This window comes from Stegodyphus dumicola, chromosome 8 (assembly GCF_044657685.1).
Source record: "Stegodyphus dumicola isolate Sdum_Otavi_A_Nest chromosome 8, ASM4465768v1".
Lineage (NCBI taxonomy): Eukaryota > Metazoa > Arthropoda > Arachnida > Araneae > Eresidae > Stegodyphus > Stegodyphus dumicola.
Genome location: NC_140775.1, coordinates 79,053,013 through 79,629,728, shown reverse-complemented (window position 1 = coordinate 79,629,728; position 576,716 = coordinate 79,053,013). Strand labels below are relative to the sequence as shown.

Below are 576,716 nucleotides of genomic sequence, written 5' to 3'. Positions count from 1 at the left end.
TTGCGAAATTACTTACATTAGAAAAGATAGTCGGTTTATTTCTTACTCAATTACAGATAAGTTTTCCTGTTGACTTGTCAATAATTCTAATCATTGCTGAAATCTACAGGATAAATGTAACTTCTACGTAAGACTTTAATATAAAGGACCTTGCTAAACTTTGCTATATCTATATATATCAAGCGATAGTCACCAGTTGTTAAGTGTTTTTCTTCTTCCTTTTAGAATTTCTAAATAGGCACGATAAGAATTTATTTTACAAATTTATTTATTTATTTTAAATCCTAAAGTAGTACTGAAAGCGCTTTAAAATTCTGCTCCTAACTGCGAAAAAATTTCATTAAAGAATTCAAATAAGCGTTTAATTCAAACCAACACATTATACGTAATATTGAAGTGACAATTGTTCATGTACGTTTCTAAATTAACCAGTAATCTGAATTTAAACATAAAGTTCAGGATTTGTTGCTTACTTGCGAAGACTGAAGGACCTATTAGAAAAACCTTTTGAGTCCTCTGATTATATCCAGAATTTTTTTACTTAATTTCTTATAGTTGAAGCGCTCGTATATCGTAAGGTTTTCTTATTCGGTCGCATTTCATACCTTCCTGTGACTTGAAAATTCTTTGCCTTAATATAAATGCAGTATCACGGAATCGTAAGATGGAAGTCTCCTAATTTGGGACCGATGGTTTTTGGTCAATAAAACTCGGTCAAGGAATGTGAATTCTGGTCAAGAATCGGTTTCCTCTCTGCGCTTGGAAGTATAATTGTAAATTTCAGAATAAGCCTCAGAATTTACAACTGTACTTCTCAGGTGTTGCTTCTCAGGTGTTCTCTCTGTTCTTCTCAAGCATCTCATTAACTACTTCCAATGAATTACCTAAGACTACAAGACATCGTATCTAACTAACTTTTCTCAATATTTCACGTTTTGTTGTGCATTTCAGATAATGTAAAATTGCACTTTTTTATACTCACAAACTACACATATTAACATATTATATTCAAAAACAAACAAACAAACAAAAAAAAAAAAAAAAAACTCTTCAAAAGAATCATCATTTATTTATTTATTTTGTAACTGTACAGGATCAGCACCAAAGCAGTTTTCTATTTTATTCTTCAAGGTTCTAACTATAGTTGTTCTACGGGAAGATGACGTAATTTTTCCTTGGAATAATTATTAATAGCTATAATAGCTATAAATAGCTTTACTAGCTTGTTTTAGTATTCCACTTTCCTTTCAACTTTTTTTCTTTTTCTTTTTTCTCTTCTTTTTCTTTTAGCGTTGAAAGATAGATAAGGCAGATTTATTACCCAATGTAACATTACTTTCAGGGTTACAGTAATTTTAAGGAATTGCAGGCCGCACTCATTTCTTGAAGTTCTTTTTTTTTATATGCGTACTAAGTTAATAAAATCTATTTAATTACTATTACTGCTGACTTCAGATTTCCTGATGCACATATCTATCTACATCTATATCTATAGCTATAGTTATATCTATATCTATATCTATCTATCTATATCTATATCTATAGTTATATCTATGTCTATCTATCTATATCTATAGCTATCTACCTATCTATCTGTATATATAAAGTGCACCAGAAACAACTGATATATTTTTAAAAGAAATGAAACGTTAATGAAAATATATAGACATTGGAAGCAAATCTGGATTTAGCTATGTCATGTTCATGTTTCGAATACCGTAGAGAGCAAGTGAATAATATATTATTGCATTGGATATATTACTGAACTTGAGACTGAATGTAGTCAATGCACTTCGAAGTATCGCCTGAGAAATGTGCTGCATATATTCAAGAATTTGATCTTTTATTTAAATAATGGATGAGAACATATACTCTTTTGCTTCGTGGTGGTTCAGAGGAAATTGTAGACACAGCTAAATCAAATGAGCATACTTACCAGTTGATGAAACATAATGCCATATCAGTGATCCTGAAAACAGCGTCTAACGATAAAGCTCGTAGCTGTGTGCGTGCTTTTGCTTCATTCTTACGAAACCACAACTTATAATGGCCGACGACTTACAACATTCTTTAGAAACATTTCGAGCATGATCGCGTACAGTTTCCGCCAGCTTAATTTTCAAAGAAATGCAGTAGGATCGTAAAACATTTCATCTAAATTTCGTAGCATAATTTCTCTTTGGCACTGTGAAAAGAGTTTAGATACGGTGATTCTTTGGAACTCAACATTAGAAATTCTGCTTATTAACATTAGTAACTCTACGACGGAAATTTATATTCCTACGAAAACTTAAGAGAATTCGCACATTATTTTGAATTTCTGAAAAGCTGATCCATACATTTTAATAAAATTTTATATGAATATACAAAGAAAAAATGTACCATTAAAAAATCCTTTTATGGACACATGACTATCAGTAAAGCTCATAATGCAGGGATGTCCCAAATCTACGTTGTGATAAAGAACTGAAAATGAGTCTAATATGGGGTACGGCCCCCTCTCACAGCCAGACTGGTCGCGCAGCATGGCGGCATACTGGACAACAGACAGCAGAGAAGTCACTGTGGCAGCCGATCCCATTCCTGCAGCAAAGCAATTTTCATTTCTGGGATGGTTCTCGGAGGCGGATGGCGAAATGAGATAGTCCTTCTAATAGCATCTCAGGCATGCTGCATAGAGTTAAGGTCAGTAAATCTGGCTATCATATTCGTGTGGTGAATATCCTCACTTTCCATTTAATCTTCGGTAAGCTAAGCCCTATGTGGTCGAGCGTTGTCATCCATTAACAGGAACCCAGGACCACTTGTGCTCTCGAAAATCTAACATAGGTCTGTAAAACCGCCCCTCCATACATGGGAGTCAGGGAACCTTTGTCAAACCCATGCAGGTGTCTGCGGATATCCAACATAGTGCCTGCCCAAACTATTACGCTTCCACCACTGAAATAATATTCGTTTACCTAATGAGGGAGGAACGGTATGGTGTTCCAGACTTTCTTCTGATACAAATATGTCAAGAATCAGTGTCCAGGCTCAATTTCGACTCGTCTGTAAAACGTACGGCGTTCTAATTAAGTCTGGTTCAAGGCGCACGTTGTTTGGGCCATATGTCTGGGCGCGCTCTCTTGGCTGCTGCAGAAAGCGGGACGCAAACAATGTGTCTTCTAGTGACAACCCTATTTTATGAAGACTTCGGGCGACTGCAGACCGGGAAACTTGGATTCCAGCGGCAACATACAGCTCACATGACAGATGTGTATTTATAATATATCAAATGCTTACATGACAGATGTGAAGCTGTAACAGCCCTATGTCGCCAATGCCAAATAACGATCCTTATCCGTTGTTATTGATCTTGGTCTTCTCGATATGGATCCAATGTTTCTGAAACTGTTTTCATAGCCTGCAAGTGACATTGGGTGTTACACGGAGCTCTGTAGCCACCTACGTTTGCGATTGGCCTGCCTCCAATGTATTGACCAGTTCGCCATCTCATTCCATAATCCATATATTCGTAGCTACTCATTTTACCTGATGTTTAAAAAAATACTCAATGCTTGCAAAGAAGCACGGCGAATGTCGTAAAGGAGTATAAGTGCACAAACCGCCGAAATCCTGTAGTCCGCTGATATTTCCTTCTCAATCACAGCTCCGCTGACACTCGTGGGTACGGCTAGCATTCGACTCTGAATATTGGCATAATTAGTACCTTTGGTTCAATACTTTTCATGAAAATACACATAATTTCCAAGTTGTCTTAATTTTGCGCACGATAATGTTTGAATCTTAGTGTTCGATTTTAACTGAATTCTCAACTGTATACTAATCATGATCAGGTTTAGATTAACCATTAAGGAATATAAGCAAGTCGTTAGAAAATCAAGGAAGTGACAAGTGACGGAGGACGCGGGCACTGTCCCTTTACCATTAGGTTAATCGGTATAGCACCGCGTCCACTCCTGTCTAGAGACAACACCAAAAAGAGGAGATCTACACATGAGAGCCCCCCAGCGTCGAAGCCCAACGTCGGATCCAGGCCCCCGTGCCGTTCGCTACCCAAAGAGCCACTGGGAATTTATTAAAAATCAAATAAAAATTACATGTCTAAACAAGGGTTAATAATGACAAAAGAAATAATAAACATAAATATTATATGAGATAATATTAAATATGCTTAAGTTAGCCAGATATAATAAGAAATGAATGAAATAGTAAGTAACTATATGATAATAATTAAATACAATAAATATGGAATTATAAATAAATATGGAATACAAGAAGAATTATAATAACATAAAGGTTTTAACATGGGGGAACGGCACCAAGAAGGCATGAACGTTACAAATAGCATTACAAGTATTGAAGTACCAAGGACATTAAAGGTTGGAAATTAACATTCCAAGTGGGTAGGCTTTTTTGTTAAAATGCAATATATAAAAGATACACATCACTATAAGTACAATATAGATGGTATATATCGACAATATACTTTCAACTCCAACAGTGCAATAGAAATAATAAATTAAAAATACAATGCAGGTAATATGTGTACTAAAACAAAAGTTTCAATGTATAAACATAGTGAGGATATATTTAAAATTGTAAGTACAAGACCATGTTGATGTAATATATTCTGTCGTTTACAATAAGCAATATATATATACTATTATTTACACAGAGATTTAAAGCATATATATTTAGTGCAGATACAGATAGCATTGCAGGTGGTACCAATACAATAAATACTTGCAATGAATATACGGTGAACAAATACAACACTTAAGTAGGTAAGTACCAGAACAATGAATATACAGATATGTAGGAAATCAAGGAAAGGAGACACCACAAAAGTTTTCTTAGATTTTCAAGAAAGGAAGGCATTAAAAAAATCCATTTGTCGTTTTTACCACATTATGGATGGCGCAGCTAAACTAAAATCGAGAGAAAGAAGGGATGAAGAAATAATTTGGCCTAAGCATATGCGGGGGGCACCAAAATCTTTTAAGTGCTTAGGGCCTCTAAAAGTCTTAATACTGCCCTGATCATGATAATAATCCCTACAGCGATGCCATGCAGAATGCAATCAACCATATATGTGTTCATATTTGAAATTAGTAAGTTGTTTCTGGCGAAGTTGTGCTTAGACCTTGACCATATTTTACTTATTTGGTTGAAACATCAGTAACATTGCCGTGGATTGATTTTATACACTGACACGTATTAGCGCCCCACAGAGTTCTTAACTTGCATTTCATTTTAAACTTTAAGAGCTTAATATTTTAAAGAAAGAGGCTATTTTAAGCTTCTCATGGGGTAGGCTTATATTTGGTCTCATTGTTGGCTACCTGCAATACTGTTAAGAGAGTTAATTTGAAATGTACATGGTTCTTAGATTGATTTAACCTGTGTCCTTTTGATTACAAAGATGAACAAAGCAATTTATAATAATTTTCTTTAATTATTTGTGAACTGGAAGCAGGAAGCATAATAAGTCGTTTATAGAAAATAGCATACTGATAATCTTTTATCTGGTATAAATATAAAAGATATAGTTTTCATTTAAAAAGCAAATTAATAGCTAAAATTTGTACATGAATAAAGACAAATACCTATGGTGTAGGTATCCCAAAGGAGTGAACAGGAACTGTTCATTTCAGTGGAAAAGTGTTTATAAAATCACTATGGCTTTTATTCAACACTTTCATCTAGAATGAAGAGGTTACAAATATTAATATTATTATTATCATCCTCATGGTTTTAATATTATTTATTAAATTGTAAAAACCTGCTACTCTTAAAAATCTCAGTTAAGCAAAAGCTGCATCACATGCGATTAATTTACACCAGGAGAATTAACTGACTTCTTTAATTCCGTTACTTGTAATATTAATTCTGTAATATAACTGCTCTGTTAATTTTTTCTTTCTAAAATAATGTTAAATTAATTTTACTAGATGCATCAAAAAGTTGTTTATTGCGATAGAAAGGTTATGCATTTTAACTAGTAAATGAAAAAATAGAAGTAAAAGAAAAATATGAAAGATTCGTTCAGTCAAATGTCGCTAAATTTCAGAAACTGTCAGTCTAAGACGATTACAATTATAAGCATGCCGAAGTGGAAAAAGGGAGAAGGTCTTGAGTGAAAACGTATGCGCGCAGTATTAAAATATTATAAATTAAATTATAAAAAAAAGCATTTAAGAGACATAGTTTTGAGATTTGTTTTCGTTGTTAAACACGTCACAGTTTGCAGTCATATTTATAAATCAAAAATTGAAAAACAAATGAAACATTAGGAAATGAAAAATATTCCACATATTTTAATTGCATTTGCAATCTTGTAATTAGGATTCCGAAATTATACCTTAAAGAAACTGTATACGACTTAAGTACTTCTTCAAGCTATCACTTAGATAAGAAGTAATAGGATGGCAAAGACTTTTTTTTTTTTTTTTTTTTTTTTTTCTGTGCTAGATTGCTTTGAATTTTAAGAGGATAATTGGCAAACGAATACGCTTCATTGTACAATATTAAGTATACAAATATTGAAAAATAGTAAGTAACTCATCTATCTTAAGTATTATAAATTAAGTATTTGGAAACTGAAAGGCCATTTAATGTAAAACATTTAAATTATTTTATTTTCTTACAGCCTTGTCTAAGACGCTTCTTACCTCCAGTAGATGGCAGCACAAAGCTATTATAATGTATTAGAAATTCGCTTGGATTTCTTAAAATTTGACATACACATAAATGAGATTTATTAAATTGAAATAAGTAAGCGAGACTGCAAGGAATAGGGAAAATGTGCATTTGCAATAGAACTTATCTTTTCATTCTGATTATCATTTATTTATTTTCTATTTTGACTGCTTTCTTTAATGTAATTTTAAGCCAACTTGACTTCCACTATCCTTGAACAAAAACATAAAAATCTTTTCATAATAACTGAAAGTAACAAGAGTAGAAATTATATAAGTAAGTGAAAAGTAATTCGTGTAAAGATGGTGATATGCTTGCAAATAGTAGAAATTTTCAGCCCTAGATTTTTCTAGATTTGCAGAAATTTTCTACTGCCACATGCAGGCACGAATCCAATAAGTGCGGGGCCCGACTGGATTTTTTTTTGCGGGGTTCTCTATATATTAATTTTTTAAATAAAATGCAAAATCAATATATATATATTTATAAATCAAATGTCATGAATCATAAGATAGGTAAACTTCTACATACTTTAAAAAATAAAAATGCACAAAATACAAAAACAATTACGTCTTATTAAATATAAATTTACATCATTGAATAAGAATATATGGATTTACATATTTCTAAGTTTTTGTTCTCTAAATTCTTCTAAAATAGGTTGAAAATCCAATTTCCTTACTTCTTCACTTTCAATCGACATAATTGCTAAACCATTTAATCTATTCTGAGTCATTTTCGATCTCAAATAGTTTTTTATTAGTTTTAGCCTGGAAAATGATCTCTCTCCAGAAGCGACGCTCATTGGAATTGTTAAATATATTCCGAGCAATAAATACGTTTGGAAATGCCGTTGCTCTGTCATTTTCAGATAAGAATTTGCACATTTTAAATGGAATTTAAAAATTTTTTTATTGTAAGGTATAGATTTAAAGCTTCCGTTTCTTCGACTAACGTTTTTGGATCTATATCAGCTTCCTTCACTATTGATGCATCATTTTCTGTGAACCTAGGATCTGTTAGAGAAATTTCTGATTTAGCTGCAGGATTTTGAAGTGCTTCTTTTTCCATATTTTGAAATTTTCAAAGAAACCCAAATAAGTCATTAGGATTTTTCAATTGTTCAAAACGATCTTTTAGTGATTCTTTAGCTTTATCTAAAACAAAATTAATATATATATATATATATATATATATATCTTGTATGCGTTTATCGGATTTACAATAAGTTCATCATCGCCTTCATAATTTAAATGTTTCTTTCTTTTCCGAAGCCTTTTCGTTTTCTATATTATAATGTATATGTATTATAATAAACACAATAATAAATTTTATCCATCAATGCGAACTTAAAGCAAATATATTTTTAATTATTTAAATAATTTATAATTTATCTTTTTTCGTCAAAAGCAATTAGCTTTAAATTTCGAAAAATAACTTTTTGTTCATTTTGGTGGTGATGTGGGGCCCCTTCAAGTGTGGGGCCCGATTGTGCCCAATCGCCTTAAATCTGGGCCTGGCCACATGGAAGAAAAACACGATAATTTAAAATTTAAAATTACCCAGAAAAAGCATCGTTACTTTGGCGTAGATAATTTTGAATCAAATTCTATCGTTTTGGGAGCACCAGACAGAAGTTCCTTTTCTTCGGCAGCAATTTTTTCCCTCGTCTTGAAAAAGAAATTTTTTCCATTGTCTTGAAAAAGAAGGATCTGTATTTGTCTCTGCTCACTTTTACTGTGTCAAGAAGAAACACAGGATTTAAAAAGATTTCTTATTTAACTATTTTTTATTATTTAATAAATAAATAAAAAGAAAAAGTTCTGAAATTACATATCACACATATTACGCGCCTTTTCTTTTTCGGTAATTGGAATAACAGTATTTAAAGTGGTACTTTTAGTTAGTTTCAGTTACAGTTAGTTTCTTTACTGGAAACTAAAATTACAGCGATACATCTTGGAAGTGACTAATTTAAATATTGTACAATCAATAAAAAGATGGTATGTTTAGATTTCTAATACATTTTTAACTAAGACACAATAGCACGCCGAATAAATACTAATTCAGAAGTCAAACAACAAAAATCAGCGTTATATTTACAAAATTTTCACAGGACTAGTTTCGATGGTTTCCCCGAACCACCATCTTTAGCTGAAAAACCGCAAATGTCCAAAACCATTTGCGGTTTTGCAGCTGAAGATGGTGGTTCGGCAAAACCATCGAAACTAGTCCTGTGAAAATTTTGTAAATATAACGCTGATTTTTGTTGTTTGACTTCTGAATTAACATTTTTAACTGTCTAATGGCATGAAAAATTGCTAAAATAGTATTACACATTGCTTGCAAAAACTCCAAAATGAGAAGTAAACATAGTTCATTCATTTCGCATTAATAAAAATAGCTGCCGAAATTTGGAAACTAAACATTTTGTCAATACTGCTTTCCAAATTTCCAGTTTGTCTATGCGTTTCTGGTTGGGAGTAGAGGAATGATTTCGAATTTTATTTACATTAGCAAAACGTGAAGTGTGAATTTCAAAGGTACTAGAGGTACTGATTTCAAAGGTTGAGAATTATAGGACAAAAGCTGAAGTTAAAAATAAAATTTTAAAATTCTGAAAAATTTCAAATTTTAACAGTCGCCAAAAATAGTTTGTTAAGGTTTTTTACGCTCCTGCTAAGTTCGCAGTCTACCAGTCTGCTGCTACATTAACTCCTAACCCTTTCTTATTTGTCATCTTTTAGCTTTATTATTAAGCTTGCTTTTCTCAGCACGCCGTATACAATTCCACAATAAAATATCGTAGCATCCAAATAGCAGCTTAGCAGCATTTGTTAAAAATTCCTGTGTGTTGCTATGCAATTTTTTTTCCATTTTTTTTCAGTCTTTTCTCAGTTTACCATATCAATACTCAGTTTTCTTAGTAAGATGGCTTATAAAACTTTTTAGCTCAAACGGCGTTAGGCAGAAGGGCTATTCACACTCGAAACAGCATTTTGGGTCGGTTCACTGTAAATGTTCATTTCACTTTTCAAATTATTGCCACCAAATATTATCACCCTGCATTACATTTAAAGAAATTAAATAATGAAGAATCTGCATGAATGTATGTACGTTTCTCGCACTGTAAAAAACAAAGATACATACAGCCATCAAATTTTAAATAATGGAGTCCTCCACCCGAACATAGGTACCTGAAAGTTCGAATCTGGAATTTGGAATTTTTTATTATCTATTTCATATTTTTTAAATATTAAAGAATTTTTCATCAAGAAGTCGACGATTTAAAAGCAAACAGTGGCAGTATACTGTGAGGAATAAAATATTTTTATTCCGTGAGCGAAACTGTCTATCAGAAATTCTAAAGACAGGCTGCTTTTAAATATTTTTAGCTCAAAGGGGAGTTAGCCCAAATGCTCTCGAAACGTGTATATATATATATATGTAAATGGGAAAAAAAACTCCCTTTTGAGAGTAATATAAAATCTGAAAGTTTTCAGTTATTTTTTTTTAAATGTGCTTGACTCGTTAAATTGATATCTTTGTCTGGTTTTTATCAGAAAACCGTTTCTCTGCTTTAGATCTTTCTTGAGTTTTAGCGAAGAATGCTGATGTTGCGGATGTCTTAGTTTTGTTATACTTACCTCTTAAATCGGATATGTAGTGAGAAGAACTTTGCAACAAAATTATGCAAATCGTTAAATTATTGGTAGAATTTTGTTGGATTATTCGGATGGATCATCGTTGTCAGTACTTGTCACAAATAATAATTATTATAGCAAACTTCAATTTTCTTATTTTTATCCCAATGTGTTATACTTGAGCTTGAATAGAAAGGTTTTGTGATTCACCTTGAGAATAGTTAAGAAAGGCATTTCGTATTATATCTATTTTAGATTGTTTTATTGCATCTGTCCATCATGACTATCCAGCATCACATACTCTGTTACATTTTCAACAAACTTAGATTCAAAAGTATTCCAAAAGTTAGCGAAGCAGGAAAAAGAATTCATTTCCATAAAATTAAAAAATTTGATGTGGATACCACATGACTTCCATAAGCGGCCTATTAAATTATACACATTTCTAGTTGCACTTCCTTTAAACTTATTATTATTATTAGCACAAAAGGTATGTTAGTCCCTAACAGGATATTAGTCTCGAAACGGCATTTTGCTTCGAAACACTTGAATGCATTGTATCACATTTCAGATTGTTTCCACCAAATATTATCGCCCTATATTATACTATTTGAATAAATTAAATAATGAAAAATCTGCATGAATGTATCTAAGTTTCTCGCGTTATTTCAAAACAATGGTGCCTACAGCCATAAAATATTGAATAACGCAGTCTTCCAACAGAACATCCGAACACGGGCACATTGAAACGAATTTTGAATTTTGAATTTTATATTTCACATTTTGTAAAATTTAATGAATTCTTCATTAGCAAACTCAACGATTTGAAAACTAGCAATGGCAATATTGTAAGAAATAAAACATTTATATCTTCAGCGCGCAGGAAACTGAGCACTGGTATGATGAACTGAGAAATAAATGACTGGGGAAAAAAAAAAAAAGAAAAAATGTATGCCAACACTTAAAGCTGCATCGAGAATAAACGTATGCGGCTGTTTAATTTGTGTAATTTTGCTGTTGAATTGTATATGGCGTAAGCGCGAAGGAAATTATGTTTAATAATAAAGCTAAAAAGATTAAAAAAAAAAAAAAAAGGGCGTTAGTCGTAGTGAGTGCAACCGCAGACTGGTAGACTGCGAGCTCAGCGAAGCGTAAAAATTCTTAACACCACCTTTTCAACGACCGTTAAAATATGAAACCTTTGAGATTTTTTTTATTTTTTTGTGTGTTAAGTTTATTTATTAAATATTATGTTCTTCCTATTTAGGCCACACAGATTCAGTTCAACAGCACAATCACAAAATATTTCAAAACAAGCATATCTTTAGAATTTTCGGCAGACAGTCATGCGCGCTGGAAATAAAAATATTTTATTCCGTACATTGTTGCTACTACTTGTTTTTCACAGTTGAGTTTGTGAATCAAAAATTTATTAAAGTTTTACAAAATATTAAATACAAAATTCGAAATTCAAAATCGGGCTTTCTGGTGCACATTGTTCGAATGCAGGGTTACGTTATTCAAAATCTGATGGTTCTAGGTACCGACATTTTTTTCCACTGAGAGAAACATACATATATATATTAAGATTATTTAATTTCTTTCAAAATAATGCATAGCTATAATATTTTGTGGCAACAATTTGAAAAGTCATTTCCCGTTTCTAGTGCACCTACTCAAAACCCCATATCTTATTCCGGAACTAACAGCTGTTTTTGAGCTAATAATAAAAAAATAAAATTTTTAAAAAGTAAAAAAGAAAAAGAAAAGAAAATCTAAGAGCTTTTAGATTTACGGGAGATTTTTTTTTTCATTTACAGACACATACATGTTTCGAGAACATTTGGGTTAACGCCCCATTGGGCTAAAAATATTATAAAGAAACATATCTTTAGAATTTCCGATATACAATCTCGTGCACTGGAGACAAAAATATTTTATTCCCTATTTTTCTCCACTGCTCTAGTGTTGCCACTGTTTTTTAATTAAATACTTGTTAATATTTTACAAAATATGAACCCGAAAATAAAACAAATTCCAAATTCGTGCTTCCAGGTGCCCAGATTGGGATGGGGGAAAATGATATTCAAATTTTGATGACTCTAGGTACCGTTGTTTTTTCACAACGCGAGAAACATATATACATTCATGTAGATTCTCCATTATTTAATTTCATTAAATATAATATTTGGTGGCTACAATTTTAAAAAGGATACAGCCGTTTATAGTGATTTGATGGAAAATGCCGTTTCGAGACTAGCCCTTTGGGCCCAACGCCCATTTGGGCTAATAAAAATTTGAAAATTTTCTGTCCAGAAGTGTTTGTTAAGGTTTTTTACTCTCTCACTGAGCTCGCAGTCTACCAGTCTGCTGTTAGAATCTATTAATTAAAAACCATTTTTTCCTTTTCTTTTTAGCTTTATTATTAAGCATTTCTTTCTTCGCACTTACGCCCACTTACCTAATGTACTTACTATATATATTATCTGCACTTTTTATTTTATTTTTTAATATTTAGGTTTAAAAGTTTTTCTACAAAAACTTTACTGTATTGAAGGTTAGCAGCCTCCTTACTTTTAAATCTTGCTCGTTTATCTCAAATTGAAATCATTTAAAAACATCTTTCGAAATAGAACTTACTAAGTATGGATTCACTCTTTTCAGGTCATTCTACTATAATTAATCTTAGGAGATAATATAATTAATTTTATTTAGTAAATATATATATATATATATATGTCATAATAAGAGCAAAGGAAAAAAGACGGAACACTGTAGATGCGTGCTTAGATCCATATTGAAGAAGAATTTTGATTGCGTAGTATTTAAAGAACTTGGCAGTCGAGGCAGTTTCAATTCCATTTTTATTTCCAATTGATATTTGTGGCCACAATCACTTGGCACTCTAGTCGTGCCTTTCCACAGATGATTTACATTTTTGATGTTGTTGGGATAGAAAGCAAGCCAGCGAAATTACATCTTAGCACAGTAGAGAGCAAGAGGTGAAGTGCGTCGTTATGAAAGATGGAAGCACGCGAAGAGAAAAGTTTTGGTTTACAATTCGGTGATTGGTTGTCAAGAGGCATCTGGTATTAACGGTTACGTAAGATCGCATAATTAATTTGAATGACGCAATGCAGACAAGTTATTACGATTTTAGAATAGAGAGGAAGAATTAATATTTATAATTATATTATAATTCTGATTCATACATTTTTATCTTACATATTTCAAACAACTGAAGATATGGCAATGAATTTCAAGACAGTCTTCAATATTCCTTATTCTGATTCAGTTTGCCTAATCATATTCAACTTAAATACAAAAATGAAGTTACATAACCCCATTTTCATATAATTAAGTAATTTCCTTGAATTTACTTTTAATTAATAATTTGGAACACTTAGCAGTAAAACAAACACCTAAATCTACTAAAAAAATATATTATAACAATGATGGATTCAGAACAGATGTTAAACTGTAACTTAACTGTAATTACTTCAGGATTACTCTTAAACTGTAACTATTTCAGGAAATATTTATAAAAACTATATCTTGGGCAACAAAAAAATATTTTCAGTGCAAAATGACATGTTTTCCTTCCTTTTGATTCAACTGCCTCATACATAATAGTACAAAAACTGAACTTCTTTTATGTTGAAATGTTGTTAAGTAATTAACAGGCACATATAAATTCTAATTTACATCATGTGAGAAATTAGCAATAATTATCTCACAAAGCAGAACAGTAAATTGTATTATCCTGCCTTTCACAGGCTTAGAAATTAAACGATAATTCATAAAAATGGAAAACAATATCTATTACAAAAAGGAATGATTTCATTTGTATCAGAAATTTATCAGACATTTCATTCCCTTTTTATATATGTGCAAAAACCTATCATATCTATACTGCTCACATTTATTTGATTCCTTCCAGGCATTTAATAATTTTTAAGACAGCCATATATAACACAAATTTTAATTAGAATGTGCAGTAGCAGCAGAATATCATTTACAATTTGCTACTCTGGGTATCTTTCTTGGCCTATATTTTTAATTTTGTCTTAATGAATACATAAAAATTTTTTAAATAAAATTAAACCTTGAAGTATAACTACAACTACGGATACCATACCATGGCCACCATACCATGGATTTTTTTTAAATGCAATGAACAAAGCTATGCAATCCATTTTGTGCAATGAAAGTGCAGTTTTTAATAATTAAATATATTAATTCACTGTAGCAAACACTTTTTTGTACTTTGCCATTATGCTGCATTATCAGAATTATTGTATTATAAGAATGTACATCTGAAGCAATGAATTAAATACTGATTCAGTGCTTCAGTATTAAAAAACAGTGTCTTCAGTATTAAAAAACTGTATTAAAAAACAGTGTCTCTTTGGAATAAAATTCGATTCAACAGCAAAATCACAAAATATTTAAAAGCAGTGTGTATTTAGAATTTTCGACAGATAGTGTCGCACTCTGGAAATAAAAATATTTTATTCCGTACTTTGTTGCCACTGCTCCTTTTTCATATCTTTGAGTTTGTAAATCAAAAATTCATTAAAAGTTTTCAAAATACGAAGTATAACATTCGAAATTCAAAATCGGGCTTCCATGGGCCCATTTTCGACTGGAAAACTACCTTATTGAATATTTTTTTGGCTCTAGGTACCATTGCTTTTTCACAATGCAAGAAACATGCATTCATTCATGCAGATTCTTTATTATTTAATTTTTTTTAATATAAGACAGGATAACAATATTTGATGGCAACAGTTTGAAAAGTGGTCTCTGTTGATAGTGATTCACTGCAAAATACCGTTTCGAGATTAATACACCATTCGGGACTAAAGTTCGTTTTGGAATAAAAAAAAAAAAAAAAAAGAGAGAAAGACAAATTTTTGGTGTTTGTCTGGCTTATGTATTCTGCTACTTTTTAGTATATCGAGTACCATAGCATTCTGAAAAGTGAACAACATAATTTAATCACATTGATTACGAAGGTAAGAAGTCATCTGAAAAGGATATTAGTGTATTAAAAAGAACCGGAGTAAAAAATATGAAAATTCATTTATTCAAATTATATTGAATTTGATATTCTCTTTGATTCTCCTATATGTGCAAAACTACTTACAGATGAAAATAAATGCTGTTTCCAACAGTTGCAAAAAGGAAGGCCGTATAAGGAATTTTGTAAGGCGAGTATATAGGGGAACATAAAGTTTTCAGAAATGAGTAGCAGTTACCAATTCTCTAGTAACCTTTAAAATTCTGAATGAACTCATTCTCTGAAAATAGTTTTCTGCACTGATCATTTTTATAGTTGAAAAAATGTCATAGCAAAAAGACTATTCTCTAGAAAAGTAGTCACGTTCTTCCCGTTTACTACTGTATTTGTATATTTACGCACAGTGGTGCGTGGAATTAAACATAAAGGAAATTGCAGTGGACAAAAAGAGAAAAAAAAGCAGCTCTGCGACAAATAAGTATAATAATTGAAACTTCGCAAATTTGATGTTAACTGATATGGGAAAAGAGGAAAAACTTCAATACTATAAAGATATTTCAAAAAACAATTGAAAATATTATGAACAGTAACAACATACTAGGCTGATTGCTTCCTGGATAATTATTTGCTTGTTATACTACCCGAATATATTCGAAATATCGGAAAGATCTTTTCACAAAGTAATTTCAAATTGCAATTATTATTACACCTATGACTTTTGGATTGAAGACACATACTCCAATTTGGATTGCCAGCAAAGAATATGTTCACCGATTTCACTTTTGCCTTCAGAAACTGTGAAGGGGTTTTATAAATAATTACTATTATTTTTATATCAAAAGCTGACACATGATTCTTGGTTCTTGAAATATTTCGGATAAGTGTTATACATTTAAGGAAACGACGTGATCCGTATGCGTGAGAATTTGAAATGTTTATGTTTTAAAGAGGTAGGGTTTCGTACCAGGCGTTTGAAATGTTTATGATGTTTTACAGAGGTAGAGGAGGTAGTCTGGCATCGCACTAATTCTTTTGACATGACTAATAGGCAGAAATCTTTTTATGTTTGTATAGTCTGACTGCGGTAAGTTAGCGTATAGCCTTGAAGCCGTTCACTTTTACTAAGTTAGGGATGCTAAAAGCAGATAATGCTTGGCTGCCGTACTTACTAATAACTTTATCATCAATTTCAAATTAGAATTTCTGACCGAAAAATGAGCCAACAGTACCAAATCAGAAAACTATATGGTTATGTTACTATGGGAACATTACCTTTTACCGTGTTTGAAGAACGGCATCATCTGAAATCACATGACTCAAACGCCTTCTCAAAGCCGATATAAAGCTTGTTTATTTTTCTAATAGCAGTAGAGGCATCACTTCAAGAGCTATTAAGGAATATTTAGCTACCGAAGGTGTTAAATGGAATTTAATATTCTTCCCCAGTCCCCAACTCTTGGAGGACTAAGGGAAGAGGAAGTGAAGACTTTCAATTGCCATTTGTGTTATGCGAGTAATGCAAAATAAACTATGGGAGAGTTTCTTACAGTGACAAATCAGACTGAAGAAATATTGGATAGACGTCCTATTTCCGTTCTCAACAGATCCGGGATCGACATGTTGTGACATGTTTGGGGAGCTCGTTCGATGACGGATATCTCCGAGACAGATTTTAGTAATTTGCCAGATAATAGACTTTCCCCTTAACAACGGGTAACAAAATTGATCCAACTCATTTGGAAAATATACTCGCATACTTAGTTTAAATAATTTACAACATAGGAGTGGGTGGATATTTGTGAAGAATAACGTGAAAATAGGGCTTTTAGTTATCATTAATGAAGATAAATACCAGTTTGTAGCTGATTATGGAAACAATGGTAGAAGTTTTTCCAGAACGGAACAATAAAATACCATTGGTAAACATGAAGACAAATCGTGGCATCTTTAAAGGACTATCTTTAAAGGATTAAAAACACGAAAACGTCCACGTAATCATCCCGTTCGCCTGAAATCGAACCCAGGTCTGGACTACCAGAGTTCAGAGATTTTGCCGTTTGATCGCTGCTGGTCGCGGAAGCCGCCAAGAATCACGCCAGTTTGGAATGTTGCATTGAACTGCACATCTCTTGTTCAGAGATGGCTGTAACGACGAACGTAAAGCTGAGGGAGAGATCCCGTGTAACCTGGAGTATGCTAGCAAGAGTAAAAAGATTATAGTTCATCTTCATGTGATACATAAATTATAGTTTTGAACCAGCAGATACAACCAAACAACACGGGACTTTTCTGTTACGCACCTGCCATGCATTTTGGCCCTTATGAAAAAGAAGCCAAACACATGACCATCCGGGACATGATGATAGAACCATCCGGGGACTATGTGTGCATGTGTATGTGTAAACAAGAATAATTACAGCACGCATTTATTATTATAGTAGTACCACCAGTTTGCGTGGCAGGTGCATAACGGAATAGTACCAAATTTTTCTTGCTATGTTGACTAATTTTGGCTATTTCTTGCCAAAATGGAGACTGTCTGGAAGATTCTAGAAAACACATTTTCGAAGCATTTGGAGCAATCTCCCCTGAAGCTTCTAGAAGGCCGGTAATCTATAAGTAGACCTCCGACAGATAGTCAGTCAGTCAGTTAGTTACCTCACAGTTCAGTGGTCAGTGAATTCAGAGACTAAAAACTTTAAAGTGTTAACTGAGTCAATCATGATATGTGATTTAGATTTTACTGAGTGATATCGGTAATCTGCAATATTTTCCCCATATTTCTTGCGTGTTAAGAATTTGCCTTATCGTTCCATGCTCCCTGAGCTACTTACAGCTAGTTACAGGTTGAGCTGCGTCTGTTGTTTATCGCAGTAAAGTTTAAATTTCTTCTTGGCCATCTCGCGTAATTACTAAAAATATCTCAATGCATCCGCGCCTAGCAACAATACCATATGTTGCTCTGACATAATGCCGGTTGGGTACCTGATTTTTTTTTATTCTTATATCAAGCTATTACATTTGCTTTGTTTAGGATCTCTTGTTACATCTGTCTGAATATGTTTCTTTCCACTTTAAAATTATCTTTGTGACTGTTTTTGATTAAATTTTGTTTTCTTGTGTACTTTTATGATTTTGAACATGAATTTATGATTTTATATTGCATCTGCTAAGCCAAAAAAAAGTTTATTTCTATGTTATGATCTATCTTCTATCTTCTTTTTTTTGTGCGTGAATTAAAAAATCATCATCCTTATTATTGCACATTCATGGACATATGTATATTAAAAGAAGAGAGGAATCTATCAGGATCATCATGACCATAATTATTGAAAATATATAAAATTCTTAATTAGAAACAGACATTAGGCTATAGCTAAGTAAAAAAAATAATCGCATGATTGGCCTTAAATAAAGAAAAAAGGATAAGGCTTTCATTAAAGGCAAAAGATTAATTAAAGAAAAAAGTATAATGTACGCAAATGGGCAGTTCAAAAGCATCCATATTTTACTTATAGAGTTTGACTTGCTTTGGGCATCAACCATTCCCAAACTCTTAAAAGGCGTAGAGCAAATTATCGCTACGTCTAAAGTACAGTAGAATTCCAGTTATTCGAAATAACTGGGACCGGATTCCATTTGGATAATCAAAAATTCGAATAATTGGATTTTTTCCGAAAAATAAATCTAACGTACACTTTAATTAATTACTGTATGTTGAAAATGGGCGGGGAACTATTTTTAAAGAAAAAGGGGGTTTTAAAACGAAAAGGCAACACTTTTACGTACATCTTATACAGCGTATTTTACAGCACTTACAAGGGCTGAAAGTCGTTGCTTGCTGAACGTCTCGGTCAAAGTAAACTGTATTACTGTCTTCATCCGTTTTTAGTCAGCCTAGTCTCGCATCCCCTTGACAGTGAGAAGTTGCATGTAGTCACACTCGGGCTAACGCTCTATCCACTTCATCGCAGTTTCAAAGCCGGCAAACCCGTCACTAGCTGATGGTCCCGTGTCTGCTTCAACTTCGAAATGAAGACCATCTTCTTCCTCAACACTTTCTTCTCTCACACTTTCAATAAATTCATTATCATTTAGAATTTAAAACCCACGAATCACACACCATCTATTCTGCTCTATTCTCAGCACTAATTTCTGAACAAACAGGAATTTTCAAAAGAATGTTTCTTAATTCCTCGAGTGGTACGTCGTCCTCATATTCTCCTATCTCTTCCCTTTCCTTTTCTTGATCTTCTTTTCCTTTTTCTGCTTTTCTTTCTTTTCTTCGGTTGATTCTAAAAAATTCTGAAAGCGATTCGGATAATCAGCAATTCGATAGTCGAAGTTCGTATAATTGGAGTTGTACTGTAATAAGAGACTTGAAAAGGTTTAAATAAACTTTTTTATAGAATAGAATTTTAACATAAACACACATCTTGTGCTAAGAAAGTCAACCACTACTTGTGACGATAAAACAAAAATAACTGTCAAATTCAAATTTAAAACGTAGACTAGTAGTCAAGCACTACATAGTTAAATTTAAATCGAAACTGGCTCAAACCTCTAACCGGAGTAACAATTAAAGGGCCAGCAGTAAACAATGCAAAGCCGAATCATTACAATCTTATCAGAGATGGCAGAGCTAAAGTAATATAGCCTCGAGAGGTAGAAACACGCCCTTACAATTTTAAAACCTCAGCTCTAATACTCTCATCTCAATTTACATTCTGGTCTGGAAGGAAAAGGTTAGCGTAAAGATCTAAATAATAATAATTGGTTATTTTGAAATAATGACCCTTGTTAGCATAAATTTAGGTATTTTGCATAATGAAACTCGAAAGGCATACGAAACGAACGTGCGCCAAGGTATACATTGGCGAGAGAAAGTAAAACTCGGGTGCAATGCAGTATATTTGATTTTCACCCTAGCTACTTGTACCTGGCCAAAGGTCTAATCCAGTAGTACTTTCTTCTCTTTCAGGTACTATGGCAAAGTATGTTCCTGTTTATTTTTCTTATTGCCTTATATAGGTAAGCCTGATGATATTTAGTACTGATGATGATTCTATGTAAGTTATTCTTTTGAATACTTCAATTTTAATGTCTGTGAAGATTATTACTTTATAGTTATGCTTAAGTTAAGCAGAATTATCCTATTTTATTAAATAAAAATTTGTAGTTAAAATTTTTGACTTATGATTCTTTAATTCTGTGCTTGAGGAAACGTACTCATTACGCCTTCACTGCTAATGCACAACCAACAAAAGATTAAGAGACTGAAAAATTGAAATTTTGTAATGTTCTAAGATTCCAGGGGCATTAAGTGTTAAAACTCTTTGTTGGAAAAAAAAAAAAAAACTAGTTACAAAGTTTATAAGAATAATTGTAACAAGTAATAATGTCTATTCTAAAAGAATCAATTTGTATAGAAAAATTAACAGATGAAAATTATTCAGTGTGGAAATTTAAAATAAAACAACTTCTAATAAAAGAAGGTTTAGATGATGTTGTATTCGAAGAAAAACCGGAAACTGATACTGATATTTGGTTAAAGAATGATCGTAAAGCTAAAGCTTTAATATGTGTAAACATTTCGGATTCGCAAATTATCCATGTTTTACATAGTAAATCTGCAAAAGAAGTTTGGCAGAAGTTAAAATGTGTCCATGAACGTGTAAATTTAACAAATAAGTTATTTCTTCTTAGAAAACTATATTCCATTAGATATAATGAAAGTTCTAAAATGCAGGAACATATCAAAGGAGTACTAGAGTTGGCTGAAAAGCTGCGTAGTATAGGTGAAGAAATTAAAGAAAATAACTTAATAGCAATACTACTATGTTCTTTACCAAATTCATACAACTCCTTAATAACTGCAATAGAAAGTAAATCGGAAGCTGAATTGTCGCTAGAATATATTAAAAACAAACTAATAGATGAGTATTGTAGACATGTGGAAACTAAGAAAGTTCAAAAGTACGATTCAGTTGCTTTAAAAAGTAAAAGCGAAAATAAACCAAAGTATGTTACATAATTTTGTACTTATAGTAAGAGAAATAACCATACGATAAATGACTGTTTTCATTTAAAACGCAACGCTAGAACTTCCCCGAAAACAGATGTAAATAATGGTAAAGTAAGAAATTATTCTCAAAATTATAAAAGTAATGCATGCCAAATAGCAAATACACAAAGTGTAGAAAACATAACAAAACTTAAAGAAAATAAGTATTTTAAAAGTATTGAAACTGAAAATTCGCAGATTCAGTTTAATCAAGTTCTAAAAGTGGAAAATAAACATGAAAACACGCAAACGCAAGAATGGGTTATCGACTCGGGAGCCTCAACTCATATGACGAGTGATAAGCATTTTTTCTCTCAGTTAAATGACTCTAATAAACAAATAGTAACTGTAGCCAATGGTGCTAAATTAAATTCTTATGGTATTGGTGAAGGCTATTTTAAAGTTCAAAACTTAAAGGGTCAGGTTACACAAATAAAATTGGAAAATGTATGTACCAGGTTTAGATAGTAATTTACTTTCTGTTCAATCTGTTACCAATAAAGGTTGCATTGTTACATTTGATAGTAATAAGTGTTACATAAAGCGTAACAATATACTCGTAGCCGACGGCAACGCTCAGCAAGGTTTATATAAATTGACCGTAAACCCAATTGATGAGAAAGCATACTTAGCTAATAATGTTTCATGTTCAAATACGAACTGTATACTAAAATGGCATCAAAGATTAGGCCACAGAAATATAGATGCCATAAAAACACTTGAGAAAAATGATTTGGCAGACGGCATTAAACTTGGCAAATGCACTCATAGTGTGGAATGTTCTACTTGTGTAAAAGCGAAACTAACTGAAACACCTTATCCCAAAACTAGTTTTAGATCTAAAAATCCACTGGATTTGGTGCACACAGATGTGTGTGGGCCAATTGAAGTCAACAGCTTAGGAGGGAAAAGATATTTCGTAAATCATTGATGACTATTCGCGTTATACTCAAATTTATTTTATTACTTCAAAAGATGAAGTATTCGACAAACTTAAACAGTATGTTGCATCGACAACAAATATAGAAAGAAAATAAAGGTTCTCAGATCCGACAACGGTACAGAATACTGTAACGAAAGTACTGAAAATTATTTAAAGAAACTCGGCATTTTTCACCAAACTTCGGTTCCTTATTGTCCGGCACAGAACGGCGTCGCAGAAAGGAAAAATCGCTCTTTAATAGAAATGACAAAAGCTATGCTAATAAACTCTAAATTACCGAAAGGATTCTGAGCTGAAGCAGCAGCTACTGCTGCATATCTTCAAAATAGGTTACCAACTAAAGCCACAGACAGAACACCATATGAATTGTGGAATGGTAGAAAACCAAACTTAAGTCACTTACGAGTATTTGGCTGTAAAGCATTTTACTATGTGAACAAACAAAAACGGCGTAAATTCGACAACAGAACTGAAGAAGGAATATTCGTAGGATACGATTTACGAAGTAAGGGATACAGGATTTATGTAGGTGGAAGAAAAATAATAGTAAGTAGAACTGTTAAATTTTCAGAAAGCGCGTCTTTACCTGACAAACTTGCAGAAAATAATGCTGAAGATTTAGAATTAATTCACTTCAATAACTCGCAAGAAGATGAAGAAAATAATGAAGAAACATCTCTTGGCGATGATTTTACAGAAGATTCAAAAAGTTCCGAAGAGTTAATTAAATGTGAAGAAAATGTAGAAAGAAGGGTTTCTAGCAGATCAACCAAAGGGGTCCCACCGGAAAGATTCTCTTATAAAGCAGAAGACGAAGAATCAATCTTACTTAAAATTAAAGATCCAGAAAGCTTTGAAGAAATTCTAAACTTACCAAAACGTGAACAAGAAGCTTGGATCAAGGCTATGCAAGAAGAAATACATTCTCTAAAAGAAAATGAAACCTATAAACTTACAGAATTACCACCAGGAAAACATGCAGTAGGCAGCAAATGGGTGTTTAAGACAAAATATGATGAAACTGGTAAAAATATAAAATACAAAGCACGCTTAGTAGCCAAAGGATTTACTCAAAAATACGGCAGTGATTATGATGAAACATTTTCACCAGTAGTGAAACACACTACGATAAGAGTTTTCTTAGCATGGGCAGTGTATAATAATGCCAAGGTACATCAACTAGATGTTAAAACAGCTTTTTTGTACGGCAACTTAAATGAAGAAATATATATGGAATAACCAGAAGGATTCGTGGTTCCGGAAGAAAGACTTAAAAGTTTGTAAATTACAGAAGTCGATTTATGGTCTCAAACAAGCAGCCAGGTGCTGGAATGCAGAAATTGAAAATACACTGAAGAATCTGGGGTTCAGTCAAAGCAAAGGAGATCCATGTCTTTTCACAAAAGTGGTTCGTGGTAAAAGAATTAATTTAATAGTGTATGTTGATGACATCCTAATAAGTTCTACAGAAGGACTAATTCTTCAAACAATTAATGCTTTAAAGAAACGTTACCAAATAACGCATCTTGGTGAAGCTAAATATTTCTTAGGCATGGAAATAAATCGCAAGGAAGATGGAAGTTATCTCTTATCACAGAAAAATAAAATAAATTAACTTGTCAAGCAATTTCAACTTGAAGAAGCGAAACACGCTAGCACACCAATGGAAACGAACTATTATAACCTTAACAAGGAAGAAAATCTCCTAACTTCAAATGATAAATTTCGCCAAGCTATTGGAAGTCTTTTGTATATATCGTCTATCACAAGACCAGATATCACAGCTTCAACTCACATACTCAGCAGAAGGTGTAATAATCCAAGTCAAAAGGACTGGAATGCTGTTAAAAGAATCATTAGATACTTAAACACGACAAAGAATCTATCCTTACAAATTTCGTCGAGTGAAGAACCTAATATTACAGTTTATTCAGATGCTGATTGGGGACAAGATATTGAAGATAGAAAATCTACATCAGGAAGTGTTATTTTATTAGGAAGGAACTGTATTTCATGGTTTTCAAGAAAACAAACTTGTGTTTCTTTATCCTCAGCAGAAGCTGAATATGTTGCACTATCGCAAGCTACGCAAGAACTATTATGGCTATTAAAATTAACAGAAGATTTCAATCTACCCCAAACTCTACCGATAAAGGTATTTGAAGATAATCAGTCTACTATAAGACTTGTAGACAAAAACGTAGACTTGTAGAAAAATTCAGTTCACGCACAAAACATATTGATACAAAAGTTCATCATATACGCGACTTGAATAACAAAGGAATAGTAAAACTTGCTTATCTTTCAACAGAGCAAATGGTTGCTGATATTATGACTAAACCAATTCCTAAAACTAAATTTCAGTTTTGCAGGAATGAATTACAATTGGTATGAGTTTCATTAGCAAAACAGGGGCAATGTTAGCATAAATTTAGGTTAAGACACAATAACACGCCGAATAAATACTAATTCAGAAGTCAAAAAACAAAAATCAGCGTTATATTTACCAAATTTTCACAGGACTAGTTTCGATGGTTTTACCGAACCACCATCTTCAGCTGCAAAACCGCAAATGAACCAGATAGGAAATAATGATTAGATAAGATAAGAAAGCCTGAACAAGAACAAGCAAGTGGCGCCATCTGTTGGTAAAACCAGAACTAAAACATAATTTCTTTAAAGGCCGAAGGCAAATTTGGATTGGAATTAGGATCGTTAACTAGGACAGAAAGATTTTTATGAATGTGAAATGCCTCTAGAAAATCCAGTTCTCCAATGGAAGATGTTTTTTGAATAATTTTGGCAGCAGAAAAACTGAAAGTGTGGTTTTCGGACCAACAATGTTGAGCAACAGAAGACTTCTGTGTTTCCTTTTTTCTAACATATGCCTCATGTTCCTTGACGCGAAATTTTAAGGCTCTCTTAGTTTGGCCAATGTAAATTAAACCACACTGGCAAGGAATCCTATAAATACCCCAGGAATTCATATCCGGAATAGAGTCCTTGAGTCTGGAACTCGGAATTTTATTGATGGGAGAATAAACAACCCGAAAGTTAAATTTCTGCAAAATATGTGCAACTTTATAGCTAATTGATGGAAAGAAGGGAATGACAACAGAATTTTTATAATCTCCTAAAACAAGAGTGTGCCTTTTAGTGTGTTGAGATGAGAATTTTTTAACTGCTTGATTAATAATGTTGGGTGGAAAGCCCCTGTCAATAGCTATTGCTTTTAAATAACTTAGTTCTTCATCAAGGGCTAGTTTGGAGGAGCAAACTTGAAGAGCACGGAAAACATAGGAATAAAATGAAGCTAACTTTTGTTTAGTCGGATGACATGATTTAAAGTGTGGTGGAAGGCAAACCGATGAAGTTTTACGGTAAACCGTAGTACTGAAGTTGGATGTGTTACGTGTGACCAGAATGTCGAGAAACGGAAGAGAATTGCAAGTCTCAAGTTCAAAAGTGAACTGAATAGCAGGATCAATAGAATTCATTGTTGAAAGAACTTTATTTAAATCATCTTTATTACCTTCAAACAGAGTAAAAGTATCGTCTACGTAGCGGAACCATGCCGGGAAGTTTAAAGTTTCAAACAATTTTGATTCATAATAATGCATGTAGATAGAGATCTGTTTGAAGGTAATAAAGATGATTTAAATAAAGTTCTTTCAACAATGAATTCTATTGATCCTGCTATTCAGTTCACTTTTGAACTTGAGACTTGCAATTCTCTTCCGTTTCTCGACATTCTGGTCACACGTAACACATCCAACTTCAGTACTACGGTTTACCGTAAAACTTCATCGGTTTGCCTTCCACCACACTTTAAATCATGTCATCCGACTAAACAAAAGTTAGCTTCATTTTATTCCTATGTTTTCCGTGCTCTTCAAGTTTGCTCCTCCAAACTAGCCCTTGATGAAGAACTAAATTATTTAAAAGCAATAGCTATTGACAGGGGCTTTCCACCTAACATTATTAATCAAGCAGTTAAAAAATTCTCATCTCAACACACTAAAAGGCACACTCTTGTTTTAGGAGATTATAAAAATTCTGTTGTCATTCCCTTCTTTCCATCAATTAGCTATAAAGTTGCACATATTTTGCAGAAATTTAACTTTCGGGTTGTTTATTCTCCCATCAATAAAATTCCGAGTTCCAGACTCAAGGACTCCATTCCGGATATGAATTCCTGGGGTATTTATAGGATTCCTTGCCAGTGTGGTTTAATTTACATTGGCCAAACTAAGAGAGCCTTAAAATTTCGCGTCAAGGAACATGAGGCATATGTTAGAAAAAAGGAAACACAGAAGTCTTCTGTTGCTCAACATTGTTGGTCCGAAAACCACACTTTCAGTTTTTCTGCTGCCAAAATTATTCAAAAAACATCTTCCATTGGAGAACTGGATTTTCTAGAGGCATTTCACATTCATAAAAATCTTTCTGTCCTAGTTAACGATCCTAATTCCAATCCAAATTTGCCTTCGGCCTTTAAAGAAATTATGTTTTAGTTCTGGTTTTACCAACAGATGGCGCCACTTGCTTATTCTTGTTCAGGCTTTCTTATCTTATCTAATCATTATTTCCTATCTGGTTCATTTGCGGTTTTGCAGCTGAAGATGGTGGTTCGGTAAAACCATCGAAACTAGTCCTGTGAAAATTTGGTAAATATAACGCTGATTTTTGTTGTTTGACTTCTGAATTAATAAATTTAGGTATTTTGCATAATGAAACTCGAAAGGCATACGAAACGAACGTGCGCCAAGGTATATATTGGCGAGGGAAAGTAAATCTCGGGTGCAATGCAGTATATTTGATTTTCACCCTAGCTACTTGTACCTGGCCAAAGGTCTAATCCAGTAGTACTTTCTTCTCTTTCAGGTACGATAGTACTTTCTTCTCTTTCAAGTACGATAGCAAAGTATGTTCCTGTTTATTTTTCTTATTGCCTTATATAGGTAAGCCTGATGATATTTAGTACTGATGATGGTTCTATGTAAGTTATTCTTTTGAATACTTCAATTTTAATGTCTGTGAAGATTATTACTTTATAGTTATGCTTAAGTTAAGCAGAATTATCCTATTTTATTAAATAAAAATTCGTATTTAAAATTTTTGACTTATGATTCTTTAATTCTGTGCTTGAGGAAACGTACTCATTACGCCTTCACGCCTTCAATGCTAATGCACAACCAACAACCCTACATACTATTTGCGCAATATTTTATTTGGCGATCCTTTACAGACTTAAGTTACAAATTTAAGCCAGGGGTATTCCATAAATAGTGGCATGTTTATTCTTTCATCGCGTGCGCGGAAAGAGAAAGCTGGTTCATATTTAGGTAAGGAACTGCAAAAATCGGCATCAGTTAATAAAAAGTACAGTACAAAGTCTTTAATCCGGGCGTCCATAATCCGAAATGATCTATAATCCGGACATCAAAGCTACAAACATTTTGCGCATGCGTAGCGTTTACGCATGCGCATATGCGTTTATGCATGAGCATAATACCTTTACGCATGCGCGTTATACGTTTATGCATGCACGTTTAATGTATAATATACGGTACAAGCTAGATTTAAATTATCTAATCATCTATTTCAGCTACTGTTGCAGATTGCGTTGTTCCTTAATCTTGTAATTTGATGCGGCTTATTATTTTTTGAAGAGTATTAGAGCAATTTTATAAAAAGTTAGCTAGAACTTTCGATTATGACAAAAAGAGTTTCCGATTCTGGAGCGGCCAAAGGATCTACAAAGTAAAAGCATGTTTCGATGGCCATCAAACAAAAAGTGGAATTGCTGCAAAAAATGGATAAAGGCATGAAGAAAGTTAGTGAAAACGAAAAAATTTCGTTTTCGGCAAGTTAGTTGGTATTCTCGGCACAGCAATTACAGGACTTGAACAGCGGAACTTTGTAACTGAACAAGAAATTATGTCTGTTTATAGAATTAAAGAGAAAGTATTAGCATATAAAACGAAGCAACTTAAATAACTTACATTGAAAGAAATGTTTAATAAAGTAAATAAATAAATATTAAGCTTTTTTTTTTTGTAAATTTTGATACCCTTTAGATCATAATTGCTCTTTATTTCATGAATTACAGTTTCATGTTTTTAATTTTATAATTTCTGCATGCCATCGTACCAGATTTAAGTTGATGATCTATAATCCGGAAAAACCCTAATCGGGAATCGCCGAAGTCCCGACGAGTCCGGATTAAAGACTTTGTATTGTATAGCATTGTAATCTCCCTGCCCTAAAGAACAGTTGTCGCATTTAATGTTTTTAAAGCGATTTATTTTCATTATACCTGTAGTCACAGTTACAGTACATGAACTGACATTACATGAGTTACATTACTTGAATTCATCACATGAACTGGCATTACATGAGTTACATTACTTGAATTCATTACATAACATTCACATTTACATGAAATGATATATTCTTAAATTCATTAATCATTAATAAATTAATCATTGCGTGACTCATCTTATCAGTATCTGAAAGAAATCAATAACCGCAACCAAAATATGACAGATTACTCTTTAAGAAAAGGAGAGAAGGAAAATCATCCACGAAGGAAAAACTCCGTCTCGAAGTAAATAAACGCACAGAAGATAAATTGACCGCCCACATTAGATGACAGCTCTATGGTTATTTCCTTCCTACTGAGAGAATTTATGGATAGACTTAATCGCAAAGAGAATTAAGACATTTTTTGTTTATGAAGAATATTGGAGATACAACTCATTGTCTGTCTAATCTTCATTGGGGTTTTGTTCCGGTTTTTGAGGACGGATTTAGTATTCCCTCGCGTCCATTGAATGGTTCATGACATTTAAGTTCTTGTAACTTCCGTACTTGTTTGCAACATATTACTTATTTTTTCGACATAAAAATGATATAACAAGCTTTTTAAGAAATAAGGCTCACGCAAAGCTTATCATAGAACACTCCAAATAACAACTTTGTAAACACGACTCCTAATAGCCACACAGCGAATCTCAATAACTATGCAAAATCATTATATCATGTTGCCAATTAGAAAATCTTAATAATTATATAAAAACATTAAATTATGTTCCGCTACTTTATCATGGATTGGATGCAATAACCACTCAAAAAATGCACATTTTATGAATTTACGAGTATCTGGAAATCGGAATAAAAGGCAAAAGATAAAAAGCTTGTAGGTATTTTAATTAGTCAGTTATTATGATTTAGACCTTTACTATCACTTCTTTCTTTCCTTTCCAAGCCAGACTGCAAATTATTTCGTGTATATTTAAACTGGGTTTTCAGATTGCAACACAGAGAGCGTTCTGCCTCCCGAGGCCACGTTACTGAGTTGCTGCTAGCTCAAATAAGATTTGTAGTCTTATTTGAACTTTGTATTATACTTTCTGGTATTTGAATATCTACTCCGGTTTTTGTGAGCCAACTTCACGTTAAATTAATTTGTGTAGCCTTCGGCTACTAGTTTAATCGACTTTAAATTTTTACATTTAGCTGTTACTTTAAGTTCTGGCTGAGCTTGTAAGCACCAGATCTGCCTTCTGTTTTTGCTTAGTTTTAAATAAAAGATATTTAAAACCCTTCTCAAGGCTCACTCGTTATTTTAGACTTAGCGATAATTCGCTGCCAGTCTATCTAAAGTTTGGCTGCAGTTTATGATAGCAAAACGAACTAAAATTTATATGCTTCCTCAAGACTCATCCGACTGAAGATTTTTCATTTCCCCACTTTTACTTAGGTGCGTTCTTTAAGTAACGGGTTGGTATTATTCGTGGGTTTTAAATTAAAGAAATAAATAAAAGTACAACTAAAAATAAATCAGCTACGTAGATTATATCACTAATACAGATGCTCTTGCTCTTTACTTTCATTTAGCTTCTGCTCTGTTTGTCACTTTTACCTGCAAAGTAGCACATTCAGACTCAGACTTCCACATGACATTTGTCCACATGACTTCAATAGGGATGTCTGAGAAAGGAATGACCCCATACCAGATCCTTGTTCTTATTTTTCACATAAATTTCGCTATCTAAAAAGTGTTTGGCTTGGGATTTTCTCTTCAGGGATCCTCATTTTTTGTACTTCAGAAACCTATGCCTTTGGAGTTTCTTCTTTGAAGGATGGCTGTGCAACCTTATAAGCATATGAGTTTGGAATTTCTTCTTAGAATGATATAAAAGAGAATAAAGAGAACTTACATTCACCATTTTCAATAAGACATAAAATAATGGAAAAAACTGTCAGTGAATTCGTAGCAGAAAATTAGCAGAGTCTTCGCACCTGCTGGGCAGTGATATATAATCTCTGGTTTAATGCAGTCAAACAAGTATACAGATAACACATCTAATATAGATACATGTTCGAATACTCATTAGTTTCTCGATATTGTGCCTTGTTTTCGATTTGTTAAATAAGCAATTTATGTGATTTCCGTCGAAGCAATTCTCGATGAATAGTACTTATTGGAATCAAAAAGAACGAGGTCCAGCACTAAACTTTACATAGCCCGGGGCAAAGTCTGTGACTTCTAAATTCTACCTTTCGATTTCTTTCTAAATTCTAAATGTTTGCCCCACTGGTACGACTGGATTGGTTGCTCTGACTCTAGTGCCGGCTCTGGAAAGAACTTGTATGTTCTATGTACCCTGTATAAACCACACTATTCGCGAAAGCATTTTTCATCATAGAATCACTTAGTTTCATATTTATACCGGTTATAAAATGATGCCATATGCAAGTCTTTGCTGTAAACATAAAGTCATTATGTGTTTTCTTTTAATAAGCTAAAATACGTGTATAAGGAAAGTGTTTTGAGTGAACACGGAAAGTACTTCAGATAATATGAATGTACTTATCTCTCTTGTTGTTGAAAGGCTAAAAATACACAGTTATTCACTACTATAACATGTCAACTACTAGAACTGTAAAGACAGAAAGATGATTTATCCTTCAGTTAAAGATTACTTACCTGCTAGGTACAGTAATCCTTAACTGAAACTAAAGGTTTAAATTAAAACCTACGTGTTAAAACTTTATCCTAATCATTTCACAAAGTTACGGCAAAAATGACAGAACCAAATCTCCGCAGTTCGCGAGAAATGAAGAACAAGATGGTCAAGTTAAATTAAGTATGGAATAAAAGTAACGTAGTAACTTGTGTCACACTAAGCCTTGGCTCAGGCCCTAAGTATTATCGAAGCAAATGTGGATTGCCAAAGCTAAAGCCGACAAATTAATTTTTCTAACAGAAAGGCATAAACAAAGAAACGGTTAGCAAAGCTACCAAAAGCTCTGTCTAAATTTCTAAGCTTATATACTTTAAGAAATTTGCCTCGTGGTGTGACCTAATGAAAGTGGAAGAGATAATAAAACATGTTAATAAGATAGCTGATTAATTACCATAAAATCCTATAAATTCTGTCAGCAAAGGATTTTAGAATTCCTTTATTTTACGGTGTAAGAAATAAAGCAAATGTTTTGAAGATATCTGGAATATTAGTGTATTTGAAAAAGACTTTTTTAACAAAAGACTGATGGTTTGACCAATTCGGTGACTGAGATTTTAATTTTAATATTGAAAGAAATAAAAGAAAGACCATTAACTAATAAAGAAAGACCATTAACTAATAAAGAAAGACCATTAACTAATGTAATAAACTTGAGGCTGTTGCGATAACGGAATGCTTATCTGAAATGCGGTGGAGAAGTTGAATTTTTTACACACGAAATCTTTTATTACTGGCAGTGACACAAAATTTCGCTCTACGTGTTTAAAGCGAAATTTTGTGCTACAAGAAAAAGAAACAAAGTTAACAAAAAAGCGAACAAGCTACATTTACAAACCCCCATATCCTTGATAAGCAAGTGTGATACAGTTTCATAATTTTTTTCTAATATATGCTTTATAATAATAGAAAGCGTAATATTATTTTTATGTATTTCCTTAATTAAAAGTTGAGGCAAGACAGCATCATCTGAGATACATCATCTGTATTTAAAAGTGATGATAATACATTAATTAGAGAGTCATGTATTATACATTCTTGTAGCTGCGTGAAATAATTCCGCCCATAATTTATTGCAGTATGCGTACGAGTAAAGTAATATTTTGAGTACTCTGTCGAAATCAAGAATAGTAAATAGACATGTTTTTAAAAAAAAAAAAAAAAAAAAAAACACCTCTTTCGCAATAATACTTGACCACATGCCTTACGAACTGCATTGAAACTTCCATTTTTAAAGTATGGGTATTTATCCTTCTTTTTATCCTCTGATAAAACAGTTATTACTTTCACTTAAATAAAAAGAATCACTATGCAGTTATCAATGAACAATAGCTTCAATTTTCAAATGATTGTTTTCGGAATAAAGGAAATAATGCTTTACAAAAGAAGTTACAACGTTACTGATCGCTGGCAAAATGCCATTGATGTAAATCGACGTACTTTGGACAAATAATGTCAACGTAAACTATACATATATATGCGAGACTGCCTAATAATCTGTCATTTCATATCTAAGAACTCTACATTTAGGACAGTCTAGTTTGTGTTTAGTCCCATTTTTGTATCAGGTTCAGTAACTTTAAGTTTGTAAAGCTCTTAAGTCATTTGAAATCACGGAGGAAAATTGCTGAGAAGAAAACAATTATTATTTGCAGCGATGAAACTGATATTTTAAACGAAAAATAAGAAAAAAGAGAAGGGGAAAATTCTTCAACATTCCATACTACTAAAACATTGTTTTCGAAACCGTTTTCAGTTTATCTTATCTCATATTATCCTTGAATCAAATAATAGGTAGAGCTCCCATTTACATTTTATCCTTGGATTCTATTCTTAACCGAAGTTCCTTTTCTGATATTATAGCAAAATAAATTATGAAGACGCTTCTGTTAACTTAGTCATAAGACAAAATAGGTAACTAGAGTAGCACCACTACGAATTGGTTTCAGGGAATTTATCACTTCAATATGACAGTCAAATATATAATCCTATAAATTAAGTGCATCTGAACCGAAAGAAATCAATACTTCTAAAGAAACGAATAAATTTCCTGTCTGATGACCAAAAGTTATGTCGTGTTTCACTTCATTAAAATTGATATATTCTTCAAAGCGACATACATAAAGCTTCTCTGACGCACATACATTCATGCATTGTTTATATCTCAAATAATGAAACCGCCTTTTTATTTGATTTGAAGAAAGTAAGTTGTGCTTCTTTTATGTCAAAAGTCGTAAAATGTTAAAAACCAGGAAATATAAATCCTTTGACGAGGTGAAGTTTTTATTCTACTTTCCCATTTTTAGATCATAAAACAATAATTATTTTATTATTTTTGATTTTGAAAAGCCTTTTCCAAATGGTAAACATTCTTAGCCCTAATCTCTCTTCCTACTTTACTAAATTTCATGTCACTTTTATTTATCACTTTAAAGACGTCATAGTTTTAGCGTTGTTATATCCATATTTATAACAAAATCTTATCTTATGTAGAAATTTTAATAGTAAATTGTCTTACATTCTTTGTATTTAACCCCGTTTAGACAAAATGATGTCACTGGGTGGAGAGGAATCTGAAATATTCCAGATTTTAATGGTCACCTAAAAGAGTTTATTCCCGCTGAGCATTTTTTAAAATTTTTGTCAGATTTTTCTCAAGTCATCATATCAATATTCAGTGTTCTTAGTAAGATGACTAATTAATTTTTTTGCCTTTCTATTATTAACTTTTTAGGTGTGATCTTTATTTATAAAATATCACGTTCTTGCACTTACATAAAATTCGATTCAACAGTACAATCACAAAATACTTAAAAATAGCGTATCTTTAGAATTTCCGATAGACAGTCTTCCGCGCTGGAGATAAAAAAAAAAAAGTTTTATTCCGTACACTGTTACCATTGCTCGTTTTCAGATCTTTGAGTGTATTAATAAAAATTTCATTAAAATTTTACAAAATATGAAACATAAAATTCTAAATTAAAAATCGGGCTTCAAGGTGCACATGTTCGAGTGGAAGACTACGTTATTCAAAATTGATTGGCTGAAGGTACCGTCGTTTTTTTAAAGGAACATACATATATACATTCAGATTCTTCATTATTTAATTTCTTTAAATATAATACAGGGCGATAATATTTGGTGGCAACAATTCGAAAACTGAAACACCGTCAATAGTGAAACGACGTAAAATCCCATTTTGAGACTAAAGCTCTTTTGGGCTAAAAAGACAAAATATATGTTGATTTTAATGAATTCGCTAGTGTAATTTCGTACAAAATGTAGTATTTTTAGTTATGTGTCAGGAATTAAATGCCATTTCTATATAAATCAAGCAGCTTAAAATGTTATATAGGACTACTTTTATTGCTTTTAGACAGCTTACTTATTAATCAATAACAGACAAATTAAATTTCAAAGAATTGTAACTGCTGACTACTTTCTAAGGCTCACCCGCTCAATGTTACTTACAAGTATGCAATGTTACCTACACGATGCGAGCAGCTGAATGGTGGAAGAATACTACAAAATTACCAATAATAGAGATGAAGATATTATTTAATAATAGAGATGAAGAATATGTTTTGGCCGGTCTCGGTATTTTGCGTGGATATCTTTATAAAGTGTGTCATTTATAGCTTTTGATTTGAAATGAAAAATGAACGAATCTTTCTTTCATTCGTATTATTATTATTAGCTAAAGTGCGTCAGCTCAGAAGGGCTATTAATTTCGTTTCAGCATTTTACGCTGAAAATTTTAAATGTCGGTTCACTTTTCAAATTGTTGCCACCAAATATTATCACCCTGTGTTATATTTAAAGAAATTAAATAATGAAGAATCTGCATAAATGTATCTACGCTTCTCGTATTGTGATAAAACAACAGTACCTAGAGCCATTCAATTTTGAATAACGTAATCCTCCACCGACTATGGGCATCTGGAAGCCCTAATTTGGTATTTGGAATTTGTTTTACTGTCGATTTCATATTTTGTAAAATTTTAACGAATTTTTGATTAACAAACTCAAATATTTCACAGCGAGCAATGGCAACACTGTACAAAAAAAAAAAAAAAAAAAAAAAAAAAAAAAAAAAAAAAAAAAAATTCATTTCCAGCGTGTGAGACTCTGTATTTGAAATTCTAAAGATATGCTCCTTTTATAATTAATTTGCGATAATGCCGTTGAACTGAATTTTATGGTTTAAATGCAAAGAACATGATATTAAATAAATAAAGGTAACACACGAAACGTTAAGAATGCGCCCCTTTGGGCGTAATGTAATATATGAAAGCTTTCAGATTTATTTTTAATATTATTTCTTAATTTCAATATAATATTAGTAAAAACCTTAGGAACGTTACGATATTAATTATTGAAATGTTCCAAACGTTTTGGTATTTTTTGCGTATATATTAAACGTTATTTCACAGATAGTTCTCATTACTTTGCCTAACTTACCGGATTAACTTAGTCAGTTTAAATATAAAGCAAACGATTTTTAGAGAGGCTAAAACCACTGTAAAAATTTGTTAAAACCCCTTGCTAATTTTGCTGCGTTATTACTGATCTGATTACTGTGAAAATGAATAAACAGGCTTGATACTGTAAAGCAGCGGTTCTCAATTTTTTTTCCTCCACCCCTTTCGACATTGCCAGAAAAATCATTCATCCTCCTTTTCCAAACTCGAGAAATACATGTACATTTATTTCGATTTAGATTATTTTTTACATATTTTTATAGGAACAAAAAGGTATCCAACATTTTGACAAATGCCCAAACTTGAATAAAAGTAGATTTGATATTCATAAAATAAAAATATTCAACAGCTGACTTAAAAAGCTGACCACATCTCCCCCTGAAAGTATTAAATTCTGGAAATACTTTCTGGTTGCGAATTCCTCGATTTACAGCAACGTAATTCATGTAACGTAGTTTCCTGTGTGCGTGTGGGGATGTATATTTTAGGATAGTAATGCATCAGTATATGAACAAAACTACATAAAACAAGCGCCTTCAGAAGCTTCAAGGTCAAATCTCAATCAACTGCTGAAATCAAATTTTAAACAGAAGAAAAAAATATCATTGTGAAGATGAACAATATGAAAATAAAAACCAGGAAGGAAAAACTGATAATGTGAAAGAGATCGAAAGATGTCTAAGCTATGACGAAATTAAAACAGGCGATGGATTAGATGTCGATGCAAATCAAATTTTCAATAGCCATGAGATCCTATTATCTGTGGCTATAAGAAATCGAGGAAAAGGAAAACGCTTGTTAAGATCAGGGTCGACGTTGGGATTTTCGTTCCTGGCTTACGAATTCAGAGCTTAAAACAGCTTCAAAAGCAGAGAAATTTTAAATTTTCATTTCTGCAAAAGATTCGTGCAAAAGATATATGGGATGAAAAGGATGATGAAGCAATAAAATTATATTCGAAAAACATACCTGTTAATTTACAGAAATTTTTTTAAGTATCTGTTTCGGCTTGTGTATAATTCACATTTGCTAATTATGAAAGATTTACAAACCTATTCCAATGACACGGTCATAACGTGCAAATTAATCATTTTAGAATTAATGAATTAATTCTTGCTTTAGAAATGATAATTATGCAACATGAATAAATAAAAAAAATCCAAACAATTTCAGATTTTATATTACGAAGGGGCAATTTTTAATGTTTTGTGTGTTACCTTTATTTATTATATTGTGTTCTTCACATTTATACCTTAAAATTGAATTCAACGTCAATATAACATAATATTTAAAAACAACATATCTTTAGAATTTCCTATACACAGTCTGGAGAATTTTTTTTTTTCATATAGTGTTGCCATTGCTCGCTTTGAAATCGCTAAGCCTTTTTCATCAAAAAATCGTTAACGTTTTACAAAATGTGAAATAAATAATAAAACAAACTCGAACTTCGGGCTTCCAGATGCCCATATTCGAGTGGAGGGTTACGTTATTAACTATTGATGTATTATTTGCAATATTTGATGTCTCTAGGTACCGCTGTTTTTTCACAGTACAAGAAACGTACATACATTTATGCAAATTCTTCATTATTTAATTTCTTTAAATATAATGTAGGGCGCTAATAATAGGTGGCAAACAATTAGAAAACTGAAACGACGTTTTATAGTAGACGACGTTTTGTAGACTGTCTATTATGTATATATACAAATTGCCTCTTTTGGCTAAAAATACTTAAAAAAAAATGGGAAATTACAAAATATTCAATTATTAGATAGAGTTAGTAAATGGAAATGTTACTAAGATTTTTTTAAGCTTTGAATTCGGTATTGTTTTTAAGTACTTCTTTTTTTTTCATCCTAGGCTTAAATATTATGTATATCGTTTTTGTTACCATCCTTCAAAATACCTCCGAAATCGTGTTAAGTTTTTCTTAAATAATTTTTGACAAGACATAAAAATGTTCATTGTCCATTTATTGTTGTTCAGTCTAAACTTTTCTTTCAGTTTAGCGTCTAAACGCATCTAAAATATACGGATTTATATTTGACTAGACGGAGAATGTACAATAGCGTTATTAGTTTATATGTTCAGAAATACTGATCCTTATGAGAATAAGCAAAAAAACTTCTGAAACATTACATATTTTATGAATCTCAAATAAATAAGTCAAGAAACTACAATTTTGATAGAAAATATTTCCGGAATCTGGCTTTTCGAGAGCATTTGTTTCTTTAATTAAAGCAAGCATTCTTAAAGTAAGTATATTTTTTTCTTTAATTTAAAGCAAGTTTTATTAAAGTAAGCGTTATTAAAATTCTTCGATTTTCGTGCCTCGTTGAATTTTTTAAATAATTTTAAACTCATTTTTTTTAAAAAAAGAGAGTTTCATCTTCCGCCACCATGCTATAAACTGCTACAATATGTAGCACCAAATTCGATTTTACTGTTCTATCAGTTATTATGATGAAATTTATTTGAATTATTTAAAAATAGTATCATAACCTTTCCATCCTTGCATCCACGTGTATCTGCACCTTCAGCCGATCTTAATGATTTTCTTTCATTTATTGAATGAATTAGAGTAGGTATTATTTACGCAAAATCAGGATTGACGTCTATACCATAACCTTGAAATAATACTAAGTATATCGAAATATGTCACCTCCTCTTCATCTGTTGCCTATTTTCTTAACGCATTACTCTGACGTTATTCAATAATAGAAAAATTCATAAAAGTCTAGCTCCCTCTGCTAAAGTGTCAAGGCATTAATAAAAGCATCTTTTCTCGCCGTCGTGAATTATTGTATAATCATCATAAAAGCACTCAAAAGAGACATTAGCTTGTTTCTAGATGATGAATGATTGACATGCATACAAAAACAACGGGAGGAAAAGAAGCAAAAGGGAAAAGAAAGGAAGTCAACTCAGACGGCGTTCTTTCAATTTCGCTTCTTTGATTTCTTTGACTTATGTGTTCTGTTCTAGCAATAAAAGAAGAACTATTTTCGTGTAGTTCAAGGTTAGACGGCAGGTTTCTTTATAACTGGAACATTCTGAAATGTTTCAAACTCCCGTAGGCACGTCACATTAAGCTATTTCTTGTCTACGTAGGGTGGACGTAAAACATCACACCATTCGGCTCCCAAGGACGTTTTTTAAAACGACTTTTATAATAAATATTAAAGGGGAAAAAAACCCAGTTTGTTACACATTTCTCACATCGTCTAGAAATTACTTTCTACAAAACGGGTCTAATGAAAGTATTTCAAAATGAGAAACCTTCTCGAAAGCTTTGTGGTTGAGGTTTCATACAACTAAGAAATAAATATACTCGATTCGGTTCTGAATAGAAAATATGACAATAAAAAATATCTTTAAACTGAATAGTAACACTGACGGGTGACAGAGTTTAACTCACTATTTTCTTAATTCTATATAAGTGTAGCACGGACTCAATTCAAAATTTGTGTGAATGCAGATTTTGATTTGAATAATTATTCTGCTAATGGTAATAGTAACCGAATAGTTACTATTTTGAATGAAGTAGAACTTCTTTCAAGGAAACTGATTTTAATATTTAATATATAAGTATATTTTGTCTAATTTTTAAACTGATAAGCATAAAAATGTGATTTTGAGAATTTATGTACAAATTCCCGAGTATTTTGAAAATCAGTGTAACTTCTCGGGAAATTCCCGAGAACAATTACACTTAAAAACTGCGTAATAGAGAAATTCTAACATGAGTTAATTTTGAAGTTATTTTGGAAAATGGATTTGATGTGATTGAACTTTGTATTCGATTGGCATTTGGCTGTTTTAAATGTAGTAGAATATAGCAATGATTATGAAAGAAAAATCGTGCTATATACTAAAACTGAAAATGGGAAACTGATAAAAAGCAAACCGTTATTAGTTTTCGTTCATTCCTGTGAACTTGAAATAAATGATTCTAATAGCGGTATTAAAATGAAACAGGCAATTTTTCGTCGTTCTCTGAATGTAAAAAAAAAAAAAAAAAAAAAAAATCCAGGAAATTGAAGAATACTCTTCCTTTGTTCTACAAGAGATTTCATCTGCAGAATTTCTTTTCAGAATAATTCTTTCTGTAAAACGTCAAGTATAAAATTTCTTTTTTTTTCAAACACACACGTATTTAGTTACAGAAGATGCTTGTCTTCCTACAATAATCTACTTAAAGTTTATATTTAAAAATAAAATAATTCAACTTTATGTAAATAATATATAGTTTTCTTTCATTTGTAATGTTGCGCGCTTCCAACCTGCACGCAACAATAGTGGTGACTGCTGAGAACTGGAATGTAGACAAAGTCTTGAGAAGGGCTTAAATCCCTTTTGATTCAACTTTACAAATTACAAATGCGTGCTCTTGACGCTCACAAACTACGCCGACCCGGCGGTAAAATAAAAATAAGAAACTAAAAAAAGAATAGTAACAAATGACTAACTACGAGGCTCTCTAAACGTAACTAACCTCACCGCGTTCTAAGATACCGCTGATAATTCAGCAAATTTCTGAATATTACGTTGAAAGATTAACAATCTGCCGAGGCAAGCACACAAGCCAAAACGCGTGGTTCTTCAATTTCTAACTAGCCACCTCCACGCTCGTGAAGCAAGAAAGCACATTTTCGAACTCGTTTCCCTTCTATTTAACTCAGATTACTTCCGCTGACAATTTGAATCCTTGCGCGTTCTACTAAAATTTACATACTCTGGCAATGGCAATTCCAGGGGAAAGTAAGGCTTGACAGGAAGGATAGTTTAAACTTAAAATAAATGTTAGTTAAAATAAATATAAACCCTACACATTGACAAATTTTAATATTTTCACCCATGCTCAAAAATTCTAAATTTCTCTTTCGATATGGAAACTATTTCAGCCTCAGCTTACTGATTTTATTTAGGATATTTTATAAAAAATAATAATAATAATAAAGAAATCATTTATTTAATTAAATTTCTCTTTATCGAATTTTATGTTCATAAAAACATGAATTTCTTTTATTTTTCTGATTTATTACTGACAATAATAAACATGCTGTCACAATGGCATATAATGCAGAAGAAAGAGAATAACTGGAATACAACTTCTCAGATTTAATTTCGAATTATTATTATTGAAGTCATTTTAATCCAACAAGCTCTTTTAATAATTATGTTTTCATTAATTCTAGTTTAGTGAGTTTTGAGTACTTTCTTTATTCATGAAAAGAAAGGTTACGTTTCACTTGCTTACTAAAATTATTTAACTAACATTCGCGAGCTACTGTTTTATGGCGCGGATAATAACAACAACACATGGATTTAAATATATGCGAAGTCTTATAAAATGCGTCTCTTATACGCATAGTTGCTAAAACTGCAAATTAGAATTTCCAGGCATTCTTACGTTTACAATAAAACAAGTAAATAAATTATGAGCAAAATTAAATTTATTGTGAGATTATGATTTCATCGGTTGTCGGTTTTATTAAAGCCATTAGTATCGTAGTCCGCTTCGGATTCTGTTCCTGGTGCTTGATAAGACTGCCGACATTTTTTTGATATTGAAGATATTTTCCTGAAATGTAGCGTAAATATGGGTCATTTCTGTCAGAAAGCTTTCGACAAAAGCTTGCTTCTGAACAGCTAGAACTAGCTGTATTGTAATTTCTCTTACTCGAATAATCCTGTCTATTCTACGATTTCATGTACTTAGCCAAACTTTTATTCAAAACTCCGCCTAACATAAACACCAAAACTTCAATTTTATGTACCTTTTTCCATTAACTCACAAACCATGTTCAACCGTTGGCAGCTTCAGATCTTATTGTGGCCGCAACGTGAGTCTTCAACTTAAGTTTGAAAGTTATACACAGCTACTTGTATATCAATAGAAGCTGGTTGAAACAGTTTAAATGGACTCAAATCGTATAGCTACATTTTTTCGCTTCCTTTTTTATATGCATTGAATTGCAAACTTTTAAGTGCATGGCTATTTTGAATAAGAGCAATCGACAGGAAAGAAGGTAATTAAAAACTTAATTCACAGAAAAATATATGAAACTTTTATTTGGTAAGAATATATAAATTTGAAATAAAGAAATCAATTATTTAAATTTTAGATTATTTACATCCCATTTTATTTCCGCTTCGTGTAAGAACTGCAACCATTTTGTATATTCAAATACTTAAATGCATTCTCAAATTTTTATGAGCGCCCTTTTTGGTCAAAAGTTAGTGAAGATACAAAATTCGGTTTTAAAAGGCACTATCTAACAATTAAATTCAAAAGACACCACACGTCATATCATACGCTCATACTGATTTAATCACACGTGTAGAATCAGCTATTTGCCGTTATCAATGAATGACCCAAGAAACTACGTTAAGAAAGAGCTCGAACGATGGGAAAAAAAATTGGGCACGGCTATCAAGGCTTTAAGAGTGAGTGCATGACCCTCGCATTCGGGAGTAACTTTTGCCGCTCTCATTATTTATTTTATTTATTTTTTTTTCTTCTGTCGTGAAGAACGTTTTCGCAAGACGGAATCAGATTACAAAATCGAAATTATCTACTTTAAGCTTGGCACACTACAGAGAACCTCTAAAAAAAAAAAAACATCTCTTAGTTGCCGAAAAGAACTGTAGATTATCGAAATACGAGACAATTGTATTTATTATTAATGTTACGCTGCATAACGTAATTAAGTAACAAAATATTCAATTCATTAAGAGACAGATTTAATCATCTATTTAAAAAAATTCCAAGTACAAGAGTAAGTCATCTGAAACTGTACATAACTTTAATAGTCACCCACTTTACGTCATATTAATGCCATGCGTCACCGATAAGAGGGATTCCAGTAATCAATATATAGATTACCAGAAATGCAGTTTGACTTACTTAAGTTTTTGTCCTAACTTTTGAAATGAAATTATCGATAAGATCTTCTTTATCGAAATTATCGATAAACTTTTAAGAACTGAAATTTTTTGGTACCACAGAATTATTTCTCAATGCAGAATTTTTCGCAAGTCCTCACAAGTAAAATTTAAAAAATAGTATTACAATTTTTAAATTGTCCTTCTCTTACAATGGAAAACGCAACTGCTAAAATTCTTAATGATATAAATTCTGCCATTTTAATAAAGTAATTGGAAATATGCAGTCAAACCTTGATTGTATGTCATTTTAAGACCGAAGTGGAGTCAGGGATAAAAAAAAAATAATTAAGATTTAATCTAGTATAAGTAAGAATTATTTTATTGGTTCACATATCATTAATAGATGATTCAAATTTAGTTACTGAAAGAGTTAGAAAACCAAAATTTTTGTCTCAGTTATGAGCAATGTATAACAACTAAGGTGATAATTTTATTGAGAATGTTGGGATTTATTGAGAGGAAAATTTCATGAATTTTAGGGAGTTTTTCAGAAATTTTACAAGTAAATCTAATCCAAAGATGTCATACTTCCCTTTTCTTTTAAATCTTCTTAATTCTATTATATTGCTGCCTTATTTTCCAAATTTCATTAAATTCTGCTTGCTGAAATGCCTTACTTATGTCTACGTGAAAAGGGGCGTTTTTCTAACGTTTTGTGTGTTACTTTTATTTATTAAATATCATGTTTTACGCACTTAAACCATAAAATTCAATTCAGTAGCAATATCACAAGGTAATTTAAAAACAGCATATCTTTAGAATTTCAGATACACAGTCTCGCGCGCTCAAGAATTTTTTTTTTTTTTTTTTTTTTTTTTTTTTTTTGTAACAGTGTTGCTCGCGTTGAAATCTTTTAGTTTGTTAATCAAAAATTCGTTAAAAGTTTTACAAAATAGGAAATAGATAATAAAACAAATTCCAAATTTAAAAAAAAATTGGACTTCCAGATGTCCACATTCGAGTGGAGGACTAAGTTATTCAGAATTTGATGTCGCTAAGCACCGTCTTTTTTTCACAGTGCAAGAATTATGCATACATTCATATTTCTTTAAATATAATTCAGGGCTGTAATATTTGGTGGCAACAATTTAAAAAGTAAAACGCCGTTTATAGTGAACCAATGCGAAATGTTAAAACAAAATTAATAGCCCTTCTGGGCAAATTGCTTCTTTGGGCTAATAAGACATAAGAGTATGTATGCTTTTACCATTTTATTAATTAATTAAACTTAAAAATAACGTGTAAAATTTCAGTTTAAAAACTTAATATTCTTTTTAGATAAAAATCAAGTTTTAATCGACAGACTAATCTGTTCCCGTACGGCTATAGAACTATAATATATATATATATATATATGCTACAATGCGAACAGCCGTGTGCACTCACTTGACTACAAGGCGAAAATTTAAAAAAAAAGGAGTACACATCCTAAGATGATCAGCATGATTCTCACCGTAGTCTTCAATATAAGTAGTCACGTAAGATTATCAGTGATATTCAATATTACTTATTTGTAAAGCTAAGGCTAAGGTGAGACAAGGGAGGTACTTGCCTCAGGTGAACAGCCAGTAAGGGCATTAAGTAAATTAGTAGAAAAAGTAGAGCTTCATTTTCGAATGAAAATATAACTGTTAATGTGGATTTCCTCGAAAACAGCGCGGGCGAAAACGCCGCGGAGAAAACAATGCAAGGCGAAAACGTCGAGGTACAAAACATAGTGGGAGAAAAGAAAGCGAAGAGAAAACATCGCAGTTCTTAAAACATCGTGGTACAAAATATCATGGTTGAAAATAAAAAGGTTCAAAAACTTCGCAGTTTAAAAACATCGACGTCGAAAATATCGTGATAAAAAATAAAGTGCCTACAAATCATTTCGTGACGATAACATAGCACACATGCGTTTTCAGATTTTAAAAGTTGTAAATGCTTGTTCGCATAATAATTTGGGAGCGCAAGAAGGAAAGAGGGATTCTTTTAATTCTATATTTCATATTTTTGAATGAATTAATAAATTTTTGCCGAAAAAATAAGAAGAAAACTTAAGCATTTAAAAATTGAAAAGGAGTAGAAAATTAATACAACTTATAGAACTTAATAGAATTTTAAATTTACATAGTTAATTAACAAAGGTCATTAATAAATTAACCCTTTTTTATAAAGTCTTACTGATAATTTTTTTATGAAGAATACGGTCTAAAAATACTTAGAAAAAGGAAAATAAATAACTGCATGAGATTACCACTATAAAAATTGCTTAGTTAATTATAAAATTATTTTCATTCACATTTGTTAAGCTGATATTGTTTTAGTGAAAATTATATATATATATATATATATATATATATATATATATTTGGTTTCCGTTTATTCTTAAGTGTCGTTAACATTTTCATGTATAGCGTGCAATCAGTTTTTTGGATGTCGATTTGTTAGTTATAACGAAAGTCGGTTACATAATATGTCAGTATGGGATTTGAAAAACGCATATGTGCGATGTTATCGTCACGCGACGATTTGCAGGTACTTTTTTTTTACCATGATATTTTTAGCTACGATGTTTTTAAACTGTGAAGTTTTTCAACAGCTTTTTTTTCGACCACGATGTTTTGTACCACGGTGTTTTCTCTTTGTTTTCTTTTCTCCCACGCTGTTTTGTACCGCGAAGTTTTCGCCTTGCGTTGTTTCCTCAGCAACGTTTTCGTCCGCGATGTTTTTGCCACTATGTTTTCGGCTGTAACTATTAATTTTCATTTCTGACACTCATTGGGAAGAACCATTTAAAAGCATTTAAAGTAAAAATAGAGCTATTTATATATTACTATTTATTAAGAAGTTTAGGACAACTAAAAAGGCGTTACATTCTTGACAGCATGTTTTCTTACCTAAAGTTGCGAGTCGTTTTCAAAAATGTTGCGATAAACAAAACTTTGGAGCATTAAGATTAATTATTTCAGCTACCGATAATCAATTCATATTTATGATAACGAGATGCATAAACGAAACGTGCCTAGAAAACGCCTTTAGTATGAATATATGTTTATCTCGTCTTAGCCTAATTGCAGTTCTTCACCTCAATTTGCACTGTAAAAAGGCGAGCTGAATTTTAGAATTACCCCAAATACAGCATTATGTTGCAAACAGGATTTCCAAAGATTATTTATGAATGTGGATAGTTGCTGTTCACTGTTCATTTTAGCAGAAAAATCGCATAGACGCCATTTGGAGTAGCATTAGTGTTTTATGCAGTGATATCCGGAAATGATATGCATCACACCGGCAGTTTCTTGCTTCATGTTTTATATAAATTTTGCCATTGAATGAGATGTATGATACAAGCCTTTATATAGATATCTTCACATGTTTTGCCTCTGACCTGTATAACTATGGAACTGCATTTTGAAGAAAAGCTTTAGAATTGCTTTATGGTACTAAACAAAGCTCTTTTAGTTCTCTCTGCAATTTGCTACAGTTGTTAATTCATATAAAAACTTTCCATGCATCTTCCACGTTAGAAAGACCTCAGCATCCGAAGAGCAGTAGTAAATTGACCGAGCTCTGACATAATCAAAGACATGTACCCCCTGCGTCATCGTATATGGCAACCTATGTCACTAGTTAGGAGCCATGGTCTTTGTAAGAACAGAATCCATATTAGGGCATATTAGATAATACTTCTCTGAGTAATTTATCTCGCCTAGAACAGGAGGGCACGATATTTAAGTATCTCTTGCAGAGATAATTCTACATGAATAAATTAAGTTATTTTATAATAAATTATATCAATTAGTATTGTTATTGTCCTTTTTTTCATCATGTTGAACTATACTTGGAATTTATGGCTGAGAACAACGAGAAAATTTTAGAGACAAGAAATTGAGTTTTATTAATACAGTAGAGTCCCGCAAACTCGACATTCCGTATAACTCGACAACTTTTTAGGAACTTTTTTAAAATATCTCTAGGACAAACAGAGCAAATATTACATACAGTACTATAATTATTATTCATGTGTACGTCTTTCCTGCTCTGTTCAAGGATCTGAGTGTTCTTTTTCTGGGATTGTTGCCGTTTTCACATTGGGCCATTAATTACTGCTATAGAAAAATTACATAAATACTTATTTTTTTCTGACGATTTGTAAAATAATGTAAAAAAAATTATGTATAATGCGATTCTTAAATACACTTTTTTAATTCGCAAATTTCATCATTTATTGGAAATACCCCGCATGGGGAAAAGATAAGCTTTTTCCCCTACTATCTCAGTAAGTTTTTAAATCTTAGAGTCACGCTGGTTCCACAGTGCGACCACCACCCACAGATCAATGAGCCAAGAGTAGATTTTTTTTTTACTTCGTATGTTATTTGCCTCTAGGCTCATAATATTCGATATCTAGAGTTTTTTTTTTTTTTTGTTTTGTTTTGTTTTGTTAAATAAATGTATTAGAAAAATTTATTGTCATAATAATATTGCCAGCATCAAAGGGTCAAATATTAAGAGTTCTAAATACTCCGTAAATAATTTACTCCGTAAATCTCGACTTTTTCGGAAACTTGACAATCTCTCAGTCTACATTATGTCGAGTTTTCGGGACTCTACTGTAATATGACGTATACTGCAAAATTATAGTGCCTTATAGCATACTTAATGCTTATTATAGCATATAATTATTATAGTATACTTATTGTTTCAATGCTACATCATTAATCAAATGCAGAATAAAGTGAATGATTTCATAAGAATAAACCATATTTTCACAAATTTCAAAATAGAACCCATTTTTATCATTCGAATGCTATATTGCTGCAAAATGCTGAATAACAGCTTTGGTACTGATTTTCTGCTTTGGTGCTGTAATGCATTTAAATTTTGTAGACCGTAAAATTTCTTTTCAGGTATTTGCAAGAAATTTGTTGTAAGCTTCTTTCAATATTTTCCTTGGAAGGACAACAAATTTTTCCCGTATCTAGTGACTTTCTCGCTATTCGTTTTAAACTCTATTTCTTTAAATCTCATACAAGTATGTTTTTCTGTTTTCAGTAGAGAAACCTCTTTGAAATATACAGTATCCGTTGTTAAAATTTACCATAAGTTTTGTCATGTTTGATCAATGAGATTTTTTGCATCGTTTTTTGCTACGTTACCTTTTGCATCGTTCGTCTGGAGCAATCTAAGAAGTCTAATCACAATGCGAGAAACATACATACATTTATGCAGATTCTTCATTATTTAATTTCTTTAAATATAATACAGTGCGATAATATTTGGTGGCAACGATTTGAAAAGTGAAACAACACTTGTAGTGAATCGACGCAAAGTACCAAAACGAAATTAATAGTTCTTCTGAGCAAATTGCCCCTTTGAACTAATTATACAATAAAATAAAATTAAGCAATTATAATAAAAATTATTATACAGTAACAAATTTTATTACAATTTATCATTAAACTATGTTTATATAGAGAATTTAAATTTTGAAAACACTCTTTTTTTGCGAATAAATAAATAGATACATGCACAAAATGAAATACAATGTAATCAAGCCATTAATTACAAACGATGGTCATATTTTAGCTCAGATTAATTAAATGCAATTTTTGCCTTTCTGTGCCGTTTGAACTCTGCGAAAGTAAACAGGAAAAAAATAAGGATGGGAAAAAAAAGGTCTCTGCTATATTTTATGAATAAATCAATAATGTGTGTTTGAGCTTATCGTCGCAACTGCGGAGGTCAAAGTATACAATCTTAACTATACAATAGCATAATCAGAATGAAAATAAGTTGCATTGCTTTTGCCATACCGAATCAGTGCAAGATTCATTTTAATTCTAGGAAATGATTTTTAAATCTGAATTAACAGCCTATGATTCAAAATTTAAAATAATAATATTTTTCGTAATTGTAATAATGTTTAATACTGAAAAAATCTGCATTTCGCTTAAAAGACATAAAGCATAATTTTAGTTACTTTTATTACAAATATTAAATTTATAGCGTAATCAGAATTTTAGAATTCTGTTTCTTAAGTGCTGAGCTTTGATAACTGCAAGTTTCTCATAATTTTTAATCTCTCCTTTTTAATTCATTTTCTACCTATTAAAGTCAACAAATAGAACAGCCTAAATATGTACCTTTATACTTAGATCGCTATTCAGAAGACGTGTTCATGTTCTACATTTAAAAAATACAAATGGCATTTCGAACACGACTTCGCATTTTTATCGATATCTCTTGAAAAGAATTTAGAAGGTTCCCGCTACAATTAGCAATACCAAAAGAAACCTTTCCCCACTTTCACTGACGTAATCTAGTTTCTTCTTTTTTTCACGTGATGGCATCGTGTAAAACGCGTTCTACAGTAGAGGGTCTCTTTTCCTCCATTTTCCACGTTATAGGCACGTGAAGTATGAAACGAGCAATTAGAAGATTTTATGAAAACAGTTTATTTCAAATGCAATTAGGCAAACCTGTATGTATCACAAAACGAGGTTCACAAATTAAGAACACGATTCATGAAGGGACTCGCGAAATTGCTGGAAGTCTCTGAAGCATTTTAAAACTTTGTTTTCTCAATTCTTGTGTTCTTGTTAGAATTCTTGCGTTAAAAACTTTTAACTTTATAGCTCCTTTATCTTATGAAATGTTTCTATGTTATTTATTTTTTACTTCCTTGTACGAAGCAAAGGAGGTATTGTAATCGCGAAAAATTTCGGATGTTATATTTTCTAGGAAGTATCCATTTTGACTGCTGCAAAATGCCTTTAGACGATTTTTTTCGCATGACATCTATACGTACGCACAAAAAAAAAAAAAAAAAAAAAAAAAAAAGACTCCTTTTTCCAAAATGGATTTAAAATGAATTCAAAAGGGATTTTTTTCATGAAATCTAGTATGTATCTCGCATAACTCAAAAATGATTAGAAATAAAAAAATTGAAATTTTGAGTATCAGTATTGTGAATATGGGAGTATAACATCTAGTTGTGCACATCCCTGTTTTATTTCAATCGACAGAACGAAGCGTATATATATATATATATATAACTATATACTCACTCTCATACTCGGCTTAAAAGTCCTTATCCGGCCTTTCTTTCTGCAGCCGTTGCTCATAATCATATACTTCCAATTACAGAAGTAATTTAAATGGCGAAAATACTCATGCTTTGAGAATACCAAATTTCAAAATAAAATTAACTTTCGAAAAATAAAGAAATATAACTTTTAATAAAGTCTCCCGGTTTTTGTACTAAGTTTTATACTTGTTATGAAAAAAAAAAAAAAAAAAGGTAAGAAGTTTGATTCCCGCCCGACAAAAACTGATTGGGACATTTCATTTCAAAATCCGCGGTTTTTTATGTCATTTTCAGCTCGTCTTGACTTATCGGTGAATTAAATTAGAATAATTCGATGAAAAAGTTTAAATGAAATGTATAATTTAATAGGCCGTACAAGGGAATCACGTGGTCCATATTATATTTCTTCCTTTTGTGTTTTTTGTAGGCAGTTTTGTTTTATATTCGTTTGCGAGAGTAATTTTTCAACCGTTACATAATAAACAAACCTTCTTTTACACTGGTGTGCAAAAATTAAGGACAAGACGGTTTTTTCAATATAACTTTGTACAAAAGCTTTCCAAATCAACACATTTAATACCGTAAGATCCCCAATACGTAAGGACATGAGTAATGTAAGCAACACTTACTAAAAGAGAAATCAGAGGGATAAAAAGAAGCTTTATTGAAAAAGTAGCATGGAGCGCAATGCAACTGAAGGCCGAAACATCCCTGTGATGGGTGTCCAGCAAGAAACATCCGGTCTTTAATAGGGGATATGATCTCCCCTGACTGCTAGGCAGGTTTCACAGCGTCTGCCCATGCTGAGAATGAGGGTGTCAATGAGTTGTTGAGGCATTGCTGCCCATTCGTCTTGCAGCGCCAATCGAAGCTCCAGAAACGTTACTGGTGGTAAGGTACGAGCTGCCAAGCGTCTGCCTAGAAAATCCCATACCTGCTCGATGGGATTGAGATCCGGAGATCGTGCCGGCCAATCCATACGTTCAATATCCTCACTCTCTAAGAGCTGTTCGGCAGCTACTGTGCGATGACATGGTGCATTGTCGTCCATGAAAAGGAACTGCGGACCCACAGCGCCTCTAAAAAGACGCACATATGGAAGAAGAATCTCGTTACAATAACGGGTCCCGTTGACTGAACCTGCGTCGAAGATGTGAAGGTCTGTACGACTACCAAGCATGATGCCTCCCCAAACGAGAACACCGCCACCTCCATACCTGTCCCTTTCAATGATGTTCGAGGGATGATTGCGGCTTCCCCGCTCTCTCCAGATGAGTATGCGATGAGAATCGCTACTCAGACTGAATCTGCTCTCATCTGTAAAGAGTACTCGTCGCCATTCATTGTCTCTCCAATTCCGGTGTTCCCGGGACCACAGAGAACGCCTTCTCTGATGGGCAGGCGTTAGAGGTACACACCGCACAGGGCATCGTGCAAACAGACCACCACCGTGCAGTCTTCTGGCCACGGTAAAACGCGATATCCGTCGTCCAGTCGCCTGTGTCGTGTGTCTAGCGATTTCTCCCGCTGTCTGCCGCCTGTTTCTTCTGGCCTGTAAGGCAATATACCGGTCATCTGCGGGTGTGGTTCCTCGTGGACGACCACTACTAAACCCCCGGATAGCTGTTCCTGTAGTTTGAAATTGTCTCCAAAGTCGTGAAACGATGCTGTGAGCAATTCCGAACTCTGCAGCCACACCTGTCACACTGCGGCCTTCCTCCAACTTCCCAATGATTCGACCTCGGGTAAAAGCATCCAGATGTCGTCTAACAGATTGATTATTCGCCATTTCTCGCTGAGGCAGCAACTCGGTGTGATTTTAACTGCTATACGGCGTGCAATCTCTTTGCCAGAAATACTGATCTTACACCGACAACATGCTTTATACTACTCAGACACTCCCCCATTACGTCTACCTGTATATCTGCGCATGTGCTACCGTACATCACCTTACTTAATCTCCTGATTGGTCTTTCTGTCCTCTCTGCCTCTTCGTTCAGCTGATATGCTAATTTTTCGACTTCGTCCTTAATTTTTGCACACCAGTGTATTTCTTTTATGTATTTTTAAGGCCTGTTAATTCACAGCTCTATTAATCCATTCGCGATTAATAGGGAGTTCACTGGATGTAGCATTAAATTATTAATTATGAATTAGATGTATTGTATACATAAATTAAATTTCCAATTATGCGAATTATATTAAAATAAAATTACCTAACGGTTATTTATAACCGGTGTGTGATGACATCTTAAACTTCGATAGAATATTAAAATAAATTTAAACGGAAAGTTGTTGGCGGTACTTAATGCTTTAGTGACTCGTGAGCTATGAGCTGATAGTCACAGGTGTGCTCTGGTGCAGTAAGTTATCAAGATGTGCATTTAATGCTTTTAAATGATTCGGTTTATACAGCAATTCATAAATCTCAAAAATTAAAATCTTGTATTTTGCCAAACTGCAGCATTCTGAGAAATGGCTATTTACAACGTTAGGAGGAAAGAAAATTAAAGTAGCAGTACTTGTCAGGTTGCAATAATAAATAGTATTGTATCATAATATAACAGTTTGAACATTTTATAAAGTTTCCACTGAACTCAAGTTTTATATATATTCACGGAAAAGTTCATCAGTATTTAGTATTCACTAATAACCACTGATGTTGAAAGGAAGGAAGGAATGGCAGAATTTGGAGAAATATTTCTAAGCCTTTTTTTCAAGTTTTATTCCCGAGATATCATAAGCTTTAAGAATTAAAACAAAACTGTCTTATTAAAAAAAAACTTGTGAATTTTGAACTATAGTATTACCGATTGCTTTTCTCAGCTTGTATCACTTTAATGTTGGTTTAATAATAGTTTAAAATACTAATTTTAATAAAAATAAAAATATTAGTTTTTTTTCTCCTTTTCTTTTTCATAAAAACGATCCTGAAGATGAGGCACATGAAAAGAAGTGTTATCCGAAATGATTTCTGTTAAACTCGAATAATATCAGTTACATTATGGTTCATATAGTATAATTATACAGAAACTGGGATTAGTAGAACAAGAAAGTAACTGAAGATTATTGTAAAATATATATATATATATATATATATATTACTGCAAAATACATTATTGTAAAAAAAAATCTTCATATTTCTTACCGAATATTCGTATGAATTTTAAATATAATGTATAACTCTAATTTTAGCTAACCTTTTTTTATTTCCTTACAAGAAATAAAGGAAGTATTGTAAGTGCAAAAACTTGGGTATCCATTTTGGCCGTTTCGGAATCTATTTGGAGGATTTTTTTTTTACGTGACCTGTGTACGTACGGACAGAATAAGGAACTCTTTTTTTACAAACGGTTTTGTAAAATGGATTTAAAAAGGATTCAAAAGGGATTTTTTCCCCTAGATATATGTGCGTACGGGCGTAGGTATGTATCTCGCCTACCTCAGAAACGATTAGACGTAGAACGTTGAAATTTTTTGCGTGGGACCCTTATGACATCTAGTTGTGCATCTCCTTTTTTTATTGCAATCGGCAATGCAAAGGGCGGCCAAAAAATTTTATAATTTAATAGGTAAAGGAAGACATCAGATTTTTTTTAAGTATTTAAAATGTAAGCATCGTGCCTTGGGTCTCTCGAAGATAAAAGAACACGAAACATCGAACACTAAACGATAACAAATATTCAAGGAAAATTAAACAAATATAGAAGCTCTATCTTCTGAATTTCAAGAGGCATCATCCTATGTATAGAAAACTGAGATAAATATAGACATGCTCACGTGTTCCCATGAGTACTATTTTGGAACGGATGAAATCAAAAATAATCGGGCGAGTTTCACGCCACTGCTGATGAAGAACTGCAATCAATGCAAAATATAGCACGTGACGAACACGTTTCTGACATGAAGAGAAATCGAACTGTGTTATCACCTGACTGTTTGGAAGTTTATATTTTTTTTTCCTAACACCAAAGTGATGAACAAGGCTAAAAATTAGAAAACTCATCTTATGGATATATTTTCAAGAAATGAATTTTATTAATAAGAATTGCACATTTTTGAAGACACAAATCGTGTTCATGCCTAGCATAAATCTCGAGATTTGCACAAATTTGCATGAGGTTTACCCGTCAGGAAACTAGTTTTTCGCAGCGAAGGACAAGATATTCTCTTTCTCGAATATTTGCAGATTTTGATCAACTTAGCATTTTAGAGAAAATTAAAAAAGTACTCATACAGGTATTCTATAAATTTAGTTTTATACGATAAGTAAATAGTCTAATATACGTAACATACTAAAGGAAAATGGACTTTTCGTTAACACCTTGAAGAAGTGTCATTATTTAAAATTAACAATAAATTTTGTCCATCACAAATACAAGATCATTTATTGCCAATGAAAAGTGCGTAAAATCTTTTATTTATCTCCTTTGTTATAAACGCGCGTTGTTCATCTTATAAGTAGAAAAGCGAAAGATATAAAATGTATTTCACAGTTGCTGACATTTGTTATCGGACACTTGAATATTTGAAGATTACTTGCATAGATCGTGTACATATTTCTAATATATTACTTTTTCTTAATTTTAAGCCTTGTTTTTTTTGCAAAATAAATATCATGAAAAAATTAATTAATTTATTAAATAAGTGTTAATCAGTAACTCCCGAATTAATTCGGATCCTTGAAAGATTTGTTAAGATGTTTGGCAGACCCTATTTTTTATAATTTCTTTTAAAGAAAATATATCACAAGAGTTATCGACTGAATTTGGATATTATTACTTGTATAAGGTATTTCTTCGGCCTTCTTAGCATGCCTTTGTAGTGCAGTGGTCAGAACTCTCGGAGCGTATTCGAAAGGCCCATGGTTCGAGTTCCAGCGAAGGCGTTGTTCGTTTTTCACCACCAAAATTACCTAATGTCTCTACAGTGGAGTCCAAACTAAACTGGTGGTGGATGATGATTCTCCACCCCCAGGATTTGGCAATTGGGTAACCTAATCCGCAGTCGTCCTTTAAAAAGGGGAGTATACACTGACTACCAATAAGTATTTGGACACCTATGCAAATGATGATATTTGTGGTCCTAAGCTATGTCACGGACTCCGCCGGTATATATCGTGTAGAAAACAGCATCGGCTTTAGTCGCATGCAAGATGCCTCGCAGTTCGAGCTCTCTGATTTCGAGAAAGATATAATTATCGGGTATCACAAATGTGACCGATCCTTAAGGGACATATCTAGCGATCTGAAGTACCCAAAATCGACAGTGGACTATGTGCAAGGTGAGCGGTGATTGTCGGAATGTGCCCCGAGTCGGTAGACCAACGAAACTGAGAGATAGAGACCGACGAGTGCTGTCCAGAGAAATTCGGAGGAACCGCACCCAACCGATGGCCCTCATCGCGAGGAGTTTCAACAGGCATCCGGAAGTATTGTTTCAATGAATACAATCCGTAAGGAAGCACATCTGCTTGGTTTTCATGGTCGTGCTACTTCCCATAAGCCTTTGATCACAAAAACCAACCGCGCTGCTCGGTTAATTTGGTGCAAAGCACATCGAAATTGGACCGTAGATCAGTAGAAACGGGTTCTTTGGAGTGACGAATCAAAGTTCACCCTTTACCGTTCGGATGGTAGGTCTGGCGTCTACCTGGAGAATGTCTCCTGCCAGAATGCATTGTGCCAACAGTCAAGTTCGGCGGAGGTGGGATTATGGTCTGGAGGTGTTTCTCCTGGTATGGTTTGGGACCCTTGGTCCGCATTCATGGTAAGCTCAAGTCCGATGCCTACTGCACTATTTTGGATGACAATGTGCTTCCTACGTTGTGGCAGTTTTACGGGTTGGACCCCTGTTACTTTCAGGACGACAATGCCAGTTGTCATGTTTCGACGTTAACCAAGGCTTGGTATGGTGCCAATGGAGTTCATCGAATGGACTGGCCTGCCCAGAGTCCAGACCTGAACCCTATCGAGAACCTCTGGGACGAGTTGCATCGCCGAATTCAGGGCTGCAGTACCCGTGCAAAATCGGTCAAGGAACTTCTATGTCTTCTCCAAGCCGAGTGGAAGAAAATACCACTAGCTGTCATACAAAGACTTGTGGAAAGTATACCCCGGAGGGTCCACGCTGTAATTACTTCTCGTGGAGGGTCTTCCAAATATTGATTTTGAAAAAAGTTAGTTTTTCTTTTCTATCACAGGTGTCTAAATTATTGGTAGTCAGTGTATAAGGTATTTTTCCCGCCTTCTTAGCATGCCTTCGTAATGTGGTGCTCGGCGCTTATTCGAGAGGACCGTGGTTCGAGTCCCGTCGAAGGCGTTGCTCATTTTTCACTTCTCCTGCATCCAAATGGTGAAATTATTAGAAATATTTAAAAAAATATCCTTTCTAGAAAGCTTTCAGCTGTCATGAATGTTATATATTGATGTATATTGTGCGGAACTGTAGAAAATGCTTTGAAATCTACACCACATTCTGGGCTAACATCAAGAAATCTGATATTTTTCTCACGAAGAAATAAACAACACTCAAAAATTAGTGCTGTAAAACTTGAAGCAGATTTACAAGAACTGTGGAAAGTGGATTCTGTAACTGTTCAAAGAAATCATTAGGCCACATAGATACAACCGAAGATCAACAAAAAAAAAAAAAAAAAACAAGGAATATACCCCTGGTGTTTGCAAAATCCACAGTAAGCAAAGACTTATCTTACTGGAAGAATGCAATATTTTTAAACTGGGCAAAATTGAGTATATTTGAACCCGATAGACGAAACACTATGTTGCAAAAGCCGACTGAAGACTTGAATAAGAAAAACCTACTGCTAAGCATGGAAATGGAAGTATGTATGTGGTTTATGGATGTTTCACTGCCTCTATGTATTAAGTTCAGTAAGTGCTTCTGTTTATTAATTTAGTTTTGTAGAAAATAGTATGGATCAGTATAAATATGTAAATATTCTAAGTGAAAGCCTGAAAGTATCTGCAAAGAAACTTGAAATTTAAAATACATTCAAGAATTCTATCAGAATAATGGCCTAAATCTTTGGCTGGGGCTATTATACAGAGTGTCCGATAATGACGGGGCACGTCTATACGAACGTACAGAGTTGCAATAATAATTTTTAACACAAATTCTGGTGAATACATACGTGACGCAGAGGACTTTTGCACATTACATTCAGTTTTGAAAATAACGTGCTTCAGATGGCCACCATTATAATGAGAACATTTTTAGGCGTGTTGAAGTAAATCCACTTTTCATCACAAGTGACGATCCAGTGAAGAATTTTGTCCTTGCATTCCTATTGTAGCTGATTAGTGCAGGCTCGAACACGTCTGTCCTCATCTACTTGATGCGGCAGCTACTTGATAGCTCATGCGGCACCCAGCGATTGAACTTGTACGTCAAGTTTATGCGACGCATAGTGAGACTAATGGACATGGCACTAACGTCTAACTCTTTAGCAAGATCTCGAGTGGTTAACCATACTTGATCTTTTTCTACAAGTTCTCACAGGCGGGCTTCTTCAACATCAGTAAGCTGGATGAGCACTGTGTTTCTTGAATGTCAGTCCTTGTTTTTTAACTTTCGGTACCAAAACTTCATAATATCATATAATATAACATTAGTACCTAAAGCTGCAAGCAGGATTTGGTGACATTCTGTAGCTGACGTTTTACAACAGAACTGGAAGTAAATGATGGTTCTAATCTGGATAGTTCCATTTTAGACCACTTGTACTTGTAATAATAACGATATTTTTTTACAAATTTCATAACACGGTGTTCTTCTTTCTTTCAAATGCCAAAAATCGTTTGACAAAATATGATTAAACACGCCAACGCGAACTGTTTGCGCAAATGATATTTGTGGTAGCGGGAGACTTTCGATATAAACTCGATATGAACTGTTTATTCAAAGTGTGGGTATACTTATGTGATTTCATTTTCAGAAGTTCTTAAATGATTTTTTTAATCCACTGTGCTTTGGATAATCTTCTACAAAACAATAAAAAATACTGAATAAATATTTAATAATTGATACTTGCAAATAAAATTGGAAAACAATTGTCCGATAACAAATGTGATGCACTGGATGTCTATTTATTAAAAGCATTTTACAAGTGTTATTTAACATTTAAGTAAGCTAAATACAATCGGTTATTAATAAATTGAAATAGGTCTACTATAAAAGTTCCAACTCTACTTTTTGGAAGCTTTGCCCCAAATAAAATGGAACACTGATAATGTTTTATACTGACGTGTAATTTTGCAGTAACTGGATTCAAAAAATGATAATGATAAAACTACCAATAAAAAATTTTTTAAGATCTCTCTTACACAAAATATTTTTTCTCAGTAACTGAAATTCATATACCAAAATGTAAAGAATAGTATTCAATTTTCAGTTTGCATCCAGTTCCCTCGTACACCATTGAAACATAAATTCACAACCGTTGTAAAAATATACAGTTCTATTTCTTTGCACTCGGATCAAAAATAATGAAAAGGAAAAATTAGGCTCGATTAGGCGCTTTTTTTTTTTTTTTTGTTTTGACAATCCTGTTTTCGGAAACTATCAGCTTCAATTTTAAAATAAGAAGAATTTCTATTTAACAAAAATTTCTATTTGAGAAAGAATAATTTAAAAAATAATAATTCATGTATTCTGATTTCATACTACATTACGTTTACAGATGCTGCTCTACCATTCAGAGTACAAAAATATGAGATCATAAATATTGTAGTTTGTTATTATTATAAGAGAAAGAACAAATATTTTCACACCCAATTTAGGATAATGTTAGATTTTCGTCCCCCCCCAAAAAAAAAAGATTTAAAAATTTAATCTTCTATCCATTTCGTAAAATGTTATATTAACAAATCAATAAATCCCTCTCTAAATAAAAGTGCTTAAATATTTCCAGTTATGGCACCAAGTAATTAATCATTACGTGTATTTAAAACATAATTAGATATATTATACAGATATATAAAAAATACAGATATATTAGTTCTGAAAGGTTAATCATTTTGGGTGAAACTGCCGAAAACTTTTATAGTCGTTTTGAATGGTAGACTAGATTTTTGGAATTCACAGCTGTGCTAATCGATAACTTTCGTTCTTAAAAACTTTCGTCTAGGATTGAAATATTTTTTCTTAAAATAATTTATAGTTTTGAATTAATATAAATTATTATGCTTCTCTCTCCAAAATGAATAGTGTTCTGAAACTAATGAATATTTTAGTCAATTGTTGAGTCATAAAGATACAAATAGATTTAACGAATGATGCTAATAGATTAATGATGACGAATTAATTACTATATCAAACCATCAACAGATTCGTAATTTACAACATATTTCTGAAATATTTTGGGAAACAGTGCTTTTAAGGAAAAGAGTTTGAAATAACATATATCACATGTTTGTGAGTAGTAATTCCCAGAGGAAAAGAAATACGTTTTATTGTATCATTAGCCAGAAGCATTTCATTTCACGTGGCTAAGAGGAAAGATGATCTGTTTCTACAAGATTGATAAATGAAACAGAAACGCGTTAAAGAGATGTTAAAATCTTAATGCGCAATTGATTGCTCACGCTTAATTTTACTAACAAGGATCCAATCCCGCCTGACTGACCATCTTAACTAGAGTTTATTTTAGGGGTAAGGCTGATACAAGGAGTAACCTGAAAATTCATGCTAGGGCTTATTTTTCCAATCTTGAACTTTCAAATAAATACATAAATATGAATTTATCTATCTAGAAATACATAATAATAAAATCTTAACTGCCGATTATTTTATGAATAATACCCCCTTCAAAAAATTTGCTGTGTTTTCCCCAAAATAAAACTCGGTTTTATAATAATTTTTGCTGCAAAAGACATGCTTGGACTTATTTACAGGGAAATATCTTATTTTTCATGGACAATAATTCCTATTTGTTCATGTTCAAGAAATACATTTCATCAGGTTCAAGAAATATATTCATTCACGTTCAAGAAACATTCAAAAATGAATAAAATCTTTTAATGTAATACAGCGATATCGTCTTTTTCTGGAGCACCTTCATAAAACTCCAAATGAAGAATTCCAATCTGAATTGTTTAGACTTCATTTTCTCTAAGACCATTAGCAGCCTCGCAAAACAAGTGGTAGAAACAAATCGGCCCACTTTCTTATTGTTGCCTGTGTGCCCCAAGCCTTTTCATTCTCAAGAACATTAAATACCTGACACACGTTCGATCTCCTTAGAGATAATTAGATAGGGGGGTTCTTTCCATCGAAACAAATTGCCAAAATTTCATGTAATATGTTCCCTTTCGCAACCAGTGGAGGGAAAATACATCGCAGATGCACTCCATAATCAATAGCAGTTTGAGACTCTTAACATATAAACACTGCAATTTTATCCATAGCGATCATGTTCGAGAGTTGGTACTGAAAGAACTCGATGCCATTAACTAAACACTTGAATGCAAATGCACGTTTAATCACTTCAGTATCTTCCAAAATGAAAGTGTTGTTTATCGTTTTAGAGACAGTTCATACCGTTGAAGGATGCCACCCACCCATTTGACGTAAAGCTTTGAAACGTCTGGCAATATGTCTAGCTGGGGTGCCATTGAAAGGGCCACGAAAAAAAATGGTTGCCGACCTGACGCATTTTGGCTCGTCGACCTGCTGAATGAGGTTATTGTTGATCACCATTTTCGGATCATTTAAAGATCCAACTTCTCTTTGCAGAAAGCTGTACAGTTTTAATCCCTGGAATCCTCTACAATTTCTTTGTTGCGCTCGAAGCTCTTTCTTTCTGTACTCATATCTTCTGTACTCTTTAAGATTATGTACTTTTATATAAGCAAAATCATTTGTAATTTTTTTTCTGTGTTGTTTTATTTCTAATAGTTTTAATGTTTTGCCGAAAGCAAAGTTTTTAGCACTTTGTGGCATACAAGTTAGAAAGCATGGCTTATGGTAAAAGCTGCCGAGAGCCGAGAAAAGGTTACTTGGCCAAGGCTTCTTGTTGCTTCATATTTCTATTTTCAGATCAAATCATCTGCTTAGGCCCAGCCTGGGGCAATACTGTTCGATTCTGTAGTTTCTCCTTCTTACAGGGGAATCTCCAGAGATGCCAGGCTGCAACAAATAACACAGCCCAAATTGTAATGGAAAATAACTTTCCAGTGGCCCTATTGCAAGAATATTACACCTCAAATGAAAAAATTGTAGGCATGAGTTCTTTCAAAGTATTTCAATCAACCAGTAATCTAGCAGCAATAGTGTACAACGGTCCGCTGACACCATTACTAATTTACAAAGGTGAATATTCAATCACCATTCAGCTTGAGTGCCCTAATGGGCACATTGCTTTCACAAGTGTCTATATTCCGCCCTCACATGATATCACATTAGCACTGACTGAACTAGAATATGTAGTTGCACTTCCGATTCGTAACGAAATTTGTTGCAGGAGACTTTAATGCCTCAAGCCCTCTTTGGGGCGCAACGGAAATAAACAGAAGAGCAATGCCAGTTCTGGACTTTATAACATCCCATGGCCTGACGATAGTTAATTCAGCTGACAGTCCTCCAACATTCTGGACCATACGGGCAGAAGACTGGCCAGATATTACACTAGCGACTACTCCCATTTACCCAAGAACAAACAATTGGAATGTCTGGAGTGATTGCCCATCATTAAGTGACCATAGTTTTATTAGATTCGACATTGACTTAGAACTCCAATACGCAGTTAAAAATAGATGGAAAACAAAATATATAAATTCCCTGAAATTTGGCAGCTCTTTAGCGCCCCATGTCTCATTTAGTAGCAGCCTTTGAAAATGCAAGTTATAAAGAAGGGCTCGATTCGGCATACAATATGATAATAGACACATTGCAGACTGTCTGTGATAAAGTACTATAAACGGCGAAGTCACTCTATTCCAAATAAAACTCCATGGTGGAATTCCCTGTTAGCGGCCGAACGGAGTCGAGTTCGGGCAATTAGGCGCCGTTTTCAAGGTTGCCGCGATTCAAATGAAAGAGAGGCACTGGGAATGATATTCAGGAAAACCCGCGCAGTCTACAAATGGAAGATTTCAAAGGCTAAACTGGAATGTTGGCAGAAATATTTTACGAACGCAACAGAAAAGTTTGGTGGACTATACAAAATTGCTCATGATAAAGTCTTCAAACCTACCAGTCTAACTACGTCAATCTGTCAGAATGCCAACACTAGTTCCCAAAATAGTGATACAAATACTGGAAACGATTTTCCAGCATGATGATCCTATAAAGATACTACAGCGCAGAAGAAAATACGAACTAGTATTGAACAATACTATACTTCATCCATTGCTGATTCTGAGCCTCTCCCAACAAGTAAGGAACTGAATGACGTAATCAAGAAGCTCAACCCAAGTAAAGCTCCAGGTCCGGATGGTCCTTGACAACAGCATTCTCAGAACTATGCATAACACGCATCCGGCAATACTTTTCTCCTATTTACAGGCATGCTGGAGAATTCGCCACTTTCCAGAAGGCACAAAAATAGCAGAATAAAATAGCAGAATAAAGATCAAACGAGGCTGTTTCTTATAGGCCCATCTGCCTGCTCCCAGCCATGGGAAAAATCCTCGAAAGAATAGTACTTCAAAGACTGAATTTTTACATTCATGCTAATAAACTCATAAATACTAGGCAATACGGCTTTATAGCAGGAAAGTCAGTGGATCACGCACTGAATCACCTACGGAACACACTACTAAGAAACAAGAAGAATAAACTGCATACTGTTGTCATCAGCATAGACATTCAAGGTGCCTTCGATTCGTTGTGGTGGCATGATGTTTTGAAATGTCTCAAAAATATCAATTGTTCCAAAACTTTATTTGATATGATCTACAGCTTCTTGAGTAGAAGACGAATTCAAGCTACAACGGACGGAGGCGTCCACATGCAAAAGGTGACGAAAGGCTTCCCGCAGGGCTCCTGCCTAGGTCCACGTCTGTGGAACCTGGTAGCAGACACCGCGCTCAACCTGGTTGATGATGATGAAACATCAGAAATAATAGCGTAGGCTGACGAAATCTTGCTAATTTCAAACAGTAACAGCCGTAAAGTTTACGAGGTAAACACTCAAAACGCGTTAGACAAAACAGTCCGCTGGGCCAGTGAACATAAGCTCACAATTTCAAAAGCAAAAACAAAAGGAATTCTAACTAGCCCAGGAAAAAGGCACGAGTGTACCCCTTGTGTAAACCTTCACAGCAGAAACATACAATTCATGAGACATTTCCGCTACTTGGGTGTGATTATAGACGACAGATTCTCCTGGCTCCCTCACATCAAGGATCCTAAAGAAAGACTGCATAAATTGTCTAATACAATGCGGAGAACAGCTGCTGCTAACTGGGATGTCCCCTTGCAGATGTTCAAAATATGGTATGCCACAGTCGCTCAGCTTATAGCTCTTCACTGCGTTTCCATATGGGGCGTCAATGTCACGATTAACATGCATTGAACTCCGCGCAAAGACCTTTTCTTCTGGGCATCTGCAGAGCATTCCGTACCTCTCCTACAACTGCATTAAATGTATTGACTGGGCTTCCGTCCCTGCACTTGATAGTACCAAGCGAGAGTGTTATGGTGAGAGTGATTAGACTAAAACAAGACGTGACTATTTGGAGTAAGACTTAAGTATCCTCGGACTACGAGAATCACATTGCCCACTCTCCTAGCCATTCTGCAGACTTCGATATAGAAGCAAACTGTAATCCTCCAAGTGTATTACAATTCTTAGCTGTATATACTGATGGCTCCAAAGAAGAACTCGGGACTGGCAGTGCTTGGTGTGCAATGGAGGGTGACCACATAATCCATTCCTGGGCTAAGAAGCTTCATCCCAGTAACTCGGTGTTTCAGGCAGAACTTACAGCCCTAAGGGCAGCTCTGGACTTTACTTCTAACAATGGCAGGTATAAAGTAATTTACACAGACTCATTGTCAAGCTTGCAGGCCATCCAGGGCGGCCGCAGTAGACTTCCCATTGTCAGAAACACACAAAAACTATTAATTTCGATTCCTGCAAGTCTGAGGCCCCAGCTACAATGGGTTCCAGCACATACGGGGATTAAAGGAAATGAGGCAGCGGATATGATTGCGAAAGGCGCAGCCAAATGAACCCCTCGTGAATAGCATCGGTGTGCCCCTTCCGCACTCATATCTGAAAACTACTTTCAAATGTGAACTAATGATGCAGTGGCAAAACTACTGGGAGACAAGCACCACAGGCAGAAGATTGTATGATTTCCAACTAAAAGTTAACAGCAATTTAAATAGCAGCTCTTTGCACCTCAGTATCTGATAGGGCATGGCCCATCTTCACAGATTTCGCCTAAGAGACAGTGACCAATGTATTTGTGGCAGTATTGGTGACCCAGATCACTAACTGTTTGACTGCTAGCACACAGGGAATTCATATTTAAAAAGACCAACTGCAATCAATATGCCGGCATGGTTCAAGAACACAATTAAGAATAATATGCGCTCAGCCGCATTAGAGACTGCACTAAAATTGCTAAAAGCATTGCTGACAACCTGGAGTGATTTCTTTCCTTGGACACCGTGCCGTCAGCAGCCCGCTCCGTACATATATTAATTTACTTAATGTCTTGTTTTTTTCTTTGTATTTGCTGTTTTTAATTATATTTAATATTATGATTAATCCAGAACTCATTTAATATATTCCACAATTTGTAATGTATTTGATCATCTTTACATCTGTACCTGTTTATTATAGCACATCCTTAATATAACTGTATGCCTAACATGTACGATAATAGTGAAAAGTGTTCCGCTTAGCTTCAGTAATCCCCACCATGTACCTTCTTTCCATATTCTGGTTCTTATTTCAATGTTACTCGTTTCTTGGCCAATCCTCGGAGGACACAGTACTAAGCTCTATTTATATTTATTCATGCGTTTATTTTTAATTCCATCGACGGGATCCAACAGGCTGAAAAGTACCTAACCCAGTGGAGCAGCTGTTCCGTCGATGGTGAAAAGAAAGAAAGTGAAAGTTTCTGATGCCCCCATTGCACTTTCACTTGTTTACCTGTTTACTACAGTCAAAATTCGTTAACTCGGACACCCTTAATCCGGAATGATCTATAATCCGGACCTCAAAGCTAAAAACTTTCTGCGCATGCGCCGCGTTGACACATGCGCATAGGCGTTTACGCGTGCGCGTAAGACCTTTACGACTGCGCATATGCGTGTGCGCAAGCGCAGAATACGTTTTCGCGTGCGCGTTTGATGTATAACGAATGGTATAAGCTAAAATTATCTAATTATCTATTTCAGTTAATGTTGATGATTGCGTTATTGGTTAATCTTCGAAATGGATCCGGCTTATTATTTTTTGCAGACTGTAAGAGCAATTTTATAAAAGTAAACTTGAACTTTCGATTATGTCAAATAGAATTTCCGATGCTCGAGCTCCCAAAGGATCTACAAAACGAAAATATGTTTCGATGTCCATCAAACAAAAAGTGGAATTGCTGCAAAAAATGGATAAAGACATGAAGAAGGTTACAGAGAGGTTAGTGAAAACGAAAAAATTTCGATTGATAAGTTAGTCGGTATTCTCGGCACAGCAATTACGGGATTTGAACAGCGGAAGTTTGTAACTGAACAAGAAACTATGTCTGTTTATAGAATTAAAGAGAAAGTATTATCACATAAAATGAAGCAACTTAAACAACTTACACTGAAAGAAATGTTTAATAAAGTAAACAGAAAATATTAAGCTTTTTTTTTTTTGTAAATTTTGATACCCTTTAGATCATAATTGTTCTTTATTTCATAAATTACGGTTTCATATTTTTAATTTTAGAATTTCTGCATGCCATCTTACGAGATTTCAACTGTTGATCTATAATCCGGAAAAATCTATAATCCGGAATCGCCGAAGTCCCGACGAGTCCGGATTAACGACTTTTGACTGTACTTCTTTTGCACGGCACTATCTCTAGCACAAGAGAGCTGAACACCTTTGGAATAGAATGATCTACATTTTGATGCTTGTCTAGTTACTGCTAATGTAAATAGAATGCTTTTAGTGAGACGTATCTCGCTATGAAATCTATTACTGATGAAAATTCCTGACCAGCTTCAGAAATCATGCAATTTCTCAGAATCTCGTATTTCTTCGTGTTCATTGACTGAAATAATTTAATATGATTAGTTTTGCTTCTTTTGAATAGCCTTTCAACCAACTCTCAAATGCTTAGATAAAATGTCTCATTTATAAAGATCAGTAGATCAATTTTACCTCCGTGATCTAGCGGTTTTCAGACATGTCTTTTAGCACGTATTTAATGAGAGGGATATGACCGGGTGTTCAGTGTGGGGTTCAAGGCTACAAACGAATGTTAGACGCTCTGCTATCATCTTCAGATAACCATGTGGAGGATGTTATCGAGAATGCTAACGATTCCAGTAAATTGTCTTGAGTAAATTCCCAGGGGCAGGGTTACCACTGGTGATTCTTTAGCATAGAAATTTCAGATTAGATGCAGAAGACTGAAGAGAGTACGTGGGATCATCCTTGAAGAATGTGATTTTGAACAGCACGATTTTATTTCTATGTGAATATATATTTTAATAACAATGTTAGTAAAAACGTTGACAGCGACTGCTGACGAATGCGTTGCCTAAAATTCACCAAAAATTTAAAAATAGTAAGAAAGCATTATTTTCTTGAAATATCTATAAGATAATAATCTATTTTTGCTATGTACTACTCTAAAATATACACAAATTTACTGTAAAAACAATGTGTAGTATTAGCGATATGTATTAGATCATAGTGTACACATTTCGATTTTTGAGTGCTACTTTCGAAATTATAAATTTGTAATAAGTAATTTCGAAATTATAAATTTGTAATAAGTAACCTCAGATACAATTTTAAATTAAATAAATAAAAGTAATATCTACTCTTGCCAGTTGACTAAATTAAAAATTTTTCTTTAATAAATAAAACTTTGACGATGTAAAATAATGTAACTAAGAAAATTTCGCAATACTGAAAATAGTAGGTTACTGTCTAAAAGGAAAGCAAAAGGTTACAAAGCGATTACGATTAAAGAAAAAAATATTTACAGAAAAGAAGATTGCAATCAACAGGGTAATTCATAATTCATCAGTTACTGTCGTTTTTTATTGATACAGACATACACATTAAATACACATTAAATTTTTGACACAGACATCACACATTAAGTAATCATAATTGTTCTTTATTTCATAAATTACGGTTTCATATTTTTAATTTTAGAATTTCTGCATGCCATCTTACGAGATTTCAACTGTTGATCTATAATCCGGAAAAATCTATAATCCGGAATCGCCGAAGTCCCGACGAGTCCGGATTAACGACTTTTGACTGTACTTCTTTTCCTTCGACACTTTTTTCTGTACTTTTGTACTGACTGTACTTTTTTCTTTCCTTCGACATGTTACGTGTCGTCAGACATTTACTTTTTAACAATGCTAACAAATGCAGTTATTGCAAAATAACATTAAAAATACAAATAAAATTACCTACAAAATGATTCACTTTGTTTCGCTGATGAGCTATACCATTATTATACGGAAACTATATGAAAGTTCTTAAGCTCTGTCGATCCGCAGCAGTTTCTAACATTCTTTTGTGTTTAGAAACAGCTATGTGAAAACAGTAACACTTCTTAAAAATCATCCTCAATTAATTATATCTAATTAAAGCTTTTCGTGTCGGTTTTCGGAAAATTGATTTTGTTTATAAAATACAAACTATATTTACCCCCGTTAAATTTAGCTTAGATTTTATTAGTTTCTATTAAATTAGTTTTATTCTGAGCTACATATAATAGTGGTAGTAATATTTATAGCTATTAATTGCAATTCTTTTCATTTTTTCTAAAATTTTTGGTATCTTGGTAATAAAGGTTCTTCTTTTTTATCCAAAAGGTAAGCTGAACTCTCTTTGGGCGTCATGTGTAAACTTTACGTTTAAGGTGCTCTTGAATATTTCAAAAAAGATAGCAACCTGACGGGGCAAATCTGGTATGATAGGTCATAATTTCCCTTTCATATTGACCTCATGCCAATGAAAGGTTTTTTTTTTTTTTTTAATTTTTTTTTTCAACTGATCAAAGTAGGTTTTGCTATCATTTTTGTTTGATTTAAAATTCTACTTTAGTTGTTAGAAATTTCATATTACGAAGTTATTATTTCGAAAGTAATACTAAAAAAACGCATTGCTAAAAAATTTATTTAATATATATCGCTGATACTACGGTACCAAGATTGCATATTTGTTTTTTCATTTTCGATAAGAAATCGACCTTTTTTGTGCAGTCATTTATTTAAGCACGTGCTTCGTCAAGGGGTCACAATTTATTTCCATTTATCTCCTTCTAAACAGTTTTCATACAGGATTCTACAAGTTCTTCTGCTTTGAACTACATACCTCAGAAAGCTGGTTAATATTATGTTTTTTTAGCTTTTTTAATCTGTAAATCTTAATTTATTATTTTATTTATTGTTGCTACAGATAAATTTAAAGACGTTGTAATTGATTCCTCTTCCGGCGTATTTTCTCTTGTTACCAACTATTTAAGTTTAGAAATATTAGAAACAGTAAGTACATTTTTTCAGTATTCCTTTGGAGTGTTCTTTCCATGTACAAGTAATGGTTGACAGCTTTTCCTTTTAAGATTAATAATATTGCTTTTTTTTTACTTCGAAATTTTAATAACATGCATTTCAGAACGTTTCTGAATGAGGGAATAGGACTATTTCTTCTCGGAAAGCTCAAACACGTATCGTTCAATCCATAGCTTTGTTTACATGCGACTTTTCTAAAAGAAGAAAAATTTAAAAATAGTAGATGATATTTCTAAATTCAAATAATAATTCCGTCGCCAGAAATTTTTATTTCAAAACATTTTTTTAAATTTTTTATTGAAATCTTTGTAAAAATGTGTAAATATCCTCTGTATATATTAGTTACCGCCCAACAGGTATAGTTGCTAGTGACACTGACTGCCGTACCGATGTCCCGGGTTCGAATCCCAGAGAAGACATGGATTTTTGAGCGTGCTTAATGTCCGTGTGGAATGGGACACTCAAAAGACACGGAGAGCTGAAAGCCCTTTTGAGAGGTTGATGGTAAGGGAAGATGAGTGGGAGCCCCTCGAACCACTCCCCCAAAATTACTCAACTAAAAAATTAACTAAATGTATATGTTACTAGTAAACTAAATACGTACATTAATAAAAATAAAAGATAACTATAAAACGTATCCCTAACGAACAAATAATTTAAAACGAAACAGGAGTACATATGTTAAGGAAAAGCCTGTAAATAAAAAATCAAGCGTAAAGGTTATTTGGTCATGAACTAAGGGTGAATAGCAAGTAATAACAGGTAAAGGTTGCGAAAAAAAAACGAACAATAGGTCTTTCACACACGCAAGAATTCAGATAAAAAAATAGTAACCTTTGCGATGAATAACCACGTGGTTGATGCTTTTTGTGTGTAAGTAAATGGTGAAGGTTTCATCAAATCCCAATTAAAAGTGCAAGTAGACTCTATCCGTTCTCAAAGGTAAGGTGAGAAAATTATTAAAAAATTAAGTTTAAAAAAAATTTAACTCAAATTATATTAAACATAGTAGTAAAATAACTATTTATTAAATTAAATTAGATGATATTTTTAGAATAAATAGAGATATTTGTTAACTTAGATGATATTTTTTCCCAGAGTTTAAGCCGAAGGTATCTTTTTTCCTACGTATAAACTAAAAGTATTCTTGTCGAAAGATTAAAACCAATTAATAACGAATAGTACAAAAATGCATAAAAATATCTGTTTATATTCACTCTTTTTCTCCCAAATCCTAGATTCTGGATTCGCATGGCACTACCAGCGGCCGATTGGTAAAATTGCTGAACACTGGTCATTCCGTCTAGCGCTCACGAACGGCCTGGCTGCATGGGCGCTTTTGTGGTTTTCCCATGTGTAACGTATATCACGAGCTAATTTTCCTTCAAGCCAAGTCCTCCACAAAGCATCCTTCTCCTTAGGCAAATAGCCCTCGAGTGTTTTGCCACAATCAAATAAACCAAGCCAAACTTAATGAGAGTGTAAAATTATGTTGCCCTTATACAACTTCTAGATTGTTTATATCTTACTTTACTGAAGTATTAGAAAATGATGATACTTTACTACATAAGAAAAATATTCGAATTCTGCTTTTTAAGATCCTCTGTCATATGATCATAATTTCTTTTCAATTTGAATGAGTGAATAAACTTAAAGGGGGTGTTCATTGTCAGATTTTGGTAACATGTACATTTCTCTTTATTTTTTAAGTATCTTCCTATTTTAAAACATTTTTTGGGCTTTTTAGGCCATTTGGGAGCATTTCAGAGCATTTTAAAGTATATTCTAGTACTAATTCAGAAGTCAAACAACAAAAATCAGCGTTATATTTACAATAAATTTTGTAAATATAACGCTGATTTTGTTGTTTGACTTCTGAATTAGTATTTATTCGGCTTGTTATTGTGTCTTAATTATATTCTAGAAATCAAACCGTAAAATAAAGTTGCGCTTAAATAAGACTGTTTCATCTCCTATGAAATCATTTTTACTAAGCAGGCAAGTTTTCCACAGAAAATTTATTATGTAGTCTACTAAGCCTACTTTTTACGATAAGCGTTTCCCACAAGGTATGAGTGTCACATATGAGCAAAAGAATGCTATCCCACAGACACATTCTGGAATTACACACTCACAGCTATGTGCAATACGTTTCTCTGCCTCGATAAAGTCCTTTTCATTTTCTTTTTTTCTTACTGAACTGGTACAGTCCGTCGGCGGTAAGTTGGCGAATGAACGAAGAAGTTTCCATCTTTAAAAAGGAACTATCGAATTAGGAATACCATGAACGCAAAAGTCGTTTAGAAACTGTACTTTTCAGACGAAAAAATCTAATTCTTGTGACAGGTGTGCGTAATTGTTTGGGTTTTAATCCATTTGTAAATGTCAATGTTGTCAATGTTTGCCAAAAGAGTTATTTTTTATATTATTATTTTGTATTTTGGAAGGATTTTTGTTTAATTTAAGGGCATTTTTTCCCCGTTTAAGTGCATTTTCCAGCCGTTTCTAAGGGCATTTCCAATGAATTTTTAGGTCATAAAAATACGGGCTCTGGTGTAGCGACCACCTATGAAAAGGACTAGTATTTATAACAGCATAAAAAAATTCGTATTAAACATCACCACCGTAAGACGACTATCTCTACAGAAAAAAAAAATCATCTGGATCATGGGTCTCAAAGAGGTTTCCCAATAAGCAGCTTTTATGGAAATCAAGTGTGCTGTACTGCTTGTTGCTCTTATTTGCAAGGTCTTACTCTCTTTCCTTGAAATTACTTCGAATTAAAATAAATTTTACCGTTAATTCATACTGTCTAACAAATTTCGCAAGCATATAGATTGAACAGGTACAAACGAAAGGAACATTTCTTATTTAAGAATTATTATTCTGAATTTTTTAAAAGCTCAGGAGCTATTTATTATAATTAAGACACAATAACACGACGAACAAATACTAATTCAGAAGTCAAACAACAAAAATCAGCGTTATATTTTCAAATTTTCACAGGGCTAGTTTCGATGGTTTTACCGAACCACCATCCTCAGCTGCAAAAGCGCAAATGATTTGCAGTTGCTTAAAAATAAAACAAATGTTAAGAAACCCATGTTAAACAGCAATGAAAAGGAAACTAGCAAGGAAGAAAATTCTGTAAATCTTTCTAGCGTTAGCAACACACCACAAGTACTTTTGCAAACCCTGAAAGTAAAAATAATTGGAAATAATTGTACACTTTGTGTTCGAGCTTTATATGATACAGGATCGCAAAAATCGTATTTAAGGAAGGATTTCTACTCTAGGCCTGATACCTTCTAGACAACAGATTTTGAGCCACGCTCTGTTTGGAGGAAAACGAGCATCTGAAAATTTACATAATGTCTACAAAATTAAGCTAAAGAGTTTAGACGATAACTTTACTTGTACTTTTGGTATTTATGAGCAAGATACAATTTGTGATGCTGTACCTTCTGCCTTAAATGGACCATGGATTAAAGAGCTCCAGTCCATGAATATACCATTTTATGACACTGAAGATTCATCAGGGCCTATTGATCTTTTCATTGGTGCAGATGTGGCTGGTCGACTTTTCACCGACAGAAAAAAGAGTACTTTCTAGTGGTATTGTAGCCATAGAAACTTACCTGGGCTAGACATTGATTGGTAAAACATCAGTGAATGCTGAAAGGGAAGATACAGCGATGCGATTGTAGAAATGTTTGTGAAAGATGCCAATATTTCTGACCTTCATTCCATAGACATCTTTGGAATATCTGATCCAGTCGAAGTAAAATCACGAAAGGAAAAGGAATTCCTTATTAAGAAATATTTTCAAGAGACAATACGAATTAAGGATGATGGGCGGTACGAAGTTGCCTTACCGTGGAAAAACGATCATTTGCCTCTCCCAACTAACAAAGGTATAGCGATAAGAAGACTTGAAGTCTCAACAAAAAGGCTGAATTCAGAAAAATTATTTGATACCTATGATGATGTCTTTAAACAATGGACTGAATTGCGAATAATGGATGATGTCACGGATGCGCATTCACACCTTCCTGGGATCCAGAATCCAACTGATTTGCCTTCTTGAGGATGTTCCGCCAGACAACTGTTATCAAGCAAATGGTGGGAGGGACCCACTTGGTTATTAGAATCATCATATAACTGGCCTGTCACAGAACAAAATATTGATGAGCATTCTATAGCTAAGGAAAAGAGAAAATCAAAATCTGATAAGCACTCTTCTCTCTGTTCTCTAAGCTAATTAAACACTTGTAGCCGCAAAACTGATGAAAAGAAAAATAATGGATACAGATACTACGGATTATGCTGGTACAATTATTATTTTTCAAGCTATGACAAAGTGATACGGTTGATTGCTTGGATAAAAAGATTTATCTTTAATTATCTAAATGCAAATTCTTCGCGAATTTTTGGAGAGATTTCTTTGGGTGATCTGACAAAATATAAAGTCAGGAAAAAGAAATTGTGGCCCCATCCAAATATAGTTGAAATGTATTTTGCTTTTCAAACACCTTTGCTTCCTGGTGTCTTCACTAACTATACACAAGCCTTTCCTATTCATCTTCTGAGGGATGGATGTGGTAGAAATATGACTCTGTTTCTTGTTATGAAGAGATACGATTGCAATTTAAAAGAATATTTGAAAGGAATGGATGTTTCTGGTCACAGAGCATTGCGACTTCTTACTAAGCTTTTGAAAGCTCTAATGCGCTTGTTTCAAAATGATATTACTCATCGAGATTTAAAGACTGACAGTACTTTATTAGATTTCCAGTACGGAGCCTTCTCTACTAGACTTGCAGTAACTGACTTCAAGGCTCTCTTCAAGGCCCCTATTTGGTTTACAATTCATATGATTCTGAGAAAGTTGGAAATATAGCATTAATGATACCAGACGTTGTAAATGCCGAAGCAGGTCTTTTCTCAGTGATTGATTATTCGAAATCAGATTTATGGACACCAAGAACATTAGCAAATGGAATATATGGAGGAGCCAATCCATTTCGTTCGGTAAATTCTTGTTTGAAAAATGATTCATATGATGAAAGTGATTTACCTCCTCTTCCATCAAAAGCACCACCAGTAATACAGAAATTGGTCAGAAGTATCCTGCATAAAAATCAGGAGTGGATGACAAGTCAGGATTATCCAAAGACTAGACTTATAGACTTTATAAATGTTCTGACTTTAATTCAGTTCTTTTATGTTTTTTTTTAATATTTAAGTTTTTCTTTAATATTTCTAATAGGTTAAGTTGTTTCCCAACAACTCAAGGTAGGAGGATGTTGGATTTCAAATTGAATTTACTTTCCTTTAAATTTTTACTTATAATTTTACAATACTTATTACTTTTACTTTTTGGCCACTAATAATTGTTGTTAGTTTAGTGTCTTAGAAATGGCAACAAAACAATTCATAGAATTAGGGAAATATGTTTCTGTATTTAGTTAGGCTTATTGAAGAAGAATGACGTGTTATATACCTGAGTGATGTTTTATTAAATAAATGAATACTTTAGAATATTTTTAGTAGTCTCTTAGAGTCCGTGATACGCTGGTAGCGTAATAGTTTATTTTGAAGTGTAAGCGAACATGCTTTGTACACAACATTTCTTGTATAGATCTTTCCATCATTTTTAAGCTCACCTTGCAGAGAACAATCAATTATTTTTAATTTTACGTCCGTTTTTTCCCGAACTCTTAAACAGGAACTCACGAACTCTTGCGTTCAGTTGTAAACCATTTCAAAAACAGATGATTGCTAATGCAAACAAATGTTCACGTTCCCCCTGACACGCTCAATTTGCGTTCAGCTGAAAATTCAGTTTAAAATACAATGCCGGAATAAAATCGGGCAAATGTTTAAACTCCTTACGCGAAAGGATATTTAGCTTAGGAGTTTGGGTAAACCTACCTGATGAGATGTACTACGCACAACTCGTTAGTTGGTTTCGTCTCCTTTAATTTCTTAACGTTTGCAAGTTTCTAGGTAATTCATATGTAAATATATTTAAATGCTTAATAAGCAACAATTGTATGAACTAAAAATATTTAAATGTTTTTAAATACCATGATAATTTAATTAAAACAATGATAACTGCATGCATGGTATCAGTGTATATGGACTATTTAAATGCCGTGGCAACCCCATTGGCTAGTATAGTTACGCAAGCAACCAATAATCTATCGGCGACAAACAGACACTAAGCCGCACATAAGATTAGTGTAAATTTTATATGAATTGCGTTTGTTGCATTTTAAAATTTATCCTTTTTTTTAGATAAGTAAAATCGGTGACTTCATATTCAAACATTGGTATGAGGTGCATATCTATACAGTGAACCAACCAACTATATGAAAATCAATCGTAATTCAAAATGATTCTAGTCTTCTGTGAAAATGGTTGCCTTAGAGAGACCGCATCCAATATCGATGTTTACTTGTATTTTCAGAAACACTGATCTCTTTCGAAGATGATCATTTCATTGAAATCGGCCTATGCTCATTTCATTAGAGTTTTTGAATACATTGTTGCTGTAAATGTCCGTACATTCGCCACTTAACGCATTCGTTTGGAATGGCCAGTTCCATCTGTCATTTAGCAGTCTCCTCAGAGTGATGTCCGGGGTGAACCGCGAGAAATGACCGAATTGCGCCCGGAATAATGAAATTTCCGCTGAAAAACGAAAACATGGTATAATTATAAAACTATGCAGATAGCTACAGTATATGCTAAAAGTCTACGCTCACTTCCAGACGCCTTATGCAAGAGAATCCACGATCGCACTGCTCGAACATACCTTATTGCTGATAATATAAAATATTTTTGTAAATATAATATGTTATTGTTAGTTCATCTGAGCTGGTAAAATCGAGCGAGGCGCAATTTTACGAGATCAGATGAAATTTGAGCCTTTTATGCTCATGATTTGAATGCTCCATTATAGTGAAATCGGTGGAAATAGGGAGCTTGAGCAAGTAAGGAAAGGGTGATTCATTGTCACTGCATTTAATTCCTTCTGAAGAAGAAGGAGATAAGAACATTTCTGGATAGGCTGGCGTTGCTCGTCTGATGCAAGGGAAGTGCTGTAGGTGACATGTAACTATGGCGTGTCAGTGTAAAAGTTTTCTAGTCGTTCCGCCCCTCGCATCTTGTGCCCTTTAATACAAGCACATTGGCGTCTCCGTTTGCAGTGGTACCAACCCAGAACAACGTAGAACGTCATATGTGGGTGCTTAGAGATAAGTGCTGTTTCAATTCGGGAATAGACGATTATCGCATCCTTGTATGGAGATCCCACTGTCATGAGCACAATTCAGCCCTCGCTTGTAAGTAACACAATTATAGAGACTTTAGAATTCTGAGAGTGGGAAAATATCAGAAGTCAGTTATGTTCTCCCCAGGATTCGAATCAGTAGTCTTTCAGTACTATTGTTATCTGGACGTGCTACTAGCCAAGAATCGCTCTCTAAACATGCAAGGATTTATACCCCAAACACACACGCATTCCTCATATTCTACCTTACCAAAAGGAAGTCTGGAGAGATCCAGTCCCCTAATCCACATGAATTTAATCCACTCTACGAATTATCATCCACCGCATTTTAGTTCGAGGTTACTGTTGATACTCCATTTTTTGAAGCAAGAAAACGAAAAAAACGCAATAAATTAATTATGTTCTCGTCAGGATTTCAATAAAGGGTCTTTCTGATGCTAGTTGTCGTGCCATCACTTATACCACGAGAACACGCATGGGGAAATGTGATGATTGTTTATGTAGTTAATCTCCACCTCACGCATTATGGCCAGGGAATTCAAAGTCTATGATAATGAATCCATTTTAGTATTAATGTGTGGAACATTGGCAACTCTATGGTACGTGTATTAGATCCCACAATCCCATACTTTTCAAGATGGCATTACAGGCTCGATATTTCAGCAAGATAATATCAAGCCACATGTTTTTCAAAGCTGTCGTCTATGTTCAGGCTATTCGAAGCCTGTAGCTCGTAGTATATGCTCCCTCTCGATCATATGTGGAACCAGTTAAAATTCTAGTTGCTGCAGTGTTCCAGTAATCGGATTTTGAAACATATCATCCAAACACGCATGTACTCTTTTACCACAGGACATATTCAGGCGTCTATTGACTTTTTTCTTTCTCTACTCTTTCTCTACCGGAAGAACTGCAGCCTATATTATAGCACGAGGCGGAGCGACGCGCTATTCAAAGCGACTAGACTATGTATACAGAACTTTTTGTAATTATCCTTCTGTTCTTTTTTGCGACTATATGTATCGTTCATCTCTATTATTAATCATTTCAGTTCGATACTTTTTTCTTTACCTGTTAATGTCATTGCCCGTACATATAGTATTTTAAAATTATAATACGCATTTTTCTGAATACTCGTTGTACGGAAACTGTCCATGTTACGGATCAAAATGCCGACAGTAGTAGCAACTTTTAAAATATATCTTACGACTTTAGGTTTTGCTTGGCAATGATATTTGGACCTTTTTGTGGATTACATCAAAATCTTTCTTAAAGAACGTGGCTAACGGGAAGGCAAGAGTATTTCTTTTAATCTTCCAGGTGACGAAAACTGCTCCTGATCAATATAATATAAATAAAAATTTGTAACTCTTTATAGCATTGCAATACCTTCCAAATGAAAATCCTTTTTTGGTAAAGAGGGGCTAAATTACTTTTTTTTTTATATCCTACCCCATTTTATTCAGCTTCTGTTTACTGTGTTAAGTTTTGCTACGTTCTGAGGAAAATCATATGTTAAAGCCTATGATTCCCAACAAGTTACAAATTATAAATCAAACTTTTCTTTTAAACAAAATATCTCTTTCTGATAAACTGGAAATGAAAAACAAGAATCAAATTGGAAGTATTTTTTGTTTTCAGTTTTAGTTTTGGACAAGCCATTGGTATTAAACTTTAACTACAGTAATATAGACATTTAATTTAAAAAAAAAAGAAACTTCACGTTTAACTATGTGAAATAATATTTAATAATTTAAATAATTAACTGAAAAGTTAATACGAATGTTTTCGCTTTTTTTTTTTTTTTTTTTTTTTTTCAATAATAAATTTACTGATATATGAACGAAAACGTAAATGTAATATTCTGCTGTATAAATTGGTTAATGTTTCAAGCTCTTGAATTTTTATTCGAAATGCTTGTAGACTTCTCCTTCGTCCGAATTTCTAGTTTTACGAGGAAACTCTGGGCCAAATTATTTAGGATAACCGTGGACAAAATTTATGTAACAATAGTTTCGGTTAAACAGATTTTTAATGGAAATCTGTAATGCTTTCTACACTTATTTGAAATCAGTCTACCAACTTAAGCATCGGACATTATTCCTCAGTGAATAATTTTTTACAGGTTCTACAAAATATTGTTATTTTGCATGTTTATGTCAGTGCAGTGAGGAAGAGTTACATTAATATAAAAAACTACCCAGTATTTTTACCTTTGATGCCTTTACGTTTAGTGTCCAATAATAATCTAATAGCATTCGGAGGTCCAATTTTCCTTTATCTCTTTGACGCGCGCTATATTATTTTTTAAAATTTTTTAACTAAAAACACTAGAAATCGAATATTATGATCCTAGAGACAAATAATATACGAATTTAAAAAAATCTACTCCCGCCCATTATACTGTGGGACTGTTTATACTGTGGGCCCATTATACTGTTTCGCTGTGAAACCAGCGCGCGTCTAAGACTTTGAAACTTACTGAGTTAGTAGAAAAAACCAACTTACCTTTTTCTGTACGCATTTCCAATGAATGACGAAATTTGCGAATTAAAAAAAAAAAAAAAAAAAAAAAAAAAAAAAATCTGAAATGTTTCAGATTTTAAATTACGTCCAAAGGGGCGTTTTTTAACATTTTGTGTGTTACCTTTCTTTATTAAATATCATGTTCCTCGCACTTAAACCAGTGCAACAGCAATATCGCAAAATAGTTTTAAAACGAGCATATCTTTAGAATTTCCGATACAGAGACTCACGCGCTGGAGATAAAAATGTTTTTTCTGCACAACGTTGCCATTGCTCGCTTTGAAATCCTTGAGTTTGTTAATCAAAAATTCGTCAAAGTTTTAAAAAATAGGAAATCGATCATAAAACAAATTTCAAATTTCAAATTTGGTCTTCCACATGCTCATATTCGTTGGAGGATTACGTTATTCAAAATTCGATGACTCTATGTACCGTTATTTTATGACAATGTGAGAAATATACATACATTTACGCAGATTTTCATTATTTAATTTCTTCAAATATAATGCAGTACTCTAACATTTTATGGCAACAGTTTGAAAAGTGAACCGACATTTATCCGTCCGACGCAAAATGCCAAAACGAAACTAATAGTCCTTCGGGATTCAAATCCCTTTGGACTAAAAAAAAAAAAAAAAAAAAAAAAAACTGCATTTAAAAATTGCATCAAATATCAATTTTTTACTTTATTTTACAAAGTATATCATCAGAAAAAAAAATTATAATTTATGTAATTTTTCTGCAGCAGTGGAAACATAAGAACGTATAGAAAAAGGAAATTGGGATAAATAGATGGATAAAAGCCATAAATATATCCATGGGTTTTGCATCTTCCATAGAGGTAATTTCTTCAATTGGGCCATAATCCTCAGAAAATTCGGGAATGGATTTCACTACATTCTTCATTTTATTCCATATTACATCTGCAATTCTGTAAGGACCTGGTAAATTTATATCATCATTTTCTGACTGATCATCACTTTCATCTTCTATATTTCGATAAGCAGGAGGGAAGAGGGTAAAGGAGTATTTCCTTCTCCTTCACTTTCATCCTCAGAGACCACTGATTCTGTATCTGAAGGTAATTCTTCAAGTAACGCTAATGCATCAGCTATTTCTAACCCTTTGCGAGGCATTTTGAATCTCAACAGTAGAAAATAAAATATTGGCGAAAAATTTTAAATTTAATTAAATTTTTGCGCGATTTCTATTTTTAATTATTCAAAAATATATTTGCAATTTTTTGGAACCACACAAAATAATTTAGAAAATCACAGTACTAGTATAGAGAATGGAGCATGTTGAAAGCAGAGAAAAATCTCTGGAACGAAAAATATTTTATGGGAGCAGGTGCATGTATTGTTTGGTAATACAATAACTCTGTGATTTCAAAACCCCTTATCTATATCCGGGTGAAAATAAACACTTCTATTTCAAAGCAGCAAATATTACTATAAAGATCAGTGGTTTCAGGGCGCGACCACCGAGCCTCTAGGGGAATGTGAGCATTGTAACGCAATGCTCTAGTGGGCCAGTGATCACGCCCTGAAACCACAAAGGAAAAACCATAAATATACACAGGTTGTTTATATATGCAGTTTAATTATTGCTGTATTTTTATTGTTTATGACAGAAATAATGATGTGCGATAAAAAAAAATTTTTAATTTTAAGTTATTAATATAAATAAAAGGAAGTTATTTTGTCTCACTGAAAATGAATTTTAAAAGGCATCCGATTTAAAATACTAAGACCTAAAAAATGTATAGTTCTGCATAATTTTGCGTTATTTAGAGGTAAAAGATAAGTAATCAATCAGTTTTCACTCAAACAATTTGGAAACAAGAGCGGAAAAAATTTCGAAAATTGGTGGTTTCAGGGCGCGACCACCGCCCTTCAAACGGTTATAACATGTTTTTATTGTACATATATTCTGATGGAAGTATTATACTACTAAGTATTAGTAGTTCTATAAACTACTAAATATTAGTAGTTCGAGTTGGGCTTACGTGCCAGCATGCAGACTGAGTGTATTGATGTTTCCAAGACTCCACTCATGTTTAAAGAAAATAAGGGCAAGATTTTGTATAAATTTCTGCACGAAGGTATCCCTCCCAATAAACAGATAGCCGTTTTCTAAACCAGCCAACTAACCATTTGCCAACCAAAAAACTAAGCGTTCACCATGCTCGTTCTTTATGACTCCTAAAGAAGAAAATGAGAGAAAATGTAGAAGTCAAAATGGAAGTTAAGGAAATGAATTCAAAGCGATCGATTATATTTCAAAATTCTACAGCATTTCCAAAATTATTAATTATATTTCTGTAATTATTTGTCTTTTCAATCTGTAGGACGTTTGTCACTAAACTTTTAATGGTCTTCCATGCATCAGCCTTATTTAAAGGGACCTTCAGATTAATGATTACATGTTAGTTCCCTTCTTTAAGAACCAACGAAAAATACTCTCTTAATTTAACGTTTACTGAGTCCGGAGAACTTTTAAGAAATTACAATCTTATTTCTTTTCTATTGCCTTCCTAAGCATTTTTGTCAAACATAATTTGAAATAAGCAGATGGAAAATTGAGAACAGAAAAACTATGTTTTTAATCCCTAGATTTAATCTTGTACTCACATTCAGGATAAAATCTTTTAAATATAATATTTGTGTTTATTTTTCACATAAAGAGGATTAATATTTGTGCACTAAGTAAGTTAAACTATCACTTTTCGATTTTCACCAGCCATGTACCATAAACACTTTTTGGTATATTGTTGAGCAAAAACATTACTTTTCATATGATTCTTTCACTGTATTCTATGTAAATAGGAGTTATTGCCATAAATTTCTTTTTCGTTACGAACAAAATTACTTTAAAATTTGTTTCTAAACGTTTATGAACAGTTAGCCTTCAGAACTGTTGTAGTACCCTGTTGCTTCAATAATGAATCAACGTCACTGTAGTATATAAAATCATCTATCTTGGAAAATCAGTATTTTAAAATGAACTTTTGCTTCCTCTGAAGAAAGCTGCTCGCTGTTTCTTTCTCATGGAAAGCATTCCTTTAATCTGAATACCAATATCTCATCCTGCAGTTTTGATAAATTAAGATAACAAATAAGGTAATTTAAGCCAGTTGGACTGGCGACAGTAGTTCTTACTGTTCAGAAATACAACCTAAATAGCACCTAATGTGAACATATAACGTCAATAAAAAGTTCGCTTTTGAAAAATTGACGTCTAATCGATAATTATTAATCAAAGGCAGCACAGAAAATACATACTGTACCACCACAATCAAAGGCAGTAATAACAAATGCGTAGATTCCCTAAAATGTTTTTCTAACGAAATCGGGGTGAATCAATGCATTCGGAATTTTACCGAATTAACGACAAAACTAAGAAAACAAGTTAAGAATGCATTTTACAAGCAGCCTACGGCTACAATAATATGTTAACAAAGTCATCTTAATAAGAGAATCAAAATAAAATGATTTCTGACCTTAATGACAGAAAGAAAAACTGACCTTCTAGTTGTCACAGCGTCAATATGACGTCACGGATATTTTAAACGCGTTACACAAGAAAGAAATATGCTTAATGCATACAAAGTTTTCAACTCTTCTTTTCTTTAACTTTCGCTTTTTCTTTTCGTCGGAAAGTGTACCTGGAGCATTTCAAACTTAGTTTATCAGATAAAGGAAGGCAAAGATAAAAGTAGTAATGCAAACTGTAACGAGTAACGAGAAAAAATAGAAAAAAAAAGGTGTTTTGTTCATTCCTTTCAATGAAAAGTTTCGGTATTCCCCATTTACTGTGGGTAAAATTCACAATAGCTTATTATTCCGTCTGCATCATATACTTAGGGAAATTGCTAGTAATCCTGTCTTCAGATCTGTGAAACTTTAGTTGGTTGTTGATTTTCCAAGACGTCGCTACGCTGCAAAGTAACTGACTTTCATTGCGATATGTCTAAGAATTTGCAGATTGCTGAGTAAATTGCTTGTTTACACGATCTGTAGAAACGGTATAGTGAACTTTAAGAAATGAAAAGCAATATGACGCTGAAAAGCACATTTAGCGCCGTTAATTATATATCCATCCTCTGCATCATTTGTATTTAAAAAATCAACCAACTTTTAAAACTTGTTTACTGTGAAGCTTCGAAGATCAGATGTCTTATGAACAAATGCTGAACACTATTTTTGATAGTCTACATATGAATGGCTAATAGTATGTTATAATAAAATGTTTATCTTATATTTATCTTTTTCATTTAATCAATCGGTAACTACGATTTTAAAATAATAATTGCACTTCTTACTGTTGTAAATTTTTATTTAACTTCCTCGGTAATATATCTAGTTAATACGATTCAAATTAGATTTAATTTCTGAGTTAATCGATAATTATGTAATTGATGGTAATGTATTATATATATATATTGCTAGTATTTATAGTTATATAAAACGATATTTTTAATGATTTTTAATGCTTATACACTGTTCAGAAAAACTACTGCAACAAGAAACCACAGGTATTTGTGGTACAGAATAAGCCTTGTGGTGTAGTGTTAATGCTTCAACGGTGTGGTGTTGAACTCCAATGAAAACTCTAATGATGGAACACAGCATGAAAATTTTACTGAACGCCCCCAAAAAAATGACTACATACAATCCACAAAAGAAAAATTTTTCCATTGAAACAAATTCAAATTCTCTATATTTTACGTGGCTCTCGAGCCTGCGTTTGAAACAATGCCAACATTAATATTATTTTTAAAACAATTAATTCAACTTAACAACTATTGAAAACGTATTCGGAAGTTAAATAATAATAATATTCATCTTATGCTCTCGAGACATCCTTGTCCATATTAATCTTCAGTTTCTTCTTCCTTTATACGACCTTATCACAACAGCCCCCCTCATAAAAGAATTTTTTTTGACTATGGAAGGAAAAATTCTAAATACTTTTCACTGCTTTCAAAACACAAGTGGTAAAATAGAAGCCAGTTACATTACCCTGCACTTATTTATAGATTACATAAACGCAAAAATACAACAAAAAGATTTAAACTACTTTTAATGTCTGCCTCATACAAAGTACATTCCTCAAATTTTACAAAATGCTAATACTTAAGATAAAACATTTAATTCTAACCATTTTGAAAATGAAACACACGATGCAAACAATTTTGAATCTACAAAAATATAATTCCAAAACGCTACAAAAATCATTTTTCAAACAACAATTTACAGAACAAAAAGGATTAGCTCCTCCATATATTTCATATGCTAAAATTCCTGCTGTTCATAGATCTGATCTTGAATAATCAATCACTGAGATAGGACACGCTTCAGCATTTACAACTTCTGATGCCATTAATGCTATATTTCCACCTTTCTCAAAATCATATGATTTGTAAACCAAATAGAGTTCATGCCTTCATGACAGCACCCAAAGTCAGTTAAGTCTAGGATAGGAGGGTCCATACTTGAAATCTAATAAAATATTGTCAGTCTGTAAATCCCGATGAGTAATATCATTTTGAAGCAAGTGTACTAAAACTTCCAAAAGCTGAGTAAACAGTAGCAATGCTGTGTGACCAGAAACATCTATTCTTTTCAAATATTCTTTTAAATTGCAATTGTATCTCTTCATAACAAGAGTCATATTTCTACCACGTCCATCACTCAGAAGACGAACAGGAAGGGCTTGTGGATAGTTAGTGAAGGCACCAGGAAGCAGAGGTGTTTGATCAGCAAAAGCAAAATACATTTCAACTATATTTGGATGAGGTCCTAATTTCTTTTTCCTGACTTTATGTTTTGTCAGTTCACCCAAAGAAAACTCGCCAATGGCTGGTAATGTCTCCTTATACATTGCACGCCGTATAGCATATGCATTTGATTCAGCATTATAAATGAACATCACTTTTACAACAAGGCTATTTGGAAGGATTTCTCAGAAGAAAACGTCTTGATAGAAGTGAGGTTTTCGTCACTTCTATCAAGTCAGTTTCATCGTCTGTCACATCCTGGCATCAAGGCTTCGAGGAAACTGATACAGCAACGTTTCATATGACCTAGCATGCAAAAGGACATAGCCAATGGACACGTTCGTTCTTGGAGTGCCAAAGATTTAAAATTGTTAGACACACCACCAGCCAACTTAAAAATTTTAATTTGCCCTCATCTTACTTGCATTGATCGATTTTCTCGCTGGCCCGAAGCCATTCCTTTGGTAGATATTTCAGCTGATACGGTGGCAAAAGCATTTTACACCGTTTGGATTTCTCGATTCGCAGTTCCGGAGCAGATTTCTACTGAACAGGGCCGTCAGTTCGAGTCCCAACTCTTCACGTCACTAACTAAGTATTTGGGCACTTACAAAGTGAGAACCAGCCCCTGCCATCCAAGTTCGAATGGAATTGTTGAGAGCTTTCATCGCTCCTTAAAACAATCAATTCGATGCCACACTGCATTACAGTGGACTGATGTGTTACCTACTGTACTTCTAGGTTTTCGATCAATGTTAAAAGAGGATCTGAATGCCTCTTCTGCCGAACTGGTATATGGTATTAATCTCCGTTTTCCTGAGGATTTCGTACATTCAGTCAATCTATCTGTCTTCAACGTAGATTTTGTTACATTTGTGTATCAGCTTAGAAACTGTATATCAAAATTGCGACCAGTTCCTTCCAGCGCTCAATGCAAACAAACTGTGTTCGTGCATAAAAGAACATAAATAATAAATTCATCTCATGTATCATTCATCTCTCATAAAACAAGATAAATAATAAATTCATCTCATGTTTTTCTCAGATGTGATTTAAAGCCTTCTCTCGCACCACAGTATTCAGGGCCCCATCAAGTGCTAGCTCGAAATGAAAAGCATTTAAAGTTTTGGTCAACGAAAAAGTCGTCGTCGTTAGTATCGACCGTCTTAAGCCGGCATTTATCTGGACACCAGAAGCCACTGGAGCGAATTTGTCTTCACCATCGCAAATTCCGTCTCAAGATCCACATCTATCTCCAACGGGCTTCAGTGCAAGCTGTTCCAAGCCTTAGACAGAAACCACGACTTCCGACTTATCAAATGCTACGATAAGAACACGCTCGGGTCGTCGAGTTCGCATCAACTCAAAGTATTTGTAAGGTATCGTTAGCACTGGAGGGGGAGTACTGCGGCGAATTGCCTACTACAACTCAACGCTGCCAGTCTGGTAACCCATAGCAACGCAACAGAAGACAAAATAATATTTATTATATTCTATTGTATGATCATTAACGATCTGTCTCAATTATTGTACTACCTTAATAAAAATTATATTACCACACGACCTTATCACAGCCTGATGTCAGATATAAACGATTACTATTTCAAATTTTTAAATCAAAAAGAACATGCTAAATTTAATACTTTATCCTCCTTCAACTCTTATTGACTGTATATTTCGACCTTACGTTCCCTCCGGGTTTCGTCTTGCCATTTTTAGTCAGTTTCATCGTCTGTCACATCCTGGCATCAAGGCTTCGAGGAAACTGATACAGCAACGTTTCATATGACCTAGCATGCAAAAGGACATAGCCAACTGGACACGTTCGTTCTTGGAGTGCCAAAGATCTAAAATTGTCAGACACACCACCAGCCAACTTAAAAATTTTAATTTGCCCTCATCTTACTTGCATTGATCGATTTTCTCGCTGGCCCGAAGCCATTCCTTTGGTAGATATTTCAGCTGATACGGTGGCAAAGGAATTTTACACCGTTTGGATTTTTCGATTCGCAGTTCCGGAGCAGATTTCTACTGACCAGGGCCGTCAGTTCGAGTCCCAACTCTTCACGTCACTAACTAAGTATTTGGGCACTTACAAAGTGAGAACCAGCCCCTACCATCCCCTACCATTGGTCAATACCGGCACGGTATTGACCAATGCAGATTTTGGATGACTGCCTGTGGCATGACATTTCATACAGACTGAATAAATATCTAAAGCAAAGCGGTTCTCAACCTTTTGACTAACGCGCACCATCTAAACAGAAATTGAAAATCTTTAGTACCACAACTACAAAGTACTACTACCACCATTACTCTTGAACAAAGCTCAAATCGCATAAATTTACAAGTGTTAGAGAAAATCTCAATCAGGATGTTGGGGGTATAATTTTTGAATTTAATAGTTAAAAATACTTTGCTTCTTTGCGTACCACCGGTTGAGAACCCTTGTGACAGTTATAATTATGTGTAATTGGCATGTGGACTAAACTTATAGCAATCGTATCCCTCATATGTACCACAGGAGATAAATCGAGCGATCGAGACTAGTGAAAAGTTGACATTTGGTGGTTAGCAGAAACACTGAAAATACATGCGATACGCGCACTAACATAGCGGCGTTGAAGTGTAGCTTCAAGATATTTTCTGTCCCAGTGAAAGGATTTCTGATTCCAAGGTCCCAGGAATGTCAACAATGCATGAATGTTAACCCAAGGTGCCTTTGATTCCCAGAAAACTAAATCGTGTGAATGAAATATAACAACATCCCACACTATGAAGCTGACGAAGACCACTGTCATGCTCTGTAATACATATTTCCAAACAATATTCCTCATAGTGACAACAAACGAAAATAAGACCGTTTTTAAATCCATAAATTGTCTCTAAACATCATCAGAAAAGATTATTTGCTACCATTCATGGTACAGTCATAATCCTTCTTTTTTTACATTGCTTGATAAATAGCCAACTTACATTAGGTTCTCATCTATTTTTAATGAATTTTCATGAAATCATTTATTACCTACTTTTCTTAATTCTTATCATTTATTAACTTTGGGAGGTGGAGGAGAACTACTGGAAGTGGAGAGGAAGTTACACCGCTTTGTGATCTGAGCTCCTCATACAATCAATCGAAAATACGAATTAAATTTAGAAACCTTAACATGAGTTAAATATTATAGTCATTACTTTTAAAGTAACACTCTTATGATGCTCCTTAAAAGTCTTGTAACTTGTGTATTGATTTCAGCTGAATTCTTTATGAAAGTCCTGTACGCAGTTTCTATTTCGTCACAATTAATTTGATACGATAAATATGCAGTATCTTAAGATGAAGTAACAGTCATCGAAATATACAGCTGTAGGTTCAGTAAGACTAGCGAAGCAAAGGAAACTCGGACTTCAACGAAACTAATCTCGATAAAGCTTTAGTATGAAAAAGATTGGGCATCGAAAATTTTAGACAGTCAATTAGTTTTAAAATGAGGTTTTTTTTTTTTTTTTTTTTTTGTTGTTGCTTTTCTTCTCAATTTAGAACTATTTTAATCTCATTAAGTCAGACCTAACTGTATGTACTAAGGAATTTCACAACTATTACTGATCAGTTTTACGGTGGAGCATTTAAAAAACAATAGACTTTTCATTTGCTTAATTTTATCTATACTCATAATTTTAGGTTTCTGCTATCAGTTTTATTTCCACATCAATTATTTACAATAATTTGTAAAGTTGATAAATCAATGATGCAATTTACATGCATAAAGAATTTCAAAATTATTCTTTGGTATTTAGGCAGAGATACGGAAGAATGATTTCCTAGTGCATGGTCGTTCTTTCATCTGTTTTTGCGCAATTAAATCGAGATCTGATGATTAAAGGATTTTAATTAATTAATAATCCTTATCTGACAAATATCACCGCAATTACTTTTGAATTATGTCTGAAAATTATCGATAGCAAATAAGCAGCAATCTGCTGTGATTATAACTGCAAGTGAAATCTCAGCTGTAAATGAACTGCTGAGATAAGAGACGAAAAGGCTAATTATTCATACATATTTCTGACAAAAGAAACTATTGGACATACCGGCAAAAATCGCTACGAGACATTCAGAGACTGACAAACATGCAAATAACAAATGTGGCATGTCGGAATCGTCTGTAACCTCCAAAACAAGGAGTATAAAATGAGTATTTATGGCTACAGACACAATAGCAGATACACTGCTTGACAGGTAATTGCAGTTACTGTTGCTTGAATAGCATGATTCAGACTCTAGTTTCAAGAATTGATAACTAGAGTTGGGAAGCAACAGATGTACTGGTCGATTTTCCAAATGGCTTGCAGCTCTTATGTTTTAGTACAAATGCAAATTTCTTATGTGACGCATAAGTATCTAACAGATTGTAGGGCTCCAATGTACAATGACAAGTACACTGTACAATATTTTTTATATTTTTTCAGATTATTGGAGCAACATCTCGAAGAAAGCGCTATTATGTGGGAACACACACTGACGCTTGACAGTGACAGCGAAAGAAAAAAAATAATGTGATATGCCAGATTCTTCAGCATGTGACATGGTAATCAAATCTAATTCAGTTATTATGAAGCATCACCTCACAGAATAATTTGCAAGCATAAACAAGCTTGGGATAATTGATATAAAATTGCGTATGACAGCTTAAATATTGCACAAAAATCCCTAACAGTAATTACTCGAAAATGGAAATCAACAAACAAAGTGTGGCAAATATTAATGGATTTTGAGAGAAAGGGTGCATTACAATGTAAAGGTGCATGAATTCTCATGCATATTAGACCAAATTTCACAGCAATGTTTTCATTCAATTTAAATTAAAGGGAGTAAAGAAGACTTATCGTTTAACATGCGATGAAATCATTGAAAATTATATTTACCTATTAATTTAGATTAATAATTTAATGGAGTTGAAACAAACATAATTATTCTAAAAACAGAAAAAAAACTGTCTTTCATTTCTTGTCCTAATAACTGTTTAATTTTTAACTACATTATTTTCTATTTCATCAGTATGGAAACTTGTAAAAGTTAACTCCCCCTATTCTCTTCCGTTCTGTGGTATTTTTCGATATTAGCCACTTAAAAAAATTCCTAATGGAATCGCGCTTCTTCCTCTTTTCAAATATAAGACGCAGATGAAATAGAATCCAAAAATTCTTTCGCGAGCTATTCTTATTGTAATCACGCTAATTCGTGAAACAAATGCATATTTCTAGAGTGCACTACTCCGAAAATACTTTCCCATTGTCTTATGGAATCATTAACAAAATTTTGTCGACTTATTTATAGAAAAAGGGAGTATTTTTCATGCTTGAAGTCCCAGGACTGAAGTGCAAGCTATACTAAAACCCTGAACTACCTCGTATATTCTTGAACATCTGATCATTCTAGTACTAACTAGCCATAATTGTAAGAGATTGCGTATTTAAGATATCCCATTGAATGTAAAGCTGAACAGCATCAGGGCCTGTTTTAATTGCGGGGTCTGCTGTAAGGTGGGACTTGTGGGCTTCCAACGGGGGTCCCCTTCAGAATTGTATTTTCTCTAGACTGTTGCAAAATGTATTGCCACTAATCATTTTATTTCGAAAAAATTTGTAAGCACCTATATAATACATTTCCAACATACTATGTATGATTAAAACTGAAGTTGCTTCTTCTCATTCATCTATTTTCTCGGTATTTACATTTTCACGGAATGAATATTTCCTCTAGTAACGTGGGTCATAGATATAATCGAAATATTCTATGTAATAGAATACTTTAGTTAAAAATTATTAGTCAATAACTCACAGATTAGTAATTTGGAGATTCGAAAGTTTTGTTGAGATCTTTCGGCAGACAACCATTTTGTTTTTTCATTATATTTGGTATATTAGTAGCTGGTATAAGCAAAAACAATTTAAAAATACAAGTTTCCGATAACAAATGTGAGCCACTGTATAGATAAGTACTAGCATATTATCCGATGGCTGAGCAACTTATTGATAGTTCTAGAAATTCCTAGTTACGTTCTGAGTTTGAGTTCAGAGAATAAAAAGGGTGAGAGAGAAAGGTACTTGAATAAACTGATGTTTATTTTTTACAGATGTAGCCAGTTTTTTAAAAATTTTTCTTTCGAAAGCTGACAATCTTGAAGGCAGACGGATTACTAATTCTCAATTCGTTAGAGAGATTTGTCACAAGATTTAAAAAATAAGACAATTTCTTTTAATTTTTTTATTAAGTGTCCTCGAAAAAGGGCAGTCCTGTTTTTCTTAAAAAAAAAGACTTCAATTCAAATGCTTATAATTTTATATATATATATAAAAAAAAAAAAAAAAAAAAAAAAAAAAAAAAAAAACTTTTGCATAGTAAGTGGGATGAGTTGTATAAGCAATAAAATTGTAATGATGATATGGTGGTTCAAGAAATTCCATATTGCAGCTGGGAAAGCTTATCCTTAGTCAAAATTCATTGAACACTTGAATTGATGAGATGATCATTAATGTATATTATAATTCAAGATAATTAATTTAACAGCACAAAGCATTATTTTATTAACGAAACATAACCTATTTATAAAATTTCCGTTTATTCCCGCCATGAAAAATCTTATCAAGCAGTTCACTCATTCTACTAAGTTCAGTCAACAAAATGAACTGAGCTGTTATTGCCGATAATGTCGCAGAGGGGTGCGACGTGTCCGCCTCAGTAAAATAATGCCTAACAAACAAATAAAGTAATACCAGTCTGGATCCTGGAACACCGAGAGGGAACGGAGGAAAGGGGAAAAGAAGCGGCCGATAATCAGAGGGCCAGAAAAACAATACATAAATCCGTAAAAGGCAAGGCTAGAGCAGAAAAGCAATGCAGTGGCATAAAATAATTAAATACATGACAATAATAAAATGAACTGCACAGTTCATAACAGTGTGACAGTTATATACAATGTAAAGTAAAGAATCTATATACAAATGTATTTACAGTCAGAGAACTTAAGTGAGGAAGTTACAGTCACGAGAGAGATGAGCAGCATAGGGATGGAGGTCACTGTCTTTGCCAAGTATTTTATAGTCGTATAAGGTATTTCTTCTGCCTTCTTAGCATGCCTTCGTGGTGTAGTGGTCAGCTCACTTGGCGCGTATTAGAGAGGTCCAAGGTTCGAGTCTCGGTGAGGGCATTTGCACATTTCTTCAGTTTCCCGATTCAAAAAAATTCTAATGTCTCTACAGTCAAAAGTCTTGAAAGAGCTCAAGTATGCACAATTCTTGGTCTTATTATAAAAGTTTCTGTTAGCCTTGTTTAGGAAATCTTCGATATTTTCAATCTTTAGATCTTTGTGCAATTTTTTTATTTGGGACATAAAAGTGCGCGTTAATGATTAAGTCTCAGATAGCAATTTTGAAACTTTTGAAGATTTATTATATTATTTTTAGACGCAGTTGCACATGCGGGCGAAGCATAAGCAATACTACGCCTGAGAAACATGATATATAACAGTCTCTTCTTTTTCAGATCAAGTTTTGGAGTAATTTCCAAATAGAGGCCTGAGAATGTTAACAACTCCAATTTCTTTACTGCTAATTTTGTTGGCATGATCATTCTAGTTCATTTTTTCATTTAAAATGTTCCCAGATATTTAACTTTACTGACTTGAGGGATTCCGAAGTTAAAGAGATAAAGCTTTCTTCTGACAGGCATGCTTATCCGTTTTCTGCAAACTAGTTATAATTGTGACTTGTGCACGTTAATGGAAATACGCCACACAGAGCACCATTCTTCAGTCAAAGGAATAATAGCTTGCAACTTCCTGACCGCCGCATGATTGGCATTTGAAGACTTCACAGCTAAGACTCTAAGGCTGTGTCTTCTGAGAAGCAGCTCAAGAATTGATTATTATCTAAGTGTGGTTTAGGGAAGTCTGCAACAAAGAATAAATAGAGAATGGGGCCAAGAATGGACCCTTGCAGACTCCGACTTGTTAATACTCCGAAGATCAGAGTGCTCATTACCACACTGCAATTAAAATGTTTTTCCTGTGATGAATGATATATTTAATTCGAGGTGTTCTCTATGAAAACCACTTTTAAAGATTTTGTAGATAAGCCCCTTATGCCAGAAGCGGTCGAAAACTTTCGCCACGGACATAAAATTTCCTTATTTTGAAGGAACTTCTTCATATTTGTAACCACTTCTGGTAAAATAAAACACACATATGAAATTAACTATATCTCAAGAATAGAGCGCTAATCTGTTGTCAGCTCAAATATTTTTACACTAGCAATAACCTCAAACTCTCTTCTAACCTGGCAAAAAAGGTTTGTAACCATTTTCATTTCGAGAATTTAAAGTAGAAAAGTACTGTTTCACTTAAAAACTATAGTTATTTTTATTAATTTTTACTTATGCTTGTTATACAGTGGTCCTAATCCATTCTCAGTCACTTTCCACAAAGACAGTCGCAATGTAATATGTGATAGGTATTGTGCAGATTTGCAGTAAAAGATGAAAATCTATCTAAAACGTCTTGTGGTGCTCCTCTCAAGTTGGAGACCCCCTGCAAATGCGTGTATTGCACATCCATTGAAAATAAATGTCCTAATAAATGTTGCAGATAACGATTGTAAATGAGAGGTTTTCGTGGACGCATGTTAATACTTGCTGATACGATATTCAAAGAAAACATTTATGTTCTCCTTTAGAATGCGGAAAATAATTCAAAGGAAGGTTTCATGTTTATTAATATTTATTATTGAATGAATAAGTAATACTCTATTACTAGAAATACAATTTCGTAATTTATAGAAAATTGATTGATTGATTGTTCAGGAATAAAAAATAAGAATAAAGATAAGTTTTGGAGTTATTTTAATATTTATTATTATCCATCTAATAACTATGCTTATTATTATACAGCTCCATTATTTCGTGTAAAATCGATTATTACTGAATAACATTTAAAGAATGAGTATTGACTGATATGTTTATTTTTAGCTTAACTCGAGAATAGTTGTACACAGCGCATAAATGCTGCATGTTAAACCAAGCGTTTTCTTTGCGCTGAACTAAATATTTTTCTTCTGTACTGAGTGCTGTCTTCAATATACGGGAGTTATTTTATAATTACATGCATTCAGATTATTTGAATAAAATTTCAAATTCAGATAATCTATATGATATCGGAACAACAGTTCTCTATAATGGATAATATGTAAGCATTTAAGAAGAGTGCAGCACATTATTGTACTCTCGTCGAAACTGAAATCTGAACATCACGAAGGAATGCGCGTAGAGATGGGAAAATAACAGGATCGGTAGATGTTAAAGACATGCAAATGATCAACTCGCTTGCGGATCTGATCACATGATAACCAGATTCTGGCATTAAAAGCCAATAGCTGGCTCGCTTTGTATATGCTGTCAATGACAGATTGTTTTAACTGAACTATCGAAGAACGGTAGAAAATACCTCAGAGACATCAGCGAGCTGAATGCCAGCAGTTATTGTCTGAGGAACAAGAACGTATCCTAGAATTGCATTAGCTAGGTTTGTCGATACGCGCAATTTCCAGTCTTCTTGTCGCAATTTCCAGTCGTAAGTCCAATTCAGAGATGTTACGCACGATGGACGCAGGACCATTTGAGAGAGTGGCAGAGGAAGTGGATCATCCAGGTGCACGTCAGATAGCAATGATAGACAAATTCGGGGAATGTTTCGTGGTGACCCGTTCGCCACGGTAAATCATATTCAAACCAACCTACCATTATCGAAAACGACATCTGTCTCTTGCCAAACTATCCGTATTAGGTTGCATGAGGCAGGTATGCGCGCACGGTGGCCGGCCACTGGATTTCTTTTAACCACTCGACACTAGTTTGCCCGTTTGACCTGGTATCGATGTTATTGGCAATGGGAAAATGCATGGCATTGAGTATTGTTTTCAGATGAAACCCTATTTTGTTTATGGAGGAATGACAGTCGTGACATGTGTGGCACTTTCCCGGAGAACGTTACCTACCAGCCCATATCGTTTTTCGTCACACCGGCCCCACACCTGGCTTCATGATTTGGAGTGACATCATGTTCAGATAGCGAACAGCCCTTGTGCAAATTACTGGCAGTTTAATATCGGACCAGTATGTAACATATGTTGTTATGCCTATGTTTCGGCCAATTATGCAAACCGTAATTGTTGTTGTTTCGCCAATTGTGCAGGCCGCAATTATTCCAGCAGGACAATGCCCGGGCCTCCTATCACAGGTCACACTCTGAACAGTCTCAATAGAACTGATATCCTTCCCTGGTCGGCAGCCTCACCCACTCTCTCTCTCATTGAACACATGTATGCTGCCAGCAGAGGTGTGGTGCACAGGGTTGCCCGTAGAGAAACTGAGGCGCATTCCGTAGAGGAACTGAGAGCTGCAGTGGACTCGGCTTGGCAAGAAATATCTCAGGAGACCATTAATAGCCTCATAGACAGTACGCCTCGCCATTTAGAGACCTGTACAGCTGCCTGTGGTTGCCATATTAGATACTGAAAAAAAAGTTTAGTTTTGCTTATCTTTGTTTCTTTAATCATCTGCATATGTCCTTTACCTCTGCCGATCCTGTTATATTCACATCGCTACGAGCATTCCTTCGTGGTGTTGAAATTTCATTTTTGACGAGTGTATAAAAGGGAGAGAGTTAACGTATTTTTGATTGGAATGAAAATCGTTTTTGATCTGTCCTCTCAAATCAAAATTTGCATTTATTCTCTAAAATTAAAATGTCAGCTTACTTATTTGAAATAGAAAACATCTGTTGTGGACACCAAATGACTTTTTATACGGGTTGTTAAATTATACACACTATTTTCTGCACTTCATTTAAACTTATTTTTTTGAATTTCATTAGAGATATACTTCTCATTCGATCAATTAATTTCTCACTTCGCGGCAAAGCAAAAATTCATAAAAACTCGGAATTTTAAAATAGAGAAAAACTTATAATACCGAATACAGTTAAACAAACAATTTTTGAAATTAAATTTAGAGCTTCTGAGCTCTACAAACAATTCAGCCAATGGCAAATTTTCGACATAGACAAAATTTTCGGTGCACAAAAATTTAAAGATATGTCTTGCACTCACTGGGCAAAAAGACACTGAAGTTGGTATTTCAACTGACTTAATTCCTATACTACTAAGAGTTTCAAGTGGTAAAAATTCGTGCTACGTTAAGCTTCATTTACACTTTTAAATTGTGGATAATTCTACAACTACTGCATACAGATTAAATAAAGGTATAAAAACCTTCATGGAAACATAAGAAGAGCATAATTCAATCATTTTGAAAGGAAACAAATGCACAATTTACACAGCATATAAGACAAATGAAGAAAACAGAGCTCTCAGCTGGGTAAGAGCGTATATATATTTATATATATATACGGGGGTGTGTTTGGTACAGCCGATTGCAGCAAAACAAGGAGGTGCCTAACTAGATGTTATACGGCTAATCGTTTTTCAGTTACTCGAGATGCATACATACGTACGTACGTACCTAAAGCCATTACGAAAATAATCCTTTCTGACTCCATTTTTGGAAAGTAGAGATGTTATTCTGTTTGTCCGTACAGATGTCACGCAAAAAAAAAAAAAAAAAAAAAAAAAAAATTGTTCAAAATGGATTCGAGAGCGATAAAAATGGATATTTTCGTTGAACTATTATACTCGAAATTTTTCGAGATTACAATACTTCCTTAACTTCATACAAAGAAGTAAAATGTACTTCTTTAAGGTATTCTTCTGTTATTGGGACCGAATTCAGAAATGTATGTATGTATGTGCGTATATGTGTGCTTGTATATACACACTTACGTACATGCATACATGAACACATACATGCGTACGAACATGCATACATATATACATTTCTGAATTCTGTCCTGATAAGAGAAGACTACCCTTCTTTAATTAATTTGCTCTGCAGTCAACATATCACTTCATGCCCGAAATCAGCTCGAATTAACTGCAGTTTGTGGGAAGTAAACTTTTTTTTAACAATTCTAGTTACTTGATTAAAATGATTGATTAATTGAGTATTCGAAAGTACGTAAGGACTGTTAAACTAGAAGTACAAATGAATTCATGAAAGACTTGCTAAGGGAAGTTGCTTCGTATTCACGTTACACAGGGGAAAACCCTCGAAAACGTATGCAGCCAAGCCCGTTCGGAGCGAATTGAATTTACAACGAACTAACAATATTCGGCTGTGTTATTTACTTGGCGTCTAAATAACCCTTTCCTTTTTTTTTTAATTTATAATAAATGTATGCAATGAATTTATTTATGTAAATTTGTTCTAAAGCTATGCTTATGCTGAGAAAAAAACTAGCATTTTGCAGCAAGCTGATCTTGCCAATGATAATCGAATCGCTTTCTAATAATTTCATTCAGAATGCAGATAAAACATTTCTCCTTTAAACTAGAACTCATTTTATCCCTTTATTATTTTACATCAAAGTGTCTTTAATTTTCCTTTTTGTGTGCAAAAGTACACTTTTCAGAATAACCGTATCAAATTTACGTTTGCATTTGCTAATCGTCAGTTGCGTTAGGGCAAAAACGAAATAGAAATTTTAAATACTAAGCACTTTGGTGAAGTGGTTTTCGGCATTTGGTAAAATGAACCTAATTTTTAAAAGTTCTTATCACACACATTCTGAAGACTATGGATTCAATTCCCCTCATTTCTGTTTTCTAAAATTTTCTCACTAGGGTCTCTGCTATGTAACACTTTCAGAATGAAAAAGAATTAATGTAAAAATTATGATTTCCGAAAAGATCTAAGTCTACCACTTTCTCTGAAGGACTCAGGAGATTAGTTCCGAAGTTCTTGTTAGATCGTTTAACTGTATAAGATATTAGGACTTTCAGAATAGATGGAGAAAACAGGTAAAGCAGTAAAAAAATATAAAGAAGCAACTTTTTGTTATTTTCTTCCTAGCAATAAAATACGATAAAAAATCATTCTTCTCATACTAAGAAAACTGTTTCGGTACATAATATTATGTTATACCTATTAACGCTGATTGTGTGTAAGGCATTCCTCGTAATTTAAAAAATATGGCGTGGACACCACAGGACTTCCTTGTGCGCCTATGCGCCTATTAAATTATACACAGATTTTGCTGCGCTTCATTTAAACTTATTTCCTAGAATTATTCTTACTTAACTGACCGATTTTTCAAGGCAAGTTGAAAATGATATCAAAAAATACAAATTTTGAAATTAAATATTCTGGTTAATTTTTGTCGAACGGGAATGGAACTTGCTGTATATTTACTTATTCACAACGAGTGTAAAACTTCCCCAAATATAAGCATAGGAATCATAAGATCACATTAAAAGTCAGATTTTGTTATTTCCCCCCAAATGAGCTTTTTTATTAAAATCTCAGATTGCCGAAACATAAATATTTTTTTCATTTAAAACCGTTTCGTTTTTGAGTTATGCCAGATACATACATATGTACGTCACGAAAAAATCTATCTTACAATCTGTTTTGGAATAAAGAGTTCTTTATTCTATTCTTATGTTCAAACGTCACACAAAAAAAATCGTCAAATTGGATTCGGGAACAGTCAAAATGGATATTTCCTTTGAAATCTGAAAGCCGAAGCTTTTCGCGATTTCATTGCAAGGTAAAAAATAGTTAACCTTACATTGTAATTACACACACAAGAAACACGACAGTCGCTAAAATTGCTTTAATTTTCATGTTTGCTGAAATAGTTTTGCATAAGCGAACTTCTGGTTGTTTTTGTTTACATTCGAATTGGCGTTGTCTACATGTTAGTTATTCATCACTGAACGCTTATAAATCTCCCATTCTAATGCTAATTACTAGAATTAGAATATTCTAGTAATTAGCATAAAAGATTTTCTACTTAGTACATAGGAAAATCACAAGGACTGCAAATAACTCTTTCAAATTTAATAAAATTCTTAGGTACATGAAAATGTGTTCCTTGGCTTCACTTTTGCGACATCAGGCTTGTTCCATCTATTCCAACCTCTTTATAAAATAAGAGTAATATTATGACACTATCATTTTATCGCTTCTGGAGAAATTGTATACGCAGTAGTATTAACCCTGCAGTGCTCGCGTGGCATATTGTTACGTTAAAGGTCGCGCGGCGTCTCACAGACGCCAAGTATATTTTTGCTCTACTAATACATATTTATTCAACTCAAATTTATGAATGTAAAGGGATTATTGAAATAACATACATATATATGTGGTATCCTATTACAAACACAAATAACAAAACTTCAGTTTACAGTGAGACTTAATTTTATTCAACTTAACTCAAATACAAATGAAAAATACATGTGAAATTGTCTCATTTAGTTAGTTGCTCAAACTAGCAATCAACGCATATTTGCTGAGTGTTTTCTAAACAAAAAATTGTTTACAACTGCGGTATTTGTACTTGGTGTACCTGTTCTTGGAGCGACTACATTCATGACATCTCTGCCTTTTAGTAGTTCAAGCCTCTACTGTAAGTTGAACTGTACCCTCATCTGGGAAAATGCTCTGAATATCCTCTTTGAGGTTTCTAGGTAATGATAAACTTTGAGAATGTCTACTCAAGGAATCATAAGCTACCCAAAAGTTTTAAAAACTCACTGCGCCTGGTGCTGATTGATAAGTAATTTGCATGATATATTATTTGAGCATTTATAGCTGCTACATTCATCTTGCTATAAAATATGACCATAGGACATCTGTTCGTTTTCCTGGAGATATTGTAAGTGCTACACAACTGGTCAACAGTATCAACTCCTGATTTAGTTGCGTTATAAAAGGTTATCATCTGTGGCTTGTTTTTTTCACATGATTCATCAATTACACCATCCTGATGCATAGTGGGGAGAATCAGAACCACCTTGTTTTCCTTAGTTACGTAATAGTCCCAACCAAAGTAAGATTATTTTGAAGCAAACAATCGCTATTGTCGAACCTTTAACAATACGAAAGGAACCTAAATCGTTTTTCAGACATTATTAGATAGCATAACTCAATACCCATTTTATCAGAGGACCATATGTCCTTGGTATTTGCATTGGTATTTGTCCTTTCTGGAAGCACAAATGAGTAATACGCCTAGAAGCGCTTTTATTTCAATTATGTCAGTCAAATGGGCAGCCCTTTCCCGAGAATAATTTTCCTGTACTGTGGACATCTTTTCATTTGTGAACTTAACTATATTAGCCACTGTCGAAAAGCATGCCACTGTCAAAAAATCATGCCCAACATTGCTCCGTCTTTCGAGCATTTTTTGCGACACCTTTCACCCCTGGCAAATGAGTGATAATATTATGTCGCCCATGTTATGTATATATTTTATTTTTAGGTGGGCAAACTTTTGATCATTTTGATGATTTATTCCGGCCTAGGAAATAATTATCGGCAATATAATCATCACTATTGCTATCATTGGAGTCTTTCTTGCTCGGTGTCTTTGTTTTCTTCTCTTGTTTCCACTCTATCTTCTTCTGCATCACTATAATTATCAAACTCATCACCTGATTCATATTCTTCCATCAGCATACGTAGTACTATTTCTCTGTCACGTTCATATACCATATTGAATTTTTTCTGAGAAGTCATCTTGACTCTAAAGGTAAGAAATAAATAATAAAAACAAATGTTATCCATAAAAATTATAAATACCAAAAGAAATACATTCTTTTTATATTTAAAATTAAATATACAATTTCTTTCATTTATCAATAAAATGGGAAAAAAACACTACTAGAGACAGCTGTTGATAATATAAATAAAAAATACTAGAATATATAAATTTTAAAATACTTACTTTTAGAATCAAAACGGTCGCGTGGCGTCTCCTAGACTCCAGCAGTGCTCATCGGCTTATAACCTCTTCCTCTTAGTACTAAAATGAAAATAGCGTTGTTTCCATGATTTCTACATATTTATGTATAGTTGACAGAAAGGTAGACAGCAGCATAAGTTTGCTCGCGCTTCCGTTTATAAAGCACATAAAAAAGAAATATCCCTGGCGTCTGTGGGAAGCCGCGCGAACAGTGCAGGGCTAAATGAGATTTTAGACTAAAGAGAACTGAGGGTACTAAGTATTTTAATATTTTAATTTTATTTTAATATTTTTAGTAGTCATGAATTTCCATAAAAATTTTATATTAGAAAAGGCGAATAGAAAAAAATTCTTGTGCCGTGGACGCAATCAGCTGCTCAGTGTTAACATTTATAGAATGTTAATTGTTGCAACAACATTTTTACATTAGCTTGATTATTTGTATCTGGAATGCAAATTGATGAAAATATCTGGCTGATAAAGATATCTGGATTAGCTCTGGATATCTTCACTTGTAAAAATTATTACTAGAGTTGAAAAAGAGGTTCCAAAAGTTTGGTCAGTTTTTTTTTTTTTTTTTTTTTTTTTTTTTACTCATTTGGCATGTTCACAAAGTTTGTACAAACTGTTAACACACAAAAATTCTAATTCAGTATTTGCAAACACTACAGAATATCAAGATGTTCAACTTAATTATTTTTTGCTTTGAAGCTGTGGGCAGCAACGATTTGTAAAGAGTTTCAAAGCTTTTATTTTGGAAAACAAGTAAGATGCTATTTTTATATAGAATAAATTGTGAAGTCTACAATAACACTCTGTATGGCCTTGTAAGAATTGGAATGGGACATTATAAATCTTATTATTACGATCTAATATCATGATTTTCATTCTGCAAATTGTTTTGATACTAGTTTTAAGTTATTATGAGATAAATGAGCTTTAAAGGGCATTAATTGACTACTTAAGTTATTTTTTACTTATTGTTACTCAAGTTATTTTTTACTTATTGTTTAGTTATTTCCAGCCTTAGCAATGATATCAGTATCTTGGCTTTTATGAATCAGAAAAGCGAAGAGAAAAAAATGGTGAAGAAAAAACGAAGGCAAAGGGGAAAAAATGTGTGTTGCGAGAACGGGGCACTCAGCTAATGAATATTTACTTTTTCAAGTAATATTTTCAAAAATGAGGGTAATCGAAAACGGTTTGAGCGAGATTATTAAGCAGTCAAAAAGTTTTATTTTTCTCTGAGAGTTCGAAGTTTCATATATATATTCAAACATTTTTTTCCAAAACCACTGAGTACTGAAAACGAGTTAAACGCTGGACAGGACACGTTGCTTGGTCATTATGATTTAAAGCATTATTCGATTCATTAGATTATCGGGGACTTACGAGGGATTCAATAATGAAGAATGGGCAACATTACTTCTCGATAATAAACTTTGAGGTCTGCAATTTATTTCAGGTATCTCCGAATAAATAACAAAAGTTAATTTAATGAAAAGTTACAAGAGCATTAAATAATAAATATTTTCGCTTTGGTTAGTATACTATTGCCTTTTCAAGAATTACTCCGTAAATAAAATGACAATTCTGATTAACTTCGCAGTCTTCAAACGAGAGGAATTCTTCGTTGCCATAGCAACGACAGTCAGGATATATGACGTCATACATGACAAAAGAAAGTAAGAATTCTTGTTAATGAAATAAGGCAATCAAAAGAATTCATCATAACTTCCGTTCTGGAATGCTCTTCTCTTGCGGAAGTTTAATTTAGTGTTTGAAACATACACGTGAACATACATTATTCGAAATCTCGTAATCGGTGATTTGAATCAAAAACTTTAATTTAGGTAAATGTAGCACTTTTGAATTTACTCGTAGAAAAACATTTAATATTAAACTGTTCCTCTATATTTAAATGGTTTGTGCCGTACTAAACAGGTTTTGAGTTAAGGACATAATACAGTTAAAGGTTCGCATAAAAAAAAATCAAAACTTTTGCTTTTATTTTTGAAAAGAACTATTTTTTAGTTCTAAAATCCTCTTAATGCCAAATATAAATTTTATTATTTGAAAACTTTTATCTTAACCATGGACGTTCCTTACAGTTAAATAATGATGAGGATAACAGTAATAATAATAATAAACTTTTTTGCTTAGTTTGCTATCAGAGCACAAGCTAATAAAAAACAATTGATGCCTATCTGCGTAGGAAGGAGAAATAAACAGTTATTCTTATACGCGTATTATATGTAAATTAAAAAAATCTGATCTTGATAGCCCATACTTTCTTGTACGAGGCTATTAAATTATTCACATATTTTGCTGCACTTTATTTAAACTTATTTACTCGAATTATTCTAATTTAACTAACTGATTCCTGAAAGCAAGTTGAAAATGACATCAAAAATTGGAAATCTTGAAACTAAATATCCCGGTCAGTTTTTGGCCATCGAGGTCCAAATTTAATTGTTTTTTTTAATATGGTATTTCAAAATCATGAATATATTTTTTATTTAAAACTTTTCTCTAACTGGATTGACTAAGACCAACGATTGCGAAAATAGGGGTCAGGTAAAATTGGTAGGTATATATACAATTTTAATGCTGCCAATTGCAATAAAAAATGGCGGTACAACTAAGATGTTATAGCTGTCCCTACACAAAGTTTCAACGTTCTACGGCTAATTGCTGTTTGAGTTGTGCGAGATACATAGATACGTACGTAGGGAGTTACGTGATACTTACAGACGTTGCAAAAAAAAGAAAAAACCCATTTTTAATCCATTTTGCTATCCGTTCTGAAAAAAAAAAAAAGAAAGAAAGAAAGAAAAAGAAAGGAAAGAAAGAGAAAAAAACAGTTCTTTGTTCTGTTTGTACTTAAGGTCGTCAAGCAAAAAAAAAAAAAAAAAAAAAGTCAAATTGGATTAAGAAGATGTCAAAATGGATATTTACATTGAAATATAATACCCGAAAATTTTCGAGATTACAATGCTTCCTTTACTTTGTACAAGGAAGTAAAAGGAAAAGAAAAGGAGGGGGAAAGGCTGAAAATCGATTTTATAGCAGATTTTAGTTTTTAGAAAGAGCATGAAAAGCCAAAGTATGGTTCGATGTTGTTTTACGCAATTTTGCAGGAAGAGTGTGACTAATTAAAATATAGCAAACAATTTGAAGGAATTTTTTTACTGTCTTTGTAGAAAGAAATGAACGATGAAAAAATCGTATTATTCTTAGAAACAGACAAAATTCTCTTTACTAAATTCTTTTACATCAGTCGGAATAAAAAATATTTCTAATTTTTATGTTGGACTAAGCATGCACATTGTAGGTAGCGGGATCTAACGGACACAAGTGAAAATAAAATATACTGTTTTTCTACACCCTAGGCAAAGCAGAATCTTCTACACCACAGTATACTGTTGCTATGGCCCATGAGCGTTTTTTGTTTAGTTCTGGTCAGTGCCAACTACGTTTTAGCTACCAGAGTCTTTTTTTTTTCCTTCTGTTTCCAGTTTCGAAAGAGGAAACTGTAACGTGTATACGAAATTTCAGTTTATGGGGTCTACACCATACCCAAAAATGTTCTTACCTGGCCTTTATTTTACTTACCGGCCTTTATTTTCGTTGGTCACAGACTTATATTTCCAATTATAAAAATGTTTTAAATGACGCAGAGCTTCCTGTTTTCGTATTTTTAAATTTTTAAAAATTAATTTTATATAAAATACGAAATATAACTTTTTACACTTTCTTCCTGTCCCTATACTACTTATAGTTAGGAAGCTTTTATACTCGTTATGTATATTAAAAAAAAAGAGTTTGATTTCTGTACAACTGTAAATGTAAAGCATTTTTTTTCCATCTGGCTATCAAATTATACAACATATTATATATTATGTAATACATATATGATACTGGATACACAAAAATAATATTTCGCAATATAAAACCGCATAAGAGATGTCAATTTATGCGGTTCCATTTTGCTAATTATTCTTTACATTTTCACCCCACCCATTTTTTTTTCCTCTTGCGTACATACCTGATTAATACAGCCTTTATTCTCTGTGCATAGGATGTTAACATCTGTAAATTACCAAACAAGGTTTTCCATTTCTAGCTGGCAGCATTTCAGTAAGTTCCATCACAAACAAACTATTGTCAGTTTACCTTTTAAAAAAGCACGTGTACTTCAAATATCTTTCAGATCACAGAATAAATAATTTCATGATTAGCGTTATCACACTTGTTTTTAGATTTCAGTCTCACCGGTTGAACAACTGACCACCTGTTGAGGTTGATAAATACGTCTTATACTGCTTGCATATCGGAGTGGTAAAAAGTGAATTTCTTGAAAGTTAAGTAATAACTAGGATACTTTACTACCGACAAGCTAATGCTTTATAAAGACAATTAATGCTAACGGTTTTAAAGATTGGTTTTTGAACCATCACCTTCAACATTTCCTAGAATTCAGAAGAAGCATGAAGGGAACCGTCGACAAGGATGGATATCCGCTTCCTAACCCACGTAACCAAAAAGGGGAAATCTAAACTATAGATATTTATAATACGCAAAGAATTATAAGAATAGAGTCAAACTTTCGTGGAAGCAACAGCAAATGTGCATAATATTAAATGAAATAATTATAATTTTGTTTAGAATTTAAAACGTTCCTTTCCTTCCCCATTTTTATATTAACTACAGCAACAATAATTGCGAAGTACTGTTTCTGTGTATCCAATGTGCGCCAGCAAGCTAAACTCAGTTTTGATGCATTCGATAGTGAATAGGTAGGAAGGTTAGAAAGGAATACTGAAGAGGAGATGCATAATACGGGGCACTATAAACTTCTTTTGTTAATTACAGTTATAATATAAAATTCAATAACAGTATAAAAGTTTGATGGAATCAAAACCTGTCAAATATTATTTAGGAGAATATATTGTTTACAAGTAGCTAATTTTTTACGCAAAATTACGTAAGTTATGGGAGGTAAATAAGAAATGTTATACCAACTGGATTAGCAACAGTTTTCCTTTTGTCAAAACGGATTAGTAACTCCATTTTTCCAGATCAACAGCGCAAAAGCTAAAAACACCTTCCCGCAAAATTATTTATGATGTGTTTTATCAAAAAAAGGGGGGGAATTATATCCCGTTTTTAATTTCAGGAGTAAATACTGACATGATATAATGATATAGAATGTTTGCCTTTCCTCCTCTAGAAAAGCCTTTTGCTTGTCTGGATAAAGGCCAACCGTCGGGTTTGGATAAAATCGATAAATAGCTGATGGTTTTCTCCAGGGATTTATGTTTACAGCCAGCTAGAGCTATTTTGGGATTTTAGAATCGTATTTTGCGCAACATAAAGCAGACAGGCAGATTTATAAGAGAAGACAGATCTCAGAAAGAAGCAAATGCTTTTTTAATGGATAACTTTGAAGTAAAACTGCTCTATTGACTTTTTCATTTATCTTTAAAAGCACTTTGTAATAAAGTATTCAGTGCAGTCTGGAATCAATAGTTTTTCCACGTCTTGCACAAATTAAGTTTTGTACTGCATTAATTCTTCCATGTCGAAGTATATCGATAATTAATGCTTCATCTAGCATCTGTTTTCTAAATTGCAGTAATGTAATTTTTGTATGGAAGGTAATAAGCTTTAAATCGTCATAGTAGATTTTTCAAATAAAGAAAATCAAAACTGGACAATTCTGTAGCAAGTACATAATACATAACATTAGACATATCTTTTAGAAAATAAGGTTGCATGATTTTATCAATCAAATATATCAGTGAAAAATAAAATAGAGATCTAAATTAATAAGAAAGGTGTATATTGCTTTTCAGTCACTCAATTTATCAAGCGATGACAAATTATTTGCATTCTAAAGCTAAATTAAACATTTCATGTTTTTCCGAGTGAGGTCACATTGGTAAAGATACCTTGTAGAAGAAAAATTGAAGATTTTTTCCCCTCATCTTTTATCTTCTTTAATGCATCTTTTTAACACAGAGATCCATAAGCGGCAAATTACTCAGCAAACATAAAATCTTGCGAGATTTTAGCCTTTCTTTCATATATTTTGTGTTTAATAAATAAGTACAGTTTATTGGAGAAGTTAAGCCACAAGAGTGATCCTGCTGCTTGTAAAGTTTGCAGGACTAATCCCTGCTTGTAATATTATGCAGCGTATATATTGTCATAACTAACAAATCAACATTCAAATAACTGTGCATTGCACATGAAAACATTAATGACACTTTAAAAAGACGAAGAAACTGAAACAAAACAAAAAATCATTTTTACTTAATAGAACATCTAAAACTAAAACTAAACTCAGTGGCGCAAACAGCCCTAATGGGCCAAGGCCTGCATTGCCCCGAAATTTTCTTTCTTGACCATGGGCCCCGGCGTGCGTACGCATATGCCCTGAACAAGTGGTCAGCTAGTCGCAAGATCCGCAGTGTTTAGTCCCCAAGTGAACTTGGATATAGATTAACAAAAAAGTGATTTTACAGTCTGATAATTAATTAAACAATTTTAATATAGATAACCTCATAGAGTTACTCATCTTCCTTCTTTAATCTTTTTAGGCTATATTTTTCATGAAAAATTACCAATAAAACTTTATAAAAGATTAATTAAATAATAACTTATATTAGTTAACTACATAAGTTTAAAATTCTATTCACTCTATAAGTAGCATTAATTTCCTATTTATTTTCCGTTTTTAAATGCTTATATTTCCTTCTTATTTTTTCAACGGAAATTTATCAGAGAATTGAAAAATATGAAATACAAAAGTGAATATAATCCTCATTTTTTTGTGCTCACAAATCATTATGCGAATATGCATTCACAACTTTTAAAGCCTGCAATTTCATCAGCATGGTATGATTCCTAGGTGCTTTATTTTTTATGACGATATTTTCTACTAGGGTGTTTTAATACTGCGAGGTTTTTTAACCGCTTTATTTTCGACTAGGATGTTTTAGAACTGCGATGTTTTCTCCTTGCTTTCTTTTCTCTTACGATGTTCTGTACTACACGTTTTCGCCTTGCGCTGTTTCCTCTCCAACGTTTTCTCCCGCAATGTTTTTTGGGTGGACAACTACTCGCCTGTTTGGATGATGGAGCTCACTGCCACATTTGCAACCATATCACAACGAATGCAGTATGCAACATAACAATCGCTGTCTGCACGAACAATTCGACGTCGCTTACGGTACAATGGACTGTCTGCTAGGCGTACATTCACTTACCATAGGCTTGGCTTACCTTTAAACCATAGGCGTTTGCATTTGCAATGGTGCACTAAACGGCGGAGATGGACATCTGAATGGCATGAGTTGTTGCCATTCGGATGTCATACTGGTTATATTCGGATGTCATGACTGTTGCGTTATGCATTATCATGCTGGTCCTGCATCCGATGTTATGGTTTGGGGTGGTATTGGATTCCACTTCTGCACAACCTTAGTACGCATTATAGGTACACTTACCAAACAAAGCTATATATCTGAGATTTTGCAACCTGTTTCTTTTCCTTAATTCTAGGGCTTGCCTGCGGTAACGTTTCAACAGGGCAATGCGCGACCACACGTTTTGCACGACGTTCAAGCTTTGCTTTTAGCCCACCACATTGCATCGTTACCTTAGCCTACCTGTTCTCCAGATCTATCGCCTATCGAGCATGTTTGGTCTAAGATTGGAGAATGCCTAGCCCGGCATACCGTACCCATAGATACACCAGATGAATTTTGGCTACATGTGGAGGAAGCATGGGCTGTCATTCTCCAACAACACATCCAAAGCCTCTTTCGCTCAATGTCACGGAGTGTAGCAGCGGTTATTGACAAATGGGGAAGCAACACTCATTGCTGATTTTCTCTTCTTCCTTACCTCGAAGAAGGCTGTAATTCAAAATAATTAACATTGATACTATGTGTAGTCTGATGAATAAATTTGACTTTGATACCTCGAGTCTTTCTTCGTGCTGTATTTTGGATGGCCGGCAGTGTATTATTGTTGCTTTCGTCTTACACATCAGCATCGTTCCGTAAATAACCGGGAGGTATTTGTTGTTATAGTTAAAAATTTATGTAATTCTGTAATAAAACTCTCTACTAATTCTATTTGTATAAAATTTTTAACATTCTTCATAGCTTTTCTAGAGACTACCATAGTATTTGGTCTAAGATAACTTAGAATATTTACGCCGAATTTGGTGCGAAAGTAGCAGATATAATTATTATATTATTAGTTATTTATTTTAATATTTACTTATAATATAAAAGAAAGTAACGACATGAAAATTATGGTAATAAAAAGGCTCCTGTAATCAGCAGCCAGAACGAAACACCCTTATTACTACAAATAAAAGAGATAATACAAAATATTTTCGAGATTTATTGCTTAAGTAAAAATTAATTTAAAATTTTAACTATGTTAAAACTAATTTGTTTAACTGAGAACCGGTTCAGTTTCTTTTAACTGAGAACCGATTTAGCTGAAACGGCGGAAAAAGGTAAGTTGTTTTTTGGAAAAACGGTTGTTCCGAATTTTTTTAATACCACCCTTTTTTTAAAACAGAATGAATAAATTCTTTAAAAAAATACATTTTCAGAAATGAAAAAAACATAAGCAAAATATATCACAAGTTAAAATAATGATTTCTGGAGTAAGTCACTTCTGGTTATGTCTTCCAAATATCTATATTGGTTGATAGATTTGTAGAATTAAACCCAGTGAATTTTCTTTTCCTTTTTCACCAATAATGAGGCAGCCATCCACTTAGTTAGCTTTTCTGCCAAAAACCCCATTATCGGAGGTTTAATAATCCTCTTATGATATATCCACCATATCTGTCCTTGGGATCCAAACCACATATATGCATCTAAAGAAAGAAACTTTTCGACCAGTCAGTGGTAAGAGGTCTATAAGCAGTATTTTCAGCCAATTCAGTTCTGTGTAAGTAGTAAAGTTAATTATTAAACTATACCCTGTACAATTTTTTGGTGTTCCAGGCGAATTTTCTTCTTCGCACATAAATAGAAATCTAATATTTCAGAAAGGCAAAAAAAATTAACTGAAACATTTATTAAAAACTACATCTTCTGGTACGATTAAAATTTAGCAAAACGTAACCACTCAAAACACACACTGTCTAACTAGTGGACGGCTTAGGAAATGAACGACATTCTGACAACTCTTAACTGTGGATGCGCTTGCATATAAACTCATCTTAATTAGCAAACTATTGATCACGGAAGAAAAAAAATAAAAGTTGCAGAAAAGAATCAGCATAAAAATACTGTATTATCTAAAATAAGCCTTTAGGTTAGGCGATTTAAAATTTGCATTATACGGAAAGACTTTTTTAGAAGTTGCTAATCTAGCAAAAATGAAATAAATTCAAATATTCTGAAGTGTATTCCAAAGAAACATTTAGCATTTTATAAAGAATATATCACTTACCAATCCCTCGTGTCGCAAGATTCCGGGAAAATAATTTTAAATCGAATATTTATCTGATATTATGAGTCCCCCACCCCGTAAGGTGCATTTTTAAATCCCCGGATTTAATCTATAGTACTATTTATTTTCACCTGGCAATTTTCTAGCCTTATTCATGAAACATACTCAGTATTATAAGAGGCAATAATTGTAATAAATATAAAAGGCTAAAAGCTTTTTGTTTGGTAATTACCTGTTTAGGTACAAATTTCAGCCTTTAGAAATAGAAACCTGCATGACTCTGTTAAGTTGATATCTTAGTATCCACAGATAAGTATTTTTCGTAAAGAAAAATGACTTTGTTATAGAAAGGTTAAGAGCCCCTCCTTTTGCACTAAAAAAAGAGTAGTTTTCAACCATTTTCAGATTGTCAAGTTGGAATTTGAAGCATCAGATTTTCGTATTATTTACACATAAATCATTCGAATTATTTATGCTAAAAGCAATTTAGCAAATGTTAATGTTTATGCGATTAGTATCATAATAAATGGTATTTCTAGCTTCATATAATAAGTACATCAATTAAAATATCCTGCTTTCTTTACATCATATATTTTTATTTATTTAAATGATGTAATTTAGTTTCTTTTACTCTTATCCGGAGAAAACACACTAGTATGCAAAACTTTAAAAACCTTTTTCTGATTTCGGCTGTAATTTCGAAAAACATCAACTGGGAGACATGAAATTCATACTACAAAGGCACATTAAAAGAAATTAATTACTTTATTTGACATTGGGACTTTTTTACATATGGATGTGTTTTTGTATATTTCATTGATGGATTTCCACAGCGTCGAGAAGGATTTCAAAACTTTACGTTGTAGGGTTTATATTTATTTTAACTAACATTTATTTTAAGTTTAAACTATCTTTCCTGTCAAGCCTTACTTTCCCCTGGAACTGCCAATGCCAGAATATGTAAATGTAGTAGAACGCGCAAGGATTCAAATTATCAGCGGAAGTAGTATGATTTAAATAGAAGGAAACGAGTTTGGGGTGATATATTCTTACTTAGCGAGCGCGGAGGTAGTTAGCGAGAATTGAAGAACCCCGCGTTGCGGCCTATGTGCTTGGCGGGAAATAGTGGTAATTGTTCCGTGAGCTCCAAGTCTGCTGAATTAGCAGCGGTACTGTAAAACGCGGTGAGTTAGTTATTTTAGAGAGCCTCGTAGTTAGAATCTTGTCTTTATTTTCTTTTCAGGTTATTATTTTTATTTGGCTGCCAAGTTGTCACCGTCTGTAAGCGTCAAGAGAACGCAATTGTAATTTATTACGTTGAATAAAAAGGGACTTAAACCCTTCACAAGCTTCTATCTTTTATACAAGTTTTCACAGTCACCTCTTGGTTGCGTGCAAGTTAGAGGCGCGCAACGTTATATTGGCGCCCGAACACTTATCGAACTGAAATGGCCGAAAACTGGATGGAAGCCGCTGGACAACACCAAGAAATGACAACGCAGTTAGAAGGATTTGGATACCTGGTCCAGACTTTGAGAGCATCAATCAAGCCAAACGTCTATTTCGACGGAAAAAATTCGGTGTCCGTATTTTTAGAAGGTATAGAAAACCACTTTCAGCTCTACCCTGTGCCTGAAAGACAAAAAGTTGCCATCGCCACATCAGCACTAAGAGGACAGGCCGCGCTATGGTGGAAAAATATAGGCAAATTTCTTCTAGGTGAATTTGGAAGCCCGACGTATACATTTGAAAATTTCAAAAAATCGTTAGTAAAGGCCTTCCCCATAGTGAAAGATAGCGCACGGCTGGAAGCCGAGCTATATAGTTTCTATCAACGGGATACAGCAGATTTGACGGACGAAAAATTTAATATTTTACGAAAAATCAAGCTAACGGATATGCTGTATGGGAAAAAACCCGATGCGGAGATTATTGAAATAATATTACCAAGATTGTTACCCGCTGTCCAAGACTACTTTGAAATTAGAAACCCAAACACATTGCTGGAACTTTTCGAATTGGCGGTGAAGTTTCAAAATCGCAGAATAGCGGAAAAAGCGAGAGGGGAAACATATTCTCAACATACCCGAAGGAAGGAGGAAACCAGAAATGGAAATCGCTCATATGGGGGAAAGAACTATCAAGCTAACGCATCGAAACTCGAAGGTCAAGGCCCAAAAAGAAAATTTGAAAATAAGCATCCGCGTACCCAGAAGACACAGATTGAAAGGAAAGCTTTAAACGACTAGAGGGGCCTGTGAAAGGGAGGGTCCAGACCCCGGAAGTTTTAAAAAAACCCTCAAATAGACATTTAAATACAGTCATCGTAAAAAACTCACAGCTACCAATTATACAAGTCCTGGTTGGCGATGTACCAGTAGAAGCCCTCATCGATACAGGAGCAGAAGGAAATTTCATGAGTGAAAAGTTCTTCAAAAAGAATTTTTATAGGATACTACTCTTTAAAACCAGAAATACGGAAATTATAGCGGCGCAAGGAAAAACATGTCACTGCATCGGGAAAGTATCATTAAACGTACAGGTAAAAGAGGAAAATCTCAAAGTATTAATTTTTGTGGTGAAACACCTGCAACACTCTCTTATTTTAGGTATGGACTTTTTCAGGGCCGCGAGGGCCAAATTGAATTTTCAAGATAGTTCCGTGGTGCTGGAGATGGACCAGAGGGTGGTGGAACCTGTGGAGACACCTGAATTGGACCTTAGCCATTTGAATGACCAGGAAAGTAAAGCAATACAGCAAGTGGTGAGTAATTTTTCTCATTTGTTTTCAGAAAAACCAGGAAACTGTCAAATCGTGACTAACAAGATTCAATTAAATGCCGAAAAACCTTGTAGGACTAAACCGTATCGCTATGATAAACAAAAAGACTTAATCATCGAAGAACATATTCAGGAGATGTTAAAGAATAAAATAATAACGCCCATAAATAGTGAGTACGCGAGTCCAGTCGTACTATGTAGGAAAAAGAACGAGTTTCCTCCTTCGGATAAAAGGGCTTGGAGGTTTGCTATCGATTACAGAAAACTAAATAGCATTACTAAATTTCCAGTTTACCCTTTGCCGGTTATAGACGAGATCATTAGACAGATCAAATCGACAAGATATATGTCTACTTTGGACTTAACGTCTGGCTACTATCAAATAGCTATGAGACCCGAAGATATACACAAAACCGCGTTTATAACAAAATCGGGCACTTATGCATTTTTACGCATGCCCTTTGGGTTGTGTGGGGCCCCATCAACATTCCAGAGAGCTATGGACATTGTTCTAAAGCCTGTCCTAGGAAAATCAACTTTAATTTATCTAGATGATATAATTATAACGAGTAGTACGTTGGAACAACACATTAATGACCTCGAACAAGTTTTTAAATTATTAAAAGAGGCCGGTCTTACAATTAACGCCTCAAAATGCAAGTTCGCAACTAAAGAACTTAAATATCTCGGTTATAAAATTTCGCAAAAGGGTATAGAAACGCAAGATTCAAAAATAAAAGCTATTAAGAATTTCCCACCGCCCAACACCGCCAAGAAACTTTCGTCTTTCCTTGGATTATGTTCTTACTATCAATCTTTCATAAAAGATTTCGCTAATATTGTTGAACCACTCTTAGTAATCAAAAGAAAAAAGAGTAAATTTACGTGGACAGCGGAAGCTAACACAGCTTTTGAAAGATTAAAAGAAGCGCTTATTAATACCCCTGTTTTAAAATTCCCTGAGGGGGACGAAAACCTGGAAATTGCGGCAGATGCGCCAGACTATGCGGTGGGTGCGGTTCTTATGCAAAATAACCATCCGCTGGCATTTTTTAGTAAAACATTGAGTCAGACACAAAGGAATTATACAGCTACAGAAAGAGAAACATTAGCCGTATTAATGGCTGTACACAAATTTCGAGTTTATTTCGGCAAATCGCCAGTAACAGTCTTTTCGGATCATGCGGCTGTTGGTAGACTTTACTCGGGAAAAAACCTAACGCCCAGGTTAATAAGATGGGCTTTAAAACTCCAAGAATATAATATCACAATAAAATATAAACCGGGTAAGGAAAACAATGTAGCTGACGCACTTTCTCGTATAAAACTGGACGACGAAGGAAATGAACTTAAATGCGCTGTGTTGACTTCAAAAATTTTAGATTCTAGAGATACGGTTATTACTGAACTGAAAGCTGATCCTGAATTTGGAAATATCTATGCTTATTTGAAAGACCCCGAAAGCTTTGAGCACACAGATATCGATGCGATAAGAAATAGAGCAAAAAACTATGAAATAATAGATAATTTATTATTCTATACGAAAACAACAAACGAAAATCTTGAGTATAAGCCAGTCATCCCAGCCTCGCTTCGATTAAGCATTTTGAGGAAGTTGCACGAAAAAAAAACAGCGGGCCACCTCGGGGTCAGAAAGACTATAAAAAGGGTACGCGAGGCGGTATATTTCCCGCAATTATACAAAATAGTAACGGCGTATGTCAGGTCCTGCAATCAATGTCAGTTAATAAATGATATTAATTACAGCCCGGCCGGGTACTTAAATAGCATTCGCGCTACATTTCCGAATGAAATTTTAGGAATAGATCTCCTTGGTCCCTTCCCCCAGAGCGAGTTAAATAAAAATCGTTTTCTTTTAATAATAGTAGATCATTTTTCAAAATGGATAGAAATTGTTCCACTTAAACGCGCGTCAGCCAAAACAGTCGCAGATGCATTCTTACACAGATACATTTTAAAATACGGTGCACCGATAAAAGTCATTAGCGATAACGGAAAACAATTCATTAGTCAAATATTTGAAAACATATGCAATGGACTTGGCATACGCCATATCAAAATGGTTCCGTATAGACCATAGGCTAACATAGCAGAAAGAGTTAATAAAAACATAGTAAAAATAATTCGCAGTTACGTGAGCACACATCACAAGCGCTGGGATGGCTGCATAAATGAATTAGCTTATGCTTTAAGAACGGCACATCATGATACTACGGGAAAAACTCCAGCAGAATTATTTTTAGGCAGAAAGTTAATTACGCCTTTAGATAAATTATTCTTTGTGCAACAAAGAGAGCAGGAGTTTAAACAACAAGATGTGCAAAAGTTGATTGATCAGGCGCTTAAAATCTCGGATACGGCAAGAAATAGACAAAAGTTATATTATGATAGAAAACGCCGTGAAGCAGATTTTAAAGTTGGGGATAAAGTATTGAAGCGGAAATTTTCTTTATCAAGTGCCCCAGACAATTTTATGGCAAAGTTAGCTCCAAAATTTGAAGGCCCCTATGTAATTCAAGAAATCAAGGGAGTCGTATTGTACCTTAAGAACGAGAGAGGGGAAATCTGTAAAGCAAGTCCCGACCAGGTGAAAAAATACTGTAATCCAAATGATTTTGAAATCCTTAAAAGTTTCTTGCAGGACTCAAGTCTAAACGAAATAGAAGGGCCAGAGACTGCAACAACTATTCCACCACCCAAGAAACGGAGAACTGAAGAGAGACCTAGCACTTCTACAACCCGGACGTCGGTATCAAAAAGAAAAAATGATTTTCAAACTCCGGCGTTTAAGAAAAACAAAAATACAGATGAACCGGGTAAAGAAACCGTGGTAAAGACGAAAACACCACCTACAAAGGATGGCAGGAGAAATTACACATCAAGGAGAACGCGCACACGGCCACAGAGTCAGGTGCCAGCAAGGCCGCCGTTCCGGAAACTGAAACGCCAGCAGGAGGCACAAAAATACGAGGAACAGAAGAAATTCAAGAAGGACTCCAGACCGGAGGACGTCAAGACCAGCCGTCCCAGGCAGAAACGCAAAGGCCAACAACCAGACGATTACTCCGTCAAGAGGCCAGCATGTAGAGGACGCAAAAGAAAGAGCAACGTGGACGACACTCGGAGATCAATAAGGAGAAGATTGACATCCATGAAACCTCTAACTTGGGATCAATTTTGCCAAAAACGGATGACGGAGTTTCAAGCATCGAAAACTCAAAGATAAGTTAAAACCTTCTATAAATTTTTTTCTCTTTTGTTCCGAAATGTTATGCATAAGTACGAAGTTCTATGTTTTGACGAAAGTCAATATGTCTCGGTTGAGACTTAGTTTTGTTTTACTTTATTTAGCTAAGGCAAAAGTATTATGTTCTTTAAGTGTAAAAGCTAAAAACAAGCATTTTCTGTTGGTCGAAAGACTAATTCTGTTATGTTAAAGCCAAAATTTGGCCGAAGATAAAAATAACTTCGTATTCTTGTATTAATAAGAATTTTTACTTTCAGTGCCGCCAGCTTGGCGAAGAATGAGTAAAGTAAAAATTTATTTTCTCTTATTCATTTTATGGTAAATTGTAAAAAGCATATGTATTAAAATTTTGTAAATGTATGTAAATACTTGAAGGTTATGTAAAAGTAGAATTTAGTCTAGAAGCATAAAATTGTAGATGCTAAAAGTGAATGCTTAAAAGCAATGAAGTCAAAATTTAAGTATTAAACTGTAAAGTCATGCTTTAGAGCGAAAGCCTGCATGTTTAAAGATGAATGAGGGGGAAGTTAGAATTAATGTGTTTTGTAGGGTTCTCCACCTACATTTGAATTTTTAAGAATATTAAAGTAGCTCATTGAGTTGTAGAATGTCGAGTAAGGTGTGTCTATTTGGTCGTTGAATTCTAACAAATCATGGTGGTTAGGGGAAGTGTTGTAAGACTAAAACACGAATATTCCCGTTTGACACCACACACGGTGGAGAGCCAGGGTAAAGTTAAATTAATGCTTGAAAAATTGAATGAATGTGAAGTAAGCAATAACTAAGAAAAACGAATCGTTTAAAAACAAAAATTTATTGTGTCAAGAAAGTGTAAATTATAATGTATGTAGAAAGATACTGATACTTATTCCTTCCTGATGCTGGAAGGAAAGACCAAGATTGATTGATGAAGTCCAGGAAAAGTTGCTGTAAGAAGAAAGCTTTGTAACGAGCAACAGAATTTTAGTATAATTGTTACATAAGATTTTTTTTTTTTTTTTTTTTTTGTGTGTGTGTGTGTAAACGAGGTTCTCGCCAGTTAGTTCAGAATTAGATAAACTTACAACAGGTCGTTTGTAGGACCTGCTTCCAAGTTTTCCAAATTCTGGCAGCGGCAAATGTAGGGTTTATATTTATTTTAACTAACATTTATTTTAAGTTTAAACTATCTTTCCTGTCAAGCCTTACTTTCCCCTGGAACTGCCAATGCCAGAATATGTAAATGTAGTAGAACGCGCAAGGATTCAAATTATCAGCGGAAGTAGTATGATTTAAATAGAAGGAAACGAGTTCGGGGTGATATATTCTTACTTAGCGAGCGCGGAGGTAGTTAGCGAGAATTGAAGAACCCCGCGTTGCGGCCTATGTGCTTGGCGGGAAATAGTGGTAATTGTTCCAGTGAGCTCCAAGTCTGCTAAATTAGCAGCGGTACTGTAAAACGCGGTGAGTTAGTTATTTTAGAGAGCCTCGTAGTTAGAATCTTGTCTTTATTTTCTTTTCAGGTTATTATTTTTATTTGGCTGCCAAGTTGGCACCGTCTGTAAGCGTCAAGAGAACGCAATTGTAATTTATTACGTTGAATAAAAAGGGACTTAAACCCTTCACAAGCTTCTATCTTTTATACAAGTTTTCACAGTCACCTCTTGGTTGCGTGCAAGTTGGAGGCGCGCAACGTTATAACGTTGAACTGTTATAATTAAATATATTAGACTTGTTCTTCAGCTAATTTTGGACTAATAGAAATACAGTGGTTTTCCCAGGGAGGGGGTTCAATTGAATCTGATCTATCATCTCTTGATAACGTTGAATAAGATTTTAATTGCAATTCTTTCCCTATAAATTTTGCATTTTGTAATATTTGTATTTTCCATATCTCCATTTCTTCTGGTTTAATACTGTTGGTTAATTTTTTTAAATATTTATTGAAATTTTTGATTTTGCTGGTTCTGAATCTTATTTCTTTCTTGTCTTTGTGGATTAGGTGCTGAAGTTTCAATTATTATCTAATATATACATATATATATGTGTGTGTGTGTGTGTGTGTGACAGGGTTTTAAAAAAGAGATTTTTCGGAATACTGTTAAGCTACTAAGCCCGATTTCAAGAACATAAGTTCGCAGAATGAGAGTGACCTCCACAGAGTCGGCTTGGTTCAGTCGAGGTCAAATATAAATTTCAATATAAGACACAAAGAGCAAATAAATAATTTTATATCAAAAATGGCGACGAGAGAATAAAATGTATGTGGCACGGATGCACTCAGCTGATCAGTATTTACGTTTACACAGTGCTAAATGTTTTTGCCATACTCTCTTTTATGTTCGCTATTCTATTTATATTTGGGATGTAAACTGATGAAGATAACTGGGTTTGCTCCGGATATATTCACCTGTAAAAACTGTTACTTCTTCGAGTTGCAAGAATGGTTCAAAATTTTTTGTTAATTTTTCCGATGTTCTGGCATGTTTATTCACAAAGTTTATACAAACTATTAATATTCAAAAATACTAACTCAATGCTTGAAAACGCTGGAAAGTATCAAAATGTTTAATTTAACTTTTTTTAGTTTAGAGGCTGCGGTTGCCAGCGACTTGTAAAGCAATTTAAAAATGGAATCTTATAATTTAAGACTTTCATTTTTGGAAAATAGGTAATACATTAATTTAAAAGTCAAATAACAAAAATCAGTGTCATATTAGTAAATTTTCACAGGACCATTTTCGATGGTTTTACCGAATCATCATCCTCAGCTGCCAAAATGCAAATGAACGAGATAAGATATAGTGATTAGACAAGATAAGATAAGAATGGCTGGCCAGAAGTTAAGCTGTTGGCGACATCTATTGTTGAAACGAGAACTAAAACATAATTTCCTTAAAGCCTGAAGGCAAAGATAGATTGGAATTAGAGTCGTTAACTACAACAGAAAGATTTTTTTGACTGAGAAATCTAACTCACCAATGGAAGATGTTTTCTGAATAATTTTGGCTGCAGAAAAATTGAAAGTGAAAATTGAAAGATTTTCGGACCGACAATGCTGGGCAACAGAGGACTTGTGTGTTTTCTTTTTTCTAACATATGCCTCGTGCTCCTTAATGCGAAATTTTAAGGCTCTCTTAGTTTGAGCAATGTAAATTAAACCACACTGACAAGGAATCCTGTAAATACCCCAGGAATTCTCATCCGAATGGGGTCCTTGAGTGTGGAACTCGGAATATAGATAGGGGAACAAACGACCAGAAAGTAAAATTTCTGTAAAATATGTGCAGTTTTACAGCTAATTGACGGAAATTGACGGAATGACAACAGAATTCTTGTAATTTCCTAAAACAAGTGTGTCCTTTTGATGAGCTAAGATGAGAATTTTTTAACTGCTTGATTAATAATGTTGGGTGAAAAGCCCTTGTCAATAGCTACCGCTTTTAAATAATTTAGTTCTTGATCAAGAGCCAGTTTGAAGGATCAAACTTGAAGTGAAAGGAAAACATAGGAATAAAATGAAGTTAACTTTTGTTTAGTCGGATGACATGATTTGAAATGTGGTCGAAGGCAAACCGATGAAGACTTACGGTAAACCGTAGTACTGAAGTTGGATGTGTTACGTGTGACCAAAATCTCGAGGAACGAAAGAGAATTTCGTGTTTTCAAGTTCAACAGTGAACTGAATAACAGGATCAATGGAATTCATTGTTAAAAGAACTTTATTTAAATCATCTTTATTACTGTTAAACAGGTAAAAGTATTGTCTTCGTAGCAGAACCATACCGGGAATTTTGAAATTTCAAATAATTTTGATTCATAATAATGCATGTAGATATCATCCAGGATGTGACTGGGGGGGGCTTCCCATTGCTAATCCCTCAGCTTGCTTGTAATACTTATTTTGGAAAACAAAATGTGTTTGTTTCAAACAGAGTGAGGGAAATTAGCTCATCAATTTCGATGCAAGAGAAATGAAATTCACAAAGTTTGGTTTTTAGAGATCTTAATACACCCTCCACTGGAACATTGGTGAATAATGATTTTACATCAAAAGAAACCATGAGCAAATTTCTAGGAGAAATGTTTTTAGCTTTTTTTACAAACTCTATTGAATTTTTAAAAAATGTTATTATCTAATAGAGTTAAATTGTTATTATCTAATAGAGGTAATACATTATTTTTATGTATATAAAACTGTGAATTTTAAGACTACAATAATACAATCAATATGATGTTATAAGCCCTGAGGTAGTGTTTATACATTTTTAGAACGATTTCCATTCTTGTTCCACTACTTTACAGACTCCATCAGTCGTGGTGGATTTGCGATTAGTTCTTTTCAAGAGATCATAGGCACCATACTCCATAGGTGAAGCGTCAGAGGGCTAGGTAGCAATTTTTTGGAAAGGTATATATGCAATACTTGCGTCAAACTTCATTTTTTCAAAGAATGCAATGGTACTTTTTGAAGTGTGACTTGTTGCTTTGTCTTGATGGAGTTTCAATCTTTGAAAGTCAATGGAATAAACAAATGGAATCTCTTTTGTAAATATCGGACGTAAAATGTTTCTCTTGATAGGACCTTGAGATGATTTAAATTTTTTTTTCCACTCTACTTTTGTTATTTTCCCACTGGAAGAGAAATCCTGCAACAATCATAAACCCGTTATTGAAACAATCTTACCATTAACGAAAGAAGTTTGCATACTTATTTTCCCCGTTTTCGATAATAAATAGACCTTTTTTGTTGTTATTTAGGCAAACCCATGCTTCGTAAAGAGTTGCAATGTATTTCCATTTATCTGTTAGTAAATAGCCTTAATACAGAGTTCTACAAATTGTTTTGCGTTGAGACACATGCCTCAGCAAACGCTAAGGAACATTATATTTTTTTTGCTCTTAAGTTTTTAATCTTGTGTTGTTATTTTTATTGCTATTACAGATATATTTAAAATCCTTGTAATTGATTTCTAGGATTTACTTTTGTTACCAATGGCTTAACTTGAGAAAAAGTACATACCTTTTTCGAGTATTCGTTGGGAATTTTCTTGTTGTGTAAAAAGTGGGCCATCTAAACTTTTGGAATTTGAATCGGATATAAAAAACACTAACGAATATTTTTTTAAAAATATGAGTTTATTAGAAAGATTGGACATTTTAATTTAACAATGAAACACAACATCATTCAAATGATTACATATTCAATTGTTTAGGCTCCAATCTCATGAATGGCAACTTCGATTTCGTATTTCAAGGCATCAGTCATCTCTGGGTGGTTAGATTAACACTCATCTTTAAAATTTCCCCACTAGAAAAAAAAAAAAAAAACAGCGTTTTGTCCGCCGGCATCATTGGGCCATTTATCTTCGAAAACGAGCAGGGAGCCGCCGTTACTGTAAGTAACGAACGTTACCGTGCCATCCTAAACGAATTTTTGTTTCCAAAAATTGAAGAAGATGACATAAGTGACATTTGGTTTCAACAGGACGGCGTCACTTGCCATACAGCTAACGTAACCATCGATCTTTTGCGCACTGTTTTTGGAAATTGAATAATCAGCCGAAATGCTGATGTCAATTCGTCACCTCAGAGCTTTGATTTGACCACGTTGGATTTTATTTATTTATTTATTTTTTTTTTTTTCTGTGGGGAATCCTTAAGGATAAGTTTTATGCTAATCACTCAGAGACGATCTATGCCTTGAAGCACGAAATCGAAGTTGCCATTCATGCGATTGAAGCCCAAACAATCGAAAATGTACTGAAAAATTGGGTTGATCGGATGGGGTACTGTTGTGGCTTGAACTTATACAGAAACTTTAAATACTGATTAATATCGTTTTATTTGTTTCTTGTTATTTTCAGAATGGCAACAAAATTATTATTCAATTTTTGTTGTTTTGAGAATGACAGCAAAAAGATTATTCAATTTTTGTTGTTCTCGGAATGGCAACAAAAGATTATGAAGGATATTGTTCTAAAGAGTTGTTTACATTTTGCTAAAAACGAAAAAAAGATTATTTTTGATTTAAAACGTGGATTGACGTTATTTGATGAAACAGAGTTGTAAAAATAAAGATTAATTTGGAGTCAGAGCGAATAATTGTTGACTTCGACTTTCGATTTAAAAGTAAATATGTCTGAAAACGATAAAACTGTTCCGGATCCTGCACACGAACTATGCAAGGTAAGTGTTTAAATTCCTCCATTTTGGTTGGATCGCCCAGAAATATGGTTTTTTTCAAGTTGAGGCTCAGTTTAAGATAAATGGAATTATTTCGTAAGAAACGAAATTTAACTATTTAGTATCACAGTTAGAACCAAAATATGTTGAACCAATATGAGATATCATAACAAGTAATTCCGCTACTAAATATACATAATCCAAAACAAGGCTTCTGGATTTATTTAAGGAAAGCGAAAGTACTAGAATTAAAAACTTCTTACAGGAATTGATTTAGGTAACTGGAAACCCAGTCAATTATTACAAAAATTAAAATCTGTTGCAACATCGGATGTGTCCGAAAATTTAATTAAAACGTCATGGTTAGAGAAATTGCCGGATTCTATGCGTAATATAATACTTGTTAGTGACGAAGAATTACCCAAGTTGGCGATCATGGTTGATAAAATTTCTGGTATGACGCCTTCTAAAGAGATTTGTGGTGTATCAACAGCTAGTAATTGCTCGAATACAGAACTGCAAATGAAAATTCAATCCCTTGAACAGCGAATTGCTGAAATAACTGTTCATCATATATCGAGACCAAGATTTAGAAACAACTCTCCGTCCAGCAGACGATCTCACAGTACTTCTAGGAAAAGATTTAATCCTAAAGGAAAATATTGTTTTTATCATTTCCGTTTTGGTAACAAATGTCATCAGGATAAATGTACTCAGCCGTGCAGTTGGTCAACTGATAGATCATCCAATCAGGGAAACGACAATGCGCAGTAGAACAGGCGGCAAGCTCTACTGCCGATAATGTTAAAGAATGTCGCCAATTTCGCCTATTTATCAGAGATAAAAAAATCGAAAGTGCGTTTCTTAGAAGATAGTGGTGCAGATGTTAGCATTTTACCTGCATCAGCACAAGACAAACAATCCACGGATTTCAAGTTGTATCCAGCGAATGGTACCGAAATCGAAACATATGGTATAAAAATGTTAACACTTGATTTAGGACTTAGGCGTGAATTCCAATTTCCATTTATAGTAGTTAAATTAATAAAGGAATTTTAGGAGCTGATTTCCTAAACAAATTTAAATTAATAATTGATTTACATGGCAAGAAACTGATTAATGGAGTAACTCAACTAAAAGTAACTGGTGAAGTTGTTTCCATCAGTGAAAATAGTGATATTGTTACAGTAACCCATTTAACAAAATTTAATACTCTTCTAAAACAATACACAGACTTATGCAAACCAAATTTATTCTTATCAGGTTTAAAACATAATGTTCAGCATCATATCATCATATCATGGTCAACCTGTGCATTCTAAAGCAAGACAGTTGGATCCTCGAAAGCTTGCAGTAGTTAAGCAAGAGTTCCAATTCATATTGGACAATAACATAATAAGACCCTCGAGTTCTCAATGGGCAAGTCCTCTGCATGTGGTACTAAAAAAAGATGGTACTCTTCGCCCATGTGGAGATTATAGACAGCTAAACGATAGAACAGTTCCTGATAGATATCCTATTCCTGGGATAGAGGACTTCTATCATATTTTAAAAGGTACGAATATTTATTCCAAAATAGATTTATTTAAAGCCTACTACCAAGTGCCCATTGCCGAAGAAGACAGATGTAAAACTGCCATTATTACTCCTTTTGAATTATATGAATTTAATGTTATTAGTTTTAGTTTGAAGAATGCACCAACGTTTCAAAGATTTATAAATACAGTTCTTTCTGGTCTAAATTTCGCTTTTCCATACTTAGATGACATTCTGATAGCATCTGCTAGTGAAAAACAACAGAAAAACCATTTTAAGCTTGTGTTTGAGAGATTAAATGCATATGGACTCCGCATTAATGTTTCCAAATCCATCTTTGGCAAACAAGAAATAGAATTCTTGGGTTATTTAATTATTCCTCAAGGATCACGACCTTTACCTGAGAAAGTCCAAACTATTGTTAATTACAAGCTTCCAACAACAATTCACGAACTCAGAACATTCTTAGGCCTTATTAATTTTTATCGACGATATTTAAAAAATGCATCAAAAAACCAATCTCTCCTACACGACTACCTTAAAGGAGCCCGAAAAAAAGATAAACGGAAAATTTGGTGGACAGATGAAGATAAGGAAAAATTTCAGCGATGCAAAGATGATTTAGTCAATACAACACTATTATCATCCCCGAATCATGAACGACCTCTGTCATTAGACAGACGCTTCAGACTCGGCCATTGAAGCGATACTTCAACAATTTGAAGATAACGGATGAAAACCTGTAGCATTTTATTCCAAAAAACTAAACGAAGCACAAAAGCATTACAGTACTTACGATAGAGAGTTACTTGGAATTTACCTCTCCATCAAATACTTTAAATTTTTACTGGAAGGAAGAACATTTACAATATTCACAAACCATAAACCCATAATCTTTGCATTTAAGCAAAAGCCAGAAAAAGCATCACCTCGTCAACTTAGACATTTACAATACATCTCTCAGTTTTCAACTGATATACAGCACGTAGAAGGCCGAGACAACATCGTTGCAGATACTTTATCGAGAATTGAAGAAATTTTTTGATCGATTATGACAAAATTGCAGATGAACAAATTATGGATAAAGAATTGCAAAATTTGAAGACATCAGCAATTTCCCTGAACTTTGTAACAGCTTTAAATAGTATTAAAATTTTGTAGTTTAAATAATTTAAATAGATGAACATTTAGGTATTTGTGTATGGCAATATTTGAAACCAGACTGGAGTGCCACGTGCGACTCTCGCACGAAGAATGTAATTTATTTTTAAATGATAGAATATGTTTTTCTCTTCTTGTTTGTATGTCGCCATTTTTTTAGTGTTAAATAAAAGTTATTGCTGTGTTCCATCATTGGAGTTGCTTCATTTCGCCAAAGAAGCATCACAGTCTTAATTATTTTGGAGGCACCGACCGAGATCGAAATATCGTGCGTATTTTTATTTCATTAGTTCATCACTGAACATAATATTAGTGATATCAGATTATTACTTCCTGTTAATATTGAATTGCTTTATTTTATTAGTTCATCACTGAACGCAATATTAGTGATACCAGATTATTACTTCCTGTTGATATTAAATTGCCTTATTTTATTAGTTCATCACTGAACGTAACTTCCTGTTGATATTGAATTGTCTTATTTTATTAGTTCATCACTGAATATAATATTAGTGATACCAGGTTATTACTTTCTGTTAATATTGAATTGCCTTATTTTATTAGTTCATCACTGAACGTAATATTAGTGATATCAGGTTATTACTTCCTGTTAACACTGAACTGCCTTATTTTATTAGTTTATCACTTGAACGTAAACTTAGTGATACCATTTTAATGCCGTTTCTACTAGAGCTCAAAGCAAAAGAAAAATAGATGAAGAGAAGATCTTGGAACCGATGAAGGAAGAAAATAAAGCATCCAGAGATGTATTTGAAGAAGTTAAATCACCGGAATTAAACGTGGAAGATGTTCACGAAAATTTGAAAAACGATAAAGAAATTAATATTGAGAATCATTTTGCAATGCAGCGTTATCATCATCTTTCGGCTTTTGATTTAATATCAAAGCCGCTACTAATAGACGAAGAAAACAAATGTCGAAAGCAAATGACAAATGAATAGTATCCGAAAGGCACAGATGAACTGAGGAAAGGCTTTGCTCTGAAATAGCCGAGGAACTGGTCCGCCATGGAAGAGATCTAGGCGCCGTCAAGAAAAAAAAAGGAAGAATAATTTGAACACTGTCTCTTTTCTTCCTATTTAAATGTGGTGTAAAAATATTTGTTTAAAACTTAAAATTTTCGGCCTGAAAATTTGGAAACTTATGAGAGAAGTTATCTTTTCTCTTTAAGCAATTGAGCAAGCCGAGCTTATAGACTTTCGAATTTTACAGAACTTTTCCCTTCGGCAAAAGTCTCTCGGTTGGGGGAGAGGTTGTAACAGCTTTAAATAGTATTAAAATTTTGTAGTTTAAATAATTTAAATAGATGAACATTTAGGTATTTGTGTATGGCAATATTTGAAACCAGACTGGAGTGCCACGTGCGACTCTCGCACGAAGAATGTAATTTATTTTTAAATGATAGAATATGTTTTTCTCTTCTTGTTTGTATGTCGCCATTTTTTTAGTGTTAAATAAAAGTTATTGCTGTGTTCCATCATTGGAGTTGCTTCATTTCGCCAAAGAAGCATCACAGTCTTAATTATTTTGGAGGCACCGGCCGAGATCGAAATATCGTGCGTATTTTTATTTCATTAGTTCATCACTGAACATAATATTAGTGATACCAGATTATTACTTCCTGTTAATATTGAATTGCTTTATTTTATTAGTTCATCACTGAACGCAATATTAGTGATACCAGATTATTACTTCCTGTTGATATTAAATTGCCTTATTTTATTAGTTCATCACTGAACGTAACTTCCTGTTGATATTGAATTGTCTTATTTTATTAGTTCATCACTGAATATAATATTAGTGATACCAGGTTATTACTTTCTGTTAATATTGAATTGCCTTATTTTATTAGTTCATCACTGAACGTAATATTAGTGATATCAGGTTATTACTTCCTGTTAACACTGAACTGCCTTATTTTATTAGTTTATCACTTGAACGTAAACTTAGTGATACCATTTTAATGCCGTTTCTACTAGAGCTCAAAGCAAAAGAAAAATAGATGAAGAGAAGATCTTGGAACCGATGAAGGAAGAAAATAAAGCATCCAGAGATGTATTTGAAGAAGTTAAATCACCGGAATTAAACGTGGAAGATGTTCACGAAAATTTGAAAAACGATAAAGAAATTAATATTGAGAATCATTTTGCAATGCAGCGTTATCATCATCTTTCGGCTTTTGATTTAATATCAAAGCCGCTACTAATAGACGAAGAAAACAAATGTCGAAAGCAAATGACAAATGAATAGTATCCGAAAGGCACAGATGAACTGAGGAAAGGCTTTGCTCTGAAATAGCCGAGGAACTGGTCCGCCATGGAAGAGATCTAGGCGCCGTCAAGAAAAAAAAAGGAAGAATAATTTGAACACTGTCTCTTTTCTTCCTATTTAAATGTGGTGTAAAAATATTTGTTTAAAACTTAAAATTTTCGGCCTGAAAATTTGGAAACTTATGAGAGAAGTTATCTTTTCTCTTTAAGCAATTGAGCAAGCCGAGCTTATAGACTTTCGAATTTTACAGAACTTTTCCCTTCGGCAAAAGTCTCTCCGTTGGGGGAGAGGTTGTAACAGCTTTAAATAGTATTAAAATTTTGTAGTTTAAATAATTTAAATAGATGAACATTTAGGTATTTGTGTATGGCAATATTTGAAACCAGACTGGAGTGTCACGTGCGACTCTCGCACGAAGAATGTAATTTATTTTTAAATGATAGAATATGTTTTTCTCTTCTTGTTTGTATGTCGCCATTTTTTTAGTGTTAAATAAAAGTTATTGCTGTGTTCCATCATTGGAGTTGCTTCATTTCGCCAAAGAAGCATCACAGTCTTAATTATTTTGGAGGCACCGACCGAGATCGAAATATCGTGCGTATTTTTATTTCATTAGTTCATCACTGTACATAATATTAGTGATACCAGATTATTACTTCCTGTTAATATTGAATTGCTTTATTTTATTAGTTCATCACTGAACGCAATATTAGTGATACCAGATTATTACTTCCTGTTGATATTAAATTGCCTTATTTTATTAGTTCATCACTGAACGTAACTTCCTGTTGATATTGAATTGTCTTATTTTATTAGTTCATCACTGAATATAATATTAGTGATACCAGGTTATTACTTTCTGTTAATATTGAATTGCCTTATTTTATTAGTTCATCACTGAACGTAATATTAGTGATATCAGGTTATTACTTCCTGTTAACACTGAACTGCCTTATTTTATTAGTTTATCACTTGAACGTAAACTTAGTGATACCATTTTAATGCCGTTTCTACTAGAGCTCAAAGCAAAAGAAAAATAGATGAAGAGAAGATCTTGGAACCGATGAAGGAAGAAAATAAAGCATCCAGAGATGTATTTGAAGAAGTTAAATCACCGGAATTAAACGTGGAAGATGTTCACGAAAATTTGAAAAACGATAAAGAAATTAATATTGAGAATCATTTTGCAATGCAGCGTTATCATCATCTTTCGGCTTTTGATTTAATATCAAAGCCGCTACTAATAGACGAAGAAAACAAATGTCGAAAGCAAATGACAAATGAATAGTATCCGAAAGGCACAGATGAACTGAGGAAAGGCTTTGCTCTGAAATAGCCGAGGAACTGGTCCGCCATGGAAGAGATCTAGGCGCCGTCAAGAAAAAAAAAGGAAGAATAATTTGAACACTGTCTCTTTTCTTCCTATTTAAATGTGGTGTAAAAATATTTGTTTAAAACTTAAAATTTTCGGCCTGAAAATTTGGAAACTTATGAGAGAAGTTATCTTTTCTCTTTAAGCAATTGAGCAAGCCGAGCTTATAGACTTTCGAATTTTACAGAACTTTTCCCTTCGGCAAAAGTCTCTCCGTTGGGGGAGAGGTTGTAACAGCTTTAAATAGTATTAAAATTTTGTAGTTTAAATAATTTAAATAGATGAACATTTAGGTATTTGTGTATGGCAATATTTGAAACCAGACTGGAGTGCCACGTGCGACTCTCGCACGAAGAATTTAATTTATTTTTAAATGATAGAATATGTTTTTCTCTTCTTGTTTGTATGTCGCCATTTTTTTGAGTGTTAAATAAAAGTTATTGCTGTGTTCCATCATTGGAGTTGCTTCATTTCGCCAAAGAAGCATCACAACTTAAAGCAGTATCCTCTACCTTCTGGGAAGTCTGTGTGGTGTGAAACTTCAACGAATAATATCAGACCATATATTCCAGACAGTTATCGCAAGAAAATATTTTATCAAATGCATATCCATTAACAAGTTTCCTGCAAAACGGTCGCGTGTAGGACGGACAATAAAACCCCCTGTGCGATTTCGAGATTAGCATTTAATATGCATCTTTTTTTTTTTTTTTTTTTTTTTTTTTTTTTGTAAATAGTGTGTTTTAAAGGTAATATTATGCTCTACCGTAACTTAGTTACTGGGAAGGGAGTACTATTGTCGCTTGAACTTATACAGAAACTTTAAATACTGATTAATATCGTTTTATTTGTTTTTTGTTGTTTTCAGAATGGCAACAAAATTATTATTCAATTTTTGTTGTTTTGAGAATGGTAGCAAAAAGATTATTCAATTTTTGTTGTTCTTGGAATGGCAACAAAAGATTATGAATGATATTGTTCTAAAGAGTTGTTTACATTTTGCTAAAAACGAAAAAAAGATTATTTTTGATTTAAAACGTGGATTGACGTTATTTGATGAAACAGAGTTGTAAAAATAAAGATTAATTTGGAGTCAGAGCCAATAGTACTGTCAAGTTAGCCGCAACAGTCATTTGAATGATGTGTTTTATTTTTAAATGAAAATATCCAGTCTTTCTAATAAATTCATAATTTTGATAAAATATTGATTAGTTTTTTTTATAGCGATTCAAATTCCATTCTTCTTAGTTAGATGGCCCACCTTATGGAACCAATGACTCACAGTTTTTTCCTTTCCGTTTAATACTATTGCGCATTTTGCTCTTAAAAACGGTGCGAAATTATATTTCGCAACTTTTTTGAATTATTAAATAGGAATATGTATGTCTCTTCGTAAAGCGAAAAAACATATCTTTCAATCCACAACTTTTTTATATGCGACATTTTTTAAGAAGAATATAGTAGCCGACTATATTTCTCATTTCAAATAATAAATTGTTACCAGAAATTGTTATTCAAAAACATTTGCTTTTTTTAAAAATGCTTTTACAATGTCATTCTAAAAATGTATAAACACCCTCTGTATTGTGGTCTAATTTTATGATTTACATTCTAAGAACTGTTTTGATGTTAGTTTCAAGACAATAGGAAGTGAATGACATATATGATAATGAGCTTTAAGATACGATTTGCCTACTTTAGTCACTATTTATTGTTATTATATCCAGCGTTAATATTAACAGAGTAGGAGCTATGTTATAAAATAAAGCAATAAAATAGTTGATCTAACTTCGTTTAATCTTTCATCTCGAACAGAGTCACAAAATGTATATACAACTTTAAATCCCTATTCTCATTTCCATGTAGTTCATACCGCAAAGAATTTCAACGAATACTCGATTCGTTAGAAAATCGGGAGCTTTCCAGTGAATAAATAAATAAATAAATAATGAAGTGATGTCTGGGTCGCATTCCAAGTTAACACCAAGGGGTTGAGGTTTTATTCTACAAAATGTCCAAAAGAGACCCAAAAGTAAGTGCTATAAAACCTGAAGCGGATTAGAAGAACGGTTTGCAGTAAAAGTTAACCCCAAAAGAAGTGAAGTTTCCTCTCAGCATCAAAACGTTAATGCATATTTTCTTAAAAGAAAAGAAGAAAATCCTGTTATTTGAAGTTTTGGAATATTCAAATGAGCTGTGGTCCCAGTTTATCGGGATGTGATAGCTGTAATGTATAAAGTTAATAAATACTATCATATACATTTAATTTATCTTTCAGACTTGTCACACTTTAAACAAATCCTCTTTTCATCACTAATATCGCTGAATGTAAGTTTTTCTAGGCAATTATAGCTACCGATGAATGATTTCACGTATCAGTGCCAGACATGCAACGTTATGCGCTCCGGTCGTTAGAAACGTTCACCCGTTAGCAAGTTTCATGGAATTTAAGTTCATGGGCATCACAAAAAAGCTATAACCAATTAAGTGAGGTTAAAGTACTTTGATACGTCGACAGACTTGGACGTATTTTCGATAATAGGAAATTATAAATAGTGGAAATATTTCTGCGGTTTTCACTTATTTTACAAATTTATAACCGGCAGCTGGATAATTGCCTCGAGTATCAGTCATTGATATCTCGGTAAGTTAGTTCTTTTTTAAATTATCATTTATTGTTGTAACTTTAACTAGGGCATATTCTTCTAATTTGCCAATTACATTTGTACATAATAGTTCAGAAATTATATGAAAGAAGAAAAATAATCTGCTTCTTATTCTTTATTCCAATCGAAAAAGAAATTGTTCGTTTATATTAGTAATGGATACATTTTACACTGAATGTATTTCCTTGCATTATTCCATAAGTTCTGTTGATAGGGGATAAATTTATTCCATCTAAACATAATTGCAAAAATCAGTTCTGTTGATAGGGGATAAATTTATTGTATCTAAACATCATTGCAAAAAATCTTTATTAATGATTATTTTCTAGGGAAAAGATGAATGCTCTTTAGCTTTTCGTAACTCTACGCCAGAAAAAGTTGTTTAGAGACTCAAAGAAACGGGGAACTGCAAAAATTACCTATTGCCGGTTTCATCACGGAATGCATGATACCACTAAAGCAAGACCGAGAGACAAAGAATACGGAAAAAAATAATACGCGTAAATGTTATTTGGAAACATAAAAGTCTTTTAAATGTTAATGGCCTCTAACAGTCTTCGTCTAGGCATCTATCGGTTACGTTGTTGAGTTATTCAAAAGACTGAAAGCATCGCTTCTGTGTAGCGAAGTGAAAAAAAAGTAGCGAAGATTTATTTTTTGTTCTCATCAGTCACTAGTCTAGAAATGCAATTTTACGTTTTGCCTATTTGAATGATGACTGCTATCTTCCAGTGACTGAGTTACTCTCACTGAGTCTGACTTTGTACCCAAGTCATATAAGTGCTCCTTGAATCATAATGGCATTAGGATTACCTTTTATTAAACCCATCATAACCTGGAAGTATTTGTATGCTTGTAGTGCAGCTAACGTATTGGTCATTGAGGTTAGCATTCTTGCCTTCCTAAACTAAGAATACTGGAGCACTAGTGTGAACGATTGACTCCATGCATTTCTTCGGGATAAGGGAGCATTGGTTTAGAAATCTATGTATCCCGTTATTGCTGTTTCATTGATTTGGCGAAATATTTTCAATCCGCTTTTTGCTTATCCTTTTAGGATCATTTGTAGCTTTTTCCATATGTATATTGCTAGAAGGTATACGAATGCAATCCTCATACTGTAAAACGTCATAGATTTCGTAATTAATTTCGACTTTAAAAGATTGGGAAAAAAATAAAACTGACGGACATTTATGACAAATAAAATTTCTTAATAAAAGTTCCAAATATAAAGGGATAAAACGTCAAATTTTATTTTCTTATAGGGTTAGCCCTCAAATGAATCAAGTAACGTAAAATACAAGTTTTATTATTGCACTCTCTTTTTGTGCTCAAGAACTAATAAAGAAGTCGTGCAAAGCTGAAAAACCTATTTAATGAATTGTTTTACACGTTACTCTCATCTGTTGATACTTTCTAAACAATTTTTAGGTGAAAAGTTTTAATAAAATGTATTTACGAAATATATTTTCACATTTCCAGTGCTTTTAAATTAACTTTCTCGCGAAAGAATTGAGCACCTTCTAATGCAAAACCTGTATCTTTTTTCTCCTTTTTATTTAATTATTTATTTATAATAATCTCCAGTAAAAATTGAAAGATCACTAACATAAAATAAAATACTCAGTTACGTTTATTCTGATGAGGCTCGAGGCAACAGCTAGGAAGGCAGTGAGGCATAGCAAATGTAATTGCCTCTACCTGGCCTGTCGGCGTCTGTGCTTGCATGAGCTGTATATGCTATAACTTTTGCATATTCCTAACTCCGATAACAATCAAGAAGAAAAATCGACGCATTTTTAGTCCAAAGGGGCCTTGCCCCTGAAGGACTACTGTTTTCGTTTTGCGATTTTGCGTTGGGTCACTAAAAATGTCGGTTTCACTTTTTTAAACTGTTGCCACCAAATGTTAGAGCCCTGCATTATATTTGAATAAATTAAATAATGAAAAATCTGCATAAATATATGTATATTTCTCGCACTGTGATAAAACAACGGTACATAGAGTCATCGAATTTTGAATGACGTAATCTGGAAGCCCAAATTTGAAGTTTGGAATTTGTTTTAGTATCGATTTCATATTTTATAAAACTTTAACAATTTTTGATTAACAAATTTAAGAATTTCAAATGAGCAATTGTACAGAAAACGTTGTACAGAAAAAGCATTTTTATCTCCAGCGCGCGAGTTCTCTGTATCGGAAATTCTAAAGATATGCTCAATTTAAAACTATTTTGCGATATTGCTCTTGAACTGCGAAGAACGAGATATTATTTCATAAATAAATGAAACACACAAAATGTTAAAATATTGCCTCTTTGGACGTAATGTAAAATCTTAAACCTTTCAGATTTTTTATTTATTTATTTTTTATTTTATTTATTTATTTATTTTTTTTTTTTTTTTATTGAATTTCTTAGAGCTGTTGCTTTGACGTAAAGCCAAAGATTTGTAAGTTCGGAATCACTTGCGCTGTTTTTAACTGAAGTCTCGAAATATGATTTTTGTTGATTCACTTTAAATATCATTCACTACAAATACATTGTTTCACTTTTCATTCGAATATGTTACCATTCGGCGAAACTTAAGATTCGGATTTAATATCTCTGTTATTGATTAAAAAAATTGAATTAAACTAAGCAAAAAAGCAATAGATGCTAGTTTTAAGAATATTGTTTGTTTACTTTTTAATTTGATTAGTTTAAATAAAATTAATTCAATTTGAGATGTATCTAATTAAAAATATTAAATATTTTTAATTAGATACATCTCAAATATATAAATGTAAATATTAAATATTTTTACAGAATTAAATTATATATTTTTTCCCTTTTGAAATGCACAGAAGATGTATAACGTTCCCATGTTTGTCTAAACATATCTAATGTCCTATAAAATGTTTCACTAATTCCACCTGTGCCATCTCCAATGATAATTTCAGCTAATAAACCGTCTGTATCGATAACTGAAACCGATAAATTTTAAAACAACTATTTTGGGAGACTTTTAAAATCTCAATCCTTCAGAATTTTTAAAAATATTTTTAGATATTTTATTGCACACGAAACAATCTGTACAGATTAATACTAAAAATCTGTAGTTTCATTAACATAAATTATTATCTGTAGTTTCATTAACATAAAAATCATAAATAATGTAGTTGACGGGTATGAAGTAGTTTTTTTTAATATATCTATATAAAGCATATATCATAACCGCTAAATATGTTCTACCTTTCCTGGACGTCCGATAACTATATGTTGTTGGGAAGATTTACTTACTGGAAAGGTGAGTTAAGGCTAGAACTGTATGAAAACACAATTCTAGCCTTAACTAACTGATGATTATCTCTTTTAACAAGATAGTTGTTCGACTCACTCCCACAGAGATTAATTTGCGAAAGTATATCTCGCTCAAAACTGCCATGCTGGAAAGCATCTACGAGAGCATCTCAAACAAATTTACCAGTAAAGTGGATAGGATGCACAAAACGAAGAAATGACGATTTTATGATTAATCTCAAGTAACCTTCCTTTGTGGAGTTTTCTCCAGTTATTGTCTTTATGTTTCCACGTTACACTTAACACCGAGATTTTCGCAATTGTATCATTGAATACCGTGATTTTGACCCATCGTTATATACTAGCACGCATATGTTCGTATATGGCAAAGCGGATTAAGATATAGATGGCCATCGTAACAGCAAAGGACGCACTTAAACATTTGTTACATACATTTAAAAAATATTTAAAAAGAGGGTTTTTTTTTTTTTTTTTTTTTTTTTTTTTTTTTAGCAGCTTAATAACGGAAAATAGTAAATTAGTATTTAGAGATGCTAACTGCCGTAACGAAGGGTGCAGGTTCAAATTCTGGAGAACGCGTAAATGCTTGTAAGCTTTTAGTGAGTAATTGTAAGCGCTTAGTATCTGTGCGGTATTGAAAATACACGACTAGCAGAAAGTTATTTCAAGAGAATGATGGTAGGACAAGAGGATGGAGACCCTCTGAGCGCCCCCTCCGAGTGTTCTTCCTTAAAATTTAGTCAGAAACTTGACAGTTATCTTGGCTCAGGAATATCTCAATCACTTACATGCTACAGAGATCCTGACTTGTACCTGTTTAAGTATAATAAAATTCGATAAGGGTTTATAGTTTGTATTTTACGGGTTTTAAAAATATTTATTGCGAATTATGAATAATTCTATATATGGCTTGGGCATTTTAATGACCTACATTAATGGTTGTTATAGTAATAAAATTTTTTACTTAGATACTTATCAATAATATAAGTGTTAAGCTGGATGCATTACAAATTATGTAAGGTAAATATGTTATTAAATAATAACTGTACCTGTATTTGTTTAAATATAATAAAATTTGACACTAGTTTTTAGTTTAGTTAAATTAATTTGCTTTTTTTAGGTTTTTAAAATATTTATTGTAAATTATGAGCAATCCTGTACATAGCTTGGGAACTTTTAATGATCTTCACTAATGGTTGCAGTGTTAATAATAATCGTGTACTAATACTACTTATTAATAACGTACGTGTTTAAGTTAGATGTATTACAAATTCTGCAAGGTAGATATATTATTAAAAAATATAACACAGATAAAAATTATTAAGGACTACGTATATTATTATAAATTGCTCAATTCTCTACTCCATGGGAAGTGCGCCTTCAAAACTTGAAAGATAAATTCAAAATCTTTTTTCCAGAAATTTGGCAATTTGAGAAAAGACAGTTCGGCAGAGAAGATAAATAAAACGTATTGTTCCATCAGAGTAGCAACAGCTATTGAGAATTGGCAGTTTTCTAGGCAATGTATAGCGTATTGTAACGTAACGCGATGTGAGAAATTTAAATACTCCAATGAAGACGTTTCTAACGTCAAATAATTTGAGAGATTATTCTAAATTACTTCTTGTAAATAACTCGCTCCATGTGTCTTGAATTATTTAATAGTGTTTTAAAATTCGTAGCACATTGTATGAAACAATGCGCTACGAATTTATAGTTTCGAATTCGCATTTTCGAATTTCGAATGCGCTACGAAGCAGCAAGTAACAATGATTTGATTCTTTTGTGAAATCAAACCAGTTATATAAATTGAATGACATTTCGCCATAACAGACGATTAAATTTATTAATTCTTGACAATGAGCGGAGAAATTAGACTCACTGCAGATTGTGTTTGGGTAGGTGGGGGGGGGAGAGGTATTAGCCGTAGCCATATACATCCTTCCAATTGTAAATCTGAATGCCAGTTTGAATTCAACGTCCTCAAAATATGAAAATCAGCAGAATTTGATCTATCAAAGAAAATCCAGCCTCGCATGCGAAACGTTAGACTCCAAAATTGGCATCATCGTAAACGTAAGAAAAGGCTCTCATATAGCAAACAAACGTTGCTAAAATTCCCACTGTTCCGAGCACGATGTGTTGTGACTTATCTCACATGTCGAAATTCATCGTGGTAAGGAGTGCAAGATAGCCCCTGTCGTTAGGAAGATCCTTGAGCACCTAACAGGTGACACTACGGATTTGCTACGTTCCACCCCCAATTTTGATGGAGAGCATCTCGAGGGCGAACGGATCCGAGGGTGTTCTCACCAATCTCTTGAGAAGACTTCCCGCTCGCCACATATTTAGAGTACCCCGGTGCCGCACAGACACTATATATTTACAAACATCCATGCATTCTCCGGGATTCGAACTCGGGCCCTTCGGTACGGCAGTTAGCGTATGGTACAACGTCGATAACCACTATCCCGGTTGGGCGGCTCTCGTGTCAAATAGCTCATTAGAGAAGAGATTTCGATGTCATCGAAAACCTAAGGAGTTCGATAAGAATAGTGTTCGGTATAGAAAGGAAATTCCGTTTATAGGGCGATTTTCATATGATTTCAACTCAAACTAGAAACCATAATAATCTCAAGCAGAATTCTTAGTTATATAACAGTTCAGTTCGTTTTTAACATGCACAAATTTATATCGAGTCTCAAAATCAATTCAGCTAAGAAACCTGAAGAATGACTCTGATGACGACGAGATACTGGATCGTAAGTTGTATGTGTGCGTGGTATATCTGAAATATGATTGCTGTGAATCCCAAGTGTTAATGCGTGTGAAGTGCATTTGAAACACATCTCTTTCTTGTATCGTCATAGTTTGCAAGCATGACGTTGCTCATGGAAATGAGCTTATATTTCTTGCATTGCTTTAATGAAGTATTTTCAAACGATAAGCTTTTATTTTTATTTTTCTGTTTAAATAGCATAAAAATATTAGAATATTTTTAAGAGTTGTAACATTAAAGCATTTTATTGCGATTTTATTACAGCAATCCATATTTTGATAAATAATTCCCTACGTGTTTTTGTAATGTGTATCACAATTTTGGTATTCTTTTCAGAACTGGTTATTTCTACCTTAATTACATTTTAAACTAGATTATTCCAACTCAAAATTCATTCGAGAAATAAAGGAACGCGTGCATATAAATGATGCGTGGATGTAGCGAATGTTGAAAAATATGGGGGGGGGGAGATTTCCTTGAAAAGAATGTTCTGAGCGCAGCCTTGAGGAACACCCCAGAACAAAAAGATGTTGATGACAGGAACCTGTATTGAGGTCGACAAGGTTGAAGGAAAGTCGTCTTGTAGTTTACTATATCAGAGATTTTTTACTTTCATTGACTCGAATGGATTTTCGCGCACATAGACAATGACAATTTATTCATTCCTTCAGAAAATTTGATTCCTCTTGTTTAATGTATTTTTTATTCGGAAAGTGAATTTATTATAATATGAAAAAGGAGTAAGTGTACAGGTATGTTCCCAATTTTGTGGTATATCTTGGAAAATATTATATGCGAAATGCATAAAAGTCAACAATTTCTTTTTTCGCATTTCTTTTTATTTTACCTTTTATGTTTTAGACAAAAATAATAGGAGTATTTTCTTGTTTATGATTAAGTTTGTCCAGTTAACTATGTATAACTGTGGAAAAAATCTGTTTTGTCTGACAACTAACTGGAGCTTAGGCTGTAAAATTTCTATGTGGTTTTTGCTTGAATATCTAAAAGCAGGATTACATGTATTTCAATGGATAAAGGGGGCATAAAGTATATTAATTATCTTGAATTTACTCGAATATTTTCACTAAAATAATACTAAAGAAACTGTTAATTTAAGTAAAATTTTCAATTAATATCTCAGATGTACATTCCCCCAAGCAAAAATTGTATGCAATGAACTATCTTCCTGTAACTATTATGCATAAAAACTAACAACATTTAACGGTTGCCCATAAGCGATTTCAAACTTACGGTGTTTCTAAATTTTAGTAAGCTGCGGGTTTTCAAATTTTCGAAAACTTGGAATTTTGATTCTCCATTCAAAAATATTTAGCATTGCTGCCTCAAGAACTGCATCCAGAACTATTTAAATTTCATAAATTTTTAACAACAGATATTTTAAAAATAATAGATTTAGCCCTCAAGCAATATAAATTTCAAGGAATCTGAATAAATGCTTTAAATTTAGATTGAAACAAAAATTTCGGCCTTCTTTTTAAAAGGAAAGCTAAATTCTTTCTTCTTTCTAGAAATAACGCTAAAAGTGTAAAAAAGAACACTTTTTATATTTTAATGCTTAATTAAGTAAAAATATGTTTAAAAAAATTCAAAATTTTGTCTGAAAACTCTATGGTTAGAAGTGTTATGTGTATAAACCTTGTAGAAAGAACTATGAAGTAAGATTTATATTATTGTTTTCAATAATTATTTGCCTTCAGTGGCAGCAAAATTTCCTTGAAAAATATAACACTACAGTTTGCTTGCAAATTATTTTCTTCATTTCTTTCCCAAGAAACGAAAACAATATTTAGTTTATTAGGTATTTCTCCCTCCTTCTGGGCGTGCCTTCGTGGTGTAGTGATTCTACACGCTAGGCCGCTATTCCAGAGGTCCGTGGTTCGATTCCCAGCGAAGGCGGTTGCTAATTTTTTATATATCTGGCTTCCAAAAAATCCTAATGTCTCTACATTGGCGCCCGAACTAAAAGGGTAGTGGACAATGATTTCTCCCCACCCAGGATTTGGTGATTGAGTCCTAAAAACCACAGTCGCCCTTTAAAAGGGGGGGAAGTATATAAGGTATTTCTCCCACTTTATTGGCGTACCTTCGTGATGTAGTGGTCTTGCATGCTGAGCCGGTATTCCAAAGGTCCAGGGGCGTAGCTGGAGGGGGCAAGGGGGGCAACTGTCCCCGGGCGCAGAATCCAAAAGGCGCCAAACTGATGTTACGACATTTTAGAAATGAATGTTTTCCATCCTTGGTAAGCAGTAGGGGGCGCGAAATTTTCAGTTGTCCCTGGGCGCTGAAAACCCTAGCTACGACTCTGCAAAGGTCCGTGGTTCGATTCCCGGCGAAAGCGGTTGCTCATTTTTCATCTGTCCTACTTCCAAAATACCTAATGTCTCTCCAAGTTCTATGTTAGTTTTTATTCTTGTTTACTATGGCAATTTGCACGGTTAACATCTCGCCTGAATAAAGTTTTTGAAAGTGTTTCGATGTGAACAAACTGATTTTATATTATCCAGTGAAACTTCCCGCAGTGCACCTCGCTCCCTAATCACACCTCCAAAAATAACCATTATAAGGGTTACCTAATAATTCTGAAACGTTTTAAAAGGTCTTAAAAAATAAACTAGACAATCAAAAACAAATTTTATTATACTTATATAGAGTAAAACTCATTTATTAATGTCTTTTACAAATTTTCAATGTATCTCTACTTTGTTCATACGGTCTACATCTATGCTATAATCCATTTCACCTCACTTGCGTGCCAGTATATCAGAGTCAACAAGGGTAACAACCTCGGTAAAACGATCGAGAATGTTACAGAAATTACGTGGGAGGAGAGAGAGGAACAGAGATATTAACCTTGACAAACTCAAGAAAAAGTGAATTTGGATTAAATCGGAAGACTGGATGGCCACTGCGTTAAGGTATCATTCCTTGTCTTGTACATCTGTAATTTATTTAATAACCAATTTTGATTAAGATTGGGTTAGAAAGGACTCGAAAAAGTTTGGCTGAAGCAGTCATGGAAATGGTTTGAGCAATTAAAATTCTGTGATAATGAGCCGGTCTTGTCGACAGAAATAACTGTCAGTGTTTTCATTTAGTTGTGGCAGCTAGCTTTTCAACATGTCCAAATAGTAAATCTTCTTAATTGCAGTACAAACAAATGTAAACACATTTCAGTGCATCTGGAATATGTTTAAAAAATTCATTTATACTTTTTTTTCCAGTGTAAAAATTTTTAATATTCGTTGCATAGTTTATTTTATATACGACCCAGTATTATTCGTTTGTCTTCTTTATCAAACCACAATGTGAAGCGAATTCTAGCCCAGTGGGAAGTGTTAGACTACTCCTGTTTGTTTAACTATCAAAGTTAACGGCTATGTGCTAGTGTCCCTGTCTTCTGTTACGTGTCACCTGCATAGTTTATTTATTTCGAATCTTTAAAATAATTTATGGAATTATGAATAACAGTTTATTTCTAACGGAACACAATTATGCAAATCTCATCGACAGTCACGTTCTTTTAAATCGATCACCTCCATAGAAAACTCAAATCGTCTGAAATTCCGAGTCTATTAGAAAGAAATCCTTGCATTTAAATTTTTTATGCGAATGTTACTTCGTCAGTTCTTTCACATCATAATTTCTTGTTTTTCATACTGAATGAATTATAATTCCTTTCAAGCATTATCATTTATGCTGCCAACAAAAAAGTAAGAGGTGGTACATAATGTCTTACTTTAGAAACAGATTTTATTAGTTATGCTAGTGGTATAAAAGTTAATATGAAATAATGAACCTAACTGGCTAAATAACTAAGAATCCTAACTGGCCATTTGTCGGGTCGCCCAGCTTATTAAAGAATGAACAGCTATCTAGCAATGCAAATAATGTGATGCAAAACATGAAAATTAGAGTCGCTATCATTAAAAAATTCCTGAATGTAAATCGAAATTTACATACCCAAAGTTATCACAAAAAGCTATTTTTACTTACTTTCTGACTCGTTTATCAATGAAAAAGTAATTTTGGTGTAGAAATATTTAGCAAGGTTTTCACTTTTAGAAAAGCTTTGCTATCTGATTCACCCCCGCAGACTATAGTCACAAGTCTTAGAACTTAACGATTGCAAATACTCAGTCCTCATTTTCAGTATTAATTACGCCACTAATTACCTGTTAGGTGTGTCGCGTATTTTTTTTTTTTTTTTTTTTTTTTTTTTGCTTGATGTTTTGCCAAATCATTTGGCAGGATGTTGGCAATGGATGAATCATTGCTCTAATACTGTAAGTGAGACTCTTGTCTAATCGTGTAAATAAACTTCTACAGCTCATGAAACACTGAGTTAATTGACTACAAACAATGGAAAAAGACATTAGTAGGTTGACGGTTTGGGAAACTGAACTGAACTCATGAACTGAGTATTAAAAAGGAAAGAACAAAATGAATGAATCTGGATCAGCTATTGGTGTGATTGTTGAATGATTTTTTCGATTTCCAATTCCGTAAATTTTGATAACCACCCCAATTTATTAGGGTTATATACAGAATTTGGTTTTTAGACCTTTTTCCTGGTTTGTTTGCCCATATTAATTTCAATTAAACGCTTTGATAGACCGCAGATGCTGTTTTAAACTGCTTATAAAATGATGCCACTAGCGTCGCGCTTAGCAGCAAAACAAATTAAATTATTGTCAAAGAAATTTTACTGCTTAACGAAACGACAGTGAAAACTAAGAGGAAGAAAGAAAAGACAGTATATCCAAACTAACAGGCATAGAAAGCTGTGAATGCATTGAGGCATTGGCTTAAAGTTAAAAATGTGAATAAAATTGAAATCATGAAATTACGAAACATTAAATCTTATGAAAAAAATATAAATATTCGGAAATTTTGTGTATGATTTTATAAAGATATGCATAAAAATTTTTTTAAATGTGGTCATACATGTTCACTTTTCTTCTGCTATTTATCAGACTTCGAGCTCGACTATTTTGTTTGTTGCATCTTCTTATGCAATTTGTTAATGCATAAGAATGATTCATTGTTTGACTTATTGATTAAGACAAAACACATAAGACCAATTTTTCTAAGCAGAATATATTGTTGGAAGAGATTTTAATGAAAGCCTTTTAATGGTATTGGGAAACTATGAGCTTTCTAATTGTAACGGAAATTAGTATTTATTACACATTTAGAAAGAAAAATAGTGAGCAGCCGATCATTCAAGGGAAAATGAATCGAACTGCCAGTGTTCTGTGGTATTATTCACTCGGCTATTTGTGGAAACGTATATGAACGGCTTGCGAAAATTGATGGCAAATACATGAGCATGTAATTTGTTCATTGTATGTAAATTTTCTGTTTTGCTTTTCTGTTTGTCACTGAGAAGTGTTTTAGGTTCATTAAGACTGGATCGCCTTAAAACTTGAAGTTTAATTGTTATACCACTGCATACATTATGGTAAGAGAACTCTAAGTTCACACTTAAAGTATATGTAATTTTCTTGCAGTCTTCCCTGAAAAATTATTTTCATTTATTTATTATTTATTGTAAGTTTCATACGAAAATATTATTATCTCAAAATGAAGCAAGTGCGATTTTGTATCTCCATTGTTACGAAAAACATTTCTCTATCCCCCCCCAAATACTGATTCCAGTATGCTTCTAACTTTCTAGTATCTAATCGAGATGCTTAGCTAGAGGAAAGGACATAAAATATTTATTTCATTAGGTTTGCATTTAGGATCAAATGCCTCAGTTTGGTGGTGGAGAATTATCAGCCACCAGTTTTTTTAGTTCGGGTCCCACTATAGAGACATTAGGTTATTTTTCATACAGGAGACATAAAAAATAAGCAATGCCCTCGCCGGCACTCGAACCACGGAACTCTTGAATACGCACCGAGTGAACTATTACACCATGAAGTCATGCTAAGAAAGCGGCAGAAATACCTTATAACCGTAGCCAAACGATCAGCAGGCTTAACCATTGATCACTACTACAGTGTGTTTTTTTTTTTTTTTTTTTTTTTTTTTTTTTTGTGGTTTATCCCACTCCATCGACAGTAACAACAGATCAGGTCTCTGATATCAGAGCAAGCCCACGAAATGCATCGTGGCAACGGATCAAGATTGCGTCTGTCGTTGGCAAGAGTCTTGAGCACCATATAAATGAAAGAGCGAATTTGCTCAGTTCTGCTCCGCAATTTTGAAGGATAGCACTTCGGGGAAGAGGAGTCCGAAGGTCTTCCACTCCTCCTTTCCTACCATCAAATTGTCGAGACGACTTTCGGCTCACCGCATATTCAGAGTGCCCCCATGCCGCGCAGACACTATACATTTACAAACATCCATTCTTCTCCGGGATTAGAACCCTTTCTCTTCGGTACGACAGTCTGCGTCGCTAATCATTATCCCGGTTGGGCGGCACCACCACTGTATATTTAATTAAATGTTTTCGTAAATGAAGTTTTTGTCGTCATCACTAACGAATTGAAAAATTTTAAATGCGCTGAATTAGTTTCTAGATCCGAGGAACCAATATTCCTTTCGTAATATGAATATGAGGCAATGCGCAGTTTCTAAGCACTTCTGGACCTTCTTCTAAATTTTCGTGAAGAACTAAAGTTCTTCACGAACGCAACCGTTCCCTTAAGCAGATAACCGTAGCGAGCTTTTCTATGATCCATAAATCGCAATCCTTCTTTCATTTCTGACGATTCATGTAATTAATGTTCGCATGAAAATAAAGTGCCCTGAAACGTTCTATCTGCGGCAGAGTACCTTCTTAACCCTTCTGTGACTGCTCCACTGATCGTTAGTGAATTCAGCATAATCTAACTATAAAACCTCTTCAGTTAGGATTTGAATTTAAGATTTCTCCATACACCAGCACCTCGAATGCTCTAGTGCAGTGGTGTTCATACTGTGGAGAACGGCCACATTTTGGGTCTCGAAAGTTTATAGTAAAGTCGCAAGGTGAATGAAAATCCTAAAAAATCTGAATTAATGGTACACAATTAAAGAGTTGATTGGGGTCGCGAAAACGCTCGCATTTTCAAGGTGTCGCATGTCGCACTGCTATAGATACTATGCGATACTAAACGATATTAAATATCACTACTACAAAACAATGGTTCTGAACCTGTACAAAATATCAAGCGTTCGATCAAGTATTAGCATTCCTGTAAGCATTTTGATAGAAAGCACTAACACTAGTCCAATAATAGGCAAGGCTGCAAGAAATGGGAACCTTGGCTTCAAAAGTTAATTTACAGAAACGTAACATTTTGACGTTTACTGTATTTAAATGTTTTTAATTTATGCGATAATAAGAGCATAATGTAGCTTATATATATAATAAATCAAAATCTCGAAAATCGGATCAGTATATATATATATATAATGATCCATCTCAGAAGCGTTCCTCCTTCTACCTTGAGGAGAAGCCCTGTTTATAGATATGTGTGCGTCATGGTGCTCATCCAATCAGCGATATTAATTAAAATCACGAGGTGACGCTATTTTCTCATCAGGAGTGTTCTTAAAGACTTTATGTAATATGACAGATTTATGAGTTTGGCGATTTGGCGGGCGCCAACAGGTTAATATAATTTGTAATAAAGAAAGGATTTCGCCAAAATTTAGGAACAGGGATGCAATTTAGGTAGAGAATCGCCAACACATTATTATTTATTTAATTTAATTATGGCAAAACACACTAGGGCTATCTACCTAAGGGGAGTGATGCCTTCGTGGAGGACTTTCTAAGGGAAACTGGCTCGTATACACGTAACACATGGGGAAAACCAGCCCGTTCGCGGGATTCGAACCTCGGACCGAACTACCAGTGTTCAGCGACTTTACCGCTCGGCCGCTGGTGGGCCCAACACATTATTAAGCAATATTATTAGAATTTAATTTAATCAATTAATTTAAAAATATCATTACATATATACTACTCAACCTCACTGCGGACATGTGAAGGGGGTAATGAATAAGAAAAAAGAGAGTTCAGACAAGATTATCGCCACTCCCCCCGAATTTATCTTGTTTTTGAGTCTTTACTTAAATATATTTATATATGAGGCAGCAGTCTATCTATTATGTATAAATACCTATATGACAGCAGTCTATCTATCCACACACACACACACATATATATATATAGATAGATAGATAGACATACATGCATATAAAATAAATTACACTTAAAATAGTATAGCAACGATTAAAAAAAAATAAAAATTAAATTACAGACATAAAAAAAGCACACTCAAATCCACACACACACACACACACACACCCACAAAAAAAAAAAAAAAAAAAAATTATGTAATACTTATTATAAATGCGAATAAGAAATTTGTTTTAAGTCCAAAGGGGCAATTTGCCCAGAAGGACTATTAATTTCGTTTTGGCATTTTGCGTAGATTCACTACATGCGTTGTTTCACTTTTCAAATTGTTGCCACCAAATATTATCGCCCTTTACTATATTTAAAGAAATTAAATAATGAAGAATCTGCATAAATGTATGTATGTTTCTCGCATTGTGATAAAAAAATGGTACCTACAGCCATCAAAGTTTAAATAACGTAATCATCCTGCGTATATCAGCATCTGGAAGCCCACATTTGAAATTTGGCATTTGTTTTATTATCGATTTCATATTTAGTAAAACTTTAACGAATTTTTGATTAACAAACTCAAGAATTTCAAAGCGAGCTATGGCAACAGACTGTTGTACAGAAAAAACGCTTTTATCTCCAGCGCGCGAGACTGTGTATCGGAAATTCTAAAGATATGCTTATTTTAAAATTATTTTGGGATATTGCTCTTGAACTGAATTTTACGGTTTAAGTGCGAAGAACATGATATTGATGTAATTTAAAATCTGAAACCTTTCAGACTTTTTAAAAAGATTTTATAAATTATAACAGAAATTTAATTTTTAATAATGTGCCATTTGAACCATGTTCAAATTTAATCGTACATAAAAGCGAATTTGAGAACACCTTTACTAAGCCATTAAGAATCAAAATCATGCGTAAATTAATAGAAAAGTACAACTGGTTGTATGTATATTTTGTAAATATTAAATTCTTATGTTGAAGTCGAATATAATTAAATATAAGCATGCTCTGCATAAGCAACAGAGTTCTCTACTTCTGTACTAGGCCTATTTCTTTCGAATTCGGAAATGAGGATTTCCCAGCAACCGTCAGTAATCAATTGCGTCACTGCTTTGCTCAGGTGTGCCATCCCCATGATATATTGCTAAAAATGAAATCTAGCTTCATGATCACCATATGTACTTATCGAATATTTCCATTTGTGAAGCTCTGGCTCAAAAATCTTTCTTTCTTCTGTTGATAAGCAAGCATTTGAACTTTGCGTAAGTCTTGTCCTTTTTTTTACTAAGATTACTTATTGTTTTCCTGAAAAATTTTTCACCGCGTAACCATGAAGGGATTGCGTGGCCATTAAATGACCGCACAGGAACGAAGAATGATGCAGCCAAGGTATTGGTCACGTGAAGTCACGTGATATGTGAGGCGATGAGAATCCAAGCATTGGATTGGCTGATAGGGGAATGGCCGTATGTCGGATCATTGCAGCGGTATAGATAGTTTTGCATCCGGAGCAGCATAGAAAAGATGCGGTTGTAAAGCCGGCTGTCATTAGATGAATTATAAGCGTTTTGTGCGAAACTTAGGCTTTAACTTATAATATAAAATCTCTCTTTGTATTGAATTAGTTAATTTTCCGTATTAGGTAAGATTTTTAACGTATTTTCTATTATAAATGTATTATTATTATTTTTTTAAAGTTTGTGTTCCATGAGCATAGAGAGAGGATGCAAATTAAAAAGTATTGCATAACATTGAATTCTACGCATGGCAGTGGGTCCAGCTAAACTAATTTTTTTTTGCCCTTTTTTTTTTACCATTTTAATTTAAAAATTTTGATCTTTAAAAATTTTTAGAAAATGAGCATTCATTTCGTGCTGGGTTTTCGTTTCTAAATCATACTTTACTTAAGCTTTAAATTTTAAGCAAATAAATTATGACTTTATTTCATGTTATTACATCGTAACTTTATTATACTGCATTCAGTGTAAATGATGCATAATTTTGTAACTGTTGCTTATGCTTAAAACCAGGTGTTATTTCTTAATTTTTATTTTTAAATATACAATTTTTATGTATTGTGGTAGGCATTAATATATAGTTTGTGGTTTTTTAAAGTTTATTAAATAATTATTTTAGTGTTGAATGCGAAAACAGTGGTAATTTGCAGAGAAGCAAATTGAGTACCATACTGATTTGCAGTAAAGTGTGATTAAAAATGTTCTCAACCATAAAATTTATGCATCCCTCTTTTGGATACAAATTAAAATTTTATATTATATGATTTTGCTTGGAATGTACCTGTTTAAAAAACTAAAACTATTCAACCAAATTTAAAACTTTTTTAGCTTTATATTTGCTTCTAATTTAGCAGATGCAGAGAATATTATGCAAATTTCTGTTTTAAAAGCATTGTGTTTCAATTTCATAATTTATATTATCCTTAAAAAGCTATATGAAACAAATTTGATTTAGATATTTTTATTAGAAGATAAAATTCAACACTTGAAAAATTTGAGAAGTTATGTAATTGTTCTTTATTTATTTTGAATATAATATGTGAGTGTGCATGTACCAAATATAATAAAATTACTGGGGAATAGTTTTTAATACTTAGACAAACCAATCAAAGGCATGAAATAAGATATCTAGACACACACACACACACACACACACACACACACATATATATATATATATATGAAACAGGTATTCTTGTGTAATCATCTACAGGTTTTAAAAATTAAATTCACCATTAATTATTTTAACAAAATGGTTTTCTGTTGCTATTGTTGGTTCCAAAAGTCTTCCAGTGATATTTTATAGTGATTAAAAGCATTTTTTGAAATATTGTGGTTTTCTTTTCATTTTTATATGCAGTTTTTAATTCTGAAAATTATTTTTATGTGGAGTATATTTCGAATAATGATACATAAAATTTAAATAACTATAATATTTTTCCTCATAACTGAAGTAAATCATTGGCTTTTTATTTAAACTTTTATTGTTTTTATTACAAAAATACATTATTTATGACTGCATGTTATAAGAACAAAATTATCTTATTATAAGAATATAAGTATCTAAAGTTATCAACTGATAACAGATAAACACACTGAGTATTATTTCATGTAACATATATTACAACAAATTACATAGCCAGAATTCAGTTTTCTGCAGATAACAAGCACCGATTAAAAATATAGTTGTTCACAAAATTTTAACATCTCAAAACTCTTGTTACTCATTATTTTTGGTTCATCAAACTTCACATTAATATTTTTAAATAACTGCATACCATATTGTGTGCCTTTTGATTTAACAAAATTATATTCCCTTTTTCTTTTCAGTTAAAATTATCTTTTCATCGTGTGTAAATTTCATTTGCTCATAAAGGACTACATTCATTGAATCATTAATATACATAATCATGGAAAGTGAAATTGTGATAACAGGAGTCTCTGGAAGATTTCCTGAATCGGACAGTGTTCGAGAATTCAGCGACAACCTCTATAATAAAGTTGACCTAGTCACAGAAGATAACAGACGATGGGAACCAGGTAAAAAAAATGATGTCGATGATTAAACTTATAACTACATATAAAACTATTAAGTGCAGAAAACTAATCACCATATATTCTTTAAACTGTGCTTAGTTTTAACAAATTGCATTAAATGCATTAAGAAACTTTAATCATCAGTAATTTAAGAATAATCAGAACTTTAGCTTAGTGAATTAAGGCAAATTATAAGTTTTGTATTTTTCTTTATATTGGGAAAAAAAGCATAAGATGTTAGCTGTATTGATACCAGCATGAGATTTTGAAAGATCATAGTATTGTTATTAGATTAAAAATTGTGAAGTTTGATTTCTCAGTAGAGGGACATATCACTTTACTAATGTTAGTTTAATTAGTTTAACTATAATTGGAAAAAAAATTACTTTTCTCATCATGGATGAATTTTAATCATTACCATCATATGACTGGAATTAATTTTGTTGTGATGTAAAGAAAGATTTATTATTCGCATGTTGCTATTTTCAAGACAAAAAAGGGACATGAATTTAAAAGGGCTGTTCCAAATTAAAGTTAGGTATGTGGAGATTTACATTTACTTTTGAAAATGGAGTACAAAATATTTAATAATATTTTAAGTTAATATTAATATTTTGTAATTTCTTTAAAATTATTCTTTTAAATGTATATATATTATAGTTTTAAAAAACATACTCATACCATAAAAACCTCACATCCAAGTTCTGTTTAAAATTATTAGTTATAAAGAAAAGAAAAATTTAATATATTATTCTGCATAATGATTGGTCATATAAAATATTTGACACACAAGCTTTAAAAAACTAACTTTAATTCATAAAAACTAAAGTTTGTTTTGCTACCTGAAAAAATTATAAACTCTTTTTCCTAAAAAAATTTTTAATTAGAGATTTAACTAGTAACATAAATTTTTCATTCATTGAAATTGCTTTACATTTAAATATGCATTTTTGTATCTAAATTGGCCTTATCTGGAAAATCAGCTGCTAAGCAAAATAAAAAATTTTTATTGACTATGTAATCTATCAATGAAAGATAGCTGAGTGCAAAATTAGTTCAAATTCTGATAAGTTACTACAAGTGTATGTAATTTTTTTTAATGCAGTTCAGTTGCTTATCTATCGAGCTATTTTTAACATGTGCTATTTTTTGTTTGCTTACTTCTGAAAATCTCTTTCTAGGTCTGTATGGTTTACCAAGAAGAATGGGTATGTTGAAGGATATAAGCAAATTTGATAATCAATTTTTTGGTGTTCATCATAAACAAGCTCATATGCTGGATCCTCAGGCTAGAATCCTTTTAGAATTGACTTATGAAACTATAGTTGATGCAGGTAAATTTTCTGTTTTCTATAAAGCTAAAAAACATGACATTTAATATTTTAGAATAAATTATATATAAGTAAATTAACTTTAATGTAATGAAAATATTACGGTCAATTGTACTAACTTACATAAAAAAAAATTTAAAATGAATAATACTGAGAATGAGGGAGACATTTCAGAAAAAAAAAAAAAAAAACTGGGAGGGAGAATGGGTCTAGATTGTGATAGGATCAATAATTTTAATTTAGATTAAAATGAAGTAAAAATAGATAGACATATTTCAGCAAATTAATGAAATTTCTCATGAACAATTGCTATCAACTCTTGTGTGATCAGCAATTAAAATGCTGAGCCCTTGAAAGTATTGACTCATTAACTGCCATCCATGCATAAAATATTATTCATCAACTTGGAATTATTTTCTCATTTGTTTTTGCTACTTTGTAAATTATATTAAATTTGAGTACATGTATAGCTTTCAAAATTTTCAGGTGTTCTATAATAATTTTATTTCAGTTTTTTCTCTAATATATGAAAAAATAAAAATAATTAAATTATTTTCCCTCAATTTTAGTTTCATTGTAAGTTTTTTCAGTCAATTTTTATGAATAAATTGTATACTGATATCAAAACTGGTTTTGCTACAATCAAGTATATAAAAATTCAGTACTTTTCTGTTGTCAAGGTATAATTCACAGATATATGCATATATGTTGGTATGTGCATATGCATGTATATGTGTGTATGCACATGCAAATATATACATTTTTCTGAATCTGGTTCCAATAACAGATAAGCACCAAGATTTCTTTGCATTTTCTATGCATTGCTAAGATCAGTAAAGGATTTAAGTGTTTATGCATAACCACAGTACAATACATTATTGTTACTGAATTATGAACAGAATTTTGACAAAAAAAAAAAAAAAAAAACAGTTAAAGGAATTTTTAAATTACTAGCTCTGTAAAGTCATAATTTTGTTTGGGATAGTTTTTGCCTCAGTTGTGATGAAGCAGAACATTCATTTTGTTGACAGTTGCAAAGGGATAAAAATTTGAATAGAAATGTAAATGAGGAACTATAAAATACTTAAAGGGTTTAAAGTAATAAAAGTATATTTTTAATGATTTTGTGTGAAATCAGTCAGATAATAAAGATAAAAATTACAAAATATTTAATGTACCTGGAAATAAAGTTTCTTTCACAGCCATACAATCAAATAAAAAAAATCTACTTTTCTTATTGTTAGTAATATTTTGTATATTTTTTCTGTCTGTTACAAGGATGAATTAAAATAATGCATGTATATGTAATTCATAACTCTTCACTATTTTAGGTTATGACCCAGACGAACTTCGTGGGAGGAATATTGGAGTTTTTATTGGAAACTGTTCATCTGAAAGTGATGAGTATTTTTGTTATGATGCAAAGAAAATTAATGGTTATGCTATGACTGGATGCTGCCGTGCAATGTTTGCTAATCGTGTCTCCTATACATTTGATTTCAAAGGTATGTTTAACTATTAAAATTCATTTGATATGATTTTGTTCTACAATTTTATTTCCTATAGTTTATAATGTATCTTTTAAATAAATGAAAACTATTTTGCATTATTTGAGAATTAATCTAATGTCATATAACATAATAAAATTATTTTTGGTACATATCCAGCATGATGTATCTCTAAAATTAGGTGGCTGTAGCAAATAAAGGTTAATTGAAAATATGTTTTACAAGCTTCTTAAAATGCAAGCAACATTTTGATTTCATAAGGGGGGAGGGAAAATGATATACAGTAATAAAGTCTGAAATCTAGATCTCCACATATGGACCATTATCCGGAATGATCTAAAATATGGACCTGAAAGCCACAAACATTATTATTATTATTTTGTATGCTTTATGCATGCGCATTTGATTTTTCCTTCCATAATAAAACATGTAAGAGATTTTCATTTAAAAATTCTGATTCTTAATTTCACTTATGCACTAAATAAAATACCTCATTATGGAAAAACAATCATGTAAGTATAAATTTATGAGATTAATAATTTGGCTCTGTAGCTGAGTGTCTGCTTGGCATAAATCTGAAACCCAAACATTCACCTATTTTACATCCCTGATGAGTCATTATTTATTTTATTTTGCTTTCATCATTGCATGTTTATCAATACATGACAGCTTCAGTAATAACTCATGCAGCAATGTCTAAACTTTTTTTTTTTTTTTTTTTTTTTTTTTTTATATGTTAGGAACTGAATAACAAGAGTATGGCAACCTTTTATGCTAACATTACACTTGGCGATGATAACAGATTTTTAAATGCTCTAGGAAATTGTTGACAAGAAAAAATTCAATGAAAATTTCTTTTCATATGCTAAAAATAGATTTTGTTAATGAAACTCATAGGCCAAAAGATGACATTTAGTGCTATTTTAATTAAGAATAACTGATATGTTTTTCCACCATAAATCCAGAAGCGCTGGCAGAATATGTCTGCACCAGACAGTAGAATTTAAGGAAGACAAAATTTTTGAAATCTGGAGAAGCACCGAGCTGCAAAATTAAGGGATGAGAAGTTTTTATGATTTAGGGAAAGCACTGGGATCCAAAGTTTAGACATGGTGAAAATTTAGAACTTAGGAAGGCACTTTGAAGCAGAATTTAGGACCCCTAGCGACTGCACTAGGCAGTATCTAGGGCTGCTCCTAGATAAAGCCTTAAGTATATGTGAGAGTTTATTTATTCAGGACTCAGATTAGTTTTAAGCATGTACAAGAAATAAACGTAGGTATAGTAAGTAACTAAACTATTGAAATTCAGGCTTATTTCAGTAAGCAATAAGAGCAAGACAAAATTTAGCAAAACAACTTTGCTTTCATCGCCAATCTAGTGATACACAGCCAATAATGTATAACGGGTGCTTATCTTTACTAATTCTGAAGCACAGTTAATGTAGCAGACTGCGCTGCTCCCTAATCTTCTAATTTGATCCAGCTTATTATTTTTTGCAGACTGTTATTATTGCGCCAATTTTATAAAAACTAAGCTTGAACTTTCAATTATGTCAAAAAGAGTTTCCAATTCTGGATCTGCCAAAGGATCTACAATCCATATCAAAATTATGCGAGGAGTATGGCATTGGAAAGTCAACTGTATATGACATAAGGAAAAGGAACTTTTTGAATTTTTTGTGGAAGCAACAACTTACATTGAAAGAAACATTTAATAATGTAAATAAATAAATATTAAGCTCTTTTTTTGTAAATTTTTATACCCTTTAGATCATAATTGTTCTTTATTTCATAAACTATGATTTCATATTTTTAATTGTAATTTCTGCATGCCATCTTACCAGGTTTAAACTGATGATCTAATATATGGAAAAATCCCAAATCCGGAATTGCCGATGTCCCGACGAGTTCGGATATCGAACTTTGTACTGTATTTGATAGTGTTTATAAACTGCATGTATTAAAATTAAGATTTTCAAAAGTGTAATATTGAGCTAATTTGATATGCAATTTGATTTTTAATCCTAATTTCATAATAGAATGCTATCTTTGCATTATTAAAGGTGAACTGAGAAAATTTGTACTTTTCCATTATGCACCTGCTTTACTTTTTGGCAGCTGTTAAAGAGAAGCAGATCACACCCCAAGACCCAGTGATAATACGAAGAGATCTGGAGACCAAACTATTTGTGCATGTGTGGTGCTTAAACTAACACATTTAATTATGTGTTTATGTTTAAAAAAAAAACACTAGGAAGCATGGCAGTTGCATAACAAAGTAATACATGCTGCTATTCGATTGGCATTAAATTATTATATCAATTTCTAAATTTCAAGGAGTTAACATTATTCGCAGTTCTTTTTCTTTTGGGGGGGCAAACATCACATTTTCTTTTGACAATATTTAGTTTTGAATAATTTGCATACAAATCTTATACTACATCTAACAAAAAACCTCTGTAAGGTGTTGGCCATGGTTCCTTTTGAAAATTGTGATGTGCAGAAGTGATGTTGTTTAACTATGTTCTTAGAAATATTAGTAACTTTCAAAGGTCTTGGAAAAGTGGTGGCCATGAGAGTTTTACCTATACTTTGTAAAAAATTAACAAGAATGCAATAGATTGAAAAATAAAATTAAAATAAAAAATGCATGTTTTTATTACTTAAAAAATTTTTACTTATTTTTTTATTATATTTGTATTTTTGAAAATTTCTAATAATTATTTTAATATTTTCACTTGTAAAATACTAATATGTGATTGCTGTTGAATTTAGGTCCAAGCTTCCTTATGGACACAGCCTGTTCTTCAGGTGCACTGGCTTTATATGAAGCTGTGCAGGCAATTCAAAATAATGAATGTGAAGCTGCAATTGTTGGAGGGGCTAACTTGTGTTTGAGACCTGGAACTGCTCTGCAGTTTTACAAGTTGAACATGCTTTCAGATGATGGCATGTGCAAGACATTTGATGCTGCATGTAAGTTTATAATATATTTCAAATTTTGTAAATGTAAAATCTTTATAAATATTTCATATTGATAAATATTAAGTTCACATTTTAACTTTGTATTGAATGTTTGTAGCTGATAATGAATCAAATGTAATCATTGGATAGTTTATTTTATTTATTTTCATGTGATTTAATAGAGCTGGCCAAATTATTTTTATGGCCCGCATTTTACTATGAATAAATTTATGTTACTAAATTATTATTATTATTATTATTATTAAATTTATTTTACTATGTGAAAATTAATCTAATTTGAATTTAAAGTAGGTACTACTTAGTTTGCGTAACTTCACTTAACCTGGCTGAATACAGCAGCAATCCGTTTAATGTCTGATGATAGTTGGCTCCACATATTATATTTGTAGTTGGTTGTTGTTTATCTATGGTTGGTGCACGTGGTGTGCACACTACCTTGCGCTATTTGGTTGATTCATGCAATCGTACGAGTGCAGTCTTGCCTAGAATTTGTTGAGGGGTGACTGTGTTATAATATTATTAACTTAATTTCATATTTATTTATTAATTAAAATAATTATTGAATATGAGTGCTACTAATAACAAAAAATAGACTTCGAAAATCGAGAATTTCAAGATCGCTGGGAAATAGATTATTTATTTATTCTGAACAAGAATGGTAAACCACAGTGCTTGGAATGTTTGCAAAATTACTAATTTAATTCGTGGCGGAAATTGTTCTCTTACACACTGAAAATTTAAAACATTTTTTATGAATTGGAAACTGAATATGGAGATCTGCTTTTACATAGTAACGTTCGTTGGTTAAGTGCTGGAAAGTGCTTGAGGAGATTCTTTACACTTCGAAAAGAAGTTCATCTTTTTCTCACAGAAATTGCTGTCGATGAAAATTTGACAGCAAATTTAGTTGATAAAAATTTTATTTATTCACTTGCTTTCCTAACGAACATTACAAATTATTTAAATATTTTGAATAAATCCTTGCAAAGACTAGATCAAAATGTGTGTTGCCTTTATAAATATGTTACTGGATTTAGAAACAAATTAAAATTGTTAAGGTTTAATTTGGAGCAAAATAATTTATTTCATTTTGAATCTTGCAAAGAGATCTATGAAGAAATGAAGGAATGTAATATAAAAGCAAATTTTAAAATATTTCTACCAAAATTGGATATGCTAATTACGGATTTCAATGAAAGATTTTCTCAATTTGATGAGCTTAAACCATCTATTGATTTATTTTGTGATCCAATTAATGATATCAACTCCATTGATCTTAAATATAAAATAGAATTATGCGACCTGCAGACTGACCCATTTTTTACATCTCATGGAGTAACTGGAATAGAAATATTCAAATTTTTAGATAAAGAGAAACATCAGATTTTGGACTTCAAATTGTATCAATGTTCGGAAGTACATATATCTGCGAGCATGCATACTCCAATATGAAATATATAAAGTCAAAATATAGAAACAGTTTGTAAGATTCCACTCTTGAAGATATAATTAGACTTGCCACAACAAATATTGATATGGACATAAAAGATATTGTTGCTAAACAATTATGGCCACAATGTTCTCATTAATATATTATGAATATTTTTAACTTTTCTTTTTAGTATAAATAAAATATTTTTTTAATTAACATAAACTGACTTTTTCATTTATCAACCTTCTTGGCCCCTGAAATGTTTGGTGAAAAAATATGGCCTGAAAGCTATGACAGCGCTGGGTTAGAGTAAACTGAAGGGTACCCCTTGTATTATCATGAAGTTGTTTCATTTACGGTAACCTGAGTAGTTGAATGCTCCATAAATGTACTTTTACCTAGAATTGGGTGCTCCTTTGACTTTTTAAGTAAAAATATATCGATGCGTATATGGACAAAGTCAAGGGAGTGTGCAATGCCAAGTTTGTGCAATTCTCTGATGCTTTTTAAGTGAAAATAGGTTGACGTATGCTTGGATAAAGTCAAAGGAGTGTGCAATGCCTAGTTTGTGCAATTCTGTGATTTTTTTTAAGTGAAAAAAGGTCAATGTATACATGGATACTTAGTCTGTGCAATTCTTTGACTTGTTATTTTGTCTTTGTGTAGCAGCAATTTTTGGAGCTAAAATCGCTGCTACACAAAGCCAAAATAACAAGTCAAAGAATTGCACAAACTCGGTATCCATGTACCTCCAAAAATTGCCAACGCTCCCCAAGAGGTACCCGTAAATATACTTTTACCAATTTAATAATATTCTTTTGAAGATGAATGTAGTATAACAAAATATCTTGCATGTTTACATTTATTTTAAAATAATCTATTATTTTTCTTAAAGGTAATGGATATGGCAGAAGTGAAGCAGTTGTAACATTATTTTTACAAAAGGCTAATGTAGCAAGAAGGAAATATGCATCTATTGTACACATAAAAACAAATACAGATGGCTATAAGGAACAAGGTAAATAGAAATAAAACCTTTAATTTGTATAGTTACTATCATTATGTATATATACATATATATATATACTTTCCATATATCCATAAATTAATTTTTTTACCATACTTGAATTGGCTTTTTATTTTAGGTGTAACCTTCCCCTCTGCTGAGATGCAGAAACAGTTAATTGCTGCAGTATATGATGAAAGTAAAGTAAATCCCTTGAATGTGTCATTCGTTGAAGCACATGGAACTGGAACTCCTGCAGGAGACCCAATTGAAATGTCAGCTATTGCTGAAATATTTTGCAATGGAAGAAAAGAACCTCTTCTTGTAGGTTCAGTTAAGAGTAACATGGGGCATTCTGAGCCATCTTCTGGTTAGTCTGTCATTCTATTATTCATCTTCCTTAATTGTTCAGTATGGGCAGAGGGATTTTTGCTTCATTCAAATTAAATTATCTAGTACTTGTTAAAGTGACTAGTACTTAAGACTGTGCTGACATTTGAATTATGCAAACTAAAAATTGGACAGTTCAGTTTACCAGTTTTAGTGACTAAGTGCAGTGGTTACTTTAAAAATGATTTACCAATTTTCTAGCTTAATTCTGCAATTTAATACTAATTATGAGAAAATTATTTCTGTAGTTCACCTGAGAAGAAGTGAATTATCTGAATGATAAACTCATAAAATCAAGTACTTTATTGCAATTAGGTAATTAGACTCATAAAATTAGGTACTTTATTACAATTAGGTAATTAGACTCAATTAAGTAATTAGTTATAAAATTAAGTATGTTAGTGCATGGTTATTTTATTACATACACACGTATAAAAAAGAGATTATTTATCATTATATATATCATCTACTACATATATTGTACAGTACAAAGTCTGTAATTAGGACTCGTTGGGACTTTTATTATTATTATTAAATGCAGAGTGTTTAAATTCATAGTAACTGCCTTTGGATTTCAAATTTTATTAAAAGTCTGTGTTGGACTTTAAACTAATCATTGATATAAATTACTATTGTCAAAATGTTCATAGCATTATGTACTTTGATATTCCTTAAAGTATGATAACTGCATCTGTAACTGTATTTAAATGCTTTTTCCCCATTTGATCATCATGTCTTGAGAAGAAATTTTCTTCGTTGGGTATATCTTGAACTTTTCTTATTCTTTCTTTAGGTCTCTGTGCTGTTGTTAAGGTACTTATTGGTATGGAAAATGGTTTAATACCACCAAATCTTCATTTTAATACTCCCAATCCTGAGATCAAACCATTGATAGATGGGCAGGTAAAAGTTGTAACTGATCCAACTCCGTGGAAGGGAGGTTATGCTGGTGTCAGTTGTTTTGGATTTGGAGGCGTCAATGTTCATGCTATTTTAAAATCAAATGAAGCTGTAACTAAGCCAAAGAGTATCACAGAAAACCCATTTCCTCAGCTTGTTTTGTACAGTGGAAGAACAGAAGAAAGTGTAAAAAGTATGTTTGAATATGTGGATACTGAAATGCCACCCAGAGACTTTTTTGCATTATTGCACAAATCTGTATATACATCTCCTCAATTGAAACCATTTCGTGGATACAAAATTTTAGGGACTGATCAAGAAGTAGAATGTATTAAGGTAGGTTTATCATTGAAATGTAATTTACAAATATTAGATTAGCATATTATACAGCATCTTACTTAACCCTCTGAGTAGCAAGGGTTTTCACTAAGAAAACACAAATTTCCCAAAACTACTATGAGAGCAAATTATTTTTTTGATTTTAATGTAAAAACTCTCCGGGTATTTCATACCTGGTTTTGTGTACTTTTGATATATTGCCTTAATTTCTTTGACACGTTTTAATATGCATGTATATGTATGTTCTTACAGATATCACAAAAAATATTCTAGGCCATACATATATGGCTTTGCCACTTAGAGGGTTAAAGAAGTTTTGTATCTTCAGCATAGCATCATAAGTTATTACAGTAATAAAATTATACAGTGTTATTAGAAGCAGACTGAATCATCATCTAACAATTTTGATGCAGTTAATTAACTTTTTTCTGTCTGTATGTTAAAATACTGAGACTCCATTTTATTTAATGTACTTCAAAAAGTTTTATTACTTTTTAAGTGAATTCACATTAACTTCATACTGTGGAATATATCTGTGTCTAATGGACATTTAAAGGGAAAAGATTATGAATTTAAATGTACTAAGTAATATTTTTATTCTTTTCCACAGAATATTACTGAAATTAGTTTATTTAAAAATTTATGTGAAATAAACTAAATTTTGATCATTTTATCACAAACTTCATACTGAAGTTGCATACATCATTTCTTAAATATGTTAACCCAAAACACCAGCTACATAAATTTTGGTCTGCGGTGTATATATGTATATATACAGAGTGGCCAGAAAATCCTTTTACACCTGAACTAAATGCGTGTAACAGTATAAGATGGTAAGATACGTAAATTCTAAGTCTCGGATTCTGATCGTTGATATGGCAATAGTACTCCTCGTATGAATTTCAGTGTGAGACTGCCGGGGGAGGAGATTAAAGTCTGTGTGTTGACTTGTGCAATTTCTCTGTGCTTGGTGAAGAACAATGGTAGATATAATGGCAGGTATCAGCCACTTCACATTGGAGGAGCATTTAGTGAAAAGTGTTTGGACCATGAACAGAAACACAACAAAAATATGGCACAGGTGATAGATAAGTTTTGTGAATGGTTCAGTAAGGAACCACCAAGTTGTCAGACTTTCATCCCATGGAAGAAGAAAGCTTTGGGCAGGAATGACTGAAAAACATATCTTTGGTCTGTGCTTCTTTGAGGGTTCCATGTCCAGGTTACTTCTCTGAAGATGTTGAATGACTGGCTTCTTTCACAATTTCAAAATTCGGGCATTAGTGACTCAATTGTTTATCAACACGATGGATCTCTCAACTTTGCATTTGCTGTTTGTGAATTTCTGAATGAACTGTTCCCTTGCTGGTGGAACGTGGGTTCCCAAATCCACCAGCCCCTTATCCTTGGCTGCCTCGATATTCAAATCTAACAACAACAGAGAGTGCCCAGTGGGGGGATCATTAAATCATACATCAGGAAAAAGCACTAAGTGGACAATGAATGCTCTGTAGGCAAGTGTGCGTGAATAGCATGTGATATCACAGCTGATTTAGAGGATATTCAGGCATATCAAGCTGTGCAGAGATAATGGTGGTGCACATACGGACATTTTGGAGAAATAACTGTTATTAATGTTACAATGAAGTAACTGCATAAGTAAATGGATTTTCTGACCACCCTGTATATATTGCTGTTGATTTATATATATATAGGTAAAAGGGCCATGTTCTCTTGTCACTTTTTGAAAATACCCATGCATAAAAAAGTAGAATTAAAGAATAAACAAACAAGAGAAATATTGCAAACATTAATTTACATTTAATTTCATTTTAAAAATATTATAATTTTTTAGAAACTAATAAAAACTGAATTTCTATTTTTCCATATACTGAAATTTGTGATGCACTCCGAAATGTACTTCTTTTTATAGTTCTAAAATGTATCATATTCTTAAGATCCTAAATCGTTTACTTGCATAAAATTTAATCAAAAAATCGTGCTATAATTACACTTTCATTTCTTGTATTTGCAGCAAGTATCTGCTGAAAAACGTCCTGTATGGTATATATTTTCTGGCATGGGTACTCAGTGGCCTTGTATGGCAAAACAACTAATGAACTTGGATGTTTTTGCACATTCTATTCGGCAGTCAGCAGAGGTCTTAAAACTTTATGGTTTAGACCTCATTGATTTAGTAACCAATGGTGTAAAAGACACTTCTAATGCAAGGAGTATTATACCAGCTTTTGTTTCAATAGCAGCTGTTCAGGTTAGTATCTTCAGGTCTCTTTTATTTCAGTAATTTCTAAGTTTGAATAGTTAACCTACAAAAGTGTAATGTTGTCCTTTAAAGTATTTAGTAGTTTATTTTTATTTAAGAAACTGAGACTTGTTATATGTTAGTAATATTATGCAGTATGTTATTCAGTTATGATATTTTTCTCAAATTAAAAAAATGCTTGATCGTTAAGTGATTTTGTACTCTGAATTTCTAGCATTTCCAGAATTTTGTTGGTTGCAATGTGAATAATTATTATTGGAGTTACATATTAATAACATTAATAATGTGTATTACTGTTTATTAGGATCAGTACCATTATCTAAGTTTTATTTTTAAAATTATCTCAAAAATGTCAAAATTCAGTGCATAGCATAAGTTGAGGCAGTGTGTTTGCGATTCCCTCAAGTGAAAGAAATTAAATCTTTGTAGTCTATATCATAAGAAATTTATATTCTATATTACATTTGAAATTATTCAATATTTTTAATTTGAGCTGCACCAAAACTGTTGAATAAATTCTAAATTTTGATCCCACATCTCCTGTAAATAGTGAGTGAAAATTTAGGTTTTTTTTTTTTTAACCTGTCTTAATTTGGGGGGGGGACTAAATTGTGAGCTCATTGTATATTTTCATGTTAAGTATTTCTTATTGAAGTTAAATATATAATAATTCTTTTCCTTTTCTTATTTTGTGACCTGTTACTTTCCAATCTATGAAGAACTTTAAAGAACTGTGAATCATGTATTTTCTGTTATACAGCTACAAATTTTGAAATTTTAGCTATTAGCAGTGCAGTACAGAGAGAAAATTCTTGATAGTTATTCTATATGTCTAATATATTCTGTAAAATCACCAAGATGATATATTAGTATATATATTAAATTAATATTTCCTTTTTTTTTTTAGGTTGCTCTTGTTGATATACTCAAAGAGCTAGGTATTGAGCCTGATGGTATTGTTGGCCATAGTGTAGGTGAATTAGGTTGTGCGTATGCAGATGGTAGTTTTACAGCTGAACAGATGGTGCTTGCAGCTTATTGGAGAGGAAAAGCTGTTGAAGATTCAAATCTAGAAGAAGGGGCAATGGCTGCTCTTGGTAAATGATAAATGAATTTATTTTCAAAAATCATATTATTTGATAGTAAGAAATGAAAACTCCTATTTCAATTACAATGAACCCAGTAGTGGTGATCATCTTCCTTAAGCAATCACCTCTGATAGTGTGCTTCTGAGTATGTTAAGAAATATAGGTACTGAACATCACCTGTAAAATGAACACCTTCACGGATGACTAAAAACATGTAAAACAGTGTGAGTGGTCTTCTTAAAAAAATTAATTACATTTTGCCTCTATTTAAATCTGTAATCATTTTCCTGGTATTTACAATTACTATGATGTTCTAAGTTGAGCTTTAACTCTTTTAGTGCAACAACAGCATTAGGAAGTTTTATCTGATTTCTGAAAGTCTGTAATGTGTAATATATGCTTAATTAATATTGCTTATGACTCAAAATTACTTTTTGTAAGATACTTATATATTTGCAATCATTCACAGAATCTCCCAGTTTCCTAAATGTTGTGTGGATAAAATTATCTCTATTATTAATAATGAAGAATCTGTGTGTTTATCTGTATGTATTTCGCATTGTGGGAAAATGATAGTACCTAGAACCACCAAATCTTGAACAAACATAGCCCTTTACTCAAACATTACTGCTTAAAGCTTGAATTCTGAATTTTCTAGAACCACCAAATCTTGAACAAACATAGCCCTTTACTCAAACATTGTACTGCTTAAAGCTTGAATTCTGAATTTTTATTTTCATATTTTATTTCAATTTTAAAGCAGTAAACACAGATCTTCATTTCTATTATCATTAATTACTAGATAGACTCAGGAAATTACATTAGCTGGATTCATTAAAATGATTATATACATATTTTTCCTTTTTTAACTCTTTCGCATCGAATTCGCCTCAAATGCCCAAACATTCAGACATCTGCTGGACGCCTGAATAATTTCCTACCCAGTGCTTTCCCCCATCACATTACTGCATTACTCATTGCTTTCAGGTGTTGTTAAATCGCATGTCAAGCATTCTTTTGAAGCTACAAAAAGTAGCTTCCTTGTTTCCTTTGTTTACTGTCAGTGTTTAGCTTTTGATGCCCGAAGTTGCAATCCCGTCCCAAGGGGGAACTTCACACAGTGTCAAAGCGTCGAAGAAAGAAGTTCTCGCTTAAGTAAGGCTATTGTTACCGCTGTAGTATTCAACTTGTCATGGGGGAAGGAAAAGCAATCCAGGAGAAATTCTTAGATACGGGCGTTTTCGATGTTTGGGAAATTGAGATTTTGCCCTCTCTCGATGCGAAAGAGTTAAAATAGCTGTTTTAGGTGCTTGGCCATGTAAGCAGCTACTTGTGTAAAAATTTTAAATCTCATCATTTATATATGTGAAAGGGTATTAGATGTAACTAGATTTTGTGTTTGAAATCAGGAACAAGTTAAATAATGTCAGTTTTCTTGGCATGTTAACTTAGAATATTTCTTCTTCCTAAAAAGAATTTATAATTCACATTATTTAAGACTCTCGTAAACAATAGCATATAACTGTTTTGCTTTTGTGGGACATCTGAAGTTGACAGGTTATGAGAGGCATTTTAAAACTGAGAACTTGCACTAAATATCTACCTTCCTGTCATCGACTGCATTGTAGAAAAACAATGAGCTTTATTCTTTCTTCACTACATAAGACCCAGAGATGATAGTGGAAAATCCAGGAAATGTGTGAGATTATATTGCTTGCTTCATTTGAGTCTACATTCCAGTTGTAGTATCTACTAGAAGTTTAAAAAGAGAAAAAGAAAAAAAGGCTAGCCAGATTATTGGCATAGGTAGTTACTATGAAGCAACCAAAATAAGTGATGAGATTGTTACGAAAGTTTCCTTGGTTCTTATTGTAGCTTTAATCTGGATAACTTAACCACTTCTATTATACTATGTTATTGTATTTTTCATGATTTTCTTCAGTTTTACTGAATATATTAAGTAATTTAATCTTAAATTTTCAGGTATTACCTGGTCTCAAGCACATAAATGTTGTCCCAAAGATATTTATCCATCTTGTCATAATGCAGAAGATTCTGTAACTGTATCAGGTCCCAAAGATAGTGTAAAAATGTTTGTGGAAGCATTAAAAGCTGAAAATGTATTTGCCCGAGAAGTTGATAGCTGTGGGTATGCATTTCACAGTCACTACATTTACCCTGCTGCTCAGAAATTGCAGACTTCCTTGGAAAAAGTATGTATCATTAAGTTTCTCTAATTTTATATAGTAATCAAGTACCTGTTAAATAATAAAATACTGATTTTATAACTGTAGCTATTAATATTCTTCAGTTTACAAGCTAATATTTGTCTTGTGCTTTATGCTGCTTTGGGAAGCGAGGGTAACTTTTAATAGATTCAAGATCGTGTTCTTTGCAGTAAACTTATTCAAACAAATATTAAATTATAGACTTCTGGATAAGATTATTTAAAATTTAACAAAAGAAATCAAACTAAAATGTAATTTTTTTCCCGTGTCAGTTACATTCATCCATACTTGAGTTAATTTTTATGTTGAAATATTTGAAATTTATCATATAATCCATATGTTTCTTATATTATTGAAAAACATTATAAATATATCTCATTTTAGATCTGTAGGCTTGTAATTTAAATCCTCTTATATAATTCACTTACAATTCAGTAATATTTTTATATAATAATGGATCTATTTACTTATTTGTAAATTTTTATAATTTTATTCAAGGTGCATTGTATCTGCTCTTTTATGTAGGTTATTCCTAATCCAAAGCCAAGAACCAGTCGATGGATTAGTTCATCATATCCTGAGGATAAATGGGGTGAACCTTCAGCCAAATTGGCTGATGCCTCTTATTTTGTGCATAATTTAGTTTCTCCTGTACTTTTCCATGAAGCTTTACACTATGTACCCAAAGATGCCATTGTGCTTGAAATAGCTCCTCATCATTTGTTGCAAGCTATACTAAAAAGAGTTATAGGCCCAGATGCGGAATACATTGGCCTGATGAAAAGGAATGTTGACAATTCAGTGCATTTGCTCTCAAGTATAGGAAGGTAAAACACAAGAAAATATATCAAGCTTTAAATGAGATTTCATACCTGGAAGTTTCAATATTACAATAAATCAAAAGTGCCACAGATGTTTGAACTCTAATTTAAAGACTTATAGAATTCAGAGATGATAAATTTAAATATTATTTCTGTTGAATAAATTTAACCCTTTATATTAGTATTTAACACTGAATTTTATAAATTCCTAATATTCCATAGAAAATATACTTTAAAATAAATTTTAGATTAACAAAATTTAATAAAATTTGTTAATTGTAGGCAAGGTATATTGAATTTCATTTTAATATCATTTGCACTTTGGAATATAATTTTAATTATTTATCAGTGCATTTATATATAATGATCATCTTCAATACCTTGTGATAATTGGTTACAAAAACAATAATTTATAAATATGTAGTAATAATTATAATTTAGGTTATAAAGATAAACCTTTAAATACTTCTATGTAATAATAAATTTTTCATTTAATTATAATCTAATTTACATTTAATACTAATCTTTATATAAAATATGTAATGAATATATTTCATGTGAACTACTATGTTATTCAGCATATAATAAAATTTCCATGCTTTGTGATTTTCTCACATTTTAAATTAATCGAAATTTAAGATTGTGAATGAATATTTGTGCATAAAAAGTAGAGTTTTTTTAATGAACAACATAAAAACGTAAGCAGCATTATGCTATTTTCTTTTAGTAAGGTATGAAAGCATTTGAAAGAACTTATATGCCTCTATATTGGCATAGTAGAAATTTAAAGAATCCAGATTCAGAATTTTTTCCATGTGCAGTTTGTAGATGATTTTAAAATGTAATGAGATGTTTGTGATGCATGTGGTATAATTAAAAGCATTTTTATAAATGCATTGAAATTTAATGTAGAAAATGGCTGTCTCTTTTGAACAGTTAAGTTTTCATTAAAATCTATTCATTGTACTTTTTTTAAATGAATACCTTTATTTTCTGTGAAATAACAAGAAACAAATATTATGGACTAGGCAAATTAGCCCATTTACATTTCCATTGTTTGTATAAAATAACTGCAGAAATGCAGCATGAATAAGTGCTAAATTTGATTCTTAAAGAAATGAATGTAATTAATGAATTAATTATGTAAATTGCCTTCGCTTTCCGTTATCATGCAGGTATTAGAAAATTATTTCATTTAAATCATGCTTTCTAAAATTCTTTCTGATAGTGTTACCTTAATTGAATAAAGTGAAAGAAAAATCTGAAAAAATATTTTTAAAGGGAAAGACAAATATAACTTTTTTACTATTTAAAAGAAATACAATTTTTGTTTTTCATTAATGATTGTTTACTAGGTATTTCATTAATGATTGTTTACTAGGTATCAGTAAACAGAGGAAGTATATTCAATTTAAAAATGAGAATGTATATTCAATTTTGGTTTATTTGTGCTGGTTTATTAAATTGAACTTCTTCATATGTTTACTATTAAATTGTTAAAAATTAATTTTCTCATAATTATCTCATCATGTCGTAATGTAAAATCCTGAATGGTCTCATTATGAAAGTAATAGTGTCTCAGTTTTATTAATTTGAGTAAGTTTAATTGTGATATACCGTAACACATTTTAAATTTTCTCTTTAGATTATTTGCTGCTGGATTAAATCCGGAAATTGAAAATCTATATCCTAAAGTACAGTTGCCTGTTCCTAAAGGTACACCCAATATTTCTTCACTGATAAAATGGGATCATTCCGAGAGCTGGACAGTAGCCAAATGGGATAAAAGTACAAATCAGTCACAGATGATAGTAGAAGTGAATGTTGGACCCACAGATTCTCCAGATCATTACTTGCTGGGTCACTGCATTGATGGTAGATATTTATATCCAGCTACTGGCTATTTAGTGTTGGTATGGAAAGGTTTTGCTGAATTGAAAAACAAGGAAATGACAGCTTTACCAGTAACATTTGAAGAAGTTAAGATACATCGAGCTACTGTGTTGTCTAAGACCGGTACGTATTGATTTTACTTTTTGAAAATGTTAAAGTTTTGCTGTTAGTTAAAGTTAGCTATTAGCTGCACTATCTTGTAAATTATTTTATTACCTATTATTATAAATTTACCACTTGAGAAGCAGCAGACTGTATATTTTGAATGCACCTTGCCACACAGACTCTTTATATTTACAAACATCAATTTTTTTGGCCAAGATTCTAACCTGACTCCATTCATACAGTAGTCAGCATCATTATACCTTCTGGGTGGCAACGAACAAGTAATATGATTTATTTATGAAATTTAAAGAGCTCTTTCCTTTTTATTTTTTCTTAGCATCCACTAAGTTTATTGTTGATATCACAAATGCTGGTGGAGAATTTGAAATTTCCGAAGGTGGCATGACAGTGTGTACTGGACGGATTTACTCACCAGAAGAGACCACAAAAATTGAACCCATTGCAGTTTCAAAGAATGGCCCCAAAACTTTAAAATTAAATAGCAGTGACATTTATAAGGAATTGAGATTAAGAGGTTATGACTATGGGCCTACCTTCCAAGGAGTAATTCAATCTGATCTTGAAGGTAATTTTTTTAATTTTAAAAATTATCTTCACCAATTAAAATTTAAAGTAAACTGTTTTTTCTTTGTTTCATGTCATTCAAATTAATTTCTTGATTCCTAGGTGAGCAAGGTTTATTAAAGTGGACTGGTGATTGGGTGGTATTCTTAGATACAATGCTTCAGTTCACAATTTTAGGATCACCAAAACGTGCATTATGTCTTCCTACTAGAATTCAACAGTTAAAAATTAATCCTATTTTTCACAATGATATTGTGGAGAAATCACTGGAAGAATATCATGGTAATTACTTTTACTTTCATTTTTGTGATAAAAAAAATTCATATTTAAAATATACCATTTTAAAATTTTTAATAGGATGTTAAATTTCTGTAAATTAATTAATTTACAGAAAATGTATTCATTATAGAATATCACTTTTAAAAAGAGAGAAAAGATTATCAAAGGAGATTGTATGCCCACAAGTACAGTGAAATTGTTAAGAGGATCTTATTTTGTCAATAGACAATTATTACTGTAGTGATGATTTTCTGCATGCTAAATCATAGTTCAGCAAAATTTTAAATTCTTTTGAAAACAGCCATAGGATGTCATTCTATTAAAAATAATCTAGCTTATTAGTGTTTTTTAGTAAAATAGTTTCCTATTTAGCAAAATAATTTCCCATTTATTTGCATAGTGGTACCTCAGTATATGTCCACCTTGGTTTTCATCCAAGAAATTGAACATGAAAACATCGTACATGAAAATTTTTGTTTGGCATAAAATATTTGTTTGGAATACTACTCAGGTTCAAAGAGTCAGAACTGATGCTCTGCATTTGTTTGTCTCTTTCGAGACAATGAGCTTCAATACATCGGTTGCTACTATTCAAATAAACAAACTATGCTATATCTCTAATTTTAATGGTTTTGGTTTTTTTTTTAATTCATATGACAATGAGTTTTAGGAAAATTAGTAAGAATCAAGCACTGAAGAAAATTATCAGGACACCAGAGGTGAAAAAATAGATTGTTTAATAGTATGAAGATGGCATGCTTATCAAGGATTTGGCTATTGCATACCTTATACCCAAGTATGCTTGTGTCTATAATTGTGAAAAACAAAAATTTAAAATCAGGTAACATTTCGAAGGGGATGAAGTTGATTACTAAAGATCAGTGATGTTGAAGCATGGGAAAAAGTGCTTAAGATAACAGCAAAATATTTACATATAGTGCTTCATTTATGAGCAGTATGTATTTCACCCACTGAGTTTCTATTTTGGTATTAAAAACAATTATAATTTTTTATAAGAATGGATTAATTATTTTCCCCTTATTTCTTACTGGAAAACGTACATTTGGTACATATCCAAGGAACTGAAATGAATAATTGGTATATACTAAGATAACATTGTATATGATTATCCTTTATATAATTTTAAAAAGTTTTAGCCCTAAACCAAAAATATCTTGCTAAAAGAACTGATATAATGTTTGCTGTGAAGATGATTTTCTGTGTGTTAAACTGAAATTTAGCAAAATATTAAATTCTTTCAAAAACAATCATAGGATGGCATTTTACAAAAATAAGCTAACTTATTAATGATTTCAATAAAACATTTTTCCATACATACATTTATATATCATTTTTAAAAATTTTTAAACTAAACTAGAAATATCTTAAAGAAACAAATTTTCTTGTGTTTTTGCATTTCAATGAATGGTATTAAAAACTTTTTAATTTATCATTTATATATAAATTTTTAATAAATGTTGTTTATTTATTCCTTAGCATGTATAATTTCCTTTTTATTGAAGGTTAATTATGTATTGCATTATTTTAGAGGTACTGAATATTATGTTTAGCTGAAATTAGGCTTGAAATCGTAGGAAAATTAGATAAATATCTAGTTTATATTTATTTAATCCTTTTTTTCATTGTGGTGATGGTTAGGATATTATATTTTAAGAAACAAATGCATTAATTTTCTGAGTTAAAAGCACAACAATAAAAAATTTTATTGCATGGTAATTATTATGTTTCATTGTTATGATTTCATTCTTATAGGTGTCCCTGTTATCAATGAGAAATGTGTCCGGAGATGTCTTGCAGGTGGTGTTGAACTCAAAAATTTAAAAGCTAGTATTGCACCTCGACAACAGTGCAAGCAAGTTCCTCTTTTGGAAGAGTATAGATTTGTTCCCTATAATGAATCATGCATTCTTTCTAAATCAGATCAAGAAACATTAGAGCGATACATTCATGTGTGTTCTTCAGTATCAAAAATGATACTGGAATTATCTGGGAAAAACAGAGATCAAATTACAGATGTTATGAATGGATTTAAAGAAGCCGATGATGCATTAATTGCTGCTTATTTAAAATCATACACTGAAGATCATGCATTGTTAAAATCATTATGTGGAATTATGAACACAGCAACTAGCAAAGATCTAACTCGACATGTAAAAAATTTTGTTAACATTTATTTGAATGAGAGAGATAATGATATTTTAGCTCAGACAATGTTGCAGGAAGTTCCTTTGAGAACTGTATTAGATGTCGTTCTTGAAAATGTCTGTTCCAGGAAGTTAAAAATAGCAGAAATAGCTGATGGAACAACAGCATTCTGTACAAAAATCAGTGAACTTATTCAAGCTCTTGGATTGTTTCATGCCAATTATACAATTGCTCATGCTGCACCTGATAGATTAAAAAAGGAAAGCATTGACTCTGAAAATATCAACTTAGTTCCTTGGGACTTGAAATCATCCCTAGATCTGAAAGAAGTTGATCTTCTTGTTATGAAGTACTTAAGTTGCGGTAAAAAAGAATTTAAACGAGTTCTTGAAAATGCATTTACAACAGTGAAAGATCAAGGCTTTATTATTGTGCTGCAGAAAACTCGCCTTGTTCCTTCTGAAATGTTTCTTTCTGCAGTTGGAGAGACTGTCATTCCAATTCATACAGAATCAGACCTGGAGCAGTCATTTAAAGAGTTGAATTTAAAAATTGTATGTAAAAAATCTGATTCATTAGCATCAACTTTATATTTATTAAGAAAATCTCAAGATGCTCAGTACATTGACACTGTTATTTCTGTCATGCATGATAAACTAGATAGTTGGGTTACTCTTCTGAAGGAAAAGTTGGTTGCGTCTCAGACTTCATCTGAACCTTCCAGGATATGGCTAGTCAGTGAAAATTCCAACAGCAGTGGAATAATTGGACTTGTTAACTGTCTGAGGCAAGAGCCTGGAGGTTCAAATGTCAGGTATGTATGGATATAATTATTCTTTTAGATATTTGTCACCTTAATGTATGAAATTCAGAAGAGCTCTTATTTGGGATAATATTGCAGCATATTGAAATAAATTTAATTCCATAGTACATTCAGGAAATATCCAAGGACATAAATATTTTATTTTTGCCCTTTGATATGATCATGTTCTTCTATGTGTATTCACATCCAAAGAAAATCAGAAGTTCCTAGTTATCCTTTTAATGTTATTTGTAATTGGGAATTAATGTGATTCCTTTCTTTTAGGTGTATATTCACATGCAAAGAAAATCAGAAGCTTCCTAGTTTCAGTTTGAAAAGTTCTTTCTATCAGGATGTTGTGGAGAAAAACCTCACAATGAATGTTTTTAAGCGAGGAACTTGGGGCTCATTCCGTCACCTAATGATCAATGAGGGTAATTCATTTTTATTTTTAATAGATTTTAATTCAGTAATTTCTAATTTTTGAAAACTAGAAACAAAACTTTGTTTTGATTATCATAAATATTAGAGTATTTAATGTATGAATTTAGAATGGCAGAATTTTTTTTAAACTCTTTTTAAACTTTAAGCCAAGAACAGTTTTGAGATAAGTGAGATGCTTAAAATAGCTTCATACTATCTGCAAAGAATAAGACATTAATTTAAAAAAAGAAATTGTAATAAAATTAGTATATAAATAGGAACTAATTTATAAAATTATAAAACTTTATATAATTATAAACCTTTATATTGTATAATTATAAACCTCTATATAACTATAAAATTATAGATTTAAATTTGGTGGGGTTGCAATCAGAATTTTTGAGTGTATAATTTTTATTGTATGGTTGTCCATTAGTTCTAATAAAAGCTTATGGCATTAAAACAGTTAAAGTGAAGTTTTAGAGAGAGCATGATATTTTTGGGAGTAATATTTTTTAAATGCATATCTCTAAGGGCAGGAGGAACAATTCCTGGAGCGGGATGTGTTGGATTAAGCACATAGTTAATTGATCTCTAAGTATGACACAATTTAGTGCACTAAGTTAAAAGTTTGCAACAATTTATACAAATTATTTATTTATATATTGATGGAATTTCTAATTTGATTTTTATTTAAACGTAATTGAGCTTAAATTAGTTTATGCATAAATGCAGTATTTGTGAAATGATATGGTTAATTATTCCTGAAGTATTATTTTGTTGACCTACACTCAGTGTTAAATACCATACACGCAGTATTTAGACTACAATCATCCTCAGTGTTTAGGCAACAATCATCCTGTAACTTCGAAGTTATTGATAAAACATGCTATAGATATAAAAATTTTGAAATACAAAAACAGATTTACAGTTCAGATTTTTTTTTAAATATTTCATGAATGCTGTTAAAGTATTTGTAGTACAAATATTTGATATACATGCAGAAAAGCATGCCTATTTTACCTGAATAGAGCAAAAATTTTAAATTCAAGCAAAACTGAGAAAAGTATTGATTTTTTTTTTTTAAAGTTGTACTCAGAAAAATAAAATAAACCTGAAAACTATTAAAATATTTTTTATATTAGCTGCTCTTTAGAATTCTTCTTTTGTGTTAGTTATTATTAATAAAATGATTTATAACTCATATTGTCTAAATTATTTATATATGTTAATATATAAATTAAAATATTAATATATAAATAAAAATATGTTATTTATTAGCCAAATCTTGCCAAGCAGACTTTATTGGCAACAACATACAGTATACACATAAAAAATGTTAACCAATGTTAATTCTAAGAATTTTTTATTTTGAAGGCATAAACATTTTAATGTGCATTAAAATTTTATTAAAAGCCAATAAATAAAGATAATAAATTTGTAAAAAGACATTAATTTAAGAATTTACTATGCTTTCATGGTTCAACATCCTGATTCACCGGTCGTATCACGTGACTCCAAGTGATCTTATCTCACGTAAACTACGCTACGAAAATCTAATTCTCTCAGTAATTATCTACATTAATTTCAAGTTAAATCTTATGGAATACAAGTTTAAATGCCAAAACTGTTTCAATTTGTATGAATAGCTTACTCAGAAATTATGTAAAATTGCAGTGCTTTACTTCGCTAGTGCATTCTCGTTAGATTTGATGAATTTAACCCTTGATTTTGCCTTTTCTATATTTTCGCCTTCGGGTGAGTGGTGTGATTGCGTTCTAATTAATTACTGCGAATAGTCTTTGTAAAGATTTAAAAAAGGTGAATCAGAGGCCAATGATAATTAAGTAAAGGCCTTTATTAAAAGATGGAATTTCACGCACATGGCACAGCACGTTTCTACATATCAAACCATGACCAAGGACAACTACAACTGTTACCAGATCAACCTAAGCAAAAGTATAAAACAGTTATGGTTAAAATACATGACATTAATCAGAAACGGGGAGTATGTGTGATTATTCTCAACACCCTCCCTTAATCACATATTATTTTACATTTATCTCTTAAATAACATAATCTTGGTTTAGGCAAGCATTTTGTAAACAAATCAGCTAACTGATTTTCACTAGAAACATATACAAGATTTATATCATACAATTTTACAATATCCCTAATATACTTTAATTTAATGTCCAAATGTTTTAGTCTAGCACAATTACTTTCATTCAATATTGCTTTAGTTACAGACTGATCATCCTCATAAACTGAAACTTTAATATTGTCGACTCCTAAAATTTCTTTAGATACATTATAAAATGCAGTTAGGTCTTGAATAGCTTTTGCTAAAGCCAAAATTTCTGCCTCAGTAGAGGACAGAGCAATAGATGTTTGCTTTTTAACAGACCAAGTTACAGGACAATCATTAAAGAAAATAATATACCCTGAAATAGATTTTCTATCATTTGTATCTGACCCCCAATCAGCATCAACATAAACATTTAACATAATATCAACACTATTAGATTTACAAAATAATAATTTCAGTTCAGATGTCCCTTTTAAATATCGAAGGATTTGCTTCAGACCAGCCCAAGCACTGTTAGTGGGCTGTTCTTGTATCTGACTCAGACAGTTCACAGAAAACAGAATATCAGGACGAGTTGTCATAGATAGGTACAACAAAGCACCTACAAGTTCACGATAAGGGCCATGAAATCTTTCACCATTCACCAAATTTGATGAAGTTGACTTTGGCACTAGAGGAGTATCAGATGGCTTACAATCTAACATTCTAAATCTATTTAACAATTTTTCAACATAAGACTTTTGGCCTAAAGTAAGTTTGTTCTGTGAATATTTAAAACTTATTCCTAGAAATTCATTTGCAACTTCAGCCTTGGACATCTCAAATTCATTTCTAAGTAGTTCAATCATAATTTTTACCTCTGAATCATTAGAACCAGCAATTAGCAAGTCATCCACATACAGCACAATAAATATTTCACTCTGTTTAGTTCTTCTTACAAAAGTACATGCTTCACAGTTAAGTTGTTGGAAGTTTAACAGAATTATAAAATCAGTAAATCTCTTGAACCACTGCCTCGGTGCTTGCTTAAGTCCATAAAGACTCTTAAGAAGCTTCACACGACCACTGTTGTCACTGTAGCCCATTGGTTGTTCCATGTAGATTGTTTCTTGGAGATCACCATTCAGAAATGCAGTCTTTACATCTAATGCATAGATTTTAAGATTCTTTTGAACAATGATTGTCAGCACAAGTCGAAGTGATGATGTACTAATTACAGGAGCATAGGTCTCAAAGTAATCAATACCTGGCTTCTGTTCAAAGCCACGAGCAACCAATCAGGCTTTGTAAACATTGTTTCGTTTGATGCGCAACACCCATTTACAGGATATTGGCTTTTCATCCTTTGGCAAGTTGACTAACTCCCACACTTTATTTTTATTAAGAGAAGCTATTTCCTCATCCATGGCTTTCATCCATAGGACTTGCTCTTCTTTTGGCAATGATGTTATATCCTCATATGTTACTGTATCAAGAGTTGCCACATTAGCTTTATACACAAAGTAATCATTCAACTTTACAGGTAATTTTATATTTCTTCTTTGCTTAGTAATTTCTTCATGACTTTCTTCAAGATTTCTGGATTCTACATCACTTGAATCATATACTACTTCATCTTTAGCAGGATCTTTACTTTCTATGGAAAAATCATCTTGAACTGAGATACATTTCTTTTTCTCTTCATTGAACAATACATTTCGAGAAACCACAACATGATTTGTGACTAGGTCCAGTAAACGATAACCCATGGTAGAGTTTCCAATAAAAATCATCTCTTTTGATTTGGGATCCAATTTCTTTCTTAAGTTATCAGGAACTCTCATGTATGCATCAGATCCAAACTCCTTAATAATATTCAAATCTGGCGGCTTCCCATATTTGAGCTCATAAGGTACATTTTCAACAGTCTGATTTGGAATTCTATTCTTGAGATATGCAGCTGTCTGTACAGCATAGCCCCAGAAGGATTTAAAAAGCTTTGCTTCACATATTAGAGCTCGGGCCTTCTCTAAAATATATCTGTTGGCTATCTCAGTCACACCATTTAAAGGAGGTGAATATGGAGAAGCAGGATCTATCATAACGCCATTTTTCTTGCAATAACGAGCTAGTTCACCAGACATGTATTCCTTGGCATTATCACACCGGATTTTGTAGAGATCAGGATTCTGCTTTAGGAACAATTTAAACACTTCATTTATGTCACTCTTGTGCTTTAAGAGATGCACTTCAGTAAATCTAGAAAAATCATCTATGATTGTAGCAAAATACTTTTCACCTTCCCTAGTGGGTGGATCAATGAGACCACATACACTGGTGTGCAAAAATTAAGGACGAGACGGTTTTTTCAATATAACTTTGTACAAAAGCTTTCCAAATCAACACATTTAATACCGTAAGATCCCCAATACGTAAGGACATGAGTAATGTAAGCAACACTTACTAAAAGAGAAATCAGAGGGATAAAAAGAAGCTTTATTGAAAAAGTAGCATGGAGCGCAATGCAACTGAAGGCCGAAACATCCCTGTGATGGGTGTCCAGCAAGAAACATCCGGTCTTTAATAGGGGATATGATCTCCCCTGACTGCTAGGCAGGTTTCACAGCATCTGCCCATGCTGAGAATGAGGGTGTCAATGAGTTGTTGAGGCATTGCTGCCCATTCGTTTTGCAGTGCCAATCGAAGCTCCGGAATCATTACTGGTGGTAAGGTACGAGCTGCCAAACGTCTGCCTAGAAAATCCCATACATGCTCGATGGGATTGAGATCCGGAGATCGTGCCGACCAATCCATATGTTCAATATCCTCACTCTCTAAGAGCTGTTCGGCAGCTACTGTGCGATGACATGGTGCATTGTCATCCATGAAAAGGAACTGCGGACCCATAGCGCCTCTAAAAAGACGCACATATGGAAGAAGAATCTCGTTACAATAACGGGTCCCGTTGACTGAACCTGCGTCGAAGATGTGAAGGTCTGTACGACTACCAAGCATGATGCCTCCCCAAACGAGAACACCGCCACCTCCATACCTGTCCCTTTCAATGATGTTCGAGGGATGATTGCGGCTTCCCCACTCTCTCCAGATGAGTATGCGATGAGAATCGCTACTCAGACTGAATCTGCTCTCATCTGTAAAGAGTACTCGTTGCCATTCATTGTCTCTCCAATTCCAGTGTTCCCGGGACCACAGAGAACGCCTTCTCCGATGGGCAGGCGTTAGAGGTACACACCGCACAGGGCGTCGTGCAAACAGACCACCACCGTGCAGTCTTCTGGCCACGGTAAAACGCGATATCCGTCGTCCAGTCGCCTGTGTCGTGTGTCTAGCAATTTCTCCCGCTGTCTGCCGCCTGTTTCTTCTGGCCTGTAAGGCAATATACCGGTCATCTGCGGGTGTGGTTCCTCGTGGACGACCACTACTAAACCCCCGGATAGCTGTTCCTGTAGTTTGAAATTGTTTCCAAAGTCATGAAACGATGCTGTGAGCAATTCCGAACTCTGCAGCCACACCTGTCACACTGCGGCCTTCCTCCAACTTCCCAATGATTTGACCTCGGGTAAAAGCATCCAGATGTCGTCTAACAGATTGATTATTCGCCATTTCTCGCTGAGGCAGCAACTCGGTGTGATTTTAACTGCTATACGGCGTGCAATCTCTTTGCCAGAAATACTGATCTTACACCGACAACATGCTTTATACTACTCAGACACTCCCCCATTACGTCTACCTGTATATCTGTGCATGTGCTACCGTACATCACCTTACTTAATCTCCTGATTGGTCTTTCTGTCCTCTCTGCCTCTTCGTTCAGCTGATATGCTAATTTTTCGACTTCGTCCTTAATTTTTGCACACCAGTGTATGTCAGTGTGTACCATTCTCATTGGCACATGCTCTCTGCTTCTAGGACCTTTGTTCATAGGAGTGTTGGAATGTTTTGCTAGTACACACTCTTCACAAAAGCTTGGAAGGTGACTCAGATACTGGCAAACACATTTCTTTTAATATTTTATCAGATGAGTGCCCCATGCGCCTGTGCCATAATTCTGCACTATGATTTGCAATGTATGTTGAAGCTTTAACAAGTTCAAATTGACTCACATACTGTCCTTTCTCATTGAGTTTAGCAAACTCAAATTGTTCATTCCTCTTTTCAATAACAGCTACATCATTCTTAAAAATTACACTATAACCTGCTTTTTGAATAATTCTTCACAGATATTAATTGACTGTTCAACTCAGGCACATATAACACATCTTTAAGTATTATTTATCTTCCATTTAATGTTCCAGGTACTGTATCAATACCTTCTACCTTTAAAACTTCATTTTTGGAAGCACATGCAACAGTTCCAGAAAAAGGTTTAATTTCTTCAAACCACTCACCTTTATTACACATGTGTGTAGATGCTCCAGAATCCAGAATGAAATTTCCAACAGGCTCACCAACCATGAATGTTACTGCAGCCGATTCTCTATAATCTGACTTATGCTTAAATCTGCAATCCTTCCTGTAATGCCCTGGGTGTCCACATTCAAAACAAATTAATTTTTTCTTGCAAAGCTTGGCAATATGACCTTTACTTTTACATTTGTGGCAGCTGATATCACGCTTATCAGCGCTAAAAGCTACGTTATTACTTGAGCCAGAAATATGAGAATCGTAAGAATTTCTCTCACCTTGCAATTCTTCAGCATTCAAGAGCCTTTGCATAACAAAGTCCAGCGTAAGCATTTCATTTGGCTGGTTCTCAATCATCGATTTAATAATGTCATACTCAGAAGGTAGCGACATCAACAAATAAATAATCACATCCATATCTTTGACTTCAGCACTCGAGAGCCGCAGTTCATTTACGATCGCCAACAGTTCGTTAATATGCGACTGCATACTGCAATCTCTGCATTTCTTCAGTGTCATTAATTTCTTTCGTACTAATATCTGACTAACTGCACTCACCTTATGGTATTTATTCTTTAAACTGCTCCAAATTTCACATGCAGAAGATTCACTCGACATGGTCGCCAATATGACATCATCTAGAAGGGTTAGCAGCAATGTGTAAGCCTTTTTTGCATCTTTGATTTCAGCAGCTTTCGTTTCATCTGCTTCAATGTCTAAATATTTATCAAGTTCTTTGGCTGCAAACACAGCTTCAACATGATGCTTAAACAGAGAAAGGTTTTTACCGTTAAACGGCTCAACACAATACTTTTTGTTCTCATCACGTGCTGCCATTTCAAATTTCACTTAACGCGTGATTCTGTTCCAAATAAGTAAGTTCCACAAAACAAATATAAATGCTTCGCCTCTAGCGTGTTCAATATCAGAACCATGCTCTGCTGTAAAGATTTAAAAAAGGTGAATCAGAGGCCGATGATAATTAAGTAAAGGCTTTATTAAAAGATGGAATTTCACGCTCATGGCACAGCACGTTTCTACATATCAAACCATGACCAAGGACAACTACAACTGTTGCCAGATCAACCTAAGCAAAAGTATAAAATAGTTATGGTTAAAATACGACATTAATCAGAAACGGGAAGTACGTGTGATTATTCTCAACAGTCTTAGGGCAAAATATTTAACTCTCTTGTAAAAATTCTGTGTAATTGTATGCCAGTATTGAAAGAAACAATCAATCTGATAAGAAATGGCTGACTTCTTTTGAAAATGAAGGGTAAAAGGCTACCAGTGAAGATATTCTGTTTGGCATCAGTGGTACCATTATTGGCGACTTTATTGTTTGCGCTGGCAAAATGGAAAAGTACCAAAATATCTATGTATTCTTGATTTTTTGTTTATGCTTTTATATAAGTTTTATATAAGCTGTGAGTTTGACATTTTTTAATGGTTTTGGTTTTTCAGATCACAGCAAAACTGTAACTGATCATGCCTACTTGAATGTTCTTACCCGTGGTGACTTATCAAGTCTCGTCTGGGTCGATTCACCTTTGAAGTATTTGTCTGAGCCTAAAGGTTCTCTTCTTTGCCATGTATATTATGCATCGCTTAATTTCCGAGATATTATGCTAGCAAGTGGAAAATTACCTCCTGATGCTCTTCCAGGTATTTATTTATTACATGTACTATTGAATATTGACATAATTATTATACAATTCCAAAACAATTTTCATTGAAGTTATACTGAAGAAAAAATATGTATGCCTGAACAGTTTTTTAAATTTTTTTTCATCTGTTATCTGCAACTAATAATTATACCTGAATTCCCCGATCTTTCTAGACTAGACGTATTTTATGGTTTGACTTATGTAGTAATTTAGTGCTGAATTTGGGTGTAATTTCCTTCTAAGTATTTCTTCCATGTTGGAAATACAAGGTGCACCCATAAAGTAAGTGGACAATTTTTTATAAATAAGAAAAATATAACTAACCTTCAAATAAATTTACTTCCTTCAAAATGGCCAGAGTAGTCTAAACGATTTTTTCAGCATTTCATCAGATCATCAAATCATTGTTTATAGGCATTGAAATTAACATTTCACAAATGCATAAACATTTGAAGTTGAAAGGTGCCCAGTCTTTGGTCCCTCTTTAGCTCTTAATGTGGTTGTACTACTCATATACTTGTGTTCTTGATAATGATGCATCCCCATAAAATGATCAAATCATCTCTTATATAACATTATTCCACCCTGAAGGAAATTTTGTATAAGTCTTTTCAGTAAATGAAAATGACTCTGCCATTTTAATATGCAAATGATAAAATAACCAGTTTTAACTGGCTTTAACAAAGTTGAAATGTTATATATTTATTCTTTCACTTTTTTATTTTATTGTTTGTCTTTTAATTTGTCTAGCTCTATGGATGCACCTGGTGTGAAAACCTTTTAGAGGTTGCACACTAATCATTGTACTACTAAGAATTTGGATATTTAATATATTAACACTACCACCCTGGTGCAATTTGGTGATTTCTTAGAGATGAAAATGTAAAATTTACTGAGTGCAAATTGGTGGTTTTTGTGACTTTTTTTAGAAAGATTCCCAAACTATCAATATTTATAGCAAGTTGTTAAACATTATCAATATATGAAAAGAAAGCATATTTTAGTAATTTAAAATATAGATTTGAATTATTAAATGAAGGTTCTTTAAAAAATTAAACGCTTGCGTTCTTCTTCAAATCATTCTGTAATTTGTTTGTGCTATTCTCCTTCCAGCCATCTGTTTTTAAGTCTGTTGACCTATTAAAATGCACGTCGATCTGTTTTTGCTTAAAACATACCAGAGAATTGTGGGGACTCGGCTTCATGCAATCCATAACCACAGCTATTGAGGAAGTGCATTTTCTCATTGTTCCCTTTAGAAAATTTTCACCAATATTCTGTATTCCTGCAGAAATTTTACCGCATTTTCTTTGATTGCTACCAAATTCCACCAGCGCATATTTTAAAACTAAGGTTAAGGCAAAAATATTTCTTTATAATAACCATTGGAACATGGAATACAACAATAAAAAACACATACGAAAATGGTCCCACTGCAGGACTGCTATGAACATGGTTGCCTGAGTTTGGCACATTCTGAAAATTTAAATATACAAATAACAAGCATTTAATCTGCATTAAGAAGAAAAACGAAGTTCATTAATATTTCAAAGGATTTAAACTCTCATTATTTTCATTTAGGAGATCTAGCCTTGCAAGACTGTATTCTTGGTTTTGAATTTTCGGGTCGCACTGCAACTGGTCAAAGAGTGATGGGGGTGCTTCCTGCCAGAGGCCTAGCTACAACTGTTGTTGCTGATCCCAATTTTATGTGGGAAGTCCCTGATGAATGGACACTAGAAGAAGCTGCTACTGTTCCTGTAGCTTTTTCTACTGCATATTATGCTCTAATAGTCCGTGGTAATTTAAAAAAAGGAGAAAGCATTTTAATCCATTCTGGAAGTGGAGGTGTAGGACAAGCTTCCATAGCCATTGCATTGAGCTTGGATTGTGAGGTTTACACTACTGTAGGTAAGTTACGTAGAATTTAATTAGTAATTTGTATATTATTTTATTATGAATTTATTATTTATTATAATATATAATTATTCTGAACATTTATTAATTTAAAAGTTTAATTAAAATTTTATTCCTTACCTTATAGGCTCTATTGAAAAAAGAAATTTCTTGAAAACAAGATTTCCTAAGCTACAAGACAAAAACTTTTGTAATTCTAGGGACCTATCTTTTGAAGAATATATTTTGACAGTTACCAATGGTGAAGGTAAAGTAACTTTTTCAGCATTTGAAAATGCTACTATTTTAATATTCTAATGAATTCTCTCAGCATAAAATTATATACAGTTTCCATAAAGTAAGGAAAAATAAAAAAATATGTTGTAACTCGTATCAAACAGAACATCTTCATCAGCTTAGATATGTAGGCAGTTAGCTTTTAAAGTTTTCTTTTATTTCTCTGTTCTTTAGATTTGATACATCTTCATCAGCTTAGATATATAGGCAGTTAGCTTTAAAATTTTCTTTTATTTCTTTGTTATTTAGATCTGATAGCCTGTATTTTTTATACAGGCATGGCTAGACACTTGGCTTCATATAATTGAAACGTTTCAACCATATTAATGTTACTTGCTAGGCAGCAATGGTTGCAACTAAGCATTTCAAAGCTTGGAGGGGCTGAAAATTTGTAAATTTGTAATGTTATAAGTTTCCTATTAATTTACAAATTTTACCATTTAAATTTCACATAGTTCTGTCATTTAGTTTTCTTTAAAATAGTCTTAAATATATCAGTTAGTAATGAAATATCATTCAGATTTATTGCCAACATATAAATTTATTCATGTACATTTTTTAAAGTTACAAATGTTAGTCAATAGTTGAAAATAAATTCTAATGTGTTTAAAACTTTTATAATGTGTTTAAAAAAAAAAATTTGCACATTTTATATATTTCTTAATGCTTCACTTTAGATTTTTAATTTAAAATAAATCATATTATAGACTATATGAAATATATATGTATTTTTTTCATGAGATAAGTATTAAATAATTGAAAGTCTGTAATTATGTGAGGTTGATCAGCATTTTTATAATAATTTTTAGGTGTTGATGTTGTTTTGAATTCTCTTGCTGATGAAAAGTTAAAGGCCAGTTTGAACTGTCTTGCACAACATGGTCGCTTCTTGGAAATTGGGAAATATGACTTATCTAACAATACTCCTCTTGGTAAACTGAAAGCTTGTTAATATATTAATTGTCTGTGTATATAGTTATAAATACTTTTATGAGTAACAGAGATCTTTTTTACATCAGTTCTGCATGTATTTTTAAATTTACTTATTTTAATTTACAAATGTAAGTTGTATTTTTGCTCTAAACTGTGTAAAATTGTGAATATTTTTGCATCCATTTTTAAATTGAAGATTTTCAGGGCCTTGTATTTTATTAATACAATTTTAATAAATTGTATTTATTTAATACAATTTTGTTCTGCTTTAAGGAAGTTTGAGAGAAGCAAATGATAAAGCTTTTCTTTGTTAATATATTATAAAACTTAGTGTAAAAATGTTGCAGGGTTATTTAATAATAAAAATATTTTTATTTAATAATAAAATAATAAATGTTTTATTTAATAATAAAAAAGCAAATGGAGCACTTTTTCTCTCTAAAAAGAAAAATCTTTTAATTTCTGCTGATGTAGGAGGCATGTGAAGTAAAAAATAATAATAATAATAACCAATTTATGTATTGCAGCTAAAAGTTTCTCATAGTTATATATAGGTCAACAAACTTTTTTAAATATTTTTTGGAAACTGTTTTCTGTAGTGGACTTGGTGAGAGTAAACAGCATTGGTGCAATGTGGGTTTAAGAAAGTGCAATTACTTGCCAAGTGTTATAAACATCCATGGAAACAAAATTGACCATGGTAATTGATGAAAGGCATTTGCTGTTATACAAGCTATTTAATATATACATATAGAAGGACTTTATATATGTTATTTAATACAATTCTGTCTACAATTTATTTAAAATAACTTAATTCAACAGAATTTCTTTAATATATACATCAATTAGCAAATTTAATGCAATTATGTAAGTAATTTATTTAAAATAAGAATAAAGTGCTGGAAAATTTAAACATTCCAGAAAATTCTATTTATTATTTTATTTAATATAATTCTTATTTAGCAATCTATTAAAAAAGAGCATATATGAACATATCAGAAAATTAACTTTTTATAGACACTAATTGGTGGCCAAAGCATTAATAAGCATAAGATAATGAAGAGGATTTAAAATAGTGAACATGATGAGTATTTTACAGTGAAAATCCACTATCCCAGTGCAATTACAATAAAAAAAAAAGGTAAAGTTATCAACTGTTTGTTTCTCACACATGTGCAGTTCGGTATCTGTTTATTTCTAGCAAATGCATGAATCTGTAACCATTTTTCTCACCAGTGTAAAAAATAGGCTAAATCTACTCTTTCCCGAAGACCCCCTATAGAAGACAAGTACCTACTGCTTCATTATTATGGTGGAACCATAGACTCATAAGCTTTGATTTCCATGATAGAAGGCTGTATGTTAAATTCCATATTTCTAATGCTATAGGCATGGACAATTTCTCTCGTCTTAGATACAAAGATATTTTTATGCCTCTTGTGCATTATCTGTACTACTCAGAATTATATTTCACATAGTTTCATTGCAGTATATGTAATCTTCAGTGTTATTTACCAAATTAATAATTAAACTTGTTATAATTATATATTATTTTATTAAAGCTAAATATAGGTCTCAATTCTTTTATAACTTGTGCTTTTAGTCAAATTTTATAAAATATGCACATAATAATTCTTTTAGGAGATTGCTAAATGACAAAATATATGTTACATTCTTTAGGTATGTCACTCTTTTTGAAAAATACAACTTTTCATGGAATACTACTAGATGCTTTATTTCAAGACAAAAGCTATAGTGATCTTGCTAAAAGGGAAGTTGTTGAATTAGTCAGGAAAGGTATAGCTGATGGAACAGTTACACCACTTAATTCAATTCTCTTTGATCATGATCAAGCTGAGCAAGCTTTCCGGTATATGGCTAGTGGTCGTCATATTGGAAAAGTCGTTCTTAAGGTAAGAAATTTATAGTTAAATTATGCTTTAGAAAAGCTATGAAAATAATAGTTTACAATTTCAGGCTATATCTACATTATATTAGAGATTCCTTTTTCCCCCTGCCTCTGTCTCTCTCATTCTTTCATCCCTCCCATCAATATGTAAAGTATTGGTTTTGACTTCAGTAAAAGGTGGTTCTGTTAAATTACAAGGGAAAATGATGAATTTTGGTATAAGTGCATTATGCAGCCAACAAATGAAGTGCATGAAGATGCATATACTTATTAATATATGTATATTTATTTTTTTATACAAAATGAGCTATCATTTCTCTCTGAAGCTATTATAAAACAAGTTCTTTCGATCTTCTCGTCTTAAGAAATTTATGAAACTTAATTAAAAATTTTTGAACTGTTCTTTTTCAGATCAGAGAAGAAGAAATACAGAAAAATGTACTTCCAAAGCCTGTACATTTCAATGCTCTAACTCGCTCAACTTTCAATCCTGAAAAATCTTATGTTATCATTGGTGGACTTGGTGGATTTGGACTTGAGTTATGTCAGTGGTTAACATATAGGGGAGCTAAGAATATAATTTTGACATCACGTTCTGGTATTCAATCTGGGTATCAACAATTATGCATTGAACGATGGCAAAAAGAATCTATTAATGTAATTGTATCTAAATTGAATGTAGCAAAGCTAGAAGAAGCAAAATTACTTCTGAAAACTGCAGCAGCACATGGTCCTGTTGGTGCCATTTTCAATCTTGCATTGGTATGTTTGCATTAGATTAATCAAATGTCTATTTGCAGTTACTATGTGCAGATTAGTACTTTAGCATTAGATTTCAGCATAACAAAATGCTGAATGTTAGCTTTTGACTTAAATAAATATATTACTATCATGAAATTGTGTTTGAAAAAGATTGAGTAATCACTTTGTATGTATATATAGATAGATTGATTGATAGATAATTTATATTATATAGAGAGATTAATTTATGTTAGACCTAGATAGTTTGTTTTCATATATTAATCTGATTTGATGGGATTACTACGTTGAAACATCATTGAAATTATACAGTACTAATTGAAATCGGTTTATATTATCTTGCATTTATTAATATTATACTTGCACTTAATTATTAATATTATACTTGCATTTAATTATTAATATTATGCTTGCATTTATTAAATAAATTTAATGAAAATATTTTGAAATAATAGTGTTAAGATAATTAATATTATACTTGCATTTAATTATTAATATTATGCTTGCATTTATTAAATAAATTTAATGAAAATATTTTGAAATAATAGTGTTAAGATAATAAGTGCATGCAATTCTTAATGCTCCTGATATTTTGTTTAAAATTTCATATTGTCCCTTAGATTATGTTATTAATTAGGTACAAGTAGTTGCTGATGCCTTACAACACACACACACACACACACACATATACATAAATAATTTATATTTATATTTTAAAGGTGCTAAGAGATGCATTTATGGAGAACCAGACTGCTCAGAATTTCCAAGAAGTAATTGAATCAAAGGTTGTATCTACGAAAAATTTAGATGCCCTTTCGCGAGAACTATGCCCTCAGCTTGAATGGTTTGTCTGCTTTTCTTCTGTGAGCTGTGGACGTGGCAATGCTGGCCAAAGTAATTATGGCTATGCAAATTCTGCCATGGAAAGAATTTGTGAAGAGCGATGTAGAGAAGGTCTATCAGGTATCTTCAATTTACTTTTATTAAAAATGAAATAATCATCTTCAGTATATGTTTAATTTATTAATTGATAAACAATGTCTCTAAACAAGCATTTTTTACTTTGTATTAATATTTACTTAATTTGCTTGTTGCAGGTCTTGCCATACAGTGGGGTGCTATTGGTGATGTTGGAGTAATTCAAGAAACTGTTGGATCTGATGTTGTAATTGGTGGTACTGTTCCACAACGCATTAATTCTTGTCTTACTGTCCTGGACAAATTTCTTCAACAAAAACATCCTGTGGTTTCAAGTTTTGTTCCATATCAGCCTGCAGAATCTAGCACACAGAAAGCAACTAAGCATAATGTTCTTTTAACAGTAGCTAACATCTTTGGTAAGAATTAAAGTATATATGCTGTTTTAGTTTAAAGAAAATTGTAGGAAACATTTTTATTGAAATATAAAATATATATCATGGTTGTTTAGGAAATAAAAAATTATGGCTTTGTGAATTTTTTTGTAATCTGCTATGAATATGATGGACTATATACAGAGGGTATTCAGTAATTCTATTATGGTTACATAAATAAGCAAAAGCTTTACGAATTATCAAACATTGCTTTACATTTTATCCCGTGTTATCTTATTATAATTGTAATTAGCTAATTGAAACTACTCAGTTATATTGTAAATCTTTGGTTAACAATTAAAGTTTTGCAACAACATAACCTGAGAAAATATTATGTTATGTATATGAATACATAACATATGTTCTTATTTAGAATAGCAAAGTGTTAAAATTTGTATAATGGAGTGATTTAATATGCATATTGGTTTAAAAAAGTCTTAAATTCTGTCATTTATCTCTTGTATATATAAGTATTTTTATACTGAAATCTATTAATCTTCTATCATATGTTTTTTATAATAGATTAGTTATATATATATATCTTCAATATTTACTTGTCCATATTCAAAAACTTTATAAAATTATTAAATACAGCTTATTTACACAGCTTAAATGTTGCATAAAATTAATAATTAATGTTTTATAAAATTACTAATATTTAGTCTACTTGTGCTACTTTAATGCTTTCTTTATTACAATTAGTAATTTTTTAAAATGCAAGAAATCATACTGTATTTTTTGCTTTACTTATGAAATTTTAATCATATGTATAAGTTGAAAAATATATATAAGTAATTTTAAAAGTAATTGTATATTTATGTATATGATAAATACATACTTTTATAGTTTCAATGCATTCAGCAGTAAATGAATAATCTAAAATTAAATTTAATGAAACATTACAAGAAATCTAAATTTTAAGAATATTAATATATTTAGATGAATTAGTATTGTATCTATTTTACTTCATTTAGAAGTTAATTTAATTTTTAAATTGTTTATATAATGTAATCTAAGTTTCTTTTTTCTCCGTCCACTATTTCTTAGGTATTAAGGACATATCAGCTATAAATCCTGAAGCAACTCTAGGTGAGTTAGGCATGGACTCATTAATGGGTGTTGAAGTGAAACAGTTCCTTGAGAGAGATTTTGAACTTGTATTAACCATCCCAGAACTCCGTCAGTTGAAGATAAATGATCTGAAAAAGCTAGAAGGGGATGATGAAAGCAGAAGTAGTTCAGAACCATCCACAGATGTTGAAACGGATTCCATTGAAAGATTACCGGGACATTTTAACTCTGTTCTTTCTACACAACTTGTTCCTCATAATACTCTGGTTTCAATGAACTCTGTTAAAAATGGCATACCATTATTTATTGTTCATCCTATTGAAGGAATAGTTCAGATGCTAGAAACTCTGGCACAGCAGCTTCATTGTCCTGTCTATGGTATTCAATGCACCCCTGAAGCTCCTGCTGAGTCTATAGAATGTCTTTCTGCTTGGTATTGGCAGGTTAGTACATTTTTATTAATTCTGGCATTTTGTATTATGTCCAAGTAAAAAAAACACTCATGACAACATTTCATTTTATTTGAAATGAAATATTTATTTTAAAAATAAAGCATTTCTTATATTTTTAATGTATGAAAGGAGTTTCAGTTTGTTGCATTTTTTCAGAATGATGCCAAATTGTTTATCTGTTAAGTGTTTACATTTTTTTGTTAAGTGCCATTAAGATTTATATCTTAAATGTATAAGTAGAAGATATTAATATAAATGTAAAAATATTAAAAGTAATATGTTCAGTTTCATTTTAATTTGCACTTTTTAAACGTATGATCTTTATGGAGAAATATATATTGAATTTATTAAATATGGTTTTTTAACCTTCCTGTTGAAATATAAATATGAATCATGATATATAGTTAAGTGTTCAGTTCCCTCATTGTAAAGATATGGATTAAATTATAATCCGTATCTATAATAATTTTAAAGTTGTTATTGCACGTATTTAAGTGTTTGCTTATCTGGTCAAAGTGCACATTTTACTGGGGAGGGGGGGGAGTTGTAATTTTTAGCTGAATCATGAACTTTTATAATGGCATTTGGTTACTTTGGCTTTGAGTTCGCAAGATGATTTGGCTATTTTTTCTAGTTTGTGATACTTTCTGATTAAGTCCTATTACTTGAAAAGTACTGAATTTTAAAGAAATATTCAGCTAAAGGATTTTCATGTAATGTAAATACTTCGGTAAATTCCAAGTAGGATATGGATGATTCTAAAGAACAGACTTGGTTTCATATGATATGAAATTAGCTTAGTTCTATTTCATTTCTGACTTGAAAATGAACTTAATGTATATCTTACATTCTAACTCATATCATTGTAAGCACATAATTAGAACAAAATATTATGACCACTGTGGAAGCTTTCTCTGTTACTGCTGTCTGGACAACACTAACTTTTAATTAATTTTAACATCCTTGTATTTTAGTTTATTTAAAAATGTTTTAGATTATCAGAATTTACATACTTATTTTATCACATTGTGCATCTTTCTATTATTTTAATAAGTCTTGGATGTCTTTTTATGTATCTATAAGTAAGATTTCTAATGATGAAGTACATCTCAAACACCATTATCTACATTTTTGATATTCTGCATTTGAAAGTAACTGAATGAAGAATTGTACATATTTTATCTTCAGTTTTAAAAATTCACAAGATTCAACATTTTGTATTCTGAAAATATTTTCTATTACGTTTTTAAGAGATTTTTACTTGTGCAGTTTTCTTGGCGTAAATGAGGTGAAGATATGCAACTCTAGCAGCTTTTGTGAATCATTACTTGTGTTGTAATCCTAGTATTTAATGAAGTGAATAACCACAGTTTTAGCACTATTGCATGTGTGAAACAACACATTTGTGCTTAAACTATATTTTGCTTCTCATCTTTCTTCATAACTGAATATATCAAATTTTGCATCAAGTTATCAATTAATAATATACTATCTAAATACTGTTTAACAGTGCAAGGTAAATGGGAATACTTTTTTTAAATTAATAACTGCGCTAAGATTCAAGTACATATAATAGCTGAATTTGGAAAGTGTACAATAAAATCTTTAATGATGTGTAATGAGATTTTATTTTATTTGATTCTTCAGTGCTAATGATCATAGTATTAGAATTCGAAATCTGAGAACATTCATTATAAATATTAAAATACTTAAATATTACAAGAACATCAAGCTTTAACAGATTCTTGACTATGTAAAAATCTAACTTAACTATGTTAACTCAACTAACTCCATTATGTTAATTCAGCTAACTCAATTATGTCAAACATTTTCAGTTCATTTCAAATTAGACAGTCACATACATACATTACCAAATCGGTATAATACTAAAGACACAATAAAAGAAAACCTTGGCTATGAAAGGGGAAAATTATGTTAATGTAATAGAACTATGAGAAGCTACCATACTTAAAAGTTTTAAATAGTTATTGCTATTGAATAACTTAATATTCATTAAAATGGGATCTTTTCCAAAAACTAAATAAATATGCTGCTCTTTTGTGGAAGCTACATTTTAAATTCCTTCTGTCTTGGTAACCTTTTGTGAAAATATTTATGATGAACTTTTGCAATAATATTCAGTTCAAAATAATTTATAATTAGTTTAATAGTAAGTAAAATCTAAATTTCCTAACATAATTGTGAGTTTCTCAAAATGTTAAATTTTGTTTCTCAAAATATTGAATTTTGTTTCTCAAAATATTGAAATCTTTACAGCAAATTAAAGCTCTCAGACTGGACGCTAACATAATCTGCCTTTCTGGTTACTCATTTGGAGCATCTGTAGCATTTGAAATGTGTCTGCAAGCAGAGCGTGAACCTCATAATCATCTTAAAGTAAAAAGCCTTATCTTGCTCGATGGCTCCCCAGCATTAGTAACATCATATACCCGAGAGCATGAATCCCACTTCCTGAAAGATTCTCAGATAGAAGGGGAAGCTCAAGCTTTATGCTCATTTAGTTTTCAGTTTTTTGATACAGATTTTCGAGAAGTAAATATATCCTTTTATAGCATGTACATGAAAGCTAACTTTATTTGTAATAAATGCTGTTGTTATAATTTTTTATCTTCAAAATAACTATGCATAAAAGATTTTATTATTTAATTATTTAAAACGAAACATTATAGAATTAATGATTGTTTAAATTTGTCTTTAATAGCATGTACATGAAAGCTAACTTTATTTGTAATACTAGTATGCTGTTGTTATAATTTTTTATCTTCAAAATAACTATGCATAAAAGATTTTATTATTTAATTATTTAAAACGGAACATTTTAGAATTAATGATTGTTTAAATTTGTCTTTTTGTAATTATTTTTGTTTTGCCACATACTGTATAAATATGATCTATCTTTGATAACAAAAAGAGAAGAATCAGAATAATAGGAGATGGTAGTATCATTGCAATGTGCAAATATATAGAAATTTTAAAATTGACAGTGATTAACTGTCTCATTTATTACTGAATATTTCAAGTAATTATAAATATTTATTTTTTTAATTATTTTAAGTGGTGGCATATAAAAATATTATACATAAATAGTTTGCGAAAAATAACACCCAGGCATATTTTTACTAATATTTAACAAAATTTCTCTGTACAAAGATTTAAAATTATTTCCTTAGATGCAAATTTACTATGCTTTATACAGACCTAATCCTTTCTGAATGATAGCTTTATTTTGGTTGCTGAAACTGTGTACAAAATCAAATATATTTTTTAAATTTACAATATGATCAAAATGGTAATTAGCTGCTAAATAGCTAGTCAAGTATGAGCTAAAAATATATGAACATTATTAAATGGAGCTAATTTTATTCTAAAATATAAAATTTTCATTATAACCCTTTTCATTCCATACCATACAAACTTTGATATGATTAGTGTAAAATGATAGTATTTTTTCTAGAACAGGATTTGAAAATTTGTATTATTATGCTATAAAATAAAATTAAATGTAATTTTTTACAGTATTGAAAAATAATAACTGCAGTTTTTATTTTATGTTATAACTAGAACAGAAGATTTATGTAAATATGCATGAAAGGAAGGTAATGTTGACTAGTATCTACTTAACGTGATGAATTATTTGCTTATTTATCAAATATTTTGAATTATTGGAAGATTTATTTTGTGTTTATTTTGAGAAAGACTTCAGTTTCTAATTCTGTTTTTATTATAAGTTAGACGAAAATTTCAGCTTGTTTTTATTTAAAAATAGTGACAGTTCATAATAGCATTTTTTTTTTAATTCAAAAATACCTTTTAAAGGAAAGTTAGGTTTTAGCAAGCATATGGTTTTATGATATTTGTGTTACATGATTTTTTTATAAGTAATTTGGTTGTTGATATTGTAAAATGTATCTAATGACTCCAATATTTCAAACATGCATTTTTATAATATACTGCGGGAAAGAAATACCAGAAAATTTTATCCTCAATTTGTAAATATTTATTGTTTAAGCACTGAACATTGAAACAAAATGTATTCATTACAGCTTAAGAAAGAATTGCTTGCTCTGCCAAGTTTTGCTGATCGAGTAAAATATACTGCTGAAAACATCATCAGTGCTTGTCCAAATCTACAAATCGAAGATGTTATTGCTGCTTTTGATTTGTACTACAAAAAACTTTTGGTTTCAATGAAATACACACCAAAGTATAGGCTAAAGAAAGATATTACACTTATCAAAGCATCTGAAAGTGTAGACATGACAAAGACATTTTCAGAAGTTTATGATTTAGAAAAGGTATGTATAAAATTGCTTGTATAATTAATGTAAGAAAAATTTTTATGTATACATTAATAGTTTTTTTAGATGTTCTGATATGGCTGTTGAACTTAATAGTTTTTGAATAGCAGCGACATTCTAGGATCTAAAAATGCAAAGCTTTTATATGTATATTGTAGATTGGTTATTGATTTACTGACATGTTTCTTATAGTTTATGTATATATATAATTTTAATGTATTGCAGTATTAGTAAAATTGAACCAAGAATAATTTAATTTATCTTGATTTTTTTAAATTATTTTTGTCAAAAAACAAAAAGTATTTTTGAGTTCTTGTGCAATTTTTTATTATATATAGTTGTCATCTTACATAAAATTTAATTAATGGTTTATAGAAATATATAATTTAATTTTAAAATTAACTAACAGTTTTTTCGTGTTTTCTAATCTGTGCACCAATGTATGCCTACATAATTTAACTTAAAAAAGGTAGTGTTTTTCAAATAACTATTTAATTATGAGGGCTATTTGTCTAAGGGGATGATTCCTTTTGTCTAGGGCTTTTTAAAGAAATCTGGCTCTTATACACATTACACATGTAGAAAGCCATGAAAGTGCCCATGCAGCCAGCTCATTTGCTGGGATTCAAACCCTGGACTGAACTACCAGTGTTTAGTGATGTTACCACTTGGCTACTGATGGCCTTTCAAATGACTGAATTGATGAAAAATGTTAGCTGAGTTATCACTTAAGCCTTTATCATAAAACTTGACATTTGCTTTTAAATAAAGTTAATTTTGTTGTATATTTCCCCTTCTATCATTTATTATTGAACTTCAGTGTAGTGTAAATATAATAAGTGCAAAATGAAAAGGGAGCATTATAAATAATCAGTTTAAAAATTTCATTCTGTTACACAAATTCTTCCACAAGTTCTATGAACGGAATTTTTATCTTGCCAGGTATAAATTATTGAATGCTTCTTTCAGTTGACAATCCTGTGATTAACCCATCTTTAAAAAAATTATATACAATTATTCAAGTTATGTAATTAATAATGTGCATATTTGTTCAAGGCACAATAAATAATATCTATATATTGTATTTAATTTTTTACTGATTTCAAAATAAAAATGACTACCTGAAATCATGGCTTAAATGTAGATTTCATTTGCATCTAATACAATAAGTTTTTATTATTTCTATTAATATTTTAAAATATTTATTACTCATGATAATTATATTTAAAATTAAACAATTTTTTTTCTTGTTAAAATTTCATTATATTAACATAGCGTAAATGTTACATTTTGATTGGAGTAATGATTTTTAACATTTTTATTAATATTATTACTTCAGTTTCAGAATAACTATGTAGCACATTTATGAATATATATGCATTTCCTTATGAAGTACAAAAAAATATATATGTTTTCAATATCTAATTGTAAGCGAATAAATATGACAGTTGTTTAAATATTACAGGGTGATTATAATTAAAGTTGTGATTCCAAAATTGCGAATTTTGTTTGGAAAAAGAAAAAATAGCTTCAAAATATGCCTGTAGATGGTGCTGTTCACATTGCTGTTGGTATGCAAATTATTAACACATAACATGTGCACTGCATGCATGGTTAAGATAAAAATGCAGAGCACTAATGACGCATATAACGTTTTGCCCGAGTGATTTATCATGAATCTGATGAAGAAGGATTTTGCTCTTATCATGAAGCTTTTCTATCAGAATGGCGACTGTGTTAACAGCTATCAGGAAGTTCCGGATATAAAAGGCGTAAAATCCAGTCCAGTGACTAGAAATAGCCTGCAGAAAATCATAGATAAAGTCAAAGAGACCAGTTTATTTGACGTGAAACAAGGTAAATGATGAAAACCAGTTTTAGCAGTGGAAAATGTAGCCACAGTGTTAAAAAAGACCAGACAAACATCAACAGAGATGCAGGAATCAGCAATGAATAGGAAATTGGCTGAACTTTGGATATGCCTATCAGCATGGTGGGAAAAGTCCTACAGATCATCTTGCACTGTTAGTCATATAAAATAACTCACGTGTAGCAGTTGCTACCTGCTGATCTGGAAAGACATGAATCATTTTAACTACAATTTCTTGTGGATCAAAGTGGATAATGAATAGCCCTGGAACATTCTGTGGTCTGACAGAAACTTGTTTTCATTTGCAAGGTTCTGTAAATATGCAAAATTGCAGGATATGGGAGACCAAGAATCTGTTCCTGCTACAGCCATTACCTCTCACTCCTCCGCACATTGCTACTCATGTAAAGGAGCTGCTGATCACTCATTTCTGAGATGATAGAATCATAAGCTCCCATTTTCCAACAGCATGGCAGCCATCCTCTCCTGACTTAAACTTGTGTGACTTTTGGCTTTGGGAATATCTGAATAATGTTGTTTACAGTGGGTGGATTGCAAATTTGGCTGAATTGAAGGAAAGCATCACGCACCACATTCATAGCACAGATACCTTCTGATCTGTTGTGGAACATGCAGTTTTGCACTTCCAGTCAACAGCGGAACAAGAAGGAGAGCATATAAAAAAAATTATGCGTTTAATTATCTGTAAGGTGTTTGGTTTGATAAGCTTCCCTTGTCACTATCGCTGTTTTCTCTAAATACGTATTCTTGTCTTTTCGCTAATAAAATTGTCATAAACCATTGGAGTCTATTGTATCTTTTGACTATACATCTACAACAGCAATATGAACACTGACAGTGCCATCTATCAATAACTTTTGGAACTATTTTTTTTCCTTTGCTAAACAAAATTCCATTACCTCAGGATTGTTCTGGTAAAATATCAAGTCGTTCTGACCTGTAATTTTAAAGTTAGAGTGTTTTGAAATAGCAACTTTAATTATAATCACTCTGTACTTAAATAAAATATTCACATTCTTAAATATTTTTTTTTTTTTTTTCCTTTTCTTTTGTAGGTCTGTGATGGAACAATTACTTCACACACAGTTAAGGGAACGCACAACACATTTATTCAGGACAAAGGAGCAAAAGAAGTTTCCAACTTAATCAGTGAACTTTTCAGTCACTAATTTTATATTGATGCAGTGTGCAGTTTCACTATAAAGCATTCCTGTATATCCAATTTTGATTTATTTTTGAAAAAATAATCAAATTTTGTATTATAGTTTTTTTATAAAATATCAATTTGTGTTAATAATTGAATAAGTCATTGTTTTGTTAAATTTTTTGTTTTAATTATTGTTATTTTAAATACTCATTTTACAGAATAAGTGTATATTATTTTTATGATTAGAATTACTGTACATTTTTGTTTTAAATGTAATAATAATGAATAAATGTTATCAGCTGTTTCATATTAATTATTGTATTATATTGATTGATTTATATGCATCTGATGAAAGCTGTGTGTGAGGTAACCAGCTAATTTTGTTTACAATACACTGCACTGAAAAGTAGGTACTTTCATTTAGAAAGTAAGCTGAAATACTGTTTTCTAATTTATCCTTGAAATCACGAAATACAACTCTTGTTGTCAGTGGGTTTAGAGACTTATGGGTATTAGATGGTATTAGAGATTGATTATTGATTTAGTTTAAATGCTTTCTCATAATTAATGTACAATCTTGCTTGCTATGCATAAAAAATAAGTAATTAAAACCAAAGCTTGTTTTTTCCCTTTTAATACATTGTCATTTTGTTAACATAATAATTCAACATATTTTTGCAAAAAATATCAGCATGCTTAAAAAACAATGTATGACATATTTATAATTTCAAAATAAATAAAATCTAAATAATTATAGTTTTTTGTGTAAGCTATTACAAAACTCGATTACTACCCATCTGCAAATCTATTTTAGTTTTAAAATTATTATACTTTTAATTCACTCTTCTCTTAATTATTTTATATGTCATGGAAGTTAATGTGCCATTACAGCATAATAAAGCCATGGCTATTAAAAAAAGTATCTTTGTGAAGTTGGCTATTCATAATATATATCATAAATATCTCATTATCCATGATTTTGAGAAAAAGGGAGTTTCATTTTTAATATTGTAATAAAAAATTGTAAAGCTATAAAACTGTTAGTGACTATGTGATATTTGAAACTTGGATCATTTATAACCTATAAGTAAAATGTCTATCATAAAGAAATAAAAAGTACATATTTACTTATTTCATATTTTGAGAAATGCTGATCAAAGCTGCAGTGTAATGTATTAGTAACTAGCACATTAGCCTTGAAGTAAACTAGCACAAAGTATGAGAATTGTTTTCATCATCAGACACTTGAATACTTTAATTTTATGAAAAAGCATCAAACATATCTTTGAAAAAACATTTTCTTCAGAATATATCCTATTTCACTAAATTAAATTTAGTATATTGTGTTTTCTAATAGCATCCAACATTTAAACATATTAGTCAACATTCATTAGTAATATATCTCCTATTAGATTGTCATATAAAATTTATCTTTCAAGATATATATATATATATATATAAGTTAAAGGAAAAGCATTTAACTTGCATCAGTTTGCTCATTACTGTGGATAAAAAATAGCGGACAATTCCCTCTTTAATAGTAGTAGGGAAAACTTGTTAATTTATATTTAAATTTGCTATAGCCCTGAAAGATTATTTTTCATTCAATTACCTATATAACTCCATTTTCATAAAAAGTAAAATGCACTATATTTTGCTGTGTTTGCATAATTGAAACAAAACTTTAGAAAGTGACAGGAAAATTATTTGCAGTATACCCAAGATACACAAAATTAAGATATTTAAAAAAAAAAAAAAAAAAAAAAAAAAACACCTTTGAACCGTTTTTATAGGAAGAAAAATATTAGATTCGACCCGTTTTTATAGGAAGAAAAATATTAGATTCCATGCATGCAAAAAGTTAAAATTTAATGCCTCAAAAAACTAAAGAAAAACAGGATAATTTGAACAAACAGAATGAATGTTTTGGGCAAGTAATATTTGCACTATGGCTTCTGAATTGAAAAAATGTGTAGACAAGGTTTGAAAATGGTATGAAAGGTACATTTTAAAAATACTCCTAATACAAAGCTGCTTAATTTAAACTGCTGCCTTTCTTCTGAAGTCAAGAGTCGGTTGAAAGTCACACTCCTGGGAAAAGACTTCCAACTTTTTAAATGTTCCCCATCATACTAGACCTGTAATTCAACCGTTTTAGATCTTAAGATTTTGTTTGTTTGTATTACAATTTCTGGCATAAAACCTAGCAAGGTTATCTGCCAATGGTTGAAGGGATAAGGCGAAACCAAAGGTTGAAGCAAAAAATTAAAATCAACAATTGCCAGAAATCCAGATATCTAAGATGTAATAGAAAATCAAGAACAAAATGGTAAAATAATCTATAAAGCGACATTTAAACTGAAAACTATCCAAAAATGAAGCAGTTCCACTGTAAGCGTCACAGATCAGAAAAATAGGAAAACATTAACACTTTATGAATAAATTTTCTGTTAATATTAATGAAACAAAAACAGAACTGTGGAAAACAAGAAAATAAAGTTACGCCATGAAAGATGAGCAACTAAAGAAATGGACAGATTAAAATACATGTTAAACTGCATATATGCAGCTATAATACAGTCTAGCTGTGATAAAATTGATAGTAAAAACAAATTACAATTTATGATAAAAGCCAGCATCTTTTAAAAACTGAAACAATAAATGAGGTTGGTCTTCCTGTTAATTTTCTAAATCCGGAACAAGATAATTAAAATTCTTTAGGCGAAAATATTTAGAAGATTGATATTTTAATAAAACATGGCTATTGTTAGAACGCCACGGCAATTTGCACAAAGTGGATCTCTCTCATCTTTCAGAAAATGCTTGTGAGTGAGTTGATAGAGACCAATTCTCAAACAATTTAAGCATGAATGGATAGCACCTTATATTGGTTTTTTTAATGGGCACTTTATAGTAGGTTTTTCTCAGCTTATTTATTATCACAGTACATCTGCCATTTATTGAGAATTTTACATTTAATCAATGTCTTGATGTATATGAATGGGACCAGAATGCTGGACATTATAGTAGCAGACTTAGATGTAACATCTGCTAATCCATTCTCTTTTATGCCAGCATGCCTAGAGATCCAGATGTAAAGAATCTGATATCCCTCTCACTTTAGATTATGATTGAGTTTTAGAATTCCGATAATTATGGGATCTTTCAACGGCGTGAATGCACTCAGATAATCTGTGCAGATAATTAAATTCCTGCAGCGTTCTTCTAAGTGGAAAGTTAAAGCCAAGCAGACCAAACCGTTGGAATAAATGTAACATACCGCCTTCCAATCAATTTTTTTTAATACTTTTCCCATATGTACAAAAAATACTGTAATGAAGAAATAGATATCTAAAACCTTTGAACCGATTTCCAAACCGGAATGTCTTGGGCTTGGGCTGAATACATCAGACAAGTGAGCATAAGCAACAACAACAAATAATGTAATAAGACTGAAAACATAGCTTATGATTTGTCAGCATTATAGGCTTCCCGTTTGGAATTTTTCTAATGTGTTCTGAAAATGAATGACATAACTTTCAAGCAAGAGTTATCATACATTGCATCAGACTTAAAACTCATGCGACATAAACTTTCAGGAAGACCTGTGAACAGCGCTTAATTTCTAAAATTAGAAATGTATGGAAGACTGTCAAGAAAGAAAAACAAAAATAAATAAAATGACTTGAAAAATAATTAGTAATTAAGCAATTAGTTATTAAATTTAAATAATTAATGATTAGAATAATTAAACAATTAATATTAAAACTTAATGAAATATAAAGAAATAAATGAAAATATAATTTCTTAAATAAATGGTAAATAATAAAATTAAATATTGTATCTTAACTTATGTGGGGTTTTGGCTGGAATTACAATTTCACACAAAATATAAGAGATAGCGCAACTAGTCTCCCGTTAAATTTAAACTTTGAATATAATGTAATACTTCAAGGGTTAATAGATAAAATCCATTCTTTTTCCAGCACACCAATGAAAAATGTTAAAATGGTTAAAGCGCCACTAATGAAAATACAGACAATGTCATAAACAGTAAGAGAATATAGATAAAATTGCAACAGATGACCTGTAGGCATGGAAACAGAAAGAAAAGTGGAGCCGTTTCTGACCACGATCTCATATTATTCTAGCCGTCAAGCAGGAATATGACAGGGAAAAACAAATTTTCACCAAATCGGAGAGTTAGCTGAGAAAAAGAGTAACAAGTGACAATTTTTGTCACTTACCCGGTTATATTGTTCCAATACGTCTCCAGGTTCTTTTTTCTACGAGAAGACACTTCCGTTGGAACAGAAACTTTCCCCGCTGTCATAAGTTCGTTATACTGTCTGGAGAATAATCCTTTGACATGCGAGTGGGTTCTATTCTTTCCTTAAGTCTCGACTTCCATCCAAGGGTTTGTTTCCCAAGGAAAGAGAAGCATGCATTCAGAAGTTAGAATCGATTTTTAATGTAATTTTGTTATCAAAAATAAAATTTTCGAGATCAGATTTCTGCTGAAATTGCTGTTCAGTTACATCAAAGAAGTGTAGGAGCCTTCTCATTTAGGGCTCCGGTGCGCTCCGGCTAGAATAATAATTTATTCCCAAAACTCAGTGCAATTTAAGTTCTGCCTATGAAGACCTGTGGAGGCAATGTTTTGTCAATAGTCTAAGCTTTCATATGGTTATGGCATTTTTAGAAGGGAATCGAGGGAAGAACTCACAGGGAAAAGCTGGGAACTGAAAGAAGTGATGATAATGTTGTCAGAATGCGTGATTGAGTAATTCTGGTCGTCGCTCGAGAGTCCATGATCAGCGAAAAGTTGAATTTGGATCACCACCATTCATCAGATTTTAGCAAATGAATTCGAGGTATGGAAAATCTGGGCAAAAATTGTTCCGAAGAACCCTTCGCATAGGAAAAAAAAAATTCTCAGAAGGACAAGTGCCTGAAAGAAGTTATTTTTGTTTTATTTATTTAATTTCTGTGATACTTTTCACAGTGACACAATTGTAATCTGTATTACAACCGATAGATGGCAGCACAGTTCAGAAAGATCAGAGGAATCCTATCTTTTTGGACCATTACATCCATGGGGTATTTCTTTGTTTACATCCAGAGCTTCCTTAACAGCCCAGAGTATTTCCACATACGACAGTTCCATACAAATCGAAAAGCGGGATACTTCCGACAAAAAGAAACATTCATTGTTGGATGGATAATAGAAATTTGTATAGTGACATTTACGAAAAAATCACATCTTGGTTATTTTTCGATAACGTGCAACAGCGATTTTGTGGTATCTTTAAAATTGTAAACGTCTTGCGTAACCGTAAATACCCTTGATAAAGTATTCGCTTCTTTCATTTTATGTTCCAAACACCAAAATGTTTTAAATAAAATGCCTGTTTAGTCATCCACAGATTATCATTTTATTTTTATGTAACTGAAAAATAATCACTGGGTTTACACTTTGGGTTAACTTAAAATATGAAAAAAATAAAGTTCCGTCTCTCTTTTTTAAAATTTTATTTAGCAGAATGTTTAACTGATGATTAAGTGTAATACAAAATTATGAATGAAAAATCTTTGTTATTCGATACATATACTTAAGTAATGGTCTGCTACTTCTGAAAGAGTTTCAAGACATGGAAAAGCATAATCAATGTTATTAATCGGTATATTCAATATACCTACCTTCTAGATTACCTCGCAGTATGAAAATTTCAGGTATTTGAGAATTTAGATCAATTAGTTGTTTAAAAATGAAGCAATATTATGCAGGGTAAGGTAATTAATTGGGTTCTGATCTGATGAGAGTGAGGTTAATGTTTAAATGTGAAATGGATAGTTATTATTATCAGAAAACTATTAAACTGGGTGAATTCGCTAAAAGAGGTATTGAATGCTCTGCCTAAATATATTTACTAGAAAATTCGAATTTGATAATGAATGCATCCTAAAATGTGTTTTAAGTCAAAAGTTTGAAACCTGATGTAAATATAAAATTATGCATGTTAAAATATTTGTAAATTTATGCACATAGGTTAGGTTAAGTTTTTATTAAGTAGGGTAAGCCATGCAAGTGCTGTCTGCCTACAAGGGGGAGCAATGCATCGGGGACGAATTTCGAAGGAAAACTAACTTTGAGTGGGCATTAAAATTAATTCCTGTAATTTTCATTCAAATTACATTTATACATATTTCTTATACAAAAAATTCTGGTAGATGCTAAATTATTGTAAATTACTTTACTCGAAACAGATAGTGAATGCACAGAAATTAAAGATTTGCAAGATGCCAAAAGATATAGGTATTTATGCATATGCTTGCAAAAAAACATGTATCTGCCTTTAACAAAATACAGAAATATTTATTAAATTATTTGTAAATATATTTGGAAATGAAGGATTTATTCATTCATAAACTCCTGTGAAAGTTACTTTGAAGAAATCTAGTTATTAAATATATCTAAAATTATAGTGATTATAAATATTATCTAAATATATAATAACCGTAACATTTAATTGTGAACATAAATTGAAATACTGTTTGACAAATACGTTTATAAAACTATTTAAGCAAGAATTGTTTGTAAATTCTGTGAGATGCGTTCTTAAGTAAGTAGTAAAGAAGAGTTTTTAGAATATATATTGTTGAACTTAAGGGCCAAAAAAATCTGATAATTATTAAAGGATTTATTTCCTTACATTTTATAATAACGCGGTTACAAATTTTAAATAATATTTTTAAAAAAAGTATCCTTTTTTTTTTTTTAATTCCCTTTCAGTAATATTCATAGAAAGTTAAGTACGTGGAAATCAGCACCAATATTTAATTTATTTCATTATTAAAATAAAAGGTACTCTAATTTGACATGAACCTAACAGAGCATTAATTACAAATTGACTCATACTTTCGATTTAAAAGATCCCTCAGAAGCTAAAAAAATCATCTCATATTTGAGAAAGTATTTTAGGAAGAAGCTTTATAAATAGAAAAGAAATAATACGTAATTTTATCATTAATAATACAATAAACTTTGGTCTTCATTTTTGTAATCCTTAACCGAATAAAATTGAATTACCTTATTTTTTTTTTTTTCCCCTAATGTAATTAACGAAAACTTGTGAAAAAATTTCATTCAAATTAAACTGTTCTGTGAAAAGTATAGCATTTAATTCCATTCAGAATGAAATGTTGTTTAAAAATGTATTCCTTTCATATACTTAGAACTCTGAAATATTGTAGACAAAGAAAATATATACATTTATTTGCATATTTACGACGCAATTACAAAATGCTTACATCCGATCTTGTCAAACACATTGATCTCAATGGCAAGTCACTGAATGTTTTGGTCTCCACAAAGAGATCGCCACCGCTTCAAAGCAGTGAATGAGGAAAACCAGTTAGAGCCTCTCATCTGACTTCCTACCTTCATGTACTATATGCTTAAGCACATATTTCCCTTCTTACAAAAGCTTTTTTCATTGCCATCAAACGCAAGTTGATTTGTTCATTTTGTATTCAAGGTAACATACATATAACATTTTTCTATTATACTTTTCTAATTGTCTGTTCAATAATTCATCATCCACTTCAATTCTTAGATGAAATAAGAGCAGGGGTTCTCACCAAAGGCGAATTTCCCCATTAGAGGAATTTTATAGTTTTAGAGGGCAAAGAATACAGTCAGTTTTTTTTATTTACCCGTTAATAATTTAATTTTGGTTTATGTATATAAAAGAACTATTTTTATTCATGTTTTGATATTTATCAACATTTTCTATAATTTTTGTTATTTTATTTATAGAAATACGTTTAAAAATAATAAAATCTAAACAAATGTATATATATTTTTCGAATTTTGAAAAAGGAGGAAGGGGAAATGATCTAGAAATGGTGAAAAGGATGCATGCGTCAAGAAAGGTTGAGAAACACTGAGATAAAGCCTAAAGAAAGCTTTCTCGTAGAGAAATTACAAATGCCACATAATATGATTTTTGAATACGATATCTTATAAGTTCTTATATTTCTGGGACGTGAAATCAATATTACAACTGCCGGCTTATTTCCCAAATTTGAAATGCATGATATATAAACGAATGATGATTATTTTCAGCGCTCGATTCATTAAATTTGTTGGTAATAAGCGAGTAGACGCTAAGACGATATAGACCTTCACATATATCAAAAGGCGATCTGCCTTCCCCCAAATTTTTAATATTCTTCTATCTGTTTGTCTTATTATTAGTCCAAAGGGGCTTTGCCCTGAAGGACTATTGTTTTCGTTATGCGATCATCATCATCATCAATATTGTCGGGATATTGCTGTTTTGACGCAATATTTCCGGCTCTTAACACTTAGGCCCGGAGGGCGCATGACGGTAGTTGGAAATGACAATTGAAAGGAGGCATCAGTAGTGAGAAGAGGGGGTGACTGCAAGACGTCACAAGTGTAGAGAAACACGCAGACGAAGCCAAGACCAGGAGAGGCGATGACAGGGTGAAAATCTGACTTGTTCAGTTGTTCATGATAGGTACATGTCATAATAAAAGTTACACAAATATGATTATACAATACAATTTATTAGAGTAATATAAATACATACGAAAAAAATCGAAAATGAATACATAAATTATATACGGCTAAATAAGGTATACATATTTACAGCGACGTTGCACTCGTGATAAAGTTACGTAGGGAAGTTCGAGTCTCGGGTGAGAAAGGCCGCGAGTGGTCTGATACGTGCGTCTTCTGCAAAGATCTGATAATCGAACACTTTGAAGTGTTGCATATGTGAACATTTTCGCGCCTTTTCAAAAAACTTTCTATTGGCCTCATGAAGGAACTCTTCGACTCTGTCGATGCGTAGGTCTCTGTGCAAGGTCTCATTGGAAACATAAAAATGCGCATTAGTGATAACTCTGAGAAGCTTGTTCTGCGTAACTTGAAGTTTTTTCATGTCACTCTGAGTGTAGGTAGCCCGAGCAGGAGAAGCGTTACAGAAAATTGGCCTGATAATTGCCGTATAGATGTGTCTCTTTCTTCTAAGATCAAGTTGGAGTTTTTACCTATTAGTGGGAGGAGATTTTTGATAGTATAAGAGGTCTTCCATTTAATAGTGTGAATGTGGTCTTTCCAGGTAAATCTGTGGTTTAAGACTACCCCAAGATATGTAGACTTCCTGACTAGTGGTACTTCTTCATTAAAGATTCTAATTTTCCTGTTTATAGGGTTTCTAGAGTGTTTTTTGCCGATGATAATTAATTGGAATTTTTGTCCGTTAATTGCTATTCTCCATTTAGTATACCATTCCTCAATGGCTGGAATTTTTTCTTGAAGTTTTACCAATGCGTGCTCTTGACTATGTGACTTCACGGCAAGGCCGGTGTCATCAGCATAACCTCCGAGGTAAGTATTGAGGTCGGCACTGGTGTTGGGTAAATCATAAACGTAAAAACAAAATAGGACCAAGAATAGAACCTTGTGCTACTCCGGCTTTCAGATACTTTGTCTCAGAGTGTTCATTTCCAAACTTTACAAAAAATTTGCGGTTCCGTATGAAAGAATTGATAAGTAAAATGAGATCTCTGCTGAAATCAAGTGTGATGAGCTTGAAAATGAGCCCCTCATGCCAGACGCGGTCGAAAGCTTTCGCCACGTCTAGCATGAGTAAGGCAACACTTTGATGTCTGAACAAAGCAGATCCAATGAATTCGCATAGACAAACAAGTTGTTTTGTCGTTGATAGATTTCTACGGAAACCAAATTGTTCCATTGGGAGCTTATCCATATACGGCTCAATTCTTTTATAGATGACCCGTTCGAATATATTTCCTAGTCCTGGGAGTAGACTAATCGGTTGGTATCCCTCCGGTTTGGTGGCATCTTTTCCCGGCTTTGGCAGAAGAATGACTTTCGCCTTTTTCCATTTTTCGAGAAAATAGTTATTTTCCATTCAGGCATTGAGAATGGTAACATATTTTGTGACCGTGTTAAGAGGCATATTCTTAATTGCAACATTCGTAATTTCATCATATCCAGGGGATTTCCGGTTTTTCATCTTTCTTATAATATTCCTAACCTCCATCGGAGAAGTATATTCAGTGCGGTTTTTGGCCCCGGGACCTTCCAGCCAGTCTTTGATAAATTGTCTTGTATTATAGGAGAAAAGTGGGTCACAAGGGTCTTGATTCGGCACGAATTGTTGTTCTAAGTGCTCTGCCATAAGGGCGGCCTTTTCCTTGTAAGTGCGATTCGGCTGTTGCTATAAATTGGTTTATTGCAGGGGGGCTTGCGTCTAAGATTTCTCGCGAAAGACCAGAAATCATTTCCAGATTCGTTGAAACTCTCAATTTTATTATTCCAGGCCTCATCCCGATGTTTCCGAATCTTGCTTCTGATTTTATTATTAAGTCTGTTAAGTTCTTTCTTGACCCCTGGGTCCCAAGAGATATGCCCCCTCTTTCTTAAGCGGTTTCTCTGTTTAATCATATCCCTGATTTCTCTGGGTAACCTGAAATTATCTCTCTCAACTGGAATTTTCTTGGTAGCAGTGTTGTATGCGCCTAGGATACTATTGTTGAGAATTTCAATTGCATTTTCAATGTCATCTTTATTCTTAAGTGAGCTCATAATTGGGGGGTTCTCTAACAATTGAGTGTAATATTGCTGCCAGTCGGTGACTCTTTTAAACTTGTTATCTTCACATCTGTTAGTACTTAAAATAGCAATAACCGGCACATGGTCGGAGGTTAATTCAACTTTAACGTCTAAGTACATTGGTATGGCGGTATTAGTGAGCAGAATGTCTAAAATGTCTCCTCTTCTAGAATTATCAGGGAGGTAGGTATAGTCTGCAGGCGCATAAAAATAAATAGGATAGTTATTAATAAACTCGAGCAGGACTTCGCCATTGCTCTTGGTTCTTCGACAGCCCCATTCTGTATTTTTTGAGCTCAGATCTCCAGCCAGGATGATATGTTTATTATTTGGGAGAAGCTCAGCTAGTTTGTCTATGTCAAGTAGATTATTTGGAGGATTATACAGTGCAATAAAATAGACAACTCTATAATATGGAAGTAGGATTGAAGCTGTAACTGCTTCATAGCCGTTATCGCGATCCTCGCTGATGAGGCAAGATTGTAGGGAGCTTTTCACAAAAATCGCGACGAACCCACCTCTATGACTCAATCTGTCACATCTGTAACACCTGTAGTTTGCGATATTCATATTGTAACAGGGAGTCGCAAACGTTTCTGTGATGAGTGCAACGTCAATATCATACACAAGTCAAAAGTTATGAAGTTCCGTAATTCTATTCTGGACGCTATGCGCGTTCCAGGTCATGAACTGAATAGGGGTCGACTATTCCTGTATTGACCCATGATCTAAAGTCTTTGTTTTAGTATTTTCTGGATTGGTTTGAATGGTCTGTTTTGTTTGTTGTGTTAATTGCAAGAAGCCAGCGCCTTCAATGATTTTTACTAGCTCTGCTATATTAGCAAAAACTGTTTTTGCTTCATTGATTGTTTCCGAATAGAGTCCTGATGATATGGCTTGTGCATAACTTTTACCTTCTATGATACGGTTTGAGTATGTTTTGTTTTTGACAGTATTATTTGTGCTGCTATTATTCTTGGGATACTTTTCACAACCCTTAAAGCTGGATGTGTTAGGTCCCCCGCAGTTCGCACAGACTAGGGGCTTATCAGGATTTTTTTCTGTCAGGGCATTCTTTAATTGAATGGCCTCCGCCACATCGGACACATTTCGGAGCATAATTGCATCCGGCTTGGGTGTGATTGAAGCCCTGACAGCGAAAACACTGTATGGGCCCCTGTCTGCCTTTATACTCCACTACTTTAATTTTCATATCGCAGAGTTTGTATTCATTATAGATTCGTTTCGAATCGTCAGTTTTTGGCAGTGTAACAAGAAATAATGGGAGTGGAATGACTTCCCCCCCTCGTCGTCGTGACATTTGTTTAATTTCAATAATTTTGTAATTCAATTCCTCTAGTTCAGTTTTAATTTCCTCTATGTCAGAAGTAGTAGTGAGTCCATTTATGACCACTTTTAAGTTTTTATCTTGAGGCAGTATGTAGGAGTGGTGCTCAACTTTGAGCTCTTTGAGTACTTTAACCATGCCTCTATAACTTTCAGCATCTCCAGCAATGACCTTTATGCCATCATTCCTCAGGTTTTGTCCAATAAATGAGAATTTTTTGGTATGAAATACTTTTTTGATATTTCCCCAAGTCATGACATTTTTCTTAAGAATTAGTGGTGGGAGTTTTCTTTGCGTATTAGTCTCTGAATTTTGCGTATTACTTTCAGTGCGTTATTATATGTTATCGTCTGATTATTTGTGTTATCCTGATTTTCTGTTTCGCTAACGTTGGTATCCATATTATTATCTGTTTCGTTATCCTGATTATGTTCTGCCTGTGTTTGCACACTATTAATCGGCGTATGATCATTCGTGCTATTACTAGCTTGATTAGCCTTAATGATCGGTGAGATTATTTGTGTGTGCGTACTGAGTTTCACTTTTTTAGCAATTGGTTTGTGAATTTTTGTTCTCACGGTCTAGCCGCCTCTGCGGCGTTTAATTGGTTCCTCATCTGAACTTGTATGTTGATCAAGTGCTTTTTCCTTAGTACTGTTGATTGGATCATCATGCAGTTTTATTGGACTTCTGGCGCTGCTGTTTCCATCAAATTTTTTACCAGAGTTAGGTGTAGGTGTTTTATCAGTGACACTATTATTTTGTTCTTTCAAAGCATTTACAATCTCAAGGGAACTAAGCAAAAAATTATAAAATGCTTTTTCAATGTCTGATAATTTTCCATCATTTTTGTCTCTGATTTTATCCAACTCCTTAATCTGATTTGTGTAAATTTCCACGAGCCTCTCCATGGTCCGCTACGCAGAAATAAACGCAAAAAATCCAAAATCCAGCGCCCACAAAAATGGTGTCCTGCACCCCGGGATGGAGCCTGGCCCGATAGCCTTCTCCACAGACGGATGTGCAGGCGAAGAACACACGATGCCCCTGACAATCACCTGAAGTGAGAGCTTGGGGGTAACTACGTGTGTTATCCGATCCTATAATCCAAAATCAAACGCGCAAAATATTTAAATTATCCGATTAAATATTCAAACGCGCAATTAGTCTTAATGATAAGCAATATGGCATGTATTAGTCGCAAAACCAGCAATCAGGCAATTTTGGCAAGACACGTGGTGGTGAAAATCAAAATTTTGCGAAATAATCCTAAAATAAAATAAACTAGTAAAATAGTGAAAGCATATAAGCGTTTCACAAATAATACCAACCGCAAAATAGCATTGAAAAATGCTGACGCAATCAGATTCGTATGAGCACATGGTCTCACAGGGAAACCAACCGAGACGGACGTACTTGCTAACCGGATCTGAGAGGCAGGCACAATCTCCGACGGTGAACCTTCATCCACCAAGTCCCCGCTCGATTTGTTTTGCGACTCCAACTCCAACTTGCTTTATTTGCCGCGATTAACCTGCGAAATTGCAGGTTGTGTTCCGGCTATCGAACTTTGGTGCTTCTAGGAGCGCTGCAGGTAAGGAAATGCCGAACGTAGTTCTCGTGGAGACAGGATAGCAGATGTAGGGGGTGTGACCAATGTCACGTGATGAGCGATAAGACATCTGTTTGGCGATGAGGTATCCAGGCATCGTAGCGCTGTAAATCTGAAGTTTTACAATACTTATACATAAAATAGTACTAAATCAGTTCATAAAAGGTGTGTGTTGCTGTCATAAATGCAGAAAATAAAATACGATTCCAAAAAGTATAATAGTATATACAGGAAAAATGTAAGTAATATCTTGTGGGCGTGGCTGTGTGTGTCACATGATCATCCGGCTAAGATTTCTAAACATCATTATTTACAAGTCAAATAAGTTTTCCAGAGTACTACATACTTAAAAACACAAATTATGTTGGAAAATCCTGGTTTCCACTGAGTAGAAAAGCGGCATATGGACGGAGGTGCCTGTCCTCGTGTAAAATTTCTTAGTGAAATAGGTTGAAAATGTCCATATGTTGGCACTCCCTAGCGGCGTCATAAAATGCCGTGTTAGTTCTTCTTAAATATTCCACTATTGTATCCATTTTTAAATCTTCATGGAGACGTTTGTTCATCACATACGGGTGTGCATTTGTGATAATTCTTAAAAATTGGTTTTGCACAACTTGTAATTTTTGGATTTCACCCTTCGTTGCGGTAGTCCATGCTGGCGGAGCGAACGTCATGATGGGTCGGATTGTGGCTAGATAAATAAGTCGTTTCTTGTCCAACGAAAGTTTTGAATATTTCCCTATCATGGGATATAAACATTTCATGACTTTAATCGCTTTATCCCTGATTTGTTGGATGTGATGCTGCCATGTGAGCTTGTCGTTGATGGTGATGCCCAGATATTTGGCTTGTTTCACGATAGGCACAGGCTCGTTAAAAAGATAAACACTTTGCCTGATCGGAACATTTTTCTTCCTTTTCCTTATGAGTAGGAGCTGCGATTTTTGAGCGTTAATTCGTATCTTCCAATATCCACACCATTGTTCTATGGAGGGAATAGTGTCTTGGAGTTTCCGAATAGCATGATTGATGTTAGCAGACTTCACTGCCAAGGCAGTGTCGTCTGCATAACAGGCTAACATAGAATTATGATTTAAATGTAATCTCGGAAAGTCTGAAACGTAGAATAGATAGAGTATAGGGCCAGTCACAGAACCCTGTGGAACACCGATAGTCATTATTTTAGTGCTGGATAATTCATTTTTTACCGAGACTCTGAATCTCCGATCCCTGATAAAAGAATGGATTAGCAGAATGAGTTCTCTGTCCAGTTGAAAGTCAATTAATTTAGCAATTAAGCCCTCATGCCAGACGCGGTTGAATGCTTTCTCCACGCCTAGCATGAGTATAGCAACATTAAGTTTGCAGTGCAGAGCTGCACCAGCGAATTCGGTTATTCGGACAAGTTGCTTCGTTGTTGAGAGGTGAGCACGGAACCCAAATTGTTCCGGCTGAAGATGCTGAAAATATGGTTTCAGTCTATTCAGGATAATTCTATCAAAAATTTTGCCTAAGCCCGGCAGTAGACTAATAGGAAAATATCCGTCTGGTCGGGTGTGATCTTTGGCCGGTTTAGGTAGTAAAATAATGTTAGCAATTTTCCAAGGTGTTGGAAAGTAAGAAAGAGCAAGACAAGCATTAAAAATACTTGTCAGGCTGCAAATTTTTAATTGCTGTATTACTGATTTCATCAATTCCTGGAGATTTCTTTTGTCTCAGGTGTTTGATAACATTAGTCGTTTCAGTAGGAGTGGCATATTTAATCGGAAGTCTGACTGAAGGGGCGTTGAGCCAATCCCTCACTCGTAGGAGGGTCTTTAATTCGAAATCAGAGTCATTTGGCCAATCATTTGGCGAGAACTGTTCTTGGAGGTGTGCTGCGAAGATTTCTGCCTTTCCCTGATTGGAGATGGCAATATTACCTCTGTTATAGAGGGGTCGATTACTTGTGAAGGTAGTTTTAAAATTTTTGATTAAAGACCAGAACGTAAAATACGACAGCTTATGAGAGAGCGAAATAGACTCAGGAAATGTTATCATTTAACGTGGGACTCGGCACTTAAACGTGAAATAAATCGTAAAAATAAGCAAATTCAGAAGGCCATTAAAACCTTCAAAGAAGAACTATGGGATGATAAAATGTTAAATCTGGATTCTAGAGAAGGTACGTTCTGGTCTTTAATCAAAAATTTTAAAACTACCTTCACAAGTAATCGACCCCTCTATGACAGAGGTAATATTGCCATCTCCAATCAGGAAAAGGCAGAAATCTTCGCAGCACACCTCAGTTCTCGCCAAATGATTGGCCAAATGACCCTGATTTCGAATTAATGACCCAAATATTAGTACATATGATAACAATACTGAAATTCTCTGACAATTATAATACAATGATCAATTGGTACATAATGAGATTGTAAATATAAATAGACTGTATAATACAATACAAGTCCAACAGTACAATATAATGCAAACACGAGTATGTAATTACAAATGTTAATATTTCATGAACCATCAGTGCAAAACAATACTAAGTTAAAGGACTATGCATATCAATGCAAAACATAAAGTTAAAGAGTAGTAGTATACAATGTTAGATATAGATATACTATACAAAAAAAAGTCATATTCGTACAACAGAATGGTATTGCAATTTAAATACCAACAGTATTAAAATATAATTATAACAATAAACTCAAATAAAAATCCGAACATATGACCAATACAAAAGCAAAATGTTATTCTTAAAATATCTATGCAATGCATATTCAAATACAGTCAGTAGATATATACTGATATAATTATAAATACATAACAAGTTAAAGACATATCGAGAAAACAACCCAATACAATCGATAAGATCTATACAATACAAATTCAAATACTAAAATCATCCAGATATTAATAGAAAAGTAAATGCATATATCAAATGGTACTTCTAACAAAGATAAATAATATATATATATATATATATATATATGTGTGTGTGTGTGTGTGTGTGTGTGTGTAAACATTCTTATTGAACAAAATTCAACGAAGATTCAATGAGACAAATACCAATCCAAGCATGTGATAAGTTGACATATGGGAATAGTAGATTAACACTAACATGTATGCGTACAATATAATAAAATTGTAAATTATGTTACCAAGCACAAGTCAGTACCATAGGAATGAAGTATTTCCATAATTTTGATCAGTTTTTTAACTAAGTATTTTTGTTTAATTAAAAACTTACAAAATGCACGAGTGTTAGTATTTGGTATGGGAATGTGATAATCTTGTGTAATAGGACACTGAGTCACATAATGTTCAGGATTTCCAAGTTCACCACATACACACACATATCAGTATTTGAAATCCCATGTCGATAATAGTAAACTGGATAGGGTCCATGCCCTGTAATATAACGTACCAAATGATGATTGGTAACCTGTCTATGTATATCAACATATGAAATATGAAAATAAGTACGACGACCTGTGTCGGAGTCATCCCAGTTTGTTTGCCACGCAGAAATAGTCTTGAGTAAAATTTCCTTTTTAAAATACGAAATTGGCCGTTTTACCATTAGGTTTTCAATTTCACCAATATGATCAATACTTTTTGGGGCAGCTATTTTTGCAAAGAAGTCTGCTTGGATATTGCCAATGTTACCTGCATGACCTTTTGTCCAGGCCATCAGTATTTTAGAATTTCCGGACATGTGCAATTCCTGCTGAATGGCAGAGATAATAGGCGAAGAATGCCTTGGATTTTTAATTGCAAAAAGAGATGAAAGGCTATCCGTTATTATTACACCTTCCATCTCGCCGGTTTGTTTAAGATATTGAACAGCTTTAAGAATAGCCATCGCTTCTGCTTGAAAAACGCTGTTTTCAGCAGTAAGATGTCCTAACCATTTAAATATTTGGTCTTCATTGTGATAAGCCACAAGGGCACAACCAGTTTGTTGCTCAATTTTCGAACCATCAGTGAATATCTGTAAGTGAGGTAGTTGTGGCAAATTGTCACATTTCAAAAAGACATTGAGTCCATATCCTTGTTGAGCAGGATGATTATCCAAATGCTGTGTTTGCTTTTCATAGTTGGTTGGAAGAAATATGTCATCATGAAAATTTACAGATTGCTGCAAATGGCGAACTGTTTGATAAGCTGCCTCCTGCAGAGTGCGTAGAGGCAATGGAATAATGCCTGCAAGCACAGTCAAGGCATTAGAAGAAGTTGTACAAAAAGCGCGGGTAATCTGTAATACAAAGGGTCGTTGTAAGCTTTGCAATAGTCTGGCCTTACGACCCTGCATAGGGTCGGCCCAGACTGCAGCTGCATATATAACCATCTTCTCGATTACAGTTTGATATAATATTTTTTGTATGTACGGACTAATACCCCAATTGTGTCCATACATACGGCGAAGATTAGTTGCAATGATAGTTGTTCTTCTTTTCAATTCCTGCAGATGCAAAATCCAATTTAATTTCTCATCAAATACTATACCGAGAAATTTGAGCTGCCTTTTAATACCAATTCTGGTACCATTTATTGTAATTCTCGGTCGTCGATTTAAAGATTTTCCTTTCTTTGGGACAAGGAGAATGGTTGACTTTGAAGAGGAAATTGTAAGTTTTTATGAGTTATTACATAACTCATAAAAAAGATTACAAGTTTCTGTGGAGTTAATTTGCAGTTCATCTCTTGTTCGCCCTGTGACAACAAAAGCTGTGTCATCAGCATAAGCATATAAACGGGTATGTGCTGGCCAAGTGGAGGATAGAACATAATTAAATGTTACATTCCACAAATCAGGGCCAGCACAGGAACCCTGGGGACAGCCACGATTTTGTATCTTGGTTATTACTTCCCGGTTAGTTAAATACATTAATTTTCGTTCAGATAGATAACTTCTAAATACCAAGAATATATTCTTAGGGCAATGAGCTTTTCTTAATGATTCCAGAATTGCTGGCCACCACAGCGTATCAAAAGCATTTTGAAGATCAATACTAATGAAAGCGCTGTGGTGACCACTGATTCTATTAGATTGCAAATCATTAACAATCTTTGACAATACCTGAACAGTGGATCTACCAGGTCGAAAACCAAACTGATTATCAGACAAAAAGTTTTGCACATGCAAATGATGTTTTAAGCGTAAAACAATTATTCTCTCATATACCTTACCCAATGCATAGAGTAAGCATATGGGTCTGTATGATGCAGGATTATGTGGGTCTCGACCCTATTTTAGGAATAAGACCACTCTTCCAATTTTAAAAGCCCTAGGAAAAAGTCCTAAATGGAAAAGTTTGTTGAAGAAGTCCTTGAAGAAATAAGGATGAGAATTAATAGTTGCTCGGATGATAACATGATCAATTCCATCTGGCCCTGGCGCCCGTTTTTTAGGAAGATTTCGTATTGTAGTTTTAATTTCGTCTAAAGTTATATCTTGATCGTCTGCAGTATCAGGAACTGTTAAGTTATTTCTAATTTCTGTCTGGAACTGAGAATCTGTGGAAGGATCATCAGATGGAAACACGGTGGTTAAAATTGATTCTATTGTGTCTTGTGTTGGGTGCTCAGTCGAAGTAGAAGATGCTATTAGATGAGTTTGCGAAGGTTGAAAAATTTTTGTCCTTGCAATTTTGTAAGGAAGTCCATATGGATCATGATTTTGAGTGCAATATTGCTTCCATGCTGTTAATTTAGATTGAATAATCATGCGTTTATAAATTGCTTTTTCTGTTTGATAATGTTGCAAAGTATTTGAGGTGATACCATTTCGACGGTCAGATTTTGATTTTCTTCTAAGCGCTCGACATTTCTGTTGTTGAGTTCTTAATTCACCGTTCCACCAATGGAGAGCTGAAAGTCTTTTATTTGTTTTCCTTGGAAGAAGATCTTAACAAATATCTTGGATTGTAGTTAAAACCAAGTCCGTAACTTGTTCCAAGGCAGCTGGAGTTGTTTGCAAAGATAGTTGTCTTCTCAGTTGGTTCAATTTTCTTCTAATTTTTCTCGTAAATTGACGACATTTACGACCTGGGAGATTATATCTAATGAGAATAGGAACTGAGCCATTGTTGGTTATTTCAAACGTAATGAATTTATGGTCCTATAAACTTATTTCATCATGAATAGTCCAGTTATGAACCAAATGTGCAGTATTTGCTTTAGTAAAAGTTAAGTCAGGCCATCCAATAGCATATGTTCTATCAAAGGTAGGCGCAGAGTCTGGTGAGTTAAAAAGCACATAATTTTTTGAAGATATAAAATCCTCCAATAGGCGACCTTTAGGATCAGTTGTTGTATAACCCCATGCTATTGAATGGGCATTAAAGTCCCCACTGATGATTTGGTGTTTATTACCAATAATGCGAAGATTCTCTTCTAAAAAGGCAATAACTGGGGTAATGTCATCCGTAGGAGGAGAATAAATTGAATAAATAACAACTATTAAATTTCGAATTTCTAAAACTACAGCAACTTGATCTCTATTAATTGATAAAATTGAGGGAGAAATTTGTGTATTACAGTTAATAATGGCTGCACGTGGAGGTGCTAAAGTGTCTGCCTTGGAGAAAGTTGTCCAAAGAAGAGGAAAACCAGCAACTTGACCGTCTCTAGTATACGGCTCCTGGGCCAATATGAGATCAATGTGATTTCTTAATGCAAATTCTATTGTCTGTGCTGTAGCTGCCCGAGATCTCTGCATGTTTATTTGTAAGCATCTAAATGATTGCAAAGCACTCTGTGATACATGAATCGCACCTTTAGACATATGTGGTATTCTGGCGCATTCGTTCGACTTGTTTCTGATAGCAAAAGCATGCGTTGGAGTTGGCGGTATGATCAACTGGGGCTGGGTTTCTGGAATTCTTGTTTGCGTCGAGACAATTGATGCAGGCTGCAAAATCCGAGGAACAGTCTCGGGAGTCATGTTCACCGGCACAGTACGTGCAGTAGAAGTTGCTGCGACATTCCCGCTGCAAATGTCCAAATCGCTAACATTTATAACATCTCTTGATGTTAAAATGTTCTGTGATTTTGTGAGACTGCCATCCAATATGGAGTTTGGGGTATCGCATAATTGTATTGAAAGCTGCGGGCTTACATTGGAAGATCCACTTAACATTTTTCTTTTCTTTTAATCGAAAAAGAGGTTTTATGTCCTCTGTGTCTAAACCAAATTCAGTAAGAAATGCTTCCCCTAAATCCTCTTGAGGAAGATCTGTAGGAATGTTATGAATGGCTAGTAAAGGATTTTTTAATGTTGGTTGCTTGATAGTAACTAGTGAGGAAGCTCTCTCAGATGTTAAGGTATCTTTTAGTTTCTTCTTATCTGACTCTGTTGAACAGACAACAGCAAGACCACCCTTTTTAATTGAACGTATAGCAGTTGAGCTCCAATTTTTGGAAGTGGGAACTCCTTAGCAAGTTTATCCTTCAATTTACGACTAGTTGTCGTATGTTTTGGATATATTAGCAACGTCGGTTGAGGAGCTGCTGGAAGGATGGAATGCTGCACAGCAGCAGCGTAAGAATAGCCTGCGAGTGGAGTTGGCAAATTTACTGTATCTTGCACAGGAAATGAGATATCTGAAGCCTGTTTATGATGGGCAAGTTCACAACAAATAACAGTCGAGGTATTGCTACCAGTATCAGTTGTGGGAGGCTTAGGAACAAAATCTGGGCCTTCTTCAGCTAATTGTTTGAAGGCGTCTAAGGATTTACAAAGAGGTTCTCTTAAATTTGAGGGAAGGACAAATTTGCTTCCTTTATATGTTACTCCTATAGTATGGATAGTTTCATAAAATACCTTTATTTTTTCATGATAAGAAATGTCTGAATGTATCAATGTAAATGGATCCAAGTCACTTATTGAAGGAGTATGATTACTAACAACAGGTATTACAGAAGGGCGAGACATTTTACAAAAAGTAATGTAGCATAAACACCATTAAACATATATATTAATCAGCTGTATAATGAGTAAAGATAAAATTGTACCACAGAATTTTGCAGGGATCGGACATTCAGAGTCTCGGTAAAAAATGAATTATCCAGCACTAAAATAATGACTAGCGGTGTTCCACAGGGTTCTGTGACTGGTCCTATACTCTATCTATTCTACGTTTCAGACTTTCCGAGATTACATTTAAATCATAATTCTATGTTAGCCTGTTATGCAGACGACACTGCCTTGGCAGTGAAGTCTGCTAACTTCAATCATGCTATTCGGAAACTCCAAGACACTATTCCCTCCATAGAACAATGGTGTGGATATTGGAAGATACGAATTAACGCTCAAAAATCGCAGCTCCTACTCATAAGGAAAAGGAAGAAAAATGTTCCGATCAGGCAAAGTGTTTATCTTTTTAACGAGGCTGTGCCTCGTTAAAAAGATACGAGGCCGGTGTTTAAAGCTTGTGCATAAGTTTTATTATGCACTACCCGATCAGAGAACGTTTTCACAGCCGGAGTGGTTTTTTGGTTTTGGAAAACGCACACATTATCTGTAGTTAGCTGTATGACCTATCTCATGACAATTGGCACATTTAGGCGGAGTTGCCTTATCATTGTCACAGTTAAATGATTTATGAGGTTCACCGCAACGAACACAACGTGGTTCGTGATTGCAGTGCGATTGGGCGTGATGGAACCCTTGACAGCGATAACACTGCAAGGGTACCTTACGGCCACGGTATCTCTCAACACTAATCTCCATTCCCAGCACAAATTTTAACTGGTGTATCTCCTTGTTTTTCCCCTTGCGGGTGAGAGTAACGAGAAACAGGGGAAGCTTAATAACTACTCCGTTACGCCTGACAGTGAGTTGGTTGACCCGCACTACGTCGAGTCCATGTTCTTTTAGATCCATCATAATTTCCTCAGGGTCCATGTAAGACGGGAGGTTACGTATCACAGCTTTTAGATGTTTAGATTCGGGAAGCGCATAGCAGTGATACCTGATGCCTTCTTCTTCTAGCACTTTTACCATTTCCCGATAAATGGTGGGCAGTTTCACTTTAATCTTGATTTCGTCCTTCATGTTTTCTCCATAGAAATCGTGCAGAGAAAAATTCTTATTATTAAACAGCGTTTTTAAGTCATTCCATGTGAATCTGCTGTCTTTGATTATAATCTGCGGCAGTTTTCTCGCACTGTTGAACGGAGCGTTCTGATTGGTTGGAGGTGTCTGCACTGGGGCGGGGTCTGTGTCCATATTCTGTTGCGGAGTGAGATCAGCAACAGGGTGAGTCTTTGGAATTTCAGGAGCAGTTGCAGCAGCCAGGGGTGCAACAGCTTTTTTCGCAGGTTTTTCTGGTGCGTCTGGTTCTGTCTCCTTTGGGTTCTCCATCGGAGTCAGAGCTGACATCTAAAGCCTTGCATTTTGTAAAGTCCTCATCCGACCTGGCGGGACTCTCAGCACGTCGAGCGTTGATCTTTGGGAGAGGCGAGAAGCCAGGGTTGTCATCAGTTTTGGTCTCAGCACGGTCGTCCTGTGTTCTGGAGTTCACAAATTCCTGGTCAGTAAGAGCTCGGAATTTTTTGAACAAACTCAGGTCTCTTGTTTCTTCAGGGGTAAGGAAACCTTTGTCTTCTTGACGGAGTTCCAGCTGAGTAATCTCAGCTGCAATGAAGTCCAGGAAACGTTCCATGATGCCGGTTGATGAAGTAGTGAAATGCAGAAAGTCTATGCTTAAAAAGCACAAGGTAAAAGCAGGTCGTTTTACAACATACTAAACATAGTGGTTTGCATGCTGACCTGAATGCACAATCGAGAAAGCACAGCAGTTTCTCAGTCACAATAGTCAAACCCAGAAAAACGAGAGCTTAATACTGCAGAACAGCGAAAACGCAGAGCGAGGGGACGAGCACCTTCACTCTCAGGAGCAAGCAGTCGAATCGAATTCGCGTTTTGCGATTTTGCGTTGAATCATTATAAATGTCCGTTTCACTTTTCAAACTGTTGCCACCAAATGTTGGAGTCCTGCATTATATTTCAAGAAATTTAATAATGAAAAATCTGCATAAATTTATGTATATTTCTCGCATTGTGATAAAACAACGGTACATAGAGCCATCGAATTTTGAATGACGTAATCCGTCTACAAATATGGGCATGTGGAAAACCAAATTTGAAATTTGGAATTTTTTTTATTATCGATTTCATATTTTCTAAAACTTTAACGAATTGAGTAACAAACTCAACGATTTAAAAGAGAGCAATAGCAACACTCTACGGGGAAAGAAAGACCTTTTTATCTCCAGCGCGCGGAACTGTGTATCGGAAATTTTAAAGATAGGCTCATTTAAAAATTATTTTGCGACATTGCTATTGAACTGAATTTTATAGTTTAAGTGCAAAGAACATGATATTTAATAAATAAAGGTAACGCACAAAACGTTAAAAAAACGCTTCTTTGGACGTAATTTAAAATCTGAAATCTTTCAGATTTTTTTTTATATAAGTTTATATAATCTTACATATAAGAGAGGTCGGAGACCCTTGGACCCATCCCTCCCCGGGTGATCTTCATCAAAACTGGGGGAAGGAGCTGAGCGAAATCTGCCACCTGTATGGTGCTCAAAGCTCTTGCCAAACACGGGTACCATCTTGCTCGATGCCACGATGAATTTCGGGGGCTTGTTTTGATGTTACTGTCAGACAAGTGACATAAGTCGCAACAACACATCACATGACTTAGTAATAGTGTCACATGATAGGGCACCAGGACAGAAGTCTGATTCTGTGAATAGCAGTTCTTGAGTAAAGCGACAGGAGTTTTCTAGGTAGGGAGTAGGTAATGGAGTAGCGTAGGAATAATGAAATATTCTCGATGTACAGAAAATTCCTTATTAAGTCAATTCATCAAAGACGTGCGAGAGGTGTTGATGAGAATATCTGGCGTATTGCATTCTCTGTACTATTATGAAGGTACAATGTGCCGAGGTGATGCAATCAATTCATTAGTTCAGGGTCCTTGAAGGAAATAATGTGAAGTACAAAATACACTGGATTAGTTAAGATAGAGGGAGAATAATTTCAGACCCATCTTAATATTGAATAAAATATTTAAAATAAAATGAATGGTGAAGGTAATATAACTAGGAACAAATAAGAAAAATTAATTAAAATGTGCAGTAAACGTAAATACAATTTCCTAACAAGTAAGGAAATTTTAAACAAAAGTTTTTATCCAGTATCGAACGGCCAACTTCTCTTAATCCGCAGTTCCGCACTCTAAACACTGGGTTAGTTTCTATATTGCAAGCAGTTAAGCACTAATATCACTTTCAGAGATTATTTCGTAGAAGGTATGCATTTTGTCAATTAGGTGGTCACATGCTCTAAGCTTTTATATACATAATATATATATATATATATATAATTAATAAGCTAGGTAGTAAGTACAATACAAAAAGATATATATATGTGATGTACCAGTTTTTGTCGTAGCTTAAACTATCAGACGATAAGTTTAAAAAACAGGATCCATTTATTATTATTCAGGAGAAATAGCAGTTACAAAATCAGATATCCGGAGTAAATAAAAAGAATTACTAATAACTTTTTGTATGAAGTTTACTGCATCGTGACATTTAAGAAAAAGCCCCCTATATTCCTTTGCAAGTCTTTTTATAGCCTTTGGAAAGGCGGAGCTTCCAAGAAATGACGTCAGCCAATCCAGTTCGCTTTAAATATTCCCAGAACATTCTAAAACTGTACGTGTAGAAAAAGCGGGAAAAACAACTTGACTACGGGGCTGTGGATTTAATTCCGCGTACTTTCAAATAAGAGAACGTCGCCATTAAAAATGAAAAGAACATACAGTTAGAATTTTAAGTGTATAGTGTATTCTTGACTATGGAATTTTATTATTACAAATATATATATATATATATATATATATATATTTACCAAAAATTGCAATGATTTCAGAGATTTTAATGATTTTAATGAATTCCGAAGTATGACCTGGTTTTAGTATTAGGTTTGTTAACTTGTAGTTCATTACAATGAAGGTTATCTTCGCTCTGTAACTGTGCAGAAGTATCCTTCTCTGGCTGTTGAAAATTTGGTTGTATTCTACATCTTGGGGATCACACAGGCTTTATAAAACTTGGGAGTAGCTGACACCAGGTTTAGCTGAGCTGTCTTTTTCTTTGGGGGGAGGAGGGCAGTTGTTATCAAATTTTATTTTAAGAAATTTAAGGTTTTGTAGGATACTCGATGTATTCTGGTAATATATACATTTAGGTTCAACAGTTTTACCCTTTTTTCAGGCAATTAACAGTTCTGTCAATTAGGGTGCTTTTGACGTACTTAGGCTCAAGGAAGCAATTGTCGGAGGAGTGGTGCCACTTGAGCACTGTGGGATCTGTTTTTTTTTTAAACAAATTATTTTACGGGGATTACAAAATACATAAGGCTTTTAAATCATATATATTTTTGGCACTCTTATTTATGAGCTAAACATAAGTAGCATGAAACAGAAATAAGGGCAAAGGAGCTTTGGTTTTTCTTGTGCAATTTCGGTATAGAGTATCCATGTTCAAGAAGAGCGTCGGTAATTTTACTTTTATTTATTGTGGAGAGAAGCGCAAAAATAAGCACTTTAATTGATTACCTTGTACACAACATTAACAATACAATGTTCTATATGCTTCTTCTCTTTAAAGCCCACCAGCGGCCGAGCGGTAAACTCGCTGAACACTGGTAGTCCGGTCCGAGGTTCGAATCCAGTGAACGGGCTGGCTGCATGGGCATTTTCGTGTTTTTCCCCATGTATACGACACCGTTTCCCTTAGAAAGTCCTCCATGAAAGCATCCCTACCCTTAGGCAGATGGCCCTCGAGGCGTTGCCATATTCACACGCACATTATATGCTTCTTTCTAAAATGTGCTCAGATTTCCATGACCATTTCCGGTACATAACAAGATTTTAAAGCATTCTCTATTCATTTTTCCGAGGAACTTGACTTTTGAACTATTGTTAGCAAATAGGCTGAATAAATCCTCAAATGAATTGCTGCCTAGATTCCCCATGATGAGGGGAATGCCAAGGAATTTCACGCTTGTTTATTGCTGAAAGGGAATATCTGCTGAATTTTAGACAGCACTTGAACTGGTAAGAGCAACAAATTTGTTCGTCATGTTTAAAATTTTTTGAATTTTATTTATTTTTTAATGTTTGGCTGTTTTAATGGCCAGCTGAAAGCTTTCATCGTCATTTTTAATAGCAATTTCAGAGTAGGATTAATTATTTTCCATTCGATCGTTTTAGTATTACTTTTAGGTATCGCTAATCTAATGGTATTAACCAGTTCAATTTACCTGGTGATCCGTGGCTCGGGTTACTGAGATAGTCCATCTACAGTTTTAGTATCTGTATCTGCTAATGATCTTCATTTCTTAGTTGAGACAATTGTAACCAATTTCAGTGTCCAGTTCCTCCAGTCGTTCACGTTGAGATCTTTGCTCATCCAAAGCCAAGTCTCGCTTTCTAGCCTTTCTAGGCTACCGCCGTTTGGAGCTAATAAATTAAATTAACAGAAAATTAAAAAAAAAATCTTATGTAGAACTAAAAATAAACTTTAAAAAAATAATCACTATAAAATGCAAGCAAAATTAATTATTACGGTTAAATACAAGTTTAATATTAGAATTAAATGTATAAACATTTTTAAGGAGTAAAAAGTGTTTATCACTATGATGTATTATGAAATATAATTGAAATAAATTTCCTTTATAGAAATTGTGCTATAATACTCATCTATAATTTTAAAAAGCAGCACAGTTTAGAATTTTAAACAAAACTTTAAAAAAATTCGTTTTTAAATATTTTAGTATTTTTTACTTATTTACACCAATAAAAACATAAAAATTAAAAGAGAAAATTGCTTGTTTGAAATTTTCTATTGGTTCAGATTTAAAATATTATTTTCTAAAAGAAGTAGTTACAAATTTCCGTACGGCATAGGAAAAGCTAAAAATATATCCAATCCTGAAAGCATGCAATAGCTTCATAATTATTTGGAACGTTAATTATGATTGATAAATATGCTAAATTTTTAAAAATCAATCTAAATTTCAAAAATATGTAGAAATTCTACATATTCTTATTTTTTTTATTCTTATATTTGTGAAATGAGGCGCTACAACCAGCTTTTTCTTGACAATTATATACACGCTGCAATAGGCAATCAATGTTAAATTTGTGCAAGTCGTCCCTACTCCTCCGGATGTGATCAAGGTGACAGCCGGCAACGTCTCAGACGAGGGAGAAAACCTGTTTGGGTTAGTCTATTTTTTATAAGGTCCATGATGGGCGCTAAAACAATTTTAATATTTACTGATTAACTGGACCTAAGAATACTCTCACCTACGAAGACTGGAGGAAAGCCAAACCATAAAATTATCGAGAATATAAAAATGGAGCAAATTTCTTTTTATGCATCAATGTGTGAACGTTGAAGATACTGTTCATGATTTTCAGGAACAATTCAGATTGAAAGACACCAGATTTACTTCGTCTCTCGCTTGAAAAGATGTAAAGAACATTATTTTATGTTCCTGATAGCCAGAGATTAAATTACGCCGAAGCCCGCCTCCGGTGCTTCTTTAGTTTTTGTGATGAATCATAAAGTTAGCCAGAGGGCACCGGAGCCCTAAATAAGAAGGCTCCGGCACTTCTTTTATGTAACTGAACAACAATTTCAGTATAAGTTTTGATATCTAAAATTTTATTTTTAGCAATAAAATTATATTAAAATCACTTAGTAAGTTTTAATTTATCTCTTTACATTTTGCTTAATTTTAGTTATTTAATTAATTTAATAAATAATAATTCATTAATTATTAAATTACCTTAATCTTTAATTATCTTAATAATTAGTTAATTAATAATTTTAATAATCTATTACTTCCTAAAAACATTTTTTTCAGTCCAAAGGCGCTTTGTCCCTAAAGGACTATTGTTTTCGTTTTGCGATTTTGCGTTGAATCACTATAAATATCCGTTTCACTTTTCAAACTGTTGCCACCAAACATTAGAGTCCTGCATTATATTTGAAGAAATTAAATAATGAAAAATCTGCATAAATGTATGTATATTTCTCGCATTGTGATAAAACAACGGTACATAGAGCCATCGAATTTTGAATGACGTAATGATACTGCGAATATGGGCATGTGGAAGACTAAATTTGAAAATTGGAATTTGTTTTACTATCGATTTCATATTTTGTAAAACTTTAGCGAATTTTTGAGTAACAAACTCAACGATTTGAAAGCCAGTAATGGCAACAACCTACGGAGGGGGGGGGGGACTTTTTTGTCTCCAACGCGCGGAATTGTGTATCGAAAATTCTAAAGATAGGCTCATTTTAAAATTATTTTGCGACATTGCTATTGAACTGAAATTTATGGTTTAAGTGCGAAGAACATGATATTTAATAAATAAAGGTAACACACAAAATTATAAAAAAAAAAAAAAAAAAAAAAAAAAAAAAGCCCTTTTGGACGTAATTTAAAATTTGAAACCTTTTATGTAAGCATTTTCATATGCATAATTTTGATAACATTGAAATTAGTGTGCTTGATATTGTATCGGATACTAAACTGTTTAAGGAATCCATTTACATACTGCAAAAAAGGTCACTTTATCCTTACGGACTTAATGCCAATCTAAGTAATACCACCAATAAACATTCAGAAGTTTCTTTATATGGACAATTTAGATTTTTTAGCAATATTACTCCCAGAGCAACAAGAGGAGGTAATTCTAAGAACAAAAATTTTTTTCAACACAAGATCTGAAATTAATTATTAAAAATCTAAATTCCTGCCTTGGAAATAAAGCGTTCGCAAAAATATGCCATTAAACTTCTTCATACTTTTAAGAATGTTATTTTATGGAATCTTATTAAAATATTTGATCAACAATCTCAGTGTTTCCAAACAGTCAAAGATCAGATAATAGACTTTTGCAATTTTAAATTAAAGAATAGTAATTTTTTTCGCAAAATTTTTTTTTGTACAATACAATTCAAGCACCCTTCTTACGATCAGTTAAAATTTCCAAGCATTTTTAAAAAATGTCAACACTTGCTACCTGACCAACAACTACAAATCAAGCCCTGTTTTAAATTTGAAAAGACCTTAGGTCAACTAATTATCAAACACCACAATATAATGGAAGATAGCATATGTCATTGCCAACTTCCTGTTTACAATAAATATGTAGATCCGTATCACCAGCATATTGTTACAGGAGATCTCAATATCATTGATACGAGAAATTATGCAACTTGGCACCAAGTTTCGTCCTACTTTCAGTATTAATAGGCACTTTTACCTTAAACAATTCAATAATGATCTTGATAAATTTATAATTTTAGCTAGTAATAGATCCAATTTACCTACTACTACTTTTCTAGAATGGAAAGCTGCACTAATTAAAGAATTTAAGCTTATGCTTTTCAAGTTACCCAATTTCAATTATTTACGCAATAAAAGGCATCTAGAGACTCTTATTCAGAAACAGCAAGATAACTTTATCATCACAAAGATTGACAAAGCTAGCAACAATTTTAGTGTTATTTGAAAAAAGTTTTATTTCGACCTTCTGAATAAAGAATTGAATAACGCTTGCACCTATCAAAAGATTACTACCAGCACTAAGATTCTTCTCAATAAATTTAATGCACTTCATAAAAAACTTAAAATCCTTTCTCGAAAATATAATAACAGATTTGCAAATCTATATGCACTACCAAAATTTCATAAGACTCCGGTCAAATTTAGGTTCATTGCCAATAGTACCAAAAGTTATCTTAAGGAAATAGATTATCTCTTTGCACAAAAACTACGTCTAATACGTAACCTCATTAATAATTATGATTTTAAATATCTACATTGCAACTGGATGATTTCAAGTAACGAACGTGTTCTAATAACCTTAAATACATTTAAAATAGGACATTTGAAAACCTCTATACTACTTTGTCCCTTGAAGAAATTTATATAAGTTTACTTGCTCTTCCTGAATTACTTCCCCAAATTTCTACAATAATAAATGCTGAAAAATGGCAACTTTTTCTTTCATGCGTACTTTTCAATAATTATATTCAATTCAAGAACAACATCTTTAAACAAATACATGGAATTCCTATGGGTGGTAATTTTTCAACTTCTGTCTGTGAATTGTTCCTTTTTACAAAAGAATTGACTTTTATACGTTCACTCAATAAGGAAGATTATAAATTTTACCAACACATCTTTCGATATATTGATGATGTAACAGCCTTCAACAACTTCAACGAGATTGAAAATGCTAATATCTACCCTTTATGCCTAAAACTTAATACTGCAAATACCGTCAAACATGATATAGTCTACCTTGATTTGCATATTTACAATTTTACAATTTTTTGAAAGTCTATGACAAACGAAGAGAATTCAACTTTTCAACACTTAAATTAACCAACTGGAATTCCAATATTTCTAAAAGAGTCATCTTCAACACAGTTTACTCACAGCTGCTTAGAATTAAAAGAATCTGCAATACAGCAAAAAACCTTCAAGAAGAAGTACACAATATTGAACACAATATTGAAATACAATACTTCGTCACAATATTGAAAAATAACCTTAATACCTCAAAAAATAATTAAAAATACCTTAAAAAAAGCTGGCATTAACCTTACCAATTTTTGATTTTTTGAGTTAGATAATGAAATTTCATGCGTAAAGCCCTATGGGATGGTATAAAGTGGATGGCTGATTCTGAAGATCTAATATATAAATGTACAAATAATTCCTGTCACAACGTCTATTTTTCCTCTTAAAATTTGGCACAGTACTTTGAATACTATTTTTAAATAGTGTTTAAAAAACTTTTCTGGCCAATTCTATTCTATTATTAATTTATGGGCTATTTTCGTTTCTGCCAGCTTGAACGCCCTCTAGCTTGAAGAATTACCAATTTAATTAACAAATTACTATTTTTTCATTATTTTTGCTTACTTTAGAGGCCATTTTAGATAATATTTTGTTGAATTAGCCATTTTCTCTTTTACCCAGTCCAATTTTCTTCAAACTACTATGACAAGACGCCATTTTGAACTTTTTCCGCATTTTTCAACACATTTCACCCCCCTTTGCAATGAGTCAGGTTTGCTGCCAACGGTCAATCACTTTACATTGGCTATTACCCAGTGACGTTGTTTCCCCCCTTTCTACGTCATCCGACCATTTGGAGGGCAATGGAAACCCTCGGGGTTTTGCCCACCCTTTTCGAGTTTCCTCGTTACCAAGGAAGACGGCTCTGTTCCAGGTCTGTTTTTAATAATTTTTTTCTCTAAAAGATTTTTTCTAGGTCTTGGCAAGACTCATGCTTCAATTCGTCTTTTATATGATCTTTTCCGTTTTGATTTAAATATAATTTACGGTACTTTTACAAAGTATTAATTCTTTAAGCTCGTAGGTCTACCCATAAAATCTTGTATATTTTGACTAATAGCATATCGCTATTTATTTTTTCTGTACATCGGAATTGCCTTTCCATTATTTTTTTAAATCTTTTTTACACCTTAGTGCGTCAAAATAAGCGGACGCATCGGGAAATTGGAATTGAGACTAAAATTTTTGACATAGTTTATTTAATTTTATTGAAAAATTTGTCGCGATTGATCAGTTGCCTGTTTCGGCGAAACGCGTGATGGAGTTAGCTTAGTTCGAAATTCATTTAAAAAAATTTCCCTTGACGAGCCAAAAGGAACTTCGAATTAGGCTAATTAACCATTTACCGCTTCTTAATTTTTATTTTTTTTAAATTTTTACCTCGATCAATTTATTAGTTTTTTACTCTGTTTTAAATCTACTTAATTCGTTTAGCATATAGCTTACTATTTTTATTAATTTTACTTGTAAATATTCAAATGTTGTATATTTCTCCTTTTTCACACATTTCATAGCAACTAAATATGCTTATGTTGAATTTTTCACGGAGCCACAGTTTTTGGTAACTTTTAAGCGTGCGTACTAAAATTTATCTTCTAATTTCCTTAATTTTGCAGTACAATGCGCAAAATTAAGGAAACAATACAAACAATTGGTGTACAATACAAATTTATTGGAGGACAGTTTTAAATATTCATGTTTCCGCGCAAATACTGTATGGCATGATACTTCAATTTTCATCGCTAAGTAATCTCTCTCTATGCACATACAATAGTTCAGGAATATGCTGGGAGATTGTACATAGTAAAAGGAATATGAAACAAGAACAATATATTGTCATTTTAAAAGGACGATCTTTGCTTCAAATACAAGATTGGTATGCTTTAAGAAGGGAATTTTAATGCATGTTTTTTCATTTTGAACACTTTGCCACAAATGCAAAAGGATTTATAATTTTTTCCCCTAAAAATAATGCCTTGCCAGAAAACAGACCCAAAATAAATTCAATAAAAATTTGGTTTCATTTTAAAATGAAACTGAATCAAAGGATAATTTATTCCTTTTCTGCCTTTTTTCGGCCCGAGTTTCGTTCATTCTAGAATTTCTGTAGATTTGAGTGGTAAGTATTTTTACTTTAAAGTTCAGAGATTTACGAATAAGAGTGCAAAAGCTTGGCCTGCGTTCCACTGCCTGCCGATTGAATAAAACTGATTGTTGGCGACGTTAATGCTGGTTTTGCTAGAAGTACATTAGACTGAGATTAGATCCTTGTTTAGTAAGTGTGTATTTGAAATTCTGTTACGGTCTAGGTGCAGCTTGTATTCTCTGTCCGGGTTAGATTAAAATTGTTGAATTTAAGTTTCATTTTTTGAAAGCAAGCTTTGTGTGAAATCAGGTCCAAGTTGGCTGGTAATTTCGTGTCTGCATAATTTAATTTAATCACTCGCAGATGGTGGGGTATAATAAATTATTTTAATTCTGTATTTGTTTCATGATTGGATATTATTTGTTTCATGATTGGATATTATTTGTTTCATGATTGGATATTGTAATGGTGATAACTGACCTCACAGAAAAGAGGTAACACATTATTGATACTGTATCGATATAGTTAAATTAGTTAGAGCCTATAACAAATGTTACAATATTTTCTTGGAAATAAATGATTTGTCCTCGTATGTGTATTTCGTATCAAAATAATTTATATTACAGAACACAATTTAATCATGAACCTTTAAAATATTATGGCAAAACATTTCTTTTAGTCAAAACCAAAAATATTCTTTATGTTCCCCTCTGAAACGACGGTAAAATTTGAAAAAAAAAAAAAGATGATTAACATTGTACTTGATAATAAAAAGCGACCTGACGCCATATTTAGTAATATTATTTTTTCTACTTTTACGGAGAGAGCTTTAAGAGAAAATCTTCAATAAATAGAATCATTTGGGATGAAATTAAAAGATGAAGTTATTCTTTTACTTGCCAAAACACACAACCCATTTCTATTTCAACTAAAATAACTGAAATTAATTTTCACTTGCATAGGCGGTAAACTAAAAATATAACTTTGTTTTTACACTAAAATTAAGAAATAAGACTTTTACTTTATCCACACAAAATTCAAAACCTATTTCTATTCGCCTAAAATTAAACCAAAACATTTTTTTTATAAAAGTAAATTAAAATTAACGATATATAATACATATTCTCACATTTTTTGCTTTTATGATTGCAAGACTTAAAACATTAATGAAAAATGTTTTAATAAGATTCTTAAAGAATTATTTTCTGTATTGTCTATTTGATATTGTTTAAATGAATGGAAAATTTTTTTAACTTTTTAGTTTATAATATAATTTTATAACATAATTTATAATTACTATAAATAGTAATAATATTTTAGAATTTATAATGCATTTTAATATAATTTTATACAATCCAGTTAGGTAATTAACAATAGGCTTGTTGTTGTTGTGACAAATCCACTTGATACACACAGTCTATATTAGGCCCGCGAAGACGTTGTGTCTAAGACAGAAAGGTGTGTGCATGTCATTGTCAAAGGCTTTGGACACCTCATGAGGGATAGACAATACGAGTTTGTCCAGTTTGAATTGAGAAAACACGGGGGACGCATCCAAAAATCTCTTACATCTCTTCCTCTACTAATAACCTCTCAAGAGGATTTTAGGTTGGACAGTATTTTAAGGCCCACTTTCCATTCCGCAAAGGCACTATAAACTACAAACATCCATGCTTTCTCCGGATTTCGCACAAGGGTTTCAATGCTATGCTACCATACTCCCTAACCCCATGAGGAATAAGGCGGCAATAATAGGCTTAATTCTGCTAGGCTTAGAAACTGCAAGCGATATGGATAACTGGAGTCTTGGAAATATGGAATCCACATAACTAGACTTCTAATTCTACTATACATTAACTAATAGGTGTAGATGATCACAGGAAACTAGGAAGTAATAAAATGTTAAGCGTAATTGGATAACAAGATAAGAAGGCTTATTATTTATATGACTGACACTACAGAGGAGGATCGGCATTGCTTAGCATCGATACGGCGTAGAAGCGATACAGGTGCAAGTTCAGCATTAGCGTAAGACCGACAAGATGAAAAGGCAATTTTGAAAATGATGTAATAATGAATAAAAATGATTAATGCACATTTGTCACAAGTGAGGCGATATCGGCATAATGTTGATCTGGCGTAGTATCAGCAGAAGTGTAGGATCGACCGTAAAGTCGACACTCATATGAGATCGACATGACAAGGTATCGATACCGGTATAAGAGCTCAACCGATTTTCGAGCTATCGTGTCGACTTTGTCGAACCTACGCAGCGCTGATCCTGGTCTGCATTCCGAATAAGAAGACGTGAAGAATTATTTTATTAAATTTGCTCTTAAAGCGAAATTCTCAAAAGTTAAACAAAAAAATAAGTTTAAAAAAATGCACGGTTTTTCCATCACACCTGCATGACCTCTTCATGTCAAGAGGTTTTCCGTTTTAGATGTTTACTCAGTTGTACGTAGTGGACGGTCGAAACAATAACACTCTTCGTTTGCCAAATCCATCACTTAATTAGGATCTCTGGCTGAAGGGCGCTTTGATTTCCCCTCAGTGTGGGACCGGACGAGGCAGTTGCCGTAACAACCCAACATCCCTCCGGCCAAATTATTGATCGACCTCCTCTCTTGCAGCAGCAGAGCCACTGTGTCCGGAGCAGCGTCCGGAACCCAGAAGGGATTCCGATTGTGGTAGCAGGGAACCATGGATACAAACCCGGACACGAAAGGTGAGTCGCATTAATTCATTTATGGCAATGTCTGGCAGCAGGTGCGATGAGAGTGTAAGTTAGCGTGCATACCCCAGCAGGGAATGTCATCTTTTTTAATGGGATGACAAGGAAAATGAAGGACATGAAAACCTCTATTCGCCCGGATGTCGTAAGCGTTGTTTGAGAATTGTTTTGAAAGGTCGAGCCGTTCCTCTTCTTGTATGGCTACTATTTGTCTCCTGTCTATATTGGTATCTAGTGATAACTATTATCTGAGACTGTGAAGAAACAAATGAAATTTCCCAGCAAATACATTGTTGATATTTGATGCACTATATGACACGCATTATTTTAGGAAATCTATTTGTTTAAAAGCTACGCAAGAAATACTTATATGTTTTGGAGTTATATAAACAGCCTGTATTAATCTCGAGAAAAGAAATGCAATAGACTAAGTATTTTAATTTAAAATCATATCATGCCAAAAATTAAAAAAATGATCATATTGCAGTTCAAATCTTTAATAAATGTAAGAAAATGCATTACATAAAAATTTTCAGCTTTTATGATTTTTACATTAAATGCAGATTGTAAAACTAAAAAACATTTTTCTTTTAACATCACGTGAAAAGTTCTTTTTATAAGTTGGCAAGCATATTACTATAATTACTTTGTGTAACAAATTATTATAAGGGCTCATTTTATTAGCAGCATAAAAAAGTGGATTTCAGTTTAGATTAAACTGTAATTTAGAAGCAGCTATATGTCGTGATGCAGAAAAACTTAAACAATAATGCTTAACTTCTTTAAGAGTATTCGGCAGAAATTTTTTTCGTGGTTTTTTAACTTTTCAAATTGCCTGGATATAATTTCAGATGAAAAACATTGAAAATGTTAAGTTTTGTTTATATTTACAGGCTGAATTGAAATATCTTATAACTATGACAACTGCATGTTATATAGATTAACGTATACAACATTTAGTTAAATAAGTTAGTTTAAAGCAATTTGAAATAAATCTTACACGCATACGAATCCTAGCAAATATGAAGGTACACTAAGAAAATTTAAAAATAAAGCTGAAAGCTGAGACTAATATGTGTTTTTATTGTATCTCATTGCCTAAGTAGAAGGGAAAAAAAAGAAAAAAAGATATGAACCAACTAATGAATGGTTGAATAAAATCAAAGACTGCAGACATTAAATTATTAGATTACATTATGTAAATTAAATTTACAGAATTTATTATAAATCATAGAATCTTACTCAAATACGTCTGAAATTAAAAAATAAAAATGGCTTACTTTAATTTTCCACTTTGTCATTAATCTGTGCTCTAATAAACTGTTTCAAAACATATGATCGACAAACATACGATCACAAATATTTCAAAACATATGATCACATCGCTCTAAACCTGACTTATTTAACTAAATGTTGTATACGTAAAGGAATGAAGTACGCGAAACACAAATTAATTTTAAAATTAAACATACTATCGAATTTATTTCTGAATGGTTTCGTTCATTCTTAGTTTTAATGTTCAAACAAACTTTACATAGTAAAAATGCATACTCTTATCGCTAAATTTAATCCTTAGAAAAGATACTTGAATAATACCTAAAAATGATTACTTATAAAGTAGCAAACACTATCTCATAATTATCACTATTTCTGTACAGGTGACAAATTTTTCGTGTTTTGAAAGGCATTTTTAATTATAAAGTTCATTCTAGCTTTTTAAAAAAATTCAAAAGGCGTATGAAACTATGTGCAAAATATTAGTTTTGAGTGACTATACAGCGATTCAGTTAACCGTTTATTTCTTAAATATTTTTAACTCATGAAAAGCTACACAGTGCTCATCTTAATAAAAGTTTTTTTTAAATAGAATTGATCTTCCCCAACCCCCTATTTTTAATGTTTCAGAAAGCATTTACATAAATTTTACAAATCTACAACTAGAATATTTAACACAGCGCAGAATAATAACCCAATATTTTCCCCCACATTGTTTGCACTTTTTTTTTCTTTTCAAATAAATAAAAAAATATAATATATAATACTTCTTTTAATACTATTCGAATCACGAATCAGTTTGCCAGCTATGAAGAATAAATAAACACAGATTTATTTCAGACGAATTTTAGCTCTCTAAATGACACCTTTCTTCTTATACTTTGTGCATTTCCCCATAAACTAATAAAAAGGCTAATAATTAATTTCTTTTTCAATTTTACCATTTTTCCTCTGCAAATATCAAGCATGTAAATTTTTACATATTCTGAAATGATAAATCTAAATTACTCGCTTATATTCATTTGCAAAGGATTTTAAATTCTTTATGATTTTCATAATCCTTGTCTGCATATTTTGAAATTCATAACATAGAGACATACATATTATGTCTTTACATTCATAATCCTTGTCTATATACGTCATAGTATATCTAGTCTTGATAACTGGAACTACATATTAGATTACTGAAATCTTTCTACATTTCTTCTGAAGGCATTGCGCAAGAGATTTGCAACAAGTATTGCTCGCAGTTTAAGTGGAAACACTTTATATTTTGCTAGGCCATGAAATTCTCATAATGAAAAGCAATGAAATTGTCTTTGGAATACTAAAACATTATTAGGAAAGAATTTACTAAAACAATTCTGAAACTGGCATTTTGGTAAATCAAAAGAGAAAGCAAATTGATTAATGCTTTAATAAACATAAGCAGAAAAAGAAACTTAAGTATTATTTCATTTCTATCAATGTGGTGATAATACAGTGACTTTATAACAACTATAAATATCGAACTATATGTGGTATGGTTTCTAAAGGTTCTAGAACTTTTACAGATATGCAAAACCTAAAGCTATGAAGCAGGTCGCAACTGAAGCATTAAAGATCAGTTATATTTTTCGTGCAAAAACAGAGGCTTTTATTTATTCTAACATTGTGGGAAAATGTAGAAGCTTGATACGTTAACGTGCTGAATATGTCTGTTGAAAAAACTGTAACTAAATTTTTATTTCAAAAGTTCAAAGTTTAGAATTTAGTAAAAAGGTGGTAAAAATATATTTACGGGTGCCCCTTTGCGAAATTTGGCGATTTTGGCAGTACTGGGATACCGAGTTTGTGCAGTTCTTTAACTTGTTATTTTGGCTTTGTGTAGCGGCTATTTTTGCGCCAAAAATTTCCGCTACAGAAAGACAAAATAACAAGTCAAAGAATTGCACAAACTCGGTATCCATGTAAACATCGACCTATTTTTACTTAAAAAAAAAATCAGAGAATTGCACAAACTTGGCATTGCGCACTCCCTTGACTTTTCTCCATGCACACCTCAATCTATTTTCACTTAAAAAGTCAAAGGTTCTACAGTACAGCCAAACAAAAAATACTTAATCTCAATAAACTACATATTAAATCGAACAATAAAATAACATAAAAAAAGAAATTCATCTTTTGCATCTAAGCACTACACAAAGCAAATATCCAATTACCTTATTTAGAAATTTCTACGTCTTTAGTCTGTCGCACACAAAATTCCTTAACAGCATCCAAAATCTTCCTAAAATTATCTAAAATTATCTGATATTCCTAAAATTATCTGAACTAGAATCCGTATATCGGCGTCGCCACATAAATTTACAAAAACAAGAGTAAAAATTATCCTCCGTAGTGCCGGTATCCTCCAACGTTCAACCATATTTCATTTTCCTTCCTAGAAACAGGATACTTATAATGGCTACTAAGTAAACCTTCATTTACACACCAGTCAATTAATGCTCTTTTCCCCTTTCGTTCCAGACTGTACAGAAACTTCAAATTAATCTTATCATATTCAGCCATTCTACCGTTCAAGCCACAAAACAAGCAATGCATTTTCTAACCAACACACACCACAAGCCCTTACAAATCTTTACCATCATTCAAAATTTACCGCAACCACGCAACCGATTACGTCATAATAGGGTTTCCATAACGTTCAACTACTCAGGTTACCACAATTGAAACAACAACCTGACAATAGATGAAGCAACAACTTGGCGATAAACGAAACAACAACTTCACGATAACACAATAGGCACTCTTCAATCTACTGTAACCAAAAAGGTTTCTCTTACCCTTTTTTCTTCCAAAGGATCCAAATTCCGGGGGAGCTTAATAGGTAGAAAATCATCAAGCAGTACCTGAAGAATAATTTTTGGAGGAAACACTTATATTTTCACAATTATTACAACGAATACAAAAACACAGCATATAGACAAAATCACAAACGATATTAAAAGAATTACAGCAGGCGTCAAACGTTTCTTTTTCTTTTTTTTTTAAACTGCACTGCTATTGCCAATATTTTATTCTTTGGAGGTCATTTTCGACAGTGAATGTTGGTTTAGAAGAAAGATGAGACGCAACAATATGCGCTCAGAGGGTACTGAATTAAAATAAATGAATGTGTTTCAGAAAATATTTTGCACACTTTGACTAAGTTCTCCCTACCTTTACATATTGATATGGCAAGAAGCGCGTGTATCGTATCGTTTAATGGTCTTCCATCCTCACAATGGAATAGGAATGAAAATTCTGGAGATCGTGACACTTTTCTGTAGACAGGCATACTTCGCTCTCAGCGACTACGAGCCGACCGAAGGCACAACATCTAATGTTGGCCAAAAAGAAAAAAAGATTCATTGTTTTTTTCAATCCATGTGAGACAACAGCATTGGTCTATTATTAGCTTCGGGCTTTGTATGCCCATTTGTAAAAATTATTTCAAGAAATATTATTTGGCAATTTCAGGAGTCGACTGGAATGGTATACCAAACATTACTTTAAAAATAAACATTATGAATAAAAATTGTGCAAATTATGTATAAATATATACGTGTAGCAAACTTAAATTTCAGAACAGCAGATCTGATGCTAAATGAAATAAGAAGTAGTACAATTACTGATTTAAAATGTGATAATGTCTCCAGCCCGTATGTGGTAATAGTCCTTTGAGAGATGTCGCTTTACATTTCGCTATTGTAATGGTATTAAAATACAGTTCTCTGGTTGGAAGATTAACATTTATGTCCTTTGACCCGTCTATTTAACAATTTACAATAGATCGCTCTCAGTAGAGTGATTTGTTATGCATTTAACCAGTTCTAATTGAAATATATTTTACTAAACCCTGAAAAAATTTCGAAGGTTAGCAGTTTTTCTAAGTTGGAGTGTTAACCTCTTGCACCTAAACAAAATATTTAAAAGCACCCAGATGTCTGATGTTTTCTCATCCTGGCAGGCAAATTCAGTTAATTAGCCCAGCCAACTGATTGAATAACGGCAGCGATCTCATGATTTCCTGCCACATGCGCACTAATCAGAGCATTTCGCTTTTTTTTACGACGGATACGCCTAATAAAAATGTCACTTTCTATATTTTACGAGGTAAAAAAAATCATTTACAGGCATTCAAAGTTTTATTTTTATTTTATTGCAATTATTTTAAGAATATTACTAAGTCACTTTTATTGTAGCTTTATTTTTATTAATGTATAAAATTATGATTTTATGTGTATCAGTTTTCTACTGTGAGAACTAATGTACTGATTTTATAATAGGAGACGATACGGAAGATAAAACCATTCCAGATGGAAATGATGTGGCCAATAATCAAGAAATTAATCATTACAAACAAGATTTACAAGACATTATAGGACTTAATGACAGTAAGTTTAGTTATAGTTCTCTTTGTTATCGCCGTTTTCAACAACACTAGAATAGAAAAAAGCTTTGACTTTATTTGTCGATTAACTCACAATTTAATTAATTTCATCGCGAATTATTAGATTAAATAAAGTAATCTCAAGTGCAAATTTTAATTAAAATATATTACTTGTACTAACTTTCAATTTTACAAAATAAAAGTTTTAATATTCCAAATTACGAAGTAATTTAATGGAATATAAATTACATTGTAGCTCGCAGGTAACTATAAGCTTTATAATTCAAATTAAAACAGCCAGTGTACAACAAAACGTCACCCCTCAGCATCTTATGAATGTAAAAACTTGATTAAATAACAAACTGTAGTCTCACAATATATCAAATTCCTCTTTTTAAAAACGTTCTTTTGAACTTAAATAAAGCAGCATTTAATTAAAGAAAAATAAGGCTTAAATACACTGGAGTGAAAGAAAAGTTCTGAAATATTTGCATGAAGGTATTTTCAGTGATATTTATTCCGTGTATTTAAAATATGTATGGATGCTTTCCGTCAAGGGAATTATTTATATTCCTTTCTTAGTTCCTGTGTCTAGAGAATGGATCCTTTCCCGTTTGATAACTTCTGTCTTCACTGCCTTAGCTTCGCTAGGAATTTCAGCGTAAGTCTTCTCAGTCAGTGTAAGACTTAGCTTCGCCAGGACCCCTTCCCATGGAGGAGAACATTTTATCATTGTTTAATAACAGAAATGTTCCTCGCTGCACTCCAAAATTGTTATCGAAAAGTCTTGTCTCGCCTCCAACTCTCATGTTACATTAATATAAACTCTCCTTTCTTCATTTAACTCCCTCTCAAGAGTTGCATTACCACCTTACTTTTTCTCACGATTATCACTAATTGCTACCAACTCAAAATTTTAAGACTATGACATAGCCATGCTATGCTCAAGATTCGAAAAGTGGATTACTTTGCTACATTAGAATAGTGGTCTGACCCAGGCGCCCGATTTCATTGAGCTTCGCTCAACGAGACAAATCGGCACTCTTTTTGGATACTTTTGCTAAATTTGGAATTCTTTCGTGTTTTATAGAGCTGGGCGGGATAAAGCTTAGATAGAAGGGTCAGCTTAGAATAAAAATAATGCGTATTGGTAAAACAAACAAGTTTTGAAATTAAAGAGATTAAAATAAGATAAACGGAATTCTGAATGTATTTTTTGTTTTAATGTGCATGAAACTGAAAATCCGCTTAATGCCTTTATTAGAAGTAATACCATAAAACATAGGCATTTATTTAAAATAAAGTTAATATTATGTATTATTAAAGTATTAAAACTTGAATGTTAATTATACATAAGTATTTGAATAAAGCTATACAATCCTTAAAAACCATATTGATAATAAATGTCATACAGAAATATTGTCTGCAGTAAGAGCAATGCTACTATTGCTTGTCTCTAATGCTTGACTATGCTCATCAGTGATTGGGAAGGTAAGATCACTAAACATTGGCGTATTATTTTTATCTGAGTTCAAAACCTGACATACAAATGGGTTAGATACACAGACGCTTTCATAGCTTTTCAGAATGTAACCGTGTACAAGCAATCTGGGTTTCGGTGTTTTCTACATACGTAACGTGAATAGCAGCCAGTTTCTCTAAGAAAGGCTTCCACGAAAGCATCTTCCTCTTAGGCAGATAGGCCTCGTGGAATTTTCTAAATTCAGATTTTCAATTTCAGATACTCAGAAGTCCTCCACGGAGGTAAATCGTTTATTAGGTAGATTAATCTTGCATGCTTTGCCATAATCTCGACCTTAGGGGCATGAGCTAATAAAACATAAACATGAAATTCTTAACATCACTCCCTTACGCGTCATACGATTTCTTAAATTCCAAATACCTTGCTTTCAAGTAAAAGCTATTTATTTATGAGTATTTTTAGCCATTTCCTGGAAATGACTATGCACAAATTCATCCTTTTATAATTTCATCTTCTGCGCAAAATTGCACTGTCTTATCCTCTAAGCATTATATCGCCATATCAATAATAAATCCCATATTCCTTTCTCGTTTCATCGTCTGCTCTTCTCCTTTCATCTCGTGACTGTCTGAGACAGAGAACATAAGTTTTCACTAAACATTTTGTAATATAAAGTCTCTTTTTCTATTTTTTGCAAATTATTTAAGTATATTAAAAAGATAAAGCAATACTAAATTATAGTTAATCATTCTATTATATTAAAATATCAGTTAGTTTAAGCTTTAATTAAGGTATAATCTAAATTTATTTAAAGCAAGTATTTTAAATGTATATAAGAGTACATTTACTGTTTCAAAAGAAAATAATACATTACTTGAGAAACTGGGTATTTGAAAGCTGTATTCGTACTTCTTAATAATTTATATTTTTATGTTATATGTTCATAATAAATTTAATTGACGTATTTTGTTACAAAAAGATATATTTCATACACGTTTTGTATTATTTATTCGTAGCAGAAATCTATATTTTTAGTTTATAGTCGTTTATGTTTTCTTTTCTTTCTTTCTTTTTCTTTTTTTTTTTTTTTTTGTTGTTGTTGTTATTAAAATCTTTGATTGATGCATTTAAGACGTGCATCTAATTCATGGAATATATAATGTATTTAACTACTGATTTTTACTTCCGTATTACCGTAATGAATTAAAGATGTTAAAAATATGCCATATGTTACTTACTTTTGTAAAGAGTAATTATACGAGGGGCAAACAGAAAGCATTGAAGTGTTTTTTTTTTTTATTTTATTTTTTTTATTTTTTTTTAAGTCCAAAATTAGTTTACCTTCCTTTCAAACTTGAGCAGGCAGATATTGCTCATTGCACTATCATTCATTAGCATCAATATCGTGGACATTATCATTAGCATTACGTATTATTTCCTTCCTTTCTCTCCATAGTACTTTCCTAAATAATAACAAGACCAGAAAAGTGATTGGTGAAAGAAAAAGGTTTTCAAAGTTGAACTAAATCTCGAACTAGAAATCTTTAAAGACAGAACTGAGTATGAATAATGAGAAGTAATTTTTTGGAGAGGGGAGAGAATACATCACAGAGATGTTTCGGGACAATATACTATGTCAAAGTAATAAATCCTCAGAATAAAAGATGTTGGAAAAAATATAAGGAAGCCAACATATATAAATAGGTTGGCTCCATCAATGTCTGGATCCCTTTCAGTGGTTGAGTGATAAAAACTGCTGAATACTAACAGTTCGGGTTCGATCCAGGCTGCATAAATGGGTTCGTTGTTTTTCTCATACGTATCAGGAATAGAAGCAGGTTTCCGTCAAAAAGTCCTACACGAAGGAATTCACCTCTTTAGGCAGGTAGCTCTTGAGAGCTATGCCATGTTCCAGTAACCAACTAACAATGTATAGCTTGAAATGGATAACAGAAGGATAAATAAAATTGCGCAATGATCAGAATTTTAATGATAGAGTAAAATATAAGATGGATAAAACTCGAAAATTAAAAAAGGGGGATTTTATTTTTAAGAATTAATTGAAATTTAAAAAACATGCATACCTTACAAGAATTTTTAATTTTAGCCACTGTTTGGTATGACATCAATTTTAATTAATTTCCGTTTATTATTTTTAACTATTTATTTTGGCATTACTTAATACGCTATTATTTTTAATTATTGAATATGTCATTATTTCTAAGGACACGATACCTAGTTGGCTAAATTCAGTTAGCGAAGAATACATTTCGAGCCAATACATATCATAAGCCATTCTGCACTTACATTTCTAGTTTGTTCTCTGTTATTGACTCATTCTTAGAAGCAGGACATTTTGGAACTTAATTTTAATCCTCCACTTGCTGACCGGATGAGCTGAATACCACCACCATAAGAACACATGCTAATGATGCCTTTAACTCGTTATCGGTCTACTTTTGAAATTTGCCTAACAGTCAAAACTCTTTTTTATATGCACTCACAATTTTCTTTTAACTTTTGTTATAAGTTTTGAATTAAAATTTGAGATATTAAAATTTTAGTTTCAACTTAAATTGCCGCTGACCAGAAGTTTGATGCGAAATGCTGATGGCGAACGGGCGTTAAACATAGAAGTAAATGTAAAATTGCTTCTATTTTGGAATTCTTACAGAATATGAAATTTGAATTCGAAATATATTTTGAAATTTCTTACAGAATATGTATCTTCTTAAGAATGACGCAGTTAGGATTTACTCAACTTTTAAGCTGAGTAATTTCAAATAATTAAGTAATAATTCAAATAATCGAGTAATTACGTAAAACAACCCGCATTTGTTAAATAATATATAGCTCTTTGAATGAAATGTCTTGAGAAATAGTGATATTGTTTTTTTATCTACTGATAATACAGAGAATTAGGACCTGTTAAACGATGTTATTAACAAGGAAATGGGTGTTCCTGAAATATAAAATTATCATTAAAAAGAGAGTGTATGACAAATTAGAAGCGAGTAATTACGTAAAATGAAAACATGCCAGCGAACAATTTAGTCTTTCTGTCTCAAGGGAGAATAAAAATTGTTGCAGAACTACGAATAAAACCTCTTGGGCAGGAAAACTTGCCCGCCCGAAAAAAAAAAAAAATAAATAAAGTTTGAGAAAATGACTTGAACTATTTAAAATATAAAACTATAAAAAGGGAAATTTCTAAAGTCTGTTTAAATAAAATTCAAGAGAAGCAGCATTTCGTTGCTATATTATAAAAATTGCGTAAGTATTTTTAAAAAATGAATTTGATTGCAGTTCACTCAGTTCATTTAGTAACGTAATTTCCAAATTATCTACAAGAGAATTTCGTTTATTCTAATCAATTTAGGATGGAGTTATTTTTAATAACACTTCTTATCTGATAATTCATAATTTGCTTCGTTTCCTTAAAAAAAATGGAAATATCTTCTTTTTTGTACACATCGTTTTCGATAATAAGGCTATTTTTAAATGCTTATTTTTCATTCAAATAAATTTCAGAATTTCAGTTTTACACTTTTTGTTTTCATTTAAATCGCCCGAAGGTAAAAAAATTGCTTTTGCAATTATAAAAAAAACTGTAGCACTTATGTTTTCGTCACAATCGATAATTTTAAACATTTAAAATAAAATATGCAAATAACTCTTTTTAAACGGTTTTAGTTAATGAACAAAAACTAAAAAAATTATAGCTATGATAAATATTTGTCTTTTATGATTAAAAATAAAATCAACGACTGCTCGTAAAGGCGGATTTATGAACAAAATTTTCAGAGAGAAATTTTAGCGTATTGAATGTAATCATTCTTATAGTATATGTAACTTCTCTGCTATTACTTTTATTCTTCCTAGAATCTATGTTAATACCCTAGTACAATAACTATACTGGCGTATCGTGATTTTATTTTAAGTCGCATCCTATAGAACTAAGAGTTTTTTTTTTTTATTTTTAAGTTCGTATACCTAAAACCATCTAAGTTAAAATGTTTTTATGCATTTTATTTTACGCTTTTCAATTTAATGAATATAAAAAAGTAATAAAATATTACTTCCTCTTAGAATGATAAGAAAAACATTTCAGAATAAAGTACTCGTAACGTTATCTTTTTCCTCTAAAATCTTACAATATATCCTATGACGTAACATCACATTATGCTAATTTAAATTTCTGATTATTTAAAATTTTATTGATTTTATGATTATTTAAAATTACCGTATGATTTACCTAACAATGAGGGATTAAATCCTTTGATTTAAAATTAGCCAACCGCATGATAACAAGGTGGGGAAAGAAATCCATTATTCTTTGTATGAGGGCTGTACATTAAACACTCAGTAAATTATATTTGAAATTTCGGAAGACCTCCGGTAATAAAATTATTTTCTACTTTTAATTAGTTTGAGCTTTAAGGAAGAATATGCGAAAACATTTCAGTACTTAGTTTAAAAAAACTATATGGAATTATAATAACATTGCTGTGGAATATTTCTTTATCATAACTATTACTTACATGTAGTAGGTGATGAAGAAAGTAGATGATGATTAGAGATTGATTCCTCATGAAGAAGAGAGTTAAGTATTTAGTTTCAGCATTTTACCCAAGCTGCGTAATAACGCTTTTTATAAATAACATTAGAAAAGTGTGTGATAAAAATTATAACTATTTTATTTTAAATACATGAGTATTTACTCGAAAGAATTTCAATAAAACTTTTTAAAAAAGAAACAAATTTCTTTAAAATGCAGAGCTAACAATAAATTTTACATCAATCCTTTGCTGTAGAAAATAATTTTGAAAAGTTTGCATAAAAATACATTTAAAATGTATTACTAACTCTATTATATAAACTCTTAAAAGTAAAATATGTTTAGTTTTTTTAATTCGTATATTCATATATTTCTGCATCTATACAGCTGCCCATCCGAAATACAACATAAAGAAGGACAAGAGATTTCAAGGCCAAATTTAATTCAGAAGTTACCCATAGTATTCATTCTGAATGCATTCTGAACACATAGTATTCATTCTGAGCTTTCTTTGAGGGAGAGGAGACTAGGAAGTCAGCAATGAGTGTTGCCTCCACGTTTGTCAATAAACGCTGCTGCACGCCGCGGCGGTGCGGGAATGGAACTCAATACCACTCCACACCCTAAGATTGGTTGCAGGATCAGTATGACGATGCAAAATACAATAGTCGAGCAGCCTCTCTCCACGGCGTCTCCAAACTCTAATCCGACCACTGTGGTACTGCAGGCAGAAACACTGCTGGACCGAACGCACGTCATGCGATTCGGATGCCCATCTCTGACGTTCAGTGCAACACTGCAAACGCAGACGTCTGTGGTTTAAAGGTAAGTGAAGCAATGGACTCCTAGCAGACAGCCCATTTATTGTAAACGACGTCGAACTGTTCGTGCAGACACTGTTTATTGTGTTACAAACACCATTCGTTTTGATATTGTTGCGGGTGGGCAGTGCGCTCTATCAGTGCACACAATATGCCTGTCTTCCCGTGGAGTGGTAAGATGAGGCAGTAGTAATTGCTCTTGTCCTTCGGTCATTCCATCGTACCCATTCGCAGGAAAGTTGCTTTGCTACGTTCGATGACCGATTTCACAAAAGGTTAATCGGCAATCTCTTATGCCTTGGTCAAACTCAGAAACATTCTTGAATGATGCTCATGTTTTTCTACGAAGCATACTGAAGGTGCACACACAAAATATCTCAGAAGAGAATAATTTACGTTATTCAAAACAAAATTCTTTCCTCCTTTTTTATACGGATTGTAAGAAGCATTGCAGTTGCCCATGATGTGAGCGTGCACTGAAATCTTAATCATTTGCATATTCCACGACGCAAGTTTCATTCTGTTTGGATGCTTCCTTCGTGGTGTTGCATTTTTGAATGACCAGCTGTTTATTACCTTTTTGGGACAATGTTCGTTCTTTGCTTCATTTTTCTCGATGACTGTTGATAATATTTCCTAAACGTTCATACACGATTCTCTTTTAGAAACCTCTAATTACTTTAAATTCGCGCAGAGTTTTCACAAAAATCAAAACATTTATATTAGGAACTTCTATATATTCCTTTATTTCGGGAACATCACCTAATTCCGTACAAATCTATTCTTTTCGGAATACTAAAAGTACTAGAAGATTCACTGTCCTCGCTGTTTTGACTTCATTAGTCCTTTTTAATTTTGTATTAGTCGTTTTTTGGTAATATTTCATTATCAAAAAAACTTCACTATTAAGTTAAATGTATACTTATTCCTTCTGATTCCTCATAATCATTTCAGTCTATAATTTTCACTAATCTTATCTACTATGGTAGTTATTTCGCAATATGGTTTTCTGTAATATATTTCGCAATATGCTTTCTGCAAAAATATTTATTGATCGATGTTCGTCATCAATCTAGCAATAATCTATTAACTATTTCACCAATTTATTCCCAGTTAGTCATTGTTAGTTTTGTGAGTATAAAAGCATGCAGTAACTTTAATCTCATGAAGCGTTTAATTTGTTATTGTGCGACGTCTGCGTGAAAAACTCATGATGAAAATTAATTGTCATTTTACAGTAAAAGGTTAAGATCTCTCGTAGAATATTCTCAGCGTCAAAATTTCCTTTGCAGTTTATAGAACGATCAATTCATTTGGAATATATTGCATTTTTTTAAAGTCTTCATTCACTATCACTTTTTATTCCATCACTTCTAGCAAAGTTCTGATAAGCATGGATTTTATTTACACCAAAAGATAAAAATAATTTTTATATTTTGTGTTAATTCACAAAACAGTAAATACAAATAAAGGAGACAGAAATTACCGAATACTTAAAAGAACGTCATTACTTATCCGCAGATATTAAGAAATGGAAACAATATACATTAATATACTTTACATGAATGCTTTAATGCTGAAGTAGTAGTATAGAAATGAAGAGTGCCTTTGAGAGTTGATACAACCACCTAGTCATTTGGTATCAGTTGCAGCTTTTCTCCATCGTCTGAAAGATTAACAGGAGTTTTTTTTACTCTTTTCCTTTACATAATGGAGTGCATTTTATTGTACCTGACAGGAAAATTACGGAATTTTTTATGCTGAATGTAACATATATTTCCCTATGGCTTATAAACTTCGTATTTCATTTTTTACAGGCTTGTAACTGCGAGGTACTATTTTATGGTTCCAATATTTTACTTCAGAAAAGAATTCTTATGTATTTCATTCGAGTTATAGATCCGCCATAGCATTTGTTTCATTGCATTGTAGTAGAATAAAGGGGAATATGTTTGCATAAATTTCTATATGCATAAAACAATCAATTAAAATGTACAATGCTTAAAATAATTATTACATTGAAACTATAATTAAAGCGACTAACATAAATAATTAAATTTATGCATATAGAAATTTATGCAAACATAAATAATTAAAGAAATTCATCTGAGTATTAATCCGATTGTCTCTCTTTTCTGCTTACTTAGATATGTATTTACTGTTTTCTGTATTTTACTTCAACAAACATTATGTATTTAAAAAATTTTAATTTTGTTTCCCTAAAACAAAATATGGAATATATTTTTTCTGAAAATGCCTTTGCACAGAAACTATTTTAATTTGCTTGAATACATAGCTTATTTTTTATTTAAAGTAAAACGAAACAATAAAATTAATTTTTATTTATTCACCAAAAATTCCCTGCTTTTTGTTCCATTTTATTCAAAATTAAATAAAGAAAAGATTTTTTTATTTGTGGGAAACAAAATTCCTTATATTCCTATTCAATCAAAATTAATCTAAGAGAATATTTTATCTTTTGATTGAAAATAACAGAAAAATAAAATTAACAATATAATCAATATTATCAAATTTTTATCCTATCATCCATGTTAGAACTAAATCACGGAAGTTAATTAAAATTGCAATAGCCTATTCTAGTAGCGTTTATGCATTACATATTTACCGTAAACGTAAACTACATATATATGTAAATACAGGCTGTATGTGCGCCGCACATTCATATAAATTTAAAGCTTCATAAAATTACCTTTTTATATTTTTTACTTCAGTATTTAAATTAACGAAATATACACCCATATTTTAATCTCTGAAATATTATGCATAAGTATTTAATTTTTTTAATTTTATTTCTGTATAATCATCATTTCGTTTTCAATTCTACATATTATGTAGAAAACCCTTGTGTGCTTTGTCATGTTCAAATAACGTGGTACCAAAAAATGCTGGAACCATTGACCCCCAAAATAATTGGAAAATGAGATATAAAATATAAAATTATAGGTTAGTATAACTGATAAAGAAACCAAAAGAAAATCCTGGTTTACAACGTTTGGTCAACAAAAGAATTGATTCATTCTTGAGTCCGTGTAGATGCTTCTCAAAGTCGTCGTCAAAAGCTTCTTAGGCCTTAGTGCTGGTTAACCTCATGAAAAACAGCTACTGAAAAGCCAACTGAAGAGAGAACGCTTGATTTTTAACAAAAACATTATTCAGTATAGAACTTAAAACATTGATAAAATGTCCTGTGTTCCTGATGAGACACCTTTTCTTCTCCAGGATTGATGTTCACGGTTCCATTTAAAGAAATTCTCGTGCTAACGCACATCAAGCAAGTTTTAACACCCAACACAAATGTTCTAGAATTATTTTTATACCTATGTCACATGTCATCTTTTACCGATCACTGTGTAATGAATTCAGCGAAGAATATAATGATATTGTAGAAAAATGAGTTATTTGAACTCTGACAAAATTATGGTTTGATGGAAAAGGGATTTTTCAGCTAGATTTTGCTCGATGCACCAATTCAAGAAAGCCGCGAATGCTTTTCAGAAAAATATCATATACATATTCTTGAATGGCCAGAAAACTCTCCTAACCACATTAGTTGGATAATCTTTAGTCAATCGTAAAAGTAAAGCGAAAAAAGGTATATCAATAGATTACTTGATGTTCAAAACTATCAAAGTTCAGTTTCATTGTGATCAGGGCAAACGTAGTATGAAAAAATGGTTAAATCAATGCTAAAACGACGTATAGAATAAGTTATCTGAGTCAAAAGAAAAGTATTTTGGTAGTAGGTTTCCTGTTAAGTTTTCTAAATTTATGTTTCAGTAAAAGTATAATTTAATACGTTCACATTAATTTGTACTCTAATGTACATGTTTTAATAATTAAAAATTCACATTTTCCCTTTTTAATCATTAAAGTATTCAGTTTGAAGTGATCCTCTGGCAGCTTTTAGGAAAAACATGCACTGTTGCTAAGTCTGACAAAGAATAAAATATATAGTTTTATCTTTTTAAAATTCTTCTTTATAAATGAATCATATGTGAGTTATTATGCAGCAGAAAATTTAATTTATTTAGTATTCTTTATTATATCTATCCAATCGTTTTATGTTAATAAGTACATATTACTGGAATAAATTTTGCAGAAATGCACCTTTTTTTTTTTCAATTCGAAAGTTTGAGGCAATCCTCCGTAAGTCGATCGATTGATAGCATTTTGTTAATTGCCTATGTTTGGTTTCTATCTTTGTGCATCGTTGAGGTACTCTTAAATTTTCAAATATTTTCCTTCTTTTTGTTTTGAAATTAAAACCAGTCATGTAAGGGTTAAATGTTCAACGAAATACTGTATTCTTCAAAAGTTTATCATTTAATTTGATCTATTGTCCAAATTTTCCTTCACGTGATTAACAACCCGTAATTAATTATTAGGATTAATACAAGGGATAAATCACGTATATTTTATTATATTCCGATTATTACAGTACTTCTATGCATTTTATGTACAAGTTGCTAATCTTACCGAATTAACAGCCTATGAAATGTATAGCAGTATTATAATAATCGGAGGGCAACGAAGATAAAAGAAAAAAATCTGATGTGTACACCACATGACTTCCTTGTACGTAATATTTAATTTTACGCATTTTTTCTTGCATTTCATTTAAACTTATTAGATTGAATTAAATCTACTTCGCCGACAGCGCATAAACCACAATAGAATAAATGCAATCTTTAAAATTCACTCTAGTATTTGTTTACCATAGCGACACTCCGGCGCTAGATTCATTTGACAGTATTAATAATTATATAACAGTTAACTTATATAATAATTATATAACGGAAACTAAGTTGACTGTTATAAAATCCAATATTTATATAAGAGTTAACTTATATATTTCGTTCATATTATAACTCATAATGCACAAAATTTATATCATTTAAAGAATAGAATTATCTAATCGTTGCCACATGTTCTATTCAAATACTATAATAAAGCTAGAAAGATGTATAAAAGAAATTAAGCAAACAAAACAAAAAGAAACAGTTTTCACAGACGATTGAGTATTTCTCATTTAATTAATTCAGTTCTCACTTCGCGACAAGGCAAAAATACATAAAAACTCAAAATATCTATATTAAAAATTACGAAGTAAATCTCAAACACTTATTTCCTCGAAAAAATTCCAGAAAGAATTAAGCATGATTTAATTGGCAATAATAAATGAATGCGTTATCTTTGTTGTTGCGAAGCTAAGTTTCTCTAGATTGGCAAAAAATCCACTAGTCTCCTGTTTCAAATGTAAACATCCATGGCCGCCATAAAAAAAGGCTTAGCGGCACTTGGACAACTTTAAAATTGTTGATAATTCTAAAACTATTGCACACAGATTTACTAAAGGCATAAAATCCTTAATCGAAAGATAAAAACAACATAATTCAATCATTTTTAAAGCAAAAAATGTACAATTTACAAGCATACACGAGTAAAGAAACTAAGATCACTGAGCCGGGTAACAGATGGATATATATATAAATATATTTATATATGTTTGGTGCGGCCGATTGCAACCAAATACGAGGTGCACATCTACTACATGTTATAGCAGTCCTATATACAAAATTTCAACGTTCTGAGGCTACTCGTTTTTGAGTTATGCGAGATACGTACGTACGCACGTACGTACATACGTTCGTACAGACGCCACGAAAAATTCTCTTCATAATTAATTTTAAAGCAGTTTTATAATTTTTTTGAAGGAAAAGAGTATTATATTCTGTCCTTACGTACAGATATCACGCAAAAAAAATTATTAAATTGCATTCGATAGCGGTCAAAATGGATATTTTCGTTAAAATAGGCTGCCTGAAACTTTTCGCGATTACAATACTTCCTTTTTACTTTGTACAAGGAAGTAAAAAGGGTGGGGTTTCTCTTCTCCTCCCCCCTTTTTTAATCTTCATCTGCTCTGCGATTATTATAGTACTTCTATACATTTCATGTACAGGCTGTTAATTAATACACTGTGTTAAACATTTTTATTAATATTATACTGAAATGAGTGTTATTAAGAAACGTGTGAAAGGAAGGTATCAATTATAAGACAGAACTGTATATCTCAAAATATAGCCCAAGTTGACTTTGAATTCAGAGATAATTTGCAAACTGACTTTGTCATATGAAACAATTAAGTGAAGTTCTAGAGGCAAAAGCAAAATTATTGAAGTAAATCGAAAGTGCTACTAGATTATGCATAAAAATTTTAAGAAATGGAAATCACTTAGGAGTCACTTTCAGCAAATCACTTAGTTTGCCCGACATTCATTTGTCAGACATATAGTTTACCCTGCTCCATAGCTGCCCGTCTACAATGAAGAAAGCAACAGACCAACAAGAACTTACTATGAGGAATAGTTTACGACATTCACTTCTAATCTTACTTTAATTTTAGTAATTTCGTTTTTAATAAGTATTTTCATTATAGTTGTTATCTTTGCATACGTCAAGTGGTAAGCTTAAGTTATTTCAGTTTTATGGATCTCGATGTTTAATATGCTTAGATAGTCAATGCAAGAGGTACTTATACTGCGAAAAAACTAGAAAAGTGTAGGCTTACTGTGCACCAAACAATGCATGGCAAATGGCACAAAATTTAAGTCTGTAGCCTTTTTATCAGATACCAAATTTTGCTGCAGAAATTTCGCTCAAGTTCATCCCATAGGATATATGACTGAAAATCGTAAAAAAATATGGATTACTAATATCATTCAGACTGTATTTGCCGAAACGCAAGGTTTATAGGCTGATATATGATAAAGTCTCCTGTAATAGGCCAAACGAAACAAGAGTTTCCCAGATGCAAAAAACCAGTTTAACCGTTATTCCAAGAGATTTACTTTCTATTATTGGAGCTGTGAAGGCAGCAAAAATCAGCTTAATATTCGCGTAATATTTCCGTTACTTTAACACCTTCAATAATAAATATGTTAGTTTCACTCAGATATGATTAATTTCAGAGTTTTTCGAATTATTTTTTTGTGACCCGGTTGTTTTAATACTTTATCTTCGAGACTCAATAAAAATGTTTATGACTTATTAGTCAATAAAATAAATTCTAATGCTCAAATATTTTTTATTGTTAAAAAAAACAAAAATATACATACAAAAATGTAAAACTACAAAGCGTTTTGATGGAAAGTGTGATGCTGTATTTCGTTAACTGTAACTTTTCGGCCGGCAGAAAGAGATGACAACTTTATTCTTAAAGCTACTTTGCCATCTAATCGATTTCTGTGCTTATATTTAGAAAAACAAGTGTCGAGAAGGCTGATTCCCAATTTATAGCAAAAGACAGTGGAAATTTAATTGCCTTTTGTGCCAAAAATGAATACTCTTGACGACAGCATAGCCAAAATCTATCGAAGCTGTCTTTAAACGTTTATCACAAGACAGTTCTACTATGGAATCAGTACCTAAATCCAATAAGTCCGTCTCTGATTCTTTATTAATTGTGAAAGGGTATCTTATCTATGCTTTGTTGCTATAAATTGGTGGAAAATACGCTTTCAGATTTGTCTGCAATCCTGTAGATGTTCTTTGATAGCAACTAAAATTTTATCGGAAATGGAACTAGCATTGTAATCCTTTTGTATTTAAGTTAATGTTAGCTTCATAAAAACATTATAATTTTCTGCTTTTCCACGAAACATCCAGAAACTGAGTTTTCCACTGCAGTTTTCATCTTTTTCCGTTACTTTAACACCTTCAATATTAAAATACGGTTAGTAACAATGTTGCCTTGTAACAAAATATTTAATTTATTTAAAAAAAAATCAAAAATGTCACAAAGGTACGATAATTTCATCAGCCAGTTAACATCACTAAAATTATCTTTATAGAGTCTCAGTCTTTTGGGAAGCATGCCCTAAGGGAAGATTTTTGAAGAATTAAACGAATTGTTGCTATGTTTTGTCAATGAAACAGAAAAGCGAAAAATATGTAAAAGAACCTTTTATTAAGAACTGAAATAATTGAACAGAAGGCACGTCTTGTGCTTAGAACCAGCCAACATTTATGGCGTAACTCAAAATTTAAGTTTCAAGGAATTTAAGTTTAACTAGATTAAATAAATTTAGCTTAAAGACAAATTGACAGAAAGGATTATCGCGCAAGTTGGCTCAAACCTATACCGGAGAGTCAAGCACTATTCGCAAGTATAAAAGCAACGCGGAACACAGACTGCTATCGTAGAATTTCAACTAGTAACGTAGCCTTCGGCAGGCGGAACATGCTCCGTCTAAGCGATCTAAAACCTCTCTTTAAATACTATCTCTTTCTGCCTCATTTGAATACACGCGATTAACATTCTGGCTGGAAAACGGAAAGGGAGAATGACAGTAAAGACACTTAAATAAAATAAATAAATACTTTATATCTTTAAATTCAAATATTATATTGTTAGCAGCTCTGGTATGTTGATCAAAAAACATTAAAATTTCCACCCTCATTTCAAAAAGTCTGTTCAAAGCATTCCTTGTGAATAACCATTGTACTTCGCTTCCATCGTACCATCGTAATAAGATGATGCTTATGTTCATTGGCCATCTTTTTACATAATGAACTGAATAACCTGGAATTCAAGGGACCACATTTTATATAAAATTTATAGATTTTGTATGCTCTTGCATAGCAATTTCCAAAAGGCAATGGCAATTTTGTGATCAAGGTTTTTCTGTTTATGTTGCAATGCAACCGTGCACATTCTGGTGCCATGGTTTTAAATTTTGATTTTTCCCCCCCAATCTCGTACGCATTTTTCACAGGAGCACATCTGTGTAGCCACCGAGGGGAGTAGCTTCTAGGATGGACCAATGGGAATCCAGTAATATTTCCGTCATGTCACATGACCTTTCGCGTGCTTTAAGATTCAAGCAAGATGGTTGAAAATATTTTGTCAAGCAATTTTCTGTACAAAAGCATCGTCGATTTCTTCGGAAAATTGTCGTTGCGAAGTTAGTTCAAATATAAGCAATTGTGAAGATTTCACTGCCTAGTTGGAGGAATTTGAAATAAATACAAACACATGTTGGGTATTCAGCAAAATAACTTATGTGAAATATTATTTAATAAGTGGTAAATAAAATGAAGAAAGAATTATGTGATAAACATCTGAGCCCAAATGCTATTTTACATAAAAGTATGCATGTGAGAAAAGTATTTACACCAATTATGTATGTAAATAGAAGTCAGCACTTTTTATTGCAGTCTGTATGAAAAAGATGTTCTATAATAATAGCCAATGCAGAATTTGATTCAAAGTGAACTTTACTAATTTGCATTCGTATTCATTTAGTGTGTTAAATTTCACATTTAATAACTGCTCACTCTTAAATATACTGTTTACACAAGAAATACTCATCAAATAGAATGAATTTATCCTATTAGCAACGAATATATTCAACTTATTCACATATAACTTTTAATATTAACAATGGATATAATCAGATCAAACACAATATGCATTCTGAACCTTACACTTTAAAACCAAAAGAATGCAAGCACTGAAATAAGAAAACACTAGATTCATTGTAACACTTCCAGTCCTTCTGAGCTCAATTAAAAATATAGATACAAGCTTGAATTCTTTTAACCCTTTCCGGCACGCTACCTTTTAAAGTCAGAGTTTTGATTAAAAAAAAAGTTTATTTAATTAGGCAGTCTAATTAGGCCTAGAGAAGTACACAAGTAAAATTTTGTGAAGATAGCACATATCGTTTTAATTCTGTGGGTGTGCCCAAAGTGGAACACTGATTGAATAGTGCTTCGAAAAGAGTGCTGAAACGAGCATTGTTGTCAATGAACTGACCGAACTGACAATGAGATGCGGAGAAACAAAGAATATAGACTCTCAGTTGTCCTAGAATATCGGTGAGCCCGATCTGGGCACACCGATATTCTAGGTTCGCCGTTTGATTTTAGGCAAGATTTCAAGGTAAAAATTTAAAACTAATATAGAATAAGGAGATTAGCATGCAGCCAAAAAAATAACATAGAAATTTCTTTTCAAACAATTTCTTTTATACCCTAAAAAAATCTGGAAGATTTCTTTGAAAAATTAGGGTCTTAAAAAACTAAGCATGGCTAAAATATATGGACTGGTTTGTGTTGAGCTGCCATCTACTATAAATAAAGAAGGTTCAGAGTAACCTATAAATTCATTCAATTTTTCTGTGCATACAGAAGGAAATTTTTAGGTGTGTCCAGACCGGACACACTGTGCCGCAAAGGGTTAATCCACAGGTGTTAGTAAATGCATAATATTCGAAGCTAATTGTAGCTTGAGTCATTTTTTCAATATAAAAAGCGATAATATGCCGTAAACATCAATCCAAATATTAATGCGTGATAAAAATCGCGAAAGCGAAATGTCAGCGATTAATTAAACTCATAAAAACGAAAGAACTACGGGATTTTCTACTATTACGTCATACATTTATAACTGAGAAACAAATGCAAATTAAAACACAAACTTACGTTCACAATGCATGAAGATTTAGCGTCACAAGAGCGATAGAAGCTCGTTGGTCTATTTTCGAAATCCCTCCCTTAGTGGCTAAGCTGATGTGCACATGTGAAATATGCATCCCGTACGGACGTTTGTTACTGCGCGAGTACCATCGCTGTTTAGTTGCACGCTTTTTCCCAGTCAATATCATTTCGACTGATGTAAGGATCAATGAAGTTAAAAATTTCTTCTGCTAGTTCTTGTATTCAATGGCTTGAAAAATAGAAATTCTTCATTAGAGGTATTCTCAAACTCAATATCTCACAAAAGACATTAAAATGGCATTGCCTAATATGTCTGTACTTTCAGCGACTTCAAGAGAAAACAAAATGCACTGTTTTAAGGGAATAACAGGAGTTTCTTCGATATTACCTTCTATTTCAACAATTATCTCCCATTATAATCTTGTTCATTATGTTAAACCGATAACACAATGAATAGCATTTATCTGGTTTTGCTAGTTTTTTCATATACGCTAGATTCCAACACATTCATTGCAGAAACAATTAACTTTTTCGCAAACGTATGCGACTATCCAATTTCAGCAATTAATTGGGGGTATTTCATAAGAAGCAATAATAGATTTTCATGCTAAGGCTCCCGAGAAAACCTAAAAGACGTAGTCTATTTACTAGCTATTAATCCTTTCTTCTTATTTTTAGCTAACAATCTCTTCTCTTTATAATCTTTTCTTATTTATAAACTTTGAAAGTTTCATAAACTCATAAGGAGATATAACTAAATAATCCATTGTGATTTTTCATCAGCATGTTTCATAAAACCAAATTTTGTATAATTGTTAAAATACTATCAAATCCAGATTTTTTTTTCTTTTTTGTACATGCAATAGTCAGTACCTCATGCGGCCGTTTGTTAGTGCCATTCTCGAAACTCATAACTGGTTGAATTTCACTCAGCTATTTATTCTTAATGCCATCAAAAAAAATGTTTCCTGTTTGGACTTCATTTTGTTGTTTACCGGTTACAAAGCACACATTATTTTTTTTATCAAATAATCAATAACATTTTAACCAATAATCACCGAGAGTGCAAATAAAGATATGTTGCCAATAGAGTTGATTGAAACACGGCAGTAGAGCATAGCGCTCTTTCCCTCTCTAGTCCAGACATACTTGTCGTCGCTCTCATACAAAAACATTGGCTGGGTCTGCCACCGTACTCCAAACAAGCCTAATGAAGTGTTGGGTTCGCCGCAGATGACATCAAAATACCTGCATTAAAATAGGAGCTAAGGGAATAAATGCGTATACGCACTGGGAAGCTGAAACATTCACGTGATTCGATTTTTGCAGTGATTCATCATGCCTTATTGTGGCGAATAAGAATCAAAACCCATAATAGCTCATTAAAAGCATGCTAGTACTTATTTTGTTCTTTATTCTTGTGTTATTCTATTGTCGGAAAATGTTACTAGGGGCATCGCCCTTCCAGGAGCAAGGTTTTGAGAAAAACAATAACTTTTAACTAGTATTCTACGCAAAAATGCACTTCCTTGGAATAGAAAATCCTATTCTTGTTCCAGTAAAAATAACAAAAGCAAACTTTTATTGCACACTCCACCAACTCGCTAAAAAATTGTGCAAATAAAACAACAACATAAATTTAAGAAGAGAAGGTTTTTCTTAAGCTAACGAAAATAGCAAAGGGAGAAAACAAAAACCCCAATATATGACGCTGCGGAAACAGTGTCTCCAAAATGCCGGGCAACCAAAGAGAGTTAAAAGAAGCAAATAAAATAAATGTACATACCACACAAAGAGAAAAAAATGTCGTGGAAGTTCTGTGAAGCCAAACAGCCGATGGGTAAAAATTCAGTTTAGCTTTTAAAACGACAGTTCTATTGTTCTCCGTCACGAAGCGAATGGTTGGTTGGTAAGAAACTGTTGGAATCTGGCTTAATATTTATGCTCCTAAAAGTTTATTATTTTTTATGCTAGCGCAAGTATTTTAATAATCGTTTCGCGAGTTTTCCCACATCCCTATAATTTGAAATAAACTTTTAATTTCCATTATTCAAAATCAGCTCAGAAAGTGAGAGGTAAATATATAAAATTACTCGAAATATCAAAGTAAGGTTTTATTCTAAGTTTTTGGCAGTGCTCCGTGATGTACATTCTTTCTATGTTGTTTATTTATTGACTGATTTATCTTCAATTAATTAATTAATTTTAGTTGCTATTTTTAAAGCTTCGATTAAATTTTGTGCTCATGATAATAAATATTCTGTGTTTCATTCGTCTCTAGAACTTAGTCCTTTTTAATTTAGTTCAAAGTAGTTGTAGCCTTTTGTGATTTCATAAAAAATTAATTAATTTTTATTTCATTTTTATCCACGAACTCATTGGTAGTAATTTTTATATACATTATTTAGATATTCTTAAATTTTTTACACTGCCATGTTTTCAAAGTTGTCATTTTGAATATTTGCTGACTTTGTTTGAGCATTACTTCTTTTTTCTTTTAAATTGTCTAGATCAAACTTAATTCCTGATTTTAATAATTCAGTTAGGAACTTTTAACCAGACTGAAATGCATCGACAAAGCACTTAAATATGTAGTTTACTTTTAATACAATATATATTTATCTAAAAGTCGAAATTTAAATTTAGAAAAACTTATTTAAAATATAAAAATATGTGTTCCAAAATTAATGTTTCTAAACTCACATTTATAGAATTAAGGTTTCTTTACACTATGTTACAATTTTAATTTCATTCAGATTTGGGAAGGGTAGATACACACTGGCAGATTAAATTGTTTTCATTGATGCGTAACTTATAACAAACTAAATATTCAGCTCATTCTTGAATAACGCAGAGTTTAGGGAGAGAAATATTATCGAAAATTTGGTTATAGCTTATAACCTTTAGAAACTTTGTTACTTTTGACCAGCTGTTGACTAAAAAAAGCCATAATGATAATATAAGTAGTCGGACAAAAACAAATTTCATATACGTTTTATATATATTACATGCAATACTGTAACTGTAAAGTAATGTAAAGAAAAATGTTATTAATGTAATATCTAACATATTTATTTGCGACATGAATCAATCTCTTTGTTTCTACCTGCATCAATATTTTAGTGAAAAGGTAGAACATACTGTAGATATTATTACGCATTACTAGCATTAGACATCAAAATGAAAACAATTCGTAGCCGATTTATTACATTTTATGGTAGTTAAACGGCAAAATATACTACTACCACAATACGCATATACAACAAAAATAATTTTTTTGCTTCTAAGCCTGCAAGTTTTTTATACGCATATTACTATATATATATGATATATCTGTTTTTTAACGTTCGAAAGCTTTCAAACACTTTTCTAATACATTTATTCAAAAAAAGCCTTTCATGTATGTACGGCTGATAGAAAAAAATTGTTTTTTTCTATATTTTCAAATTCTAAAATTAGAGGCTTATTTTAATGCTTTATCAAATGTTTAATAACTTCTACACATTTTTATGCCGTGTCAATATGTTTCTTTTTCGCAAGGAGGTACTGATAAGTTACAACGATGAATGATACTTAATTAGACCTGGATTTTCTCGTGGAAATGAGAAAAGATTGTAATGCAAAAGAATTATTTTTCTGTCTTTGCAGTTGCAGCTTTATATATATATATATATAGAGAGAGAGAGAGATAGAGAGAATTTCATATATGAAATCTGTAGTATTAGTGTAGCTACTATTTGTTTATTTTCCATAATTTCTGAAGTTAGAATATTTATGTTACTTCCGAGGTAAGAATAATTTGCTTGATATGCACTGAACAGTTTTTCAAATTCAGTAGTTATTTTCCGTTTGATGTTTGTTGATCATAACTGAGGTTTATTAGCACAATGACATTTTGGCAGAGCTTAATGTAAGTAGGCCCTCTAAGTGATGCCCTCTCTCTCTCTCTTTCATCGTGAAGACTGAGAAGTAGTTAAATTGTATTCTGTTACTTGAACAAATTAATATACGTTTAAAGCTAGTATTTTTCTACATGACGAATCTGAAATTCTTTAGCGTGTCATGGTGACGTAAAATCATCTTTGATCAACTCATTATTTTAAAGTTTTGAGTGTCTGATAATTCTTGTAACAATATGAAAGTGGTTTTCAGTGCACTTCTTAAGAATTACAGTAAGAAACTTGTACCTATTATGAGAAAATAGGATAAAAACTGCTCATTTTTCAGTTTTGGTTTTGTTAACCAGATATTGTTCTTGGCATTTATAATTAATTGAATGTCCTTTTCTTCTTGTATATTACCATGCTGGGATAATTTAAAAGCTTGCATTTTAAGTTTGAGATAATTTTATTTTTTAAACTTTGCCCTCTTTTCCCATTACTTTTTTATAGGTGTGTATGTGGGTTTGCGCGTTTATTGTTGTTTATATCAACTGCTATCCGGGTCACTGCCGTTTAGTTTCATAGTACCTCTGCAAAGATTTAACACCTGATACCTTCTTTTTGTCCTAATCAAAAGTTCTTCTTTTTGTCCTAAGTTTCAATTTAAAAGGCAGCATTTTTCTCAAACTAAAATTAAATTATCAGTAACCTTGGTGGTTCCAATTTATGGAACGTCAAGTGTCTACCATCAGGCATTTTGAGAGATATTTAGTGACGTAATCTTTTAAAAATATCGTGAATAACCATCTTTACATTTCTTGAAAGTAATAGAATTGTTTTCATTGCAAGAGCTCATAAAAACAGTTATCAGTGTTTCAATCCCCTATAATAACTTTTATATAAAAACTTATATTTTTTATTTTTTTAATTAAACAAACAAAATATTATTTGTTCATTAACATTTTAGGAAGGAATTCAAGGTTGTATTTCAGTTCAATTTTTACTGCAGTATCGTGGCTAGTTCGTGGATACTTGCTAATATCTAATTTATATCGAGATCTCAAATAGCGTCTGGATTCAACAAATCATCCAACTCATTATCTAAGCAAAATCATTATCTACGATGCAACTGGATCCAGAAACGAAACCTAAGCTTTCTGATGTCGGTATAGGTCCTGGAGTGTCAGGAATACCTTTACTGCAAGAACCAGCAGGAATCTACGTGACTCCATCTCAGTATCGGGCATGGAATACTGGATATGATGCAACAAGTAGTGGTAGGTTTATTTCAGTTTCACTGGAATGGATTTAATGAATAACAATAAAATTTTTTCCATTTTAAGCAACATTATTCAGTTTGCTGTAGGAAACATTCTAATTCTATTAATGTTTGTTCTTCACATACTACTTTTAACATACTACATAACAATACGCTATTCCAATTTTTTTCTCTTTTATACTGATATAGGTTCTCAAGGATTTTTAAAATATATCAAGTCGTTAAAAACAATCAAAATAATCCTCTTTTTCCTTCCTACTTGTTATAAAACTGCCTCAAATTTCCATGAGCCATTTCTACTTATTATTAAAATTCCTTTTTTCAGTCCTTAAAGATCCGATATGAAATGCTTACTATGAGAATTTTAAAATTTCACATTAAAGCAAACCAATAACCTGTCAAAAAGGAAGAAATTAGTAAATTTTCCCTTCCTTAATACTGTTGGTCTCTTAATCATTCTTTTCACTAAATTTAGTTAAAAAGCTAAAACTGCTTAAAAATGAAGCAAACTTTGGCATTTACTGAAAGACATTTCTGTAGTTCATAAAAAAGTTCCCCGGTATATGAACACCTAGAGGCCTATGCGTTCAACCAATCGAAATGCAATTTCAGGTATTGTTATTTTAAGGGATGCTCTCGAGTTTCTGATGATTTAAAACAATAGAGCTTTCAATACAACAGAGCGGTTACGGTTACACTGAAAATATTTGCAAATTTTCGGAGGGATACACCCAACTTTTTCCTGCGCAAACGGCTTAGCGCATTGGAAAATAAAATTACAAAACAAGACAGGAAAGAGGAAAAGACTCTTTTACTAGAATTCCAAGTTTTCCATGTGTCTACCTTTGCAGACAATAACACATTGCATTCGGGAGTTTGTTGACAACAATGACGAACGTAACATCGCAGGAGGAAATATGCATAACTTCTTATTTTATGGCACTTTTCAATTTTGATAAATCTCGTGTATTTGATGCACACAGCTTAGGTTTCAGATAACACCAGAACCAGAAATCCATTCGAGTGAGGTCGGGAATCGAAACTACAAAGTTGCGGGAGGCAATTCTACCTTGAAACGTCGTGTACATTGAAATCTTGTAATTCCAATAAAAGTTTTTTTCCCTTCTTCTCTCATGCATTGTCATTGTCCTTTAGAATGCTTTTCTTTACCAAATGTTTTACAAGGGCAATTTTCCTTATACGTGTATCCTAGTGCCATTCGCGGTTTCTCAATGTGCTGATCAACTCGCGCAGGAAAAAATGGGTGCAGGCCACTAGGGATTCATACATCGGGGAAGGTATTTTATGACCACCCTGTATATAGTCTAGTGCAATGAATCTAAATTATGGTTGTATGGTGTTTTGGGCCAGGCCAAAGATTATTTATGCCGTCAAGAGAATGCAAAATGTAGCGGTACTTCAGGCGGAAAGTGTTCTCAACTAGTAAGCGTTAGAGCTGTTGATATTTCTACAAGTGTAATTGGCTGATGGATTCGCATAAATTATTTGCATTTGTTTACTTTAAACATTACTTTCAGAAAGAATTAAAGTCGTTGTTGTATGTTACATAGCTGTGGTCATGATACTATAATTTCTGAAGGAACACTTGGAGATTGACATCATCAGTTAACCCCCTTTTCATTTAGATTCACTTTCTAGAATGAATATCAGCTCACGATTTCAAATAATTCACAATTTTGCGCAAAACGATGATAAAGAATTTGATTTTTTTATAACTGATGTGTGGAATTTAAAATCAATAAAAACAGGTGCCGTGATATTAATCTCAAATACTGCTGAGAAATGTTTACATTTTGCAGTATGAGATCAAATAAAATATAGCTGTGTTTCATAAAGACGCTACTGTACATATTTGTTCTTTTCTTCATGTTTACTGCTGAAATAAATTTTGTGCATATGAAATATGTGTGTACTAATCACCTGAACACAACATGCAGTCTTATAAGATAATGTACTTTTTAATTAATAGTTTATTTTCTAAACTTACGGATTACATAATCTGCCGTAGAACTTACAGTCTTCTCAACATCTTGCACGTTTAGAATATAGTTATAAAAAGATATCTGTAACTTAACTGTTTTATTTTAATAAGCTAGTCTAACTCGATTCTTTCATCTTTATCAAAATATGAGCGAAATATATGCGTCAACTTTTTTTAGTATTAAGGGTACACAAGATAACATGGGGCTACTTAATTGTATCTTTTAGTTTCAATAATTTCAAAATATAGTTTAATAAATCAATGGTTGTCTGAAATTATAGTTAAATTAGAACTGCGGTCGAAAAACGCGCAAAGTTTTTGATTCAAGTCACTAATGCGCTGCAAAAATTTAAAGGTCTTTTCCTCAAAATTTGAGGGCGTTTTCAATACTCTATTTTCAATTCCCACCGGCGATTGCAAAATCTCGTTTGCCTCACCTGTTGTTAATTCCCATGCTTCTCAATCCTTGAAAATTTCATGGCGTTTTTCTTCCAGAGATCTCGCTGCTTTGCACTTTAGTAAAAATTAAGAAGTAGCTTCGGTAATTGTAAAGTGATAATGCATTTCTTAGTAGTAATAATGAGAGCGTTCGTATTTGAAACTTTTACGGCTATAAATTCTTATGAACACTCAGGGTAATTTTATATCAACCCGAATTAAAAATATTCCTCATTAATAAAATAATAAGAAAGAATTGGTGAAAAATTATTCAGTTTTTAATTTTTAAAGCCAGATAAATATGTATTTTAAAAATTTGCTTCCGTTTCATTTTCATTTCATTATAAACATACATTTCCCTCGATATCCAACATAACGTTTTTCTGTGAAATATTTCATAAACCAACCAAAATGACATAAAGTAGCAGAATTGCCATTAATTTATATGCAGAAATTTTTTATAGGGGGCTAGGATATTAAAAAGCCCCAAATCTGTCGTATTGACGTTGGTGTATTAGGCTGAGTCGTCGAATGTGGGTATACAGGTGATGAAGTAAACTAACATATGAGAAAGAGAAGAGCGAATTGGATTGGATTGTTTTTTAGATTATTATAAAGGGTGTGAGGGCTCCCTGCCAAAGGAAAAAGATGTTTTCGTGGAAAATAATTAAGGGAAACTGGCTCGTTTCGTAGAAAAAATCAAGATTAGTTAGCAAACAAGATTAGGGTCTTCGAAGCTCTAATGTCACAGACAAATGCGAGAGAAACGAAGAGTATAGAAATTGCTTGTGAGCAGACTAGAAGCTACGTGACGTCGTACAAGAGCAAACCTTGTAATAAGTAAACTTGGGAAAAATTACGAAAAACACCCAACAGTCAGCTTGCTGTTCGAACCCGGATCGAACTATCAGTATTTTGTGATTTCACCCGTAGCCCCTGTGGGCCAAAGAGAAAGAGTTCATGCATCAAAGTGGTGCATAGCTAATGAAACGGTGGAAAGCGATCTTTTAAAAAGCAAGGCAAAACTTATAACAGACAGTCAAAATGTCATAAATAATTAAAAATAGAAAACAAAGACACTAACATTTTCCAATGAATTAATTTCAAATATAATTTTAGGACTATCTGAATAACCACTCATCATAAAATGTTTTTTTTTATAATTAAATAGAATTTTAAGAAAATTGCTATAAATATGCGCATTTCTTTTCATTCTATTAGTTTAAAATCAGTTTATGTAGAGTACAAAGTGAACACGATTTTCTTAAACGGTTTGCAAATATTTTTGTGAATATACTCAATATTAAAAATATAATTTATATTAGATAAAAGTAAAATAGCTTATAATAGCTTTAAAGACGTCATTGCTACTTTTTTCGAGACATATTTTCTAAATTTCATTTCATTAGACCTTATTTGCACTGATCGGAAAAAAGCATTGAGTGACAAAATTAATAGTGCAATTAATATTTTATGAGCATTCATTTTTAACACTTAACGTGATGTTAACCGTAACGTGTGAAACTAAGCGTTTCACGGAGTAGGATCACAATAAACAAATTCTATCTAAACAATAATTTACCTTTTTTTAATATAATTAGAATCACACAAAATGAAAATAACTTATGCCTATAAGAATTCCGCAATGCTCCATTCTTTTACCCTTTTTGTACATCCGTGCAGTACATTAACCGCATTTTAGCATTTAGAATGACAATTTACATGACTGTTTAAACAGACAGTCTTTGGATCGTTAAAAATGAGTAGAGATGGCACTTTGCCTTAATGAGTGTCGAAGCACAATGGGACACAGTGTCAGTAAACAAAGAATTTTTCAGAATGAGAGGGAGCAGTTGTCGGATAGCTAAATGAATAAAAGTAAACCTTTGGAGTAAAACGTTTTCAATGAATAAGTCTGATAAGGCGTAACAAGATCAATAAATATTACGGGAAAATGTCAGGGTGCTAACATCACTTGCAGCTGGCATTAAACTTACTAAACGCAGAGACGGAATAAGAAAAAAAAGTTAGGCGAAAATCTACCCCTTTCTAAAATAAAAATATATAAAAAAATATAATAAAATTATATATCTGGATGGAAAGTACGTATATGAGCCTGCTTAGATAAGTTTTGTGTAGTTTTCGACAACGTTACTTGAATTTCAATTTCAACTGACATTATTTTAAATGAACACGAGTGGCAAAGGTTTGGTTATAAGCACAAGTGGTGTTAAATTTAAAGGGTTATTCTTCTTCTGTTAAAGAGTTAATAAAAAGGTTATCTTAACCTTCGTAAGATTCTTTCAGCTTGATTCAGTTTAAAGCGATGATTCGCTTGTCAGTCTAATAAGATCTGAAGGGCACTGATTTAAATTCAACACAACTACAACTAGAACTCTACAGAATTTTCAGTGCTAAGCAGTACTTTCGTAGACAATGTTTCGTATTTATTCAAAGACCTCTCAACTTTTTGAAACTACAGTGTCTATTTTCAAAACAATAGGGATTGTTTTCAAATTATACAAACTTATTATTTAATTTTTGTGTATACAAAATACAAATTCATTTTGTAAATATGTTTCATTTTTAATATGAAATCTGAGAGTGATATTTCTCTCTTAGCTTATAATATGGCCACGAGGATTAAAATTTATTTTACTAATCTCTCATTTTATTTTCGGCTGAAACATTTCTTCTGCTGCTACTGAAATCAAGCAGTTTTATACAAATTTCAATTCCTTTTAAATATTATCACTTATTTCTGTGAGACCATTTATTTCTGTCGTTGTTTTCTATGGAGTTAAGTTATGTTTGTAGCTGATGAAAGCATTATAAATATGCCTCTAAGTTCGAAGTTACAGAATATTTTTTACAAATGAAATGGAATATTTAAATGAAATAATGATTGAAATAATAAATAAAATAATGACAAAAAAGGATAAAACGGAATATTTAAACAAAGATTAAGGTTGTCTATCAAAACATAAAGAATATCTTCTTGGAAAACACTGTAAAGAAAAGTAGCTCTCTCACTTTATTACTTACGGAGACGATTACGAATACCTCATACAGCCAATCCATTCAAAGCTGAGAACAAAATCTGGAATCCACTGCCAATATTAAGCAGTTTTAACCGCTCGGGCAAATGCACGACTAGTGAAAATTTTCTAGAAAGGTAGAAAATATTAAAATTGACAGAAAGTAAAGGACATATCATAATTTACTGTTCGAAAGGGAAACTTTGCGTATGTTTTTAGATTTGCTAGAAAATTTACTAGAGATAAATAAATAATAATGCATGTAAATCACTTACTTAGTTTTATAGGAAGTTTTAACTAAAAGAACTTGCCTAAATAGCGTTTAAGCAAATGAAAGTGCTGCTCCGCTTAAATAAAGAGTCTATTTTATATTATTTGTGCTACAAATATGAAAGTAATTTATTCTAATTTAGCACTAAAAATACAATTTATCATGTCACCGGTTCTTTTCTCTAAGGCTTTAATATGAATTCGTGGTAAAGAATCGATTTTATTTGTTATTTCTACCAAAATTTCTTTTGTGGAAAAATTTCGTTTGCTTTTGAACTTATGAAATGACATTCAGTCGATATATTGCGAAAATGTTCCTTGGAAAGTAGAAAAGACAACTTTCTCAATAAAAGTAGAAATAACAATAATTAACAATACAATGAGCAAAATGTTTACAAATATCACATATATCAGAATTTCTTTACTTCCATGTTTTAGCTTCGCATTGAGCAGTGGAGTTTATATTATTTGCATCGCTTTTTATTTTACTTTCGATCTGAAGATCTCAATCGAACATTGTGAGGTTATCGAAAGTTTTAGTCAAGGGACGTATAGTTGGTTAGTTTCACTAAACGTGTAAGAGCTTAATAAGGAAGCTGGCTCATTGGTGAAACAAAATGCTCTTCTTAAAAAACTTTGTTGTGTGCTGCTTGAATAAAGGCAATTACATCTGTTTTTCGAAATGAACGGATGTTATTTTGAAAACTATTTTCAGAAGACCGAAAATAATTTAAAAAATAAAAACAGCACCATGACATATATAAATTGAAAAGCCAAGATCTTTTAAATAAAAGTGTTCAACATTTGCTTCATCATACTGAGAATACGATAAAATGCAATGTATTACAGGTGAATGGTCGCTTTACGGAGTTACTGGAAGTTTCTTTTGAATTATATCGGAAGATTAAAACCAAATAATAGGTTAATTATTTTAAACTATTCCTCATAGTCAAAATAAAAATAATTCTACAGTGGTCTACTTTAGACGCATCTAGTCCCATCAATGCCATCAATAAGAATACCACATATTCTGCACATATTTCTGCCTCCATCAAATATATAAGGCGTGACTATTAATTTCCAGGACTGCTCTAATAACATCAGAACAGATGATGTGAGAAACGTAATCTTTTAATATGTTTCGAAGTAATCCTCACCTGCCGTAATACACGTCTGTGCTCGGCTGTATAAGTTGGGAAACAAGTTTTAAAGTCCTCTTTCGGAAGGCTCTTCAATGTCGATGTCACGTTCTTTTTGATGTCTTCAACATCCACAAAGCGTGTTCCTCTGATCACAGTTTCGAGTTTAGGAAACAAAAAGAAGTCTGCGGGGGCAAAAGTCAGGAAAGTACGGCGGATGGTGCAGCTCCACAACCTCATGATTGGCCAAAAACCTTTTCACTGGCAACACAATGTGGGGACGGGCATTGCCATGCAACGTCATAATACTGGTGGACTCAGAAATGTCAAATGGGAATTCTATGTTCATTTTGTTCACAGATGAAATCACCTTTGAATTCCACCAAAGACTCTGAAAGTTTTTTAATTTTAATGAAAACAGTCTACGAAATGCTGGAAGCCATACTTACTGTGATAACCTATTACTTTTTAAAAACACTTTTTTTTAGTCCAAAGGGGCTTTGTACCTGAAGGACTCTTGTTCTCGTTTTGCGATTTTGCGTTGAATCACTATAAATGTCAGTTTCACTTTTCAAACTGTTGCCACCAAACATTAGAGTCCTGCATTATATTTGAAGAAATTAAATAATGAAAAATATGCATAAATGTATGTATATTTCTCGCATTGTGATAAAACAACGGTACATAGAGGCATCGAATTTTGAATGACGTAATGATACTGCGAATATGGGCATGTGGAAGACCAAATTTGAAATTTGGAATTTATTTTATTATCTATTTCACATTTTGTAAACTTTAACAAATTTTTGATTAACAAACTCAACGATTTGAAAGCGAGCAATGGCAACAATCTACGGGGGGGGGGAAACCTTTTTATCTCCAGCTCGCGGAATTGTGCATAGGAAATTCTAAAGATAGGCTCATTTTAAAATTATTTTGCGACATTGCTATTGAACTGAATTTTATGGTTTAAGTGCAAAGAACATGATATTTAATAAATAAAGGTAGCACACAAAACGTTAAAAAAACGCCGCTTTGGACGCAATTTAAAATCTAAAAAACTTTCTGTTTTTTTTTTTTTTTTTTTTTTTGTTTGTTTGTTTAGAAAATGCCATAAGAGTTGCTGAAATTTCCCCTTCCCTTCAATGTTTATCTTTCACAGTAATGATGATACATTTCAGCAATAATACATTCTGTGCCGGTATTGAAGAATAAATTTTTACTTTCCTTCAAATCATTATATTCCCTTTCCGGAAATGTGTGATGAAATTATATCGTCCAGACTATAGACTGAGGTTTTTTCTTATAATTGTAATCTCGTTGGACAATCTCAAGTTTCATTGAAAAATTGATTGGGCATTATTGAATTTATATATGTCTTCAGTTGTACTCCATAAAGAAATTTTATTTGAAATATTTAATCATTCCAGCTTCTGATTTAAACTAAAATTTGTTTAGGCTGAAAACAAGGAGTTTTCAAAACACTTTTAAGAGTTGCATTCAGATAATATGTGTTTAAGATGGCCTTAGAATAAAAAATAAATTCTGCTTACTAATTCAGATTCCATTAAAAATAAGCTAATAAAATATATATTTTAACACGCAGAACAATGTGCCATGCAAAGAATGAGAAACTTTGAAATAAACCGCTAAGGGAAGTTTCATCCCCATGTTTAAAATCTAGGTCTAATTTTTTTTTTTATTAATTTTCCTGATATAAAAATCTAAATAGCAAATTTCTAGTCCTTTCGAAGTATTATCGTTACATATTTATACTACTGAACTATTTAACAAATTCGAGAACAATAATGATGCTAATTTAATCGTTTCCGTAATCAGAAAAGAAATGACCAGTGTCAAAACACACTGTTCAATAGCTGTTCACACGTCGTTTCAATAGCTTATTCCAGTGAACGTCATATTCGATTTTAAAGTAGCCTAAATATAGATATGCTTCTCTGATTGTTTGGATAATATTTTGCCCTTATTTCTTTTTCCCTTATCTAATGCCGTGCGATGAAGTATCTGATAAAATACATCGTGTAAATAAGCACATAGTATATTCCCCTCGATGCCATTTTCTATTCATTCTATCATAAGGGAAAAAAAAGGGTGAAATTATTGTATGTAGCTTGGATATTTATAAGCACAGAGAAAGTCAGTTACCAGAGGTAAAATTTCAAGATTAATAATATGGAATTAAAAGTTATACGACAGCTTAAAAACTTTTTCTTGAAGTATTTTTCCCTCTGTAATATTTTCTGTTTTTATTATAACCGGTAGACAGTCGTAAACGTTTACGATAAAAAGTATTATTTATAAAATTTAAATCTAATTTTTCTGTATACTGCAGTTACTTTTTAGTAAAACTGACAAAGTAAGGGAGATCTATTCACTAAAGTCAATTAAAGAAGGAACTCATTGGCTGAGGTTTTTAAGTTTTTAATGAAGGCAGTTTTCAAACAGAAGCAATTTTTCTGATGTATTTTGCGCTTAATGTCTAATATTTTTGAAGAATGCGAAAGGCGAAATATCTAATCTTAATTTCTCACAAACCTTGTGCAACATTTAATTAAAATATGAGTAGGGTTCTTTAATTTTTTCTAAGGATTGCCAACATAAAATAATCTATAATTTTATATTAATAAAAAGCAATGTTGTATGACTTCAGTAAAGATAAGTTTACAAGCATTGCTAAAACTATCTACACAGAATTTCAAACCAAATTTAGTCTTGTAGAAAGAATATTTCTGGATTCTGTTACTATTTTTCACAGAGATTTTGTAATTAGCATTTGTTTGCGAGCACTTGCTTGTCATTATCTTCTCAAAAGACTGCTTCCTTCTTTTCCACAATTTGTTTTCGAGAAGTGGCAACAGAGAAAAGCGAGATTCGAACTGCTGAAAAAGAGAACAGACGTTCGCTTCGGTTTTTAATGTTCTTAAGAAATCCTACCACCAACTTCCAGTGTAAATAATATGTACATAAGTAAACTGCATTTATAATGAAAATTTATACATTCAAATATCAAATAGTTTTGATATATATCGATTTCACTTCCTCTCCCAACTGATTTATCATGTGGAGTCTTTGAGACGTATTGTTGTCATTCAACAAAGAATTAAACCCTGAAGGAACATTTTTTACAATAGTTCTACAGTTTTCTAATTTTAGCTTACAGGTTGCAACCAATTCATTTCATTTATCTCCTCTAGATATGATATTCGTTAGAAGAATATTATCGTTTTTCAGAATTTCAAATAATACAAGATTATTAGAATTTCAACTTGAAGAATTTGGGAATACAGGAATGAATTTTAGTTTGAAAACTGGCAAATACCAGGAAGATGAAGGATTTGGGAATACCGGAAACAATGCTTGGATTTTTTTAATATTTAAATCTAATATTGGAGTTTCTGAATTTCAAAATTCTAGTAAAGTAAACGAAATTATCGTACATGGTCTGGACAAAACCATTTCATAATGGTACCCAGGCATAAAGGTAGATCCATAGTTTGGTTTGGTTTATCAAATGATGGCAAAGCATTAGACGGCAATCTAGCCAAGGGAAGGGATGCCTTCGTGGGACACCTTCCTAAGGAAAAATGGCTCGTATACACATGAAGATTGGTTTCATTGGTTTTCGGTTTATTTAATTATGGCGAAGCACACTAGGGCTGTCTGTCTTAGGGGAGGGATGCCTTCGTGGAGGACTTTCTAAGGGAAACTGGCTCGTATACACGTTACACATGGGGAAAACCACGAAAACGCCCATGCAGCCAGTCCGTTCACGGGATTCGAACCTCGGACCGAACCTACCAGTGTTCAGCGACTTTACCGCTCGGCCGCTGGTGGGCGGAAAAAAAAAAGTCAATGTAGCCATTCCGTTCGTTGGGATTCGAACCCGGACCGAACTACCAGTGTTCAGCGACTTTACCCCTCGGGCGATGGTGGGCCTTAAAGGTAGAGCCCCTTTTGTGCTGTTCAACCAGTATTTAAGACTAACTCTAGCATTAAGACGTATTAACCGTTTACAAACCAATTTTTAACTTTGAAAAAAAAAAACTTTTCCTAAAATTGTGGGCACTGCTACGCAAGAAGGATTTTAGGATTTTAGTTTTATTCTCTGATTGGCAAAGCAAATGAAAATTCAACTCGTATAGGGGTGTGCCGGTGCAAAAGTATCGGCATCTTGATAACCGTACCGTTTTCTAAGTTAAAAACCGATATGCATAAGAGTGCGGGTTCTTGTCGAAACCATGTACCGTAGACTTCCGTAGACTTAAAGATTCCCTACCGTAGACTTAAAGATTCCGGCATCTTTACGACGAGACACTATTATGTAGGTGTTGGCTGCTGGATTGAACTCTCACAGAATAACAGTGAATATAGGTGATACGCATACCTAATATTTGGAAGTTCAATTGTTAAAAGTAACTCGCTGAATTAAAACAACATTAGATTAAAACTTTGCAATAGAAGACCCCTAATTCTTTGAATTAAAATCAGTACATTATTTTATTTTTTTCATATTTACTATAGAAAATAGTCTGACAGGAAATCACAGGTGTTTTCTTTTAACTTGAACCTGAAAATTATAACAGAGATGAAATACATAGTGGTGAAAAGTAAAGCAAGGGGCAATGATGTGTAAACTCGTATATGCATATATAAATTAGGAATTTATGGTACGTTAGGTAAAACAAAATGCCAGGTAATTGAGATGTTTACTGTATTTGTTAAAATTTTTAGGAATCAGATTATCGTAATTATACACATATTGTTTTTTTCTAAATATTCTTTAATATGATTATAGATAACATTATATAGCTTATTAGTTTAATATTATATAACACACAAAAATTCAGAATACTTTCCTGTTATAAATCTGATACTCATAAAGTTTTGAAGCAGAAAATATTTCCATTTTAGTACAAAATTTATATTTTACTACTAGACGAAAATCTATGGCTTACTATAATATCATGAAACTATGTTTGGGGTTTCAATCTTGTCACTATAAGATTTTAATGTCTTTATCAAGTAGATCTCAAGTAAAACTCACGCTTTAGTCCTCCCATCGTCCATTTTCCCTAGAAATGCAAAGATGCATTTATTTTCTTTATACGTACAAATATATTTGTGTTGTGTGCTCATAGAGTTATCAAAATTTTTAATTATATAAACACTTCGACAATGAACCATTAGTAATTTTAATTATTGTTTTCTTTTTAGTACCGTTGGATAAGCCTTGATTATCTCTTCCTGTCTTTTATGAAATAATTTCTTGTTAATTTTAAGAATTATTACAAGTCTCAAGGGCGAGTCTTTTGTTTCCGTGTGTCATTCAAGAAAGAAGTTTTTAGGAGTTTGGGGGATATTGTTAAAAAACCTCTGATGTTGACACTACATGACGTCCTTGTACGGCCTATTAAATTATACACATTTTTTGCTGACTTCATTTAAACTTATTTCTTCGAATTTCGTTAGAGAAATATTTCTTATTCAACAACTCAATTCTCTCTCCGCGGCAAGGCAAAAGTGCATAAAAAACTCAAAACATCTTCATTAAAAACTATAAAACGCAAAAATCCTAAAGCACCGAATACAGTGAAAAACAATTTTTGCAGTTTAAAGTAAAATTTCTAATCCAAAACAAAGAATTCGACCCACGGACGGAAAGACAAAGTATTCAATGAACCAAAATTTTAAATTAACTTCTGTCCCACTGGGCAAAGCGTCACTGACGTTAGTGCATCAATTGATTCAATTTACTATACTATTAAGAGTTTCAGATGTAAACAAATACGCGCCACATTAAGCTAGCTATACTTTTAAATTGTTGATAATTCTACAATTGTTGCATGCAGATTAACTAAAGGCATAAAATACTGAACCGGAACATAAGAACAACTTAATTAGATCACTTTTAAAGCAAAAACTGCGCAATTAACAGAGCTCACCGCGTCGGGTAAGAAGGTGCGAGTATATATAAGATGAAGGTTGAGTATTTTTCAATGTACTCTTCACGATCAAATAAAATTACATCTTTCATTGGCTCGCAAATCACTTAACGATATTGATCGGATGAGTATAGCAAACACTTCTTGACGAGTTGGGTACAGTCCATAAAAAATTCGCTTCCTGGTGGAATCACATTCTGACATGGATATTTTCTTGTTTCACGGCTCTAGTTTTCCAGCATAGCATATTTTGCTCTTTCACAAAAAAATAAAGACAAACATGCATTATTCAGTACTAATATCTGTTTTGTTAATTTCTAAAGAAAATGCTTAATATTCACGGCTGGAAATGAAAAAAAAAATGTTGTTTAATTACTGTCAGCGAGTTTGAAAGCCTTAGTTAATAACACCGATTTAAATACCAGAAATAAAATATTTCCAAATGAAATTCATTAGATATTTATTTTTATAAGTATCATACAAGTCTCTGACCCTGAGTTTCAATGCCATTCAGACGTTAGATCATTTTAAATAGTTAAATGCTGGCATACAACGAATATCTGAGAATGATTTTCTTCAGTTACATCGTTGTCTGCAGTATCTTAATGTATCTTACAATCCTTTTTCGTAACTTCCTCCCTTTCCGTTACTTGAAAAGAGTTTCATCAGGTTTCTAAAGGATTTTTCAACCATACGATTCTGAGCACAGATTCGCAACAGCTATTTCCGCTTTTACGTCTCCTTTAAGCTCATGATTCAAGATCATGTTTTGAACACCCGATGAAAGTACGAAGAGAAGCTCCTTCTAAGTTTCTTGTTGTCATGCGGATAAGAACTTTTCGTGCAGGGAACATTTATGAGATTGTACTGAGAATAAGAAAAAAAAGGAAAGACAAGAGAAACAGAGAATTACGCGAAGATTATATTGTTTTATACTTTCACTTTTGAAATAAATAAAAATTTAAAAAAAAGTTATTGAAAAGAATGAAAAAATTTTTAAAACGGTATAAAATCGCAGCGTAGGCATCATATCACATGTTTCTCTAACTCGTTTATAAAACACCGAAAAATATGTAATGAATATAGTGTATAAATTATTAATTACATAATAATGTACTTGTAGAGTATGTCTACCTATATTTAATATTTGTATTTTATTATTTAATTATTTCTTATCTTTTGTTTTAATTAATATAATTTTGGTATCTATATTTCGTGTTTAGACAGCGCTTATTGAAACACTGCATTTATTCCCATAAATATTTGTAAGTTGCATCTTTGCCACGCATTGTAGGTTGCGCATAAATTTATTTAAATTAATCTAATAGTTTCTTACAAGCTAGGTGCTGTATTGCATTATATACACAGACCAAGAAGTTAAAAAAAACCTGTACATAAGTTAATGCCAACCTTAATTTTTCTAAGCCTAGAAAGGAAACGAAGCAATTGGGATAATTGTAATTTCGGATACCTGAATAATGACTGAGAAAAATCTTTTAGAAATGAAGTTGTACGTATTTCAATTTGCTTTTACTTTCACCCAAGCTCTCTCCCTCTCTCTGTCTGTTTGTAGCATCTAAATGCTGGATTTTCTTTTGCTCTCATCCCACGTCTTTCCCTCCCTCTCTCTCTCTTTGTAGCATCTAAATGTCTAATCACAGTCAACTCCCGATTTACTAGTCTACGGTTAATTCAAAATCACGTTTAATCAGAGCGCTGTTAAAATAACACGGGAAAGCGGAATAACCCATATCATAACTAAAAAAATGCTATCAACAATTTACCTGCATTTTCAATCAGTTTAATCCGAAGAATAAGTTCATTTATACGTAAATTAAATAAGTGTCATAAACATAAATTAGACCCGTATACAAAAGAAAAAAAATCTGATGTGTACACCACATGACTTCTTTGTACGGAATATTAAATTATACGCATTTTTTCTTGCACTTCATTTAAACTTATTGGATTGAATTAAATCTACTTCGCCGACACCGCATAAACCACAATAGAATAAATGCATTCTTTAAAATTCACTTTAGTATTTGTTTACCATAGCGACACTCTGGCGCTAGATTCACTTAACAGTATTATATTTCGTTCATATTATAACTCAGAATGCACGAAATTTATATCATTTAAAGAATTATGCAATATTTGCAACATATTATCTATTCAAATACTATAATAAAGCTAGAACGATGTGTAAAAGAAATTAAGCAAACAAAACAACAAAAAAAAAAAAAAAAAAAAAAAAAAGAAACAGTTTTTCACAGATGATTGAGTATTCCTCATTCAATTAATTCCGTTCTCACTTCGCGAGAAGGCAAAAATACATAAAAACTCAAAATATCTGTATTAAAAATTACGAAGTAAATCTTAAACATTTATTTCCTCGAAAAAATTCCAGAAAGGATTAAGCATGACTTAATTCGCAATAATAATAAATGAAGGCGTTATCTTTGTTGTTGCAAAGCTAAGTTTCTCTACATTGGCAACAAATCCACTATTCTGCCGTTTCAAATGTAAACAAGGAATGGCTGCCATAAAAAAAAAAAAATTATTTGACTTAGCGGCACTTAAACAACTTTAAAATTGTTGATAATTCTAAAAATATTGCATACAGGTTTACTAAAGGCATAAAAACCTTAACCGGAAGATAAAAACAACATAATTCAATCATTTTTAAAGCAAAAAATGTACAATTTACAAACATATACGAGTAAAGAAACTGAGATCACTGAGCCGGGTAACAAAGTGGATATATATATAAATATATTTATATACGTTTGGTGGGGCCGATTTCAACCAAATACGACGTGCACATCTACTACATGTTATAGCAGTCCTATATACAAAATTTCAACGTTCTGAGGCTACACGTTTTTGAGTTATGCGAGATACGTTCGTTCGTACAGACGCCACGAAAAATTCTCTTCAGAATTAATTTTAAAGCAGTTTTATAATTTTTTTGGAGGAAACGAGTCTTTTATTCTGTCCTTACGTACAGATATCACGCAAAAATATCGTTAAATTGTATTCGATAGCGGTCAGAGTGGATATTTTCGTTGAAATATGCTGCCTGAAACTTTTCGCGATTACAATTCTTCCTTTTTACTTCGTACAAGGAAGCAAAAAGCACACTGTAAAAGAAGGAGAAACATCAACAGGAGGAAAAATACTAAGTTATAAATAAAGTTCAATGTTTACAAAAGAACCTGAACAAAGTCATTGAATTCAAACTCGTGTAAAAGAAATCGGAAGGTTTTTTTTTTTTTTTTTTTTTTTTTTTTTTTTTTTTTTTTTATTATTATTATTATTATTATTATTATTTTTTATCTTACAATGTTTGTATACTCCGTATTAGATACTATTGGGGATAAAAACAATACCCAAAACTATGATATCGTATACTCTCAGTGCCGTTATCTCACGCAGTATTCGTTTCCTTTTGCAACTTACGTATACAGTTTTGTTTCCCGCTGATGGTTTGCTCAGCAATTTTCAGTTCATTCCAAAATAAACAAACTTAATATTTTTGTAGACAGGGCTTGCTAATGCGACCCCGCTTTCAAGCGCAAGTTGGATTTGGTATTCTGAGTGTTAATTTTAAAAAAAAATTATTTTTGCCTTCATCTGGAGTAACCGCAAACAAATCCTGCTTTCGTTTTTAATAAATTGAAAAATTAATTTAAGAAAATTTCAGCATTTTCTGGGCCTACTTCTTGCTATCTACTCAGGCTCAGGAGGGATTCCCACGACCGAGTTTGGCGAAGTTTACAATCCTAGCGTCGCCAACAATTTTTCTCTTCTCGCCGCGAAGAAGAGCGGCGAAAATAATTACGTGCATATGCAATCTCAATTGGGAGACGGGAACATAACTTCGCAACGCCTCCGTAGGATTGCATGTACGAAAGAGACGGTTCCCGTCACCCCTCCCCCGCCCTCGCTGTCCCTTCGCCACCACAACAACAGTACTATAATTCTAGGATGATGGAAATGGAAGAGGGTGACATGCGCTCCAAACTGCCCCGAGAAAGGACGGGATACAACGTCATTGGTGAGTGGTGAGAGAATTTTTTCTGCTTCTTAATGGTAATTTTGCAACAAGTAGTTTTACAATAAAAAAGAGCAAAGTCAAGCAAAAGTTTAATGTGAAATAGCTCAAACTTGTAATTTCATAAATATGCAACTTTTTTTTTTTTAAGTTTGAGGTATGGAAATATCTAAAGTTTCTGAAAATTTCCGTTAACCATTGTCATAATCTATTTGCTCCTTTCTTGGACCCGTTATTTTGACTGATAACAGTGTATCCGTGCTCTTCACACTACAGTAATTCCTAGTGAATGGGAGAATTAACCGAGCTGTATCTAAAAAAAATTATATTTGTTTATTGCAGAACATGAGAAAATTTATTTTCACAAGCCGTCAATGTAAAACAAAGCTGTCCATAGTATCAGATTAACATTAATGCACTCATCTCACGCGGCGATACTGATAGCAAATAATGTCACCGTTAAGTTCTTTTGTAAATATCATTTCTTAATCCAATCCTAATTTCTTAATTGCATTTATAAATTAGTCTTTTTTATTTCTAATGATGTGTATTGCTCTGTCATGTACGGTACATTGATTTGTTTTGAATGTGAATTTAATTTACGTAAGCAAATGGACTTTTCCTCCATATTAACTTGCTTGAAAATACAAGTAAATTGTTAACAATATTTTTCTATAATAATAGTATGCGTTTTCATTATTGTTTTTTTTTTTAACTACCCTCGGGTTAACTGCGATTTTCAGTTAACAGATGACGCCATCCTTGGTATTTCCCCTGTTAATTGGGAGCCGGGTTTAAATAATTTTGTAACATTAGAAACTTTTAAACAGTTATTTGGTTTTTAAAACACACAGTAATTTTATTTTGTTGCTTAGTAAAATTTTACAATTTTTGGAAGCTTTGCTTTTAGATCAGTTTTAAGGAAGTTACCTCTGTATTATAACGTGGAAAGCGAAGGCACAGTAATGCCAGCGTCTTGCTGAAAATGAAAAGTTTTCGTATAAAAAAAAAATATTTGCATGAGTTGATAAAAATAAAACATATGGATTTAGTCATGAACTTTAAATATTTTCTTTTATGAACCTCAATAAAAAATTATGGAAATAAAAAGTAAGAAACAAATCAGAAAATCACAATATATGTAAAATACAATCACAATATGTCGGAAGTAAATACGTACAATTCTGGGAGTGTAACTATCAATAAAAAATAAATCATATTGCATTTTTTACATAATATCGTTTAATCTATTATGCATGTAATAAAAAATTAATTTTTATTTGCTTAATGTTACATAATATCTATATTGTAGCAGCCAAAAAACTTATGCTTATTATTTGAAATATTGCCATTCATTTTTCATTTGCAAATGGAAATTATCAAAATTAATTTTACCTCCAAAACTCCTTAAAATGATTATTTTATTTACTAGTTGTACCTTTCGAGATCTACATCTTTGTCATCAGATAGTCTCTTTTCATTAACTTGATATTTCTGATCTGTAGTATATAGTTATGTATATAAAATTAAAATTTTTATGTAATTATTAATCCTAGAAATATTATTAAAAGAAGCATTTTATATTATATTTAATTAATCAAAAATGTGTTTTTACGTCGTCTTTCATTTTCAGTTATCCTGTGAATCATTCCTTAATAATTTTATTGAAAACTTTCTTTTAAATTTTGCACACTTCTGTATTTGCAAATTTGTAGATTAAACGATTTGGGTTACGGACGCATTTAAAGGACTTGCTTTATAAGGTATTTCTCCCACTTTCCTAGCGTGCCTTCGTGGTGTAGAGCTTCTGCACGCTGAGCCGGTATTTCAGAGGTCCGCGGTTCGATTTCCGAAGACGTTGCTAATTTTTCATCTCTTTGCCTTTGAAAAATAATCCTAATGTCTCTACAGTGGCATCCGAACTAAAAGGGTTGTGGATGATGACTCTCCACACCCAGGATTTGGCGATCGGGTCCCCTAAAAACCCAGTCGCCCTTTAAAAGGGGGAGTATATAAGGTATTTCTCCCGCCTTCCTAGCGTGCCTTCGTGGTGTAGTGGTTTTGCACGTTGAGCCGGTATTCCAGAGGACCGTGGTTCGATTCCCGGCGAAGGCGGTTGCTAATTTTTCATCTTGCCTGCTTCCAAAAAATACTTAATGTCTGTACAGTGGCGCCCGAACTGAAAAAAGGGTGTTTGATGAGGATTCTCCACACCCAGAATTTGGCGATTGGGTCCCCTAAAAACCCCAGTCGCCTATTAAAAAAGGGAGTATATAAGGTATTTCTCCCACTTTCCTAGCGTGCCTTCGGGGTGTAGTGGTTCTGCATGCTGGACTGATATTCCAGAGGTCCGCGGTTCGATTCCCGGCGGAGGCGATTGCTAATTTTTCATCGTGCCGGCTTCCAAATAATCCTAATGTCTCTACATGTCTCTACATTTATACACTTATCTCTAAGCTGCCTTTTTCCAATAGACTTTCGTAAACTTTGAAAAAAATTACTTTTATAAAGATCATTGGAATTCTTTCGGTCCATATCTCTTCCAAAATTATCTTATTCTATGAATCTGTTTCTCGTAGAAAGTTCTCCAGTAAGGTTTCTTTCCTCTTAGCCAGTAAATAAACCTCAAGGGCTTTGCTAAAATTGATTAACCTAGTAGCCAAAGAAATTTCTGTTTATATATTTGCATGAACAGAAAATATGACAACAAACTCTCATTTCTCGTTTAATTCTCATGTAATTAATCCATTACATTATTGACTAGTAAATTAATCCATTATTGACTAGTAAATACGAATTTCGCCTTTAAATTGTGTATTAGAGTAAAATTTACTTATATCGAAATGCTGACATTAGAAATTTAGATTTTGTAACGTTTAGGGACTCTTTATATTTTTATACTTTTTATTGCTCTTACTATTACTTCAATCTTAAGTAACTAATTAAAATGAAAAAATGTTTAAAAATAACTTCCTACTGAATTCCGATAATTTTGTGAATAACTATAGATTATAAGAGTAGAAAGAATACATGTAAAAAGTTACATTACTTCTTATTTATAATTACAATATGAGTTGTGTTAGAATAACTTACTACAGCTGTTACTATGTATATATTTATTTTGTAATTAAATATAAGATTTCAGATAGTACTGAATTTTATAGCTATTTTAAGAATTTTTTTATTTAAAGAAAAGAATGTTAAGGTATATTTTTTAAAGTTGTTTAGCTAACTATGACAACTTCTATACGTAACTTTGAGCTATAATAAAATGCATCTCATTAAATAATACAACTCTGTAATAATATGTAAAATGAGAGTCTGCCTTTTTTACATGCGTGAGCAATTTATTTGTTTATTTTTGTGCTAATTCACTTTAAATTTATGTGTGCTTTATTTAGAAGTGAATTGAGAAATATTAGAACTCACTTCTGTATTTCGCAATGGGTGCACAAATGTATTCCTCAAGTGATACATTTTAAATCGTTTAAAAACATTCTGACACTCCCAATCTCTAATCTATGAATAGAAAACGTTTAGGAAGCAGATAGTATGACGCAGGTTCCTAACATTTTATCTACAAGCTATTCATTCTGCCTTAAGCCAAAGTCTTTCAACCCGTTGGTACCTCGGGGAAATTTTTAAAGATACGTGTTGGTATATGGCAAACATGCCTGTGTATGAAAAATTCCATTTTACGCATGTTTGCCAATTTGACATTTTGCCCACTAGGACAAAAGCTACAGCCGTTGTAAGATTTACTTTTCTTCTTTGTATCTTTTCAAAAAATAAAAGATAGTGTATTACGTTGCTTGTTTACAAGGAAATTTTTAAATTGCCACAGAATTAGTGAATTATATTTATGTTTGAAGTCACAAAAGAAGAACTCTGATTGACTGATTGGAAAGTACAAAGTTTCTATACTAATGTTACAGTAAGTATCGGGAAAGTGTGCCTTAGAAGTGACAAGCATATCATTTTTGTTGATGGATTATGCAATCTATCGGCATAAAGATTAAGGATACTCAGGTGACTGCCAAGTACATGTGATATCGGTATATTTCAAGACACAGATAATAATTACGGTTGGTATTAAATATTTTTGCAGGAAGGATCGAAAAGTTGTTTTGAAAGATTTCCAATAAGCTATATAAAAGTAATTTTTTCAAAGTTTACGAAAGTCTATTGGAAAAAGGCAGCTTAGAGATAAGTGTATAAATGACATGTGTGAGTGATACATGACTCAACGAGTACAATTATTTGAGCTCAGTTACAAACTACTGCATCTTCTTTTTGTGGATAATGTGATTAACCCTCCACTTATCCAAGGATCTTTCTCCAAAAGTCCAAAGTTCTCATAAAAGCCTTGAGTAGACGTATTTTTCTGTTAAATAATCTTAGAATGTCCTTGTCAGTCACTGCCTTAATTCTCCACCCTGTGATATTAGACTTTAATTTTTTGCATAAATTTCAAGCTGAACTTACAGCGACTCCAAAAATGAATGGGGAGAGGACAGTTTTATATCTTCTGTTCTACTTGGCCGATTAACCAAACTCAACTTACGTTTTTTATGTCTCAAAAGCGGGATCAGGATATTTATTAGATTTAATATAGGCTATTTTAAGATACGTATTTTGACACAAAAACGGAATTTTTCGGTTTCGTAAATCGGTTTTCGGTGAGTTTCTGGCTTTAGTTTAGAAAGTTTAGAAATCTGCGTTTACAAATCGCGCATAAATTAGAATGGTTGGTTATTTCAGTATAACAAAGCTATACCTAATATGGCCTTTAATATGGAGGCTATCTGCTTAAGAGGAGGAGGAACACCTTCATGGAGGACTTTACGGAAAATATTTCATATTCATCTTGCATATGGGGATAATCACGTAAAACACGCAACGAGCTCTTTCGCATGGGTTGCACTCCAGGACAAACTACCATTATTCAGCAGAGACAGTTTAAATTAGGAGCCTGGTTGTTAGATTGTAACTTATTGTTTGATTTACAAATATTGAAATTATTAGAATATTATCAGGTACAAAAAGCAGACTTTTATTAACGCATTAGTTTTTGAACTACGAAAATTTATTGCAAATGAATGCTCAGTTATATTTGCTATTATTGTATTCCCTTGGTTTGGAATCTAACCTAAAGGGTAGTATGATGTTTTACCTGTCTTATTCATCCTGGAAAGATTAAACAGGCGTTTAAATTAAGTGATAATAGATTTATCTTACAAGATGGGGTGCCAAAATAATGCTGAAGTTTTAAATATTTGGCTGAACAGCTGACTTAAATAGCTGAGAATTAAGCGGATGCTTTTGAATGTTACGTTATTCAACAGTTATTTCAAACGTCTTGCATTGCTCGATAATGCATCCTTCCACCGGTCAATAACAACTTCGTAGAACCGCTGCGATTATTTTCACTCCCCAAAAACTAAAGTGCGTTTTCAAAGGAAAGTTTTTTCTCTGGCATGGAAGCGATAAAGAAAATGCGATATTCTACTCTTAGAGCCAGGCCAAAAACATACCTCTACAAGCCTTCACTTTAATTGCCTGTGGTATTAAGGCAGGAAGTTGCATAAGTGTAAACTCTGAAACTAAAACTTTCATTACCTGAACTTCAGTAGGTTGAAATTTTTAACGGAAGAAATATAAGAACTAGGAATTCAAAGGTAAAGCAAAATAAATATCGAAGCATGCTGTTCAAAACTAAGTCGAATTTTAAAAATTTGTTTTTTAAGAGGTGTTTTCCTTTAATTTTGGCTCGTTGAAACTCGAATGTTTGGATTGATTCTTTGTTCTCTTCAATAAAAGCGAAAATCTTATGCACGATATATATATATATATAGTTTCAGACTAAGTATTTGAGAATATGAACTAAGCTCTAAGACTCTGTGGTTTTGGCCATATCTGAACTTTTAGTAAATATATACGAAATATGAATTTTTATATTAACCCTTTTACGAAAAATGTCTCCAATAGCTAGTTTTTCCTTATACTGTTATAAATAATTCAAAAACGTGTACACCTTAATATGTCATTTACCGGTCTTAAAAATTCTCAAAGTTATATGATAGTATTTGCTCCCGATATTAAGATCGGATCGGGACAGAATAAATACCGGACTTTGTTGACCAAAACATTTTGGAAGCTGCTTTATTCTTTAATCGTTTGATAAGCACGCTTTAACTCAGCTATTTGTTCTCCAGGTTTACTTTAAACTAAATTTGCTGTTAAAGTGTCTAGAAAATGAAAAACAGTCTTCTGAAATGTACAACTAAAGATTTAAAGTAACTTTATAAGATTACAAAATTAATGGAATTATAACTGCCGAAAAAAAATATTCTTTTTTCAGCTCTGAGAACAAATGTTCCTGAAAGAAAGAAATTAGAAGAAAGGTCAACAGTTTGCGGAAAACCGCTTGAAAGATGTTGCATGTTCAAGATAAAATTTCCGGAAGTTCAAACCATATTTTGCTGAGATTTTCATTGATCGTAATGCGTTAAATATTCCAGCGAATGGGCCTGTACTAGTAAAATGGATTCAAGAAATAAAATCACAAAACGCGACTGTTTTTTCACTGAAAGGCTGTATACATGGAGAATCCAAAGATGTATCAGTCGAATTTGTTAAGATTTAAGATTTTATCAAAAGAAGAGTAACGATATCAGCTGAAAATGATTTCAGTGTTGATGAAACAAGTCTTTTCTCTCATCTTCTGCCTTCAAAATTCTTAGCCTCTAAGCATTATGGGAAAAATAGTTTCACTATTTTATTCTGACTATATACTGATGAAACTGAAGGAGATACTTCTACTCATAAGAATGTCACAGACACCAGGCATTTTCAAAATTGAGTATGGTATGTAGGAAATAAAAAAGAGAGGATGACTGAGGATATATCTGAAGAATACCTCAAGAAAATTTTTAAGTTATTAAGGTTTCCTTGAGGAAAAAGTCATTAAGGAAGAAATTCTCAAGGCATTAAAACGATAAAATATGTACTTATTTATTTATTTACTTGCATAAAGTTTTTAATTTAGTTTTTTTTCCTAATGTTATGCTATTCGATTCTTGCGATTTAAAAAAAATAAAAATTTGAATTTATTCTGGAATATAGAATTTTAATAAATTGGATGTAGGATGATAAAATTGCATAATGCAATGCCACAGTAATAAAACTGTGAAAAAGACTTTTTTTGCGTATCATTCTAAATTCAAATGTACACATTATACATCTTTCTCATTTATATATCTTTCCTGAGTGGCTCGTTGAAAGACGTATTAATCGTGCGTGCTCTTCCAAATGCAAAGTGCAGTTTTTAAAGGCATCGTGACGAATAGTGGTTTGCATAGTATTCTTTCGAAAGAAATGTAATTCAGATGAATAAAACGGAATTCAGACAGAATTTATTTGAATAAACAGGATTAAAAGACACAATACGAATAAATAAATATAAATTTTTAAAGTAGATATTTGAAGAACTATAATTTAACTGGGCAAGACAATTAATTAAAATAAAATTCTTTAACAGAAAAAATCGAAAAGTAATAACTGTGATTAGAAAATTAATGTGAAATAAAAATGTATCAAAGAAAGAAGAAAAGAGACTTTATTTTTGCTAAAGTTCAGAATGAAAGGAAAAGTGAATTGGTTAACATTAACTGGAACCTCGCTAAGTGAATAACTCTTGAAAAAATGTGCATCAAATTTTATTTTGTTATTACTTGGTATGTTTCAAATTTTGCAAAATTTGGTTTTTAGGCGTAATTTGAGCCATAGAATCAAATTATAAAAATATTGGCATGTCATTTAAAAGAAGTCCTATTTTGTGTCAAAATACGTGTGTTATAATAGTTTTATTTATAAAACTATAATAAATCCTAAGCAGATAATAAATCCTAAGTCGTGTTTTTGAAACATGGAAAACGCAAACTGAAATTCCTCAGTTGGCCGAGTTAACGAAAGATATAGAAGTTCCTATTTTATTTATTTCATGTGTTTCTCTATGTTACCTAAATCCTCACTTCAATTATATATCTGTTAGAAACCTCTGCTGCATAAAAGGCAAGAAATTCATTTTTTTCACCGATAAATAATTTTTTGGTTAATCGTTTTTTTAACGGAATTAGATTTATTCAAAAATATCAGTTTACATCTTAACTTTTTTTTTTTTTTTTTTTTTTTTTTTTTTTTTTTTTTAGCGTATCTTCCTCTTTTATACTTTTTTGTTTGTTGCTTCACGTTATGTTTAAAGGTTGAATGACTTGTATTTTCGTGGAAACGTCACGCAATCTGCAAGGCATTCGGTAACCGCGGTTTATTGATTAAATAGCACCTTAATTAAAGCTGAAGACTTCGAATAATGTTAATCACAAGTGTGAAATATGATTACGTTAAAGTTAGCAAAATATTCACACGCGGCAGATAATAAATTTGCAAAATTAAAAAATTCCAGCATTTTCGAACTGAGATTTATTTTGAACTCATAGCAGTTTCAGTATTTTGCCTATTTTTCTTTTACTTTTTTATAATATTCTTTGTAATTTAAATTTAATAATTAGTACAAAAAATTTCCCGAAACTGCAGAGGAAGAAGGAAGCAGATTTCTCATCAGATGAAAAAAGGATGCAAATTCTGAAATGTTCTAACAGTTAAATGCAAATGTCAGCAATCATTAGCAGATAGAACAACAAGAATTTGAGCCAGCTGGGAAGCCTCCTAGTGAAATACTTAAGAGTAAAATAAAACTTGCTTTTGTGCATTTACACAAATTTGAGTTACTGTGTAAATGGTATCATGTCGTGTACGTCGAAGAATTTCAAACATTAATTTGAGTTCTAGAATTCTAAGAATCAGAGAGAAGAGGCAAAATTAAACTAAAGTTTGTTAGCGCTGTGTCTTATTGGTACAAGTAAAACTTAACGAAATATATCCACCTCTACGTGCGATATCTTGGAAATACAAATGCATAAATATGTAAATCACAGCAAATAGCTGCTTATCCTGGCTACAGCTGTTCGTAGCCTTCAAGCATAAACGCTAGAATGTTTTATATAACCAAGACCTATTCATTCAACAGGTAAGCGGCTCATGAGAGAAACTGTTTTCTTGGTACTTTCAATGCCAGAACTATCTTCCTCTCAAAAAAAAAAAAAAAAAAAAAAAAAAATTGCTCATTATTTAAATCTCACGTGATGTACGTTCTCATGAAGCTGCGGAAAAGGTAGAAGTAGCTTGAAAGTATTAACATAAAAATAATATTTTATTTAAAATAAAGCTTACAGTTTAAGGTTTTAAAGTCACTAATTTAAAGTTCATTTCATATCGCTACACACTGCAAGATTTTATGCATCTGCATGTGCTACGCTCGAAGACAGCTGAGAGATTACTTATATTAGTGTTATAGATTACTGTACTGTTATACTGATAGATTACAGAAAACCATAAGAAAGTGGAGATTAAAAAATAAAAATAATAAGAACGGAGATTTTTGACACTTGTTAAGCAGCGTGTAAAACTTTTCAATGATAATTAACTTTTATTTCACGTGTTTTTTCAGAGCTGAAAAGGTGGATTTTTAATACATTGCCACCATTTGATCATTTATATTCTTTTGGGGTTTCGAATCTTTACAGTATATTTGATGTCCATTTACCTGAGCAGGGAGTTATAAGGTACTTCTCCCGTTCCTTAGCATGTCTTCGTGGTGTAGTGATCAGCACGCTCAGGGCGTATTCGAGAGGTCCGTGGTTCGAGTCCCGGCGCGGGCAGTGCTCATTCACTTCTCCTACTTCTAAATAACCTAACGTCTCTACAGAGTAATATGAAATTTGAACACTGATCTGCATAGGTTTTTTTAAAACTGTTAAAATAGCTTCTGGTCGTAATAAGTTTAAAACATTTTTCAACATAGTCTTTAAATGCAAATGAATAAGCTGAAAACACGTTTCTTTCTATGTCCTTGCATTTGCATTTTATAACGAGCATTTTGACATATAAATAAATAAAATGCTAAAAAATTTTAAAGATTGTTCACAGCTTTTGGACAATGAATGAGCAAATTCAATGCAGAATTTTGAGAAAAGCAGTCGATCATTTTGAAAGATGTAATTTTATGCGCGAAGAAACGAATGGGTATTTACTTTACTAATTCGTATTTGCTTTTCATACGGAGAAGGTCACGAAAAAATTACTGTGCAGCCAGTCATTCATTTGGAACTACCAGTGTTCACCTGTCTTATCCAATCGGGCACTATTGGGTTTCATACATGCAGAATAGTGTAAAGCACATTTTTCATAAAGCGAGAGATAGTTGCTTACTTTCGGGAAAGAATCCTGAGGCTGTGTACGTATGGGAATGGGTGCCTTCGTGGAAGGATATTTCAAAGGAAACTGTCCTAATTCATGCGAAAAATCCTATGTGGACAACCCGTTCGACCAGTAGTACATAAATTTTGTGATATCTCTAACTGTATTGGATTATTTACTCGTAAACTACATAAGGGTTATCTGCTCGTGGGAAGGAATGCCTTCGGAAGACCTTTCTGAGGAAATCAGGGCTATATTTCTTTCATGCATGGGGAGAATCCCACACAGAGAACTCGTTTGACCAGTTACATTAGTCGACCTGGATCTAAACCTCTAGAAGTCCGTCGCCAAGAACTGTTAGTATTTCACGACTTTGCATTTTAATGCAATTCAGTGTAATTGATAATCAGTAACTATTAAATGCACATTTTATTGCGAAATTTGATATTTAAAAACAAATTCTTAACTTGTAAAATAAATAAGATAGATGAATGCTGTCATATCGCCTCGAGTGGGGAAATGAATCGTGGGAGATTACTTAAGAGTGTCTGGATGAGGCATTACAATAACATCGTCGCAATCCTTTTATTCCTCTTAGATAAAATGTAGCTGCCGAAAAAGGGCATTTTTTATTCTAAAGGTACGTCTCCAGAGCCATTTATAGGTTAAAAAATCCTGTGAGAGCGTTGACATTTCGAAGTGGCAAGTAGTTTTGATAGAACTGGGTTTCTAAACGCCGAATAGTATATAAGTGGCGATATTTTAAAAGCCTGCATATCAGACGATAACTTATTGTTGTCTTCTATTTATTCAGAACGTTGAAGATATATTTAGCCACTTTTTATCGCTTCTGAGAGTTACTGGTGAACGGCCTCTTTTTTTTTGTGACGCCTTTTCTACAGTTTACGTTGGCAAAAAAACCTCCCCGTAACAAATAATGGGCTCTCTGTGAGCGATTACTATCACACCATCTGGGAAGAAGCAATAATTTTGACTGAATTTCTTTTCCACTTGTTTACACTCGACTGAAATCTTTATCATATTATCAATGATGTGGACGAAATTGAGGAGTTTTATATAAACATCTATGAAGCAAAGATAATGCAGTTAGAAATGCTGGAATGGTTCGCCAGATCTCTGAGATGCATTTTAGAATACGTTTTTAAGGAAAAAAAGAAGAGTGAGGAATATTTCCAAGTAATTTTATAATGAGGCTTTTCATAACGAAAAATTACGCTTAACATTTACTTCAACTAATTTAACATTTTAATGCGAAAAAGCAATAGTTATAGTGGACAGGATTTCGCCTTTAGCGGTAAAGGTAGCCCTGACACACTATTTCCCTGTATGAAGATACTGTGAAGTGTTAGTGGCAGGGAGAGACAATTATGTAAGAATTCTAGGGAAGAGTGTAGGACATCTGTTAATAATCTGAGAATAAATCTTATCAAACAGATGCATTATAGGAGGTAACAAACGCATGCGTATATGCATTTCAAATTGCAGTATAAGAAAATATTAGAATATGTGAAAATATAAATACATGCTTAAGAGTTCTTGATAATTTTATGCTCGATAATACACAGAAACGTAATGATTTCATAAGGACTGCTTAGTTGTATGAGACTTCATTGCATACAGATTTAGTGCAAACTTCATGCAGGTTCTTTTGTCTCATTTAGCCACACTGCAGGATTCTCTGCACATGCTTATTTAGTGTATGGACTGTATTTTTTTCCTCATTATAGCCACTATCCATAAAATTTAATTACGTATTGCCTTGCTTGTTTGAGATGTTTGCTGGTATGTCACATCTTTCAGAATGTAACTTGTACTACAAATAGTATGCAAAATATTGCTGTACATTACGCTTAACATAATTTTTATGAGCCTTAGTTGTAAGTGATTGGTCTTAGGTAGTGCAGTTTCTTAGTAGTTTCGGAAATATTCTAAAAACTGGATTTGCTTTCAGAATTCATCTCTATGTATTCCAAAAATTAGATTTAAATTAATTAAATAGATAATGCAATAAAAACAGAGATCGATAATCCCTATTCGCTTAAAAGCAAATCGGTCTTGCATTTGTTTATATTGAACTTGCAAGCCTGTATACATATGGAGCTGCGTCTTGCAGATACATGCAAGACGCAGCTCCATATGTATACAGTCCTTAAATTCCACAGCCTCGCCAATACCTCAATGCTTAAGACCTCTGAATATTGGTAGTTCGATACGCGTTAGCACGCAAGCGTACGTGGGGGGCTGCATGTTTGGTATTCGAGCCAATATCTTTTAAGAAGTATTCCACGAAGACATCCCTTCTCTTAGGAAGACAACCCTCGCGTGTTTTGCTTTATTAAAGTAACTTAACCTAACGTATCTTAAATCCAGCTATCTTCGGATCTAGCCATTTCTGAGCGATGAAAATTTTCAAAGAGCAGAATTCAACCCCAAAAGTAACTTCTTACGTGCGGGTAAGCAAACGACCCCGCTTACTGCTAAATGTACATACCTATTGGCTAAAGTATTAAAGGTAAAACAATGTTTTAAAATTAAAAAAAAAAAAAAAAAGAATCCGTTCACTAATCCTTCTAACACGTTTTTTCTTAATCTTTTTCCTTTGCATTTCTGTAATATGTAACTACGCTACAGGTAATAGCGACTTTAGGGAGAGTGATGTAGGCCGGCAACCCACGGCGGCAAATATACTCCTGCTAAAAAATAAGCAACAAAAGCAAAACGCGGAATAAAACAAAATCTATTTAATGGATACGCTGTGAAATTGATCCAAGAGGTTGGCGTGGCAATACTAGACCACACAGTAAACGATAAAGCAAAGACATAAAAAATACATGTATAACGACCATCACATCGCGAAATATCAAATGGATCGGAAGAATGTGCAATGGAAATAGCATGTTAATAACGGTGGTACTCTCTAGCTCAGATGCGTGCTTTACAATGGCGGGGCAAGCCGGCAATAGTGTCGTTGATAGCTTTCTGTGGCAATAGCGCTCATTTCTGTGTACTAACGCATGTCGGAGCTCGTGGAGGGTGCTCTGCGGCACACTGCGACCTGCTGTCCTTTGTCCCAACGTGCGCACGATGTTCTATGAGATTCATATCCAATGATCTAGCGGCCCACCAGCGGCCGAGCGGTAACGTCGCTGAACACTGGTAGTTCGGACCGAGGTTCGAATCCCGCGAAGGAGTGGCTGCATGGGCGTTTTCGTGGTTTCTCCATGTGTAACGTGTATACGAGCCAGTCCTCTTACAAATAGCAAAAGCATACAGAACTACCTCAACCGCAGTACTCTGTGTATTAACAGGAATCCCACCCCTCCATCTGAAAGCAAAAGAAGATGCAGACTTAGCCACGTTATTCCACCTCAAGAAAAACATAGAGGTAGAAGATCAATACCTGTGCCCCCTTGATTTTGAACAGCCATGAAATCCTTACCTAAGACACCCTGCAGTACATGCAAAACTCAGAATATCTACAAAAGAAGACACCCTCAGTGTACCTTCATTTCCAGTCGTGTACACAGATGGACAAAAGTTAAACGAAGAAGTAGGATGCGCGTTCTTAGCACTCCTCTCAGAACAAGAAACTACAGAATGGAAAGGACGCCTAAGGAACAACAACAGCGTTTTCCAAGCTGAGCTTTCATCCATAAAACACGCTATTCTATGGTCTCATCAAAAGCATGTAACATATGTTACCATCTACAGTGATAGCCAAGCGGCAATTAAAGCTGTCAGTGATGCAAGAAACAAATCATCAATAGTACAAGATATCTACGATTTAATATCACAGCACAATAGAACATCTATAAAAATAAAGTGGGTAAAAGCGCATGCTGGACAAGCCCAAAATGAAAGGGCAGATGCGCTTGCTAAGAATGCAGCTCAAGACCCATCTCTACCTCCAGTAAATGTCCCATTCCCTAAATCGTATGCGAAATATATGTTGAAAAAAATTACATTAAAGAAATGGCAAGCTGAATGGGAAAATGCAGAAGTAGGTAAGGCTTTTTAACTTCTACAAGAAACCCACATATGATGCAATCTCATATAACTTCTTCATCAACATATTCTTATCTGAACATGGTCCTTTCCCCACGTACTACTTTGCACGAAATTTGAGCGATTCAGACAAGTGCGTATGTGGGGAAAAGGGAGACCCAGAGCACTATATTTTCAAGTGCCAGCTCACAAAAGAGCTACACTGCAAAGGAAGGTCACAAATTACGCCTGAGTACATTAAATGCATGCTAACTATCCCTCAATTACAACAAAAGGTTTCCTTGATTATGAAGAAACTTTTCGCATATAAAAGAGAAGACATATGTCAAGATGTTATCACATCTGTTTAAATACCTCTTATTCCATAACTTGCAATATTAATGCAGGATTTCAGAAATATTGCAAATGTCTGAAACAGGCTAAATATGGTATGAATAGTTTTTAAAAAATAATTACATTAAGAATTTGAACTGTATTAGGACATGAGGGGGAAAAATCTTGTAATAATTAAATCATTAATTAAAAAAATAATATACGACTCTATTAGATATATTAGTGTAAATGTAAGTACTACGCGATCTTCTAATATATATTTTCTGTGTTTATGATACATTAATATACAAAAATAATAATGTAAGACTTCAGTGCTGATGCAGTTGTGTGTAACAAGTTAAAAAATGAAAGGAAATGTATTAATAAAATATTTCGCCTTAGTAATTCAACTAAGTATAATAAGATGCACAAAAAAAAAAAAAAAAAAAAAAAAAAATTCTTCCCCAATTAGTTTCTTAAAAAGATGTTTATTGTAATTCGATATAACTAGATATACTAATGTAAATATATTGTTTGTATGAAGTACAATGTAAAATGAAAGTTTGTATGTATGTTCGAAGTAATTATGTTATATTAATTTGCCATAATCCAACTTTTGTTAATAGGTCAATCTCTTTGTAATAATTGTATACTGTGTCTTTGTAATTGTATATTCAATACGTAAGTCTAGTATTGATGTAAAATTACTATGTAAATGTCTTGGTAGGCTAGCATCCGATGCGGGCCAACTAAAAGCCCAGCGGGGTACAGTAGTGCGGCGGAGCAACACCTGTAAAAGTCACTGACGAAGTTCTGGTGCTCCGTTCACTTTTCCCTGTTCCTGTATACGAGCCAGTTTCCCTTAGAAAGTCCTCCACGAAGGCATCCCTCCCTTAAAGCAGATAGCCCTCGAGTGCTTTGCCGTAATCCAATAAAACCAAACACACACACACACAAAAAAAAAAAAAAAAAAAAAAAAAAAAAAAACAATAAAAAAAATGATTTAGCAGAACACAGGAGATGTAAAATCGTTTCATTCTCCAAATAACCCCACACCACTCCAGCTCTATGCGGGCGGGCGTTATGGTACATATCTTGTCGGTACCCTTTGCAGTGACAAAAGGACGTACAAAAGGGTGTACAATTTAATATCAATATCGGCTGGCTGTGACGGGATCACCAGGAATCTCGTAGAAGTCGGTGCGGCCATTTATTGCTATCCCAGCTCATACAAGTAAATCCCCTGCTCTATAATGGTCACTTTCGACTATGTTTGGCGCCTGATAGCGTGTCCCACGATCGCATTTCATTGCCTTTTAGGAACCGTTCTGGTTGTTAAATCGATATTCATCTGTAAAGATTACGTAGCTCCATTGCTCTGGTATTCAACTGCGATGTTCACGGGCCCAACTCAACCGTGCTCTGACATGCAATGGGGACAAATGAACATAAACCGCAGTCATCGGGCGTAAAATCCGCCTTCATGCAGTCGACGCCGCGACACAGTTTGGCGAAGTATGGATCATCCTGAAGCAGCAGAGAAATGCGATGCCAGCTGTCGTGCTGTTAGTGATCTACGTCGTCTTGCACATAGCAATTGGAAGCGATCGTCTGTTGTTGTAGTAATCCTCCGGCGTCCAATGTGCATCTCTCGAAAAAGTGGATGATCATGCACTAGCCTGCAACATCCCAACAGCTCTCCAACACATTTCATCGTGCAAATGGTGCTTTCGGCTCTTGCTTTCCGCTTTGGCTATCTCGGATTACGCAGAACTGCCGTTGTTTTGACTCATAGTTCCTGCATGCCCCTTTTTAAGGCGTTGTGTTGTGACTGCGGGATTTTCTTGCTAATTTTGGTTGCGTATCTGTATTCGTCGATGCAACTTCTACCTCGTATGTATCTCGTACCTTTTTTACATGTTAATTCACCTTTTTTACATTCGTATCTTTTTTTTAGCGTTAATTGCTTATTTGCAAATAAGCTAAACATGTTTAGCATGAATGAGATTGAGATTTTGTGAGAACAGCAGAAGAGCATCTTTTCGTAAATATTCTATTGCGATTTCGCTATTTTTGTATTTTAGGGAAGGGCGCCGAAACACTTTCCACCCATGGCCCCAAATGCATTTAAAGCCGGACCTGACCTGCCCTCTTCCTGTACTTCAGATTACGTCAGATGTGTTACAGAAGTTTACTACATTCATCGGTATATACAAAACAGCTTTTTCTTCATAGTATAGATACAGTTATTTCATCATACATAGTTGCAAAAACGGGATTTCCTGGTCAACAGGTGTAAATAATTAGCACATCACGGACAAAAGAAAAAAGATTCTACTTATTTAAATGGATTTTAGCAGTGTTGTAAATGATTTTTCAACAACTGAATTTTTTTTCTTTTTTTTTTTTTTTTTTTTTTTTTTCAGTACTTTGACTTTCCCATATTTAAGTGTCTTTGAATCAAATAAAAAGGGAAATTTCTTGTTCTGTTATTAATCTTTTTTGTTATTAATCTTTCTGTATTTACTATATCTTTTTATTAGAGAATATATTTATCAAAATTGTTCTCTTTCACTTCCTTCTCTGTTTCCATTTGCACTTCTTTCCTTATAATTTCTTTTCATGTTACTGAATCGTCTTCACGATTTCTTGATCGGTTAGTTCATATACTGTGCATTCTTCGATATCTGTGTTACTTCGTTGCTTTAAATTTTCTATCACAGTCTTTCGTACATCTTGGTTTCATAATAGATTTCTTTATAGGGAACAGTGTTAAATGACTGCGAGAAATTAACAGGCCTTTGAAATCAAAAACACGTAACTGAAGTGTAAACAGTCTTATCGATACTGACAAAAAATCGGCTTCTTGAACGCAGATACACAAACTAACAGGGTAGATTCAAAAGATACAGGATCACGAAATTTGCTGGATCATAGATTATCAGATTAAAGAAATACAACCTGTGAGTTTGATTTGTTGAATATGTTATGCAAAAAGATAGTTAACTGATCTAAATAACACATTTTTGATAAGGCTTTTTAAATATGTTTTATTTTATGAATTAGTGTTTTTGTTGAAATGTTAGACTGGGACATAAAAAAGCACGCATTTCTAAAGTTTGAATTTTAAGGAAAAACGTAAATTGTATTTGTGTTGATGGGTTATGAACATCTAAAATTATACTAGCTATCATACCGTTCTTAAATACTTACTTTTATATACTTTATTATATAACGGTCAGAATAAAATTCTTTATTCCCGATCCAGCAACAGATCTATTATTTCTGCTTGCAAATCCATTATTAATCTACCGAGCGAACTCTGGTCTTGATCTGCAAATCGGTTGCTTAAATGCAGACAATATTAGATTTTTCGGAGTACAAAATGCGAAAAATTAACTTTGCTGTAGTTGAGAATTCAGACATTTAAGAGAAAGAAAAAAGACTGAATCTACGAACATAAGCATTCTCTAATTTTGTAGAATTCATATTTTGTAAATCAAAGGTAACTTAAAATATTAACTTTTTGCATTCAGTTGAGGATTGGCATTGCAAATTAAATTTTATTATGATGTTCATAAACACATTTTTATTTTCTGGAACGGTAAACTTTCATTACCTTCCCGCATCACATTAATTCTCCTTAATAGACGTTCCATTATTATTTCTTTTTAATACGCTTGGTACTTTTCTGTTACATTATCTGAGGAAGATCAAATGAATTCCGTGTTGGCTAGAAGGGAGAAAATTCGGAGTTTTAATTAAGCAAATGCTATAAAGATACGAGCATCTGAAACATCAAGAACGATAAAAAATGTTCAGAATTAAATTTTCGCAATTTACCTAATTATTCTTAAATAATAAAAAAAAACCTAACTGAATTATGTTCAGATGTTCTTTGAATTTTTTCGCATTTTATGGAAAAAGAAATAGATATTTAATTTCAGGAAATGAAAAGGGAAATTAGTGCTTTTATTAGATATCGAAAATTTTGCATTTTGTTTCAGATTTCCTATTTAGAAATTTTTATTATAATTTTAAGCAATATAAAGCACACTGCGAAAATTTAAAAAAAAATTAAATACGGCGGTATCATCGAAATAACGTTTTCTTTATTAGACAATAAAAATAAACTTGCCAGGGAAAATAACTGTTTAAAACCAATTGAAATAATCTATCTGTACGGAAGGAAGGATCACGTGAATGTGGCCACAAGAGAATGTCAGCTAGAAGTGAAAACATTATAAATCGTAGTTAGGGTAACGTTATGTAATAGTTGAAAATAAATCCCACAAAATGCAACTTAAGCAATAGTAATAATATTTAAAATTGAAATAGCTTGTAAATATATAATAAATCACTGATTACTTCTTAAAAGTACTGGCAATTATGTCAGACGTGTTCCTTGGAATAACCGCACTTTGTAAAACCCTAGCAATATATCCGTTCTTTTGAGAAAAAAAGAGGTTATTTCCGTATAAAGTATTAGCAAAGTTTTTGTAAGCATTAAGAAAAATATTTTAACTCAAAAAGGAAATAAAATACATATGTATAAAATTCTTTACACTGTTTTAAATAAATGCATAAATGCACAGAATAATTTTTAGTAATAATAATAGTCTTATGTGACTAAAAACAAAATAGTTGTTTTTCTAATAAGAACGCATGGTATTTTGAAGTTCCTGCAAGCAGACATTCTAATCCGTTGCAAGGTAATTTCGAATAATGGCAACGTCAGGATTTTATTATAAAAATGGACTGTTTTCAAGCGAAGGTTACATAATGGCTTACGAAAGGGAGAAATTTTCCTTGCGTTTAAATGCGTAATGCTGCATAATTGGAGTAAAAATGAAACGCAAAAAATCATCTTATTAGTATCTTTTGTTGGTTTATTTTCTTTTAAAGACGGTGGAGTATTTATTTTGTAATCCTGTGAAGATTGCGAAATTTTTTCATGGATATATCTTTTAATGTTACAATTTTAAAATAACGGATGTGCAGAGAATCGAAGCAAACTGAGAGAGATTTTTGAAAAATCGATAAATTACGATCATTTCGGAATCAACTTTATGGTAAAGATATTTTTCCTCTCTATCTCACAGTAAAAATAATGAAATTCTGGTTATTATTACTTCGTGTATAATGCGTGGTGTGCGAAAATTTTATAAAACATTTTTCAACATTAAACAATAAAATAATTTAAGTACAATTTAAAAAAAGAATATTCTCCGAAATACACACTTACACTTCAGAAAATATATGTGTCGAATTACACAGCGCTGGACGTATTCGTCAAAGCATTATATGGTGTTTACACGCACATGCAGACTCTGTTTTATTGTTATGCAATCAAACCCTGAACATAATTTTGCAAAATGTAATGTAATTACAATTACAATTATAATTACTTTGTAATTATATTTTAATTATAATTAGATTATGTAACTGCAATTAGATTATGCATTACTTTGTAGTTACAATTATAATGCATTTGCAGTTACACTGTAATTGCAGAGTAATTGTGAAGTCCATTTACAGTTACAATATTATGTTGTAACTATTACGCTATCACGTTGTAATTATAATCACAAAGTAATTGTATAATCTAACTTGAATGTAATTATAACTATATAATTCAGTTTCAATTACGATATAATTGTAATTGTATTATATACGATTATATTGAATTATATACAGTTACCATGCAATTTTAATTGTAGCGTCAATTATATTATAAGTAATTTGATTACAGCGTAAATCTAATTCCACTATAACTGCAATTACTTTGGGAATGAGTTACTTATATTTGTAATCAGGTGCCCACCAGCGGCCGAGCGGTAAAGTCGCTGAACGCTAGTAGTTCGGTTCGAGGTTTGAATCCCGCGAAAATCTGGTTGCATGGGCGTTTTCGTGGTTTTCCCCATGTGTTACGTGTATGCGACTCAGTTTCCCTTTGAAAGTCCTCCGCTAAGGCATCCCTCCCCATAGACAGATAGCCCTAGTATGCTTTGCCGTAATTAAATAAACCAAACCTTGTAATTAGGTTATAATTCAGCAATCTTTTATTACCCCAATTTACTGGAGTAATACAAGGGGCGTTGTGCACGGTTAATCATAGTTAATTGGAAGCCAATTAAAAACGTACACGGGAAAAAGAAATATGTTACAAATAACACAAATCTATATATATATGTTTTCAAGCAGTTTTATATAAATTACAAGTTTATTTGATTAAAAAATAAAATCAGTATTCAAAACAAGCGAACAAACTTTAAATAACAGAAGAAAATATCGTTACAAATGAAAGAACTAAGTTATCGATGGCGTTAAAGAAAAATACTCGTATTTGTAAGAGAACTTGAACAATGTTCATTCATTTTAAACTTGACCGTGATGTCATTTACTATCATTACTGTTATTCTACGCACTTGCCTTTTCCTTTTGTATTATCTATAGAGAGTTTTGTTTTGCACTGGTGATTTGTGATTGTAATTTTTGGATTAATTGGCAATAAATTAACTTTTATTTTATTTTTAAGCAGATAGCTGTTAAACCAGATAATCCACCCCCGGAAAATGGATGTTAACATAGCTGAAATGCAAATTTAAGCCGCATACGAACGCATTATTTTAAAAGTAACGTTGAATAGTCAACTGCATACTTACTTAAAGGAGGGAGTGAGGAAAAAGGAAATGAAAAAAAAGAAATATTTCGCTTCTAGCTACCTAGCACCTGAGCTGACATAAATTTGCATCTTTGCAGAACGAAAGAAGAGAATAGATGAAAAACAAAATCTAGTTTTCAGTAAGAAGGAACATACCTATTCGTACTTGCATATAGCGTAAACTTTGGGGAAGGGGCTATTTGAAAACTTCAGACCACGGAAGAACATTCTGAAGGAGAAATCATTATCAAATATTTCAGGCAAATTTTAAACAACATTAAGAAAGGGCAAAATGTAGTAAACATTTTTAAAAGCATAATTCTGTGCTAGTTATTTATGTAACATACAGCATTAGAAACATGTTTTATTAACTGAAACAAAGCTGAAAATTTTCATGAAAATTATGTCATGGATATACCGTAAACTAAAATATTTTAATTTGTATTAATTGCGTATATTATTTAAAAAGTCAAATAAAATTTAAATTATTAAGAAATGGACATTACTTTTAACTCACAAAATTTTTTATCAAACTGATGGAATTTGAAAAACAAATTAAAATCTTATTCTTTGATAAATGGCAACATCCTGAGAATTGGCTGTGCATACTGACACGTCTTGTATTCTGTGAAACGGCAATACTTGCTAAAGATGCGTAAATGATAAATGTTGCTTCTTAGATCCTGCATGTGCTTCGATATCATTTTCTGAGACATGAATGTAAATATAGTTTTTCTTTTCAAGGACGTAATTTTACATTTTAACAAAAAGTAGCATCTTCTCAAGATTTGAAGGGAAAAAACACTAATTTCATCGAATTATTGCAATAAGAATTTGAGCTTTCTTATACGTCTTATTAAATTTATGCTTTCTTATAATGTAAAAGCAAAACAAAAATCGTAAAACGGAGAATGTTTTAGAAATATTGAACTTTTCTGATATACAAATCAACAAGAAATCACATATAATATTTCACGTGAAGACAAATCCAACTCCTACGCTAAGCAAGTTTTTATGAAGCAAAACTAAAATTAATTAAAAATATTATCTCTTTTTTAATTTCCATTGTGCAAAATGCTTTTGGAAACTTGTCATTAGGCAATAAAATATGAATAGAATACAGCGAATAAACATATAGGTAGATTGCAATAGTAGAACCAGAATTTAGGAAACAAAAGACAACAACACTTGAGAAATTCAGAGGTCTAAAGAATTAAAAGTGAGTTTTGATAACAACCTTAACTTCACCATCAAAGTGCTTTGAAAATCAAAAGGTAAGTAATGGGAAAAGACAGTTGAAAATACCAGTATCGGCTTTTTCCATCATTAGTAAGATTTCTGTATAAAGATGCAGCATTCATTATTTGTAGAACATTCTTCAATTGATTCCATTCGCTATGGAAAGCAACGTCTTTGGACTGCAATCCGATTTCAAAATAGATTGACAGAGATTCAATCCCACAGCAATACTTCGGATTTCAGAAGAATCAAAGAGATCTAGTAAAGAAGACAGATCAAAATTAAGTTCACAGTTCAATTTATCACTCAAAGGAAATTGAACAAAACCTCTGCTGAAATTTAAGCCTTCGTGGTTAGCAGTTTTATTCTAAGAATTTAATTTATAATAATTAATTAATTTTTAATTTAATATAAGAATTTAATTCTAATAGTTTATTCTAAGAATTTTCCTAAAACGCTTTGGTTAACAGTTTGTATCTCGTGAACTATGCACATTTTGCCCGATGCAATTTAACGGAGCATCTATTGGGATTGTTTCCATAGCGCCAGCAACAGGGCAAAGAACCTGTTTTTGCAGACCTTCCAGCTTGCTCTTCAAATTCTCAAATGCAGTTATTAATAAAGCGCAGGAAAATTTTGTAAGAGGTTTTTATAAGTATTTTGCAAGTTGCAAGCGGGGGAATTTGCACATCCCCAATGGACTCCTGGTTGTTTAATTACATTAAAGTGATTATTTGTCCTTAACTTCATTTTTCCACCTTGAAATTCCATGCAAACTTTCCTTTTAAGATGATACCCAAATATTTAAAATTTTAGATACCAAATATTTAAAATTTAAAATTTACCAAATATTTAAAATTTAAAATTTTGAGACATAGAAGAGTATTATTATATAAATCAAGAAGCTTGTAACGTAGTGAGAAAATTATGCAAACGGGTTTTTTGAGTTTCTCATTCATATTATTTAATTGGCACCAAGTGCTTAGCCTTATTATGACTTCATTTAGTATATCTTGTAAATTTTCCTGTGCATCCTTTATCCTTGGAGGGGGGTGCGAAGGACCATATATCACCAAGTCTTCAGCATACATGAGTACATTTGCATACTTATCTACTGGTATAGATATATGGTAGCTGACATATGCATTAAAAGACAACAACTGGTACTGCACCCTGGAAAAATCGGACTGAAACCGTTTGTTTTTTAGATATAGTTTGTTTTTTAAATATATTATTATCGAAATTCAGGAAAGAATTAAAATTTACGGAATTCCTTGCGTGTGTATATCACGAGAAAGCAGTTTTTTGATAAAGTTGTATGTCTTTCCTAAAATTAGTCTTGGAAATAAAATCATTAAAAGATATTCCTTTGATAATAAAATTATCCTTTGAAAATACTTGGTAGTGCTGTTTGTCCTTCCAGATATAGGATTTTACACTCTCATTTTTATCTGGGGAAGCATCCATTTGATTTCGTTATTTTAAAGCTTGATATTCAAATATTTCTTGTTCAAAGTACAATCCCACTTGCCACCTATCTGCATTTTCTATAATATTAATATTAAAACAGGAAAATGTATTTCGGTAAATCCATATCTGTTTTATTAGCTTTCAAAATGCAAAAAGCATCAATATTATATTCGTTGAGCAGGTTTAATTTTTGTTCTCTTGAGTTACTAAAATGATACATTAATAGAGTGGATAAAATTTCACAAAACACTAGTAGTGTCTTTTTATTAATACACATGGAAGTGAGATGTAAGACATGTGTTGATGGATTAGTTTAAGATATTAATTATACTTTTTTAAATCATGTTTTATGAAGATATTTACGGATAAAATTATAAGGAAAAACGAATAAAAATAAGATATTTTCTCCCTTCTTTCTGCCTGCCTTCGTAGTGTAATTGTAACCATACTCAACAGGCCTAGAGTTCGAGTCTCGGCAAGGGCATTTCCCATTTTTCGCCTCACTTCTTAAAAAAAAAAAAAAAAAAAAAAAAAAAAAAAAAAAAAAATTATGACCCTACTAGGTTACATATATAAGACATTCAAAAGTCGTTTTGAATATAATTTTCAATAATATATTTTTGTTTTTAAAATATAATAAATTAAGTTAACATTGTTAGTGAAAATACAAAGCGATAATTTCAGTTTTCAATTGGTGAAAATCTGCATGTGAGTATACTATAAGTTGTCAAAAAAATACATGAAAAATATGTGAGCATCAGGGAGTCCACAGTCAATAATAATAATAATAATCTCTAATTAACTTTGTCGTATGCCATGAACGAGTGCCATGTCGCATGCCATAGTTTGCCGCCACCGAGTTAAACTGATGTTGTAAACGTCTCTTTTCAAAATATAATTATGCAATGTTCATTGAGCACAAACACGTGAATGAGAGAGCATAACCTAAAATGCCTTGTTTGATATAAAATGAATGTAGAATTTGGAAACATCAACTGAGGGAATAGCCTCATAGATCCACATTTCTTGCAATTGATTTTGGCCGCTGAATGTTAACATGAACTGTATTTTCATTCTTCGCAGCTTCTATGGTAAGAATGGTACGCTCTTGGTATGTTTCTTGGTTCTTCTATGGTACGCTTGTTCGTTGCCTTTTTGGTCGGTATGGTCTCGTATTTAGCTTAGATAGATATTCAGGTAATTGTAATTTTGCAGCAAGTTATGTATTTGTTGTACTATTTGGTATTGGTGATAGGTGTCTGGGTTCTGCTACAGCGCTAAATGCAAGGAGACATTCTTAACGGATATGAAACTGGGAGATGTTAGTTATCAGCAAAGCTAGTAGCTTCATTGATGGCTATTAGTTCTGCCTGAAAGTACAGTGTAAAGACACTACCTACTTCGTTATCAAATTTCGATTCATCTGTATATATAGCTGGTGTGTGGGAATTTGATTTTTTCAGCCAGATCTTGACGTTATACTTTATTGATATTGGCAGCTGAATCTTAATTTTGGTACTTGGGTCTTCATGTTTATACCTGGTTGGTATCTGGCTGGTAAGTATGGTAATAGTAATGAGTATTCGTAATTTACTGGACGGAGTTTCTGGTAATACACTTTCTTCCTGCAATTGTTATACTGCTGCCCTCTTAGTTTCCGCTGTTGCAATTATATTAAGGGGTGGGATACCTGCGAAAAGAAAGAACGGCGGGTGATTCTGTATGATTTTTGCTACGTTTAAGAAGAAAGGGGTGCTGGATGGTATGGGGTATATGTTTTTGTCGCTCGTTCATGTAAGATTCTCATAATCTGTAAGTGACTATCTTTCCTAGCACTACTTCGAATAACAGAACCTGAATGTGAATATTATGTTCCCAATTGTGACTTTGCATCCTTCAAAGAAATTTGGTGATGTTTATTGTTTTATCTCTTATGTATTGTAAATAAAGGATCCAGAAAGTTTTTTATGAATTTCGAGGCCAAGAAATTGAAAGGTTACACATATGAGACATATTTTAACTAAAAGTTTTTTTAAAATTACTTTAAATTTGCTTTTTTACGTATACATGTTTGTTAAAATATGAAACATATATATATATACTGGTCCTAGAAAATATTCTAATATTTTTTTTTTCCAAAGTTAGGTATGTAGTTTATCCTTTGTTCCTCCAAAGACAACAAGCATAACATCAACTGCGAATGCAATAGTGACCAGGTGTTGAACTAGTTGCCTCTTATACTGTTGCTGCTTTGTGTAATGTTGATCGTTGGGCTCCAGAGATCTGCACTCAGGCATAAGTCCTGGGAATACCTTGTAGTTTGAGAATCTCTCAATAATAATGCTCTGATAGTAAATGTTTTCATTCTAAAAAGCATTTTGACAGTAATTGGACCTGATTGAGGATATTTACAATCGAATCATCTGGATAATTCAGATAATGCATCATACATGACCCATAATTTGTTTTGCTTAACTGTAAAAAATATCGCATAAGTAAATGCAAAAACCTAAGAGTCAAATATTTGTTGTGCTTCCTAAAACTTCATTCCGAAAACGAAACTACTGCTTAAAATGAAAGCTCATAAACGAGGAGTATGTTTTTATAAGCACGCATTAAGAACTCCTCCCGAGCTTTTATCACATCCATATTTCATGTTACATAACTCACATACTTTAGGAAGAAAAAAATTCTGACCGTGAGTGATAGGCACTCCCAGACACAAAAGCCTGAGTTCCAAAAAATTATTTTTAGGTCTATTTTCTTACGTCAGTGGTAGCAGAGGGATTGTCGTTTTGCTAACGACATACGTAAGGGACTCTCTGGAAATAACTCTTAATGACAATCGGAGGACATTTGCCAGGGTTGTGCATATGTATCATCTCTGGCTGCGGGGGACCTGCCGTGGTTCGCCAAGAAACATGCGGAGAGGCATGATTGAAAGCTCGCATGACCTCGGAAATCAAAATATGTTACGTCATGAAGCATCTTGTTATCCTTGAGTTGCTAGAACTGCGGGAACAAAGAGGAAATACTATGCAGTTAATTCACACCGAGAAAGAATAATGATATTTAATTTTTCTCTTTTGGTATAATAGAATTTCAAGTACTCGGACTTCAAATATCCAATTATCCGACCTGCAAATACTCGAAATTTCCTATTAGTCAATTTCCAAATATCCGTATCTTTCAGAACGAAGTTCATTATTAATTTATTTTTTCCTCGATTTAAGGTATCCGAACGCCCTAGGAGCGCAGCAGTTTTTTAAAAAAGCATAACATAAAAACCGTCTTAATAACTTTTTTAGTTTTACTTTTCATATATATTAAAGATAAGATATCAATATTTGAAATAAATAATTTTTTATTAAAATGTTAATAAACTAGAGAAAATAACAAAAATTTTCCCAAACTTTCAAAAATACTATATAATAAACAATGAGACGCTTCTTTTTAGTGTCTGTATTATTATTTAAATATTATCGTAGTAAACTAAAATTTTAGAATGTGGAAGAATAATTACAAGATTTTTGGGCATATTTATCATGTTACAACTCAAGCTAGTCGTTGAAAAACGTACTCACACAAAATCGATTTTCCTTTATTTATTGCGCTAGAAAACAATAGAAAGATATAAAAAGCTGAGTTTCATAAGAAAGGGTTAATAATATTGTGAGTTATTATCTTTAAAGAGAGAAAATTATGCACAAAAAACGGTTTTGAGAAAAAGTGCACGTTATGTTCGAATTCTTGCATTTATACTAAACTAAATATACTAAGATACCTAAAACTCATATTTTATACCATCCTTATGATTATATTAACCATTTTTTACTTCCTTGTACGAAGTAAAAAGGAAGTATTGTAATCGCGAAAAGTTTCAGACAGCATATTTCAACGAAAATATCCGTTTTGACCGCTATCGAATACAATTTAACGATGTTTTTGCGTGACATCTGTACGTAAGGATAGAATAAAAGACTCTTTTCCTCTAAAAAAATTATAAAACTGTTTTATCCACTTGCGCTAAGACTAAACTTCACGGTTGCGGTGCCGTGCGCTACAATATAACAAGCGGTAAAGTGTCTCATTTACGCCGCTCCGCGTCTGCGAGTGCATGTGTGTGTGTGAGATTATGGCAAAGCCTCAAGGGCCATATGCTTAAGGGGTGGGATGCCTTCGTGGAGGACGTTTTAAGGAAAACTGGCTCGTATACACGTCACACATGGGGAAAACCCCCATGCAGTCAGCCCGTTCGCGGGATTCGAACCGCGGACCGAACTACCAGTGTTCAGCGACTTTTACCGCTCGGCCGCTCGTGGGCCGGCGTCTGCGAGTGCAATCCAGAGCTGTAACTCGAGAAATGAACATTCTCGTTGTTAGTCGACGTGTGCACCACGTTTTCGTTTTTGCTCGTGGTTTGAGACAAAAGCGTCTGGAAGTGCGTGGCACGTCTTTTTAGCGCAAGTGGCTAAAATAAATTCTGAAGAGAATTTTTCGTGGTGTCTGTACGTAACGTACGTATGTATCTCGCATAACTCAAAAATGAGTAGCCTCAGAACATTGAAATTTTGTATATAGGACTGCTATAACATGTCGATGCGAACCTCGTATTTTGGTTACAATCGGCCGCACCAAAAATATGTAAGTATATGTATATATATATATATATAATGTTGTATGATCTTAAATTCATTTAGTGAGAAAACAAGTTACTACTACTTGCACAATTGCTGCAAAGTTAGTTAATAATAATTTATTTCCTAAACAATATTGATTAATTGATTATATTATCTCCTAAGTTTAATTAAAGTAGAATCATTTTAAAAGAGTGAATCCATACTGGTAAGTTATATTTTGAAAGATGTTTTGAAGTAATTTGAAAGCAAAATGTTAATAACGTTTTAACGGGGACTGGAGTTAAATCATCATGAAGAATATAATTTCAATTGCAAAAGGAAAAATTAAAAACATGTAATCATTGTCATTGATCGGAAATTAGTTGACTTTTCAAAGGGAACAAACCAGCTCCCGTTCAGTGAACAATAATTGATAAAAATACGTAAATACGAAGGTGTTTCGTCTTTACTCGAGTTATAAGTTAAATCCAAACCGGCAATTCTAGTCAGGCCAAATATTTCCGCGAATAAAAGGGATTACGAACCAATGCTGATACTCAAAGAACTTATTCTTATGAAGCATTTTAGTCAGTTCAATTTGGAGTAAAAAGCAATTTCTGTAGAGAAATCCGAAATAACTCGAGTAACCGTCCCCGACACCTTCATGTTTATGCATTTGAGTTCTATATTATTTGTAAAAATTAAACATTGGAAATAGTCATTATGAAATCAAATTCAAAGTAAAGTTGAAATAAACATAGAAGATTACAAAATATGATAAATAATGCAAACTTTGTAAAAACAAATCAAAGACAATATAAAAATAATATAAAAAATAATATAAAAAATAATATAAAAATAATATATAATAAGAACAGTGAATGTACATGAAGATATAAAGGCCAGAAAAGGTATTAAGTAACTTACATTCTTTCTAGTGGGGGAGTTGGCAAAGTGTTCTCTTCGTTTCTGACTCATAAGTGTAGGGTGTCCGAAAATTCTTAGCGGCAGTGGGGGCTTTGAATAATATCAGTCGGTAAGACTTGGGTGAAGTAATTTATGGTAGTGGGTGGGACTCGGAATTCTTGAGGGATGTATTATGTGGAGTTCTTATTTGAGTGAGACTGTCTGTTAAGATTTTTTGGAAAATACTAGTGAATGAAACTTAGTTAATTTCTGGCTAATTGTCGTGTTGCAATGATTAAGAATTTAAGAAAGGAAAAAAGGAATTTTCACTGTCCAAGAGCTATTAGACAGACTAAAGTCATGAAATGGGCCCATTTTTTTAGTAACAGCATAGTAACAGCATAAGTCTGAAGACAATTAGCTTTTTACAATAATATACAATTGAGTAATTACACTATATACAAATCCTTCAACTGATAGTCATCCAACTTATACCGCCTTCTCAGGTTTAGGAACAAATTATCATATCGCTATCAGTTAAATGATTTAGAGTGAGTATTTAACGCCTGCTCTTTTAAAGCAATGGTTGATAAATTGAATGGGTATTAGATTACTTTTGAGAATTTTAATAAGGAGCAAAATTTCACGTTGTAAATCTATTGTATCTGTGCATATAATTTTAATTCGTTGTATTTGATTAATTATAGTATTGTTAATTACTTTTTTGGATATGTTGGAGTTCCAATTTATTAATTTGTTAGTATTGAAATTGAAGTTTCTTGTTTTGTCAAAAAGTAAAATTTTTTTGTAGTTAATGATTTGAAGATCTAGAATGTCTATGCTATTTTGTGAATTATTAGTTTTATTAAGTGTAAGACTATTCGGATAAATCTCGGAGTGTTCAATTTTACCAAAATTATTAATTGTAATAAGGTCATCAATATATCTGTAGGTGTGTTTGTAGTAATTTAACTCTTGTGGTTGTAGATTTCTTTGGAATTTAAATTCTTTGACAAATAAAAAGATATTACAGATCGAGGAGCTGGAATGTAAGCCCATTGGCAATCCTCTGACTTGTTTAAAAAGTTGATTTTGTGATCTCAGTTTCTTTATTCTTATATGTTTGTAAATTGTGCATTTTGTTGCCAATATAGAGAAAGTAATCTTCGCAATAACAAAGATAACTCCTTCTTTTATTATTGAGAATTAAATCATGCTTAATACATTCTTGAATTTATTCGAGGAAATAAGTGTTTAAAATTTACTTCATAATTTTCAATACAGACATCTTCAGTTTTAATACATTTTTGCTTTGTCGCGAAGTGAGAACTGAAATAATTCAATGAGAAATATTGAATCGTATATGAAAAACTGTTTCTTTTTTGTTTTGTTTGCTTAATTTCTTTTGTACATCGTTTTAGATTTATTATAGTATTTGAATAGAACATGTGGCAACGATTAGATAATTCTTTAAATGATATAGATTTTGTGCATTCTGAGTTATAATATGGAAGAAATATAACGCTTTTAAGTGAACCTAGCGCCAGAGTGTCGCTATGGTAAACAAATATAGTGAATTTTAAAGAGTGCATTTATTCTATTATGGTTTATGCGCTATCGACGAAGTAGATTTAATTCAATCCAATAAATTTAAATGAAATGCAAGAAAAAAAGGATATAATTTAATATTCCGTACAAGGAAATCATGTGGTTCACACATCAGATTTTTATCTTCCAGCGATCCATCTGTTTTACTGGAAGATTTTGCCTTGAGCAGTTGGAGCGCCCTGTTGCGTTAATTGGTTCTTTATTTACCTTCAAAAATGCTTTTCACCGTGTAAGCAGCAAGATGACTAGCTACAATTTCAAGAGTATCTAGTAATTCTTTAAAATCACTGAAACTGAATAATGTGGCAGCCGTTACGCCGAAAATCTAGTGTCTACTGCTAAGCGAAATATCTTTCGCTTTGGACTAGAACGAAGAAGCATATTGTGTTCTGCTGTGTAACATTTATGTAATAAATTTTTATAATACAGTTTCATGTTAAATTGTGTTCGTTGTGTTCTTTGGCTGTCTCTTGAACTTATTTCTGCATTCAGTTTCAGTTGCTGCAGGTTAGCGAAATTAGCACTATAGTTGTCCGAACTGACAGGCTTTTAATCATTCATTGAAAAATCTGAAACTGAATCTATTTAAACTGAATCATTCGTTTGAACAATTATGGAACATTGTTGCAATTCTTGCACTCTGAAAGCTTTGCAAATTATTGACATTTGCTCCGAGTAGCAGTCTTAGATAGTAATTTTTTGCTTCGCTTATTAATCTTTTGTGATTTTGAGTGCTTTTTCAAAGATTAAAGTCGATACGCTTTTGAATGTGCCTTATATATTAATATCTAATTATATTTATTTTCTAAATTATTATTATTACTCTTATCTTAAAACCTTACCGTATATATAATGTTAAACATTTGCTGTTTAAATTAGTTTTTAATGGATTTTCAGTCCTTTAAAAACCATTTTGTAGGATATCGATGCTCACTCCGGGCTTTCCTTATTTTGTAACAAATCTTATCAATATCTTCTCTTCCGACTAACGCAGAATTGAAAGAAAGCTTGTGGAGTTATTAGGCCTTATGAAGCAGGAGATATGAAAAATGAAAAATGCTCTCGCCGGGACTCGAACATGGACCTCTAAAATACGCGCCGAGTGTGCTACCATTACACCCCGAAGGAATGAAGAAAAAACGCGAAGGAGGAACCTTATAAATTAAAACAACATATTTTATTAAAACAACAGTGAGTTGTCTGTAAACACGACCACCCACAGTTTTATAGAGTTTTGGAGCTCTCCTATAGAAAGATTTTTAAGATAAGAAAACTGATTGACCTAAGTATAATTAATGCGTTGAGGTTAAATTAAATATTTTGTAACTTAAATATTGAGAGGTACATTACAATTTATGTTAATATGCTTTTTAGAAGTCAGGTGTCTCATTAATACAGTTATGGTTTAATAAAGGGCGTTCTAATTTTTTTTAATGTGTAGTTTGCAAGGAAAACAAATGAAAATATGCGTGATTGCAGAACTCTTATTTATATTAATAACTAACTGACTCCTATTACGTATCTGAATTTAGAAAATGGTATGTAAGCATTCTAGCGAATTCTGGCCGAAATTTGTTTCATGAAGGAAACATAAAATCCTTACGCATTGCTTTTAATGAATAGAAACGTTTAACGCAGTTCTTTACATTAACATTTCCTCATATCTATAAGCTATCTTTCTTCATTTTCTTCCCTTTCGTAAAGTTTCTAATCCCTATTCATAATACCAATAATTCACTGTTGTTCACGTGGAACCATTTCCGGAAAACAGTTTAAATTTTAAGACAAATAATCGTTTCTGAATGCTAAATTTGAACTGATTTGTTGAATCCTTTTGGTTTTATTGAGGACAGACGCGGTTATTCAAAATGATTCCTTCTGAACACATTTTTTTTTCTAATTTACAAACAATAGGTCCCAAGCAAGGCAAATAAAAGAACCATCCAAATTTTTTATATGTAATTAAGATTACTTTCTTTGATTACATAAACAATGTGAAGATGATAATCAAACAATTTCCATTTCGCCCAGGATGCAGTTTGTTACTGTTACGCCAGTAATAATGCGGTAAACTGTGAACAAATTTCCTGCGCGTTAAAGTATTCTATGAGCCATTAGGCTAATCTACCACCCCTTGAAATTATTATTAGTTACGTATTTCTGTTACGTAGGCCAAAAGCGCTTGGCTTCTTGTAACCTAAAGTTGCGTCATTTGTGAATTTTATGTTTGAATAAAATACACCCTTCTTCTAATTTCTGTTTTCTTTCACAAAGCTAGAAGATAATTCTTCAATAGTCTATTATTTAGTCTATATTGTATGTTCCCAACGTGACATAGACTTATTACGTTTTCTTTTTTCCGTAATTATACTTTCAAATATTTATCATAACAACTAAACCTTTTATCATACCATAGACGAGTGATTAATACCGCCGAACATAAGGAGTTGGATTCGAATTCATATCCCGGCAAACGAGCATAGCTTTACCATCGTTTTCATGGTTTTCTCCATATATAATGTAATAAAAGTCAATCGCCCTGAGAAGTTCCTCTGAAATGGCTCATTTTCTGACAATTAGATAGTCTTGCGAATTTGACCTTAATTAATTGACTAACTGAAGCATTTTTAGTCTAAAATAAGGAACAATTTCATTAATTCTTATTTTTATATTAACTTCATAGAAAAGGATGATATCTTATATTTTGTTATTCATGATTTTAAGATTAGGTTAGGCTAACTGAATAGGGCAAAGAGAGCTATCTGCCTAGGAGAAGGGACTTCGTAGAGGAAGTTTTAAAGAAAACTGGCACATATTAACTTTAGACATGGGAAAAACCTCAGTAACCAACCAGGCAATTATCCTGTTTGTCTGAAATGAAAATACTAATGTTAAACGGTCTTAACCACTTCTCCACTGGTGAGAATGTGACTTAAAGCAGGGCTAAATATCTGCTATAAAAGTGAAATAAGTTTCTTAGTATAACACTTCACTAACAGTTCTCAACAATTTTTTTGGCTATAATAATGAAATACAAAGTTTAAAATTTATTCTTGTTTCTCTAAAAGTTTCATTTAAAGAAAAAAATGCTGATAACATTTAAGCGATAGGAATCAAATGTAGGCAGTCTAATAACTATACAAATAGATAGATAAATATAGATAGAATAGATATCCCTTACCTACAGTATACTGTACGAACACTGTACAGCCTGTATGCAAAGAATATCTAATCTGCATAATCTTTCTGAAGAAGGAAACAAGGGACAAGAAGAGCAGAAATTTGAGGAAACACATGTCATAGAAAATGATGTTTGTACGCATTCTTCTCTTAAATAATGCAAGATGCAAGACAAGGGTAATAACTCATATTAAAGCAGCAAGAAACGTCTCTTAAATAAAATGAAGTGCGCTCGTAAAACAGTTGATGTATGTAGCTATGTACTGCACGTAGTTACATATACCATTTATTCTAATTGCCTTGTAATTTTGGAAGGATTATATCATCCAAATCAATGCCGGTGAGTCTTAAATCTAGGAATAGAACTTTTGCTTGAATTACATATTAAGCAAGAAATCCAAGATGATCGAAAATTTTAAACGCAGTTTAAACGCAATGCACACTGTTTCGTTTTATCATGCGATAGGATGAAATCTATGATATCTTGAGCATGAAAACATAAAATAGCCATATTAATATATCACTGAAGTTACTATCGCGTAATTTTAAAGTTGACTAAGTTTTGTTTAATTTATGTTGGTCTTTAATGTATCCCATTAGCATTCCACTTGGCAGAACGATTAATGCCTTTTTTATTATTTTATTAGTTTCAAGATATGCACAGTAAATCCTTGCCGAAAGCGAAGGTTACGTCGTTAACACATTGTGCGTACGGCAAAATTGCATTCTTCAAAATTTTGATGCCAGCAGACATTCATTGTTAAAGAATTCATATGTTCCCATGAGAGCTTAATCATTTCTATGCAGTTTTTTACGTTTGATTGCCTAAAAATGTCATTAATATGTCAATCTTTACTTCATCTAGCTCTTTATTCGCAAATATGTAAACATGCCGTACATAACAGGCTTTGAAAGTTTTTATGATTCCTTGATCCACTAGCTGGAATAAGGAAGTGATGTTCGGTGGAAGGAATAAAACCTTTTCATTTGGATGAGGGCTTCGGCACCGTGTCTTGAAGTATTATTGAGAAGTAGGAGAACTTGTAAAACTCGGGTTTTGCTGTTCTCACCGTGTCCTGGAGCATTATTGAGAAGTAGGGGAACTTTAAAGCTCAGGTTTTGCTGTTGTAAGTAATGTTTAAGTTGATGACTGAATGAATTTTTAAAGTTGATTCTTTGAATGTAATGAATAAATTTTCAAGCTGATTGTTTGAATATAAGGAATGAATTTTTAAACCAGAGCATTCAAGAGAATTTTTTTGTTGCCCAAGCATATTTAACTTATGAGTTAGTGCTGCCACATGCTCAAAGATTTCTTGTTGGAAGAATATATACGCCTGAAGCTTAGTAAAAAGTATGTTGCTATCGTAACGCTACCGACACTGTGCAGCGTACCTCGTACAATTGGAATTCTCACGTTGAATAAATTGAATGGAGGCAATTAATATGTTGGGAATACGCGTTCATAAGGGATTTCTCTACATACATTTTCTTTTCACACTTCTGGGATAGAACATTTCTTCAAGTTACCTTAAAAGCAATTGAACCTATTTTAATTTTTATCGTACTGTCGCCTTTCTCCGTTTAAATTTCGTCTTCTGCATGAAATTCTATAAAATTTTATTAATGCGAAATTCCATTAAAATTACTTAATTTCTAATACAGAATCAGCGCCTGTTTACTGTCTCATCGATTCTGCATAGATCTTATTTTGAATAACTGTTGGGACTCTTTATCTACGTATATTAAATCATAAATTCTGCTCAAAGAAGAAATTAAAATAAAAACAAATAGTACTCGTTTAAAATTTTGAGCTCAGAATCGCTAAAGACATCCTTTTTGAATGTAAGAGAAAAATAATTTCTTATATACTAGCTTTACATCGCAGTCAACAGTTGCTAATTGATAAATTTTTGCGTAATTCTTCACTACAGAATTCGCGAAGCTAACGCAACATATTAATGTGTGTTAATTTAAAAACGATCCATGTCCAACGTGAAAGAGCGGAAGATTAATCTGACTTATTAACCACAGATTTAATATTTAAAAGTAAATTCTATACCCCTTCCTTTTTTAAGATTATGCAAAGAATTTTATTGGCTTAAAAATATCACATTTCTCATCTTTTCCTTTCCTTCTTTCCCCTCAGTTATTTTTTTCCGTTCCGTTTAAGTGTTATATTATACATTTGTAATCTCTTTCCGTAGCTTGCGTTTAAACTCAGAAATGTACATCCATAACATGAGATCACGTAACATCCTTTGACATGTTTCATCCGTAACATGTGAAAGGAATCGTCTTGGAAGTGTTTCTTCTTTTTAGTAAGCGGATTTGATGTCCTGCCGAAAGAAAAGTGTTGCCACTTAATAGAAATATTTGCTGCAAGCGGTCCATTTAAACAGATATAATACTAAATCACATCTCGAATAATCAAGACTTTTCTTTGCAAAGTAAGCGCATTTCTCTATATGGCGATAATTTATGGCGAATAAATATTAAGTAAATTTTTCTTTCCTACGATCTGGAACTGCAATTTTTCACATCATTTACATATTTTGTGTTTTGTGAATTGAATTCCTGCAGAGTTAAATTTTAAACTAACAGGGTAAGTGCTATTTTCAGCATAAATTGCTTTAGGTATTAAAATGAAATCAATGTACGAAGATTAAATGAATCTTTTTAAAGTTTGATTTCTGTATTTTTTAAATTATTAAATATTTTTAACAGTGTTCTTAAACTTTGTGAAATTTTAGTAGAAAAACCTTTGGAGGCGTTTGACTAATTATGAAGTTTTCAGAATGTAATCTACTTTTCTTTAATCGCCCTCCAGAAATTAAAAAAAAAAAAATAATAATTATCCAAAAATTTACATTTACAACAAATAATGAATAATCATAACGATATATTATTATTGATATTATTATATTAAATACTAACACTTTTTAAAAATAGTTTCATCTCTGTAATAACTGAAATAAATTTTATTTTATTTAAATCTGAAAAATTATTAATTTAAATAATTTTATAAAAATTCCGATATGATAGATTTTAACGTGCTGTCCTGTGTCATTGTAGGTACGAGTATCATGTCTGAAATGTTTTAAATAATAACAGTGCAATTTTGATTATTCTAAAACATAATTTCTCTATGCTATTTTTTTTTAATTATTCAGTTATTTTCAATGAAAGACTCTTCAACACGAATGCTTTTTTCGCTTTCAAGAAGTTAACTTATTTATGTCAAGAACATCGAGTCTTATTTTCTTTCTGCGTGTTGTATGCCTGTTAATGACGCAACGGTTGTGTCGTACTCTGAAATGTAGTTCAACTTAAAACTAACGCCAACAACCATTCATGACAACGCTTTTAACTTACTCGTACATGTTTGGCAATTCACATGGAGTTCTCAGTGTTTGGTTAATGTAATTTTTTTATCTCATTCTGTTTTACATTTCTTTCGCAAAATTTTGAATGTTTTGTTTAATTTGTTAAGTGTTTGACATTTTAAAATTATATTTTTAAAAATTTTAAAACAGGATATGATTACATTTTTGTAAAAATATTGTTTAAATTTTAATTCTTGTTTTAATTTTAGACGGTAATTTAATTATTCTGAAAAGAGCTTTTTTACAACATAAATTTTAATAAAACTATATTTTAATTAACTATTTAATAAAACTATATAGTTAATTACATATAAACTATATATAGTAAAACTCTATGAAATTACCTAAAGTTACTTACAGATATATATGTTAAGTTAGCTGTATAATAAGTAAATTCATAATTAAACTCTATATTTACGAGTCGCGTAAAATTAGCTGAATAATTAAGTAATAAGAACTACATGAATACGCTTTAAAAATAAGCAACAACATTATGCTTTTCTACACCGCAAGAATAAAACGTTTTTGAGTTCATATCTTAAACGATGTTGCTTTATATTAAAAAGTTTTTTTTAATTTAATTTTATTTATCTCTGGCAGTATTTGTTAATATTATTTACTACTGTGTAGAAACACGCAGTTCAATCGCAAAAGAACTTAAAAACATATAAAATAGAACTTAAAGAGGGTTAAAATTTAAAAGCATTCTGATAGAAACAAAAAGCATTCAAACATGCTAAAAAATATTCAGTTAAAATCAGGAGCAGTTCAAGAAATCAACCAGTCTGTAAGACCTGAATCATCCGTCTACCACGCCTGTTTCTTTGAAAAATATTTCCTGCTGAAGCTGCAAATGAAATATTTGTTCTAAAATATTTCTCGTTGATACAGAAAGATAAGTATAGGCAAATATTTAAACCCTTATTCGTAGCGTAAGGAGAATAGTATCAAAAATTTGTAAAAAAGAAAAAAAAAAAAAAAGAAAAGAAAGAAAAGAAAGAAAGAAAAAAAATGTATATTCTTTTCTTATTTCATTTATGGTGTAAGACTGTATGCCTGTGACTGAAGTGTTTGCATTTTGTATGCTTTTGTTGGTAATATTTAAGAGCCTGAAGCAAACCACTAAGAAGAAATATGAGTAAAATTTAAAATAAACTAAAATGGCAATCTTATAAAAATTTACATGGCAGTATATTCAGAAGTTTAATAGTGAAGAAGGTAAAAGTTACGGAATTTTTTAGGCACGAATGAAAGCATACGTTATTTTCAAACCTTCTATTGAGGTTTATTGAGATCTTCTTTCGAAATTTATTGATTTCAAACAGATGGCCAGTGAAACAATCAATTGTTTATGTCGTATTCAAACGTATATTTATTAGTAAACCAAAGTAATAATGAAATGCCGTATAATCAAAATGTCGTTAAGCATTTTATATTTGTGTTATTTAATTGTGTCCTCACTTTCAAATGCATAAAATTCATATCGATTGCTTTGCTAATATTCTAAAAGCCAGTTTGAATAAATAATAGTACAAAAGCTGAGTAATACACCAAGCGAAAAAAGAAATTTTAATTTTGCATGATTGTCATCGATGTTGTACTGGGTACCATCAGAAAAAAACCCGTTAATGTGCACTAACACTAAAATAACATTCCAGACACGCATAATTTAAACCAGACTTGCAGATTCGCTGCTTTTGACCAAGTCACGCAATGACTGTGTTGACGCTATTGCATTCCACGCTTCATTATTGAAATAGTTAATCTCGTGATATACTTCCCCCCCCCGTTTTTTTTTTTTTGAGGGGGAGGGGATATTTCCCTCTTATTATGGGAATTTTAAATACAAACATCGAACTTCCATTCAGCTAATTTTATTTTTTCAGACTGTGTACCATCTCTACGCATCCCTGTTCTGATTTAAATCAATAAAAAAAGTAAAAAATAATAACATTGTTCCATAATTGATATTTTGGAAACGGAGGCAAGTTTTTTTGTCAGAATTATTTGCAACCAAGCTTTATGGAAATAAACATTTATTTCCAAATCTGAGTACTGACAATCGCACGAAAAGATAGGAACAGAATGGTACTAGACAATTACTGTGTCTCCAAATGTGAATTTTAAATAACTAACAGAATATTGATAAAAAGAAAATAGTTTGTTTGTTAACAAAAGTTCTATGAATATTTGAAAGAAGTACTTATTGCGTATATACAATAAAATTATAATTATTATCCTGAATTCTAATTATGATTATTATGCTAATGGTAATACAATTGTAATTATTATCTGAGACTCTAGCATCTTATTGCCAAGCCTAATGATGCTAATATCGTTTAAATTTATTTAAGTGTTCTTAGCATGTTTATTAATTTATTATTGTTCATACCAATGCAATACATAGCTTTTCAAGATGATATTAATTTGTACTCGTAGATTCGTTAGGTTTAATGAAACAGAAAGTATGAGAAATGTAGAATATTTCCTCTGGGATTCGAACTCCTGATCCTATAAATGGGCCTGCTGTTCTTTACTTGTACTCCATAAAACATTATTTAGCCATAACAAGTGGTCATCTTCTAAAAATAGACTTAACAATCGTGGTGACGTTATAGCAATTCTCTTTTCATGTTAAGAAATTAGATCTAACAATATGCAATGTAACTGATGTCTATTATTTTGTGTTAGCTTTTCGATGTACGAATTATTGTGTGTGATATTTTATGAATGAAGATAAAATATAATTTTTGATTTTAAAGCGTATTTTTTTGCGTTTAGTTATTATGTTACTGAAAAAGGAACTTCTGAAACCACATGAGAATAGGCTTTTTTTTTTTTTTTAATTTTCTTTTACTGCTATTAAAATGATTTTACAAGCTTAATCTTTGTCAAAATAAAATACGATAAACGAAAGAAACATTTTCTTAACTTGCGTAATAGTTAATACGTATTTGGACTAAAAATCTAAACTAAACTTTGGACTAAATGTTATCTCAGTTCAGTGACCCACGTTCACTCTCATCGTTAGAACTGTGAAACTGTGTAGAACTGTGAAATCATCATGGATTTTCCAAACATGGTGTATTACATCTAAAAACCTTAGTTTATTTCTTCCAGAACATTAAGAATAATTAAGCCCTCAAATTTTTTAACGTATCGAATAATGCTTTAAATTAAAATAGCCAGCCACATACGTGTATTCTGCGCAACGTTCAACCCTTACTTGATGTTTAAACAACCTTGGCACTGGTGTGAACTCGTCGAGCGCACGGAGGGAACTAAAATATTTTGATTGCTCAGTGATCTTTCTCAGGTTGTTTTAATTATTCTGACTTTCGAAAATATTACTTGTAAACTTAAACATTGATCAGCTGAGTGCGTCCATGTCACACACACTTTTTCCTCTTCATTCTTTTTCATCATTCGCCATTTTTTCCCTCTTCCTCTTTCTGAATCATATTAACCAAGATGCAGATTTCATTGCTAACGCTGGAAATAATAAATAAAATAAATAATAACTTTTTGCTTTTATAATATACCATCTACGGGTTGAATTATCACATCGGACAATAAATAACAACTAAAGTAAGCAACTCATGCCTTATTCATCTCATAGTATCTTAAAAGTAGCATCATTTCGTAAATCATAAAATTAAATCACAGTATTAAGGCTTATTGGTTGAATTATTGGGATCTTGAAATTCACAGTTTAAATGTGTAAAAATAATATCTTACCTGTTTTCCAAGATAAAAGTTTTAAAATTTAGAATGCCATTTTAAACTGCTGTACAAATAATTGCTATCCACAGCTTCAGAACAAAGAATAATTATATATTGATATTTTTAGTATTAGCAAATACTAAGTTAGTATTTTCGCGTGCTAAAATTTCGTACAAACTTTGAAAATAAACATACCAGGATCGCAAAAATGTTAACTAAAAATTTGGAATCTTTTTTACGCCTCTGAACAGAAAAATTTGAAAGGTAAAGACATCAGGAGCAAAGCCAGATATCTTCATCATCAATTTGCATCTCAAATATAAATAGTGTAGCAAATATATAAAAAAAGTAAGGCAACACTTAACTAAAGCAACTGTCTAAACGTGAACTATTAGTTGACTCCGTCCACGGCACACACATTTTTTTTCTCTTCGCTTTTTCGAATATAATATTATAAAATTATAAAGATACAGAAAATTTTCATTCTGAACTTATTAGCAAGGCTATAACAATGTTGTATCGCTTTTAAAGACAAACAGAATTTTCTAAGCGTTAAATTGATTAAATAATTAAATTTTGCATTTTCTGTAAAATAACGTACAGTAACTCACAAAAGTAGAGAAACACTGTGATTACCCTCCAAAAATATTACAGTTTTAAATTTATAAAACTGAGATTATGAAATATGATTTTCTTGAAATAAGCATTTACCTAGTCTTCCTTTTTCGATGTGTCTTTCTTTTTCGATATGAATTTTTGATTTAAGAATAAAATACGTAGTTCAAAAATTAACATTTGATCTTTGGAGCAGAAAAATTATATCACAAGAGTAATGGCACACTACTAAAACTGCAAGAAAGATTCATGGTAATAAATACATATGTGCATTTCTGTTATTATTTTGCATGAAAATACAGAAAATATCTGATAAATCATCTCCTTAAATTTTATGTCAAGTGTTCTTAGAATTCATATAATGTTAACATTTTTTTTTTTTGTCATGGCTTTTTCAAGACGGTATATAAGATTATGAATTTGTAAATTTATTCTTTATTTGTGACTAGAAAAAGCGAAATCTCTTTAAAAAGTAGTTGAAATGACTCATTTAAGGATTTAGCTGTTGTCTAGAGTACAAAGCATGACGAAATTCCTAATCAACGATATCTCGGGAATCTGTCGAAGATGTCTTGTGGAACGCAACAAAATATTGTCTAAAATAACTACAATAATCGAAGACTAGGATTTCCTGAGCATGAAGTAAAGCAAAATTAATAGCGTCGAGTACTTGTTAATCAAAATATTGTTAAAATAGGGATACGTTATGTCAGATATAATGGCTGGATGGCAAGTTAAAAGCTAGTTGCAGCAGCAGAACATGGCAAAAGAGAGCTATGATGCACGTGGCTATCTCAAATTGTTATCTTAAGTTTGTTGTTGTTAAAATGGATAAGTATAAAACTGTCGTTGCAAAACCTTAACACGTAAAATAATTTCAAATTTTACCAAGACTCTTGAGCATGTTGTTATGAATAAACTTTTCATATACCTCTCTTCTTAAAGTACTTCCTTCAGTTTTCAAATTTAAACCCTATCGAACATATCTAGCAGGAAATAGAATATTCGAAAACAAAAATGTCTCTTTAAAAACAACGACTGAAATTTATGGTACAGAACGAAAGAAGAAAAATTAATACTTAGAAAAGTTAGAAGTAATTTCTAAAATTATATTTGATTTGATAGAATAAGTGTCTCATTATTTTTTAGACATTATTTTCCACACAAAAAAAAAAAAGAAAAATATTAATTTTTGAATTCAATATTTTGTTTTTGGAGACACTATTTAGTGTAGAAAGAACGTCGAGTAAATGTATACCTCAAAGAAAACCATGTTTTGTAATTTCAGTTTCAGGCATTTGAAAATTTTGACAGTGTTTACGGAAATTACAAGTATCTTATCAATTTTTTAAAACGCTGTGTGTAAAGAAAAATGACTGCTTTTTATTTATTGATTGATTATTATCCAAAGGAAATGCTTTACTCGTATATTATCGAAAGCTTCAGTACTAGTACTGAATGTTAAATTGATTTAGTTAACTTCCGGTATGAACCGGTATGAAACGAATTTAGAAAAGATTCTAATGCAGGAACTTACCAGCAGTTTCAGTATTTAAAATTTGCAAAAAATGATTTAAATATTTTTGATGGTCATAAGCATCTGTCTGTAATAATGCAATGATAGTATTAGAAATATTTTGAGTTTCACAAAACTGATTAGACACTTTAGGTTTAAAAAAATTGTAAATGTCAAAAATTTTAAATACATTGAAGTGAAACTGAGGAATATTCTTTTCTTTAAAGTAAATGTTTTATCTAGTGTTCTTCTTAAGCATTTTTCATAAATATAAAATATTGAACTTAAAACGCAATAACTTCTGTACTCAGAGAAAAGCTCATGTTACAGAAAAATCAACATTTTATCGTATTTTTATTTTGTAACAATATGCGTAGCTTAGAATTTGAAATAATTTTGCGCTTTTAGCTTTTGTGCCATTGATTTCAATTTGTATTTCAGAAAATCAATGAGCTTCTAGTTATCCATTAAATATCAATAAACTTAAAATTATGGTTTTAAAAAGCGGCATGTAAGCCTACATCGTAACTCTTCATAATATTCTACAGTGAAACTAATTTTAGCTACCCAAATATTTCTTCTGCGTGTTAAAAACTGACCATCCTAATTAATGATATTAAATTAGCTTCATCCATAAAATATTATATTCCAGTGTTCAGAATTTTTATTTCTCATAGGTTTTAAGGGAAAATGTAACGTTTTTGTTTCTCCACTGACGCAGAATTTATATCGTGCCACCCGGCCATTGTATCCAGCGCATGGAATTACTACATTTTAACAGTCTATTGATTCATGAACACTCTGCATTATTAATAAAGTTCCGCTTTAGGCTTGAAAACACCTATTCTTCAATTAGTTTAATATTTTTGACGGTATTACTTTGCATTCCATCTTTAATAAGAACATCCTTAATTGTTTCCAATGTTTGCATGCTTTTAAATTCTAATAAGTTCTGAAATATTTTTTAAATTATTATTGTTGTTTGCGTTTAAGTGAGTGCCTGTCAGGAACCACTAAATATTTTAAATTAACCATTTCAACATTTTTTCCAATAACGTTTACGTTTTCTAGATGCAAATTAAACCCAAATCTACAAATTTCCTTGATGAAACTATGATAATAAAACATTAAAATAAAATATTCTAAGCAAACTGAGTGAACGAATTTAAGCAGAAGATTTTCAATTTTTTTTCCTTGTTAGTCTAAAATAATACCATAAATTTATATACTGTATTCAATGTAAATGATTTTGCTTGAAATCAAAGTTCATACGGAGACACTTCTGTGACCTGATTATCCCAATCTATAGGGAAAATTCTAATTTTTGAACTGAATATTTTATTCTTAAAAAATTATTTATAGAAAAGAAAAGGAAAAAGATAGAAAGAGGACTCCATAAATTCGTCCTTAAAAAATCACATTTTTTTTTTAAATTTCAATTTAACGTATTAAAATTTTTCGACGTTATTTTAAGAGATTAAATGTGCCCAGTCACTTTTGTGAGGCACTATAGTTTTTTTGAAAAATCGTTTCTCAGAATTATCAAGATTTCCATAGGTGTAATAAATTTATTATAAATGCATGTGTTTAGATCAGATAATTTAAAATTTTGGTAAAGCGTAAGTAATTTCTAAATCGTGTCGTTTTTATTTGAATTAAAATTTAATTCACTACTGATTAAAATGATAAGAAAGTCAGATAGTTGCTTCGGTTAATTTCATAAAAAAAGATACTTTCGTTATATATAATTTGAAATTATACGTAGAACTAGTTTTTGAACATCCCATTATAATGATGACTTTTATGACATCATCTTCATTGGGACAAAGAAAGCACAGTTCCGAATATATATTTTTAAAACTGCACTTACCTAAATTGCGTTACATTGTAAGATCTACTCGAAAGTTTTCTGGAGAAGAACCAGAAGCTATTTTTATCCACATACTGTTATTTTATTGGTTTCTATTTTTTATGGTCAGTTATTGATTTAGAAATTAAGGTCAAGGCCAGGGAATTGTTGATTTACGGAACCCATGCTTTAGTTTAAAACAAGGAAATTCAAGGAAATGTAGCAATTTAAAAAATTGCTTCAATTTTTTTTAAGTTTTTCTTCCGAAAGTAAAGCAGAAAACTACTGAAAACCGTTTTTCTTATTTTCTTTTTTTAGTCCAAAAGGGCAATTTGCTCTGAAGGACTATTCATTTCGCTTTGGCATTTTACGTTGAAAATTATAAATGGCGAATCACTTTTGAAATTGTTGCCACCAAATATTATCGCCCTATATTATATTTAAGGAAATGAAATAATGAAGAATCTGCATGAATGTATGAAGAATCTGCAATGTATGTTTCTAGCATTGTGATAAAACGACGGTACTTAGAGACATCAAAATTTGAATAACTTAATCTTAAATAGAATATGGGCATGTTAAAGCCCTAATTTGGAATTTGAAATGTGTTTTATTACCGATTTCATATTTTGTAACACATTAACGAATTTTTGATTAACAAACTAAACGATTTCAAAGCGAGCAATGGCAACACTGTACGAAAAAAAAAAATTTTTATCTCCAATCGCACGAGACCCTGTATCGGAAATTCTAAAGATATGGTCATTTTAAAATTATTTTGCGATATTGCCGTTGAACTGAATTTTAATGGTTTGAGTACGTAGAAAATGATATTTAATGAAGATAACACACAAAACGTTAAAAAAACGCCCCTTTGGACGTAATTTAAAATCTGAAACCTTTCAGATTTTATTAAAACATTTTTTTTAATTTTGCAGACGTATTAAGGTTCTAAAAACTAAGATTTTATTAAAATAATTTTTAAAAAATTCAAAACTTTAAGGCTAAGCTGCAAACATTTGATAATTCACAGTAGAACTGGCCAGCTACTAGGCTGCGGAACCAAATGAGGTCTACGATTTTCTTTCTTAAAGGTATGAGCAAATTTAAGAATATATGCTGCTATTACCATTTTCACGTACGATTTCGTATTTTTCATCATCTTACACTTATCTAAGAATTTTTAAATAAATTAACAATAAGAATGAAAAAAGACTTTGATACAAAGGCCAGAACTTCTGTTTTTGTTTCCGAGTTCTAACATTTGAAGGCAATGTTATTTATAATATTTTAGAAGACGATGAAATCAAATATTTTAATTTCTTATATATGTAAATTTTTATGAGTGTTTAGTTTCAACATTGCCGTATCTGTAACATGTTACTAAAATTTAATTAAAATATATACCAATGCATTGAAATAATAAGTGCTCGGTATTTCCGGACAAAGTCCTAAATATTTAAAAATAAAATATTACACAGTCAGTGGCTTCAACACTGATACTAAGTTAGCCCTCAGTAGGTATATTGGAAGTTAGCGATTTCTGTTATACAAGATCTGAATGGTGGGATTAATTGAGTCATATTTGGATACCAGTGTTTTGTTATTAAAATATTTCTCACTCTTCCCATTTATAATGTTTTTGTAAGCTTTATGGAGTTAATATTCAGAATTATTGGAAAGGAAAGATATCCAGTTGATCTATAATTTCTGTTAAATATAATATAGCTGTTGACATCAATTATATAATCAGTCATTTTATTGAAATGAAAAGCTAGAATACAATGCAAAAATAATTTTATAGCTACTTATTTACATGATTTTATGTAATTTTACATAAGCTGAAATTACGTATAAATAATCGCAATATCTTATGTAATAAGGAATTTTCTCTTCTATCAGCGCGTGCGTGCCTTCTGGTGTAACTGGAAGCACACCCTGCTAGCATCGGAAGGTTCGGACTTAAAATCCCTTATGCTTACTACTTGGATAACTTAACTAAATAACTACGAATGCTTACTACTTTTCATGCTTTCTACTGCGGTAAGTACCCAATCACTATAATCACTAGTGATGCCCGAACTAAAATGTGGTTAAAGATAATTCGTCGCCACCTGGATTTGGAGACTGATTCCCCTTATTCCCAGTAGCCCTTTAAAATCGAAAGAGTATAAAGAATTTTCTCCTTCCTTACCGCATACCTTCGTGGTGTAATTGAAAGCGAGTGCGGCTAGCAATCGAAGATCTGAAGATCGAGTCCCGTTGAAAGCTTTATTGAATTTTTATCTTTCCTTCCCCGAATTAAAACTATATTATTTTTTATTTTGAACCACTCTCATTAAAAAGCGGAGAAATAAAACCTTCTTCAGGGCAGGAGAAAACTTAGTTTGATCATTATTTCAAAATATTATCCTTTAACGATAATACTCTTCTGCTGATGCTGGTGCAGTAGCTCAAAATATTTATGCAGCTCTTTTGCTGGTGACTAATTTCATCGCCGTATTCTTCGAAGCTATAATAGGATACCATAACTTCCTCTTGCTATGCTAATTTTATACACAAGCTACAGAAATGTGTTTCTTGCGTCATTAAGGTCATCGCAAACTCATTCATTTCTGACACCAGAAGAAGCTGCTGTTACGTGAATGAGTAAGATTTCTGTCAAAGGACACTGAAAAAATATTATACGTTGTTACAGAACAGGCCAGCATCAAGGCTAGAATTGTCTTAAGCAACTGTGTACGCGATCTGGCGGAAGCACGAGACTTGTGGGAAGATAATATTTAAGGTTGGTCATTTTAAAATGCTTTCATGTGTCTAAATTTGGGAGTAGTTTTTTTTTTTTTTTTTTTTTTTTCTGTTAACAGTAGTTTTGTAATTTCAGAAATCTAAGCTTTACTTTCCCGCTTGGTTGATTTAAAGAATTCATTTGAATTTCTATCTTTTCCTGGGGATTTTACATGTTTCACTATTTATATGAAATTATGATTTATATGAAATTTCATTATATGTGCAAAATATATTAAAAAGACTTGTTTGGTCATTTTCAAGTGGAAAATTTTGATTTGCAGAATGAATTACTTATAGGTTTACAGCTCTTGCAAAGAAAAATTCTTTTCTTTCTAGCAGCACAGGAAGCAAAATCAAAATTCGGAACGCAGTTTGTCCCTAACCTGCAAAGTGTAAAGATCAAAATTTCTTTAATCACTATTATAGCTATGCTGTGTGGAAATATAGTTGTGTTACGATATCTGCTCGATAGTTTAAAGCAGTATGTTGTTTCACAAAAATGAAATGACGGCAGCACACATGTGCAATTTACTTGCCTGATTACTTCACAATATAGCGTAGCAAACATGTGGGAAACAGCGTAGCAAACATACATCCTATGTCACATATTCCATTAAAATAAAAGTTTGTAACATATTGCTTCTGAATATTCTTGATTATATTGTAAAGCTGCAGATAATCCTGCTGCTTTCAAATAAATTCAGGAAGACATATCATCAGAAATAACGAATATTTCTACTGTAACAAGATTTTGGCTGAGTTTCTTCAGTAAAGACTAGTTATAACATAGATATGAAGCTTATCATGTGATGGCCTATGTAAATTATATTTGCATACCATAGTTTTCACTGCGTGAATTACATGTTCCGGCAAAATAAAAATTGTTGCGACTTCACTTCTGAGAAATACTTGTTGCAAGGACTCCCACGCAAGTAATATAGTGAAAATATATACTTTCCTGCGCCCTCAGTAATTAAATCTTTCATAAGTAGAAGGGTGCAAAAATATCAGTGTTAGGTAAATTTATGATGAAATATTATCACAGTAAATGTTTTTGATGACTGTTTTGTATCACTGTTTTAGAACCGCTAGGTTTAACCTGAATAGTTCTAGGTTCTATATTTTGAATTTCTGGCGATTAATTCTTAAGCTAGTAAATGTTTCGCAGTTATTTAGTTAACTTAATTTAGGTGCTAAACCAAAATATGAACGCAAAGATTACGTGCACATTTTTAAGTCTTGTGCTTTTTTAACAATTCCTATTATTAAATTTTTTTATAATGAATTATTCATTAGATCATATATTATAACTTAAATTTTTCAAATTTCAACTTAGCCTCTTAGAAGTACTGCCAGAATTTAAATCAGAATTTTGCAATTCTTAATAAAACTATAATATCAACATATAATGTCTACTGTCTTCTCAAGAATCACTAAACGGATTTTGCTATACTTTTCGCTAACAATAAAAATGTTACTAATGACTTTCAACAACTGATGCTTTTCTTTCCCATATATATTTTATTCTTTAGTGTTTTTAACAACAATCATTTCGCTTTTATACTGCCTGAGCTACTCCGTTTTATTTCCCTTTCGCATTATATGAAGTAAAAAAGTATATAACTTGATGTCTTGAACGTGCACGAAGAAGCAGGGTTTGTTCGAACCTTTTCGTTCCAGTTCTGCTAGCTTACCATTTATCACCGAGGAATAGTGTTTGGTGTTTTGGCTGCGATGTTGAAAGAAGCAAGTCACCTGAAAAAACTACATAACTTTTTATCTTCAGGCTCATCTGGGGGGGCGAACTCTCTTCTTCTACGGAGCTTACGTCATTGTGTTCTGGGAGAACGTTCGACTCAGATTCTTGGAACTCCAAGATCTCCCTCGCTTCTACACTTTTTTTCTGCAGTATTTCCAAAAACCTCATGTGCCTTTAAACAATAGTTTTCTAACAGTGTAAATAAAATTCCATATTATTTATTCAATTTTAAACTACACTTATTTGGCTTGGAAGAATTTTTCGTACTCCACATATTAGGAAAATGATGGAAAAACAATTAGAAGCCGTTCAAGAGAAATTCCTACGTTCGTCTTAAATTGATTTTTTTTTTAAATCTGAATATTTTAATTGAAATTATCTAAAATGAAGTGCTTTAAATGCGTTAAATTTCAACATATTTTCTTGCATTTTCGTTAGAGATTGTGATAACCGAATTCTGGAATCCTATGAAAACTGACTAATATTAAAAATTCTAAACTTAGCGTCATTCGAATTTTTCAAATTTTACTCTGAAAAAAAGTTTTGACTGATAACTTTGGAAATATTAGTTCTATTGACGTCTGATAGAATCTTTCTTTAAAATAAGAACACTGTTGTTGCATAAAGTGTCATGTACTTAATTTTCAGGAGATTAAATTTTTTTTATCTAGCTTTCATTTGCGCGAGTTATTGAAAACATCCCGACAATATCTGTTTTGATTAAAAAAGGCACTGAAAAAAATGTAAACTATTACTAAAAGAATCACTGCTGCTTCTAAACAGCACAATAATCGAGTCCAGGTCGTTGTGCTAATTTGCAGTTTTATGTTTAAGAAGAGAAAATAAAAATAGAGTCAGTGGTGCTTTCTAACGACCACTCATTATAGCGATCATTTCATGTCAACGACCAGTGAAAAAAGTCCATAACTGATGACAACATATCTAATCCACTTTCTTTACAGTGTCCTTTCATTATAACGTCCGTTTTTAGGACGCGAGAAGTCGTTATAACGGACATTGTAGTTGTAAAACAACCAATATTAAAGTAGTTTTTTTTTCTGTTGTAAAATTTATTATTTATCGACGCTTTATTTTTTGTTCTTTATTGCTGGTAGAATGTCTGATGCCTATTCTATTGTGAACATAGGTTGCTTGGTTTATATTTAATCTAATCATTCACATATATCACAAAATTCTATCCGATTGCATAAATTACACATTAGTGGAAGTTTTGTGGCTTTAAATTTATAATTAGCTACCAATTAACTCCTAGCAAAAAATACAGGAAAAGTACTGAACTATACTATTTCAAGTTTACAGTCAAATCTCAATCAACCGGAGAGTGGTTTAACCGGGCTCTCTTAAAAAATGTTAAGTTTGTTTATTGAGGAACAATGGGAAAATGTCTATTATGAACCATTCGAATGGAGCAAAATTTCTACAGGAAATGAGAAAAGGAGTATAAAAATCATTTCATAAAAAGAAAAGTGATTATGAGATTACGCCACTAAATTTAAAAATTGTTTTTTATTCGCAACAGTATCTGATTTAATTGAACAGAATCTGGAATATAAAGGGTGTCTCATCAAGAGCGCCTCTGCACAGTCAGATTGCTAGCTTAGAATACACAAAAAAATGCCCAAAGAAGTCTACCTATATGACCCATAATTTTTGAGATAAACACAAAAGAAAAGTATGACGTCATATCCCATGCAGAGCGTCGGTATTTGCATATGTTTACATAGAAAGGTGTTCAAAATATCAGCCGCGCTTACCAAAACATGCATGCGCACCCCGTGGAGTGGCTGATTGCACACTTTGCAGCAGCATGGTGTCCATAAAGTACACGCAACATTAAGACAAGCAACTAAGTCACTTTCTGTGGTAACTACAAGTAGATTTTGATAGACCAATTCCTTCACATGGCCCCAAAGAAAGAAATCCAAAGCTGTCGGATCTAGCAATCGTGGCGGCCATAAAACCAGACTCTCCCACGTCCATTCCAGGGGCTTTGGTATTCCATATCCAGCCAATCATGTACAAGACCGCTGAAATGCGCTGGAGTTCCATCATGCTGGAACCATAGGCGATGTGACGGATATAATGTAATATGTTTCTTTCGCATTTTTCTCGAAAATTATGGATCATACAGGTGTTCTTTTGGCATTTTTCATGCATTCTAAGCGAAGAATCTGGCTGTGCAGAGCTTTAGCGGTGCTGAAGAACACCCTGCACAAACACAGTTAAATCATTCGTAAAACTATATTGCTAAATCATAAAATTAAATTAAGTGTACCGTCATTATAACTCTTGTCGGAATACTAACCTCGTATTTCGATAGAAGTCAATGGGAATCAATTGATCAAGAACAAAGAAAAACAAATCTTCGTATTCTGAAATTTGTTTTTAACAACTATTAATTTAATTTTACGTACCAAATAAGCATATTCTCTAATCCAAACTGCTTAAAATTATTATTAACAGTATACTGTTAATTACAATATGGGTTGCTTGCTTTTATATATTTTTCTAACTTCTATCGGATCAAACGCGACTTTTCATTAACCATGGATGTTGTCTTCGAAATTACCCTAGTTGACTGAGAGAGTGGCTGGCACCACAGCAGGTTCAGTCGTTGAGGTCGCACTGGTCAGCTAAAAAGCTTAGCGCCGATCCTGATTAGAAATCTACTGTATTGAGCTTTGAACCGCCAAACCGGTATAACTGTTGTTGACGCTGACTTTCATATCGAAGTTCTGGGGTTCTAATCCAAGAGAGTGCATGGAATTTTTAAGCGTATAGAGTCTGTGCGGCAAAGATGCGCTCAAAATGCACGGTGAATGGAAAATTCTTTTGAGAGGTTGGTAGTAGGAGAAGAGGTGTGGAAGAGCCTCAGGCACATACACCCCCCCGGGTGTCTTACGCGGATGGGGAATAAAAACCACCGGCCGCAGTCAACTTTTTTATAATATACTTAGATGTTACAGATACATTAATTACATTGTTTTCCATTATAACTACTTGGTTATGCCTTAAATCAGAAAGCGGGTGTACGGGTGTTCGCCATCAAAATTGGGACAGAAGCTTAACAGTTAGTTAGCTTCAGCACTACCTCAATCAGCTGTGGTACTGGCCTACCTTCTACCCGTATCTGTATTTTGTCAATTTTTTAAAATATTATTTATTTTTTTACATTAATTACATTAACTGATCGATGCTCTGGTAGCCACATCTACAACAGCGCTGGGATTCAAATGATTTAACAACCGGTTTTTGCTGCTGTGAAACGATTTTTTATAGATGTGCAATTGATTATCTAAACATGTATTGCAGTTATAAGTTTAACAAGCGGTTTCTCGAATTAAAATTATTTTAGGAAACGGTTCTGCTGAACCAGTGCGAACCTGCTGAATACGATTTGAGATAACGTAAATAGAACAGATTATGGGATTAATACGCTGTTTTCATTTTGAATATGTCATCAGTGTCATCAGATATAGACCATGATTTGATACATGTACAGTCAAATCTGACTAGAAAGACTGTACGATTAGATTAAATCTACAGACTTCAGCTTTTGCGCTTCGTCAAAAGTTATCGTTCCAGAACATGCACTGTCTGGTTTGATGTTTAAGAAAACATGCACACGTTTCATACTTTCGGCATATGCAAAGTGCCTTCTCAGAAACCGTAAATCCTTAAAATAACCTGTGTTGTTTTTATCAATAACAGAAGTAAATACTGCTGCTGAAACTGCAGTTTGTTAAATTCATTCCTTTGGATCTTGTCTTTTCTGAAGATTTTTGAAAATTTATCGCCTAATTATATTATTTTTAGTCATTTCTGCAAATGTTTTTTGTGACCTACAGTGAAGAACTGAGGCATTAATTTCAAAGTGTCAAAAACAGCTTGAGGAATGGAGAATGTATAATAACGAGTTGTCTTCCTGAAACATGGAAAAGAACGCATCCAAACACAAACACCGTGCGTTCTTTTTTAACTAGGTCCACATAACACCCTCTTTGAGTTGCAGACAGATGGTGAACATGCGCTAGATTGCGCAAGATTACCGTGTTCTTTTACTTTTTCTAGAAAGCGCTTTCTTTGCGGATAGGAAGAGGAAGATGTAAAGCTTTCAGAACTTCGTTTTCCAATGATCGGAATTCGGATAAGAACGGGTAAGTCGTTCATTATTGATGAAGAACGAGAATAATTTACGAAGAATTTAAGTGTTAATCCTCAGCTGCTATTTGAATAGCAAAAGTTTAAGAATTTTACTTTTTAATCGTATTTTTATTTCTTAATATTTTTTCTGCGTAGAATGTTTACTCCTAATTTATAACCATGGTCATCGCAAGTGGAGAAATCAATGTTCTCAGGTGGATTCGTCAAGAAATTTAAGAAGCTCTATTTTATAATTTTTAGCAGGATATATCGTTTTTGAATTAAACAATTATAATTAAGGCTGATGGAGAAACGCTAATTTTTTAAGGGAATTGAATTTTCTTACTAGATTTTAAGACGCTACGACTCAACGAAAGATTCCATCTGATGTTCTGAGGACTCGTACTAGTTCATCCGAATCAAGAAAGATCTCCTCAGAGTGAGCTGGTATCCGCTTCATTGGAGTCTTGCTTTTATTCTTCGGAAAAAATAATCGCCATACTCTGAGACTGGATTTCTGTTAATTCCATTTTAAACGGGTTTGCAAATGGTTGAGGTATTCTATACTCCAACAGTTAATTTCTTCACAAACACCCGTTCTATATATATCATAGATAAGACAAGTATCAAATTAAGTAGTTTTATTTATACCAAAAGGCCCTAGCAAAAGTGGCTTACATTAAAATTTAATTTTTGAAATAACAGCCGAGTCGCAATTATACGATTTATAAGTTATCTGCAATGCCCTGTAGCAGGGCGAGATCAGTCCGAAGTTCGAGCTAATTTAGTTGTTAAATATTGATTTTCTTGTATGTGGTGTTGCCATCTGTGGGTTAACAGTTGCAAGCATTTCTGATGTATTTTGTTTGATACTCCAAATTATAGTAATTGGTAAAGATCTCTTTGACTAAAGCAGGAAATTAAATATTCAAAGTCTTTGAAAATTTTGAAGTGATGATTTAATGTAATATTGAAGCTAGAATTGTTTATTGCTACCAATTTGACTGTGAAAAAGTATGCAAGGATGTTTGAATTTTTGGTCCATAGTAAGGTGATAGTTTGAAAGTTTATTCAGCTCTTCATAGCTAAAACTATTTATACGTCATAAAACGTTATGCGATGTAGTTAGAGTACAATCATGGATAGAATTCACTTTTAAATCAATGGATCTGGGAATTTCCTAGAAATCACGGAGCATTCTTGATTTTCCCGGGAATATGGTATCTTGAACCACTGTCTTTTAGGGCGACGCAGTTGTCGGTCTAGTTGGAATTATGTTAATCATTATATGTCTTATCGTAGTTAAATAAAGCTTCCGTTTCAATTAAATCATTAATTACGATGTTCTGTTCAAAATGGAGGAAATATTCATGCAAATTGCATCTATCCTCATAATGATTTTGATCAGTGTGTCACTTGAAGGAAAATTTACTGTCAATTATTATTCTCAAATATTTAGCTTTTCTCACGTAGAAATATTTTATTATTCATAGTTAATCTGATAATTACATTGATATTAAACTGGTATATTCCGAGAAGGATTGTACTGCATTTCAAAAGATTTAAATTTTCCAGAGACTGCACCAGTGTTTAGTGATATCTTATAGTTTACTAAAAAGCATTCTGTTCTCTGCATTTCTTTCTTTGTTTTTGTAGCCCAATGCGCCTATTAGTCTCAAAATGAGATTTTGCGTTGGTTCACTATGTAACTTTTCAAATTCTTGTCACCAAATATTATCGCCCTGTATTATTTTGAAAGAAATAATGAAGAATCTGCATGCATGTATGTATCTTCCTCGCATTGTGAAAAAACGAACGCATTGTGAAATTTTAAACAACATAGTTCTCCGAGGCTCGAATTTTGAATTTGTTTTATCAATTATTTCATATTTTGTAAAAGTTTAATGAATTTTTGATTAACGAACTCAAAAATTTGATAGCGAGCAGTGGCAACACTGTTTGAAACAAAACATTTTTATGTCCGGTGCGCAAGACCGTCGTCATTCGGAAAAATGTAAGATATTTATCTTTCAATTTAATCATCTATGAAAGAAATGTGTTGCCGTGGGCGCAAATAAAATATTTTTAGCGTCTAGGCGCCAGCGAATTGCCATCTAGTAAAGCCTCAAATACTTTCAGTTTTAATCTAGACTAGAAGATTACTGAGTATTAAATTAAACGATTTAAAAGCAAGAAACACAGTTCATTAGAATATTTTTTCTACTTTTTAATGTGATTGATTTAAATACAGATGAATTAAAGTCATGAGCAAATTTCAATATTTTATGAATTACGCTAGCTAGACTCATTAAAATCACTATATATTTTTTATGATAACTATTTATGCCGCCGCCGCGTGAGCGGCTGCTTTTTCAAGAAATAATATAGGAAACGTAAATATACATATGGCAACTCTAACAATCTATCGGGATTTTAAGAACTTGCTGTTTTTTAATATTTTGTGTGTCCTCATGGACTGGAGGAAACGGCGTTCGCCAAAGTCCTCATCTCCTTTCTTCTTGCTTAAAAGTAAGATTGCTAGTAAAAAAAAGTGCTAGATATTTTGTGATTTTGTTATTGAAGTGTATTTTATGTAGCAAAAATACGAATAACGACATATTTAACAACTAAATAATAAAAAGATAAAAATATTTTTTGTTACTCATCTTACTAAGAAAATTGAATGTTGATATGATGAATTGAGAAAAGACTGAAAAAAATAGAAAAATGTATGCCGACACTTAACACTGCATTGGAACTTCTAAACATATGCTACTATGCAGCTTTAATTTTTTTTTTTTTTTTTTTGAACTGCATGTGGCGGAAGTGCGAAGAAAACGATGCTTTAATAATAAAGCTAATATGACTAAAGAGAAAAACTGGGTAGCAAGTGTGACTGCGATAGCAAATTGATATACTGTGAGCCCAGCCAGAGCGTAAAAACCTTAACGAACCCGTTTTCGAGACAGTTAAAATCTGAAATCTTTCAGATTATTTACTTATTTATTTATTTATGGTAATTATAGTGTCATTTACATATTCCGTGTTTTAAGTAAAAGCTTTAAATAAAGTATCATGTCCAGCTGATCATTCATAAATAAAATATGATTTTTTGTTTCAATAAATCGAAAGGTCTATAATACAAAATGTTGGATTATATTTTATTGGATATAATTGGCCATATGTAAAAACCCTTTTTTTTAAATTTATACGAATATAATCAAATGTTTGTCCCTTTACCTTTTATTAAAATTTTGTTTGATTGGGCAGTTGAATAATATTGTTACGTTATTTTCTTCCTTCACGTTCGTACGGGGTTCGAAGATTTGGAGGGAATAACGGCGGCACTTGATGAAGTATCGAAACACACTTTATTTACCGGTATTATCAGGACAGCTAGAAAACACATGTTTACAGTTGTTGAAGATCTACTATAAACTCGCTGGAACAATCAACGGCGCAGCCTTGACACTGTCAGGCTATCACGGTGGAGACAGCTTCACTGCAAAGCATCAGAGTACAGCTTCCGACTCTGCTTGGTCGTTCTCGGAACTCCATGTACTTTCGAGACTCTCCACGCTACAACTCGCGATGCACTCGACGATACACAAGAGTATAGCTCTCGACTCAGCACAGTCTATAAGACAAAACTTGACGATGCACTAATTCGCGATACACTAAAAGGCTGTCTCGATGCACTCGACGACCAACTCCGCGCTAGACTTCGAGACACTCGCTCAATGACTACCTATCAGCTCGCTAGACGAGGCACACACTGACTCGCCCTCTCAACAAGGCACACTCTGACTGCGGACCAGTAGGGTTTATATAGTTCGAGAACATTCTGGGCTAAGCCGGTAAGAATTCTTTCCAGAAGGTTCTCAATCCGTCCATGGTATATCGCCAATTTTGTCGCCAAATGGGCGATTTCTAGCCAAATATGCAACCGTGCCTTCTTTTGCTATTTTAAAGCAACCCTAAACCTGCTTTGCGGGAAAGCTATCTCACGGCGCCTGTACATTTCGTAACAATATGTAATTTAAATTATTTAAAATAACATGTATTTTAACTGGTTTAGAAATTTAAGTGTTTATAATATATTTAAAATAAATACTTTGAAACTAATACCATAATTTAATTTTTTTTTCTGTGAACAAATCTAAATTCATTTTTAATTTTACGTATATTTCCACGATATTTAAGTATCAGTAACCAATACTCGTTTAGTTGAAACAATGTGTGTTACGGCTTATGAATGCAACAATATATTATATTGATTTGAATGCAACAATATGTTATTTGAAAACGGTTTATGGGCCTCGGTAAAGTACCTCTTCCTGTTGTCCATTCAAAACTGTTATTTGTTTGAAGCAAAGTACCACTATCAGTTGTCCAGTTTTACTTAAAACCTGATTAACTTTTTATATGAATGCAGGAAGCTTAAATATTTATGTAATTATCCTCAGAAATTACAATTATATACGTCGCCTAGCCTAGAATTATTCATATAATGTAACATAAGCTATATGAAATTCTTAATATTTCATGTAAACATTGTAATTGCTATGTACATTTGCTCAGTAGAAGAAATATAACGACTTAAGTTTTATCTTAGTTTATAACATTTTATATTTTTTCTATAATGTATTAAAATGTTTTTTTTTTTTCTAATAAAAGATCCTAGCAGATTTGCACATTGTGAGCTACAATTTTGAGCTTGCCGAAATCTTTATTATTGTGATTAGATAAATGCAAAAAAATGAAGATACTAAGCCAAACAACGAAGCATGAAAAATTACGGGCGAATCTGAAGTTTTGTAAAAAGGATTTTTGAATGAGGCAACCCAGATGGCCGTTTTGATTTATGTGGGCAGGAATGCCACTATGTTAATCGTAAAAATGCATTTTTCACTTTCGTCTAAAATACACTTTTTGTGTCGTAACACTTACCAAACTAAGAAAGTAATTATACTACTATAAAATAAAGTAAATTATAATATTTTATGCGCAAAATAAAATAACGTAAAACTATTCTGTTACATAAAAAATTTTAATAATTTTTATATAAACAGAATTACAGAAACAAAAATCACGTACCAAATCACGTACAATTTTTGAGGAACACTGGCCTCGACTTATGATTTCACCGATAAACTTGCACTGCTTCGGCAACATTTTCCCTGTTCACATAAAACAGCTTTATCAGTTTATCTAGTTTCCCTGTAAGTGTCATTTTGTTAGCATATTCGAACAGCTGACTGAAGGAACAGTCTTCCTATTCTGCTTAAAGCAGTACTTTGCACATGATGTTATGTAATTGGTTATTCTACTGCCTGTCGTTGTGAATTATGCAAAGTGAGTCAGTGAACCTCCTTTCAATGTTGTCACTGGTTTTTATAATACTCTTTATTTAGCATGTTTTACGCCGGCAGTTTTCGTCATACGTGTATCATTCCAGTGCCATTAATGGTTTTTGATAAAAGGTGTAGGTTGTCTTCCGTGTAAGGCTTGACTGCAAGCATGTGTTCTTTTCCCTTTTTCCCTGGTGTAATATCGCAATAATCTCTGGTGATGCCCCGTAGGCAATGTTACTCCGTGATGAGATGACTTAAAGATAGTTTCGGCTATTCGCAACAAACTGCATCTAAGCAGTGTCGAGCCATGGGGGCTTGAGAATTATTTGTAGTACCAATAATAAACATGATTAGAGGCTGCAAAAAAATTTGACCGTATACATTAATGATTTTTAGCAGTATAGTAGTTACATGTCATGGATTATTATAGAAATTTTGTTGATGCTATGTGTTTTTTGCGTAAAAAAGTCTGAACAAAGAATGTACCAAAGCCGCATTTCTTGAATTATTCTTATAAAAGGGGGAAAGCCCATATAAAGTGGCACTTCATTCATATAAAGGTACAACTTTATTCATATAAAAGTGGCAAAGCCGCTTTTATATGGATGCAGGCTTTTATTTGATTATGGCAAAACAGAAGAGCGTTATCTGCCTAAAGGTAGAAATGCCTTCCTTGAGAATTTTCTGAGGAAAACTCTCTTGTACACTACCGCAAGGCTGAAGAAATTATATGTATTCTAGGAAACACTCCCGAAAGTCTAGTAAAATAATTATAATTTATGAGTGTACTAAAATAACCCCAAACATGTCTTTAAATGTACACGACATGAAAACATATATCGAAATGATGGAATGTACTTGGACTATGAAGTAATAGAATGAGGTTGAATAGCAGTAGTTGTAAATGAAATGGACTGAAGGAGGAGTTTCGAATATGTACTGAAATCGAATTTACGGGAAAATGGTTATAAAAAAACTCTCACTCTTTGGCTTTAAAGTTCGCTTCATTAAAGATTTAAGTATATTTGTTCACGTTTACTTTCATAAATTCATATTTCATACTGAGCACTTACCCAAATAAACCGTTATAATTTAAAAGCCTTCATTTGCGAAATTTTGTTCATAGAGCAATCAATTAAAAATAGCTTATGTCAAATAAAAGTATGTTATTTTCTCTTCAAATTTAAAGTATTTATTTTCTCTTCAAACCGTATATATTCGTTATGCTTCGCAAGTTATTCGCATGTCAAATTCACTAAACATTAAAGAATTTTAGTACTTAATTACAAGACTGAACTATTGAAAGATTACCTCCTTATATAATCTCATGTAATGGAAGACGTTTTAAAATATAATCTTGATCTAACAAACTATTAAATTTATATTAAAGAAACTTCTGTTATGTAAGCAATGGCTATCGTCTAATTTATTTAATTGTTCTCTACTTTTATTGCAGCGAACTCAAACGAAGGACCTGGTCTTTGTGCTTTACTTCTGACTTGTTTCTCCTACCTCATCATCATCATCACATTTCCCGTTTCTCTTCTATTCTGCGTAAAGGTAAAATGCTTTTTTATGCCTCTGATCGTCGTTCTATATTTCATAGCTTATGTTTCATGTTATGGAAACAAATATTTTTTCATACAGCTAATTACATTTCTTTTTCCTTTCTTTAACTTGTTCAATAATTTAATGTTTATGTTTGAAACATTCTAGAGTACAAAATCAAACAGTTACTTTTTACCCATTCATTAATTTATTATTAAGGGTACATGTATACTCCAACTTTACTAAAGATCTCATTACCCCACTTCTGTTTCAAGAAATATTTATAATAATGAAGAGAAACACGCCAAAGTAAAACATGAAATTAGCCATTAATGAAATAAGATTGTATTAATGCTTGTTTTCCTTAACCTAAAGGTTTTTTCAAAGATAATTGTAGCTTCAACGTCTGCTGAAATGCTTTGATGCACTGTATGACAGAAAGAACTTCCAAAGAACTGTATGATAGAAAAATAAGTGAGGCTAAACAATTAAGCAGTCTGCCCTTTTTTTAAATCTTCAACCATAAACACATAGAAAGTATATCATTAATATTATTAGCGGCTTACATTTTGAAAGATTCACGTAACAAAAATGTTAATGGTCTTCTTCCACTGTATCCTACCACGTTTCTATTCCTTATACTAAACTACTCGCCGTCAACTTAGCCATCAACTCCATCAACTGTGTCTCAGTTTTCCTATGTTACTTACGATCTTTCTAATTTTGGTTAACTGAAACTCCACTGCATACAATATTTTTAGTTTATGCAAGGCATCTATTTGTCAAATCTTTCAGTTTTTATCGTACGCCACTCTATTTCATGGTTTTTTTTTTTTTTTTTTTTTTTTGTGTGTGGGGGGGGTTATTTTTTTATTTGTGTGTGTGTGTTTTTTTTATTTATTTATTTATTTATTTTTTATTTTGTATTCTTTTTACGGTAGCTTTTAGGTTATTTTCTGGAGTGCTCAAAGATTCCCCCCCCCGCCTAATAGACTTAAGGAAGTTTTCAAAGGACCGCTGTTTATTCAGAAAATTAGCGGGATTGATAGATCCCACCTAGAAAGTGTTTAAGCTGTTGTGTGAGCGCAATTTGAGCTTTATTTAACTTGTATTTTTATCTGATTTTCTAGTATCTAGATAAGTCTTAAAGATGATTATTGTATCTACGCATTGGTTGCTATACGCATTGGTACGATGTGTCATTTTCATTCTAGTAATCACAAGCTCAAGTTGCTTTTGAAATTATAAATATCTTTAATAGAATGATATTAAAATTTTGTATCATTACTTTCCTTACATTAGTTATTCAATAGTCGATTTAACTGCATGAAGATTTGTTGCTACTGCTGGAAGGATAAGATATATTCATCTACTTGGCTATGCATATAGTTATTGCTCAAAATATTGCCAGTCGGAAAATTATAAGTTCTCTAGTAATTAAGTATTTTGCTAATAAATTTAAAAAACACATTTTTAATTAATGAGTACATTCCAATTTAAATTTCCATTAGCCCAAAAGGGACTATTCATCTTGAAATGGGGTTTTGCGTCGAATCACTAAAAAGGCATCTTTTCACTTTTGTTTCGAGTCTGTTGCCAATCGGTAAAATATCTTTCAAACTGAATCGATTTATTCGAGGTTCAGACTTGGTGCGTGAAGGTGCAGTTGCCCCTCGCTCCCTATTTTTTGACTTCACTGATTTTTTGCGTTGTATCTATGTGTTATATGTTTGATTAGATAGCCTGGCTCAGTAAAAGTAGGCGGCGAGTGTAACTTTGATTCAAAATCCGGTTACGACCACGTGTTTCCGAGACTCCTTTGCCGATGCTTCATTTTTCTTCTTTCTTCCCCTTCATAGTAATTTCGTTCTCATGATGAGGAGCGACCTTTAACTTCAATCGAAATCGATTGAGTGTTTTAATATATGTACGTTAAATACGAGTACGTAAATACGTTGTTATTGCGATTTTGATTGTCACATTGGCGTGTTTCTATTCTATTCTAATAAAAATACATTTAATTCACGATTTATCTAATTAAAAATACTCAATATTTTCATAAAATGACGTTAAAATTTTTTTTATTATTTATTTCGTATTTTGTAAGACTTTAATGAATTTTTGATTAACAATCTTAACGATCTGAAAGCGAGCAGTGGCGACACTGTACGGAATAAAATATTACCAGCACGCAAGCCTATCTATAGAAATTCTAAAGATATGTTGTTTTTAATTATTTAGTAATTTTGCTGCTGAATGGAATTTTATATGGCGTAAGTGTAAAAAACGTGATATTTGATAAATAAAGTTAACACATAAAAAGTTAATAAAATAGACAAAAAAATTTTTTTATCAACCGTCTTACTAAGAAACCTGGACGTTGATATGATAAATTTGGAAAAAAAAAAAAAAAAAAAAAAAAAAACTTAAAGTAGAAAAATATATGCCAACACTTAAGACTGCTTTAGGAATTCTACACATATGCAGCTTTTAAAACTTTTGTGATTTTGTTGTTGAATTGCATGTGGCGTGAGTGCGAAGAAAACGGTTCTTAATAATAAAGCTAAAAATAGGCCAAAAAAAAAAAGGTGGTTAGCAGAACTGAGTGCAATAGCAGACTGGTAGACTGCAATCTCAGCGAATTGATCTGAAACCTTTCAGATTTTTTTAAATTTCATTTTTATATTTATACATTTAATTACTATAACGTAAAATATATTCAATTTGTAACTAACTTCGATTAATATGAACACCTGCAGGATAAATGTAATTTATAAGGGATGTTCCTTACGTCATACATTACATACGTACTTGGGTGGAGTTTGTTTTTAAAAGATTTTTATGTCAAATTTTGCAGACATTTAACTCCTTGTTTCAGCCTTTCTTGTATTCTGGACTAAGCCAACTGGATAGCTATTGATTTAACTTCTTTGATTCCCACCTAACTATCTATTTTCGACCAAATGAAAACTTCCGTCTGCCATCGCAGTGACCCCAATTTTCACGTTTCGTGCATCATTTCTTTCAATCTGTCAAACGTAGGACTCGCTATAGTCTTCATTTAAAATACTAAATACACATCTTCCTCATTTTACATGTTATTTTCGTTTCATAAATCGATATCGAATTCCAACTTGCATTTTAAAAGCACTCTGCGGAAAAATATTAACTATGGATCAGGAAAATATATTTTAACTATGGATTACATACTGGTTGATATTCCGAATATCATTTTTCAAATATTATAACATTTATTATTAAAAGATTACTAATTAATGTTAATTTGTAATTTTTTATATTTTATAATGCCCTGTTTCAATTAAACAGCTGAGGATATGAGCAGGCAAGTCCTGTTTTGTGATAGGTTTTTAAAGTTTATTTTATGTAAATAAGAGTCCAATTTTAACGGTAATTCTTAAAATTTGATAGAATTTTCCTTCATTAAACTTTCTAAGCAAATTTAAAATTATATAGTATATCATAAAAATGTTGATGATGACTTCGGAGTGATGCTGAATAACGTTATAATGGAAGAAAGGTTCTTAACCAGGGGTGAATTCCCCTCTAGGGGGTGGATTTTACAGTATCAAGGGTCAGCCTTTTGCGTAGTTGCTAAGTATTTAATTTTTAGTTTATGAATTTAAAAAGTACTTTTTTTTTATTTTGGTTTTTATCTGTATTTTTTATACTTTTTGTTGTTTAATTTATAAAACACATTAAGAATAATCTAAATCTGAATAAATGTATGTATGCATTTTTCGAGTTTGGAAAGGAGGGGAGGAATTATCTTCTAGTATTGGTGAAAGGGTGCGCATGAGGCAAAAACCACTGTAATAGAAGGAAACTCTAATAGAAGACGAAACTCAATACTTATTGGTTTCTTCCTTCCAATAAATACGCAACCGAGGACTTGCAAACGATCCTCTTTATTGAAGTGCAAAGTGGTTATAATTAAAATTACCATTCAGACCATATAGAAACGAAAACTGAAACATAAAATTTCATTTAATTACAAGATTTATTCAATATTAATATAATACCCTTTACGTCAATCACATGTTCAAAGCTTATTATAGTAGTAGCGTAAAGGAGTTTCGTTGATGGAAGTTCATATACCTGAAGTTCAGTACACGGATTGGCCCACGGTAGTCACTCAGCATAAATCCCCAGTGCAGGGTAGCATGCGTAGTACTGGTGAGAGCATTTGGAAGACGAGTGTTGTCTTCTGGCTCATAAGAACCGTGCCCACATGGCGATTTCTGGCCCTTGAGAGTAGTGTTGGGGTTTAAGCCTGGTTGTGCGTCTACCTGATTCGCAGTGGCAGCGAGACCTAAAACTAGACCAAGAAATAGATAAATCACGTAACACTGCTCATACATTTGCCGAAGAATGTTGGGAACATGGTAATCCGTCAACCACAACAACAGCGACTTCTTCCACAGTTTCATTTGAAATTTGTTTTCGCCTCTTCCTGGTAGCACGCACAACAACCGAATATCCTTAATTTAGGAATTATCCTTTTTCATTTTCAGCCATACACCTTTTGAAAGTCGATATCCTCTTAATGCAATGAAACTACTATCGCAGTTCTGATAAAACAATTTGACCAGTAAAGCTTAATCTTTATTCACTAAAGGCTTGGTGAAGAATGACATTATGGCGTTTATTATTGCATTTTAAAGATCATGAAAGCGTCATCTAAGATCCAAATTTGAAATATTATTTTCTATTACCATGGTTCAATGAAATAAGCCAACCAGATCGGGTTGTACATAGTATTGTCAATTTAGTTATAACCATCCAATAAAAGTCACACTGAGTACATTCACTTTAAATAATTTGAAGCTAATGTTTCACATTATTTCAATTTAAAATATTCAACTATTAGCGCAAAAGAGAACCTACAGATACAATGTTCATGAAGGTAAGGCAAGCGTGAGAAGAGTGTGCGTAGATTATACGATATGATACTACGCTCAGGCACAAAATTAAGAAAATTTGCACATTATGTCGAATTTCTGAAAAAATAATGGGCATACTTTTATGGGATGTGGTACTAAATACATTTATAACAGAAAATGAGATGCACCATTCAAAAGTCATGTTACTCACGCATGATTATCAGTAAAGTTCATAGTGCAGGGATTTTCAGTTTGATATCGACCTGAAAATGAGTCTAATATGGGGTATGGGCTCCTTTCACAGCCAGACAGATTGCGCAGCATCACGGCATAGTGGAAGGAGGCAGTTCAGGAGTCCCTGTGACAGCCGATCTTACTCCTGCAACAATGCAACGTTATACTCTAGGATGGTTCTCGGATGGGGGATAGCGAGATGCAATTAACCTCAAAAGAACGTTCCCGACATGCTTTTTATAGAGTCAGAAAATCTGGCTGATCAACTCATGTGGTGACTATCCTCACTTTCCAGGTAACCGTCAATTGACAAGAACCAACTGAGCCCCTGAAAAGCCGAACATAGGGCTGCACTGACCGTACTTCAGTGCAGTCAGGAAGCCTTTCTCAAACCCATGAAGGGGTATGCCGCCGTCCAACATAATGCCTGCTCAAACCATTACACCTCCACCACCGTAATAATTATTTTCCATAATAATGGGGAATGGTATCATGTTCCAGACTCACTCCAGGTACAGGTACGAGGAGAATTAGTGACCATGCTGAATCTCGACTAATCTGTAAAAAGCACAATGCTTCACTGAAGTCTGGTTTAAGGCGCATGTTGTCTGCATCATGCCAAATACGCTTTCTTGTGTACTGCAGTGAGCAGGGAATAAACAGCAGGTCTTCTGGAATAATCCCTTGTCTCATGAAGCCTTCGAACAACTATGGGCCGTGAAACTCTGGTTTCAGTGGCAGCATACAGCTCACGGGAAAGCTGTGTCGCCATACTGAAAGTGCCAAATAACAATCCTCATTCGTCGTTGTGGATCATGATCGAATTTGTCCAAGTCTTCTCAATATGGATTCAGTCTTCTGAAACTGCTTCCACAAACTGCAGACGAGACAGGTCGTTGCATTGAGCTTTGTAGCTTCCAGCGCTTGTGATTGGCCTGCGTCCAGTGTGCCAACAATTCTCCATCTCATTTTGTTATTCATATGTTCGTGGCTACTCATTTTACCTGATACCTTACAAATTTGCCCAAGATTCGCAAGAAACATATATATATACACACAATACACTTCATAAAAGTGGACATAATTTGCAAATTCTATTGATTTTGTACGCGAGTGTAAATTAGAAATACTGAAGTATTTCTGTTTTATTTTTATTTGTTAATTGAGGCTTTGCTATGCAAATTTTAATATTACTGTTAGCTCAAAGACGTGCATTATCTAAATATTTATGTCCTGAGCGTTATCTGGAAGACATATGACAGAGATTAACTTTGAAATCACGCACTAGGGAAAAATTTATTATTAGCATGTTACTATTCTTAGAATAGAAAGAGTAAATAACCAAACTGAAAAGAAAACTTAAGGTACTATTGCAAAATTAAAGTTAAAAGCATATTTTACATAATATTTACTTTGCGTATATATAATGCCAAGTATATAAAAGTTCGAAACTGAAATGAAAAAGCAAACCTCACTTTAAAAATGTAGTAATGAATTGTTTTTAATTAATAATTAACAAAAAATTATTACATCAGAATAGATTCCTTTAAATGGATACTAATTAACGAATTAATTAAAATATACTTTTTCTGTTTTGAATATTCTTATAAATTTTCGGTAAATTGTAGTATCTTAGATTTTAATTTTTCATGAGAATTAAACTGTAATATCATAGCTTTTAATATTTCATAACAGTACTTCAAATTTATTAACCAAATCCTGAATCTAATATTTAATATTCGAGCTAAAAGCTAGAATGTATTTTAATAAATTGTAAAATTTAAGTTTCTGAGTTCCCCTGAGAAAAGAAAGTTCATTCTCATTTACCTTTCAAAACTTACTGAGTAATATTTAATGTCAAATAAAAGACGACTTTTACTGCTGATTAAACAAAGAACTAGTTTATCTTTCCTTTGGCAATTAGAATGCTATTTAAGATTTGCAAATGTTTAAAAATTTGAATCTTTATACTCATATTACTATTTTCGAAGAAAAGCTGCTTAATGAAGAATAAAATAAAATATAAAACAGCATATTAAAATTTTTTTATATATATTTTCCTCTCAGCATATATGGGTTTCTTATTCTATGTAATTCCGTGCCACTAGAAAAAAAAAAAAAAAAAAAAAAAAAAAAACTTCTTTATCTTAATAAAATAGACTAAATTGTTTTATTCGCGCTCTATACATTCAGAAGTTCACCTATCCAGATTGCTTTCTCTTATAGGACAAAATTAATTAAATTTATTTACATGATTTTGATTTTGATTTTCATTTAAATAATAGGCCCAGCAGCGGCCGAGCGGTAAGGTCGCTGAACGCTGGTAGTTCGGTCCGAAGTTCGAATCCCGGGAATGGGCTGGCTGCATGGGTGTTTTCGTGGTTTTCCCCATGTGTAACGTGTATACGAGCCAGTTTCCTTAAAAAGTCATCCACGAAGGCATCTTTCCTTTAAGGCAGATAGCCCTCGAGTGCTTTGCCGTAATCTTATAAACCGAACCATTTAAATAATATAAAAATAAAATGCAGCTTTGTTCATAATTTTCAAGGCTCGTGTTAGTATACACGTTAAACGTGCACGCACTTTAAGCAGCCTATGAAACTTTAATGATAAAGCAATTACATAGAGATATGGGCTATTATTCTTCGTTTACTCTGCCAAAAATATTTTTATTTTACATAGTTTTAAAAAAATGTGTCCGATATTTTAGTCGAATAGAAATTAACTATGCATTTTGTGTCCAAGAAATAAAAATTAATTTCTTTGATTATTATTAGTATATCACTAGAAGCGCCGTTGGGGTCATTTTGACCTTTTTTTCCAATTTTCCGCGTTTTTTTTTTAACATACAGCTGAGCTTCGAAGCTGATATTTTTTTACTTTTTTTAAAATGTTTCCAAGTATACTATGCCAATTTTTCATATTTCTACGTTAATTATTTAAATAAATAATTGCAGATATACCTAAAACAGCCAACTGGGGTCATTTTGACCCTCGTAAGAAAAACGACATATTTTTAAGCGAATGTCCGTTTTCGAATTCCCAATGCCACGTTTTCGTTTTCTGCGCATTGGGAAACACGCAGCTCATATCGCGATGACTCAGGGGAGAAAAATAAAATCCAGAACGGAGCATATTCTCTCTCCATTTGCAATGCCGAGAGGAAGAGGATTGAGTACACAAGAGTGACTTCTGAAACCTGGCACAAGCTAATGGTAAACTGTTATTTATGCTATAATCCTGGACCAGAAATAACCGTTGATGAACAATTGTTGCCTTGTAAATCAAGATGTAGATTTATCCAGTACATGGCGAATAAACCGGACAAGTTTGGCATTAAATTCTGGCTAGCAACTGGTGTAAAATCCAAATATGTTTTGAATGGTTATCCTTATCTGGGCAAGGATGAAGAACGACCAACTAATTTACAACTTGGGGAAAGTGTAGTTCTCAAATTACTGCAACCACATCTAAACTCCGGACTCAATGTCACAACTGACAATTTTTTTACTTCTGTGAAACTTGCAGATGAACTTTCTGCGAAAAAAACCACAATTGTCGGGACGATGCGTCTGAATAAGCGAGAATTACCCACTATTGCTCGTGACACTTCTTCGGCACGATATTCATGTTTTGCACTGAAAAATTGAGACAAAACACTCACAATATATAGGTGCAAGAGCAAAAGGAATGTCGTGATTCTGAGCACGATGCACAGTAATGTGTTTGTTGACGACAGCATAAAGAAAAAACCGAACACTGTCACTTACTAAAACAGTACAAAATGTGGCGTTGATGTCGCAGATCAGATGCTGAGGAAATATAGTACAAGTAGTGGAAGTCGCAGATGGCCTGTACATGTTTTTTACAACGTCCTTGACATTGCTGCACTCAGTGCTTGGATTTTATTCAAAGAATCCTTGGGCACCTCTATTTCCCGTCGAGAATTTATTCTTGCACTCGTGGAAGAATTACGAGTTGGTGCACTACGATGCCCTCCAATTGCTCAAATGCAGACACTTAAACGAAAGAAATGTGCATTTCAAAGTTGCAAGGGAGAAAACAACACTGTTGTCAGCTGTGAGGGATGCCAGAAACCAATTTGTGGTAAATGTGTTGCCGTCACTGTCAAGCGTTCATATTCTATCACCTGCGGTAATGTATAACAAACTTTGAAAAACATTGTGTGTTTATTCCCAATTTATTTTTTTTTAAATTTTTTTTTTATTTTATTTTTTTTTTTTGTAATTTTTTGCATATGTTCTATTTTCCACTTTTTGCATTTGTATCTTTTGTTTGTTTTTCATAGATTTTGTTTTTGTTTTTGTAATCTTACATTGAAAGATATTGTGTGCTAATTTGCACTTATTGCACGAAAAAAAAAATACTAAAGTATAAAAAATAAATAAAAACCTCTAAAAGCTCTTTTATGTGGTCCTTTCAGCATCATTTCAACCATTTACTGTGTTTCTACTTACATTTCTTATGAGGGTCAAATTGACCCCCAATGGCGGTTTTCGGTTAGTCTCAAATTCGGCTGTTCTAGTGATATTAAAAACCGCCCGAACGGTTAAGTGATTAGTGATTCTGACTGCTGTACCGAAGGGCTCGGATTCGAATCCCGGAAAAGGTCTGGATGTAATTTATCCTTCGCCCTCTTCAATAGAGGCAACAGTGGCCCACCTCTTAAGTGCCTCCAGAATAAAGTGATCACTGCTTCCGGTCTTAGAAGTGTCCAACGTCTTTGGACGATTAGGGCCTCCCACGGGTTTAAAAAAATAACAATAATCTGAAGTTTTCAGATTTTAAATTACGTCCAAAGGGGCGTTTGTTTAACATTTTGTGTGTTACCTTTATTTATTAAATATCATGTTCTTCGCACTTAAACCATCAAATTCAGTTCAAGAGCAATATCGCAAAATAATTTTAAAATGAGCATATCTTTAGAATTTCCGATACGCACTCTCGCGCGCTGTAGATAAAAATGTGTTTTTTTTTTTTTTTTTTTTTTTTTACAGGGTTGCCATTGTACGCTTTGAAATCCTTGAGTTTGTTAATCAAAAATTCGTTAAAGTTTTACAAAATAGGAAATCGATAATAAAACAATTTCCAAATTTCAAATTTGGGCTTCCATATGCCCATATTCGCTGGAGGCTTACGTTATTCAAAATTCGATGGCTGTAGGTACCATTGTTTTATCACTATGCGAGAAACATACATATATTTATGCAGATTCTTCATTATTTAATTTCTTTAAATATAATACAGGGTGATAATACTTTGGTGGCAACAATTTAAAAAGTGAAACAACGCTTGTAGTGAATCAACGCAAAATGTCAAAACGAAATCATAATCCTTCTGGGGCTAATTGTCCCTTTGGAATAAAAAAAGTATACTAAAATAAGTTTATATTTCTAGTTTTACAGCCTACATGAATTAAAATAAAATTTCGTTGTTTATTTTAGTTGAAATATAAATCAGTAATATATTAGGCAAATAAGAAATAATTTTGTCGGAAAATTTGGATTCTGTATTGGAATATTTCTTCAATACAAAATCGTCGATTGAAATCCAGTCGTCAAGGTAACCAAATTTACAGATGAAGAATATTTTCATGTAATTTTAGCACAAAAAATTACTGAAAAAGCCCACATTAATAAAGAAAATCGCCTATTGATTATTCTTTAAGTTTTATTCTGCTAAAATATGGTTACTTAATGTTGAATACTTTTTCTGCTGTAAAAAGCAAAAATTTTAAAAGTAGTTTAGCAGTTTCTCAGCTACAAATTAAGAAAATTATAAAATAAATATTTCTTCTACTTTCTAAAATTATAAATCTGTAATTTCTTTTGCGATTTCGTAAATTGTTTTTTGAGTGCTTTATAATGCACATAAAGCAGTTACGGAAAGTGAACTCCTATTTTAGTGTTGTAAAAAATGTTTCTTCTATTTTAAGGAGCTGTTGTTTTATTTATTTATTTATTACGCTAGCATTCTATTCGGTAAATTTGAAATAATAAATACTTAAAAGGATATTAAACCTGAAAGTATGGCTGAAATCTTCATGACTTATTTTGGAAGAATATAAAAAATATTTCAGTTAATTTGTTTCCTGTTTTGTATTGGTCTGAATTTCTGTTATTTCTGATTTTTTTATCAAATTATCTTTTTTGAGTTTAATCATTTGCTTTGCAACTCTGCCCTTACTGACTGCTTCTTTCACACGAATCATCTTTTAAGTAAACATTTTAAGTAAACATAAGGAAGTAAAACATTTTATACTCGTTATGTCTTTATCTTTAAATTTTATCTCTGAATATTTTATTTTAGTTGAAATGAAACATGACTGACGAAAAAAAATTCTTTCATTTGTATTAATATAGAGGGGAAAAGAGAGAGAGAAAGGGAAAAAAAGGAAGAAAGAAAGAAGAAAAGACAATTATGTGGATTATCCTATTAAATTAATAGGATTTAGTTTATTAGTCCGTATATATGCGGTTCTACATTGCATACAGAGAACAAAAATTTTTTCATTCAAATCTTTATGGCAATTTGGTTCTGTTTACTGCAACTCGTTAGTAAATTTCTACAGAGCTGTACTATTCCCTTATTTTTGAATCCCCCAATATTTATTAATATTTCTTCGTGCTTTTTTCATTAATAAATGATGATAAAATCATCTCGGCAAAAATTTGTACTTTTCTACAGCTTTCGTGTCCTTTTAGACTTGCATAAGGACACACCCTGCAATATTTGCTATGTATTAAATTTTCAAAGCATGTTGATAACTGATCGATTTAATTCTTTCTCTCAAAGGTCGTGCAGGAGTACGAAAGAGCGGTGATATTTCGGCTTGGACGTCTTATGAAGGGTGGTGCTAAAGGACCGGGTAAGTAGTTCTAAAAATATCTCTGACCGATCAATATGCCATTGCCTAAACCACCGTCTGTTCTTCCGGAAACTTTTACTTGTTTGCTTTGTTTTGGAACTGTGCAATGTTCTTTCGAAAACGCATCTAAGAACACTGCCGTGGAAAAAGAAATTCTGTGCTAGTATGCATCGATTTGTTGCGTTTTCGTTCGCGCCGTGGAGTTGTCGTTTTGCAACCCAGAAGGGAGCTTATTCGAATCCGATTTTAGTTAAATTTGAGTTTTGCAAGCTATTTACCTTTTAAAAAATTTACTATTCTTTAATTTCATTAAATTAAAATATTGTATTAAATTAAAAAAATAAAAAAGGATGCTAAATTAAAGAATTTATAATAATTCATAACTTTAATTATGTTATAACCTAATTTAACTTTCTTTAATTACTTTATAAGCTAATTTAATATTCTTTGATTTTAATTAGTTCTTTCTAATGTTTGTTCATACAATTTAATCTATATAAGCAAAGAAATGTGTCCGTGTGTTTGTCTTTCATGCAAATTTACAGTTTTTATTTCAATCTTGATGAAGTTTGGCCCACTCGACCTTCAAAACAAGAAGATCACTGTCTACATAAGATTTTTCAAACACCACCTCCCGGAGCCCGCTATTTTATTACTTTGCAACTTTTGCGCAAGTATTAGGCATTTTATTATGATTAAATAAAATGTTTACGTATATATATATATGTAATAATAAAATTCCATAGTCAAAAATACACTTAAAATTCTAACTGTATGTTCTTTTCATATTTTAATGGCGACGGTCTCTATTTTGAAAGTACGTGGAATTAAATCCACAGCCCCGTAGTCAAGTTGTTTTTCCCGCCTTTTTCTACACGTACAGTTATAGAATGTTCTGGAGATATTGAGATATTTAAAGCGAACTGGAATGGCTGACGAGGCTGACGTTATTTCTTGGAAGCTCCGCCTTTCCAGAGGCTATAAAAGGACTCGCAAAGGAATATCGGGGTCTTTTCTTTAATGTAACTATCCAGTAAACTTCATACAAAAAGTTATTAGTAATTCTTTTTTATTTACTCCGGAGATCTTAATTTTTGTAACTGCTATTTTCTCCTGAAATATAATAAATGGATCCTGTTTTTTAAACTTATCGTCTGATAATTTAAGTTACGACTACATCTATTATTCTTCACCAATCTATTTATTCCGCACAAAAGCTGGTACATCACACACACACATATATATATACATACATATATATATAATGTTGTATGATCTTAAATTCATTTAGTTCGAAAACAACATTTATTTAGTAAATAAATTATTATATATATATATATAACATTTAAAGGAAGAGGGCATGATAAGAAAAGGAGAGGTAAAAAATAGCTAAAGCCGTAAAGATCATATGAACTACCTAATTCCTGATATTACATATAAAACGAAGTTAAAACAGCAAAATCTAAGTTAAAACAACAAATTGTACGCGAAAAAACCTACATATTATAAAAAAAATAAATATAAAAAAAAAATTCTGAAATGTTTCAGATTTTAAATTACGTCCAAAGGGGCGTTTTTTAACATTTTGTGTGTTACCTTTCTTTATTAAATATCATGTTCCTCGCACTTAAACCATAAGATCCAGTGCAACAGCAATATCGCAAAATAGTTTTAAAACGAGCATATCTTTAGAATTTCCGATACAGAGACTCACGCGCTGGAGATAAAAATGTTTTTTCTGCACAACGTTGCCATTGCTCGCTTTGAAATCCTTGAGTTTGTTAATCAAAAATTCGTCAAAGTTTTAAAAAATAGGAAATCGATCATAAAACAAATTTCAAATTTCAAATTTGGTCTTCCACATGCTCATATTCGTTGGAGGATTACGTTATTCAAAATTCGATGACTCTATGTACCGTTATTTTATGACAATGTGAGAAATATACATACATTTACGCAGATTTTCATTATTTAATTTCTTCAAATCTAATGCAGGACTCTAACATTTTATGGCAACAGTTTGAAAAGTGAACCGTCATTTATCCGTCCGACGCAAAATGCCAAAACGAAACTAATAGTCCTTCGGGATTCAAATCCCTTTGGACAAAAAAAAAAAAAAAAAAAAAAAAGAATACCAACTATATCGCATTAACTTAACAGGCTCTTGATTAAAAACTCAAAGATTTAAAAGCTTTGTTCTGTCATTCTGCATAGCGTGAGATATTTTTCTCAAATTTAATAAGAAAAAACTTACAGATATATAAGAATTGTGCTGGCTGTAAACAAAACGTAGTTTATTTATCTTTCGAATTTAATAAACAAATTTATTTACTTAGAATATGAAAAAAAAAATGTTGCCACTGCCCGAATTAAAATATGTTTATCTTACTCGCGGCAGTGCGTTGTCGTTCATCAAAGCGTAAGATATTTAATTCTTTTTTCAAACTTATTTAAACAAAATTTAAAGAACAAAATAACTGATTTAAAAGCAATAACCGCAGATTCATTTCTGTTAATGATTAGTTGGACCCGTGAAATTAGCACTAGCTAGATTCCTTAAAATCATCTATATCTATATATATAAAGAAGAGTGTTTTCTGAAAAACCATCCCACGTGGTTAACACTCAGAACGTTTATATTAGAACTTTGCGCTCATTGCACGCATCTCGAGTACACATCACTCATCTTATGTACACATCGCTTTTGTTGCATTTTCGCTATCATTGGCATACATACTAAGCAGGGAATTTAAAATGAAAAAATAAATATTATTATTTTTACACAGTTTCAGTTTTGAAATCACGCAGCTCATCTCAGATCCACGTCGCTGTTGTTGCGTTCCCGCTATTCATTTCTTACTTAAACCGTTGGATGGCGCAGTGTTCGTTTACTCATTAAAACAATGTAGAACTTTACAGAACAGTATAGCACGTCTAAAGCAGAACGCACTTTCTATCAGTTTGTGGCGAATAATTCAAAAACGGTGAAGAAATAGGCCAAAGTGGACGGTAATTTTCCAGTTGCTGATTTCCGAAAAAAGACATAAAGGATAACAAGTATAAATTTTTACTAAAACTTGCCGTGTGCTTGCCTTTCATACAAATTTACAGTTGATTAACTTTATTCCAATCTTGATGAAGCGATGTAGCGCTGTATTAGTTAAGTATCTCTTTAATAGTGCAGACCGTTTAAAACTCAATTTAAGGGCGCTCTCTTTCAGTTTTTCGACAATGTTGGGAAGTAAAATTTCGAAAAATTTACCAAAACCTCTTCACTCTGCGTAAGGCCTGGAAAGTACTTCAGTTAGTTTTTAACAATTGCCGTGTTTACTGTCGTATTTTACGCCTTTATATAACCACTAGTCGCTACGCGGCCAGCCTTTGTGTGGCTTTTAAATACACCAGAAAAATGCAAAAAAGGAAGACCAAACATTAAATTAAAAATCTGCACGGAATTTTACTCTGCAGAACAACTTTATAAAAAAATTGAATCAAAATGTATTATATATAAAAAAAATTACAATGAAATCAGCAGTATCCCTTAATGCAAATGCTTATCCTAATAAATAAATTAACCAAACAAAATCTTAAGAATTCGAATGGTATAAAGGAAGTTAAGAACTTTGTTTCCTAAACAAAATCGTGCAATACTTTTCATATAATTAAAATTATATATAATTAAAACATAATATAAAAAAATTACAATGCAATAAACAATAAATCAGATTTTCAAGAGAAAACACTCAGATTTTCAAGAGAACAGTATCCAAAGCAATAAATGAAAAACTATTGCCAAAACCACATTTCAAAAAGAATGAAACTATCATCAGAAAGCAATAACCAATCAAAATTGTGCTTTGTGGATGACATAATTTAAAATATACAAACCTCTTTGCCATTAGCTAATAAAGAGAGAGAGAGGGAAAAAAAGGAATCTTTCTGTTGTGCCTCCCGAGACACATGCGCGTTAGAATAAGAAAATTGCGATGTGCGTGTATAATTAATATTTTGTCTCATATTTTTAAACAGGCAGCAGTCCAGTACAAAGCACTGAATTAAAAACTGTTGCCAAAACCACATTTCTAAAAGAATAAAACTATTCAAAATAATGCAATTTCATCAAAAATAAAAAAATAAATAAAAAAAAAACCTGATTCGATTTTTGAAAAAATCGCTTCGAGGTGCACTGGCTCTTGTCTAGATGCGCCTATGTACCAAATTTCGTAGGCCTGGGTCTATTAGCATGCTTACACGCAACAGGAACGAAAGATACACATTCAGAGACAGACTCTTTCTTTTATTATATGTAGAGATAACTTTGCAATTTAAGACGAAATGCGTATAGTTTAATCAAGGAAAGCATTATTCTGACATATTTCATTAAGTATAAAGATTTTCTATATTTAAGAAAATCCAAGGGCTACTCATATTATCAATATTTAGCTTATCAGGAGGGATGTTCGAATATCAGCTTAATATAGTATTTCTTGATTCTCAAGGAGCAAAGATTTTAAAAAATAAGATTTTTTTTTTTTTTTTTTTTTTTTTTTTTTTTTCTTTCTGCCTAAGACAATTCTTGGGCTGAGGGCCTCTTCAAGTATCTACATAACAGTATACTTTCTGATTCAGCACGCAAACTTTGCAGACTTTGTTTGTTTAAGAAAATCTCAGGCTACTTCATAATTCAGTTATAATAACAACAAGGCAGTTCAAACATTGACATAACGGTAACTGCTGTTTCAAGAAAAAATTTAAGCTGTTAAATGGGAGAAATGTTTGAGTACATAACTTATTTTAAAAATTCCGATATATTCATGATTCGAATGCATACATAAGTTTCAAAACGGCATAGTAAAAATTCAGGCGAAATAATTAAGCAAAGATGTGAGCCATGCGAATAATCGCGGTAATTATAACTATCGCACACTTTATTGCATTCAATTGAAGTTTTAATTCACGTAACTGTATTTATTACTGTTTATCGCATTCATTATGATTTATTACATAAATTCAACATAAATTTTAATTTGCATTATTTCATTATTATACTTTTGAATTATATATTTATATTGTTTCGATTATTTAACATATCATACTAAACATAATTAGGAAACTATACTTTCCTAAAAGGGAATAATAAATTTTATCTGCTGAATTAGTTTATTAAAGACGTGTTAATTCGATACTTACGTATTATCCCGTCAACCGTCGGCAGAAATTTCGTCAACGATCACCAGTCGTTACAGTGAAAGTCCAATACCAAAATCTGTGATAAATCGGTTTGTGGGGTTCTTTTGTGTCTAGAAGTTTAGCTTAATGTCTGTCCTTTGTACCCTATTGGATTGAGAAGCAAGTTTTCTATCCTGTCTGACTTCAGTCTTTTTTTATTTAACTTTTAAAATTAACAGGAGGCAGTCTTTGTGCTACAGATGAAAGTGCGCGACCGATGAAATTCAAATTCATGTAACGTAATCTGAGAATATACGCAAACTAGTCTACTTAAGCTGAATCATGTGATTAACGGCGCCCATTTTATGCCGGCTAGCAAAGTGACTAAAGCCGGAATAAATTTTGGCACAGCTGGCGATACAAAGTAACTGCAAGCGAGATTGCCAAAAACTGTAAACTTTAAAACATTCATATCTTGGCTTAAATACGCAACAACTCTCTTACACAAAACTAATATTAAATGTGAGAAATGTCAAATAATATTAGGAACTCAAGGAACAAAATTAAAACTCCCCTTGCATTTTCAAATAATACTTTAAGTACCAAATAACACAAAATACTTCTGTTTCTCCGTTCTTCGAAAAAATTAATCCTCCTCTCCCTCTATCTCTTTTTTAATTATATATCCTAAAAGCTGCAAACGATAATCTCAAGAATACTTTCTTGAAGAAAATCTTTTGTTACTTCATAATGAAATCTTTAATAAACAGCGATTTACAAGCCATTTCGGTTATTTTCATTTCAAACATAAAATTCTTGTAATTTTTAAATGCATCCTAATCTATGTCTTCTGTTTATTTATTAGGTATATTTTTCATCATCCCATGCATAGACACTTACTGCAAAGTTGATCTCCGAACTGTGTCTTTTGATGTCCCACCACAAGAAGTAAGAGTTTTTTTTTTTTTTACTTTATTCCCATGATATAAAATCTTAAAAATTCCTTTAATAATGATTTCTTTTGTGAAGCGAAATTTATTCAAGGGTCTTAATGGATATTTTCTTATTGAATTTCTGATATCTAAACATCTGTAGCTTTTCATTTTTCGCATTAAGTTTTGCTACCAAGTCATTTAACGTCCTTATTGCTTAACTAATTCAGCGATTTAAAAGCAATGTAAATGCTTCTTATTTGCATTTTCTATCATTTTTGAATAATATTTCTGCTGTAATTTAAAATACCGTATTTACGAGCATATTTCTTCTCTTTGCACATTTTTCCTTCTAGTTTTTCAACCATATATATAACTTAAGAAAATTCTGATTTATGGTAACAATGTAAAATGTATGCACAAATAGGAAATTATTTTTGTGTAAGTAAAAGGAATATTATTGATATTGATAAAAAATCCTTTGAAATACATACTAAAATTGTATTAATGTACCTTTATGTGTGCTTTTTAATGTGCTATATTTATCATTTAAGCCATTTCTTCGGAAATAGAATACACCGCATATTTTTCCCCTTTCGATTCTAAAACAGTAAAATTAGTAGGAAAAAGGGGCTGAACACGTGGTACATTTAATTCATGATTTTAATATGCCTAGCTGATAAAAATGATTTTAATGTTATATATTAATTACCTCGATATAGCATAATGAGGTTTTAATTTTTTCAGCATTCCGTTCAATGCGAATTTATTACAAAACTAATGTATTAAGTCATTAAAATTTTCCAACAAAATATTAATTTTTATTCCTTAACCAATTTGTTAATAGCGTTTATGTGCCCCTCACTAACGAAATAAATTGCTTTGGTATTAGTACACAACGATCTCGTTGTTAAGTGTTACTTGATATTTTTTTTTTTTTGTTTTTTTGTATGTTTATCAACTGATCTTTCACTCATCACAGCAGTTTTTACAAAATATGTATGTAAATTTACAGTATTTTAAAACGATAACTGGATATAAATTTTCATAAAATCTTAAATGACATTAATAAATCGTTTAATTCTTAAGAATTGAACATTGAACGAAATGAAAAATTATATTTGGCAATTTTTCGTCGCACATTGTATATTATATTTTATTGGATTCTTCTAACCTGTATCTAGACATCGCATTCATAAGTTTTAATGCTTATAATAATTCTGAATTTCAGAAGTTTTATTTAGATTAAAGTGAGTGAGTGAGTGAGAATTTATTTTCGCAAAACCAAAGATGATTAAAATGCGCCAAACACAGGATGGGATGACTACAAATGATGAAATTAAAATACAATAAATAAAAACAAGTGGACTTATTTACGAGAGTAGATTAGAAAAAAGCAAGGTAAAATAAGCCAAATGCTAGTGTAAATATGATGACGCCATCTGTCGTCAGAAGTAGCAATCAGTTTAAATGAAGAGAGAGAGGTTATAAGTGCTAGAGTTTCAATATGTACACAAACCAAAAAATAATAATAAATAAATCGATAGATAATTATGAAAATAAGAAATTTAATAATTAAAAAGGGTTTTCATCCGCAGAGAACCCGTTGGCGCCGTTGCATTTTTACTCGCCAAGCTCGCCGTTCATCGACGATGAGCCGAGACGTAAACGTGATATTTTGTAAACGTGATTTTTAGTGCATGTAAATTCAAATTAGCAGACAAAACAATATATTAAGCATATGGTAGTAAAAATTCACAGATAATACGCATGTAGATGTAAAACTAACCGGTTAAACGTGATATATGAAAATAAATTTGTATTAAATTCAAGTTAGCACAGAAAAGAATATATTAAGCATAAGACAATATATAAGGATTTATAACGGAAATAAAAATTCATTTAAAAACATAAATTAGTATTAACATACTGAAATTAACCAGTTAAGCTGATGTACGAAAAAAATTAGTCTTAAATTCCAGTTAACACAGAAAACAATATATTCCTTACACCAGCAGTGGTTTGCTAATTTTGATGACCATGTGCATGAAACTATTCTGTCATCTTAGATAATCAATATTTTTTATTTCAATTTAATCATCTATTTATGTCACACCTGCCATCCTCTGAAAGGTTATTGTTAGAAAAGCATTAACAATATATTATCTTGTTAAAATTTTACGCCATAAAAATTGATTTATTCACATAATTTTAGATGACAATAACCAATAATAAAAATAAAAGCATTTCTTAATTATTTAAAATGCACATGCACATTTTTGCGGCCTACGAAAACAAATTTTAGCGGTTGGAAACCTCATGGTTCTTAGAGCTGTTAATAATTAAGGAACACAACGTGAACAGCCGTGTTACAAATTAGCATTCACCCCTCCCGCCGTATTTTCTTCCTTTCATCGCGAACCGAGAACAGGCATATATCTACGAAAATATTTCTATCTGTTCGTTGACACTATTGTTTCCGTTAAGTATAAACAATGCATTCTTTGTTTATGCTTAAACAACAATAGTTTTCGGAAACAATAGTTTTCGAAAATATTTTGTCAACTTGAACAGAATTATTTTCAAATATATAAGGTATCCTGATAAAAAGCATCAGGAACAATGAAATTACTTCTTGAAAAATTACATTATAAAGGAAAACTATAACTTTTTTCCCTCTCTTCGCTACAAATGCATCACTGAATTTCAGTTTGCGTTGGTGGTACGGCAAACATCCACCTAAAAATCTGTCTCCTTCTATGTTATCTGGAGCATATTTTTGTAATAGTAGTCTTAATGTCCGTGATGCTTGCTTTCAGGCGTTGGTTTGTTTTAAGCTGGTAGACTTTGCTTTAAAAATGATTTCCCAAGAAAAGAATCTATTAGAGGCTGACGACACTTCTCGAGAAGACCAATTCATTCTTCAAGAGATTTTTATGTAACAGATTTCTTGTAGTCCTCATTTTATCTCAGAAACTATTGCAATTCAAAGTTAAAATTTATTTTCCGTGTTAGTTTTTTAGTCCAATAATACGCGTGCAACCTTTAACGTGGACTGTCGGTATTGTTACTAAGCTCGTTTCCAGTCATTAGGTGGTGCACGAACGTGAGAGAACGGATAAAAAAAGGTCTTTGAAAGAATCCCGCGGTTATGGCGGAAACCAGAAGTGTAATGAATATTTTTCATTGTATAGGTGTCTTCAGCCTGGATAACCAGCATGTTATTAACATGTTTACCTTTCTTAGAGACTATTTGTTTAAATTTCGCAGAGAATAGTTACCGCATATGGTTTCTTAAAATAACTGATCCGATTTCGAACGGCGGTTTTTTTTTTTTTTTTTTTTAAATTACAAGTATAGAGTGAGAAGTGAAAAATGAAATGAAAGAAAAGCTCATGAAGATTTGCTTACGAGGTTTTTACATGACTTCATTCAGTATACCAATAATATCAAGGTGACAATGGTATCAAGGTGTACAGCTTCTAGAATAAAAAAGGAAAAAGTGGTTTTTTATGATTCATGTGGTTTTACTGACAAATGTAATACGAACGACATCACTGACGTATTCTCAAAAGAAAATCTCCCATGAAATTAAGATCCGACAACACAGGGCTGTATTAAATTTGTTAGGACCAACGAAATTATTCCTATCTGTTTAGGGTAGGATGCTTTTGTGGAGGGCGTTTTAAGAGAAATTGGCTCTATTAACGTTACAACATACTTAAAAACATGAAAACGCCCATGCAGCTAAATCCCGAGATTATAACCCGGACCTAATGACCAAAGTTCGATTGTCTTATCCGCTCGGTCGTAGGTGGGCCCCCAGTGATATATATCCATGGCCTGTAAAAACCACCAAGTCTTTTCGGGTCCACCGAGAAGCAGAGCATATCACGCCGCTAAAATACGTAATATTCTATACAAGCATTTTGGTGATACACTTAAACTCGAAGATTTCATTTTTTTATTAGATGCACACCAAATTAATACTTGTAGCGAGTTATACTCATTTGAAATACGGTCAATCATTTAAAATAACCCTGTATTATTTAAAATTAGGAGCTAATAACCCTGCATTAGTTAACAAGCTGAGTAGAGATTTATGTTGAATATGCGTTTCATGTAAAATATTTTGTACCATTATTAGCTTCTTTTAGTGATGAATATTTTCTTTGCATAACAAAAAAGGGGGGTAAGTAGAACGAACATATAATCTTATTTTTTGATGAAGTTACGAATGTAAGTACTTAGTGAGAGTGCCTTGAATGCACCTGAAACGTTAATATCAAAGATTTATATCGAGGAAAGAACAAGAAAATGTGTAAAAGCCCCAAAATAATAATAATAAAAATAAAAATACCTCACATGCAAACGAATGATGAGAAAAAAGCTTATAATGAAACTTTTAAAAGTATGCTAACTGAAATTGTATTTATTAAATAAATTTCCAGCATTTCAGGGAAGAAATTTTCAAGGTATAAAAGATAGGCTAGTAATATGCATTGTACTACCGTAAGTCTTTGAATGTGCTCCTGAAGTAATATAATATTATAAACAAAATAATTAATCGTTTTGCTCTTTTGTCAATGTGTTCTGAGTAACAAAACATTTCAAATATGTTAAAATACTCTGCACTAAATGTACAACAAAAATTAAAGTGATTATTTTGTTTTCTTAATAATTCGAATTTCGATATTTTTAAATGATTTTTCCTGATCCATCATACAGACAATGAACATTTACGCAGGCTATATATATCACGAAAAGTTTGCTTTAAAAACATTTTTTTCAAAGGATTTTTCTGCAATATGTGTCTGAAAATTGATCAGTATAGACAAAAATAAGAAATTTAGAATCCATTTTACACAAATACCCCAAAAAGTTAAATTCAATACTAAAAGTTCGAAAAAATGCAATAAATATAAGATCAGAATTAAAGAAATGTGAAATTAAAACCTAAAAATTATAAAATCCTCAAAAATATATCAATACAAGAAAAATAAATGATGAAGAGGAATTCAATCGAATCTGATGTAACGTTATCAAAAGGAGGCTACATCAAACTTATTTACAGCCCCACTCCCAATTGAAAACCTTTGCGTTTCTGTATTCAAAATCAGCTGACGAACTATTCTAAAGTTTTTCAAGTTCAGTTCATTCAAGAATTTTGAAGGGTTCTGGACACAAAGGAAAATTCAGTGTCAAATCAATAAAATAAGACCTATTCATAGAATTTAAAAATGAACGAAACAGAAGAAAAAAAATTACTTACATATATATATACAATTTACGTTACAGATATCGAAAATCTTCGATGAAAAGAATTTCGATGTATAGAATCTTCGATGCACAGATATTGCATTTTACCCAATGAACGTATATCATTCACTTATACAGAACGTAATAAGAGACCCTTAAATAAGTGATCATACTTACTAACTGACTATTTGGTTTAAAAAGTATGGAATTAATTTAGTCGTGAACTCTCATGTATAAAGTCTGTGTCGCTAATGATGTTTATCTTACAGTTTGTAAGGAATAACCGCATTTCCCCTTGCGTTCTCTTACGGTGTAATGTTTAGCACGTCCATTTAGCTCTGGAAGATTTGCGGTTCGAATTTCGGTGAAGGTGTATTTGATTCTTTATGGTTCCTGCTTCGGAAAACTTAATGATCTTTACAGTGGTAGTCGAATGTGGTGAATGATAATTCATCGTCACCTAAATTTGGTAGACTAGGTCTGATGTCCTCTTCAATCGTCCTTTAAGTGGAGAAAGAATATAAGAATTGTTTTATCAATTTTCCTGGCTTCGAATGGTCAGAAAGGTTTCTCCATGTCCATTAAATATTACAATAATTTGTCATGCAGTAAATACAGAATTCGGATTTTACTCTAACATGAAGGCATGTTAGAACTCCAAATTAAGCGGTAGATGACGATTTAAAAAACGTTAAAATACAATGTGGATAAAGCAGCATAATTAGTTCAGCAAATGCGTAAGAATAGAAATATTTATCTTGAATGTTAGACATGACAAACAGAATTAAAATGTTTATGTTCATTGTATTCAGATTTGTCGCCCGCAATTGAGAAAATATTACGGCCTTTTTCTTGGCAGGAATGTCTAAAACGTAATATTTTATTCCCTTTCCTAACAGAGTTCTGGTAAAAAATGAGTTGTCTTTTAGACATCTTATGTTTCTCTTTTGTTCTGCTATACCTACATTTTGTTTCTAGTACATTAAATCCAAAGTTTCGTAACTTTCCAAGGTACGAAAGAAGTCTACGCACAAAAAGAATGCATGACAAAATTTTGTATTAAAATGTTATTTGCTGCCGTAAGAGAAAGCTGAAACTGTTTATTATTTTCTTTATGTATGAATATGTATGGTCTTGCTTATTCGCTTCATCACCTTACTTTTCTATCAATATTATATGCATAGTATGCTTTTAAATGAACCAAGGCCAAAATTTTGAAACTGATAACTACATTTTAGGTAATAGACTGATGTACACACTTAGCAGTAGACACAGTAAACCGATGTTGTTTCCACATTTTTTTATTGGAGTTAACTTTAACTAAAAGAATTCAGTATTTTCCAGAAGTGGGGGAATGAAGGAGACTCTGGTTAACAAACTGATGGAATAAAGAACATGTTGATTGTGCCTGGAAATGAATTGGACCTTTTAATTTCAAACTAATGCCACACAAATAATGTAATTTTGCTAATTATTAAATTTGTCTTGCATCTGTTGCTTCTACAAAGAGCGAAAAGTTGGATATATTATACAATATTGGCAATCCAGGCATTGATTAGTTCTATAATGCCAAAGTTAAACGTGTAGAGACCATAAAGCATTTTATTTCGAAGCATCAGGCGAGAAATTATGAAATACCCTCACCGGAACTCCAACTCTGGAACATTCGATTGTAGCCGGATGTGCTTTCCAATGACATCACGAAGGCACGCTGTAAGGACCTTACGTAAGTAATTACATGTTTCGATGCCTCGTTTGAGTTATTATTGATTATTTCTGTCAAAATTATATAATAAAAACTGACGAATTAAGAAGAAGCGGATTAAAAGTTACCTGAAAGCTGACTCACAGTGGTATCTGAAATTATTAAAATTAAAGGAACAATTGCTGTCACAGAAATAGTATTAACGAAAATTTGTAACCTGAATTAGTTTCTAAGTGAAATTGGTCACTTCTACTTCATTTAACATTCATAGATAGCTTTAGAAAATTTTGATTGTAAGGTTATTTCTTTTTATTCAAAACTGAATTAAAATTAGTATTCTTATTCATTCAAAGTGCTCGTAAGCAATTTAAAGCGTCATATAGGAGTAACAGCTCCATCTTAATAGTTGTATTTATACAACTATTAAGGCACTAATATTTCGACTCTAATTCTACAAAGTATTGAGGTTTAACAATCTAATTTAATAGTTATTACAATTTGTAATTGTTAACTAAGCTAAGTGACCATAACTATGTTTTCTGAGATTTTTCACTCTCCCTTTTTTCAGTTTCCTTTTTTACCTCCACTTGCTATCCCCCTGTTCGATATTTATTCAGCGCCTCTACTGCTCTCCAATCCTTGAAATAGAGATATATATTAGACATCCTCTGACTGAACTCTGTAGGCACTGACCGAAAACGCCCCCAAATTTTTGTTATTTATTGTCCTCACAGTGCATCGAATTATCAGCGAAATGGATCACTTATAAACAGAATGAAAATGGTTTAAGATTTCCTGAAGCATTTATCACAAACCCGTACATACTCCTATCAGAAAGGTGCAATGGCATATATTGAAAAAACATGGTATTTGGGAAATTGGGTATCACTGAAAACATGAATTTATGATTATGTTTTTACAAACCAGACTGAGCGTATGTAAGTTCCAGTCACTTGGAACAGAAAAATGAATCTACGTGCAACGTGGACCAACTTGTATGAATTGCCAACCAATTACAGCCAGATTATGAATTAAATTATGAATTGCCAACCAGATTAATAGTACTTCTAGAGGCCTAAACACTTAAAAGATGTTGGTGTCTCTATAGCGATTTACAGTATAACACTGCTTTTCAAACTCTTTTCTTTCTCGGTCTTAATTTAAGTGCATTTGGTTTACGTGCTAAAAACATTATTCTAAAATTTGTATGTCTCCCCCTTTTCTTTTAAGTCCATAAGCACCTTTTCGTTGTGCCTCTTTCCTTGATACCTTAAGTAGCGCTTAGTTTACTTAGTGGTTAATTCAGCTTTGCTGCCCATTGATATATGTATGATTGCTGGTATGATTTCTGTAAAGGTGCGTAACTGTTATATTTTTGCAAATAAGTGGATGTTAAATGCTTTATCAAAAAGTGCTTAGAGAAACCAAATGTTCGTGGTGTATTTTTATGGCTTGTTTCCATCTCAATGGCCTCTTACTGTTTCTTAGATTCCCTCAGCGTTCTGCGCCGAGAAATAACATCCGCGTTGGAAAATTATACTGTAACTCGTTACCTAACGGTTAAAGTGAGCATCCAAGAAATGTAAATTAAAGTTTAATTATTGATGTAAATTAATAAATAATTGTCCCAATTTTGACTGCACATAGAGTTTTTGTAACTTTAGGCTTGACATTAATTGATTATTAGATGTAATTCCTAGTAAATTTAGGATTGTATTTTTATCTTCTCACCTGATTTCTAGTTAAAAGTTTGGGATTTAATCCATCAATATATTTCATTCTAACAGATTTGGGTTTAATAAACAATGATACTATTAGTATAAGTAGTAGTTGATTTAAATGAAATTTTTTAGTTTCATTTCTTTTTTCACGGTGACTTTTGTGAGATAATTTGCATAATGTTGTTAAAGAGAAAGATATATATTGTTGCGTTTTTCTCTTCCTGACACCAGTTGTTACGTTATTTTTTTCCTTCACGTTCGTACGGGGTTCGTAGATTTGGAGTGAATAACGACAACACTTGATGAAGTATCGAAACACACTTTATTTACCATTATTGTCATGACAGCTCCAAACACGTTTTACAGTCGTCGATGAACTACTATAAACACACTGACACAATCAGCGACACAGCCTTCAGGTTATCAGGCTATCACTGTGGAGACAGCTTCACGGCAAAGCACTAGAGCACATCTCTCGACTCTTGCTTGGTCGTTCTCGGAACTCCACGTACTCTCGAGACTCTCCACGCTACAACTCGCGATGCACTCGAGGATACACAAGAGTATAGCTCTCGACTCAGCAGTCTGAGACAAAACTCGGCGATGCACTCTCGATGCACTCGACGACTAACTCGGCGCTAGACTTCGAGACACTCGCTCAATGACTGACTCTCAGCTCGCTAGACGAGGCACACACACTGACTGCGGACCAGCAGAGTTTATATAGTTTTCGGCTTGTGTTCGAGAACATTCTGGGCTAAACCGATAAGAATTCGTTCAAGAAGGTTCTCCATCTGTCCATGGCATATCGCCAATTTTGTCGCCAAACGGACGATTTCTCGCCAAGTATGGCAACCCTGCCTTCCCTTGCCATTTTATGGCAACCCTAAAACTGCTTTGCCGGGAAGCCATTTTACCGCGCCTGTACATTTCGTAACAATATTTTTAAAAGAATATTGCAATAAAGTTACATATTGTAGCAATATTCTTTTTCACATTTACGGTTTTAACTGTGGCATTATACGGTATTGCTGAAAAAGCCGGATGTATGAAGGACTTTAATCAATATCACACACAAATTATTTAACATTTACTTTGGAATTTTTTAAAGATTTGTAAAGCTTAAGATTTAAGAGGTTAATTTGAAGACTCAAGAAATAGACATTAATTTTATATATGAAAAAATATTGCGGAAGAATGAAACGAGATAAATATTAATTTTCATTGGATTAATTAGATTATTGATAACCGTATTATTTTAATTTTCAGTGCGCGAAATCATAAAATGAATGCTGTCTTCTCATCAAATGAAAAACAAAAATTCTCAAGAACGTAAATGCCGAATCCAATCCAAATGTTGTCTAGTGAATATTGAACTGAATTTATTATTTATGACAAAGGAAGTAAACAGTCTGCTTAACAATATTTTTATTTTAGTTTATTTCTTTATTTTTTTCTTATTTATTTATTTGTGCAAGGAATTCAGAAAGGACGTCTTGCGTATTATAACGTATATATGTAATGAAACTGTGGTTGGATGACAAGACATGAAAGATTTCATTATGAATGCGGCACAAATTTGCATTAAAATTTTCGGTGAAACAGGACTTTTCCCATGATTCATTGTGAACACAGTGAACACAGAATAACAAACCCATGTAGATTTCTTCATAATTAGAACTGACCGAAGAATGTAATGACAAAACACTTTTAGAGGCACTGAAATAAGAACACTGAGACGTAAATGCGTAGAAATACTAGTTGCGTAGATCCTTGAAACTTATAGCGTCCATCCATGTTGAAGAATAAGCAATCGAGCCAGATTAAATTCCTTTCATTTATTTTAATTCAATTGAGGCCACAATTCACTTGGCACTCTACTTGTGCCTATTAAAGAACATTTTCAATTTTGATATTATTCCCATAGAAGCGTAAGTAGCAGCACACACATATTGCAGAAAGACGTCTAGGCAAGAGGAGAGCACAAGCAAAAGTGACGCATCAGTTCATAGAAAGACGGAAGGGAGTCAGTTTTTAGTTTTGGTTTACAATTTGATGATTGGTCAAGAGGCATCTGCATTAAGGGTTACGTAAGATCGCATGATTAATTTGAATGACGCAGTTTAGCTTCTTATTTGCTTCTTATTTCAACAACATGTTAAACTAAATTTTAACCCTAAGAACCCTTCATTCCAAGGATCCTTTGTATCTTAACGTGTGCCAAATGTCATTTCTGCTCTTTGAATTAACATTTAGTGAACTGTTCTGCATATGTTCTTTGTACGTGCAAAGCAATTTAAAGCATTACTACCATAGAAAAAAATTATTCGAAGACGTCTTTGAAACCCGCTCTGTTATATTGACAAAACCATAAAGAAAAATTTAGCATAATGCGCGCGAGTGAAAAAAAAAAAAAAAAAAAAAAAAAAAACTCATGCAAATTCTTTTATCGTTCTAAATTCAAAATATTGGGACCTGGCTGAAAACTAAGACAGGTACTTAAATTTTATTTGAGAGAAAAAAATTTGCAATAAAAAGGTGCCTAATTTATAAGTTAAATATTATAAATAATAGTATCTGAATAAGTTTCCTCTAACCTGGTTGGTTTCGATATTATGATGTTCTTTTCAATAGAAGGAGGGTCAAAGACATAAATATTTGCAACATTACGCTCAAGCAATGAATATTAGAGTACAGCAGATAATTGTGGAATGAATATAATAAATCAAACTAAATTAACTACAGTCGAATTTCTGTTACCGGGCTTTCCACTTTATCGGGTGTAGATAGTTCCAGTTTTCATTGAGTAAAGGAATGCATTGTTATTTGGCAAATCTTTCCTGATAAAGGCCTTGGCCCTGGGAAGGTTCGCTAAATAGAGTATCTTCTTTTTTGTCTTTCCTGGTTCCGTACCAATGCTAATATTTCTCTGAAAAGTCTAACGCAAGCATTAATAACAAATTTGGAATTTTTTCTAGGTATTAAAACTGCTAATGACTGTTTAAGTAGCTAATATGTGATAATTATAAAATTCGTGTTTACATGGGTATTTTTATGCCTTAAATAGTGAGATGGAAATTGAAAAGGGGACACCACCGGGAAATTTTCTTAGATAATCAATTAGAATAGCAAACGTCATGATTAATATTTCAAAAAACTTTAATTAGTGTGTTGAGAAGTGATGCAGAATGTGATGCGCAGATGATTTATAAAATACAAAGGATACAAGCAAATTAATAATTACTTTGCTTATTCGAGGATTTCATGTTGGAATCTGTACCTGGATGAGGAAAATGATTATCTTCTGACCAAACGGCGCTTTTTGAGAGGAGTCGCATAGAGACATACTGAGAAGGCAAATGTAAGAAGCAGGTTTCATTAGATTGTCCAACATATCCTTTAGTTAGATTTCCAAACTCTTGAGACAGCTTCAGGGGTGATAATGGATACAGGTACGGATAGAAGCTACCCCCCCAACAGCTTTGTAGTACTACAGGTGATTGAAGTACTGCTGAAGCTAGCCATTGTTAAGAATTTGGCCCAAGTTTGAGGAAGAACACCCCAGGGGCAGTTGGTTGGTCCTCCATCCCTCTTTCCCTACCATCAATTTTTCGATAAGACTTTCGGCTCATCGTGTATTTTTAGTGTTCCTTTGCTGCACAGGAACTATATACTTACAAACATCCATGTCTTCTTCGAGATTCGACTTCGCTCCCATTAGTACGGCAGTCAGCGTCACTACCATACGGACTGGGCGGACCGGCAACGGACGCAAGATGCAAAAGTGTCTAAGAGAACATAATCGAGGCAAGGTAAATCAGATGGTTACGCGGATTTGCATAGGTTTAGTTCGACTGCCTCATCCGCGACCATGAGCGCAAAGACGCATGCGCCATTCGGACCGAATTATTCTAAAAATAAGGTGGAAGGGTAGGGACTTTCTTTCCCTCCAGCATAGATCTTTCCGGAGAAGAGACCTTTCACGTCGCAGCAAGTAATACCGGCCCTTTTGGACGAGTCTATGTGTTTTGGCAGAATGCCAACCAGGGTTGCGCTTGAAACGGTCGAACTATAATCATATGGATCTGCGTATCAAAGAAGTGCTTCAGTCCTTAGAATGTATACGATGATACAGATTATGTCTTCACCAGAAAGAGGAATGAGTAATCAACTGCCTAAAGTCGTCACTGAGAAGCATATTCCACTTGTGACATTAGCAAGCTATTTTTATAAACTCACCGCTGGCAGAATCATCTGCAAAGGTTCTGCAGTCAGCATGCTCATCCGAGAAAAGACTTTATGTATTGACTGTAATACTCGTATATAGAGACGAACGTGTCTTTGTTATTTAACAAAGACTTTATGTATTGACTGTAATATATAGAGACGAACGTGTCTTTGTTATTTAACAAAGACTTTATGTATTGACTGTAATATATAGAGACGAACGTATAGTCATGGTCCTTCACGTGTCAGGTGATAAGAATGTCAACTTTTATCATTGTATACAAATACGTCGTACGAGAGCAACAGATTTTTCTGGGTGGGTTGCTATAAAAAAGGATACTGGATTATGGCTTTTTGTTTGAAATGTTCTTCCTCTAGTAAATACATGCACCAACACGAAAATTAGATCGTTCTTGTTACAGATTTTGCATTATGAAGAAAATGCAGCAAGATAATGCCGTATGCTTCCTTCCATATAGTCCGTTTTACGCCATATGTTCAGCCAGACAGTTCTACGGCTGCTGTGGAATGCGGATTCACCAGATATAAGCAAAACCTGAGTATGATTTTTTGTGCAAGAATTACAGCCGAATAGCGTCTTGGAGCTCAAAGAACATTGACTAACATTTGCCGAGAGAAGGTGTGATTTTTTTTTATACAAATGTATAGCAACAAGAGTGGATGCATATTTTGCAGCTCAAGCGGTCTTGCACTTTAAAAACCGTATTCCTGTGAAAAACGGAACATTATTTGTATTCAGTATGCATTGATTAATTAAATACCATTTACTAGTTGCACTAATTTCACGTGTTATCCAGCATATATTGTATAAAAATGGCCAAATTTTGCTGTTTCGAATTTTGTCCTTTGCCTGACCTCTGGATGTTTCCATATTCATCTCAAAGCTTTTGCATTTGTGGTGGTCCTTTTTCAATTTCTGGCTGTTATGTGTATATTTTATGATTATTACTAATTAATAAAATGGAAAGAAGAGAGAAAAGAAAAACAATAAAACGATAAAAATTTTATGTAAATTTTTGTAGTTCTGAGAAGATTTTTCTCGAAATATATTATGTTCTATCTGGGAAATTGATATTTTAGAAAGTTTTTCTCTCTTGTTTCCAATATAGGATAACAAACACTCCAGGAGTTCGAACAACATGGCATGGGTAATATGAGCATGTTCATAAGTTATGTGTTGGTGTTATCTGCAATTATTATTTAAATTATATCTGTGGTTCTTGTGTTTGCATGCTAACGGTTGTTTAGTATTTTAATAGTCATTACTTTGTCACCATAAAGAAATGTATATTATGTGTGTAATTAACTACCTAAATACTTAAATACCTATACTGTATTATTATTAGATAGCGATAGTATTTCGATTTAAATAACGCATTAAATTGTAGCTTTTTAGTTGCTTATGCATATTCTTCCCTTTTTATTTCAATTTATTTCTCGTGTGGTATTGTATGAAATAAAAAAGCTGCATTTTTTTTCTTTTTTCAAAATCAATTTAACTTTTAGGTTATATATGTCCTAGACCTAATAAATAATTTTATTATTATTCGAACTATGCAAAATTTCATACTTCCTGTTGTATTACTTGATTTATAAATGAACTAACTCCAATTTCTGAATAACAAATTAATTATATACACAACTGGCAAAAAATCAACCAGCTTAGCATCGGTTTTTATAGAAATACTTTGTACAATATACGTATGTTGGTCCTGAAACAGGACTATTCTTGCCTCCCCCTCCGAACTGATGTAATATTTCTAGAAAAATCGCAAAATATTTTTGCGAATTGAAGAAGAGAGATTCTTGGCTACTTCTCTTGAAATCGACGGAGTATATGATCTCGGCATGCTTCTCTGTTATATATAAACTGATCATAGTTTGTAAAAGATTGAGCTCCAGCGAATTATGCTTCGCATAAAAATTTATGACAGATTCTGCTAGAAAAGTGGGAGAAAGTATTTTGTACGATCGCTTCCTTTTCAATACCTTACTGAAGAAAAACAATTATGCTTTTGGAGGAGAGGCAATAGCACCACATGTAGTTCTTTTATAGTTATAGTGCCATCATGTAAGATGTTTATAATAATAAAATTTTCCGACTCAAGGGACAGAGATCTTTCTAAGTCCTTTGAAATGATCAACATAAAAAAATATGCCTTCTTTTCTAGCCTACCAAATAATTATAAAGCAATTATCTGGTAATAGAAACTTGGTAGTTGTAAGACTCAAGATAACGGTCAAACTAGCCATAAGAGGTTGCGCGAAACCATTAAATTTCTGTTGAAAATGTATTTAAAGTTGAATTGAAAATTGTTTTCAGAAATATTCGTGGAAATTATGGCTAAATAGAATTCCATATGTCATATCTCTCGTGTGCTTTGCCATCGTCAAATAATCTAGTCTAACCTAACCTAAGAGAAGGAATGAATTTCTAACTGAGATTAAAAACTGAAAATATCTCGATTCTAACAGTTTGCCACGCAGAATTCGTCAGAAAATCTGCTGTAACATGAAAGGAAATAACAGGAGTATTATACATTATATGCCTGTTATTTATTGCACAGACAGAAGAATCTTTGACGTTTGTCGTTTTCAATGTAGAATTGTTATTATTACAATATTCGAGTCATCACGAAACAGTGCAAATTATTATCACGCCATACAAACACTGAGTCCTCAAGGTAATTGAATATTGCTACTTTTTTAAAAATAATGTTGCCCAAATATTTGCTTTAACTCCATTTACATTTCTGAATTCTAACTGTAACGTTCTAAATATTCGTTTCCTGATATAATACACTGTAATTTCTTCTCATACTGCGCATTCATGAATTAGTCAGCTGTCGTAGGCTACATCTGAAGATTTCCAGTTTAAAATGTTGCTGAGGAAGTCATGATGAGCAGCATGCTCATCTCAAACGACGATGATGAGCAGCATGCTAATCTAGAAATTCATCAAATGGTAATATGAAATTGAACGGACAGTGTGTTTTGGAAACTTTATAGGTGGTCTTGCCACGCGTCACATCTAGCTAGAATCTTCTTGAGCGTAGTTTTACTAGCATGAACGATATCACTGTCAGAGGGCCCCCGAGAAGATATAGGAGGTTGTTATGAGACTGTGAAACGATAAGGCCAAGTGGGATATAAGAACACGCTTGATAAACATGACTGCCTAAACATTTTTAAACAACTATTTAAACATTTATATACAAATTTATCAGTCATGTATCTTTACAAAGATGCTGCTAAATCAAGTCAATCGACGCTTCACACAAGTTGGTCTAATTTAATAATATGTAGGTTCGTATAACTCATGGGATAAAAGTTATATGCTATCAGTCTAAAATTGTAAAATATTGACTGCAAGCGTATGCTTGCAATGATATCTAGAATGCGAGAATAACATCTTATTTCAAGTCACTCCATTAAAAGTGCCATGGCGGGAATATGCACATGTTTTCGGGGTCTACTTTGAGGGATTTTTAATAATTACCATTATGTTTTCGTATCAAGTAATGAATTTTAATTAACAGTACAGTACCGTACAAGAGCAATAAATGTCTAAAAATTCAATTAATGGCTACAGATCGCATTCAGAGAACTACAGCATGGCAAAAAGCGCTGAGAAAAAAAGATTTCAGAAAGTGGTCAACTAACCAAAAAATGTTTAAAGAACTATATTCTGAAGCTCTAGAGTTACATATTTTGCCTAAATACTTCTCCCAGCTCATTGCAATGATTATTCTACTGAGACGATGGCACATTTTGCTCGTTCTATTTTCGTAACAAAAGTGTGTATTACATTCTGTTGTCTCTGCTATTTCTATTAAACTTTGGAGATTTCTCTAAGCCTCCCCAATATAACAGTAACTGAGTATCTAGTACAATGTACTAATACTTTTGTTACGCAAATAGAACAGTTGTTGGAAACACAGTCGTTGGAAAGCTAGTATTGTCTAACCACTTTTAACCTAACAAACCGTTATGCATGATTATATATGTGGCGTTCCGACAGATACTTCAACTTCTATTCATGAGATGGCGCCACGTGTAAAATCCAGTTCTTAATCGGAGCAGCAAAGCGACGTCATTACTCACTCAGACTTCTCGTCAGACAACTGTACGCGACGGTAGCATGAACTGTGTTCCGAGCTCTGCGTTGATCTCTGCAATGTAATTTAAATTGTAATTTAGTACTTAATATATTCTTTTGTTATAGGAGATTGTCTACTCTTATTTTCTTTAATTATATCCTGCATTCAGCACACGACCACCAAAAGTGGTGACCTTTTGACTGAGCACGCTACTGACAATGGATTTTCAACGACCCTAAGCCACGTGCATCCAAGGCATTCTGAAGAACTGACTAAAAATAACAACGAATATGGACATTAAACGTATGCTACAACGTAGCCCTTCAATTATTTCTAGAGGTATTGATATATATTGCTTGTGTTTTTTTCAAAGTCGTGCATATCATCGCAAGGAGCTTCAGCAAATCATCAATGTGATCTGTTCCGTTCCGCTGACTTCGCCAGTCGTGCAATAATTCTTCGATCATTCAACTTTTGTGACAAATGTGATACAATAGTGATTTTCGCTAAATGTGCTACATAAGTAACTTTTGTGCAACGTGCTACGGCAAAATTCTTCCCTCAGTGTTCGAAAGTAGTGAATTTCTTTCCCACGTGCTACAGGAGTGATTTCCTTTTTCCTTCGATAATGTGCCTCAGCAGTGTGAAGTGGTGATTTTGTGTGTGCGCAATACAAAATGAACGCATCATTTTTTCTCAAATAGGGCTTTCTTTTCAAATGCATTTCGGTAAAATATTATTTGTGTGTGTAATTGCTGACCCTGTATTATTTGTGTGTGTATCGTTACGCAAATTCTTTCTGCATGGTTAAAATATTTATTGTTATCATGGCAAAATATCAATAGTGTATCCTCTTGCTACAATATTTGTGCTGTTAAGTGTTTATTAATTAAAGTGAAAATTATCTATCAGTATGCCCGACGATATTCCACCAGAGCCACAAATCACACGCGTTGCGGTGAAGCCACCGCCTTTCTGGAAAAATAATGCTTCATTGTGGTTCGCTCAGATCGAAGCACAATTTTCTATCGCTCGCATTAGTGAGGATTCTACAAAATTCAACCATGTAGTTGCAGCAATTGAGTCTGATGTTCTGAATTCAGTGCATGACTTAATTCTCAAACCACCTGATTGTGATAAATACTCCAAACTGAAACAGCGACTCATTGAAATCTATTCAGAAAGTGAATCTTCAAAAATACGTACTTTACTATAAGGACTTGAACTTGGAGATCAGCGACCTTCATACGTGCTGTCATGAATGCGTGATCTGGCAGGAAGCCATTTTAGTGACGACTTGTTGAAGTCACTATGGCTTTCGCGTCTCCCTAATAACATACAAATAATTCTTGCTGCTTCCAATGAAGATCTAACCCGTTTAGCAGCAATGGCTGACAAAATTACTGAACTTGTTACTCCAGCTTATGTCAGTGCTGCTAATGCTGCACCTTCCAGTTCATCCCTCGAACAACAAGTGGCTGAATTGACCAAAAAAGTATCTGAACTCTCTACAAGTCTTCATGCTTCACGGAGATACAATCGATCAAATCAGGGCCCACGTAATAAATTTCGTGGCCGAAGCAGGAGTCGATCTCGTCACAATACTCGAACGCAGTACAAAGAACTCACAAGTGGCATATGTTTTTATCATATGAATTTTGGCGCTCAAGCTCGCAAGTGTGCCCCTCCATGCACTTTTGAACAAGCGGGAAACTAAATGGGCGGTCTTCTGCTGGCCAACAGAATGTCCGCCACATCGACAGAATAGTACTGGCTGATCATTCAACAAAGTTATGTTTTCTAGTAGATACTGGAGCTGACATATCAGTGCTCCCGAGAACTAAAACAAATGCTCACCAACTTAATAAACTTGTACTGTATGCAGCCAGTGGTACCCAAATTGCAACCTACGGCACTAAACTATTGACACTTGATTTAAACTTGCGCCGGACTTTCAACTGGCCTTTTATTATTGCGGATGTAACTCAAGCAATTATTGGTGTCGACTTCTTGACACATTTCCACCTTCTAGTGGATGTCAAGAATAATTGCTTAATTGATGCTACAACTCAGCTGACATCACAGGGCCAAGTTTCTCACATATCGAACGTACCTAACAACATAAGTGTTGTATCGGGCAACACACGGTTTCATCGGTTATTAGCAGAATTCCCTGACATTTTAAACCCAACCAAATCAGGGCAGCATACTCATCAGCCAGAAGTGTATCATCACATTGAAACACATGGCCCACCTGTATTTTCCAAGCCTCGTCGTCTTTCTCCAGAGATGCTAAAAGCTGCTCGCAAAGAATTTGAATTCATGCTAGCACAGGGAACCATTCGCCCATCTAAAAGTCCATGGGCCAGTCCACTTCACATGGTTAAAAAGTCTAATGGTGACTGGCGGCCTTGTGGAGATTATCGTCGACTTAATGCCGTCACAGTCCCTGACAGATATCCAGTCCCACATATCCAAGACTGTACCCATCTTTTTCATGGAACAAACATATTTTCTACCCTCGATCTTGCCAGAGCATATCATCAGATCCCAGTGCATGCTGAAGATGTGCCCAAGACCGCAGTGACTACACCATTTGGTCTCTTTGAGTACTTATATATGCCATTTGGCCTTCGCAATGCTGGCCAAACATTTCAGCGTTTCATACACCAAGTACTGTCTGGCCTCGATTTCTGCATCCCATATTTTGATGATATCCTGGTTACATCTACAGATGCGGAAGAACATTTTCAACATCTGCGTCAGATTTTCACTCGCTTTAAAGATCATGGATTAAAACTAAATCCATCCAAATGTGTACTTGGTCAACCTTCAGTTTCCTTTCTTGGATGTCTTATCACCCAGAATGGAGTCAAACCTTTACCAGAAAGAGTCAAAGCAATTAACGACCTACCTCAGCCCAAAACCATCTCTGAACTGAAGCGTTTTCTAGCAATGTTAAATTTCTACCGACGCTTTCTGCCAAATGCCGCAAAAACACAAGCCTGCCTACATGAGTTTCTGAAGAATAGCAAAAAAAAAAAAAAAACGATCAATGAGCTGTCCCTTGGACTGAATCTGCATCTGCAGTATTCGTGCAATGCAAACACGATCTGGCAAAGGCAGCCACACTTTCTTATCACTCACCTAGTGATCAGCTCTCTATAATGGTAGATGCATCTGACACGGCCATAGGAGCAGTGCTTCAAGCCCATACCACTAAAGGACTTTCCCCAATGGCATTCTTCTCCAGAAAACTTACTACTGCAGAAAGGAAATACAGCACATATGACAGGGAGCTGCTTGCTGTGTACTGTGCTGTTAAATACTTCCGGCACAACTTGGAAGGACACGACTTCATCATTTTGACCGATCATCGACCATTAACCTTCGCTTTTAGAAAAAACTCTGACTCATGTTCTCCTCGTCAGCTTCGACATCTGGATTTCATCGCCCAGTTTAGTACAGATATCAGATATGTCTCTGGTACTGATAATTGTGTCGCTGATGCCTTGTCTCGGGTAAACAATATTAACCTCACTACCCCAGATTTCTCTGAAATTGCAAAAGCTCAATTGCATGATGAGGAACTCAAGAACCTAATCTCAAATCCACAAACCTCCCTTCAGTTACAACCGCTGCACATTGATCCAACGCTTAAAATTTACTGTGACATAGAGAACAATAGAATACGTCCCTATATTCCTGTCAATTTTAGACGTGAAGTGTTTAATGCCTTGCACCATTTGGCACATCCTGGAATCCGTGCCACCAAAAAGCTGATCGCAGACAGATTTGTCTGGCCAGCAATGAATCAAGACATCACAGAATGGACTCGTTCATGTATTAGATGTCAACGGTGTAAAGTATCCCGTCACACTCACAGCCCCATTCAACAATTTAACCCTCCAGCAAGACGCTTTGATCATGTGCACTTAGACTTGGTTGGCCCCTTACCTCCTTCAAATGGTTACACTTACCTCCTCACTTGTATTGATCGGTACACAAGATGGCCTGAAGCCATTCCTATTGAAAATATATCCGCTGAAACTGTAGCTCAAGCATTCATCTCCCAGTGGCTTTCAAGATTTGGCATGCCTACCACCATCACTACTGACCAAGGCCGACAATTTCAATGTCACTTGTTCGCATCCCTCACCTCTCTTCTTGGCATTCGCCATATTCGCACAACACCATACCATCCATCTGGAAATGGGATGGTGGAACGCTTTCGCCGATCTCTCAAACAAGGTCTGAAGTGCCACAGTAGCACACACTGGACAGAAGCTTTACCCCTAGTCTTGCTTGGTCTTCGCACAGCATTCAAAGAAGACATTGGTAGCACTTGTGCTGAAATGTTATATGGTGCAACCCTCCGTCTGCCAGGTGAATTCTTTCACCCAGAATATACTCCAGTTATCCACCCTCCAACATTCCTTCAACGTTTACGTGAGACCATGAGCAATATCTCGCCAACCCCAGCATCTTCGCATAACCAGCCAAGCTATTTTGTACATCCTGCGCTTGAGACATCTTCGCACGTATTCGTGCGCAACGATGCAATTAAGCCAACTTTAACACCTTCATATGATGGTCCATTCAAAGTTGTCAAACGAACACCGAAACATTTCACCATCATCTGCAATGGCAAACAATCAGTGATTGGAATCGATCGTCTCAAACAAGCATTTCTAATGCAAGATCCAACAACTTCCTCATCAACATCACTCCCGGAAGACAGCTTACATCCCGTTAAAGAGCAACCTAAAACTACCAGATCTGGAAGAAAGGTTAAATTTGACCCAAAGTACTTATAACGTACCGATGGTACTTGGGGGGGGGGAGTACTGTGGCGTTCCGACAGATACTTCAACTTCTATTCATGAGATGGCGCCACGTGTAAAATCCAGTTCTTAATCGGAGCAGCAAAGCGACGTCATTACTCACTCAGACTTCTCGTCAGACAACTGTACGCGACGGTAGCATGAACTGTGTTCCGAGCTCTGCGTTGATCTCTGCAATGTAATTTAAATTGTAATTTAGTACTTAATATATTCTTTTGTTATAGGAGATTGTCTACTCTTATTTTCTTTAATTATATCCTGCATTCAGCACACGACCACCAAATATATAAAAGATATTGATGTTACGATAGTTACGATATTTACATAACGAAAGAATATTTGCTACGCAGAAACTATATTTAATCTGATCATCCTGTAAGATTTTTACTGTGCAAATCTCAGTTACTGTAGAAAGTGACGAATCTTAAGAATTAGTTAGCGAATAATCGCTTAAGTTCGTTTCACAAGAAACAACAAAATGGAAGGGTAACTAACCCTTTATTATTCCAATAAGATTTAACAAAACACCGTCTTGGAGTGTACAATCAAAGCCGACACTTGGGTTTGAACTTAAGAGACTAAGAATTAAACTAAAACTAAGATTAACTAAAGAAATATAGCCAAAGTTATCAAGTTTCTAATGCAATTGGCCCCTTAAACACCAGATGACTGCGAAGCTATCAAGGGCCTGAGTACGGCCGAGTTTAATAACAGCTGAGAGAGAGAGGCCAAAAGGCAGACGCGCGTAAATCAGAAACTCTAATTCTCTCTTACTAAGACCAAAGAACTTCGCGGTTAAATACCGCTCTTCGTCATTATGTATTCAGACGTGATTCTAAAACTACGTTCTGGCCGGAAGTAGTAAGTTGAAGTTAAGAATTTGACAGGAAAGGAACTTTTAAAAACTAAATTTAACTGTTTTAAAATTTAACTGTTAATAAAATTAACATAATCCTTACAATCCATTTAATCTAACAGCAAAGGAAACAATAGCCAGTGCATCATGTTTGCCTTAAGTGAAGATTATAATTTAAATCAAAGCTCACTGAATGCAACTGTTCTTTCTATCTGATAGAATAATCCGTAAGTCCATAATGTGAGGTTTGGTTAATTTTTAAGAATATTATTAATCCTGATACCCCTGAGTTCTAATTAGGATTTTTATTAGTCCTGATTGATGCACCTCTGACACATTTATTTGCATCTGCATTGTAGAAAGCACACGGTTTTACTGACGTACCTCAGTAGCTAAGCAGTAACTCAAACACTAATAGTTTCGTCTTGGATTCGATTCACAGCTCAATAGTCAGTTCAGTTCCTCTTACTTTTAGTCAGAGTCAAGTTGTGAAACAAGTAGTAACTCTTAGTTGTGAAACTAGCAATGTTCTAAGGCTCTGCTGTAGGTATGAAGAGTCTTACTTCAATTTTTTGCTTGTTTACGATTGTACAAATTGTTCTGTTACGTGTTTCTGTCTTTTTATCTTCAGTTTCTTGTTCTTAACTAACTTCAGTTGCTTTCACGAAGGTAATCTAATCATTCAGAAATATGATCTGATAATATGACAAGATTTTAGCATGTTTCGTAGCTACAAATGTGATTTGCTTCTACAATGTATTTCTTGACTACAATGTACAGGCCACATGTTATGCGTCGTTGGGAGATCAGCCTTCAAAACGTAGATGCATGGTGATGTGCAGTATTGCGGTGGGTCTTCATCTGAGATTATTTGCATTTATTGCCACCAGGTGTTCTACTGAGTGACGGGACATTTCTGAGACATGTGAATTCGACTTTTATAAATTTTTATCTTGGCTGTGAATTGTGTAAGTAATAGCAAAGCACTTTATAGATTAGTAAATTTATGATGCGCATTATGAACCTCTATAATCACTTAGAATTTTATTTATGGAGTCATTTAAAAAAATTTCTATTTTTTTCTAGTACCTTTAATGCTGTGAATAATATATGACTGAAACTTATGTATACTACTAATGTAAATCAAACAAGTTAATCACGAAAGTAGTTTATAAATGCTGATCTTTAATAATATGGAGCAACTGTAACGAAAGACTCACAATAGTTTAACAATGTTTATTATGTTTTTCAATATATGTGACTGATTATCACGCAAAACTGTTTTAAAATATGCTTAATTTTGAGATTATAAAGATAATATCTATCATAAAATTTTAGCATCAATTTCTTAAAACCTGAAAAATATGTCGTAATTTGGAGGTAAAGAGAAGAATACGTGACGTAAAATTTATGGACGAATTTCTTTAACCTCAAACTATTAAAAGTTCATTTTTGTTTTAAAATGCCCCATGTGCATAGTTTTATTTTATGCATAATGCATATAATATTGTTTTTAGCTTTTTTTTTTTTTTTTTTTGTTTAGGTGTTTTAAATTATTGCTTCTCAAAAAATTAATAAATTCTTATAGAGCAAATTTAAATAAATTGTAGCGTCATTAATTTTTTTTAAAGCAGCAGTTGTAAAAAAAATATGCAATGCTCTCTCCGGGATTCGAACCTGAACCTCTGGAATACGCGCTCAGTGTGCTACCGTCATACCGCGAAGGCATGCTGGAACGAGGGGAAACATACTTTATATACTCCCCCCCTTTAAAAGGCGACTGGGGATTAGGGGACCCAATCGCAAAATCCTGGTGGTGGGGCGCCATTTGTAGAGTCCTTATATTTTTCTGAAGCAGGAGCTGTGAAAAAGGGGCAGTACTTTCGCCGGGACTCGAACCCTGGACCTCTCCGCCTGTCCGTCTTCTTCCGCCTCATCACAAATGTCAATGAAAGTGAATTCGATCGCTCCTTGGATAACCACACGGACCTTAAATGTGGAAACGAGGCTTAAATCCGTATGTAAGCAGTGATCAGAATGAACTGCAGTATTTACCAATTTCACCTAAAATTTCAAAAGATTTGTATTTTGCTCATACATATTCTCACAGCGAGCCGAAATGGAATACGCATAAAAGACGCCAGGCGAAAAACAAGTGGCAGTTGATGTGTGTTTGGGAGAGAGGAATATATTGGCTCATGTGTCAGAAGATAAGAATAATTATATTCTGTAATTTGTTAATGATTTTCAGATAAAACAAATCGACAGCATTATGTCTATAAATGAGAAAGTATATAAACGTAGTACTTTGTATTTTGGGTTATACTTTAAAAACAGTTTCAAATGATGGTATCTTTATTTATCTAACATTTTTCTCCTCAAAAGTTGTGAAACATCTGTATGATAGCATAAAAAAAGTTTAATTTCACTATGAATTATTTCTCATGGAATACTGAAGGGAATAATTTATTTGTATTATATCCTATCAAACGACACACAGAGGAGACACATTTCACAGATTTCTACATCTGAAAATTGTGACACAGTAAGCAGGCTCTGAATGACTGAAGGGGAAGTTAATGGCATCAACAAACTCATCGGTGGCTGACTACAACTGGGAGATTTAATTTAAGAGGGAGCCGCCTAGACAACGGCTCCCAGCGCATTTCCAAGGTGTGCGCTAAGAAATGGTGGATTCGAGTTGCTCGCAGCTCGAACGTTTTATGAACGTAAAAAATCCACCTACAGAGCCAGCTTCTTACAGACCCATCAGCCACCTATCTTCGCTCAGCAAGGTAGCTGAATACATTATTCTACAGAGAACCCTTGCCTATACTGAGCTAAACAACATTATCGTCCCACAGCAGCATGGGTTTCGTAAGAAGCACTAAACTGTCCACCAGCTCTACAGAGTCATTGAGAGGATATCGCAAGGACTCTAGGACCGATAAACTACAGGTGCCATCTTCTTCGATGTAGCTAAAGCCTTTGATCGGGTTTGGCTTCAGGGTCTTATGTACAAAATCATCACCTTGGGTTTCCCAGAGTACATCACAGCCATCACCTACTCCTATCTTAAGGATAGACACTTTATCGTTCGTGTAAACAACACACACTCTACCCCACGGGCTATCAAGGCTGGCGTCCCGAAAGGGAGCCTCCTTGGGCCCATTTACTATGATATCTACACAAACGATATCCCACAATCACCACACACCACCCTGGCAATGTACGCCGATGACAAGGCAATCCTCTCAAAAAATTTATCTCCTGGCCCGGTTATACAAGCACTCCAAACACACATCCCCACACTTGAGTCCTGGCTTAACGCCTGGAAAGTCAAGATCAACGTTGAAAAATCTGAGGCCATCTGGTTCACCAAAAGGACTGCCATCGACAATGAAGACCGTATTCATATGTATGACACCCCTATTCAGTGGACTAAGTATGCCCGATACCTTGGATTACTTTGGATAGGCGACTCACCTGGACCCCCCACATTACACAGATTATTGCCAAATTCCGTGCCCGTAAACGAACACTTACCCCCTTAATTGGCCGGAATTCAGTTCTCTCTATAGATAACAAATTGCTCATTTACAAGACCCTTTTGCGTCCCATACTCTCTTACGCCTGTCCTGTTTGAGAATATGCTAGTATAACTAATGTTAAGAAGATTCAAACACTACAAAATATAATACTTCGACAAGCGCGAACTGTCGATGGTTCATCAGAAATTATTTCCAACGATTATGCTCACTAAATTAGATTCCAACGATTATGCTCACTTTGCTCTCCTTTCTGAAAAATTCTACAATAATATACCTAATAATATACCTAACAGCACTATTCCAGTGCTTAACTATGACTACAATACTGAAAGAAACAGAAAACGACCGCTTGCGGTCCTCAGGTACCTCGAACAGTAACTATCTTGTTAACTTTTGTATCCACCCAACTGTCACAATCTCAATATATCTGCACACTTACTTATACTGATTGTTTTTGTTTTTTGGTGTTGCTGTAAATATCTGACCTGTATATATTGTATATATTTCACTTTTACTTCCCACTATGCTTTATATTTAATATTATTTTATGCTAATTACTATTACTACGTTAACTATACACTGACATATTCAGTGAGCTTTAGGCATTTTTTGTTTTCTCTCCATACCATTTGCTTTATCATGCGCACTTACCTTCGTCACAGCCTGCACTGCAGGGGTGTTTCCATTGGACTCTGTTACGTACTCTCCCAGTTTTTATCCCTGCTCTGAACTTTTATTTGCTTCGATATGTTTCATAAACTGTTCGAAACTACAAAAATTCGAAAGTCGAAGCATTACGCCGGGATAGCGACTTCACGCGGGTACCCATTTTTGCGAAACTCTTCGAGTTTGCCTGAGCCGACTACAACTGTACATGTTCACTGACTGTAATCTACACTGCAGAGTTATGCACAATAGAACCGGACTTACTGTTAGCATACCCTCAACAACTGGTGCTTTCTTAGTTCTCTTCACGGCGACCACTCTCTTGCGAAATCTGCGCTCCAGCTTGACTATTCAACGAGGCTGTATTCATTGGTCATTTTGAATGAGAAAGTTACATGTTCAGTATGTTGAGATGGACTCACATGAGAGTTTTTGAAAGGGAATTAAATACTCATTGCTTGAAAGTAGTAGATTTAAATGCAATTACTGAAATTACATTTTTAAAAATAAAAATGCTGATTAGGTTTTTTTTCTTTTGTATCGTTTCAGATTTTGTCAAAAGATTCCGTTACGGTTGCAGTGGACGCAGTAGTATACTACCGCATCAGCAATGCCACTATTGCAGTATCTAATGTTGAGGATTATGGACATTCGACGCGCCTACTTGCAGCTACCACCTTAAGGAATGTCCTTGGAACAAAGAATCTTTCAGAAATTCTGTCAGAGAGGGAATCCATAAGTCATATTATGCAGGTGAAAGGAACCTCTATTTAAACTAAACACTGAATATACAACTGAAAAAAAAAAATTAATTGCATGGCATTCTCAGGTAGCGTTCATATGTTTTAACGAGATGTGATAAAGAACGAAATGCAGTACATTGCTAATATTTTTGCTAACATAAAGGCGGTAGTCTGAAGAATGTATCGTAAATATATGTACAATAAAATTCCGACTGTCCAGCATTCTGATTATCTGCATAACTTCTTTATATGAGACTGTATAAATTTAAGTTTACTGTTAATTTATTTATGTAATCTTATTTTTTAGCTGATGTATCATAAATATAAAACATAAAACCATTCTTAAAAATTGTACTTTATGTAATCTTTTTATTTAATAAAAATATATAATTCTTTTCAACTATGGTGTAAAAAATGTATAAATTTTAAATTATTGTATGCATTAGTTTGTAATTTTTGAAACGTGTCATGTATAGTATTCTTATTTAATTCAATAATTAGCACAGTATCACTTTATCTAAAGATGTTGTCATATTTGAATATATGTAGTAGACTTTTAATGACATGCAACTTCTTATCATTTGGCAAATCATGGACTATAATTATTGAAAGAAGAGGAACTAATATTCCATATGAGTAAAAAGGCGTTATCTAAAACGCCTTTAAGAATTGTTATTATGATTCAATAGATGAGAGACAAAATAAATGTATTAAATTTTAAATTTTTTTATTTGACAATTGACACTAATTGAAGCTATTTCTTTTTTAGTCTAGTTTAGATGAAGCAACTGATCCTTGGGGTGTCAAAGTCGAGCGCGTGGAAATGTAATATTTTTTATTGCTCATATTATATTATTTGCAATGTATAAAAGTATTGCCCCAATGCACAATATTTCCTTTTATATAGTGGTCAAAAGTATAAATAAAGCTTTAAAAATGTTGTTTAATTTAAAATTTATCATAGATGGGTTATTTTTCGTACTGTGTTAAATATGTAGAATAGAAACTGAAGTAATTTAAAATGTAATACCTGATAAAAGAGTCTGCATGTTTATTTGCAGTATGAAAATATAGAAATAATAATAAGTAAATAACAACTATGAAATTGTGAATAAAAATACGAAATATTCATTTCATTCCGACAGTGCTCCTTATAGGGTCTACCAGCGGCCGAGCGGTAAGTCGCTAAACACTGGTAGTTCTCTCAGGGGTTCGAATTCCGACAAAGTTGTCTTTATATTATTCAAATGGATTAAGCCATCCTAAGGGTATATTTTTATTTAGTAAACAAATTCCCAAATGTACAGAAATTTGTACATAAGTACATTAATACGAAGTCACTGGCAGCCTGCCTTACATTCGACTCTCACAGCCTTTGAGTGTCTATCAGCCAAGGATATTAACTAATTGCCAACCGTGGCCAAGGCTGGGATGACAGTTCGGATAGGAAGAGCATTTACGATTCTTCTCATACTTTTGCACTCAGTGTAAGAGTACTGTTAGAATATTATAATATACCAATATGCATTATCTTTTCACATTTCGTACATATGTTCATATAACGCACTTTTACATTTCCTCTGGGAAATAATAATAATAATAATAATAATAAATTTTAGAAAATTTTGAAATTTAACATTTTATGCGTTCTTCCAAATCCTATACTTATGTTTAGGGAAATGTTTCGTTCATTATAAAATCACAATATAAAAAGTGGGACTCATATAACAAAAATTTATCAGGCTATTTAGTTTAAAAGTTGGGCATCATATTCAGGAGCCGTTTGAATATTAGTCGTAGGGCATCATATTCGTACGCCAGTTGAAGAGCAAAATGTTTGCATTTATACGTAACAAAAAATAAAATGTCAATTTAGGAAAAGCTTTCTAATATTAACAGATTAAGTGACGAGTATTTTCTATGTGGGTTATCGTGAAAATTATTATTGATATAATTTATTTCAAACAAGAGATCTTATTCACTGAATTTAACAGCATTCTTGTTCTAGAAAACACCAGCAGGCTTCAATATTTCATGCTGCCAACTCCCAACCTCGTATAAATTAAAAACTGCACATTTTTTTAGTTTAATATTTTTTATGGTTTTCAGATTAGAACTCTAAAGTAATAAAACTCTATGAGAATATTAATGACGTATTTATAATGTGTCAAAGCTTATAAGTTGTTTGTGTGAAAATTCTTTGGGTATACCTGTTGTAACAAAATTGTAAACTAAAGGACATTACATACTTGTAAATCACAAAAGAATATCATTAAATTGCATTTAAGGGGAAAAAATCAATCTCGAATTATTTTAATTTATTTATTAACCTACCTTTCAAGGAGAATTGAAAATGACGACAAAATCGTCAATTTTGAATCAAATATCTTATTAAATTTTTTATAATTAGTGTAATATTTTCCTAAATATACAGATAGAGACTTGAAGGAACGCACAAAAAATTAAGTTCCCAATTTTATACAAAATTACTTTTTCTTTTTTTAATTATCAAATTACGAAAATATGTATCTTTATATCATTTAAAATGCTATAAGTATATGTTTACGATTAATGAATGCGAAAATAAAGAGAGATAAGAAGTTTGGGGATCACGGTGTGTATGAAATTAATTACAATATTCGCTTAGTCACCTATTTTACCATTGATTGAGCATTTCTGTTTTTCTCTGTATGCTTATATAATATTTTCTCATTTCGTTGTATTTTGCTTTTCAGTAAGGATGTGAGATTACCTGTGCAGTTACAAAGGGCTATGGCTGCGGAAGCTGAAGCTGCAAGAGAAGCCAGAGCAAAGGTGAAAAATATTTATATCCCAATTTTCTCTTCTTTAAAAATTTTTTCAATGGGATAAACTAAATTTTTATTAAAAGGGTCTTGATCACTGTGGATTCTACAGTTAATGTTGTACTTCAAAAAATTTTAATTCGTTATGGTCTCACGATTTTTCTGGAGTTACAAGAACAGAATTCGCGTGCATAATATTTCAGCATGTTTGAAATTTATTCAGTTTCCCTAACGCGCCTATATAAAGTTTTAAATACTTTTTTAAACGTCGGTATTAAAATACACACCTATTTATCACACTACTCTTTGCTGTTCAATAAATAATAATATAGTTATAATTACTTTTCCACTTCCATCATAAAGAATGAATTAATTTTACAAATTTGTGGTTAATCAAATCTCGGAATACATCGCTCTTTGACTGTGCAGCTAGTCTTCATCTATGTGATCACATGACTAGCACAGATATTGTCAACGACGGTCTGCCATTGTGCGTTGGATTGATCAGATGCTAGGTTTTCTAAAAATATCACACGTTAACGTTGTCTGAGTCGTTTGGCCTCTGCATGTTTTTGTTTGTTTCCGAGTTTGATTCTCGTAAATTTGATGCAGCTATTCCTAGCTCAGATAAAAAGATTTCATTACCAGTGCTTCAACCAAAAATTACTTGCAGTAATATATCATTAATATCTGTGAATATAAATAATTGAAATTTGTTAGAGGATTTATTTGCATATTTATGTTTCCCGAAATAAGCGCCAAGTGTCAGGAAACTTTTGGTTCTTTTCTGTCCTTGGGAAAAAAAAACTTAATTTATAGCATGAATTTCAGTGCAAACCACATCCATGTACATTTTAATGAACTAAACATTTAACTCGTTCATTTTAATGAATTTTTCAGAAGTCTTTTGATCCAACTCATGTTACGGAAAATCTCACAATTCTAGCATGAAGAAGGTCACTGAATCATGATGATAGTTTCCAGAATATTAGATATTTATTCCATAGATTATTGCGTGGTAACCACGGTTAATTAGTTCAACAATGAATTGTTAGATTAATTGATTAAGGCAAAGCAACTCAAGGGTTTAAGTTTAGGTTTAGTTTACTATGGCAAAGCATACTAGGGCTATCTGCCTGAGATATGCTTTCATGGAGGGCTATCTAAGGGAGGCTGCCTCATATACACGCCACACATAGGGAAATCTATTAAAACGCTTATGCAGCCAGACCGTTCGCCTGAATTCAAACCTAGATCAGAACTACCAGTGTTCAGCGATTTTACCGCTCGGCCGCTAGTGGGCCACGTGGCAGCCACGAATCCATACTTTACACAATTTTCACTTGTGCATTCACTTGAAAGCTTTGGTTAAGGAAGACTACTAGTGTGTAGCTGGAAGAACGACATTTACTACTATACAGTTAATTATACCATAAATAGGCCTGTTTTTTCGAGGGGCAGCATGGATTGAATACCTCTATTAAAAGGAGGATTATTTTGATAAAGTTCTTATGAAATTCCTTTTAATGCTAAACATATGGAATGCTAGGTTTGAGTAAATTTCTAATAAAACAAAGAGACGAATTCTCGTGAGATGTCTTTTTTGTAAAATATGACCATATAAAAATGTCTTTAATTAGGAATTCATATATTGCTTATAACCTGAAGTTTCATTATTTTTATGCTTAGGTTATTGCAGCGGAAGGCGAGCAGAGAGCTTCCCGAGCCTTGAAGGAAGCTGCTGAAGTCATCGCAGATTCACCATCTGCTCTTCAACTACGTTACTTACAGACCCTGAATTCCATTGCGGCGGAAAAGAATTCCACCATAGTTTTTCCGTTGCCCATGGAACTTTTCCGTGGCATGCAAAGGTCGTAGATTATCGCCACATGTTTGATACATAATAGCTAAACACGTCATTGTTCTCATTATTTTCGATCATTTATGTAATATTTCTTGGCTGCGTAAGGATCAGAGTTGGCGGCGTTCTTGGCGATATTTGTTCAAGATTGGAAAAAAATGTTCTGATCAAAAGATGTCGTCGCTTTTTTCTTTCGATATATGAGCATCCCTGTTCTGTGGATCAAGCTTATTGCCAAAGATGTTGCTGGCAATCTTTTGCACCTCTAAAGAGAGGGTTGGTCATCGATCTCAATAAGAAGTCACCGATGTGGTTGCCGGTTATTGTTGGTAAGGTGGCACAGTGCTGAAAGCAGTCGCATTTCTTTTCCTACTTTCAACGAAACTGTACTATGAATGACAATTTATCACACTTTATTGCATTTATTAAAATGTTAACGTGAACTACTGTGCTTGCTTCGTAAAAGAATTAATATATGTATGTTAGTTATATGTATAAACTTTAAAAAATGAAATCAACCGATCTAGCTTTCCACTTTTGTTCAAAACTGATAAAACTACATCTTATCACACTTCATACCATAATTTAATCTTTATATCTTTCTTGAAATTTTTAATGTCATAAAAATCAATAATCATCAACAAAATTTAAAGCATGTTACCGAATTTCAACCATAAAGGAATTCATTTCAAATTTTTTAATGATAAGTTCAACAATGAATGATTCTCTAACGATATGAATACTAATAAGTACCTGAAGTTACACTGGAAACTGATTTTGCTGGTATACTTATTCATTTTGCATTTAAGGCGATCAGTTTCTTATAGTTGCTCAAACATTTACTAGAAAAGTATGTAGAAATCCTCAAATTTTAGTTAGACTGAATGCACATTTTACTATTTAATAATCAAAGTATGCAACGTAGAACACCAGTGTTTTTGTTGACCTAAAATTAATTTTAGATGTAACAATTGTTATGGCACACAAAATAACTTTATAAGTTTTTACCGAAATATCAGTTACTGTAAATATATACTTCTGCACTTTTTCTGTCGAATCATTGATTAACGACAGTAATGTATTAACACCAATACAAAAAATGTGCTCCAACGCGCAATATTTTTTTGAATCCATTTCCTTGCGGTTTTAAAAGCAATTTTTCTTAAACTTCGCTGCTTCTTTTCCAGAAAGCTTTGATATTTTATCTTTGATATAAAATTTTGTTTTGAGAAAGCCGATTTAATGTAATATTCAAATTTATGTAGCAGGTAACGAAATTAAACGAAAGAAATTTAAATTCAAATATATGCTTTATGAGTTTTAATGCCAAATTTCTTCTAAAAATGTATTTTGATGAGGAAGAATGATGGATATACATTAAGCCTGCATGTACAATCCATAAAAAACACTAAAAAAATTCTTAAAATTTATATAATAAGAAAAGAAAAGAACAAAAGAGATTAAAAATGAAATGAATGAAAACATAAAGCTTGAAAAATTTGTGTTCTTAATAACCGTTATAAAAGGACATAATATCAAAAACGTGCATATGCAAATCGCATAAAAAGGATTGCTGAAACATTTGCCTTTCTGTGTGTAAGTCTGTAATATATCCAGCAACTGACATGGTAAATTAAATTGTTGATTACTGATTTAAGTTTAATAGCATTCTTAATTTTTTGACTATATATATACCATAAATTCCAGACTTTTATGTTTTGCCGAGTTGAATATTGAACAGCTGCTTAAAATAAGAATTAGTATAACTTATTTAGTAAATAATTTGAATGAATTCCAATAAATGAAATTTACATGCGTATAAAGATAAAATTACAGCGATTTCTTTAATAAATTATCTATAAGAATTTCATACAAGTTCTTTACATCCAGCAATAAAGCGTAAAAATTATAAGAAAAAAGATGTTCCACCAAAAATTTTTCAGTGTGATAGCAACATAAGACTCATTTCGTCTAAAGATCTGAATAGGGTATACGAGTCAGCACTTCATTTAAATGAAGATAGTGTTTAAAGGAGCTGTAATAAAGGAGCTGTAACCGAGTGAATGTTGAACGTGAGCACCCAAAACCTCACTTGCTGAGAGGTACTGAGTGAAAGATGTAGCGAAAACAGAACATGAGCACTTAATCTATATACTTTAGATTTGTAAAATCAGTTAGCATACGAGCAAATTATGTCTGGAAGAATGCCCAGACACTTGAACCAATCTTATCCGAAAAAAGGAAAAAAAAAAAAAAGAGCTTAATTCTTCGTTTGTATGAGATTGTTTGAAAAAAGATATAATTTATCACTTAAAAAATAAAGTCTGACTGATTATTTTTATTGAGAGGTAGTTTATTAGCATTACAGGAAAATATTAGTTAATTTTGATGACTATAAATCTAAGGTTAGATAATGCTAACGAAAATAAGATTAACGAAAGAATGCGAACGGAACTATATATCATGAAATAAAAAAATATTAAAAATAGTATATAGAGAACTATTTAATATCATAATTAGAAGTAAGATTTATTAAGCATCATAAAATAGAATAACATCACAAAAACATTTAACATTATGAATAGAAGGAAAGTCTGTTCAAAATCATAAAATAGGATTATATCATAATACTAATGTCATGTGTATGAATAAAATTTATTTAACATCTTAAAATAAAATAACATCACAAAAACATATAACATCATTATAGAAGTAAGATCTATTTAACATCAGAAAAAGGACAGTAAAATCTTTAGAAATTGTTAGATAATAATATAATGTATAAAGAAGAAATATTAGCGTATAAGAAATATGTAAGAATCTTATACATTTACTACATGTTACATCTTTGTAATAAAATGAAGCTACTTAAGTAAAGTTGGCATTATTCTTGTCCTTTATTGCTTCAAATTGCGAAATATTTATGGTGCTATCATCGTGTGTTTAATACTTTTGATAGCTCGTAGTATAATGCACTAATTTAGGTGTAAATGAACAATTTCATCTCTCGAGTACTGAACTGAATGATGTTTAACTTTTGAAGTACTTTTTATGTATATAGAACGATATGCATCGCTGGAAGATTTTTTTAATAAATAATAAATAGGTCAAAAGAATTTACTATAAAACTATAAATAGCAGAAGAAAACACTTTTTTTAATTTTAGGACAAGATATAAAAAAAATTAAGCAAGCATAATAGGCAAAAAATAGAGTTGATGAAATTTTAAATTCAGATGGCAGCTGTAACGTTTTATGAAACTAAAAATATTTTACAATAAGATAAATAACGATACTAATTTTTTAAGTAATAACAATAAACATTTTATGTGATACAAAGATTTATAAAATTTCATCTTTTCTTAAAAACATTCTTTAGAAAGTTTTAAATACTGGGTATAAGTACTGATCAAAAGTAAATTCTGGAACAAAAATTATCGAAAATGAAGAATAGAGAGCATTTTTTGTAAATATGTCAATATCTTTTACATTGTAAACATTAGTTAGATATTCAAAAGAAACTGCTATGTTTTACATAACTGCGTTTATTCTCAATTTTTCTTTTTGGAAATAAACTCTAAAATTCCTTCAGCTGATCATTGTTTGAAAAAAACGTGTGTGTTGAAAATTATACCAAGTTTTGAAATGTAATATATTTAAATCATGTGCATATTGAAATTCCATAATTTACAGATTGCTCTATGTATATACAAATTTTACCAGAGTGAACGCAGTTGTGTGTCTATGTTATATCGATTTTTATAAAGCCCGATAGCGTTTCGATAGCTGCTTGCCTGTCTGAAAATTTTAGTTAAAGTAAGTTAAAAAGTAACATTATGATTGGTCTCAAAAGTAATTTTTTGTGTAAATTAATATTATGGCCCTAAAAATTTGACTATATCGAAAATCTGGGTATAGTATTCAAAAACTGTGCTTATTGAAAATAATCACAGAAATATACGTCTTAGATGTTACTTAATATTCCCAAAGTAGTTTAAGAAACCATTATGTTGCTGAAATAGAAATATTTAGTGAAATGTTCCTGTTTTTGAGATGAAATTATGAAGAGGTTTACCACTGTATAATACAAATAAGTTTTTATTAATCAAAATATTAATCATGTCATAATTTAATTTCTTTTAGTTATAATTAAGGTATTTATTTAATTCAGAAATTGTAAAAATTGCCTGATGTTCTAAAGAGAGTTGGTGTATTTCTTTCTGTTGATGTATATGACTATTTTAACGATGTTATCTAGCGATCTGAATTTTAAAAGATAATTCGGATAAGTAGATATATGTTGAAAACGTTAATAAATAATGTAAATCTTTTAACATTTTAAAGAATAGCGATTTAAAAAGAAGAAATTTGTGACATGTGTAACAAAATATTTTGAAAAAATTATATGCTTTACAGCACTGTATTTGCCTAAGCTTTTAAATCTGTAATTCTGTTTTATCAAATTAGTTCTGTATTTCACAGCTTAAAAATTGTTTAACAAAGCGATATGAATCTGAAAGAAAATTCTACATTCTCTCGAGACAAAAGTATGTTTTTTCATTTTTCAACTTGCTGAACTTCTGTAATAAACACATTATAAATTTTTCATATCAAGCGAAAATGTACTAGTAAATAGACGATAATAGAGAGATACAAGTAATTTCATTTATATTTTAATATGTGAGAAATATTTTATAAGAAATAGACAAAAATACGTGAAATTTTCTCATTTAGTTTTCATCCACAATATAATTTCTTATTAGTATTTTGCTGTATCGTGCTATATAATGTTAAAGCAATCACTGTCACCTAGACAACATGTCACTTCGCTTACTATAACACCTTTTTCTAAGATCTAAAATATCTCGGTTATTTTTTTATATTCCGTTTCCTCCACTCATTATTTAAATAAGAAAACTTATTACATTATTTTGAGCTTGTAGTTTTATTTTATTGTTATTTTCCTTTGCATTCAAATCATTCAGTTTTTTAAGTTTATTTGTTTAGTTTGATTAGAAAGTTGCATGACATTACCCAAACCTAAAACTCCTTATCTTCAGAACATGCTCTGAGAATTCTTCAAAATGTTTCATGTTTCAGGGATAAAGAGAAGACTTCCAAATATTCTCTTTCCATGTCTTTCAAATATACCATATGTAACTCTAAAAATTCATATTTTCGATGAATGAAATCAAGTCGTTTTTCGAAGTTTCTTATGCCCTTTCGTTTCATTTTTTTGTACTGCAAATAAAACATTTATATATTTTTTAAATATGTTATTGATTATTAAAATATATTAAGTAATTTTAAGAGTATTTTTCTCTTATTTTATATGATTTCTTCCTTACTACTTGATTTAGGTTTATATAAACAACTAATTAATTATCAAATTTTTTAATTAATTATCAAATTTTTTTAATAATTTTTTATAACTAATGGGATCTTGTTAAGTCTAGAAATATCTAGAGTTGAAAACTTTAAAAGTTTAAGAAAGATTTTAACAGGATTCTTTTCCTATCTCTTTACTTTGTAATCTGATAAGGAAGAATTGATTCAGTTACACTTTTTCAAGCATTTATGCTTAATTTAATTCCCTACAGAAAGGTTTCTACGTGAAAGATCAAAACAGTTATTTCTGAGATAAAAATTAATTGCATTCACAGTAAATATAAGTGATAACTAATGCATACGATTAACCGTCGTTTACAAAGGAAGCTTTTTCTAAGGCACATGCGTACTAAGGAACTCTTTAAACACCATTCTTGCTGCTAAAATTAAATAGTTAAGTGAAAATTGGAAGGATTAAAATTATGAACTTATTCTAATGAATTTGAAACGTTATGAATCCAGTATTCAGACAATCAAAGCGTTACAATACCCAGAAACCTTCTGAAAGGAATTAATTTGTCTGAAAGTAATAAATTTTTGTAGCTGAAGTCAAATCAATAGATATTTTTAGTTAAAATAAGAATGATATGTAATATAAAATATTTCTTTGGATCAAATATTAATATAAGGAGAAAAATCTAAAAAAACAATCATTTAAATCTAGGCTCACTTCGACTGATGCGTCATATTTTTGTTTAGCACAAAGATGGACTCAATATCGAGGTTTGACTGCATTTTGTTTCTCCCCCAAACTACCAAAAGCCATGAGCTAAACTACAGGGTGATCAGCGAATAAGCCCTGATTTCAAAATTAAATATCTCTACGACAAAGATCGATAGAATTATGCGGTAAACTGCATGTTTGTTAGCAAAACTGTAAAAATGGTGTACAAAAGTTTAGAAAATTTAGTTACGAAAATCGTTAACAGATGGCGCTCTAATCACAATGACCTATCAATAGCCTTTAAAAATGTGCTTTGAATTCAAAATTGATCAGTACGACTGTTGGCTAGTAAAAGAAGGCTCAATGTTCAATTGGCCCCGATTCAATGTTCCAATTCGCCCCGATGCGAAAGCCATTCGCATGCTCTTTGCAAAATTTGAACGGACTGGCAGCGTGGCTGATGATCGAAAGGGAAATGTTGGGCCTAGGCAAACTGTAGTCACTCCTAAAAATCCAGCCAAAGTTTCTGGAATTGTTCAGCAAAATCCTAGGAAAAGCATCCGACGGATGGCATCATAGACAGGTTTGAAGTACACAAGCACGCAAAAAATAATTAAAAAATAGCCTACAGCTGTTTCCATACAAAATCCAAAGTCATCAGGCCATACCCATGAAAGCTGTGCAATAAAGGTTTGGCTTTGCGAATCAGATTCTAACAATGGTCGACAACCACAGATTTGATGTGAGCTGCATCTGGTTCACAGGTGAGGCACATTTTCATTTGAATGGAATCGTTAATAAACAAAACTGGAGATTTTCGGGTACCGAAAATCCTCATTTGTGTAAAGAGAAAGCACCGCATTCGCCTAAAGTTACTGCATGGGCTACGGTATGCGCCAGAGGCATTATCGGATCATTTTTCGTACGAGAAATGATAACTACTGAACGTTACGTTACAATTTTGGAACAATTTGTCAGCACTCAACTAGCGCTGGAGGATCGACCAGGTATCGACTAGTTCATGCAAGATGGGACTCGACCACATCGAACAGATAAAGTTTTTCGCTTTCTTCATGAATACTTTGGAAATAGAGTAATTGCGTTAGATTATCCGCAATTTACTGACACAGGAATAGCTTGGCCTCCATATTCTCCCGATCTGAGTCCTTGTGACTTCTTTCTGTGGGGAGGGGGGCATTGAAAGACTCTGTCTATCGAAACAATCCCGCTACTCTAGATGAGCTTGAATCGTTGATTGGTGTTGCATGTGATTCCATTTCCGTTGAGACATTGCAAGACATGATGTCAAATTTCATTGTTCGTTTACGCCACCTCATTGTTTCCAACGGTGAACATTTTGAAAAGGCTGCTTCACTTTATTGTTTTTTTTTTACTCCTTTCAAAGAGTTTTCAGCGCAGAGCGCCATCTGTTAACGTATTTTCGTAACTAAATTTTCTAAACTTTTGTACACCATTTTTACAGTTTTGCTAATGAACGTACAGTTTACCGCATAATTCTATCGATCTTTGTTGTAGAGATATTTAATTTTGAAATCAGGGCTTATTCGCTGATCACCCTGTATTTCATCCTTAATTTAGTGTATTAGTATGATTCCAGTGTGGGCAGTTATGATTTTCTCTGTCAAGTCAGAATAGATTACACCTCACTTTAACACTTTTATATAACGCTTACAAAGCAATCGTTTCTTTCTGAAAGGTAGATGTGTTAACTACAATCTGTTGAAAGAAAGAGATTTTTTTTTTTTTTTTTTTTTTTTTTTTACTTAGCACTTTGCTGAATTAAACTTCGTTATCCACTAACTTTTATTGTTAATAATATATCAGCTCTTATTGCAGAAAAGAAAGCCTAATTTTAAAAACTGAATTTGAAGAATATATGTTTATTTGCCGATACATTCATTTATTTCAACTTTATGAACATGTATATCCTATGGGCATACTGTAATCGTTATCGGGCTTTGCAGTGATTGTTGTAAAGGAGAGAGTGCCTTGAACTTCTCCTGCCAGCAGCCGTTTACTTTCATTAAGCTCTGTACAAAGTTTAATATCACTTTAGCTTGTTTGTTAAATAAAGGGACTTGCTCAAATAAAGTCTTGTGTACTTTCTTGTATGCTTACTCTGACCAGTAATTGTCACTAACATAACAAAACAAACAAACAAAAAAAAAAAACGCTGAAAAAGGGAATATTAAAGGAAGTAAGGAAAAGTTACCAAGTGAAAACTGAATTAAGCCAAGTGAAGCCAAGTGTTCTCCATTAAATCTTCCAGGTCAGTTCTTGATCACAGGAACTCAGTTCATAAGCACTTTTGAATATCTTGATCAGGAACTCAAACACGTAATAGCAGTTGTAATTGATAGAGGTTTCTCATCCTATATTTATTGACCAGAAGGGTAAAAGATTTTCATCTCCACCATTATTTCGTTTTGCAATTTCTACCTATTAATTAATATAATATATTACTTATAATAATAATTACAATAATATTAATGAATATATTATATTAATTATAATAATCAATACAATAATATTAATTACTATATTATATTAATTATAATAATTAATACAATAATTTAATTACTATATTATATCAATTATAATAATTAATACAATAACATTTAATTAATATATTACATATTTGATGTAAGTTTGACTTTCAGGTCTTTTTTTCCTCCATGTAATAAAATTCGCATTTTAATACTAAACGATATCGTGGACCCCTAGATATCTGTAATGTTCCTTGCCAGTGCGGTGTAACATATTACATTGGTTAAACAAAGAAAGCCTTGAATTTCCCATTAAAGAATGCGAGACTTATTCTTTAATGCGAAATTTCGCTGAAAAATACATGAATCCTCATTGCCTATCATTACTGGCCAAAGAATCAGAATACCCTTTATCTGTAGCCAAAATTATCCAAAAAATATCTTCTGTTGGCGAATTAGATTTTCAAGAGACGTTTCATATGCACAAGAATATTTCGGTTCTAGTTTAATGATTCCAATCCTAACTTTTCTCAGCTTTTCAAGAATTTCTTGCATAGTTATTTTTCGTTCATTCTCAGTTCGTTTTATGTCGATTTAGATAGAATATGTTCAAATTTCTCTTTATTGTTCTTACTTAGGTACTTGTCTTTTCGCCATCCACACTACTTCAGCTGAAGAAGCGTACGTTAATTTTTTAAAATTATAATCCCTCAAATTTACTCATGCTACACTGATATTTCTTAGTTTTTATTAATTACTTTAATAATTAGTTACTAAAATCAAACTTTGGGAAGAAAAATAAATACCATCTGTTAATACATAATTTTTAATAGGAAAAGACTTTTTTTACTGAGGGGCATGATGTAGGACGTTAGAAATAGCTTTTATTTATTACATTTTATTTATTACAAGGTATACATGTATATAAAATTTATGAGATATAATGTTATACAGATTATTAGATTTTCTGGGGCGAAAAACAGGAAAAATGGACTGTGCGCTCTCCGCGATTGGATTTTCCAATGCTAGCTGGATGGGCTAGTCTTTGATACCACATGTACAGGAGTGAAGGAATGCAATAACTCCTTATGTTGTAAACAATATTTATAAATACTTGATTATAGATATGTATATTACAAATTATTAATATACATATTATTTTTGTACAGCTCAGTTTTTATGATGATAAGCAATGTACTACAATTTGTAATCTAAAATGTGAAGTAGAAGTAAGAACTTGGAACTCGTTAGGCGGAATGTAGTCGATTATTGTGTTCATAAACCTGTAATATGACGTTAAAAACATCTGCATTAACTGTAGAAATGGTGTAAGTGTTAATAAAATTTTTAGTTAGTTGTATAATAAAGGATCTAATTTCTGAGCGTAACAGAGCATGCATTATAAATAATTTCTATTCGCAGTACAGTTCAGCAATAAAACAAAACTACAGATTATTTTGAAGGTCAATTTGCCTCACATTTTAAAAAGAAAGAAGGGGGAAATGTAGAAGATTTTTAGATAATAACTTGCCTAACAAACTTCCCACTTATTAATGTACATCTAATTCTATTTTGGGCAATAGATGCGTTTTCGAAGTATACGTGTAAAATCAATTCATGTCAAACAATACAATATATCTATGGAAGAAAAGAAGATTGTTTCCGTATCTAAAAAGTCAGCAAATATAATTATAAAATTGACTGATGACCGTATATGTCTTCCCGAAAAATGCATGTTTAAATACCAACGAGCTTTAAGTAAAGTATCACTTCTCGTTGATGGTTTGTAAGCAAAACCTAATTTATTATTCCAATAAATATAAAGGTCCGTAATACAAAATTTTGAATTCCATTTTATTAGGTATTCAACCATTTGCCAAATGTTTTTTCTAAACTTTTATCAACACGATCAAATGTCTGCCCCTTCATTTCTTTCATTACAAATAGGACGCAGTTACAGTAAGAACAAAACAAATGAAAAGCATTTATGAATAAACCGATAACTATCAACGTATTATGTTTATTTAAAAGAAGAAACTACATTCGAATAAGAATTAATTTAATAGTGCATACTAATATCAGACTATAGGGCATCAGACTGAGTTTTACTAACCATGTTTAGTTTTACTAATAGTTATTTTAATTTTTAAGCCTTTTCTGATTTCTTGTTATTTTCCCTCCCCAGGATGTAACTTAAGTGAGTAAACGAGAATATTTAAACTGTTGAAAGGAAAAGGTTAAACTGAGCGTGATTTGACTAGTTTTGCTAGTTTTTCTCAGTTGTTAATCTTAGTAACTTAGTAGTGGATACTCATTCTGGCCATCTAATTAGTATATCGCCGGTGTAGTTTCTGAGTCAGCCTGTTAGATTAAATTGAATTGTGTAGTCTAGCACTACATCTTTACCTTTAATATTTATTGTTATGCTTTAAATTCTCACTTCAAGTGAACGATGTTTTACGTGTACGCACGTACGTCCGTGCCATCTGTTACTTACTTTGTGATAAAATAAAAGAGTTTTTACACCCTTTTCCCTGTGCCCACCAGCGGCCGAGAGGTACACTGTCGCTGAACACTGTAGTTTGGAAGTCGCTGAACACTGGTAGTTTGGTTTGAGGTTCGAATTCCGCGAACGGGCTGGTTGCATGGGCGTTTTCGTGGTTTTCCTCAAGTGTAACGTGTATCCGAGACAGTTTCCCTTAAAACGTCCACCACGAAGGCATCCCTCTCCTTAGGCAGATAGCCCTAGAAGGTTTGGCGTAATTACATAAACCAAACCGGGCCTTTTCCCTGTTGTATTCATTTTCACGCCTATGCGAGAAGGTTAACATCCAAGTACCATTTCATGCCCGCAAAACATACTATGTCCCACAAGAGTACCTAATACGATATCTTTATTTCTGCTTTTCTGTATCTTGAGTCTCATTCGCTCTTACTGCTCTCCACTGCTAATCCCTAGGCCTTAAATTCTTTAATGTCGCTGTCAAAATCATTTACTAAAACGTCGCCGTTGTCATTGTCTTCGTCACCTTTTAGTCTGTCTTCCCTTATCCAATGGATCTTCGAAAACATTAGATATCTCCGTTTTCTTGAAATGTTCAGTACCATTGGTTCATCATTCAGAGCCCACGCACCTTAATTCCACGAGCAAATCAATTAATAAGATGAAAATAATTGCTATGTGGACAACTCCATTTCAAAACTAAGGATAACTCGCCTTTGAGGAAAAAATTGCGTGAATATTTTTAAAATTTTCAGAAAGGTAGGAAGTAAATTACTCGAGTAAATGCGGTACAGTTGTACGTACATTAGGTTATTTTGAAGCAAGAGACATAAAAAATGAGCAATGCCGTCGCCGGGACTCGAACCACGGACCTCTCGAATACGCGTCGAGGGTGCTGACAGCTACAATACGAAGGCATGCTAAGAAGGCGGGAGAAATACCTTATATGCTCCCCTTTTTAGAGAGCGACTAGAGTTTAAGGAATCCAATTGCCAAATCCTTGGTGATGGAGAATCATCATACACCACCCTTTTAGTTCGGGCGCCAATGTAGAGATATTAGAATTTTTTATGCTGAGAGACGTGAAAAATGAGCAATGCCCTCGCCGGGACTCGAACCACGGACCTCTCGAATACGCGTCGAGCGTGCTGACTACTACACCACGAAGGCGGGAGAAATACCTTATACATTTTCCCTTTTATAGTGCAACTGGGGATTAGGGACCCAGTCGCTAAATCCTGCTGGTGAAGCATCATCATTCACCACCTCCTTTTTTAGTTCGAGCGCCACTGTAGAGACGTTAGATTATTTCGAAGCAGGAGAAATGAAAAATGACCATTGCCCTCTCCAGGACTCGAACCACGGACCTCTCGAATACGCATCCATTTGCGCTTTTGCAGCTGAGGTTGATGGTTCGGTGAAACCATCGAAACTAGTCCTATGAAAATTTGAAAATATAACGCTGATTTTTGTTGTTTGACTTCTGAATTAGTACGTGCTGACTACTGCACTACAAAGTCAGGCTAAGAAGGCGGGAGAAATACTTTCCTCAAGACGTTCAGAAGGCGAGCTATCCTTAATTTTGAAATGAAGTCATCCACATAGTAATTAATTTCATCTTATTAATTTAACTGCTTTTTAATAAAAGGAAATGACATATTTGCAATGTATTTTCAATAAACACTTTGAAATTGAATACCATAATTTAATGTTCTTATGTGTTATTTCTATAGTACCAACAATTCCAAATTCATCTTTATCTACTGGTATATCCTTACGATATTTAGGTGTAAAAAATACTTGTTGAGTTTTGGAATTGCAGCTGAATAGGGACTACGGTGTGAGCTGGGATCAGCAGAAAATGAAGCAATAGATGTTTTCGAATACGCTGTTTGTCTTATGCAAGGCACGAGAATAATAAGTACATTTTTTGGTAACATGTTTACATTACAAGAGTTTTTAAGTTTTGCAAATGAAATTCTTTTGTAAAAGCCGTTCTCTTCTACGTCTTAATAGTAAATATCATATCTAGATATAATAGAAATAGCCTAAATATGTACTGCATTATTTTAGATTAAAACGCTTGTTATAGTGATTATATTTTTCCACGAAAAATCTGTTAAAATTTCCATTCCATTTCCGGTTTATAAATACAGGGAAGGGTCAAATAAGACCTACCAAAGTTAAACACCAATCATTTTTTAAATTTTTGATATAGTTTTTTTTTTTTTTTTTTTTTTTTTTTTTTGTAGGTTACAATTGAATTTTTGGAAATTTATTATGGAGACATACAGTACAAAACAACTTGTTAAAATTATCGAATTTTTCTAGTCCTTGTCAACAATCAATTGTTATGACGCTGCGTAAATATCGGCAATGTTTTATTTCAAGTGTACTATTTGGTACGGTGTTATAGCCAATAGAGTTGTCGGCTCATATTTCTTCGAGAATGAGGATGGAACGCCGGTGCTTCTTACGGAACAATGATTGAAAACTTTTTGCGGCTAATGGCGGAGAAGAATCTTTTTTTTTTTTTTTTTTTTTTTTTTTTTTTTTTTAATGAGGATATTTAAAAGACAAAGTGTATGTTAATAAACCAGAGACTATAAGACAGCTGAAGCAGAATATTCGTGACGAAATACCGAGACCAGAAACATTATGTGGTGTAATGGAAAACGCGTTAAAAAGAGCCAATCTCTGTATCGAGAAAAATGGTGGACATTTGTCTGATGTCATATTTTATACATAATTTCCATAAAATATGTATAATGTATAAATGAATTAATCAAAATTAATTATTATTACAAGAGTTATCTGTGTTTAACATTAGTATGTCTTATTTGGCCCACCCTGTATATATAGCCAAATCTAATATGTTATTCTCATTCATGACTGCATATGAATCTTGTATGCTTATTACTTAATTTTAGTCGTTATTTTTAATTGTTTTCATGTTTTTAACTTTCGTAATTTTCAACGTATTTTTATATCTTCGGACCATATGTTTTCATATGCATGCTTTTTGTTTATGTTATTTGATTTGTTTTAGACTTTTAATTTCATTCACACTCTTATCCTTTCAAGTTTCCTATGTATTAACTTATTCATCACAGTTTCTGCTCATAACGAATAATCTCATTTCCCTAAATGCATAATGTTACTAACATGGCTGATTTATTTAATTTTATAAGAGTTTTTGATTCTTCTATATATTTAACGCTTTACAACATCCTTAAGTCGCCCAATATTTCTAAATTCTGCTCTTTATTTTACGCTTATAATTGTCAATTATATTTCGCATACTATTAATTTAATCGTTTTCACTTTTTTTTATATTTTATAGTTCTATAATTCTATCCTAATTTATCTGTAATATTGGTCTCATTTGTAGTATTTTACACAATTTAACCATTCATAATTCTAATATTTTTCATTTTTGCTGTTGTTTTTAACAGTTTCAATTTTTTTAATTTCTTGCATATTCAAACATTTCCGTAAAAATTGTAGTCTATTTGTTGCATTTTCTGATCATAACTGATGTCTAAACTGTTTGAGTTTACTTACACTCTTACGTGAACTTAAAGGATATAGCTTAATATCATATATATTTTAATGTGTGTACTTATTTCTCATACATTTTTAAATACTTTGGTGTTTTCCAGTATCACGTTTGATTTCGAGTGGTGATTATCTTTAACGAATTAGATATATTTTCAATTTAATATTTTAAAATAAATTTAAAATTTCCATCCATAGTTTTAGATTTTTTACTGCTAATATATTGGTATTTCTTTATTCACTACCTTATACTAATTTAGTGCATTCGTAGAGTTATTTTTCATAGTTGAAGTGCACGTTCCATGTAATTTTATTTTACGTTTTTCACCCGTTAACTAATTAAAACTATTTTCATGGAATACTTTCAAGTGAAACTGGCAATTATTTGGGTGGCACATACACAGAAATCCCTAAGACATGATTTTCAAGTACAAAACAAGAGATAAATAACCAGTGTTCAGCAGTTTTACTCAGTCGGTCATCGTTCATAACTTAAGGTCTTATTATATCCATACATTTTTAATTCTGGCGTATATTGTTAATTTTTATTCGAATTTAATCTAACTCCATCTTAATTCACTAGCGGTTTTAAACATCTTTACTTTATTTCTGTTTCATAATCACTCATAGTAGGATTTTTACGAATTAAAAAGACGAATATTTTATTATTAATCGTTTTAGAATTAAAGTGGCATACTTTCACAAACACCTCATCATCACGTCGTTTTGTCCATAAGGCATATTTGGTTAACGATAAGAAGAGAGTCCATCACGCGTTACTCACCTATACAAATCGTTCAGGATTTCCGGCTTTTGGCCCTTCTTTCACAAACATTTCATTACAAGTCATTAGGAAATATATGTAGCAGTTTTACTAGATTTCGTGGCAATATGCGATTAAAAGCCGATATGCGGTTAGGTTATGATGCGAATAACAACATTATGTGCCTATTATACTTAATTTATACTTGATATTACGAATATTCTTTAATCTGATGTACTTATTTATTAACTCATGATAGAACATTTTTATTTCTCAACATCAATTTTAACAATATACAATTGAAAATCTCGATACATCTTTTTCAGAAAATGAGTTCTGATGTACATTTGGAAAATCAAATTTTTTAATTTTCTACCTTGTATTTTTTTAAGTAAGTTTTCATTAGTTTACTCATTCATGTTTCTTTTGTTAGCTAATGGATTTTCGTGCGAATGAATGAAAGCATATCCAAAAAAAAGTTCTGTATTAACAATTAATATTTTTATATACAAGTGCTTCCGTTATATATACATCCTTGTGATAATATTTTGATGTTTTTATTTATGTAAGTTAGATAAAGATTAGTGCGGTGGAAATGATTTATATAACCATAAAATCTTTGTAGATCTATGAGATAAATTTACTAGTACAAAAAAATGTTAAAAGAATCAGTAAAAATATTGTCATGAAGAAGTGTATACCTATATGAATTCTTTTATATCAGGAGTGACCAGCAAGTCGATCGCGAGGTGGTTTTTGGTCGATCATAGCTGACAAGAGAGGATTTCAACATTCAAACGCAATATAATCGTGACTCATAGAACCAAATAGTCATACTCACTTTCAGATTATAAAGGTGAAAGGCATTAGAATTTCTGGAAAAAGGGTCAATTTTTCCTAACTGGGGTATAAAAAGGTTTGTACTTTCATATACATTTCTTTTGCATATTAGTGGCCACTAAATTGAGTAATAAACAGAAAAAGTAGCATTTTCATGAAAACTGAGAACTTGATTACTTTTTACAACGATGGATGATAAATGTTTGCGCTTAATATGGAATGCCTTTGTAGGAGGTACTAAAAAGCTTAATTTGGAGACGAATTTTAAACTTCATATAAGAAATATCAAACATATCTACAAAATTCTGTAACTTGAGAATAATATAGAATTAGGGAGCTCAAGGCTCAGTTAGAAAGAGCCCAACAAAATATTTTTAAAAATCTCGAGCTGAAATCACGTGTCACGACCATTGCATCATTCAAAGTAAGTCAGATTTTAGCCAAAAACATTTAAACAATTTTCTGGCGGAAATTTATAGAAGAAATTTTCTTAGAAATGCCAGATTCCCTTTTTAATGAATTTTAGAACAAATTGAAATTATTGCTTCATGTGAAGATCTACAGTTGTCTGCAAGTACTATAATGCAACCGAATAAGAAGATGAATGAAAATACAAAAAGAAAGATTATACACTGAAATTAATAGATGTTCGTGTTTTTCTCTTCACTTTGATGAAGCGACCTGCAGTTGCAACTTGATAAAGGACAGCCAAAATTATCATTACATGCTGATGTAAAATGACTAAGTAGGAGTACATTTCTGAAGTGATTTCGTGATTTTCTGCAGTGATTAAAACTTTCTCGAACATTAAAATCAAGAAAATACAAATTTAACATTTCGCACCGAATTTACATCGAAATTAAATAATTTTAATTTATAATTTTAAGGAAAAACAAAAAGACAATGGTTGAAATATGAAAAAAAAAATAATATTGTTACGGGTTTTGTATTTTATGTAGCTATTTTTAGTAGAATTAATTAAAATTGTTTAATTTCCCCGTGCAATGCCGCGAGCGTCGAGTTTTAAGAGAAAGGTACGCCGAAAAATTAAAAATACAGGAGCACGCGTATTTAACATTTAATAAATAGATATTGTACTCTTTTGCTTTCTAGAAACCGCGAGAAAATAAAATTTACCAGAATGTTCCCGTGCATGATTAAAAAGCCGGACAGAAACATCTCAGTTCAGTTGTTTACTTAGTTCTTACTGTTGAATGTAGCGAAATTCGCGGTGAGATCGGATTAGCTTTCTCTGTGTTTTGAATTAAGTTCTAGTCAAACGTTTTAGTAGTTTAAAGTATAACTACTGTGATATATTCTGATATATTGAGCGACTCAGGAAATTTCGGCATTTTGTTTTATTTCGTGGGATAAGAATAAATTTTATTCACTTTTTATCGACTTGTACATTCAATCCATTATGACCCCATACTCACCAACAATATGCTCACAGAAGGTGAAATCAATTTGTTGTTGTTTTTTATCCCACTTGATCCACAGCAGCATCTAGATAGATTAAATCTCTGAACCGGTAGATTTTCAAACAGTAGAACCACATCCGGACCGGAGTACAACTGGCTCTTCAGGAAACCAATCATGATAAGATATCGGCAGGAGTGGCTTGGGTTAAATTGCATTTCGGGCAAAAGGGATAAACTTTAAGGCCCGACACATGTCGTTGAGCACGAAGATGATCACTAAAACTTAACGAAAGCTGTCTGTTCACATCTGCTGTTTGATGAAATCAATTGAAATCACTTTATCTATATACTTATGCGATAAAAGAAGATTCTACTCTAAGGTCCTTTCACATTTAAAGTTCACGATGACTAGCTCTCCATTTACTGATTGCAATGCTAAAGATTCATTATAATTATCTTTCTCTGGATGCGTACTAAATTATCCTTGGTTGGAGACATGCAGATGCAGATTTTTCATGAATAATAAAAGACAATAAAACAAAATTAAATTTGCATTTCTTCTGCGGCTTCTTTTTAATTAGTAAACATATTAATAAAATACCATGTTGATTTAGCATCCCCTCCCTTCGTTGTTACTTATTACTACATTAGACGCCGCCCATATGGTATAGTAGTTAGGAGAGCCTACTGCGGTACCGAAAGGCCGGGGTTCGAATACCTGAGAAAGCATGGATGTTTGTAAATGTATAGTGTCTTTGCGGCATGGAGGCACTCTAAACGTATAGCAAGCCGAAAGTCCTCTCGTGCGGTTTGGTGATAGAGATGAAAAGGGGGAAGACCCTCGTACCTTCCCTGGAGTACTCTCCCTCAGAATTGAGGTGGAAGTAGAAGTCCAACCTCCTTGAGGCTCTGATAACCATTCTTCCATAAATTACATGGACAAGACAACAAAAACTACATTAAACACAAATTTGAATGTGTTAAATGTCGCGATTTTAGTAAGTAGATCATGACACGTTTTTAAGAAGAAAATTCGATCATAAGCTGGCTACCCCTCATATAGATGTTTAATTCTGAAAGCTTAAATTCGATTAGGTTTTTCAAACACTGTAAAACACTGAAAGACTAACTACCTAAAAGAAGGAATGCCTTTGTGGAGGGATTTCTTAGGAAATCTGGCTCGAAGTCACGTTACACATGAAGAAAAACAAGAAAACTAAGTATACAGCCACCCCGTTAGCCTGAATTTTAACGTGGGTCTTAACTACACGGCCACTGATTGGGCGATTTCTGAAAGTTAGGAAAACCAACGATAGTTTTTTCTCAGCTCCTTTTAAAGATTTTAAGTTAAGGTAAAGCACTGCAGAAATGCTTTGTTTAGATAAAGAGTTTGGACTTTTTATTTCAAATAGAAAGAATGTATGCAAAGAAGCCGTTAATTTGCACGCCATAACGCTAGCTAGCACAGCTCCATCAATATTACCACTGAAATATTACGAAATAATTTCAGATTTATTATTTCATAAGTGCTACATTATTACTTACAGTTAAGCCTTTGACGCACTTACAAACACCCATACCTTCTCCGGGATCCGAACTTGGTTCCATTAATACGACAGTCAGCGTCAATAACCCCCATACAAGTTTGGGCGGCTCTTACAAATATATAAAAACTACTTTTTTTTTTTAATTCTTCTTTTACAGGTTTCAATAAATTTCAATTAAACAGTGGAGGATTTACTGAAGGAAACTGGCTCGTATTCCCGTTATACATGGGGAAAACCATGAAGACCAAGTCAAGTAATTGCAGTTTGTCCGAAATCTTGAAAGTCACGAGATGATTTTAAACAACTGGAGTGCAACTCTGAGCAAACTTGTGCGTTGTGACTCATCAGTGGCCGACTTACTAAGACCGCTTTTTAATACTGACAGAACGACCTGATTTAATTTCAATACCAGGCGAACGAGTAGGCTTCGTGCTTGGTTTTCATCCGTGAACGATGCGTTCCTTTCAATGGGCTCCTGGACTGGGGTGTCCTATCCCAATCTAACATGCTTCACTTTTCGATCATTAGTTACGATGGTCGCAGTAGGACATATCTTATGAAAGCAGTTCGTATGTTGAAAGAAGCAGGAGTAAAGATTTTGATATATCCATTCTTCTTTATGGAAGAACCTGAATGTTCATAACTGGGAGCTAGTCCAAGGAACTTAGAGAACTGTTTGGCCCTTTGAAAATCTTGGCCTCCGCCAGTGGCAACGATAATCTTTAGAGTGGATCTATCTCCAATATCTTTAATAGAACTAATGCGCTTCTGGAGCTCATTATAGCTCTTCTGGACAATAAAAAGCATTTGTTGCTCCAGAAGCTCTATCTGTTCTTCCAGGCAGGATGTAGTTTTCTTGACTCTTCTTAAGCCGAAGTTATCTGGTTTAGGCAATACACTAATAGACTCTAGCAAATTAAAGGACGTCATAAGTTTCTTTAGCTGATTAAGAATCGTTTTTGTTGCTTTAAGGTCTGTATATTTGAGCAAGGTATTGTGTAAGGGGCAGGCTGCGTCTTTTCTCCATAAAGGGCAATAAATTGGGCATCTACCTTGTCAGTTTTAGTTAAAGCTAGCATCATGCGAGCAAAATATTTGGTTTGCTTGGGACTGATTATGGACACAACTATTCCATGTTCTGCAAGCACCTGATGTAATAAGGTGCCATAGTTTTTAGTAGCTTTGAATACACAGTGGTGCGCTGTTTCATCAAGTTGAGCTAAAAAGTTTCATTTTCTTTGGAATCGTTCTTATAAATGAGGGTCCCCCGAGGGGTCGATGTAGAGAAACGACTACTGGCTAGGATCTGTACCTAGGCAGTCTCGGACACGGGGATATAAAACTTAGGAACATGTTGGTTCTGAAGGCCCTGGGAAATGTCACTTATTGGCCGGCATCGGGGTCTGGCATGTTCTGAGCGGTTGGATCCGTAGCCGGGGGTTATCCCCCGGTTTGCTGGGTAACGGCCTTCTGCGACGGGCTCGCTCATGCGACTAGCACGTAGCAATTGACGACCAGTGACTGCCTGGAGACGTTTCCAGGCGGTCATGGACACTTAACTGACACCAGTTAGCCTACAAGACATTTAGCCGACAAGGACACTTATCCGACATGGACACTTAGCCGACAGGACATTTAGCCGACACGTACACTTAGCCGACAGGACATTTAGCCGACAGGACGTTTAACCGACACGGACACTTAGCCGACAAGGACACTTAGCTGACAGGACATTTAGTCGACACGGACACTTAACCGACAGGTCATTTAGCCGATACGGACAGTTATTTGACGAAAACGCTTAGCCGAAGGGACATTTAGCCGACACGGACAGTTAGCCGACAGGACATTTAGTCGACACGGAGAGTTAGCCGTCAGGACATTTAGCTACGGGACACTTAACTGTCAAGACATTTAGTCAACACTAAGCCGACAGTGAAGTTTAGCTGACACTTACCCAATAATTATTCAAACTTACTATGGATTACAAAATTTCTCGACTTCTCCATAAGTTCAATACTTAAGTTATTTTTTTCACTATCAGTAAAATTCAGTTTTCGATTCTTAAAGATCTCATATGAACTGTTAATTTAGCATGTTTGACATATATCATCGTGCTGTTTGATGTATATTAGCCAAATTGAAAAAGCGCTGAAATTTCTCGTCAGGGAATATGAATTAAATTTCGAAAGGAAAAAAGAATATTTTTAGCTAAGCACGACGGTCACTTAATTACATTTTAATATGTGATCTTCAAACATTATCCTTAATCCTCCTTCATTTAATCAACTTGGGTTCTTTTGAACACTTTCACATGATTAATAATTTCCCTTGTTTACTTGTTCCTTGATAATAATTTTCCAATCTCGCTCTTTCAAATGCTTTCAAATTTCTAATATCTTTACGTTTCATTAATATTTTAACTCATCACATCATGTTACATTCTTTCTCTTACAAAATCGTTTGGCTCCTCCCACTAATGAAATTTCCTTTCCCTGTCCTATGAAGCGACGCCGTCGCAGATGTAGGTATCCAAGCATTGCCTTACCCTGCATACACTGGTGTGCAAAAATTAAGGACGAGACGGTTTTTTCAATATAACTTTGTACAAAAGCTTTCCAAATCAACACATTTAATACCGTAAGATCCCCAATACGTAAGGACATGATTAATGTAAGCAACACTTACTAAAAGAGAAATCAGAGGGATAAAAAGAAGCTTTATTGAAAAAATAGCATGGAGCGCAATGCGACTGAAGGCCGAAACATCCCTGTGATGGGTATCCAGCAAGAAACATTCGGTCTTTAATAGGGGATATGATCTCCCCTGACTGCTAGGCAGGTTTCACAGCGTCTGCCCATGCTGAGAATGAGGGTGTCAATGAGTTGTTGAGGCATTGCTGCTCATTCGTCTTGCAGCGCCAATCGGAGCTCCGGAATCGTTACTGGTGGTAAGGTACGAGCTGCCAAGCGTCTGCCTAGAAAATCCCATACAATGCTCGATGGAATTGAGATCCGGAGATCGTGCCGGCCAATCCATACGTTCAATATCCTCACTCTCTAAGAACTGTTCGGCAGCTATTGTGCGATGACATGGTGCATTGTCGTCCATGAAAAGGAACTGCGTACCCATAGCGCCTCTAAAAAGACGCACATATGGAAGAAGAATCTCGTTACAATAACGGGTCCCGTTGACTGAACCTGCGTCGAAGATGTGAAGGTCTGTACGACTACCAAGCATGATGCCTCCCCAAACGAGAACACCTCGTCCATGAAAAGGAACTGCGGACCCATAGCGCCTCTAAAAAGACGCACATATGGAAGAAGAATCTCGTTACAATGACGGGTCCCGTTAACTGAACCTGCGTCGAAGATGTGAAGGTCTGTACGACTACCAAGCATGATGCCTCCCCAAACGAGAACACCGCCACCTCCATATCTGTCCCTTTCAATGATGTTCGAGGGATGATTGCGGCTTCCCCGCTCTCTCCAGATAAGTATGCGATGAGAATCGCTACTCAGATTGAATCTGCTCTCATCTGTAAAGAGTACTCGTCCCCATTCATTGTCTCTCCGATTCCGGTGTTCTCGGCACCACAGGGAACGCCTTCTCCGATGAGCAGGCGTTAGAGGCACACACCGTACAGGGCGTCGTGCAAACAGACCACCACCGTGCAGTCTTCTGGCCACGGTAAAACGCGATATCGGTCGTCAAGTCCCCTGTGTCGTGTGTCTATCGATTTCTCCCGCTGTCTGCCGCCTGTTTTTTCTGGCCTGTAAGGCAATATACCGGTCATCTGCGGGTGTGGTACCTCGTGGGCGACCACTACTAAACCCCCGGATAGCTGTTCCTGTAGTTTGAAATTGTCTCCAAAGTCGTGAAACGATGCTGTGAGCAATTCCGAACTCTGCAGCCACACTTGTCACACTGCGGCCTTCCTCCAACTTCCCAATGATTCGACGTCGGGAAAAAGCATCCAGATGTCGTCTAACAGATTGATTATTCGCCATTTCTCGCTGAGGCAGCAACTCGGTGTGATTTTAACTGCTATACGGCGTGCTGGAGGTTGGTAATACTGGAGGTTGAAACTCCACGAAGTGTCCAAAAGGGTGTGGACCTGTTATGCTATTGAGTTCACGAGGCAGGGCAGCCTAAATTACCATACCTTACCTTATAAATGATGGTAGTATGGTAGCCTTTGTCTTGTAGAAAAGCTGCTACAAAGCTGCTTTTGCCTAGGTCAATTTCTATCTATTTTATAACTTATAAGTATATTATATCTAATACGTCTTTTGAACTAGCCTGGTATATACAGGCTTGAGAGCTTATCGAACGATTCAGTTTTTTAGATGAAAGACCTGGTGGGCTAAGCGTAATTGAACGGTGTCTAATACAAACCACTCTGCGGCCTTTTTCCATGTCTTTTTTATATGTTACAAACATATGACCATTAACAGGTCGTTTTCCTTTTCTTACCTGTTTATCTGTAAGAGGAACAAACTTAAAAAACCATCTTTGCAGTGTAGTGTTATCAACTTTTGTGACTTTTACTAGACTGATAGATAATCAGTCTAGTATTAACTATAAAAAAAAAAACCTATGGGTCTTAACCATTTAAAAATGGTAAGCTAGAAAATGGGAAAAAGTATAAAATAAAATTCAGAAAAAGCTGGCTGAATAAATCAGTCCACTATAATAATTAGATTGGAAACCTGTATTAAAAATTGGTTGTATGGGTAAATATGTGGATTCTTAAAAAGTTATTCAAAAAAGAGTAAAAACGTGAATTTGGGGTTTATTTATCTGATTTACTATATTTTAACATTGATTTATTAGTTAATATTTACGCTCATTTAACAAATATTTTATCTAGTTTTATCAATGTTATATATGTATAATAAACTGATTACCACAATAATTTAATTTTTAGTTACCTGTCTAACAGTATATAAAATAAGATCCTACTAATTTTATTGATATTGATCATCAATTTTAAATAATAATCTAATCCCGAACGAACTATGTTAATAAGCCAATTTTTTGTGATAAAAATCTTTGCTAAGACCTATCTTGATTGGATGTGGATTTATGGGTAACTTGAACAAACCCATAAATCCACATCATAGCCACTGTATTTCAATTTTATATTGATAATCATATACCTATTTACCCAGACTAAGGCTCTACCTTGAGCTTAGATAGATAACCAGCTACATAAAAAATATAGTCTGTCACGATGGCAAATACCAGTCTAATAAGTTTATTAGCTACCGCAATAAAGGCGAAGTTTGCCTCTCTCTCTTTTAATCCTTCATAAAATTATTTGCACGACTTATTAAAACGTATAGCCTACCAAGAAGCTATATAGAGCAAAGAACGCAATTCAGGGTTACCATGGCGATTAATATATCCTTTTTTCTTTACGGATGAACCTGAATGTGACTAAGTAGGTGAGAAACCGATATACTTAGAAAACTGTTTAACACTTTGGAAATGCTGACCTCCTCCAGTCCAAATAATTAACTCCAAAGTGGTTCTAGCGCCAAGGCCTTTAATAGAATTAACGCGCTCATAGAGCTCTTTATGTGCTTTCTGCGTGATGTAAAGCACCAATAAAGCCACCTCGTCTTCTAGACAAGCTTATATGTCCCTTGAGTGTTTGCAAAGCTAAAGCATCCATTTTAGGCAAGACGATAAAAGACTCTAGCAAGTTGTAAGAAGCCTGAATTGGCCAAAGCTTGCATGTTTGACAAGTTTCATTTGACCTTCATTAAAAGACCTATTTAAAAAATTAATGATTTATTAGATATATATATATATATATATATTAGATTAGATTTATATTTTTATTATATTAGATTTATATATAGCATTGTCCTAACATAGGTATTTTGACACAAAATCGGACTTTTTCTGTAATGACATGCCAATATTTCGATTCTACGACTCAAATTATGCCAGACTGCCAAGTTTTGTAAAAATCGCAGGAGTAGTTTTTAAAATATTAGCTCTGAAAATTTTAGCTCCTTAACGTTATTTAAATTTGGTATATATTTATTAATATCTCTTTTTTTTTAATTAAACTTACTTGATTCCTTCTTTTAGAATTCGAAATTCAGGTTCATTCCAAATAAAATTTACCCATTTTCTATTATTTATTTTTAAATGAGTGTTAAAAATTTTCCGAAAAAAAATTTTGAATTATAACCTATAAAATTTTTACCATCATCTTAACGTAGATGTATTTTTAAGCATACCCGCAAAAAATTGGAGTATTTGTTTAAAATTTTCTAAGATATGCATGAATTTACATATTGGCGCGTTTTGAAATTTGACGTATTTATTATAGGCGTGTTGCAACTTATGATCTTTTTTCTTATTCTTATTAATTACATTTTAACAACATCGATAAGTGAAATTTTGCTTACCTTTCTTAATAAATATCCACAGGAACGCTTGGAATTCCTTTTTATTTTTATCACACAGAAGCTTTATTTACAGCTATGTACAAGAATTGTATGCTTACATTAGAACATTTATCATGCTTTTTTGGTTGCACTACATCTATCTCAAAAATCCGCAATGCGGTAAGAAAAATATAACAAGCTAAAAGTAAAAAACGCTGCGCCCTCTCGTGGCCAGCTACATAAACTGTAACATCCTCCCCCTCGATGAACTCTTGGTTCATCAAAGGATTGGATTCTGAAGTTATCTTAAACACTAAATGTTTTTAATGTTCTACAAGTTTAAATGTTCATAGATGCAGTGTTCGCAATTTAAGTTCATTGTATTCAGTTCAAAGAGTTCAAGTCATTTCTAATGGGTACAATAACTGCACAGGACGACGAAGATGAGTTCCATTAGCTAAACGGACAGTGCAAGCCCTTATTTTCCCATCTCGTCCTGGATGACACTCCTGTACAACTCCCATCTTCCATAATAATCTTGGTAATTTTTCTTCATGTACTAGAACTACAGAGCCTTTCAAAAGATCTGTTACGGCATTACCTCTCTGAATTTGTTTTACGTTTCTAATTTCAAGTAAGTATTCTCTTTTCCATCTTTTCCAAAACTCTTCTAATAACCTTAGCCGGTATTTATATCGCCTTGTTAAATTTTCTTTAGTTGAATCAGGTTCAAGAATTTTGCCAGATGGTAAGGATGTCAGTCTTCGTCCAACTAGAAAATGAGCTGGCGTCAGCGGTTCTGGTTCTCCAACTTCACTATAAACATACGTCAGTGGACGCGAATTCAATATCGCCTCAATTTCAATTAAAACTGTTTCAAGCTCTTCAAATTTAAGTGAAGCCTTCATGAGTATTTTCTTCAAACATGACTTGATAGATCTAATAAGCCTTTCCCAAAAACCGCCCCACCAAGCCGCCTTCTCCACATTGAATTTCCGCTCAATACCTTCATTACCAAAATAATTTTGAACTTCTGTGTCCTTGATGGTATTCCATAGTTTTTGTAAATCCTTGTCTGCTCTTTTGAAGGTTTTTGCATTGTCTGAATATATTATTCGACATACTCCTCTTCTTGAAATAAATCTTCTAAAGGACAGAAGAAAATTATTTGCTGTTTGGCTAGACACAAGTTCCAGATGCACTGCTCTGGTTACAGCGCATGTATACAGAGCAATATAAGCTTTCCCAGTTTCATCCTTTGTACTCATAGGACCAGCAAAATCAAGTCCTACAACTTCGAAGGGATTTGCCTCTGTTATTCTTTCGATTGGTAAAGGAGCGATATCCTGACTTAGTGGCTTAGCTTTAAATCTGTAGCAAATCACACATTTGTTAATATTACTTTTTACACGCTGCCGACCCTTAAGTATCCAAAATTTTTCCCTAATTTGAGTTAAAGTTTCAGCTACACCAGCGTGTGCTTGCATTTCGTGACAATCTTTAATGATATGATCTGTGAAATGAGACTTCTCAGGTAGTATTGCTGGGTATGTTTGATTATAGCTTAACCCAGCATTTTGAAGCCTTTCTCCTACTCTGAGTATTCCATTTGAGTCTACAAATGGATTTAATGTAAATATTTTCGAACTATGTATGCTTTGTTCATCTTTAATTTCCTTATTTCTTCTCTAAAATTTTCTTCCTGAGTTTTCTTGATCCAGAAATTCTCTGCTTCATTCATCTCTTCAGCCTTAACAGGTCCAATGCTTCTTAGTTTTGGGTTTTTCAAATTATTGATAAATCTGAAAACATAAGATGTTATTCTATATACCTTTTTTATGTCACTAAAGTTCTCGATAGGAATGATATTTTCAACAATACAGTTTGCTGTTAAAATTTCTTGCTTCTTTCCTTTTCGTTTCTCAGAATTTGTTATTTTATCATCTTCCTTAAAATTTCTCGAAGATCTGGGCCAAACGTTGTTATCTTTGACAAGCCAAGGTGGGCCATACCACCACAGCTCATTTTTTGAAAGGGTTTCCTTGACCCAATGTAATACAATTTCTGAATCTGTCCACATATAAATCTTCATTTCTATGTTTTTCAACGAATGTCGGATATATGTGATGAGTGGAGCTCCTATGACTGCTCCTAAAAGCTCCAGTCGAGGTAACGTAACCCTTTTTATGGGAGCAACTCTTGCTTTGGACATAACAAATGATGTTTTTGTTAACTCATTTTCATTGTATGTCAAATATACAACGGCACCATATCCCTTTTGGCTACTATCTGTAAAAGTGAAATTGAATATTCGACAGATTTCCTTTTGACAGATTGTTGAAATAATGTCTTGGAATTTCAACATTTTTTAATTTAGGAATTTCATTATACCAGGTTTTAAATCAATTATGCAATTCTTGATCAAGTGGTGCATCCCATTGGTAACCTCTTTGCCAACATTCTTGCATTATCATTTTAGCTGCAACAATAAAGGGAGATATGAAACCGATAGGATCGTATAGTTCGCCCGCAACTTGAAGAATCTTCCGTTTTGTTATTTCCTCAGTCGGATCCTTGAGTAATTCATCTTTGATTCGAAATTTCAGTTTATCTGCTTCATGATTCCAAATATATCCTAACAAAGTGCTATTCATTCCGTCTCCATTAAACTTCGTATTTTCAGCTGCATTCCAAATCGCATGTAATTGGGCGTTATTGCTCCTCCACTTTCTCATATTTAAACTAGCAAGCATCATAATTCTTTTCACGTCTTCATAAATTTCTGCAGCTTCTTCTTCATCATCTGTACCATGAATCAAATCATCTACATAAAAATTTTCTTCAAGAAGCTGACAGATCTTCGAATATTGTGCTTTCAACTTTCTTGCGTGATACTTTATAGTTGCTGCTAGTAAAAAGGGGCTACAGGTTGCTCCGAATATTACACGCGTCATTCTTAAAATCGTCGGTTGCTCCTTTTCCTTTGAAGTCCAAAGAAATCTTACTGCATTTCTGTCCTCAGGCTTCAACAGAATTTGTAGAAAAGCAGCTTCGATATCTGCAGCAAATGCTATTCTGTGTTGACGAAATTTAATTAGCAAATCTAATAATTCAGGGTTTAAATTTGGTCCTGAATGTAAGCAATCATTTAAAGATAGACTGTCATGAGTATGCGAGGAAGCATCAAATACGACCCTTAATTTTGTAGAATCGTGATCTTCTCTGATTACACAATGGTGTGGCAAATAATAGATGTTTTCTTCAGAATTCTCCGGAGCCTTTTCAGCTATTCCTTTATTTAGATAATCTTCAATTACCCTTGAATACTTGTCATAAATTTATGGATTTTTCTTAAACCTTCTAAGTAAACTGTTCCATATGTTTAAGGCGATGTTATTATTACTACCTATTTTGTTCATATTGTCCTTCCAAGGTAATGAAACTTCATAACGATTGTTTTTATATTCAATAGTTTCTTCAAATCTACGCATAACTTCAGTGTCATTTTCATTTGCTGAATAGTCATGTATTCCAATTGCATCTAAATCCCATAGCCTTTTTAGAGCTGCACTAATTTCCAAATCATGTGGATGTGAAGTATTCTCAACAACATTCATTACCGTAATTCCGGAATGAAGTGTAGAAACATTACTTAATGCTTCAGTTCCGCTTATAGTGTAACCAAATAAGGTTTCAGAGGCAACAAGACCTTTTGATAATCTTTTAACTTTTCCAGTGACTATTTTCCAGTAATAATCATTACCAATCAATACTGATATTTGAGAGTTATGGACACCTATATCTGTAGCATCAGCAAGTCTTATCGAATTTTCCTTACAATAATTAAGTATTTCCTTTCCTGGCATACCTATAACAGCTTGATTAATTTCTGGAGTTTCAAGAGCTTCAATTATTATTTTCCCAGGTCCACATATATCTTTAAGAATAACCTTAACCTTTTTTAGCCTTTTAACTGTAGGCTCAGTAGAGCCGAAGGTGTAAATCTGAAGTTCTTCTTCCCCCACAACACTTAATTTTAATTGTTTTGATACTTCCGTCAGGATGAAAGATTTATGAGAGGCAGAATCGAAAATGAGTCTTACATTTTTTCTTCCATTCTGACCTAAAGCTATTGCATTTGCAGTTTGTAAATAAACCCTATTTTTGTTATGTCTTTCCGAAATTGACGCCACCACTGTGTCTGTTTTAAGCTAACCTTTATTTTCCCGTTTATTTTCAAATTTATTATCATGTAAAATAGTATTATGCCTTAATGAACATAAATCACAGCGTATATTCGAGCTGCAACGGGCAGATGTATGAGACTTACGAAAGCATAAATAGCACCTGTTAGCCAATTTTAATTTTTTTTCTTTTTTCCTCAATTGAAATTGCGCAATTTGAAGTAGAATGTTTCAAAGATTCATTTTCTATCTTCCCACAAAATATACAATCGGCTGTTGATATAATATACAATCGGTTGTCGTTTCAACGACGCAACTGCTGGAACGGAAGGCAGTATGATATTTCTCACTTTTAATAAGGTCTCGCGATTGATGTTTATGTTGTTCGGTTCTAATGTTAAACTCGGAATAGTTTGACGATGTTTGGAAAAACGTACGCTCTCTGCTTTCAACTTCCTTCTTCAGAAATTCCAAAATGTTAGTCACTGTGGTTTCTGTGTCAGGGGTTAAAGATCGATTAAACTCTAAAACCAATTCGCTAGGAAGTATCCTCATTAACAGTGGGCACAACAAATAGCTGTAAGAATTCGAAGTAACGTTAAGGGAATCAAGGCTTCTAATTTCAATTTCTAAGCTATCATATAAGTTACGTAATGTTTTAATATCATCTATTTTTTTAACTGGCTTTAAATTCAGCAGACGATTCATATGTGCATTTATTAAAATGTCCTTTCTACCAAACCTTTCTTTCAGAATATTTATTGCCTTAGCATAATTTTCGGTAACTAACGGTAATCCCTTTATTGGCATTAAAGCTGTGTCCGTTAGTAAAGATGTGAGGTAATTAAATTTGTCTACATCCTTTAAAGCAGAGTTATTATGTATAGCAGATTCGTATTGAGCCCAAAAACTTTGAAATTCACATATTTCGCCTTTAAATTTATTTATGGTTAGTTTCGGAAGTTTAGTGCCATTTGTATTTGTGTTCTCTACCGCTAGAATTAGATGGCAACTCATTTAATTTAACACATTTTCTATTTCTAAATATTCTACTGATCTTCGATTTACACAAGGTAATTTTATTTTTATATTCCAAGCTATCCTGTATTTCAGTTTCGTACTCTTTTTCATCTGTTAGGATAGATTCGATTTCAGTGTTCAATATTAGTATATCGTTTTCATTTTCATTTAAGATGGATAAATCATCTTCTAATAAATCAAATTTAATATTATCCGATTCTATTTCCTTTTCCATTTTAGCTATCAGTCTTGTTACTGATGCTCTTAACATTCCTCGCTTCTTTTTTAGTGCTTTTAACTTATCCATCTTAATAATCAATATTCAATCACTAATCGAACAATAATAAATACTTAAATCACAATATATCTAAAGATCACTGTTATCTCGGAATTTCGGCACCATGTTGCAACTTATGATCTTTTTTCTTATTCTTATTATTTACATTTTAACAACATCGATAAGTGAAATTTTGCTTACCTTTCTTAATAAATATCCACAGGAACGCTTGGAATTCCTTTTTATTTTTATCACACAGAAGCTTTATTTACAGCTATGTACAAGAATTGTATGCTTACATTAGAACATTTATCATGCTTTTTTGGTTGCCACTACATCTATCTCAAAAATCCGCAATGCGGTAAGAAAAATATAACAATCTAAAAGTAAAAAACGCTGCGCCCTCTCGTGGCCAGCTACATAAACTGTAACAAGGCGATAATAAGGAAAATGTGGTTTATGGATTTTGTTACAGTGAATTGCCACAGCTATTTTTAACCTTAAATTTCAAATAAAGTTTTACAAAGAATTAATTATATGGAATTTTTTACCTCAATGATGCGTAATAAATATTTATTAATACTATATGAAAAGCGATTTTTTTTTTTTAAATTATAGATGACTAGCTTTACCCGCGGCTTCACTCGCGTTGATGTCCTTAAATAAGTTTCAACTCCCCGTGAATTTTAAAAATACACTCCGCGTAAGATTTCAGTAAATACTGCCCTTCTCCAATACTTATAGGCCGCGGATATTTTGTATTTACGCCTGACCAAAGGGTTACTTTTAAAAAAAGAGAACATTCGAGCGCCTTAAAGTGATAAACCAATAGTTGTTATCGTACACAGTAAAATGTAAAAACTATATAATGTAAATGCAATTTTTCAAGCTACAATAACAAAAATATATAAAACGAATGTATACGAAACAAAACATTAAATATATCGCAAAAGTCGAAATGTTGGTAATAGTTTCAAGTAAGTTAATTAGAAATCAAGTTACTAATTTTTAAATGATTTTGCGCCCGTAAATCCGTGAACTTTGACCTTTTCGCCAATCCAACGGTCGACCGGATATCAGCTACCCCCCCCCCTCCGTCGCCTAATAGCAAGCGGAGTATTGTTTCATCTGCGATTGAGCTCGAAATAATTAAGCGAGAAAAACAGTTCCACCACTAATGTTCCTATCATTCAGAGTGCGACACAAGTTTCGAAATTTCTAAAAATTTGGATAATTAGATCAAAAGTTATAATTTTTATCACCAATTTATTGGATCCACACGGGAAGACCTAATAAAAAAATCCCTAATGTCGCTATTGAGTCTCATTCAAAAACAGTGTTTTCAGAGTTGTTAACTAATATTTCAGCTGATTAAAGTCGTATAAAGATGAGAATGGTATCGATGGATTCCGACGAATTTTTGAAAACAGGAATTATGGGTTTCGAAATTCAACTAACGGCCGTTCTGTACATATTTGTGAAAAAATTCATTGGTGCGTAGCCAAATCCCTTTAATAGGGGAAAGCCCAGCAAAGTAAGTGAAAATGTAGGGGAAACGTAGTTTTTAATTAATATCTCGGCTAATTAAAGTCGTACGAACACATTTTATAGCTTATAAACTTTTCTAATGTATCAAAAATATTTCTTGAAAATTTCAATATGATCGGTTAAGTAATTAAGGCGTGAAAGCGTAACAAACAAACACGCAAACAAACTCACATTCTCATTTATAATATTAGTAAGGATTAGTAAGGCTATAATAACATGAACATTGACTTGTAAACATAAACTGAAATCCTGTTGGCAAATACGTTATATAAAACTATTTAAGCAAGAATTGTTCGTACTGGAAAGCAATCTGTTAAGAGGTATTGTAAAGCAAATTTTATGAGATGCGTACATGAAAAAGTAACAAAGAAGAGTTTTAGAATATGTATTGTTGAAATTAAGGGTAAAAAATCTGATAATTAAAAGAATTATTCACCTCACATTTTATAATAACTCAGTTATAAGTTTTAATTAATATTTTAAAAATATCCGTCCCCCCTTTCAGAAATATTCCGAGAAAGTTAAGTACTATTTAACGTATTTCGCTATTAAAATAAAAGGTGCTCTGATTTTAAATGGACCGAATAGAGCATTAATTATAAATTGACTTACATTTTTCGATTTAAAAGATGCCTCAGAAGCTAAAAAATCACGTCATATTTGAGAAAGTATTTTAAGAAGAAGCTCTATAAATAGAAAAGAAATAATGCATAATTTTAATATTCATAATACAATAAACTTTGATCTTAATTTTTGTAATCCTTAACCGAATGAAATCAAATTACCTTAATTTTTTTTTTTTCTAACGTAATCAAGGAAAACTTGTGAAAATATTTCATTCAAATTAAAGCGTTTTGAGCAAACTGTTTTGTGAAAAGTATAGCATTTAATTCCGTTCCGAATTAAATGTTGTTTAAAAATGAATTCTTTTCATATACGTAAGACTCTGAAATATTGTAGAAAAAGAAAATGTATGCATTTATATGTATATATACGACGTAATTACAAAATATTTACATCCGATCGTGTCAAAAACCGTTGAAATTAATGGTAAATAACCCGATCTTTTGGTCAATACAAAGGGATCACCAGTGCTTCAAAGCAGTTTGTCTGGGGTAAACCGGTTAGGGCCACTCCCTCTTATTTCCTACCTCTATGGTGTAAACAACTAATGCAACTTACTGCTCGAAAGAGCAAGAGCGATGACGTGTTGTTAAACTTGTTTTTAAACGTATGGATAAAACCACGTCACTTAGTGCTATTTCTCCCTGAGGAAATGTCACTCGAACAAGTTCTATTGTTGCGAATGTCTGGAAGAAGATGTGAAAGCATGGAGGTAGGAAGTTCTTTCTTACCTCCATGTGTGAAAGCACAATACGAAAACAGTAAATACAAAGAGGTATATGTACAGTTGTAATCAGTGACGAAGAAAATCCAAGTACCATAAAATAGATCCTTTTCATTGCAAGACAATGTGCACCAGATTTCTGTAGCAAGATATAACCACGAATTTGATGTGAGGCGATTGAGGCTATTGGAAATTTCCCGAGGCGCCTGTGCAAAAAAACGCCTATGCCAATGCATATTCTTTGACCTGTGGTCATAGTGCCGCCTCACCACTTCATATGGATAGGTTAAAAATGGATGAAACATTAATCATAACTGTAGGATGCACGCAGGAAAAAAAATTAACTCATTAGAAAAAATATTAAATGACATCCTCATCATAAAATCCTCCTCCTGATAAATGATATCCCTGTGAAAGAAAAGAAACATAAACTGACGGTTAACACACTGATGAACCCAACATCTTGGTCTAGTCGTTGTTAGCTCAGCAAAAATTCATAACAGTTGAATCTAATTCTTTACTTCGTAACATAGGAGCGGGAGATTTTCCTGTCCAAAGGCCCCGACGATTTTGTAATGATGTCTTGTCATAAAGATGCCGGCACGTTTATTATTCACCAGGATTAAAGACCTTCAAATGATGGTCCCGGCATTTTAATGAAAGTTGTATTTTTCGTGATATCAGCTGAACTTCATACGGGTTCCATGTACCTTTGTGTATTTATGCCGGGGTACACTTTTGTTTTGGCGAACGATGGCCAGTTTAAAAAAGGTACCGATACCATTTTGCAGATTGATTGTGTGAGTCAGACTATCTTTATCCGCTCTAAACTTGTACAAAATTTTAGTTTTTATATTGTTATTTTTACATTATTATAGTTCTATTGTGAGGGCAGTTTAGATCAAAAATAATTTTTGTACTAGTTTATGTTTATTTACACTTTAATTAATTATTTTCCATATTTCGTATGCCTATAAGATTGGCGATACAGTTAAATGCCTTTTTTTAAAACCTTTTAGTCTTTTATTATTTTTATTATTATTTTCCTAATAGCAACCTTTAATTTATTAATTTCTATATTTAAGGATTCACAGTTAAATTCCATGTCCTTTTTCAGCTGTTTTTCGAATTTTTCAACTGTATTAACCGTTTTTTAAAAATAAGTGTTTCCCATATTGACTCCCTTACTGCCTTGGTTTGTCGCCAATCCATATACAACTTTTTGGTAACTTAAATAATAGGGGGACCGGAAAGTAATTTCGTTTCTACGCATGTCGACAACAACATGCTAAGGGCAGAAGTGGAAGCAAATCCATGTCAAACACTCTTAACCAACCTTGGTCGACCATCTAAGAACATTTAAAGCAGAATGGAAAAATAAGCAAAGGAGGTGTTTGAGTCCTCCATAATCTGTCCAAAAAGAACAAAGCCAACCTATCCATCACATGCAACGTATTGCTTCAACGGCACCAAACAGAACCGTTTTTTGATCGTTTGATTAGTGGAGACAAAAAAATAAGTCCTATATAATAATCCAAAACTCAAAAGGCAGTTTTAATAGGTGATACAAAGGGTTTACATCCCGAAAAGGCGCTTCTGGGTGTTTGATGGAGTATTCGCGGAATTTTTCATTTTAAATTGCTGAAACCTGGAAAAACTGTTAATGTAGACCTTTATTGTGAACAATTGGATCTAGTGAACCACTCTTTAATCGAAAAATATCAATTGTCAACAGAAAAGGCGTCATTCTGCAACACGACAGTGCAAGACGAACACTGAAAAAAAATTAATGAATTGGGATGGGAGGTACTGCCCTACTCACCCACCATACTCTGCCGATATACTCGGCCGAATCGCAGCATTCGATTTCCATTTATTCGGATCCCTACAACATTTTCTTAGTGGCAAAAAATTTGAAAATTTGGATGATGTCCAAAATGTTCTCTCGAGATATTTTACTCAAAAACCAATTGATTTTTATCGATCGGGGATTGAAAATCTGCCCATTAGATGGCAAAAGGTTGTTGATAACGAGGGTGATTATATTATTGATTAAAAATAAAAGCTTGTTAAAAATGTATTCGTTTGAATTTAATGCAAGAAAGCGACATTACTTTCCGGTTTCCCTATTATTAGTATAACTATATGCAATACTGGGATACGCCACACTCTCTTTTAACGTATGAAGTTGCCACTACTATTTTACTAAATTTTATCTTCATATTATTTTTATATTCACATAATGATAGAAATTAAACTTTTGTAGTTCTTTCTCGGATAACTCAATAGACTCTAAATACTGAGTACTGGATCTACTTGTTCCCATTGAGTTATTGAATTAATTATTTTGTTAATTGATTCTTTGTGGGTAGATTTTGCTTAATTTCACTTCAAAGTTAAAAATCAAGAAATTCTAAATTTATCTAGGAAAATACTAAAAGACTTCGTAATCTTTTAAACAATCTAAAAGCAACACTTGAAAACAATTTGGAAATTGTTTTCAAGTGCTCACAAGCTGATCCAACTGGACAACAAAAGCAAGCGGCACCTATGCTACAGTCTATAATGTATGTTAAACAACTTGTTGAAGAGAGAACATTTGTGGCAGATGATCTAACTGATCAAGCGACAAATACCGATTCCATTTCAATACATTATGAAGATAAATTTTCCCAAACAAATTCGATAGCTATTTCAGATACTGGAATTCAAACTAATTATGCATACTTAGACTCACATTTCTATAATAAAAATAAAGAGATTCAGACGGATATAATTGACAGAAAAGATAAAATATCACAAATACTTATCCCAGTAAGGGAATTTCTTTGACAGAAGACACTAGAAAAGTTGCGTTTAAGAATAATTCTTCTATGATTGGTAATTCTTCTAAACGTCATTTAGATAATGTTATCATTGTCTCCTCATCGCAACCAGTCAACACTTTGGCTGAATTTCAATCTATGTTAGCTAAAATTGATGTTTCAAACACAGGAATCCACATAACGAATATGCGTTTAACTCGTTCGCGGGATCTTCTGATAGATTATGATACACAGGAGCATCAAGAACAACTTAAACATTTGATATCATCTTCTCCAGATGCCAATATTTCGGCACATGTACCCAGATCGCATATGGATAGAATTATTTTATTTGGAGTTCCTATTCATATAACTGAGGCTGCTGTCGAAGATGCTTTTAGACGTTCTTGCCGAGAGATACTAATTTAAATTTAAATTTTGTCACATACACAGACAATAGTAAGAATTTCATTCTACAAATAGACGAGCAGTCTTTAACATTACTGGTTCATAATAAATTCTTGCAGTTTTCGTAAATATATTCAAATTTTAAGATACTATGGTTGCCAGGCTTTTGGCCACCATATTCGAAATTGTACAAATTCTTTATTTTGCTCTCACTGCGCTCATACGCATGATAATGTAGTTCCGAACTGTAAAGAGGGTCCATCTTGTATTAACTGTTTAAGATCAAATTTAGAAACGCACACAAAGTACAACATTTGTCGCGCTTCTAATTCTTATGCTTGTCCTGTTTTTAAAAAAGAGTTACGTTCTTAGTTAAAGGCTTATGTCTTAAAATAGCCATATGCGATAATAGCAAACTAAATGTTATTGCTATATTACTTGTTTGTTTTTCTTTACTTAGTTTTTGAGAATAATTGTATTTCAAACCGGAATATGTTAATTAGGAGGGCATTTATTCTATACTTAAGATAAATTATTGCTTAAATAAGAATTGACTTAGATAGATAAGAATCATTATAAATAGATAATGTTCTTTGAATTAAATTGTACTGCTCTGTTTTTCGTATTAACTATGAATAAGGAAATTTGATAATTTGTTAATTGTTTATTATTGTTTAGGTTTTTAGACTTGAGAATTTATGAAAAGTGAATTTAAATAGTGACCACATTTTTTATGTAATTATGATCTAATTGATTTGACTGGGATTCAATTGTGTGGCCGTTCGCAACTAGCTAAGAGCAAAATAAAATTTCAAACAAAATATGAATTCAAGACTTCACGATTTTAAGAGGTTTCTAATAACTTTCAAACTTGTATTTTTTTTTTTTTATAAATATGGTTGAATTCAGGAGTTGTAACTGCTTAGCTCTCGTATGCAAATTTTGATTATGCAATATATCATTTGTACATACGTCGCACAAAGTGCAAAGATGCCATTGATACTTATTCTTTAATTTTTGTAACAATTTACTTTGGCTGATACAAAATAAGCATCGCTGATCTGGCACCTAGTTTTGGCGGCTGCTGGTTGTAAAAGTAGATTTTACCTCCGCTGATCAGGTATTAATTCCGATTGGACGGAAGCCTGGTCGGCGGCGAACGAACGAACGATACTCCCGGAGGAAAAACATACTTGCAATCATCAGGTTCATTTCGACCATGATAAAAGTACTCTAAACGTAAGAATTATATTTCTTAGGTTAGTTATTTTAATAAACGAAGAAAGAAATAGAATGACATGCTTTAAAATTGTTTACTGGTTATACGTTTTTCAAAACAAGAATATTTTTATAAGAAATAAGAACAATACATTGAACTTAATGGCGGGCAGCATGCAACGCTGGCGCACATATACTCTTTTTAAAAAAATCTGTTTATTGCATGTTATCTTACAAAGGAAATATCCAATAGAGTTTCTAATATTATGCGAGAGACGAGTTCCAAACTCATACTTGACGCTAATTAAATTCTTATCATGCTAAAATATAACGACATTAATTTTCTTATCACTTTTTTTATAACTTATATTCTTTTTCAGACCCTTATTAATTCTTCATTTCAAAGGACATGCATAAAATTATTTCATTAAATAATGTAGGGAATCAAATATAAAACGTGCAAACTAATTAATGTAAAAATTCTGGCCAACTATTTTGTAAATTTAAAGATAGAGCAAGTTCAATAATTTAACAAAAAAATGGACGATACATAACGCATAAAATGCTAAAACAATCAAATATTAAACTATAACAAATATATCATTTGTATACAAAAATAAAAATTTTGTCACTCGTAAAAAAGCATTTAATAGAAATTTGAGCGTATTTTTAAACCACATAAAATGATACTTTTATAAGTTTTCATAAATATCAAATTGGTTATCAAATTGGATTATTCAGGTTATAGCAAAGCACTCTAAAGGTATCTGCCTAAGGGTATATGGATGCCTTCATGGAGAACTTTCGAATGGAAACAGATTGTGTTATTATACTATTTATATTGGGTTTCGTATTATATGCAAATGCGTGAGCTTTTTCGTGTTGTAATAACTTATTTTGCTTATCTTCATGAAAGGCTTTTATGCTTGATTACTTTTACGAGTCATAAAAATTTCATTTAATTACATAAAAAATATTGTAAATAAAATTTTACTTTTTCAACGTAAGTTATGTTTGACATTAATCCTGAGTCAGGAAAAATAAAAAAACATGCAGGGAAATAGCTCAGGTAATGTTGTTATGACTAATCTCACATTGTCTGAAAGAGAAATTAGAGCAAGCCCACGAAATTCATCGCAGCAAGGAGTCAAGCTTGCGCTTGTCGTTGGTGACTTCACTTAGTTCCACCCTCCCCCCCCCCATTTAAAGAGAAAAGGAGAGTCCTCGAACTCTTTTCCTACCATCAACCTCTTTAGAGACTTCTCCAGGATTAGAACCTGGGCTCTTCCGTACTGCAGTCAGCGGTTATCTTTGAAAATAATCATTATTACTTCCATATAAATAAATAGTAGTATTGATTATTATCGATTGTTATGGCCTGCATGGTGACCACGTACACAAAAAACCAAATTCTTCTGCAAGTATGGATAGCCATTTTAGATTGAAATTGTCTCATTTTTAACTTTTTAGTCATAACCGAAAGAATAATGGTACAGTTTTTTTTGCCTGAAATGATGCAATTTTCCAAAATTAATAACTTAATTTGATTCATTAATTTATTTTTCTCTTTCCAAACAACAAAAGAAAATTTGTCATTAAAATTACTGCACTGAAGCTTCGAATTATGCAATCATTCAGTAATGCAATAAACAGTAATTATGATCTCTAAGATCATAAAGCATGAAAAAAAAAGAAGCCTAGGCCTTCTAAGAATAAATTTTAAAATATTAAATAATTTATTAATTAACTAATGAATTAAAAATAATTCATTAGTTAATAAATGAAATTTGAATAGCACCTATGAGGGCCAATTTCCTTTAAGAAGGCCTGTATCATTTCCCTTTGATAGATAGACTTTCTGCAATTTATTATTAGCAGTTAATTAAACAAACAAATGTGCATTCACGTAAAACTGTCAGTCAGAAAAAAGATGACACTGGTTGAGCTTCAGACACTTGGAGTTTTAAGGAGTTGATTTATTTAATAGAGCAGTCAAGCGGACTTTAAAGGACTTTAAAGGACTACTAGAGGACTTTCAAGGAGAAATTATTTCTAACAATTAAACCCTCTTTTATTATTTATTAGATTCTTTTGTCACGTTTGATAAATATAGCTTAATGCGATCGAAAATTCCGGAGTTCCAAAGTTTATCTGACATATTTCGATATTTTGTCCTTAACACACTACCTCCGTTTTTTTACATGATTAAAGTTTCTAAAATTCAAAACTAAAATTTCTTATTCAGAACAGCATTTTCCCGCTTCTATTGAATTAATGGAAAATTGTATGATGATTAGATTAGTGGTTGCCTTTCTTTGAAGGAATGCATTCTTGGCAAGAAGGTGGTCCTTTTTCGCATTAAGTTTCGGTAAAAAGTCATGAAATCCTATGCAGGAAGCTTGTTTATTCTCCTTGAACCGAAGGTAAGATGAAACACCTCTTTTAATCACTAATCCATTCGGTCAGTTTTAGGTCATACGTTTTGTTTTTGGTCTATGTGTTACTGTATGTTTATTAATATAAAAAAAATGTGAAAAATAGGATAAATTTAAAATTGAAATTCTGACTAACCAGTAAAAATGATTAATTTATTGATTAGTTAGTTGGTTTGGTTTAGTTTACTGTGGCAAAACACTCTAGGGCTATCTGCATAAGGGGAGGCATGCCTTCGTGAAACTTTCTAAGGAATACTGGCTCCTATACACGTAATACATAAGGAAAACCATTAAAACGCCTATTCAACCTGCCCGTTTGCCTGAATTTCAACCCAAGTCAGAATTACCAGTGTCCAGCAATTTTACCGCTCGACCGCTAGTGGGCCCTAAATTTATTGAATTTTTCATTTTTGAAATGTTTTTATTTACTAAATATGAAAACCTGCCTCGTATGTTTTATTCGGAGCGCAGTCCAAAGAGCATAATTAATACGTTTCATTAAGTTTTATGCCTGAGTGTAATAAGCGCAACTACTCTGAGTAAAATACAATGCCTATTTCTTGAAAATCTATTGAAACCTCTCTAAATGACTACCACCCACGCTTCTATCTGATTTTGGTTTTCTGTGAAGATAATCGTCTTACAAAGGTAATGTTCTGGAAAAATGTTTTTTTTTTTTTTTTTTTTTTTTTTTAGTCCAAAGGGATTTCAGTCCCGAAGGACTATTGCTTTCGTTTTGGCATTTTGCGTCGGACTCATAAACGTCGGTTCACTTTTCAAACTGTTGCCACAAAATGTTAGAGTCCTGCATTATATTTGAAGAAATTAAATAATGAAAAATCTGCATAAATGATTGTCTATTTCTCGCATTGTGATAAAACAATGGTACATAGAGCCATCGAATTTTGAATGACAAAATCCTACTGCGAATATGGGCATCTGAAATCCCAAATTTGGAATTTGTTTTATTATAGATTTTATATTTTGTAGAACTTTAACGAATTTTTGATTTACAAACTCAATGTTTTAAAAGCGAGAAATGGCAACGTTATATAGAAAAGAAAATACTTTTATCTCCAGCTCGCGAGACTGTGTATATCGGAAATTCTAAAGATATGCTTAATTTAACATTATTTTGCGATCTTGCTCTTGAACTGAATTTTATGGTTTAAGTGCAAAGAACATGATATTTAATAAATAAAGGTAACACTCAAAACGTTAAAAAAACGCCCCTTTGGACGTAATTTAAAATCTGAAAAATTTCAGGTTTTTTTTTTTTTTTATGTTCGTGGAAATGAGATTGTCATAGGGAAGTGGCCGCAACAAAAAAATTCATTGTATATTAAATGTTTAAAACTAATTCTTCTAAAAATATATTGTAAATTCTTGCAAAATATATTGGATGCTGTCAATGATGACCACCCACGTTTCTAGTTGATTCTGGTCTTCGGTGGATGTAGTTGTCTTAGAAAGGTTGTCGTTTGCCCTTTCAGTACAAAAGCTTGTATATATACTATAAATACTCAGACCTTAAAAAAGAAGGGCTAGCTCATAGAGCTTTTTCCCCTGAAGCAGCAAGTGAGAAGTGATGACTTAGTCATGCTGACACTGAGCGGGGAGATGGAATTCATAACATAGAAATTAGCGTTTTAAATTTGAAGAACCAGCGTTTAAAATGAGCTGTATGTGAAAGATAGCTATAATTTGTAAGAGACAATGCTACTGCTGTATGCATTTTACGCTAAACATTAAAAAATTTAGTATTACTTACTCAATTTTAAAATAATAGATAAAATGCGCTACTCTTTTAACATAAAGTTTCTTTCTTTCTTTTCTTTTCTTTTTTTTTTTTTTTAAATGCACGTTTATTTATAATCATTTCTTTATCTGCATGTTAACTAAGAGAATTCTTATACCGCTTCTAAGGTAACTATATTAACAGCTATTTAAAATTAATCAAAAAACAACCTTACATTGACATAGTTTTAAACATATGTGACATAGATGGCAAAATTTCTGCTAATCTAAGGTTGATTTTTTTTTTTTTTTTTTTCTTAATTGTAAATTTTACATTGGCATATTTATTTTCCGACTCATTAAATAATTTTGTAACGTATACTTACATCTATAGTATGTATGTAAGATTATTATTTTAATTTTGACAAAACAGTTTTACTCACAGTACCTAAAACAATTATTTAATTTTTCAAAAGTGAGAGTTAAGGAGGCAGGTCTTTTTATGCCTATTTGCGCCATTAATCTGCGTCTTTGTAAAAATAGGTTTTAGATGTTTTTCCAAATTCTCCTATGTGTGTTATATTTTCTAAATTTTACTATTTGAGATATTAATTTCTGAAGTTCTGATACAAATTTCTTTCTAGATGTCTTCCACCATCTTTGTCTCAGCAAATATTCTAATTTTTTTCCCTTTGTTTTTCAATATTTTAGTACAATTTTCTAAAGATATCGTTATGTTCTTAATTATCAATGCATTATTTTTACACTTGAAGCATTCAGGGTCTTTACACTATCTTTTATGCGTTTTATTTCAATATCCTTCACATTTGAGTTATTATTGTCATCATCAATTTCATTTTCGGCCATAGAATGAATTTTCTTTGGGCTAAATTCTTAGTCTTTCAAAAGCACTCTGCATTAGTTTTCTTTTCAAATATCTCCGATTTCTTGGTGTTATTTCGTTTACTGTACAAGTAAAATTTACTTTCGGCACAGCATTGCATTTCAACAGTTTCTTTTGTGGCTATTCAAGTAAGCGATTTTTCATATCATCTTCATAAACACTGCATAGAAAATATTTGCTGCGAATTCTTCGGCTCTTCTCATTGATAGAATTTTGTCTTCGACACTTATGTATCCGTTCTTTCGTCAATAGCATAAAATACAATATCTCTTCCTTTCGTATTTCTATAAGTGTTACGGCACGCGGCTACAGCGCAAAAAACCATATTACATAAACGATACTTTACAGTATGGATAGTTAACAATAGTTACATTGTTAGAAAACAAATATATATGATTAAAAATTAAAATTAATTTGGGATATGCGACGTCCAGAAAAATCGCCTCGAAGCTCAATGAAACTACAGTTTTATAACGCGCGAAATCAGAACACGTGCAGCACAGTGACGTCAAATTACTGTCGGTTAACTCCCTGTCGGTAAGCTCGCGTCGCCGAGGAATCGAACAAAGGAATGAACTAGCCCTTCTTTTTATCCCTGATAAATACTGCTTTTTTAAAAGCTAATTTAAAAGCTATTTAAAAGCAATCACTAAGAAAGATGCATTGCATATTAAATGTTTAAAATTAAATGATGTGGCTATAGAATCCATTTTAATTAGACCTTAAAAATTTAGCACAATTTAAAAAAAAAGACTCCTAATTTTCAATGATTGTAATTCTCTTGCTTTCGTTTTCAGAGTTCACTGATAAACTAAGCAAATGTTTCCTGTATTACAAATACGTTGGTTTTTAATTAAAATTAGCTGAAAAATAAATTATGTGATATATAAATATGTACAAAATGAATAATATTCTAATTTTCGCAATTGAAAATCACATCTTTTTAGACGGGATTTTAAATTTCAATTGTTTTAATACTACTTCCACAGCTACGTTGAGATGAACTCTATTTATGCGACAATCACTGCTTCACTTATCCACATGGGGTAATCTGACAATGAGTCACTTGACACCAAAGAATCTCTTCTTTGCTTGACACCCTCCGTTTATCATGGAGGTAGGAAGTCCGAAATACACCCATATGCGGTCAGGTCGTAAATTTAGAACCCCTTTTTTCCTGGGGGGGGCTGAAAAGTAGGGGATAATCTTGCTCCTGCTCTTGACAAAATGTGGGGGTCGTTTAAACATCTAACTTATCTACATTCAGTTTTATACAGAGGAAAATACAAATTGAATTCTTCGAATGAATGCAATTTTGTACAATGAAAATGTATTACTTAATGATAAACTGTAAGATAAATAACATTTTTTTTTAAAGCCATAGGTGTAGAAAGACAGATATTTGTTACACGAATGAATTTGTAGTAAATATTGAGTTTTTCATTTCGAATGCTATGTTCCATGTATGCGAAGTAGCTGAGTGTGAGATAATAGTCAAAACCGAATGGCTTTCAACCTTTTCGCGGCTAAGGACTGTTTCTCAATTACAATGTGGTCGCTGCTTTTTAGTTAATTTTCTAATGACATATAAACAATAGTTGTTTTTATTTGAGACTTATGAATAAAATAACGCAAACTAGACTGCAGAAAATTCTTAAGATTGAAGTTAAATAATACTGAAAAATTTTGTGTTTTATATGTAGTAGTATTAACTACTACTATAATCCTTAAATGGAATCCTTAAATTATATATATCTATGTATAGGTATATATAAATGGAATCAAATATAGAACAAGGTATAAAATATTTTTATTATACAATGTTTATTACCATACATATATTTACGTAATATCAATATAAATAGTTAGTTAGGTTTCGTACATATATAATTTATTTTTATATTTGTATTTTTTGTATTAGATTCAGTATTGTATACGTATCTGACGTTTAATTTGTTCTCTTTTTGGGTTACGACTTTAAGTAAGAAAGAATTGTTAGGGTCTTCATAGGGATTACATTATATACAATCAGTTAGGATCCGACTTTTCCTTTCTTTTAATCATTATACATATTGAAATACTACTTGATAAGTATACATAAAATATAGCAGTTTTTTAAGCTACTTATTTATATATCAATTGTTTGGTCTGGTTTGTTTGATTATAGCAAAGCATTCGACGGTTATTTGCCTAAGGGTAAGGGTGCCTCGTAGAGAACTTTCTAAGCAAAACTGACTCTTATGCACGTTACACGTGGGGAAAGCCTCGAAAACGCCAATACAGCTGATCCGGATTCGAACCCCGTATCGACCTGCCAGAGTTCAACGACTTTAAGCTCAGCCGCTAGTGAGCCCCCCCCCCCCACACACACATCCACACATATACATTAAATAGTATTTACATGTCGTTTATAAAGTATAATTGAGTGCAATTTAATCATAAAGAGTTAGAAAATATTCTACGGAATTACTTCACTTCGTAGACGTTTTTTTAAGCTTCACCATATTTCTTAAAGAGAATCTCAATGCTAGTTCCATTTCCAAGCTGTTTATGTACCTTATTTTTCATGCTTTGAATTATATTTAGAAAATTATTTCACTTGGTTATAGCTGAAAATGCAGTTTTTTTATTGAAGAATTTAAGGGTAAGAAGAGAATTATGTCCTTTTCTAATTATTCTTGAAGCATTTAAATTTAAAAAAAAAAAAAGCGCACATTAATACGGATCACTGAACTAAAGTGCTCGATACAGGACAGATTAATTAGCTACTAAATTTTGATTTTCGTTGAGTAAAAATGAATTCATCTGCATTCTATAAGAAAGTAAATATTCAAAAAATGTTTTATTTTCCTATTCTCGCAGTCATAATATTATTCTTAAATATTCAGCTAATTCATATTCAAATATTCCAATCCATTACAATAAGTAATAAATCGATACAGTAAATAAATAATTAAAATCAATTAAATGGAATTTTAATTGATTTTAATTGCCATTTTCCCTCTGATAAACCCCTCTTTAGAGTTCAATAGCAGTCGATCAGCTTTTGTTAGGGGTTCATTTTTCTTTATGGTATGCTTACGTTATATATGTATGTATTATTAATTGCTCATACTTGTCAATTGCAGCTTTTAATATCTTTTGGAAAAAAATCAATATGAGAATCCAGAAAATGATTCTTAGCGACGCTAAAACTATTATTACTAGGCACTCTCATGCCACAGTGTTTAAAAAAAAATCCCATTGTTTAAAGGTAGATTCTATGCTCATATTTTAGTCTAAAATTAAAAGATGCGAGTCAAAATTAAGGGGGTTGCTCTTAGAAAGCCTCAATTAGAAGTAGTTATATGAAATGTTAATCAATACTTATAATTTTACGGATTAAACACTTATTCCCTATTTGATCACGTGTATGGCAAACAGATATTCGTCATTCACAAAGAAAAGAAAGGTGAATCAAAATGAGTTTTCAAGGCCTTTTGCATACATTAGCAATACTTATTCTCGTAATAACAGATACGTATGTGTTATTCTCTTCGTAATTTTCAGTACATATATTTATATTTATAATTAAGAAATCTTTTGAAAGCAGCGTCAAACAGCTGTCAAAATTATATTTTAAAATTGTTATTTAGAAATGCGCTTATAATGGTTTTTATATTTAGGAAAGATACTTCCCGTTTACTCAGGCTCACTGTATTCAAGTCGATAGGACCAATTGAATGGAAAGATCGATTTCTTAATTCATTTCCAAGTTTCAAATCGGATGAATGGACTCGCGAATAAAATGGCACATTAAAATACGGTCACTGAACTACAGTGAGCTATGAAAATTTTAACAAAGGTTTCGTACTTTATCTTATGAAAACAAAATATCAGAATCTAATTAAATGTTTCACTTATTAGAAAAATAGAAAATATAAATATTTGTGAATAAAAAGAAATTATCTTTAAAAAAATAAAATTTAAATGAAAAAAATAAAAGAATTACAAAATATTGCAGAAATTACATAAAATAGCGAATAAACTTATTCGGCACAAGCTCACTAAATATAAAACAGATTGTACAATCAGAAAGCTCGCCTTGTCACAGAAATATACTGTTCATCGGGTTTAAAGGTTATTCAGACTAAAGTGCGAAGTTCAGTGAGTAACTTGTATTTTCCTTTGAATGTATAAACTAGCCAAAAAATTGAGCACTTGACAATTAGATGCAAATTTAACAGATGGATTGAATGAACCCTACTGCAACGTACCACTTTGTGTAAGCATTTTCGTGGATTTCCTTAAGGTATGTAAATATGAGCCCATTTTCCTTAGAAATTCTCCATGAAATCATACCTAGCCAACCCTCATATGTTTTGCCATATTCAACACAAAATCATTCTTAAGATGATTAATTAATTTTATGTTAGATGATACGAAGCTTTTCAAAAACTAGAATGCTTTCCGTAAACAATTAGTATTAATAAGGGCTGTTCAACTGGAATTAGGTTGGATTATTTGTTTATAGCAGTGCTTTTCAGCCGACTTACATGTACCTGTATGTATTGCTCAGAGGGGGGTGGAAGGAAATTCCTGAACGAAAACAATGTAATAATGAAATGTTAATAAACAAATAAATATAACTTTTCGTATCTTATGTAATTTGTCTCCATTCTGATACCATGTGCATCATTTATTTCTGATATACTGATACTGAATGAGATCTAAAAACAATTTTTGTTTTAAATATATCTCCCCTTATGATCCCTAACACAGCCGTTTACTTTCCCCTTCCGTAATTAACGTCAGTCTCCTGCTCTTGACCGCATTTGCCATGCCACCAGGAAGTCCTACCTCCATGCCGTTTATGCTGTGGGGCAGTAGCAGCCACGCTCTTTGGCTCGGTTATCTTCTTGCAGTCATCGCAGGGAACGTATGCTGGCCAACCCATGGAGGGGCCAGCCGAAAGTGTGGTTGTCGTAAGAAAATTTTTCTCTCCCAGCTTGGCGACATTTTAGAACATGCCTTATTTTTCCTACTGGAAAATGAATGGTGCCTTATTTTCCGTTTCCTTTCTCCGGTCTATTTTTTTCTAAAATAAAAGCATTATGATGAATTTTATTCTATTTTATTAGGAAATTTTAAAAACATAAGTGCTTTTTCTTATTATGCAAATATCAGTTGATAAAATATTTTTCTCCATTACAGGTGTACATTTTGGCGAGATATCGCCTTGGCATTATTTCCAGTTCTATTCTGACAACAAATCACTCTGCTCATGCTTATTTAAATAGCGCGCATGTTTGAATTAGCTTCCAATTTTCACTCTTTGGGCAACCAAGAACGTGTGGGAAATTTGTTGACTAATTTATTTTCTAGGCTCTGAAAAGAAGAGTTCAGATAAAAGTGATGGACACAGTTATCGACGTAGACGAAAGTAAATCTGCTACTGGATATGTTGTAGAAAGTAAGTAATTTCAAAATTTTTATCAAAAAACTAAACCAAATTTTTACTGAAATATTGTTTTGAAAGAAAAGGAAAATTATGTATTTTCAGTACTAATTATTTATTGACGCAGTTCAAATATCCATGTGCATGAATACGTATATTATGTTGTGCAAGTATTAACTATGCATTTTCTTTCTATGAAAATTTAGTTATTAAGAATCTAAATATAACATTACATATTAGCACTGAAACTAGGTAGATATGTCTTATGTATCGTTACCGTGTTAAAAAATATTCAGATTCTCTTATATAGATAGATAGATAAGGTATTAAGAAAAATTTTGTTGTTTGATGTTTTAAACAAACAATCAGTTGTAATGTTTCTTATTTTGTACACACTTCTACAGTATGCGGTCTAATTGAATCAGTTTTACTATTTTTCCCCTTCGCCATCAATTCAAATTTGTTTTTGGATTTTAAAACAAAGGAAAATTTATGTATACATTTCGTCACCCAAAATGGAAATGGAAAAAAAACTTGTTACATAATTACAGAGGTACATTAGCATAATTTTTGTTTTAGGAATTTTAATGTACAAAATGTGTTTCTAATGAATTTTCAGATAGGAGAATTAATCCCCAAATTTTAATTATATAGGTCTCCCTATCAAAAATTTAAATTTGGAAAATTCTTATGTAGTAACATTTTCTCAGAATTAAATTCACTTGACCATTTTTTTTTTTAATCATGCTAGATCAGTATAAATTATTTATCCATGTAAAAATAGATTTGGGTATATTATACGTTGTGTCAATAAAAGTCCTTATTAAGCCTTGATTTTCGCAACCACTGGTAGTTGATACATATTTCCGATTCTGAAAATGCCTTAAATGACACACATATTCATGATTTGGCATTTTAAATTAAAGAAAAAAATCAATTTCATAAAAATTAAATATAACTTTTAAAACAATCCAAGATCCCTTTAGTAAAATTACATACGCATTTTAAGAAATAAAACAAAAAAGGTTTAGATCTTATACTAGATGCTAAAATAGCTGAAAATTTTTCCGATTAAAAAGCACAAAATTAAAAATTCTTGTTTAATAGAGACTTTTCAAAGACCGTTTATTTCAATTTAAAAAAATTTGTAATATTGATTATGTAAATCTTAAAATTTCTGGTTGTATTGTTATAAGTGTGAAACATAAAATTTTCAAGATATTTTATTCCTAATTTAATGTTAATTAATAACTTTTAGGGAATTTCTTTTATTCTTGAATTCATTTTAGAACTGTGTCCAGTGTTAAATTGTATTGAATGATAATGCATCCTACACTATACTATTTTATTCTTAAAATGATATAAAAGATTAATCTATTTCATAATAGATAATTACTGTAACTAATTTTTAATTTGTTGATACGACTTTAATTTTTTTCATTTCTGGTCCTTAAAAATCCTGTTTTGGTATGAATTACTCAATGTTGTCAAAAATTCTTGAGCTGAAGTAGCAAGAGAAGATTCAAAAAGTCGCCAAAAGTAACATGTGGCATATAAGATTCCGTGATTTTATGACGTCAGATGTTTGTAAACTCAAATAACCTTTGACGTCATCACAAATTCAGTCTCCGGCGGTTGTAATTAAATTTTTGTCGTTATATTACATATATTATTTTTAAAGAAAATTTCAATACCATATCGCTAATTTCCCATTGTTTAAACCTCTTTTTCTCTTTTTAATTAACTTTCAGTTATTTTAGGTTATTATTTTTTGGTTAATTTATTTATGTCCGTTGTTAGATGAATTTTCACGTTTGGATTGCTAAAATTGTTGTACTGTCTTTTGAACTGGCATTGTATTTTTTAAATTCATTGTTTCCTGCTTTACTTTAATGCTTTTCAGTTAATTTTCAGTAATTCAGTAAGTTCAGAAATGCTTTCATTATTAATGCTTTTCAGTTAATACAACAACTATAATCTGACTTAAACATTGGAACCCTACTCATACATCACCAACACATTAAACAAAGCAATCAATAAAACACATGTAAATACCGACTACTAGTGTTGAAAACTGTAGTTTTGCCAGCTACCAACTTTTATTTAAGCCTAAATAATTTATTATTTTTTTATTCCAAATTAATTTTAACTGATACATTTTATTAACATATACAAATTTTATTATAAATTTAATAAATAAATACGAAAAAGTACCACAACGAAGTGATAAAGTACCAGAAAATTCGCAATGTCGCAAAAACATAAATTTTACTCGCACATGTTCCTCAGAAGCAGCAAATTAGTGAAAATCGCTTGATGTGACAACGCTGGGAAGGACATGAATTCATAATTCCTTCCTTTCAAACTTTTGAAATGTATATATTTCGAAGCTTCTGTTCTGAAGAAATTCTACCCTTCCTCTGCAGGAGTGTGGCATATTGATAATAGTTTGCGTTTTTCTTCGGATTTCATTACATATACTATCTATTCGTTCTTTGGGCAGGAATGCACCGATATTTATCAGCAGCTTTTATTAGCTTCCAATTCTTAATCACCGTTTTTAAGCTTTATATATTTTGAACTAAGTAAGATTTTTCATCACCTAAATGAAATTAATGAAATTTCAGTATATTTCGTTACATGCATATTTGAGGAAGAATACAGAGAGCATTGTTTTGTTTTTAAAGTAACTTCCATCATAATTTTTATAATTAATTTTTATTCAGTCTGATTTGTCTTAATAAATTATAGAGATTTGAACTGCATTTTATAAAGTATTTTCTCCCTCCATCTTCACACTCCTTTGTGGTGTAACTGGAAGCCCGCTCGACGTTTTATATATGCTTTTAAGTTCGCTTTAAATATATAAATAACACATTACTAAGTTCATCTATGCAATTATATGCAGATTAATTATTAATTTTATTTAACAAAATGAAATCGATTGCAGTTAGCCAAAAATATGGCTTACAGTTAAAATAACATCTTAAAATAATGGATTAAGAGATAAGGTATTACATTTTGCATCAGAATTGTATGTAATTAGGTCAATAAGCCAAATTATGCAGTATGGAGTTTATGAAGTGTATCGGTTCAGCCCTTCTAAATTGCTTCCACCCCAGTATAAAACTCCTTGGCTTCATATTTAAAAGAAGTCAGACTTTCTTCAAAACTGTTTATCTTATATCCTGGGGCTATCAGAATTATTTGTTAGGTTATCGCAAAGCACACAAGAGCTATTTGTCTGAAGGGAGGACTTTGTAACAGAATCAGACTCATATCCATGCTACGCACAGGAAAAACACCAAAGTGTTCAAGCAGCCATTGTCGTAGACCGCGATTTGAACTCGGATCGAATTCTCAATTTTCAGTGCCTTTAGCGATAAACCGCTCATTACTTAAATTTTAGTAAAATTTCCAATATTTTAGCATACATTTACAGATATGCATGGGACACAGTATAGGAATTCATACAATTGTTTAAACAAGGAGACAAAAAAGGGGGTAATTTTAACAAACTAACATGCTTTTTACCCAAAAAGGGCTATTCGTCCCGAAACACGATTTTGAGTTGCTTCAAATTTCATTCGAGTATGCTGCCATTAGTCATAATGTACGATATTTGTCTTTGAAATTGAATCTGCAAGTTATGGATTAACATACTAAGTTATTTAAAAGCAATAGATACAGTTCTTAAGATTATCATTCTTTAACTTTTAAATGAGATTGATTTAAATGAAATGGATTAAATACATGATGCATCTAACTAAAAACATTCAGTATTTTCAAATTATTAGCCCAAAGGGGCTTTGTCCCTGAAGAACTATTGTTTTCGTTTTGCAATTTTGCGTTGGTTCACTATAAATGTCCGTTTCACTTTTTAAACAGTTGCCACCAAATGTTAGAGTCCTGCATTATATTTGAAGAAATTAAATAATGAAAAATCTGCATAAATGTATATATATTTCTCGTATCGTGATAAAACAACAGTCCATGGAGCCATCGAATTTTGAATGACGTAATCCTACTGCGAATATGGCCATGTGGAAGCTCAAATTTGGAATTTGTTTTATTATCGATTTCCTATTTTGTAAATCTTTAAAGAATTTTTGATTAACAAACTCAAGGATTTCAAAGCGAGCAATGGCAACGTTGTACAGAAAAAACATATTTATCTCCAGCGCCTGAGACTGCGTATCGGAAATTCTAAAGTGGGGATATGTTCACTTTAAAACTATTTTGTGATATTGCTCTTGAACTGAATTTTATGGTTTAAGTGCGAAGAACGTGATATTTAATAAATAAAGGTAACAGACAAAATGTTAAAAAACAACGCCCTTTTGGATGTAATTTAAAATCTGAAACCTTTCAGATTTTTATCCTTTTTTAATTTTTATATATTTATTCACTTTTCTCACTTTTCAAATACATAGAAGATATAGAACGTTCCCATGTCAGTTTCAATATATATTCATTCAGTATCCTATAAAATAATTAGGTTTAATTAGGTGTGGTGTGGTGGTGTGTTTAATTATGGCAAAGCACACTAGGGCTATCTGCCTAATGGGAGGGATGCCTTCGTGGAGGAATTTCTAAGGGAAACTAGCTCGTATACACGTTACGCATGGGGGAAACCACGAAAACACCCATGCAGCCAGCCCGTTCGCGGGATTCGAACCTCGGACCGAACTACCAGTGTTCAGCGACTTTACCGCTCGGCCGCTGGTGGGCACAGGTTTAATTAGGATCCTATAAAATGTTATTGATAATCTCTACTAATTGACCATATTAAACTTTAAAACAGCTCTTTTGGGCGACCGTCAAAATCGGAACTCTTTCAGATTTTAATTTTTTTAAATTTATTATTTTTATTTATTTAGTTGAAATTTGACATCGTTTTTAAATGATGTTTTAAATACGAAGGTGGATCATATTCCTTTCAATGTTTTATTATTTTTACCAAAATCACGAGTTCTTTATAAAAATAATAGATTAGATAGTTGTGAAATTTAGAATAGAGTAATAACTGAGACAAAGCGCTCATGAAAAAAGATTAAGTTATGTAGGTGGATTCATGACTTTTTATATGTATAATGTGTGAAACAGTTCTGCTCTGCGAAAACATATTTTCCAAGTCAGATAAATTGTTCTTTGTTTGCTTTGATTAATAAATCACTTTAATTTTTATCTTCACTGCGAACTCAGCCATCATTTTAACTTTTGAGTCAGTAGGGATGCCTTTGTGGAAGAGTTTCTAAGAAGGTAAGTTTTTAATATCTATTGCTTCTGAGAAAATTTTCTCGACAAGCTTCTTTCATATGACAGGAACAAAACTAACGGCCGAGTAACGTTAATCGATGGTTTCTTCCCTTCTACTACTGATGAAAAAATAGCATTCCTTTTCTTGTTATATGCTGAGCCTGGAAAGGGTCTTTTTATAAGCTTTTTACTTAGTTCACTAATACTGTTTATTGCTTTTATCAAAATGTCATCAATTTTGAAACTTTCCTATAAACTATTGAGTTCAAAATTTGTACGTATACTGTGGCGGTACAATGTGAAAGCAATTTTTTTTTCTTTCAAAATTCGATTTAAACTTTTTCGCACATGCCTTCGTTTGACGATATAACTAAAAATATCAGAATTTCATTGTTTGCACCCTCGGATGAAAGGGAAAAAATCTTTTTATCTAGACATTTTATGAAAAGTCTTAAATTAATTTTTGAATCTTTGGCGACTTTTTCAAAATTCCTCGATTTTTCGACTATTTGACGTTTATTATTTTAAAATTTCAATGTCCAAAAGTGTATCGGATATACCGTTTGGGGTACTATTCGGTTTTGAGGGCTGTAAAAAATCGCCAAACTATTGTTGATGCCAGTGCTGCCAAAAATAATTGTGGCAACTCTTACGCAAGAAAGGAAGTATAAAAGTAAATAACTATCTAAGATTGATGTTTTGATTTAGATGAAAGGTTAATTCCATATAATATTTATTATTATAATTTATATCAAAAGGCTTAACATGACTGAATGGAAGCATAAGAGTAAATAACTATTTCAGATCATTATTATAATTTATATAAAAATTGCTGAACATAACTGAATGGATGCCTGCATCGCTATTTCGCTACCGAGTTATCACTAAAGCATAATTTTATCTCGTTGGTTATTCAAACATAATTTTCTATAATTAATGATGCCTTTTCTTTGCAAAAATTCTGGGTAAAGTGCAGAATCGCCCACTTATTTGTTTGCCGCTTTTTGCAAAGGAACTGGATTTTTTGTCAATTTTCTTTTACTTTTTAAGTGAAAATAGGTTGATGTGTACATATATAAAGTCAAGGGTGTGCGCAGTGCCATTTTTGTGCAATTCTGTTTTTTTTTTTTTTTTTTTTTTTTTTTGAAGGGAAAATAGGTCGATATGTACTTGGATACCGAGTACGTGCAATTCTTAAAAACGCGTCAAGCAGTGGGTGATTCTGCACTTTACCCAAAATTCTATTGCAGACTATTGCGTCATGGGCAATTCCCAAATTGTTAAATCCATAGGATATCAAAAAAGGATTCAAAAACTAAACTAGTGTTTCAATGGCGTCATAAGAAATATAGAACTATATAAACTTAGGCAATCTGAAATCAGCGAATACGCTAGATTTAGCGCTCTGTTAAATGGGCGCGTTTGCTAGATTTGGCGCTTTTGTGCATACATTTTCGCTGCAATTTTTTTACGGTCCTCAAAAACGAATAGTACCAAGTTTGAAAATTTTCACAGATTACAAAATAAACTCGGTTCGTTTTTAAAACAAGAATGATAAGCATTTTCTAAATTCTTTTAAAAATTATGTTGTAGTCTAAAGCAGACTGGCCATTGCTTCTAAACTTACTGCCCCTGCTAATTCTTATTTGAATTTTAGCTTGAAAAACCATACATAATCTTACTTTCTGTATTGGGAATAATTTGTAATTAATTAAATTACAAATTTATTAATTAATTAAATTACATTGTTTATGATAATGTCTAAAAGATTTAGTGAGAAAACATCGTTTTCCGATTCAAAGTCTGCTGAAATTCGTACCGATTTGTTCACTGCCGAAACCCACCGATTCCCTTCTTTCCACGTCATCTTCTTTTCGAGAAGTCACTTTCTGAGAAAAAAAGTAACCGTTTTCATCAATTAAAATAATTTAGGCGAAATTGGCCTTAATACGTTCATATGATAAGTACCTAGCAAGAATATATTAATCTGCGCTCTGTTTGATTCATTAATAGAATTCTCAAACATAAGCAGTTTAAAATACCTGAAGCAGATGACTCTTGTGGCAATGCATAACAAAAGCCAAATACCGAACAGAAAGTTTCAAGCTTCATATTTAAATCTTTTTCAATATTTATGCAATTTATCATTCAAAGGAAGTCAAATTATCTTCATTTTCCAAAATAGAATTTTTTGAAAAATTATATTGTATTCTCATTCATTTCGGTAATCAGTCATTTAATGCTTTTCATTTTATCATCTTTATCAAATTCAAATTTAGTAAGATTAACATGTCTCATCAAATTACAAAGGAATCCAGTTCATCAAGAGAAATGCTCCAAGCTTCATTATTTAGTTTTGATCTTGCTTCCACTTCTGTACATTTCTTTACGATGTTCAAAATTTTACCATTTATGAAAAGTCTCCAGGAAGTTATAGGACTGTTATCAACAATATTTATTTTGGAGTATAGTGTAGGTCTCGGATTTTCTTCCAGATTATTTTGAATATGTTGTCGACCGGAAAAAAATTGAACACTGCTGTATTTTCTATACAGTAGTTCCATCTTTCGCTTACTCTCCTTTATTTTTTATTTTTTCTTAACACTTTTACAATTCTGTGTTGTTTTATGAACTCCTGAACTGCGTTTACTTGGAATATTTTCATTCAGCTAGCTGCCACTTGAACTGGATTCGGAAGATGAGATTACAGCCCCGTTCACATGCAACGCTCTTTATACGAAGCAGTTTCGCCTTCAGGACCGCTTCAGATGCACGTCGTCTTCCATCCCTTAACCCAGGACGCCTATTCTATGATCACTGGATCTGCCTACAACTTAAGCGAACAATATTGACTCAAAGAAACCGGTATGGACAGCCATCAACAACTTATCGGAGAAAGCCATTCTGTGGTCCTCAGTTGGTGGGCGGGTGGGTCCATTTAACTTTACTGAAAGGGGACAAGGCTTCAAGGAGCTTTAGACCAATCGCAGTACAGACGAGTGACGAAATTTATAGCGCGCGCTGGCTGATGTTCTAGGAATATTCTCCTATTATTTCACTAACTCACACGCTGCATTTGTAGTTCGAAAAAAATTGCACAAAACAGTATTATGACCAACACGCAGTGGAATATGCTACTGTGTTATGTGAAGGAAAATTCCGTTTTTTAAGGGGAAACTTAACGCAGGAATTTAGAGCTAAGAAATAAAGAGTGATATGGGATACCACGAAAGCAATGGTAAATAGATAAAAGTAAATGAATTAAGCTTACTTCAAATCCTTTTAGAAATAAACAATTTTAATCATTTAAATTTATAATATGATTAATTTGCATTACAATCTAACAGCAAACTAAGTTTTCTTTTTTTTCTTTCTTTTTTTTTTTTTTTTTTTCTCCATGCTGTTTTCCCGCAATTTATTTTACAGTTACTATTGGAAAAATATTTCTTTACATAATAAATTAGAAAGAAAATATTTCTTTCTTAATATTTCTTCCCTTTTTTTATTTTCTTTTACTATGAAAATTATTTCTTTCAGGAAAAGAAATAAAATTCATTCGCTATTACAGTATGGCCGATTGCTGCTGCATTCAACTATCACACACGCATCAAAACGCTTTATTTTAAATAATTTATTCTATAATTAACATGAAAGAAAATACTTTTTCAATATAAAATATATAACCAAAATTAAACTAATCTATCCTGTATGTGTGATTAATTCGTTTTGCAATTTTTGTCACACAATTACTAATACCTTTTTTTTAATATTACATTGCTGTTACTTGAATTTTTTATATATATAAGAACTGCTCAGTTTAAATATTCTTCCTTCTCAAAAGATTTTATTTTGTGAAAATAATTAAAAGATAGTAATATTTTCACAGTGTAAGTACTAAAGTAAAAATAATCAGTGTAGATCTCTTGCAGTTGAAGTCCTTATCAAACCAGCGTTTCGACACATTTAAAATGTGTCGAAACGCTGGAATAATATTGATTGCTGGAAATAATATTGATTATTATTAGTTTTCTATTTAAAATAGAAAACTAATACTAATCAATATCTCTTTTACAATATAAAAATGAGAATGCTATGAACAGTATTTTTTTTTTTTTTTTTTTTTTTGTTTTGTTTTGTTTGTTGAATTTGCAAAGAAACAATGATTTTTTTAATACTATAATAGATTACAAAAGTACTATTCCATGAACAAACCCTCAGTCTTATAGCATTGTTACTTTATAGCATAATACAATAATAATGCAGTATAATTCTACTAACAAGCCCACCAGCTGCCGAGCGGTAGAGTCGCTGAACGCAGGTAGTTTGGTCCGAGGTTTGAATCCCGGGAACGAGCTAGCCGGCGTTTTCGTGGCTTTTCACATGTGTAACTTGTATACGAGCCAGTTTCACTTAGAAAGTCCTCACTTAGAAACCAGTTTTAAAACGTAATAAAATTACACACAAACAACACACACACAAAAATAATAATAAATAAATAAATAAATAAATAAAATCTGAAAGCCTTCAGATTTTATATTACTTTCAAAGGGCCATTATTTAACGTTTTGCGTGTTATCTTTATTTATTAAATATCATGTTTTTCGCACTTAAACCATGAAATTCAATTCAACAGCAATATCATATAGTTTAAAAAAAGCATATCTTTAGAATTTCCGATACATAATCTCCCGCGCTAGTGATGAAAATGTTTTTTTCTGTACAATGTTGCCACTGCTCGCTTTGAAATCGTTGGGTTTCTTAATGAAAAACTCATAAATGCTTTACAAAATATGCAATAGATAATAAAACAAATTCTCAGTTCCAAATTTGGGCCTCCAGATGTCTATATTAGGATGGAGGATTACGCTATTCAGAATTTCATGGCTCTAGGTAGCGTTGTTTTATCACAGTGCGAGGAACATTCATACATTCTGCAGATTCCTCATTATTTAATACCTTTAAATATAATAGAGTGAGCTAATACTTGGTGGCAACGATTTGAAAAGTGAAACGCCACAAAATGGCAAAACGAAATTAATAGCCCCTCTGAGCTAAAACTTATTTTTGAAAGTATCACACTAGTAGTAGTACAGCTACTGAAAAAGATATTATAAAGCTATTTTATAGTTTTATAATTTTTTTTAAATTTTTATTTTACAGTAGTGTGAATTTCGCGTAATAATGAACGACATTCCTTTTTGTGTTCGCAGTATTATTCGTAAGGTATTCAACTGTTAGATTTTAAAGTAAACGTAATTCTTGCTGTACATAAAGAGTAGAAGCTTATCGGATGTCTATACTTGTGTTAAGTAAAGAAAGTTTATGTGCTTGATAAACTTATTATCTTCTACATTTTTAAAGCATAAAATTACAATTTATATCTATAATTTCTGGAATAGTATAACTTTTCTTTCAGTAGAAATTGCGTTCTTGTTTTCTGAATGTGGCTCCAAATACTCTCTCAGTTCATCGCAAATTAAAATAACTATAAATTTTGGCAATCTGAAATACGCAATGAAAACATCTTTTGGCAGAGCAAAAGCATCAATATATTTTCTATAAATTCGCCACCGATTCAGAGATCTACGACCGTATTCTTCGTTTAAATACGAAAAAATCAGCAGCGAAAACACATACAAAGCCATTGTCTACTTAGTACGTCAACTGCACAACCCTGATTGACGACGCGGCAACACTTTTTCACGCGCTTTCGACAACTTCCGTACTCAGAGAATATGTCGGGCAGACCTGTTTTTTACTAGCAGCGACATCTGGCGGCCCACAACTTGCTGTCGACTCTCGTAGCGTAGAATAACCGTCCAGGGATGGGCAAACCAAAGAATATGTATACATAGACGTTCTTTGGGGCCAACTCCGCCCAACGGGCCGGATAGAATTTAAATTTGTCGGTCATCCAAATTAAAAGAAATATATATTTATATATCCATTTCCTTTTCTACTTTGTTCAAATATTATTTTTTTCTTCCTTTTTTTCAAAGGACTGATGATCTTTTAACCGTGTCTATTTTTGTTCTACAAAACATAAATCGACGGAAATAGCAAGCACAGACAGATTTCAATTGGTTATGTGTTAAAAGCAAATGTTCTTTGTTAGTTATAGCTGTAGATTGGCGCCAATAAGTGTTATCTCTTTCTCGGGGAACAGACTTATGGGAATCCAATGTAGCTAAATTAGATCTCACCAATGTGGCAGACTGCGCATTTTAAGCTCCAGCTAGCAGCGTTTTGGCCTTTTGGCGTGGGTTCTAATATTATTGATTGCGCATGGAAAAATTGCGGATATATAGCATCATTGTATATAGTGGTGCAATTATTAAAAGTATAGCGTAGTTTGTGCTTATTTTGGGTTATTTGTAAAATATTTCAACCCCAAAATGACTACTAAAAAACGTAAAGTTGTTTCAGAGTGCCATGATTTTAATGATGAATGGACCTGGAAATATTTTTTTACAGTTGTAAAAGATAAACCAGTGTGTCTCATCTGCAATGAAGCTGTAGCCGTCTTCAAAGAATATAAAATTTCCCGTCATTTCACATCTAAGCATAAGAATTACAATTACGAAGCAATGTCCGAATGTGAAAGAAAATAAAATGCAGAAAGTCTTTGTAAAAAATTATCAGGCCGATAAAAATTTTTTTAAAGAAGATAAACAGTATCCGAAAAGCAACTACACATGCAAGTTACATTGTAACATACAATATTGCTAAAAATAACATAATAAAGCTCTTAGTGATGAGGAGTTCGTTCCACAATGCATGCTTCAAGTTTGCGATGTTTTATTTCCAGACAAGGAAAATAATTTTGAGACGAAGCTTGTCTCGAAAAACGGTGACTTCTAGAATCGAAGACATAGATAAAAATTTGACATCAAAATTAGAGTAAAAGACTAGCCAGTGGGAACTACAATGGGATGTGATATTTTTTTGTGAATTTCAGGAAGGACTTTTAACTTTGAAAGTGCCTGTAGCCAATATATGTAATATTACGACCGATGGAGCACCAAATATGGCAGGAAAAAAATCAGGATTTCTTAGACTCTTTAATCAAAATTATCTCGGGAACAATGTCGTTTTTCTACACTGTGTTATACATCAGGATGCTCTGCGTAAATCTGCATTGAATATGAAACCCGTGCTTGATGCAGTTGTGAAGCTTATAAATACTATTCAATCTCGTGGGGGCTTACTCACAGACAATTTCGAGATTTTCTTCAGGCCGTGCAATCTGAATACTCTGATGTACTGTCTTACATGAAAGTAAGGTGGCTTAGTGCAGGATTTTCTAAAAAGTTTGGCAGCAAAAAGACGACGATGTGTCGTTCTTCCGTGAGAAACAGTGTTCTGCGAAGTGCGAAATGTTAGAAGATACAGAATCACTTTCGGACTTTGCATTTTTTACAGATCTTCTTTGTCGTATGAGCAATTTGAATATCAAGATGCATGGGAAAAACCATTTTATCGACGATATCTGGATCCATCTCAAAGCTTTTAAAGTAAAACTTAATCTATTTGATGAGCAGCTAACTAAGAACGACTTCCCTCATTTCCCGAGGTTAAATTCAATACACTCAGTAAATGAAGAGAAGCTTAAGAATTATGAAGATGGCTTGCAAAAAAACTACATTTTGAGTTTGAACGCAGATTTCAAGATTTCAGTGCTATTCAAACAGAATTGAATATTTTTACCATGCCTTTCAGCTTAAATTGTGAAGCAGTGAGGTCAGATTTGCAGCTTGAATTAACTGAGTTGCAATCGAAATTTCATCTCAAGGAGTTGTTTCTAAATATGCCAAAGTTAGAGTTTTACAAATCATTACCGAAAGTAAGTTTCCCAAATCTCACGCCCAGAAAATCAGTGCTATGTTTGCTTCATTTTATATATGTGAAAAAGGGTTTTCAACTATGAACCTTACAAAGAATTATTTCAGAAGTAGACTGATAGATGAGTATTTAGCCTCATTCCTTATAATCAGTACATCTCACTTCGAACCTCAATATCCGAACTTTTAAAAATTAAATCGCAATTTCATTAACATATTTAAATTTTAATGCTTGTATACTGTTTTTAAAATTTTAGAAAACTTTATCTTGGCCTGCCAAACTTTTTTTTTTTTTTTTTTTTTTTTTTTTTTTTTTCGATTTTTGGCCCCGCGACCGAAAACGTTTGGCCATCCCTGCCATAAGCCATTGCGAGCAATGAATGATGTCACAAACGCGAATCAGATTGCCAGGTATCTAACGTTTTATTTGAAGTGGAAATGTGATTGAGATCATATTTGTTTCAAAGTTTTTGCGTAAAATTGTATTTTTATTTTTTCTCAGAAACTAATTCATTAATTGCAAAATAGATCCTTAAAGTTATTAAGAACCTTCTAATAAATACAAAAAGAAAATATGGGGGAAAATCATTGAACATTGTAGGAGAAGAATGACATCTTAACTGTTAAACTTTTCTTCCAAAAATTTAAAATTTAAAAAAAAAAAAAAAAAAAAAAATACTGGCAAATTTTTTTTCTCAGCTTAAAATTATTCTGTCTTACCATTTAATAACGATCATAAAAGTAGATGAAAGTTCTTAAATAAAAAAAAAATCACTCAAAAGTTACCGAGTCCCCTTGTGGAGTTAAAGCCGATACGCCCGTTTTTAGTTTTAATTTGAACAGTAGTTCTGGAATACCTAGCTTCAGATAACCTTGTCTGTACTTGTTTACAAATTTCCGTATTTCGTACGGTTCGATGTAATTTTTTTGGATGATATCGCATCCTCAGATATTTAACAACGCGATTGTTTCGCTCAAAATCAGTTGCACGTCAGCCATGTTGTTTGTTAAAATTAAGTGAACCGCGCAATCGCGCAGTGCAGTATGGGAAATCTGGTTGTAGGAGAAAATGTCACCCGGAAAAAAGGGAAACGGAAAGAATATCCCCGGAAAATAAGGAACGGAAAAAATGTCCCCCTTCGTTTGCAATGGGAAATATAAGGCATGTTTAGAAAGATCGCCAAGCTGGGTGATAAAAGTTTTATCTCAACAACCGTAACTTCGGATGACCGGAAACATGTGCGAGTAGAAGCAAGAAGATGTGTTGGCTGCTTATTTCTTCCATGGAGCCTACCTCCATAGTTTCTTCTCTAAGGTTAAAAATAGAGAGTTGTTTAGAGAAGGAAGCTTTCGCGATGGACGCCAGGGGGGAAAGGCGGGTTGTCCAGCGTCGGTCATTGTCAGGTCTTTAGTAATTACTTTCCTCGCACTGCATGTAGTTATAGCCTTAAGCTGCGGTTTAGTGAAACATTTATTGACGCACAACAGAAAACTAATTCATCCTGAGCTTTGGTATAAGAAACAGTTGTAGATGCAATTTCAAGTTACGGTTTGCGATAAGAATAGGACTAAATTTTTTACCTAATTAATTTTCGCATATTTTTTTTTTTTTTTTTTTTTTCTCATTTGATTTTAATTAAAAGTAACGCATCTGCACAGAAAACATTTGTTTAAATTTGCACTTAAGTTTGAAAACAAGAATACCACAGTTATTAAAATTAAGAGGTTTATTTCAAAATTATTAGTCCAAAATTATTAGTCTCTGGGGGACTAATGTTTTCATTTTGCGTCGAATCACTCTGAATGTCCGTTTCACTTTTCAAACTGTTGCCACCAAATATTGTGATAAAACAACCGTACCTACAGCCATCGAGTTTCGAATGACGTAATCCTACTGCGAATATGGGCAACTGGAAGCCCAAATTTGAAATTTGGAATTCGTTTTATTATCGATTTTATATTTTGTACGAATTTTTAATTAACAAACTCAAGAATTTCAAAGCGAGCTATGGCAATGTTGTACAGAAAAAACATTTTTATCTCCAGCGCGTGAGACTGTGAATCGGAAATTCTAAAAATGTGCTCAATTTAAAATTATTTTGGGATACTGCTCTTGAACTGAATTTTATGGTTTAAGTGCGAAGAATATGATATTTAATAAATAAAGGTAACACACAAAATGTTAAAAAAAGGCCCCTTTGGACGTAATTTAAAATCTGAAACCTTTCAGATTTTTTATTTTACTAAAATTTTAAAATCTAATTAAAATGGATCCCATAACCACGCGATCTGGATTTAAACATTTAATATGCAATGAACCCTCTTATAGCGACCTCTTCCAAAATAATTTCTCAGTGTAGAAATTAACACTTGTACCGAGCATTATCTCTTTAAGATGACCACTTCCACCAAAGACCAAAATAATTAGAAACGTAGATGATCGTATTAGAGAGGATTTAATGCATTTTACAATGCACCAATGCGTAACCTACTCAGAGCCGGACCATCTAGTAGCCCATAAACGATTGGCGACCATCTCCTTAAGACGATCACTTCCAAAAGTGACCGGCATTTCTATAGGTATAAACAAACACTTGCACTGAATATCATCTTTCTAGGGTGGTGATCTTCACAGATATCAAAAATCAACTAGAAACATGGATGGATTAGGATTATTCAATTATGGCAAAGCGCACGAGGGCTATCTACCTAAAGGGAGGGATGCCTTCGTGGAGAACTTTCTAAGGGAAACTGGCTCGTATACATATTACACATGGGGAAAACCACGAGAGTGCCCATGCAGCCAGCCCGTTCGCGGGATTGGAATCTCGGACCGAACTACTAGTGCTCAGCGTCTTTACCGCTCGGCTGCTGATAGGCTGAAATCTGATGGATGGCTGATGGATATCTTAGAAAGGATTTTTACTTATAGTAGTTATATTAATTACAATTACGTGTAGAGTTTATGGAAACTTAAAAGCGGCCGAGCGGTTAAGTTGCTGAACACCTGGTTGTTATATCTGGGTACGATTCCTAGCAAAGCAGCTTTTCGTGGTTTTTCCCCTATATAACGTGGTTACGAGCTAGTTTTCCTTAGGAAGCCCTCCACGAAGGCAACCATTCTATTAGGCAGATACCTTTCGTGCGCTTTGTTATAGTCAAGTAAACCAAACCAAATTAAAGAAGCTTATTTATTCTACTCTCCAAATTGAGATCCAAATAAGTCATACGTGGGAGCTTTTCGTATTCATAACGTAAAACGTATCAAAATGGGGAAATTAAATAAATTTAATTATTTAACTTGGTTATCTAGAATTCCAGTTTTTAATTTATCTCTTGTTTCCAAAAATCTGTGCATGAATAAATGTGTAATAAAGCATAGACAGATAACTTTGAAATTCAGAGAATAACTTAAATGACCTTTGACCACTAGCAGCCGAGAGGTAAAAATAGTTGAATATTGGTAGTTCGACTGCCACGCCACGATAATTTCCTGGTAAGCAGCACATCCGCCATGGCGTTCAAACCATGGCGGATGTGCTGCTTACCAGGAAATTTTCGTGTTTTTCTCCATGTGTAACATAAATACGAGGCAGTTTCTATCAGACGTATGAAATAATTTTTGTCAACTACTCGCTATAAACAGTCCTCCATGAAGGCATCCATATTCACTTCGGCAGATAATCTTATGGTACTTTGCCATAACCTAAATAATCTGAATTGATGATTATGCTAATTTTTTCTCATATTGAATCCTGTGATGCTTTAATTAATGTTTTATTTATCATAAACTGTGTTAACTGCTTTAAATTAACCAAATCAGGATTTTTTTCTGTTAGATTTCCTTTTTGAAATTTTTCACATCATTTTAGAAGCCTAAATATGTCAGATCGTTTTAGTAAGACGTATTATTTGTAACTGTTTTACATATAAGTACAGAGAATCTCATAACGGCGAACTCTAAAAGTGTTTCCTACAACATAAATAAACAGGCTTTTATACATTTGCCTCTCTAATGCAACCATCTACTATATAAGTGGCCTAAAAATCGCTTGAAGCCGCCGTTAGTGGTCGCATTAGAAAAGTCTCATTATATTTGCATTTTTGTGGCATTTAATAATTTCAGTTACATGTCTGCCTTATAAAACTATAATATTGATTTTTCAAGGTCGTGTAACAACTTTCAATATAAATTAGAATAGTAATAATCTTATACATTCCATTCGGATTATTGTATTCGTATGAAAGCCTTGAATCAATTGTTGATCATTATTTTGTACGTATGCTATTGCAAAAATTTAAAAATTCTTAATTATGATATTTTCCAATATTCGGGCTTTAAATGCCCAAGTTATTTAATTTTATGCCAAGATTTAAACATTGCGCATTTACAATGAGAAGATCTTAATTATGGAACTTTTTAACATCTGGAGCTGGTTAAAACTGATTGAAATGTGTTGCAGTCGCAGTTCGTATGCAAAACCATTCTCGCACTGATTTGTTTTATGCTTAATTTATAGCAATTTCCCTAAGTAACCAAATTTTAGATTTATATCATTTTTTTTTAATTGTGAAAATAAACAAAAAGAAAGGAGAACATTTTTCTTTCTTACATTATAATTATTTTCAGTTCATCTTTTATGATAATTAGTGTATTTTTCAATTTTCCTCAACTGTCAAATCTTGTTGTATTTCTAAATATCTTTAGATTATTTACAGTCCCTGCAATTTTAGAGGTTTTATGTTAAACTCTAAAATAGTTATTAGAATAATTATTAGAAGCATTTGATATAATTAATGACGTACGTCGCCCATAGATTCGCAAATTTTGAATTTTCAATATTGTTGCATGCACTTGAGCAGAAAATTCGTCTTTTCTAGCAAATTGCAAATTTTAAAATTCAAAAAATTCAACTCCATCAATCCAGTTTTCAGACTCAATTAAAGGCACTGAAGTTATTTAACATTTAAGAACTCTCGGTGATTTAGAATTCCCCGGAACTGGTACTCAAGAAATGATTTCAAAAATGCTCTTCTACATCTATTAATAATTGTTCTATCCCTTGAATAGCTAGTATCTACTGCATTTTCTCCTCATTTCTTCTTTGGTGGTTATTTGAATCATGGCAAAGCACGGAAACTGTCTGTCTAAGAGAAGGGATGCCTTCGTGGAGGACTTAACGAAGTATGAGAATGGGAAACTTGATTGTATTTACCTTACACAGGAAGAAATAACTAAATTATCTTGCAACCAGCTTGTTTGCTGGGATTTGAGCCCCTGTCGAACTGTCAGTGTTAAGCGACCGCCAGAGTCGTAGCTAGGGTTTTCAGCGCCCAGGGACAACTGAAGATTAATTCTACAATGTCGTAATATCAGTTTGGCGCCCCTTGGATTCTGCGCCCGGGGACAGATGCCCCCTTTGCCCCCTTCTAGCTACGGCCCTGGCGACCGCTGGAGCGCTGATGAGCTGCATTATGTATTCTGCTTAAGAATATAGAACACAAATGACTGTCAATTTTATTATATCATCAGTGTTTGGTAACTTTCCCTATGAAAATAAAATTGTTAGAAATATGAGTGAAAAGACATGTAAATATTTTGAATTTGGATTCAATTTAATCCCCTTCATGTAACATATAATGCAGTTTACGTAATAGCATTTAAAATTTTTGAATATATTAACACAAAAGGATACGGCAATGCTGTTACGGCATTCGACAAAATATGTCTCGTTTACGTATATATATATATACGTATATATTCTTTGCAGAAGGAAGAAAATTATAGCCAATGCAGAAAATTTCTAAATTCAATTTCGCCAGATAAATTTTACATAAAATGAAAAAACAATTTTCAGTATATATAAATAATTAATTAATTGAATGAATGTAAATTTTTACTGCGGAATACATAAACTTATTTTCAGCTCAATGTAAAACTGTTCCCACGCAAAATTTATATTATAAGAAAAAGTTAAATGTCTGTTATGTCGAATATTTCTTCACTTAGATTGCAGAGACATTCGATATTTTATGGAAGCAGGAGACTTGAAAAATGAGCAACCCCCTCTCCGGGAATCGAACCGCGGATCTCTGGAATACGCCCCCAGCGTGCAGACCACTACACCACGAAAGCACGTCAAGAAGGCTCAAGTCTAAAATTTATGCATATTTAGTATTAATTCTATATTTTGCATATTAACATTTTAAAAATACCTGACTAAATTACTCCGGTTGTGTATAAACCTATGGTTTGTTTGATCAAGTGCGACTCATTTGTAAAGTATTGAATGGTGTACTCGCTTGCAAAACCTTGTGAATTTTGTTGTTCTTGAAAAATCGGCAATACTAAGTATGATTGCTAAATATTACATTCTTTTTAAGGGAACATTATAGTATAATAATAAGAATATTTTCTCCTGGGATATACTTTTATCAATGATATGTTACTGTAGCGCAGTTTTGCTAAACTCCTATAAATCAGTTCTAATTATTCTAAGCTGATTTACTAAGACTTGGAATGATGCTCAAGGCCGGCGCTAGACGTTTTGCCGCACGGTGCCTGCTTTACAACTTCAAAATTCTGCCGCCCAGCTCTTTCCAAAGTTCTAAAAATTTTGCGTTCTCTCAATTCTGCCGGCCGGTGCGGCCGCACCGATTGCATATGCTCTGGCACCGGCCCTGATGATACTAGGAATGACTAGGAAACGATATTTCAGATAATACTTATTATCTGAATTGTCATTTCCTCATAAACATGATGCTTATTAAAAATTACAGATGTTTTAATTAATAACAACCTTAAAAACTGGTTGTTAGTAGCTTTAATTTTGACTCCATACACTTCAACAATTAAAAAATCCAAAAGATAGGAAGTTTCCTTGTCAGCTCTTTTTGAGGCCTTTTCTAATACAGCTAAAATTCTGCATGATATTTGTTTTAGAACTGCTAACAAACTGCTAACAAAATTTTAAATACAAAAGTTATACTGCAATTTTAAGTCTGAAAAGTAATTAATTCAGACTTGAAAGCTCTTGAAACATAGAACTTGAGCTCAAAACAATAAGAATAGAATTTTGCATTCATTTTTTTAATTATACGATTGTTGCTTCATTGATAACAATGTTATAAATAATTCATTTAGAATTACACTACAATTGCTGCATTAGAATCCATATTTCTTACTAATTATTTAAACATGAAAAATGAGAACTATAATATTTATATGTACTTTTTAATCTCCAAAGTCATAATAAAGTTTTCTCATAAATAGGAAATTGACTGTTTTCAACAGTTTTCACCTCTTCGTCAAGATGCATTTCTTTTACGGTCCTAATTAAAAATTACAGAACAGCAGAACATAATCTTCTATCTCATGAAATTTGCTAAAACAAATTCTTTCGTATTAATTTTGAATTTTATTTAACTCTAATTTAATCAATATTTCGAGTTCTGGATAATCAAATTAGCGGTATCATTCTAAAGCTGCAAAATGTAATTAAGAAGCTCAGCTTCATTTTTAATGATTCATTTTACCACGCCACTGGGGGGGGGGAAAAAAAATATCTGAGTTTTCAGATTTTCAATTACGTCCAAAGGGCGTTTTTTTAACATTTTGTGTATTACCTTTATTTATTAAATATCATGTTCTTTGCACTTAAACCATAAAATTCAATTCAATAGCAATGCCGCAGCATATCTTTAGAATTTCCCATACACACTTCCGCGCGCTGGAGACAAAAAGGTTTTTCCCAGCCGTAGAGTGTTGCCATTGCTCCCTTTTAAATCGCTGAGTTTGTTACTCAAATATTCGTTAAAGTTTTGCAAAATATAAAATCGATAATAAATCAAATTCCAAATTTCAAATTTGGTCTTCCACATGCCCATATTCGTAGGAGGATTACGTCATTCAAAATTCGATGGCTCTATGTACCGTTGTTTTATCACAATGCGAGAAATATACATACATTTATGCAGATTTTTCATTATTTAAAGGAAAATCTGAAAGCTTTCATATTTCATATTGCGCCCTTAAGGATTTTTTTTTAACGTTTTGTGTGGTACCTTTATTTATTAAATATAATGTTCTTCGCGCTTTACCATAAAATTCAATTCCACAGCAATATCACAAAATATTTAAAAAGCGCAAAATTTAAGAATTTCCAATACACAGTTTCGGGCGCTGGAGATACATTTCTTTTTTCGTACAGTGTTCCTGTTGCACGCTTTTAAATCGATGAGTTTGTTAATTAAAAAATTCGTTAATGTGTTGCAAAATTGGGAATAGCTAATAAAACAAATTCCAAATTCGGAATTTCAAGTGCTCATGTTTGGTTGGAGTACTGCGTTATTCAAAATTGGATGGCTCTAGGTACTGTTGTTTTTTGAAAATGCGGAAACATTCATGCATTCATGCAGAATCTTCATTATTTAGTTTCTTTAAATATAATGCATGGCAATAATATTTTGTAGCAACAGTTTGAAAAGTGAATCGACGCAGAAAGTGAAACCACGCAAAATGTCGTTTTCAGACTAATAGCTTTTTGGGCTTAAAAAAATAAATAAATAAATGTTAGATTAGCAAGTTAAAAGTCAGAAATAACAACATTTAACCGATAAGAAAATCAGAACTCTTTACTATCTCGCTCGAAAAATGCAATTTTGAATAAAATAATAATTTTGCTTCTTTATTAAATTATTCTTATAACAGGGCTTGCATGAATGGATTATATTCTACTATAAGAAATTTTTTCATACCAATAAATTGCCACAGTTAGAGACAGAAAGTACAGTAAACCCTTTCTAAGATGACCACAGGTTCATAAGATTTTGGGTTTTTGCGAATTAGAGAAATAGCTCTCAGCACCGATGTCCAAGTTCTCAGAAATACTGATCATCATAGGAAGATAATCACCAGAAGAAAGTTCACTATTCACATTCGGAAGTGCATTATTCTATAAATGAAAGTACATTAAGCCGATTCGATTGCGTGTATGGCCGTATCTATTTATATATAGGAAAAATTTTAATATAAAATAAATATAGTGTAAAATATATGTTACCATTAAAGCGTATAATTAGTTATTTCCTCGAATAAGTAAGTATTTGGCGGGGGGGGGGGGGAACTAGCCAAGCCGGTTTAGCTAATTATTTTAAAATAACTATATTAATTAGTATAGAATATAATATTCTATAAACTAACTAATAATAAATGCCGCTCAGACGGTGTAGTGGTTAGGGGAGCCAACTTCGATACCTAACGGCTTGGGTTCGAATCCAGGGGAATGCATAGTTCTAATGGTCCGTCCCTTCATAGGAGGCAAAGGTGGCCCACCTATTAGGTGACTGCATAATAAAGTGACAACTGCTTCTGGTCAAGTCGAAGTCGGCTGACCATCATTCATATTTAAAAAAAAAAAAAAAAAAAAAAAAAACTTTATAACAAACAAAAAGTCTCAAAGGTTTCAGGTTTTAAACTACGTCCAAAGAGGGCGTTTTTTTTAACGTTTTGTGTGCTACCTTTATTTATTAAATATCATATTCTTTGCACTTAAACCATAAAATTCATTTAAATAGCAATGTCGCAAAAGAATTTTAAAAAAGCATATCTTTAGAAGAATTTCCGATACACAGTTCCGCGCGCTGGAGATAATTTTTTTTTCGTATAGTGTTGCCATTCCTCGCTTTTAAATCGTTGAGTCTGTTAATCAAAAATTCGTTAAAGTTTTACAAAATATGAAATAGATAATAAAACAAATTTCAAATTTGGGCTTCCAGATGCCCATATTCGCAGGAGGATTACGTCATTCAAAATTCGATGGCTCTATGTACCGTTGTTTTATCACAGTGCGAGAAATATGCATATATTTATGCACATTTTTCATTATTTAATTTCTTCGAATATAATGCAGGACTCTAACATTTGGTGGCAACAGTTTGAAAAGTGATTCGCCGTTTATAGTGATTCAACGCAAAATCGCAAAACGAAAAGAATGGTCCTCCAGGATCAAAGTCTCTTACACCTAATGATAAACCGTTAAAGTGGGGGGAAAAAATGACACTATAAAATATCTGTCGTTTTATAAATTAACTGATGATAAACCTTTAGTGTTTAGAAAATTATATTTCATATTACGGATAGATTAAATAATAACGGAATGCATAATATAATATTATTGCTAGATTCGTTAAACCGTAATAAAAAATAACAAACTATACTACGCCAATAGTTCTGTTTAGCAGCTTTCGTGTGCCGTCTTTACTGACAATTCGTCATTTATCAACACTTTAATGTGAACAAGCTGTTAGCTTCCAGTTAGGGATGGATGAAATTTAGTTTAAAGACCGGCAATCATTATTTAACAGAGGAGAAACATTTGCTCCCCGTGAATTCTTTCCTTCCGGGTGAGGTGGGTCGGTTTCTTTAAGGAAACGGGTGAAGCAAACCACGGGGGAGAACATACGATTTTCCCGCAGGCAAGTTGAAAAAACCTGCTATCGAAATGACCTTGCTCAGCTGCAGCCAGCTCAACGTCTTACCCTTAAAACCTCCCTCAAGAGAGCCCGCTATAACCCTGCCCGTTTGGCAGGTTTCCCCATCGCCAATCGGCGACATTATTTGGCGAGATTTTAGAGTTCCTTTTTTTCCGTTCCTTATTTTCCGAGTGACATTTTTTCCGTTCCTTATTTTCCAGGGACATTCTTTCCGTTTCCATTTTTTCCGCACACCGGGAAATCTCCTTATTTGCCCTGCTCCCGAGAAGTAGGAACAAAGAATACGTTCTACCTCCAATTCGGAGTTAGGAAAAGTCTAAAAATTTGAAAGCTTAAATTTTGAAATACAACTATGGAATGAGTAAAAAACCACGTCTTGTGTCAAAGATGACCCACCCTGATAATTTTAATGTTAAACAAATGTTGTTGAGTTACACAGCTGTACGTGAAAACTTTGTTCCCCGCATTCATCATTTTAAGTTGACTAATTTTTAATGTCACTTTAAAAACTTTGTAAAATTACCAAATAATAATAAACAACTGATAATTATAACTACAATTAACAACTGAAGATGCAAAACAGAAACGATTATGAGATGCATCTTAACGGTTTTTTTTTTTTTTTTTCTTTAAAGGAAAAATGAAATACGAGATCAAAAAAACGCTGCAAAATTGCAATCTCAAATAAAAATAAAATAAATAAAAAATAATAAAAAGTTAGTTTGTCTTATATTTGTATTTGTGAGTTAAATAATACATGGCAGTGGTTGCATACTGAAATTGCACACTTAAACCCAATGCGCATTTTGAAAGGAGCAGGCAAGCCGGAGTTTTTTCAGCAAAATAATTGTTTTAATTAATTTTTTTTAACTAAGTATTGATCAAAACATACATGAGCAGTAATAATAATTTATATTTCAACTTTGTATTTATTTTCATTCTGAAATCTAAAGGTGGGTATCTGCAAGGAGTTTCTTCTCATTCTTTGTAATTTAAACGTATGGACAGGCGTACGTATATTAAATTTTCACGATGATATTTATTCAAATAATCCTAATATATTGAAGTAACCATTGAATAACTTATTTTTAACTTGAAATAAAAATAAACAAATAACGAAAGCTTTCAAAGAGAAACAAAGCTCGAGAATTAGTAATGACAATCCGTTCTCTTTCTTTTTTTATTTATTAAATTTTTGTTTTATTTGTATATAAATAGTTATAAGCTTCTTTATTTCTTCCTATAATTTCAACTACAATATTTCATGACGCTACGATTTTAATAAAGTTGGTAATCTTGGAGAAAAATTACTAGAAACTATCTTCATTACGAATTATAAATACTCATCTATCAATCAGGGTCCTTTTTTAGAATCTGAAATCGCGGAAAAACTGTTCACACGTAAATGTACTCCTAAACAAAACGATTATTTTTATAGCGAAAATTCGTAATGGAAGGTATGTATCTTTTGACACACACGAATAAAAATCAATCAGATCTGTATATCACAGTGTAAGCAAATTAGTTCCATTCATATATTTTCTGAAGCGTTGCTCACGTTCGTTTGTGTAATGAAAATAATGTAAATTAAATCATTATAATTGTAAAATTCTTCCTTCAAATTCTTTTTATAACAATGCTAATTAATTTAGGCAAATGTATGCTTGGGCAGTATAAAATTGCTTTGAGGGTTGCCGATTTCCCACTGGTATTTGGCGCATATCTTACCAAAATTAATCAATTAAATAATCCAAATATGTAAGCTGTCAAAATATTTTTCTTCTAGCCAAACTTAACGTAAGATAAGGTGGTCGACATCATGCATCTCACAAGGGCCCACGAATGGCCAAATTGGGAAAACTCCCTAAACTAATAGTTCGAACCGGGTTGGAAATTTGACGAGGGATGTTTTCGTGATTTTAGCCATGTGTAACATAAATTTGAGCCATTCTTCCATAGGAAGTGTCCTTTACGAAAACCCTTAAACAAATAGCCCTAGTATGTATTCAATTAAACGAATAAAATTACAAACATACATCGAAAAAAGGTGTTTCCTAAATTTAATGATAGTCTTCGAAAAATTTGAGTTTTGGTACTACTGTAAACGTTAACTATCAAATGACATTAAATTAAGATAATTAGCAAACATGCAGAAGCAAAAATCTCAGCACTTATTTATATGCTTCTGCTTTTTACTTCCTTGTACGAAGTAAAAAGGAAGTATTGTAATCGCGAAAAGCTTCAGGCAGCATATTTCAACGAAAATATCCACTTTGACCGCTTTCGAATGCAAATTTAACGATGTTTTTGCGTGATATCTGTACGTAAGGACAGAATAAAAAAACTCTTTTTCTCCAAAAAAAAAAAAAAAAAAAAAAAAAAAAAAGAAAAAAGAAAACTAAAAAACTGCTTTAAAATGAATTCTGAAGATAATTTTTCGTGGCGTCTGAACGAACGTACATACGTATCTCGCATAACTCAAATACGAGTAGCCTCAGAACGTTGAAATTTTGTATATAAGACTTCTGTAACATGTAGATGTGCACCTCGTATTTTGGTTTCAATCGGCCGCGCCAAACGTATATAAATATATCTATAAATATATCCACTCTGTTACCCGGTTCAATGATCTCAGTTTCTTTACTCTTATATGATTGTAAATTGTACATTTTTTGCTTTAAAAATGATTGAATTATGTTGTTTTTATCTTCCGGTTAAGGGTTTTATGCCTTTAGTAAATCTATATGCAATATTTTTAGAATTATCAACAATTTTAAAACTGTTTAAGTGCCGCTAAGCCTTATTTGATGGCGGCCATTGCTCTTGTTTACATTTGAAACAGCTGAGTAGCGGATTTGTTGCCAATCTAGAGAAACTTAGCTTCGCAACAACAAAGATAACACCTTCATTTATTATTTAAATCATGCTTAATCCTTTCTGGAATTGTTTCGAGGAAATAAGCGTTTAAGATTTACTTCGTAATTTTTAATACAGATATTTTGAGTTTTTTTGTATTTTGCGAAGTGAAAACTGAATTAATTGAATGAGAAATACTCAATCGTCTGTGAAAAACTGTTTCTTTTTTGTTTTGTTTGCTTAATTTCTTTTACACATAGTTCTAGCTTTATTATAGTATTTGAATAGAACATGTGGCAACGATTAGATAATTCTTTAAATGATATAAATTTTGTGCATTCTGAATTATAATATGAACGAAATAAGTAAACCTAGTGCCAGAGTGTCGCTATAGTAAACAAAGTGAATTTTAAAGAATGCATTTATGCTATTGTGGTTTATGCGCTGTCGGCGAAGTAGGTTTAATTCAATCTAATAAGTTTAAATAAAATGCAAGAAAAAATGCGTATAATTTAATATTCCGTACAAGGAAGTCATGTGGTGTACACATCAGATTTTTTGTTATAAGTGTCAGATGCTGCTATATATTAGACACATGCATTTTGTGGCCACTTATCGCGTATTACCCACATTATAAACGCCGATGTTGACAGGAAAGATTTTCCTCGCTTATCGATTAGCATGATATGTTTTTCTCTCTGCATCACTAAACGTAATAGTCCCTAGTAATGTCGCGCTTGCAAGCTCAAAATTAAAATGCTATAGAAGAAATATGTTGCTACGCTATGGATATGTTTATTTGGCTGTGTGGACCATAATAAGCTAATTAAGAAATAAGCCACTGTGAATACGTTGAGTGAGAATAAAGTGAAATTTCCCGAAAAGAAAATTGAAAGTAGGTAAAGGGGAGAGAGGGGACCGTTGTCTTATAGAAAAGCTAAGCAAACGTGAACTAATTGCAGGAAGAGGTGTACACAATACCCTAAGAACTGAATGCGAAACATTCGATGAGAAAAAAGAGTATGAAATTCAAAATGGGTAAACATTATGCACAAGCAAGGCAAGGTTATATACAAAACCAAGTACAAGTACACAACGAACAATGTAAAGCAACGAAATCAATAAAAACTACACATGAGAAGAGAAGTAAACTTCTTTATATAAATAAGGGGGTATAAATAGATCGCGAAATTGTGGTCTCTGAGCGAATGAGTTGCACTCAGCCCGATCAAGAATAATCTGATATCGAAGATGGAGAGCTCCAAAGATCTTGCCTTCATTATAAATCCAATCCTTTGTGGTCCAGATCCACAAGTGGCCGAGCGTTAAAAGTAGCTGAACGCTGGTAAGTCGGTCCGAGGTTTGAATTCCGCGAATGGGCTGGGTGCATAGGCATTTTCGTGTTTTTCCCCATGATTAAAGTGTATACGAGTCAGTTTTCATTAGAAAGTCTTCCACAATAGTATCCCTTTCTTTAGGAAGATAGACCGCCATTGATTTGCCACTAATCGACCACTCTTTTATAATACCACCAATAAATAATCGACCACTCTTTGTTGTCCAGTCTTCAGCTCACATTAGCCGAACGGTGTAACTCTGAGCGCATGGAATGCCATGAACCCTGAGCCAAAAAACGTGCATGTAACGTACACGTTCTTTGTCTCAATGGTAATTCTCCCTGATTTTTATTCTTGGCGACTGAACAAATCTCCTCCAATGGATTTCCAGTTTTCTTGTTACCTGGTGATTAATAAACATCTTGTATTCTTGACTATTTTTTATTTCTTTCTTAAATAAAAAGATTTGAGAATTTATTCTCCACTACAATGTTTAATAGGTGATGTTTCTCTACTAATTTGTAACTAAAAATAAAATTCTAGTCAATCGTAATTTGAGCGCAGTAAATTAGGGGACCTCCTACATTCAAACCCCTCTTTGTCAAGATCGAAAGTTACACTCCATTTATGTTTTCAAAGTGAAATTTGCAGTCATTGCATATGAGCATAGGTGACTATAATGTTACTTATAAAATAATTATTTATTTTAATAGGTAATTATTGTGGAATAGAGTAAAATATTTGTAGCCAAAAATAGATTCATTATGTAGATAATAAATTGTAAATTATTGCAGTAATGCATGAATTATGAAAAGGCTATTAAATCGTGAGTGAATAAATAAATATTTTCTTTACATGATTATATTTTCATTTTAGGTTCGACGGAAAAGTCCGGTTGGGATGTATTTCTTATAATATTTTCGTATATTTTAATAATACTTACATTCCCACTTTCAATTTTCTTCTGTTTCTTGGTAAGTTACATTTTTCTGGTATAAATATATAAGTTTAATATTTTTTACTGAATATTATTTCATATGTGCTTTCGAAAGTATTCTTTGTAAATAATAACAGATTTCTTTCGATGAAAAGATAAACGTTGAAATTTAAAAGGCGTAGAAAGTATATTTTAAAATTTGACAAAGTCTACTAGTCAAAATTTAAACAAATAAACACCTGACTAAATAATGCATTTTATTGAAAGAAAATTTGTATCTAAACACAGATCATTGGTTCTTAAACTGTGAGTTTTAAAACCTAGTAAGATATGCACTTTTCCTAAATATTAACCAATAATTTTATGGTTTTGCTTAGCACTTAGCTGCTTAATAACAATCTTAATTACCTTTTTAATAAATTAATTGAATTATTACCTTGTTCAGAAGTCAAACAACAAAAATCAGCGTTATAGCTACAAAATTCCTATCTTGTTCATTTGCGGTTTTGCAGCTGAAGATGATGGTTCGGTAAAACCATCGAAACTAGTCCTGTGAAAATTTTGTAGCTATAACGCTGATTTTTGTTGCTTGACTTCTGAATTAGTATTTATTCGGCGTGTTATTGTGTCTTAATTATTACCTTGTTATTAGTAAAATACATTTATTAATAACAAAAAGAAATATTGTATATTAAAAATAAAATACATTTTCTACTCTTTAAATAAAAATAAAATAAACATTTTAAATAACATATATATTTAAAGAGTAAAGCTTTTAAATAAAAATCAAAAGATATTAATTTTATCAAAAGTAAGATATATTTATTTATCCTTAAGTAAGTATCCTTTTAGTAAGATATATTTATTTATCCTTTCAATGGAAAGGATGTTATTCTTTGTTACTCGAGGCTTTTCCCATGCGTAACACAGATACGAACCAGGTCCCTTAGAAAGTCTTCCACAAAGGTATTCCTGTCCTTAGGCAGATAGCTCATGAGCGCTTCGCCATAATAAAAAGGAAGTAAATCCCTAGTACAGATGGTAAATCAAATTAGGCATTTAAAAAGTATAAATATTTCTTTTATTTCATACATAAAGCTAGAAAAAGTATTTTTTTTAACCAATGCAGTATTTCTTCGATTTTATCACACATTTAGTGTTCCATGCAAACATCTTTGAAATCAGCGATTAATTAATAAATTATTTTTAAGAAAAAGTATTTGCTAAATTAAATTTTTTTGGCTAGATAAAAATTGATATCCTAATTGAAAAAAAAAAGTATTAAAAACGACATAATGTCTTAGCTCCTTAAATTTGTATTATTAACGTATATAAATATTAATATATGTATAAATATATAAATAATTATTAAAAACAAAAAAAGTGTGTTAACTGTTAGTTACAACCGCTAAAGTCATGCTAAACGTTATAACTGATGAAGTTAAAAATATATAAAAGCAAAATTTTTAAAATAGCAAGTATAAACTTAAATTAGTACTTCCTCCTTATGAAGGGAAAGTAAAGAAAAGAAAAACTGCCATCACGTTACATGAAAAACAAGTTTGTATACATGTATTAATAATAATAAATCTGTACAAAGCATACTAAATAAATATTCATATAATATATTGATATAGTTGTGGAAATAAGTAGATTACACATTAAAAAAATAATGTTGCACCTTTGAAAACATTTTCTTGTATGATATTTAGACAATGAAGGCAAATTTAAGATAAAACTTTTTAGATTTTCTTTGTTTTGCAACTTTTGTAATACAATATCTTACACTATTGAGAGAGACTTCTTGGCATGTGCAATGATATTTTTCTGCACGTGTAACTACAGTGGAATGCATAAAGTACGTCTTCCTTAGAATTTCTAATTTTAAAGTAATTTAAACTAAATTCCATGCTCAAAATATTTTTAAACGTAAACTTAACAATATTTACTGAATTCATCCTTAGCCTCCTATTCAAACAGCATTGGATTGCATTATTTCATCATGGCAAAGGATACTAGAGTGTAAAGGAAGTGAGCAATATCTTCAAGAAGAATTTTCAAAGGAAAACTATTCCATAGTGCTTCAGGGAAAACCACAGAATTCTCGTATATCCATCCTATTCAACTACTAATAATGTATAATATAAAGGGGACGAAATAATGTTCCGCAGCCTCAGTTATCCTCAGTCGGGAAATTTTTGTTAGCCGAGTCAACCCAACGACTTCATATAACAGGTAGACGGCTCACCCACAGAGAATTCGTCTGCTAGGATGTCTCCAACATATACCACGTGACTTAAGCTCTTGGCGCTCTTGGGGAGTGATAGCTTAGGCTGTTTATCGCCAGTTTGGCGCGCTTCTGATATGGCTAGTAGTGCTTTTTATTTCCGTTTGCTGGCAGTCGGCAGACAATGGCCTCGAATTAGGTTATTCGATTTTTTACAATTATTTTTAGATATAACTTAACCCCTTTTTTCCTGAATATTTTACCTATATTTTTAATAATCGCTTTAAATTATTTGCGCCATTATTTAAGATGTTTAGGTTAAATAATTTTAGGATGGTGTGGTGTATTTAATTATGCAAAGCACACTAGGGCTATCTGCCTAAGGGGAGGGATGCCTTCGTGGAGGACTTTCTAAGGGAAACTGGCTCGTATACACGTTACACATGGGGATAACCACGAAAACACCCATGCAGCCAGCCCGTTCGTGGGATTCGAACCTCGGACCGAACTACCAGTGTTCAGCGACTTTACCGCTCGGCCGCTGGTGGGCCTAATAATTTTAGGAAGAAAATCTAAAATAAATAATAAAAAATTGAGAGGAAACTTTAATTTTGAATAATGTTTAAAAAAATAAATTGCACTACTGTTATAATATTTGAGAAGGTAAAAAAAAAATCTCGTTTATTTTTAATGCATTGCATCCTAAAGAGAAAAATCACATTGTATGTATTTATGCTATTCATGAAATATATACTTACAGACTATTAACTTTCAGCTGGAACTATAAACTATTACTATCCAAAGTTATAATATAGTTTATGACACAAAAAGATAAATTATACTGAAATCTTATTACAGAAAAATATTTTACTTTCTTATATTTAAGTAAACATAATTTTACTTAATTTAAAGTCAGAAATAGTTTTCGGAACAATTTCATTTAACTTTGACCTTTCAGTGTTACCAATAGTACTTGCATTTTGGAAAGTTACGATAATAAATAAAATGTTTAGTTTAAAAAAAATCTTTCACTGATTGTAAATGCCCATTTTTTTTTAGTCCAAAGGGACTTGAGTCCCGAAGGACTATTGCTTTCGTTTTGGCATTTTGCGTCGGACGGATAAATGTCGGTTCACTTTTCAAACTGTTGCCACCAAATGTTAGAGTACTGCATTATATTTGAAGAAATTAAATAATGAAAATCTGCGTAAATGTATGTATATTTCTCACATTGTCATAAAATAACGGTACATAGAGTCATCGAATTTTGAATAACGTAATCCTCCAACGAATATGAGCATGTGGAAGACCAAATTTGAAATTTGTTTTATGATCGATTTCCTATTTTTTAAAACTTTGACGAATTTTTGATTAACAAACTCAAGGATTTCAAAGCGAGCAATGGCAACGTTGTGCAGAAAAAACATTTTTATCTCCAGCGCGTGAGTCTCTGTATCGGAAATTCTAAAGATATGCTCGTTTTAAAACTATTTTGCGATATTGCTGTTGCACTGGATCTTATGGTTTAAGTGCGAAGAACATGATATTTAATAAAGAAAGGTAACACACAAAATGTTAAAAAACGCCCCTTTGGACGTAATTTAAAATCTGAAACATTTCAGATTTTTTTTTTTTTTTTCCTTTTTTTTCAGTTACTTGCATATTGAAGTGCTTATAAACTTAGCAATGTCTAGAAAATAATTTCATGCAAACTTGGAAGCTACTACCTTAACTGTATGCTGCTATACATTAAATTTAGTAAGATTTCATATTTTGTACATCAGCTGTAAAATGTACATTTCCAAAATAAAATTTTATTACAGAATTATAAATTCAAACATGACAATACATATTATATTTTATTCCTCTATCCCAATTAAATAAACAGATTACGAAAATGTGCATTTAAATATAGTAATTTACTATAAATATATCGGGAACAAATACCAAAAATCACCTACTCAAACTGGTAGTCAAGTATATTCCAAATTTCCTATTTTTGATATGTGAATAAGTAATGAGCTTTTTTTTAAAAAAAAAAAAAAAAACACACACAATTTGGCTGAAATATAGAAACTACACATTATTATATACTACATGAAGAACTTTATCAAATACAATACCCTATATAAGGCTCTAATATGAGAAATTTGACTTTTTTTTTTTTTTTTTTTTCTGAGATAATATAAATTTTTAAAAAAAAAAGTTAGCTTGTAAAACCATGGAAATCTTTATAGATATATAAAGAATGTGATATTTACTTTTAAAAAATCAATACATAAAACAGTGTAAATAAAATACAAACTACAAATTAAAAATACATGCTTTTATTTTAACAAATACAGGGCTTTAATAAAACTGACTGTTTCACAGAAAAGAAAAAAAAAAAAAAAAAAAAAAAAAGCTTTTATGAATAGAAAGTAAAAACTAGTAAAGATATAATGATGAAAGCCTCATTCAAACCTGCAAAAGTTCACTCAGATATAGTTTTGATGGGTTTTTTTTTTTTTGACAAACTATATATATATATACTGTTTGTATGCAACAAAAAGTTAAGGCCTGTTTTCAAGAATTTTTTTTTTTAATTTAACTCCTACTAAATATCTTAATACACACGTAATCCTCATTTTAAATTAAAGAAAATTCTATAGTTATGATATATTTATGTTGCTAAAAAATAGTTTTAAAGGAAAAGGTTTTTAAAAAATCTTAAATTAAACAAATATTACTATGAAAGCAAAAACTCTGCAATCAAATATTGAAGTGATTAATTTATAAATAGGTGGCACTTTTAAGTATACGCAATCTGTTGACATTAACGAGTTAATACCATTTTATTCCTTATAATGTTTGGTAAGTTCGAATTCACTGCCACTTTATTCCTGCTTTACCAGATCATTCTTATGCATTAGCTAAATTAAAAAAATTTAGGATTTATTCATGCATTATTAACTAAGATATACTAGTATACAAATTTTCAGCTCATTTATAGACTTTGAATTAGCTTTTCTTTTTTTTAACAAAGTAAACATATCGCACAATCTTATCTCAATAATTTAATAATAATAGCATTTTTCTTTCTTTCTTTCTTTCTTTCTTTTTTTTTTTTTTAATTGCAGGCAGTACTTGTTTATGAAACCAAAACGCGTACGATTTGGCGAAAAAAGGTTAGCGCCAATTGGCGCAGCTTTTATTTCAACGGAGTACACGGAAAAAGAACATAAAATGCAATTATTTGTAAAAGGTGATTCCAGTAAATAATGTCACAGTATTTATTACATTTTGATGCTATTAATACATGCTGAAAATGTCATATACAGCGGCAATTTTCTTATACAATATGGCTGAAACTTTCCAACCAATTCAACAGAGATAGTAAAATAACAAAAATACTGGAAATAAAATAATAAATCATGCAGTTTTAACTTAGCTATGAAAGGTTACAGGTCCCCCTTTTACAAAACTTTCTTTACATACATAGGCGCTGCAGCGGATAACCATTTTTTATTAAATTTTATGTGACCAAGCAGAGCAGGCGTCTTTCGTCCCATAGAAATGAATGTAAAGTATTTCCGGACTTTCGGAATTCGACCAGCAGTCACGTGACACTAATGTTGGAACCAGTCGGAGGTTGCTATAAGCTCTCTACCAGTATATATCTCGTTGAGTCAACCACATTTTTACCATCTCGCCTTGGATTGGTACGAATTTTGGTTAAACGACGAAGCACGAAAACACTTTTTTACTTTATGTTTACAATTTAAAAGAAGTTAGGAATTATGGGAAAGGGAAATCTTTCTCCTTGACACTTATCGAATAAATCATTTCGATCATTGCGCCATAAAAATACACAGAAAGAATATCTTAATTTGTTCCACTCAAAGTTTGATTGTTTACAGAAAATGAAAGTGTAATTGGTATCTAGGTAACTAAGTTTCAGCTATGTTCATGAACATTTCTTGCTATTCATGAACATGTCGAAGATTCAAGTTAAATTATAAAGAATCCTCTTTAACGCCAACATTCACGATTCTATATCTGTTTTGATTGATTTCTGTGGATGTGGTCATCTTAGAAAGATAATGCTTAAGACCTACGTTTATTTATGTTCTGTGGTTGTCTTAGATAGTTACCAAGAGGGCTCACTGCAATTATATATTATTTCTGAAAAAAAATCTACGTTTATATTTTCTAAGTATAATTTTAAATTTGAGTTTTTTCAATGATTGTATAATGAATCAGTTTCCGTTAATATTCTCTTGCAGAAATGGACACCAATGGCCCAGGGGTAAATGTTCCTGAATACGGGTACTTCGACACACCGAACAACTGGCTGCTTGAGATTTTTGTGGTCTCGTTAATTAGGCACAAAGCCCTAATGCGCTTTGGCGTAATTCAATAAATACAAATCCCTTACTGAAATGTTATGTTAATCCCCTGACATGTTTCGTCATGACTTGTAAGGATCTTAAGTTTTACTAACGTTTATTTTATTTTAAATCTTTACTATCACTTCTTATTTTCTACTTCCGGCCAGAATTATAAGCGTTAACGTATTTATGCAAAGTTTGTCTGGCGAGCGCCAAGTATTTAAGTTGTGGCTTTTTGCCAAGCGAAAGAGAGGAAGCAGTTAGTCGAAGCAAGCAGGCCTCTTACCTTAGAAGTTTTACTCAGTTGCTGGTTGCCTTCCAGGCCAGAGGTTTAATCCTCTTGATAACTTTAAACGTATTGTAGTGTTCATAGTTCTCTGTACTACATACGGCTTCCTGTTAATATAAGGCCAATCTTCCACGTTTATTATTTCAAAGTTAAGAGTTTAGTTTTATTTTTATATTTTTTACGTTAAGACCACAAGTAGTGGGTCTTTGTATTCCGAAGTACGGAAGTTATTGTAAATAGAGAAAAATAAAGGGTTTTGTATACCCTTCTTGTGTATCCTGTCTACTTCCCACAGTTATTGAACATAGCTTTAGTAAGCTCTCTGTTCCGAGTCAGGTCCTTGCATGTTCCCGAAGAAAGTAAGACGGAACATTGAACCTGATAGTGGCGCCCAACGAAGAAGAATAACCATGGCTGAGTTTCAAGAAGAACCTGTGCTGCCTGCAGAAGCGGCTCAGAATCCAGAAATGCCAGCTGCCGCCCTGGAAGGATTTGGTTACATCGTCCAGACCATGCGCGCTTCGATGAAACCAGAAGCAACATTTAATGGAAACTCACCGGTAACCAGTTTTTTGGAAAAATTGGATGACCACTTCATGCTCTACCCCGTGCACGAATTTCAAAAAGTTACCTTAGCTACCAGCGCTTTGAGGGGCCAAGCGCTTAATTGGTTCAAATGTATAGGCAGAAGTCTCTTGGGTCAAGCAGGAAGTCCCACCTATACTTACGAGAATTTCAAGACTGCCCTAGTAAAAGCCTTCCCTGTTGTAAGGGATCGTGCGAAATTAGAAACGGAACTTTTTAGTATATATCAGCAAAGAATCGAAAATCTCTCAAGCTTTATTTTAAGAAAAATTCACGTCTTCAAACTCTTGTATGGAAACCGTTCGGATCCTGAGATAATTCAAGTGATTTTGCCGAGGTTACTGCCCCAAGTGCAAGACTTTATTGAATTAAGAAATCCGGCTACACTGGAAAAGTTATTTGAGCTAGCAATCCAGTTTGAAAGTAGAATAACGGCGGACATTGAAAGAAGACGCCAATATCAACAGCGAAACCAATTTGGTGCGCCAAGACTACAGCAAACTCAAGCACATGGCCACGGAGAAAAAGCGAATCAGTGGGCAAGGAAACCCGAGCGTCCAAAAACAGCCGGCGAACGTCGACAGTTCAATAGCAATCCAGGAAAATCCAGTCTCAAGGCCAGTGGAAAAAGAAGGAAAGCACGGAAATGAAAAATAATTTAAACTAAAACGGATTTCTGCTGACGGGAGGGTGCGGAAATCCGAAGGCCACGAAAACCCTTCTTCCTTCAAGTTAAATACAGTAATGGTGAAAAATTTGACTCTTCCGAAGATTGAAGTGTTGGTGAATAATATCCCAGCCACCGCACTCCTGGATACAGGCGCGCAGTGTTCCTGTGTGGCAGAATATTTTTTAGGAAGTATTTTCGGAAATACCGCATATATAATTCGGATAATACGACAGTGTTAGCGGCGCAAGGAGAAAAATGTAAGTGTATAGGTAAATTACCGCTGTATGTCCGTATCAAGGACGAACAAGTAAAGGTGATGTTTTGCATAGTAAAGAATCTGCAAGCACATATTATTTTAGGAATAGATTTTCTTTCAGAGGCACAAGCAACGCTGGATTTTAATGAAGCGTCCCTTAAGCTGACAATGAAACCAGTTCGTGGAGAAAAGGCTGAACCGCCGATGTTAAATCTTGACCACCTGCCTAATGAAGAACAGCGAAGAATCCGACAAGTGGTAAGTGAATTTGCTTCGTTATTTAGTGATATTCCAGGATTTACTCAGGTTACTAACCATAGTATTGACACCGGAGATGCAATGCCAGTTCGCCGCAAAGCATACCGGTATGTTAAGAATAAGGAAAAAATTATAGAATGGTATATCACCGATATGCTACGTAAAAAGATCATAACGCCCATCTCAAGTAGTTATGCTAGCCCGGTGGTTTTATGTAAGAAAAATCCTTTGACACATCCAAAAAGGTGGAGATTCGCAATTGACTACCGTAAATTAAACTCCATAACTAAATATCCGGTATACCCGTTACCTATTATTGAAGAAATTCTAAGGAACATAACATCCACCAAATATATGACGACTTTAGACTTAACGACTGGTTATTTTCAAATAGGGATTAGGCCTGAGGACGTGCCTAAGACTGCTTTTATAACCAAGTCTGGCACTTATGCATTTTTGCGTATGCCGTTGGGCCTTTCAAGGGCACCGGCAACATTTCAGCGATGTATGGACATTGTGTAAAGGCCTGTTCTTGGAAAGTCCACATTTATCTATTTAGACTATATCATTATTACTAGTGATAATCTCGACCAACATGTACAGGATTTAAGACAGGTGTTTTCTTTATTAAATGAGGCCGGTCTAAAAGTTAATGTCGAAAAGTGCAAATTTGCAGTCCCTGAATTAAAATATTTAGGTTACAAAATATCTCAGAAAGGAATCGAGACAGACGAATCAAAAATAATCGCTGTACAAAAGTATCCGACTCCAAACACGGCAAAGAAGCTCTCTTCTTTTCTAGGACTTTGTTCATATTATAGGTCCTTTATAAAAGATTTTGCAGCTATCGCTGAACCATTGTTAAAATTAAAAAGGAAAAAGGCAAGATTCTCGTGGACGGCCGAAGCCAATAGTGCTTTCGAAAAATTAAAACAAGCATTAACGCAAGCTCCTGTTTTGAAATTTCCTGAAAAGGATGAGAATTTAGAAATTTCAGGGGATGCTTCGGATTATGCGGTAGGAGCGGTACTTTCGCAAAATCAGCAGCCCGTGGCATTTCTTAGCCGAACTTTAAATCAAACACAAAGAAACTATTCCGCGACCGAGAGAGAGGCACTTGCAGTTCTGTTAGCAGTGCAAAAGTTCCGAGTCTATTTTGGAAGGGCGCCAATAACAGTGTACTCTGATCATGCGGCGGTAACTAGATTGTACTCAGGGAAAAACTTATCCCCAAGGTTAATAAGATGGGCACTCAAGCTACAAGAATATAATCTGGTAATCAAGCATACCCCCGGAAAGGAAAATATCGTAGCAGATGCCCTATCCAGAATTAAAATAGATGAAGAAGGTAATACCGTAAAGGTGGCAATGCTCACAGCATGTACAATAAATTCCCGAGAAACTGTAATAACCGAACTGGGTAAGGATCCTGAGTTTGGAAGCATTTATGAGTATTTAAAGGATCCTGAAAATTTTAGCCACCAAGATATTGTGGCGATAAGAAATAGGGCGGCCCATTACGAACTAATAGATGGTCTATTATTCTATACAAAAACTACGAATTCCAACAACGAATTTCGACCTGTTATCCCAGCTAGTCTTAGATTAAATATTCTGCAGGAGCTCCATGACAGCCCTTTAGCTTCTCATGCTGGTATTCGAAAAACTATCCAACGCGTATGCGAGGCAGTCTATTTTCCTGAACTGCAAAAGTTAACAAGGGCGTATGTCCAGTCCCGCCCAACATGTCAAGCAGTTAATTATATTAATTTCCGCCCGGCCGGGTTTCTAAATAGTATTAAATCCGAATTTCCAAATGAAATAATTGGCATCGATTTATTGGGCCCTTTCCCAAAAAGTCAGTTAAATAAAAGTCGCTATCTCCTTGTTATGGTTGATCATTTTAGTAAGTGGACCGAAATTGTTCCCTTAAAACGAGCCTCCGCGAAATTAGTTACTGATTCTATTTTAAATAAATATATTTTAAATTACGGGGCGCCCCTAAAAGTTATATCGGATAATGGTCCTCAATTTGTAAGTAATGTATTTGAAGACATGTGCCAAAAACTGGGCATACGTCATTTAAAAATGGTTCCGTATCGGCCGCAATCAAATATAGCGGAACGGGTCAATAGAAATATAGTGAAAATTATCCGTAGTTATGTTAAAAATTTTCATAAAAGCTGGGATAACTATGTCAATGAATTTGCTTTCGCCCTTAGGACCGCAAAACATGATACAACGGGCGAAACTCCTGCTGAGTTATTTTTAGGCAGAAAGATTATAACGCCGTTAGATAAATTATTTTATGTGCAACAAAGAGCCCCAGAATTTAAAATGAGTGATATAGAAAAACTAATTAAAGAAGCAAAAAAGAATACTGAAGTAGCACAGAGAAAACAAAAGCTATATTATGACTTGAAACGACGGGGAGTAACTTATAAAGTAGGGGATGAAGTATTAAAAATTAAGCATTCACTTTCTTCAGCACCAGAAGATAAAACTGCCAAATTTTTTCCACGATTTGAAGGACCATATGTCATATAAAAAATAACTCACGCTGTAGTAGTGTTAAAAGCCAGAAATGGTGAAACCTGCTCCGCAAACATTGATCAAATCAAACCCTACTATGATCTTAATAAAATGCAAATATTTTCAGATCTTTTGCAGGATCCGGCACGGCAGACACCGCAGGCACAAGCTCCAGAAGTGAAACAACGACAAGTACAAGGGCAAGCCATTAAGAGGCAGGAGCAAGTGAAAAGAAAGTTTCCCCGCGGGAAAATTGAAGGTAACAAGAAAAAGAAGCCGTTCCACCGTCCAGAAAAGAGAGCTCACGAACACCCCCAGAATGAAGAAGGAAGAAGGACGACGAATGCAAAGAGAGCCAGGAGAAATGACGGCAACTATAACCCGGCTCTAAAACGGAAGATCTACTCATCCGACAGGACTCTCCGCAGCAAATGTCGCCGAACTGCGGAAGGGCCACCAGCGGCGGAGGAAAAGTTACAAGGAAAATTTGAACGGCCAGCAACGAGGTCCAAGCAGGAACACGAAAGAAGTTTCCCGGTTCCGCCAAGACCAGCTGCCATCAAACGGCCAAGACCACAGGCAGAGGCGAAAAAGAAGGTATTCAAGGGTGACCGAACTGGAAAAAAAAAAAGAAAGCTTCTAGAGGAAGGCACTGAAGGGCGAGCCCGCACACGAAGGAGGATAAATCAAACAACAATCTATGCTTCTTTCCAGGACTGGGCTCAGAAAAGAATGTCCGAATATCACAAAGATAAGTAAAATTTTATGTTACTTTGCAAACTTAAGTTAATCTTTCATTCTTACTGCAAGTGGCAGATTTCAAGAAGTTTTACCTCATGCGAGGTCTACCTTTATCGCCAAAAGGGCGAGAAATGAGTTGTTACCGATTTTGGTATTATGTTTTTCAATTACTCGCGTTATTTTGGTATAATGTTTTTCAATTAATTTACAATTAAAACTAAAGTTGATGTATAATAGCGATGTGTAAAGACTTAAGGATTGTAAAAGTTATTGTATAAATTTTATTTAAAACTTTCTGGCAAGAAAGAAGTTTTAGTCTGAAAGACTTTTTGAAATGTAGTATTTCAATGTAGAAAAATTGGCACTTGCTTTGAAAAGAATAGAAGTTAACAATGTACTACTAATGTATGTTGTCAAATGCGTAAAATTAACGGCATGTTAATATGTTCTTATATACAATGTGAACTGTTATTTAAAATGTTAAGAAATACCGTGATATGGTAAAAGTGAAAGTAATGTTAAAATTTTTTTTTTATTCGTGTGACTGTAAAAAGACTAAATCATGGTGAATATGTGTTAAAGGTTGAATGATGTAGTTAGGCTCTCTGACGCTACACTTCAGAGTTAGCCACTTTCAGAATAGTACCTCAGGGTTTAGAGTTGAAATTAGGGTGTGTTACAAGGTCTTGGTATGTTGAATTTTAACACGTTAGTGTTTTGATTGTAGGAGGAAGTGTTGAACACGTAGACAGAAACACATTCGTGTTTGGTGTTCTTTTACAAACACATGTCAGAGAGCACGGGGAGAGATAATTAAAATAGTCATGAATGAAATAAGAATGTTAAGAGAAATATAATTATACATGTTACTTGCCATTTCATTGTGTAACATTTCATTAAACTAGTTTTCCTTCCAGATCTCTGGAAGGAACCAGATTTGAATAAAAGCTCCTGTTTAGATGCAGTACAGATGAAAAAATTGCGTATCCTGGGAGCTGCTATTGTAAAAACAAATTTCTTTCTTTTAAATTTCTAGTTTCTAGCGAAAAATGTTTGTAAAAGATTGGCCTCGCGTTAGATTCTAGAGCTAAAAGTTTTCAACAAGGTCGTTTTAGACCTCAGTTTCAAACTAATTAACTCTGGCGGGAAGTATGTAAGGATCTTAAGTTTTACTAACGTTTATTTTATTTTAAATCTTTACTATCACTTCTTATTTTCTACTTCCGGCCAGAATTATAAGCGTTAACGTATTTATGCAAAGTTTGTCTGGCGAGCGCCAAGTATTTAAGTTGTGGCTTTTTGCCAAGCGAAAGAGAGGAAGCAGTTAGTCGAAGCAAGCAGGCCTCTTACCTTAGAAGTTTTACTCAGTTGCTGGTTGCCTTCCAGGCCAGAGGTTTAATCCTCTTGATAACTTTAAACGTATTGTAGTGTTCATAGTTCTCTGTACTACATACGGCTTCCTGTTAATATAAGGCCAATCTTCCACGTTTATTATTTCAAAGTTAAGAGTTTAGTTTTATTTTTATATTTTTTACGTTTAGACCACAAGTAGTGGGTCTTTGTATTCCGAAGTACGGAAGTTATTGTAAATAGAGAAAAATAAAGGGTTTTGTATACCCTTCTTGTGTATCCTGTCTACTTACCACAGTTATTGAACATAGCTTTAGTAAGCTCTCTGTTCCGAGTCAGGTCCTTGCATGTTCCCGAAGAAAGTAAGACGGAACATTGAACCTGATAGACTGACGAATCAATATGCAAAACACTACGATTTACTGATGGCAATGTATATAAAATTTTGATGGGACGTTGTGAAGACGAACAGACTAAAAAAATTACTTAATTCTTACTAAAAGATTATCAGATTAGCAAAAGTGAAAGAAAATAATTCTACAATTTGATAAATAACCTCATGCAGATACTCGTCTTTCCTTTTCTAGTTTTTTAGACTATATTTTTCATGAAAATATTTCACCTTTATAAAAGAGATTAATTAAATGATAAATTTTAATAATTAAGTAGACATAAATTTAAAATTCTTTTAACTGCTATATGTAGCATTAATTTTCCACCCATTTTCAGTTTTTGAATGCTCAAGTTTCTTTCTTGCTTTTTCAGCAAAATATTATTTATGAATACAGTTTGTAATCTTCCATTTTTTTTACCATCTTTTTTACACGATATTTTTCATGAAAGTTTGTCAATACAACTTTATAAAAGAGACGAATTAAAGAATGATTTTAAATTGTTAAGTACATAAATTAAAAATTCTAGTAAGTGATATTCTTTTAACTATTAAAATTCTATTAACTGCTATTCTCTTAACTATTAAAATCCTCTTAACTATAAAATGTGAAATGTAGAGGTTAAAGTATTCTTTATTCTTACTAGCGCACGCAAATCATCATGCGAATATTCACTGATCGCTCTTAAAACCTGAAAAACACATGCTTGCGATGTTATCGTCATGCGATGAATAATAGGTATTTTATTTTTTTACCAGGATGTTTTAAATTTGCTATTTTTTGAACCTCTTTTTTGCTCAATTACTTGTTTTCTTTTCTACCACGATGTTTTCGCGGCTACGTTTTCGGTGAACACCAATTAAATCGAATAATCCAATTCAGAAGTGTGTAATAAAATGCGTAGTTGCTATTCCATCTAGTTAAGTCCACACCCTACCAACAGTCATAAATTTTACGATCAAGCTACTAATTCTGTAGAATATCGTTAGTAAGCAAGAATTTTTAGCCTTATATATAGTGACTGAAAATATTCTACACTTCTGGCAATGTCCAGAAGTTTCTTTCCATTCGCTTTTGTTATTACGTTTAGATTTTGACAAGTTAAATCTGATACGTCTCTAGCCATTTGTTTCTCATGAACGGAACTTCTCATATTTCATTACTGCGACTGGTTTTCTCCATGTAAAACATGAATATGAATTGGTTTCTATTAAAGTGTATTCTACAGAGGCATTCCTTAAGCAGATAGCCATAAGATGTTTTTCTATAACCCAAATAAAGCCCTTTTGAATAATCAAAATAGCTGCCAAAGTATCTTAGACTGTAGGCCTTTTGCTTAAGTCAAAAGCACACAGATTTTCTTTCCAATGGTTTTTCATCCTACTGTGGAATTATGAACAACGAAAAAGCTGATACGTTGGTTGAGAAAGGAACTTTGATAATGCAACGCATTAATCGACCGCTGTCTTTTCGTATGACTAAATTGTTTTTAACTTGGACTTAAGAAAATTCTTAAACAGAATATGATTCAACGTGCTATGGATAAGAGATGGAGGATTTTGGGATAGACACAACTTTCATTCTAAGTTTCTGAAGAAAGACAGCGGCTGTGTGGCTCCAATCAGTATATGCTTTTTTGACATTTAAATAATTGTATTACACTTTCTCGGCATGAGGACATTGTTAAAAGCTACTGGAGAGCCCGTGAACCAATAGCTTAAGCACTAATGTTTAGCATTTGTAAAATAAATAAATAATCCAATTCATGTCTGCTGTATTCGAAAACGAATTTGTTTGAAATTTGTTTGAAACGAATTTGTACGTAAGCAAATTGCAAGAAGGTATTATGAAGTACTTTAAATGTTTCCTCATAATTTTGAGTTCTTAAATCTTGCCTTCTTTATGTAGAAGCTTTCAAATCTTAGGAAATCTTTTATAGAAACCGACAATAATTAGTATTTAGACTCGTAGTTCTTTTTTCCTTTAATGAACATTATGAAAATGACAATAGTCAGGTACAGCCTTGATTTTCTAGATATCTACTACTATACACATATCTTTTAGGCAAACGATATGTCTCTCTAAATAATCAATACATCAAAGGAATCAGCATTACATTAACATTTCTGGGTTCTCGCACCATTTTCCCGATGTTTCTCTAAAATACATTTTTTTAATAAAATATCATCTACGCATTATAATAGCGGCATAGGATTTTGAAGCACATCTAAAAAGATTGCAGAGATCTAGCTATAAGAATAGTTCTCAACAACCGAATCTGGAGGTCTATATTTCTCTGTACAATATGTGTCGCATCTATTCTAACTGATCAAATTTCAGTGTGCTAAAATTCCAAATTTTATCCAATTTCCTTCTGTGAATGATTGTTTTGTTTTTATTTTTAGGTTATTTCAGAATACGAGCGTGCCATAATCTTCCGTTTAGGACGTATTACTAAAGGTGGAGCAAGAGGTCCAGGTAAATATATAGCATATTTAATGTTAGTTTGATTATTAACGTCATCCCACTAACATTCATTTGGTGGTAGAATGTTTGTGATATAGTTTCCGATTAACCAAATGAGAAAAGTCTATCTTTTTATGACCTGAAAAATGTTAAATGCAAACAGCTATTTGTTCTGTGTATTTGTGTATTTATATATTGCACAAGCTTTACTAGTTTACTACTTTGTAAATGAAACAAAGCAATTTAATGCTGATGTTGATTGTGAAAATTTAAGTTCGGAAAAGTATTCGTTTGTAGTTAAAAAGATCAATTTGTGTAATTTAATTGTTAATGTTAATTTCTTTTAACATCCGTATCTTATCGTAGAGATTATCTCCTTTTAAATATTAAAATAACGTATAATTACCTATTAGATTTTTGATGTCTTATCTGTATATACCATAGGAAATCCATCATGAAGGCATGCCTCTCCTTAAGCAGATAATTCTCGCATACAATGCCATACCTAGTTTAATAAGCAGATATTTTTGGTGCATAGTCATTTTAATTAGTGGCAATATTCCTCATTTTGAACTCCGTGTGGTATAAAACAGCTAATTTTATAATGAGGTTCATTAGAAACGCAAAATTATCTAATTTCATATCTCCTTGTTTTATTCAGTACAGTAATATCATGTCTTTTAGGATAAAAAATAATTTTAAGGCATCACGCAATCTTTTGAGGGAGAATGAGAAAACAACACTGCTATTTAATGATAACTAAATAGAAATCATTTCTTAACTGAGTTGTTTCAACCTCTCTGTACCTCCGCCCCCTTTTTAAAAAATATTATTACTCCCCTCTCAATTTTCATAACAACCTAATTTCATAAATACTCACGCGATATTGTAATTTATTTAATAGACTACAAAATGATAAAACATGTTATATATAAATATAAGTAAAAAATATATATTTATTATAAGTAACAATAATTTTAAATGTAATAAAAACAAGTCTTACACATAATTAATACAACATAATATTTTAATGCGATAGCTGGGTTTGTTTTTCAGCAAAAATGTTCTCAAACCGTGGCATCATTGCAAATATTGCTGTTCTAAGCTCCTTTCCAATCACTAAAGAAGACAGACACTTTATCTTTAAAACAGCTACTCAAAATCTATATACATATAAAGAACAAAGTTTGTGTGTTTGTCTTCTAATAACCCAGTCACTACTATAGCTATCGTCACCAGACTTCCTACAACTCTTTTCTGGGTCGCGGAAAAGGTCGACGTCCACTTTTTTTCAAAAAGGAATAGCTAAAATCATAGATATTAATTAAAAACTCGTAAAAAGGATAATATTCGCCCTCATTTTTCCGAGTGGCAACAGTATTGCAAGCTGGAGATGAAAATCTGCTTTATTTCGAAAGTTGTTGCCACTGCTCGATTTCAAATCCTAGAGTTTGTTAATAAAAAATTTCTATGTTTTACGATGAAATAAAAATAGCATTGTCAAACATTAAATACATTATTCCCGATTCCAAATATTCGTGGGAAGCCATTTCAGTGATTCCCATCTTCGCACGACTTTAATCAGCCGAAATATTAATTAAAATCTCTGAAGGCGCTAATTTTCGTACTAATTTTTCCGAGTGGCAACAGTGTCACGCATTGGAGATAAAAATGCTTTATTTCGAAAAGTGTTGCTACTGCTCGCTTTCAAATCGTAGAGTTTGTTAATCAAAAATTTGTAAATTTTACAAAATCTATACATATAAAGAAGACTGTGTGTTTGCGTGTTTGTTTGTTTGTTTGCGTTATTTAATTCTGATTTTTTGCCCTATTTAATCGACTAAAATTGAATATAGTTGAAATATTGGGTGAAACTTGAGCCTTTACGACCATTTGTTTAGAAAGACCAAAATCCTTGAAAACTGAATGCCATTGTTGCTGATGTAATGAGAGAGAATTAGCATATTTCTCTATCGAAATTTTTTATGTGGGTTCCGTAAAGCATCAGACTTAAAAACATATGACTATGAATTGTAATTTTTGCATCGTTATTAGAGAAGGATTACAGCAGTATCGTTCTCTCTGTTGTTAGATGTATTACTCTCAATGTAACTTTACTGGCATCGAGTTCTTCCGCTAGTAAATAAATAAATAAAACAATTTTAAACAAGGTATTATAAATGACAATAAAATTTCTAAAGCTTTGTTTGTGAAAGTAGGAAAATCTTTCATTACTTGTAGCCAAAACGTAATAATGTAAATTTCTTGTTAAAACATCTGCTTTAATGCGCTGTCAAAAGGTAAGTCAATTATCATTTCTTGCCCTGCTGTCGAAAGAGCAAAATTATCAAATTGTTCAGTCACAAATGGGTGTTTTATCCCTTCGTATTTCGCCATACGATCTTTAAAGTAAAACGAGAATTCCTTCTAAAGCTTGATCAAGTAAGTATTATTAAGAACTTTAGTTTCTTCTATTTCATCTGCGAGACAGGTGATTTTGAAATTGGGATACTTTTCAAAGGTGTTATTTTCCAAACTTATTATCCAGAGTTCGACTTTCTTTTTAAATGGAGTAATCCTGTTTTTCTCCATCAGAGCAAGAATTTGAGGCCCTTATACTGATTTATTTAAAGTGCAAGGAATTTTGAGCCATAAAACAAGTTGACTTAATTCCTTATTATTATCAGTCGGAAATAGGGCGATCTCTTCTTTTAGCTCAAATTCCTTTCAAAATGCTTTGGAATGAGAAAACCAACGTGCCTAACAATAATATTGTTACGAAATGTCCAGGCGCGGTAAGATAGCTTCCCCGCAAAACAGGGTTAGGGTTGCCATAAAATGGCAAGGGAAGACAAAGTTGCCATATTTGGCAAGAAATCGCCCATTTGGCGATATTTGGCGACAAAATTGGCGATATGCCATGGACGGATGGAGAACCTTCTGGAATGAATTCTTACCAGTTTAGCCCAGAATATTCTCGAACACAAGCCGAAAGCTATATAAAACCTGCTGGTACGCGGAGAGTATCGAGTGCGAGATAGTGTCTCGAGTTATCCGTGCGGAGTCGATCCAGTTGACAGCTGGGCAGCGAATGCCGAGTGGGTCGTCCAGTGCATCGCAAGAATCTCCTAGTGTATCGCGGTTAGTGCATCGTCGAGAGAGTATGTTGAGCTCCGGTAACGACTGAACCGAAGAGTAGGGAGCTGTGCTCTGAGTGTCGAGTGCATCACGAGTTGTAACGTGGAGAGTCTCTAGAGTACGTGGAGTTCCGAGAACGACCGAGCAGAGTCGGGAGCTGCACTCTGGTGCTTTGCAGCGAAGTTGTCTCAACTGTTATAACCTGATAACCTGAAGGCTGTGTCGCTATTTTTTCCAGCGAGTGTATAGTAGTTCTTCGACGACTGTAAAACGTGACTTTGGAGGTGTCCTGATTAATATTGGCTAATTAAAGTGTGTTTCGATACTTCATCAAGTGTCATCGTTATTCACTCGAAATCCGCAGGAACCCAAGGAAGAAGAAAAACAACAACGTAACAACTGACGTCAGAAAAAAAAAGTAACAGTATAAAAGTACTGTAAATTCTGCACCCATTACTATTAATAGACTATTTTTTTAAAACAATTACAGCTCTTATAATAACTTCAAATGTTGTTGGTAGATCTTCGCCCATATCTTTTGAAATATGTTAATCATATTGGACGAGTAGCCACCTTTTGTACTAGTGCCTGTACCATCGTTTTTTTCCTGCCTCAGCTGATGTCTCTCTTTAAACATTTGAAAATGGATGAATCGAGAAAAATGCAGCATTCCATTAGCAAACGTTATTAATTGGGGGAGATGGGAGCTAGCAGTTAATGAATTGGGAATTTCGTCAATAAGACTTACTGATGAAGGAGATGAAAGGATAGCAACGGATAAATTAGCACGATTTTAAATACGGGATGAAACGGGAAAGGACTAATCGGGAAATTCACTGCTAAATAATAAAAAGCACAGTTCGTCTGATTCGTAATATACAAAGAAGCAATGTAGGTATTCATCCTTTCCATAAAATGCCATTTTTATTAGTTATATATATATATAACTAATAAAATGGCATTTTTATTAGTATATATATATATATATATATTAGTATGTATATAATTTTAAACAAATTTAAATTCAATTTTTAACAAACGTATAAAAGTAAAAAAACAAATTTAAAGCCTAAAAAAAGAAAAAAAGCCAAAATAATTAAAAAAATTTTTTTTTTTTAAATGTGAAATTATTTTAATTGTTGCAAAATTGTTTTAATTAAATTCAATTTATTCTTATGAAACAATTAGTATGTATATATATATATATATATATATATATATATTAATATATTAGACAAATTCTATGGAAAAAGATGTTTAATAAAATGATTTTAGTAGAATATATTGCATACATTTCAGTAGAAAATATAGAAATGAATAGTATTTTTACAATATACTTTAACATACAGTAATTTATGTATGAATATATTTACAGAATTTTCAATGCCTTTGTTTAAAACATTTAAGATTTTGTTAATAAAACTGTATTTGTTACTTTTTCTGATATCTTTGGATACATGTTTGCAGTGCCAAAAACAGCTGTAATCTGCCAATCATATGAACATTCTAACAAGTTTTCTTTTTCTTCCCCCTTGTTTTAAGGTGTTTAATGTGAACAGCAAAAGAGTTGAATCGTTGTGGCATATCTTAGGGTTATGGTCACATAGATAATATTTTCTTTTACTTCAAAATTTATAAATGATATTCTTCATACAACCCAAACTTCTTCTTCAGGTATTAAAACCCAAACTTCTTCTTCAGGTACATTTTAATTTATTTACATTTTTTCACAGTTGGTTCCATGAAACACATAGCTTAGGTTCTGATAGAGCGACTTTTTCGCGCAAGTGTTCAAAGCACTTCCCCATTTTTCAATTGTTTCGGTTATTTCAATTCCATTTCTGTTATAAGATTGATTAATGAGACCCAGTTTTGTGAAGTAACAGTAAAAGAATTTCTGTGTGATTACGAAACCTTGGCATAAAAGTATTTTGCTGCCAAATTCAGAAGAATTTTAAAAATGCCAGTATTTTTACTCCGATTGCTTACTTTTGGCTTTAGCGTTCTTTTTTCCTACAACTTTCCATTCTTGTCGCTTTTCTGTTGTCACCTAGCGCATCTAGAAATGTTATCATCTGATAAGTCTTAAATGTTGACTGGTTGAAATGATTTTGAGACGAAGTCTCTTATTTAGATTCAGACGAATGTACGGACACTGTACTTTTTCTTTGCCAAATTTGAGTCATTTTCACTGAAATACACTTTTCAAATAATTCCAATTCAAAGAATTTCATAAATGACTTAAAAAACAGCAAGTAGATTCTTTTGTGACATTATTGTTAGCCCACATTCTGATCTGCAGAAAATCTTTTGCCACATAACTGCTTTTATAATACAGATAATCCTCAGAAATAATATACCCACTAAATTCTTTCACAAATCTAGGCTATATTCAGCGTGTTCTAGTGTCTACAGACCGATTCTGGGCAATGCTACCAATGCATCAACAGCAACATGCAGTCAAGCATAATCCTGAAGCAAAATTATATTTAAGCAATTTCTCTTGGGCAAAGATCAAATTTTTTAATTTAAAAAATCAAATTTTTTAAATTAAAAAATTTGATCTTTGCTCAAATTTTTTAATTTTTTAATTTAAAAAATCAAATTTTTTAAATTAAAAAATTTGATCTTTGCTGAATACTGTAGTATGGCAACTGAATACTGTAGTATGGCAAATTATGCATACTGTAGCGTTTCAACTGTTTTATTAGTCTTCTTCACAAGTTAAAACAAAATTCATCTACATCTTTGCTGTGTAGTCTTACAGGCCTCTTCTTCACTCGACACAAACAGCGTATTAGATACTTCCTTTCACAATGACCAATGCAGGTTAAAGTATGCCGATATGTACTTGAATCTCCAGAGAACTTGACATGTTTGATTTTCTTATGTGTAATGTTGTATGTAATGTTGTCATTAAATTTTCTGAAGCAGGAAGGGTGAAAAATGGGCAATGCTCTCACCGAAACTCGAACCTGGACCTCTCGAATACGCGCCGAGTGTGCTACAGCTATACCACGAAGTAATCCAGAAAGGAGGGAGAAAATGCCTTATAATGTGAATAGGAGTCAGTTTTCCTTTGAAACATCTTCCGTGGAGGCAACCTTCTTCTTTGCTAGATAGCCTCCGTGAGCTGCAATATATTGAATTAACCTCACCGTCAGTGATCTTCAGTATTTTTTCTACTTAAGTTAAAAAAATCCTCGAGAAAGTCACGATGTTAATTCTTTCTTAGCAGAAGTCCTTTCTTTACGAGAGTGCAAGCCACATGCAGCCCATGAATTACTTTTTCATCAACTTATGATTCAAGTGAACAAATTGATTATTGAATGTCGATTTCCAAGTGTGCGTATATTTTTATACTTTTAAACTATTAAAAAAATATCTTCAGAGCTTAGAAATCAACAATATCACAGGAAACTCACTTTGTCAAGTTATTTCATCGCGTAAACTCCCACAATGTTCTTATTAACTTGCTTGTAATTTCAGTCTTAAAATATGCTATTAATATTTTTCTTGAAAAATATATTCCCATATGTTACTCTAATTTTCTTTCTGTGATCTCTGATTTTGGTGGTGTTATTTCAGTAAAAATAATAAGATTATTTGAAATTAGTACCTCGAGAGTCGTGAAATAGCTGCTGTATACTAGAAGACTTTCCTAAGTATATTTTTTATACGTAATGCGTCTATGTCCCCGCCCCAAGATTCAGCACAAATTGCCTCTGCAGAGTAGAGAAATGTGCCGCCATTGTTTTACAGTTTCGGAAATGAATCTTTGTCAGAGTTAAATAAATGTTAAGCTTTATTCCAAATCATTAGCAATTAAATTCCCTCTTTAATTGTCATGAGTTTCTACAAATTTTTCTCAAGTTATAACAACAGCATTTCATTTCGTTAATAATATTACTAATTCGCCCCCTTTTTTTATTTTCCTTAATATATTTTCCTTTTATTTTTTAGAATCAGATTTTTTTTAAAGCATGCGTAATGAATAGCACACTAGCAGATAATTGTGGGTTCAGGTTTTGCTGTTAGTATAAACTTGTGATAAATTCTCAACCCATGGCTTATGGTATTTTTGTATTCATTTTTTTTCACTGAAATTACTTTCGAATCAAGTTCGAGGCAGATATATCCAATTAAGAAGTCTATACTCCTGAATCTCATTGTTAGAAGTTTGTCCTTTCATTTCTCGCTGAATATATGTAAGTAGATTTATTTTTGATTAAAAATAAAATTAAAATATGTCCAGATAAACTAAAATTTGAGTGTGACCACTAGTGAGACTGCGTGCGTATCGGAAATTCTAAAGATATGCTCAATTTAAAATTATTTTGCGATATTGCTCTTGAACTGCATTTTATGGTTCAAGAGCGAAGAACATGATATTTTATAAAGGTAAGACATAAAAATGTAAAAAAAAAAAAAAAAAAAAAACGCTCCATTGGACGTAATTTAAAATCTGAAACCTTTCAGACTTTTTTTTTTTAATTTTATTTTCATCACATTTTAAAGTATTTTGATAAATAAAAGCTTTACTTCACTCCTCAGGATTTTAGTATAAAAGAGTAAGAAATTTTAAAAAATATATTTCGAAAGAATATAAAATTTAGAATATCCAAATAAATGCTGTATTTTACATCAGAATTACATTACAAATGCTTCAATAATGAATTATGCATTATAAAGTGAATTAAAGTCAGTTTGTAGTTCTTCTAAGATGGTATACCCGAGCAACATGAAAACCGGATTTCGCTTTTTAAGATTTCAAAGCTAGCAGCTATGATATTAAAAAAAAAAAAAAAAAAAAAAAAACTTCTGTTATATCCGTTCCTAGGAACGGATATAATAATCGAAAAGGTGTGCACCGGTGTCTGGTAATTTACTTTCTGCACCTTTTCCAACTGAGAACGAAAGTCGAATTTCTTATTAAAATTTAAACTAGTGAGCATCTGTTAATGACATAGTTTCATGATTTAAAAATTATTATAATATTTATCGTAATTAGAACCGTTTTAAGCATCACCTTGCAAGATTTTTGAACGAAACTGAAATGCATTATAAATTATAGTATTTTCCCCTTAAACTTACAACAAATAAATTTATTTAATGTAAGAAGCAAAAATCCATATATTTAAGTGCGTTCATTTTCTTAAGCATAGGTTTTTATATGTTGGCATATATGTGAATTTTGATTAAATTCAAATTTGGTTATTTTCCTTACCGTTATAAAACGTTTTTTTTTTTAAATTCAGGTTTGATTTTTGTATTACCATGCACGGACAGCTACTTCAGAGTAGACCTTAGAACTCTCTCTTTTGACGTCAAACCACAACAGGTATGTTTTGTTAATTAGTTTATTATTTATTAGAACTTCATCTTTTTTTTTTCTAATACTATTTTATATGTAGTTTCTCTGAAAAACATCGTACTATCAGCTTCTATCTGTACTTCTATCTGTATATGTCTCTAACCAGGTTCGCGAGAACTTGCTCAGGTGAAAATATAAGAATAGTGCCAGATTAACTAAGAATAATTTGAAATACACCAAAAACTATGATTCAAAGCTAAATTTGATTTGAATTTAATTTTTGAATATGAATTCAAATATGATTCAAAGCAGGTGAAAAGTTATCTTTTCACCTGAAACAAAACAATAACTATGCGCTGTTATAAAAGGTTATTATATATATCCCAGCGGGCTGCGGCCTGAGCACAGTTTTTAAGTTCTACGTACACCTGTAAAGAAAATAAAAGACAATGTATAAAAATACTGGAATGAAATCAGTTTAATCTTTCCAACCAAGAACCAATTCGTAAATAATCGTTTGTTGCCAAACCAGGAAACAAAAACTTTTGACACGGGTACGCATATGCCACCAAGATTTAAATTTAATAAAATATAACAATTTTATCTCTATAAATAAAAAAATTAACGTGGCAATAACATACAATGTCTCACAAAAGTGATGGGACACTTGTGCTTTACAAAAGAAAACTGTAATAAAATTAATTAAAAAACATGTAAACATTTTTTGTGGGTGTGTTTCATACTTAAATTTAGTAACGATTATTACACAACATACATTTTCTCCAAATATTAAAATATTAATTTAATAAAAATACAATTGTTTAGAACGGAGCAAAAAATGGCTCACATAAGTGATGGGACACCATTAGATACATACTACAATAAAAATATTTTTGGGGTTTTTTATTTTTACTCAAAAGCAATTGGCAATAATTTATAAAATCATCTGCAGTATTTCTCTCCAGTTTGTTTTAGAATTTTTGTGTTTTTTTAGCTCTGTGCAGCCATGAATGCTAAACGAAAAGAAACTTTGCCTGAAATTCGAAAATTAGTTATTAATTTACATATTGAACGTCGAAAATCTGTTAGAGAAACTGATGAAACAGTTAACTTGAGTCATTCAACAGTTTTCAATATCATTAAACGATATAAAAATAATCATACGATTCAGGATAAAAGAAGACCTGGCCGACCATCAAAGCTATCCAATGGAAGAAAGCGAATTATCGTTCGAAATATTAAAACAAAATCCAAGAATGAGTGCTCCTAAAGTTGCTGCTGATTTACAAGCATTATATGGAATAATTGTTAATCCTGAGACTATTAGAAGAGTAATTCGATCTGCTGGATATGACGGTAGAGCAGCCAGGAAAAAATTCTTCATGAGTGAAAAGAATAGAAAACTCAGACTGGCTTTCGCAAAATCCAACATAAATAAGAATTCTGATTACTGAAATGAAGTTATATTTGCTGATGAGAGTAAATTTAATATATTTGGTTCTAACGGTAGAATCTTGGTGTGGAGAAAACCCAGGAAGAATTTCGCAAACAGAACTTGGGGCCAACAGTAAAACATGGTGGAGGAGGAGTTAAGGTATGGGGGTGTATGTCGTCCGCTGTAGTTGGTAATTTTGTTTTTATTGACAGTATAATGGATCAGTACAAGCATATTGACATTTTAAATCAAAATTTGAAATCTTCAGCACGAAAATTGAAACTTCATAACGATTTTAAATTCTACCAGGACAATGACCCCAAGCACACTGCTTTGAACGTTAGACTCTGGCTGCTGTATAACTATCCTGAAATAATAAAAACACCACCAAAATCTCCAGACTTAAATCCCATAGAGAATATTTGACAAGAATTCGAATCAAGAATTCGCAAACACACCATTTCTTCAAAATAACAATTAAAATCGGTGCTTCAAGAAGAATGGGGTAAAATCACTCCAGAAATCCAAAAAAAAATTAGTCGAATCCATTTCAAGAAGATTAAATCATGTTTTAAAAGTAAAAGGAAATCCAACAAAGTATTAAAACCTTTTAAAAAGTAAATTTTTTGGATAAATATTTGATGGAAAAGTAAGTGTCCCATCACTTAAGTGAGCCATTTTTTGCTCCGTTCTAAACAATTGTATTTTTATTAAATTAATATTTTAATGTTTTGAGAAAATTTTTGTTATGTAATAATTGTTAATATATTTAAGTATGAAACACACTCACAAAAAATTTGTACATGTTTTTTTAAATTTATTTTACTACAGTTTCCTTTTGTAAAGCACAAGTGTCCCATCACTTTTGTGAGACACTGTATCGTGCCAGTTATCCTAATCTGAAATAAAAAAAGTTGCCAAGAGCAGCTATTTATTTAAAATGCTGACATTAACGAAATTTTAGGCACATAATGACGTCACCTGCAATCGCGTACTTTCTTCAAGGTCAGAATATGACCTTGATTTTTATCTCCAGCAGGCGAAACTTGCCACTCTGGAAAATGAGTGCGAAAATTAGAGTTTTTAATTAATATCTCGGCTGATTAAAGTCGTAAGAAGATGAGAATGGTTCAAAATGGCTTCCCACGAATTTTTGGAAGCCGGGTAATACCTCTCTCGAAACTCAACTCCCCGCCGTTGCGGAGAGAATAATAGTAGAAACAGATAGACCCGCTCATATTTTAACAAATTTGTTAACAAGATTATTGAAATTTATTGTTATTAACAATAAGTTTCTGTGCAATCTTATATTCAACAAATATTACTGATTTAAATCATTACGTTTTAACTCTTCTGTTAATTTTTAATCAAAGATATTTATCGATATATTTAAAAAAAATAGTGCATGAAAGCATATTTTGGTTTTAAATGAAAATGTTGAAAAAAATTGTTTTGGTAGTTCAGAATAACTTATGGCATTGAAACAGTATAAATAGTAATATAATTAACACTGAAATATGCTTCACTAATTTTCAAGCACGCGTTTTGTAATTCTTTTTATTTTATTAAAGCAGACTTATAAGTAATTTTTGTTTCAAAAACTTGCTCTTTTATTTAATTCATATCCTGAAGAAAGAATAACCACGCTTAATAGTTTTTCCCGGTCAAGTGAAAGCCTTATACAGTTTTTCACATTTGTTTTCGGACACTAATGTCTAGGATGCTTTTGCGAGGAGTCTTGCTGGTCGACAATGCCGTCCAATAAACAAGAACACCCTCCTCCGTACAGTGACAAAGTAATGGGATAAATTACCCCAACAGCTTTTGGATAATGTGAAAATTATGACAAGACGTACGGAACCTTACATCGCCCTCCACGGTGACCATCGAATTGACTTACGCGCCAGAATGCCAGCAGACGATAATTGCATTTTTTCACGTATTCAGCACAATACAACCGTTTTGTGCTTGAACACTTTTCAAAACATTCTAGATTTCAGAGCACAGTAAATTATCTTTATTTTTATGTTCTAGTACTCTGTCATTATTTTATTTCACTTGCCATCCAAATACACTTCTTAACACGCTATATAGTCGCTTATGATCCGTTCTTAGCAATTGTCCACTAGTGTATTAAAGAATTGGGATTTAACATTTATCTTAAGCTTACGGGGGTGCCAATCTGATAAAATTAAACGGCAGAGCCTTAAGGATAATAAGTGAATAGAACAAACTTTTAGAAAAGAATAAGGGCTGAAAAATGACAAATTATAAATAGTTATATCTTAGAAGTTTAGAAAGAACGACATTCAATGCCTATTCTATTTGGCATATTGGAACCGCTCGAGTAATAAACAAGCTAGCGGATGTGCAAAGATTTTCTTTATTTCTCTATTAAATATTATAGAGAATAAGATTATAGAGTTATTCTAAAGTGTATAATACTCCAGAGATGGTGGCCTTGCAAATCCTGTCTCGAGTTTAGCCTATTTATTTTAAAGCCGAAAAGAAAAGGAATTGGTATTATTTTCACGAAGACGAAAATACAACAGTCAAGTATAGTAATAAAAAGCTGCTATAATAATAAAGAGCTGGTTTTCTACATTATTATCCAATTGGTCAAGGGTATAATAATATTATTATACAGCAAAATTTATTTAGGCTTAACGATACTTTCTGAGTCTTCCAAGCCAAATTAACCGCAGTAAAGGAAGCTTTAAACTGGATATCACTAATCTAGGAATTTTTCATAATAATGGCTCTATTGAAAATTTAGTGACAGTTGAAGAGTTTTGCAAGCTTTATCCTGTGAAAATAGAATGTATAATAGTTTTATGTTAAAAATATTTTTCTTCGAAGCCGTAAAAAACTCATATAAAATTATTCTGACTTCGTGGTCAACTTGGCATTCGTGATAATGGTTGCTTTGTTTGCGAAAACTCTATCCATTTGAACGCTATTGTTATTACCACTCACATTTCAGAAACAATCATCAGGTGTTTGGTTAAAAAATATTCAAAGAGAAATGATGAGAAGAATGGTATAATGGAGGTACAGAATGATAACTGTATACCGTGTTAACACACCCAGGACATATTCCCAACCCGGAGTCAACACTGAAAAGAAAACTCGATTTACATGCTGGCAAAGGCAATGCGGTACAGGGACAAAGGGGCGCATCACACATGAGTATTTTTCACTAGTATCGTCAACCCTAAAATCGAAAAGTTCCATGCTGACCAACTGTACACTGAAGATTGCCCTGCACCAGCCTATTTACGTAAGTTCTGCCTTTGAGACTCGAACCAGTGCTCCTGTGGTAAAGTAGGCATTCTGAGACATTACTTACATTAATGCACTCTAACACAAGACATGCATCTCTCAGAACCATCTGAAAGTAATCTTCAAATCTAGAGAGCTCGACTGGTGGAAAATGAAAAGGGTATAAAGAAAGCTCTCAACGAAACTGCATAGTATACCATTAACGCTAATGGCGACAATATTTAGGCCCTTTCCCGCACAGCATGTTACTCAGCTCAGTCTCATACAATCTATAACGCACTTGTTCGCGATGTCTAAATCGTTATTTTGTAATAGTATGATACATTTATGTGAATTATCATTTATTATATTGTAAATTTTATTTATTAATTATTAAATTATTTGTTATTTTGTAAATAGTATGATACATTTATGTGAATTATTATTTTAATACTTGCGTATATTTTGTTAAATGTTCCTGTAATATCTCGCACAGTAGATGATGCTATGAAATTAATATAAATAATCCTATAATTTACGCAGAGTAGCTTTTAAACTTATGACATACTGTGCACTTGTAGCAAGACATTCCAAAATATTTCCTTCAAGGGCATTATATGCCCACGTAATGTCCTCCTGGGCCTTGAGCGCGGTGCAGACATAATAGTTTTTTAAAGAGGACACACAATAACATTCTAAGAATAAAAGCAGGCTTGTTGTTCTTTTGGGGGTGTAACATAGAACGGGTAAACAAAATTCCAGCAGAAAATACAGATTCCACAGAATACACAGATAAACAAAATTCCATTCTGAAATCAAGCATGCGGAATAATACTTGTACTTTAACATTAGCTTGTGTATTTTTTTTAACCCTTTCAAAGATCTATAATCCATAGAAAAAAATTCATGCCATTATTGTGTGCAATATTTTAGGAAGGTATATTAAGTTCGTTTGGATGAAAATTAAAATCTGGCTTTTGTTGAAATTCTAATAAATATAGTTGAGTGCGTACGGGTTTGTTACGAAATGAATGCACAAGTCCGATGAAAAATGAAGAAAATTTATTATTATCACAACAAATATGATTAAATGTCCTCAAATAATCGTGCAGTATCACAATATATCACAGTAGATATCTTCTAACAACTCAAACGTTCAATAGAACTGAATTCAAAACAACTAAAGAAAGCTAATCCGCGAATTCGCTACAGTCAACAAGGGCAGTTTTCTAAACAACAACAAACTAAGTAACTCCACGAACTGAGAGGTTTTCCTTCTTTTACAAGATTTTAAAATCGCGCGCGAGAATTTTCTAGTAATTTCTCGAAATCAAAAAGAGATATTTATTAAATGTTACATGCACGCGCTCTTGTATATTCAATTTTTCGGCTTAGCTTTCTTTTAATATTCGTCACGCGCTACACTGCGCGGGAAATAAAACCATTTAATTTATAATTCAAATAACATTAGCTATTTAAATACCAAATCCGTAACAATACATAATTTTTCCATTGGCGGGCACTGAGCCGACTTGGCCACTACTAAGGCCTGAAGTGATAGCCACTTTATTATGGAAGCACCTAATAGGTGGGCCACCTTTACCTCTTATGAATGCACGTACAATTACAGTCACGCCTCCCCCGGGATTCAAATCCGGGCTCTTCAGCTTCGCAGTAGGCTCCCCTAACCACTAAGCCGTCTTGGGAGGCTAATAAATATAATTATCTGACGAAATACGATACATTAGTTGATGATGCGATAAACTGCATACTGTTTTCATATTTTAAATAGTCTTTACGAACTCGTGTGCAAATTTCAAATTAAATTTTTCATGCGATTGCAGATTTCACATGTTTAAAGGTAACAATAAAAGTATTTTGAGATCTATTAAAAAATCTGTACGGGGAAATGACAAAACGTAAACCATGAATACAAACGTTAAAGCGCAGTCGTCAATTAATTTAGTAGTCCAGAGAATGTAACCAAGTTTTATTTTCTCCTTAACCGAGGACTAAATTTCAAAGTTTTTAAAAATTCGGCAAGGTGTCGAATGTAATGCCCTTTATATGTGTCAAAATTTTTATCCATAACTTATCAATTTCTATCACTCTGAACACCAGCAAGACATTCAGACCGTTGTTTCATTGACCTTCATTTGCTCTGTATTATATCTTATGTATAAATAACAAATTTCAAGTTATTTCTCCTGTTTCCAAAAGCGCGAGAGAAAATCAAATCTTAAACGCAAAGCTGTAGAGCGATTAAATCAGCGATGCTTTCGAAGGGATTCGGACTCCGGACCTTTTGATTGTCAGCTGAATGTACTTCCAGATACACCATGAAAGCATACGGTAACGATGGAGCACTCAACTCACTCCTTACAAAGTTAAATATATATATAACTTTTCAAAAGAATTTTTTAATGGGCTACGTGCAGAATGGAGGATTATGCTTATTGTATAAGTGAACAAATTTTTAATTTTATATATATATATATATATATATATTCTTGCATATATGTGGCTCAATTCTCAGTTACATGTTTTATGACATTGCTTTATTAGGTGTTAACCAGGGATTCTGTCACTGTATGCGTTGATGCTGTTGTGTATTTTCGTGTAAGCAATCCAATCACCGCAGTCACCAACGTGGCCAATTACGTTTCGTCAACTAAGTTGCTCGCAGCTACAACACTGAGGACAGTTCTGGGAACAAAGAGCTTGTCTGAGATCTTATCTGAAAGGGAGCAAATCAGTCATATAATGCAGGTAGGACAATTTCTTATGTAGCCATAATTTTTATTGTTCGCTTGTAGAAACAACCTCGAATAACGCGAATGTATTCAAAATTTTTTTGATAACTACACCATCACATTTCATATTCGTGAAATGCTTAGGAAAAGTTCTGTATTTGATTTTTATTCCTGTTGTTGCGGGAATAAAAATCAAAATATGTGTTATGGCAAATAATTACGAGTGACTTCATATTTCATGAACTAATCTTATATTATTGCAAATTGAAACCATGGATTATAGCACCATTGTTCCACTATAAGAAATAAGAAATGAATCAGATGCGCTGTGTCTCTCAGATAATCTCTTTAAATTATGTTTAAGATACTCTCCACTTTTGTGGTGTCCAGTTTTAGACACGCGTAGACTTATTTTAGAGCATTCCAAAATACTCTGAATGACTGAAGTGACATTTTTTCCGTGTTTAAAATCAGCACGCTTTTTTAAATACTTGTTTGTTACTTTCTTACTTAACTACAAAAAAACTGAATTTTTTTTTGTTAAAATAAAATTCCGTGGGGAAAAAAGAACTGTATTCCAACTTGATATTAGTAACTAAAAATTTCTCTAACATGCCTAAGCATGCAGCACAACACTGTTACAAGAATTAATTAGTATTAAATACTGAATTAAAGAGAGTGCTCATATTTTAAGGCCATCAAGAGAATTAACTTTTGTGAGTTTATGTTAATGAAAACGGTTTTACAGAAGCATATACATCGAAGTACGTGGAATTCATTTCTCTATTAGTTAATTTAAAATTTCAACGACTTAATCAATGAAGTATTTAACTAAATTAGTTACAAATTTTCTTATTAACATCTGGCTTTATATTTAAAAAAAAAATAAAATTCCGGAGATGATGTCGTTTTTCGTTATCTTGTAATCCATAATTTTTAGGAATTTATGACGGAAAATTATAACTTCCCGATTTCGCGATAATGACCCCCCCCCCGAAAAAAAATCTTAAAATTTTGTACCTGTATTCTCCCAGAATATCTGCATATGATTTTAACCCATTTATAAATTCCAGCTATTTGTTTTCATAGATATGAGAAACAAATGAAAGAAATTTCTCATTTCTATTCCCCTTTTTAGAAGGGAAAATCAGTTTTATAATGAAAATGTGGCATTGTTTAAGCTTTGTTGGATATCGCTGGTCAATGATTATATGTTCTCAGTAAAATATAGACGCTTAAAATATGGCAGCAGTTAAAATATTTTCTATTATTTTATCTAACCATGAAAATTCTATTTATGCTAACCATGAAAATTGACATGCCGTGAATTATTGGGTATATTAATATTTTGTTTTAAGTTATCATTAATACTTGTATTCATTTACATTTGAAATTGTAAAATAAATATTACCGTATGCGAAATTACGTTATTAACGTCCTTTACAAAATGTCTAATTTGTTCCCTTAATGCGTGATTTATATTTATTTTAATGTGAATGCATTTTTATTTTTCATGTTAATTCTAGGTTTGTTTGGACGAAGCTACCGACCCTTGGGGTGTGAAAGTTGAAAGAGTTGAAATGTAAGATGTTCTTTATAAATGTATTTAAATAATATGAAAAGCGTATCATTGTTTCGCCATAAATCCCATAATCGTTATCATAAATGAGAGCATTAAATGAAGCTCTGACAAAAATAGTAGCATACTTTATTTGAAATTAAAATGCCAAAATTTGAAGAGGTGCTTTTAATTTGACGTGGTAAATCGCTTCGCCTGTTTGTCAAAGTTAACTAAACTTTTTAATCTATGTTTTGTTACCTTTTCTTTTCATAAATTCCCTAATGCATACATCTAGGTGATGAAAAGAATTATGGTCTAAATAAATTTAATTGTAATAGCATTCTTATGTTATCATGCAGTACGAGTTTTATGTTCTTCTAATCTTGTGAAAGTCGAGCGTTAAAAGCTAAACGTTATTCATCTACCAATGCGCAGTGTCGTGGAAGAAGTCACCAAATAATAGCAATAGTATCCTGTAGCCAATGATAAGCAAAAAATATCCTGTGGACATATAACGAAGAAATATATACTTTTATGAGGCGTTGAAGACCAATACTTGTAACCGAAGAATCATAAAAGTATGCATTTTCCCTTTGCATGTTACATAATGTGTCGCCAAACGACACGGCGACTTGTTACATAATGCTTGTTACAAACGTCCGGAGACTTTTTACATAATGTGCCGCCAAACGCTTATACTGTACTCTGTGGCTGAAGATAAGCAAATAATATCTCACGAATAAACAGCGAAATATAGGACTTTGAAATCTTTGAGAATCACTGCTAAACGAACGCAGAGGCTTCCTACCCCACACAGAAAGTTGTTAATGCAATATACAACGTCTTTTAATCTGCCGAAATTCGTGTAAAAAAGGATCTAGAAATTTAAGAGATGCAGAAGTTTCACGTTTTCACAGAATTCTTAGTCACAAGAGGATGTGGAAGCAGCTAGCTTCCGCATCTTCATGTTGTTGACTTTCAATGTCCCGTAACTCGCAAAAGACGCCTTTTCCGCCGAATATTCATATTAATATATTTTAAGCCGTTTGGTAACACTGAATAATGTACGCCAGCCTGTCAACGACACCTTGCCATTTAGTTATCAAGAATGCTTGGAGTGGTGCGCAACGTGCTTTCGCTATCAAAGCGTTTTACAAGAACAATGACAGTGTGAAAGAGGCACGTAGAGAACTCCGCCGTCATTTTAATTTAGGACGCCACGATCGTGTTCCATCAGCGCATTCGATTACAATATGGATACGTAATTTCAAGCAAACTGGTTCGGCCATGAGAAAGAAACCTCCAGGCCGTGTGCGAACCATTCGTACACCAGACAATATCCAAGCTGTTCGAAATGCTGTCATAAGAAGTCTACGTCGATCAATCCGTCGTCACTTGCTGAAATTCTAGTTGAGATGTTACGTCAAACCATGAACAATGTAACGAAGAGACTGCAGGAATGTTTGCGCAGAGAAGGAGCTCAACTGCAAGATGTCATCTTAAAAAAATAAATTGTATTGTATGTATTCTAAAATAGCATTATTTTTACTATTAAATGAGATAAATATTTTTTTAATAATTTTTTTCCCTGAAATTATTTAATTTTTCAAAATTTCCCGTTTTTTTAATCACTTTGTATTACAATTTTGACGTTTCAAGATGTCCACCTAGCGTTTTGCGCAATCGTTACATTCCTGACAAACAATTTTTAAATACATTTCAGTGTACCTCTTTATTGTCATCCATTAAATATTAAATAACATTACCAAAATTCTGGTAAATTTGTTTAATGTTAAATAAATTTTTTGTAAATTTCTTTAATAAAAATTTTCAGGTAGCCTATATGTTAGCAAGAACATAAAACAATAAAAAATAAAGTTATCGATGAATTTCGTAACTGAAGTGTACAATATATCAAAGGAAATTATTTTATCAAATATTATGACAGCCCGATGTGAGCGTTCTATGTTTCTGTTACAGTATTATTGTAAACAACAAAAAATTCCCATTTGGGGGGTTATTGTACTTACACACGGGACGTCTAACAATTCATTCATTAATGTTTAAAGAAAGGAATTTGACAAATTCATAGGCTGTTAATGTTAGAAATAAATTATGTTAAAGATGAACTTTAATTTATATTAATATTTGTAATTTATACAATAAAACGCAAGTTTGCCTCAAGTACACACTACTTACTGTGTGTTTATTAATATTATATTTTTCTTTGAATATTTTATTGCAAATGTTTTATTTGTTCTTTGTTTTCATGCTGTAAGTTTCTTAGACACCTATGCCAATATTTTTATTCTTGCAAAAACCTTTAATTTGTTTGTTTTATTTTCACATTTAGTAAGGACGTAACACTGCCACAACAGATGCAGAGAGCGATGGCTGCTGAAGCAGAAGCAACCAGGGAAGCCCGAGCTAAGGTATATTAACATTTAGAAGTGTTTTTATCAGGCAAGCAGCGGCATTGTCAAATAATTTCCGTTTTAAAAATTATGTTCATTACTAAAATGTAATTAAATTTCTTTACTAAACTGATACTCTCTCAGGATTCGCCAACTAAATTGATACCCAAACTTTCTCTCAAGATTCGCCAAACTTTAAGAATTATGAAATTAATTACAATCAAATTCTTCGTTTATTTACGTAATATAATGTTAAAACAAGGGCCTCTTGTGCATTTCAAAGTGTCATAATAGTTTAAGTTGTTATAATAAATAAGATTTGAATCACATAATTGAGTAAGTTTTTAACTTCTATTATTTTCCTTTCTCATTTTGAATGTACTGTGTGTTTTAAGTTCTTATTTTAAGGCTCAAGTGCGTTTTTTCGCTACTGAATTACGGAGAAGAAAATATAATATGCTCATATGTTCAACATTCACCAGTAGTATATGGTTAATGTCGACATTTACCGGTGTAAGTCAGAAATAAGAGTACTTGGAAAATATTTCGGACAGACACCAAGCGACTATGTGAATGTTGACATTCACCGGTGAATGTCGACATTCTCCAGATTTCGGTGTTTCACCGTAACATATACATGTATATGTAATCTGGATGTTATTTCCGGATTATACACCCAGACATTTGAAGTTAACAGAATTTATGCAAGATGATATTAAACTAAAAAATCTGACTTATGAGAGTTTAATGGAGACTCTGAAAAGGAACGAAATAACATATTTCGAAGTAAATTCACAAATGTTTAATCAAATAATGAATCAGAGAAAAAACCGATTCTTAGTTTTATTATTCTTAGTCTTACGGCATTAGAATAAAAAAGCTGTTAAGATCCTAGTATAATATACGACGGGGGAACGAAATGTATCTTGGCTAAATGTGTAAAATGAATTTAGGCCGTTGAAAAATTTGCTGTATTTTTATTAGAGAAAAGCTCTAAAAAGTTGGCAATGGCCGAAAAAATTTGAAAGAAATGGCTTGCATTCTCTTATAGCGAAAATTCACATGCAGTCAGACCATTCACCGAGTTCCAACTATCTATTTCAGCAAGTTTTCAGCTGTTTTGATAATTTTTTTCATTACACCTTTATCTGTGTTTTACATTTAATCCATAGTCAGCGTAGTTATCATCACGTAAAACATGTAGTGTTTTTATCTCACTAATATCATTAGGGTATGAATTATCTTTGTTTAATAAAATGATTTCCACAATTTTCTGCATTCTGACCTAATATTCCGATGACTAAATATCCATGGGTTCTAGTTAAGCTTTTATTTTATTTTAATATGGATTAACAACCTAATATATATATAGAGAAAGTATAGTAGAAATTTTTTTAAACAAAAGATCTTAAAATTATCCCTGCACAAAATGCTGCTAAAAATAAATGAATTAAAAACTGAAAAAGTAAATAACTTGAACTAACAGCAATAGCCTCTTATGTAGGTATTTCCTTTCGCGATTCTAAAACAATAACCACTCTTCTGGGCTGCGTCATTTGTAGATCATTCTATGTTACATGGCTTGCATAACGCTGATGATGTAGCTAATTCGGAAACTGAACTCAAAATGTCGAGAACTGAAACTTTTCTCTTAATAAGCAACCTAAACCAAAACCTTCTCTTGAGCTTCCATACTGGATAATCGCGCACTTTTAGCTTCTAGCTCTCTTCCTGTTAAGTCGCTCTCTTCTTATCGCAACAGTATCAAAATGTAAATGTTCTTGAATAGGCACGATTAAAGTGCCATGTAAATTGTGGCTGCAAATGTCAATTGAAATAAAGATTAATATTTAATCAGTCTCGACTGCCAAGTTTGCTGTTCATTACGTATTCAACATTCTTTTGTTCTACACCATTGATACTTCTTTTTCATTACATATCTATATAAATAAAGTTATCGATGAATTCGTAAGTGAAGTGTGCAATAGATCAAAGGAAATTATTTTATTAAATATTATCACACCCCAATGTGGGCGGTTTTTATCTCTTCATTCATCATTTTGTGCTTTCGTTGAGAGAATTAATCAGCTTGACAACTTTCCCAATATTCAAAACATTTTTTCGAAAATCTCTAAACAACGTTGTATCGCTAAATATGGTTATATTTTGCAAGTTTTAATTATCTATCTATGAGACATTCGCAGAATTAACAATAAGTGGCTTTATAATGCTAAACACTGTTACCTATTGAATATAGGCTTTTGCACAGGCTTTGTGGCTTTGCATATACTCTCAATTTTATCATATCCGTCAGTTTGAAAAGAGTGTTTTTGTATGCAAATTTTTATGAATAAAAATTATAAATGAACAAAAATAGTTTTGCGTTTACACATTTTTTTTAACTATAAAATATATGGAAACAGACTTTTATTGAACAATTTAACGATAAAAGATTTCTTAATAGTAAGTCAATGAAACACATTTTTGCAAATAGTTCTCATTTTTAATGTGCAGCTTTGATAAACATATTTCTGAAGTCAAGACAAGCGACTTACGTTTGGTTTAGTTGCATAAATTAATATGGTAGTTTATGCCAGTATTTGAAATTTCTTTCGAATTTCTTGAAATGCAGTCTACTGAGCAGCATTTTTACTGTTGCATAGAATTTTTTTCCCTGTTGATGCTGTATTCTCTCGCGAGTTCTATCAACTGAATAAGAAGGTTCATAGCTGTTGAAAGTTTTTAATGTCCTTGCGTTGATTTCTTTTGAATCCAAATATTGCAGGAAATTAGTAAAAATTATCTGGTTCTGAATTTACGTTTTATACATGGTCAGAAATACTTATTCTGAAATTTAAAAAATTAAAAGTAATATTTTTATGCCAGATTTGCCTTTTCTAAATAATTAGGATGTTATCCAGACTACTAGCTGTTTGACGGAAACATTTATTCTGTCGTTCGTTTTATTTCTGCTGTGTTGAGCAATTCTTCCTTGTTGATACGTACTGTACCAATTAGAATTGTTTTTGGGGTAGGGGAGTTATTGCTTTCTTCGCGAATGGCATATTCAAAAATGAAATTATCATTCCACGATTTATACAAGATTTAATAAATTTTCGAACAGCAAATTTGATCAAAGGTATTATAGAGGCATGATTTACTACTTTCCCAAAAATAAGGAGAAAAAAAAAAAAAAAAAAAAAAAAAAAAAAAAAAAAAAACCAGTTAAGAGATACTTACTTCAGTGTATTTTGGGAGATAGTAATTCCATTAATTAATGTCAACGAAGTGAAACTAACATTAAAGTGCACATGGGCAATTTAAGTTATAAAACTATTTCTTTCATTATTTTGGAACAAAGTGTCGTGCAATGCAATGCCGATTCTAGAACGTCGGCCGCCCATGTGCAAACTTAAACTGGCCACCCATTTTTTCAGAAATGTAATGTGTTTGATAATCATTTCGCCGCCCTTAAATTTGCCTGCCCACGTGATGTGCACAAACTTGTCCCCCCCCCCGCTAGGATCGACCATGGTGCAATGATATCGTTCCTTGTATCGTTTACTATGGTATTGTGCAGCATAAGAACAAGAATAAAAGCAAATATAAATCTTTTTATGATCAATAATAAATTTTCCTATAAACGAGTAAGAAGACGGTGATTTATATTTTCTTAATCCAAACTCATTTTATAACTGGTTTCATTGATACGTCATTTCTATTGACTTTGGTGTATTTAAGTATGTATTAAGCAAATAATTAATCCTTCAAACGTTTGAAATGAATTAAATAGAGAAATAACCAATTTGTTCCACCTTATTAAAAATCATCACAAATTCCTACAATTATAGCAACATGATGTTGAGGAAAGATCTATAAAACTCATCATTTCGACAGGATCTTAACATTTGTAATGAAATTTTGATTATTTACTGGATCAGCAAGTGGATAAAGTTTTAGGAGCTCTATCAAAACAAAGGTTAATGAGAGGTTGCGATGATGATCCTTTTATTTCTTGGTTGTCCATGTGCTCGATATTTCGTACTCTCAATGGTCCCAGCGCCATAGGCAGTATGTAATATGACTTTAAATCGCAGGCAAGCATTTCAAGCTTAATTAAAAAAGCGTATGTAATATATACCATGCACACTGCTTAGGCATTTTAGAAATGAAACACAATGCTATTTTGCTGTGTTGCGGAGTTTCATAATTATGCTTTTAAAATATAATAAACTTTTTATTAAGGTATGGCGGAAATTATTATTATTCTCTGCCGATGTACAAAAGATGAAGTGCTGAAGTTAGTTTTAATAATTATTTTTAATAATTGAGATATTTATAAAAATTATAATTAGATAAATTTTTAATAATATCAATTTGATATAGCATTATAAAAACAGAAGTACAGAAGTATATAAATTACCATGTAATACGTATATTGCTTTTAAGTTGGTTATTTAAGTAATATGCAGTTTTAATTAATAACCTAAATTAAAGGTCTTATATAATCTGAAATGATACTTCTAAGAATAGGAAATGTCCCAGGCTCCGTGAAAGGTAAATTTTCCAAAGACATAATGTAGCATAGCATCCCGGGAAAGACAAAACTAGCCCATGCGCAATTTTAACTGCAAAAATGTTCTTCGAATAATTTCAGCTGGATAAATTCCAATCTTTTAAGAGAATTAAATTTAACGGCGTACACAGTTACTTTTATCTTATTTACCTAACCGTTATTTCGATAGTTTATTGTTCTAGGTCTGTTAGTCATAGCTAATATTAGTTAAAATGAAAGGATACATACACATCATATTTTTCAGTATTAAACTGTTTAAAATGAGAAATTGAATTTTGCAATATGGATTGACTAATATCAATTATTGTTGTTAAAGGTGATGTAAAATTATCTTATTGTGCTTTGATTTTCGTTTAACAGGTAATTGCAGCAGAGGGCGAGCAGAAAGCTTCCAGAGCCCTCAAAGAAGCGTCTGATATCATATCGGACTCACCTGCAGCTTTACAGTTGAGATACTTGCAGACCTTAAATACAATTGCAGCCGAGAAGAACTCTACAGTTGTGTTTCCCTTACCTATGGAGTTGTTAAGAGGATGGGGAATGAAATAATGCACAGCAAACACAAAATAATTAATTTTAGAGTTTATGTTATTTCATTCTTTTTGTAATTTTTTATAGCGGCGTCAAGTTAAAAAGCGTGTTTAATACTTTCTCCTTTTTATGTAAGATTTTAATTCTTCGTAACTTTTTGCCTAGCCATTAGAAATTTTTATTAAAAAAATCATACTTTGTATCTGAGATCATAAAGTTGATTGATTTGATATAATTTGGCATCTTTCAGATATTAGCATATGTCCCTGAAGTTGCCTTTTACTATGTAAAATCGTAAACTGCTGTTGTATTTGAATGTGATAAATATATGTGACTTTTTTATAAAACATCTGCTCTTAGCCAGAAACACTAACTTGCAGTATCTTAGTTTAGAGAAAAAAAAAATCAGTTTAAAATCTGACTTTTGGAACATGCTATCTAAACAGTCATTTTTTTATACTTCTTTCAGCTTTGGCATAGTGTAAAACATTGAAAAACTGTCTAGAAAATAATATTTAGGTGAAACAACGAAACTAGCAGATTTGTAATATTAGCTTTGAACTGAAGATATATATATATAAATATATATATATGCACATTAATCATTTCTGGAAAAATAACTGCTTTTTGTATCATCATGCTTTTTATCATTGACCAAGGAATATAAATAAACTATTTGTTTTAATAATTTTATGATTCATTTATTAGAATTAAGATTGCTAATTTTCTTTCGTTTATTTTTGAAAGTGTAAAAAAACTGAGGGAATGAACAGCTATATTTTATATTTACGACTTCATATTTATCTATGAAGTAATTTTGAATCAATGGATTGCTTAGTTGGTAATGGTCATATACACCGTGCTCATATCCTTACCCAGACAATAGTTTCGCAACCTTTGGTCGGAAACATTTAACTTTCGGTTAGAAAAATGTTTTCAATGACACAAATATTCATGTTTGGCCATTTTTAATTTACAAAATTCTATTTATAAAGATTTTCGAAATCTGACTTTCTATACTTTCTCCCTGTCCCTGTACGTTTATTTAGAAAAATGTTATACTCATTATAAAAAAATGAAATACTAAAAGCGTGACTTGTATACGAGAAAAATTGTCCGAAACATTTAAATCTAAATTTGAGATAGCTTTGCTTGAAAACTCAGGACCATAGGCAAATTGCAGAGGGTCAAAAATAACTGTTTTTAACAAAGACTTACATATGCCATATTACGTTCTTTAGTATACTACGAACTGCTGATTCTACATCCTCTGAGAATCCAAGATAGAAGCTTTTTTACGTAGAATATTTAAAGGAGTTGGCATTCCCGTGCAAGAGCTACGAAAATTCTTAGGTTAAAATACTTTGTTAATTAAAGAAAAAAATCTGATGTAGACGCCCATATGACTTCCTTGTATGTCTTATTAAATTATACACATTATTCGCTACATTTCATTTAAACTTATTTCTTCGATTTTAATCGGAGATATATTTCTCATTCAATTAATTCAATTCTCAATTCGCGGCAAGGAGATATACATAAAAACTCAAAATATCTTCATTAAAAATTGAAAAAATGGAAGAACATGAAATACCACATACAGTTAAAGCAATTAAAAAACAATTTTTACAGTTAAAATTAGATTTTTTACACAAAAACAAGCAATTTGGCCAGCGGGCAAGAAAGCAGATTTTTCGATGCACAACTATTAAATTGTTGATAATTCTACAACTGTTGCATGCATATTAACTAAAGGCATAAAAACCTTAACCGTAAGATAAGAACAATGTAATTCAATCTTTTTTAAAGTAAAAAAATGCACAATTTACCAGTAAGAATAAAAAAACAGTTAACCGTGCCGAGTAAAAGAGCGGGTATATTTATATACTTTTGGTGCGAGCGATTATAACCAAAACGGGAGGTGCACAATTCCATGTTATGGAAGTCCTATACACAAAATTTCAATGTTCTGAGGCTAGTCGTTTTTGAGTTATACGAGATACATACATACATACATACGTACGTACAGACGTCTCGAAAAAAATTTCTTTTGAATCCATTTGCAGTCCTTTTTGGGAGAAAGCGTCCTTTATTCTGCCCTTACGCACAGATGTCACTCAGCATCGTTAAATTATCTTCGATAGCGGTCAAAATGGATATTTTCATTGAAATATGATACCCGAAATTTTTCGCGATTGCAATACTACTTCATACAATATATCTCCGTACATTGAAGTAAAAATGTGGTTGTGAGATAACAAATGGTATATTCTATGAATTTAATTTTAAATAATGAAACTAATAAAGCGCTTTTCATCTTTAATGGAACATAGTAACAAAAAATGTCAAAATGTTGGCATTAAATTTTATTTGAAACATTTTTAAATATAAAGAGAAAATCTCTTCAGTAGTTTAATTTTATTAAGATGCTGATGCTTTATCATAATTGTCTTTTATGTTTGATGGTTGTTATTTTAAGAGATGGTCTCTTTCAAACCCTGCCATTTGCTATTGCCATAGCCTAATGGAATATTAAATACTTTATTTCTTTATACCAGAAAGCGTAAGTAAAGTACGATAGCAGAGAAGGCAAATATAAATAGATTTGTTGTTAAAATTGTACTTTTTACAATTGAATGCTGTATGAAAATTTTTTGTTACATTACTTTTTCAAAAACATTAAGGATAGATGTTTCAATTTTTTTAATGTGTTTATCATTATACTTTTGATACAACTGAGCATGAAATTGTATATGTGTGATTATGGCAAAGCCTCGAGGGCTATCTGCCTAAGGGAAGGGACGCCTTCGTGAAGGACTTACTAAGGGAAACTGGCTCGTATACACGTTACACATGTGGAAAACCACGAAAACGCCCATGCAGCCAGCCCGTTCGCGGGATTAGAACCTCGGACCGAACTACCAGTGTTCAGCGAATTTACCGTTCGGCCGCTGGTGGGCCCTGAGCATGAAATTAACAGTATTATTTGTTGATTTTTTTGTGTGTGTGCGTGTGTTTTGAGGTAAAATATTTAAACTACGAACTACAATTTCTCTCATTTTTCACTAGGCAAGACACCAAATATTTTTTATTTAAATCTAATAGTAGAACTATCCAATATTCTACAAACCGTTTTGTGCGGTATATTTCAGGGAATGCACAAAGTTTTATAAAAAAATATTAATATTTAATAATGCAGAAACAAATTTAAAAATAATTTTAAATTTAACGTTAATAATTTACTTTACTTTTTAATGTTTAATAATTTACTTTACTTATATTTGTATTCTTTGTTAAAATATAATTAAAATACACAAGATATAAAAAATAGTATTTTATGTAAATGGAAATTTGTTTTACTTGTTTTGTATTTTGGAAAATTCAACGATTTAAAACATTATATAATTTTTGTTTTGAAATTAGATTTCTGAAAGATTGAATGTATAATTTGAGCATCAGTTTGATAAAACTGCATGAAAGCCAAATTTTCTGTTAAACTAATTAGTTTTGCAAATGAAAAATCTTTAAAATGATTTTTCTTCATGTTCATTTTTTGTTGAAAGACATGTCAGAAAAATGCTAAGGATTTTTTTGGTAATTACGATAGCAATTTTCATTACGGTTTATTACTAAACTGTAACATATTTTATACTAAACAGTGCGTGGAATCAACATTAGTCTTTGTGGTTAATTTAGAAAAAAATATGTAAACACAGAATTAGTCGGACGCTCTCTTTTTTCATAAACATGATATTACAAACATTTAATTAGGTTTAATAACAAAAAAATTCAAAAATTCTATGCACGATTTTGTGTAGTATTTGTACGTCAAGGAATCGGTAATATTATTGCTTCATACAACTATATTTTCACTATAAATTTGTAAATGCAAATTCTTTACAAAACTATGAGTGGGAAAAGCAATTGGTAACTTGATTATTACAGGATAAATTCTAGATTAGAGTGAAGCACTCAAAGGCTGCCTGCCACGAAGAGGAGATGCCTTGAGCATTTTCTAAAGGCTCGTATTCACGTTATGCTTGGCGAAATCTATGAAAACTTCCATGCAGTCGGGCTCGAAGTACCCGTGTTTAGCGATTTTGTTGTTCAGCCGCTAGTGGGCCACACGTTTGGCGAAGGGGGAATCTAAGATTTAATTTCATTAATTTAAAGTTTGTTTAGCACTTCTTGTTATGATAATTTGACGAGTTTATGTCGTTATTAAGTTTTCGCGTGTTAATTATCAAACAAAACATCCACACTGTTAGTGGAATAACTTAAGTTTATTAAATCTAAGAGCGTACTGACACGTTTTGACCAGCCTGTATCATCCCTTAGTATAAAACTATGAACAGTGCATTTCGGCCTATAGCGCGCACTTTTAATACGAAATATAAGATCGAAATTTACGGGTGCTCGTTATGCATCGGATATAAAAATTATAGATTTAAAAATAAGGGAAAAATGTGCACATAAAAATGTACTAAATATTGTTTGTTTAAAAGAACTGACATTAATTATGAACTTAAAAAATTTCTTTATCTGCCTTATCTGATCACATGAAAATTTTGTCATATTCACCTTCCGTTGCAATTTCAGGCTCATCATGCAATTTTGTTTCATATTTAACACTACTATTACTCTGATCCATAAATGAATAATCATCTTCCGTTCCATCTAGATTGTTAGGTATACTAAATTTTTAAGGACTTTTCAATTATATCGGTTTTAATGTCCATCTATGCTTTTATTATCCACTCAGACATCATTTCTAAACTTCCGTAACACATTTGGCCTCCTTTCCCTTGTTTTGTCCTTCTCTGCGTTCGATGTTCATTTCAAAGTTACGGCTTTAACGACTACAAAAAAAAAAAAAAAAAAAAAAAAAAAAAAAAGCATCTAACTCCTAAATCCCGGGAATTTCATTCAGATCGAAAGTGTATTCTTACGTTAAATAATGTCCTTTTTTTTTTCTCTAAATCCTAGAATAACATCCTCGGACACATCTGCATTAAATAGAAAGCACCCTCTTTGCAGAATTATTTACTCCTTCATGCATTTCCCCCATACACATATTGTTCACCTTATCGATTGTCAATTCAGTATGCAGTTTTTCGAAAGCCTGGGGAAAATCTTTGAATGAATGACTTCAGACAGTATGAGCATCACTCATGTATCTTTCAAGTTTCTTCACAAAGAAAAGGGCGTTATACGGCGAATATATCTAAAAACTATAAAAATGTAGTTTGAAATTATGGGTGTGCGTTATACCCCGGAATTCACGGTAAGTATTTTTACCTTACGAAATTTCAGTGAGTTAAAAGCTTAATTTAGGAGATAAGTGGTAAATCACCTTAACTTGTTAGAGTATGTATATGTGATCAAAACGAAATCTGAAAGCAAGAAATTTTATCTTATATTTAGGTTAATGTAATATCTTTCCTTTTAATATGACTAGTTTAGAGAAAGTTGAAAAATGAGCTCAATTTTTGGTTGCCTCAAAATATTATTTAAAACGCCCTTGGACTTTTGCTCTCAATCTAAAACATCTTTGCATTTTTTCGGGAAAAAAGAGGGGAAGTGGCCTGCATGCAAGACAATTTCGCATATATGTGCTTGGGTATGATAAAGCGTATCCATTTTCAGAAATTTAATTGAAAACTGGTAATTATCTTGAAATGTAAATTTTTAAGCTGAGCATATAAAATGAATGACTTCTAAAAAAATAGAGCAGAATTTTCTATAAATCTTGCAAGCGATGCATCTAAAGGATGGCTAGTATAATGCTGTGGAAAATTAGCGTTGAAACTCGTTAAAGTGAAAATAAAATTTATGCAATTTCTCTAAGAATTTTTTTCTCCCTATTAAGTGACGGAAGTGAAAGAGACCAGCTTTCCAGAGCTAAAAATGAATCACGTCACCCTGACAGTCTCGTATATGTGACAGAAACCAAAGCTTTGGCCAAACATATTTTGTACCTGTACCATGATAAGCGAAGAAATATGACCTTCGTCGCTCCACGCGCTGCATACTCAAAGCACGCTCAGTCATGTGGTACCGTAATCACGAAAATGGATTGCAACCTAACAGTGGAGGCATCTGAATTCGCCAAATGAGCGCAATCTCACCAATTTAGTCGCCAATGTTTATCTCTTGGAGTTATCGATCTAGAGACGTTCATTATCGAGGTAACAAGATGTAATTGACGTATTGAAACGCAAGAATGTCTTGCCAATGAGTTACGCATATTGCATGTTTCTGTTTCTCCAGAAACTGAAATAAATCGTAAATTACATTTTCTTGGTCTACGCATCCCCCTTCAGAATACATCTGAAGTAGTAAAATAGCATTCAACTTCAAATGTTACTTTCTGAGACCATTTATTAAAAATATTGGGCTTTATTTATAGTAACAATTTTATTTGCCTAAATTTCTTTTTAAAATTTATATATATTCTGATTCTATTTGGATCGTTTATTTATTCATTTGCATTTTACGTAACACGAATGTTCTATTACTTATAAAAGTGCGTGTTCTGCTTTTGATGGGAAAGCTATGTGTGTGCATAATTTTTCATATAACATCAACTAACGCAATTCCAAATGCGAGATAAAGCTTGAAACTTTGCATGTGCATAATGCAATGACTTAGAGTATTTTTGTTGCGTTTTTCATTGGGAAAATGTTTTCTGTTGCATCATGAATTTTGCAACGGAAAAAAATACTGTTATTAAAAACTTTCATGCTTAAGACAAATGAAAAGGAACGTTTAAAGAGTAAATGCGAGAAAAATTCACAGCATTGAACTCGGTTGCAAAGTCTGCAAGTCTTTTTAAAGTTGTCGTTATGACCACTTCTTTTTTAGACATAATAATCATAAGTCTGGTTAGGAAAGAATTCAAAGAAAATTGGCATGAAGGAAAGGAATAATGAATATAGCGGAAAGTATTAGCGTATAACGTGTTAACGCAAGTGTCGGAATCCAGTTTATAATCAGATTTTTATCTGACTTAGGCTATGGAAAGTTTCACAATATGTAAATAATTTCTTCAGAGTCAATGTATGACGTGAATGTGGAAAATTAAATGAAGACAAAGATAATAATCATTATATTTCAGAATCATCTATTGAACTGGCAATAAGAGGAAAGTTTTCAGTAAAATCTAGTAATGATAATAGACAAACGTAGAGTGTATACAACATAATTTTATTACTGTGTAAAACTGTTCTTGAGATGCATATTCTGATTCACTCAACATAATGGGCGCTATATCCACCCATAGTTTTTGGGAGCTTAGTACATCTTAATACAATGAATGATAGACAGAAATCGGCTGAGTGTTAGCAACACAGAAGCCAGCAAGAAAAGTGGCAGACGCATTTCAAAGAAACGTGGAAGAGTGTCAAAAAGTTTTGTTTTTATCTTATTCACTGATTGACTAGCACGTACCTGCACTGCAGTGTTATGTAATATCGTATGATGCGGATTAATTTGTAACTGAAGCAGTTTACATTAATATATTATAAACTGTTTCTATTTTGGCGATAGAAGGAAAAAATACCCAAATGTAAATGAAGAAAATAAGGGGCGTTTGGCAATTAAAATTTAAAGTTTGCTTTTAATTTTTATTTTAATTAGTTTTAGTTTTTTATTTTAATGAGTAGGAACAATTTAAAATTAAATTAAATAACAAAGACCTTTCTCTTTCTCTGAAAAAATTGTATTATCCTCTTTCCCGATTTGTTGGTCAAGAGGTAAGTCACACGCATTAAAATACCTCAATCTAACGGCTGTTTAAATAAGGGCATTCAACTAAAATAATCGACAATAGGAAGAGAGACCCATGAATGCAATTTAAAAGTAGGCAAACAAATGCAACCTTGGTTTGAAGTAAATTTTAAATAAAACTTTATCGATTTCGAAGGTGATCAGAAACAGATCATTGTTCTTCAGGAGAAAAAATAATTTTGCAAAATGTCAGAACCGACAACCATTTTTATATCGAAAATATCGGGGACCGCAATTTTACTTCCACAGATGGAGTTACATTCAAGTTTTGACCATTGTTTCGGTATGAAAGAAAAGTTTCATTTTTCAAAATGTTTTTGTTTCTGAAGAAGAAAGATCTGTGTTTGATAACCCTCGAAATCGATAGAATTTTATTGAAACGCTGTACCAAACTGTTTTTTGCTTAGCTTTTAAAGCAAACCTTGTCAGTTAAAATCGAAAGCATTGAGCGAATTAAGAAGAAAATATCGCATTAATACCTCCAGGTGTTTGCTGTCAAGAAATAAGTAGATAGCACATTTAGTTAGCGAGTGAAAGATTCGTAATTGGAGTCCTTGCGAGGTCACAGATGATTTTTAATTTTTCTTTCTTCGACAAAATTTATGTATAGTAGTACTGTGTTACTAAAACACGATAGATGATGATTCGTCGCCATTGGATTTTGTCGACAGACTCTCATGTCTCTCCCCAGTAGCCATTTTAAATGGATCGCATTTTCCCGTGTGTGTTCTGGAGGTGTAAGCGGTTAGAATGTCAAGTTAGCAACTGGAAGATCTGTGGTTCGAATCACGGCGAAGGCAAGGTTTGGCGTTCCAAGTTTCCTGCTTCAAAACAAACCTAATTTTATGTACAAAATGGCCAGCCAGAGCTTTTAATTTGAACCTCGTAGAAAACTTGACACCCTTGGAAGAGCTACTGTACGCTGAACTTCTCTTCCTACTGATCTCACTGATTGATCTCACCAATGGCCTAGTAGTTAAGACCGCTGAATGGTGACGTTCGACGTGGATTTGATCCGTGCCCTTTGGAAAAAAGATCCATTACTCTGAACGTATATACAGATGTCACACACACACACACACACACACAAAAAAAAAAAAAAAATCGCCTGGATGTATTCGGTAGCGGGCAAAATGGATATTTCAGTTGAAATAAATGATACCCGAAATTTTGTATATATGATATATATTAAATATAAATGATTACAATACTTCCTTTAATTCGGTCAAGGATGTGAAAAATAGACAATATATAATGTCTAAAATATATAAAAACATAATTTCAGTATGAAAATACAAGAAATGTATTAGTACTACCCAAAAATGAATTTTGCTACTGATTGAGTAGAGCATTAAATGGAGATTGAAATGTATTTTTAAAACTAATACGATATTCTCAAAAGTTTTCATAAATGTGATAACATAATTTGACAGAAATAATCATAACATTCAACCAGCTATAAAATTAAGAGTATTCGTAATCGAAAAATATTATTTTTGAATAATGTTCTTAGGACTTATTCACCATATTTGTTGCAGGTGAACACTGTTAATTTGATAGCTCGTTGAATATTATGATCATTCCTCTAAAATTATGCTGATACATTTTTATATTATGCATTAACGAATTACTGCAGCATGAACTTTATTTTAATGCATTAGGAAATCTAAAACAATAACTACTTCTTACTATAGAAATTGCCTTTATAAAATGTTTTTTCGCCTTATTTGTTTTCATCGTGACATAGGTGTATATTTTGGCGAGATATCGTTCTAGTAATATTTCCAGTTCCACCTTGGCGACACATCACTCTACCCATGCTTGCTTAAATGTCACGTGTGTTTGAAATAACTCCCTCGAATTATCATTCATAAGAGAGTTAGCTGAGCGAATGTTACAAATTTGTTGATTAAATTGTCTCCTATGCTCCTGAGAACAAGTGTTCGAATAACATAAAAATGACGGATACAAGTCGATTTATCGAAATAGACCATGAAAGAAAACCAACTACTGGATATGTTATGGGAAGTAAGTGAATTTTTATCAAAAAACCAAATTTTTATAGAAATGTCAATTTTGATAGAAAAGGAAAATTTTATGTATTCAGTAATTTTTCCGTGCAGCTCAAATATTCGTATATTGTAAACTTTTTTCAGTCAGGACCCCTTATCACTGAGATATTTTCGCGACTCCCAGGACCCCATAATATTTACAAAAATTTTGTGGGACGCTATAAACATTGCGCAAATTTGACACACGCGTGAGTGAAACTGTTAATTTTTTCACTTGTACTGTAATATACTATTGCAGTTTTAGGTCGTTAACTTTAATTTCTAATTTTAACAGATAGAACAATGTGAAACTTTAAAAATAAGTAATAGACGAAATGACAGCGTCACGTGCAAAGCAAGGAAAATAAACGTTTATAATATAAAAAGAATGCGTCGAAACATTTTCGTTTTTTTCTTTGTCTGTATTGTCTTATCTTTCTCTATTTTCAGACACACTGTGTAAAAATATTTGGTCATTGTAAAATTATTATAATAAGTTATAGAAATATCAAAACTTCTAAAACTTTCGGCGACCCCCAGTGTAAGAAACCCTGAACTACAAAATATTTTTCTCTGAAAATTTAGAATTATGGCTCTCTAAATGTAACACCGTATATTACCATTAAGACTGCAAATTTTCAATGTAGATTTATGTGTATGTGTCGTTACCGTACTAAAAATTATTCAGAAATAATTAAGGTTTACTGAAAGAATTACGGGGCATGTTTTAAAACTATTAACTCGATCGTCATTGTTGGAGCTCAGCCGGGGTCCACTTGTCAGTTTTTGCTCAATCAGAATTCTCACTGGAGCCCTATATAAGATGAGATTCGAGAATTTTTTAAAACTGAACTCAATTTCAAAGGAAAATTCTTCTAATGTGGTAACGTTTCATTTTAACAAGAATTATGACTGAGAATGCTCTGTATACCTAGGAAACCAACATCAGTAGAAGTATAGACAGTTAAGAAAAGAAAAAGCTACTCTCACTCACATGTTGCCGCTCAATGTCCGGTAAAAGAAGTAGACTATTTTCTTTTTCGGCTCAACTTCCGCCGAATGAAAGTGGACATCGCCAAAATGTAAATAAAAGCGCATTAAATTTATAAGAACTTGGTTGGGAATGGGAAACTGCCATTGTATCTAGTGTTTCATTGTATTCGGCGGTTGCAATTAGTTATCCTCACAGGATAGAAAATTTATATCGCTTCAAATGACAGCGAGCATAGTGCAGTGAAATAATGAGATAAACTGTTCAAACTGACGTATCACTTATACGGAATCTCACATACTATGTTGATAGCCAGGAGTAGCACTCTTTAAATTTTTTTTTTTCCTTCCCCGCCCCCGATCATGGAGGTAGGAATTAAGAATTACCTCCATCCCCCCGATGCACATTTACTTTGATGGGTATAATTGTACCAGCAGGGACTCTCTGACCCCGGTCCTTGCTCGTTTCCGTTCAGAATTTCTTTCTCATACTGTTTCTCACCTTCTCTCTATTCTGATCAGCGATACTCTAATCATATTTCATTTCTTATACTGTTAAAATAAAGTTCCTCCCTACAATCCTTTGAAATAGTACACTATACTGTATATTACAGAAAATGCATTTTTTCCTCTCTCATACTTTTTTTTTAGGGTCAGATTAATTCGTCCAAATTCGTTACGCTCCGTACGTGCGATACGATATGCAACATATTTTGCATGGCCTTATTTATTACTACACTATATAATATAGTGCAGCTTACAACATGGTTTATTACAATTGTCTCAAATTGGCAGCTCACGAGCCACACACAGCCCCCAAAAGCAATTTTATGTGACCCACGAATACATTTCATTTATTTACTTTTTGCAAAATATCAAGATTTTTGTTATTTTCGTTCAAGTCCGAGTTTTTGTCAGCGAATATTTTGCCATAACCTTTAGATATGTTTACGTAAAAAAATTGTTATAATCGTTCAAACAGGAACAGCACCATCATAAAATTTTAGGTGCAGAATGCGTAGGGAAAAGAAAAGGGTAATTTGAGTAAAATAACATATTTTTGGGGAGGTAGGGGAGTATTTTTGGATTATTTGGACTTCTCGTTCAAGCATTCGGTTGAATTGCCGTGTTTTGGCCTATTTTCCGGTATACATGCGACAATGATCAACCCATGTATGCATGTACTACAGATGTGTTTAAATATCCGTGGATTTATACGCTTTACATTTTATCGTCATTCCGCTGAATAGTTGTCATCGATTGTAAAAATGTAAATATTTGCCACAGATTTTTGTAGCCCCCTCATAAAATTTTATTGTTTCTTAAAAAGTGGTCCACAAGCCATAAATGTAGCCAAGCAACTTTTTCCCCGTCAGTTCACAAAATCGTCAGCTCCATGGTGACGTTTATCAGGGTGCAGATAATGAAAAAACGCGTTTTAAATTGCCTAAACTAGACTTTTTGAACGAAAATGAATATTTGAATTTTTAAATATGAAAAAATAGATAATATTCTTGTTAATATTTTCGTACTTTCACATGAGAGTCACGAGTACTTTCTAAAAGTAATAAGTTAGACAAAAATGTATATTAGCTTACTTGTAGAGATAAAACATTCAAGAGAAAATGGTCAAGTTACGTAGATCATTACCTGATTTTCATGTACAACTTCAATATTATGAAGCCCTTTTGTTTGGAACGTGCCTTATGAAGGCGTGCTACCCTTGGCAAATAAATTCTTCTTTTTTGATACTTTGAATTAATAAGTCATCTTAATTTTTATTATTTTTCATTGCAAACTTGGACATAATTTATTCTGCCTGACTTTAGATGCCTTCGTGGAGTAAGAACATAAAGAAAAAAACTTTTCTTTTATGTAGTAGAGTTATCGGTTTCTTATGAATCAAAATAATCATTACCAAGGCACATGCTGAAAGGTTCGGAATTCCTTGCGCTTTGAATTTATGTCTGCTAATTATTGTAGGAGTTTTAGCTTGAAGCTGTGTACAAAGTCATAAACCTTATCTGTCTGGGATAATTCGTAATTAATTGGATTATATAGGCATTGCTTATTGTAATTTCCATAAGGCTGTCATCTTCTGTTCAGAATCGTGCCGATCCATTTTCTGTAGTCTGCCATCAATTCTCTTTTTTCCCGAGAAGTCAGTTTTTGAAGAAGCAAACTGACGCTTTATCAGTTAAAACGGCTTCAACTCTTAAATGAAGAGGGCTTTACCGTTTTCATTGGCTTAATTTTCCATTTCGCGTTTTAAATAGGCATATATAAAAATATTAACAGGCAAATTTAGAAAAAGACATGTAATTGAACACAGAATCGCATTTTACGTTTGTGCAGTATTCTAAAAATTATTTCGCAACAATCGGGACTTATTCATCAGAGAGTGTTAAGTGTAACGAGCCAGCGGGCATTTATCACATGACGTTTTCTGCCTCAACAATAACATATTTAAATAAGGGATGAAACGGGAAAGATTCTATCAGTAGAAATTACTGATGAGAAGGATGGAGCAGCGAGTAAATCTGCTCGACTTTGACCACAAGATGAAACGGAAAAGGACGAGTCTGGAGGGACCAGAACACGCACATCCAACCATTTAGATGACTTTTCTTTCAACTGTACAGGTTTTCCATTATTGTTTTGCCAGATCTACATCTCTACATATGTAATAATGTACATATGTTAATTATTACATTGTAATGTAATAATTATGTGTAATAATAATGTAATGCAAGAATATATTTATATTTAGAATAGAGTTTACTTATTAATTAAGAAGTCAAACAACAAAAGTCAGCGTTATATTTTCAAATTATACTTATGCGTTATACTTATGTTTACTAGGCTCCTTTCAATCTGATCACTTGACACAGTTAATTAGGTGAATTTGTTGGCAATATAAAAAAGTCTGCATCGTATATACTCTAGATGTACATAGCAAGATTGGAAATATTTGACTTTGAAAAGTAAGGTTTTCATTGGCAATCTTCAAATTTAACGCTTTATTATTGTTTAGTAAAAGTTTTCTGTTCGATACAACAGTTTTATAAGAAAAAATTCGGATTTTAATAAATCTGTCATCACCTGACTCTAGTTAAAACACTATATACCACGGGAAGTTCATGTTCTTTAAAATTTGATCAATTTTTGCTTAAATTAAGTACCGCTTTGTATAGTTTGTGATTACGTCTTCGAGAGAAATGTATTAATATGTTTTAAAACGATCCACATTCCTCACTTGAGAAAGGCTGCATCAGGTGCTCTCGACCGGGGGAGGGATTTCATAGTTTCAGGGAGGAATTCGGTCAGTCTTTTAGTTAGCTGTTAAGTAGTTTTAGTTTATGATCATAAAAAAACTACTTTTAACTCAAGTTTTGGTGTTTATCAGCATTTCCTAGTCTTCTCTATTCTTTAATTTATAAAAAATTATCTAAATCTAGAAAAAAAATTTTAACTAGAACTAGATAGAAAACTATCTAATTGAAAAATCATCTAAATTTAGATAAATGTATGTATTTATTCTACGAGTTTGGGGAAAAGAGTGGAGGAATGATCTTCTAGCAATGGTGAAAGGAGTGCTTGGGGTAAAAAAGGTTTGAGAACCCATAGGGTATATGAAGTTCGGATCGTTTTCTTTCAGTTCTTTTCATGTATAGAAGTATGAAAATAAAGGTTAATTAAAAGAAATCTGTATGTACTCATTACATTACCAAGTATGGGATTCTGAAAAAATAAATCATTTATTCTTCGTAAGTGCATTTTTTTTTTTTTTTTTTTTTGTATCAAAAAAAAAAAAATATTTCTTTGACGGAACATGTAAATTTCGAACTCGCATTCTCTCCCCCCTCCCCATAAAATTCAGTATATTTATTTATGTTCTCATTGTTTTTTTTTTTTTCCCATGGAATTTATCAGATACAAGTAATTTTGATTAGTCTCATTTGTATGTGAACAGCATTTTTTCCGCTAAAGATTAATAAGAAAAGAAATCTGTTGACGGAGAACATTTAAATTCTGTGGTAAAGATAATTTCTGATAATTACTCTCCAAGGCTAGCAATTTTATCAAAAATTAAAACGCCATCAAGTGTCAAGCTGTTGTAAGGAATGAAGGAAGTTTATAATTATTTACATACAAATACATACAGGGGTTGGACAAAAATATGGAAACACCTTTAAAAAAAACATGTTTCTTTGCTTAATATGGTGTAGGAAACCCGTTGGCATCCAAAACAGCTTGCAGTATTCTCGGAATGGATAAATACAGTTCCTGTATGTTTGCCAAGGGAATATTATACCATTCTTCCTGCAAAACGGTGGCAAGTTCAGATAACGATGTTGGCGGTGGATAACGAGAACGCACTTTCCGTTCCAATGTAGACCACAAAGGTTCGATAATATTTCAGGTCTGGTGACTGTGGTGGCCAGAGGAGATGGGACAACTCATCCTCGTGCTCAGAAAACCAGTCCTGGACAATGTGAGCTGTGTGAACAGGGGCTTTGTCCTCTTGGAAGACACCATCACCATCGGGGAACAAAGTTTGTACCATGGGATGAACTTGATCGGCCAAAATGTTCACATAAGTCTTGGCAGTCATGTGCCCTGACACAGTTATCATGGGGCTAGCAGAGAACCACGATATGGCTGCCCAAACCATAACAGAACCCCCGCCATGTTTCACTCTTGGCAACAAGCAGTCTGTATTATAGGCTTGAGATGGCGTTCTCCAGACGTAAACTCGGCCAGAAGTGTTAAACAATGTGAAAGAAGACTCGTCAGACCATATTACTCGCTTCTACTGCTCTATAGTCCAGGCTTTATGACTTAAACCCCACCTTTTCCTTTTATGGGCATTAGCATCACTTATGAGTGGCTTCTCAATTGCAGCACGGCCAGCAATTCCCTGTTTATGAAGCTCCCTTCTAATTGTTTTGGTACTCACAGGGTTCGGTAACACAACATTCATTTCAGCAGTAACTTTTGCAGCTGTGGTCTTCTTATTTTTCGTCACAATTGCCCTTAATGATCGTCTGTCACGATCACTCAGGACACACTTTCGTCCGCGCTGTGATTTAGCAGATGATGTTTTTCCGCTTTTCAAATATGCGGAATAAATCTTCGATACAGTACCTCTTGAAACACTAAGCACCTCGGCTACCTTGCTTACGGAACCACCTACCATACGTGCTCTAACAATTTGCCCACTTTAGAAGTCTGTTAACTCTGACATAATGCAATGACAACCTCACATAACAGTACTCCGACAACAACTGAACTGTTTAGCACATTTACGAAGTTGTATAGGTGGCGTCAGTAGTCAAAAACGCCAGCACCACCTACATATTTCATTAAAATCAATCTTTCTTTTCAAACATACATTTCACAAGGTGTTTCCATATTTTTGTCCATCCACTGTATATTTTTATTTATGCATCGAATTAAAATTTAATAAATAAAAGAGAAACTGAGTTGTCATTATTTATTCTTGGTTTTTTTCTACTTGGAAACTTTTCTCTGAAAAGGTAAGAAAGTTTTCATAATTCCTTTTAGTTTAAATTCAAGTAAGTTGTTTAATGATATTTAAACATGCTAGAATCATTTTAAATAAATGGCAGTCTAAGAATTTTATATTTAGCCCACAATATATTTGAATTACAAAGTGCAAGCGACAAAAACGTCTTGCAGGTATCAAACATTAGATTTCCAGATGGAAAATAAATATAAGTTTGAGTTTTTTCTTTACTATTTCTTTATTTATGTTTTAAAAAATACTTAGTGAGCGAAATTTAAAACTTATTTACAATATTTTGTTAATAAAAATTTCAATTTTGTTAAAAAAATTGTGACCCGTCAGCTGTTTACATATCGCGCATGCGGCCCGTGGGCAAGTTGAGACCAGTGCTTTACGGTATTTATCTAATTCAGCTGAACTAAATGAATTAAATTATCTTTGCTTTCCAATACAGATTTTTCAGAAGAATAAAAATGTTCGCATTTATTTCGATTAACAATCAATTTTCACTTTTCACTTCCATCATCTTCATCATATTCAAATATAATATGATGAGGATGATGGAAATTATATAGTATTTGCTTCTTTTTAAATCGAAACATTATAGCGACTAGTAAACATTTTTCAGCTTAGAATTTTGCATGCCTAAACATTTTGCAGCTTTGCAGTAAAGCTTCATTTTATCTGTATCCGAGATAAATAATACACATTTATACAAAGGATGTAAATACGTCGCAATTGAAATAATACCATATTACGTAAGCTAGCCTGAAATTTTCTAAAATTCAGCTGTTTGCTAAATTTGTAGAAAGTAAATTTTTAGAAAATTGTTTTAATCTAATACACAGTGGAATGAAATGTTATAACTACTTCAAAATATTATTTTGAAGTTAATGCATATTAGTAGCAAAAATTAAAATAGCGACAAGATAAATTATACATAATTTATATTTGTTTGAGTGTTTACAGAAGCGAATCTTTGTCGCTTGCGTTAAGTGTCGTGTTCGTGCAAGAGTGGAGAACACGAAGGTGAGCTATTTTTAGCCTTAAGTACGAAAGATAAAATTCCGGGCCACCTATTTATGCACTAATGAAACGGAAAGCATTCTGAGAAAATGGCATGTACAGCACGCATACGTGTGCTATAAATCTGACTTGTGACATTTAATAGTAATTGAAAGTTGAATATTTTAGAATGTTTTTTTTTAGCTTGTATACAAACTGGTTGCATTTAAATATTCACGACTAGTTAGCATATTTTAATTTAATGAGGTGCCAGGGATCAAATGTCTGTAACAGAACTTAAAATTATTCATATACAACTATTCACTTATTAATCATGATATGGATATCTTTAAAACTTATCTGAATTTGATTTGATAAATTTCGTTAAACAGTTGGTCATTTTTGGGTAATAATTCGTTTTTATCAAGATAAGCTTGAAAACGGCTTTATTATATTACGAGCAGTAGAGCAAAATGTATGAATGGTGCAGCATATTTCATGTCATAGAGCAATGAAGAACCGAGGCCGAGATGAAACTTGAAGTATCACTCCAACTTCGTTGACTGGCAAATTAGCAAGCTTGTGTGGTTGACTTTCTCAGTTTTACGTGTATGATGTAAATGATGCAGTTTTCCATATAACTTACTATCTGAAGTTATCTCTATAGAAATATCTAGGTGTACTCTCTAGTTTCATTATGAAGCACTGGCATGTACTGGCCTAAGAGTAAGGACACTGGTAGTTGCAGAATGCTTTTGCTTGTTAAAGAAAGTTGCATCAAGAAAAGAAGAACTAAATTGTTCAGTTTAAACATCAGTAAATTAAAAATTAATTTTTTCTAAGAACAATCACAATGTCTGCTAAGTCATAAAAAAAGTCAATGCTCCAAGGTTTTATGCCAAACATCTTAATACTTATCAGACAAAAGCGAATATTGATGACCGTGTTTACCATCCCTGCTATTCAGCAGTAAATTCAGAGACGAGAAAGAGAATCTTTTGGCAGTGTGTTGCTTTTGTGCTGATGTAGGGTTCCTCACTCTTTTTGTCTAAGATGAACGTCGAGAAACTTAGTGAACTGTGTAGCGACTTATCACTGAATTCAAACAACTAAAACGTCGACTCAAGAAGGATTAAAATACCCTTTATTTCACTTACAATAAGAATAACAGTCGGCCCTTCTGGGGTTTACAGGAATCCTCTACTCGGGATTTAACTCAGAAGGAGAACTAAGAAATTAAACTGTAATTAACTAAAAGAGACTCAGCCAAAATTAAACACAAGTATAGATACTTGTGTGATACGTAGTTGTTGAAGAAGTTAAGAAAAGAAGTAGAAAAGAAACAAATGCCCTTTTATGTATGGATGTTGCATGTCAAATTTTGGAAACAAAACAAACAAACAAACAAAAAAAAAAAAAAAAAAAAAAAAATCTGAAATTTTTCAGATTTTAAATTACGTCCAAAGGGGCGTTTTTTTAACGTTTTGAGTGTTACCTTTATTTATTAAATATCATGTTCTTTGCACTTAAACCATAAAATTCAGTTCAAGAGCAATATCGCAAAATAATGTTAAATTAAGCATATCTTTAGAATTTCCGATATACACAGTCTCGCGAGCTGGAGATAAAAGTATTTTTTTTCTATATAACGTTGCCAATTCTCGCTTTTAAAGCATTGAGTTTGTAAATCAAAAATTCGTTAAAGTTCTACAAAATATAAAATCTATAATAAAACAAATTCCAAATTTGGGATTTCAGATGCCCATATTCGCAGTAGGATTTCGTCATTCAAAATTCGATGGCTCTATGTACCATTGTTTTATCCCAATGCGAGAAATAGACAATCATTTATGCAGATTTTTCATTATTTAATTTCTTCAAATATAATGCAGGACTCTAACATTTTGTGGCAACAGTTTGAAAAGTGAACCGATGTTTATGAGTCCGACGCAAAATGCCAAAACGAAAGCAATAGTCCTTCGGGACTGAAATCCCTTTGGACTAAAAAAAAAAAAAAAAAAAAAAAAAAAAAAAAAAAAAAAAAATCTGAAATGTTTCAGATTTTAAATTACGCCCAAAGGGGCGTTTTTTAACATTTTGTGTGTTACCTTTCTTTATTAAATATCATGTTCCTCGCACTTAAACCATAAGATCCAGTGCAACAGCAATATCGCAAAATAGTTTTAAAACGAGCATATCTTTAGAATTTCCGATACAGAGACTCACGCGCTGGAGATAAAAATGTTTTTTCTGCACAACGTTGCCATTGCTCGCTTTGAAATCCTTGAGTTTGTTAATCAAAAATTCGTCAAAGTTTTAAAAAATAGGAAATCGATCATAAAACAAATTTCAAATTTCAAATTTGGTCTTCCACATGCTCATATTCGTTGGAGGATTACGTTATTCAAAATTCGATGACTCTATGTACCGTTATTTTATGACAATGTGAGAAATATACATACATTTACGCAGATTTTCATTATTTAATTTCTTCAAATCTAATGCAGGACTCTAACATTTTATGGCAACAGTTTGAAAAGTGAACCGACATTTATCCGTCCGACGCAAAATGCCAAAACGAAACTAATAGTCCTTCGGGATTCAAATCCCTTTGGACTAAAAATTAAGCTAAAACTGTCGTTTACATTTACATCAAAGACACAGAAGTAGGTATTCCTTTCCAGTATTTCACATTTATTTTATATTCTCACAGTTTCAATTCTCACAGGCATGGGCCTAATTTACTTCTAATTTCCCTTACTCGCAGAGTTTACCACTCGAAGATCTTCATGCGAGGTTTGCCCTACCCAAGGATAATTGAAGTGCTGATAAGAGCGCGATAGATATCGCGCTGAGGCCAGCCTAACTGACAAGTATCAAAGTATCACAATAGATAGGAGTTATTATGCATTTCTCAAGAGAAAATTAGCTATAGAAGTTATTCATCCTATTTCTAAACACTTAATATTGACGGTTTCTTCTGATTTATCATCTGGAAAAGCAGAGAAAATAAAAATTTGTTGCTTATTAAACACTTCGAAGGAAATCGTTTTCAGATGGTTTGTTTCGCAGACTTTTGTGTTCTGGCAAAATTATAAGGTATTGCCTTTTGAGAGAAATATATGCTGCAAATCTCGTGCACAAGTTCTCCCATATGGCTTTAATTTACAATGAAAAAAGTAATATAGCCAATTTTTTCGGCCATTTGAATTTGTGATTTTGAACAGCTTCTTTTAAATTTAAGATTTTATGTTCTATGCTTTTAATTTCTGGGAAGAAGGCTAATTTTTGAACAGGTAGGCGTATCGTAACTACTAGATTAAAATTGTTTCGCGTGTTAAAGTGAAAAATTCACACAAGAATCAGATTGCAGTTTTTTTAGTTTTCTAATTTTCATATTTTTTAGTTGTTTTTAAAATGTATCTTCAAGTTTTCGAAATTTTAATGGTAAATTCTTCTATATGTTATACTATAATCTGAAGTTTTCAGGTTGTGATATTTTTTCTCATTTAACGACTTTAGTAAGGTATGGATCTGAAAATTAACCTGAAGAAAATTTTTGTATTTTTTATTATCAACTCTGCTCCACTGCCAGCTTCTGGGTGTAGTTTTAAATTCGAGTAAGTTGTATGTTTGTGTTTTTATTTCGACATATGCGATGATTTAAATCAAATTGCCATGAATGCTATTTATGCTGCTATGTCTTTCTATTTCATATACTATACACTATGCATAGCAAGTGATATTTTGGTAGATTAACTACCGTCAATCTATGTTTAAAAATATGCTTTATATAATTTCCGTTAGAAACTTTAATTTCTCTACGAACTTCATTGTATTAAAATGAAGATCATGAAGACTTGTGCCTTAATGAGTAAGGTGTGTACTGAGCTTTTGATTAATGACCTAAAAAGTTTGTTGGAGGAGGTGGTATTCTTTTATGTCGAATTCATCAAGGAAAATTCCAGAGCATTGCTTCCTGTAGCTTAAAATTATGTGGAGCAAGAGATCATCAGTTAATCCTAAAACGGGCATGAAAGAAGATAATTTTTGTTATGATATATTACTTACGAGGAGAAATTTTACCAATTACCTTAAAACATTAGTCTTGCCATAAGTTTTTTTAAAATTATTATTTAAAACATGCAGTTATTAAGGAAACTTTATTGAAGCTTGGTACTTATTATTTCGAATAAAAGTAACAAGTTCATTGCAGTAAAATGTGCGTAGTTGCTATATATAAGACGATATTACCAGACGATATTTCTGGTCTACCATTTTGACAACAAACATAGCCTTTAGTATTGTATTTGGCTTGGAATCGAAATCATCATAATGGCAAATAAGGACCGATTTAACATAAAATATATATATTTTTAGAATTTTTTAAATGCGATTATTGTTGTGTTTTTGTCCACCAAAAGTTTTGCAACAATACTTTGTTCAATAGTTAAATGTACAAAATCGAGTAAACTGTTTTCTTATACTTTTCTCATATACGGTTTCTTCTAATTAAACGAAAATTATTCAGATTTCGCAAACTGGTCATTTGAATAAAGACTAGGTTTATCGAAAATAGAAACGCATTAATAATAAATTTATAAAGTTTTTTTAAAGTATAAAGTGATAGCTGTTCAGAATAAAGTAAATAAAGAGCGAAAAATAAGAAAAAGCAAGTAGTGAAAAGCATATTGAGAGACATATCCAAAAGAACAAGCCCCAAAAGAAATATACTTTGTTGATTATATTACTCAGCTTGAAAACTCAAGTTTATTAAATAAGTTTTAAAGTGTGTTTGCCCCAATTAATGATTTATACTCCCCTTCCAATAGATCGCAATTGCTACTTAAAACGTTTGTTTAAAGCAGGGATATCGTCATGCGTCGATCCCCTAGTCATATATGAAAATTTAGAGGGGTTCAATGTTGATCAAGGGGTCAACTGGGGATCGAAAGCCGAATATGTACGGGAAACTAATCAGCATAATCAAATTTCCATTGATTACTTAGAAAAATATTAATAAAATTGATAATTAATTGTTTATTGATATAAAGCTGTATCATGTAGATAGTCTTATTCAAAAGGCATGGGTACACTAAGTTTTGGAATTTAAAAGTCCTTCCGAAGGATTTCCCAAAGGTTGTTACCGAACTATTGATTATTCGCTGGTCTTACCTACAGAGACAGGCTTACTTTTTCTTTCTTTAAATGGATGTACTTTTATTAAAAAGAATTACCTTTAACGTAGGAAAAAATTACTCACAGCAAAATACTTTATTTAGTAACTAAAAACTGTAAGAGGGAAAACATTAAGTGTTATAGACTTAAATAACTTCCTAAATAGTAACAACTAATCTAAGCATTTTTATTAATTAAAAATTATTAAAGCAAGCAAGTGAAATGTTATATAAGGAGAGGGCTTTGCTATTTTAATATATGGAATTGGATATTTTACCGCACTGCAATATTTAAAGAAGAAAGCATACATTATAATCATTACACATTACTTTAAAAAGCATACATTACTTTTTAAAAGATTTAAGCAAAATTTTCGAATATTCTATTTTTACATAAATAAATACCCAGTAAATATTGTTACGAAACGTCCAGCTGCGGTAACATAACTTCCCCGCAAATCGGATTTAGGGTTGCCATATTTGGCGCAAAATCAACCATTTAGCGACATTTGGGGACACACTTGGTGATATGCCATAGACGGATGAAGAACATTCTGAAACGAATTCTTACCGATTTGGCCCAGAATGTTCTCAAAAGCAGGCCAAAAAGCTATATAAACCCTGCCTGTACACGGAGCAGCAGTCTCAGATTCGAGGGGTGGCTTTCATGCGTGAAGGCTGCCTGTCTCCGACGCTGCTATCTGGTTTTAACCACGTCATTACTTAGTCATTACTTAACCACGTCCTTTGCCTCATGCATTTTCGCTATGCCTAACGAACATCGCTCGGTCCTTGTGGACCAATCTTATGCTATTCTTCTGACGTTTTGGCATAATATTGATCGTACTGCAAATAAAGAGATGTATGAAGCTCTTAATAATATAGATGTTTTACAAGAACAACTAAGAAACGGCAAGCCTGTGAAGTCAGCGCTACGGAAAGCTGAGAAGATTTTCTATGCCCTTATGGAGAGGGAATGCTATATGTTAAAGCAATAAAGATTTCCTTTATGGATTTTTCTAAAAAAGATCCGATAGTGATCGAATTTCATAGAAGACAAGCTGAAAGGAAGAGAGAGCAGTTTCTCAAATCCGATAAGTCTACAGATGATGAGTGGAAAACGCCGACCAAAACTGCAAAGATTTTCACTGCTGCTGTTACGGAACCGTTGAAACCCCTTGCGAAGAAGACTCCCGCTGCTACTGAGGTCTCCGACGTAGTGACGACGAATAGTTTTGAAGCACTGGCCGCAGTTCTTGTTTCCGTGCCTATGAACTGCGCTGAGAATTTGGAAAAAGATGTTACTGATCTTACGCCTGACTCGACGACTAAGACTGAACCAAAAACTGAACGACTTCCTCCGATTTTCTGCCCCAGGCCGGATGTGAAATGGAGTGATTTACGAGGGCTCTTTACCAAATATGGTGTTAAGGATTACGTTGGTGTGCTGACTAAAGATAAAATTACTCTGATTTTCAACTCGAAGGATCATAGGGATAGAGCACTAGCTGTGCCAATGAAAGATGAAGTGCACATTTCGACTAAAGAAAGAAACACCACTTAAGGTGGTGATTCGTGGCCTGCCTGACGACTCGTCTGTGGAGGATATCAAGGCTGAGCTGATCAAAGATGGTTTTCCTGTACTGAAGGGGACGCAGTTTACTAGGAAAATAGATCATAAAGAAGTTAAGCTACCGGTTTTCTTTGCTCCATTCAAGAGAAATGATGAAAGCAGGAGCATCTACAAAAAGAATTCTATATCTTCGTGTCAAGTTTAGAAGATATAGAAGTAATCTGAGCACCATGATTTGCTTTAGATGTCAGCGTTACGGCCACGGCCAGTTATTTTGCACTAAGATGTCTCAAGTATGGGCAGGGACACCTGACCTACACCTGCAAGTTAGCCAAAGAAGTGAAGCCTACTTGCACGAACTGTAAAAAGGATCATATTCGAAGTTGTGCGAATTTCGGCCAAAAGTTCGTGAAGCCTCTGCTAAGAAGAAAATGAATTCAGCGCGGAAGCCGCAGTCAGAGAATTTGGCCCCGCTGACTGAAAAACCAATCTTGAAAGATAGAAGTATGCCATCAAAATCTCACTCGGATGCTAGCATTCCAGCTAAATTGGATTTCGCGATGGACAAAAACTTACAGATGATTGCTTAAGTTCCTTGAATTTGTGGGAAAATGTAAGAAAATAGAATCTCCGAAGGAAAAAGTTTTACTTGCCCTGGGAATTGTCGAACAGATGATAAAAAATGGACTTCTAAATTTCTCCTATTTTCTCTGTATGATGAACTTGAAATTAACTCTGCTTACTTTCTAGGGTGCTTGGGTCTCAGGTGATGGCGCCAGCCTCCGCACTTTTCGTTCCTGCTCTGGTAGTTACGCCTACTCCTCATGACTGACCTCTCTCTACGCCTGCCATGCTTTAGGCTCCTCACTCTGCAGTTCAGGATTCTTTCCTCTGGAAATTAATCGTCTGGTATTTCTAAAGTCATGTGCCATTTTGGCTTTGTTTGTCATCGATCCGGAGACGTTGCGCTTTGCGCGATATTTCGGCGATAACTGTGCGGACCTTGGATGTGGATGTGGAGTAGCAGTTTAGTGTCGAGGTGTCTCGTCAGTGCATCCAGTATATCGTAGCGCATCGTCGAGCGTATCGTGAAGAGCATCTTGAGTGTGTTAAGACAAAGAACGTGTATGTACATATTCTTTGGTTGAGCTCCGAGAGCGATCGACCGAGTCAGGAGCTGTATATAGTGTTTTGCCGTGAAGCTGTCTTCACCGTTGTAGCCTGAAGACTGTGTTGCTGATTGTTTCAGCGCGCTTATCATATTTTTTCGACGACTATAAACGTGTTTTTGGAACTGTCCTAAGTAATACCGGTAAACAAATTATGTTTTTATAATTCATCAAGTATTGTCGTCAATCTACGTACGAACCCGTAAGAAACGCAACAATATATTCCTAAATCATGTCTATAAATATTAAGTATGAGAGTTTTCTGTATAACGTTGATTCATATGTAAGTAACAAATAAGTTTAAAATTTAGAAAAAAAAAAAAAAAAAAAAAAAAAAAGGCAATTAAGGGCATTAAACTGTCGAAAGTTTTGAATAAAAATCTATCGATTTTGAGAGTGATCATACCTCTTTTCAGAAGCAACAGTTTTGTTGCTAAGGAAGAGAGACTTGCATATTTAGTTTCGATTAACTTGTATGCTCGTTTTCATGTTTGTTTCCAGTCAACGTGATACTTAGATGCGATTAACGTGTCTAAGATCGTCATTTTCTTTCGATTACTATTATAAAGTTAACCAATTTGATCAACTCAAAGACATTCGTCACAAATTAATGAGCTCATATATATTTTGAATTTCACACCATTTTGGTGATCAGTTAACACCGGAAGTGCAGAAATGTAGCTGCAAAAATATAAATATTGCCCATATAGGTTTTTTTCTTATAAATTTCTTATTTTTATAAAGTGGCTCGTTTTTATCTTTTGTTAACAAAATATTACCCTTAAACCTTAAAAACCGTTAAACAAACGTTTCCACCAAGTCACCAGAATTGGCTTGGGAATGCGGATAGTCAGAAAGTACCAAAAGTCTTGTTTGGAAAGTAGTATTTGTAAATATCTTTTCCAGGATATTTTTAGATTTTCTGTTTTGTGCAGAATACAGGCTGTTCTCACAGTTTTTGTTTGTTTTTGATATTTCGAGTTTGAATGTTCTAGTTTTAAAAGTTCTAGCATCAATACTAGATATGTTGGTAATATTCCGGATAGCGCGCATAACTCTTCAAGATTTTGTGAGGAAAATAATCTGGTATTCACATTACAATTGAAAAAAAAAAAAAAAAAAAAAAAAAAAAAAAAAAAAAAAAAACATGAAAATTTCCACACAGCGAAACTTTTCTGTGTAACACAAGTCGAACTACCTATGATCAGCAATCTTATCCACTATGCCAATGATAGGCTTGTTTCTGTTTTAATGAAAACAGTTTACATTGGACAAGAGTCTTATAACAAAAATACAGTTTCGTGATTTTATCACTTTTACAATTTCTGAGCTTATGACTAAAATTCTGCTAACACAACAAAGCAATTAAAAATGTATGCTTTTCTATTCGGAAACTTTATTTTAGAATTTAGTGAAAACGTAACGAAAATTATGAAAATAGTCCTTCATTCTTTTAGTACACTTCTTTTTCAAGGTAATTTTTTAAATAAAAAATAAGTGAAATGTAAAAAAAAATTAAAAGACGTATAAAATGTAAAACCAGGGTGTTTATAATTAAAGAACCGTATTTCAAAGCTGTCTACCAGCTAAGCCAGTAATCAGGAAATTGTGAAATTTTGTTGCGGACTTAATGAAGGGATGAGAATTTCTTTCAGCGAAAAAAAAATAGTTGCAAATAGCGTCAGAAGAGGGCATTATATTAATAAATTATACATTTAGCCATACCGTAGCAATAGTTTTACAATTTTACAAATTTTGTTACAAAAAAAAAATGTCTTCCACATGATGGCCATCATTTTCGGCTACCGTCTGAAATCGCAAGACGGCATGTTCCACAGTTGACCGAAGTATATGCTGGGAAATATTCAGCAAGTGGCGTGAAGTGCTGGCTTTAAGATCAGGTAAAATTCTTCGTTTGCCGCGAATTGCTAGATGTTTCAAATGTCCTCAAAGACCTAAAATCCCATGGATTGAGGTTCGGGAAGGCCCCATATTACGTAAGTGCTGGCTAATGACACATTCTTCTCTAAAACGACTTCTGAAATCATTCGTAACACACTGTGAAATGTGTGGAGGAGCTCCATCTTGCATAGAGATTGTGCGTGATACTGACTTGCTTTCAGAGATGGAACAATTTCGTTCTCCAACAGCCACGCATATCGCTGAACGGTGATCGAACATGTCATTGGACCTGTGGATCTTAACTTCTCGAAGAAATATGGAACGAGAATAAATGACGTAGGAAATCCACAGCATACCGTCACTTGGAGTATGAAATGGATCCTTTAAAGCAGAGCGAGGAATTTCTGATTCCCAAATTCAGCAGTTGTGAGTATTCATTGCACCGGGTAAATAAAAATGCGCATCGCTTTCCGGAGGATATTTTAAGGCCATTCTGAATCTACCTCAAAATATATAAGAAACTGAAGTGAGAACCGGAGTCGAAAGTCAAAATCATGTGGAAGCAACCGCTGCACCAGTGAAAGTTCGTAAGGATCATGTCAGGGGGATATTCTGCAAGATCTTATGGACAGCTAAACGTGGTCTATCCAGCTCCTTTGCTATACTCCGGACAACGGTGCTAGCCTGAAAGTTTGAAGCTGTGTCTTCTACGACTTGAAGCGCAACTTCTGTACTGCTCCTGCAGAAACAGGTTTTCTTTCTCTTCCAGAACGAGCAGAAAACGATTTTTTTCTTAATATTTCATTATCATTTTCCTAAAGTCAGTATAATTTTTTCCTAGAGTAAGTATCATTTTCCTTAAAATTTCATTATCATTTTCCTTCATATATTGATCATTGGATTTCTTAGAATCCTCTTCGAAGTCCGAAATTTCCGTGAAGCAGCTACTGTGAAATTGTTTTAAACAATTTCACTAGCAAAGCGCGATCTCGTAAACTTATCGTCATTGTGAGCAACAAGCACATTGAAAACAAAGTCTCCATGAATGTCTCTAGTTTTTTCAACAGTTACTGCATGACTTCGACAGATTTACATTTTTACCCGGTTTTCAGAATAAAACACCCTCTGGTGACGCGATTTGTAACTAAGGTTTTTTTTCTCTGAAAGACATACTCATCCCTTCAATAAGTCTGCCATTCACAATTTTCTGATCACTGTTTTCGCCTGTAGGTAGCTTTGAAATAGGGTTTTTTAATTATAGATACCCTGTATACTAATTTCCAAAGTTTTCGGAAACGAAAAGAAAAATTTGAAAACGGAAGGCAGACTTGCAATACAAGCATTCGGGCATTTTAATTTATTTAGCACTACAAAACCATCCCAACTTTTTTCAAGAAGATTGAACAGAAGAATTGCTTTTTCCTTAAAATGCAATAATCAGTGAAAAGTGTTATCTATGAGAAATGGTTGTTAGCAGAATACGTATCAGATTCATAGATTTAACTAATCTACAAGATTCTGCACCAGTAAATGATAAGCCAATCAATTTATTGTTGTAATTATAGTAATGGCACATTTCAATTTTTAGACATTGGTACGTAAAGTATTTGTAGGTGAAGCATATGCTAAATGTAAAGTTATTGACTTTTTTATATAAACTTTAAAGTATTATTTTCCTTTCTTTTGTGTAATATCATTATGATGCATATACTTTGAAATTTAACTTCATATATTGTGTTATGGAAAAATATCTTTTAATAGCATTAAACGCCAAATGTAAATTGGAATATCTGTGATTTTGCAAAATATTTCTGCTGTCTTTTTTCTCTCTTTTTTTTTTTCTTTTTCCTTCCCCCCCTTCAAAGATAACGTTTCGTGCTACCGCATTCGTTTTTTTTTTATGGGTGTAGTTGTTTGAGAATATAAGTATAGTGTTCTGAATATGAATAAAGCAGAATATAGACACTAAGTGTTTCAGGCTGTAACCCAATAACTGAGAAATTAGATTCCCAGATGAATATTTTGAAATTACATATCCTTTCAAACTTAGTTATTTTCTTCTTTTACAGATTACAAAAGCGTGGCTTTTCAGTTATTAAAGAGCGTAGATCAAAAATAATGTAAAGAAATGCGGTTTAGATTTTGAGAGCAAATCGTTAAAAATACCTTCGATTAAAGTATTTGAAATCCTAACCTGCTTAAATATGAGTATCACAGCTCATCTAAGTAGTAGTATTATTGTATCGGCGTTTCCACGTCTTAATACACGATACTATTTCCTCAGGTGAATTGTGGGTATTTTTTAAAATTATTATTTCATAATATTCAGAAATTAAATTTTTAATAGCCGATCTGTTTCTTTTCACTACATTCTCGAAATCTCTTCATGTGATAAACCTTATCTATTCTTTTATCATCGAGAGTTTTTTAATGTCATTGTGAAAGAATAGATTAAAAAAGGATAATGTTTTAGATGATAGACATACTTTCAAGATTTTATTGCAATTGCTATCAGGTTCCAAAGAATTTTATGTAAATTTACTTCATAGCCTTGATCTGATGATTTGTTACCGTTTGTATTTTTCTTTTTATACAGCAGTTTGCTTTTGAACATTCTCAGTTATGGAATTCATTTTTTCTGTGTTCTGATTTATGAAGCTGCATTTCAAACCATTTTATATTCTTAAGTAATTGACATTAACAAGAATGAGTAAACGAAATATAAATGAAGTCTTTGAAGTGTTTATCGTAATCCTAGAAAAAAGACTTCAAGAATATAATAATTACTTGCAGGTATTGACTTCTTCATAGTTTTTAAGGGAATTTTCTAAAATTAGAATGTATTTTTCTGTTTTCTGCTTGGTATCGTTCTCGTAACTTTTAAATAAAATGTATTATTTTTTTTATAGGTATTCATCTAAGATGATACCGGTGGTGAGCTTAATGGAGAGATTAACATGTATGTTACAGTAATGGTCTGGGAACTTCGATATATATATAATTAATTTGGTTCAGTGCTTTACATTCCATGGAAGTCAGAGTTCCAAAGCAAGTAGTGGCGTGTGTTTCATCGTGTAAGAAACGCGAATATTTAAAACCTGCGGAATATACTATAATTACTCATACTGCGCATGTAAGTAAAAATGTAGCATATTTACTCGTACTTGAAAGCAATGGTAATGGAAGCTTAAAATACTTACACGTTTCGTTCACAATATGAGAAAAATTAAAATCACGAACTCCTGTATGCTTACACAAATTCATTAAGAATCTCATCTGATTCAAATCTATAATATATTTTTACCTTGTAGGGTTCACTTGTTTAATTTTTAAGTGAGAATCCTACGTGCAGTAAATTATGGTAGGAAGTACACAGAAGAAGGGTTAAAAGTACCCTTTATTAACTCTTTAAAATTTACAATGCGTCATCTCAACGCTAACACACTACGCCGCCCTTGTGCAGTCATAGAACTAAACTAAAAATTCGAAGATATGCACAAGTAGTAGAACTAAGCTACAGGCCTCAGATAATTTCTGTTTTTTAAATCCACTTCTGTCCAGCAGTATCATCAAAATAGTACCCACTGCACTCGCCACAGTAGTTTTCACAGTCTTCGGAGATCCCTCGAGGTACTGGGGTAAGTTCCTCCCTGACGTCTAGGTCCCTGTGTTGGTGCTTTACTGCGCAGTTGACTGTATTTTGCGGATGTTATAATGGCTCTTTCTTGTTTTTTTCTCCTATTCCGTACAGAGTGGTTCTGTACTACTGGTACAGGGGATAATTCCGAAAATGATGTAGAAGCTGATGCAGTAGATGGTGATGATGACCTCTGGAGGTTATCGTCTTCCTCTACTATAACTGGAGTGGTGCCATTCGTAGTAGACATGAGTTCATATTCAAACATATTGTTTTCCAAAATATCGGGATTGTATGGGTATATTCCACATTTTCGAAAGCCATTGGCAAAATTGCTTGACTCGACTGTCGAGATCTTCCCGTCACCTACTGTTGAAATCTCCCCGTGTTACACATTTCTATGAAAAATGGCAGCACCCCCCTCTGACTGGCTACGAAAACTTTTTGCGTAGACATCCATGTTCAACCAGTCATTTGGAAATCGCCAAAAATCAAAGCCATCGTCCACATTTATCATCGTTATAAAAGCCAATCTTATACTTTATGCATTGCAAACTATGAAGAACTTGCCTGACAGAATATTAATATTTATTTTCTTGATCAATCTCTGGCTTTACAACACTTTCGGTTCACAATGACACACTACACTCTTAGATTATTCCAATACAGTGGTTTCCATATGCGACACCAGGGTACAGACCTATCTACTAAGGGACTTAAAAGTGTCGAGATCTCCTAAGTGTCGAGATGTCCCAGAACGACTATAGTTAGTAAAAATAAACTTATTAAAGTAAACCTGACGTAAAAGCTTAGTCCTTTAAACTGGAAGATCAGGAACCTGAAGAAATGATTAATTAACCTCCATTCTGATGACAGTTAATGAATAGCATCATTCAGTTCAAAAATTCAGAGCTTAGAAAGCTTTCCAAAATATCCTTTTCTCTAAGGCAGATAGCAGTTGTGTATTTTGCCCCTAATAAATTAGCCAAAGAACCCTTCTAGAATTTTTCCTTGAGAATGATTTAGAGTTTTTGATTAGGTGTTTTCTGCCGGGTGTAAAACCAAGGCTATTCGATGCTTTCTTCAAAACAGAATTTTATCCTAGCTTCAGGTTTAGATTATCATCAGCAACTTTAAGTAATGTTTTGTTGTGTGTGCGTTTTCTTTAGCAAAACTAAAGTTATATTGTGAAATCCTTGAAACCGAAGAATTTTAAATTAATAATTCATAAATGTTTTATTACTTTGTTTGCATAAGAATTTGTTTCGATTAATTCGAGTTAAAAATATAGCACATCACCATGTATTAACGCTTCCTCGATTAAGGCTAAATGAATGTAACACCTTTTTTTCTCCGAAACCTCCGAAAGTGCTAATGGTTCGCTTACACATTTGTACTCGAGTTGGCAAAAGGGATTAAATTTACATTTTAAAATTCGTTATTACTGCACCATCGAACGATTTCAGCTGTCAATAAAGATTAATTGAAGAGATTGAACTATCGAATGAAATATTTCATTCGATTGATAAACTGAACATTTTCCATCTGACAGACTGAAGGAAGTTTTTTTATTTGATAATTCGTCTCAGTATAAAGCAACCTAACAAAATATTTAATCTTTAAATTCGAAATCTTCTGTCCCTGTTTCCTGTGCATTAAATAACTTGTTCACGCTGTTTCTTCTAACAGTTTGTTCCTAGTAATGTATTCAAACCATTAAGCAGTATTAATTACTGTATTTGCAATAGAGTATAATGTTTCTATAAGCAGTAACTTAATGTGTAATTTGTGGATTTGTTGTGAGTAAAATAAGACAAGCTCTGAAGGAACCGGTAGATCATTCTAAGTAACTTTATTCACAATGATTTTTCTGCAGAAAAAGATTTTAGTGATTTCTGAATGCTTTGAAATGCTTATTTGGATTTTAAAGTCAGAATTTCTCCCTCGAATTCCAGATTTTGGTACAGAACTTAACAACTGATGCTGTTGTTTCGTATCAAAAGTCAGTATGATTTTTTTTTCCCAACCCACTGTGTAATTCTTTGAAATAGTTGGATAAAGATAATGAATCGAGATTAAAAGTGTGGAATTTCAAAGAAAAAGGCGCAAAATATTTGCGGCTTTCATGAAAGGCTAACATCTAATTTTAAATATTGGTTTTCTAGATAGGATGATTTTGTGAATTGCAGTGTCATAATCCGACGTTTTTGGAGCACCAACACAATCTTCAACGATCATAGCTATATATATAAACTCTTCAATAAAAAAAGCTTAAAAGTCAGTTTGCTTCACAGTGGAAAGGATTACTGTTATTGCCACTTGTTTACAAAATGTGAAATTTTGTTCAGGAATGTAAATGGATAGAATTTGTCATATTAAATATTGGAAAATCTAAAGGTGACAGCTTTACTCCTACAATTTGATGTACAAAATACTTTTGCCTTTTGTAACCGTGAAATAGTAGAACTATGAAGAAATATTATACATTAAAAAATTCTGTCCTAATATGGAGTCATTTAATGCAGAAATACATGTGTTCCGTGGAGGCGACGTGGGTTACATCTACAAACGCCAAACTGTTCTGACTTAAACGGTATGCCGTTCCTCTTGTATGGAATTATGCAGAATGTCGCGGTTTTCGTTATTTCTTATTTCTTCTTTTTTTCGGTATTGCTCATCAAAAAGCAGGACTCACCACTAAATTTTCATCCTTCCTGAATCGTTTGCCGCAAACGCATTTCTTACAAAAAAAAGTCAATCTTTTGACTCAAATCAAGTATATTTACGTCTTTTCCTTGCAGCTGAAGATTGAGTAGATTAAGTTTCTCAAAAATATCTACTAAATAAGGAAGCTTCAATAAAAGTAATCTGTCGTAGAAATCTGTTGAATGCCTGTGACCCTCCTCGCTCAAAAATATTGCTATTTCCCTTCTTAGTTCAAAGACACGCTGAACCGCCTTACCGCGTGACAACCATCTGGATGAGGCATAAAATAGCAAAGATTGATGCTCAGCTTCCATTTCTTCACTCAGAACATCCTTGATTTTAGTGGCCTGGTTTTTTATGAAGTTAACTACTTCAATAACTACTGTTAAAACTATGTTTTAAAAAAAATCCAGGACTTAGCGATTTTGATGCTAACGCTTCCCGATGTATCATGCAAGTGCGTCCAGATATTTTCTGAATATTCATTTTTTTATTAGCACTTGTAAACTGTAGTATTTACCAGACATGCCTTGAGCTCCATCGGTGCAAATCGCAACACAATTTTTACACTGCAAATTCGTTTTAGTAATAGCATCATTTGTAATCTTGAACAATTCAGTAGCCCTCGAGGCTTTGCCATAATCACACAAACATACGAAACATACGAAACAATTCAGTGGCTGTAATTTTTCCTTTTTAGAATCTTGACAGAACCTGATATAGCAAATCAAATGGGAATCATTACTGGAGTCAGTTGCTTCCCCAAGTTGTATAGCAAACAATTTTCCACTAAGCTCAGATTCAAGTTGCTGCTGAATATCAACTGATATATCGTTAATTCGACATGCGACGGAGGACGTGGGCACCACCCCTCTACCAATACGGTTAATCGGTATAGCGCCACGTCCACCTTTATCTAGATAACCATACGTGTTCATTTTGCTAATATACTAATACATAAACATACGTACAAATTTGGTACTTCATACAGTGGCGTTAAAGCTAATTAATGTTAGACACTGGATAATACATTGCCATGTTACAAGGTGTATGCAAAAGCATGGATACGGTAGCATATATACATAACGTGTGTACTCATATGTTGAGTACACTATGATGATCCTTTGAAGCATTATCATTAGATTACAGAAGACATGTACATACTGAAATATTAGGTGCGCAATGTTATGCTGGAATAAGTAATTAGTACAGTGAATTAAAAGTTAGACCCTAGATTAGTACTGTGTGGTACAGTGTCTTGCTACTGAATTATTTGTACTGTTTCCTAAGTACATTAACCAATGTACAAAGATATTAAAACACGTGTATTAGGTACACAGTAATTAGTGGGTACCCAAGCGTTAGGTAAGTGATACTTTAACATACATTAACAATAGGTACTTAATACAATGCTGAACAGATAATTGGTGCAATTAATTTTAGAGTGGGGCTCTAGTTAGTTCTTTGCGATACGGTGCCGTGTTACAGGATAAAATGTGCAAATGCATAGTTACATTATATACAGAACATAAATTCATATACATATATACAGACATTTTGTGTACAAACACATTAAGTACATGATTATTCAGTGCGTAATTGATGTATATTAACTATACAGTGCCAAGATATGTGATAACACTAGTAAATACATGGGTACAATTACATATAAACGAGGACATACACAATTACATATAGACAAAAGCGTATATACGCTTATATTTGGTACATAATAGTCATTGGTGACATAAACATTTGGTACTTACTTCATATACTTAAACTCTAGATCCATAAAATAATGTTATAACTAGTAATAGGTGCTTATTAATTTACTATTAAATTATTAATAGAACACTAGGTTGATATTTTGCATTACTGTGTCACGTTACGTAGAAATGTATGCGGGTGCATGGGTACAGCTTCATATTTACAATGCTATAACAATTATACTGTTTTCCTGTTTACAATGTTATACCTATTTACAATGCTTATATCATTCGATTTCATAATCAATAGGTATATGGCACATTTATATACATCAGCAGATGGCACATTGTAGAGTGCCGTTGAGGATAATTGATGCAATTAATTTTATAGTATTTTAAAAATAATGCATTTATACGCAATTATAAGGTGCATAATTGTCATTGGGTACATATACATTAGGCGCATATACATATACATATTCATATATTAGTTTCTTAATACAATGTAGGGCAAGTAATTGGTGCTGTTATTTTTACGTGTAACATGATGCTGTAGGTGATTAGATGGATAAACTAATATACATATACACAGCTTTTAGGCACATAATAATCACTAGATTCTCAGACATTAGGTACATGGTATACATATACATATATAAACAGATGGTTCATAATACAGTGCTATAGAAAGTAATAAATGGAGTTAATTTTATAGTAAGATTCTAGTTTAACACTAAGCGAAACGGCTTCATGTTACACAGTGTTAAATACTGACGCATGAATACAGTAATATTTCTACTTGTTAATACTATATATATAAAAATATACAAATATTTAGGTGCATAATTAACATAGGATACATAATTATTAGATGCACTATACATATACGTACATAATACATAAGATTAGTACAATGATGGAACAATTCCATTGGTGCTGTTAGTTTTAGTGTAAGATCCTAGTTTAACGCTGTTCGTTATTGTATCATTTGACAGAAGTATATTGTTAATTTGTGAAGCAAAATTTTCACCAAACATGATTTCTACAATGTATTTGCAAGCCGGTAAAATGAATTGCTCTGTAATAGTGGGGTTTTTTGCATTTAGCTGCTTTGTAAGGCACTTTGTATGATGCCAAGAGAGCCTAATCATTTACTGCCGGCACTTAATGGAAGATTGACTTCTGTTTTTTGAACAATCTCAGTTTTTCCTCAAAACTATCACGCTGTTTATTGACATATTTTCTATGCAGCGTTTTCTTCGCCACATACTTCAAGACTAGTAATGCCGAAATTTAGATACGATTGGTCATATTTTCTTGTTTTATATTTTGGACGATCTCCACTTGAACCTGTTGATGTATAAGCCACGTCATCATCAAGTTTTCGTTTTAAAAGTTTATCCATACCATATCTACTTATAATTCACAATAATGCTGCTTAATGTTAGAAAACCTGAACTGAAAATATCGTGTGTGCGCTTCTCTATTTATAGTCGCTTTGCTTCAATTCAGACAGTTTGAGAAAGGTCAGGAAGCTTGAATACGTGGGGGGAACTTTCCTACAGCATCTAGACTAGACTGTTCGGCGGTCTAAGACTAGACAGTGTTGCTTAGGTGTTATCTGAATTTTTAGGTTTACGGATTAGAGGGGGCGCAAAATGTTTCGAATTAAAACAGGGGGGCGCGAAGAACAAAAGTTTGATAACCACTGTACTAAGTTAAGTGTAGAAGTAATTGTGATTCTAATTTAGGAACTTAGTAAGCCACATTCTTTTAAAAGTAAGAAAAATCGTAATTCGGACGCTATAAATCGGGAACCTTTCGTATCCAGTTAGCTTATCTTAAAGATTGAAATTTATGCTCCATTTTTTTTTTTTTTTCATTTCATTCATTCAAGTGAAATTTTGATATAGTAGTATAATATGATAGTTGTATATGACTGTAATTTGACTCGCAAAATAATTACTGACGTAAATAGGTAATTAGGTAATTATTGTGCAATGGAATAAACCATTTATAGCAAAAATAGACTCTTTAGATAGCTAACAAATGGTAGACTATTGTAGTAATGAATAAATTATAAATTAAGATTATTTACTTAAACCGTGTATGAAAAAATAACTTTTTTTATTATAATGATCTATTTTCATTTCAGATTCGACGGAACAGTCCGGTTTCTGTGATGTATTTCTTATGGTACTATCGTACATTTTAATAGTCTGCACGCTCCCTTTTTCACTCTTCTTCTGTTTCAGGGTAAGTTACAATTTTCTGGCATATAAGTTTAATACCTTTGACTGAATATTCCACTCTTGTTCAAAATTAAGCGAATGTGCAAATCATGTCTATTTTTACGAAAAGTATTGAATCAAAGTACTAATTATGCCTCCGAAAAATTATGCGGACATTAAAATTATAAACGGACACGTGCACGTGTATGGTGTGCGGATCTGTGATTGTGGAGAGGATACAAGCGCGTGAGGAGTCTTCGCAGATTTGTGTGCTCCTACTCCTTCACGATAGTAGCCGTGTTTCTCTTAAGAGTTAGGTAGATTTTAAAAGGTATCAGGTGAAATGAGTAGCCACGAATGTAAGAATGACAGAATAAGGTGGAATATTGTCGGCAGGTTTGTGATAGGGGAATCACAAGCTCTGGCGGCTACACAGCTTTATGTAACGCACAGTGTGGTCAGCAATTTATGGAAACAGTTTTACAGATGAGAACGGGTCCGGGCACCCGAGCGCTTACAAGGACTATTCCGGTATAGTCCGCAATCTACAACTGTAAAGCGCAAGAACTCTGGCGTGCCAGAAGTGCGGCGTTGGAAGTTTAGAAACTTTTCATTATGCACTGCCATACGAGGGCAAGATATAAGGCAACAAGTTACAAGATTCTGTTACACTGATAACACTGTTACACTGAAAATGTTGTTCTACTGATACTGTACACTGATATTTGAGAATTTTGCACTGGTATTTAAACATTTCATACTGATATTTTTTGCGTACACTATAGCTGTTACATAAATATTATGCACCTAATAACAAAACATTTACACCGATGTTACTCTGATACCCATACAGATTCTACTCTGGTGAGCATATATACCCTGGTACAGTTTCAGGACACTGGATCGATTTCGAAAGGACCTGGGCAAGGTCGACCAAGATTCACAAATGCGAATGAGGACCATTATGTGGCACTTTCAGCGCGGCGACAGAGGACTACTACAGCTTCACAGCTCTCACGCGAGCTGTATGCTGCCACTGGAATACGAATTTCACGGTCTACAGTTGTCCAAAGCCTTCACGATATAGGGTTGTATGCCAGAAGTCCAGCTGTTTGCGTCCTGCTCATTGCAGCATGCAAGAGAGTTCGTTTAGAATATTGCAGACAATGTGTACCGTGGGAAAGACTTCAGTGAAGCACCGTACTAGACACTGATTCTCGGCATACGTGTACCTGAAGAGAGACCAGAACACGATACCATTCTTCCGTCATCAAGGAAAAGATTATTGCGGTGTAATGGTTTGGCCAGGCGTTATGTTGGACGTCCGTATGTCCCCGCATATGTTTGACAAAGGCTAATCTGATAGCTATCATGTAATAACAGAAGATCTTAGATCCTTATGCTCAACTTTTTAAGGGCCCAGTTGGGACTGATTTCCTGCTAATAGACGACAACGCTCGTCAACATAGGACTCAGTTGATCGATGATTAACTGGAAAATAAGAATATTCGCCGCATGTATTAGCTAGCCAGATTTCCTGACCTTAACCCAATAGAGCATGTGTGGGACATCCTGGCAGAGCAATTTCATCTCGCCATCTCCCTTCGAGAACCCTCCGGGAGTTGAAAACTGCTTTGCCGTAGGAGTGGGATCGAATGCCACAACTCCTCAACTGCCTCCTGTCAAGTATGCCATCACGCTGCGCGACATGGGAGAATCATACCCTATATTAGACTCATTTTCAGTTCGTGTCACAACACGGATTTTGGACGTCCCTGCACTATGAGCTTGCGTACATAAAATGCTTGCATAAAATGAATGCGCACAAACTCATGCGTGCATAAAATGAATGGTTCATCTCTTCCTCTCTTATGAATGTATATTCACTCCAAATTTCATTAAAATCTATTCGAAAGTTTTTCAGAAATTTGACATAATGTGCACATTTTCTTAATTTTGCTCACGAGTGTGTTTTATATATATATAAATATCACATCGAAATTACTCATTTATGGATAACAAATTTCATTCGACGAGTTTCGCAAATTTTTATGATATGCACTTTTCCCGGAATCTTGACCAATAAATTTATGCTTTTGCTTAGTACAAGGTAAGATATTTAATTAATAAATTTTGGGAAAATTAACTGTTAATAGTAAAAAGAAATATGTTTATTCTCTTATACGTACATTGAAAATAATATACATTTTTTGCTTTTTAAATAAGTATGTTTTTAAGTAAGAAATAAAATTATTAAGCAATCAAATATATTAATTATTTGCTTTTTCCTATGAAAAAGATAGCCTTCTAAGCTACTAAATATGCAGTATCTAATTCATAGTTGTAGCGTACATGAGTCAAGGAAATCCGATGTCTAGAAAGCTTTTTTCACCTCGCGTACACGAAGCTACAAAAAGTATTTTCTTACCAACAAACTATTATTTCTTTTAGATTTCGATTTAAGGACACATCACATTTTTTCATATAAACATCGCTAAATAGCTAGCACTCCTTAGAATGACGATGTCCTGTCACCATACGTTTTTCCGAGTTGCTTAAGTATTACAAAATAGTTAATTTTTACAAATTTCTTTATTAAATACACTATGATTATTTGATCGAGGTAAGTTACTAAAACAATACGCAGGGAGTCTTTGAATGTCGTGTTTTATTCTTAGTTATTTTATTTGCGTAGCATCAGCCCTTTTATGCTGCTTTGGTACTGAAATTAAGGGTTACGCCATAGAATCGAAGAAATACGGTACATTGTGCAGCTGAGAAGTAAGTGCTTGATTGACAATATTTTTTTTTTAGTTATATGTGAATAAATGAGAAATTTTCATGGTGCAGCAGCATGATAATTTCAACAGATATTAATTTAACTTCTAAACTTTCTCTAAAAAATACTAAAAGTGACAGACCTAGCTCTTCTTTCAAGACATTTTCAGTAAATATAAAACTACAAACAGAAGACCCTTTGATGCTTTGTGGAGCACGAGAAGACTAAATTAGAGTAAGCAAAAATTATTACTCCATAATGTGCAAAAACAATTAGCCATTTAGTAGTTTATGATGGTTAAGAAATGCTTTAATTTGGTCTCTTTAACTGCTTGGTAGTGGCAGACTAAGTACGAATTTAGTAACTTCATTGTGCTTTTAGTATCTATGTTTAGGTACGAAAAATCTCACTGTTACGTTACGGCGAGATTATAGCTTTTCGCACATCAGCGATAACGCGATCTGTATTTAACTCAGCTAATGAAAATACCTGCAAAGCTTTATAAAAGTACAGTAATAAAAGTACTGAAATTTTAAATTGACTAAAAAATCTTAAAACTTTAGATAACACTTAGAGATTTGATTAGCGCGTTGATATCATGAATTACATAACATTTACTGTACATAAATAAGAGAAGAAAAAAGTACATAGAATTATCTATGAATAGAATTATCTATGAATATTTTGTATTTTTATTTTTCAAAACGATATGGATTGCAGTGCAAATGTTTGTATGAATACCATAGAAACGAAACAACGATTTCTCAGATTGTTTCAATCAAAAAGCATAGTCAGATATAGTCCTCAAAAATGGATTGATTTTCCACTTTTATTACGTGTATTTCATTATTCTATATTCTATTAAATATTCGACATCTTTAATACACAAACAATGTAAAATACATATAATGGTAAATTTTTCACATAAATACAGTTTTTTTATAAGTTTGGTATTAAGCAGCATGCTCTTTGTGGAAATTCAGGATATTCCCCTGATTGTTAGTGAGCAAGAATTTCGATCTCATAGATCATGATGGAAACATTTTACAGTTTACACGATGTCTAGAAGTTTCTTTTTGTTCACTTTAGTTATTACATTTTGGCAAGTTATCATTGAAATAGGTAATGATCCATTCCTAGCCATTTATTTCCTGCAAAAGAACAGCTCATATTTCATTTACTGTTACTGGTTTTTCCCTTGTATAACTTGAATATAAATTACTTTCCTTTAAAATGTCTTCCTTTAAGAAAATACTTTGCCATAGCCCTAATAATCCAATTCATTGTTGCTATTTTCGAAAATGAAGTTCTCTGAAATAAGCTATACGTGTGCAGATGTCAGGCCATCATTGTGAAGTACTTTAAAAAAAGAAAAAAAGATGTCACACAATTTTCAATTCTATGAGAGCCTTAGTTTTACCTTCATTATGTAGAATCTTTTAAGTCATAGAAAATCATTTTTTACAAACCCACAAGCCTTAGTATATAGCCTGAATTTTTTTTTTAATTGATGAACGTGGTGAAAGTGACGATAGTCATAAAGATTCTTGATTTTCTGGGGATCTATATGCATATCTCTTAGGCTTAGGCAAAGAAAACGTCTGTCGAAATGATTTATACATCAAAGAACATTTCTGACATTAACATTTCTGACTTTCTTGCATCATTTTTCGGATGTTTCTCTAAAATACTGTTACGAATTTGTACACATATGGATAATATTGGTGAAATTTTAAGTGAAACTGTTGTAGTTTTCGGTATAATGTAATATGAAAAGTTTGAGAAAAAGCGATGCTGTACCGGAAAAATAAGAATATAGGGCAAATGGTATTTAACTTGAGTAAATGTCTGTTTCGCTAAATTGGCGAAATATCGCCAGGCTGGCAATGGTTTTGGGGACGAATTTTTATCACCAAATATAGCTAGAAATCAGCAAAAATCTCCAAATTTGGCGAACATTTGGCGATATTTTGGACGGTCGCTGTATAACTGTAATGGGATCGTAATTGAATAACCATAAATCATCCTGTATACAACTGTAACCGTATCCGGCGCTTATATACCTTTCAGTAATTTCGAAAAGTACTAGAAATTTCTCGGCGGCGGGAGGAAAACTATAAGAGCGGAGAGAGCCTCAGTTTCTTACTTGTTAGTTCAGAGCGACTTCGGAATATTGAGATATCCGTGAGAGCTTCGCCTTTTAGACTCACTTTAGATTCTATTGTGTTTAACGTTCCTAGTAGCTTGAAGTGTAACTACTGATTGTGCTGTGTGATACTATGAAGAGCTGAAGGAGTATTTTTGTGGAAAGTTCGAGAACTGTGAAGTGTTTCTATGGATAAAAAAATTTTTATCAAGCTATGATCGGTTTTGTTTGCATGCAGTCTATTACTCGTACGCACGCAACAATATGACCAGTTTTTAAAATATCATTTATGCGTGATAGAACTAGATAGTAGAACACGTGCTCAAAGAATACTTGGGAAGTTCTGCAGAAATACATATAATAATTCAGGTATTTAAATGTTTCTTAACATTCGAATCTATAGGTCTGCATATTTTATATAATACACATTACATCTATTCCTACTATTAATCAACGTTGGATCTATTAAAACCTTAAATTTCATTCAAGTTCCTTCTCTGAATGATTCTTTTTATTTTTAGGTTGTTCAGGAATACGAGCGTGCCGTAATATTTCGTTTAGGACGTCTTTCTAAAGGTGGTGCAAGAGGTCCAGGTAAATATAAATACGTTTGTTTTTAATGTCAGTTCATTATTAACTTTTGTTGTTTTTGTTAATATTAAGAAAGAAATTCCTTCTAGTAATATCAGCTCAATAACACAATTATTTATGAAATAGCTTCCGATTATACTGATGAGATTCGACTAAATTCATTTTCATGGCAACCATCGTTCGTTATGGTTATGAGATTAAGACAGGAATAATCTTTGCAACATGCATCAATTTATTTTAACAATTCTTTGTACTTTCGAGAAATGAAAAATGTTCCAAAGAACTGTTGTTTTGTATATATGCATTTGGAAGTCCAAACAATTGTTTGTTGTGTGTATATATAAGCATATTGTTGCGAGTGATTGTCATCCGTTCATCGATAACGCTTTAAATAATCACGCCATATAAGAAGCAAGATATTGACAACGTATTATAAAATTTAATTACGCGTGACGCAATAAATAAATGCATATAGCGTAAGAAGAACGGGGATATTAAGCAATACCTTTTTAGTACGTGAGAAATATCGTTAATGCCCAAATACAGTAGACTCTAAGTCGTAATTCAGCTTACCTTGTTTGAACCGCTAGTTTTACCTTGTTTGAACCGAAAATTTCGCAGCTAATTATAAAGCGTCTTAACTCTGGGAGCTGCATCCACAGGTGTTAAGTGACGGAGGACGGGGACATCTGGTGGCCACGTCCTCCTAGAAGTATACAGGCCACGTCCTCCTAGAAGGCTAGAAGGAGCAAGTCCCTGGAGCTTCATATGCGGCACGGGCCTCTGGAAGTTTCTAGAAAAATGTGTCGTATGGCCTTGAAAATGCGTCTTTCCAAATCTTCCAGAAATTCGCCAAGCTGATGAAAAAACAGCCAACATCGTAAAGGCTGTTAGGAGCGCATCCTGCCACATCTCGCGCTTGAGTCACAATGCTGTCCGACTCAGAAGTGAAATGTCTACAACTCTATATAAGAAACAAACTCTTATGTTCAAAACATGTGGTTACGAATTCGATTAAACACAACATAAACCCTAAAACTGTCAGCCTAAAAGCAATAAATAAATAAATAAAACAGTACGCTATATTAAAACTTCCAGGAATTAATTGTATTAACAATCTATATTGCATAAGCTTTAATCAGCAATTTTTTTTTCGCAAATGAGGGTTGATTTTGAATATGAAAACTGGAGTTTAAAAAAGTACTCATTTGTAGTTAAAAAATTACCTATCTGTAGTTTAATTTTTTAAACTAATCTTCTTTACCCTCCATACCTTAGGAGCTTATTCCCTAGTTCCTTGATTATTTTTCTCTGTAAAACTTATCTTTTATTCCAGGTTTATTTTTTATATTGCCATGCACAGACAACTACTGTAAAGTAGATCTAAGAACTGTATCTTTCAATGTCCCACCACAAGAGGTACGTTTATCCATTTATTTATTTATTTATTTAATTTCACTTGTTTCTGAGTGTTTTTAAAGTTATATCTCTGTAGTACCTACCGCCTTCCATAGCATAGATTTCGGCAAACTTTAACCAGGTCAGTGAAGCACTTGCCTTAGATGAAATATGAAAAATGCTCCAAATTAACAGAGAATAATTAGAAATATATTTAAAAAAAATAAATTATGATTCAAAGTCGTGGGTAGACAGTTTCCCACCAAATGCAAAAGAATTAATGTGCCGTTATTGTACAGATATTTATTAACTTAATAATGAAATTTATTATTAATGACAATATCATAAAGTTAGCAATTTCTGTGCACTTTTTTATTCAACAACAATTAAAAATTATTTTACCTTAACTTTAATCATTATACATTAAAACATTCATTCTTAAATTAAAATGATCATACCTTAACTCTTATAGTAATTTTGACTACACATATTTACATCCAGAAAAACAATACATAAAATGTATAGTTTTAAATGAAATCGTTAAAAAGACTTGTTTTTGGCACTTTAAAATAAATTATAAATTCGAAACACTATAAATGATAATGTAATTAACATAAAAAGTACTGCATTAATTTTCAATCACTTGTTTTATAATTTATATTTTTTAACAAAGAAGCTCATCAGTAATTTTTTCAAAACCTACTTGATTTACAACCTAAAGAACGAACAGCCCACATATGACATGTTTTCTTGGTCAAGTGAAGGGTCATATATAGATTTTTAAGGTGTGCCACTGTTATTAGTAAATGACGACTTTAAAAATATCTTAGCTTCCGAATCCGAATCCAATTGAACTAAACTTTATTCTTGAATTATCTGTAGAAGATTTAAAATTATTGAAGCTACTTAATCTATGATTGCAGCTGTCTGTAATTACATAGTTTTTAAAATTAAATTTCTGACGCTATTATGCCATTTGAGCATTTAAGTTTTAAGTTGTTTCTTTAAGTCACCTAAGTCCAATGGCATTAGTTTTCCTCCAGTTTGAAATTTAAAATCGCAAAGTGCACGATCATTATTTTAATTTAGTGGATTATTATAATACAGTTACTGTTAAATTAAATTTTTAAAATGTAGAAAGAAAAAAAAATCAGATGACCTTGAAAATCCTTTGTAAGTAGAACAGGGTGATTAAAAAATATCTGGCAAAAATGTAGAGCGAACCAAGATAAGCAAATTTTGTGTGTGGAAATGATGACACGTTGATTTGGTGGAGCACTATTGAGATCGGTAGATGAAAGCGTTTCGCTGGAGTAAGTTGTCATTCCCACTGCAGAGACTATTTATTAATCCAGAGACAAAACTGATATAAATACTGTCTGTAGTAGTTTAGAAAGACATATTAAATTCGTTTTGATGAAAATTAAAATGTGGTATATATTTAAATTTTAATAATTTTCTGCGAAATGTGATAATTTTGGTTGTTGATGAAACAGAGCTACGTTATGCTTTCATATTTTAAATAATCTTCACGAAAATCATGCATCACATTTCAAATTTTAACCTTTGATGCAATGTCAGACTTAACGCATTTAAAGGTAACTGTAAAAGTATTTAAAGATTAATTAACTAATCTGTGTCACAGTAGGCAAAACATAATTTTTTAATCTAAATGACAAAACATAGTTTTTGAATGTACAGTCATCACTTAATTTATTAGTTCCGGAAGTACAGTAAGATATATTCTTTCTTTAACCGAGGTCTGAATTTCAGATATGTTTAATGAAGGATGCTTTTGAACGGTAATACTAGATATTTACATCAAAATTATCATCTGTCGCACTGAACGTATCTCTAATCATTCTAAATGTAGTTTCATTGACTGCATTTGTTGTATTATGTCTGAAGCATAACTGGCAAATTTCAGGTTCTCTCCTTTTCCTTCAAAAGAGAGAGAGAGAATCGAATCTTAACTACAACGTTAAGTTTGTGTTGTTGGTGTTACTTATATCACTAGTCTGAAAGTAACATCAGAACAAGCCCACGAAATTCATAGTGGCAAGTAGAGCAAGATTGCGTTTGCCGTTGGCCAGAGCCTTGAGCACCGTACAGGTGACTTAGCTCAGTCCCCCCCCAAAATTTTGATGGAGAGCACTCAGGGAAACGGGTCCAAGAGTTTGCCACCTTCTCTGATGTTATTTTATTGCCCTACTACAACCTCTCGAGAGGACTTTCAGCTCGCCATGTATTTAGAGTGCCCCCATGCCGCAAAGATACGAGCATCCATGTCTTCTCCGGCATTCGAAACCGTGCCCTTCGGTACCGCAGTAGGTTCTTCCTAACCACTATATACCGTCTGGGCGGCTACAGAGTTAAGTCTAAAATACATACAAAACTATACAGTTAACTTTTCAAAGGAAAATTTCTTTTTTCTGGAATAACTTCAAAATGAAAGATAAGCGAAGAAATTTTTAATCGTACTTGCATTATCTTATATATGTGATGCCTCACGTTCATTTTTTGCTTTAACATTTTATGACATTGCTTATAGGTATTGAGCAAGGATTCCGTCACTGTATCCGTTGATGCTGTAGTATATTACCGTGTAAGCAACGCAACTATCGCAGTCTCCAATGTAGCCAATTATGATTCGTCAACTCAGCTGCTCGCAGCTACAACACTGAGGACAGTTCTGGGGACGAAGAGCTTGTCTGAAATCTTATCCGAAAGGGAACATATTAGCCATGTAATGCAGGTAAGCCAGCTTCTTGAGTAGCCTTAAATACCGTGCTTATCGATACTTTTCCAGATAGCGCGAATATAATCAAAATTCTTTTGATGACTGCAGTATAATCACTTCTATATCAGGTTCTTAAATGATTATAGAAGGGTCTAAATAGGAGAAATAAAAATATTAATATTTATATGTTTCAAAATTGCATGTGACTAGTATTTCTGAAGTAATCTCGCCTTATCATAAATTGGAAACATAGGCCAGAGTCCAATGATTCCAGCGTAAGAAACGAATCGAATGTGCTGTGTTGCTATGACATGTTTTAATAAAAATATGCAGAAGTAAAATTTTTAAACCTACGAATAGTTCCATTTTCAAATAACCGTTTATGTTCCTGAAAATTGTGTACTTGATTTGGTAAATTCAAACAATTGCACAAAACGTATACCGAAAAAAAAAAAAAAAAAAAAAAAAAAAAACTCAAAATTATGACTTAACTCATTCTTTGACGAAAATAAACAACGAAAAAGGTGGATTTCCAACATAGTACAAAAACTGAATATCATTAGATAGAATAACGAAAATAAATAACGCAAAGCATAAATTTCCAACACAGTACGAAAACTGAATTTCATTAGATAAAATTTTTTATCTAGCTTTTATACAAATGAAAAATTCAGTGCTATACTCATATGTTTATATTTGTCCGTCATAAAAGGTATATTATAGAAATTTACATTCTCAAAAACAGCCATTCGTAACTGTCTTAACGATTTTTATAGAACTTTTAAATTTGGTCGCATAATTTTTACCATGTGATGGAAGATAGGATGGAAGGGGGACTTAATGAAAAGCATATATTACCAGTGGAGTAGCAAGCATAACTGGCGCCCGAAACAAATAACACAGTGATATGAAAACACAGTGACACGATGAAAATCCTGTTTGGAGACCATTTGGCGCCCCTCTGCGAGCGGCGCCCGGGGCATCATACACCCGCTTGCCCTCCCCCCTCGCTACGCCACTGTATATCATATATACAGTGTGATTCGCTACCAGACAGACAAATTTTCAGGGTGTGTAGAGAGTACAGAGAAGACTCGAAATCACATAGGAATGCACGGTCGCAAATAAACGTTTATCGGTCAGTGTTTCGGCCGGCATTCTTGGAGACTATCTCATTGGACTCATTTCTCTTTTTAGACTGGAAGTTTCTCTTTTTGGACTCATTATCTCATTTCTCTTTTTCCTTCTGCCCAATCCTTTGGACGGTAGGGCATACCCGATCTGCTTACGACAAGTCCTGCCCTAACTTTTTGAAGCAGCACATGTTCCTCCGTCGTTGCGCCCGTCCCATGTGGTACTAGCATGACGAAGCTCTTCCACATTACACCATTGACGTCCGCAGACACCTCGGCGTAACCTTTGGACAGCTGTGGATAGGTCGTAGTGGCTCAGTACATTGGCCTGCCAGATCACAGGACCTATCATGCATGGACTTCTTCTGGGATTACGCGAAGAGTTTGGTGTAAGAGACGCCCGTCTTAGTTCCTGGCCGCTCAAATATCTGTAGCTGCCGGGAGGTGCCGGACATACCAGGAATCTTCCAGAACGTCAAGAATTCCATGCAGTGCCACTGTCAGGCCTGCCAATATCACGTTGGCATTTTTTTTTTTTTTTTTTTTTTTTTTTTTTTTTTTTTTCATGTGAGACCGTATACCAGTTTTAAGTTTTCGTATATTTTTATTAACAGCTGTAAAGATTGTTCAGAGTCTTACTATTCTAAAAATGTGCATTATTTAATTTATTTCATAAACTGAAATAATATGTCTTTGATCAGTCGTACAAGGTATATTTTGTCGTGCAATATTCTTCTTAAATATCGTGTGTAATTTTAACCTAAATTTCGCCTAGTAATTATGACACTTTAATTTGTAAAATATCTTTCCTGACCAAACATTGAAATCAAGCGAAAATTAAATTTTAATATATTGAAGTGTGATACTTTATGGAAAAAGACTTAACTCTTGATAAATTTAATTTTTTATCTGGCAGAACATACGTGACATACGGATTTAAGATAGTTTTGATTTCACAATAGTAATCTCAGAAGTTACAGGATTTGAGGTCATGTAACTAGAATGAAGAGATTTCTTAATTTTTCTTTAGCCCAAAGGGGCTTTTCACGTTTTCAAACTGTTGCCACAAAATATTATCGTCCTGTATTATATTTAAAGAAATTAAATAATAAAGAATCTGCATAAATATTTGTATGTTTCTCGCATTATGAAAAAGCAACGGTACCTAGAAGCATCAAATTTTGTATGCTGTAATCCTCCACCCGAATATGGCCAATTGGAAACCCGAATTTTGAATCTGAATTTAGTTTTATTATCTATTTCATATTTTCTAAAACTTTAACGAATTTTTGATTTAAAAACTCAATGATTTGAAAGCGAGCAGTGGCAACACTGTACGGAATTAAACAGTTTTATCTTCAACGCCGCGAGACTGTCAATCGGAAATTCTAAAGATACGCTGGTTTTTTTAAATATTTTAAGCCCATATGCTCTCGAAACGTATATGTGTGTGTAAAGGAAAAAAAAAAAAAAAAAAAACCTTTGGGGGTAATATAAAATCTGAGAGCTTTCAAATTTTATTTATTCTGCAAAACGCTGTTTAAAATGAGACTATACATCTATTATACATCAATTTATACATTTATTGCATCAAACTGAGATCTGCATTCTTGCATTTTCGAAAATTAAAGAGGCCATTTATCAATCTTTGCTTAGGGGGGGAAATAGCTGATGTTGACAATAAGTAAATGTGGGGGATTATCACGAGAACAAAGTTACAGTCTGCTCAACAGTAATAGGACTTTGGTTTGCCATAGATCAGACACCGAAATCAAACAATAAAATGAATTATTATTTTATTATTTAATGCGAGAGTAAAGACATTTCTCTTTACCTTTGTATAGGTTTTGGGCATTGCTAATTTTTATTATGTTAAACGAAAAGAGGAAAGAGGAGGATTTCTTTTAGGAGAAGGAGAGATTTCTTTTAGATTTCTTTTCCTCACGAAGGAGAGATTTCTTTTAGGAATGGCGGAAGATATAAATTATATATACGTTCTTTTCTGAGGATGATATGCGCCGTAAATTTTGTATGCGTGGAAAACTCTCATTAAGCTAATGGATATAAGCTATTCGATTGCTCTATTAATCTTTATTTTCCTGAAGTTATTGCTTGTGGCAGAGCTGAGTTGTTGTTAGAATAGTATTGTAACTATTTATTTAAACGAGACTTAGCTATTGCGTAAAAACATATGCAGTGAATGGAATAACTATATTTTCATCAGAGCTCCTTGTTATGAGGTTTCTGGATTTATTAGAATAGATGTATTTTGATTTATAATACGCGAGGGAATTTATAGTTGCGCGTGTGTCGTCTCCCCATCTGCAGTAGCAAACGTTTTTACGTATAATAATGATTTCCACATAAATTTCATTGCCAGATATTGAAATGTAAAAGAAATTATGTTTAAAAAGAAATTTTAATAGAACAAATGTTATCCCTGGGATTGCTGGAGAAAGTGCCGTTTTTTGTTCGTAATTTTAGATTCATTTTATCAGTCTTAAATTTCTTTCTCTTTTGATAAGCAGAATGATGTAGAATCGTTAGGTTATGTCGGATCAGGAAGGTCATGCAGGAAACATGAAAAATATGCAATGCTGTCGCTGGGATTCGAACTCCGGATGTCCGGATTACGCGTCGGATGTGCTTCCAATTATACCACGGAGGAACGCAGAAGGGAGGGTCAAAATATCTTATAAATTCAGTAGTGATTTTATTTCGTTGTTTTTTTATATTACTCATTTTTGTTTATGGGTTGATATTAAATTTTTTACTTCAATATAACCTTGAATTTCCAGTCTTTGAGTTTTAATTCTTTTTACATTATACATTTACTCGAAAAGCAGAGCGACAACATCTTAGCAGCAACACACGGAGAAGCGAAGTGCATTATGTTCAGAACGAAATTTTAATTCTAAGTGGATTAGTTTCGATTTCAGTACATCCGATTGGCTAACTAATAATTCGGCACTTTTCCGTTTTGCCGGCGCAGGCGATAAAGTTGCCAATAATGCTACAACTGACGCCAAACGGAATATCCTCGCTGGTAACCTTTTACGCCTCATTTTCAAAGCAAGTCGCAGCCATTTCTTATCAGATTGTTTCTTTCAATACTAGCATACAATTGCATAGAATTTTTACCAGCTAGTTAATTACCGAGAATGCCCTAACGCCATTCGCGGTAATTAAATCAATTAGGATGCAATCACACCGCTCTAAATATAGAAAAGGCAAAGTCAAGGGATAATTCATCAATTCTAATAAAAATGCACTAGCGAAGTAAAGCCCTGTGGTTTTACATAATTTCTGAGTAAGCTATTCGGGCGAATTGAAATACCGTATTTGATGGCATATAAGACGCACGTTTTTTTCCTAAATTTGGTCTCAGAAAAGTTACCTGCGTCTTATACGTGAAGGACACAGTCTTTATACGTGAAGGTAATTGCATTCAATAATTGTTTATTTGGCTTTTACGAAATGTGAGAACTAAAAGAAACCACGCTATTAAAACTTTTTTTCCTTGTGTGTGGCCGTCTAACTAAGGGTGCGTCTTATATGCCGTCAAATAGGTAATTCTTGCATTTAAACTTGTATTACAAATTAAGATTTAACTTGAAATTAATGTAGATAATTGCTGAGAGAATTAGATTTTTGTAGCGTAGTTTGCGTGTAATGAGATCACTTGGGGTGACGTAATATGAACAGGCGAATCAGGATGTTGAGACATGAAAGCATAGTAATACTTTGGAATAAAAGCATAGTAATACTTTGAACAGTACTTCGAATGGGGATCCAGATAGTTGATAGTGACACCACATATTTTGCTTTACGGAACTTTAATGTGGGTTAAAACTTTTTCCCAATAAACAAGTCTCAGAAACTCAGTTCTCTATAGCGCCCTCATCTACTCATCATATGCAGAGCGCATTGCACAGAATCAGCGACAGCGCTTCAAATTCTTGAAGGATTACCGCCTTTATATTTCATAAAAGAAAGGGAGGCTACCATTGCAAATGTCACAGGACTTGGCAGACCATGAGATCTGTGGAGCCACGCATATGTACATTGCAATTATGAAAAATGCTAGGCTATTATGCATTTCCACCCTGCGCACGGAAACCTGAAGCAAAATATGCGAAATCCGCTGCGCACTCGGATCCAAGACAGAAAAAGGTACTGGTATTGGATTTTGTTATCTGCAGAAAAACATCTTTCGGTACAAATAGAAACACAGCACAGTTTAAATAGTTTCATTTTCAAGCCGAACTAACAGTCCTGCTTGCTGCAATCTTCTATGTAATCGAACATGCACTAAATACAGAGATTTTTAGTGACTCTGCGTCTAACCTGTTGGCCACATCGAGCACATGAAGCAAAAGTTCATTGGTACATGCTATTGGCTATCTTATGTTGAGAATTTATTCTCCTTAGCGTCTTGTTCTGTGCTGGGTTATAATTCGCAAGGGTATCTATCACCATAAATGATCTGACTGACGATCTGGCGAAGCAGGCGGGGAACAACATCCAAGGTAAAGTGATTTAAACTATCCTCTCGACACCATATCTTAAGCGGACCACTCAGGAACACATGTTCGAAAAATAGCAGGAGAGATCGTTCACAGGCATCACAGGTCGCACAGGGTTTCTTTTCTTTTCAAATGTGTTTGCAGAGTTACTCAGCAGCTTCTGTTCGTTGACTTGACTGACCACAGACATCAGGATTAAAACCTTAAAAACCACTTTCCATGAAATATTTAGCGTCGGCCTCTAATATTAGTCGTAACAGATGTACACAAACTAAAATTGGCTCAGACTTTACTTACTGTGCCACTGCCTTGTCAACCACGTCGAGCTACGTGCGCAGCCTGCCCAAATATGTCCACAGCGCAAGTTTCGTCAGCAACAGAAGTACAGCGGCACACTTCCACTCTACATTCAACTTTACACAAAGTTCTGTTTTTGCAATGCATATTTTCAATTTACTTATTTGTTTATAAAACGCCCATATGTTTAGATGATATATCCTCTTACATAACCTGCTCCAGCTACAACAACGCTGCTAAAATTTTGTCTTTCCCTGATTGTTCAAAGTGATGCGTTTGCTCAACTTGTCTGTAAATTAAATTGCCTTCTCATCATAAGTTAGTTTTCAAGCTATATAGGGTCGTTCAACAGAGTTTATTTCACTGTCAATCTTCCGGCGAGTTGGTATATAAACACCCTGTATAGAGACTAATTCGATCAGTGACCAATAAAAAGACAAAGGCAGTTTTTTAACAAGGGAGATTTGCGAACAGAAATGTTCTATAATTTACGAGCCTTTTAAAAAATTATGCAACTAACATTCCTGTATGGAAAACAAATAATAATATTGATTCTGCATGTAATTGTGAAAGTGTAAGTTGCGCCAGCATCCTAAATAGACCTTTTCAAATAAAGTATCCTAAAAGTTTTGCCGTGAAAAAAAGGACTTATGTCATTTTTCCAGTTTTTATCAGCGAAAAGATTCAATAATGAATGAGCCTTTTTTAAATTGTGATTTAATTACGGATCTAAAATTTCTTTTTTGGAAACATTTTTGGGCTTAATTACGAATCTAAATCTTCTTTTTTGATCTAAAAACTTAAGCAGAGAAACTTTTAAAAAATACCCTTTTATTAGGAAAATACAACATTAAAATTAAGTGCATATTTTAAATCAGAACACAAATCTAAGATAAATTAGGATAATTTATTCAGTCATATGTTCACTTGTATGACTGTTTAGAAACCTGGTATTTGAATTTATAGTCTGCCAAACTGCCGTTCAACTTATTAGAATATGAATTTTGCAGAATGCAAGCTAGAAACTAATCCTACCCTTTTGCAACATTTTTAGTTATGAATTCCCCCCTTTCCTTTTAATTTCTTCTCTTTCTTTCTTGTTATTATTATATGTGATTTTAATAGAACATTTACTGTTCCCTTTTTGTAAATATATTTATGCATCATGATTTTTAACTAGCAGTATAAATATTTTGAAAAGTCTTAAGAATTTTAATGAAATACAGAGTGAACAAAAGAAATTTTCCTAGTTACAAAAATCCATTGTGCAAAAACTACTATGATTAGACATGTATGAGTTTTTGGGAATGGGAACTGCAACAATTACGCTTACTTATGAACATAATCACACTAGTAAATTTCAGCGTGGTCTGTCTTTGTAGCTTCGAGAAGATCAAATTTGTATCGCTGTTCTCTTAACATGTTCTTCAACACTTGCTCTGTAGCACTCTCTCACAGCATGACTTTCAAAGTATCAGTATCGCGAACTAGAGTCTCAATTGTTTATATATCTTCTGTCCCATTCACGACAGAATCAGTTTCATTTCTCCCAGTAGGCCTTTCACTTCTTGGAAGGCCACCAGTGCTACCAGTTTCTTTTAAAACTTTTCATACCAATTCCAGGTGCTCGTAGCAGGCGAAGGATTGCGTCCGCATTGAATTTCTAAACCCTGTTGATGGGCAATTTAATATCCTGATAGCACGAAAAACAGTTAGCTGTTTTCTTTTATCGATGATGTTTCGTTGTTAAGTGTTTCTTGGCGCCATCAAATACATGGAAAAAACACTTTGACAATAGGAACGTCATAATTAAATTATAATTAATGTCTTTCTTCCGCGATTATTTCATGCAAACCTTTTACAATCAGGAAAACACCACTTTTGATCAATATATATATATATATATGTCAAAATAGATATATCTTACTTGTCATGATCGTGCAATTCGGAGTTTTTTAGGAATTTATAATAAATAATATGTAATAACATTGAGATTTCGCCATAAAATAAAGTGCTTGCAATAGTACAGACAAAAGCGCAAAGTATAGTTCAAAATTAATAAAAGTAAAAATTTTTATTGTGAGTTTATTGTAAGCAATTAAAATGTTAAAATGTTTACTCTCTAAAAACTTTTTAGTAAATTTTTAGACTGTTGCATTTTTCCTGTAATAATCTTTTATCTGTTTGTTAGATTCGGTATTATTACTGGGAGCCGCAATGTTTGCTCTGAAATATAGAGCTATTGAGTTGGACAACAGGCTTGTGGAAAGAAATAAATATCAATATTTTCATTCAACTGTGGTGTCGATTTGTTTAAGTAAATCCTCCCTAGTGACGCATAGATGTCTGACGTACAAGCAAAGGTCGACACATTGAGCGCTTCTGAAATATGTTATAAATAAAACTTTATTTCAATGTAATAAAATACGGCATTGGCTGCGTAGCTTATTTGTTATGAAATTTTAAAATGTTTTACGGATTTGTAAATAATCGCGTATAAATGATTTGGGAAAAAATGAGTAAGATTTCATACAGAAGGGTAGATATGCTTCCAATGCGCTATTAATTCTTTCGCTAAGTATTCATATTTTGTATATCTGGCGCCTATAAAATGGTCGCTATTAGAAATCGGCAAAGCTTCTGAGAGTGAATATGTCGGGTTGTAATTAAATTCTTAATTAGTCCAGGGCCTCGCCCTTAAATGAAACTGGTAATAGAAAAATTTTGAATCTTAGTTTGAAATGAATTCAGTATTAATTTAATTACTCTGTTAACTGAAGTTTTTTTCTTTGAATATGACAAAGAAAATAAAAGTTATCTACGTATGGCGAGGGATGCGCTTCAAGGTGATGGTGTTAGCAGAATGCTATGATTTCTCACACCTTTTAACCGTCTTTTGGGATGTTTAATTTGCTTTTTTACTGTGTATTTTATGTTTATTTGAATGTCTTAAATGGATGTAAATAAATAATTGCCTATTTTTCGTTTAATTCCAGTCTAGTTTGGATGAAGCTACCGCACCTTGGGGCGTGAAAGTTGAAAGAGTTGAAATGTAAGCTATCTTTTATAACTTTCTTTTAAGAACATTAAAAAATATATCATTCTTTTGGAAAGTTGTCATAAATGCAATTAATGCTCCACTGACATAAATGAAACATACTTATTTTGTAATAAAATCCTAAAATTTGAAGAGTGATTTTTATATGACGTTGCAAATCGCTTCGCTGTTTTCAGGTTAATTGCTTTTTTAATCCATATTCTGGGACTTTTCCTTTCTTAAGTTCCCTGGTATGTGGAAAGAAATATGATATAAATATATTTAAATTTAATACCAGTCTCTTGTCAAGTGCAACAGATTTTAGTTATCCAATACCGTACAATTAGGTAACGTAAACTTACTGAGAAATGAAAGTCAAGCTTTTGAAGCTAAAACCTCGTCACCTACCATTACGGACGGTTTACCGAAAGTCGCCCAAACAAGAGCATTTGCAATAGCGTTTTCAATCTGCAGTCTGTAAACAATAGCATTTGCAATCTATAACCGAATATAAATAAAAAGTATCCCATGGACATACTTGTATAATAGAAAAATGCATATTTTAGACATTACGAGATGTTGAACTTTATTGTAAAACGGAATTATGTGGCTGAACATAAGCCAACAAATTTTCTTTGAATATACACTGTCACAAAAAATATGTGATGTTGAACATAATTGAAAAACTGATGCGAACAACAGCCTAACGTCGCCAGACACTTATAATGCATTCTGCGGCTGAAGATAAGCAAACAAAAGATTTTTGAATACACACTCTGTCACAAAAAAAATATATGTGCACCCAGAAGAAATCGAGCCACCATCACTAAACTCGGCAGAAATATAGTCTGCTAAGAGATATACAAATAAATTTCGACGCCAATGAGACAAGGGTAAGCGCGCTATCCGCATATGATTTGCGAAGCTGGGAGAGTTTAAAAGCATGCTTGCTCGTGCCGTAGGGTTATTCAAACGAATCTGTCGAATTGGATTGCGACTAAAGATTCCTCTGAGACGTAAATGGCGGCAGTACGAGTAGTTGTCGGACTTTGAGAAAGGGAGTATAATAGGCTTCAAGGAAGCAGTTTGGTCGAACAGCTGTATCGGCCGCCACCTAAGCTGAAGCGATATAGTAGTTGCTCGATGTTGGCGACAATGGATCACGAAATGGATGGTCTATCTCGCGGAAGGTGAGGCCATCCCAGGAAACAAATGAGCATGAGGATCTCTCGAGAGATTATCATCATAACGGTGGCCACTTGCGCACCAACAATGTTGCTAGCATGGATTCGACGCCATTTACCACCTTCTAGGCAACCATTGGTATCAAAGGAAACCATTCAGAGACGACTGGCCGACGCTCGTATATGCTGCAGACGTTTATTAAAACGCCTACAACTGACCCCTGATCATAGGCAGTGTCAATTGGATTTTTGCAGAACTCGGGTAGATTGGAGTGTGACGGACTAAAGGCGTGTGATATTCAGCGATGATTCCCGATTCGCTCTTTGCTTATGACCAACGCACACGCTTGTGAAGGCGGCCAGATCCGGCATTTGTTGTCGAGTGGCATGCGGCGATTACACTAGGTGTGACTTTGGGGAGCGATTTGTTGGTACTTACGATCACCTGTAGTCATCCTTGCAGGCACTATGACAGCTTGCAGTTATGTGGACGACATTTTAACGCCGGTTGTACTACCTATGCTATCAAGTCGCCCAAGTGCCATTTATCAGCAAGACAATGCTCTTCCACATACTGCGCGACTCTACCAGCATCTTCAAGGATATGACATACTTCCTTAGCCTGTCAAGTCACCAGACCTCTCGTCAGTAGTTTGGAAGGTGAGTGAGTGAGTGAGTGCACCGCTATGATGGCTTCCGACCACGGACATGAACCAAACGGAATTATATACCATCACGGCGGAGAAGACTCCAGAGTAACAAGGTTGAATATTATATACTAATAACAGTTTTTACATATTGATATCTGCAAGGCACTAAGTGTTATTCTGGTTATCTGCTTTAAGTTCTGAACATTTGAAACATTATAATATTATCCACGGTTGTTTTTGCTTAGGCAGTGACCTGAGATTTTCTCTATTTTATCGAGGGCTATTCTGTTTTTGAGTGTGTTAGTCGTCCACATTGCCCAGGCACAGTCCGCTGGTTTCTTCAAGTGCCAGGTTCTTGTATGTACACAATGGAAGTAATAATGATCCGTGTCGCCTTCTTCTCCGCATTCGCAGAAAGGAGTATCCCTAAGTCTGAATCTGTTCAGGTATACTGGGAATGGTCCATGACCTGTCAAGAACTGTGTTAGGCTAGCACAGTGGGTCTTTATTTCCATGTTAACTTTTGGCAGTAAGCGAAATGTCCTTCGTCCTACCTCTGCCTCCGTCCATCTACTTTGCCAATTTTGTAGCAGACTTGTCAAAGTTGTTCGCTTAATATGAGACCAAGGAAGTTTAGTTGGTCTTTCTACTAATATATCTGTGCAGTTGGCTGCCTGCTTGGCCAGTAGGTCAGCGGCTTCATTGCCTTGAATCCCTGTGTGAGCGGGAACCCATTTTAAAGTGGGTCTTTGCGAAATAGGCATTCTCCGAAGCTGTTTCTGAATTCTGTATACCAAAGGACTCTGGCTGTTTTGACTTGCGATAGCCGCCACACTTGATGCCGAATCACTGAGTATGGAGAATTTCTCCTGTTGACATGTGTTCGCGTATCTAATTGCAACACTGATAGCTAGAAGCTCTGCTTGGTATACCGAGTTTTTCGAGCCTAATTTCCTTTTCCACTCGAATGTTACAACTCTATTTTCTAGTCTACAGAAGACGCTGCCCGTGCCGTTCTCAGTTTTGGAGCCATCTGTGAAAAGGTTATTACTGTACCTCAGTATTGGTTGGTCGTTTATACTGATACCGTCAGAGAGATTAAAAGCTGCTGGATGAAAGTTATTGCAGTTGTTTTGCTCCTCGTAGTCCGAGTGGTGATAACTATGACCGCAGAGTGTTGAAGTTTGACCCAGCCTGGTAACCCTTACGATAGCTGCCTCCCTTTCTACTATCAAATCTAGGGGAGGAATTCCTTCTAGTTGTTGTAGGGCTAGTGTTGACGTGGTACGGTAGGCCCTGCATACTTGAAGTAGCTGCTGTCTCTGAATAGAGAGCAGGGATCTTTGCATATGAGAGGTAAGTTCACCACCCCAGATTGCTGCTCCGTAAGTTATTACTCTTTCTGTAATGGTTCTATGCCAAATTTTTAGTAACTTAGATGAGATACCCCATTTATGTGAAGTCATGCGTCTCATGTTGTTGCTTAGGATGCTAATTCGAGTCTTAAGATTCCTGACATGTGGCATCCAAGAAAGTCTGTTGTCGAGTAATAGCCCAAGATATTTCAATTGGGGAAACATTTTATCGGTATCCCATGGAGTTTAATGCTTGGGTTGCGTCTTAGCTGCCTGCTCCGTCCTATGAGTAAAGCTTTAGTTTTCTCTGCCGAAATCTGAAGCTTATGTGCTCTGGCCCATTGGGAGAACAGATCAAGACAGTATTGAGATCTCATTTCGAGGTTACTCCTTCCTGCCACAACTAACATAAAATCGTCCGCATAGGTTATGATTCGAGCGATTTCTACGCTCTCAAACTGACGAAATGTCGAGTTTGCCACTATATTCCACAGTGTTGGTCCAAGGCACGACCCCTGTGGGCACCCTCTAAAGACATTTTTGACATAAATGCCGCTGTCTGATGTTACTTGTACACTTCGATCTTGAAGGTACGAGCGAAGGATGGTCATAATGGCTGTTAGGCAGGCCATGTTGTGCAGCAAATTTATTACGTCTGGCCACCAAAGGGAGTCAAAGGCTCCCTTGATGTCAATGGCTATTGCTAGTGAGTGCAAATTGTTATCCTTGTTCTGTTGGATAGTGGCCATTAAGTCTTTTATGGCATGTTCAGTTGAGTTGCCCATTCGGAATCCATATTGGTTGGGATGCAGGGCGTTGTTCCATTGCAGGAAGAAGTCCAGTCTGTAAAGAATTACTCTTTCCAGTACTTTACCGAGCGCTGACAGTAGAGAGACTGGCCTGTAAGATGAAGGTTCTGCCGGAGTTTTGCCTGATTTTAAGAATAACGCCACTTCTGCCAACTTCAGTTTGGAAGGTTTGAGATATGTTTGGAAGGCAACTGCAGCCGTACGGAATACTGGTGAATTAATTGCCCAGTTGCAAAGATTATAGCATGATCTTCCGCAAGGAGTCATAGATGACCTACCTAATTCGATGGCACGCCATGTTCCGCCTTGTATAGTTGTCAGAGGTGACTATACTACTTACTAATTTGTAAACTTTTTCATGGCATAACTTCTTGATAAAGCGATCTTTTGTTCTGAATTTGTAATCATTTGTTTATCTCCTCATATACTAAATATATGTTAGATTTCGTGATAGTAAGTCGTTTCCTTCTGGGTGCATATATTTTTTGTGACAGAGTGTATAATGGGAAATGCATAATTTATGAGTTAAGAGGCGTTGAACATCATTTACAAGTGGATGCTATTGCCTGGTCCGTGCGGAATATTGTGAATACATTGGACAATATCTTTTTATGTTGCCGTAATTAATGAAAAATGAATCTGGACATTTAAGAGAAAACGGTTGTATGCCAAAGTGTTACCAAAAACATGCCAAAGTTTGTATTCCACAGACTATTCAATGAAAATAGATCTTCTTTAATATTTCATAACTCTTAAATCACATGTTTTCAGCTGTACGTACATAAGACATCTTTTCCTTTTTACTTTCTTGTATGAATTAAAAAGGAAGTATTGTAATCGCGAAAAATTTCGGGTGTCATATTTCGTCGAAAATATCCATTTTTGACCGCTATCAAATGCAATTTAACGATGTTTTTGCGTGGCATTTGTACGTAAGTACAGAATAAAGGGCTCTTTTTCCCCCAAAAAATAAAGCTGTTTAAAAATGGATTCTGAAGACAGTTTTTCGTGGCGTCTGTACGTTCGTATGTGTGTACATCCGTATGTATGTATATCGCATAACTCAAAAACGAGTAGCCTCAGGAAGTTGAAATTTTGTATATAGGATTGCTATAACATGCAGATATGCACCACTTATTTTAATTGAAATTATTAATATATATATATATATATATATATATATTTATTTCCTAAACAGTATTGATTAATTGATTATATTATCTCCTAAGTTTAATTAAATTAGAATTATTTTAAAAGTGTGAATCCATACTGGTAAGTTATATTTTGAAAGATGTTTTGAAGTAATTTGAAAGCAAAATGTTAATAATGTTTTAATGGGGACTGGAGTTAAATCATCATGAAGAATAAAATTTCAATTATAAAAGGAAAAATTAAAACATGTAATCATTGTCATTGATCGGAAATTAGTTGACTTTTCAAGGGGAACAAACCAACTCCCGTTCAATGAACAATAATTGATAAAAATACGTAAATACGAAAGTGTTTCGTCTTTACTCGAGTTATAAGTTAAAGCCAAACCGACAATATATATATATATATATAAATTAAACTTAGATAATATAATCAATTAATCAATATTGTTTAGGAAATAAATTATATATATATATGATTTAAAAGAAAAGGACAGTTAAAAAATAGCTAAAGATTTAAAGTTCATCTGATGCAACTAATTCCAAACTTTACTTGTAAACCATGGAAAAACAATTACACTAAATGAAAGTAGTTACATTTTACGCGCAAAAAAATCTACGTAAAATGCAACAAAATGAAAGAAAAAAAAAGTACAAATTTGCACTTAGAAAATAATAAACAAATTTTGTTTAAAAACCTATACAACAAAATCAAATTTTGGTATGCTTAAAAAATCAAAACAAATTAAATACAAAGAAAAATTAAACAAAAGCATTGAAAAAATGTTCAATTCACTTAGCTTTAGATAGAGCTTATCAAGGGAAAAGTACCTAAAATCTCTAACTTAGCAAATGACAAAGGCACGTTTCATCGAACTCAAACATTGACTGAAAAAGGTAATCTATTTATAAAATTATTAACTTAATTCACTTTTTCAGGCTATGTCTCAATAGTTAAGTCCCTTTTTCCGACATATATCCAACATATATATATATATATCCACTTTGTTACTCGGCACAGTGAGCTCAGGTTCTTTATTTTTATATGTTTGTAAATTGTGCACTTTTTGCTTTAAAAATGATTGAATTAGGTTGTTCTTATCTTCCTTTTAAGGTTTTCATGCCTTTAGTTAATCTGCATGTTATAGTTGTAGAATTATCAACAATTTAAAAGTTGTTTAAATGCGGCTAAGCTTTTTTTTTTACCATAGCAGCCATAGTTGTTTGCATTTGAGACTTAGCAGAATAGTGGATTTGTTGCTAATCTAGAGAAACTAAGCTTCGCAACCACAAAGTAACGCCTTCTTTTATTATTGCGAATTAAATTATGCTTAATCCATTCTGGAATTATCATGGAAATATCGTTTATGTTATTAAATTATCCCATATATTGACTCAGCATAGTGTCGACAACAAAGTCAGTTTCTCCGCCTTCAGTGTCTTTTTGCCGAGTGAGACCAAAAGTAAACTTTCAGTTTTGTGCACCGAAGAAATCTGCCTTCTTGACGCTGGATGTTACAGAGACACGGCCAACTTGCGGTGGAAACTAAAACGTAGAATATAATACAAGTCTAACCTGAAAATAAATAGTGCAAGATCGCACTTACGTTACGCTTTACGGTGGACTCGCAGGAATCTAACCGGTGCGATACTAAACTGATAAGGCCAAGAGGCTTACTAGCGTGACCGCGAAATAACAACGAAATGTACGCTTGGCTAGTGAAACAGGCTCTGAATAAACTGAGATATTCACACGTTTAAATAAGCACTTCACTTCACTTTATATCCTGGCAAGAGAATGTGAGGGGAAGTTGAGAAGTCTAGAACAATTATTTTAAGTTTGATACCGTCACACTTAAAATAAATTTGTTATGCAAAATAAGGAAAATCCTGCAGTGTTTCATATTAGAAGAAAATACTGTCGCCAGTCTGTTTTGGACAGAGGAGAATGTTTACGAGTAGCGCATGCGCATAAGTTAAGCAACGCTGAAGCATCTGTGAAAAGCTGTTTATTTTTTTATTTGTTTAATTTCTTTTATACATCGTTTTAAATTTATTATAGTATTTGAATAAAATATATGGAACGATTAGATAATGCTTCAGGTGATATAATGTTTTTGCATTCTGAGTTATAAAATCAATGAGATGTAATGCTGTTGAGTGAATCTAGCGCCAGAATATCGCTATGCTAAATAAATATAGTGAAATTTAAAAAGCGCGTTTGTTTATTTCATTGTGATTTATGCGCTATCGACGATGCAGATTTACTTCAATTCAATAAGTTTAAATGAAGTGCAGGAAAAAATGCGTATAATTTAATACTCCGTACAAGGAAGTCATGTGGTGTACACATCATATTTTTTTTCCTATAGAATGTACCAACTCTTTATTTTGCGACTTTAGTATGGAATACCCTGTATAATGTACCCTAAAAGCGATTACTTGCGAAATTCTATTATGAAATTCTTCTTGAGAATTCTCTAATTTTCAATATTGAGGTTATACTAACATCATAGACTCTTAAATAAAGGTATAAAGAACATTTTGTCTACATTAAAAATATCAAAAAAATTTATACATCTACCGTCTGTAAGTATAGTAAAATTTCAGCGTTTGTTTTTAAAACTGAAAAAAAAAAAAAAAAAAAAAAAAAAATTATTACATAACGAAAATTCAATAAAATGTTGCTTTGTATCACAAACTTAACTGCTTACTGTATCCACCTCGAATTTTGCGATGTATATCTGACAAACAGATTTTAATTATGTTTCTTTCCACCTATTAAATATTAAGTCATGTGACATAAATTTCAGTAGATTTAGTAAATGTTAAACATAAATTATATAACTTTCTTTTCAAATGTATGAATATAGCTTATTTTTGGGTACAGACGATGAAAAATAAAGCCATCAAAGAATTTCTCAATTGAAGAGTTCAATAAATTAAAAAAAAAAACTACTTTACCAAGTCTAATCACACCCATATATGGGCGATGTCTCTTCATGTTGATGTATTATTGAAACAGTTGATAACTTCCATTTCGGGGTCACTGTGCTAAAAACACCAGCGTCTACATTAATGTTTAAAGGAATGAATTTGATAAAAGTTGCTAATGTGCAAAACAAGTTATATAAATAGGTAGTTTTACTTTATACTAATATTTGTTTGTAAATTAAATAAAAATTCATTAGGAAAAATTTTTAAATGCAGCAAAATATGCATATTCCCTTAAACGCTGCACGCACTACCTGTTGTGTGTTAACTAATATTATTTTTTTATTGAAGATTCTGTTCTAAATATTTTAATGATTCTTTATTTTCGTGCTTGCCGTTTCTTGTAGTTTCTTTATAAATAGATATACAGATATACTCATTCTTGAATTTTATCCTGAATATACTGTCGTTCTTGAATATACTGGGAATTATTTCTAAATATACTGCAATTCATTTCTCAGTACTCATTCAGAATATGCTTATAATCATTCCTGAATATACTGTAATTCTTGAATTATACTGTCAATATTCGTTCCTGAATTTTATTCTTCTTGAAAGCACTTAGTTACTTTATTTCGATTTTCTTACGTAGTAAGGATGTGCGACTGCCACAACAGATGCAGAGAGCGATGGCTGCTGAAGCAGAAGCAGCTAGGGAAGCCCGAGCTAAGGTATGTTAAATTCTGACTTCCAAAATTGCTTCATCTGGTACAACAAGATATATCTGTTTACAGTAATTCTAAACTTGAAATTTTTTCTTTCTTAATAATTTTAAATTGAAAATTTAATAGTAGCGTTATATTAATTGTGTAATTCTATTAATATATCAGGAAGCTAACATGTGCACTAAATTTAATAGCTCCTACAAGTCATAAGATTTTTAAACCCATCAGAAGTGATATTCAGCAGGTAAAGGTGAACTTTCTTTTAAAGACACGCTATAACCCACTGAGTAAATAAATAACTGAAAGTAATGCAAATTCAAGGTGTATTCTTAATTATATGGAGGGGAACTTTGGTAATGCGACTTGTTATTAGCTCAAAGGGACAATTTGTCCAGAAAGACTATTCATTTCGTTCTGGCATTTTGCGTTGATTCACTCTAAACGGCGAATCATTTTTTAAATTGTTGCCACCAAATATTAAAGCCTTGTATTATATTTAAAGAAATTAAATTATTCTTTTTAGTCCAAAGGGGCAATTCTCGCATTGTGATAAAACAACGGTACCTAGAGCCATCAAAATTTGAATAACGTAATCTTCCATAGAATATGGGCATGTGGAAGCCCTAATTTGAATTTCAAATTTGTTTTATTATCGATTTCAGATTTATTTGTTTTATTATCGATTGTGTAACACTTCACCAAATTTTTTATTAACAAACTAAACAATTTCAAAGCGAGCCATGGCAACACTGTACGGCCGGGGGGGGGAACATTTTTATCTCCAGACTCTGTATCGGAAATTCTAAAGATATGCTCATTTTAAAATTAATTTGCGATACTGCTGTTGAATTGAAAGCTTCAGATAGTTGCGGGATCCGGACGGTACCTGACTACTCTATGTAAGCCGTCTGGGTGTCCGGACTTGCTCTCACCTGTCACCTGTTGAATTGAATTTTATGGTTTAAGTGCGAAGAACATGATATTTAATAACTAAAGGTAACACACAAAACATTATGGTAACACACAAGAACTATGGTTCTCTACAGTAGGGGAATGACCAACAAGTCGATTGCGAAACAATTTTTAGTCGATCACTGCCGACAAGAGATGATTTGAACTCACAAACGCGTTCACGAAGAAACGTTAAGGTCATGAAGACTTTTGCATCCTTCCCTATTTGATTCTCATATTCAGAATCATATTGTATGTTGTATGTTGGTAACACAGTGCATTTAATACACATGCAATGTCCCCAGCGCATATGCAATGTATTATGACTTGCAGCCACTGCTAGATATATGAAACTTGTTAAAAAGTTTATGTAACACACACACACACACACACATATATATATATATATATATACACAAAGACTTTTATAAATGAAATACAATACTGTTTCTCTGAATGCTGCGGAGTTTTATAATTCTGTCTTTAAAAATATCACAAAGTCCTTATTAGGGTCCTTCGCAAACTATTATTATTTGCTGCCGATGTACAAAATATGTGGTGTTAAAATTAGCTTTTAATAATTAATACGTCACATGAAAGATAAATCCCATGATAATGTAATGTAACTTAGCATCCTGCGAGAACTAGGACTGCCCTATACAGTTTTAACGGAAAAATATTTTCCAAATAACTTCTGGTGGACAAATTCTAATCTTTAAGAGGAATCTAATTCCACAAAATTAGTTTTATCTTATTTACCTATATTTTATTTTGATGGTTCATCGTTCTTTGTGTATTAGTCATAACCAAGTAATGTGTGTTAAAATGCAATAATACACCCACATCATAGCCTTCTGGATTAAAAAGTTAAGTTAAATGAGAAATTAGATATCATAATATTAATTGCCTAAATTAATAGTGGCATAAAATAGGTAAAATGGATTTCCTTTTAATAGGTAATTGCAGCAGAGGGCGAGCAGAAAGCTTCAAGAGCACTCAAAGAAGCATCTGATATCATATCAGACTCGCCTGGCGCTTTGCAACTAAGATATTTGCAGACCCTAACATCCATTGCAGCTGAGAAGAACTCTACGGTTGTGTTTCCCTTACCCATGGAATTGCTAAGAGGATTAGGAGTGAAATAATGCGCACCACACAGAAAAAATTCATTAAAATGTTTTCGTAATTTTTTGTAGCAATTTAAAAAGTGTGTTTAATGCTTTTATATTTTGTATTTGAGATTATAAAATTAGTTTATATATGTAACTTTTGGCATCTTTTAGACATTAGCATTTGTTCCTAAAGTTTTTCTTTTTTTTGCACTATAGAAAAACATAAGTTGTTGCTGCTTTTGAATGAGCATTTGTTCCTAAAGCTGCTTTTTGTACTATAGAAAAACATAGGTCGTTGCTGTTTTTGAATGAATATGTGATAGATGTGTCTTATGTTTTATACATCGCCTACATCACGTCAGAAATTCGAGTGTGCTCACGAACTGTTTTGAGAAAAATCAGTTAAAAGTTTGACTTAAGGGAAAAATCTAGTCATGACATCTGAACAGAATTTTTTTTACAAATATCTATTTTTTAGCATAGTTCAAAACATATAGAAAGAGTTGACAGTTTTGAAAATACATTTAGGTGAAAACTAAAGGCTCAGATTCGTCATTTGTGGCATGGACAGACAAATATATGTATTCATTAATCATTTTTGTAAAACTATATGTGCCTTTTGTATCCTCACACTTTTAATCATTCACCAAAGATTATAAATAAACTATCCGTGTTAATCATTTTATGTTTGATTATTACACTGAATACTGATAATTTTATTTTTAAACCCGTTAGAAACAGATAAAAAAAAAACATTACGTTTATGATTTCGTATTTATTTGTAAACAGTTTCGAATCGATAGGTTGGATTACTTTATTTAGTTTTGGACATATATATATAATTAAAAATTAGACATCCGAATCTTCAAATCTCACTAATCTTAAGAAATTTGAAACTTCGAGTTGTTTTCCATTATTTTAATCCTAACATAGAAAAGTTAAATCTTTTAACTCGTAACTTTGGAAATGATTGATTATTTTTATGTCCTTTTGAAGCGCTTTTAGGAAAAAAGAATAGGAAGTTGCAATTTCTTTGGACCTTAATCGCCAGCATCACTTAAAGGCAGACTTCTAGAGAGAAATACAGGTTCCATATTTGGTATTTACCTGTGTGAACTCCTGAATAATTCTCGCTCCTCTACACTAGCTGTGATCAAAAAAATCCTGGGAAAATTACATACTTCTCAAATTATATTGATAAAAGGAACTCCCAAGATTTTTATTATTTTTTAATTAATATTTATGAAATTTCACTTTTATTTTTAATGAATGTGAATGTATGTTTTAAAAATTTTGTTATTAATTTTTTATTAAAAGCAGATTTCAACATTTGCTTTGATTAAGAACTGTTAACATTAAATTTTGTTCCATCTCTAATACGTATAAGATGCATAAAAAGTCACAAGACAAATTCATAAAAAGTTATTTTAATGTAAATCTATGATTTTTTTACGATTAAAACGTCCTTAAAATTCTTACCATGAATTCAGATTTGTTTTGTCGACAAAATAATTTTATTTCAAAATTTTGTTGATGGGCGGTGATGTACAGAACTGCCATTCTTAGACTTCGAGTAACATTTAATAAAAGAAGCTGAATCAAATACCACACTAGTGCTTCATTACACAGTCTTTTATGTTACAAAGTGTTTAGTGTGTCCTCCAGCATAATAACATTTTGAAAGTGTGTATCTCATCATTTGCCGGTGCACTGAGCATATCTGTGTTTATGGTGCCGACTTCACAATCTATGACATCTTCTTCATTGTTCGAGAGATAATGGGCCGTTGGTATATAAGGTATTTCTTCCGCCTTCTTGGCATGCCTTCGTGGTGTGGTGGTCTGGACGCTCGGCGCGTAATTGAGAAGTCCGTGGTTCGATTCCCGGCGAAGGCGTTGCATATTTTTCATCTTTCGTGCTTCCTAATGTCTGTATGGTGTAGCCCGAATAGGGTGTTGAATGATGATTCTCCTCACCCAGGATTTGGCGATTGGATCCCCTATAAACCGCAGTCGTCGTTAAAAAGGGGGGGTGTATATAAGGTATTTCTCTCGCCTTCTTGGCATGCCTTCGTGGTGTGGTGGTCTGCACGCTCGGCGCGTATTTGAGAAGTCCGTGGTTCGATTCCCGGCGATGGCGTTTGCTCATTTATCATCTCTCCGGCTTTTCCAATTAACCTAATGTCTCGACAAGTGTACATTCGGAATTTCAAATAACCCAAATTAAAAGTCCATAGGCGTCAAATCCATCAATCGAGAAAGCTAGCTGGTAGGACATGAAAGACTAATCCGTCTCTCAGAACACAACTTTTTAAAGAACTGCTTCAGGAGGATAATGCAGGAGGTGCACCATTTTATATAAATGTGGTAGTTCCTACGAGATTTCATTATGGCAAACTTAGTATATACTTCTCAGCATTTTCAGATGGTGCTCTCTTCTTACGTATTGCTTTTTCCACACACTTCTTGCACATGACTGTTCAAAAAATCTTAGCCAATGTTGACGGATACCCTGAAACCGTAACACACAATGACTGGCGACCAGTGCAACGGCTGTTTTATGCATGCGCAGGGATTATCGTTTATCCGTATAGGATCCGTACAGGAGTACTAACACTATGTAATAAAAAAGGAGTTTTATTTTTCCGAAGAATGTTCAAAATCCATTGTGGATCATCAGCAACTTTCTTTCAGTGCGATTTATTTTTTCAGTGAAATTTAAGTGTATATTCCTTTCCCTTTCTGATATCATTTGCTTGAAGGTGACACAGCAACTATAGCTTGTAGAGATTTAGATGCAAGATCTGCAACGGTGATGAATTTTGTAGACGTATGAATCGTGATGAGATTTGTAATTTATTGTTGTTGAAAACTGCTAATACTGCTGGCTTGGCTTGTTACTCCTTGAGTTTAAGTTGTCACACAATTTACATTCGCCACA

At 32.7% G+C, this 576,716-nt stretch overlaps 4 protein-coding genes and 1 long non-coding RNA gene across 12 annotated transcripts; 4 read left to right on the top strand and 1 right to left on the bottom strand.

Annotated features, from left to right (window-relative positions):
- Positions 1-130,739: 130,739 nt before the first annotated feature.
- LOC118199791 (fatty acid synthase-like) lies at positions 130,740-196,077 on the top strand. 3 transcript variants are annotated; one of them, XM_085822024.1, is made up of 29 exons: positions 130,740-130,874; positions 148,479-148,688; positions 149,867-150,019; positions 151,348-151,521; positions 154,302-154,502; positions 156,839-156,961; positions 157,089-157,319; positions 158,133-158,575; positions 160,614-160,850; positions 161,770-161,959; positions 163,934-164,163; positions 164,704-165,005; positions 166,645-167,015; positions 167,335-167,583; positions 167,685-167,864; positions 169,635-170,841; positions 171,115-171,263; positions 179,213-179,413; positions 180,997-181,326; positions 181,460-181,579; positions 182,418-182,540; positions 184,222-184,454; positions 184,862-185,212; positions 185,929-186,172; positions 186,307-186,546; positions 187,609-188,075; positions 190,362-190,637; positions 192,149-192,400; positions 195,350-196,077. In XM_085822024.1, exons 2-29 carry the CDS (start codon positions 148,559-148,561, stop codon positions 195,461-195,463), a joined length of 7,521 nt encoding a protein of 2,506 aa, XP_085678150.1. In that variant the 5' UTR covers positions 130,740-130,874; positions 148,479-148,558; the 3' UTR covers positions 195,464-196,077. The 3 variants fall into 3 exon arrangements, with proteins under 3 accessions (XP_085678150.1, XP_085678151.1, XP_085678149.1); XM_085822025.1 differs by lacking the exon at positions 130,740-130,874 and adding an exon at positions 137,600-137,728; XM_085822023.1 differs by lacking the exon at positions 130,740-130,874 and adding an exon at positions 146,619-146,773.
- On the bottom strand, positions 193,273-255,882 carry LOC146995882 (uncharacterized). Its single transcript, XR_015042612.1, has 3 exons — positions 254,424-255,882; positions 222,416-222,614; positions 193,273-193,396 (listed from the first exon to the last, which is right to left on the bottom strand). It is a non-coding gene; the product is annotated as an uncharacterized LOC146995882 (long non-coding RNA).
- LOC118196229 (band 7 protein AGAP004871-like) lies at positions 231,206-396,196 on the top strand. 6 transcript variants are annotated; one of them, XM_035367658.2, is made up of 10 exons: positions 231,206-231,357; positions 236,949-237,056; positions 337,459-337,562; positions 349,502-349,574; positions 355,609-355,691; positions 369,718-369,756; positions 383,175-383,378; positions 384,138-384,193; positions 386,104-386,182; positions 387,862-396,196. In XM_035367658.2, exons 1-10 carry the CDS (start codon positions 231,333-231,335, stop codon positions 388,048-388,050), a joined length of 960 nt encoding a protein of 319 aa, XP_035223549.1. In that variant the 5' UTR covers positions 231,206-231,332; the 3' UTR covers positions 388,051-396,196. The 6 variants fall into 6 exon arrangements, with proteins under 6 accessions (XP_035223549.1, XP_035223548.1, XP_085678152.1 ...); XM_035367657.2 differs by lacking the exons at positions 231,206-231,357; positions 236,949-237,056 and adding exons at positions 256,356-256,513; positions 259,287-259,596; XM_085822026.1 differs by lacking the exons at positions 231,206-231,357; positions 236,949-237,056; positions 369,718-369,756 and adding exons at positions 256,358-256,513; positions 259,287-259,596.
- Positions 396,197-436,404: 40,208 nt separating this feature from the next.
- Positions 436,405-507,000, top strand: LOC118196230 (stomatin-like). The gene is made up of 9 exons (XM_035367661.2): positions 436,405-436,550; positions 436,707-436,965; positions 465,614-465,711; positions 481,750-481,822; positions 490,207-490,289; positions 497,524-497,727; positions 499,238-499,293; positions 501,626-501,704; positions 506,623-507,000. The coding sequence occupies exons 2-9, from the start codon at positions 436,908-436,910 to the stop codon at positions 506,809-506,811; spliced, it is 840 nt and encodes a 279-aa protein (XP_035223552.1). The 5' UTR covers positions 436,405-436,550; positions 436,707-436,907; the 3' UTR covers positions 506,812-507,000.
- Positions 507,001-516,400: 9,400 nt separating this feature from the next.
- On the top strand, positions 516,401-573,930 carry LOC118196232 (band 7 protein AGAP004871-like). Its single transcript, XM_035367662.2, has 8 exons — positions 516,401-516,609; positions 544,183-544,283; positions 549,705-549,777; positions 551,111-551,193; positions 553,724-553,927; positions 562,865-562,920; positions 571,641-571,719; positions 573,621-573,930. Exons 1-8 carry the CDS (start codon positions 516,540-516,542, stop codon positions 573,807-573,809), a joined length of 855 nt encoding a protein of 284 aa, XP_035223553.1. The 5' UTR covers positions 516,401-516,539; the 3' UTR covers positions 573,810-573,930.
- The last annotated feature ends 2,786 nt before the right edge of the window (positions 573,931-576,716 follow it).

Bases quoted from the DNA above. Each gene is read 5' to 3' on its own strand.
- LOC118199791 (XM_085822024.1), top strand. From the start codon at position 148,559: ATGGAAAGTGAAATTGTGATAACAGGAGTCTCTGGAAGATTTCCTGAA. The intron at 160,851-161,769 runs GTTAGTATCTTC...TTTTTTTTTTAG, and splicing joins TTTCAATAGCAGCTGTTCAG to GTTGCTCTTGTTGATATACT. The intron at 179,414-180,996 runs GTATTTATTTAT...ATTTTCATTTAG, and splicing joins ACCTCCTGATGCTCTTCCAG to GAGATCTAGCCTTGCAAGAC.
- LOC118196229 (XM_035367657.2), top strand. From the start codon at position 259,443: ATGCAACTGGATCCAGAAACGAAACCTAAGCTTTCTGATGTCGGTATA. The intron at 259,597-337,458 runs GTAGGTTTATTT...CTTTTATTGCAG, and splicing joins ATATGATGCAACAAGTAGTG to CGAACTCAAACGAAGGACCT. The intron at 369,757-383,174 runs GTAATATGAGCA...GTATCGTTTCAG, and splicing joins GTTCGAACAACATGGCATGG to ATTTTGTCAAAAGATTCCGT.
- LOC118196230 (XM_035367661.2), top strand. From the start codon at position 436,908: ATGGACACAGTTATCGACGTAGACGAAAGTAAATCTGCTACTGGATAT. The intron at 465,712-481,749 runs GTAAGTTACATT...TTTTATTTTTAG, and splicing joins CAATTTTCTTCTGTTTCTTG to GTTATTTCAGAATACGAGCG. The intron at 497,728-499,237 runs GTAGGACAATTT...TGTTAATTCTAG, and splicing joins AAATCAGTCATATAATGCAG to GTTTGTTTGGACGAAGCTAC.
- LOC118196232 (XM_035367662.2), top strand. From the start codon at position 516,540: ATGACGGATACAAGTCGATTTATCGAAATAGACCATGAAAGAAAACCA. The intron at 516,610-544,182 runs GTAAGTGAATTT...TTTTCATTTCAG, and splicing joins TACTGGATATGTTATGGGAA to ATTCGACGGAACAGTCCGGT. The intron at 553,928-562,864 runs GTAAGCCAGCTT...GTTTAATTCCAG, and splicing joins ATATTAGCCATGTAATGCAG to TCTAGTTTGGATGAAGCTAC.